The sequence below is a fragment of the Stegodyphus dumicola genome, chromosome X1, assembly GCF_044657685.1.
Source record: "Stegodyphus dumicola isolate Sdum_Otavi_A_Nest chromosome X1, ASM4465768v1".
Taxonomy (NCBI): domain Eukaryota; kingdom Metazoa; phylum Arthropoda; class Arachnida; order Araneae; family Eresidae; genus Stegodyphus; species Stegodyphus dumicola.
Window position 1 is genome coordinate 136,691,706 of NC_140780.1, and position 497,355 is coordinate 137,189,060.

General features: G+C 34.3%; 5 protein-coding genes across 8 annotated transcripts; 3 read left to right on the top strand and 2 right to left on the bottom strand.

Annotated features, from left to right (window-relative positions):
• The first annotated feature begins 140,026 nt into the window (after positions 1-140,026).
• On the top strand, positions 140,027-140,602 carry LOC146993274 (deoxynucleoside kinase-like). Its single transcript, XM_085808189.1, has one exon. The coding sequence runs from the start codon at positions 140,027-140,029 to the stop codon at positions 140,600-140,602; it is 576 nt and encodes a 191-aa protein (XP_085664315.1).
• Positions 140,603-151,970: 11,368 nt separating this feature from the next.
• On the top strand, positions 151,971-201,321 carry egl (Egl_like_exo domain-containing protein). Its single transcript, XM_035376952.2, has 5 exons — positions 151,971-153,487; positions 167,467-167,547; positions 179,607-179,851; positions 183,990-184,187; positions 189,894-201,321. Exons 1-5 carry the CDS (start codon positions 152,165-152,167, stop codon positions 190,429-190,431), a joined length of 2,385 nt encoding a protein of 794 aa, XP_035232843.2. The 5' UTR covers positions 151,971-152,164; the 3' UTR covers positions 190,432-201,321.
• A 43,262-nt stretch (positions 201,322-244,583) lies between these two features.
• On the bottom strand, positions 244,584-311,957 carry Hsepi (D-glucuronyl C5-epimerase). 4 transcript variants are annotated; one of them, XM_035374995.2, is made up of 5 exons: positions 311,799-311,957; positions 293,595-293,722; positions 289,607-290,163; positions 271,653-271,886; positions 244,584-255,814 (listed from the first exon to the last, which is right to left on the bottom strand). In XM_035374995.2, exons 2-5 carry the CDS (start codon positions 293,663-293,665, stop codon positions 254,793-254,795), a joined length of 1,884 nt encoding a protein of 627 aa, XP_035230886.1. In that variant the 5' UTR covers positions 293,666-293,722; positions 311,799-311,957; the 3' UTR covers positions 244,584-254,792. The 4 variants fall into 4 exon arrangements, with proteins under 4 accessions (XP_035230886.1, XP_035230887.1, XP_035230888.1 ...); XM_035374996.2 differs by lacking the exon at positions 311,799-311,957 and adding an exon at positions 311,640-311,792; XM_035374997.2 differs by lacking the exon at positions 311,799-311,957 and adding an exon at positions 311,310-311,449.
• A 2,117-nt stretch (positions 311,958-314,074) lies between these two features.
• LOC118182524 (N-acyl-phosphatidylethanolamine-hydrolyzing phospholipase D-like) lies at positions 314,075-402,753 on the top strand. Its single transcript, XM_085807721.1, has 7 exons — positions 314,075-314,222; positions 342,184-342,735; positions 354,629-354,927; positions 367,532-367,718; positions 374,175-374,323; positions 383,859-383,973; positions 394,306-402,753. Exons 1-7 carry the CDS (start codon positions 314,178-314,180, stop codon positions 394,459-394,461), a joined length of 1,503 nt encoding a protein of 500 aa, XP_085663847.1. The 5' UTR covers positions 314,075-314,177; the 3' UTR covers positions 394,462-402,753.
• LOC118182523 (ras-related protein Rab-29-like) lies at positions 402,674-471,711 on the bottom strand. Its single transcript, XM_035351876.2, has 6 exons — positions 470,734-471,711; positions 442,876-443,004; positions 439,865-439,936; positions 439,599-439,780; positions 415,184-415,305; positions 402,674-402,871 (listed from the first exon to the last, which is right to left on the bottom strand). Exons 1-6 carry the CDS (start codon positions 470,978-470,980, stop codon positions 402,745-402,747), a joined length of 879 nt encoding a protein of 292 aa, XP_035207767.2. The 5' UTR covers positions 470,981-471,711; the 3' UTR covers positions 402,674-402,744.
• Positions 471,712-497,355: the final 25,644 nt, after the last annotated feature.

A 497,355-nucleotide genomic window follows, 5' to 3' on the forward strand; every position in this document is an offset into this window, starting at 1 on the left:
CTCACCTAGGCCTCCCCCTTTACTTACGCCCACCAGCGGCCGAGCGGTAAAGTCGCTGAACACTGGTAGTTCGGTCCGAGGTTCGAATCCCGCGAACGGGCTGGCTGCATGGGCGTTTTCGTGGTTTTCCCCATGTGTAACGTGTATACGAGCCAGTTTCCCTTAGAAAGTCCTCCACGAAAGGCATTCCTCACTTTAGGCAGATAGCCCTCGTGTGCTTTGCCATAATTAAATACACACACCCCCTTTACTTACCTGATTTGTCGTATTCAATCAATCAAACATTTAATTTTATTAAAGAAAAAGCAGAGTCCATTTATAAATAATGGAAAGTCTAAGTTTAATCTAATGTTTTAGTCACACGTATGTGAATACTTCTAAATCTCCTTTCCCTTTTATTATTTTCCTTTGTTTCCTATTCTAGCAGACTGTTAGTATCTGATGTAATGGGCATAATTATAAATAATTTCTAAGGCTTCTTGAATTATGCATTGAAGAATTTCGAAGCAAGACTATTTCTTTCGCTTTTTGTTGATTCGTGAGCATTTTCGTGCTGCCTCCGTGGGTAATGTCACTATGAACCATTTCCTTTAGTAGTTCGTACGTCATGAAAATATCCCTTCCCTTAGGCAAATAGTCCTTGTGAACTTCGCTGCAATCAGATTAAAAAAAATAAATAAATAAAACTTTTTAAAAAATCTGAAAGGTTTCAGGTTTTAAATTACGTCCAAAGGGGCGTTGTTTTAACGTTTTGTGTGTTACCTTTATTTATTAAATATCATGTTCTTTGCGCTTAAACCATAAAATTCAGTTCAACAGCAGTGTCGCAAAATAATTTTAAAATGAGCATATCTTTAAAATTTCCGATACACAGATCCGTGCCCTGGAGATAAAAAGGTCCCCTCCCCCGTAGAGTGTTACCATTGCTAGCTTTTAAATCGTTGAGTTTGTTAATCAAAATTTCGTTAAAGTTTTACAAAATATGAAATCGATAATAAAACGTATTCCAAATTTCAAATTTGGACTTTCAGATGCCCATATTCGCAGTAGGATTACGTCATTCAAAATTGGATGGCTCTAAGTACCGTTGTTTTATCACAATGCGAGAAACATACATACATTTATACAGATTCTTCATTATTTAATTTCTTCAAATATAATACAGGGCGATAGTATTTGGTGGGAACAATTTGAAAAGTGATACAGCCTTTTAAAGTTTCCAACGCAAAATCGCAAAACGAAAACAATAGTCCTGCAGGGACAAAGCCCCTTTGGACTAAAAAGGAACGAACACTTAATCATACTCTTTATCACATGGTTTGTACAAAGACATAGATTTGAAAATATGTGAATTCTTAGCAATGAAAAAAGTCTGATGTGGTACTTCCTTGTACAGCCTATTAAATTATACGCATTTTTTGCTGCACTTAATTTAAACTTACTTCCTCGAACTATTCTAACTTAATTAACCGATCTCTCAAGGCAAGCTGAAAATGACATCCAAAACTGCAAACTTTGAAATTAAGTATACCAGTTAATTTTTGGCGTACGGGAGTCAAACTTCTTTTAATTTTACATTTTCAAAATGAGTATAAAACGTTCCCAAAGTATAGGAACCGGGAAACCGCATTAAAAGCTAGATTTCGTTATTTGTCGAAAAAAAAAAAAAAAAAAAAATTTTTTTTTGGCATTGTCAAAACAGGAATATTTTCGTTATTTAAAACACTTCTGTTTGCGCCATTTCTAGATTAATCTATTTCATATGGCTTGAGTAATGCTGATGACGTAGCTAATTCGGAACTTGAACTCAAAATTTGGAGAAGTGAAATCTTTTTTAAACCAAAACAAAACCTTCTATTGTTGGATAACTGCGCACTTTCACGTCAGCTCTGTTGCGATCTAAACGCTATTTTGCTCCCTGTGCTTTGTCGTGCTGCAAACTTCATAGTTATCTCAATCTCTATTTAAAATTGTGAGGTGCGTATTGCGCCTATGATCATGTGTGATGGAAGATATCACTTCGATAATTACTTCGTGTCAGCAATAAAACTTATATTCAATTCAGCCACGTCTGTCTACAAGTCTCTCCTTCGAGTTGATCTTTCTAATTACTCAGTAAAGTCTGTCCAAGTTATAACATACAGAACTATCGTTAGTCCGTTGAAGCTTACTCCATCTTATTACATATATATGTATATATACGTTTGGTTGTGAAGATTGCAATAAAAAAAGGTGATGCACAACTAGATGTTATAGCAGTCCCATATACAAAATTTCAGCATTCTACGGATAATCGTTTTTAAGTCAATGCGAGATACATATGTACATACATAAATACATACGTGTGTACGTACTCACGTTACAAAAAAAAAAATCCCTTCTGAATCAACATTAAATCCATTTTACAATCCGTTTTGGAAAAAACATTCGTTTATTCTGCGCATACGTACAGACGTCACTCAAAAAATTCTCCAGATGGATTCAAGAATGGTCAAAATGGATATTTTTGTTGAAATAGGATACCCGAAATTTTTCGCGATTACAATACTTCCTTTACTTCGTACAAAGAATGTAAAAAGAGTTGTATAACTGAGGAGGTCGAAATCAAGCTACAGTGAATTTTTAAATTACTTTTGTATTATTATGGTAAATGACCATAATACATTAAACCAAACGTTACATTATGTAAGACATTACGGTAAAGTCAGTTACCCACACCTTGGGTTAAAATAAAGGGAGAGACTTCGATTAGCTATTTAGTTCATTGCCTGAAATGACTGAAAAATTTATCGATTAACCATTTAACCAAGTCTTAGATTCCTTATCTGGAAGACCTTGCGAAAACGAATGTAATGTCAGAAACATCTGTAAGGAATTTATTTTATCAAGGTCAAAATGTTGAATTACATTATTTGTTCTAACTCGAAGATAGGAAGCATGTTGTCATACATGTGTCATTAGGAAAACGTGGCGAAAGGATGGAGAGATAAAATAAATTGAACTGCTGCTAAGTTTATCATTGCCTACCTAATCTTCAAGATACAAAAGCCAGATACTTTTGGTGGAAAAAAAAAAAAAAAAAGGAATTGTACTAGATTTTGATTTATCTGATCATTTTCATTGACACTGCATAAACAAACTGAAAATTACAAAACCTATTAGAACTAAACCGAACTTACTAAAACAAACGAACTACTCAAACAATTCTACATATCTAGCCACATGTTGAGAATTTTCAATTTGATGCAGTGTCCAAAAAGCCTTTTTTAAAATTCATTTAACACCTTATAATTTAAAAAAGACATTTACAGCCCTAGAAACACTGTCTCATATTCAAGTTACACATGAAGAAATCTTTGAAAACTACCATGCAACTCATTCGGTATGATGAAATGTACTACACTTTTCAGGTGCTGTCCTGTATTAAAGATTCATATCATGGCTTTCGCTGACGATGGCTCTCTGAAAACTCGCCATTTCATATTTTGCTTCCTTCAGCAACACTTATTATTTGTTCTACAATTTCATTCTTTGACCTATTCCTATGAAGTTTGGATATTCTCGTGCATTTCAATCTATTCGTTTAACAAATTGTCTATAGAATCTTCTTGATCCTTCCCAGTGGTTGACAGCTCAAAACCGCTGCATACTGATAACTCGATTCGGGTTCAAATCCGAGCAGGCCCTCCAGCGAAGAAGGCTGAACCCTTGCATTCAGATCCCAGCAAGCCCACAAGCAAACAACGCTAGACCCTCGTATTTCAACTCGGGTTCAAATTCCGGCGAAAGAGCTGGTCGAGTAAGTGTTTTCATGGCTTTCCATGTATGCAATTATGAGCCAAATTCCTTTAGGAATTTATCCATGAACGCGTCCTTTCCCTTAAGTAGATGGCCCTCAGCCGCTTTAACCATAATTTCTTGCCTTAAACATTAGCCTAACATCTGCTGTTTGTAAGCTCTTATCAATTTCGCTTTTTTCAAATCCTGCTCTGCATTTCCCCCTAATCCTCTTCCCCATCCCCAAAAAAATCCTGCACGGTAATTAAAAATGTAGTCATTTGAAACTCGATGCCATGCGAGCGACTATATCGATATAGCAATCGAACGAATATATCGACAACCCGATTCCATAAGAACAACCTTTTTGCGGCTATATACGTATATATATATATTTATCCGCTGTTCAAAAATCTGAGCAATTGCTTAGATTTTGTCTTCAGTTTTTGATTCTTAAAGTAGCATATGGTCTGATTGCTTAATGCCTATAAATCATTACTGAAAAAAATATATTTCTTTCTCTTTTTTTAGCTTTATATACTTATAAACAATTGATTCTTTTAACCAGTGATTGTGTAATCATTGGTTACTTTACACATATATTTAACAGAATGTTCGAAAAATAAATAGCACCCTTAGTGCAAAGACTTCAATTAGCAAAACATTTATCAGGACTTGTGTTCCTCTTGACTTGCTTTGGAAACATGAACTGTCCTGACTCGGAACAGGGAGCTTACTCAAGCTATGTTCAATAAATTGGGAAGTAGACAATACACACAGGAAGGGTATACGAAACCCTTTATTTTTCTATCTTTACAGGTATTTCCGGAACTTCGGAATACAGAGACCAACCACTTGTGGTCTGAACGTAAGAATATAAAACTACTAACTAAAACTCTAACTAAAACTAACTTTGAATTGGTATACAAGTGCCTAGCAATAAGATTGGCCGTCATTTAACAAAGTCCGTATGTAGTACGGAGAGCTGCTAAAACTACGATACGTTTGAAATTATCAAGAGGACTAAACCTCTGGCCTTGAAGGCAACCAGCAACCGAGTAAAACTACTATGGCAAGCGGCTTGCTTCCAATAACTCCTTCCTCTCTCTTGCTTGGCAAAAAGCCACAACTTAAGTACTTGGCGTTAGCAAGACATATTTGCATAAATAAGTTAAAGCTTTTAATTCTGGCCGAAAGTAGAAAATAAGAAGTGATAGTAAAGATTTAAAATAAAATAAACGTTAGTAAAACTTAGGATCCTTACATACTTCCCGCCAGAGTTAATTAGTTTGAAACTGAGGTCTAAAACGACCTTGTTGAAAACTTTTAGCTCTAGAATCTAACGCGAGGCCAATCTTTTACAAACATTTCTCACTAGAAATTATCTAATCTAGAAATTAAAAATTCGTTTTTACATGATGAACTCCATGGACAATTACTTTTCATCTGTACTGCATCTATAAACAGGAGTTTCTTAGTTGAATCTGGTTCCTTCCAGAGATCTGGAAGGAAAACTAGTTTAATGAAATGTTACACAATCAAATGGCAAGTAACATGAATATTTATATTTCTCTTTTAAAATTCTTATTTCATTCATGACGTTATTTAATTATCTCCCCGTGCTCTCTGACATGTGTTGTAAAGAAAAACACCAAACACGTGCGTGTCTATGTACAAGTGTTCAACACTACCGCCTGCAATCAAAACACTAACCTGTTAAAATTCAACATAACAAGACCTCAGAACACACCTTATATTCATCTCTGAACCCTGAGGTACTATTCTGAAAAGTGGCTAACTCTGAAGTGTAGCGTCAGAGAGCCTAACTACATTCATTCAACCTTTAACACATATTCACAATAATTTGCTCTTTTTACAGTCATACGAATAAGTTAAAATTTTTGGGCATTACTCTAATATTTTCACTTTTAACATATCACAGTATTTCTTAACTTTTAAGATAACAGTTCACATTGTACATAAGGACATATTAACATGCCTTTAATTTTACGCATTTTAAAACATACATTAGTAGTACATTGTTTGTTAACTTCTATTCTTTTCCAAGCAAGTGCCAATTCTTCTACATTGAAATACTACATTTCAAAAGTCTTTCAGATTAAAACTTCTTTCTTGCCAAAATCTCTTAAATAAAAATTTTATACAATAATTTTTACAATTTTCTTAAGGTACCTTTCTCAAAGATTATCAATACTTTTACAATATTCAAGTATTTACACATTCCTATTATACATTAATTTTAGTTTTACTCGCGAGTAATTGAAAAACATAATACCAAAATAGGTAACAACTCATTTCTCGCCTTTTTTGGCGATAAAGGTAGGCCTCACATGAGGTAAAACTTCTTGAATTCTGTCACTTGCAGTAAGAATGAAAAATTAACTTAAGGTTTCAAAGTAACATAAAGTTTTACTTATCTTTGTGATATTCGGACATTCTTTTCTGAGCCCAGTCCTGGAAGGTAGCGAAGATTCTCGTTTGTGCGGGCTCACCCTTCAGTTTCTTCCTCTAGAAGCTTTCTTTTTCCTCCAGTTCGGTCACCCTTGAATACCTTCTTTTTCGCCTCTGCCTGTGGTCTTGGCCTTTTGATGGCAGCTGGTCTTGGCGGAACCGGGACACTTCTTTCGCGTTCCTGCTTGGACCTCGTTGCTGGCCGTTCAAATTTTCCTTGAATCTTTTCCTCGGTCGCTAGTGGCCCTTCCGCAGTTCGGCGACATTTGCTGCGGAGAGTCCTGTCCGATGAGTCGATCTTCCGTTCGGGAGCCGGGTTATAGTTGCCGTTATTTCTCCTGGCTTTTCAACCATAACAAGGAGATAGCGACTTTTATTTAACTGACTTTTTGGGAAAGGGCCCAATAAATCGATGCCAATTATTTCATTTGGAAAATCGTATTTAATACTATTTAGAAACCCGGCCAGGCGGAAATTAATATAATTAACTGCTTGACATGTTGGGCAGGACTGGACATACGCGCTTGTTAACTTTTGCAGTTCAGGAAAATAGATTGCCTTGCGTACGCGTTGGATAGTTTTTCGAATACCAGCATGAAAAGCTAAAGGGCTGTCATGCAACTCCTGCAGGATCTAAGACTAGCTGGGATATCAGGTCGAAATTCGTTGTTGGAATTTGTGGTTTTTGTATAAAATAATAGACCATCTATTAGTTCGTAATGGGCCGCCCTATTTCTTATCGCCACAATATCTTGGTGGCTAAACTTTTCAGGATCTTTTAAATAATCATAAATATTTTTAAATTCCGGATCCTTACCCAGTTCGGTTACTACAGTTTCTCGGGAATGTATCGTACATGCTGTGAGCATTGCCACCTTTACAGTATTACCTTCTTCATCTATTTTTATTCTGGATAGGGCATCTGCTACGATATTTTCCTTTCCAGGGGTGTGTTTAATTACCAAATTATACTTTTGTAACTTGAGTGCCCATCTTATTAACCTTGGGGATAAGTTTTTTCCTGAGTACAATCTAGTTACCGCCGCATGATCAGAATACACTGTTACTGGCGCCCTTCCAAAATATACTCGGAACTTTTGCACTGCTAACAGAACTGCAAGTGCCTCTCTCTCAGTCGCGGAATAATTTCTTTGTGTTTGATTTAAAGTTCTACTAAAAAATGCCACGGGCTACTGATTTTGCGAAAGTACCGCTCCTACCGCATAATCCGAAGAATCCGCTGAAATTTCTAAATTCTCATCGTTCTCAGGAAATTTCAAAACAGGGGATTGCGTTAATGCTTGCTTTAATTTTTCAAAAGCACTATTGGCTTCGGCCGTCCACGAGAATCTTGCCTTTTTCCTTTTTAATGTTAACAAGGGTTCAGCAATAGCTGCAAAATCTTTTATAAAGGACCTATAATATGAACAAAGTCCTAGAAAAGAAGACAGCTTCTTCGCCGTATTTGGCGGCTTATACTTTTGCACAGCGATTATTTTTGATTCGTCTGTCGCGATTCATTTCTGAGATATTTTGTAACCTAAGTATTTTAATTCAGGGGCTGCAAATTTGCACTTTTCGACATTAACTTTTAGACCTGCCTCATTTAATAATGAAAACACCTCTCTTAAATCCTGTACATGTTGGTCGAGATTATCACTAGTAATAATGATATCGTCTAAATAGATAAATGTGGTCTTTCCTAGAACAGGCCTTAGCACAATGTCCATACATCGCTGAAATGTTGCCGGTGCCCCTGAAAGGTCAAACGGCATACGCAAGAATGCATAAGTGCCAGACTTGGTTATAAAAGCAGTCTTAGGCACATCTTCTGGTTTAACACCTATTTGAAAATAACCAGTCGTTAAGTCTAACGTAGTCATGTATTTCGTAGAAGTTATGTTCCTTAAAATTTCTTCAATAATTGGTAACGGATATACCGGATATTTAATCATGGAGTTTAATTTACGATAGTCAGTTGCAAAACGCCACCTTTTCGGATGTGTTACTGCATAGTCATTATTTTTCTTACATAACACAACCGGGCTAGCATAACTACTTGAGATGGGCGTTATGATCTTTTTACGTAGCATATCACCAATGTGCCATTCTATAATTTTTTCTTTATTCTTATCATACCGGTATGCTTTGTGGCGAACTGGCATTGAATCTCCGGTGTCAATACTATGGTTAGTAACTTGAGTAAATCCGGGAATATCACTAAATAACGAAGCAAATTCACTTACCACTTGGCGAATGTTTTGTTGCTCTCCCGTAGATAGGTGGTTGAGATTTAACGTGGGTGGTTCTCTTTTTCTTCCAGAACTGGTTTCATGGTCAGCTTAAGGGACGCTTGGTTAAAATCCAGCTTTGCTTCTGCCTCTAAAAGAAAATCTATCCCTAGAATTACATGTGCTTGTAGATTTTTTACGATAAAAAACATGATCTTTACTTGCTCGTCCTTAATGCGAATATAAGTGGTAGTTTACCTATGCATTTGCATCTTTCTCCCTGCGCAGCTAACACTGTCGTATTAACCGAATTATATATTCTGTATCTACGGAAGTTCTTCCTAAAAAAAATCTTCTGCCACACAGGAACACTGCGCGCCTGTATCCAGGAGTGCGGTGGCTGGGATATTGTTTACCAAAACTTCAATCTTTGGAAGAATCAAATTTTTCACAATAACTGTATTTAACTTGAAAGAAGAGGGTTTTTTCTTGGCCTTCGGATTTCCGCACCCTCCCGTTAGCAGAAATCCGTTTTAATTGAAATTTTCTTTCTTCTTTTCCATGCCTTCCTTCTTTTTCCGCTGGCCTTCAGATTTTTTTTCTGGCTTACTATTGAACTGTCGACGTTCGCCGGTTGTTTTTGGATACTCAGGTTCCCTTGCCCACTGATTCGATTTGCTTCCGTAGCCGTGTTCTTGCCTTTGCTGTGGTCATGGCGCACCAAATTGGCTTCGTTGCTCATACTGGCGTCTTCTTTCAATGTCCGCCGTTCTTCTACTTTCAAACTGGATTGCTAGCTCAAATAACTTTTCCAGTGTAGTCGGATTCCTTAATTCAATAAAGTCTTGTACTTGGGGAAGTAACCTAGGCAAAATTACTTGGATTATCTCAGAATCCGGACGGCTTCCATACAAGAGTTTAAAGATGTGAATTTTTCTTAAAATAAAGCTTGAGAGATTTTCAATTCGTTGCTGGTATATGCTGAAGAGTTCCGCTTCTAATTTTGCACGATTTCTTACGACAGGGAAGGCGTTTACTAAGGCAATCTTGAAATTTTCGTAAGTATGGGTGGGACTTCCCGCTTGACCCAAGAGGTTTCTGCCCATACATTTGAACCAATTAAGCGCTTGGCCCCTAAAGCGCTGGTAGCTAAGGTGACTTTCTGGAACTCATGGACTGTATACAGCATGAAGTGGTCATCCAATTTTTCCAAAAAACTTGTTACCGGTGAGTTTCCATTAAATGTTGCTTCGGGTTTCATCGATGCGCGCATGGTCTAGACGATGTACCCAAATCCTTCCAGGGCAGCAGCTGGCATTTCTGGATTCTGAGCCGCTTCTGCAGGCCCCACAGGTTCTTCTTGAAACTCGGCCATTCTTCTTCGTCGGGCGCCACTATCAGGACTTGTGTTCCTCTTGACTTGCTTTGGAAACATGAACTGTCCTGACTCGGAAAAGGGAGCTTACTCAAGCTATGTTCAATAAATTGTGAAGTAGACAATACACACAGGAAGGGTATACGAAACCCTTTATTTTTCTCTCTTTACAATGATTTCCGGACTTCGGAATACAGAGACCAACCACTTGTGGTCTGAGCGTAAGAATATAAAACTACTAACTAAAACTCTAACTAAAACTAACTTTGAATTGGTATACAAGTGCCTAGCAATAAGATTGGCCGTCATTTAACAAAGTCCGTATGTAGTACGGAGAGCTGCTAAAACTACGATACGTTTGAAATTATCAAGAGGACTAAACCTCTGGCCTTGAAGGCAACCAGCAACCGAGTAAAACTACTATGGCAAGCGGCTTGCTTCCAATAACTCCTTCCCCTCTCTTGCTTGGCAAAAAGCCACAACTTAAGTACTTGGCGTTAGCAAGACATATTTGCATAAATAAGTTAAAGCTTTTAATTCTGGCCGAAAGTAGAAAATAAGAAGTGATAGTAAAGATTTAAAATAAAATAAACGTTAGTAAAACTTAGGATCCTTACATACTTCCCGCCAGAGTTAATTAGTTTGAAACTGAGGTCTAAAACGACCTTGTTGAAAACTTTTAGCTCTAGAATCTAACGCGAGGCCAATCTTTTACAAACATTTCTCACTAGAAATTATCTAATCTAGAAATTAAAAATTCGTTTTTACATGATGAACTCCATGGACAATTACTTTTCATCTGTACTGCATCTATAAACAGGAGTTTCTTAGTTGAATCTGGTTCCTTCCAGAGATCTGGAAGGAAAACTAGTTTAATGAAATGTTACACAATCAAATGGCAAGTAACATGAATATTTATATTTCTCTTTTAAAATTCTTATTTCATTCATGACGTTATTTAATTATCTCCCCGTGCTCTCTGACATGTGTTGTAAAGAAAAACACCAAACACGTGCGTGTCTATGTACAAGTGTTCAACACTACCGCCTGCAATCAAAACACTAACCTGTTAAAATTCAACATAACAAGACCTCAGAACACACCTTATATTCATCTCTGAACCCTGAGGTACTATTCTGAAAAGTGGCTAACTCTGAAGTGTAGCGTCAGAGAGCCTAACTACATTCATTCAACCTTTAACACATATTCACAATAATTTGCTCTTTTTACAGTCATACGAATAAGTTAAAATTTTTGGGCATTACTCTAATATTTTCACTTTTAACATATCACAGTATTTCTTAACTTTTAAGATAACAGTTCACATTGTACATAAGGACATATTAACATGCCTTTAATTTTACGCATTTTAAAACGTACATTAGTAGTACATTGTTTGTTAACTTCTATTCTTTTCCAAGCAAGTGCCAATTCTTCTACATTGAAATACTACATTTCAAAAGTCTTTCAGATTAAAACTTCTTTCTTGCCAAAATCTCTTAAATAAAAATTTTATACAATAATTTTTACAATTTTCTTAAGGTACCTTTCTCAAAGATTATCAATACTTTTACAATATTCAAGTATTTACACATTCCTATTATACATTAATTTTAGTTTTACTCGCGAGTAATTGAAAAACATAATACCAAAATAGGTAACAACTCATTTCTCGCCTTTTTTGGCGATAAAGGTAGGCCTCACATGAGGTAAAACTTCTTGAATTCTGTCACTTGCAGTAAGAATGAAAAATTAACTTAAGGTTTCAAAGTAACATAAAGTTTTACTTATCTTTGTGATATTCGGACATTCTTTTCTGAGCCCAGTCCTGGAAGGTAGCGAAGATTCTCGTTTGTGCGGGCTCGCCCTTCAGTTTCTTCCTCTAGAAGCTTTCTTTTTCCTCCAGTTCGGTCACCCTTGAATACCTTCTTTTTCGCCTCTGCCTGTGGTCTTGGCCTTTTGATGGCAGCTGGTCTTGGCGGAACCGGTACACTTCTTTCGCGTTCCTGCTTGGACCTCGTTGCTGGCCGTTCAAATTTTCCTTGTATCTTTTCCTCGGTCGCTAGTGGCCCTTCCGCAGTTCGGCGACATTTGCTGCGGAGAGTCCTGTCCGATGAGTCGATCTTCCGTTCGGGAGCCGGGTTATAGTTGCCGTTATTTCTCCTGGCTTTTCAACCATAACAAGGAGATAGCGACTTTTATTTAACTGACTTTTTGGGAAAGGGCCCAATAAATCGATGCCAATTATTTCATTTGGAAAATCGTATTTAATACTATTTAGAAACCCGGCCAGGCGGAAATTAATATAATTAACTGCTTGACATGTTGGGCAGGACTGGACATACGCGCTTGTTAACTTTTGCAGTTCAGGAAAATAGATTGCCTTGCGTACGCGTTGGATAGTTTTTCGAATACCAGCATGAAAAGCTAAAGGGCTGTCATGCAACTCCTGCAGGATCTAAGACTAGCTGGGATATCAGGTCGAAATTCGTTGTTGGAATTTGTGGTTTTTGTATAAAATAATAGACCATCTATTAGTTCGTAATGGGCCGCCCTATTTCTTATCGCCACAATATCTTGGTGGCTAAACTTTTCAGGATCTTTTAAATAATCATAAATATTTTTAAATTCCGGATCCTTACCCAGTTCGGTTACTACAGTTTCTCGGGAATGTATCGTACATGCTGTGAGCATTGCCACCTTTACAGTATTACCTTCTTCATCTATTTTTATTCTGGATAGGGCATCTGCTACGATATTTTCCTTTCCAGGGGTGTGTTTAATTACCAAATTATACTTTTGTAACTTGAGTGCCCATCTTATTAACCTTGGGGATAAGTTTTTTCCTGAGTACAATCTAGTTACCGCCGCATGATCAGAATACACTGTTACTGGCGCCCTTCCAAAATATACTCGGAACTTTTGCACTGCTAACAGAACTGCAAGTGCCTCTCTCTCAGTCGCGGAATAATTTCTTTGTGTTTGATTTAAAGTTCTACTAAAAAATGCCACGGGCTACTGATTTTGCGAAAGTACCGCTCCTACCGCATAATCCGAAGAATCCGCTGAAATTTCTAAATTCTCATCGTTCTCAGGAAATTTCAAAACAGGGGATTGCGTTAATGCTTGCTTTAATTTTTCAAAAGCACTATTGGCTTCGGCCGTCCACGAGAATCTTGCCTTTTTCCTTTTTAATGTTAACAAGGGTTCAGCAATAGCTGCAAAATCTTTTATAAAGGACCTATAATATGAACAAAGTCCTAGAAAAGAAAACAGCTTCTTCGCCGTATTTGGCGGCTTATACTTTTGCACAGCGATTATTTTTGATTCGTCTGTCGCGATTCATTTCTGAGATATTTTGTAACCTAAGTATTTTAATTCAGGGGCTGCAAATTTGCACTTTTCGACATTAACTTTTAGACCTGCCTCATTTAATAATGAAAACACCTCTCTTAAATCCTGTACATGTTGGTCGAGATTATCACTAGTAATAATGATATCGTCTAAATAGATAAATGTGGTCTTTCCTAGAACAGGCCTTAGCACAATGTCCATACATCGCTGAAATGTTGCCGGTGCCCCTGAAAGGTCAAACGGCATACGCAAGAATGCATAAGTGCCAGACTTGGTTATAAAAGCAGTCTTAGGCACATTTTCTGGTTTAACACCTATTTGAAAATAACCAGTCGTTAAGTCTAACGTAGTCATGTATTTCGTAGAAGTTATGTTCCTTAAAATTTCTTCAATAATAGGTAACGGATATACCGGATATTTAATCATGGAGTTTAATTTACGATAGTCAGTTGCAAAACGCCACCTTTTCGGATGTGTTACTGCATAGTCATTATTTTTCTTACATAACACAACCGGGCTAGCATAACTACTTGAGATGGGCGTTATGATCTTTTTACGTAGCATATCACCAATGTGCCATTCTATAATTTTTTCTTTATTCTTATCATACCGGTATGCTTTGTGGCGAACTGGCATTGAATCTCCGGTGTCAATACTATGGTTAGTAACTTGAGTAAATCCGGGAATATCACTAAATAACGAAGCAAATTCACTTACCACTTGGCGAATGTTTTGTTGCTCTCCCGTAGATAGGTGGTTGAGATTTAACGTGGGTGGTTCTCTTTTTCTTCCAGAACTGGTTTCATGGTCAGCTTAAGGGACGCTTGGTTAAAATCCAGCTTTGCTTCTGCCTCTAAAAGAAAATCTATCCCTAGAATTACATGTGCTTGTAGATTTTTTACGATAAAAAACATGATCTTTACTTGCTCGTCCTTAATGCGAATATAAGTGGTAGTTTACCTATGCATTTGCATCTTTCTCCCTGCGCAGCTAACACTGTCGTATTAACCGAATTATATATTCTGTATCTACGGAAGTTCTTCCTAAAAAAAATCTTCTGCCACACAGGAACACTGCGCGCCTGTATCCAGGAGTGCGGTGGCTGGGATATTGTTTACCAAAACTTCAATCTTTGGAAGAATCAAATTTTTCACAATAACTGTATTTAACTTGAAAGAAGAGGGTTTTTTCTTGGCCTTCGGATTTCCGCACCCTCCCGTTAGCAGAAATCCGTTTTAATTGAAATTTTCTTTCTTCTTTTCCATGCCTTCCTTCTTTTTCCGCTGGCCTTCAGATTTTTTTTCTGGCTTACTATTGAACTGTCGACGTTCGCCGGTTGTTTTTGGATACTCAGGTTCCCTTGCCCACTGATTCGATTTGCTTCCGTAGCCGTGTTCTTGCCTTTGCTGTGGTCATGGCGCACCAAATTGGCTTCGTTGCTCATACTGGCGTCTTCTTTCAATGTCCGCCGTTCTTCTACTTTCAAACTGGATTGCTAGCTCAAATAACTTTTCCAGTGTAGTCGGATTCCTTAATTCAATAAAGTCTTGTACTTGGGGAAGTAACCTAGGCAAAATTACTTGGATTATCTCAGAATCCGGACGGCTTCCATACAAGAGTTTAAAGATGTGAATTTTTCTTAAAATAAAGCTTGAGAGATTTTCAATTCGTTGCTGGTATATGCTGAAGAGTTCCGCTTCTAATTTTGCACGATTTCTTACGACAGGGAAGGCGTTTACTAAGGCAATCTTGAAATTTTCGTAAGTATGGGTGGGACTTCCCGCTTGACCCAAGAGGTTTCTGCCCATACATTTGAACCAATTAAGCGCTTGGCCCCTAAAGCGCTGGTAGCTAAGGTGACTTTCTGGAACTCATGGACTGTATACAGCATGAAGTGGTCATCCAATTTTTCCAAAAAACTTGTTACCGGTGAGTTTCCATTAAATGTTGCTTCGGGTTTCATCGATGCGCGCATGGTCTAGACGATGTACCCAAATCCTTCCAGGGCAGCAGCTGGCATTTCTGGATTCTGAGCCGCTTCTGCAGGCCCCACAGGTTCTTCTTGAAACTCGGCCATTCTTCTTCGTCGGGCGCCACTATCAGGACTTGTGTTCCTCTTGACTTGCTTTGGAAACATGAACTGTCCTGACTCGGAAAAGGGAGCTTACTCAAGCTATGTTCAATAAATTGTGAAGTAGACAATACACACAGGAAGGGTATACGAAACCCTTTATTTTTCTCTCTTTACAATGATTTCCGGACTTCGGAATACAGAGACCAACCACTTGTGGTCTGAGCGTAAGAATATAAAAATATTAACTAAACTCTAACTCAACTAACTTTGGATTAATCAAACAAGTACCTAACTCCAAGATTGGCCGTATATTAACAAAACGCCGTATGTAGTACAGAGAACTGCTAACACTACGATACGTTTAAAATTATCAAGAGGATTAAACCTCTGGCCTTGAAGGCAACCAGCATTCGAGTAAAACTACTATGGCAAGCGGCTTGCTTCCAATAACTCCTTCCTCTCTCTTGCTTGGCAAAAAGCCACAACTTAAGTACTTGGCGTTAGCAAGACAAATTTGCATAAATAAGTTAAAGCTTTTAATTCTGGCCGGAAGTAGAAAATAAGAAGTGATAGTAAAGATTTAAAATAAAATAAACGTTTGTAAAACTTAGGATCCTTACACATTCATTATGCTTTAATTAGTTAAAAACAGAACATTTCGTATTTTTACATGCAAAATTTGCACATATACAAAATAAATATACAGGAAAGACAAGCTATAAATTTAACGAACGCTGTTTCAGTCAAGAGAAACTACCTTTTTTCAAAGCGACCAATTTTTGTTTTGTATCTTCTTAAATTTATTCTCTAGTATTGAATTATGTCTCTAACGCAAAAGATTGAAAAACCTGCATTAATATGTAAGTTTTTTTTCTTAGGTAACCGTGAATTTTCTAATTCATTAAAGCATAAAGCATTTAAGGAGGAAAACCAGCTATAAAACGTTTGGGGAATCGGTTCAACGTTTAGTTGAAATGACATCAGCAATGTACGTAGATCCAAAAGAGAAAGAAATGGAGTACACGAAATCGCTATAGTAAAGGGTAAAAGTAAAGAGTTAAAATATTTGGTTTCAAACCTCAGGAAAGTTTTTAATTAGATTAAAAAAGGATGCGAGCTCGTGAAAATTTGAAAAAAAAATATTAGGAGAACGCTTTCTCAACTTCATTTTTAAGAAAATATTAAACCTGAAAATAAAAAGTCATTGAGACCTTCTCTCTTAGAATCAATCGAAATTCCAGTGCCACCAGAAATCTTTTAATACTTTTCCATCAACTGATACTCTGAAGATCTGAATTAATTTCATGAAAACTGAAAAAATCATATCAAAACTACTTTTTACCCGCAACGTGACTGCGCTGTAAAGCAAGCTTACAGTGCGAACTGTTAAGCTTTTACAATATGTGGCCCAGTGACTGGAAGAAGTGGGCATTTCAAGCTAAAAATTTCAAATGGATATCACCAACCTGAAGCTGGCCAGCGGTTAATCGATATATAAAAAATATAAACGAATTTATGAGTACTTTTTGTCAATATTTTTTCTGTTTAGTGCATTCCGAGCCTCAGTTTAAAATTCTGCTATTTATGATGCTGATGCGCAACAGAGAAACTTATGCGGATCACTTTATCAGAACTTCCGAGAAAGAACGTTTTAACTTGGAGTTTTTAACTCGTTATAAAGGAAGGAGAATCATTCCTAAACCACCACAGTTTCGAACACCAATCTGAAAGAAAGTTCTTGCAATTTCTGCTGTTGCATTTTGAAGAAAGAAAGCTCTTAATAAAGCCATAAAAGAAAAACTTGTGCTTTAAAACTTTTTGAATAGATAATGTTCTGAGATTTACTTCCTAAAAAAATATTTCGACTTTATAAAAAAAATATTTCGACTTTATTTCCGGATAATCTGCTTAAAACCGTTGCGTGCTAAGCAGAATCTCAAGAGAAGAAAAAATGTCAAGAATCAGAGTAAAGAAAGTGCCTGTCTTAAAATCCTCAAGAAATAAAAGCTCTCTTCTTTTTGGGCCTTTCTAGCACGAGTTCTTCTGCTGCCGAAGAACAAGTATTGGAATTGATACTGAAATTAATTTTTCACAAAAAGTAAATCTGTTGCATACTATCTCTTATACACATTTCATTTAAGAAGGCAATGAAAAAAAATGGAGGAAATTAGCACTTGTTAATATTCTTGTCTTCTTAATATTGTAATGTTCCTCCCTTTTATCTATTAGCTAAGTGTTGAGGAACCTAGTGAACTACTAAGCGAATAATCGCTGAAGTCTAAGAACAGAAAAGTAAATTCAAGAAAGCTTAATTACCCTTTATTGCTCAAAATAATGATTCACTGATGGCCCTTTTCTGAAGGCGTACAACAAAGCCTCCACTTGGGCTTAAACTCAAAAATATAAGAAATAAGATCTTAACTACTTAGCTAATGACTAACTAAAGAGATTTACCCCAAACTAACAAAAATTCTAAACTAGTTGACACGTAATGTTAAATTCGCTAGCGAATCTATCAAAAGGCACTTAATACGGCCGAGCATAGTAACTTTTAGAGAGACGTAGCCAAAAGGCAAACGTTCACTATTCAGGAATCCTAACTTTCTCTCCCGAAGTCAGTGGAACTTTGAACTTTGACTTAAATGCTACTCTGGTTCTCATTTGCATTTAACGAGATTCTAAGAACTCATTCTGGTAAGGAATTGTAAGCTGAAGCTAGAAGAGATAGGAAAGTACTATAAACTTAAAATAACTGTTATAAAATTAGTATATACCTTACAATATTACCAATAAAATGTCAAAATTTAGACCTTAAGGTTCTAAAAAACTTTTAATAAATAACTCTGTTTATAATGTATCATACCATTATGTCTAACCACTTGTGATTCTTGGTAAAGGGTAGAAGGAAGATATAATGAAAATCTGCAAGAAAAACTATGATGAAATTTTTTTTTAAATTCCGATAACTAAGATTTTTTAAAAGACTAATATATCCTAGTAAAAACGAAAACTTGGCCCAACTATGTTAAGAATATTATTTTAGAAAATCATACGCTAGTAACACCTAAAATTTTCGGGAAAATGATGGACGATAAAGATTTCTTATTGCGACTAACTACAGCAAAATGTATGGAACCCACACATTTTATTAAGTAAGGGCTAGAAAATACACTCAAACCCTCTAATTTTACCATCTAACACAGCTGTTTACTCAGGTAAGGATTTCGCAGGAAAAATTAAGGACATTATCAAGGAGGATATTTCCGTAAGTTTGACATTGTTCCTCTTTATCTCTGTATTGATACAGAAAGCGCTGTCTAAACCGATGGAAATATAGCGGCAAAAATAAGGTAGGGAAAAACTTCGCAGAGAAAACATCGTGGGAGAAGGAAAGAAGGAGAGAAAACATCGCCAGGTCTAGATCTAGAGCACTTTGAAAACAATGCGATAGAAAGCAAAGCGTCAGCAAAGCTCCACTGGGTTTTAATTTACGTTGTAATAGTTTTATACACCGTAAAATAAAACCTCGTGGTACATCTATCAAAACTAGCACAGAGACGTACGAGAACGTATGTTGGCCTGTTTGTTTAATTGCAGATTTGTATGTATAGTAATACCTCGTATAAGGAAAGTTCCACGTAACAAATGTGATCACGAAGCAAAAAAAATTTCAACATAATGAACTCGGTAACACATTACGAATTACGTGAGAATTTCATCACACATTAAACCGAGAGTTTACTTTGTTTTGCTTTCTATTTTTAGTAGTGTGTCAAAAATAAATAAATAAATAAAAAGACCTAGACGTTAACAAAGGTAACAAGAGGAGGATGGGCAAATAATAATAGCATGTCTCGATATTATATTTTCATTGAAGAATTTCAAGCTTTCTTGGAGGAGGAATATGAGGAAGCCCAAAGGGAAGCTTCTTCTGGTGAGGAACGGCAGATTGTAAACGATCCATGCCTAATGCAAAATTCATGGAGCTTTTGAGGAAATAACTAACTAAACTTTATACGTGCCCCGTCAACTTAATGACACTACACGACTGGTTTATACCCAACTAAAACCCCCGATATCAGGCACGGGGCCGGCTACTCAGCAATAAGCCACCTTGGAGATGGTCTAACACTTCAACTGAGGTCCCGGTGTCCACATCACCAGGACAACAACTTCAAATAAATCTCCACCAGCTAAGCTGGCCCACCGCTACACTGGTCAACTAAGACAACCGTCCCAGGAATCAGAGACCACGATGGGCTGGGCTGAATGCCTGGAGCTTTAACTGGTCATTGAAAGTGCTACCCGCCAGTACTACACGGGCTACCCCTCCCTCCAGGTCTTGCACGGAATACCAAGGACAGCGGGACTGGACGCTCAATGGCCCATTCGAAATTTGGCTACCGATGCCCTAGTTACGGGCATTTACGCCACCCGACCCGTGAAGAGTGGAGATGAGCCCCACCCCACGGATCATCGGGAACCGCCAGGCTCAAAAATATTATAACCCCCGTGGCCGAGACTGCCTAGGTACAGATCCTAGCCAGTAGTTTCGCAGAATTCTCTACGTCGACACCAGGGGGGGGGGAACTTTTGAGGAAAGAGAAATTACTTGATTCCCCACTTCTCAAAGTGAAATGTATTTAATTTGGAGTAAGAAGGATCAAGGTCACAGACCATTTGTGGCATTCCAGTAAATTTAGATGAAAGAAATGGAAGATCTGTTAAATGAATATACAGTGCAGGGCCCGATCTAAACGCCTTTAACGCTGATTTTCGGAGGGCGCCAGCTATGTTATTTCCTCAAGCGACAATTAAATAAAGATATATTTTGATTTGAAGTATCCGCAAGTTTGATTTACTAGAAATCCAACGACTCAATCGCCAAAGGCGCCGAAAATGTCGAAGCCAAGTCTATCATGCGCCAATTCAAAATCTTGGTTTTCAATGTGGTTTATTTGATTACGGCAAAGCACACGAGGGCTATCTGCTAAGGGAAGGGACGCCTTCGTGGAGGACTTTCTAAGGGGATCTGGCTTGTATACACGTTACACATGGGGAAAACCGCGAAAACGGCCTTTCAGCCAGGACCGAACTACCAATGTTCAGCGACTTTATCGCTCGGCCGCTAGTAGGCCCACTTCGAGATCATCCTGAGGAAAAGGAAGACCACTTTAAAAATCTTTAATCCTTGAAAGCTGGATTGTAGATGTGCAAGAACACGAAAGAAGCTGAATCTTCTACATCTAGTAGAGGACTGGAAAGACTTAGACTAAACTTGTCAAGAAAGCTGTGAAACTCTGTACATATGAACTGCATATAAATACGTTTATGCAAAGTTATAAATTTCCAGTTTTTTTTTTTTTTTTTTTCATTTTCGAGATTTTTCGAATTGATTTTGGAGAGTTAGGGAATGGATTAAAAGGAAATTCGGAAATGAATTATTCCTGTACTAATCCATAGGCAACTCTGTCCCGCATAACAAAGTCATTCTGGAGGGGAATTACTTTCGTTATAGAAAACATTACTGTACGTGTGTGCAACAGACACAGTGTCAGGTATATACTAATTTTATAGGAGTTATTTTCAAGTTAAGGCTCCCTTTTTATCCTTCTAGCTTCAGCTTACAATTCCTTATCAGAATGAGTTTTTAGAATCGCGTTAAATGGAAATGAGTAGTAGAGAGTATTTAAGTCAAAGTTCACTGGCTTCGAAGGAGAGAACTAGGCTTCCTGAGCAGCTCGCGTTTGCCTTTTGGTTACGTCTTTCTAAGTTGTTACTACGCTCGGCCGTATTACGTGCCCTTGATAGCTTCGCTAGCTAATTTAATATTACGGACCAACTAGTTCAGAAATTGTGTTAGCTTGGGCTAAATCTCTTTAGTTAGTCATTAGTTAAGTTCTTATTTCTTACATTTTTCAGTACGGCCCAAGTGTCTGGTAAGGCCCAAGTGGAGACTTTGTTGTAAGTCCTGAGAAAGAGACCATCTGTACAGCTTTATTTTGAGACATGAAGGATCATTAACTCTTTTTGAGTTTACATTTCTCGACTTAAGAGATTATTCGCTTAGTAGTTCTCTAAATTCTTCAACACGTAGTTACTAGAGATAAAAGGGAGAATTAATACATTTGCCCTCGAAGCATTTTTGACGAACCATGGCTTTGGAAAATGAAAAATTTACGCTGACGCCTCCGACCTTTCAAATCCCTTAGCCAGCAGCAAATCCCATGGAGGGATTCAGTTTCATCGTAGAAACCATGCAAGCAGATATGAAACCAGCCACAACATTTGATGACAAAGGTTCCATGATGACTTTCCTAGAGCAGCTCGACCTGCATTTTACTTTACATCCTGTAAACCAGTTGCAGAAAGTTACAACTGCTACAATTAACTTAAAAGGCCAGGCCTTGATTTGGTTCAAGGGTATCGGAAAGTTCATGCTGGGGGATCCAGGATCGGAAACCTACACAAAGGAGAACTTTAAAGTCGGGGCTATTGAAAGCGTTTCCCGGAATTAAAGACTTAGTAAACTGGAGGCTCTTTATTAAATATTAGACGAACGTCCAAGATTTGACGGACCTCATTCTTAGAAAAATCCAAGCACTTAATTAATTGTATGGAAAGAGGACACATAAGGACTTAATCGAAGTAATTTTGCCACGTCTAATTCTGTCGATTCCGGATTTCCTGTTGGTAAGAAATTCCCAGACCTTGGAAAACCTATTTCAGCTGGCCGTGAAGTTCCAAAGCAGACCAGCTGCTGAAAACGCGCGTTCAGAAAATTTCCTTCAGTGTTCGAGGTTTTCGCCTCAACAGAAATCTCAAAGTAAGCAGAATTCTTATCGGTAAGTGGGGAAAGCTGAAAAAGGAGATAACAAAAAGACGGGTCAGTCAAAAGCATTTGAAGATCGCAGTAAGAAGCAGCAGAAGCAAGAGGCGAGAGCAAACTAATCACTACGCTGAGCAGAGGGCCCTGTCACCCTCTGGAAAGAAAAATCCCTGGGAAATTAAATTATACGGTAGTTATACAAAATTTGGTCTTGCCGGATATTCATGTTTTATTGAACAATGTCCCTACTGCCGCCTTACTGGGTACTGGAGCGCAATGCAGCTTTTTGGCGCAAGACTTCTTTAAGAAGAATTTCCACCGTTACAGATTATTTAACGGTACGAGACAGAGGTAATTGCCGCCCAAGGAAAACAGTGTGTCTGCATTGGAAAAGTAGGGCTGCACGTGCAAACAAAGAACGAGATACAAAAAGTAAATTTTCTGGTAGTGAAGGACCTATTAACTTCGATTATTTTTGGGGTAGACTTTTTAGGCGCAGCAAGCCCGAAATTAAATTTTAAGAACTCTACTTTACAGGTACAGATGGGTACTGTTGAAGAAGAAGAGGAGGCCATGCCAGATATTGACCTCAATCATCTCCAGGAAGAAAAGAATTTGGTAAGACAATTTTGAAATTATTAGATGAGAAACCTAGCTTCTGTCAGGTCATGCAGCAAGAGATAGATGTGGGAAATGCTCTCTCCACACACACACACAATCTGGTCTAAGCCTTATCGCGACGACCAGGTGAAGGAATAAATCCTGGAACAGCATATTAAACAGATGCTGGCAAATAAAATAATTGTTCCGAGCAGCAGCCCCTACGCAAGCCTGGTAGTTTTATGTAGAAAAAAAAAAGGCCTCCCACCCTCAGATCCGAATTCATGAAGATTCACCATTGATTACCGTAAATTAAATAGTAGAACGAAATATCCCACGTATCCTTTGCCGACAATTGACGAGATAGTTAAAAAAATCCAGTTTACTAAATAGATGACTATGCTAGACCTGACGTCAAGATATCATGACGTCATCATTACTTATCGACAACCACCCCAAGGGAGGTCGGAAGGGATCCAGGATGAAGAATCATCAGGGGTAAAAGCGGTATCGAAGCGGTATCCATGCCGTTCCGGCAATCAAGGAGGTCCAAAAGGAGGTTTAAAAACCCGTTGGAAAGAAGTGCCCCAAGGAAACCAAAGGGCCGAGTTCCAGAACCCTCGTGCTACAAAGAAGTCAGCCCGATTCCTCGCCAAAGGGAAGAAAAGAAAAGAAGCTCCGGCGGAAAATACAAGCCGCCCCATGGAGGAAGGTCAGGGTGGAGACCTTGGAATGCTCTAGCTGAGGTATTCTGCTAAAAGAGAATGGAGGAGTACAAAAAGCAAAAAGTTAAGTGAAAATTTTCTTTGATTTCTTATTTATAATTGAAGTTCAGTTTGTATCATTTTGTGCAAAGTTGCTTTTCTCGGGTGTTAAAAGCTGCTATAAGCAAGAATGTTGAATTCGCAAGTTGCGAGATTAGTCGAAAAGACTTAAAATGACGATGAAAATTGTTGTAAATTTGAACTTAAAATTAAATTATAGGAAAAGATTGCAAACTTTATATAGAAGCTTTATAACTTGTGATGTAAAATGAATTTAAAATTTTATATGTTAAATGTGGGAAAAAAATGCTTGTGCTGAAAGTAAAATTTTAAATGTCGATTGTAAAAGTGCTTTAAAGATTGAACGATTGGAGAGAAAGTATAGAATGAATATATGTTAAAAGTTAGGTTCTCCAACCAACACTTAAAAGTTTAAATTAAGCTCTCTTTAGCACAGTAGCTGCTATCTTGTGAACAGGAATTCCTTGAGGTCTCGTATGTCAAATTCTAACAACTCGCAAATGATGGTTAGTTGGTAGCGTTGATTAGCGGTAACACAACACTGACAAGCTCAGTTCATATCATAAGAAATTTCTGGAGAGCGTAGGGGGAAATGAGTTAAAATGTGTGCGAATGAAATTTGTTTGAGAGCCAAATAAATGTAATAAAATGTCATTGGAAGGGAAAATGGAAATTTTTCTTAAAAAACAAGTACTCATGGTCTTTCCTTCCAGATATTTTGGAAGGACCAAAGTATGTATCAGTTTGATGTCAAGATGAAGAAGATGTATTGCTCAACAAGAAATGTTGAAAGAAATAATTTTATTTTATCTTAGTTTTAATTTAGCTTTACATCATTTTTAAAGTTTGCCCTAACAGGAGGATTTCAATAATGAGATTGAATTAAGAAAGCAGAGTATTAGAAATTAAACTCTTAAGTGTTAGGAAGTTTTCTAGAACTTGAAATCTTAACAAGGCCGTGGTGAGACCTTTTTCTTCAGTACTTAAATTCTGGTTGGGAAAGATGTAAGGTATATCCTAAGTTTATAGCAGTTATTTAAAGTTTGTCCCACTTTCCTATCTCTTCTAATTTCAGCTTACAATTCCTTATCAGAATGAATTTTTAGAATCACGTTAAATGCAAATGGGAAGTAGAGAGTATTTAAGACAAAGTTCACTGACTTCGACGGCGAGAATTAGGCTTCCTGAATAGCACGCATTTGCCTTTTGGCTGTTACTGCGCTCCAACGTATTACGTGCCCTTGATAGCTTCGCTAACTAATTTAATATTACGGGCCAACTAGTTTAGAAATTGTGTTAGCTTTCGGCTAAATCTCTTTAGTTAGTCATTACTTAAGTACTTATTTCTTACATTTTTGAGTTTTTGCCGAAGTGGAGGCTTTGTTGTAAGTCCTGAGAATGGGACCATTTGTGCATCTTTATTTTGAGTAATAACGGATAATTAACCCTTCTTAAATCTACATTTATGTTTTTGGACTTAAGCGATTATTCGCTTAGCAGCTCTCTAGGTTCCTCAACACTTAGTTAATAGAGATAAAAGGGGGGATCCCTACAACAGATGCAGCAAAAGTCACCTAAGTGCTTTAAGCTGTTACTTTGATAAATGTATGTAAAAAAGGGATTTACAGAATAAATTTTAAAATATACAGATAGAATTTCATCGGTGTATTAATGTTTCATCGGTGTAAAAATAATGTTAACGTATCCAAAACTTAAAACTAAAGGAATTTTTTTGCGTGAGTTGAGAATCTTCATATAAATCGGAAACAAGTATAGCAAATTATTCGAAGAGCGATGATTAAAGGAATCGAAGAGCAATGATGCTGTACTCAATTTAATGCCGTACTCAGTTTTAAGTCTAGTTTGAGCTTGTAAGCGCTGAGCACAGATTTTATAGCTTTGTGAAAGTTTTGTCTCAATCGGAAAAAGGTTCATGCCAACCAACTTCCATCTTTTACCAGCAACAGGAAATTACAACGACAGTCCCACAGTGCACACTTTAAATGACATCCTGGATGCGGTCTTCCCGCAAGATAATGAGGATGAGGACACAACAGAACATCACTCTTTGCGGAACACAGCTCTGGATACCCACCACCCAAACGATCAGCAATTTACCTCTCATGAGATTCAGCAAGTGCTGCGTCAGCTACGTCGCCAAAAAGCACCGGGTCCGGACGGTGTCAACAATAAGATCATTAAGGTGGTGATTCCCACCAATATTGAATTCTTCAGGACCCTCTTCAATAGCCTGCACGACACAGGCACATTTCTAAGATGCTTTAAAGTAGGCCAAGCGGTTTTCTTTTTAAAGAAGAATAGAGATCCCACCAACCCGGACTCGTACAGGCCAATTTGCCTGTTGTCCGCGTTGCGAAAGGTGTATGAAAAGCTCTTAATGAACAGGCTGCGGCATCACTTCCATTATACGGACTACCTAAGCCCCAACCAGTTTGGGTTCAGAACAGGAAAATCAGCAGTCCATGCGCTAGCAGAGGTGAAGAATGTAATACTTGCAAACAAGGTAAGCGGCCACCAGACGGCATTCATCAGTCTAGACCTGAAAAGTGCCTTCGACACGTTGTGGTGGCCCGCCGTCCTAAACGCATTAGCGGATGCCAGATGCCCCTCCAACCTCTACCGCACTATCCGACACTACTTATCAGACAGAAGCACGATCATAGTGGATCGTGGATGCCCACAGGGCTCGTGCGCGGGCGCTCACTTGTGGAACATTACTTTTAATCGCATAATAGCAGAGCAGTGGCCATCACATACTAAAGTAATAGCCTACGCAGATGACGCGGCCTTTATTGTAAAAGGACGTACCAGAAGGGAGCTCGAAGCTAACTGCATCGAAACCTGCTCCATCTTCAACACCAGATGCAGCACTTATAAATTACTCAAATCGCAGATAGTTCTGTACCCCAAAAAAGGTGGTTCACTCTCGCGTCAACCGCGCATCACGCTAAATAACCAGCGGATAAAGATTGTGCCTCAGCTTAAATATATGGCACTCATCTTCGATAACAAACTCAGCTGGATCCCTCATGTAATGGATTTAAAGAAACGCACACAGGCTATCGCTAAGTACTTGCGCCATATGCAAGGTTACAGATGGGGCCTTAACCCCCATATACATAAGATCCTGTATCAGACTGTAACAGAAAAAATCGTAACAAATGGTGCGGCCGTGTGGGCGCAGCCGATGCAGGGCCGAAAGGTCTGGCACCTGCTCAGCATTCAACGACAGTTCGCTCTTAATATAACGAGGGCATTTCGCACAACGGCCACAAATGCGCTGAACGTTCTAGCAGGACTGGTTCCCTTACACATCAGCACGGAACGGGAAGTGCCTTCGACGAGCAGTTCTACAGCAAATCAAACAGCTGAATGTGCCAGCATCTTTTGAGGATACGGCGTACTGGCCGAGTGACTATGAAGTACCTGCGGTGATCCTAGACAAGCACCCGGCCGAACAATGCATAGGGATAAACGTCAGCATCAAAGAACAGTCTCTCGAGACCCATAGGCACAATACCTATGCTTACACCGACCGCTCAAAGATGGACGGACAGCCAGAAGATATACAAATGTTCAACACCCTCATCTTCACTGATGGTTCCAAAATGGACCACAATGTGGGATGCGCGTTTGTTACGTTTCAAGGCCAGAAGCAAGTCACGCAATGGAAGGGCCATCTTCACGGGAACAACAGCGTCTTTCAAGAGGAGGCAGTTGCTATCCAGAAAGCAGTACAATATATTGCCAGCAACAACATCAAAAAAGCTGTTATAGTATCCGATAGTATGTCAGCTCTGCGAGCCTTGCAAAATACGGCACACTCCTCCTCAATAGTCCAGGAAATTCAAAGCCTCTTACGACAGTTTAAACATCTGGAAGCCCACCTTACATGGACGAAAGCCCATACAGGCAATATGGGAAATGAGGCAGCAGACCTCCTTGCGAAAGACGCTGCCCTAAATAAGGAAGCCGAGGAGCTAGCATTACCGTGGCCACACTCTACCTTAAAAAGAATGCTCCATCTGCAAGCACTCTCAAAGTGGCAGGCTGAGTGGGACATTGCTGAGACCGGCAGACGTACTCATTATCATCTTTTGTATGTTAATCCTGACAGTCTCTACTCTGGTCCGTTATGTTACAGGCCATGGGTCCTTCCCGGAGTACTTTGCCAGGCACGGCACGACTGACACAGACCAGTGCAGCTGCGGTCACCTGGGTACTCCGGAGCATTACGTCACTACCTGCTCTCTGACCAACGGGATGCACATACGTATTCCCACTACAAACACACAAGCATTCTGTAAGCTCATGGTCAAACAGAAGCACCTCTGCCGGCAGCTCATCAAAATTATGGAGAAGCTAGCCAGTCTCGGCACGGACCTCTGCGCAGCAGAATAAATGACCCTGGAGTGACCATTAAAGCAGGAAGTATCCTCTTTTAATGGAAACAACTGGAATACTAATCGTTAGCACTTTACAGACTATCACTACATCTTTGTCTTTATCGTAACTTGTTGTTTACACAAATGCAACTTGTTATTTACACAAATGCAACAATGTTACTGCCAAGGTATACCACAATTGTTTGTAATCAATAATTCGTTTTCAATAATGTACTCAAGTATTTGAATTAGTGTTGTCTTAAGGGTTCTCGAGATCATGGTGGACGTGGTGCTATACTAATTAACCGTATAGTAGAGGCAAATAGTGCCCACGTCCCCCGTTCCTTATCCTTATCCTTTTACCAGTACTTTACTTTTATTTTTGTCGGTTTCCACCAAGATGCAAATTAGTTAATAAAGTAGTGCCTCCCGATAAAGCACACCCACCGGACCAGACGTTTTGTCCCTTAAATAGAGATGACCCTTGGAACAAGGGACCAACAGAATTGTCCTTTAAGTAGAGGTGTCCCTTATCCTTTATTCGGATTAGATACTCTGAATTCTGTGCTATTAGAATTATATGTAATAACACAGAATTCAGAGTACCTAATTATTAGTATATATAATAGTCCCCCTTACAGGAAGTACTATTATATATAACTAATATTAGATACTCTGTATTTTGTGCTATTAGATACCACTGTATCTATACTATTAGTTACTCTGTACTAATATTAGTCCGGAGTTATTGAGTTTGAGAGAAAGATGTTGGAAGCTATCGCTAACCCGTATCGCTACTATGTATTTCTATCGGAATCCAAATTACTAGAACTGGCTTAAGCTTTACTGGCCGTAATTGCTCGCCGAAGTTGAAGGCTTGATCCAGTGTTTTGTCTTGTAAATACACTGCTGGCGATTAAAATTGCAACACAATGAGGGAAAGCAAATACAAAAAAGATATTTATTGTGCGTAAACAGTATGGCATGAAGACAAAATGATCAAATTCGTAAGCAATCTGGGGGTTTACAGGGGGGGCGAAATTAGTAGAAACAGCCCTCGCAGCTAAAACGGCCCTTACCCAGTTAGGCATTGTCGAATTGGGCTTAATGACAGAAGCGGGCAACTCATTCCATGCTGCTTCAAGTCTATACCACACTTCATTAACCGTATTAGCTAGAGAAGGGTGGTGGGCCAGTCTCTTAGAAACCCATGACCAGATGTTTCCAGTGGGTGACAGATCTGGAGACCGTGCAAACCAGAGCAGCAATCGGATATCCTGTGTATCGAGGAAGGTTGGAACACGACGTGCAACATGTGTTCTTGCATTATCTTGTTGAAAGATGGCGTTTGGCAGGCCTCGAAGATACGGCACGACCACTGGACGTAAAATGACAGAAATGGACCCATCTGCATTCAAATTATTGTCGATCTGAACTCGAGATGTGTGTGTCGTGTATCCAATGGCTGCCCAAACAATCACACCAGGTTCAGGTCCCATATGCCGATATTGAAGGCAAGTAGTGGAGAGGCGATCTCCTCGGAGCCTCCAGACACGTATACGGCCACCAGGATACTGCACGCAGAACCGGGACTGGTCTGAAAGGATGACATTGTGCCACTCTTCTATCCAGCTCTGTCGTTAAGCGCACCAGAGTCGCCGTCTCTCTCTGTGCTGCATTGCCAAGGGAAGCCAAACTAATGGATGCCGTGATGATAGTCAACGCTGCACGAGCGGATACTGGGCGTGCTGCAAACATGCTCATTTCCTGACTAATGGTCCGTGATGTAGTCGTACGGTTTTGCAGGGCTGACCTCACAATATGTCTGTCCTCTCAGGCGTTAGTCATGGGAGGACGCTGAGATCCTACATGCCGTTCAGTATGACCCTCAGCAACCCATTGATTCCATATTCGCATGACAGTGGTTGGATGTCGGCTAATGCGACCGGCGATATCGCGTAACGATAATCTATACTCTCGATAGGCAACCATCCAGCCTCTATCAAATTCCGACACTTGCTGGTAATCATTTCTTCTTATTATTTGAGGCATAGCACGATATTCTGAGCAAAGCCGCCCGACCTCACAAAGTGCTTTCCGAATGAGAAATCCTTAGACTCTTTTAGAGACATTAGGATTTTTGGAAGCAGGCAAGATGAAAAATTAGCAATCGCCTTCGCCAGGAATCGAACACGGACCTCTGAAATACCGGCTCAGTGTGCTGATGACTGCACCACGAAGGCACGCTAGAAGAGCGGGAGAAATACCTTATATACTCCCCTTTTTAAAGGGCAACTGGGTTTTTTTTTAGAGGACCCAGTCACCAAATCCTGGGTGTGGAGAGTCATCATCCACAACCCTTTTAGTTCGGGCGCCCCTGTAGAGATATTAGGATTTTTGGAAGCAGGCAAAATGAAAAATTAGCAATCGCCATCGCCGGGAATCGAACCACGGACATCTGAAATACCGGCTCAGTGTGCTGACCACTACACCAGGATGGCACGCTAGAAAAGCGGGAGAAATACCTTATACTCTTAAACTCTATAATTGACCGAACTATTGCGAACAGCAACGTTGCCGGTTCCAGAATTAAAGCCCAAGGGCACATGACATAATATAATCCGGACGTGGAAAAAAATCTCAAATGAGAAAACGGAGAAAAAGAGAAGTATCAAAAAGGAGCATGACAATCCAGTCAGATAAGTTCGCAAAACGTGACGAGCGATCAGAGCTTTCAAGAAGGATCCAAGACAATGCAGTTTCAATGACAACAATATAAGAAAGATACTCAACATCAATGGCTTCAATGACAAATTCAAAATCAACAAAACCACCTCAATCAATACAACTAAATACACAATTCAATACAGCGATACAGCACAGTTCGCTACAGCAATTCTACAACAACCTAGGCTACAATGTTACAACATAATAATTTCATCACAACAATGCGAAAAATCTCACAGCAATATTAACAACAATTACCATGAACAAAATTCAAACCACAAAAGAACTTCCATCAATACCAGATGCGTTGGAAGTATAAACAGCTACCAATTAAGGAGCTTTAAGTGATAAAGTTGTCATCTCCTCCCATGAAGGTGTGTGCTGCCAGTGGTCTGAGACTTCTATCTTCGAAGAGAATTTCATAATTAAAGATCTGAAAGTAATTAATGAAGTCACATTGCACAGCTTTGTTGAAGAATTTTTTATTGGATCTTCTGATATATTCTGGAATAGTCTCAAGTTTTAAATCTCTGTGTAAAAGTTCATTACGGATAAGAAAGTGTGAGTCAGTAATAATGCGCAGAAATTTGTTTTGCACTACTTGCAATTCATGAAGCTGAGTTTGAGAGACCGTGTTCCAAGCAGGAGCAGCATAACAAAGTATTGGTTGAATGCAGGTGGTATAGATATGTCTTTTGGTACACAAGCTAAGATTTGAATATTTTCCAATGACAGGGAGAAATCTGCACATGATGCCCATGGCTTTGCTCTTGACACTTTTAATGTGGTTGAACCACGTGAGTCTTTGATTCAAAATAATTCCTAAATACTCAGCCTTTGTGACCAAAAAAACAGCTTCTTGAAAAAGGTAGAGATCTTAAAAATCAATGTTTTTCTTAGTTTTGCTGAGGATTAAAATTTGTGACTTGCTAGCATTGATTTTTACACGCCAATTTGTGCACCAATCTTCTACAGCATAGAGATAATTTTGCATTTTGGAATGAAATCCACTGCACAACTTTTCTTTTATGCAGTGCTTCAGATGTCGTTTCTCCCTCCTGCGTCGTCTAAATGCGCTTAAAATACTAATCATTTCCATATCCCAACCTGCTCTTCCTTTCATGTGATTTTGACGTTCGCCGGATTATTCCTTCCTGGTGTTGCAATTTTAATGGCCAGCAGTGTATTTCAATACTTTAACTTCTTTTCTGTTATTTCCAGCAAGACTGTTTCTGTTATTATACAGGTTGTCTTAGGCTGACGAACTTGTAAAATTGTTTATATTAAACCCTTTACTAAGTTGGAGTTACTCTTAACATGTAAAACAGATTCCGTACAACTACCTAGGAATTGCTGAAATTTAATGCCAAAAGCACTTTTATTTGCCACTTTATTCATGGAATATCAATATGGAAAAATGTGATGGTGATAATTAAATATTCGTTTTTCTTCAGTTATTTTAAATGCAGCTTGTAAAGGTCTTAAGTTTATATTTCCAGCTCGTAAAGTAAGCTTCGTAAATTTTATAAAAATAAATAAATAAAGATCAAATTAAAACTTTCACAACATGCAACTTTTAAAAAAATAGAAAAGAAGAATCAATAATTGACGTTTGACGTCATAAATTTTAAATTAATTTCTACTTTTTTTTTTTTTTTTTTTAGATGTGTATGCGTGTTTAATCTTTTGAAATTATGTCCCATTGTCGAAATAAAAATAATGTTTTTTACCCCCTTTTTTTTCTTTTTCTTTTCATTCTTTCTTTTTCTTTTCTTTTTTTTTTTTTTCCTTTTTTTATTGGTAACTTAACTGTTTCATTATTTCTGTCATGTATTAACGTATTAATTTTTGTGTTACTGCTTTGACATCTATTAACTCTCGCTGAATAGGGTTGTTCTTAATATTCTGTAATGAACAACGTATATAAACTGCTAGAAATCCTCTATTTTAATTAACAAGTTATTATTATATTATATTAATGATCTTCTGTTACTTTTATTTCTTGCGTCAGTCTCACCAGAATGTAAATAGAAAGCAAAGAAGTAAATTTAGAGAGAGAATTAGGCAACTTACCAAAGAAAGCTTTTTCTTTCTTAAACTGCCCACTTGCTATCCAAGCTGGTTTCATAAATGTTTCCCGGCATTTGCTAGTTTAACAATTAAGAGCCGGATTGCATAGTTAGCAAATCTATTTATTGTGTTACATTTATTCTTTTCTATTCGAAAACTCAGCAAGAGGCGGTGCAAAACTTCTGTCAAGTTTTGTATAGCTACAAGTGTGAATAAATTTTAATGTATTCGCACTCTGACCTATCATTCACACATTTATTATTTATCTTTATTCACACTTTTGGTTACATATTTTGTTCAGACTGAGTTCTAGAGTTTTAGATTAGTGCAGGAAAATAAGTCATCTGCAGCACAGAGAGGTTAAACTAGGACTAGTTAAGAGTCAATTAGGTTATTTTATTCAAACTGTTACTTTTTCACCTTACACTCTCACATCTTGATTTTCAATAGAAGATTTGATTTAATTTAAAACTATTTAAACACCACTTTAGTGTTAAAATTGTCTTTTAACATGCGCATCAGGCTTCCCCCCCCCTCAGTCGAAAATACTGACCCTTTCATTCTACTGCTAGGAAACAAATCCGAGGCAGATTGCCAAAGCTTCGCGGCTTTAATCATTGGATAACCTCAATGATCAATGGAAGAGGGATTAAAAAAGTGCAATACATTTTGCTTAAAAATATAAATGTTAAGGATTAGTTATATGCAGCATGGTAGTAACTGAAGCATTTGCAAGCATACATCCGAAGTAAGAATTTTTAAGGTTTTAAATAGCACGTATTATTGAAATGAAGAATTTAAACAAACAAAACAAAAATTAACTTATTCTAACAAAAAATGGCATTAATACCAAAATGGACTTATTAAATTTTCATTTCTTCTAATCTCACTTTCTTGGTGCCATATGCTCTAGTATTTGGTTATATTAGTGCCAGATACTTTCGCATGGGTTTACATATTCTGAAAACCAAATCCCGCATCACAATTCCTTCAATGCGAGGTTAGCAGCTGCAACAAGAAGAAAAATTATACAGCAAACTGGGGGACAGTATGGATTTATTGTTCCATTGAAGACAGGCATTTACAAGATTTACAGTCTAGTGTATATTTTAAATCTATGCCTATTTTAGAATTTAAAATACTAATACAAAATTAATTAAAAATAATAATTAAGGTAAGAAATAGTGTGATCATATCCTTTTCATTATTCCGTTTAATTCAAAATTAGTACAAAAACTGCAAAAATGCATGGCTTCATTATTTCATCCAGGGTACAGTTTAGAATTGAGAATACTAACACAAAATTAATTTTTTGAAATAAATAATGTAAGTAACAAGGCATGATCATATGGTTAATAGTACTCCCTTTGATACAAGATTAATTTTGAATATTAAATAGAATAAGTTGTAAGGATCTTAAGTTTTACTAACGTTTATTTTATTTTAAATCTTTACTATCACTTCTTATTTTCTACTTCCGGCCAGAATTAAAAGCGTTAACTTATTTATGCAAAATTTGTCTGGCGAACGCCAAGTACTTAAGTTGTGGCTTTTTGCCAAGCGAGAGAGAGGAAGGAGTTAGTCGAAGCAGGCCGCTTCACTTAGAAGTTTTACTCGGTTGCTGTTTGCCTTCCAGGCCAGAGGTTTAATCCTCGTGATAATTTTAAACGTATTGTAGTATTAACAGTTCTCTGTACTACATACGGCTTCCTGTTAATATACGGCCAATCTTCCTTGTTTATTATTCCAAAGTTAAGTTAGAGTTTAGTTAAATATTTTTATATTCTTACGTTCAGACCACAAGTAGTTTGTCTCTGTATTCCGAAGAACGGAAATTATTGTAAAGAGTAAAAAATAAAGAGTTTTGTATACCCTTCCTGTGTATCCCGTCTACTTCCCATATTTATTGAACATAGCTTTAGTAAGCTCCCTGTTCCGAGTCAGGGTCTTTGCATGTTCCCAAAGTAAGGCGGAACATTGAACCTGATAGTGGCGCCCAACGAAGAAGAATAACCATGGCCGAGTTTCAAGAAGAACCTGTGCTGCCTGCACAAGCGGCTCAGAATCCAGAAATGCCAGCTGCCGCCCTGGAAGGATTTGGTTACATCGTCCAGACCATGCGCGCTTCGATGAAACCAGAAGCAACATTTAATGGAAACTCACCGGTAACCAGTTTTTTGGAAAAATTGGATGACCACTTCATGCTCTACCCCATGCACGAGTTTCAAAAAGTTACCTTAGCTACCAGCGCTTTGAGGGGACAAGCGCTTAACTGGTTCAAATGTATAGGCAGAAGTCTCTTGGGTCAAGCAGGAAGTCCCACCTATACTTAAGAAAATTTCAAGACTGCCCTAGTAAAAGCCTTCCCTGTCGTAAGGGATCGTGCGAAATTAGAAACGGAACTTTTCAGCATATATCAGCAAAGAATCGAAAATCTCTCAAGCTTTATTTTAAGAAAAATTCACGTCTTCAAACTCTTGTATGGAAACCGTCCGGATCCTGAGATAATTCAAGCGATTTTGCCGAGATTACTTCCCCAAGTGCAAGACTTTATTGAATTAAGGAATCCGACTACACTGGAAATGTTATTTGAGCTAGCAATCCAGTTTGAAAGTAGAAGAACGGCGGACATTGAAAGAAGACGCCAATATCAAGATTGAAACCAATTTGGTGCGCCAAGACCACAGCCAAGTGAAGCACACGGCTACGGAAGCAAAGCGAATCAGTGGGCAAGGAAACCTGAGCATTCAAAAACAGCCGGCGAACGTCGACAGTTCAATAGCAATCCAGGAAAAAAGTCTCAAGGCCAGTGGAAAAAGAAGGAAAGCATGGAAATGAAAAATGATTTAAACTAAAACGGATTTCTGCTGACGGGAGGGTGCGGAAATCCGAATGCCAAGAAAACTTCTCTTCCTTCAAGTTAAATACAGTAATGGTGAAAAATTTGACTCTTCCGAAGATTGAAGTGTTGGTGAACAACATCCCAGCCACCGCAGTCCTGGATACAGGCGCGCAGTGTTCCTGTGTGGCAGAAGATTTTTTTAGAAAGTATTTTCGGAAATACCACATATATAATTCGGATAATACGACAGTGTTAGCTGCGCAAAGAGAAAGATGCAAGTGCATAGGTAAATTACCGCTATACATCCGTATCAAGGACGAACAAGTAAAGGTTATGTTTTTCATAGTAAAGAATCTGCAAGCACATATTATCTTAGGAATAGATTTTCTTTCAGAGGCAGAAGCAACGCTGGATTTTAATGAAGCGCCCCTTAAGCTGACGATGAAACCAGTTCGAGAAGAAAAGGCTGAACCGCCGATGTTAAACCTTGACCACCTGCCTAATGAAGAGCAACGAAGAATCCGGCAAGTGGTAAGTGAAGTTGCTTCGTTATTTAGTGATATTCCAGGATTTACTCAGGTTACTAACCGTAGTATTGACACCGGAGATTCAATGCCAGTTCGCCACAAAGCTTACCGGTATGATAAGAATAAGGAAAAATTATAGAATGGCATATCACCGATATGGTACGTAAAAAGATCATAACGCCCATCTCAAGTAGTTATGCTAGCCCGGTGGTTTTATGTAAGAAAAATAATGACTATCCATTGACACATCCAAAAAGGTGGAGATTCGCGATTGACTACCGTAAATTAAACTCCATAACTAAATATCCGATATATACGTTACCTATTATTGAAGAAATTCTAAGGAACATAACATCGACCAAATATATGACGACTTTAGACTTAACGACTGGTTATTTTCAAATAGGGGTTAGGCCTGAGGACGTGCCTAAGACTGCTTTTATAACCAAGACTGGCACTTATGGATTTCTGCGTATGCCGTTTGGCCTTTCAGGGGCACCGGCAACATTTCAGCGATGTATGGACATTGTGTTAAGGCCTGTTCTTGGAAAGTCCACATTTATCTATTTAGACGATATCATTATTACTAGTGATAATCTCGACCAACATGTACAGGATTTAAGACAGGTGTTTTCATTATTAAATGAGGCCGGTCTCAAAGTTAATGTCGAAAAGTGCAAATTTGCAGCCCCTGAATTAAAATATTTAGGTTACAAAATATCTCAGAAAGGAATCGAGACAGACGAATCAAAAATAATTGCTGTACAAAAGTATCCGACTCCAAACACGGCGAAGAAGCTCTCTTCTTTTCTAGGCCTTTGTTCATATTATAGGTCCTTTATAAAAGATTTTGCTGCTATTGCTGAAACATTGTTAAAATTAAAAAGGAAAAAGGCAAGATTCTCGTGGACGGCCGAAGCCAATAGTGCGTTCGAAAAATTAAAGGAAGCATTAACGCAAGCCCCTATGTTGAAATTTCCTGAAAAGGATGAGAATTTAGAAATTTCAGCGGATGCTTCGGATTATGCGGTAGGAGCGGTACTTTCACAAAATCAGCAGCCCGTGGCATTTTTTAGCCAAACTTTAAATCAAACACAAAGAAACTATTCCGAGACCGAGAGAGAGGCACTTGCAGTTCTGTTAGCAGTGCAAAAGTTCCGAGTCTATTTTGGAAAGGCGCCAATAACAGTGTACTCTGATCATGCGGCGGTAACTAGATTGTACTCAGGGAAAAACTTATCCCCAAGGTTAATAAGATGGGCACTCAAGCTACAAGAATATAATCTGGTAATCAAGCATACCCCCGGAAAGGAAAATATCGTAGCAGATGCCCTATCCAGAATTAAAATATATGAAGAAGGTAATACTGTAAAGGTGGCAATGCTCACAGCATGTACAATAAATTCCCGAGAAACTGTAATAACCGAACTGGGTAAGGATCCTGAGTTTGGAAGTATTTATGAGTATTTGAAGGATCCTGAAAATTTTAGCCACCAAGATATTGTGGCGATAAGAAATAGGGCGGCCCATTACGAACTAATAGATGGTCTATTATTCTACACAAAAACTACGAATTCCAACAAAGAATTTCGACCTGTTATCCCAGCTAGTCTTAGATTAAATATCCTGCAAGAGCTCCATGACAGCCCTTTAGCTTCTCATGCTGGTATTCGAAAAACTATCCAACGCGTACGCGAGGCAGTCTACTTTCCTGAACTGCAAAAGTTAACAAGGGCGTATGTCCAGTCCTGCCCAACATGTCAAGCCGTTAATTATATTAATTTCCGCCCGGCCGGGTTTCTAAATAGTATTAAATCCGAATTTCCAAATGAAATAATCGGCATCGATTTATTGGGCCCTTTCCCAAAAAGTCAGTTAAACAAAAGTCGCTATCTCCTTGTTATGGTTGATCATTTTAGTAAATGGACCGAAATTGTTCCCTTAAAACGAGCCTCCGCGAAATTAGTTACTGATTCTATTTTAAATAAATATATTTTAAAATACGGGGCGCCCCTAAAAGTTATATCGGATAATGGTCCTCAATTTGTAAGTAATATATTTGAAGACATGTGCCAAAAACTGGGCATACGTCATTTAAAAATGGTCCCGTATCGGCCGCAATCAAATATAGCGGAACGGGTCAATAGAAATATAGTGAAAATTATCCTTAGTTATGTTAAAAATTTTCATAAAAGCTGGGACAACTATGTCAATGAATTTGCTTTCGCCCTTAGGACCGCAAAACATGATACAACGGGCAAAACTCCTGCTGAGTTATTTTTAGGCAGAAAGATTATAACGCCGTTAGACAAATTATTTTATGTGCAACAAAGAGCCCCAGAATTTAAAATGAGTGATATAGAAAAATTAATTAAAGAAGCAAAAAAGAACACTGAAGTAGCACAGAGAAAACAGAAGATTTATTATGATTTGAAACAACGGGGAGTAACTTATAAAGTAGGGGATGAAATGTTTAAAATTAAGCATTCACTTTCTTCAGCACCAGAAGATAAAACTGCCAAATTTTTTCCACGATTTGAAGGACCATATGTCAAAGAAAAATAACTCACGCTGTAGTGGTGTTAAAAGCCAGAAATGGTGAAACATGCTCCGCAAACATTGATCAAATAAAACCCTACTATGATCGTAATAAAATGCAAATTTTCAAAGATCTTTTGCAGGATCCGGCACGGCAGACACGGCAGGCACAAGCTCCAGAGGTGGAACAACGTCAAGCACAAGGACAAGCCATTAGGAGGCAGGAGCAATTGAAAAGAAAGTTTCCCCGTTGGAAAATTGAAGGTAACAAGAAAAAGAAGCCGTTCCACCGTCCAGAAAAGAGAGCTCACGAACACCCCCAGAATGAAGAAGGGAGAAGTACGACGAATGCAAAGAAAGCCAGGAGAAATAACGGCAACTATAACCCGGCTCCCAAACGGAAGATCGACTCATCGGACAGGACTCTCCTCAGCAAATGTCGCCGAACTGCGGAAGGGCCACTAGCGACCGAGGAAAAGATACAAGGAAAATTTGAACGGCCAGCAACGAGGTCCAAGCAGGAACGCGAAAGAAGTGTCCCGGTTCCGCCAAGACCAGCTGCCATCAAACGGCCAAAACCACAGGCAGAGGTGAAAAAGAAGGTATTCAAGGGTGACCGAACTGGAGGAAAAAGAAAGCTTCTAGAGGAAGAAACTGAAGGGCGAGCCCGCACAAGAAGGAGGATAAATCAAACGAGAATCTTCGCTACCTTTCAGGACTGGGCTCAGAAAAGAATGTCCGAATATCACAAAGATAAGTAAAATTTTATGTTACTTTGCAAACTTAAGTTAATCTTTCATTCTTACTGCAAGTGGCAGATTTCAAGAAGTTTTACCTCATGTGAGGTCTACCTTTATCGCCAAAAAGGCGAGAAATGAGTTGTTACCGATTTTGGTATTATGTTTTTCAATTACTCGCGCGTAAAACTAAAGTTGATGTATAATAGGAATGTGTAAATACTTAAATATTGTAAAAGTTATTGTATAAATTTTATTTAAAACATTCTGGCAAGAAAGAAGTTTTAGTCTGAAAGACTTTTTGAAATGTAGTATTTCAATGTAGAAGAATTGGCACTTGCTTAGAAAAGAATAGAAGTTAATAATGTACTACTAATGTATGTTTTAAAATGCGTAAAATTAACGGCATGTTAATATGTTCTTATATACAATGTGAACTGTTATTTTAAATGTTAAGAAATACTGTGATATGGTAAAAGTGAAAGTAATGCCAAAAATTTTAAACTTATTTGTGTGACTGTAAAAAGGCCAAATTATTGTGAATATGTGTTAAAGGTTGAATGAATGTAGTTAGGCTCTCTGACGCTACACTTCAGAGTTAGCCACTTTCAGAATAGTACCTCAGGGTTTAGAGTTGATGATAAGGTGTGTTACGAGGTCTTGTTATGTTGAATTTTAACACTTTAGTGTTTTGATTGTAGAAGGCAGTGTTGAACACTTGTACATAAAAACATTCGTGTTTGGTGTTTTCTTTTACAACACATGTCAGAGTGCACGGGGAGAGATAATTAAAATAAAGTCATGAATGAAATAAGAATGTTAAGAGAAATATAAATATTCATGTTACTTGCCATTGAATTGTGTAACATTTCATTAAACTAGTTTTCCTTCCAGATCTCTGGAAGGAACCATATTTCAACTAAAAGCTCCTGTTTAGATGCATTACAGATGAAAAGTAATTGTCCATGGAGCTGATAATGTAAAAACAAATTTTTTTAAAATTTCTAGTTTCTAGTGAGAAATGTTTGTAAAATATTGGCCTCGCGTTAGATTCTAGAGCTCAAAGTTTTCAACAAGGTCGTTTTAGACCTCAGTTTCAAACTAATTAACTCTGGCGGGAAGTATGTAAGGATCTTAAGTTTTACTAACGTTTATTTTATTTTAAATCTTTACTATCACTTCTTATTTTCTACTTCCGGCCAGAATTAAAAGCGTTAACTTATTTATGCAAAATTTGTCTTGCTAACGCCAAGTACTTAAGTTGTGGCTTTTTGCCAAGCGAGAGAGAGGAAGGAGTTAGTCGAAGCAGGACGCTTGCCTTAGAAGTTTTACTCGGTTGCTGTTTGCCTTCCAGGCCAGAGGTTTAATCCTCGTGATAATTTTAAACGTATTGTAGTATTAACAGTTCTCTGTACTACATACGGCTTCCTGTTAATATACGGCCAATCTTCCTTGTTTATTATTCCAAAGTTAAGTTATAGTTAAATATTTTTATATTCTTACGTTCAGACCACAAGTAGTTGGTCTCTGTATTCCGAAGTACGGAAATTATTGTAAAGAATAAAAAATAAAGGGTTTTGTATACCCTTCCTGTGTATCCTGTCTACTTCCCACATTTATTGAACATAGCTTTAGTAAGCTCCCTGTTCCGAGTCAGGGTCTTTGCATGTTCCCAAAGAAAGTAAGGCGGAACATTGAACCTGATAAAGTAACATAATATGATTATATTATATAATAATGCAAAAAATTAAACATACAATAAATAAATGAAAATGATAAACCATTTAGTAATTATGCTTGTAAAATATTTCAAGAAACCAAATTATTCAATTTTCGTTTACAATTTACGGTCATATTTGCTGTGAATTCGGATACTGTAAAGCATATTCTTTCTTAAAACAGAAAACCGTATTATACTCTAAAAATGAGCAAAATGAACTTCATTTGGATGAAAATGTTTTACTCTATCTCATTTTTGACTATCTTTTCAGATACCCTTTTTGAAAGAACATTTTTCGACTTTCCAAAAAATAAAGAATCACTACATACAAATCGATATTTTATTTTTAATTTGTAACGAAGACGTAAGATGTTAGATATAGCAGATATTTAAGTAAATATCTAATCTTATATATAAAAGGGAAAAACTGGGTAAACTGGGTAATATATTTAAGTTACATTTAGGGCTTAATTTCTAAAATTAGAAGAGCAGGAGCCCTAACGTAGACACTCAGAAAAGAGGAACAAGAAGAAATAAATAAAATCATTAATTATTAAAATAATTAATGATTAAAGTGATTAATAATTAAAGAAATATATTAAAATTTATTTCTTTAGTGATTTTAAATATAATTTAATCTAATAAATATATTATATATTATATTATTAGTCCAAAAGGGCTTTGTCCCTGAGAGACTATTGTTTTCGTTTTGCGATTTTGCGTCGAATTACTATGAATGTCCATTTCACTTTTCAAACGGTTGCTACCAAATATTATCGCTCTGTATTATATTTGAAGAAATTAAATAATGAAGAATCTGTATAAATGTATGTATGTTTTTCGCATTGCGATAAAACAACGGTACCTATAGCCATCCAATTTTGAATGACGTAATCCTACTGCGAAAATGGGCATCTGAAAGCCAAAATTTGGAATTTGTTTCATTATCGATTTCATATTTTCTAAAACTTTAACGAATTTTTGATTAACAAACTCTACGATTTCAAAGCGAGCAATGGCAACGTTGTACAGACAAAAACATTTTTATATCCAGCTCGCGAGATTGTGTATCCGAAATACTAAAGATATGCTTAATTTAAGATTATTTTGCGATATTGATCTTGAACTGAATTTTATGGTTTAAGTGAAAAGAACAGGATATTTAATAAGTAAAGGTAACACACAAAATGTTTAAAAAAAAAAAAAAAAAGTCCCTTTGGACGTAATTTAAAATCTGAAACTTTTCAGATTTTCTTTTTTGTCTTTTTTTTAAAATTTATCTCTAATTTTAATAAATCTAATAAGTAATTTTTCATATAATTTTATTGCTAAAAATAAAATTTTCGAGATTAGATTTCTACTGAAATTGTTGTTCAATTCCATAAAAGAAGTACCGGAGCCTTCTTATTCAGGGCTTCGGTGCGCTCCGGCTAGAATTATAATTTATCCTAAAAACTAAGAAATACCGGAGCCCGTCTCCGAAGGGCTCCGACGCAATTTAAGCTCTGGTTACATTTCAATTTATAGTTAAAATGAGGCGAAAGCAGCCTTAGATTATCTTATATAAAGTGTATGCCAATCTAAAGGCTACTTTCTCCTTGCTTATAATTTTATATAAACGTTCTGTCGATTTTGTGGTTGCTTGAGCTGCTGAATTCGTCTTGATGGTGGAAAAAGAGGTATTGGAAATGCTTTTTCAAAGAGTTCTATGTAAAAATTGCTTCCTATGGTTTGCTTTTCTATTTGATTTTATATAAAATCCAATATTTTATATCGATATCGAGCATTCAAATAACAACCTAAATAAACGACAAATATACTTTCAGATGAAAATCGCAGGTCGAAATTTTATTCCTCACTGTGTCAAACGCATTCGATACAAATCAGTACATTTGTCAAATGTAATTTTAAAACAGATATTGAAAAAAAAAAATAATGCAAGTACTGTTTAACTTTCACACTATTAATCACAAATGCTAAAGAAGTGTAATAAATAATTTTAAATTTACCTAGTTACTATTTTTAACGTTCTTCTGCATTACATACAAGCTGAAAATTCCTGAATCGAATTGCAGCTTGTTATAATTTCCATTATAAAATTTTCCTGTTTCCTAAAGCTCTTAATAGAGCATTTTTAAAGTGTTAGAAATGAAATAATGAAATTGTATTTTTTTAAAACTACAAATGCGTAAATAAATTAGTTTCAAACTTAAAGTTTCATTAAAATGCGCCCATTTTTTATATATGAAAGAAACTGATTGGAAATTAATCGACAAGAGAAATCGTTAAAAGAAGCTTTTCTAAACATATAGAAAATGCTTGAGAGTTACATGTTTCTTTGTTAATTTATATATTTTGCTTAGCTCTTTTCGCATTAGTTTTAAGAATTTAAAATGCGAGGAAGATCAGAGTAGATATAAATTCTTTTATACACGTTTCTTTGAAATGTCCGCAGTTTTTTCACAAAACAACTTTAGTTTAAGGTTTAATTCTTGATCATTCTCTCCTCCTCAGCATTTCTATATGACGATGTTAGAGGCTTCCGAAGCCATAAATAAGAAGTTCGCATTGTCGTGAGGAACGCGAAAAAGGGTGTTTCTAAGCCTATAATAATACGACCTGTGTGCTAAACAGTAAGTTCTTTCTGCACAAGATGGCAGCACACATAGTAACCTCCGTGTGACCAACTCACGGAGGTAAAGGCTTCTAGGGCTGGCTAACGCCCATATCACACAGCATTTGTTTCACACGAACAACTGTTTCAGACAATTTTTCTGCCTGCTTTACTATTGAAAGAAAGACGTGCGACTTTTTCCTTCCTTCTCAAAAAATTGTAAATTGTTCGTTTTCAACCAATCAGCTATCAGTTCCGAATGCTAACAGCTTGTTTGTAATTGGGAACCAGTTTTCCCTGTGTTAACCCCAAAGCTATCTATGGTGATTGGCTGTTGTGACAAAGCAGAAAAATTGTTATAAACAGTTGTTCGTCCGAAACAAACCGACGTGTGATAGCAGCCTAAGATATACTATATAAGTGTCGTGTATAAGTTACGACCAGACAAAAGCCCACTAAACGAATGCGACAAAAATCCCCTCCCCCCGAAAAAAACAGTAGGATAATTGCTCACGCGACAAATACCCCCACCGACGAAAGCGCACATTGATAAAAGCCCGCATGGACAAAAACCCACATCGAAGTATATTTAACTGTTGAAATTAATATTTTCTCCTTTTTTTTTTTTTTTTTTTTTTTTTTAAGTTTTATAAAACAGATTCATAAATAAAATAATTAATTAATTAGATTAAATTAATAATAAATAATTGAATAATAAACTAAAGTAACGGAACATATTTTATTTTGGGCACAAGCTGAATCTATATGTATATAGAAAAGAGAGTCAATCAAAATAAAATTAATATAATTAAAAATATTATCTGTAACTTTGTTATTATATTTACTGGAGAAAGGGAAGTGTCCATCGTATAAGTCCGACAAAGGGAGGTGAAAGGGAATGCTGGCCACACTTCTTTTAATTCTACAAAATTATAAGGAGTATAAAATGCATGCAAATATTACTCATGTACAGAGAAGCTAAAAGTACTCTATTCTACTATTATGATTACGTAAGCATTTGTGTGCGCAGAAATACTGTTTTAATAGCGAATTAAAAGCAAGGTTTCAAATAATTTGGTTAAATTTGACTTCTTCCAATTTACATAAATTAACTTCATTCCAACTGGAAATTTCTTATTTAATCATAATAATTATTATTTGTAAAATTTTTCAGGACGTCATAAATAATTTGGATTTCTTGAAAATATGCGATCTTTTTAAGTGGGCATTAATCTTGTGGGCTTTTGTCATGCAGTTTTCTAAATGGCCGCTTGCTATTCAGGAGGGGGGGGGGACCATTTGCGTTACTTTTCCCTTGCCCCCAGTCCAGTCCATATATTTATTGCCGATGTGTCGCGAGTATATAAGGTATTTCTCCTGCTTTCCCAGCGAGCCTTTGTGGTGTGCCGATATTCCAGAGGTCCGTGGTTCGATTGCCGGCGAAGGCGTTGTTAATTTTCATCTTTCCGGCTTTTCCAAAAATACCTAATGTCTCCACAGTGGCGCCCGAACTAAAAGGGGGTAGGATGAGGATTCTTCACACCCAGGGTTTGGCGATTGGGTCCCCTAAAAACCCCAGTCGCCCTTTAAAAAGGAGAGTATATAAGGTATTTCTCCCGCTTTTCTAGCGAGCCGTCGTGGTGTAGTGATTTGCACGCTGAACAGGTATTATAGAGTTCCGTGGTTCGATTCCCGGCGAAGGCATTGTTAATTTTTCATCTCTCTTGCTTTTCCAAAAATACCTAATGTCTCTACAAGTAAATGCGACTTTATCGGCTCCTGATAGTTTCTTTTGCACCAGCTGACTGAAAAAGCAGTTAAAGAAAGGACATAATTGCTTTATCCCCTTTTTGAACCTAGGGTGCAGAGGGAAAGGGGGACAGGAGAGCATTAGAAGTTGGCGTGAAATAAATTAAAGAGGATTTTAGACATTTCTATTTACTAGAAAATAACAATATCTGAAATTTCGCTTGTAACCAAAGTTAAAGAGAAGGGCTAGTTCATTTCTTTGTGTAACTCCTCGCCGAGGAGATCCTGGTAGGGTAAGTTAACAGGAAGTAGTCTTACATCATTATGTTGTATCTGCTCTAACTTTGCCTGTGCTAGCAATGTGGACATCCCAAATTAATTGTAATCACATATATTGCTTTCTAGTAAAAAGCTGTGTCAAAGTCAAACTGGCTACCTATGCGCCGCATGTGGCCCTCGAATTAATTTTATGCTGCCTGCGAATACATTTCCAGTAAATTGATTAGTATTATTATGAGAAGAATTTGAAGAAAATTCGTATATTTCTTTTTAGTTTAAATTAAAAGTAAGTTACTTAGTAGTTCAATATATTACAATTAGTTGAATAAAGGCCAATCTGAAAAGCTTAATATTTAGCTGCCTGTTTGAATTCGAAATTGTGACCAACAGAAATTTCTTGCAGATACCAACTTTTAGATTTCAGGCATATTATAAGTATAAATTTTATATTTTTCTTTGCTTATATTTATTCGTATGTTTTTACAAATATCGGGTAAAACGTGTTTATTTAACAAATTTTAACAAGTTAACAACAGTATTATATTATGTATTCTATTTCATTTTATTATTTATCAGTTAGTCTAACCGTAATATAAAAAGTATTTTTCGAGAGACTAAAGATTTATTATCAGCTAATTTATCAAACAAAGCATTTATTTTAATGGCAAACTGTTTATTTTCTTACTTTAACCATCTATCTTTAGTTAGTTTGTAGAATAACTACTTATTTTATAGAATAATCAGTAAAGTGTGAAGTGGTTAATCTATTGTTGTTGCTGTGTTGTGACTTATTTCACTTACTTAACAGTAACATCAGAACAAGCCCACGAAATTCATTGTGGCAAGGAATGCAGTATTGCTCCTGTCGTTGGCAATAAGCCTTGAGCACCATACAGGTAACAGTACGACTTTGCTCCGTTTTACTCGCAAATTTGAAGGAGAGCTCCCCAGGGGGACGGGTCCGGGGGTCACCCATCCCTCTTCCCCTACTGCCAACCTCTCGAGAGGGTGGCGTTGCAAATGCGGTCAAGAAGGGAAGAATGACATTAATTACAAACGCGAAAATAAACGGGGGTGTTAGGGGTTATAAGGGGAGATATACTAGAAAAGAAAGATTTTTTAGGTCTTGTTCAGTTTCAATATATAAGGAATAAAAACTTGAATGGAGCTGGAAGTTGGTGATTTAAAATTAGAGATTCTTATGTTTATTGCCAGATGAAGTTTTCCCAAATATCAGCAAATAATTAATTTTACTCCTTTCGTTCTTTCAGATTATAACAGTTTATTGTTTAACTGTGCAAAAGACTGAAGTAATTAAGAAGTAAGCTTTTTAATAATATAGTACATAAACATAAAAGTAAAGTATTTATAACTATTTTTACTAATAGTTTCTACAAATATCAACATGACTAACGTAATTAATGAAAATTATTTGAAACCAAAATAAGATTTGCATTAGTGAATTATAGTTAAGAATAATGCCCACCCCCATTTTTCTGAATATTATTAGAATAATTTAAAGACTAAATCCGATAGTATTTTAAAATGGTTTGCAGTCAAAAAAAAAAAAAAAAAAAAAAAAAAAAAAAAAAAAAAAAACGAAAATATAACTCATTTTGATTCAACTTCCTTTTCTCTGAAAATGCCGAATATCTGTTTGCCATACACCTGATCAAATATTCAGTAAGTGTTTAATCCAGATGATAATATTAAACCCTGATTAACATTTCCCATAACTAAATTTTAATTAAGGCTTCCCAAGAGAAACCCCCTTAATTCTGACGCGTGGCTTTTATTTTTAGGCCAGGATATGAGCACAGTATCTACCTTTAAACAATGGGATTTTTTTTAAACACTGTGGCATGATTATTCTTAGTAATAATAATTTTAGCGTCACTAAGAATAATTTTCTGGGTTCCCATATTAATTTTTCCCAAGAGATATTAAAAGTTGCAGGTGACGAGTACGAGCAATGTATATATATATATATATATATACGAGTATATATATATAAGGAAAATGAACACCGACAAAAGGTGATCAACTGCTATTGAACCGTCAAGAGGGGTTTATCAGAGGGAAAATGAAAATTAAAATCAATTAAAATTCCATTTAATTGATTTTAATTATTTATGTACTACATTGATTTCTTACAAATTATAATGGATTGGAATATCTGAATATGAATTAGCTAAACATTTAAGAAAAATATTATGATTGCGAGAATAGAAAAATGATTTTTGGAATGTTTGTTTTCTTATAGAATGAAGATGCATTCATTTTTACTCAATGAAAATTAAAATTTATTCGCTAGTTAATCTGCCCCCTATGGAGCACGTTAGTTCAGTGATCCGTATTAATGTGTCTTTTTTTTTTTTAATTTAAATGCTTTATGACTAATTAGAGAAGGACTTAATTATCCTCTTATACTTAAATTCTTCATTAAAAAAAACTGCATTTTCAGCTATAATCATGTGAAATAATTCTCTAAATGTAATTCAGAGCAGAAAAAATAAGCTACATAGATGGCATTGGAAATACTAGTATTGAGATTCTCTTTAAGAAACATGATAAAGCTTACAAAAATTCTACTAAGCGAAGTAATTCCGTAGAATATTTTATAACTCTTTATGATTAAATTGTACTGAATTACACTTTATGACCGACATGTAAATATAAAATTTAATAATTTAATATAGATTTGTGTATGAGTGTACTTCACTAGCAGCTGAGCGGTAAAGTCGTTGAACACTGGTAGGTCGTTCCGGGGTACGAATCCCGGTGAACGAAATGGTTGTATTAGCGTTTTCGTGGTTTTCCACATGTGTAATGTGCATATGAGTCAGTTTTTCTTAGAAAGTCCTCCACCGAGGCATCCTTACCCTTAGGCAAATAGCCGTCGAGTGCTTTGCTATAATCAAACAAACCAGACCAAACAATATATACAGTGGTCTCCAAAATTGTGGACACTTTTGGAAATTTTTATGTTTTTGAACTTTGTATGCTTATAGAAAACGTTACGTTTCACAAAATGCAAACTTGTATATATCATTTTAAAGAGAATTTATTACTGAATTCAATACAAAACACAAAATTCAATTATTTGCAATACAAAAAAAAGTTAAACTATAATAGTTATCGATATGCATTAGATAATGATGATTGCAGTGAGTTATCAGTACTTAGTAGGGTACCCTTTATTTTTGATTACAGCTTCACATAGACGTTTCATTGAGCTGACAAGAGTTTTAAGCTCTTCTTTCGTTATTACATGATGCCAGGAAACAATTATAGCCTCAATTAATTTCCTTTTCTTTGATGGGCGCCTCATTCGGACAAGAGTTTTTAAACGGTGCCACAAATTTTCGATAGGATTGAGGTCAGGACTGTTTCCTGGCCATGACAACAATTTAATGCTCTTTGTACGAAACCACTCTTTCGGTATTTTGGCCGTGTGGCAAGGAGCAGAATCCTGCTGAAAAATAAACGAAGCATTGTTGAGAAGAGATCTCTGATGGAAGGTAGAAGTTTTGGTTTTAGAATAGTGTCAATGTATTTTCTGGCATTCAGTGTCCCATCGATGACATGAAGGCGACCAATACCATCTGCTGACATGCATGACCAAATCATAACACTAACTGGGTTCTTCACAGTTGGTTGAATGCAGTCAGGATGTAGCTCTTCTCGTATTCTACGTCTTATATATTTTCGCCCATCACTACCGAATAACGATATCTTAGTTTCATCACTCCATATATTTTGTGACCACCGATCATCTGTCCAATTAATGTATTCCTTTGCCCACTGTAGTCTTTTTTTTCCGTTGCTGAAAATTAAGATAAGGCTTTTTTCGTGGAATTCTACCTCTCAGTCCAACATCTGTTAATCTTCTCCTGATTGTTCTTGAACTGAAAGAAACACCAGAATCATTCAGATCACTTCTGATGGCCGCTGATGACATTTTTCTATCTTGGAGACATAGTCTTTCTATTCTTCTGTCATCAATGGATGTGGTGCACCTTTTTCGGCCTTTTCCTCCTTTGTTTTTTATTGAATTTGTCTCCTGATATCGTAAACAAAACTTTCGGACTCCAGATGTAGTCACTGAACCACCCACCTGTCTTGCAGTTTCAGCATAGGAAAGACCACTTTCCCGTAACACAATAATATTACATCTCCTTCTAGGTGTCCAATCAACTCTTTTATTTTATGTTATTGCTTTTTGACTAAATATTAAAAATTTTTACAAAAATTCCTACTTGTAATTGCAGTGTATAAGAAAAAGGTCCTCCTTCTACAGAACAAAGCAAAATAATGAATTGTTTCAAGTGTAAACATGATGTCAGCTTCTACTGGCAGTTACTAACATTTGATTAGTTCTCAGAACAAGAACAGTGATTGGCCAGGAGAGCTAGACGCTACAAACCACTTCATAACTGTGTTTTTTATTTATATTAAAGTACATATAACGTTTTTTGTATTGCAGATAATTGAATTTTGTGTTTTGTATTGAATTCAGTAATAAATTCTCTTTAAAATGATATATACAAGTTTGCATTTTGCGAAACGTAACATTTTCCATAAGCAAAAACATAAAAATTTCCAAAAGTGTCCACAATTTTGGCCACCGCTGTATATATATATATATATATAACTATGTAGCTTAAAAAATGCTATATTTTATGTATACTTATAAAATGGTATGTATTAAATATATGTACATGTAAGATAAAAACATGCAAGCAAACTTCTAAATTTAATTTACGATAACCTCTTTTATTTTTATTTAATTTGGGAACTTCATCTCTCTGTCTAAAAATAGCCCTATAACCCTAAAGTGCGTCATTCAAATTAATCATGCGATTTTACGTAAACCTTAATGCAGATGCCTCTTGACCAATCACTAAATTGTAAACCAAAACTTCAAACTGAAACTGTTGACTCCCTCCGCTCTTCCTCTGCATTACTACTGCGACATTCTTTTCTTCTGGCTTATGGTTTCATCCTGTTAAGACACTTTGCTGCAATCATCTATATTCGCTTCTGTCGCTATAGTATCAAAATTGTATATGTTCTTTAATAGGCACGAGTAGAGTGCCAAGTGATTGTGGCCACAAGAGAATTTAAATAAGTAAATAATGGAATTTAATCCAGCTCGACTGCTTATTCTTCATCAAAATGGATGGACTTTCTAAGCATATCTACGCTATCAGCATTTCTACGTTTCTACGTCGTAGTGTTCTTCTTACATTCAATGTTACCAAAATTGTGTTAATATTACATTTATTAGTCATACAGGATTGGACTATGCTACTAACCTCAATGGAACATTTGTTCCTCAATTGGATTTCTGTTAAATAGTACCTGCAAATTCATCATATATACATATATAAATAAAAAATAATAAAAATATATCATTGTATCATGTTTTTTTATTTTAAACTTTTAAATATATATATATATATATATATATATATATGTGTGTGTGTGTGTGTGTGTGTGTGTGTAATAAAACTGCTCCATTATTGTAATAAGAATGCGTTATTATTGAAATAAGATGACTTGGTGAGAGTTGCAACGGATTGGCGGCGGTTCTCTGCATCATAACCTGAAGACTTTGCTGCGTAGTTAGAACGATGGATGCATAAACCAAAGAACTTGCAGATATAAACTAAATTCCACAAATAATTTTATTTCTTCAATAACGCAGATTATCACTGTGGGTGCGCTATGCACCTCCTAATTTCGTACAGCTTAAACAATGGACGAATTTAGAAAAGAAAACTTTGCGTGGCTAGCGACACAGTCGAAAGCAACAGAAGAGACGAGCGAAGAGAAAGGACTTGAGACGTAATTTTTACCCTTTTATATCGAATTCCATTTCAGATCACATAACAGTTTAATGTGTTGGTTTTTCGCTTCAGATTTCATCGGTAAGTGCGCATCAGAATTGCAGGAAGGCAAATTTATTGCTGTTATTTTCAGAATGAAACGGAAGTTAAAGGGCTGTTAGTAATTTATGATTTGAAAGATTTTGATAGATAGATATTAAAGCAGGAGAAATTTAGTAATTTTTTTTAAATGTTAATAGGCAAACCGTAGTATTGATGATAAATATGCGTAAATTTTCCTCTTGATTTTTGTTTTAATTGTGTAAGTAAAGAAGTATTTTATATAATATATACTATTTACCTTTTTTATCATACAAATTTTGTGTGGGGGAGGGTAGTTTTACGTTAAGCTGGAAGAAAGGTTTATGTATTCTTCAATAAAGATTTACAATAATTCATATAATAATTTATGGGTACAAAAATTGTGTTTCATTTTATGGAAAATTTTTGCTGCGAAGGTGAACTTAGAAATTTTCTACATTGATACAATTTTCTCCCTTCTGCAGAGATTGGTATATAAGCGAGACACATTTTGTTGAATGTCGAATAACAGCATTGGCGTAGAACAATGTATGTTTATTTAAATGGCATTTCCATCATGAACTTTAACTTTTGCTAACATATTTTGTGACCTTAATGTGTTCACAAATTAAAAAAATTATTGTTCTATTACGTAAATTCTATCCTTTTATGTTACATGAAGGTGATTAAATTGAAGCCAAACTCAACAAAAATATTTACATGTCTTTTCAGTCATATTTCTAATAATTCTATTTTGATGAGGACGGTACGAGACTTCAATGATATAAGAAGGCTGAAGGCCAGAGTGACTGGGCTCCTTTGCCTGATAGTCGTGGGACTGTCTTACACAGATTAAAGCCCAGACCTCCGAATATTTATTTGTACTAAATTTTAAAAAAAAAAAAAAAAAAAAAAAAAAAAAAAAAAAAAAAAAGTTTTACATTGGCAAACAGAGCCGTTTTTCTTTACAGAGTTATGAGTTACATTGTTCTGTTTTGGTCATAATGATACTTCTTGCCATGACATGCATAACACTTCAGACTTTTGCATGCTAATATTTCAGAAACACTTGTTAAATTTTAGAACATTGGAGACTTTTTACAGCACATAACACATTTGATACATTTTATAATACTTTTTACAACACATGATGCTTGATTATATATAATTGAATCAAACAGGATATGATTCACAATGCTAATGAGTAAAAGGTGTTACCTGCCTAAAATATTTAACACCTATTACAACATCTGACACCTTTAGCACAGTGCAACACGACCAAGAGATCAATATACTACTCTGAACTGTACACTTAGCCGACAGGCCATTTAACCGACACGGACAGTTACCCGACAGGACATTTCGCTGACACAAAGAGTTACCGTCAGGACATTTAGCTACGGGACACTTAACTGTCAAGACATTTAGTCAACAGGACACTAAGCCGAAAGTGACGTTTAGCTGACACGTACCCAATAATTATTTAAACTTACTACCAATTACAAAATTTCTCTACTTATCCATAAGTTCAATATTTAAGTTATTTTTTTCACTTATCAGTAAAATTCATTTTTCGATTCTTAAAGGTCTCATATGTGCTTTAAATTGTGTAATTTAGCTGTTTGGATATGTATCGTGCTGTTTGGTGTATATTGGCCAAATTGAAAAAGCGCTGAAATTTCTCATCAGGGAATAATAATATGAATTACATTTCGAAAGGAAAACAGAAATTTTTTTAGCTAAGTACGGGCGCCACTTAATTACATTTTAATATGATCTTCAAAAATTATCCGTAAAGCTTCTTCATTTAATCAACTGGGTTCTTTTGAACAGCTTCACGTCATTAATAATTGTTCTTGTTTACTTAATAACATTAATTTTCAAATCTCGCTCTTCTAAATGCTTTCAAATTTCTAATACCTTTACGATTCAGGCCCACCAGCGGCCGAGCGGTAACATCGCTGAACACTGGTAGTTCAGTCCAAGGTTCGAATCCCGCGAACGGGCTGGCTGCATGGGTGTTTTCTTGGTTTTCCCCATGTGTAACGTGTATATGAGTCAGTTTCCCTTAAAAAGGTCCTCCACGAAGGCATCCCTCCCTTAAGGCGAGACAGCCCTCGAGTGCTTTTCCGTAATCTAAAATAAACCAAACCAACCTTTACGTTTCATTACTATTTAACTCATCACATCATGCAACATTCTTTCCCTTACAAAAGCTTTTGGCTTCTCCCACTAATGAAATTTCCTTTCCCTGTTATGAAAAATCTGAATAATGCAATAAAAATTATTGTTATTCTTGAATTATACTTTTTTATATAAACATATGGTGGTAAGGGTTAGTTTAGCAAATATATTTTATTTTGTTATTTAAAAGCAATTTTAAAAAGTGAATTTTTAAGACAAGCAAGGGTATAAATTTTTTGTGACCTCTATAATTTGCTGTTCATGCCACCATTTTTGAGATAGAAATTCTGTAACATTTCATTGACCATGCCTCTCGCTTAAAATACTTACTTAGGTTATTGTTTACAGCAGTAAATTGTAGTAGGCCTGATTTGCTGGATATTTATACTCAAATTGTGTGGCTTAATGCACTTTATCAGTTGTTCTTTTACACTTGCCGGTGAGCGACTTCAGTCTTTACCTTTGATGAGCAGCATGCTATCCTGTCTGGGTTGTGGGTTTTTTCACTTGTGGCTTATTTTTCTTCTTCCTAGTAACCTCTATAAATCCTTCCTCGTCGTACACCTCGTCTTTCGACTGAGTGTTAGAATTAACTGAATAGAAACCTTTTAGTTGGGAGTCAAGACTGGCTACTTTTTCCTTTAGCTACGTAAGCTGCTCCTTTAGAACTTCTATTTGCTCTTCCTTATTGGCCAAAAGAGTTTCCTGCTCAGTGGCTATGAGAATGATTTCCTTAAACAGGTAGGTAAAAAGATCTGTGTCAGCCTTATTAAGTTTCGCCCTGCTTTTACTGTCAGTTAAGTAACCTCTGATCTGCCAAGTTATGTTCGTTAGTTTTTCTAGTCTCGATGAGGATATCGTCGGTTTAATAGGGCTTGTCCCTCTGGAACTTGCTGTTGCCACCGAGTGACTAGTGAGGCGTCACGTGACCCCATCAGTTAAATACAGAGCTTCACACTAGTGATGAAGAGGAAAGTGAAGCGCTAAAACTTAGAAATGGCACAATCACAAAATAAAAGTGATGTTGGTGAACGCTCACTTTGCAAATGTACAAAGCCGTACAAGAGGTTACAAGTAAGAGACTTATATTAACAATTTACTCTGAGTGAATGAGGGTGTGACACTTCTTATATAACTGATTACGTTTCAAACTCATAAGTGTGCACAGTACAAGTAACTCAAGAAAACAAAATTTGATGCTAGACGTCTCTAAGCCCGTATGTGTATGCAAATAATGGATTTATTAAGAGGGGTAAAGAAAAAGGGAATGTAGGAGATATAAGAATACTGAAGGTCATTTATGTTCTAAGTACTTAAGCAGAATACATAATGCAGCCCATTAGGTAAAATCGTTTAGCACTGATAGTTCGACCGAGTTTCAAATGCCAACAAACGAGCTGGTTCCAAGAGAATTTTCATTCTCTTAAAAAGTCCTCCGTGAAGGCATTCCTTCTCTTAGACAGATAGCTTTGCCATGATCCAAGTAACCTAAGAAGAAATGAGGGGGAAATGCACTACATATTAACTACTCAAGGAATAGAACAATTATTGATAGATGTAGCAGAACATTTTTAAAATTATTTCTTGAGTAACGGTCCATTTACATATTTTCGAGGATTAGGTAATCAAGTGAACTTTATTCACATTTTTTTAAAAGTCAGATTTGATCCTTACATTTTAAACATGAAATCATTTAATTTCTTTTCAAAATTTCTTTTATTTTGAAAGGAGATTTTCTTTTTAGCTTCCTATTTTATCATAGAAATTTTGTTTTCTAATCCAGTCTTCCATACGAAAGCATATCTCACTCCTGCAGATCCTCTGTGACTGGTCTTTTTTAGTATCATGTTACCCTGTACAAAACAGACATTGTTTTTTTTAACGTTCAAGAAATTTTTGAGCTCAATGATTTGCCTGGCTGGCCAGGTGGGCAAGCCATGTTAACAAAGAGAGTAATTTTTTCGCTTCACGCTACTACGCTGATGGGTATTTTGCTTTCGTTACATTTTGCTACAAAGTCATAGCTGACAATGCGTTATATGCCCTTCCCACATGTCAATAGAAAGTAGCTTTCGGAGCCAATTAAGAATTAAAATTTGTATTGCTTGCATTCAATTTTCGTCTTTTAAATTTCATTTTTTCTAAATAAAATTTTAAATAACTGCTTTTTAATCACATCAACTAAATTTATTCACTTCGAAAACTTTAAATTATTATTACCGTTGTTTGATACATATTAAAAGTGGGGTTCAAACAGAAGGGAACTCCCCCTCCCCCAAAGAGGTAAAATAGGGAAAAAGGTCCTAATGATTAATATTCTGCAGCTGATTATCTTGTTGTAATCATTGTAAGAATCTTAAGCAATAAAATATCTTCATAATAATAATAATCTTGTGGATCTAAATTTCGTTTGTCCATATATTCATTTAGCATAGATTAAAATGTAGGCCATGTTTCCCTACAACTACTGTAGAGAGAAAAAACTAGCATATAAAAATTACCACTCTGCAGCTAAACACTTAATCTAGAAGTTAGAAAAGTTCTTTTAAGAGCTACACTAGTGATGCATGTGCTTGTGACGTATTGACTTGGATATATTATAAATTATACCTAATTGATATACTGTTAAAACATAAAATAAGAATGGAATATATTAAGAAGTAAGCCTATTTGTATGTTTTAAATTGCTCAGCTGTTCGCAATATTAGCAGCTAACTTCTATAGTTTTAAAGATAATTAATACTAGAATTACCTATCTATCAAATTGACGAATTTTATCCTTTGATTGAAACAACGACCTTTGGTCTTTAGTCGTCGGAAGTTCTAAAATGTTAAATAACTTTACACTATATTGAGTCTTAAAATTGAGTTGATTGGGGTTAATTTATGGCTTTCGTCTATGGATGCCATTTTTAGTGGCGTGTGTTGTTGCTGTAGATATAATGATGGTAGCTTTTTATTTAATACTAGAAAAAGGTATATATTTTAACACACGTTCACTGATACACAATCACATTGATTAGAGTTCGCACGCTAAGCATTTTCACAGTTAGCAAGTCCACGCAGTTAAAAGATCATGAAAGTGAAGCGGAAGAGAGGTGAGCGCGTGCTTCACCGACTGCAGCCAGGAACAGAGTAGTCAGTCCGAATTTTCCCCTAGTGGAGCAGAGCCAACACCTCCTTATAGAAGGAAGCCGGGACACTGAAGCGAGGGAAAGCTCTGACGTCACAGGTAGTCGTCTCTGACTCACCTCGCTCCTTCAAACAAAATCAAAGCCCCGTAGTTGAGCCAAGAGCGACGAACGTGGAGCGGTTATTTGCGTTAGCGACAGAGTTTTTATATTGTCTCGTGCTTTTTTTATATATTGTCTCGTGCTTTTATAATTTCATACGATGCCTCATAAATGTGCTGTAGCCACATGTCGTGGTAATTATAAAAACGGACCAAAAGTGGCTGTATTCAAGTTTCCAAATGAGACTGAACTCCGGATGAAATGGATAAGGAGTCTACGAAGAAAAGATGGCTTTCAACCTACTAAACATACCAGAGTAAGTTCAATTTTACTGCATTTTTTATGTTTTGTATCTTTACATTTTTTTATTACTTTTATTGATAGGTATGTGATGTTTATGCTTACGATATTAGATTTTGATCTGTGGGTAAGAAGTTTTATGTTTGAAAGATTTTAATCTTGCCTGTTTTAATCATTTCAAAAAAATATTTTCCTTCAAAGTTTTATGAATGAAATAAAGTTCCATATAACAGGAATAATTCTAAATTTAGTAGTTACATAAATGCCAATAATTTGTAAATGCTTTCTAGTATACTGTGCAGGCAGATTCTGTAGTTATTCCAAATTTATCATAATTTATATGACAAGGAACTACTAAGTAATCATAATAGGTTTCATTTTAAAATTTTTGTAATGATATATGAAAGTTTGGTATGATGTATTCAAGGTAATTATTTGTATTTGGTAACCAGTGTTTGTTGTAAACAATTATCTCAAATATATAATTTTCTTTAAATGTAAATAAAGCTGTAATCATTATGATGAGCATTCCAGATTTTACAAATTACATAAATTATACACGTAATTGAAATGATATTACTGGTTTTTTAATTCGTATTTATGTATCAAATTATTTATTTAAATCATAGGGCTTATTGACTTCTGTTACTAAATATTAACATGCATCTAACTTTTGTACTCACAACAAGTTGATTTTTGAATATTTTCTTTTATAGGTATGTGAATTACATTTTCGATCAGATGAAATAATACGAGAAATCGAAATGTATGATGAGAAATCAGCGAAGTTAATTAAAGCCCCAATTTCTAGGCCACGTTTGAAAAAAGGATGCATACCTTCTCAGTTCCCTGATGGCCCATCCTACATGTCATCAAATTCTGTATCGAGAATGTCACCAGAAAAGAAGAAAGCTCGTTTAGAAGAGAAATACCTGGAGAAAGCGATAGAAGAAAGTTTGAAAATGAAAGAACAGTATGATAATGAACGATCATTTGAAAGTTTAATTGAATTCAATAATTGCCTAGAACATCAGATTTTAGAAACATTTTGGACAACTGTACATACTGAAAATTCAACTATGTTACTTGATATTTTAAGTGACCCAGCTCCAGAAATTCAGAAATCGGTAGTAATAAATGAGGATTTAACAGTATGTGTTTATATTAAAAACATCGCTATAAAATCTATTGGTAAATTTGTTTTCCCTCTAAAAATTAGTAATGTAAATATGTTTCTAGAAGTACTAAAGGAAGTTGAAAGTCTGTCTCATAACTTACAAAATGAAGAATATATTAAGAATTCTATACAAATTGTGGATGATATGCTTTCAGAATTGAAAAGAGTGTTACCTGAAAAAGAAACTGAACTGAACTTCCTTTCAGAGCAAGTAAATAAACTAAATGTAAAGAAAGAGAAGTATCGATATACTCCAGATTTACTTATTTTTTGCAGTTTGTTAAACTCGATCTCACCGCATGCATACAAGTTTTTACGACATTCAGGTTACATTTCTATTCCCCATCCACGTACTATTCGTAGAATTTGTTCAACGTTTTCTCTTAATCCTATTACTGAGCAATTTAATGATGACTTTTTAGGATATGTTAAACAAAGATGCAAGGATTTAGAAGAAAATGATAAAACTGTAATTATTATGATGGATGAAGTGCATTTAAATTCATGTTTCGATTTTAAAGGAGGAAATTTGTGTGGCATGGCCTACAACTGTGAAAAAGCTGCTACAAGTGCTTATGTTTTTATGATACGTAGCTTATTATCACCTTTCAAGGATGTGGCACATATATTACCAGTTAAATCATTAAATGCTGAGGATCTGTATCAATATCTTAAGAAAATTATAATTGGTTTAGAAAATATAGGTTATAGAATTGTGACAGTTGTCTCTGACAATAATTCAATAAATAAAAAAGCCATGTTATTATTTTGTATGCCTCCAAAAATTAGTATTGTGTATAAAAACCCTGCAGACTTATCTCGGCCACTATTTTTTGTTATTGACTCAGTGCACATCTTGAAGTGTGTCAGGAACAACTGGATAAATCAAAAAACTTCTGGGCAATGTTTATTTTATCCAAATTTTGAAAATTTTTCCAAGGTCGAAACAGCGGCATTTGCATGCATAAAAAGTCTCCATTCATTAGAGGCAGGCAGAATTGTAAAATATAGTTATGGTTTGACTCTGAAAGCTCTGTATCCAACCAATTTGGAAAGACAAAATGTCAAGCTAGCATTACAAATATTTGACAGTCGTCTTGCAGAGGCAATAATGGTTATTGGTAAAGAAAATAGTATTTTAAATTACGAAACAACAGCTGAATTTATTAAAATTATATCTACATGGTGGTCAATAGTCAATGTCAAAAGTATCTTTAAAGGACACCATAAGATGAATGAGTATCAAAAGCCGTTAACTGTGCAAAATGATGATGTTAGATATATTTATTTAAATAAGTTACTTGAGTGGTTAGATCAGTGGAAACTTTTAGGCTGTTCTAGTGGTGGACTAAGTAAGGAAACACATTTTGCATTAACACATACTAGCTATTCGTTGCTCGAAATGGCAAGGTATTGCATTGAAGAGCTAAAATTTACTTACTTTTTACCAGGAAAAGTTCAGAGAGATCTCCTAGAGAATAGATTCGGAAAATATAGACAGCTGGCTGGTTCACAACATAATATTTCTATAAGGCAAGTATATGAAACTGAAGCACAATTAAGATTACAAAGTCTTCTGCCAACTGTTATTAAATCATCAAAGTATGGTGGAATTCCTATTTATCTAAATTGTAAAAACCTGTGTATTGAATCTCTGGAGCAAGAAAATATTGGATGCACTTTCTCAGGAAGAATAACTATTACAAATGAAGATATACAAAATGTTCAAATGACATACCAATTTTAATGTATATAGCTGGTTACTGTAGTTATAAAGTTGTGAAACTATTAAGCTGTGATATTTGTAAAGGCAATCTAACTATTGATAAAGAACTAATTGTAGAAAATGAAGGACAGTCTTGGATAAAAAGATTTGATAGAGGACTTCTATATCCTCATCCTGATGTACTAAATTCAGTAATATATAATTATGTTGTTATTCAAAAACTTGTATCTGAAGAATTTGAGAATGAATTTTTATTTTCTGCAAATCAGAGGGATATAGCATGTAACTTAACTCTAGACATACTGATAGAAAATGACATTTTTTTAAATCTAGATGATTGCCCTAAAGCTCATGAGTCACAGAAAGTGTTAAAGCAGATTCTTTGGTCATCAACGAACACATTTTTAAATAATTATTGCAAATTAAAGAATGATACACTAAACCAGAAAAGCATTGCAAAAGAGCGCAAATTGAAAACTTTAAAGCATAAATAAAAATATAATGGGTGTTTAGCAATTAAACATTTAAAAAATGTAGGTTTTAATTCAAATGATGCTGTATTTCATAGACTAGTAAGTTTAGTAACTTTAATGCATGTAACAAGACACAAAAAATTAATTGCAAAGCCTAGTGATGTTAGTTCAGATTTATTTCTGTTGAAAAAATATTTTCGCATCTAACAGTTACTGTTACACATTATTGTGAATTCCTTATTATTTTTTTTCTACTCATGTATGCTGTCTGTTTAACCTTGAGATCACTTGAAAAGTAATAGTAACGAAAAATTCATTTCTATGCATCTATGTAAATAAGTGTCTGGGTTGTATTTTAAGTGGTCCTTATTATTAATGTGGATATCAAATTAGTGTTAACATATGGTAAGATTCTTTATCATTATAATTGACTTGAAATATTGAAAAATTCATTTCCTTGCCCTTAATTTGTTGTGTAAAAAAGTGTCTGAGCTATGTTTTTATGTGGCCACTACTTTTATCATTTGGGTATAATTTTGGTGTTAACATGATAAAATACTTTATCAAAGTAACAGTTATATGTTTCAAAATGCTTACAAAATGTTATGTATATAATAACTGCCACTGTTATACTGGTAATGGGTCATTATACTTTTGTTGATATGGACAGATATTGACTGTTTTACATTCAGATGACTTGAAATATTGAAGAAGGCATGTCCTTTTTTTAATTTCTCATCGCGTAAAAAAGTGTCTCGGTTTGTGTTTTAGTGCGGCCACTACTTTTATCATTTGGATATAAGTTTGGTGTTGACATATGGTAAAATGCTTTCTCCTGATAAAAGTGATGTTTCAGCATGCTTACCGAATGATATGTATATAATAACTGCCACTGTTATACTGGTAATGGGTCATTATAATTTTGTTGATATGAACATATACTGACTGTTTTATATTTAGATGACTTGAAATATTGAAGAAGGCATGTCCTTTTTACTTCCTTGTACGAAGTAAAAAGGAAGTATTGTAATCGCGAAAAGTTTCAGGCAGCATATTTCACCGAAAATATCCATTTTGACCGCTATCGAATGCAATTTAACGATGTTTTTGCACCATATCTGTACGTAAGGACAGAATAAAATACTCTTTTCCTTCAAAAAAATTATAAAACTGCTTAAAAAAACTTAAACTAAAATTAATTCTGAAGAGAATTTTTCGTGGCTTCTGTACGAACGTATGTACGTACGTTCGTGCGTACGTACATATCTCACATAACTCAAAAACGAGTAGCCTCAGAACGTTGAAATTTTGTATATAGGACTGCTATAACATGTATATGTGCACCTCGTATTTTGGTTGCAATCGGCCACACCAAACGTATATAAATATATTTATATATATATCCACTCTATGACTTGAAATATTGAAGAAGGAATTTCCTTGCCTTTAATTTGTCATCGCATAAAAATGTGTCTGGGTTATGTTTTAAGTGGCCACTACTCTTATCATTTTGATATAATTTTTGTGTTAACATATGGTAAAATGTTTTATCGAGGTAACAGTTATATGTTTCCAGCATGATTAGAAAATTGTATGTTTATAATAGCTGCTGCTATTATACTGGGAATGGGTCATTATAATTTTATTCATATGGACATGCACTGACTGTTTTATATTCAGAGCACTTGAAAGATGATAATATTGAAAAATTCATTTTCGTGCTGTTGAGTGTTTGCTGCATAAAATGGTATCTGGGTTGTATTTAAATGGCTACCACTTAATGTTTAGTAAGTGGTTATCATTTGGTGTTAACATACTGTAAAATGCTTTCTCATGATAAAAGTTGTGTTTCAGCATGCTTATAAGATGACAAGTTTATGGTAACTGCTGCTTTTATACTGAGAATGGGTCATTATAATTTATATTTTTTATATGGGCATGTACTGACTGTTTTACACTTAAAAATATTGAAAAATTCATTTCCTTGTCTTTAATTTGTTGTTGTGTAAAAAAGGGTCTATGTTGTGTCTTTAAGTGGCCATTACTTATATCATTTGAGTATAATTTTCATGTTACCATATGATAAATTACTTTATCAAGATAACAGTTATGTGTTTCAGCATGGCGACAAAATAACAGGTTTGTAATAACTCCTACTATTATTCTGGGAATTGGCTGAATAAAGGGTGTCTCTGATTAGGAGCACTCATTTCACAAACCTGTGATTTTCATGTGCATTTTGAAATTACCGGTGTCCCATAATTAAGACTGGTGGCTTTCTGGACAAATCATTTTGATATATTCTTTGCTTAAATTAAACAAGCCTGATAGCGAGTAACTTAGAAGATCACGATTTTAGCTTGGAAAAATTACAACAAAATTGTGTTGCATGTAGTGACCAGATACTTTCAAATTGGATACTGGTGCATAGGTAAAACATTTTTATTATTTTCTGTATTTGAAACATTAACTGATAATCACTTCCTTTACACAACATTAATAAATGTTTTTACATATACTGGTGATGCTGACATCCATTTGCTGTTGAATGTATCTTTATATGCTTCATAAATAATAATAGCCATCGTATAAAATTTAATATCATTTGTGCACCTGAAGTGTTTTAAATGGTAATGGACGGTCTTCTCAAGTGTTTGCCCGATATTTATCCCAATTATGGCAGTATCGTAATACATTTTGAAACTATTAATTGGCTGTTGTAAAAAGTTAATAACGGTGTTTGTAATTGCCAGACAAAATGGGTTGAAATTTAATGAATAGAAACTTGAACTTGCAGTATCAAAATTTAAATATTAAGGTCACATAGTCTCATCTTATTGTTTCTGATGAGACCCAATTAATATAGCAGCAGTTTTGAAATTTTCACACCTGTTAATAAATAAGAATTGATGAGATTTCTTAGTATGGCAATATGCTTAATGAGATTTCTACTTCAATTTTTACAAGAAAGTTTGAATAATTTATTGATAAAAAGAGATCAGCTGGTTTTAACTTATTTGTATGTTATAACTTAGGTGTTGTGTTGTTATGCTGACTGCTTGCATAAAATTGTAAATAAAATTTTTTTATTTTTCACTTGTGAATCTTTATTTTCAAGTTCAGCTATATAACTAACACAATACAGTTAAGTACATATACAACTAATATTATTGGTTCTACAGATTTAAGCAATAATTTTAAATTGCACATTGAATTATTTGCTAAGCAAACCTCTGATATACTAATTTATTTGAAACTTGCAAGACACATAGCATATTATAGACAAAATTTAGTGCATTTTTATACCATTTTCTTTTAAAGACAAATTACTGATTGGAAGAAAAATGAAATGATAAGTAATAGTTTGTATGCAGATAATTTGGGTTTTTTTCATAAATATTAGAAAAATATAAAGCAATATTAAATTATGAGGGAAAAGTCAGAAATTCCTTTTTTGAGTTCGTATGGCTGATTTTTAACTTTTTAAATGCTGCTGTGAAACCTACAAGGAAGTATAATTCATTAAAGTCAAGAAATAAGAAACAAAAAATTCTTAAATTTATGTCAAATTTTATTGTGTTAAATTTTGAAGTAATTAAATTATTCATTATATATAATTGAATCTCTGAATAAAATCCCACCCAAGTATCTATATCAAATAGTGAAATCAACGTTAAGTACGGCACTAGCGCGCAGCCTGTTTTGTTTCGTTGCTCTCTCGGGGTTTCGACATAGACGACTACGCGTGACGTCACAATCCAGTGTCCCGGCTTCCTTCTATAAGGAGGTGTTGGCAGAGCATGGACAAAGAATGTCAATACATATTCTTTGGCATGGAGGTAAGAAAGGTTACTTCCTACCTCCATGGAGCAGAGGGAGAAAGCTGGTAGCGCCCTCTCTTGGGCCAGTAGACAAATAATAATAATAATAATAAAGAGTTCTCCACAAATTTATTGGGCCTTCAAATTTGGATGGAATTTGGATCAGATGATAGAAAAGATGAATTTTCTACAGTAGTGTTTGCAACAATTCTGAGAATTCAAAATTTGAGAATCCACGTACGACATGCACGAGTAATTGCATCAAACGCTTCTAATACCTAACGTTAAAAACTCCACAAATTAGGGAGGCTGTAAATAATTTATAGATATTTTGAAATATAAGGAGATCTGCCAGCTGAGGAAAATTGAAAGATATTTCTCCCGCCTTTCTAGCATGCCTTCGTGGTGTGGTGGTCTGCAAGCTGGGCGCGTATTTCAGAGGCCCGTGGTTCGATATCCGACGAAGGTATTTCTCATTTTCCCCTTCTTCCGGTTTCAAAAATAATATCTCTACAGTGGCGCCCGAACTAAAAGGGTGGTGGCTGATGATTCTCCACATCCAGGATTTGGCGATTGGGTCCCCTAAAACCCCAGTCGCGCTTTTAAAAAAGAAGTCTATAAGTTATTTCCCCCCGCCTTCCTAGCATGCCTTTGTGGTGTGGTAGTCTGCACGCTGGGCGCGTGTTCCAGAGGTCCGTGGTTCGATTCCCTGCAGAGGCGTTGCTCATTTTTAACTTCTTCCTGTTTCCAAAATAACCTAATATCTCTGCAGGTATACTAATTATCTTAAAAGAAGAACAGAAAATAATTATGTCGTAAAAGACAAAATTTTCTACCTTATTTTGGCTTATTTTCATAAATTTTGAAAAATGATATAAATTTTAAAAATTTGTTACTTAGGGAAACTGCTGTAAATTTAGCATACAACAAATCAGTGCGCGAATGGTTTTACATACAAAACTAAGATTGCAATACACTGGTGTGCAAAAATTAAGGACGAAGTCGAAAAATTAGCATATCAGCTGAACGAAGAGGCAGAGCGGACAGAAAGACCAATCAGGAGATTAAGTAAGGTGACCCTGCCCATCGGAGAAGGCGTTCTCTGTGGTGCCGGGAACACCGGAATTGGAGAGACAATGAATGGGGACGAGTACTCTTTACAGATGAGAGCAGATTCAGTCTGAGTAGCGATTCTCATCGCATACTCATCTGGAGAGAGCGGGGAAGCCGCAATCATCCCTCAAACATCATTGAAAGGAACAGGTATGGAGGTGGCGGTGTTCTCGTTTGGGGAGGCATCATGCTTGGTAGTCGTACAGACCTTCACATCTTCGACGCAGGTTCTGTCAACGGGACCCGTTATTGTAACGAGATTCTTCTTCCATATGTGCGTCTTTTTAGAGGCGCTATGGGTCCGCAGTTCCTTTTCATGGACGACAATGCACCATGTCATCGCACAGTAGCTCCCGAACAGCTCTTAGAGAGTGAGGATATTGAACGTATGGATTGGCCGGCACGATCTCCGGATCTCAATCCCATCGAGCATGTATGGGATTTTCTAGGCAGACGCTTGGCAGCACGTACCTTACCACCAGTAACGATTCCGGAGCTTCGATTGGCGCTGCAAGACGAATGGGCAGCAATGCCTCAACAACTCATTGACACCCTCATTCTCAGCATGGGCAGACGCTGTCAAACCTGCCTAACAGTCAGGGGAGATCATATCCCCTATTAAAGACCGGATGTTTCTTGCTGGACACCTATCACAGGGATGTTTCGGCCTTCAGTCGCATTGCGCTCCATGCTACTTTTTCAATAAAGCTTCTTTTTATCCCTCTGATTTCTCTTTTAGTAAGTGTTGATTACATTACTCATGTCCTTACGTATTGGGGATCTTACGGTATTAAATGTGTTGATTTGGAAAGCTTTTGTACAAAGTTATATTGAAAAAACCGTCTCGTCCTTAATTTTTGCACACCAGTGTATGTTTCAACCGGTTTTAATTAGCTTCATTCGTTAAAAAGTTCCAGAATTACATTCTTCTCATTGGAAATGCACAAAGTTTATATCTGTCATTAAATAACTTGTGCATTTACAACCCGAAAATTTAAAATTATCGTAATTAATAATTTTGTATTTTTGCTATAACATACGTACAAATAATTGATTCAAAGCTTTCGTACGAACGGAAAATAAAAGCTCGCATGCTTAATAAATTTAAATTATTAAATGCTACAAAAAATGCAAATATAATGACGCTTCTCTAATTCGACCACCAGTGGTTTCAGGCGATTTGAGCCTCTTATAGAATTGGTTGCCTTAGAGAGCTAATGTACAAAAGCCTGTTTTTTTTTTTTTTTTTTTTTTTTATGTTATAGGAAACACTTTCAAAGCTCGTCATCACGAGATTCTCTTTCCTTGATATGTAAAATAGTTATAAATACAACGTCTTACTAAAGCGCTCAAACATATTTGGCTTCTAAAATGATGTCAAAAATTTTAAAAAGAGAATCTAGCAGAGAAGTTGCTGAAATGGTTAATTTAAAGCAGTTAACACAGTTTCTGATAAACTAAAACATTAATCAAAGCATCACAGTATTCAGACTTGTATGGTCATTAAATTTATTTACACTCATGTCCATAAATTAAGGATAATTCGGAGTCAAGCGGAAATCGAACTCTAAAATAAATATATCACCTGTAAAATCACTACACACATCTTCAAGAATCATATGCAAATTTCAGGAAGTAACCAGATGACACCGATGGTACGTCACAATGACGAGAGTGTAAGAGAATGATATATAAGGAATACAGGCAAAGAAGTAAAATTGTTCACAGGCGCTTTATAATCATTTCAGTGCAATAACCGAATAGTTAGGACACAAAAAACGCATTTGGATGATTTTTTACGTGGTAGAATTATTGGCCGTCTGAAATGTGGGCGTACCCAACTGGATGTATCGGGCGAACTTGTAATTGCCCAGAGTGTCATCTCCAGGCTTTGGCAACGATTCCAAGATGATGGTAATGTGAGTAGACGTTACAGCACAAGTCGTCCCAGAGTTACAACGCCGAATGAGGATCGGTATTTGGCAGTTACTGCCAAAAGAAACAGGCGGAGCACATCCTCAGACCTGTCTCGTCAGCTCTCTTCAGCCACTGGTACGACAATTTCAAGGCATACCGTGTACAGACGCTTAGGGCAGATTGGTCTATATGCTCGTAGACCTGTCAGATGCGTTCCACTTACTGCAACTCACTGTCGCCTGCGGTTAGCCTGGAGTAGAGAGTATGCATTGTGGACACCGCAACAATGGGCTTGTGTGATGTTTTCCGACGAGTCCTGGTTTAGCTTGCAGTCTGATTCTCGCCTGACTTTCATATGAAGAGCTCCAGGTACCCGTTACTACCAAGAAAACATCATTGAACGACAACGTTACGGTGGTGCAGGAGTGCTCGTTTGGGGTGGAATTATTCTGGGTTCCAGAACTGACCTGCATGTTGAAATTGGAACCATGACAAGCCAAATCTATCGGGACGTCATTCTGGGACAACATGTACGTTTGTTTTTTTTTTTTTTGTTTCAGAGCGCCATGGGCGCACAATTTGTGTTTATGGATGACAACGCCCGTCCTCACTGTGCAAACATCGTAAGGGAATGCCTTCAATCGGAGGATATCACCCGTATGGACTGGCCAGCATTCTCACCGACTTAAATACAGTAGAGCACGTGTGGGACATGCTTGGCCGACGAATTGCAGCCCGTCAACCTCCTCCTAGATGTCTACCGGCACTTTGAAGAGCATTGCTTTTTGAGTGGTGTAATATTCCCTAGGACCAGATCGATAATTTGATACTCAGCATGCCTAGGCGTTGCGCGGACTGTATTGCATCGTCTGGGAGACATACAATGTATTAACAATCATACCAACCATGTAATATTGTTTTTTTTTGTAAATAGGGTTTTTTTTTTTTTTTTTTTTTTTGTAATTTGCTCCAGGGAGAAAAAATCGCTAATTTTTTTTAATAATATCAAACATATAGCATCTTTTTTTTGCTCTTTACCTTTTGTTTAATAAATAAGCTTACAAACAAGTCAAATTTGTTTTGCTTCTAACTCTTCCTTTGCCTGATTTTGCATTATCCTTAATTTATGGACATGAGTGTAGGTTATGGCGAAGTACCCTAAGACTATCTGCCTAAGGGGATATGGATGCCTTCTTAGAGGACTGTTTAAAATTTTGTTAAAATAATTAATACTTAAAATATTTTTTATAAATATTATAGCAAAATATTTAAAAATGAAACTAATCTATAAAGTAAGTTATTAAGTTATGCATTTTATATACTTTAAAAATCATGTTTCCGAAATCAATTGAAATCACATGTTAGCAATTACTTCACTACTGAAATATGACTTTATTTATTTTTTGAAGTAAGAACGAATTTATTTGAATTAATATGGTGACAGAACGGAAAAATTAATGAAAAAAAGAGAAAGAAATATTAACACTTTTCATGGAAAACAACAAAATTAATGAATTTGATAAATTACTAATAAATGTTGGCATAAAAATTAGAGAAACTGTACATTGTTCTTCAACCGGTGACATTCCATGCACATTATTTACTTTACTGGATATATAAACTTATATAAACGAACGTTTCGGGTTTTGCTCGCTTTGGCTAGCTGCCAAATTCGAAGTTCAAGTTCGAAGAATTTAACTGCGCAATTACTTCAAAGCTAGACTTTCTAGCTGAGTGGCGAACAGCGGTAAACACAACGGAAAGATTCCAGCAGTTCTTTCAAGTAATTTGTTAAAGGTGCAATCTGTAAGGCATTTGCAAAGACTGACTTCATGTGTGAAATTGAATCAAGCAATGACTGATATAAATAATATTGCTTATATTAAAAGTAAATATCAGTATCACTGTCAATCAAAGAATGCACTGTGAATCATCTCATTGTTCTGTCCCTATCTACTTACTTCAACTGCCTTCAGCAAGTGAATTTTGCATTGCTGCGAGCTCCTGTTTAGAAGCCTCTGAACTGAGGAAAAATCATCGTGAGAATGTGGAATTTTTGCTTATTTTGTTCGTGAATATGTGCTCTACAAGAAGACACCAAAATGTTGGATACATCATTTAAAAATATTGAATGCAACGAGCTACACTTCTAATCGGGAATATAGTGTTTGTGAAATTGCGTTCTGTTCTGGTGTTTTATGTGTTGTGGGTGATTAAAACGTTATATGGTGTTTTGTGCCTCGGTTATAACGTCCTAAGTGCTATATCATATATCATGCGTATTAATGGATTATTGTGTTCATACTGAAAGGTTTGTTCTCAGAATTAATTCATATAAAACCAAAAACAACATACGACGGTAAGGGACTTTCTGGTTTTGATGCAAATGCAATCAGTGCAGAAGCAACAACAATTCATGCTGTTATGGTATGTTCATTATTTTCAAAATACAAAGAAATTATTGGACTGGTAACCAGTACTTAATATGACTGCTGAAGATGAATTAGATATATGTAACAGCAAGACGCAATACATTAAAATTAATAATAATGCACATTCTATACTATGTTATCTTTTGTGTAATATGCAGAAAACGTTAATGATTTTAAACAGTGTATGAAATGTATGATAAAAAAATAGTGTTAAAGAAACATTAGCATTTCTATAAAATATTGTAATCTATAATTATGTAATATTTAATTGTGTAATATTAAAAAACACTAAATATTTTTTATTGATTGCAAATGGCAGTTTTATTACCTTTCGTTTGGTATCTATTCTTCCAAACACTGTGTAATTCGCGTTTTTTTAAATATTGCCGTTATTGTATGTTTATTAGATTATCTCAGTAAATGAATGTTGGAAATAAGGTTTTATTTTTTATTAAATTTAAGTATATTCTATTTTCTTCGCTTACTTTTTATATGCTTGTGATAACAAAGAAGTTCATAATAAATAGAAACAAAAAGTTTCATCGTGTGCTATTTAACGTACTTAGCTTACTATCGTATACTATATTATTTAAATTATTTCTGTACAGTAACGAAAGGAAAGCTATTGATTATAAAAAGTGTATGAAATAATCATTGTAATCTACCACTATTCTAAAATGTAGAAACTAAAAATAAGTAAATACATTAACATATGATCGAAAGAAATGGTGTTAAGAAACATCAGTATTACTAGTAAATACTGCAATCCATAATTATTGCACTTTTAATTGCTTACTATTTAAAAAACACAAATAATTTTTTATTAATTGGAAATTTTAGACGTTAAGACGTCGTGATACGATGCTTTCAGAACTAAAATATCACCTGCGAAAGACGCAATAATGACGTCTATGCGACAAAAACCTCATCTGCAAAGACATCTTCTTTACGTCTTTGCAATGGTTGCAAAACAGTCTACCACTATTCTAAAATGTAGAAACTAAAAATAAGTAAATACATTAACATATGATCGAAAGAAATGGTGTTAAGAAACATCAGTATTACTAGTAAATACTGCAATCCATAATTATTGCACTTTTAATTGCTTACTATTTAAAAAACACAAATAATTTTTTATTAATTGGAAATTTTAGACGTTAAGACGTCGTGATACGATGCTTTCAGAACTAAAATATCACCTGCGAAAGACGCAATAATGACGTCTATGCGACAAAAACCTCATCTGCAAAGACATCTTCTTTACGTCTTTGCAATGGTTGCAAAACAGTGGAGTTTCGCGGACATCTGGGCGTCTTAAAGACGACACATTGCAACGTTTTTGTAACGACATCCGCGACGAGTTTGCAACGTCGTAACGACGTTGCTGTGCTACTTGGGCATCTATGGCGTGGGAAACGAGGACGATAACACAAAGACATGCTTTTATCTCTTGAATCCTATATTTGACCGTGTCCATCCTCTATGTGCATCTGACTTTGTGAAGCGGAAACCAGCATGAAATTGATGGATTGTGCATAAGGCAATTCTGCTCCAACTTGCTCAAACCTTCGTACATCCCCGATGATGAACGAACTCATAACTTTAAATTAATTTTGTTTCTATGCTAGGTTAAGATTTTTTTAAAATTTCTCTTTTCTTTCTATTACAAACATAATTTACGCAATTTGCTTTTTTTCTCGACGTTAAATTAAATGTACTAATTCTCACTCGATACTTTTTTTTATTATACAAACATAAGATTTTCTTTTCTTTCCACATTTTTAAGTTTTACATCATTCCTCCCCCCCATGTTTAACTTGCAAACGTAATATATTTTATAAAAGTAATACATTTTCACAATCTTAATTTTTTTCTCTTTTATTTTACAAAAGTTTTTTTTTCCTTCATTTTATTCTTTTCCTTTCCTTTTCCTTTTTTTTTTTTTTTTTTTTTTTTTTTCAAAAGTTACATTTATTTTGATAAGATCAATTTTTTTCTTTCTTTTTTCTGATTTTTTACAAACTCTGCCTTTTTCCTTTCTATAGTTTACTTCAGAAAGTATTTTTTTTTAAATTTTTCTTTTATATAAAAGTTTTTTTTTAATTCTTTGAAGAATTTTTCATTTCATATTTATTTATTTAAATTTTCTCTTAACGTTTTCCTTGTTTTAAATTCTTAGATGTTAGACCTCCATTTCTGTAAGCGCAAAGCTGTATAATTATCTGTCTATGAAATTGAAGCTGAAATTTACAAGCATATAATTTCCCTCTAGAGGATAATATTTCATGGATAATATTTTCTGTAAATTTAAACCAATAAGTATGATGTTCATTCTATATAGTTTTAATTGGTATATTACATTTCTTATCTTTTTTTTTCTAAGGCCCTATTTAGCACATGGGCTGCCTTTTTCGTTTTCAGATTAAGCAAATATTCAAGATAATACCTATATATCCACAGATATTATTTACACTAGTTGGTAATGTAATTATTAGAACAGTTACAGACGTATAGGAGGGGGTATGAAATATCCATGAAAAAACTTCCTCCCAAGCCAAAGAGTAATAGTGAAATATAAAATGTAAGAAGGAAAAAAAAATCTCAGATTTCCAACAAAATTAGTATCTGAGTATGGAAAACATGAACAAGAAATGAATATTTTTTTCTGAAAATGTCCCGAATGGGATAAGTCAGGAGTTAAGAACCTTAACCACTTTCAGGAATGGGGCATGAAAAATAATGAAGTATTTTTTATCTTATTTTTGTCTATAATACTTATACTAAATTATTCTGCTTGAAGGAATTTGATAAATCAGAGTCATTTCGTTTTCTGAAGATTCAGGTTCAGAAATATTACAACTCAAAAGCAAAAAGGTTAGAACGATAACGAAGTATACCGTAACCAATAAAAAATGTTTTTCTTCCTAAAAAAAAATAGAAACTTATTCGTCGTAAAAAAATCTAAATGAATTTTTTTCGACTTTTTAAAATCAAAGTGTAATTTTTCACACTTACATTTTGAATTTAACATGGGTTTTCCGATAGACAAAATAAGTGGAGATTTTTCTCCCTAAAAAAATTAAAGTGAAAATTTTTCGACCTAAAAAAAATCTAAATGTATTATTTGTTTTTTGACTTTGTAAACGCAAAGTGTAATTTTTCTAATTACATTTTAAAATTAACATGTGTTTTCTCAGAGACGAAATAAAAGTGGAGATTTTTCCTCTTAAAAAATTAAAGTGAAAATTGTTCCACCTCAAAAAAGCAAACAGTTTCATTTGAGTCCTAACGGAAATTGTAGTGAATACGAGTATTTTTCACCTTAAAAAACAAACATATTCAAAAGTTATCATCAAGATATTCCCCTCTGATATAGTTCTCTACTTTTCATGCCAGTACATTTAGAATGAAATTTGAGTCACTGCCAGATAGTTAAATGTTTGTTATTTTTCTCGCACACGAATGCATTTCGTGTCTCACATACGCTCATTACATATGATTTAACAAAATTACGAACAAGTTAGAAGTTTAACGAATATTTCCTGAAATACTGTACATTTCATTTTGGAAAGTTTATATGAGTATCTTCATTTTGAATCCTTTAATGTTTCTTTTTCTACATCCAAAGTAAATTTTGAGTATAAAATTTTCAGTTTTGACGGAAGTTATTTGCGGATGGCTGTGATGTGTTCGTGTTTTCATAAACCGTTTTTGTGAACCTAACCTTATCGATAACTTTTTGAACACTTTGAATATAACCATTTTTTACATTACTGTCACTGCAAATCATTGAATTTTCAAATATTTTCCTATTTATTGTTTACAGTGCCTCGTAAAGTCTTGGGAACAAATTTTACTAAATAGTTATATTATTTGATTTAATAATTTTGTTACACGTTTGGACGATTTAACTTCAACAACCCTATCACGCTGAACCAGAAATTAAGAAAAGAAATGGAATTTTTATCTTAGTATTCTATAGGGATAGATTAATTTTCTCTGACGTATGCGTATGTAGATAATAGAGACTTTTAACCCAGCTCATACAGGCTTGGAATACTTTCTCTTAACTTACCACGATCATTGACTTGCATTTTCATAGATTTTCTTGTGAAGTCTATTTCTTTCTTAGAAGAAGTTTATATAGTAATTTCATTAGAAACATGCCCAAAAAAATACCTCATCTTCATAAGAAACAACAGCCCACCAGCTGTCGAACGGTAAAGTCGCTGAACACTGTCAGTTCGGTCCGAGGTTCGAATCCCGTGAACGGGCTGGCTGCATGGGCGTTTTCGTGGTTTTCCACATGTGTAACATGTATACGAGCCAGTTTCCCTTAGAAAATCCTCCACGAAGGCATCCCTCCCCTTAGGCAGATAGCTCTCGAGGCTTTGCCATAATCACACACACACAGAAGAAACAACAGCGCCTTGATTTAAATTAGTAATAAAATAAGAAACATTATTTTGTAAATATGTTTCTCTTTGACTCAAAAGTTTCTTCTTATCATATTCGAAATGAATAATTAACCGTACACGACTAATATATTGTATTGGTGAACCAGAATTATCTTTTCACTTGCTGCATTACATTTCAAGTGAACGTGTATATTGCATCTTTTAATAAAATCTTAAAGGCTGAAATGAGTGTTTCATTAACAAATTTGTACTTTCTGACTTCATTCTACTAAAACGAAAAGTTGCATTACTTATTGCGAAGAAAAATTTGTACATGTTATACTTTTTGATTAATTTTCATACCACTGTATTATCTCTGAGAATTTGTTTCCTTGTTCAGTGCGAATATATTACTAATTTTCACTCTTTCAATACATTTCGTATGTGACAAAAAACTAAGTTTAGAAATCTTTTTACTTAACGCCTTGTACTGGATTGCAGAACCAGGGTCATGCTTTCATTTTTATTACATTGTAGGGTTTATATTTATTTTAACTAACATTTATTTTAAGTTTAAACTATCTTTCCTGTCAAGCCTTACTTTCCCCTGGAACTGCCAATGCCAGAATATGTAAATTTGAGTAGAACGCGCAAGGATTCAAATTATCAGCGGAAGTATTCTGATTAAAATAGAAGGAAACAAGTTCGGTGTGAGAGATTCTCTTACTTAGCGAGCGCGGAGGTAGTTAGCGAGAATTGAAGAGCCCCGCGTTGCGGCCTATGTGCTTGGCGGGAAGTAGTGGTCATCGTTCCAGTGAGCTTCAAGTCTGCTGAATTAGCAGCGGGGTTGTAAAACGCGGTGAGTTAGTTATTTTAGAGAGCCTCGTAGTTAGAATCTTGTCTTTATTTTCTTTTCAGGTTATTATTTTTATTTGACTGCCAAGTTGGCACCGTCTGTAAGCGTCAAGAGAACGCAATTGTAATTTATTACGTTGAATAAAAAGGGACTTAAACCCTTCACAAGCTTCTATCTTTTATACAAGTTTTCACAGTCACCTCTTGGTTGCGTGCAAGTTGGAGGCGCGCAACGTTATAACATACCATGCGAATATTTTAAAAAAGGCATATTTTTTCCTTCTGTTAGCACAATTTTAACCAACATTTTACTATTACAGAGACTTCTTTAGTAAAATCTGAAGTGTTAAATTGAACGTTTCATTACTAATTTTGAAGATTCTGGATATATCCTACTTAAAAGTTCATAACCGATTAGCAAAATAATTTATATATGTACTTCGTTGTGCTCTTGGTTAACTTTTAAATCCTTTTTCATTTATAACACTTGATTTCTAGTGAAGTATCGAAATGATTATTTACTTTCCGCTTTTTCCAAAGAATTTCGTAGACACATATGTTCAGTACAGAAAAATTTCCTAACTTACCAGTATTATTACCAAAATAGAAAATATGCAAAATTTTCCTAACTTACCAGTATTATTACCAAAATAGAAAATATGCAAAATTTTCCTAAAAATTTATATATATATATATATATATATTATTTTATTTTATTTTTTGTTTTGTTTTGTTTTTTACAAACATTTACACGTTTACCCACATTTAAATATTTAATGTGTATTTTCCTATACCAGAACTGAAATTTCGAACGAAAATTTTTAAATGATGTCATATTCCGTAAAATTTTTGTATTTGTGATGTCATTGTCTTTTCACAAACGTTTTGAGAGTATGCTCTAGGTAGTCTTTTAGACATTTCGAAACTGTTTTCTCTTTGCTACTGGAAACTACGAGTATTTTATCTTTGCTGTTGGTATATGCCAATGAATTCTCGATACGTTTTTGGTTTATCTTCAGCTTAAAAAAATATTTAATACTTAAAAATATATTTGTACATCGTTTATGTTGACATTTGTGATAGATATCTTAATATTTTGTTTATTTATTTATTTATTTATTTGAAAATGTATTTATTTTATTCATGTGAATGAAACTGATGTTTTCTTAAAATTATATTATTCAGAATATTAGTCAATTATGACAGAATGCCGGATTTGTGCTCTTTATTCAACATTCATATGAACTTCAGTATTCCAAATCTCTCACGTAACTGTAATTGTTCTATCAGTAATAAGAAGACGAATGGAATAAATGCAGGTTACGCAGACACGAGGTAAAAATCTGGAAGGAAAAGAAATTCTTCAGATCTAGGAAATTCAGTAGAATGGGAAAATATTCATCCTATTCGCAACTTATTTTTGGAATTACATAGCGGGTGTACTCCAACTGCGCTAATGAAAATCCCCCCCCCCCATCGTCGAGCTATAGTCCAACTGCGCCAATCAAAATTTCTTTCCACTGCTGCCTACAGGGTTACAATTTAACTTTTCGAAGCCAATTGTACCTAAGAGGAAAATAAAACTAAATGAATAGAATTACATATCACAAGAACAGATAAAAAATATCTAACAAGCAGGCTAATTACTTGAATAACAGTAATAAATGCGAGAACTAACAAAGAAAATAAAAGGTATTGGTAAACATACATATTAGCATTACAAACATCTTTCATTTATTATAATAATATCATAAATTAAATAATAAAGCATATAAATTATATTTTTAATGAATTACATCAATGATAGTCAAGATGTCTGAGCTAGACTGAAAATTTAATAGGGTTCACTAGCGTGCAAAAAATTATTCCATATCAAAGTGTGTTAAAGTGTGCTAAAAATATTTTTTGTTAATTAAAGTAATCATGTAAATGTTTGCAGAAATCAAATTTAATTTTAAATTAAAAAAAGGTTTAGCATGAAATCTATTATAACAACATTACTATGCATTTGGAACACTGACGTATAAAATTGCAAATAAATTTAAATTATTATGCTAAGAAGGTTCTTTTCTAAAATTTATCTAGAAGAAAGGAATTAGATAAACAATACTGCAAATTAATATAATCAATCAGGCCTCTCAATAAACAAAAGTTTATTTTTTTAACCAAAAATTTAAAATTGGGATGCAAAACATTGAGTAATATATACTTGGAAATATCTGAACATATAATTAATTACAAATGTACAATTAAATTAATAACAAGCTAATTAACAGTAACATTTAGCTTAATTTCATTCAATCTAAAACAAGCAATCGATCAGGAGCTCCGCATAACTGAAGTTTTAATGCTATTTTACGTAGATTTGCGTATAAAATAAAAGTTGCACTTGTGAAACAAGTGAATAATGTACTGATAGTCAACAGGAATTAAAATACAGTGGTAAAAATATAACTACTTGTCAGAAGGTATGCAAAGTTGCCATGGCTAGAGAAATTGAATGATTATGGAAAACTTATAAAGTTAAGCGCTACAGTGTGAAAAGAAAATCCTGGAATAAACATGTTGAGAAAATTAGATGGAGAAATAATCCTTAATTTATTGCTATCCATATAAACTCTATGCTTTTGAAAAATGTTACATATAATTTGCACCGAGGTATCAATCATCGAAACCGAGTTAATTTCTTTCCTTATTTTTTCTTATTAGGGGGATTTGTAAAAAGATATGCTAAGGTAAAGGTGAAAATTTTTGCAATATTTTTATAGAATAAATTAAAAAAGTATTTTTATTTCATGAACTGAACTTTTTACGCTACATTTTTACACAGTAAATAAGTACAAAAAAAAAAAAGAAAAAAGAAAGAGCTAGGAATCACTGAGACTAGAAACTCGGGTCAAACTACCGATGTTTAGTAACTTTTCCGCTTGATCATAAGACTTTTGAAATTAGGCTGAACAATATATTAAAGAAAATAGAAGATACAGCACACGTAAGAACAAAAGTGGGCTGAATTAGAGATTTACATGTTTGGTGAATGAGTTAAACTTACCTGTATGCCATTATGAAATATTAGGAATATAGCATAAAAGCATGAGTGAAGAAAGCAATGGCAGTCTAAATCATTGTAATCTAAATGTATAACATTATCAGTATCTGCTATTAATTTCAATACTGCTGAAAAAATTATAGATGAATTATATTATAAATCACATGAACTCGTTGCATTATAAATTACAACAGTTAGAAATATTATTAGAGTGATTTAGCGACCATCTTTGTTAACAAATAATTTCAAGTAATTAATTTTACAAATACTTCAGCCTGAAACTAGGTTAGAAAATAAGCTACATGCTGAAGATTAAGCTTTGCCAAGGTGTTAGAAACATATTTTGTTAACTAGAGTTGTGATGCAAGAATTTGTAAAAATTATCATTTAAATATAAATTGGCATAAATACAATACTAAGTATATAAATTCTACATGCATGAAAACTTGAGTACAGTGCAACAATATGTGAAAAAGAATGGATTAAAAGGGAACTGAAAATCCCAGGATATGAATATAAGGGAGTTTGATTTTTTGGGGGTTAATTATGAAAATTCTGCTGACGCTCATAATTATTAATTTATTAATTAAATGTGTATTAGAAATTAAATGTATGTCACAGTAATGTGTATTAGAAATTAAATGTATGTCACAGTACATCAGGTGAAAAACAGAATAAATATTTAAACGTTTCTAGTATTAAGATATGGAATTTGTAACAAAGTTAAATAACCTTAAAATAACTTCAATGACTAAAAATGGAAAGCTTAATACGGGAATATATTGCAATAATATTAGTGTGAATTTAGAACGACTTAAGAAGTCCAATTTTTAGATTTAATAAAGAGAATTATTTTAATTAAATTAGAACTTTTTACCTAAAATGGTAAATTTGAAAGTTAAAACAATTCTGCTATCTAAGAAAATTTGTTAATATTTATCTAGACAAGAAACTTATTTAAGGTGAGCTACAAATCCGATATTTGATAGGTTGATTATGTCTCAGTTTTGTGTATGTGATTAATCTATCAATTTTACTATTCAAAACTGAATATATCAGCGACTAAAATCTACAACTTGGAAAGTTTTTAATTCTTACAGAGAATAAAAAAGATCTAGCTCATCATTCCTTTAAGCATCATAAAACTTTAAAATGAGTGTAAAAAGAAATTAATTTTTACTTTAGCACGCGCCAGACTTTAAATTAATATTTGTTTTGCATGCACAATTTTTACAATATTGATAAACGAAAATAAAGGCTTGCAGTCTCAATAGAATGTCCTATTAATGGCGATAAATGACTTTTTATAGCACCCAATCTTCTTGGAAAAGAAATAGAGGACAGGAAACGTCGCGCTGTTCGTGGATTAGATAAGAGGGGGACGGGGATCTTCGATCAAATTTGGCGCAATTCGTACCTTACCTACATAGCATATAAAATTTAAATTTACTAAAAGAGATATAATGAAGATCACGTTCTCTGCAAATTCTGGACGGTAATTACACAAAACTAGTCATATGGCAGTTTTCCATAAAATTATTCCAGCGAAGGAAACCTTCCAGCAATCTCTTAAAACTCTAAGTGAGCCTTTGATCTTCGCTCTTACGTAGAATTTACAATTCTACTTAACTTTTGTAACAGCAAAGATTAGGTGCTCACTTAAAGTTTGAGGAGACTGATATCGTGTTTCCTTCGCTGGAACCACTTTATGAAAATCTTCCACATTTCTGGTTCAGCGTGGTAGTGTTGGTGAAGTTAAATCGTCCAAACGTGTAACAAAATTATTTAATTAAATAATATAACTATTTAGTAACAATTTGTTCCCAAGACTTTACGAGGCATTGTAAATGATAAATAGGAAAATATTTGAAAATTCAATAATTTGCAGTGGCACTAATGTAAAAAATGGAAATATTCAAAGTGTTCAAAAAGTTATCGATAAGGTTAGACTCATAAAAACGTTTTATGAAAACACGAACACATCACAGCCATCCGCAAACAACTTCCGTCAAAACTGAAAATTTTATACTCAAAATTTACTTTGGATGTAGGAAAAGAAACATTAAAGAATTCAAAATGAAGATACTCATGTAAACTTTCCGAAATGAAATGTACAGTATTTCAGGAAATGTTCGTTTTCTAACTTGTTCGTAATTTTGTTAAATCATATGCAGTGCGCGCATGTGAGACACGAAATGCATTCGTGTGCGAGAAAAATAACAAACGTTTAACTATCTGGCAATAACTGAAATTTCATTGGAAAGATAATGGCATGAAAAGTAGAAAACTATATCTGAGGGGAATATCTTGAGGATACTCAAGGTGAAAAATGTTCACTACAGTTTCCGTTAGGTCTCAAATTAAACAGTTTTCTTTTTTGAATTCTAAAAATTTTCACTTTAATTTTTTTAAGAGGAAAAATCTCCACTTTTATTTCGTCTCTGGGAAAACACATGTTAATTATAAAATATTATTAGAAAAATTACACTTTGAGTTTACAAAGTCAAAAAAAAAAAAAAAAAAAAAAAAAAATCATTTATGTTTATTTTAGGTCGAAAAAGTTTCCCTTTAATTTTTTTAGGGAGAAAAATTCTCCACTGTCTATGGGAAAACCTGTGTTAAATTCAAAATGTTAGGGGGAAAAGTTACACTTTGATTTTAAAAAGTCGAAAAAATTCATTTAGAATTTTTTAGGTCGGAAAATTTTCACTTTATTTATTTCTTTTTTAAGGATGAAAAACATTTTTTTATTGGTTACGGTATACTTCGTTATCGTTCTAACCTTTTTGCTTTTGAGTTGTAATATTTCTGAACTTGAATCTTCAGAAAACGAAATGACTCTGATTTATCAAATTCCTTCAAGCAGAATAATTTAGTATAAGTATTATAGACAAAAATAAGATTAAAAATACTTTATTTTATTTTTCATTTTTTAAATTACTTAAAAATTAATTTTAAATTATTTAATTTTTTTTAAATTATTTTATTTTATTTTTTTATTTTTATTTTTTTATTTTTTCTTTTGAGTTGTAATATTTCTGAACCTGAATCTTCAGAAAACGAAAAGACTCTGATTTATCAAATTCCTTCAAGCAGTATAATTTAGTATAAGTATTATAGACAAAAACAAGATTAAAAATACTTCATTATTTTTCATGCCCTATTCCTGAAAGTGGTTAAGGTTCTTACTCCTGACTTATCCCATTCGGGACATTTTCAGAAAAAATGTAAGATGTTAGATGTATTCATGTAGAGAACAATAGAGAATGGCTGTATCATCAGCATAACATGTTGTGATACAGTTGCTATTATTACCAAATAACGGAAAATCCATTTGGTAGATAAGATATAAGAGGGTATCTAAATTTAAACCCTGAGCATCGCCGGCTTGAATTTGTTTGTTTGAAGAGTAGTAATTACCGCACCTGATACTAAATGACCTATTGGTGATGAATGAATAAATAAGGATAAGCATATCTCTGGTGGTGTTGAGAGGGATCATTTTATATATGAGTCCGTTATGCCAGACGCGGTCAAAAGCCTTGGCCACGTCGCCGTCGTTTGGTGTTTATGAATTGCTGCACTTATGAACTCCACTATCCTGACCAGCTGCATTGGATGTGGAGAGCCCCTTTCGAAAACCATACTGCTGCTCCGGCAATGAGCTCAGTACTGAATCCAGGCGTTTGTAATTGATTTTTTCGAAGATTTTGCCTAGCGTTGATAGTAGACTTATCGGACGGTGGTTTTCTACCCGTGTAGAATCTTTTCTTGGTTTTGGAGTGAGAATTTTATAGTAGCGCGTTTCCATGCTTTTGGGAAATGGCTCATAAAGAGGCATGCATTGAAAATACCACTTAGTTTGTTGACGTATCTTCTGGGTAGATTTTTGACCATTTTATTTGAGATATTGTTGCGTGCGTACGGGTTCGTTACGAAATGAATGCACAAGTCCGATGAAAAATGAACAAAATTTATTATTATCACAACAAAAATGCTTAAATTTTCTCAGATAATCGTGCAGTATTACAATATCTCACAGTAGTTATCTTTTAACTACTCAAACGTTCAAGAGAACTTAATTCAAAACAGCTAAAGAAAGCTAATCCGCGAATTCGCTACAATCAACAAGAGCAGTTTTCTAAACAAACTCTTAAAACAACAACTAACTGACTAAAATAACTGACTAACTGAATTGAGAGGTTTTCCTCCTTTTTATAAGATTTTTAAATCGCGCGCGAGAACTTTCTGGAACTTTCTCGAAATCAAAAAGAGATATTTATTAAATGTTAAATGCATGCGCTCTTGTATTTTCAATTTTCCGGTTTAGCTTTCTTTTAATATTTGTCACGTGTTGCACTGCGCAGGAAATAAAACCATTTAATTTTTAATTCAACTAACGTTAATTATTTAAATTCCAAATTCGTAACAATATTATCTTTACGCGGGACTTTACGGTTATGTAATTTTGAGATAATATTGCTAACTTCAGTTTCAGTGGTAAAACTTGGTAAATTCTTGCCGGTGGGTTCAAGAAGCCATCTTTCAATCTTGTTATTTACATGTTCAATGAAGTTCGGGTCAGAAGGATATGCGTTGGGTATGAATTGCTCCGTAAAATGTTTAGCAAAAGCGTTTGCCTGCTCCTCATCCGTGTATAAGTTTTCTGTGTTATTCCTCAGGGGCACGTTCTTAGTTTTGTTTGCTTTCTGATTTCTGATAAATTTCCAAAATGCTCCATCTTCTACATTAAGGTTATCAGTCTTGTTATTCCCCATGGTGGTGTGGTGTTCATCAATTAGTTTTTTGATCTGCCTGTTCATTCTATTGGTTAATGACTTCATTGTTGGGTCACGTGAATACATGTAAAGCTTACGGAGTCTGTTGCGTTCGCGTATCATATTTTTGCTGTCGTTGAGAAGTTTTAAATGATTTTCGTTTGTGATTATTTCCACAGTAGCATTTTCGTAGGCACTATTTATGTGATCAGTAATATTTTGAATAACTGTATCAATATCCTCTGTGGTTTTGAGGGGGAGCAGTACATGAGATTTGCTTGTTTGCGAGGTTTTGGAATTTTGGCCAATCCGTAATTTTAATGCTATGTTCCTTCTCAACTTTAAAGACTCCCAAGTGCGCCAAGACTGATACATCATCTGATGATATATCATCTATCACTTCCGTGGCAATGGGAAAGTTTGTAGCGGAGAGGAAAAGGTCTAGGATGTCTGCATATTGTCTAATATTATTGGGGTGAAATGTGAAGTCATTAGGTGGGTGCAGGTAAAATGGATTGCTGAGTACAAAATTTCGCCGTTTCCGTTTGTCTTACGACATCCTCAGCATGTGTGCTTGGCGTTTAGGCCGCCACCTAATAATGTGGGAAAGCGACTGCTTAGTAGATTAATAATTTGTTGGTCTTGGAGATTAAGTGAGGGGGATTATAAAGTGCGTACGCAATCACGCCGCCCCAGTTTGGAATATATACAATGGCCCTAACCTTGTAGGGTTTATATTTATTTTAACTAACATTTATTTTAAGTTTAAACTATCTTTCCTGTCAAGCCATACTTTCCCCTGGAATTGCCAATGCCAGAGTATGTAAATTTTAGTAGAACGCGCAAGGATTCAAATTGTCAGCGGAAGTATCACTATCAGTATCAGTATCAATCTTGCTTTTTAAACAAGAAGAAAGAAGATGAGGACTTTGGCGAACGCCGTTTCCTCCAGTCCGTGAGGGTTAATATTGAAATTAACAACAAACGTTTTTACAAATTTTTATTAAACATATACAAACATCCATGCCTTCTCCGGGATTCGAACCCGGACCCTTCGGCACGGTAGTCAGCAACGCTAACCACTATACCGGTTGGGCGGCGTCAGCGGAAGTAATCTGAGTTAAATAGAAGGGAAACGAGTTCGAAGTTGTGCTTTCTTGCTTCACGAGCGTGGAGGTGGCCAGTTAGAAATTGAAGAACTGCGCGTTTCGGCCTGTGTGCTTGCCTCGGCAGATTGTTAAATCTTTCAACGTAATATTCAGAAGTTTGCTGAATTGTCAGCGGTATCTTAGAACGCGGTGAGGTTAGTTACGTTTAGAGAGCCTCGTAGCTAGTCACTTGTTACTATTCTTTTCTTAGTTTCTTATTTCTATTTTACCGCCGGGTCGGCGTAGTTTGTGAGCGTCAAGAGCACGCATCTGTAATTTCTAAAGTTGAATAAAAAGGGATTTAAACCCTTCTCAAGACTTTGTATACTTTCCAGTTCATAGCAGTTACCACTATTGTTGCGTGCAGGTTGGGAGCGCGCAACATTACGACCTCTTCAAATCCTTTGCTATTGTCAGCGTCATGGAAGCTTGAGTTGAAACTGCTTTTTACATAAATGAGTGCTCCTTCTCTTCTATGTCTAATTTGCATCTATCGCATCTGTAGCTGCGATAATTTAGTATATGAAGTGAGTGTGCGGGCTTAGCGTGTGTTTCTTTAATGAGGGCAATGTCGATGTTATGTGTGTGCGTAAAGTCTTGTAATTCTCCCATTCTGTTAGTGATGTTTTGAGCATTCCATGTCAAAACAGTCACCGGATTAATTTGTAAGGTCCCTCACTTGAAATTCTAAGTTAATGTTGGAAGTGAGGAACCTAGGAACTGATAAGCGAATAATCGCTAGAGTTCGAAGACAGGAAACAACAAGAGAGAAGGGTAAATAACCCTTTATTATTTCTATAAGATTTAACAAAACTCCGCCTGGGAGTGAACAAATAAAGTCCGCACTTTGGACTTGAACTTAAAAGACTAAGAATTAAACTAAAACTAAGATTAACTAAATAAGTATAGCTAAAGCTATCAAGGTTCAATGAGAGTTGGCCCCTTAACTTATTTTACTACGAAGCTTAGCAAGGGCCTGAGTACAGCCGAGCGTAAAACAGCGTTGAGAGAGAGAGAGCGGCCAAAAAGGCAAACGCGCGTAGTTCAGAAACTCTGATTCTCTGTCTGTCTCAGTAAGTAACTTCGTGGTTTAAATACCGCTCCTTCTCATTAAATATTCAGCAAATTCCAAAACTACGTTCTGGCCGGAAGTAGTAAGTTGAAGTTAAGAATTTGACAGGAAAGGAACTTTAACTTAAAATTTAACTGTTAATAAAATTAACATAATCCTTACATAGCTTCCGACTAGACTTTAAATACTCGAAAAATAAGGTCTCAAAACGATCTTGTTTAAGACTTTAAAGTCTGAAAACTTACATTAACTACACTCTTCCAACTTTTACATTAACTAAATGACTTTTAAAGTTTCGTTTTTAGGGCCAACTTTACAACAATTCTAAAAGCTAGACTAAAGCTAGGAAAAATAAAAATTTACAATGTGTCCTTTCTGGACATTATATCTTGACATACATCTTCTTCCTATATAGATTCTTTATTCAGCTAGACTTATTTCAGGTCTTGATCCTTCCATATCTGGAAGGAAATGTCATTAGTAATGCATTTTTACAAAACTTTACTTTAAATCCTAGCTTTACGCTTTTAATTCATCATTTGGCCCTTATGCACTTTCATTCATACTACAGATTTATTTCACCCATGCTCTCCAGCAAATGTACTGAAATGTACTTAGGGTCTTCTATGTTGTGTTACCGCGAGCAAACTACCGCTACACAACACCTAACTTTGTTAAATTTGACACACTAGACCTGCCGAGACTCCCTACACGAAAACTGTTTCCTACTGTAGTAAGCAAAAGCTTATATTTTACCTTTAAACGTGTTAACTGGAGAGCCTAACATTAAACACATATATATCAATATTCCATTCTTCCGTAACTCCCATACACAGAAATAAAAATTTATTTTCTATGTCCTTTTTATCTTTACGATATTTCAACACAAAGATAAAACATTTCTACATTAACATGAACATTTAAATATTTACACATCACTTTTGAATTCATTTTACATCAACAGTCATAGTTGCTTAATTACACTTTACCAAAATTTACACGAAATCTTAACTTTACGTTAACAGATTGTAGTATTCCAATAGTCTTCCGACTAAACTTATTTACTTCTCGCAACTTGTGAGTTCTTAACAAAAAGTATTTAACGCTAGTAGCTTCTCGCCAAATTACTAACATAAAAATCTATGCTTACGAACATTTACAAAATATCGCTATCTGCGATTTAAGTTTTCTAAACAGATTTAGCTACTTATAACAATATGATATAATTTGAACCTCAAAGAAAAATTAGCAAAGAAATTTTCACTTATCTTTTTCTGTACTCCTGCATCCTGTCTTTTCAGAACTGATCAAATGTAGAAAACCTGATAACCTCCACTCTTCTTCTCGATGTTCGATGTTCCGTTCCATTCAGTTCCAGTTCTTTCCTTTTCTTTCCTTTATGTAGGAATCTGGGACTCTTCCGGGCAGGTTGTGGATTCTGGAATGCCAATTTCCTTTTTGACTCCGGTGGGGCTCTCCGTCCTTCAGGGTCTTTGAATCTTCTCTTGGCCCTTTTAACATGTTGCTTCGGCACGGTTGTGTCTACAGGTCTTTTCTGGCTTTTCGGTCTCCACGCTGGTGCTCCTTGGGTCTGCCTTGTAGTTGTTGATGCTGGAAACTGTGCTGTACTTTTAGTTTTAATTCGTCGTTGAATTTTCTCTTTTCCTGGAACCTTGTCAGCAAGCCTCCCTCGTGTGGTCGATGGCACTTAAGTTTTTGCAGCATCCTGGGTTCTGACTCGTTGATCTGTCGGCGCTAACTTTCTCCTTTTCTGTGCGCTTGTACTGGTATGTTACTGGTATGGGATTCTCTGGTCGAAGTTTGTGGCTCTGCTTTCTTTTTTGCGTTGGGGGACTCGAGCTGTACTCCTGAGATGGCGGGCTTCTCTCCTTACTTCCAGGATATTGTAATAAATCCTGCAATATTTTAAAGTCATTGCGGCTGTAATAAGGTTTTAACTGATGGATATTTGCTACCAGTTGTTGGCCATTTTCGGCCTTTAAATAAAACGTGGCTTCTCTTATTCTTTCCACCATGTACGGCCCTTCAAACCTGGGCTCAAACTTCGCCACTCTGTTTTCTGGTGCCGACAATAACGAATATTTCAACTTAAGCACTTTTTGTCCGACTTTATATTCCAATTCCCTTCTATTTCTATCGTAATAAATCTTTTGTTTTTGTCTTGCTATATCAGAATTTTTAATTGCTTCGTCAATAATTTTTTGAACGTCTTTTAACTTAAATTCTTCTTGTCGCTGTTATACAAAGAATAGCTTATCCAACGGCATTATGTAGTGTGTGGTGTACTTAATTATGGCAAAGCACACGAGGGCTATCTGCCTAAGGGGAGGGATGCCTTTCGTGGAGGACTTTCTAAGGGAAACTGGCTCGTATGTACGTTACACATGGGGAAAACCACGAAAACACCCATGCAGCCAGCCCGTTCGCGGGATTCGAACCTCGGACCGAACTACCAGTGTTCAGCGACTTTACCGCTCGGCCGCTGGTGGGCCCAACGCAAGGTCCGTACAGTGAAAAGGTTCGCGCATTCGGAAACTGAGGCATAGAGCGCATGCGTCAAGTCTCAACGTATGACGTCACAGGGCGACCAGACGAGGCCTACGTGATATACGAGTCTAAGGGAAACGCCGTCATTGCTTTCGAATGCTGAACTCCTGTGAAGTCCTCTGTCAGTGAGAATATTTTCTTCAAGGTTAGTAAAATTTCAGTACTTTTGTTTTATTCACTTCTGTTTTATACTATCAAATATTTTATCTTCAGTACTAATTGTAAAATAACAAGCTTAAGTTCAGAGCTTGTTTATAGACGAATTTTGTATATCTATTTGTGCCAAAACAGCTTAAATTACAGAATAAAATTAAAAAAATGTGTATATATGTGAAATTACAAATTTAAAAATATATATATATATATATATATTTTTAAATTTGTAATTATATATATATATATATATAAACATGTCTAGTATTTCCGCGCATTAGTTGTTAAAAAATTATCAGTAAAGACATAAAGTAAGAAATTTACTTTTCACAAAGACCAAAAGGTGAAATTCGTAATTAATAAATTTCAAATAATTCTTTAAATGCAAAAAGAATTTTAAAAAGTTTATAAAAATGTATTTTAAAAATGTTTAAAAAGTTACATATATATATATTAATGTAATATAACATAGTTTTCTATATCAAAAGGTTAAAATATTTACTGAAATTTTTATATTATATTATGGAATGCTTACAGTACAGAAAAACGATTCTGAAATTCTTTCTTTTGTTCAATTTTACTAGATGCCTGGAATGCGATGTGCCGTTGCTCTTTGCAACAACAGTTTAGAAAAAACTAAAAATTTATTTGAGCGCATAGTTTATCATAAATTTCCAAGTGATCCTACATTAAGAAGGAAGTGGATAAATCTTTGCCGTCGAGAAGATAAATGGAATGCAAACTCTTCTAGGATATGTTCTGCCCATTTTACTGCGTATAAACTGAAAGAAGATCCAAATTGTATTTCGTCGTGGCTACAACATCTGTCTCATGGAGGACTAATTCAGCCCTCTGAAGAGTGGAAAACGCAGGTCCATAAAATGGAAGAACAATTTTTAATTTTCAACGGTTCCGCTTTAAGAAAGGGAGAAAATATTATAAAGGACTTTGTCAAAACCCTTAAACAGCAGTTTTCCGACACAGATGAAAACTTACTTAAGTCCTTTGCTAGAATTCGAACTTTCATACGATTAAGGACTTTAAATCAAAAATTAGTTAATAAAAAATATTCGAAAGCACAAAAAAGAAGACTAAATTCAGTCGACGAAAACTGTGACATAACGCGGAAAAGAAAAAATAAATTGAAGAAAATAATTTCGTAATATCAAAAAATTATTTCTTTAACTGAATATAAATCGAGCTATCTTTTGTTTTGTTATCTTAGGTGCGCTATTTTTTTAGCCTAACCATTGTAAGGAATACTTAAAATTTTTCTTCAAGCAAAGCTTAGCTGCGGAAAAAATGGTGTATCCAGCATATCTGTTGAAAGAAATATTTTTTATTAAACAGAACTGATCCAAATTACGTAACTAGACTAAATTTTAGATGCAAATACCTGGTTACTTTTGGAAAGAAAAATATATTTTGTATTACGTATTATCTGATATATATATATTTTTAAACATTCATCTCATAATATTTGTATATATTATATATATATATATATAAATGCATATATCTTAGTGTAAAATATTATATGTATATATATAATACATCTTCATAATGTAAAATAAATAAATAAAAATATTTTGGATTCTGAAAAAGCGAATTGTGACATAAAAAAATCTGCAACTACAAAAATCTATTTTGTTTTTTTACAATAGCATTTGCGAATTCATGTGCCAGTTCCTTATTCAGTATGATATTTGAATTAGCTTAGATTATGTTTAGAATTTAATAAATATAGCCACTAAACTTATGCAATTTACAGCACATAATTTGGGTTCTGAACTTAATTTGCCCTCGGTTTAAATTATTCAAAGTTTATTTTTATAAGATATCTTTATATACTGTCTTAAAAATTATACGCTCAAGTATAAAATATGTCAAAGAAATAAGGGTATGTACAATGCAAATTTATTTTTCAGGTTAGTGTTCATTCATTGATTTGCGTATTTATTCGATACGTTTAGTTTTAAATATATATTTCAAAAGTCGTATGTATGTCGATAAAAAATGTTTATTAGATATTTATACATGTTAAATTATGATTTAGTTAATATCCTTCTTTAACATTTTAATGTAAACACCTAGCAAATAAGAACAGTCAAATAAGCGCAAATTCGTTTCAAGCGCCTACCGTAGTTTCTACCCTCGTAGTATCAGAGAAAGCAACAGAGGTCTCCCTGGGACGTCACGATGTGGTTGACCATTCAACGCGTTTTTCCTCTTATGCGCGAACCTTTTCACTGTACGGACCTTGGGCCCAACGGTATTATGATTTTTCTTCCTAAAAATAACTCCGCGGGGGTTTTCTGCGTAGTTATCGTGCTTTGCGGTTCTCAAGGCAAAACCTAACTCATTGACACAGCTGTCCCAGCGGTCATGAAAGTTTTTCACATATCCCCTGATAATTTTTACAATATTCTTATTTACGCGTTCCGCTATATTCGACTGCGGTCTATATGGTACCATTTTTAGATGGCGTATGCCAAGTCCTGTGCACAAATTTTTAAATATACTACTAACAAACTGTTTTCCCTTATCTGATATTACTTTTAGTGGGGCCCCGTATTTTAATATATATTTATTTAAGAAAGAATCTGCGACTATTTTAGCTGAAGCTCGTTTAAGAGGGACTATTTCTACCCATTTTGAAAAATGGTCAACGATTGTTAAAAGATATCTGTTTTTATTTATTTTTGTCCTAGGGTAGGGTCCTAACAAATCTATTCCAACTATTTCGTTTGGAAAAGTGGTCTTTATGTTTTTTAAATACCCGGCCGGGTTGTAATTAACATCGTTTATTAATTGGCACATATGGCACGACTTAACATACGCCGTAACAACTTTCTGTAACTGCGGAAAATAAACCGCTTCGCGTACCCTCTTTAGTGTTTTTCGTATTCCGAAATGTGCTGCAGAAGGTAGATCGTGCAACTCCTCTATGATACTTAAACGTAGACTCGCTGGGATTACTGGTCGGTATTTCTGATTTTCATTAGTCACTTTTGTGTAAAATAACAATTTGTCGATTATTTCATAATGCTGTGCTCTATTGCGAATAGCCGTTAAATCTATATGTTCAAATTTTTCAGGGTCTTCCAAGTATGCGTAAATATCTTTAAACTCTGGGTCCTTTTTTAATTCTTCGATTATTGTTTCACGGGACTCAATAACTCTTGAGGTGAGCATGGCACACTTGATAGTGTTTCCCTCTTCATCAATTTTTATTCGCAAAAGGGCATCGGCGACCAAGTTTTCCTTTCCCGGAGTGTGTTTTATAATTAAGTTGAACTCTTGTAATTTTAAAGTCCAACGTATCAAGCGAGGCGATAAATTTTTTCCTGAATACAAGCGACCCACTGCCGCATGATCTGAGTAGACCGTTATCGGTGAACTTCCGAAGTAGACCCGAAACTTCTGAACTGCTAATAACACAGCGAGCGTTTCTCGCTCAGTAGCGGAATAGTTCCTTTGCGTAGCATTCAAGGTTTTCGAAAAGAAAGCTATAGGTTGCCCATTTTGGGGGAGCATCGCTCCAACTGCATAATCGGATGCATCCGCTGAAATTTCTAGACCTTGCTCGCCTTCTGGGAATTTAAGGACTGGGGCATTGATTAGGGCATTCTTTAATTGTTCAAACGCGGTGTTCGCTTCGGCTGTCCAAGAAAATCTACTTTTCTTTCTTTTTAGCACTAGAAGAGGCTCAACTATTTTCGCAAAGTCTTTTATGAACATTCTATAATAGGAACATAAGCCCAAAAATGAAGACAATTTCTTAGCCGTATTTGAGGGAGGATAACTTTTAATTGACTTAATTTTTGAATCATCAAGTCTCTATTCCCTTATTCGAGATTTTGTACCCGAGGTATCGTAATTCCTTCGCCGCAAACATGCATTTTCTTGCATTTATTTTGAAACCGGCCTCGTTAAGTAAGGCAAAAACTTCTTCCAAATGTTTCAAATGTTCTTCTAATGTTTCGCTGGTAACTATGATATCGTCAAGATAAATTATTGTGCTTTTACCTAAAACTGGCTTTAAGACTATGTCCATAGCTTTTTGGAACGTAGCTGGCGCTCCGCTCAAACCAAAGGGCATTCTTAAAAAGGCATAGACGCCTGACTTTGTTATAAACGCGGTCTTCTGGACATCCTCCGGCTTAACAGCTATTTGAAAGTAACCCGACGTGAGGTCTAGGGTTGTCATGAATTTAGTCGAGCGAATGTTTCTGATGATTTCATCAATTATTGGTAGGAGATATGTGGGATATTTTGTTATACTGTTTAACTTACGATAATCAACTGCAAACCTATACGCGTCCGGGTGTTCAGGCGGTAGCCCGTTCTTTTTTCTACAAAGGACCACCGCATTTGCGTAAGGGCTCGTGCTTGGTACAATTATTTTATTCTTTAACATAACCAAAGGGTTTTTATATGGGTTTCCAAAATTTCTTCTTTTACTTTATCGTACCGGTAAGGTTTTGACCGGACTGGAGGGCATTCCCAGTGTCTATGGAATGACTAACTACCTGACAAAACCCAGGTTTTTCGTTAAACAAAGAATTAAATTTTCTTACCAATTCTTCAATCTTCTTTTTCTCTTCTAACTTCAAATGTTCTAGATTCAATTCCGGTATGGAAACTTCACCTTCTTGTACTGGGTCCATGTGCACCTGAAACGTAGAATTCTGAAAATTAAGATTTGCGCCGGATGCGCGTAAAAAATCGATCCCCAGTATCACTGATGTGAGTAAATTTTTCACGACTAAAAAATTAATTTTTAGGACCTCGTTTTTAATCTGAACATGCAGTGCGGTTTTCCCCAAACATACGCACTGTTTGCCTTGGGCGGCAATTACTTTCTGTCCCGTGGCTTTAAACAGTCTGTAACGACGAAAATGTTTTTTGAAAAAATTTTCCGATAGGAATGAACATTGTGCCCCTGTGTCCAGGAGTGCAGTGGTTGGTACATTATTTACCAAAATCTGTATCTCCGGCATAGCAAAATTTTGTACTACGTCTGTATTTAGACAAATTTCTGAGGGGTCTTCTTTCCCACTCGGTGACCGTTGCCCCTTCTCGATCACCGGTTTGCGTTTAAAGTCTGGTTACCTGTAGCCTCTTTTCGCTGATTTTTATATCCACCGCCCTTAGATTTATCTGCGCTCTTGCTATTAAACTTTTCACTTTTTCCCGTCTGCCGATATGCCCTGTACTGAACTTGTGGTTTCTTTTGGGGAGTAAATCTTGAGTACTGTCCAAACGGACTTGTACGCGCTTTCTCTGCGTTTCTTCTACTTTGAAATTTCATTGCAAGCTGGAACAGAATTTCCAACGTTTGCGGATTACGCACTTCGAGAAAATCTTGCGCTGACGGTAGAAGACGCGGTAGAATTAGTTCGATAATTTCTTTATCGGGCCTTTTTCCGTATAATAGGTTAAAAATATGAACTTTTCTTAAAATGAACTCTGTCAAATCCTCGAAACCCCCTTGGTATTTACTATACAATTCTGATTCAAGCTCCGCACGATCTTTAACAACTGGAAATGCTTTTATTAATGCAGATTTAAAATTTTCCCAGTTATATGATTCAGATCCTGGGTCCCCCAACAAGAACTTTCCTATACTCTTCTGCCAGCTAAGGGCTTGACCTTTTAAGGCTGTCGTAGCGATGATCACTTTTTGTAGCTGATTCACAGGGTGTAAGGTGAAATGTAGGTCTAGTTGCTGCAAAAATGTCAGGACTGAGCCCTTGCCATCGAAAGTGGCTGTGGGTTTCATGTCTGCATGCAGCGTTTCCACGAGGAATCCAAACCCTTCTACTGGATTCGTGGATGTTGTAGGGACCTGAAAGGTCGGAGGGGTCAACGTAAACTTCCCGGACTCTAAAGACATGGTCCGTTTAGAATTCTTTTCCGGCAACAATTGTAAGGTCCCTCACTTGAAATTCTAAGTTAATGTTGGAAGTGAGGAACCTAGGAACTGATAAGCGAATAATCGCTAGAGTTCGAAGACAGGAAACAACAAGAGAGAAGGGTAAATAACCCTTTATTATTTCTATAAGATTTAACAAAACTCCGCCTGGGAGTGAACAAATAAAGTCCGCACTTTGGACTTGAACTTAAAAGACTAAGAATTAAACTAAAACTAAGATTAACTAAATAAATATAGCTAAAGCTATCAAGGTTCAATGAGAGTTGGCCCCTTAACTTATTTTACTACGAAGCTTAGCAAGGGCCTGAGTACAGCCGAGCGTAAAACAGCGTTGAGAGAGAGAGAGCGGCCAAAAAGGCAAACGCGCGTAGTTCAGAAACTCTGATTCTCTGTCTGTCTCAGTAAGTAACTTCGTGGTTTAAATACCGCTCCTTCTCATTAAATATTCAGCAAATTCCAAAACTACGTTCTGGCCGGAAGTAGTAAGTTGAAGTTAAGAATTTGACAGGAAAGGAACTTTAACTTAAAATTTAACTGTTAATAAAATTAACATAATCCTTACAAATTGTCTGTTGCGGCCTAAAGCTCATAAGTTTCATTGTTTAGGGGCCTCACTAATTTTGGGTCTGTGACTATGTGTTGAGAATTATGTTGGAGTGAAATGTAGGTTTTTCATAACCCTCTGGGCCTCAGTAACGGCTTTGAAAATTTGATCGACAAAAACGTCCGATTTCACTGCTTGGGCGTATGATTTGTTGACGACAAGTCGGTCGTCTATTTTAGGGATAGGGCTTGCAGCAGGTTTTTACTTAGGATATGAGTCACTAACCCTCCAGTTGCTTGTATGTTTTCCTAAACAGTTACAATGTTTTAGCTCCGTTTCCTTAGGTTTGGGACGATCACGGCTTTCGTGGACCTTAGCCTATTTGCAGCAGCGGGGAGGATGATTGCATGCTGACTGTGCATGGTGGTATCGTTGATAACGATAACATTGAGTCGGCCCACGTCGACCTCTGTATCGTTCTATTTTAATGTCCAGTATCATGAGATATTTGAGTTTATGTTGTAAGAGCTATCTCTACTTTTCCACATCCACTGACTTAGAGCCTACAATGAACCTGGCGAATTCTCGCACAGGCGTGAAATAAATACCAGCACAGAAGAAGGGTGCAAAATAACCCTTTATTAACTCAATTAATTTATTAACAATTAATTAATTTTATTAACTCAAAATAACAGACAGCACGGGCTTCGTGCGTTACAAAAACACCGTTCACTTGCGGCGATAACCTAAACGTAGACGAGAATACAAAATCAAATCTGAAAAAAATAAATGAGTGCAAGAACGCACTTCAAAATTACTCCTTTGAGATGGACTCACAGAAATCTAACCGGCGTGATACTAAACTGATGAGGCCAAAGGGCTTACTCGAGTGACCGCGAAATAACAACGAAACGTACGCTGAGTTAGCGAAACACGCTCTGAATAAACTGAGATAATCACACGTTTAGATAGCACTTCACTTAACTTTAAATTTACATCCTGGCGAGAGAATGTGAGGGGAAGTTTGAGAAGTTGAGAACAGAAAAACGTAAAATAAATTAGTTATGCTAATTAAGAATAACTCTACAATTTCCCTCGCCAGAATTTAACTATCGCATAACAAAACTTTAAAAGCCTGGATATGATAGCTAAATTCTAAATGTACATGTGAGTTCATCTTTACAAACTTAATCTATATCTTAACTAAATTTAAAGGTTTTTTTACAGATGGAGAAATGTGGCACATAATTACAAAATCTTCTCTCTTTAGTAATTCTTGTTCTACGTACTTACATACATCTTACATTTGCCACACTTTTAATATATATATACACACTGATGTGACAAAAGTCATGGGATACCTCCTAATATTTTGTCGGTCCTCCTTTTGCCCGGCGAAGTGCAGCAACTCGACGTGGCATGGATTCAACAAGTCATTGGAAGTTCCCTGCAGGAATATTGAGCCATGCTGCCTCTATAGACATCCATAATTGTGAAAGTGTTGACGGTGCAGGGTTTTGGGCACGAACTGACCTCTCGATGATGTATCATAAATGTTCGATGGGATTCATGTCGGGCGATCTAGGTGGCCAGATTATTCGCTGGAATTGTCCAGAATGTTCTTATAACCAATCGCGAACAATTGTGGCCCGGTGACATGGCGCATTGTCATCCATAAAAATCCCATCGTTGTTCGAGTACGTGAAGTCCATGAATGGCTGTAAGTGATCTCCAAGTAGCTGAAGGTATCCATTTCCAGTCAATGATCGGTTCAGTTGCAGAGGACTGAGTCCATGCCATGTAAAAACAGCCCAGACAATTATGGAACCACCACCAGCTTGAACAGTGCCTTTTTGACAACTTGGGTCCATGACTTAGTGGGATCTGCGCCACACTCGAACCCTACCATCAGCTCTTACCAACTGAAATCGTGACTCATCTGACCAAGCCACGGTTTTCCATTCGCTTAGGGACCAACCGGTATGCTCACGAGCCCACGAGAGTCGCTGCAGGCGATGTCGTGCTGTCAGTAAAGGCACTCGAGTCGGTCTTATGCTGGCATAGCCCAAGGAAGACAAATTTCGCCGCACTGTCGTATCGGACACGTCCCTCGTACGTCCCACATTGATTTCTGCGGTTATTTGACGCAGTGTTGCTTCTCTGTGAACATTGACAACTCTAAGCAGACGTCGCTGGTCTCGGTCGTTAAGTGCAGGTGGTCGGCCACTGCGCTGTCAACGGTGGGATGTTATGCCTGATATTAGATACTCTCGGCACACTCTTGACACTGTGGATCTCGGAATGTTGAATTCCCTAACGATATCCGAAATGGAATGACCCATGCGTCTAGCTCCAACTACCATTCCGCTTTCAAAATCTGTTAATTCTCGTCGTGCGGCCATAATCACGTCAAAGCCTCTTCACATGAATAACTTGAACTGAACACAAATGAAAGCCCTGCCAAAGCACTTCGCATTTATACATTTTCTACGCGATACTACTGCCATCTGTATATTTGCATATTGCTATCCCATGACTTTTGTCACTTCAGTGTATATTAACAGTTAAATCTTTTGTACATTTACTCAATTCAAACTTTATGAATAACATTGAAACTCCCCCTTGCTCTCCAACATTGTGTACCGTAAAATGCGAGCGTGCTTTATGTAAAATGAGTACAACACTTACCGACTACCCCACATTTACTTGTTAGAATTAAACCAACTAGACCTAGACAAACACCTTACAATCAAATCTCAGCCTGAGGTGCTAACGCTTGTGAAAATTAACTTAGTGTTGTCTGGAGAGCCTAACTTTTTAAATTTCATTCATTCTCAAATTATCTAACTTCTTTTTAGTACTTATCATCAGTAACATAGACTACTCTTTCATTCGAAACACAATTTCAAGCATACAAAATACTTTAAGTAATTCAGAATTCAAACATTTTTACATAATCAATTTTCTTACTTTACTCCGCTGAAAAATAAGCATAGATTAACTACATGCACGAATTTCTAACACTTTGAGTAACGAAGTTCGTTTTTCTGATACCATACATACACTTTCCTACCACAGTCTCTACGACCAAAGTTAACGTTTCATTCTCACATGGGCGCCCACCAGCGGCCGAGCGGTAAAGTCGCTGAACACTGGTAGTTCGGTCCGAGGTTCGAATCCCGCGAACGGGCTGGCTGCATGGGTGTTTTCGTGGTTTTCCCCATGTGTAACGTGTATACGAGCCAGTTTCCCTTAGAAAGTCCTCCACGAAGGCATCCCTCCCCTTAGGCAGATAGCCCTAGTGTGCTTTGCCATAATTAAATACACACACACATTCTCACATGGCGAAGATTATTTGCTAAGCTTTCTTACTTTCATAAACATTTAAAGCTACTTCCTTAATAGAACAAATTTTCATTTACTTGCATAATAGCAATAATGCAAAAACACAGAATTGTAAGCTTTTTGCTAAATACAAAATTGTAAGCTTCTTGCTGAATACAAAATTGTAAACTCTTACAAGATACAAAATTGTAAGCTTCTTGCTAAATACAAAATTGTAAGATTTTTGCTAAATTAAACAAATCTTGTCCTCTTCCCGAGGCAAAACTGACAAATATTTTCAACCAACTTCGTACTAGATTTTAAAATAAATTTAAATAGAATAATTTTGACTTATCTTTTGTTTGGCGTATTCTGTCATTCTCTTTTTGACGAAGTCCTCCCATGATAGAACTTGATTGAGGTGTCTCACTCGGATCCGCTGCCGGGGCTGGCCGTTTCCGTTGCCGGTTGTTTTCTAATATTCCCAAGCTGCTTTCTTTCGGCTACGTTCTACATGTGCGTGCGCTGGACACTTTCTGGTTGTGGCTGGGGACCCTTCTTGGACTGGCTGTGGAATTTTTCGCTGGACATCGGTAGGATCTCCTCCGTTTCTTAAGTATTTCCTTCTGTTTAACGGCTCGTCATCTAATGGACGTTTCCTCTGTAGAACTTGAGGTACTAACTTATTGTTGACTTCCTTCCTCAGAGGCTGGCGTCGTAAGTTCTGATGTTTCAAATGCTGTCTTCTCTCCATTTGCCTGCTTGTCGATCTTGTGCGGGGTCTAGTCTCCCCTTCCTTTCTCAGGACATTATTTCTCTTATGAGGCTTTCTATTTTGCGTTTGTTCACACATCTAGGTTCTTGAAGTCGCCGCTTCTTTCCATCCGGCTCCAAGACTTTGTCTTCATTCCTTTTGGTTCCTGGGAGAACGATTTGCGCTGTTGAGAGCCCTTCTCCTAAATTTGAATTCTCATGCAAAAGATCTTTAAAAATAGGTATGTCATTACGATCATGGTATTTTTCACTTGATCAACATTGGCAGTGATTTTGCTCTCTTTACTTCCTTTTAAATATAAAACTGATCCGCAAATACGTTCAATCACGTAGGTCCCTTCAAATCTTGGAAAACATTTTGACGCTTTTTCGAGTGGGGCGCAAGACAATGCATGTTTTCTTTTCAGTACTTTATCCCCAGGTTTAAAACTAAACTCCTTTCTTTTCTTATTATAATACAAAGATTGTTTTTCTCTCGCTGCATCTGAATTTTCGATTGCATCATTGATTAAATTCTGGATATCTTTTTGTTTAAATTCTTCCTCTCTTTTCTGGACAAAAAAAAATTATCTAAAGGGGTAATTATCTTCCTACCCAGAAAAAGTTCACAAGGGGCCTTTCCCGTGGTATCATGCTTGGCCGTTCTGAGGGCATACGCCAACACAGTCATCCCAGCGTCGTTTTTACATAGCTCCGAATGATTTTAACTATGTTTCTGTTTATGCGCTCGGCAATATTTGACTGCGTTCTGTATGGTACCATCTTAAGGTGGCGGATGCCAAGCCCTGCCCAGAGCTCCTCGAAAATTTGACTAAATTGGGGGCCGTTGTCTAATATTATCCTAAGTGGTGCACCATATTTTGAAATGTATTTATTTAGAAAAGAATCGGCTACAATTTTCGCTAAGGCTCTTTTAAGGGGGACTATTTATAACCATTTTTAGAAATGGTCTACTATCACTAGTAAATATCTATTTCTATTACTTTCACTTTTTGGAAATGGGCCCAGTAGATCTATTCCAATTAACTCATTAGGAAAAGTAGCTCTTATACTATTTAGATACCCGTGCGGGCTATAATTTACATCGTTAACTAACTGTCATGCATAGCAGGACCTGACATACTCGGTTACCACTCTTTGAAGTTGCGGAAAAAAAAAAACCGCCTCGCGCACTCTTTGTACAGTTTTACGAATACCTTGGTGTCCAGCTGTTACCGTGTCATGCAATTCCTTTAAAATACTGAGTCGCAACCCGGCTGGAATGACTGGCCTTATTTTACAATTTTCATTTGTTGTTTTAGTGTAAAATAATAGTTTATCGACTATTTCATGGTCTGCTGCTCTATTCCTTATAGCCACGATATCCGGATGTTCGAAATTATCCGGGTCTTGCAAGTATGCATAAATATGCCTATATTCTGGATCCTTTCTTAACTCAGAAATAATTGTTTCTCTGGAATCTAATACTTTTGATGTTAATATGAAGCATTTTATTTGTTTTCCTTCTTCGTCTAATTTTATTCGAGATAATGCATCTGCCACGATATTTTCCTTTCCCCGTGTGTGTTTAACTATTAAGTTGAATTCTTGCAACTTCAATGCCCATCTTATGAGTCTTGGACTTAAGTTTTTGCCGGAATATAGTCGTCCCACGGCGGCGTGATCAGAATACATGACTATCGGTGCCTTACCAAAATAAACTCTGAATTTCTGTACGGTTAAAAGTACGGCCAAAGTTTCTCTTTCCGTTCCAGTATAATTTCTTTGAGTTTGCGTCAGTGTTTTTGAAAAATACGCCACGGGCTGCTTATTTTGTGTCAAAACCGTACCTACAGCGAAATCCGAAGCATCAGCCGAAATTTCGAGATTTTCATCCCCCTCCGGGAATTTTAAGACAGGCGCTTGAATTAGCGCAGCTTTTAGTCTTTCAAACGTAGTGTTTGCCTCAGATGACCACGAAAATCTGGCTTTTTTCTTTTCAATTGTAAGAGCGGTTCCGCTATTTGTGCGAAGTCTTTTATAAATGTTCTATAATAGCTACACATGCCTAAGAAAGAAGGGAACTTTTTGGCAGTGTTGGGCGGTGGATAATTCTTTATCGCAGTTACTTTCGAGTCTTGAGTTTCAATTCCGCATTTTGAAATCTTGCATCCTAAATATTTTAGTTCTTCTGCCATAAACTTACAATTACTCGCGTTTATTTTTAGGCCTGCGTCTCTTAATAATGTAAAAACTTCGTTCAAATCTTTTACGTGTTCATCAATATTTTCACTTGTAACAATTATATTGTCGAGATAAATAAACGTTTATTTCCCGAGGACAGGTCTTAATATAATGTCCATGGTGCGATGAAAAGTCGCCGGGGCTCCACATAAGCCAAAAGGCATTCTCAGGAAAGCGTCAGTTCCTGATTTCATTATAAAAGCTGTTTTAGGAACATCTTCTGGTTTCATAGCTATTTGAAAGTACCCTGAGGTAAGGTCTATGGTGGTCATGTATTTGGTGGACCTAATGTTCCTGATCACTTCCTCAATTATAGGTAGAAAATAAACGGGGTATTTAGTTAAGCTATTTAGCTTCCTGTAGTCGATAGCTAGCCTCCAGTCTTTAAAATTTGAATTTGGCAGATCATTTTTTTCCTACACAGCACGACGGGACTCGCATAAGCGCTGCTTATTGGCTTGATTATTTTATTTTAGATCATATGCTGAATATCCTCCTCAATGATCTTTTCCTTTGTACGATCATATCTGTATGGCCTGGCCTTTACGGGCTCCTCACTTTTTAACTTAATTTCATGCTGAACTATCTGAGTGAGGTCAGGTGTTTCAGAAAATAAATCAGAAAACTGGCTTACTAATTCTTGTAGTTTTCTTATGTCTTCTTCTTTCCCATGTTTCAGGTTGAGTTCCGGAGGCTCCACAACTTGTACTTGCTTCGGCTCCATGTTAAGTTGCATCGTTTTATTCTGAAAATTAAATTCGGCTCCCGCTGTTTTTAAAAAATCTGTCCCCAAAATTATCGAAACTTGTAGATTTCATTCTACAAAAAATATAGACTTCTGAACTTCGTTTTTGATCTCTACATTAAACGTTGCTTTTCATATACATGAACAATGTTTGCCCTGCGCTGCAATGACATTGGTGTTTTGCACTTGAAATAATCTATAGTTCTTAAAATTATTTCGAAAGAATTGTTCTGACAAAAAATTTGCTTCTGCTCTCGTATCCACCAAGGCTTCTGTTGGCACCTTATTTATTCGAATGTGAATTACCAGTAAGGACAAATTTTTTATAATCACCGTATTCAATTGAACTTTTGAGGGATTTTTATTCGAATTATACTGTACCCTCTTTTCAGCAGCCACTCGTCCTAGTTTAAATCCTTCTTAACTGCCCCCCTTTTTTAATCTTGCGGCCTATTTTGGCGATCGCCTTTCTTTTTATCTTGAAATTTATTCCCGCTATAAGATGTTCTCGCTTTTTCCGCATATGGCCTGGAAAACTGTCTGTTTGATCTTTGGCCAAAACTTCTCGTGCGCGTACTTTCTGCTACCCTCCTACTCTCAAATTTCACCGCCATCTCGAACAATTGTTCTAGAGTGCTGGGGTTTCTTACTTCAATATAATCCTGAACTTGCGGCAATAGTCGAGGCAAAATGATTTGGATTGGTTCTTCGTCGGGCTTTTTACCCTATAACAAATTTGAGACTTGGACCTTGCGTAAGATGAAATTAGACAATTCTTCCATTTTAAATTGGTACTTGCCGTACAATTCGGCTTCAAGCCTAGCTCTATCCTTCACCACGGGAAAAGCTTTTACTAGCGCGGCTTTAAAATTGTCGAACGTATAAGTGGGGCTTCCTATTTCTCCCAATCGAAATTTTCCTATCCCTTTAAACCAACTTAATGCTTGTCCTCGCAAGGCGGTAGTGGCTATCGTGATCTTTTGTACATCGGGGACAGGATTAAGTAAAAAATGATTATCTAAAGTTTCTAGGAAGCTAGTTACCGACGTTCTTCCTTCAAATATTACTGAGAGGTTCATGGAGGCCCTCATAGTGTCCACCATATATCCAAAGCCTTCCATCATACTTCCAGGAGCTAGAGGAGTCTGCGATGTTGATGGAGCTAACTCAACTGCACCTTCGTTGTTAGCCATAAAATCAGAAAATTTCGGGCGCCACTTGTAAGATCTATCTCTACGTTTCCACATCCACTGACTTAGAGCCTACAATGAACCTGGCGAATTCTCGCACAGGCGTGAAATAAATACCAGTACAGGAGAAAGGTGCAAAATAACCCTTTATTAACTCAAACTAAAATAACAGACAGCACGGGCTTCATGCGTTACAAAAACACCGTTCACTTGCGGCGATAACTTAAACGTAGATGAGAATACAAAATCAAATCTGAAAAAATAAATGAGTGCAAGAACGCACTTCAAAATTATTCCTACGGGATGGACTCACAGAAATCTAACCGGCGTGATACTAAACTGATGAGGCCAAAGGGCTTACTCTAGTGACCGCGAAATAACAACGAAACGTGCAATGTATGTCCTTGTTTTGTGTAGTCTTTGGTAAAGTAACCAAGTACAACTGCAATTTTTCACGTTCTGTGCCCCGGCGTCGTTGTCGCATGAGCAGCTCAACCTTATGCACCTTAAAATCCTTTCCCCGAAGTTTCTCGTGTATGTAGGAAGGATCAACATCTATGAGTAAGTTCTTATAACCACTTTAAGGTTCTTCTCATCAGGGAGGAGGTATAATTGGTAGGAAAGATCATGAGTTTTAAAAAGGGGTGTCATTTGTCGATGTGTATCCAAATTTTTTGTGTATATTTCGTATTGCCCTTCACCTTTTTTCTTAGCAGTGAAGTCCGTGAGGCCTTCCTTTTCCAACATTTCGTTTAAGGTCTTTCCAGTTGAATTTACAATAATTTGAATTTCGATACAAATGGACGGCATTTTAGCCGGGTATTTGGGATAATGAAATGTACCATCAAATTGAACTGCGCCAGTTTCAGAGTTATGAGCATCACTTGGCCCGACCGAGCACGTGACCTCATCAGTGTTTCTGATTGACCGCGCTGTGTTTCCCGTCGTAGACGTACTCACATCAACAGGCTTTTAAGCGGTTCCACAAGATAGTGCCACTTTAGCACGGCGACTGGCTGAAAGTTCTGAGTTCATTCTATCTGTTTCCTGGGTGAGGGGGGGGGAGTTTTACAACTTTCCGAAGTTTTTCGCTTTGAGTTTCCTTTTGGCTTTGAGGTCTCCTGCATATTTGGTACTATGTGAAATTGTTCATAATCAGGGCTAGGGTCCTCAGTTGTTAGTTCCGCTAAGACTTCGAAGTTATTTTGATGGTCAGTAGGTAGTGCCACAAGATAGTGCCACTTTAGCACGGCGACTGGCTGAAAGTTCTGAGTTCATTCTATCTGTTTCCTGGGTGAGGGGGGGGGGAGTTTTACAACTTTCCGAAGTTTTTCGCTTTGAGTTTCCTTTTGGCTTTGAGGTCTCCTGCATATTTGGTACTATGTGAAATTGTTCATAATCAGGGCTAGGGTCCTCAGTTGTTAGTTCCGCTAAGACTTCGAAGTTATTTTGATGGTCAGTAGGGTCAGAAGCCGTGTCACTGAGTGTACGTTTCGAACCTCTCTTGATAGTAACCCAGTCCATGTCGATATGGGTGTCATCAGGATGAAAGGCAATAGGCTGAGCTGGTACTGACTGGTCAGGGCTGGTTTCCGCTAGGCTTAATTTACTGCCATATGCTCGGTTGAAGTCAGGGTGGAATTTATCATAAACACCAGGTATGAGGATCTTGAGAAGATAGTAATCCGTTTGCTCATCATCAATTAGAGGGGCGGTCTTGATTTTCGTAGTTAGTTCATCAAAGCGAATAAACAGAAGCTTAATCAGTGCCATAATTCGTTAGACAAAATCCGGTTCAGTCATCAACAGCAAAAGAGAATTTGATCAGTAAATATGTTCTAAGGCCTTTTTTACAACACTGTGGTCACTTAAGACCGGTGTGCAACCTTTTCTGTGCAAGTAGCCTCTGATCTTGCCCAGAAAAATCAAAGACTTGCGAGAAAAATCAAGTTCAGCAGCACTGAGCGTCGTTAGAATGCAACCTTCACGCAGGGCAACTCAGGAGCGAATGCGACGATGAGTCTCTCAATCGATACGGCGCGGCTGCATTCGGCGCACTTAATGCACTTAAATCTGTAAAAAATTCGGATGCACTTAAATCTGTACCGCGCTGCTCCAGCGTAGTCTCTGGCTTTTATTGGTGGCGTTTGGCCCTATTTCGAACGGATATGCAAATTTTTAGCTAATATTTTTCTTTCTTAATCAGCTTAAAATTTCATTTCATTCTAATTAATAAAAGCATATGGAAACATCTTATTTAATTTAAAGTTGTTCTAGCACATGGAAAACAGTTGCATTTACTACAGCGTAAAAGGTAATACGGTCTAAAAATTAATTACTCACTTTGTTAATGTTTTTGAATGACGCAAAAAGATAAGATTATGAATTGTGTGCTTATGTTTATCATGAAATTTAGCTTGGGAGATTGCTAAAACAACTGCGTTTGATAGAAAATGAGATTTCTTGAAACAATGAGGAGACCTGGTCATTTTTTTCATGCTATGCAGGGAAGAAATCAGGCAGAAGTTAAGGGCTCCCCTCTTTTACTAACTTCCATTGAAACGTTAATATGTTATGCCTTTTGCTACATTGTTATGTTATGACTAGTATGAAGTAGTATCCCAGTGAATGCATGATTTGTTAATTCGAGGAGTAAAATACTTCTAAAGGAAGATCTAGAGAGCGAAAAGAAAAAATGCAATGAGCATCAAATTAAGGCTGTAGCGAAATCACAAGGCAAGAGCGTAAATACTCGCAACGCAGGAAACACAATTGTTGGCATAAAACAAAAATTTCAGTTTTTTAGCATCAAATTCAGATGCTACATGATCTAATAAATGTAAAATTAAGATTTCTAATAAAGATGAGCTCGACGTTACACCAAATACCACTCTGCGTTGTCTGTAAATAATCTATTCACTCTGAGATGGATAAAAAATCCTATGATAATTTCCTATGATGAGGGACTATACTTAGCATCAAAAATGCTTTCAGAACATCTGAGGATAACCCTATTGGATGAATTCGAAACCTATCAATTATATCTGGAATTATTTCTCAGATGGTACATGTTCGAGCTACAATACAAATGGCTGTTCAAAGAGCATTTGCCACTTTTTTAGGATGACGCGTCAAAGCCTTGTCTGATTTCTGTAGTGCTACTGTCCTTCTTAATTTCTTGTCGATGAGTCAAAAATGTCCTGTGTCAACATTATCAGTTACCCTTTCAAATAATACTCAGTTTTTCTCATTCCTGGAAAATCGTAGTATATTCTTCTAAAAGTACTCTGTGTTGTGCTTTCTGATATATACTTTTATACTGCTTCCAAGCTAAATCTTTATCTGTCATATCAGATTTAAAAAGTAGACGAAGTTCATATCCACCGTCCGCAAGAATTTTCATATTATTTTTAAACTCTCCCAAATTTTAGAATATTTTAAAATCTTTTTATTATTTTATGTTGGATCTGAAATCCCGATGGGCTCTTAAGATCAAAAATCTTTTATCGAAGAGTTACTCGACTACAATGAAATTACATTCAAAATGATATCATCATTGCTATTTACAAATGATTCATGTTTCTCAACTAACTTATATCCCAAACGAGTCTCTAATAAAACAATCCCCTCTCCAACCGAACAGACTTAGTAGTAAATAAAGCGACGGTAATATTTGCTCCTAAGAGAAGATCTATATCTATGTCTGAGGAATCGAAGTTAGATGAAACAACTCCTCTTTCTCAGTTCATTGAGAATTCAACTATTTCAACTATCGTTCAATTTTGACACTATACCACAAATTTTGCTTTCCAAAAGTCTTTCGATCTGAAAGGAAAAAGATTCATCTAATGAAGAAATAACAAAGTATAAGCATCCCGAGTTTGTCTTTACGTTTCTCTCCCTCCGAATAAAGAACGCTTCAATTTAATTTGCCTTAACCCTCCAAGCATTACGGTTTTAGCACTGAAATATCAAAGGTCCTCAAAATGTCATGAATAAGTTGTATTTTCTTGAATTTAATTTAAAGACTACTCTCTTACTTTGTACCTTGATTCATTTTCTTTCAATATACATCCAAACCGAAATCAAATACATTAAAAGCCAGCAGAAATTTTCATGTGTAACGAATAAAGAAGCCAGCATTCTATACGGAATTTTCCGGCCGCAAAAGGGGTGATTTTAAAGGCAAATTTTCTACTAATCTTATGCTGAGAAGCTGTATCCAGTATTGTGGGTACTTTATGCTCAGTATTTTTAAACTTAATTTAAACGATCAGAATCGTTAAGTAAACGTTTTCCATTCTATAGTTATAAGTTAATATCCTGATTTCAGTTGCATTCCTTGTAGACTTTTCGTTTGTGCTTTATTTCTTAGCGATTTTGACAAATTAAATAATAGTAATTTATAATACAGTGTACTTCCTCACAAAAATATTCAAACACCGTTGACACATTCAGAAAACACAAAAATTGATTAATGCGAGTAATACACTGCTCCATGTCTGTTTTATGAAAGATGTCAAATGTGACAGAGAGGGAGGGAACAGTGGTTCATAAAAAATACACCTAAGCCATGTTTGCATATTTCTTTATAGAAATGTATATGAAATGTAGTTAGCTCAATATATTTTCAGGACGGTGGAGAATGAGAGACCTAATATAACTCGATTATTAATAAAAATATACAAGGGGTGATCAAATGAAAAGGTACGAAACGACACGGTGGGTACAAATATAGACTTTATTCAAAATATACACCATAGGCCTGAGCACAACGATCCCACTAATGAACAAGCCGCAGGATTCCTTGTTCCCAGAATTCCTGTGGCTGTGGCGAGACCCAGTCCTTCACAGCGTCCTTGAGTATGTCGTCCAAGTTGAAGCGCTTCCCTTTCAGGTGTTTCTTCAGTGGACCAAACACATGGAAATCGCAGGGCGACATGTCCGGACTGTAGGGAGGAGGGTCGTCCAAAGTCTCCCACTTGAACTTGGCCAGTTCCACGTGTGTGACTCTGGAGACGTGTGGACGCGCGTTATCATGGAGCAGAACCACACCCTCCGTGAGCAGCCCCGGTCTTTTGTTCTTGATGGACCTGCGTAGGCGTCGAAGTGTCTCACAGTACACATCGGAGTTAATGGTTTTTCTGTGCTCCAGGAATTTCACAAGTAGCGGGCCTTGAACGTTGAAAAAGACGGTGAGCAACACCTTACCTGCTGACGGCACGGCTTTGAACTTTTTAGGGGGAGGTGACGACGCATGCTTCCACTGCATGCTGTCCCGTTTTGTCTCTAGCTCGTAGTGATGGCACCAGGTCTCATCACCTATGAAGATCCGCTCCATGAAAGCGGGGTCTTCCTGATTACCGAAACAAATGTTGCAGTGCTAGGCCCCATACGCAGTTCCTTTTGCTGGTCGGTGAGCTGCTTCGGAACCCAAGCGGCACACACCTTCCGACATCGCAACCTGTCGTGAACAATTGTCCACATGGTTCCATAGCTGACATCCACCTTCACCATTCGCAATGCGACACGCTGATCACTTCTCACTAGGTCGTCCACCTTGTCGAGATCGCTCGTGATGACAGTGTTTGCCTGGCCTGGTCTCGGTCATCACTCACACGTCTCACGGACTGTACGGAAACGGGCACTCCATTTTCTGACAGAATTGTCAGAGACACATTCTTCCCCGTAAACTCTCATCATCCGGCGATGAATAGCTGTCGGTTTCTCACCTTCCGCTGTCAGAAATCGGATAATACCTCGCTGCTCCTCAGTCGTCGAATTTTGCAACGCGAACGTCATCCTGTCCTCATACGGACTGCCGCATCATTTTAACGCCGCTTTTGATAAGAGCTCTGCTTTCCCCTGCGCATGCGGGCACCCGCGCATGCTCCGATCCCAGTCAGAGATTCCAATCTCATCCCAAGATGTCTTGCTACGTTCTCCCATGGCAGAATACGCAAATATTTAACTGTTACGTTTTTACGTCGTTTCGTACCTTTTCATTTGATCACCCCTTGTATATTCTGGTTGGATTAAATAAACTCTGAATGCAACAGATTTACGTGGAACGAAAGCGATCTGAATAACACACAGACTTAAGTGAATGAAGGTGACTGCCTTTCATTAAGTTCATATTCGGATTTCTTATATTTTCTTTTCCCCTAAACAGGAGACGTTAGCCCAGACGAAGTTCTTGAAACTGATCTGGGATCTCCTCCCAGTCCCTCAGAGAGAATGAAAAAGATTAGGTAACAGATTAGATCAAAACTTAGATTTTAAAAAAAAAATGTTGGGTTGGCCGAGACACCTTTCAATTCTCAAAGGAAAAAGATTAGATGAAAGATCATTATGATGATAACAACATTTGATCAAAGAATAACATAACAGACGTTGATACTCAGCCCTGTAACGCGGTCTCCTGTCATCCGGTAACTTCGCTTCTGATTGGTTAACGCTTTACTCGCGAACGCGTAACCGTATTGGTGTGAACGACAAGCGTCTAGCCCCTCAGATACTAGTTTTCTCCTGATTGCTCCCTGATCATTTGAGCGGATTAACGCGCAGCGTGTTTATGTTAGGGAGCCCTGCATGCAGAAGGAACCAGCTGACACCGGCGCAACGCTATTATGTTACGAACTTGGTGCGCATTACTCAGTGTACATCAATTTCTTTTATTAGTTTTTCTACAATATTTTTCTTTTTAATTAAGATACATATTTACATGTTAGATATTCATTTTGATTTTTGATTATTTCTCATTTCCTGTCAAATAATATATAATTTTAATTTATGTTTTCCCTTTTGCACCTTCTTGTTCAGATAATTTATCATAAATCTATATATAAAGGAGGAATTCCTGATTTATTCATTTGTTCATCTATAGACCATAGTAGAAAATATTGCTTGCAGTTCAAATTTGGGAATGATTCAGTGCTACCAAAATATATTTATCTGCTTTAAAACTATTGGTAATAATCTATTGACTGAACAGTATAAAAGTCAAAGAATGATTAATTGTATGGACAATATATGATATTGTTAGCTTTGGGAGAAAAGGAACACAGAAGAGGAACAATTCTCAAAAATCACAGAATAATTCAACATATCACGAGCACCAGAGCTGAAGGTTCAAGACTCAATTCTGACCTTCTGCATCATGTATTGTTCCTCATCATTAAAGCGATCAGAGTTGTAATTATCTTATTATTAAAGAGAAGTTCTGAAGAATGAGAGAGAAACAGATATAAATATGAAAAAGTATCACTTGACACATAAAAATTAAAAAACGCTTACAGGTAATTGAAAGAAGATGTTTTAGATGATAAAAATGGACAAAAAGAATTGTGAATAGGTACTAATAACTATTGTTAAAATATATATTTTTCACTAGATGTATTAAGATTCTTCAGTGGGACTGTAGGTAAAATTTTTGTGATCCAAAATAATTTTTAAAATTGTATTATTGTCTTCAGTCTGTGAAGTTACTGTAGAAGTTTTGGTCAGTTTCCTTTTCTTTTCTGTATTTGAGAATCTTTAGGGTATTATATTTTTATTGGTGACAGGTTTGGGGTATTATATTTTTATTATCTTTATTAGCAGTTGGGAGATGTATTTCTTGCGCATTTAACATATCAACTGCTTCTAGTTGTGGTGGTGCTGATTTTAGAATCCTCTTTAACTCATCACATTGTTTGTCAGATTTAAAGGAATCTACTAATTCTAAGCATGTTTGTTTTAGCTCCTTTTTTCTGTGTTCCAGTGACAGGGTCTGTGATTTTTTTGGCTACTTCATTCAAAATTAATTCATTTTCATCATCTATGATAAGTGGAGATTCAATATGTATTATTGTTGTAGTATCTGTATAAGTAGTAGCATTTCTAGTGTGCTGATGTAAATAATGTATATGTTTGCACATATTCCACCTAAGCGATGAATCAATACAGCTGTATATATATATCGGTAAATGCATATATTACACTCAGTGCACTGTATGTGACATGCACAAGTTTTTATATTTTCATGTATAGTTCTTGACTATGTGTTGATGAAACAGGCCACCCATTCTCATTCTCTATTCTTGTAAAGACAGTGTTTCACTTGATTTATGTCTTCTTAAATCCCATATCTTACTTGTCAATTTATCTTTATTTGCTGTAATTAAGCTATCAGTCATTTTATCTCTTACAAATCTCACAATATCAATCTTATTTAATCTCTAACATTTTTTCCATGAATATAAATATATTTTAATGTTTGGTGCACGTTTGTGTCAAACCATTGTGAAGTCTGTGACAGTATGCCCAGCCAGATGTATTTTGCAAATAATATGTTTCAAGGTAATTTGCAAATTCAATATCAGAATCTTCTTTAAGTAATTTTATTGCTGCTTCTGTCAGTGTATGAAAAGTATAAATGTCTTGTTCTTCTAAGAGAGATCTAATAATTTTATTTGTTTTTGCCTGTTTTTTTTAGCACTTCCTTTTTTTTTTTTTTTTTTTTTTTTAGTTTTTTCCTCCAGGCTGTATCAATATGCCATGCACAAAAAAGAAGTTTCTGTGGTAAACCCATTTCAGACTTCCAACATTCACAATCATGTGTATCATCAATACATATACAGTCAGAACTAAATATTTTCAGTGGTAAAATAACTAAATATTTTCAGTTTCTGTGGTAAACCCATTTCAGACTTCCAACATTCACAATCATGTGTATCATCAATACATATACAGTCAGAACTAAATATTTTCAGTATCTCCTCTTGTGTTTCTGTCATAATTATCAAAACAAAATGCTTTTCTTTTAGAAATGAATATTGTGTACATGTTGATCCCTGGGTTTCATAAAATAAAATAAAATGCATGGGTTTTCAGAACTTTGCATTCCACGATCCCACATATTTACACTGAACCAATCATTTTCATGTTTCGCATAATTAGATGACAAATTGAAAGATTTTTCAATGTTATGTAAATCTTTTTTTGTAAGCAAATGAACCTTCTCAAGCCCAGTATCTGATATAGAATTTCTAATTTCATCTAAAATATTGTCCAGAGGAATTTTTGCTGCTATCTTTGAGGCAGTATTTTTCTTTCATATGTTGTTAAAAATAAGTGACCTAAATCATTCTGATGCCCAATATGTATTTTATGATATAACACTAAACATTTGCCATTTGCATGTTCTGTTGCATTTAATGCAGCTGGCCAATATGCATTTATTTTATTGCTACCAAGGATTTTTAAGTGACACATGCCTTTACTTTCTGATATAAAATTTCCTGAACGGTGACATCTGAAATTATAATATTTTAGACCATTATTATTTTCAATTTCTGCCTTCCATGCCAATAAATCATTAAATGAATAAAATTCTAGCTCAGTATGATTCATATCAACATCATTAACATTCTTGAAATGAAATATTATTTCTCGCTTTTCAAAGTTAGCATAACACATAATTACCTGTTTGGTTTAACTTAGAAGTATAAATTTTGTTTTGATGATATTTCAAAATTTTTAGGTCAAAAGAAACCAATTAAGTATGATTAGAATGTAATTTATTTGTATGGCATTTCAAATTGTAGTTATTTTTTAAAGTGTTTAAGTAATCAAGGTATACAGAATTACTCAGCCACACTAAAATCATTTGCACAATCAGCCATACTATTAGAACTTCCCCCCATGATACACAACTTTGATTTTTCAAAGATTCAATTAATGTAGTATTATTGTAATGAAATTTATATAAATGGCATTTCAACTTGTATTTATATCTGAAATTTTTTAAACAATCAGGGCAAACAAAATCACTCTCAGCCACACTAAAATCTTTTGCACAGTCAACCATTTCAGTCACAACACAATCAGAATTATCATCACGCGTACCAGAATTGGATTTATTGTACACGAATACTCTTTCCTGATTTTGATTCGATTCAGAATCAAAAATTCCTTCTGAGGAAACAGAAGTATTTTTCGCTGAAAAGGACCGTTTTTCTTGACCTTGTGCTGAAGTCATAATAATCAATAAAAAGAAAACTGTATCAGCAATCACTCGCTCCGACAGCAGTGCAAAGAGTAAATAACAGAGTAAGCGCGCCTTTAGGAAAATGACGACATGCGCAGTTATCTGCGCAGGTGTTCAGGGAGGAACCGGGAGGAAACTAGCATATGAGGGGCAGACGCTTGTGTGTGAACGCAGCTTAAACGTTGTGGACACGGAGTATAATGAAGGAGGTGAAACTGCCTAGTAGAAAAACGGTCCTAAAATGTCGCGTTCACTAGATAGCGCTGTTGTTCCATCTTAGTAGTTCCAAATGTAAACATTTATTGAGCAGCCAGGCGGCGAAGCTTACTACCGAATGAGAAATGTTTATGTTTTTAATGTCATGGATTGAGTTATTATCAACGTTATAATATTCTGCTCACTAATGATTGTATTTTATTCCTCAAATTATAAAATTAATTTACAGCTTTCATGTTGTAAGGCTTGTAGTACTTTTTATGAATGATTAATTTAATGATTATTTTTCAGTCCCTCCCCCTCAGAAAAATAATCATATTACTAGTAATAATACTTGCTGTATATATGTTAAATTTAATTAGAATAGTTTCTTCGCGTCTCTCATTTTGTAAAATGCTTAGATACACAGCTTGATATAAACTGTGGCGAAATTTTAATGAAGCTTATAGAATTTTTTGCTTCAGTCAGTAAATTTTCTGTACTATCATAATAAGTTATTCTTTTTTATGAATCAGTTAATTTTTTATGACAGTTTTGATTTTGATATTTTTATCGTTTTCTGTTAAAAATTTCCATATCTTTGTTATTTGAGAAGTATGTTTCAAATTGATTTTAAAATAGTATTCTGAACGCTTCGTTATGCTGAACTATATTATTCTTAATTAAATATAAAGAGTAAAAAATATTGACTAATTCAATCTTTCTTTAATTTTGTCCTGCTTGAACTAACTTCTAACCAATAAATGCAGTATTTTAACTAAAAATATAATGCAGATCTTTTTCATTTTAAAAGTACATGTCCACTTTTCTTTCCAAAGGAGGAAAATCCCATCCCATTCAATAGCCTAAAAGATGAATTTCTTATGCTCAGAAAAATTTTATCACAGTTATAATGATATGATATTTTCTCGCTGTTAAGTTTCAAATTGGTACATGTAGCTTTTTTGAAAAAAATGTTTTCCATGTGTTATGTTTTACTGGAAAAGATCCCCTATTTTTTATTTTCATTTGTTGAACTGATCATTTACTAATAGAGTCTAATTACATTTGTTGCAAAACTACCAGTTTAATATCAGAATACCTAATGTATGCTTGCTGCGGTATTTAAAGAACGTCATTAACTATATAAAACTAAAGTTCGTTTTCTCTTACAGTAATTATTTACTTTTTTATTCTCAATTTAATATCTCTTTTTCAACGATTAAAGACTCGCAATGAAAGAAACAAGTTCAATTAAATAACAAAAATTTAATAAAAATGTAACAGTAATTATATAAATAATTCCAAAAATATCTTAGCAGTATTGTTTTATATTGTTACACACAAGGGTGAGCTACAGGAAGTGTGTGTAGTGTTAAGAGAATACTTCAGTAGTACAGTGGCTTACACAAGGTAGGATCATGGTATTTGCCATGTCATGGTGAGCTGTCCAATAAAAGGAAAAGAATAGTTCTGGATACATTTTCAAAGATCGTTTATTTATCGATTCTCGTCAGACTTTGCTCCATATTGATTGCATGAAGTCCGCCACAGTAGAATCCCTCCTGGCACGTAAAAAATTTGTATTTCTCTGCACTGAGTGTAGTTTCACAGCCTTCGTTAACAACATTCAACATTTCTCATACGGTAAGTGGAGACAAAAAGTCAAACATACTCCAGAAAGAAAAGTATAAGGGCTGTCTCTCAAATTCAGAAAATAACGGCAGCTGTTATCACTTTTTTTTGGTACATAAAACATCTCCAGTACTAATACCATAATGTAGTAGGGCTTATTCCGCTAACTGCAAAAGAGGGCGAAGAAATGCCAACCACGAAAAAGCCAACTACGACATATTTGAAACAAGAAGAGTACACGCAGCAGAAATCCAGAGGGAAGCGAAAAAACAATGAATAGACTAAGAGATTCACTAATTCCCACTATTTATAAGCTAGCACAGTTACACATTTCAACCAATGAAAATATCAAGGATCAAGAAATTTTAATTTATGGAGCACTTAGCACGAAGCCTTTATCTCCACATCATCAAAGATTAAAAATTTATCATCATCAAAAGAGGGGTTCAGCTAATAGGATAAAAACTTGGAAAGCCAAAACAAAAAGCTTTAAACGAATAAAGTCTTCACATGAGAAAAAAGGTAAAAACACTTAAGGAGTTTTAATTAAATTTTGCATCAATACATTAAGGACCAGAATGAATTTAGAAAGGGCACTCATATCATAATTTAGAATAGCGAAATAAAAAAAAAGGAATTCTTGATAAAATTAAAAGTACAGACAATGCAGAAGATAAGAAACAAAATGAAAATATTACACCGCGAGAACAACCAATCGTAATATTTAGTTCACTGTGCAGACAAACTGAACTGAAATTAGTTGTCTGATGACATAGCTTGGTCATGTTGTAAGGATCTTAAGTTTTACTAACGTTTATTTTTATTTTAAATCTTTACTATCACTTCTTATTTTCTACTTCCGGCCAGAATTAAAAGCTTTAACTTATTTGTGCAAATTTGTCTGGCGAACGCCAAGTACTTAAGTTGTGGCTTTTTGCCAAGCAAGAGAGAGGAAGGAGTTAGTCGAAGCAGGCCGTTTGCCTTAGCAGTTTTACTCGGTTGCTGGTTGCCTTCCAGGCCAGAGGTTTAATCCTCTTGATAATTTTAAACGTATTGTAGTGTTAACAGTTCTCTGTACTACATACGGCTTCCTGTTAATATACGGCCAATCTTCCACGTAGGCCCTTGTTTATTATTCCAAAGTTAAGTTAGAGTTTAGTTAATATTTTTATATTCTTACGTTCAGACCACAAGTGGTTGGTCTCTGTATTGCGAAGTACGGAAATTATTGTAAAGAGTGAAAAATAAAGGGTTTCGTATACCCTTCCTGTGTATCTTGTCTACTTCCCACATTTATTGAACATAGCTTTAGTAAGCTCCCTGTTCCGAGTCAGGTTCTTGAATGTTCCCAAAGCAAGTAAGGCGGAACACTGAACCTGATAGTGGCGCTCGACGAAGAAGAGGCCGAGTTTCAAGAAGAACCTGTGCTGCCTGCAGAAGCGGCTCAGAATCCAGAAATGCCAGCTGCCGCCCTTAAAGGATTTGGCTACATCGTCCAGACTACGCGCGCAGCGATGAAACCAGAAGCAACATTTAATGGAAACTCACCGGTTACCAGTTTTTTGGAAAAACTAGATGACCACTTCATGCTCTATCCCGTGCACGAGTTCCAGAAAGTTACCTTAGCTACCAGCGCTTTGAGGGGCCAAGCGCTTAATTGGTTCAAATGCATAGGCAGAAGTCTCTTGGGTCAAGCAAGAAGTCCCACCTATACTTACGAAAATTTCAAGTTTGCCCTAGTGAAAGCCTTCCCTGTCGTAAGGGATCGTGCGAAATTAGAAACGAAACTTTTCAGCATATATCAGCAAAGAATCGAAAATCTTTCCACCTTTATTTTAAGAAAAATTCACGTCTTCAAACTCCTGTATGGAAACCGTCCGGATCCTGAGATAATTCAAGTGATTTTGCCGAGGTTACTTCCCCAAGTACAGGACTTTATTGAATAAAGGAATCCAACTACACTGGAAAAGTTATTTGAGCTAGCAATCCAGTTTGAAAGTAGAAGAACGGCGGACATTGAAAGAAGACGCCAATATCAACAACGAAACCAATTTGGTGAGCCAAGACCACAGCAAAGTCAATCACACGGCTACGGAAGCAAAGCGAATCAGTGGGCAAGGAAACCCGAGCATCCAAAAACAGCCGGCGAACGTCGACAGTTCAATAGCAATCCAGGAAAAAAGTCTCAAGGCCAGTGGAAAAAGAAGGAAACAATGGAAAGAAAAAAGGATTTAAACTAAAACGGATTTCTGCTGACGGGAGGGTGCGGAAATCCGAAGGCCAAGAAAATCTCTCTTCCTTCAAGTTAAATACAGTAATGGTGAAAAATTTGACTCTTCCGAAGATTGAAGTGTTGGTGAACAACATCCCAGCCACCGCAGTCCTGGATACAGGCGCGCAGTGTTCCTGTGTGGCAGAAGATTTTTTTAGAAAGTATTTTCGGAAATACCACATATATAATTCGGATAATACGACAGTGTTAGCTGCGCAAAGAGAAAGATGCAAGTGCATAGGTAAATTACCGCTATACGTCCGTATCAAGGACGAACAAGTAAAGGTTATGTTTTTTATAGTAAAGAATCTGCAAGCACATATTATCTTAGGGATAGATTTTCTTTCAGAGGCAGAAGCAACGTTGGATTTTAATGAAGCGTCCCTTAAGCTGACGATGAAACCAGTTCGAGAAGAAAAATCGGAACCGCCAATGTTAAACCTTGATCACCTGCCTAAGGAAGAGCAACATAGAATCCGACAAGTGGTAAGTGAATTTGCTTCGTTATTTAGTGATATTCCAGGATTTACTCAAGTTACTAACCATAGTATTGACACCGGAGATTCAATGCCAGTTCGCCACAAAGCATACCGGTATGATAAGAATAAAGAAAAAATTATAGAATGGCACATTGGTGATATGCTACGTAAAAAGATCATAACGCCCATCTCAAGAAGTTATGCTAGCCCGGTGGTTTTATGTAAGAAAAACAATGACTATCCATTAACACATCCAAAAAGGTGGCGTTTCGCGATTGACTATCGTAAATTAAACTCCATAACTAAATGTCCGGTATATCCGTTACCTATTATTGAAGAAGTTCTAAGGAACATAACGTCTACGAAATACATGACTACGTTAGACTTAACGACTGGTTCTTTTCAAATAGGGGTTAGACAGGAGGACGTGCCTAAGACTGCTTTTATAACCAAGTCTGGCACTTATGCATTCCTGCGTATGCCGTTTGGCCTTTCAGGGGCATCGGAAACATTTCAGCGATGTATGGACATTGTGTTAAGGCCTGTTCTTGGAAAGTCCACATTTATCTATTTAGACGATATCATTATTACTAGTGATAATCTGGACCAACATGTACAGGATTTAAGACAGGTGTTTTCATTATTAAATGAGGCCGTTCTCAAAGTTAATGTCGAAAAGTGCAAATTTGCAGCCCCTGAATTAAAATATTTAGGTTACAAAATATCTCAGAAAGGAATCGAGACAGACGAATCAAAAATAATTGCTGTACAAAAGTATCCGACTCCAAACACGGCGAAGAAGCTCTCTTCTTTTCTAGGCCTTTGTTCATATTATAGGTCCTTTATAAAAGATTTTGCAGCTATTGCTGAACCATTGTTAAAATTAAAAAGGAAAAAGGCAAGATTCTCGTGGACGGCCGAAGCCGATAGTCCTTTCGAAAAATTAAAACAAGCATTAACGCAAGCCCCTGTGTTGAAATTTCCTGAAAAGGATGAGAATTTAGAAATTTCAGCGGATGCTTCGGATTATGCGGTAGGAGTGGTACTTTCGCAAAATCAGCAGCCCGTGGCATTTTTTAATCGAACTTTAATTCAAACACAAAGAAATTATTCCGCGACCGAGAGAGAGGCACTTGCAGTTCTGTTAGCAGTGCAAAAGTTCCGAGTCTATTTTGGAAGAGCGCCAATAACAGTGTATTCTGATCATGCGGCGGTAACTAGATTGTACTCAGGGAAAAACGTATCCCCAAGGTTAATAAGATGGGCACTCAAGCTACAAGAATATAATCTGGTAATCAAGCATACCCCCGGAAAGGAAAATATCGTAGCAGATGCCCTATCCAGAATAAAAATAGATGAAGAAGGTAATACTGTAAAGGTGGCAATGCTCACAGTATGTACAATAAATTCCCGAGAAACTGTAATAACCGAACTGGGTAAGGATCCTGAGTTTGGAAACATTTATGAGTATTTAAAGGATCCTAAAAATTTTAGCCACCAAGATATTGTGGCGATAAGAAATAGGGCGGCCCATTACGAACTAATAGATGGTCTATTATTTTATACAAAAATTACAAATTCCAACAACGAATTTCGACCTGTTATCCCAGCTAGTCTTAGATTAAATATCCTGCAGGAGTTACATGACAGCCCTTTAGCTTAGCGCGAGGCAGTCTATTTTCCTGAACTGCAAAAGTTAACAAGGGCGTATGTCCAGTGCTGGCCAACATGTCAAGCAGTTAATTATATTAATTTCCGCCCGGCCGGGTTTCTAAATAGTATTATATCCGATTTTCCAAATGAAATAATTGGCATCGATTTATTGGGCCCTTTCCCAAAAAGTCAGTTAAATAAAAGTCGCTATCTCCTTGTTATGGTTGATCATTTTAGTAAGTGAACCGAAATTGTTCCCTTAAAACGAGCCTCCGCGAAATTAGTTACTGATTCTATTTTAAATAAATATATTTTAAAATAGGGGGGCCCCTAAAAGTTATATCGGATAATGGTCCTCAATTTGTAAGTAATATATTTGAAGACATGTGCCAAAAACTGGGCGCACGTCATTTAAAAATGGTCCCGTATCGGCCGCAATCAAATATAGCGGAACGGGTCAATAGAAATATAGTGAAAATTATCCGTAGTTATGTTAAAAATTTTCATAAAAGCTCGGATAACTATGTCAATGAATTTACTTTCGCCCTTAGGACCGCAAATCATGATACAACGGGCAAAACTCCTGCGTTATTTTTAGGCAGAAAGATTATAACGCCGTTAGATAAATTATTTTATGTTAAAAAAAGAGCCCCAGAATTTAAAATGGGTGATATAGAAAAAATAATTAAAGAAGCAAAAAAAGAACACTGAAGTAGCACAAAGAAAACAGAAGCTCTATTATGATTTGAAACGACGGGGAGTAACTTATAAAGTAGGAGATGAAGTATTAAAAATTAAACATTCACTTTCTTCAGCACCAGAAGATAAAACCGCCAAATTTTTTCCACGATTTGAAGGACCATATGTCATAGAAAAAATAACTCACGCTGTAGTGGTGTTAAAAGCCAGGAATGGTGAAACATGCTCCGCAAACATTGACCAAATAAAACCATACTATGACCGTAATAAAATGCAAATATTTAAAGATATTTTGCAGGATCAGGCACGGCAGGCACAAGCTCCAGAGGTGGAAGAACGTCAAGCAGAAGGACAAGCCATTAGGAGGTAGGAGCAATTGAAGTTTCCCCATTGGAAAATTGAAGGTAACAAGAAAAAGAAGCCGTTCCACCGAGCACAAAAGAGAGCGCACGACCACCCCCAGAATGAAGAAGGGAGAAGTACGACGAATGCAAAGAGAGCCAGGAGAAATAACGGCAACTATAACCCGGCCCCCAAACGGAAGATCTACTCATCGGACAGGACTCTACGCAGCAAATGTCGCCGAATTGCGGAAGGACCACCACCGGCGGAGGAAAAGATACAAGGAAAATTTGAACGGCCAGCAACGAGGTCCAAGCAGGAACGAGAGAGAAGTGTCCCGGTTCCGCAAAGACCAGCGGCCATCAAACGGCCAAAACCACAGGCAGAGGCGAAAAAAGGTATTCAAGGGTGACCGAACTGGTGGGAAAAGAAAGCTCCTAGAGGAAAGAACTGAAAGGCGAGTTCGCACAAGAAGGAGGATAAATCAAACACGAATCTTAGCTACCTTCCAGGACTGGGCAGAGAAAAGAATGTCCGAATATCACAAAGATAAGTAAAATTTTATGTTACTTTGCAAACTTAAGTTAATCTTTCATTCTTACTGCAAGTGGCAGATTTCAAGACGTTTTACCTCATGTGAGGTCTACCTTATCGCCAAAAAGGCGAGAAATGAGTTGTTACCTATTTTGGTATTATGTTTTGCAATTACTCGCGAGTAAAACTAAAGTTGATGTATAATAGGAATGTGTAAATACTTGAATATTGTAAAAGTTATTGTATAAATTTTATTTAAAACATTCTGGCAAGAAAGAAGTTTTAGTCGGAAAGACTTTTGAAATGTAGTATTTCAATGTAGAAGAATTGGCACTTGCTTGGAAAAGAATAGAAGTTAACAATGTACTACTAATATATGTTTTAAATTGCTTAAAATTAACGTCATGTTAATATGTTCTTATATACAATGTGAACTGTTATTTTAAATGTTAAGAAATACTGTGATATGGTAAAAGTGAAAGTAATGCCAAAAATTTTAAACTTATTTGTGTGACTGTAAAAAGGCCAAATTATTGTGAATATGTGTTAAAGGTTGAATGAATGTAGTTAGGCTCTCTGACGCTATACTTCAGAGTTAGCCACTTTCAGAATAGTACCTCAGGGTTTAGAGTTGAAGATAAGGTGTGTTACGGGGTCTTGTTATGTTGAATTTTAACACGTTAGTGTTTTGATTGTAGGAGGCAGTGTTGAACACTTGTACATAAAAACATTCGTGTTTGGTGTTTTCTTTTACAACACATGTCAGAGTGCATGGGGAGAGATAATTAAAATAAAGTCATGAATGAAATAAGAATGTTAAGAGAAATATAAATATTCATGTTACTTGCCATTGAATCGTGTAACATTTCATTAAACTAGTTTTCCTTCCAGAGATCTGGAAGGAACCAGATTTCAACTAAAAGCTCCTGTTTAGATGCATTACAGATGAAAAGTAATTGTCCATGGAGCTGATAATGTAAAAACAAATTTTTTTAAAATTTCTAGTTTCTAGTGAGAAATGTTTGTAAAATATTGGCCTCGCTTTAGATTCTAGAGCTAAAAGTTTTCAACAATGTCGTTTTAGACGTCAGTTTCAAACTAATTAACTCTGGCGGGAACTATGTAAGGATCTTAAGTTTTACTAACGTTTATTTTATTTTAAATCTTTACTATCACTTCTTATTTTCTACTTCCGGCCAGAATTAAAAGCTTTAACTTATTTATGCAAATTTGTTGGCGAACGCCAAGTACTTAAGTTGTGGCTTTTTGCCAAGCAAGAAAGAGGAAGGAGTTAGTCGAAGCAGGCCGCTGGCCTTAGCAGTTTTACTCGGTTGCTGGGTGCCTTCCAGGCCAGAGGTTTAATCCTCTTAATAATTTTAAAACGTATTGTAGTGTTAACAGTTCTCTGTACTACATACGGCTTCCTGTTAATATACCGCCAATCTTCCACGTAGGCCCTTGTTTATTATTCCAAAGTTAAGTTAGAGTTTAGTTAATATTTTTATATTCTTACGTTCAGACCACAAGTGGTTGGTCTCTGTATTGCGAAGCACGGAAATTATTGTAAAGAGTGAAAAATAAAGGGTTTCGTATACCCTTCCTGTGTATCTTGTCTACTTCCCACATTTATTGAACATAGCTTTAGTAAGCTCCCTGTTCCGAGTCAGGACTTTGCATGTTCCCAAAGCAAGTAAGGCAGAACTCTGAACCTGATAACATATGCTCTCTTTTTTCTTCTCCGCGCATCAGAGTGCCATTTCCAAGGAGGTTAGAATAGAAGGAGGGAAGATTCAACTCAAATGGTGAAGCTTCGCGGCCATATTACTATTATCGCTGTGACTTGTGCAAGGAAGTCTGTAATTGCAATATTTTTTCCTTTTCTTTTTGAAGCATATCAGCTTGTGTTGCATATGGATGCACAAATAGATTTTCGATAAAGATTCCTGGGATTACTTTTCACGCGTAATTATTGATTTTCTTTCTTTCTTTTTTTCCTTTTTCTTTTCTTTTCTTTTTTTTTTTTTTTTTTTTTTGTGTGTGTGTGTGTGTGTGTGTGTGTAATTTTATAACTACGTTAAAAATAAAACAATGTCATGTTGCTTTCTTTCCAAATGTGAAAAAAATGACTTAATAATAATCCAAATATGTTAAATACATTTTAATGTTACTGTTTACAGCTGGCATCTTCTTTCCTTAACATATAATGATATATGCTAAGATTTAAACTGTATAATTTGGACGTTTTAGGTAATTCGTTTTATAATTTTCAGGAAAAGTAAGAAATCAATTGTTACCCTTTTTATGAATTGTAAAGTAAAGGTGTTAAATAAATCAATGCTTTTTTATGTATTAATTATTATTCATTTTAAAGTTTTGTGAACCTTTACGAATATAATTTGTGCATTTGGTCAAGATAAACTGTTCTGTTGTTGAATTTTTTTTTTTTTTTTTTTTTTTTTTTTTTTTTTTTTTTTTTTCATAAACTTACAAATTTCTGGGAAGTATAGCGATAAAAGTAAAATATATACACAATCGAACATGTGGAAAGAAGTTTCCAAAAATTTTTATAGGTACATTTCTGGAATTCAGCTTAATTCAAGGCAATTTCTTTGAGATTCATAAATATGAAATATGATGATGTTTTATTCACTGTTGCATATTTTATTCAATATCAGACAAAGACATTTTCCCATTATGCGTAGAAATTTTCTGATCATGAAAGCATTAGAAATAAGTTAGAATTTAATAAGCTTTTAATTTTTTAACTTGGAGATGCACTGAGCTGAGCAACCATATAAATCCACCATCCCTTAATGAGCTGTCGCTTTTGACATGCATAATGCAAATCTATTTGCTATTTATTTTTATCTCTATTTGCTTAGCATTTTAGATTTTTGATTCTATGAAGTTATTTCACTTACTGTAGTTTAATCGAAAGTAACACTTTTCTCAGGTTTTCACTGTAACAATCTTCACCTCCTCTAAAATACTTCTAAAAATTGATAGATGGCTAAAAATTACAATGTGTTTTTTAATTGAAATTAAGAATTATTTAAATTTTTATGTACGTAAAATATGCCACTAAATGCTTTAAATATGCTATTTGCATCAAGTACAGTCGGTCACAAAAGTATTCGAACACCGGTACCCTATCAGAAAATGACAAGATGGCGTTTTTTTTTCTCTCTCTCTCTCTGTGTGTCGTGTTATTCCGTCCTAGGTTTTCTTCTCCCCCCCCATCTTGGAAAAAACTGGAAAAAATTGGTCACGATCTCTTTTTGAAGGGGGGGATGCCATTTTGAGAAAAAGCAGACGACCCCATCTTGGAGAATGAACATGACCGCTCTACACACCCTTTCTCTCTCTCTCGCTCTCTCTCTTTGAATTGGGAAGCCATTTTGGGGAAAAAAGCAGACGACCCTATCTTGGAGAACGGAAATGAACGCCTCTCCCTCTCTCTTTGAAATGGGAAGCCATTTTGGGACCCTCTTCTTCTGATCTTGGAGAACTGGAAATGAACGCTCTACACGATCTCTCTTTGAATTCAGAAAGTATTTTAGGACCTTCTAATGTTGGAAAACTGAAATGAACGCTCTACGCCTTCTCTCTCTCTCTCTTTGAGATGAGTAGCCATTTTGGAGGATTCTCCACCCCCCTCCCATCCTAACCTTGGAAAACTGAAATGAGCGCTCTACACCTTCTCTTTGTCTCTCTCTGAAATGAATAGCCATTTAAAAACTCCCTAACTTTGGAAAAAACAGAAATGAATGCTCTACACCATCTCTCTTTGAAAATGGGTGGGTGCCATTTTGAGATCTCTCTCCCCTAAACTTGGAAAAAAACTTAAATGAACACTCTACACTCTCTCTCTTTGAACATGGGTAGCCCTTTGGGGACCCTCTCCTTTTGGTAGAAAAAACGAACTGAAGTGAAGGCTCTACACAATCTCTCTTGGAATGGGATCCATATTTCGGGAAACGTGGAGCACCTCATGCTGGAAAACTGAAGTGAACCACCAAGATTGGACTCTATATAATATTTTTTTTATTGATATCATGACCCTCCTCCCATTTGTTGAAAAAAAATGTTTTTTGTTTTGGTTTTTATCCCATTTCCGATGTGATTTCAGAAATGCGATTCCATAACAGTTCAATTTCCTTCGAGGTTAACTGATCTAAACAGTCTTTGACCCACCCATCCGTATGATTATTTTCTTCTTCCTGTTCCATCAAAGTTTGTAAGTTCATATAACCATTCCATACGGGAAGGGCTGGATCCTCGCAAGGCTCTCTTGAAACACTTGGAGTCTCTTTGGGATGACTGGAGGGATCTAGGATGTCTGGACCCGGCTGCGATTCTGCCTCCATGATTTCTGGACCCGTTGGAACTTGTGGACCGGGCTGTGATTCTACCTCCATGATTTCTGGACCCGTTGGAACTTGTGGACCGGGCTGTGATTCTGCCTCCATGATTTCTGGACCCGTTGGAACTTGTGGACCCGGCTGTGATTCTACCTCCATGATTTCTGGACCCGTTGGAACTTGTGGACCCGTCTGACATTCTACCTCTACGATGTCGGGACAGGTTGGAGGAGAAGAAGAAGAGGATACTGGAAGAGGTTCTGTCTGTGAGGAGTCCGAAAGAGGTTGCCTGTCTGAACAAGTCGGGGAAGAAGAAGAAGCAAAAGAAGCTTCTGGGTTCTGAAGCGGATCTTGCACGCCAGGTAGGTTCCGGTAAGTCGACCGTTTGTTAAGAGGTAATTTTTTTTCTTCCTTCTCATCTTCAATCGTGATGACTTCAATTTCATTCCGTTGCCGGGTCGATTTTGTTTCGGGCCATGACGGTTTGGTCCAGCTCCTCTTATCATCTAAGGAAGGGATGGGTAAAGGTGGCGGGGTTTCTCCTCTTCTTCTCGAAACACCATCGGCGATTGGAAAGAAATCTCCTTTTTCAATTGTTTCCAAAGCGTCCACGAGCACCGATCGACGAGAAAGAGACTCTTCTGGGTCGTGACGATGAGATATTGCGTTTTCGGGGGAACGACATAGTTTTGAAAAGGATATATTTCTTATATTTCATCCTGTCGGTGACTTTAAAACTTCTTTCCTTCAGATTGGGGGACGATGATTCGTAATAGGCGAGAGGAGCGGCTGTGGTCTGAACAATATGAACTTCGTCCTCAGCCGTCGTTCTCACTCCAAACGTAAAGTATCGTTTCGTGAGAAAAATATTCTTCCACCGAAAACTCGTGCGCGGATCCGTATATCGCCGGTCTGTTTGAATGGGCCGTCTCAATGCTCGATCCATCCTGTTCCAAGAGAAAGGAGATTCCTTTTTCGTTTGTTGCGATTCGAATAAATTTCTGTATATATTCTGAACGAGCAGGTTGGAGGATTCGACATCTTGGTTGAAAGAAACGATCGCTTGATGAGGTGGTAAATGCGGAATAAATGTCGCACAATGACACGCCAAAAAGGTTTTCAGGTTGGCGATTTGCTTTAGCGTCTTCAAATCCTCCCCGTTCGAAATCCGTTGAGTTGGAAAAACATCTAACAGCGACATGGCTCCCAACGGAAAAGAAATGATTTCGCCCAGTACTCTCACCTTTTTATATATAAACACACACAAACACATAGAGGCTCTATGACGTCCGTTTTATTTATTTATTTTTTTTTGTTTCTCTCTCTTCTTTCGAAGAAATCTTATCTCCATGACCTCTTTTTCTTTTCTTAAAAGATGAATGTGTGTGGGAATGAGGAAGTGACAGTAATAATTTAATAAACAAAAAAAAACTAACCAACCATGACCTTTTTCTTCTTCTTTTTAGAATCACCCTTTCCATCCCAAGGACGTCCAGAGATAGAGGAAGAAGGGAGAGGAGGAGGGGGGAAAGGTCCCACTCTCTTTCTCTATAAATAAAAGGGAGAGCCCCAAAGTCGTATTTTTGTCCAAGTGGATCATGAGGAGGCATCCCCAGCTCACCACGTGTATTCCTTTCAAATATAAATATGTTGATCTTTCCTTTTATATCATCCAAGGAGTCGTTTACCTGAAAGCCTCCGATTTTTCAAAATGTGCGGGTTATCATACCGTGGGGAGTTGTCAAAAGATGCGGGACGAATTTTTGTCCGACGAAAACGTGTTGATGGCTCGTGACATTCCACCTTTGGATGCACAAATTTTGTTAATGAAACGAGCCAAATATTTTTACACGTCCCACTTTCTAACCGTCTTGCAAATGAATAGGATTATGGATCGTCTTGAGAAGACAAAAGGGATTCTCATTCATTTTAGTGAATGGTTGCACAAATGTCTACACGAACCTCTCTCGATCGAGAAGACTGGGAAGAATGCCTATTATATTCTTCTCGAGGACTCTCCTCCTTCGTCTCATCTTAAGAAGGCCACGACTTTTGAAAAAATCCTCGAGCAAGAAAAAATAGAATGGTGGAACAACTACCCCATCCCTCTCCCCGAGCATCAGGAGGAGCCTGTTCAGAAGAAAAAGAAGAAACCTTTCCAAAAGCCTATCCTCATCCTCCTCGATGATGGGGATGAGGAGAATCCTGTTCAGATTCCTCTCTGTTTGTCAAAACCCGTGGAGGATGAAAAACCTCTCCCTTTCTCAAGACCCCTCGAGGAAGAGAGACCCCTCGAGAAGAAGAGATCTCTTCCATTGCCAAACCTCCTCGAAGATGAAAAACCTCTCCCTTTCTGAAGACCCCTCGAGAAGGAGGGATCTCTTCCTTTATCAAACCTCCTCGAAGATGAAAAACCTCTCCATTTATCAAGACCCCTCGAAAATGAGGGACCTGTCGATTTGTCAAGACACCTCGAGGATAAGGGAACCGAAACTCCTCTCTCTTTCTCAAGACTCCTCGAAGAGCAGAGATCTCTCCCTTTCGAAGAGAAGGGACCTCTCGATTTGTCAAGATCCCTCGAGGATAAGGGAACCGAAACTCCTCTCCCTTTCTCAAGACTTCTCGAGGAGGAGGAGGAGAGACCGCTCCATGTCTCAAGACAGGAGCCCCCTCTATCTTTTGAGGATCCGAGGGAAATCATTCCCATTGAAAAACAATCTATCGACGATCCTCAGAAAAGATCTTCGGAGGAGACTAGACTTCCATGTTGAAAACGAATCTGCCACAATCATCATCATCATAATAATATACCCACCCCCTCTCAACAACAGAATCCTACAGCATTTGCAGATAAATGCATTCAAACCAATCCCTTTATAGTAACCCTTTTGATTGGAGAACCCGTGCATTAGCCTCGAAAAATGAGATTCTAGACTGTTTCTATGACCAGAATGTTAAGCCAATAGATAGGTCAAGCTCAGAATTTTTCTTTTTAAAAGAAAATAAATAAATAATCCAAAGACCATTCGTAAATATAAATGGTAAAGTCTCGAGTCGGCTGAAAAAAATTTTCAGAGCTGAGAAAAAATTCTTCAAGTCAGAGAAAAAAAAAAGAAAAAAACTTTTTGTTAATTTTTATCATGTCTTAGACATGATAAAAATTAACGACCCCCTTACCTTTTCGTCTGGGAATGTTGTCTCACTCTTTTGAAAAACAAATCGTGATTCATTCTTGGAATGATTGCCATTAGAGAAAGGATGAGTCATGGTCTGTTTTTAGAAAGGGTGAAACATCCTTCCCAGACAAAAAGGGAGGGTCATTAATAAAGGGAGGGTAATAATAATAATAATAATAATAATAATAATAAATGTTTAAGTTGGGACGCTTTAGAGAACCAAGAATATTGGTATCAACCCTTATCTCACCCAGACCTGAAAGAGAATCCTCAAGTGTACTCTTTGTGGTCCTCTTCTAAAATTTGGTCTTGGAGAGATCCCTTGAATGTTCATGAATGGAATGGTATGTGAATCCCTAGAGAAAAAAATAAAAAAAAAGTTCCTTTTTTTGTAATGTGTTGATTTCTTTCCCATCCCATTTCTTTTCCATAACTCCACCCCAATCTACGAGAAGAAGAAGAATCTTCCAAGTTACACAAGACGTAGAAAGATTTCACAATGATTTATGAATCACACTCTCCCACATGATATATATATAGAGAGAGACCCTCTGTTCTCTAGCCAATACGTCAAGACTTCCCTAAACTAAGAGAGACCATGAGTACCGAGGAAACCTTAGCAGAGCAAGTGGAAAGACTTTCAAAGAGATTAGAAGAGTTAAAACGGGATAGATCTACAGTTCCGCCGACTAAAGAGGAAACTATCATCGATTTCAACAAACCGCTGTACTTTCATCCCCTACCCCAAAGAACGAGACAAGTGGACTCGCCGTTGAACAGTTCCAATGAGAAACAGAACGTCACTTATTTGAATAGCCAATTTCAACATGAATAACACATAAATATTTCCTAAGTATTTTTTTGTTTTTTTTCCCTAAAGCGTAGGGAAAGCGGATCAGTAGTTTTTCTCTTTCCATCGTCGGACAAGATTGGGAAGAAAAATCTTTCTGAGCTCTCTCAGAAAAATTTTTTAACCTTTAAAAAAAAAATTTTTTAATTTTATCATGTCTTTAGACATGATAAAAATTAACTCTACCCCCCCTTTTGTCTGGGAATGTTGTCTCACACTTTCTAAGAATAGACCATCACTCCTCCTTTCCTAAAGAATAGAATTCCAAGAATGGGATCTGGTCTATAATGAACTCTCCCTGATCTCTTTAAGTATTCCAATTTTCGCTTCCGTTCAGTCTGGGCTAAAAATACAAACTACTACGGTATCGTGGTGTATGGAAACAGATTCTTGTCCATCGATTCCCCCCCAATTTTGTTAAGAGTGGATTTTCACATTTTCCCTATAAATCCTTCTCCCTGTTTCATCAAACCTTCTCTATTGCTCTGCATGAAAGATATGTATCCATTAGCTTCCCATGACCCCCTTTCCCTAGCCAAGATTGGATTCAAGAGGTTAACGAAAAAAACTGGGTTGAATAAAGGAAAAAGTACATTGGATAAGACCCGTTTGTTTCTTCCTTTGCAATGTATTATTTCCTTCACTCAACGCGGTTTTTTTCGCCTCCTCCCTGACAGACGGGAAAAAAACAAAGAGGAGAAGGTCCCGTATATCATGATTTCTTTTTTTTAGGAGGACACGATGATGAAACTTTAATAATACAGATGAGAGTCCAAGATGGGCTTAAAAAGCCATTGCATTAAGCATGCATAAATCTGCTCGAAAGAATTTCAAATAAGAAGAAGAATATAAAAAAAGGGGGAATATTGGAAACGAGTCATTTTCTCTCTGTATAATATTTCTCTCGTTTTGGAAGGGTTCCAAGCCGACCCGTTCTCTTTTTTTTTGAAAAAAAGAAACTCCAACCAGGTGAGTCTTTTTTTTTCGCCCCAAGGTGACCTTTACAGGATAACTCTTTCAGGGTCCATCCATCTTATTATGTGAAACGGTGACCCTGACGAGATCGAGATAAACAAGTCTGTGAGTTGTTTTGTGATCTTGACGCGATCCAAGAAAGACTTTTTTTGGAATAGGCGGGGGGGGAGAGAAAACGTTCTCACGACCCTCAGATATCTTTTCATAAATATATTTTTTATCAAAGTGTTTCTTTCATCCCGATCCTTTTAAGAAAGAGGTTAGAATGACCCTGACATATAGATGGGGTCGCGATCCCGACAGATGTCGCGCGAGTATAAAAGTGTGTGTCCTCCGCGAGATTTCTTCAGAGAACAGAAGAAGATGTGAACTGAGGTGGTAAGTCCCTTTGGTCCTATGAATATGGTTATATATAAAATCGATTTGATTCTTTGTTTTTTTAATAATCATAATAATAATAATAACTTCATTTAAAAAGAACTCTCTTCTTAACCCTTTGAAAAGAAAATGTCTCTTTCAAGACGATGACTCTAAAACGTTTTATTGTTTTTTTTCTTTCTATATCTTCCCTGTTATATATATACTTTTCCGATTCTTTTTTTCCTGTTTGTGGGAGACATCGCCGTATTCATCGCCATGGCGTGTTCAGAAAACTTTATCGTGCTCGATCTAGAGGGTTTCCAGTCCTACAACCACAGGAAGGGTGAATTTACCTACGTTTTAAAAGAATTGGGCTATGCGACAAAAGATTTTTTGACAGTGGGATCGTTGACGTTTGCTCCTCCTCAACCCTTCCACCAACTGAGTGACAAAAACCAAAAGACGAATGCCTGGCTGACGAGAAACCGGCACGGGCTTCGTTGGAACGAGGGCCATATTCCCTACAACCATTTAGGACGCATTCTCCAATCGCTCACTCACAGCTTCTCCACAATTTATGTGGTGGGATGCCAGAAAGCTAAATTCTTTGCTAAAGCCTTGGATTATCAAAAACCCGTGACGGAAATTTATGTGCCAGATGGAATCATTTGGAAAAAGTGCGCAACTATCGGTGGCACATTATGGAAGGAGATTTTCATATCAATCACGTCTATCCAGACGGAACGGAGAAAGAGGAGAGGATCCAGGAGGAAGCAGACAATCCTCTGCAAGCTTTTGATAAGGCCTACGATCAGTTAGAGAAGGATCCGTCCCCGGAAGCGTACGATGACCTCCTCCAGAAATGGGATAATCTATCCTGTTTCCAAGTGATGGAACATCCGAATGAGCATACACCTTTCCACTTGATGGGCTCTTCTTCTTCTTTGTCGTCGACATCCTCCAATAGCTCGAGGAAGACGGAGGGTTGGGGAGACGTACCTGAAAATATTCCCCATTACGATCCAGCAGCTTGTTGGGATGAAGCTCCCAAAGAATCTCCTGAGACCCCCAAAATATCTTCAGAGGATCCAAAGACAAAATCCACTGAGACTATGTCCACTGAGTGTTGGGACGATGAACGGACGACCCATGCTCCAAAATCCACTGAGACTATGTCAGAGTGTTGGGACAATGAACGGACGACCCATGCTCCAAAATCCACTGAGACTATGTCAGAGTGTTGGGACAATGAACGAACGACCCATGCTCCAAAATCCACTGAGACTATGTCAGAGTGTTGGGACGATGAACGGACGACCCATGCTCCAAAATCTACTGAAACTAAGTTAGAGTGTTGGGACGATGAACGGACGACCCATGCTCCAAAATCTACTGAGACTAAGTTAGAGTGTTGGGACGAAACCGAAAAGACGACAGAGAATTGGGATGACCGTTCTCAAAAGTATTTGAATTGATATATATATAAACTCAGGAGAAAAAAGAAAAGATTTTTAGAAATAAGTAGGGAAAGGTTCTCCGCTTTCCCTATATTTATGGAAATGGACTAAGAAGAGAGAGAGACGAATCAGGAGACCAAAAAATGGGTCTTGGAAGGAATGAGTGCAAATGCATTCGATTCCTTCCGACACCCATTTTTTTTGGGTCCTTCTCTCATCCAATCTTGGAAAAGAACTTTGTCCTATTTTTCTAGGTCCATTCAAAAAGAAATGAATCTATCCATAAATTTTCTTAAAAAACAAAAAAGATCATTTACCTCTTGACGGTCCAAAGTCGGGAAGCTTGGAAAAAGTCATCCACTCTCCATCCAGTCAAGCTTCTCTGTAGAAAATCTAGTAGGTGCATCTGCATTCTTGAACACCTGGCAGTTATTATTGGACGCGAAACGTCGAATGCTGAAATAGTTAACAGTGAGACCATTCTTAAAAAAACGGATGTTTTATTCATCCAGTGGAGTGGGAAAAAATTTCTGGGAGCCGGAAAAAAATTTCTCTGGCTGATAGTTAGATATGAAAAAAAAAACTTTTTGTTAATTTTTATCATGTCTTATAGACATGATAAAAATTAATGACCTCCCCTTTTTGTCTGGGAATGATGTCCCACCCTTTCGAAAAACAAACCGTGAGTCATTCTTGAAATAATAGCAAGTAGAAAGAAAGAAATCGATCAAGGAAACTCCATTCTTAAAAACTGAGTCTTCTCTTGTGGATTGACTGTAGGAAAAAAAAATACCCCCCTTTTAGTCTGAAAATTGATGTCTCAAATTTTTTGAAAAATTGAAGACATCAATTTCGGACGAAAAAGAAGGTGGTTTTTTTTTTTTTTTTTTTTTTTTTTTTTATAGTGTGTCAACATTTTTCATCTTGAAATATCGTCAATATTCTAGATGTGACTTGTAAGCGACCCGTTTAATTACAGGATGGAACTAGAGAGTGACTGTAAAATTTTCCGAATATCCTTTACCATTTCATTTATACTTCTGTGTGCATCAAAAAGGTAAACATTTTTTTCTTTAAGTAAAGTTTTTTTTATATTGATTTTCTAATTTGGTGAGATATTTTAATGTAATATTAGGTTCCTCGGATTTATTTCTCACCTTTATTCGTTTGTATGCCTCCAAGCTATCGATTTGTAAATAAATATAATTATCCACATCGTACGTCAGGGATTTATATAACTCATCGTAAATGTCCATGGTCGATTTATCTAATATCAATTCGTTAAAGACGTGTCTCGATGTCCAGGGACATCGTTCAACAATAATAAGACCAGGTATATCTTTAAACTTTTCTTTCTGATCAAACTGAGATAATAAACTTGAAATTGAAAAGCCTTCTGGTATTTTTGAGGCTCATCGTAGAAATGAGATAAAAGCGTAAATTTTTCAATGGGTTCTTCAAAACAGGGATAGTTGCTTTTTAAACGTTTCATGATACTGGATTTACCAGCTCCAATTAAACTATCTATACACACAATCATCTGCTTCATATTTTTATTTTTTGGGGGGTACGGGTAAATCGCCTAAAAAGCGAGAGTATCCTTCTTGCTACTAAATATAAAAGTTTGGCTCACCTATTCCAATTGTAGAGGGTTTAAATAAGCAGACGAGAGTAAATTCTAGAAAGAATTAAATCCTATCTTGTCCATCGAGTTGGCTGGGAAAAAACTTTAAGGGCCGGAAGAAAATTTTCCTGCAAAAAAAAAAAAAAAAAAAAATACCCACCTTTTCTTCCGAAATTGATGTCTTCAATTTTTGAAAAATTGAAGACATCAATTTCGGAAGAAAAGGGGGGGTAATTTATTTTTCTATTTGCATCCAATGTAAGATAGAGTCACGGTTTGTGTTTTCAAAAAATTTGAGACATCAATTTTCAGACTAAAGGGGGGTATTTTTTTTTTCATATCTAATTTGAGCCACAGAATTTTTTTTTCCGGCTCTCAGAAATTTTTCCCAGCCGACTCGATGTGAATAAAACTTTACTGTTTTTTAAGAATGTTATTTCCTGGATCGAATTCAATTTATCGAATTCCGGCTGCTTGAGTTCCGGCCGTGCTGTGGGCCCCTCTGGATACAAGTTTTCCCCTTTTGGAATAGAATTTCCGTTAAGGTAGGCTTCTTTTCCTCTTTTTGCATTTTTCATGTCATTTCATTTGTATTGCAATATACTGAAAACGGGCGTTTGAACCGATTTCTAGGCTATTTCTACACAAATGGAGCTCGATCCAAGAAAAAAATGATGTCTTTTTTTTATTTTGTGGACTGCCGATTTGTATTGGAATATACTGAAAACGGGTGTTTGAGTCGGTTTTCAGTATATTCCAATACAAATGGAGCTCGATCCAAGAAAGAAATGATGTCTTTTTTTATTTTGTGGACTGCCCTATTTGTATTGGAATATACTGAAAATGGGCGTTCGAGTCGGTTTTCAGTATATTTCAATACAAATGGAGCTCGATCCAAAAAAAAAAAAAAAAAAAATGATGTCTTTTTTTTTATTTTGTGGACTGCCCTATTTGTATTGGAATATACTGAAAACGGGCGTTCACGTCGGTTTTCAGTATATTCCAATACAAATGGAGCTCGATCCAAGAAAAAAATGATGTCTTTTCTTTTATTTTGTGGACAACCAATTTTGTATTGGAATATACTGAAAACGGGCGTTCGAGTCGGTTTTCAGTATATTCTAATACAAATGGAGCTCGATCCAAGAAAAAATTGATGTCTTTTTTTTATTTTGTGGACAGCCAATTTGTATTGGAATATACAGAAAACGGGCGTTCGAGTCGTTTTTCAGACTATTTCTATACACATTCCACTATATCAAAATGACGTCATCGTTGAGTCCAAACAGAGTCGTCCCCGGACAAAGTCGTCCCCGGACAATTTTATACCAAATTTGTATAGAAATATACTGAAAATGGGCTTGAGGGCCGCTTTCTAGTATATTCCTATATACATTCGGTTGCATTCAGAAACAAAAAGAATGTCGATTCGATTTTTGAATGGACAGGATGACTATGGAAACCGGATCTCTCTCTCCCAAGATTGGATGAGAGAGTGATTGAAGACATCAATTTCAGACGAAAAGAGTTTTTTTTAATTAGTAACACTGAAACATCAATTTTTAAACAACTTTTTTACTATTCTGTATCTTTTTCGTTTGTCTTCCCATCCTTACCTTTATCTACTATTACAAACTCGGGAATTTCTGGTTTATATTCTTGTAAACGATGAAAATAAACCAAAGCTTCCTGAAAAGCACAATATTTTGTTCGGCCTAAATGTTTAGAACAAAATGATGTGTATGTATCTGTACAAGATACACTCGTTAAATCGCATAAATTTTCCTTTGAATCAGATAAATTATCCCTCTCTGATCGAAAATTCACTATAACTGGATGAGCGAGAGTCTCAGATAAAAGATTAATCTTCCAATAATCAGGACAATAAATGGTTTTATATCCTTTAGTTAATGAAATAAGGAATGCTTGTACTTCATTATATGGTAAATGTCCTTCGTTCCACGAAAAGCCATGCGTGCTGTCAGCTAAAGGTAGGTAAAGGGAAGTGAAACATTTTTGAGTAGAATAAGATAATTGTGTCCATGGTATAGGTGGTTCTACATAAATGATTCCTTTCGACTGGTCACTTGTTATATAAGCCAGTTCTTTTATTATGTATTTGGGAAACTCATTGCTGCAAGACATATGCAACTCTTTGAGAGTTTTTTCATTTTCAATTTCAAAACCTTCGTAATTAAGAATAATATACGATTCCATATTTTTGCTATATATATCTTGATTATTAAAAAAACTTAAATTTGAATACATCATTTTTAGACAAAACGTTTTTATGTATTCTTTGGGTAAGATGTAATTTTCATGGATCTCTTAATCATAGTATAAGAAAGATTTAAATTTCGATTAGGAAAAATATAATTCAATTTTCGTTTTAATTGGGACAGATATATCATGCGTGTTTTGGGGAAAATGGGACCACCTGGAATTGACGCTAAATATTCGTACAGGTACCGATTTTTTTAATCTGATCTGGAGATCTTTCTTCCGGCCCTCAGAATTTTTTCCCAGCCAACTCGATGGACAAGATAGGATTCAATTCTTTCTAGAATGGACTCTCGCTTGCCCATTTAAACCCTTCAAGTTTCGCTTCAAATCCCTCTGTGTTGTGGAAACAGTTGGTAAATGATTCATTTCTCAAGTCATTGCCCCTCAGTTCGCTTTTCATGGGGAAGATCTATCCAAAAGATTTTGTGTAGGAAATTTAGATTCTTGAAGATTTAGCTATCTATATATAACAATATGTTTTCTTTTCAAAAAAATCCAGTCTTGATCGAAATGGACTTTACGCACAATTTATTGTGTCCCCCCCTTTCCTAGATTGGCTTGAAGAAGTGCTAAAAAAATGGGTCTGGAAGGAAAAGAGTGCATTTCGAGAAAAAAAAAGAGGACCCTCTTTTTCTCGCAATGCACCCGTTTCCTTCCAGACCCATTTCTTTTGCCTCCTCAAAACTCTCTTCCTTTTCTCCTACCCCCTCTCTCTCTTAAGAGGGATTGAAAGAAAGAGGCTAGATGGAAAAGTTTCTTTTTTTTTCTTTCGAGAAGATGAAAAAAAAATTTGGAGGAGGAGCAAATTTTTTTTGGTGGTGGTGGTGGTTGTTATTTTAGAAGGTGATGAATTTGGTGACATTTAAAGAGACCACCAGAGGATCCGTTTGAGTCTCGGCGACCTTTTCTTGACGGGGGTCTGTCTGGCAATAAGCGCTGGCATATTGTTTAGGGTAAGTAGAAGAGTCCGTCATGCCTGGATGCGGCGGTATGTAGCGCACTCCCAGATTAAAGAGGGTGATGAAGGGAAATCTCTCCCCCGGATAGAGCAGTCGGTAAACGGGTTGACTGGGTACAACTCGAACCAACGGCTGAGTTAAAATGCTATACACCCAGGCCAGAAGCTGATTATTTTTAGGATTCGTTTCGGCCAGATGTAACATTTCTTCGCTGGAGAGGACATATCCCTCTTGAGAACTGCCGAGACTCTCGAGATCTTTTATTTTCCTCTGAAGACGTGGTGTTCGTCGAAAAACACGGAGAGAATATCCCAGGTTCTTTTGCTGGAAGTATGAATCAGAGGCAAAATGTCCGTAGCGTTCCAAAACAATCTTCCGTCATCCACATAACAGCGAATGCTCACAAACTCATTATATAAGACGCGGATCATCATTTTTAGTAGAAATACGGCTACGCACAGCAGTCTCTCTCTCTCTGGGAAATGGAGTCTGTCTTCCACTCGCTTCTCTATATATACGAGAAGACCACGTCATGGGAGACGTGACGGTTGACTTCTAGAAAAAAAAATCAACTTTGTCTACCTCTCTCTCTATGACCTTCTATTTTTTTTCCCTAAAGGACACCCCGTCACCTTTTCAAAGGTCATGGGATTGAGAGGAACAAAAAAACAGCCATCCTTTGTATACTACCTATGACCTTCTCCTAGAGACCCCCTGTCATCTTCTTCTCGAAAGCTACGTGATGACAGCTTTTTTTTTATCCTAGAGTTTATCAACTTTAGACACATGACCCCGTCACCTTCTCAAAGGCCATGTCGTATGGAATGGGACCCTTTTGGTTTTTCTTTTGAGGAAATAAAAAATAAAACAACTTTATAGTCACCTCTCTATGACCTTCACAAACACTCATGTTTTATCATTTTTTTTTATTTTATAATTCATCAACCTTGTTCCTCCTTCCCTCTCCCTCTCTCCCTCTCTCTCTGAGGAGTCTATATAACCGGATCGCCAGCGAGCTCTTGTTCATATCAGACGAGTGTTTCGCCTTGAGAACGGAAAAGCCATGCTGCTCAATCTGGAATATAACGATGACTATTACGTGCACGCGTATGTGGATCTAGGATTCCTGTACTGGAATGCCAAAGATATCTTGACTCTCTTGCCTACGAACGTCTCGCATACGACGAGTGTTCTCCAAGTCTTTTTCCCCAATCGACACCATTTTCTTCGACTAGGCGATTTGGACAACTACTCCAAAGAATGGGGTCATCCGAACCATATTGTCCTCACTTCGAATCAAGCGGCCTTCGTCGCTTCGAAATCCCTGCATAACAAGTCGCTCTTCCCTTGGATGTGTAAAATATTCATGAGACCTCTGACGAAAATCGAGGAGAACGGGGAAACGTATATCACCCTCCGAGAGACTGTGCAAGACGAACAAGAAAGGAAAAAGAGTCCTCGGGATCCATCATCTCCCCAAAATCATCCAGAGGCAACAAGCCTTAGTTGAAAAGTATGAGAAAGAGGATGATGATGATGATGCGCTATGGTCTCCAGTCGCTTAAGGAAGGGGAAACGTTCTCCGCTTTCCCTATTCCATAGGCTGGAGAGTTGAATCAGGAGACCAAAAAAAATGGGTCTTGTGAAGGAATGAGTGCATTTCAAGATGCATTCGATTCCTTCCGAGACCCATTTTTTTGGGCCACTCTCTCCTCCAATCTTGGGGGAGAGAGAGAAAAGAAATTTATCATCTCCTGTCCACCCAAAAAGAAATTATGTATTTTTGTTTTTCTGGATGTGGCCGAATTTGTAGAGGAATCGTCCAGAAACCGGCCCTCAAGCCCATTTTCAGACTATTTCTATACATATTCGGTCATCAAGATGGTCCGGGGACGACTTTGGACTCAATGATGACATCATTTCCATATAGATGGTGGAATTTGTATAGGAAGAGTCTAGAAACCGACTCGAACGCCTGTTTTCAGTATATTGCAATACAAATAGGGCTGTCCACACAATAAAAAAGACATCTTTTTTTTCGTAAATAGAGCTCCATTTGTATACAAATAGTCTAGAAACTGACTCGAAAGCCCGTTTTCAGTATATTGCAATACAAATAGGGGCCGCTCTCTCATCCAATCTTGGAAGAAAGAGATCCGGTTTCCACAGTCATCCTGTCCATTCAAAAAGACATTCTTTTTGTTTCTGAATGCAACCGAATGTATATAGGAATATACTAAAAAGCGGCCCTCAAGCCCATTTTCAGTATATTTCTATACAAATTCGGTATAAAATTGTCCGGGGACGACTTTGTCCGAGAACGACTCTGTCCGGGGACAACTCTGTTTGGACTCAACGATGACGTCATTTTGATATAGTGGAATGTGTATAGAAATAGTCTGAAAAACGACTCGAACGCCCGTTTTCAGTATATTCCAATACAAATTGGCTGTCCACAAAATAAAAAAAAGACATCATTTTTTTCTTGGATCGAGCTCCATTTGTATTGGAATATACTGAAAACCGACTCAAACACCCGTTTTCAGTATATTCCAATGCAAATTGGCAGTCCATAAAATAAAAAAAAAGACATCATTTTTTTCTTGGATCGAGCTCCATTTGTGTAGAAATAGCCTAGAAATCGGTTCAAACGCCCGTTTTCAGTATATTGCAATACAAATGAAATGACATGAAAAATGCAAAAAGAGGAAAAGAAGCCTACCTTGACGGAAATTCTATTCCAAAAGGGGAAAACGTGTAACCGGGTGTGCCCACAGCACGGCCGGAACTCAAGCAGCCGGAATTCGATAAATTGAATTCGATCCACGAAATAACACTCTTAAAAAACAGTAAAGTTTTATTCACATCGAGTCGGCTGGGAAAAATTTCTGAGAGCCGGAAAAAAAATTCTGTGGCTCAAATTAGATATGAAAAAAAAAATATCCCCCTTTAGTCTGAAAATTGATGTCTCAAATTTTTTGAAAACACAAACCGTGACTCTATCTTACATTGGATGCAATTAGAAAAATAAATTACCCCCTCTTTTCTTCCGAAATTGATGTCTTCAATTTTTCACCCCCCCCTTTTCTTCCGAAATTGATGTGTCTTCAATTTTTCAAAAATTGAAGACATCAATTTCGGAAGAAAAGGTTTTTTTTTTTTTTTTTTTTTTTTTTTTTTTTTGTCAGGAAAATTTTCTTCAGGCCCTTAAAGTTTTTTCCCAGCCAACTCGATGGACAAGATAGGATTTAGTTCTTTCTAGAATGGACTCTCGTCTGCCTATTTAAACCCTCTACTATTGGAATAGGTGAGCCAAACGTTTACATTTAATAGCAAGAAGGATACTCTCGCTTTTTAGGCGATTTACCCGTAACCCCAAAAAATAAAAATATGAAGCAAATGATTGTGTGTATAGATAGTTTAATTGGAGCTGGTAAATCCAGTATCATGAAACGTTTAAAAAGCAACTATCCCTGTTTTGAAGAACCCACTGAAAAATTTACGCTTTTATCTCATTTCTATGATCAACCTCAAAAATACCAGAAGGCTTTTCAATTTCAAGTTTTATTATCTCAGTTTGATCAGAAAGAAAAGTTTAAAGATATACCTGGTCTTATCATTGTTGAACGTTGTCCCTGGACATCGAGACACGTCTTTAGCGAATTGTTATTAGATAAATCGACCATGGACATTTACGATGAATTATATAAATCCCTGACGTACGATGTGGATTATTATATTTATTTACAAATCGATAGCTTGGAGGCATACAAACGAATACAGGTGAGAAATAAATCCGAGGAACCTAATATTACATTAGAATATCTCACCAAATTAGAAAATCAATATAAAAAAACTTTACTTAAAGAAAAAAATGTTTACCTTGTTGATGCACACAGAAGTATAAATGAAATGGTAAAGGGTATTCGGAAAATTTTACAGTCACTCTCTAGTTCCATCCTGTAATTAAACGGGTTGCTTACAAGTCACATATAGAATATTGACGATATTCCAAGATGAAAAATGTTGACACACTATAAAAAAAAAAAAAAAAAAAAAAAAAACACCTTCTTTTTCGTCCGAAATTGATGTCTTCAATTTTTCAAAAAATCTGAGACATCAATTTTCAGACTAAAAGGGGGGTATTTTTTTTTTCCTACAGTCAATCCACAAGAGAAGACTCAGTTTTTAAGAATGGAGTTTCCTTGATCGATTTCTTTCTTTCTACTTGCTATTATTTCAAGAATGACTCACGGTTTGTTTTTCGAAAGGGTGAGACATCATTCCCAGACAAAAAGGGGAGGTCATTAATTTTTATCATGTCTATAAGACATGATAAAAATTGACAAAAAGTTTTTTTTTTCATATCTAACTTTCAGCCAGAGAATTTTTTTTCCGGCTCTCAGAAATATTTTCCCACTGGACTGGATGAATAAAACATCCCCGTTTTTTAAAGAATGGTCTCACTGTTAACTATTTCAGCATTCGACGTTTCGCGTCCAATAATAACTGCTGGGTGTTCTAGAATGCAGATGCACCTACTAGATTTTCTACAGAGAAGCTTGACTGGATGGAGAGTGGATGACTTTCTCCAAGATTCCTGACTTTGGACCGTCAAGAGGTAAATGATCTTTTTTGTTTTTTAAGAAAATTTATGGATAGATTCATTTCTTTTTGAATGGACCTAGAAAAATAGGACAAAGTTCTTTTCCAAGATTGGATGAGAGAGGGACCCAAAAAAATGGGTGTCGGAAGGAATCGAATGCATTTGCACTCATTCCTTCCAAGACCCATTTTTTTGGTTTCCTGATTCGTCTCTCTATCTTCTTAGTCCATTTCCATAAATATAGGGAAAGCGGAGAACCTTTCCCTACTTATTTCTAAAAATCTTTTCTTTTTTCTCCTGAGTTTATATATATATCAATTCAAATACTTTTGAGAACGGTCATCCCAATTCTCTGTCGTCTTTTCGGTTTCGTCCCAACACTCTAACTTAGTCTCAGTAGATTTTGGAGCATGGGTCGTCCGTTCATCGTCCCAACACTCTAACTTAGTTTCAGTAGATTTTGGAGCATGGGTCGTCCGTTCATCGTCCCAACACTCTGACATAGTCTCAGTAGATTTTGGAACATGGGTCGTCCGTTCATTGTCCCAACACTCTGACATAGTCTCAGTGGATTTTGGAGCATGGGTCGTCCGTTCATTGTCCCAACACTCTGACATAGTCTCAGTGGATTTTGGAGCATGGCTTGTCCGTTCATCGTCCCAACACTCAGTGGATTTTGTCTTTGGATCCTCTGAAGTATTTTGGGGGGTCTCAGGAGATTCTTTGCGAGGTTCGTCCCAACAGGCTGCTGGATCGTAAAGGGGAATATTTTCAGGTACGTCTCCCCAACCCTCCGTCTTCCTCGAGCTATTGGAGGAAGTCGACGACAGAGAAGAAGAAGAGCCCATTAAGTGGAAAAGCGTATGTTCATCCGGATGTTCCATCACTTGGAAACAGGACAGATTATCCCATTTCTGGAGGAGGTCATCGTACGCTTTCGGGGACGGATCCTTCTCTAACTGATCGTAGGCCTTATCAAAAGCTTGCAGAGGATTGTCTGCTTCCTCCTGGATCCTCTCCTCTTTCTCCGTTCCGTCTGGATAGACGTGATTGATATGAAAATCTCCTTCCGTAATGTGCCACCGATAGTTGCGCACTTTTTCCAAATGATTCCATCTGGCACATAAATTTCCGTCACGGGTTTTTGATAATCCAAGGCTCTAGCAAAGAATTTAGCTTTCTGGCATCCCATCACATAAATTGTGGAGAAACTGTGAGTGAGCGATTGGAGAATGCGTCCTAAATGGTTGTTGGGAATATGGCCCTCGTTCCAACGAAGCCCAAGCCGGTTTCTCGTCAGCCAGGCATTCGTCTTTTGGTTTTTGTCACTCAGTTGGTGGAAAGGTTCAGGAGGAGCAAACGTCAACGATCCCACGGTCAAAAAATCTTTTATCGCATAGCCCAATTCTTTTAAAACGTAGGTAAATTCACCCTTCTTGTGGTTGTAGGACTGGAAACCCTCTAGATCGAGCACGATAAAGTTTTCTGAACACGCCATGGCGATGAATACGGCGATGTCTCCCCCAAACAGGAAAAAAAGAATCGGAAAAGTGTATATATAACAGGGAAGATCTAGAAAAAAAATAAATAAAACGTTTTAGAGCATTCGTCTTGAAAGAGACATTTTCTTTTCAAAGGGTTAAGAAGAGAGTTCTTTTTAAATGAAGTTATTATTATTATTATGATTATTAAAAAAAACAAAGAATCAAATCGATTTTATATATAACCATATTCATAGGACCAAAGGGACTTACCAGCTCAGTTCACGTCTTCTTCTGTTCTCTGAAGAAATCTCGCGGAGGACAGACACTTTTATACTCGCGCGACATCTGTCGGGATCGCGACTCCATCTAAATGTCAGGGTCATTCCAACCTCTTTCTTAAAAGGATCGGGGTGAAAGAAACACTTTGATAAAAATATATATTTATGAAAGGATATCTGAGGGTCGCAAGAACGTTTTCTCTTCCCCCCGCCTATTCCAAAAAAAAAGTCTTTCTTGGATCGCGTCAAGATCACAAAACAACTCACAGACTTGTTTATCTCGATCTCGTCAGGGTCACCGTTTCACATAAGAAGATGGATGGACTCTGAAAGAGTTATCCTGTAAAGGTCACCTTGGGGCGAAAAAAAGACTCACCTGGTTGGAGTTTCTTTTTTTCAAAAAAAAAAAGAACGGGTCGGCTTGGAACCCTTCCAAAACGAGAGAAATATTATACAGAGAGGAAAGGACTCTTTTCCAATCTTCCCCCTTTTTTTATATTCTTCTTCTTATTTGAGATTCTTTCGAACAGATTTATACATGCTTAATGCAATGGCTTTTTAAGACCATCTTGGACTCTCATCTGTATTATTAAAGTTTCATCATCGAGTCCTCCTAAAAAAAGATATCACGATGAGATGAGGTGGCATCAGGCGGTCTATATAAAAGGGACGGTATTTTTTTGGACGATCTTTATATACGGGACCTCCTCCTCTTTTTTTTCCCGCCTGTCAGGGAGGAGGCGAAAAAAACCGCGTTGAGTGAAGGAAATAGTACATTGGAAAGGAAGAAACAAACGGGTCTTATCCAATGTACTTTTTCCTTTACTCAACCAAGTTTTTTTCGATAACCTCTTGAATCCAATCTTGGCTAGGGAAAGGGGTTCATGGGAAGCTAACGGATACATATCTTTCATGCAGAGCGATAGATAGGGTTTGATGAAACAGGGAGAAGGATCTATAGGGAAAAGCTGAAAATCCACTCTTAACAAAATAGGGGGGGAATCGATGGACACTAGTCTGTTTCCATAACCACGATACCGTAGTAGTTTGTATTTTTAGCCCAGACTGAACGGAAGCGAAAATTGGAATACTTAAAGAGATCAGGGAGAGTTCATTATAGACCAGATCCCATTCTTGGAATTCTATTCTTCAGAAAAGGAGGAGTGATGGTCTATTTTTAGAAAGTGTGAGACAACATTCCCAGACAGAAGGGGGGGTAGAGTTAATTTTTATCACGTGTAAAGACATGATAAAATTTAACAATTTTTTTTTTTTAAAGGTTAAAAAATTTTTCTGAGAGAGCTCAGAAAGATTTTTCTTCCCAATCTTTTCCAACGATGGAAAGGGAAAAACTACTGATCCGCTTTCCCTACGCTTTAGGAAAAAAAAATAAAAAAATACTTATGAAATATTCATGTGTTATTCATGTTGAAATTGGCTATTCAAATAAGTGACGTTCTGCTTCTCATTGGAACTGTTCAACGGCGAGTCCACTCGTCTCGTTCTTTGAGGTAGGGGATGAAAGTACAGCGGTTTGTTGAAATCCATTATAGTTTCCTCTTTAGTCGGCGGAACTGTAAATCTATCCCGTCTTAACTCTTCTAATCTCTTTGAAGTCTTTCCACTTGCTCTGCTAAGGTTTCCTCGGTACTCATGGTCTCTCTTAGTTTAGGGAAGTCTTGACGTATTGGCTAGAGAACATAGAGTCTCTCTGTATATATATATCATGTGGGAGAGTGTGATTCATAAATCGCTGTGAAATCTTTCTACGTCTTGTGTAACTTGGAAGATTCTTCTTCTTCTCGTAGATTGGGGTGGAGTTATGGAAAAGAAATGGGATGGGAAAGAAATCAACACATTACAAAGAAAGGAACTTTTTTTTATTTTTTTCTCTAGGGATTCACATACCATTCCATTCATGAACATTCAAGGGATCTCTCCAAGACCAAATTTTAGAAGAGGACCACAAAGAGTACACTTGAGGATTCTCTTTCAGGTCTAGGTGAGATAAGGGTTGATACCAATATTCTTGGTTCTCTAAAGCGTCCCAACTTAAACATTTATTATTATTATTATTATTATTATTATTATTAGAAAGTTCATCCTCCTCCTCCTCATCGTCGCACGGGTTCTCCTGGGGAGATTCTTCCGCCTCCTCTTCGTCTTCGACGTCTTTGCTCTCGGAGGGGTAACAATGTAGTTTCCGGAAAACGTAACTACCCTCCATCAAATGGTATCGAAAATTCCTCACCTTGTTCTCGACACAATGAATCATCTTTTGGAAAATTTGGTGTCGCGTGCATTTCGACTTGTTCCGCCACTCGGTTTTCCCTGGGATGTAAAACTCGTAAACGGATCGCTGGCAGAGCTTGCTGAAAAATTCGGCTTTATCCTATCCATTGACGTAGATCGCCTCCACATTTCCGGTCAGCATTTTCAGGATCGTAGGAAGATGCTCGTAGGAAAGACGACCCTCGGTCCATTGCAGGCCGTGTCGGTTACTTGTAGTCTGGTTGACCACAGCTTGATTGCGGGACGATAAATCATCGTAATGGACAGGAGGGAGAAAAATCATGGATCCGCATAAGGTTAAATCGCAAGTGATGTAGCCCAGTTCTTTCAAGATGAAACATATATCTCCCGTCTTTGTAACATGACAGTGAAAGTATTCCATGTCCAGAACAATGTAGGAATCTTTGAGAGGTTTGGCGCTCAAAATGTCCATCTTCTTCAATTGAAAAAAAAATTCTCTCTCTCTTTCGCTGTGTGTGTCCTGAAGGAAAAAATGGATAGCGTTCTCTCGCCATCTCCTCTTTTATATATAGAGAGAAGGTTGCACGTGACAGGTAGTATGAATTCTGGGAAAGGTCACCTTCGTATATATTTTTTTTGAATAATATCGTGCGCATCTCAATACACATCCATCATCATAATAATAAAGGTCACCTTGGAAAGAAAATGAAATAAAAAACATGGAACTCGTACTCGACTTTGAAGGTTTCTACGATTCTCAAGGAGCCTTTATTGTGAAAGAATTGGCTTACTTCACATTGGACGGTACTTCTTGAGAGGTATTTGTTTTTAAACCCCCGTTTCCATGGAAAATGCTCACCGAAAAAGAAAAACGAACCGCTGTGTGGGCGAGTGATTATTATCACGGCTTGTCGTGGTACGAAGGAGAAATTCCGTACAGTTATTTTCCATGGGTGTTAACGATGTTGACGGAACCCTTTTCCGTGATTTGCGTGCGAGGAGAAACGAAACGGCGGTTTTTAGAGAAATGGTTGCAAAGATCCATTTATTGCATTTCGGGATCGAAGCAAGAGATTCTCAAATACAATGGGATCGAACGCATGGATTGTCCTAACCATACAAAAGGTTTTTTCCATTGCGCGCTACAAAAAGCGGTACGGTATCATTATTATTTAAAGACACAGAGAAGAAATTCGCAAGGTCGATCCTGCACAATTCAATCTTGACAGAACTCATTAAAAAAACACATATATCACGTTACTTCTTCAACAGCACAGATGATTCTGAAGCGAGACTTGGAATTCTGAAATAATAGATCAGGAAGAAATGATTCTTAAAAAAAATGGTAAAGTCTCGAATCGGCTGGGATAAAAAAAAATTCTCAGAGCTGAGATAAAATTCTCTAACTCAGGAAAAAAAATAACTTTTGGTTAAATTTATCATGTCTTTAGACATGATAAAAATTAATGACCCTCCCTTTTTGTCTGGGAAGGATGTTTCACCCTTTCTAAAAACAGACCATGACTCATCCTTTCTCTAATGGCAATCATTCCAAGAATGAATCACGATTTGTTTTTCAAAAGAGTGAGACAACATTCCCAGACGAAAAGGTAAGGGGGTCGTTAATTTTTATCATGTCTAAGACATGATAAAAATTAACAAAAAGTTTTTTTCTTTTTTTTTTCTCTGACTTGAAGAATTTTTTCTCAGCTCTGAAAATTTTTTTCAGCCGACTCGAGACTTTACCATTTATATTTACGAATGGTCTTTGGATTATTTATTTATTTTCTTTTAAAAAGAAAAATTCTGAGCTTGACCTATCTATTGGCTTAACATTCTGGTCATAGAAACAGTCTAGAATCTCATTTTTCGAGGCTAATGCACGGGTTCTCCAATCAAAAGGGTTACTATAAAGGGATTGGTTTGAATGCATTTATCTGCAAATGCTGTAGGATTCTGTTGTTGAGAGGGGGTGGGTATATTATTATGATGATGATGATTGTGGCAGATTCGTTTTCAACATGGAAGTCTAGTCTCCTCCGAAGATCTTTTCTGAGGATCGTCGATAGATTGTTTTTCAATGGGAATGATTTCCCTTAGATCCTCAAAAGATAGAGGGGGCTCCTGTCTTGAGACATGGAGCGGTCTCTCCTCCTCCTCCTCGAGAAGTCTTGAGAAAGGGAGAGGAGTTTCGGTTCCCTTATCCTCGAGGGATCTTGACAAATCGAGAGGTCCCTCCTCTTCGAAAGGGAGAGATCTCTGCTCTTCGAGGAGTCTTGAGAAAGAGAGAGGAGTTTCGGTTCCCTTATCCTCGAGGTGTCTTGACAAATCGACAGGTCCCTCATTTTCGAGGGGTCTTGATAAATGGAGAGGTTTTTCATCTTCGAGGAGGTTTGATAAAGGAAGAGATCCCTCCTTCTCGAGGGGTCTTCAGAAAGGGAGAGGTTTTTCATCTTCGAGGAGGTTTGGCAATGGGAGAGATCTCTTCTTCTCGAGGGGTCTCTCTTCCTCGAGGGGTCTTGAGAAACGGAGAGGTTTTTCATCCTCCACGGGTTTTGAAAAACGGAGAGGAATCTGAACAGGCTTCTCCTCATCCCCATCATCTAGGACGATGAGGATAGGCTTTTGGAAAGGTTTCTTCATTTTCTTCTGAACAGGCTCCTCCTGATGCTCGGGGAGAGGGATGGGGTAGTTGTTCCACCATTCTATTTTTTCTTGCTCGAGGATTTTTTCAATAGTCGTGGCCTTCTTAAGATGAGACGAAGGAGGAGAGTCCTCGAGAAGAATATAATAGGCATTCTTCCCAGTCTTCTCGATCGAGAGAGGTTCGTGCAGACATTTGTGCAACCATTCACTAAAATGAATGAGAATCCCTTTTGTCTTCTTAAGACGATCCATAATCCTATTCATTTGCAAGACGGTTAGAAAGTGGGACGTGTAAAAATATTTGGCTCGTTTCATTAACAAAATTTGTGCATCCAAAGGTGGAATGTCACGAGCCATCAACACGTTTTCGTCGGACAAAAATTCGTCCCGCATCTTTTGACAACTCCCCACGGTATGATGATTTTGAAAAATCGGAGGCTTTCAGGTAAACGACTCCTTGGATGATATAAAAGGAAAGATCAACATATTTATATTTGAAAGGAATACACGTGGTGAGCTGGGGATGCCTCCTCATGATCCACTTGGACAAAAATACGTTTTTGGGGCTCTCCCTTTTATTTATAGAGAAAGAGAGTGGGGCCTTTCCCCCCTCCTCCTCTCCCTTCTTCCTCTATCGCTGGACGTCCTTGGGATGGAAAGGGTGATTCTAAAAAGAAGAAGAAAAAGGTCATGGTTGGTTAGTTTTTTTTTGTTTATTAAATTATTACTGTCACTTCCTCATTCCCACACACATTCATCTTTTAAGAAAAGAAAAAGAGGTCATGGAGATAAGATTTCTTGGAAAGAAGAGAGAGAAACAAAAAAACAAATAAAACGGACGTCATAGAGCCTCTATGTGTCTGTGTGTGTTTATATATAAAAAGGTGAGAGTACTGGGCGAAATCATTTCTTTTCCGTTGGGAGCCATGTCGCTGTTAGATGCTTTTCCAACTCAACGCATTTCGAACGGGGAGGATTTGAAGACCCTAAAGCAAATCGCCAACCTGAAAATCTTTTTGGCGTGTCATTGTGCGACATTTATTCCGCATTTACCACCTCATCAAGCGATCGTTTCTTTCAACCAAGATGTCGAATCCTCCAACCTGCTCGTTCAGAATATATACAGAAATTTATTCGAATCGCAACAAACGAAAAAGGAATCTCCTTTCTCTTGGAACAGGATGGATCGAGCATTGAGACGGCCCATTCAAACAGACCGGCGATATACGGATCCGCGCACGAGTTTTCGGTGGAAGAATATTTTTCTCACGAAACGATACTTTACGTTTGGAGTGAGAACGACGGCTGAGGACGAAGTTCATATTGTTCAGACCACAGTCGCTCCTCTCGCCTATTACGAATCATTGTCCCCCAATCTGAAGGAAAGAAGTTTTAAAGTCACCGACAGGATGAAATATAAGAAATATATCCTTTTCAAAACTATGTCGTTCCCCCGAAAACGCAATATCTCATCGTCACGACCCAGAAGAGTCTCTTTCTCGTCGATCGGTGCTCGTGGACGCTTTGGAAACAATTGAAAAAGGAGATTTCTTTCCAATCGCCGATGGTGTTTCGAGAAGAAGAGGAGAAACCCCGCCACCTTTACCCATCCCTTCCTTAGATGATAAGAGGAGCTGGACCAAACCGTCATGGCCCGAAACAAAATCGACCCGGCAACGGAATGAAATTGAAGTCATCACGATTGAAGATGAGGAGGAAGAAAAAAAATTACCTCTTAACAAACGGTCGACTTACCGGAACCTACCTGGCGTGCAAGATCCGCTTCAGAAACCAGAAGCTTCTTCTGCTTCTTCTTCTTCCCCGACTTGTTCAGACAGGCAGCCTCTTTCGGACTCCTCACAGACAGAACCTCTTCCAGTATCCTCTTCTTCTTCTCCTCCAACCTGTCCCGACATCGTAGAGGTAGAATGTCAGACGGGTCCACAAGTTCCAACGGGTCCAGAAATCATGGAGGTAGAATCACAGCCGGGTCCACAAGTTCCAACGGGTCCAGAAATCTTAGAGGTAGAATTTCAGCCGGGTCCACAAGTTCCAACGTGTCCAGAAATCATGAAGGCAGAATCACAGCCCGGTCCACAAGTTCCAACGGGTCCAGAAATCATGGAGGTAGAATCACAGCCCGGTCCACAAGTTTCAACGGGTCCAGAAATCATGGAGGCAGAATCGCAGCCGGGTCCAGACATCCTAGATCCCTCCACTCATCCCAAAGAGACTTTAAGTGTTTCAAGACAGCCTTGCGAGGATCCAGCCCTTCCCGTATGGAATGATTATATGGACTTACAAAATTTGATGGAACAGGAAGAAGAAAATAATCATACGGATGGGTGGGTCAAAGACTGTTTAGATCAGTTAACCTCGAATGAAATTGAACTGTTATGGAATTGCATTTCTGAAATCACATCGGAAATGGGATAAAAACCAAAAAAAAAAACATTTTCTTTTCAACAAATGGGAGGAGGGTCATGATATCAATAAAAAAAATATTATATAGAGTCCAATCTTGGTGGTTCACTTCAGTTTTCCAGCATGAGGTGCTCCACGTTTCCCGAAATATGGATCCCATTGCAAGAGAGATTGTGTAGAGCCTTCACTTCAGTTCTTTTTTTCTACCAAGACGAGAGGGTCCCCAAAGGGCTACCCATGTCCAAAGAGAGAGAGTGTAGAGCGTTCATTTCAGTTTTTTTTCTAAGTTTAGGGGAGAAAGATCTTAAAATGGCACCCCCCCCATTTTCAAAGAGAGATGGTGTAGAGCATTCATTTCTGTTTTTTCCAAAGTTAGGGAGTTTTTAAATGGCTACCCATTTCAGAGAGAGAGAAGGTGTAGAGCGTTCATTTCAGTTTTCCAAGGTTAGGATGGGAGGGGGGTGGTGGAGAATCCTCCAAAATGGCTACTCATCTCAAAGAGAGAGAGAGAGAGAAGGCGTAGAGCGTTCATTTCAGTTTTCCAACATTAGAAGGTCCTAAAATACCTTCTGAATTCAAAGAGAGATCGTGTAGAGCGTTCATTTCCAGTTCTCCAAGATCAGAAGAAGAGGGTCCCAAAATGGCTTCCCATATCAAAGAGAGAGGGAGAGGCGTTCATTTCCGTTCTCCAAGATAGGGTCGTCTGCTTTTTTCCCAAAATGGCTTCCCATATCAAAGAGAGAGGGAGAGGCGTTCATTTCCGTTCTCCAAGATAGGGTCGTCTGCTTTTTCTCAAAATGGCATCCCTTCCTTCAAAAAGAGATCGTGACCAATTTTTTCCAAGATGGGGGGGGGGGAGAAGATAACCTAGGACGGAATAACACGACACACACAGAGAGAGAGAGATTAAAAAAACGCCATCTTGTCATTTTCTGATAGGGTACCGGTGTTCGAATACTTTTGTGACCGACTGTACAGGTCTCCTGAAATTAGCTATTACAATAACTGCTATAGCCAATAAAAAATAATATTTGAATTTCTGTTTCAGTGTATTACAACTTAAAGCTGAAGTATTTAAGCATACTAAAATAACTTTCTTTCCTATCTCTTAAATTTTGTATATGAAATGATTCTTTAATAAATTGTGGTAATATTGTAAATAAATCAGAAATTTCACTTCTTAAAAGACAAATTGGAAAGTACACCCAACAGGTTGCTAATAAACCCTAAACAAATTCTTGATATATGCAGAAACATCATTTTTAAAAGCTTTAAAATGCATTTAGATTTCGAACTATTTCTTAATGATTTTCCACACGTAGTAAATTACAGATATCATCTTTATAACTTTAAAACAAGAAATTAACAGCAGCGAAGCAGTTCATTATAAATTTAACATATTTTTGCTGGAAAATACATGCACGGAATCGCTTAGAAACACGGAATCGCTTAGAACAGCCGTAATGCAATGTTTTGAAGTTACAAACATGGAAGCCGCTTGTTCGGTGGAGTTTCATTCCCCGATAGTGGAGGAAGCTGCGAAGCCTTCCTCCCTCTATTCTAATCTCTTTGGCCATTTCCAATTTTTATATGAAACATTCCTTAGACAGACAGACAGACACAGACATGAAAATAAACAGTGAGATCTCTCGGTTGTGATTAAATGCAGGGACCCTAGATTCTTTGGTATAGCTGTTATTGTCACGTGACCTTCGGTAGCTTGTCGTAATTCAAGATGGTTCCTAAGTGATAATCAGCGGTTTCATAGCTGCGTTTGCAGTATGTTTACTTCCTACTGTGCCAAAATTACTGATCAGATTTAAGATTTTAAGTAGCCATGGACAGCAAGGATTACGATCACATTAGAAATATGACCCTAATGTTTTTTTTAGATCGGTTAATTGACAAGGGTCAGCCTCGTACTCTTCATGATTTGTCATGCCAATTTGGTACGAAAGGTTTCACCAAAGAAATGCGACAGATTGCTGGTGGTAGTCAGTCTGGACTTCGTAAATTTTTATCTCAGTATCCATCTTTATTTACAATTAACGATGATCAAGTAAGTGTGACCTGTTACTCATCAGAAAACGATGATCCAAATAGCAAAAGTAAGCGCGATTATGCATATGAAGCTGTTGAATACTTTAGATCTAAGTTAGAGCAATATGGAAATGCCGAAGTGCCTATCAAAAGTCTTCTTGGTCATAGATCGCAGGCTACTCCTGAAATTAGACACATATCTGGTCAACACGGAAAAGAATTCAAAGAGTTTTTATTAAAATATTCTGACGTTTTTGTTGTGAAAGATGATTATGTAGTGTTAAAAAGTGTTCTAGAAAATTTAAGCAATGATACAACACTAATGATTACTAAAGTACCGGAAGAAGAGCAGTTAGATCCTCACCTTACCAACCAACTTATAAATTTCTTTGAAAGTGTTTTGAAACACAGAGGTCCTTTACCAGTTGGTCAATTGTTTGCTCATCTAACAGCATGGTTTCCAAAGGATATGTGGTCTAAAATGGTCAATAATCCTCAGGACCTTTTAGCATTTCTAAAGATGAGTTCACAAATCTTTCATGTCCAGTCAAATATTGTTTCTGTGGTTGAACGAAAACCAACAGTATCTCCTTTGGGTCAGTCATCTATGTATGTATCCAATTCACAAGTGACATTACCTCAGTGTCAGTCTAACGTTTCATCTAATACTGTAGTAAGTTCTTCTCATTCTTCCCCTACTAGTGGCAGCAGTCGTTATCAAGACAGATCTCAGTCTTTCCAACAGAGGTTGAAAACTCAAATTATGAAAGCAGTAGCAGATAATTCTGCCATAGACTATAAAGATCGTATGATGTATAATACCTCATCAACTTCAAATAAAGAAGTTGTTGACAGTTCGATTATGAAAATGATGAAAAAGGTCAAAATTGTGACTAAAACAAAAGAGTGCTCTTCAGTTGTAAAGTATATACTTTCTCTGAAAGATCCTGTGATCTCTTTTGATGGAGAAGGAGTGAATCTTGGTCCATCAGGTCCTATGACTCTGTTGCAGTTTGCTACTCTTGATGAGCATATCTTTTTATTTGATCTCCTTTCTTGTCCTCAGTTAATGGAGGATGGGGGTTTGAAAGATGTTTTGGAGTCTCAAGACGTCCTTAAGGTAACTATAATTCTTTTTGATGTAGAGGATTATTACTAAATTTTACTTTATGAGCGCATTACATATATTTCATATTAAATCACAGTTGATCCTTAATTAGCAGGAAAGCTATTTTTGATTTTCTGTTCTTTAAACTGATATAATGGAAGCCTTTAAACTGTAAATTGACATATACTTTGTAATTGATATGTATTATATAATATGTTCTTACAGAAAGTTAGAGAAAAGAAAGTCCTAGAAAGTGCAGAATCGCCTACTGCTTGGCACGTTTTTAAGAATCGCACATACTCGGTATCCATGTACACATCAACCTATTTTCACTTAAAAAAACATCCCAGAATTGCACAAAAATGGCATTGTGTACTCCCTTGACTTTATCCATGTACACATTGACTTATTTTCACTTAAAAAGTCAAAGAAAATTGACAAAAATCCAATTCTTCTTGCTCTTGTAAAAAGCGCCAAACAAAAAAGAGGTCGATTCTGCACTTTAGCCAGAAAATCAAAGAAGATGAATTACATTTATAGATCTCATGTGCTTCTGTATTTTAAAGGTGAATGGTTTGTATGTTCTTAAATCAGTTTTGTTATGGTATAGGCATAATAAAGGAAGAATTTCTTCAATATATTCACATATGTTTCATGGTTGGTTGGTTAATTCGTTTGATCTTTGGATTATGGTAACTTGGCGATTTTTTGGCGAAAATTTGGCGACCAACTTTGCTACAGCAACCCTCTATTTTTTTTTTTCTCCGCCATTTTGTCTTCACGAAGTAAAGACATGTTTCTTTTCTTTTTATTTACTGAACACTTTTTTCGAACAATCTACTAACTGAATTACACTTATGCTAGAAATTTTATGTAACAAAACTGCTTAATCATGACAAATATTAACTGCAAAATTAGGAAAAAGTGCACAATCGCAAACTCCTTGCGCGTTTTTCAGAATAGCACATACACATAAACCATTTACACGTCGACTTATTTTTACTTAAAAAAACATCCCAGAATTACACAAAAATGGCATTGCACACACTCTTAACTTTATTCATCTACACTGCTATTTTCTCAAAAATTACAAAAATTTGCACAAAAATGCAAAAAAATTCTGTGAATCTTTAAACTCGGTAAAAAGCACATATATGAAAATACCTGATCGCGAAAAAGTATATACCCTTTCCAAGGATGAACGTTTCCACGTATAAAATGAATAAAATATCCAAAAACTTTTACCTCTAAATTATCTATTATATTATAAACGTCACCAACAAATTCATACCGCAAACATTACAAATGGTTACAAATACATAGTGTCAAATATTTAAATTATTTCCATACACGTTTACTTCAACTGAAATGTATACCAAATTCCTACAAACATAAAATTCACAAAATAACTATCATTTAATTAAAATATCACTAAATCATGTACATGTCGACTTATTTTTACTTAAAAAAACATCCCAGAATTGCACAAAAATGGCATTGCTCACACTCTTCACTATATCCATGTACACTGCTTTTTTCTCATAGATTAGAAAAATTTCACGAAAATGCATGAAAATTTTGTGAATCTTTAAATCCGGTAAAAAGAACATATATGAAATTACCTGATCGCAAAAAGTATATACACTTTCCAAAGATGAACACTTCCACGTATAAAATAAATAAAATATCCAAAAACTTTTACCTCTAAATTATCTATTATATTATAAACGTCACCCACGAATTCATACTGCAAACATTACAAATGGTTACAAATACTTAGTGTCAAGTATTTAAATTACTTCCATGCACGTTTACTTCAACTGAAACGTATACCAAATTCCTACAAACATAAAATTCACAAAATAACTATCATTTAATTAAAATATCACTAAACCATGTACACGTCGACTTATTTTTACTTAAAACAACATCCCAGAATTGCACAAAAATGGCATTGCGCACACTCTTCACTATATCCATGTACACTGCTTTTTTCTCATAAATTAGAAAAATTTCACGAAAATGTATGAAAATACTCGACGTATTCTACTCAAACATATTCCAAAATACTACAAACATATAACTCACGAAATCATGATCATTAAATTAAAATATAATTAAATTAAAAACACTACTTAAAATATAAATAAGCACATACATTAAATTAATAAAAATTAGATTAAAAGCCTAATTCTTTAAACTAAATCATTGCTAATAACAATTTTCCAATAATATTATATTAATTTATTTACTCCTTACATTTAGAACAATGCATAAAAATAATATCCTCAAATGTTTAAAAATACTAACTTACCTAATCTTCAGAATCTTCATTACGTGGCACACACACTTCCACTATTTCACACAACACACAATGAAGCTTAATACAAAATAATATTGTACTACAGTTTTCCAAATCCCCCCCCTTTTCTGATTAAAGAACTGTAATTCGTCCATTAATGTCACATGACACATCTCATGATCTCTCATTTCCCTCACACAAAATAATGCATAATCGGAACTGAGAATTTCTCACATTATTACCAAAGTCCTAGGATGTAACCTTTGTCGCCTCCAAAATATCGCCAAACTACCAGTTACCATATTCCAAAGATCAGCCGTTAATTCATTAAGGCAAAGTATCCTAGGGAAGGGGATAGTTTTTGAAGGATTTTTCTAAGGAAACTGGCATTTATTTTCGTTACTTGTGGGTGTAACTTATGCAGCCACCTCATCTGCTGGAATTCGAAACCATGTTGAAATACCAGTATTCAGAGTTGGGCCATTATACTTTATTATAGTAAGTAATTGGTATATTTTAAGTACTTATGTGTTAGCGTAACCACCTTGACTCAGTTTGGTGTCTTTTTACTGAAGAAAAAAGGAAATTGGTGAATTTTCAGACTGTAACTATCAAGGGATATGGTTCATGGATAAAGAACTGTCAAGCACGGGGTTGCCATAGTTTGGCGACTTCTGAAAATTTTCAAATTCCTACTAAGGTGGTTGTGATAGTACGTAAGTACCATATTTTATAGTAATGGTATTTTTTTTATTTTTTTTTTTGGTCATGATTTTTCATGTGCAGAAGTGTCCCAAGATGGGATTCTTTTACGTGTGAAAAGACAAAATTAGAAAATTCTGTATGTTTGCAAGATTTTGATCAGTTATGCGATTTAATTGTAAATTTATGTTCATTTTATTTCTTACAGGAAGATCACGAGTTTATAAAGAATTGCTATTTTGATACAATGTAGAAGTCTTATTTGGTAAAAGTATATTTTAGGGTAACCCTTGGCGAAACTTGGCGGTACATGGATACCGAGTTTGTGATATTCTCTGTCTTGCTATTTTGCCTTGCGTAATGGTGATTTTTGGCGCAAAAATACACAAAGGAAAGGGCGCTACACAAAGTCAAAATTACAAGACAAAGAATTACACAAACTCAGTATCCATGTACACATCTACCTATTTTCACTTAAAAAAAAAATCCCAGAATTGCAAAAAAAAAAAAAATGGCATTGCGCACTCTCTTGACTTTATCTGTGTACACATCGACCTATTTTCACTTGAAAAAACATCATAGAATAGCACAAACTATACTTCGTGCACTCCCTTCAGTTTGTCCATGTACACACCAAACTATATTCACTTCAAAAGTCAAAGGAGCAGCCAACAAAAGATATATAATCTCAATAAACTACATTTTAAATCAAACAATGAAATAGCGTAAAAAAGGAAATTCATCTTAGCACTACACGAAGAAAATATCCACTTACCGTATTTACGAATTTACTAGTCTTCAGTCAAACAAAATTCCTTAACAGCATCCAAATACTTCCAAAAATTATCTGAACTAGAATCTGTATTCTGGTGTCGCCACATAATATCACAAAACTAAGAGTAAAAAATATCCTCCGTTCGAAAATATCCGATGTTCGACCATACGCATTTCCTTCCTTCAAACAGGATACTTAATAATAGCTACTAAATAAACCGTCATTTACACACCAGTCAATTAATGCTTTTTTCCCTTTTGTTCCAAATCCTACAGAAACTTCAAATTAATCTTGCCACATTCAGCCAATTTACTGTGTAAACCACAAAATAACAACATACTAATCTATTACAGACAACCCCTTACCCAAAATCCAACATACACTTTCTAAATTTTTTCTCATGATTCAAATTCACCACAACCAATTACGTCATAATAGGGTTTCCATAGCATTCAACTACTCAGGTTGTCATAAATGAGACAACAACTTCGCGATAAATGAAACAACAATTTCATGATAATACAAGGGGTCCTAAAGTCAACTCTAACCTATTATTTTTAACTCTGGTAATCACAAAAATTGAAAAATTACGGAACTTGTATGTGTATGGACAACAGTTGTCACTAAACACTAATGATAGCCTAAATATTAATTTGAAATGTAACCTGAAATTGTAGTGACAGTCCTAACAATATGTTCAAGATATATTGCTGCTGAAGAATATAATCATATATATAAGGAAGCTGTTACAGAGCTTTCTGCATTGAATAATTCTTAATTAATCATAATAAAAAAAAAAAGGTGAAAGTATATTTTAGGGTACCCCTTTCCAATTTTTGGCGGTACATGGATACCGAGTTTGTGCAATTTTTTGACTAATTATTTTGACTTGCATAATCACTTATTATTTATTTTAATAAATCATAATCACTTATTATTTGACTTATTATTTTGACTTGCATAATAATTGATTTGACTGCATCATTTTGACTTGCGATTTTTGCTCAAAAATCGCAGCTACACAAAGCCAAAATAACAAGACAAAGAATTGCACAAACTCGGTATCCATGTACACATCGACCTATTTTCACTTTAAAAAACAAAAATTCCCCGAATTGCATAAAAATGGCATTGCGCACTCCCTTGACTTTATCCATGTACACGTCGACCTATTTTCACTTAAAAAAAATCCAAGAATTGCACAAACTTACATTGTGCATTCCCTTCACTTTGTCCATGTACACATCAATATATTTTCACTTAAAAAGTCAAAGGAGCACCCAATTCTACAATGCAGGCAAACAAAAAATGCATAATCTCAATAAACTACATTTTAAAGGAAACAATAAAATAACATAAAAAAGAAAAAACATGTTATACATCTAAGCACTACAAAAAGCAAATATCCACTTACCCTATTTAGAAGTTCCTTCATCTTTAGTCTGTGGCACACAAATTTCCTTAACAACATCCCAAAACTTCCTAAAATTATCTGAACTCGAATCCGTATATTGGCATCGCCAAATCTGAACCTTTCTTCCTACAAACCCATTCAAATCCATCTAAGCAATTTTTATGTTCAACTAGACGCGTATCCTTCCTATGTACAGGACACTTATAATGGCTACTAAGTAAACCTTCATTTACACACCAATCAATTAACGCTCTTTTTCCCTTTTGTTCCAAATCATACAGAAACTTAAAATTAATCTTACTACATTCAGCCATTCTACCGTCTAAACAACAAAACCAACGCACACCACAAAAGCACTTACAAAACATCCCATGATTCAAAATTTGCCAGAATCATGAACCCGATTATGTCACAATAGGGTTTCCATAACATTCAATACTCAGGCTGCCATAAATGAAACAACTTCGCCATTGTACAAGAGGTACCTTAAAATCTACTCTAATTAAAAAAAACCTAACTTTGTTAAAAATATATTTACAGGTGCCCCTTGGCGATTTTTGGTGTTACATAAACACCGTGTTTGTGCAGTTCTTTGGCTTGTTATTTTGCCTCAAAAATCGCCACTCCACAAAGCCGAAATAACAAGTTGAAGAATTGCACAAGCTCGGTATCCATGTACACATCAACCTATTTTCACTTAAAAAACATCAAAGAACTTCACTAACTCTCCATTGAACACTCCCTTGACTTTGTCCATGTACACATTGATCTGTATTCACTGAAAAAGTCAAAGGAGCACCAAATTCTACACTAGAGCCAAACAAAAAATATATAATCTCAATAAACTACGTTTTAAATTAAACAATAAAATAACATAAAAAAGGAAATTCATCTTATAACATATATGCACTACACAAAAGAAATATCCACTTACCTTACTTAGAAATTTCTGTGTCTTCATTCTGTGGCACACAAAATTCCTTAACAGCATCCAAAAACTTTCCGCAAACTATATTCCTTTTCTAGTGGGATGCTTTATATGCTGAGCATTTAAACCTTTCTTGTGATAAAGCCATCTGAACGATCTTTACATTGGACCATGCACATTTCCTTCGTACAAACAGGACACTTATAATTCCATTGAATTACATTCAGCAAAGTTTCTTTTCTTCTGTCCTCAACCACTTATAAAAAATAAAAAAAAAAAACACTTTCTGCTCTCTCGTTCTATACCACAAAACACCCAGTTAACCACCGGTAGCCATTTTTCGATGCAAAGCACACCGTATGCAACGTACTTCCTAACTGACATCCAACACAGCAAACGAGCCCGTAACATATCCTTTCCCATTGAATTCACCACAGTCACGCAATCAGTCACAGCATAATAGGATTTCTGTAACATTCAACTACTGAGGTGACCATAAATGAAACAATAACTTGGCGATAATCCAAGGGACACCCTTAAATATAGGCTAACCCTAATTTTTCTTCCCTTGGCATGATTGTTGGTTGCAATACTACTTTTGCCTCAGCACAGAATCATATATTTTATGCTTATTTGAACAAAGACATTTACTATGAGTAATTCCTTTTTCCTGAAAATATTTATTAGCTGACTCTTCATCATTTTTCCGTAAAGAAATCGTAAAAAATCTATCTTAGTTCCTCCATCAAAATTTTGCATTGCAATTTTCTGGATTTAAACATAAGTAGTGTGAGCAGTGATTTTGGCCTCTGAAAACCAAAAGGCTTTATCTTAACAGGCCTTTTATCTTTTTAGCTTAACAGAGGGATGCTGTTTGAGACTTTCCCCCTCCCTTTCTTTCCTTTTGGGGGGGGGCTTGTTTGCCATGCCAGATGTGTTCCTTTTTCCTTAATTTTAAAGATCTGCGTGGTCATTCTGTACAGGGTGTCTAAAAAGTGTAGCAAAAAATGTTTTAGGGGAGGTAGGGTATTTCATAAGGATTGAGAACTCATGACTGGAAATGTCAGGAGTAAGTGCCAGCAGAGGTAGAAAATAGGAAAGGACATACGAGAGTGATTAATTTGAAATATTTATTGGACATCATGAGTACAGATGGCATATGAGATGAATACAGCTCTTATGTCGCAACAGATGCTCGAAGTTTGCAGCTTGCACCATCAGATGCCAAGCATGCCAGACACAGTCAAACGCACCAGAAGTTTCTTTGATTGTAAAAGCAGCACAGACAATTCTTGCCACATGATCCATTTCAGACCCCAGAGAATCATGATACATGATAGCTGTGAGGACTCCCCACAAAAAGAAATCAAGTCTGAATAAATCACTTTAGCGTTGGGGCAGTACGCTCAATCCGTCAATACAGATGCTCTGTTCAAATGCCTAGGAACAGCCAGTCCAAAATGAACAGGTGCCCCATCATTTTGAAGCTATGTTTTGCACCTCACATTTGTTGGAACATTGTCAAGTTAGCTGGGAAGATCTGCTCCAGGAAGATTTGATAATTTGAAGTGGGATGGTAAAAGGTACGGCCTAACTAAGCAGTTGGCTACCAAACCTGCCCACTGCGAAACAGTGTTGTTCTGTGTTATGCCGTACACCATGGGGGTTTTCTTGAGTTCCCAAATGCACATTATGCTTATTGAATGTACCAACTCTATTGAATATGGCCTCATCAACGAACAACACATAAGCTGAATTCACATCTCAGACACTTTGTTGCAGATACCACTGTGCAAAACATGCATTCAGGATGATCATCGGGGAGCAGTGATTTAACCCTTTGGAGATGAAAGGCGTGTAAGGATTCGCCATTCAAAACACTATATACTGCAACAAGACACTCTTAAGGCAGAGGCAGTGGCACATATAATGGGATTAGTCTCCATACCATCCAAACACATTTTTTTGCATAATAACCGAACTCGTCTATTGTGGCTTGCCACTTTTTAATGACCTGTACTCGCACAAATTTTGATGCACATGTGCAAACACTCTGTGGTACAATTAATAGTGCATATCTGCAAGCTCACTGTTCCTATACCATTGCGATACCTTCATATGCTGGCTATCACTCTAATGAGGAAATCCTCACTTTCCCCTCTAGCTCTCTTGTGTAGTGGTATACAGTGACGTTTCTGGTAATGAGTTGTTATGCATTTCTCAATCCTTATGATGTTCCTTACTTCTAAATGTTTGTTGCTACATTTTTTAGACATCTTGTACAAACAAAGCTGAATTTACAAAGAATTTTATAAATGCTTTATTTATAAAAATATGGCATAATCCTTTTTATAACTGAGAATATGATTTCATTGGTCTTTATCCTGGCAGAGTGTATAGTCGATTGATGAAATTCAGATTAAGTTTTCCATGTCTCGAAAGGGCGACTTAAGATGTATATTAGATTTATATATAGCTTTGTTCTAACATAGGTATTTTTAGACAGAATTGGGCGTTTTCTGAAATAACGTATTAATTTTTTTCCATATTTCGATTCTACGACTCAAATTATGCCTAGCTATTAAATTTTGTAATTGTTGGTGAGAAATTTTAAAATTTATCTTGGTGATTTTTTTCCAGTTTGTGCCAAGAATAAACTTGGTGAACTTCTTAATTTCAACCTATTTTCGTTTTCTTTTTCTTCATTGTAGACGAGCGGAAAAAAGTCATCGTTCATACTTTCAAATAATTTTAACAAAGTATGTATAATCATTTGGCATTATTATCGCTCAAAAAACAGATGCCAAATTTCAAGACACTCCAATATGTAAATTCATGTATCTCTTAAAAAATTTTGAATTAAAAAAACTAAATTTTTGCAGGTGTGCCTAGAAATACATCTACTTTAAGATGATGTTAAAAATTTATAGGTTATAAATACAAAATGTTTTTTTGAAAAATTTATAAAAAATATTTAAAAATACAAATTTAAAAAAGAAATCATAAAAAAATGTGCAAATTATATTTGGATTAAGCCTAAATTTCGAATTCTGGAAGAAGGAATCAAGTAAGTTTAATAAAAAAAAAAAATCCTATTTCCTATTTTCCTTTACCTTTTTTTCATTCTCCACAAGTGGAAAAAAGTCATTGTTCATACTTTCAAATAATTTTAACAAAGTGTGTAAACCACATTTTCGTTATTATCACTTGTAATAAATACGCCAAATTTTAAAATGCACCAAAATGTAAATTCATGTATATTTTAGGACATTTTGAATAAAAACTCTTAATTTTTTTTGCAGGTATGCTTAGAAGTACATCTACTTTAAGATGATGGCAAAACTTTTATAAGATATAATTTAAATTTTTTTAAAAAAAATTTATAAAAATTACTTAAAAATACAAATGTTAAAAATAAATCATAAATAATAGGTGAATTTTATTTAAAATAAACCTAAATTTCGAAATATGAAAGGAAGAATCAAAAAGGTTTGATAAAAAAGAGATTTTAATAAATATATATCAAATTCAATTAACATTGAGGAGCTAAAATGGTACTTACGTATTATCGCAACCAGGTTGGCGCTATTTGTAAGTTTGAGTAAAAAAGTATGAATAGAAAGAAAATGTACATTTATTAATTACAGATAATATTTAATACAGTTTTTTATATTATTTTCTTTTAAAATATAAAATAGCAATTAAACCCTTCCAGTTTCGAATTTGAATAAGTTGCAGAATTATTTTTTCGGCAGAAATCTTTTGGCTATTGCTTTTAGCACTGATTGAAAACCGTATTCGCCATAACCATGTACACGTCGACTTATTTTTACTTAAAAAAACATTTCAGAATTGCACAAAAATGGCATTGTGCACACTCTTCACTTTATCCATGTACACTGCTATTTTCTCATAAATTACAAAAATTTGCACGAAAATGCAGGAAAATTTTGTGAATCTCCACATGCTCTTTTTACAAAACTACATATAACACGTAGGGTTGCCGTAAGTAGGGTCGCCAAATTTGTCAATTTATGCGAATTTTGGCCTGGTTGCGTTAATACGTAAGTACCGCTAAAATTTTGAGAACTAAATTTTTTAAAAACTACTTGTGCAATTTTTACAAAACTTGGCAGTTTGGCATAATTTGAATCGTAGAATTGAAATATGGGGGGGAAAATGTCATGTCATTTCAGATAAAGCCAGATTTTGTGTTAAAATGCTGATATTAGAACAATGCTATATATAAATCTAATACATATCCTAAGACTTGCTTTCGAGACATGAAAAATGCAAATTGAATTTCGTCAATTGGCCCAGCAGAACGGGAGTATAGAACTGTGCCATTTCCCCCTCTTTTTTTTTTTTTTTTTTTTTTTGTGTGTGTGTGTGTGTGTGTGTGCAGTGTTCATTTGTATATATATATACAGTACAAGTGTGTGTGTGCAGTGTTCATTTGTATATATATATACAGTACAAAGTCTGTAATCTGGACGGGCATTATCCAGAATGATCTATAATCCGGACCTCAAAGCCACAAACTTTTTTCTGGTATGCTTTACACATGCACGTAATGCGTTTATGCATGTGTGTAATGCGTTTACGCATGCGCATGTAATGTTATGCATGAACGTTTAATGTTTATGCTTGTGCATTTAGCACAAAAAATGAAGCAACTTAAACAACTTACATTGAAAGAAATGTTTAATAAATATTAAGCTTTTTTTTTGTAAATTTTGATACCCTTTAGATCATAATTGCTCTTTATTTCATAAATTATGGTTTCATATTTTTAATTGTGTAATTTCTGCATGCCATCTTACCAGATTTAAATTGATGATCTATAATCTAGAGTTGCCGAAGTCCTGACAAGTCCGGATTTTGGACTTTGTACTGTATTTATGTATATTCTTAAATTTACATTAACAAAATATTATTTTTATTAGTAAATGTAATTCTTAACAAATTAGCATATTAATATATTTCATTATTGGTATTTGGGATTATGTAGGCTACTGTCATAAAAAAGCCACCAGAATTTAAATGTCCAATAATTTTTTCAATCCACTTCCAATAATTTTGCTACTGTACTCTTTCATTTAACTTATCATCAGTTTGGTGTCATACTGGCTAATGTTTTTGATACACAGGTAGGTTTTTATTATCTTAAATAGTTGATTTTTCTTAAAATTTTCACTAATATTAAACATTCTGTTTTCCCCAAAACTGCAATGATTTTAGTTTTGTACTATGTGTGTACTTTTTCCCATCTCTTTTCTAACCAGTTTTAAGTTAATTTTATATAAAATTACTTAAAATTTAAAATAGGCTGTTTTTATTGTACTTTTTTTATATATAATTTGTTTCTTAGTCTCCATTTTAGTTGTAAAATGGGGATTCTTGGTTAAAAATGGGCATTTTTAAAGAAAAAAGAGTAAGTACATTTTTAGATACATTTGCAGTTGGGGAAGAAAGTACTGTTCCTTTTAAAAAGCAGATGTCAGAAGAGTGTGCCAGAATGAAAATATGATGAGAGTGAAAAACATGCCGTTCCTTAACTTTTGGAGGGCAGTGTAAAATTCTAGTTTTCCTTTGACTCCACCTAAAATTCATTGGCAGTTTGATCCAAAACTCCCTGATTGCAAAGATAATTTTTTTAAAAGACATCTTAACTCCCTTGAACCATGTTTACTTCAAATGATAAAATTGCTAAAACTGAAAATTAAATGACAACGGAGAGGTTCTGTTGCATTATTACATTGCATATTTGGTAAAGCTCATATGATTAGAGAGACACTTATTAAAACTCGTGTGAAACATGTCATGCCATGCATATTCAATGAGGAGTCTACTAAAAAAATTGATTCATTATAATTATACAATAACACTGTTTCACAATGCATTGCTGGTCTCTACTGATATAGAGACATAACCAATTAATTCACTTACTTTGCAATGAATTTATATTACTGAGGGATGAGTCAACAGGCATTACAGGTATACCTGTTTTACTGGCTTTTGTGCCCTGTGTATGTATAACAGCATTAAAGAAGCTTTACTTAGGACTAGTTTTCTGCATTCAAAACTTATCTCAGTGCTTTCTTACATTACTGATTATGCTGTACATGCATATTAAATTTTGTATTTATAAGCTACATATATCAATACAAATCTTATAAAACTTGCAATAACGTTGTTTTACAACACATTGCTGGTCTTTCTCTTGATATAGAGACAAAAGTAGATAACCCACATAGCAGATAGATGATTTATTAATCTTTCTCGATCGCTATTTTGATATGCCAAGAAATTCAGTTAACAGCATTCAACATTTATTCCTTTTGTTAATTGATGGAGAACATGTTATAGTTATATTTTTGAAACAAATTAGGGTAATTTGGTCTTATCGCAACTACCTCGGTTATAAGTTGCCAAATAGTATAACCATGCATATAACAATTCTTTGGGTAATCATATAGATAACTGTATGTTTGAATGAGCAACATCACCATTTTCATATATGCTGTTTTGGTTGTATTAGAAGCTCTAAATGCAAATTGCAATATTTGTGGTCTTCAGCAGAATTTTGAAATATGCACTTGTGCACTTGTGGAATTTGCTTGCAAACAAAGAAAGTTCTGTGAAATTTTAGGAGGAAGGTAATATTTTGTCACAAAGATATGAATGTTCAGATTCTCGTTTGATGATGATGTATTTAGGAAACAACCTTTCTGGAAATGCAACGTGAAAAAGGTGTAACGAACACTTTGGCATTCAAAGCGGTAATTGGTTCAAGAATAGTCATCTGCCATTTACTACAGCAGTCAGATTTTAATGAGTGTTAAATTTTGCTTTGAAAAATTGGAAATTGCCAGTAAGACTGTAGTGGATTGGAATAATTGCATGCAGGAGATACCATTTGTAAGTAGTTTTATAAATTGTTTTTCCTGATAAATATCGAACTACAGTTAAAATATTGTTACAAAATGTACAGGCACGGAAAGATGGCTTCCCTGCAAAGAAAGTTTAGGGTTGCCACATTGTTACATTTGGCGAGAAATCGCCCACTTGGCGACAATTTGGCAATATACTATGGACGGATGGAGAACCTTCTGGAACGAATTCCAAAAGCTATATAAACCCTGCTGGTCCGCAGTCAGTATGTGTGCGTCGTCTCGCGAGCTGATAGTCAATCATTCAGCGAGTGTCTTAAAAGCGCCGAGTGGGTTGTCAAGTGCATCGAAGGGTCTTTAGTGTATTGCGGTTAGTGCATCGTCGAGAGAGCATGTTGAGCTCCGGGAACGACTGAACCGAAGAGTCGGGAGCCGTGCTCTGTGTGTCGTCGAGTGCATCACGAGTTGTAGCGTGGAGAGTCTCGAGAGTACGTGGAGTTCCGAGAATGACCGAAGCTGTCTCCACTGTTATAGCCTGATAACCTGAAGGCTGTGTCGCTAATTGTGTCAGCGTGTTTATAGTAGTTCTTCAACAACTGTAACGTGATTTTGGTGCTGTCCTGATTAGTATTGGCTAAATAAAGTGTATTTCAATATTTCATCAAGTGCTGTTGTTGTTATTCACTTCAAATCCGCATGAACCCCATAACGAACGTACGTACGTAAAGGAAAAGAAAATTACGTAACATCTGGTATCAGAAGAAAATAACGTAACAATATGTACCCGACAGTATGTATGATATGAAATAAATAACTTTCTCTGCTTTGAAATGACCATTCTTTTTCTTAAAAAAATCACCAAATTGCTCCAATGTGGTTGGAATAATGCCTGAGAACTTAAGTTAGGTTGCTGGCTATGATTTTTATGATAAGTTTTTTTGATAATATAGATAAATCTCTAATTTATTGTATTTCAGGTTGCACATGACTGCCGTAATGACAGTGGTGCTCTTTATCATCAGTTTGGTGTCATACTGGCTAATGTTTTTGATACACAGGTAGGTTTTTATTATCTTAAATAGTTGATTTTTCTTAAAATTTTCACTAATATTAAACATTCTGTTTTCCCCAAAACTGCAATGATTTTAGTTTTGTACTTATTGCTAATATTTTAATGCATTTTATTTAGCATCTGATTGAATTTATATTAAAAGTTAATTAACAAGGTGTTAAACATGTCATATATTCAGTATTGGATCATCCCAAAAGTTCTGTGGTTTTTCAAACTGAAGGTTTTTTTTTTTTTTTTTTTTTTTTTTTTTTTTTTTTTTTTTTTTTCTTCCCTCATTTTGTTACTGCTGATATGGAATGACTTTGATCAGAGAAGATGTTTAAATACTTCCCCCCCCCCCCGTTCATTTGTATAATTCTAGTATGTGTCGTGGCATAATTTTTGTTTCATTGCAGTGCTAAATGGAGAACCCAAAACTTAATTTTCATCATATTATGATTTTTTTATTTTAAAATCAGAAAAAAAAAAAATGCAAGTCAGACTGCTCATAAAATTTGTGCTCCATATAGAATAAGGTGCTGTTTATAACACAATTTGAAGGTGGTTTGAAAAGTTCAAGCATGAACATTTCAGCTTTGAAGGTGATGCATGCTCTTGACAATCATTCTCTGTAAACAAAGACCTATTAAGCAAAGCTGTCACTGAAAGTACTTGTAGCATAATTCAGGAACTATCAGTCAGACTAAATATTTAAAAAAGTACAATGCGTGATTCTTTGAAGAAGTTCGGATATGTAAGCCGCTGCGATTTATATGTATTCCATACTTTAACAGAACAGAATATTATGCATGCTCGAGTGCATGCTTTGGCATGTGATTCTTTGCTGAAAAGAAATTAAAAAAGTCTTTTTTTTTTTTTTTTAAACAGCTCATTATTGGAGATGAAAAGTGGAATACAATGCATAGATCATAGGGTGGTAAATCAAATGAACATCTTTAAAAAACATCGAGAGGGAGGTGCCTGCATCGCAAAACAGTAATGCTTTGCTTACAGTGGAACTACAAAGGAATTGCATACTGTGAATTGTTGCTATCAAACAACAATAAATTCGGGAGATAAATAGCAGTTTTAAAACCAGAAACAAAACACAATTTGAAGGTAGTTTGAAAGTTCAATCATGAAAATTTCAGCTTTGAAGGTGATGCTGGTGATGAAGGGTGTCCAGAACTGACCAATCTTCGAAATGGTGGGCTTCATCATGGCAATGTTTGGTCCACATTCCAATGTGTATCAGACGAAAACTAATTGAGTATGGTGGAGATGTTTTCTGTCGGTCCCCTCCAATATTCATATACCTTGCTGTCTTGAATTTTCATGGCTGGCTTTAGGTCATTTCAAAATTCTCTGAATAGCCTGAAGTTCACTTCTTTAGAGACTGTCAAAGAGCACGATTCTAACTTCTTTATAAATCTGAGTTTAATACACCGAACAATGATTATTGGAATTTCTAAGGCAACAAGACTCAGTGCAATATTCATAAATTTTTAGGACTAGTTTCAAAAATTTTAATTTAGAACCTTCTTCAAGTGCAGAGGGGCAAATGATGAAAGAGAAGCCTGTGCTCAGGCCATAAAATTGCATTTATTATGCATGGTATTTTTTTGCCATTGCTTTTTTCCCCCATGTAACTTTTAAATGAATGCAGTATACTTTCTTTTTATATATGACTCATTTTAAATTTTATTTTATTCTGTTTATATTTGAGTCATCTAATAAACAAATGAAAATACACTCTTAGACAAAAAAAAAGAAAAAAGAAAAGAAAAGAAAAGGACGCACCGAGAAGATATAAAGCAAATTGGAGACAAATTGATATGCATACAGGTTTCGACGGAAAATGCAGAATTTTACATTTTGGCTGCCAATGATTGAACGGATGTCACTAAAGCGCATCTGATGTGTGCAACTGACAGGATATTTAAGTGGAGAAATTACAATTCCAGGTCATAAATTCTTCATGAATTTCATTCTGTGTACTCTGGTAGACAATAACTATGCCTATGCCTATGCCTCGCATACAGGTGCGCGAACGATATGCGCAGAGTCAGAATTTGAGAGAGGTCGTGTAGTTGGGTTCAATGAAGTTGGTTGGTCTTATCGGCGAATAGCTTGACATTTGAGCAGGAGCGATATCACTATTAGACGCTATTGGCAGGAATAGGTGAACCATGGCTGCACACAGCATCAAGATGGAAGCGATAGGCCTAGAGAAATGACAGAACGTGAAGACCAAGCAATCGTTAGAGCGGCACTCACAGCCCCAGATGCATCATTATCATCGATTTTATGTGCAATAGTGCTTCAGTGACCGCAATGACCATTCATAGACGGCTCACAGAAAGAGGGGTGCCAACTACCATTGACCTCTGTACAATGTCAAGCCCGTTTTTAGTGGTGTCGGGTTCATTTGCACTGGAATGTCACTGACTAGAGTAGAATAGTCTTCAGCGATGAGTTTGAACTGAGCCCCGATGACCAGCGAAGGCGAATCTGAAGACGCCCCGGACAGTGGTGTGATACCAACCTGACTGTCTTCCGGCAGACAGGCCGAAAACCAGGAGTGATGGTCTGGGGTGCCATTTTATTTCATAGTAGAAGCCCTTTGGTTGTCATCTGTCACAACCTTACAGCACAGCGGTACGTCGATGAAGTTCTAAGGCCCATTGTGTTGACTTTCATGTCACGCCACCCTGGGCTTAAATTTCAGCAAGATAATGCCCGCACCTACGCTGCACATGTTTCTGCTGCTTGCCTTAGTGCTTGCCAAACATTACCTTGGCCAACAATGTCGCCGGATCGCTCTCCTATTGAGCACGTTTGGAGCATTATGGGCAGGGCCCTCCAACTAGCTCAAGATGTTGACAATCTAACGCACCAGTTGGACAGAGTTTGGCACGATATCCGTCAGGAGGACATCCACACAAGCGTCTAGCCCCTCAGATGCTACTTTCCTCTCGGGCCTCACGGTTCTTCCCTGAACATCCGCGCAGATTATTGCGCATGTCGTCATTTTCCTGAAGGCGCGCTTACTGTTATTTAGTCTGCTCTTTGCACTGCTGTGGTAGCGTGTGATTGCTGATACAGTTCTCTTTTATATTTGTTTTGATTATTATGTCTTCAGCACAAAGTCAAGAAAAACGGCCCTTTTCAGGGACAAATACTTCTATTTCCTCAGAAGGAATTTTTGATTCTGAGTCGAATCAAAATCAGGAAAGAGTAATCGTGTGCAATAATTTCAGTTCTGTTGTGTGTGAAATAGTTGACTGTACAAATGATTTTAGTTTGGCTGAGAGTGATTTTGTTTGCTCTGATTGTTTAAAAACATTCAGATATAATACAATTTGAAACCCCATGTATATAATTTTCATTATAATAATACTACATTAATTGAGTCTTTGAAAAATCAAAGTTGTGTGTCATGGAAGGAAGTTCTAATAGTATGAATGATTGTTCAAATGATTTTAGTGTGGCTGAGTAATTTTGTATATCTTGATTGCTTAAACACTCTAAAAAAATAAATACAATTTAAAATGCAGTGCAAGTAAATTACATTCTAATAATACTTAATTGATTTCTTTTGACCTAAAAAATTTGAAGTGTCATCACAATAAAATTCATACTTCTAAGGTAAACCACACAGCTAATTATGTGTGTCCTGTATGTTATGCTAATTTTGAAAAGCGAGAAATAATATTTCATTTCATGAATGTTCATGGTGTTGATATGAATCATACTGAGCTAGAATTTAATTCATTTAATGATTTGTTGGCATGGAAGGCAGAAAATGCAAGTAATAATGGTGTAAAATATTTATAATTTCAGATGTCACTGTTCAGGAAATTTTATATCAGAAAGTAAAGGTTTGTGTCACTTAAAAATCCTTGGTAAATATGTGGGTATGTGAAGTGCAAAGTTCTGAAAATCTATGCATTTTATTTCATTTTATGAAACCCAGGGATCAACATGTACACAATATTCATTTCTAAAAGAAAAACGATTTTGTTTTGATAATTATGACAGAAACACAAGGGAAGATACTGAAAATGTATTAATGGTACACATGGTTGTGAATGGATATGGATTTGATGTCATAACTTTACTTACAATAGATGATTTGTGCCAAGGATTCCTATGTGCTTTTTTAATTTCTAATTGATGTTATCAACCAGTGCTATTTTTTTTTTTTTTTTTCCCGTGCATTAAACAAAAAGTTGGGCAAATACAACCACAAATATTTATGTCTGATATGGCTTAATCTTTTTTACTGCTTGGAAGTCTGAAATGGGTTTATCATAGAAACATCTTTTTTATTTTTGGCATATTGATAGAGCCTGGGGAAAAAAAAAAAATCTAAGGTGCTAAAAAAAACAGGCAAAAACATATAAAAGTATTAGATCTCTCTTAGAAGAACAAGACATTTATACTTTTCATACACTGACAGAAGCAGCAATAAAATTACTTAATCCTGACACTATTGAATTTGCAAATTGATACTATTGAACTTTGAAACATATTATTTACAAATTACATCCAGCTGGGCATACTGTCACAGACTTCACAGTGGTATTAACACAAACATGCACCTCGAATGAATGCACTGAACATTAAAATATGTTTATGTTCATGGACAAAATGTTGAAGAGCTTAGATAAGGTGATATCTCATATGGTATTGTGAGATTCGTAAGAGATAAAATGACTGATCCCTTAATTACAGCAAATAAAGATAAATTGACAAGTAAGATGTGGGATTTAAGAATCAGACATAAAACAAGTGAAACACTGTCTTTATAAGAATAGAGAATGAGAATGGGTGGTCTGTTTCATCAACACATAGTCCAGAACTATACATGAAAATATAAAAACTTGTGCATGTCACATACAGTGTTCTGAGTGTAATATATGCATTTACCGATATATATACAACTGTATTGATTCATCGCTTAGGTGGAATATATGCAAACGTATACAAAAAAGAAAAGGAAACTGACCAAAACTTCTACAGTAGCTTCACAGAATGAAGCTAATAATACAATTCTAAAAATTATTTTGTATCGCAAAAATTTTCCCTACAGTTCCACTGAAGAATCTTAACACATCTAGTGAAAAATATGTATTTTAACAATAGTTATTATTACATATTCAGAATTCTTTTTGTCCATTTTTATCATCTAAAACATCTTCCTTCAACTGCCTGTAAGTGTTTTATATTTTTTTATGTACCAAGCGATACTTTTATCTTATTTATTCTGTCTCTCTCTCATTCCTCAGAACTTCTCTTTAATAATAAGATAATTACAACTCTGATCCCTTAAATGATGAGGAACAATACATGATGCAGTAGGTCAGAACTGGGTCGTGAACCTTTATCTCTGGTGCTCGTGATAGGTTGAATTATTCTGTGATTATTGAGAATTGTTCCTCTTCTTTGCCTTACTGCCTTCCCTTTTCACAAGGCTAACAATATCATATATTGTCCATACAATCAATCATTCTTTGACTTTTATGCTGTTCAGTCAATAGATTATTACCTGATGCACATAAATATATTTTGGTGGCTTCGAATCATTCCCAAATTTGAACTGCAAGCAACATGTTCTACTATTTAATACTTGTTATTTAATATTTGTCATGTTTTTATTTTCTAATTATTCAACCACATATACATTAACATGTTGTGCACTGGCCATTTTATTATGTGTAGAATTGTTTAAAATTAAGTGAACATCGTAACAATCTCAAAATCACATCACAGTTTTGTGAATTGCCACATACTGCCACATTTTTATTTTGTGTTTGTAATTATTAATAACATTAATAATAGAAACCTTAAGTTTTTTATATACTAACTAGCTTTACATAATAACTAGCTTTAATAAGGCTTACTTGCACATTATGTAAACTTTGAGTTTATGCCAATCAGTCTTCCACCTCACTGATATTGATGTCAGCATTTATTCGTGTTCCTTACATTTTAAAGGAGAAATCTTATGGATATCTGAGGTATGAAGGATTATGTAAAAAACGTGTTTCCCTCTCCTTCCCTTGGGGGCCCAATTTTGAAAACAACTCAAACTGGCTTTTAGGTATTCATGTTCCATATATTTCAAAACAAGAATCTTATGTACATCTGTTTCTTCCTCATATGAAAAAGTGTAAAAACACATTTTGCCTCCCTCCCTTGGGTGTTGAATTTTCAAAAATCGCTTTTAAAATGACACCCTTCGGTATAAAAGGAATAAGTTCCTAAGTTTTGATATCTGTATCTATAATAGCTTTGGACGATGATCTGTAGATGAGCAAATGAATAAATCAGGAATTCTTCCTTAATTGTATATCGATTTATAATAAATCATCTGAACAAGAAGAAGCAAAAGGGAAAACATAAATCAAAATAATATATTATTTGACTGGAAATGAGAAATAACCCAAAATCAATATCTAACATGAAAATGTATATCTTAATTAAAAGGGAAAATATTATAGAAAACCTAATAAAAGAAATTGATGTACACTGAGTAATGCACACCAGGTCCGTAACATAATAGCTTGGCACCGGTGTCACCTGATTCTTTCTGCATGCTGCGCTCCCTGACATAAACACGCTGCGCATGAATCTGCGCAAATGATCAGGGAAAAAACTAGTATCTGAGGAGCTAGACGCTTGTGACTTCCACAACCTCTATCAATCGATGCCAAGCCGAATAACTGCTTGCATAAGGGCCAGAGCTGGACAAACTCGTTACTGACTTTTTCACTTTGCGAAGCCTTATCACTTCAATAAATCATCCAATTTTTCTGAAACTGTAATCTTTTTTTTTTTTTTTTTTCTGTACATGTGCATCACTTCTACCGATTTTCGTCCCATTCGGATAACTCCTTCTTGGTGCGTCCTTTTCTTTTTGCCTAAGAGTGTACTTAGGTATATGTATATTCAATCAGTGACAGGTGATTGTGCTTTGGATGTAGTCAGAATTCTAGATTTCTTACTTCCTCAAATCTGGAATTTCCTGATTTATAAAATATAGACTTATTGTTTTTCTCATTTAGCTTTTAAACAAATATATTGTTGCATTTTTCTCTTCCTGACACCAGTTGTTACGTTATTTTCTTCCTTCACGTTTGTACGAGGTTTGTAGATTTGGAGTGAATAACGACGACACTTGATGAAGTATCGAAAGACACTTTATTTACCAGTATTGTCAGGACAGCTCCAAAACATGTTTTACAGTCTTAGATGAACTACTATAAACACGCTGACACAATTAGCAACACAGCCTTCAGGTTATCAGTCTGTCACGGTGGAGACATTTTCACGGCAAAACACTAGAGTACAGCTCTCAACTCTGCTTGGTCGTTCTCAGAACTCCTACTCTCGAGACTCTCCACGCTACAACTCGCGATGCACTCAACGATACACAAGAGTATAGCTCTCAACTCAGCACAGTCTAAGACAAAACTCGGCGATGCAGTAAAAGACTCTCTCGATGCACTCGGGGCTAGACTTCGAGACACTCGCTCAGTGACTATCAGCTCACTAGACGAGGCGCACACACACACAGCGACTGACTGCGGACCAGCAGGGTTTATATAGTTTTCGGCTTGTGTTTGAGAACATTCTGGGCAAGAATTTGTTCCAGAAGGTTCTCCAACCGTCCATGGTATATCGTCAATTTTGTCGCCAGATGGGCGATTTCTCACCAAATGTGGCAACACTGCCTTCCCTTGCCATTTTATGGCAAACCTAAAACTGCTTCGTGGGGAAGCCATCTCACCACGCCTGTACATTTCGTAGCACTATCATTCAGAGATTATAAAAAAACTCAGAACTTTTAGACTGTGTAAATTTCAGTGAGAGATCGAACTTCTTGCATGAGCAAACTAACTTTGCTTAGGTAAGAAATATATCTTACAGTTAATTTGTTTATGTTGAAACTGAAACTCATATTGTGAAATTTTGGCTTGAAGTATTTAGTCTAAAGGTAGATGGAAAATTAGTATTAACCCTTTCCGCCACGCTACCTTTCAAATTTAGAATTTCAACAAAAATGAGGTAGGCAGTCTAATCAGTTCTAGAGGAGTATACAGGTAAAATTTTGTGAAGATAGCACTTATCATTTTAATTCTGTGGGTGTGCCGAATGAATAGAGCTTCGAAAAGAGTGCTGAAATGAGCATTGCTGGGAAGTGCGTAAAAGAGTAAAAGATTTTGCTTACGATTAAAAAACATTAGATTCTGAATACCGTAGCAGATTTAGCATTACCCAGGGTGTGCCATGGGGAGGCCTGATACTCTACACCCCCCTAAAAAAGCTTTTCGTTATATAATGATTACATGCATATGAATAGAAAAAGTAACTTGGGTATATGATATTTACATTTCATATTTACACTTTTGTCTATTTTTCCGTGGTGGTACTTTTAAGAAAGTGACACCACCTTTAAAAAAGCACAACCCAATAATTGCATGTTTTGCACATGTACTGGGATCCATATCAGATTCACTATCTGAAAGCATTTCGTGTAGCACTTTCAGTGATTTAGAAATGGTCAGCCCTCTAAAAATAAACTAATATTATATCTACAATTAGAAATTATGAACTATAAAATAAAATTAAATAAATGTCTACAGCTCAAAATTATCAAACGTAGACTAACAAAACGTCTTTAAACGAAAGCAAAAGAGAAAAAAAGCCTAACAGCTAACTGATAAAATTAGAAAATCACCCCCAACAATTTCTTAGTTAATGACCAAACCTCCCCTCTGGGGAAAAAAACAACAACCAGGAAATGAAACACAGATGGGGACCCACCTTTCTATTGTCAATGAACTGACCAGAGATCTGTAGAAAAACAAGGACACTGTCTGGTCCTAGTCGCTCAGTGAGCCGACTCTGGGCACACCTAATGTTCGCCGTTTGATTTTTAGGCAATATTTCAAGCTAAAAATTTAAAACTAATATAGAATAAGGAGATTAGCATACAGCCAAAAAAATAACATAGAAATTTCTTTTCAAGCAATTCTTTTTATATCCTAAAAAAATCTGGAAGATTTCTTTGGAAAATGAGGGTCTTTAAAAACTAAGCATGGCTAAAATATATGGACTGGTTTGAGTTACGCTGCCATCTAGTATAAATAAAGATGGTTCAGAGTAACCTGTAAATCCTTTTTCATTTAATTTTTCTGTGCATAAAGAAGGAAATTTTTAAGTGTGCGCAGACCGGATACACCGTGCCGCAAAGGGTTAACAAAACTGATTAAATCTTTTTTATCTTGCTTTCATGGACCCATTGTTGAAAGTTCATTTACTTACATGAATGGTATAATTATGGAACATAGAGCACCCTTGAATTTTGATAGCCCAGCTGCTGCTTAGGCTTTGAAATATTTATTCTCATTGTTCAAAAATACCTGTGTAGCCTTTGGGTAAGAAATTCCTCTGGGTTTGTTAAGATATTAGGAATGATTAGTTGAATAACTGGACAGCTTGTCAACATTCTTTAAAATTCATGAACCATTCATTCTCTTGCGTCCAGCAGTTTCTCATTGCAGCACCTGTTAATATGCATACTTCAGGTTCTAATCTAAATGCATAAAACGTTAAGTGAAAAGCCACTATATACTTCAAAATTTGTTGCTGATTGAATAAATTTTCAGTTGTTACAATATATATACACATTGAAGTGTAGTGTGTATATATATACATATGCTGAAGAACATACATAAGTGTAGTGTATACATATATACACACTGAAGAGCCAAAGCATTATGACCATTTACATATTACCCAACCTTTGGCCTGCAATAAACAGCTATAATGTGCCTTGGCATGGATGCCAAAAGTTCTTGGAAAGATGACTGGATACAGGTTGGACCAAATGTCTAAGCAGCGATCATACAAAGTCGAGATATTCTGACATGGTGGTGTTTGAGCTCTGAGCTGCCGCTATTGGCTTAAGATCTGGTGAGTTAGGTGGCCAGGATATTAATCGGAATTCAACCTTATGTTCATCGAACACCTCTAACACAATTCGAGCCTTGTGACATGGGTTGTTGTCTTCTTGGAAAATTCCATCCGGTTGGGAAGACAGATGCCATGTAAGGCTGCAACTGATTGGCAGTTATGTTCAGATGGTCTGTGGCTTTCATTGTCTGTTCTACCACAACTAAGCGTCCCAGAGCCATATGTGAGAATATTCACCAAAGCTTAATACCACGACCACCAGCCTGTGTATGACCTGCTGTACAAGGTGCGAGCAACTGCTCACCTGGAAGACCGCGAACCCTGATACAACCATTGACATGATAAATGAGAAATCATGATTAATCCAACCAGAATCAGCAGAATCAAGTCGCTGAATTTGCCAGGCCTTTGAGGATGATGCCGTTAATGAACGAACCGCTAGGCAATGGTTCCAGAACTTCTGGTCAGGGAATATGTCTCTTAGTGATGCACCACGCAGCGGTCGGCCACAAGCACAGCACAATAAAGCCCTGAGAGCAGCCATAGAGAGTGACAGTAGTGAAACATGTGGTGAGCTTGCTGCACACTTCCAGATATCTGATGAAATGATCAGACTATATTTGCACCGCATAGGAAAGGCATACAAGCTGAGCAAGTAGGCACCCCTTTCACTGTCTGATGCAAACAAGCAACAGCGTGTCGCTGCCTGTTTATCATTGCTTACTCAGCACCGCAGTGCATTTGTATTTAATTGAGTACTCGCCACCAATGAAAAGTGGGTCCAGTATGACACACCCAGGCATTCCAGACATTGGTTGCCACCACGACTGGGCTGGGATATACTACCCCATCCATCATACTTCCCAGACTTCACACCAACAGACTACCACCTTTTCCATTCCCTGGGCAACAGTCTTCATGGGAAATCCTTCAAAACCGGCCAGACCTCGAAAAGGCCTTTACGAACTTCTTGTGTCCACAACGTCTGCAGACATTAATGCATTGGCATCGCACATCTAGCCACTCGTTGGCAAAAAGCACTGGATGCGAATGGTGATTACTTTGAGGATTAGTGGTGATTATTTGTTTTATGACCTTTTTCTTTCTGACTATCCAAAACAGCAAAAACTCTTTTGGTTACCTTGTATATGTGGGAATTTCTTTACTCGAGACTCAGATATGCCATGTGGGAAGTAGGTGTAAGTATAATTAATAACTAATTTATGCTTAACTTCATTGCTGTGCAATAGAAGCAAGTCAAAATTTAGTGGAACAACATTACATTAACCAATCTCATGATACATTGCCAGTAATGTATAGTGGATGCTAGATAAGCATTATGATGATAGCTGTGATTTGAAGGTTTTCAAAGATCGCAAACAAAAAGCAAAAGTTTTCAACTAATGGAATATAGGGAGAAGTGGTAATAAATGAATATGATATAGCAGACAACTTTAATTTCAGTGACAGTGCTCCAATCATCAGCCACAGACAGCAAAATCTGTGGTATAGTTTAAATCTAGAAAATAGAGGTTGTTGAGACCAATTTCTATTTTCTAAAAAAATTTGATAGATAATTTATTTGGGAATTTTTGACATGGCAATTAATTACAGGACATGAACAGTGGAAGCTTGTAATTGAACAAGAAATTTTATCTTGTTTATAGAATTAAAGAGAAAGTACAAAAAAACAAACAAGTTACATTGAAAGAATCATTTACTAAAGCAAACAAATAAATATTGAGCTTTTTTTAGTAAATTTTGACTGTAAATTTCTGTAAATGCTTCATTGTTTCATAAATCACTATTTCGTGTTTTTAATTTTATAGCTTTTATGTGTCTTCTTATTAAATTTAAACTGATGATTTGATATCTAGAAAAATCTCAAATCCGGAATTACTGAAGTCCTAAAGAGTCCAAATATTGGACTTTCTATTGTATTGTGTTAATTTCTTTTTTAAAAAATTGCATTAAAAATATCTATTGATATTCAGCAGTTTTTTTTGGGGGGGGTTATTGAAAAGTTTCAAAATTCATAAAATACTGTTATTATAATTTAAATATTTTATTTAATATTTTCAGGCTGCACATGCTGTTCTGCAGCAACAGGATGCTGGTAAGCCTGTGTATAAAGTTAAAAATGTTTCCCTCAATACTTTGTGTAGTACATATGGAGGACCTGTAAATCCTCGCAAAGACCAGATGAAAAGCTTATATCGTAGGGATCAGAAATTTTGGAGCCGACGCCCATTAACTGACGATATGATATTTCATGCAGCTTTTGATGTGTTCTGTCTCCTGCCTTCAGTGTATTACAATATCAAAAGGTATTTACTTTTTTATCACTTTTGATTAAATTTGAAATTGACTGTATATGCTCCTGTAATGTACAGGATGGTCTTAAAAAAAACTTACCTGATATATGAATCCCTAGTGGCGTATCCATTCAACTAATCAAAATGAAATTTCAGATATTAATATTTGAAGGTACGCACTCGAGATTGTGGTAATTTAACACTTGAATTACAGCAGCAGTCATTATGACCGTATCTCCATTTTAATTCGACATAAGGTTTTTAATTCTTTATTTATAAATTTGATATTTTTTTACTTTTCTAAAAACTTATTTTTGTCCATTTTAAATAATTATTTTTGCCAATATTATTATCTATACCTAGAATTACGGCTATCGGTAATTGTGACTGTATCCAGCAAACTATATATTCCTTGTTATTTTTATGACTTTTTTAACTATTTCCAGTATGCTGATAGGTAACCAAGTGTATTTTTGGTAAGGAAGATTGCATATTTCATAGAAGTGCGTGGGGAGGGGAGGAGGGGGAATAAAAAACAGCTGCTTGGAATTTTTGCGTGCCACATGTCTGCACATTTCCCTTGTGTTAGAAAGGTTATGTTTCAGTAGACACAAATGTACTTTACTTCATTTGGATGGTTTTATTGCTCTGGTCTGCTTATCATGTTTGCATAGAAGCATTGATAGAAAATATCTAACGAAGGAGGAGATGCTGAAAGTTTTTGAAAATAAGCTGAGAGTTTGGATGATAATTCTGCTTCAGAAACTGAACCTGATGAAGAATGTCATATCGAAACTACATCCAGTTTATCCAATGAGGACTGGATTGTTCCTACTGAAACAAGTGAATCTGATTATTCTGATGCAGCATCTGCTCTTTAAACAGAAAAGGAAAGTAAAAATTTGGATCAAGAAAATATTCCATTGCCTTCTACTAGTATAGTTTCCAGAAGTGAAATTAGTGGCAGTAATCGAGCTCAAGAAAGTAGTCAAAGGCAATGAAACAGAACTCTATAACGAGGCAGATGTATCCAAAGTAAGGAAATTCAAAATGATGAAGAAAGAGCGAATGATGGTTCAGTTTGGAACATAGGAAATTTTTCAACAAGTGTTACAGGGAGACATCCCCAACAAAATGTCTTTTGAAAAGTAGCTGGGCCAACTTTGTATGCAAAGAGAAAAATAATTGATAGTAACTCAAGTAGTGCATGGAGATTCTTTATCAACGAAAAAATATTGCATCCCAAAATCCAAACTAAAGTTTGCCATTCAAAGAATTAGATGCTTTCATTTCACTGTAGTGTATTCATGGAGCTTTGGCTGCAAAAGGTCTTTCTATTTTGAGTTTTTGTTCAAAATCTTGGGGCCTGACATTTTTTACTGAGACAATGGCTAGGGACAGATTTCTAGAAATTCTGACATATTTGCACTTCGCCAAGAAATCAGCTAGACCTGAAAGACTGCAAACTGATCCATTTGCCCTTGTTTTGGATATTTGGAATGCTTTCATAGAAAACTGTTTGAAATGTAAATCGGGTGAAAATATAACAGTGAGTAAACAATTATTTCCCATGAAGACCCAATGTTGATTTATACAGTATAAGTTTAAAAGCTGGACAAATTTGACATTAAATTTTGGCTTGCTATTGATGTGCAGTCAAGATATTTACTGAACGGATTTCACTATTTGGGAAAAGACAAAACAAGACCAGCTGGAGAAGCGGTAGGTGAATATGCAGCTTTTCGGTTGATGGAACCCTACTACAGTACTGGAAGAAACCTGACAATGGACGATTTCTTTACTTCATTTAAATTAGTAAAAGAAATTAGGAGTTCAAGGATAAGCTGCGTTGTCACAATAAATTGTTCAAAAAGAGAAGTACCTTATTCTTTCAAAAATACAAGGGATGAGCTCTGTTTTAGTAAGATTGCTAAGCATGAAAATATAACTGTTACATCTTATCATGGGAAAAACAAGAATGTCCTGCTCCTGAGTAACATGCCCCCAATATTGGAAATCGCATCTGAGGAAAAAAAGACACTGGAATTTGTGAATTTAAATTTTGAAAATTGGGGAAATAATTTGGGAAATAAATGTTTTTTACCCTTTCCTCTCTTGTGTTTTCATTGGTTCTTTACAGTGCTTTTCTGTGCAAATGACTTGTGCTGGCAGTTTCTTTCCTACGTGTATCATTCTTATGCCAATTGTAGTTTATTAATGCTGTGATCAGTTTGTGCAGGAAAAAAGTAGGTGTTACCATTCCAAATTTTTTTTTCTGCAACTGTAACCGTAAGAGCTCTATTTTTTTAAATGATCTCAACTGTGAGCGCATGCCTTCAAATAGCAATATCTGAAATTTCATTTCCTTTGGTTGAGCAGGTAGGCTAGTAGGGCTTCATTTATCAGGGAAGTTTTTTATGATCACCCTTACCACCTTTGCAAATTGATTTTTCGCCTTATTTTTGCTTTCCAACAAAGTTCTTTCACTGAAGACAGTTTTTTAATCATTAGTAGTTTTGTTCTTATTTGCATTTTGGTGAGACATATTGCAATGACATTATAAATCTTATAAATTACGTGCATATTATTTACTAATGTTTCCAGCTAACAGGTATGTGACCAAATGAAATCATGTGTTTATATTAGCAATGTGAATAATTTATATTTAATAGTGTAGACATAGTGTCAATGTAATATGAATCAAAATTTATCTTGCAATTTACTGTTTCTGGTAACAATTAAAATGTATTCTGTGGTTGTAGAAATGAAAACCAGCTCTGTGCATTGTGAGCAGAAATATACTATGTATAGATTTAATTGATATCTAAATAAAATGCAGATTTATTTGGCTTTAGTCTAGTGGACACCAGTGGTGCTGTGTTAAAATGATGTTGCAAGATATTTCTTTCTAAAAAAGTGTGTTTGAAGGAGTGACATTATATGAAAAATATAATTAGGATTTTAAGTGGTTTATGAAGAAATAAATAATATGCTTTATGAAATCATAGAATATAAAGAAAATAACATTTTTAAATGCATCTTTCAATTTTGAAATTCATATAAAATGTCTTATATTAATCTTTCTGATTTTGAAATTTTTATTATTATTTATTATTTTTGTAAAATAATTAATAGATTAAAAATTGTGTTACTGACAAGGATTAGAATTTCGTCTATAGTGTAAGAAATGACCATATATAGTCAAAAGTCTTTAATCTGGACTCGTCGGGACTTCGGCGATTCCGGATTATCGATTGTTCCGGATTATAGATCATCAGTTTAAATCTGGTAAGATGGCATGCAGAAATTGTAAAATTAAAAAGATGAAACCGTTATTTATGAAATAAAGAGCAATTATGATCTACAGGGTATCAAAATTTACAAAAAAAAAAGCTTAATATTTATTTGTTTACTTTGTCAAAATTTGAAAATTGCAAACATAAAACTATTTGATTTGTATTCGTGATATTTATAATGACGAGGAATTTGATTTAAATCATATCAAAGACGGAGTACATCGAGATGAAATACTACATTATAAGCTGAATAAAATAAAAACATCTGCCCTGCTGACAGATCAACTTCCAGTTCATTGCGTGCCACGACGTCCCCCCCCCACGCTGAGCAGCATGAAATTGATAAACATATTTTGGAATGGTTAGAGAAACAAAGGAGCCTATATCCATTTTTTGCAGCAATTCCACTTTTTGTTTGATGGACATCGAAACATGCTTTGTAGATCCAGCATCAGAAATTCTATTTGACGTAATCGAAAGTTTCAACTTACTTTTATAAAATTGCTCTAACAGTCTGCAAAAAATAATAAGCCGGATCCATTTCGTAGATTAAGGAACAACACAATCTGCAACATTAACTGAAATAAATATTTAGATAATTTTAGCTTAGCTTATACTGTCCGTTATACATTAAACATGCTTGTGTAAACGTATTATGCGCATGCGTAAATGTATTACGCGCATGCATTAACGCATGCGCAGAAAGTTTGTAGCTTTGAAGTCTGAATTATAGATCATTCCGGATTATGGGTGTCCAGATTAACAACTTTTGACTGTATATTTATTTTGATTTTAATTTTAAGCCTATTATTATGTTTCTTTATATATATGTGTGTGTATGTGTATTTTGTCAGCTTACTGAGAGCAGAGTCATATTTGATGCTTAATGAGCTGTGTTACGAACAAATAATGACATACATTCATCCAGAAGATGTAAAATTATCAAAGAAGCAACGAAAAATTGACATGGAAGTATTAGATCTGAAGCAGAAACTTAATTCAGCAAATACAAAACAAGTTGTTCTGAGTAACCGTGAAATAAGGCTACTGAGGTAAGTCAGATGTACAATAAGGTAATTATTACTCTGTTTTTATGGAATGATTAAAACAGGCTAGTTTAAATAAGGAAAAAATTATGATGATCTCATTCATTTGCATCATAAAAGCCGAGTTTCAGTTTACAAAAATGCATAGCCTTTTATATGTTGTGATATTTTTCTGTACATGCTAAGAATTTTTAAGCTGCATAGATGATAAATACATTGATCCTGTTCAAAACCAGATTTTTGTAATCTCTGATTTTAAAAATCTTTTTTTTTTTTTTTTTTTTTTTATATATATATATATATATATAATTTGGAATCCTGATATTTATTTTTGATGTATTCATTTTATCTTTTTGTTGCAAAATTTATTTATTTATTTTATTTTTGTAAAAGTTATCTAGTTTTTATTTTTGTGAGTATTGGGCATCTCTATCACATTCACATTTGAGGCAGCTTTGAGCCATCATTAGTGAAGTGTACTTTTGTCGAAGTGTTTGAAGGCAACTTCTGAAAGGCAACATTTTATTTTATTATCCTAAGTGTTCCATTTTAATGTATCTAGTTATATATAACTGAAGCTATAAGGGCAACTGTGCTGCATTTATGTTCCTTTGTAGACTGAGCTGAAAATACCGTTGTTAGGGAATTTGAAAACAATATATTTGGAGAAAGTTTATCATAAACCTGAGTTTTAAAAGTAGACCATATGTACTTGTCAACACTCAGAAAATTGACAACTGACAATCCTCGGAGGGGGGGGGGTCTCTTAGAATTGAGAATTGTGACATTTACTCAGCTAACAGGGTATCTTGTGGCAGACATGCAAGGGGTGGCACCTGTATCTATGCGATATGTACGATTAAACATCACCAGATACTGTCCCCTGATTTAAATGTTTTGGAAGCAACCACAGTTAAAAGTCGTTAATTCGGACACCCGTAATCCGGAATGATCTATAATCCGGACCTCAAAGCTAAAAACTTTCTACACATGTGCTGCGTTGACACATGCGCATAGGCGTTTACACATGCGCGTAAGACCTTTACACGCATATGCGTGTGCGCAAGTGCAGAATACGTTTTCGCGTGCGCGTTTAACATATAACGGACGGTATAAACTAAAATTATACAATTATCTATTTCAGTTAATGTTGATGATTGCGTTATTCCTTAATCTTCGAATTGGATGCAGCTTATTATTTTTTGCAGACTGTAAGAGCAATTTTATAAAAGTAAACTTGAACTTTCGATTATGTCAATTTCCGATTCTGGAGCTCCCAAAGGATCTACAAAACGAAAGTATGTCTCGATGTCCGTCAAACAAAAAGTGGAATTGCTGCATCTACAAAAAGTGGAATTGGATAAAGACATGAAGGTGACAGAGAGGTCAGTGAAAACGAAAAAATTTCGATTGACAAGTTAGTCTGTATTCTCGGCACAGCAATTACGGGACTTGAACAGCGGAGCTTTTTAACTGAACAAGAAATTATGTCTGTTTATAGAATTAAAGAGAAAGTATTATCACATAAAACGAAACAACTTACGTTAAAAGAAATGTTTAATAAAGTAAACAATTAAATATTAAGCTTTTTTTTTTTTTGTAAATTTTGATACCCTTTAGATCATAATTGTTCTTTATTTCCTAGAATACGGTTTCATATTTTTAATTTTAGAATTTGTGCATGCCATCTTACGAGATTTAAACTGATGATCTATAATCCGGAATCGCCAAAGTCCCGACGAGTCCAGATTAACGACTTTTGACTGTATTATCAAAATTTTCTGCGAAATTTCCCCCCCTCACACACACACAATTATTTTTGACTATGTGCCTCTACAAGCTGCAGAACATGTGAAAGCACTTTTCCTGTCAGTTATTTTAATATACATTTCAAATCACCCCCTTATCACTCATTGTTCATGATCTAAATTCATGCTATGCTGCATGGTTTGCCTGAATTAGTCTTAATTCATGGGCTGAAAGCTCCCATGTACAGATCATAGGCCATACAGATCATACCTCCCCGACTTACCACCTTGTAAGAGGGTTCCCTGCAGTTCTTGATCTGGCTGCTTTTTATAATATAAACTTTCAGCATGAAATTAAAATGGTTCAGGCATTGTACTCTTACCATTTCCCTGTTTTGACCCTAGATGTTCAGGATCGTTACTCAAAATTATAGGAGCAAGTCTCAACAAATTGGGGTGATTTTTTGGTTTATTTGGGAACATACAGCAACCCCCTATCAAAAGCTCCAGTGATGCAGACTTTGATGGGTGTGTCAAAAATTTGGAGTCTATACTTAAAGAAGCGAGAGCTGCAGCTTCAAAACCAATTACTAATCTGGTCGCTTGACTCCCGCCTGAGACTAAATTCAAAATTAAGCAGCATAACTACTTGCAAAACCTTTAACAGAAGATGTGTGATCCCAATAACTGAAGATGGATCAATTTGGCACACTGCCGCCTGATTACGAACAATATTGACCCATTCTGCTGCTTAAAATGGCCAATATGACTCGACAGGCTTTTACAGATACTGGAAAGTCTGAAGCTATTGCAGGCAGCCTTGCAACTCGTTTTACTACAAATAATGACACCAACTTTGAGTATTACTGAGGCGCATACATTCATATGTTGGAACATTTCATAACACGACCTAATACGCCTCTAAGGCCTACAGATGTCACAGAGATCCTAGAATTTATCGAGAAACTGGAACCAAAAATGCCTTCGTCATAGATTCTATTTTAGATTTCATGATCAAAAACTTTCCCATAATATGTGTAGTTTGAATTACAGTCCTTATTAATTTGATGTTCAAAAAGAGCTTTTGGAAAATTGTAGCAGTCATTCCTGTTTGAAAACAAAATTTACCCTTCAACTATAGGCTTACTAGACTGCTGTCTTCACTCTCAAAAATCTATGAGTTTTTGTTACTTAAACATTTGAGTGAATTCAGCTGTGATCCAAATTTACTGGTGCACCAGTTGCTGCGTGTAGTTGAATTCATTCGAGAAATTCGATTTCGTAAAAGAGGAAACTGTAATTGTCTATTTAGACATTGCTAAGGCCTTAGCTGGCGGTTGATGCACAAATTCATGCAGTTTAGACTTCTTTTGGCCCAATTCATCAAATTAACTTTCTGGAGGATCTTTCTGTGTGCGAGTTAACCATGTATGCTCTACTCCCTACCCAATCTATGCTGCTATGCCCCCTTATGTTGACCTAGCTTTATATGTAGATGACACAGCCAACACCACCACAGTAATTTCTACACTGCAAAGTTAGCTTACAAACTTTGAGCTTTGGCTCAGATTGTGAAAGATCAAAATTGATGTCACAAAATGTGCTCCTTTTTTTTATTCCTCCTAAGAAATATCCCGTATTTAGATAATTTATTACTCTTCTGTGAACCAATTCTCTCGGTTCCAAATTACAAGTATCTAAAAGCTATACTTGATTCAAATTTAACTTGGCAACCTCACATCCAGAAAATTATTTCAAATGCGAAGGTTGTCAAATCGTGACTACAGCCATTCTTCACTAGAAATAGTGGCCTGGCCACTGATAAGGAGATTTTGCTCTACAAATCAATGATCATGCCTATTCTTACTTGTGCAAATCTCATCTGGGGCTCATCTGCCCTGGCTAACAGAAAGCGTATCCAAATTTTCCAAAATAAAATGCTTCGGCAAAATCTAAAAGCTGCTTGGTTAGTTGCAAACAAGGATATTTATAATGCAACTCAAATTCTTCCTGTATGTCACTCTCTACAGTGTCTGTCGATTAACTTAATCCAAGATTCCTTCAGTTGGAAACTCCGTTCTCCATCTAGTGCCTCTTTATCATCCAAGAATAGCATCATTAAAGAAAAGACCCAGAGCAATTCTGTACAGTGAATATAACACACTACCTTTTTATTCCCAAAACCTTTTTTTGGGGGGGGGTGCCTTAAAGTTATCGCTTTTCTCATTTGACCTCTTTCCCTTCTTGAGCAGATTCACTGGTTTTGCAGTATTGCTCAAGGTTCTGTGTCCTGTAACCAGGCTTGTTCTCATATTGTTCTGTTGTGAATAATTGAAGTAATTAAGCATTTCTTTGTTCCCTGTTAAGAGGTTCTTTATGCATTTTACTAATATAATTTTAATTCTTTTATAAGAGATTTTACTGAAATTAGCTTAATACTGCTAATGCTGTTGTAAGTTTTTGTAACAAAGGTTTTTCCTCAGAGGCAGTCTGGCCACTTTCTGTTAATCTAAATGCCTATAACAAGTTCCCCTATCTCCTCTTGCCTCAGACCCCAATTGCTTGTAATGGCAAATCATTGACCTTTGTAGTTCTTTCTCATGTTAGCATCACAAAGAAAGGAAGGAATTCTTCAAGGAAACTCAATTATATTCAAAGTTAATTGAAATAAAGTCCCCCAAAATTTATTCTGGCCCTTTTTCGATCTCAAAATGTAATTTGAAAGTCCTTCAATGTTTCTACTTTCATTTTGACATTAAATTTTACCTCTCTGTGGAACCTCTCTTGTGATAATAATTTAATACCTGACGATTGTGGGGATAAAGGCTAGCCTAAGTGCCCCATAAATAAATCATTCCTTGGTCCATATGGTATGGGTATAATTTGGCAAATCATAGACACTGCTATAGATGTCTTCCTGTTTGCAGTGGAGCCTGAAGTGACTGAGTTATTAGAACTAAGTCTCACCATTTGTCGACATACAGTCCTAGTGCATATGGTTGATGAAGCATCTGCATTAAAATGTCTGAAAATCTGTTGTAAAGTTGCACTTCTTGCTATCGGTGTGATAAAGCTGAGTCTCCAAGCACCTCTGTAACACTTGCTGTCTAATAGCCACGTTCTGAATGATTCATGCTAGTTTTTCAGCTTTTAAGGTGCTGATGATGCACCTGTTTCAGAGTAATGCCATGCATCTAGCATTTTTGCAGTTGCTGGAACTTATTTATTTATTATCATTCCGCCTGCTTCACCCCTCAATGGGCACTACAAGTCAGTCATGTTATTCTGATCGTTGCTACAGCAACCAAAATAGGTTGTTTATCTTTTCAACCGTATTATAGATAAACATATTTAACAATAGTTATTACTTTTGTTGGGTGCTTCGACTTACAATTTTTTGGGAATGTTAATATAAAATTAGCAAAAAGGGTTTAGTTAGCTTAGAGATATTTACATATATACATGAGTAGAGGCTTGCTGCCTTTACATTTCGTGATATTGAACATCCAGCCTTGTGAGCACTGACAATTTGTTCGTTATCAAACTTGCTTAGAATTCTGCCATTGCGCATGATAACAATTTTTGGCAAGCCTGTTGAAGATCTGATATTTATGCTCTGTGGCACTGATAAACATCAGTGGCTCACTGGTCATTGGTTCCCATTGGACTCATTTGCATGTCGCATTGCAGGTGTGTATAATAATTTGTCTTTCTAGGGTGTACAACATTGGTTGTAAAGTCTATTTTAAAAATTTTCTTGGTGTGTGGGTAGTATATTGTATTTTAGCTATATAATTGTCGTGTAATATTAAAATGCAGTGAAGGTTTATGTTTAAATATGAACTTTTCTCTAAAGCCTTAACTCCACTTTAGAATGCATTTTCATAATTAGTTATTTTATTGTTATATTCCATGCATTAATTTTTTGAGCACTAATTTTTTAATTTAAATTAATTTTTTTAAGGTATCTTGAACTTACTCCTCAAGATCGTGCCAAAATTGAAGGTACACCTAAAGTAGCAAAAAAATTGGAACGACTGCGCAGTAGAGGAACAAGTAATGACTCAGGATCAGTGCATTCTGGTTCTGCCAATGCCGAAGATGATAATTTTTCAGAAGATAGCAGTGTAGATGGTAATGGTGATTATGATGAACATTTAAGTAGTAAAGGTGACTATGATATCAGTGAATCAAATTATAGTTCATTTTCTGATCCATTTACGTCTTACACATCACCTACTCATTCATTGTCAAATTATCGAGTTACCACACCCGAATTAATTATAAATGGCAACTCTGATCACTTTAATAGTTGGTCACCTGGAAGTAGCAGTTGTGGTGTAGTAAATAGCTGTACATGTGATTGTCATAAAAAGCATTCTGTGTCTCCTAAAATTATGAAATTGCAAAGTGCTCAAACATGTAATTCAGCTGCGCAGACTTTGTCTACCGGTGATATTGTTATAACAAAAGTGTTTTTTGAAGACGGTGAAAAAAAATAGTGTAAATATTAAATAGTGTAACAACTGGTTTATATGTAATCAGTTTGGAATCATCAAAATAATGCAAAGTTTATTAATTTTTGCTGAAGTTTTTTCATTTTCATTGTGAAAGCTAGTGGTGCTAGTTTTTGTTTTATTTACATTGCTATGGGATCAAATCTTGCATCTAATATCATTTTCATTGAATATGTCCTCCCCCTCAGATTTCTGTTATTATTTTCAACTCAGGCTTTCTAACAAGTAAAATGGATTTTGTACATAATTACTTCAGGCTTGATTCAATTCAGGTTTGGCTTTGGGATTTGTAAAAGTTGCAGTATGTTTGATGCAGTTTTTAAAAGCCATAGACAGTGACCAAAATCATTATAGAGGGAAATCTGAAATCAGGTTTACTGTTATAGTAGTTTTATAATATTCTGCTGGTGGCCACTAACAAAACAATTATTATCTACAGATAAATTAGTACCGTAATATTCAGGAAAGATAGTCAGTTAAAAGACTGCAAGCAAGGCAGGAAAAGTTTCATAAAAATTTAAATTGTGAACATTATGTTGAGAATGCAGTTAAGAGATTTTTTTCTAGTTTTAATGTAGGTGAAAATAAATATATCAATGCTGTTTAAGACAGATTGCCAAAGGAATAGATCATAGTCATCATGCTATGTATATTACTTCTTCCATATGTTCTTTTGGCTGACTGACTTTTCTGATTGTATACATTTGCTGTACTTCATGTGCATTTCTGTAAATCTGAAATTTGTTTGTAATCATATTTCAGTTGTCTTGAAGATTTAATCAGTTTGTTACATCACTTAACTCAAAAGAAATTCTTTTACTATGAATTTTAAAGATATTATTATAGAGGCTATTATAGGAATATGAATCTTATTATTGTGTAAGTAGCAGAGCTGCTGACTTTTCCAATAAACCTGGCAGATTTCCAATTTTTCATCACATCTCCTAGTCTTCTAGTAAATAATTTATCTAAATTTTGATCATCAAATATAGTTTTGATGAGACTGTTGATTTTAAAATGTCAGAAAGGAATGCTAATAAGAAAATTTTCATGACAAAATTTTTTTTTAAAAGGCCCAGACAGTGATGCCATCTTTTAGTAAAACTTTTGAATGGTGCAGATTCCACTTTTGCCCAAGTGATTTTTCATATCATTTTTGTGAAAAATTTATATTCCCTCTATTTTAATCCATAACAGAGATTGTTGAGGTTTTGCCACTTGAATTCTAATCATTATAAAATTTCAATTAATTTTTTTATCAATTGAAATTGTGCAAAGCATAATTTAGCATATAATTTATTAGGCTTAATTCTGATATATTTTTCTTCAAATGAAATTATTAGTATAATAGTTACAATTATGCATTTTAAAGTGATTTGTGAAAAATGTTAAATTGATTTGTACAAATATTGCAAAAAAATATAAAAGCATTTTCTTTTCTGTCAAGTTCATAATTGTTAATTTGGAATCATTCAAGATTTGCATCACCTGTTGTGCAAAATCCTTGTTGTTTTTCATTTTTAAAAGTTGGCAGCTATGAAGCAGGGAATAAAACTAAGCTATGTTCTCTTAATCTCTGTTCCCTTGCTTCTGTCATTTTTTCAATCTGATGAGAATCCTTTTTATAACAAATATCAGAAAAGCAAAATTTATTATAAAAAACACATGTTTTTGTTACTTTTGGCATTATTTTTGCTAGGTATCTCAGCAAAAACTAAAGTAAAATGTACCTTTTATATTTTTGGAGCCATACATAGATATACTACTTCTTTTTTATCTAATGGTGGGCACTTGTGTGTTCAGCATTGGCCACTCCTAATGTCAGAAGTGGTGGCCATTTTATTCTGGAGTCAACTAATAGGCAGCCACAATTGCTTCCTGTGAAGGTAAGGACTGTTACAACCATGCTTTTTCCGGGATTTGAACCCAGGCTCTTCAATACTGCAGTAGGTTACCGTAACCGCTATATCGTCTGGGCTCGTACCTTTAGTAGAAGATGTCTGTCATGGGTAGACAAAACATTGTGAAACTTACCTTAAATATAAATAAAGTGCATGATTAAAAACATAGTATCTAGTGAGTAAGAATGTCAGATTGGGTGAAAATATATAATATTTACATTAGCTATAAATGTTATAATATTTACAGAGAGAGAGACTGAGTCATCATGTAGCTTGTTATTTCTTTGTATTGGGATAGGTTTCACTCTGTGGAGGCAAGCCATATAAATTAATGTTATGATTTAATGTCAGAATTCATTGCTAGCAAAGATTGAAATGTTTTATTAAACCAGTTGTGTTTATTTAAAAATAAGCAAGCTATCAAAAATGTTTATGAAGTGCAAGCTTTATCCATGCAATAAAAGGTCTTTCAACCTTGAATCTTCAGTATTTTGTGGGATATGAATCTTCTCATAAAAGAACTTGTCGGGAAAGATCTTTTTAAGATACAATATGTATGCAGATATTAGCTTGTGATGTTTTATAATTTTCCAAAATTTCAAGATACTGTTTTTCAAGCTTCCAAATGATCAGATCTCTATATAAAATTGTAAATGAATGCACATATGCAATCTTAATTTCCATGTATCTGTTCATTCCTGTGTGAATATCATGCATAAAGCAATTTGGATGTTGTAAGTAGAGGTTGATGCATAAAGACATAGTTGCAATCATGGCCATTTTTTCTTTATTGTCATTGACAAACATTTTTAAGCAAACACAGAGAAAGTGATACTGTTGAGGAGACCTGTTCTTGAAGAACTTTTCTGGTGCTTTTTACAATTTAGAAATATATTTGGAGCAGGAGCAGCAGTAGGCATTAGTAAGTTTGCAGTAGACGAGAATGTGATGTGTCTGAGATGAAGGTTGAGTTCAGAATAATTTAGTTTTATTTCACAGCTTCCCCCATTAGCTGGTAAAAAGGTTTTGGCTCCAAAATTGAAATCATTGTTGGCTGAAGCCTTGATGTAAGTGCCTGCATTATTAACATTATGCAAGAATCATGTGACATAAATTAATTTTGAAATGATGCAATTTAGAGTGATTTATTCTAAGAAATTATTATATTTTTTAGGGCAGATAAGGTAAGCACCCGTATTAAATTAGAGAATTAAAGGATATTCCAAATTAAAGTTAAAATTTTGCTTTTCATGTTTTTATCTGAGGTATATATATATATATACACATAAATTACACACTCACACATCCTAAGGATTATATGCCTGAATTAAACATTGGTAATAAATATAATAGTAATTAATCAACTGACATCATCCAAACCCAATTTGACAATGATTTTAATGAAGCATTCTGTAATTGAATTGCTTGCCACAAAAATGACAATTATTTCAAATAATATTTATTTGCTTCACATGGTAATTTCAAAATTAACCCAGAAGTTCTTAAAATAAAATATTTAGACATATTTAAATTTTAATGATATGAGTGGTAGTGCATTTTATTAATGCAGATGTACTTAATATTAGGTTTTACGGATGAAAGTTGATTGATTTCTCATATTAGGTTGTAATCAAGTCTGTTTTGATATGTATTTTTTATTGACACAAAAGCTGCGAACCCCATTTCGCACATACATGTAGTTGCAAATGGTAAAAGCGCCAACACGGCATTTAGGGACGGTTGAGGATATTCATCTTTTAAACTGTGGCAGAAATCTGCTAATGGCATTAACAAGCGAGCAAACTTAAACATATGCTGTGGATCATCTGATAGGATAATATTTCTGTTAGAAAGTCATGCAATAGAATGTAGCTACAATTTTGATTTGTTTTATATCTGTGTATGTAATCATCGAAGAAAATATATGTTTGTCTGTTTTTCCTGTTTGGATTTCCTTATAATTTACATCATGGCCCCTGAGATGTTCCGGTTTTTACTTTTAATCTTACGGAAACATGTGATGTGATGCTATGAGAACTAATGAAGTCTATTAATAAGCAAAAAAAATTAAATCACTTTATGAGATTTTCATTGACTAGTGACTATTGTAAGCCCAGTTATTCACATATATGGGATTCCTCTGTATTTCTAGACCTGTGGGATTCCCCTATATAGCATTAATAATGAAATGAGCATGGGAATCACTGCTACAGGGCTTCTGGATGATTCTCAGCACACCTGCTGTAAAATACCAAAAATTATCTCTGTGGCAGCATCACAACTTGCGAGTTACATTTCCATTGACTTTCTTGATTAGTAAGATGCGAGGGTTAGTTCTTACTGTTTTTTTAAATTCTTAGAGGTGTTAATTTTTATTGTTTTTAAGTTACCTTTTTGAGCATTATGAAGAAAAAGTAAGTTTCACAGAACCCTTAAGTAAGTTACATGGACATGGTTTACAAAACCCTGATATAGAGTATGGAGAGTTTGAGATTAATTTTGTTTGTTAATACAAAGCAAAAATGCCCTTTTTTATTTTTATATTATGACCTGTCATTTAAAAATAGCTACTTCAAGCATCAAGTACAAATTTTATGACAATAAAAAACGTCCATATACAGATTGTAAGCTATATATTATATTTAGTGTATTTTGTAGCTGTATTATTCTGGCAGCAAGTTTAAATTGTTGGGCCATTATTTAATCATAGTAATGTTAATTTGGTGTTAATTAATCAATCCCCCAGATCAACTTAATTTATTTTGTATTCCTTTATTAAAAGATGTCATCCAGCCACATATATTTTTTTATAGATTGCAAGATGGTTGAGAGATGCAGTATTAGTCCACTTCATTGTGAGAGAATTAATTTCTCATTCTATTGTATATCTGACGCCTATAAAATTCTTCATGTACGTCTACATTATATAAACTGCATATAGTTTGACTATCACAATTTTGCATTTTTTTGTTTCTTGTTATCAAGATTTTAATGCATTCAATAAGTATGATCATTTTTAGATGCATTTCCTTTTATATATAAGTTCTTGGGAGTAGGAAGTGGTCTTTGTGTATGAGGTAAAGGCCATTTGAAGCAGCTTTTTCAGATGTTTTTAGCAGTGATCTAGTTGTTTTTTTTTAATCAAGTAAAAATATTTCAGAATCTGTAAATTCTATAAAGCCTGGAACCATTAAAATTTGTTTCTTTTTTAATGTTTAGAAAAATTGGCCTCTAGCTCTTATTAGTTTTCATTTGAACTCTATATTTTGCTGTGACATTTTAAATTCCACCCCATCCATATGTCATTTATAAAAATGACAAAAAAATTATTGCATGGATTACCATGGTTTTTTTCTTGTTTTAGAGGATTTTTTAAGATTTTCATGAATATTAAACAAATCTAAAATTTTCCCATGAATGTTGAATAAATTCACAAAAATCCAAACCTAAACTTTGAATCTTGGATTTCCTCTCATTTTTCCCCCTAGACTTCTGAAATATAAAAAAAGGTACATTTTATGTAATTTCACATAAAGTCGTACTGCCTATCAGCATTCACAGATAACAATTGACAATTATCCTTTTTCTAAATTTAGAAACTTGCTATTTAATGAAGAAAATTTGTGTGGGAAATATGATGTATCGAAATACCATTAATTATTTGCAGCTGTGTGTATGTGAAGCATAAATGCTTTTGATACGCATAAAAATATTTATTATTTCTCATAATATTGATAAAATATAAACTATACTGCATACAGAAGTGGCTGCAAGAATGTACGTAATCAAGCTGTTGAAGATTAAGTTTATCCATCTTAATTTTAGTGAAGTGAAAAATTCTGTAAGGAAAGACTATCCACACTTGACTTGTTTTTTTATGCGTCATACATGTGTAAATGCAGTTTAAAATATAACATGTTTAAAAATTGATATAAACAGTTTATTTTTTCATAAAGTTTCCATTACGTGTGTTCATGAATCTGTAGTATCACTTTGTGTATTTTGAATATTTGCTTGAAGAAAGGATTTTAGGTATAGATCAGTAAATTAAAAAAAAAAATTAATGTGACCAGATTTTCCTGTTCTCCTTTCCTCCTTGGTGCTAATATTTAGTTTTGTCTGTGAGAAATTGTCTTTTCTTGTGTGCTTTTATAATGACATTGCAAAGTAGATATACTTCCAACATACTGACTAGTGTTCAGAAATTAAGTGTTATGACACTGATACAATTTTAGTTACTTTATCCTAATTAAATTACAAATTATAATTTTATTTTTCCTCACAGATGCAGCGTCTTTCTTTAGAAGTAAATAAATGTGCTTTTATCTAGTAGGAATGTGATATCTTCTATCCACAATGTGAGAAAAATCACTCAGACTAGTTATGAAATTGTATCTGGAAATTACTCCAAAACTTTTATTTCTTCATTGTGATTCAGTTACTTTGTATGAATTTCATACTACTTTGTCTTCTATGAAAGAAGTCATTGCAGTATTGCTGTACGTTTTTTATATAATTTTTGTAGCTCTGTCATGTACCATATTAAAACTTTCTAAGTATGAATTTCCTTGCTTGGAAAAGTTTATATATAGGAATATGATATAATTCTTGGAGAGATTTCTTTTGTAGAATAATGCATTGCTCTCTTAAATTTACTAATGAAAAAGCTTTTTCAGTCAAAAATTAGTTTGCGTGTTTTAAACATAGCAAGGGAAACTTCAGATATTAAAAATGGATTAGTTTTACACTAATAGAGAAATATATTTTTTTTATTTCATTGTTTTGCTTCAGAAATTTAATATATTATTCTCCTGCATTTTTAATATTATCAAGCCATTTAATTTTATTAAGTAATTATTGATCTGCTTTGTATACTGTGTGACAGAGCTCAACACGAGAGCCGTGCAAAACTGTGTTTTAGTGTGTTTTTAGTGGTAGACTCTTGATAGTCATTTAAAATGTTATTTTTGAAAATATTTTATCACAGAATATTTTATTAATCAATTTCTTAAATAGCAAACAGTATGTTGTAAATAGTCTTTATGTATTTGTTCCACTGGTATGTAATTGTGCTATAAAAAAGTGTAATTAAAAGAAATTATAATTCATGGGAAAAGGATGACAAGAGTGTACCTTTGGGTGGTAGGTTTTTGTATATATAAATTAATGCTATGCCTGTACATTTTTTAATTTTGAAACTCTGTGTGAGTATATTTTTTAACATCTTTAATGAATTACTTTTTTCATTCAAGGTGGCATATCTCATTTTTTAAAGGTCACAAATTCATAAGATAGATTAACAGTCACTTGGAATGTATACTTTCCAATATTATATATATATATATATTAGTGCTATATGTTTTCAAGCATTTTAGAGATAACTTTGTTAAAAAGTTGCATTTATGTGTATTAGAGAAAGTTTTACATATATGTAATAGAGAGAGAGACTGTTAAACTTCTGGCTGGGAAAAAACTTGATGTATTTAAAGAACAGCATGATCTCCGAACCGAATTGAATCTTTGTCACTGGGTCATCACAGTTCTGTCAGGCATGCTTTCAACAATAGAATAGGGACGGAATCTTTCTGTTGTATTCATACTTATTTCAGGCTTTTGTACAGTTGTGCACATGGCTTCTTATTAAGTTTTTATTATCTTACAATGTAATTATTAGTTGGATTTCTGCCGTTGCATTTCTCATTCTAGAAAAAATTTATACTAAGTTTGTTCTATTCTTATAAATCTCTTGTTTGTTGATAATATGGGTAATTTGATGTACTATTGATAATAAAACAATACCATCTAAGTTTATATGCTTACACATATTTATGATTTCCAAAGTGTTGCTCAACTTTTACATAACAGTTTTTTTTTTATTAATTTTAACTCATTTTATTTTTTTCATATTTATTAAATGTTTAAATACTTAACAGAAGTCATTTTCATAAAATGTGCTTAATTGAATACATACTCATATGTGAATATTCATGTATGATATGTGTGTAACATGTATGAAACTCATACTTACATAGGTAGGTATATGTACATGAGTACGCATACATACATGAATGGGTAGCTATGTATTGAACTCGTGCATGAATATATATTCATATACACACATGCATAAATTTGTATACAATGATGATAAAAAATAAAATAGTTTTATTTGAAAACATGCAGTACTCATTCAATTCACAAAGCATCATATGGATTGAGAAGTATAAATAGAAGTTGTTTGTTAACTTCTGTGTCCATTTAATTATATACCATGATTTATCATTTTGTTCATTGTGCATTAATTTTATATTTTTAACCCTTATTCAAGAAGTTGTATTATGTTAAATAGTAGTTGATTACTTCAAAATAAATAAATTTAGCCTTGACCTGCTGTTTCAGTGATAATTTCTGCCTCTGGGTATACTCAGGACTTGAAATAGAAATCTCATTAAATTTTTGTGCAATGTTGATAACATTTTTACCAAGTGTAACTTAGGTGTAATTAGATACACGAATATGTAGTTATTAGTGAGTTAAGACTTCATCTCAAATTTATGGCAAAATATGTCATTGTTAAAAAATTCGGTTTTTGAAGGTTAATATGAAAGTCTATTAATTCAATAGATTACCTTTTGTCTCAAAGAATGCTTTTATTTAGACCCATAAACATGTTGAATATTAATTTTTATATAATTTTCAGACCCAAAGACCTGCTTAAAGTGCTCCTGTTGCCTTAACTATTGATAAAGTAAATTATTTTAGATCTTAATAATTAGTTTAGGGGGAGATTTCTTCACATGTTTATTTTTAATCTTCATTTCTGTAGCTTAAGTAACAATAAGGCACTGGATCTTAATATATAAATTTAATTATTATAGACATCATAATTTTACACATGTTGAAGTTTTTAGCATCTTTTATATGTAATTTATAACTAAAAATTCATCTCTGCTAAGTAAAATGGTTAATTTAATAAGTAATTAATTCACCATAATTTGTTTTATTTGATGTCAAGGCAAATGTATTTAAAAAAATAACTGGAAATAATTAATTAACTTTTCTAGTGACTTTCAAACAGTATATTTTTGTTCTCATTATAGTATTTTGGAGCATTTTTTGTTTATATATAAATATATATATATATAAAGATTTATGTCAAATCTGCAGATGTTTGATCAAAATTTTGAAGTGGTCTATCTATCTTAATGACACGTTGTAATCTTATTGTTAAAATCACAATAGCCATTATTTTTATATATGCATTAAGTTCTAATAATACTGGAAATTTTGATGTATAACTGTAATACTTTATATCCCAATATTAATTATATTTAGCAATTTGATTTAAATGCTACTCCTTCTAAAAAAGTGAACAGATATATCCAAAAAAACATAAATTTAATATTTTGACTATTATGGGTACCACTTTTATTATATATATGTGTGTGTATGTGTGGGTTTTTTTTTTTTTTTTTTTTTTAAGCTTTTGATATAAATTTGAATGCCAGCAAATATTTAATTCGTTTTATTTTTGTAGCATTGAAAAGGCAGCTTGTATAGTAATTTATGTAACAGACTATATCTGTGATTTTTTTTAAAGGTGTTGGTTGCAGAAATTTGGCTTGAATTCTGTGAGTTTGGATTTTAAATATATATATTATTTATTCTTTGTAATTAAGAGTTTATTGATCGTCAGTACCATTGTTTTGTGCTTTTAATGATCTAAAATTAACTGCTTATTAATGGAGGCAGTGTGATATATGAATGAATTTAATAATTTAATTGTTGTTATATTTATACTATATATTAAAGGAAACCTGAAAGTTTTCTAGAATGTAAGTCTACTATATAAGCAGCAATTATCTGTGTTTTGCTATTATAATACAACCAGCCTGTTAGTTTTTAGTCTGCTAAATAGTATGTGACTTTGAGCTGTAAAAATCATGCCATTTTTCAGTCCCCTGTCTGGTATTGATATGGCTGATGTTTGGGGAGGAAGGAAAGTTTAAAATTTTGTTTAATTTTGAAAAAAAAAATGTACCTTACAAACTTGTGTCTTATTTATAGTATTTTCCTGTTTCAAAGGTAAATACTATGAATAAACAAATTTATAGATAGCTAAGAGAAAAATATCAGTCGAGGCTAGATCATATTTTGATCATTCTTTCAGAATCAAAATTAACAAAATGATTGCCAAAAATTAGTTGGGTTTTCCCTAAAAATTACCGTATACTGAATTTGGTTGGACTGTTTTGGGATTGGTTTAGTACTGACAGTACTGTTTTCAATATTGCTGTGAACATGCAGTACTGCTTGGCTGGAAACAGTGATGCATTTTGTCCCGATTTCACCTTGTGTCTGCTTCCCCCCCCTTCATTCCCACATATGAAGTTGGAATTGAAATGAAGTATTTCCCTGACTTTGAGAAGATTCAGCAAAAATAAAAAGACCTGTATAATAGCATGCAAGGTAAATACTTTCAAAAATGGATCTAACATCTGGATATTTGCATTAGACAAATGGGAGTATTTATAAGATGGCTGAAGGAATCATTATATTTGCATTAGACAAATGAGAGTATTTATAAGATGGCTGAAGGAATCATTATGCAGATATATTCACAAAGAGTTCCCAAAACTTTCAGATTTCCTTTTCACAGTGTAATATTAAACTGCTGTATTTTCCTCCCCTGCACGACTAGTTCAAATGTAATTATGTGTTCAGCTTATGTAAAATTTAAGTTATTAATAAGAAACATGAGTTTATTACACAAATGTATGTATAAAATTTAATTTTAATGAAATGTAGAGTATAGCAAAATATTCTCCTTAAAATGGCAGTGTGCTTACATTGATTATGAAATAATTTACTGTACTTTCTTGTATATTCAGAAGTTTAAATGTTATTGAAGAATGTATGCCTTCAGTGTATGTTGAATGAACAATGAGAGTATTAACAATAAATTTTTTATATGCTGCATGTTTTTCATTATTACAGAATAAACATGTACGATTTAGATTTTATAATTAACATAATGCAGAAAGAATTTTAATTTATGTATATTCCCATGCAGTTTCAGGTCAGCACAGATAGAATGATTAATTGATAATAATTATAATGAATATACACAAGTGTTCAAAATTAAGAAGTCAGTTACTTCGTATCTAGAATTGAAAGACTGTTTTCAATGAAATTGAGTTTGGACAAAAGTTCAGAAAAATATGCATCATACAACAGTCATGGTACATCATATGTAAGGCAGCACAGGAATGTCGATACCAGATCGCTAGATCGAACAAAAAAAAAAGGAGGCTAATGGGCTTTCACAGTCATACAGCTCTTGTAGTGTGACTACATACTGGAAATTAGGTACTTTGTGAGTTGCCATGGCAGTTGATTCATTACCGCAGGAATGCTGTTTTCATATTTGGCAGGAGGAAGATGGGGTGTAGTTGCGCTTTGAGTAGCATTCTAGACATGTTTAGGTCTGAAGATATGTCTTGCAAATGCACCCAATTAATATCCTCATTTTCTCAACCCGATTTACTTGCAAGACCGGTAAAATATTTCAGTGTTTTATTGAGATCGGTAGGTTATTAATTTCGACTATTGGTGTGATATTTACATATACAAATATGTGGAACTTAAAACAATTTTTTACTGGTTTGTTTTTAATCATTTGTATACTTTCTGCAATGAACAATATTGTTATATTAATATCTTCCTTCACGTTCGCACGGGGTTCATGTGGATTTGGAGTGAATAGCGACGACAGTGCTTGATGGAATACCGAAACATACTTTATTTACCAATATCGATCAGTATAGCTCCAAAGTCATGTTTTACAGTCATCGAGGATCTATTATAAACTCGCTAGAACAATCAGCGACACAGCCTTCAGGCTATAATGGTGAAGACAACTTCACAGCAAAGCACTAGAGTACAGCTCCCGACTGTGCTCGTTCGTTCTCGGAACTCCACATACTCTCGAGACTCTCCACGCTACAACTCACGATGCAATCGACGACACACAGAGAACAGCTCCGGACTCTTCGGTTAAGCCGTTCCCAGAGCTTAACACACACTCTCGGTGATACACTAACCGCAATACACGAAGAGATTCTTTCGATGTGCCAGACGACCTACTCGGCACTTGCTGCCCGGTTGTCAACTTGATTGACTCCGCGCGGACTGAGTCGAGACTAACTATCATGCACTTGATGAAGCACTCGCTCAATGACTGACTATCAGCTCGCTAGACGAGGCACACTGACTCGCTCTCTCGACGAGGCACTGACTGCAGACGCGCAGGGTTTATATAGCTTTCGGCTTGTGTTCGAGAACATTCTGGGCTAAACCGGTAAGAATTTGTTCCAGAAGGTTCTCCATCTGTCCATGGTATGTTGCCAAATGGGCGATTTCTCGCCAAATGTTTCAACCCTCACTCTTGCTATTTTATGGCAACCCTAAACCTTCTTTGCGGGGAAGCTATCTCACTGTAGCTGTACATTTCGTAACAATATATTAAAGCTATTCAAATTAAATCTAATATAAATATTAATTTTGCTGCTCAAATAACAAAATAGCAAAAGCCAAACTATGTACCCATGTGTAGATACCAAAAAATATTAGCAAACAACCAAATAAGTGGAAAGGAAATAACAAACATTCAAATCTAAATAACTGAATTTAATGTGACTGCTGTTTTTTGTTACTTACTAATATCTCAGTTCTAAGGGTCAAACTAGGTACAGCAACATGTAAAGCAGATGTGAGGATAAATCGATTTCAATGTTTTGTTTAAATAACTTTCATAGCCGAAAATTTACTCTCACATAAGTTGCAGAAAAAGGCAATAAAATTTTAATTGCTTTTGTGTAAAGATGGAGATATTCCTTTCTAGTTTTCATGCAGAACTGATATATGTTCCGGGAATTGAATTGTGATTTTAATACTAGATTTGAAGATAGTTCAGTAAAGTTCTGTGATAGTAAGATCGTTATTTTGGTTATCAATAAATGGATTTATTATCCACGAATTCCCCCTCATATATCCTCTTCCGGAGCGTAATATTGATTAAAGGCCAAAGCAAGTTCATTTTAAGTGCTCCAGAATTATGCTTGTAATGCTTTTCATATCAATAGCTTCAGCATTTATAAAATTGCAGAAAGAAGAAAATATTTCAAAGTTGTTCCCTTATGTACATTTGTACCAAAGCTTTAATTTTTTCCTTGAAGGCATCCATCTTATTGTATAAGTTGAAAACAGTATTGTTTTTGTCTTGAAGGCTTAGATAGAATTCATTTATAAATGAAAATACAGGATGAATCTGAACAAGGGAGCAAAATTTTACGGGGTGATAGAACACAGTTATATGAGCAATATTTGTCATAGAATATATGGTCGGAATGCAAACGGTGAGAAGTTAAAAGGTAGCATTTAAAGAATTAACCCAAGAATGAGAAGATATACAGTGGATCCTCAAGATACGAGTTTAATTTGTTCCAGTATTGACCTTGTATAGTGAATTTCTCATATCTAGAAACAAACTTCCCCATTGAAAATAACAGAAAAACAGTTAATCCGTTCGGCATCCCCAAAAATATCAACATAAAAATCAATTTTTCTAATTAATAACACTGGTAAATAATATAACCACACACATAGTTTACTTTTATGATAGCTTCCAAACCAAATCGCCTTTTAACTGCTGCCTGTTAATCCACACCAACAAGAGCTTCTCAACATGTGGGAGTTTTAGGCGGTGCTTGGCAGTAACGGTAACTATCGTCGATGTCGAACAGCCATAAGTCTTCGCCAATTCCATCACTCTTACACCACGTTTATGTTTATCTATGATTTCTTTCTTAATTTCAATGAACATGGCTTCTTTTTTGCAGCATTATCTGATGCATTGTGAAATAATTATTTTCATGTTAAATGTAAAAAAAAAAAAAAAAACCCGCAAGTGCACAAACACGTAGATCAAAGAACACTGAGTAATCTGACGAGGGGATTTCCCAAGTCGAGAGGGATTGTAAAATGGCACCACGCATACCAACAGCCTGGTTCCTTGCTCATTACTCGAATGAATGCTCATATTTAGAGACAAAATTTTCACTCGTACTTTCCTCGTCTATGGATGTACTCATATCTCAAGGTACCACTGTACTTCAGAAAACATTTTTTATGAACAGGAATGTAATTGATGTACATGTTCAAAGAAATTGATCAAAAGACCTTCCAACTGTAATGCAGGCTTCACATCTGTGCGATATGGACTGATGCACATTTGTGAAGACATCAGGCATTTCCCAGTTGCCGCCGACAGCAACACTGAACCTGATGATTAGATCCATGTCCGTTTTAACTGGGCATTCGTAGATTAGGTTTTTCATATGGCCCTACAAGAAGAAGTCCAAACACCAGAGATCTGGTGATCTTTGTGGCCAAGCTCTGGGACCACCTTGACCTATCCATTGCTGTAGAAATTTCATGGTTTGTATAACCAGCCATCGTCTAGGTAAACTATGGTAGAAAATGCTGTTGGGTGTGAGGACTGATCCTTTTTATGCCATTTACAATGCCAACTAGCAGCTTGCCATTTGCATTCTGCGCAGACTTTATGTCACTCTTGCTTGTATAGCTGCTTTCTATCATCTCATAAAGTTTTGCCCCCCCCTTGTTCAGATTCACCCTGTATGTTTGATAGGTAAGAAAGCTCTACCCATTCCTTATTACAAAAAAGTCTACCTAATGAAGATCCTATCTAATTTAAAAACAGTTCTATCTCCCAGCTTAATTCATACAACCTAGTAAGAACTTTTCCTGTGGACAACCAGCGTACTTCAGTGTGTAATAGCAAATGTTCATGATGACCCCAATTCGTAACCTAAAATTGAGAAGAATTTTGAATTATGGGTGATGAATTGAATTGAATCCACAACTTTAAATCGTTCTGTAAGAAGATCATTCAGCTATGTGAACAATTTCTTTGCTGCTAAATGCTCACTATGAATAATACAATTCTTATTTTAACACCTGTATTCCTTTCTGTCATAAAAACAGTGCTGTCAGTATGCAAACCAATGAATATTTTCCAGTCAATACAGTTACTTTCAATGTAATAATTAATTGCCTTAAATATTTCAGGACTGATTGTTTGAAATGACAGTTCGATGTAACACAAAATTTCTTCTCTGATAGCATTAGTTGCATAGTCAGTATAATGAATGTAACATAATGTCATTTGACTCATCCATTTGAATAGAGAAATCCTCCAATTTACGAATATCTTGTAGCATCTGACTTTCAATGTCGGATGATAATTCACACAAATTCTGTGCCCAATAGTGTCATTGGAAAACCATAAAACATTTTTGAATTTTCATCTTTAAACTTTTAGTTTTTGAAATGTCGACGGACTTGTTCTGTCGTTGTGGGTGCTTGGAGGGTTTCATACTTTCATTAGAAATAACGTCTCCACAAACAACACACTGAGGTCTTGAACTATTTTCTGCTGATTTTGACTAAAGGACAAAACCGTATTTCAAATAGTCTGCAATATAATGCAGAATAAATCCTTTTTTTCTTTTTGGTGGGCTGTGGTATAACATCAGCTTCAACTATGTTCGACGACGTACCTGCATTTTGCGAATTGCTCCTTTGCACAACATTTAATAATGTGCCTGTAGTAGCTTTCTTACTCATTTTTTTTTTTTTTTTTTTTTTTTTTTTTTTCTTGATTTTAGGGCATTAATCAAAAATATAGAAATTATTGTAGGGAATAATTAATTTCATTCGTAATTCAAAACTTACGATTTTAAGTCATTTTCGTCCTTGAACAATGCAGAAAACAGTAAGAATGTGGTAACTATGTACCTGGCAGGTAGCACTTCAGTATGGTAGATTTTATCATACTGAATCTCCACCTATCAACCTCTTCATCTCGCTTTTCTTTTGCTGAAGTGGCAACAGCTGAAATAATCAGAATTCATAATAACAATTGAATTTGGTTAAAAACGTTTGCTGTCATTTGCTTAAATTCCGTTTTCTTGTTGGTAAAATTATTTAAACAAGTTTGTTTTATTTATTACAGTAATAATACAGTTGCCATTATTCAAAAAGTAATAAGCGTTTATCCGCGTAAAACTAATATGTATGGTTTAATATGAGTACTCATTACCGCAAATACATGTTCTTGGCACCACGATAGGTCCCTTAATACTAATAAACGTAAATTAAACAGACACGCTGAGAAAGCTTGAGCTAATGCGATGCGCAGTATACATGATAACATACACAGTTGCCAGATTGTAATATTTTTCTTTTATAAACTACTGTAGGTATATTGTTATACTACTTTTCAATTTGAAATGGTCGGCGGTTGAGAAACACTGATCTATAGACTGCAAAACATATCTTTCCATTATTAGGTTTACCAGGGCCTTTGAAACAAAACGATTCCGTTCACTGGCACAAATGGTTCGGTAATCATCCACCCAGTTCAATTTTAGAGACCAAAGTTTCTGAAGGAATAATTTTACTCTACAGATGACTAGCCGGATAAAAACACTAGGATCATACACCGGAGCAATAACTGAAAGAAGAACACTTCTTTTCCTAAGGATGATTTGTCTTGCAAGGCAAGCAAGTTTAAAAGAAAGGTGTCTGATTCTGGCTGCCGAAAGTTTTTGTCTATTCTTTGGAATCAAAGTGAAACTTTCCTTTAGATACTGAGAGGTCTAATACAGTCTTTGAAGCTTCATTTGTATGAAGTCATTCTACAGCTTCCGAACATCTTTATTAGTTGATTATTTCAATGGCAAACTCAATATTAGGGGCTCCTGTCATTCTGCCGTCCATATAGACATCAGAAAGAGTTACTTCAGAAGCTGATGGTTATTTTTGCTATTCATCCAAAGCTAATTGCTTCAGTCTTCTGATAGCAAGAAATGGAGCACATTGAATGCCATAAATGGCAGTATTCAACCTGAAAAACACTAGCTTGGTGGTCTTTGCTTTTTATATAAGATAAGTAGCAGATCTCTGAGATGAATCAATTAAAATCTGTATAAACATTTGTTTGGTGTCTGGAATAAGTGTTGCTTTACGATTCCGAAATCGAACAATTAAATAAAAATTATCTCCTTTAACCTGCCCTGATAATAAAATATCGTTCGAAGTAGTTCGAAGAGTCCGAAGTAGTAAAGGTCGACGCGTCGCCTTGGCACAATGGACATTTTCATCAACGAATTTTTAGTGTAAATTTCATGGTGAGGAAGATAGCAACGTGCGCAAGATTTTATTCTTCAACCCTTTCCATGTGATTTTAGCTTTCGTATTAATTGATAAAATCTGTATAAGGGTTTTTTTTTTTTTTTTAAATTTTTGAGTCTCTACCTAACCTTCTAATAATTTGATTAGGATATTTGTCAACTATGTTTCTTGAATCACCTAGCTGGTGAAGTACTTCCTCTCAGATAGGCATGTGTTCTATAAAGCGTCCACTCTCATCCTCCGAAGTGTTTTTTAATAGAACTCTTCTGGGGTTGTTGGCTATTTTTTCGATTTGCTAAAATTTATGAATGCAGGCATCTAAGCATTAGGACTGAGATTATCACGCAAGATTGTTTTGAGCTTTTTGTTTCAAGGAAACCAGTATCCGAAAACTGAATCTTGGAAGAAGATGATCCACTTTGTGCTAGACCATCATTGCTTTCGCTCTCTCACTGATTCGAAAAACAGCTCAACACCCAGTATCATGTCGATTTTTCTTGGCTTTTAAAAATCTTGGTCCGCTAAATATATACTCTTAAGCATTCTAAGATGTTCTACATTTAATGTGGTAGCTGGAACAAAGTCTGTGATTTTAGGTGCAACCTAAAATTCTGAGTATATTGAAAAGGAAGAATTTTCAATAAGTGCCCTAGTTTTAAATTTAATATTTGTCACATTTCCCACCCAACCCACTAACAACCATCTTTATTGTTTCCCTTCTCTAATCCAAATTGTTTGCAAAACAGTTCGCTTGACTGCACAAATCAATAACGGTTTATACTATAACAGCCATCTGAGAAGGGGCTCCGCTCCCAATCTATGACAGTTGCCAAAATAACAGTTTAATTTAACTCATTTTGAGTCAAAAATTGTGCGATATTGTAGCTTCCTTTAAATCTGCCGGAATTTCCTTCCCCAAATGTACTGCTAGTTCTTCATGATGACTAGTAGGTGAACATTCCGAAACCTAAGAATGCGGTTTCTGATGAAAATTGTTCTAATTGTGATGCAAAAGTGAATTATGCCTGCCATTTCAAAAATGACAGAGATATTTAGAAGTACAAGATTCAGTTTATGCAAAAACTTTAAGCAATTTAAACACAGTTTATGTTTTTTACAACATCGAATTATTCGATAGATTTCATTTCTAAAAATAACAAGTATTTATACTGTTACGAATTTCGTATTTAGTTAGATATTTTTAGTAGAATTGTAATTGAATTTGTTTTATATCCCCGTGCAATTCAGCGCGAGACGAGTTTTAAGAGAAAGCTTCGCCGAAAAAGTAAAAATACAGGAGCACGCGCATTTAACGTTTAATAAATAGATATCCCGTAATTCTACCCTTTTGCTTTCCAGAAATCTCGAGATGAAAAGAGAAATTACCAGAAGCTTCTCGTGTTTAAAAAGCCGAACAGAAACATCTCAGTTCAGTTGTTTATTAGCTGTTGCTAACTTAGCTGCGGTAAATTTTGTTGAACGGATTAGCTTTCTCTGCGCTTTGAATTGTGTTCTTTTTAACGTTTTAGTAGTTTAAAATATAACTAGTGTGTGATATTGAATGAATATCTGTGAGGAAAAAAATCCTGCGTTTTGTTTTATTTCTTGTGATAAGAATAAATTTCATTAACTTTTCATCAGACTTGCGCATTCAATTTATTACAAACCCTGACGCACGCAACAATAAAATGGATGAAAGTTTTACGAAGCTAACACTTAAATGAGTTTGATTTCATAACAAAATTCTGATTCTTAATGAGGTTTGTCATAACTTCATTTTTGTTAACAAGTAACCGACATTCCTGCATATTCTTCACGTTATGACATCGTTTTTCTACTGCAGTCATGCAGTTCTGTAAACGTCAAGGACATTTCAGATTGGCGTCTTGCCACTTTATCTAAATGTTCTAACATTAAATTGATTAATAGTATTTCTGTTAATTAATTAGGTTGAAATTTCATCAATTTTAGTACCCGTAGATGCTTTAGCCCTGGCAATTTAAATTCTTTTAGGGATTTTTGATGTATTTTATGTACTGATAATAACTCGGGAACGTGAATATTGATTACCAAAACTATTCCAAATCTGGTTATAACTGCTTCCCGCAGAGTTTGGGTATTATACGGGGTTTTAATCTCCTTTGCCTTGATCATAAGAGCCGACACCAAATAATGTAACTTTTGTAACTCGGTTAAATGCAACAATAATTCTATTTGTCATCAATTACTGACTTAAACTGAGCTTTGAAAAGAAACCATTCTTAGAGGTTTCTGTTGAATTTCGGCTAGGGAGACTTTAGAAGTTTAACTATTTTATTTGATGATAGTACTTTACTGTTAGAAATACTATTGTTGCTACTAGGCTTATTGTTCTTTAAAAAAAACATTTAAGACTTATCTTAACGTTTTCGTGGTAATCCTTCATTTCTGAGCTGATGATTTCATGTTGCTAATAATCTTCATCTTTTAGAACACCATAAAATGCACCTTTAAGTTCTTCAAATTTATTAGAAATGATTTTAACATTGTCCATCTGGCATTCCAGTTCAGTAGTATCGACTTTTGATTGATCATTAGTCATAAACCGTTTAATCGCGTTATTTGTGCTTTCAGATTATCCCTTCTTCGAATAAGAATATCTAATGACTCCATTATCCTAATGTTAGCAGGTTGCTTTAAAAAAGAAAAGAAAAGAAAGAAAGAAAGAAATCTAGTTCAAAAAATGACTGCATACTCCGGCGAAAGAGGACCAATGCTTTTGGACTGTAACCACGAAATACCGAAATTAGCTAATTAAGGAATGAAAACAATTTTTGTTATTTATTTCATAATCTAACTGATCAATTAGTAGCAATTCAAAAGAACTGAGAGAAATATACAAAACTACGAAGAACTAGAAAAAACTAGGCTTACGCACGCGCATTACAGAATTCGTTGCTAGACAACGTTTGGCGAAAGGCAAGGAGTGCGTTAATACAACAAGCTGACGCCAACAATAATTCTATTTGTGAAGCTTAAACAGTAAGCAGAAAATAACTGAAATTGAAAATAAATGGAACGCAATAACTAAATGCAGATTTTTTATTAAAATACTGAGAACACAGGAATCTTTTACATTATTTCTACTTTATAGCTGGAAATGTTAGCCTTTATTTTCGTGACTTTTAACCCTAATACTTCCATTCATCATGTCATCGACTCCACTATGCTACGAGTTGTTTACAGATGTAGGTATAAACCTGTAAACTTTGGTAAATATTTCGATTTGTTTGCAATTTAAGTTTTATGTAGTTTTGAAGTGTTGCGTGTTATTCACATTTAAAGGATTTTATTACTTTCTTTGGTCTGCATGTCCCTGATTTACTGATTATGTTATTCGCTCGATTGCAGCAACCACCAGAGAGGTTTCTGCTTAAGAGAAGGGATGGCTTTATAGAGTACGTTCCAAGGGACACTGGCTTGTCTTCACGTTACACATACGGAAGATCACGAAAACGTCCATACAGCCAAGCTGCTTACCGATTTAGGAACCACTTCGAAATACCAGTGTTCAGCTGTCTTATCCACTCGGCCAATTTACCATTGGAATTATGCTATTTAGATGAAGAACTATGTTCATTTTTTTGCCAAACAGTGTGATTACCATCATATTCAATTGACTGGACACATGCAACTTTATGAATATGTCGGAAATGACCCAAAAACTATTTGCATTCTTATCACGGAGAGTGTTTCCCAGGGTGCACCACAAAGGATCACAGAGAAAACTCATTCCAAACTCTGAGGCCGAGCGGTAAAGCTGTTGAGCTAATAGTTTGACCTGGGTTCGATTCCAGGCGAACTGGCTGACTGCGTAGACGTTTTCATGTTTTCCTCACGTGTAACGTGGATTCCTCTTGAAAAGACCTTCACAAAGGCATTTCTCCCGTTAGGCAGATAGCTCTCGAGTGCTTTGCCATAATCAAATAAAACCATTCCAAATTTTATAGAACACTCTGGGAAATTGGATTCGAGAATTTCCTGCCGCTCTTCTTCCTACCTTCAATCTCTTGAAAGGACTTTCGGCTCGACATTTCTTACACCAGATGTTTTGGTTATTATGAAGAATAAAGCTCCTGTTTTTACGATATGAGCGATTTGTATCTAAATAAGTCCACCTACCATTGCAGAATTTTCTGCAATATATATAGGCGTACTTGCTTTGGGATCTAACCTGATTTCTTTCATTATTTCCTATTTTGCCAATAAAACTCTTATTTCTTTCTTTCATACCCCAAACTCGTTGTTTAATCAATTCATCCTTTTTTGTTCTGTCAAATTGTTTTCTGAATTTAGGAACGGCATGTTCCTATAATTTTAGCAAACTAGAGAAAAATTATGCCTTCTTTTGATAATCTACGATCTTTCATCCTTTTTAGTCTGTTTTTCGAAAAAATATTTCTTTAATTTTTGTTTTAAGTAATCAAGAACTATAACTCTGACGGTATACAGTCGGTGTCGCTTAATAAAATCACTGCTTTATAAAATCAACCGCTTATTAAAATCAAAACCCAAAGGATGAATTTAAATGAATACAATATCATTAACAAATAACCGCTTAATAAAATCAACGTTATCGCTTATGAAAATCATGTCGCTTTTAAAATTGTAAAGTCAAAACCACAAGTTTGTGCTTCAAGTGTAGTGATTTTATTCAAAGTCGATTCACTTTCGGACTTAAGCGCCGTATTCTGAACATTTCCCTACAAAAAATGGTAAAAGGAATGGGACAACAGCGACAAAGGGCGTCGTAAGGTACGATTTTCTCCCAAAAGTCTGCATAAATAGACTCTGCTCTGCCGCGCTGCTTATTAGATATATTAGTGGACATGGCCCATTCCCTGAGTATTTCTTCACCCGAGCCATCACGAACTCGGGCCTTTGTATTTGCGGAGCACAAGGAAGCCCTGATCACTATGTCACGGAATGTCCAGTAACCGAAAGGTCTGAATGGGTTGATATTGCTGGAATACCTTCCAGCAATATCAACCCATTCAGACAGTTTATATTGAGAACTCCAGCCCTACGACAGAGAATCTACAACATCATTAACCTGCTAATGTCATCAGAACTGGATATTGTGGCCACGAACTAATCTCAACACCGATCGCATTGCCCAGGATACACCGCAAACAATAACCGAATTACACCAGCAAGAAAAAAGAAACTCCGCACTTATTTTGAAAGAAGATACCTCGGATGACGAATTCTGAGTGTCTCCTGTCCCCTGCAAAACCTTACAACCTGCATTGTATCTGCAATTCCTGTGAAATCGAATAGTTTTGCATAGAGTTACTTAGCTTGGCATCAACACAGAACATAGCATGCAAGATATTGTACTCTATAATTGTGCTGTATATAGTTGTATAGTGTTATATTTTGTTTTATTCTGTTCATATAACTGTGCGCAAACTATATCCTAACATCTAACACTCTACAAACATTGTGTATCTGACTTCGCACTATGTATTTGCTCTGTGGGCAATGTGTATATAAAACGTATTGTGTACCTACTTTAATTAAATAAGCACTGTGCATCTAATATAATATCTAATAAATGCCGCGCATTCTATAACATAGTGTCTCCACTACAGTTATTGCCTGCTTATCATATCTGTATTATACAAACTATCTCTATTATATCTGCACTGTATCTGGCATATATCCTGTATGTACCATCCTGTATATATCTTCAGTATTAAATATTATTACTTAAGTACTGAGTGTTGCGCATTATATTTTAAACACTGTGTCATCCTGTATCCTGTATGTATCATCATGTGTGTATCTTAAGTATCAAGTGCTAAGTATCATGACTAAATAAGTGTTGCGCATTATATTTTAAGTACTGTGTCATCCTGTACATACTTCACAACGTACCGTGCACTATGTTCTGCATAATAATGTCTCAAGTATTGCGTACTGTATCAAGTATAGTATTACGTATTGTGTCATCATATTGTACTAAATTTATAATTGTAAATATATTATATCTTAAGTAATGCGTTTTGTAGTAAATACTGTGTAATGTAATGTGTCATCATAATGTACTAAATATATAGTTGTACTAATATATATCTTACGTAATGAGCATTGTAGTAAGTAATGTGTATTGTAGTAAGTAATGCACTAAACATCTGTGTACTATGCATTAAGTCCCGCATTATGTACCTAAACAACATTAAGTATTTATCCCTGCGATATGTACCACGTCCTAGAGTAATTCTTAGGCGTTCAATCCTCCTTTTATATTATATGTCTTTATGTGCTTATGTTCTTGTTTTATGTGTTATGTGTGTGTGTATAGTTAGTTTGTGCATTAGCACTGAAGGCGAAATGAGTAAGTTTCCTCAGGCTCAGTTTTCATTAAAGAATCATAAGTCAAAAAATTAACTACGAAATCTTTATTTAATAAAATAGGATAATTTTGCTTAACTTAAGCAAAACAAAAAAGTAATAATCTTCACAGACATTAAAACACTGAAGTATCGAAAAGAATAACTTACATAGAATCATCATCAGTCCTAAATATCATCAGGCTTACCTATTTAGGCAATAAAGAAAAAAACATACGTTGACACAGTACCTGAAAAGAGAAAGTACTAACTGTATTAGACCTTTGGCCGTGGTAGCTAGGGGGAAAATCGAATATACTGCATTGCACGCGAACTTTACGTTCTCTCGCCAATATATATCTTGGCGCACGTTCGTTTCGTATGCCTTTCGAGTTTCATTATGCAAAATACCTAAATTTATGCTAACAGTATATGTGCTGTGTTCAGTGTGTGTTCTGTGTTTACTTGGTTGCGTTCGTGTATGTATTTGTTTTCTATTTCGTATTTTTATGTGTTATTCACTATGTAATGTACTTTGTATGTCACCTCAACCACATATGTAATCCACCAATTTAAATGTCAAACAATTTACCCTGTATGGCCTTGTAAACCTTTCTTAAATCTTATATAAACTCCCGGTGCAGCCTCGTGTGGCTCCAGGGAGTTGTTGCCTTTGGATAGTGGAGGACATGGGACATATGCCTGTTTACACCTCTGTTAAACACCAGGCGTCCCCGTCCTCCGTCACCTGTCTGACGCAGAGATGAAAGAACTGCCTCTTCTTTCAATAGACAAGAGTCAGCTATCTAACTTGCGAAAAAATGCGGATTTAAGATCATTGGTCATTCCCCAAAGCAGTTCAAGAAATATAGATACGTGCGGACTCTTGCCCACCACACTTAGGGGAAAGAAAAATATAGTAACTGCAGCTTATTTATTCTTTTTAGAAAGTGTTAAAGGAGCTGCATAAAATGACAAAATAGAATATTTATAAAATAAATAGTCTTTAAAATAAATATCTGGAGACGGCCCCAACAGAAGATTCCTCTTCTGTTACTGAGGTGGATGCATTACTGAATCCTTCCACCAGAATGGAAATTTCTAAAGAAATTCGGCATGATCAAGAAACTGCAGATATGCCAGGTTGGGCCTCGTACCAACCGGACATATTCTCGGTAAATTTGACAGAGCCTGAAAATTTCATAAGTGGTTTGTCCAAAACACCATGCATTGTAAATTTACCAGGGAAAACAGAAAGATCCATTACTTGCCACTTCTTTATGTTAAAGCCTTATACTGAGATGCCTAAGGGGAATGGTTATAATTATTTCATAAATGATGTAAAAAAAACTTATAATGAAGTGGGTCCTCTTGATCTTAATGCCAGATCAAATATGTGTAATTATTTTGAGGTCAAATGCAGTAGTTCTGGATCAAATTTCTGGTCTCCGCAGAGAGATTATCACTCATAATGAAATATCTGGAAGGCTTTCCTTTTCAGCCTGGATAGATGTATAAAATATTAGATTTAAAAACGTATATTGTATATACATGTTTGCAGAGAAACTGTAAAATTCTATTTTGTACGTGTGTGATTAAGATTAGTTCTTAGTAGTTGTTTATGAGTTTTTTATTACTAGCCTCAGTATAAGTTCATATTATTTTTATCCTTGGTACTTAACTCAGCGAAGTGTAAAAATTTTGTGTTTATATTCATTATTCAGTGTTGACTTTATGTGTGACTAGCAGTGACAGTTAAGTAAGAGAGATTGGAATTTCGCATACCCCTCCCGCCCTGGGGAGGAAAGTGGTTGTAACGATCCTCATTTTTTGATGGAATGTCCGTTTTAAATAAAAGTACTTCCTGGTTTCAAGTGAACTAATCTCCAAGTAATTAACAAAGGAAGTGCGTTAAGGATGATTCTAGGAAAAAATCCACAGGAAAAATGCTGACAGAATAAAGCTCACAGGTATAAATGCTCATAGGAAAAGAGCCCACACAGAAAAAAGCTCACATGGAAAAATGCTCACTTAGAAATATGCTCACACGGAAAAAAGCTCACATGGATATATGCTCACATGGAAATAAATGCCCACTGATAAATAATATACATAGAAACATCCTTACATTAATCAATCTTGAAACAATAACCATATACTTGAATTGTTTAAACTTTGAATTGTACATATACTTGAATTGTTTAAAGAAAAATTATTTGATCATTTGAAAAAATTATTGAACAAATGCTCAGATAAAAATTTTCAGAGGCGGTATATAAAAGAATGAAAACTATAGTTAAATTTTGCATGCACTATAATATTTTATACTACTGCCCCTGTACGACATTTTTATTCCTTTAACAGTCCACAGTTAATTTTTGTTTTTTTTAACTCTATTTTTGCATACTCTATTTTTACTCTATTTGATATGTATCTATAGAAATTGGTGTTTGAATGTAGTTATTTAAGTTTGGAGCTAAAAAAGTTCTAGAAGACCACAGTTTCCAATCGAAGTGTGGAATCATTATTGTGGGGAAAGGCAACGACCGTAGTTGATAACACACATTTATTACTATTTACAAATATAGATTACATTAGGATTACAATTAATGAAAATGGTATACGAGCGATCGAGCGACGTCTGCTTCGCTCACCAGCTAATCCTCGTCTTCTCCCGAAGGCGGGAAACACAATGTGATTATTGTGTGACGCAATGCATACGTCACACAGTAGGGGATTAGGGAATATCATGACATAACATTTCCCACATTCGGCCATCATGACCGGAGAGGCGACCTCGCCTGAAGCAACATAGTATATCATCAAATTTAAAAAAAATTATTATAATATAGTAACATAGGTATGAAAAAAATAATCTGTAGATACAAAGCTGAGGATACTTACACAAATGGAGCAAAAAATAGATAAAACACACCACAGCAGTTAACTAAAAATAAAAAGAACATTAGTATGACAAAATGAATTAAAAAGTTGATATGAGGGGAAAATATTATTAGAAAGTTCTCAGGTGTCATCTGTCCAAACTCAGGAGGACCTATAATGCTGACAGTTGTATAAAAATCAAGTGATACGTTCAATATTGTTGGACCAGGGCTTCATGTACTCAGCACAAGTGGATGTTTTGGATGGTCCGTCGAAAAATGCACACTTTTCCACATCATATGTGTCATTTTGTTTGAGCCTGGTGACTTTATAAGGTCCGAGAAATTTCTATTTGAGTTTTAGACCAGGGCCAAACTGAGTTCGTTTGATAGCCAAGAGGTCATGAAGTTGAAATTTTTGTGCCTGTTTTCGTCACAAATTATAAGTATGGCGATTTTCGTCTTGCACTTTAGAGATTTGCTGTTTTGCGTCCTTACGGAGATCGTCACGTTGCTGAATGAATGCAGATTTGGTCTCCTCGTCGATTAGAGCAGCGATGTTTATGTCGTTTTGCGATTTCATTTTAGTCCCAAAGAGAAGTTCAAAGGGAGTGGAATTGATGCTACGTTGAAAAGTTGAATTAATAATTTGTTGCACGGCGGGAACATGGCGGTACCATTGCTCAGGGTTGGTTATGGAGGGTTTAGAAAGGACAGCAATAATAATGGAGTTCAAACGCTCAACTTGACCGTTCGATCGTGGGAGGCCAGCTGTAATTAGAACGTGCTTTATTCTCTGTGTGTCACAATAGTTTGCAAATGCAGTGGATTTGAATGCAGGGCCTCGATCAGAGATAATCCGTGAAGGATTTCCGAAGACTGATCTTTGAGATTCCAGCCGACTGATAACTTCATCTGCGTCTGTAGACTTTGTCGGATAAAGCCACACGAATTTAGTACACGAGTCTATAACTGCCAAAATATGTTTGTATTTCTTTGATGTGGTGGCAAGGGGACCTAAGTGGTCGATATGGTACGTGTGCAAGGGTGCGTCGTCTTTGTCAATGGGATGCAGAAGTCCGTCTTGTTTGCCACGCTTTCGATTATTGAGGATGCATGGGATGCAGTTATGGATACACTGCTCAATTTTTTGTTTCAGATTTGGGATAAAATATTCGTTGTTTAAAAGTTCTTGAGTGCGGATTACGGCGAAGTGGCCTCGTTCGTGAGCTGTTTTAATGACATTTGCCTGCATATCCTCAGGCATCACAAGTAAGTCAATGCCGTTAACGTTTTTGTACAGAAGATTGTTCTTAACGAGAAAGTTATCATACGAAGGCGTCGTTTGAAGGAGTGCTTTAATAGCCGTAATATGCTCGTCGGTTGCTTGTGCTTTGCGAAACTGGAGAAGGACACTGTCTTGGATAGTCATGCAACATGGACTGCGACTGAGGGCATCCACGTGAACCATTTTTGAGCCGGTATGGTGCTCAATTTCGTAGTCAAAGTCTTGGAGATATAAAATCCATTGGGCTATTCTTGAATTGAGTTCCTTTTTATTTAAAGTTTGCACAAAAGCGTTGCAGTCAGTGATAATTTTAAAATGTGAACCAAGGACGTAAATACGGAACTTTTTTAAAGCTTCAACAATTGCAAGGACTTCGAGTTCATAACTGGTGTATTTACGCTCGTTGTCCGATGTTTTCTTTGACATGTAGTAGACAGGGTGAAAGCTGTTATCGTTCATAGATTTTTGTAGTAGGACTGCCCCCAAGCCATCAATGGATGCGTCGGTATGAATTTCGATAGGACTCTTTTGATTAAAAATACATAAAACTGGTTGTTGAGAAAGTAAATATTTTAATCTGTGAAATGCGGCTTTCTGATCAGCATGAAATTGAAAGGGGGTGTCCTTACGAAGGAGATCACTAAGGGGTTTTGCAATGCTAGAATATGAGGGGATGAATTTCCTAAAATATCCCGTGAGACCGAGAAAGCGTTGGACGTCTTTCGTACTCTTAGGTTCGGGGTAGTTAATCACAGATTTTGTTTTCGAAGGGGAAGGAAAAAGTTTACCGTCTTCAACGATATGTCCAAGAAATTCGATTTTTTTGTGAAGAAATTAACATTTACGAAAATTAACTTCTAGACCATATTCACTAGCAACTTTGAGTACTTGGTTGAGACGATGAATGGCCTCATTTTCATTTTTGGCGGGAATAACTACATCGTCCATGTAGGGTAAAACATAACCTTTGACAATTAAATCACGAAAAACATAATTTATAAAGCGCTGGAATACTGAAGGGCAATTTGAAAGACCAAATGGCATTCGAAGAAACTGGAATTGTCCGTTGTAAGTTACAAAAGCTGTATATGGTACGTCCGCTACTGGCACATGAAAAAAGCCGTTACGTAGATCAAGAGTACTAAAAATTTGCGCGTCTTGAAGTTTATCCAAAATGTCATCAATAAGAGGAAGAGGAAAATGATCCTTAATTAAAAGTCGATTAAGTTTCCTATAATCGATGCAAACACGGGGTGTACCATCATTTTTACGCACCACGAGAACTTGACTGGCATATGGAGATGAACAAGGTTCAATAATTTTAAGTTTCAACCATTCATTTATTTGTTTGTCAACAATTTCCCGTTCAACAATAGGAAGGCGTCTAGGAGGGTGAAAAATCGGTTTATCATCTGATAGAGTGATATTAAGTTTAATATCTGTCATCTTTGTTTTATTTGGGACATAAGAATTCAGCAAACGTTCTGCCGCAGCACGAGTTTCTTTGGAAACGTTTGAACCAATATCAAAAGCTGGAACATCGTCATTTATTGCAAAAATGAAAGATTCAGGAGCAGTTTCAAAGCATTGCTCGGGAGGTTTTGAAAAATATATATCGTCTGGTGTAATAGTTAATTTAGCATTTTTAATTACGTCACATCCTACAATAAGAGAAAATTGCATAGAATGATTTGGAACAACTCTAATATTAGCCGGAAAGTCCTGATTATCAATGTTGATAATGGTTTGAAAATAGCCAATAATAGGAATTTTCAAGAATCCAAAACCAGTTAACACTCCAGAATTATTTGAAAGTGGTGGGGAACCAAGTTGAATCCATGTGTTTTCGTTCAGTAATGTGACCTCACTTCCAGTGTCAATTAATCCATAAACTGTGCTATTGAGTATAACGACAGTTTTACACATATTACCGTGAGAGGTTTGTACTGTATTTACTTCGGCAGGTGGAGTGGTAGTCTCATTTGATGTAGTGGGGCGGCAATCCATAGATTTATGTCCAAAACGACCATGAGTTAGACACTTTGGGCCAAGAGAACGATTAGGACAAGACCGCGAGAGGTGTCCGACCTCATTGCAGTTAAAAAAGTTTGTGGTTTAGTTTTAGATTTACCAGTATTACTAAATTTCGTGTCGTGTTGTTGGTCTGAATTTTTTCGTCCAGTACCACGTCTGGGGCCATTATTCGTATTTTTAAAATTTGATGGATGAGAGATATTTGTATGTCTAGTCGTAACTACAGATTCATAAGTGCGTAGCTTTTCCTTCAATTCAGAATGAGATTTTCACCGTAGAGAATAACTTTATCGGATGGGGTACCTTGTATTCCTTGAATGGTATACTGAATGACAGAAGCCTCGTCGATAACACCGTCACCACGATTCGCAATTTCGCGCATTGCGATAAAATATTGCAAAGAGCTTTCATTCGAGCGCATATTTCTTCTTTCGAGTTGTTTATGAATTTCAATAGACGTAATTTTATCGGAGAACTCATTATGTAATACTGTTTTAAACATGTCGTATGAATTGAGATTCCGTTGTGAAAACAAAAAAGTTTGAACAGTACCCATAACAAGTCGTTTCGCAAAAACTAATTTTTGCTGGTCGGTAAGATTTGGGAATAATTGGAAATTATCCTCTATATCGTTGAAAAAAGCACGGACTGAATAGGAATCGTTGCCTGAAAAGTTTCTGCAAGTGTTTGAAAGATCTCTCAAAATAAACCATAAGTCATGACTCATCTCGCGAATCTCGGTGTTCGCCGTCATATAAACACCGGAGCGACTCGAATTCAAATTTATTACTTCCGCGTCAGAAGAAACAACGCGATTTGGGCTTGGCGCCGTGGAGGGACGGGAAGGGGGAACAGAAGAACTTAAACCTACAGGCGTCGGTGCACTGTCGGTGTTTGAAATTGAATGATCGTCATCGGATATAAAACTAACATCTAGGGAATTGTGAAAATCCGTCAGATTAGTGAGCGCATGAAAATTTTTTTCACATAAAACATCTTTATTAGTGGAAGCTTCCAAATGTAATAAATTCGTCACTTATATAAAATCTGATAAAGAGAAATCTTTTAATAGAAGTTCTTTATGTTTTGCGAAATCGAAACTGTCCCGGAACGCGGCAAAATTTCGCATTCGCTTTCGTGAAGAATGTTAAAAATCGTAATATCCGAGCACGGTATTAAATAATTTAATAACTCGTGTTGTGCCATATTTAAGAGATTTCGCTATCAATGGGATATCACCTAATTTTAGGGCCATAGTTCTTTAAACAGTAAAATAGGACAATATGAAATAGGGTATGTATGAATGAGAATTACACAGTATAAACACAGCTTAAAATCGTAATACTAATAAATTATGAACGAATCAGGGGAAAATGGGCCTACCTAACGTCGGGGCAGTCCTTATAATCCAATATATATCTTGGCCAATCCAATGTAATCCAAAATCGAATTTCGATTTAACGTCCAAAATCAGAAGAACGGACAAGTAGCATGTAACATCATTCACATATGTAGTCCAGCTTGAAGAATATTAAATCGTCATAAAGGCACGTCTTCATTCACATACGTCGTCTGGCTTGAAGAAGAATATTAAATCGTCATAAAGGCACGTCTTGCCTTTGTTAGCTTTCTGAACGTCTTTAGTGATTGCTGGTGTCTAGGGTTTGATTAACGCATGCACAAAAGGCACGGTCGAGCCCCCAAAATGTGGGGAAAGGCAACGACCGTAGTTGATAAGACACATTTATTACTATTTACAAATATAGATTACATTAGGATTACAAATTAATGAAAATGGTATACGAGCGATCGAGCGACGTCTGCTCCGCTCACCAGCTAATCCTCGTCTTCTCCCGAAGGCGGGAAACACATGCTGACGCAATGCATACGTCACACAGTAGGGGATTAGGGAATATCATGACATAACATTTCCCACATTATGATGGAGCTTTCGAAAAATCTCCTAAAACCAAAAATTGTTACGAAAGCTTTCATAAGGTACTAAATTCATTATTTAATTGTATCCATCCCAGTATGTGGTTTTTATTTGACGGACTCATAAAAGATTTAGCCTGTCAACGTTTATTATTAGCTATTGTAAATACATGGCATACTAAAGTAAAAAAAAAAAAAAACTTACATTTGCTAATCGCGAATCATGTAAATAACTATGATGAAATCGATGATAAAATTAAATATTTACATATATTAGCTAATATTGAGCACGTTTATGTATTCATAACTTTTTGAAATATATATTTGGGATTTATATATAATAAGGTACTTTACGTAATTTAAATAAAGTAATTATCTATGTTTGCTAATTCTTCTTTATATTATAAAATCTGTAAATTATATTTACTACATTTTATTTTTTTAACAATTAAAATTGTAATAATTTTTCACTGTATATTCTGTTTCATTTTTCTTCCTTCTTTCTCTCCTTTTTTTAATTCAAAACGGCCCATTTGTTAATCTTATATCCGCGATTCAGTTCGCCTATAGGTGGCGCTTTCACACATTAGTGTGGCGGATAAAAACCGGTATTTTGATTTGTGATCTGACTTCGTACATTCAAAAATGGAATTGCTTAGCTTTTCCGAAATGTTTGATTTTGTTCAAGAAGGCGTAAATTCTTGCTGTATTACTGAAGCACAGAGAATTTTAAAAAACTGATCATTTGGTAATGCACGGAATTTTACTTGAAATCCAATGTACAAATTTTGGCTTTTTATTTAAGGATAAGTTCTATAGCGTCCTGATCGCATGAAATCGAAGGACATTTCATTGTTGAAAAAGGAAAAATTAAATTTTAAAAACAAATTTCTTGTTCATGTAAAGGAGGAACTGCTAGCTGTTGTAGGAAATTGTGTCGCTGTTTTATTGTATTGCGACAGGTAGCTGATTTTAACGTCCACTGATTGTAAACAAATGATTTCATATGTGCTTAAGTTGGGATTTCCAGAAAATCTGTGCAGTCAAAAGTGTCTTTTTTTTCCCCTAAAAATAATATTGAATCATTATATGCTAAAAATATATTGATCTATTATATGCGTCTATTGTATTTATTATGTACATAATAGCACTAATTATCAGATGCAATTTTGAGAATCTTAACAAGCAAAGCACTTAAAAATGAAAAAAAGACACTTGTTATAGAACTATTAGTATTCTATATGTATTATAGAAAATACATGTGCAGCAACCATGCAACGAACTTTTAAATTAAATGTTAACTGTTTGTGTTTTCATGTATAGCAGTGCTGCATCTATGCATTTTTTTCTCAAATGAAGTGAACTGATTCTTGTGAGTTAGTCTTCCTTGTGCCTATGCTGTTATCGCTAGCGTGCAGAAACGCGGCGTGATATGTTTTTGTAGAATGTTCTTTTCTTTCGCTACGTAAATTGTAAATAAATGTGATTGAATAAGTTTAGCTTATTTGTGAATATGCAGAACCAACCTGCCGTAATTGGTGACCTATGGACGAAAAATAAGTGAAGTTAATTGGTCACACGCTTTGCTAAGCCTTGCTGTGTTAAGCCTATCCCATTGTGGCGATTTCGCTTTTTGGATAATTACGATTATTTTGCTTCTGCTCTCCGGAACTATTTCCACACACTAGCGATGCATCCACTCGATCAGCAGAGCCAAGTAGCGAAAGTTGTACTTCGCATTCCACCTTTCTGGAAGGCTACCGTGTGGTTGCGAATCGCACAATGTGACAATGCCTTCATTTACAGCGGAATTACAAGTGATGATACGAAATTTTCTGCTCTTATAACGAATATAGACGCGGAAACTCTGTCGCACGTCTCGGATATAGTACTAAACCCTTCGGACTCTGACAAATATAAAAAGCTGTCTGAGAGGCTCATCAGTGAATTTGAAGATTCTGAATACCAGAAAATTAAAAACTCCTCACTGAACTTCAGTTGGGGGATGAACGGCCTAGTCATCTCCTACGGAAAATGAAAGAGCTATCTGGAAAACAGCTAAATGATGACTTTTTGCAAAATTTATGATGCAATGGATGCCAGCCCATATTCGAACAGTTTTGTCTGCTTCTTCTGAAACACTTGATCAGCTAGCAATTATAGCTGATAAAGTCGCTGAGGTTGTTCAACCTAGCGCAATCTGTGCTACTTCTGGAGCGTCCTTGGATTCCAATGCCATCACAACTGAAACCCTAGCCAGGCAGATCGAAGAACTTACACGCCAAGTTTCTGAATTGCCCCATGCTCGGACGACAGCTAGGTTTCGGAGTCGCTCAACCTCTCGCTCCAGGAAAGGTAATACTTCCAGTAATGTGTGTTTCTATCATAACCCTTTTGATGATAAGGCACGAAAATGTGCTAAGCCTTGCGCGTATCAACAGCAAAAAACCTGTAACTCCTGTCATGGATGACGGAAGTATCTAAAAAGCCCAGTCGGTTATTTCTTCACGACAGGACGACTGGCCAAAAATTTTTGATTGATTCTGGTAGTGAGATCTCAGTGTTACCTCCTTCTCCTAAAGCTAAGAGAAACTGTTGTGAAACATTTGCCCTTTTTGCTGCTAACAAATCTAAAATTCCTGCATATGGATTAGTGCACAGACAGTTGGACTTGGGTCTCCGGAAACCCTTCTCATGGACATTTGTGATTGCTGATGTAACTTCTCCTATCATCGGTGCTGATTTTTTGAAACATTTTAATCTTCTTGTTGATTTGAAACGGCAGTGTCTTATAAATCCTGAAACTTAATTGTTTATTCATGGCAATGTTGCTTACAAAAGCCAACCTTCTATTGTCACTGTTTCTGTTAATTCAGATTATGATTCCTTGCTTTCTGAGTTTCCAGATATAACAAATCCTACTCTAATTAAGCAGACTGTTTCTCATAATACAGTGCATCATATCTTGACCCGTATACCACCTGTGACTTCAAAACTGAGACGACTCCATCCCAAGCTGCACGAAGCAGCGAAATCTGAGTGCGAATTCCTCCTGGATCAAGGGATAATCCGTCCTTCCAAGAGTTCACGGAGTTCACCATTGCATGTCGTCCCTAAGCAGGATTCTGCAGTTCGTCCGGTTGGAGATTACAGAAAGCTGATTTCTGTGACTGAATTTGATAGTTATCCAATTCCGTACCTTCAAGACTTTGCTCATTCACTCTACGGTAAATCCATTTTCTCAAAAGTAGACATTTTTATAGCATTTCACCAAATTCCTATTGCAGACGCTGGCATTCCTAAAACAGCATTGACAACCCCATTGGGGTCTCTACGAGTATACTCATCTGTGTTTTGGCTTAGTGAATGCACGTTATACTATGTTTTTCAAATGATGCAGAGGAGCATAAGAAGCACCTACATGCTATGTTTCAAAGACTGAATACTTATGGTCTCAAGGTAAATGTTTCAAAATGTGTGTTTGGTGTCACTGAGCTGGAGTTTCTTGGTCACCATATAAGCCCGGAAGGGATGAAACCCCTTTCAAAATAAAGTCCAAGCAGTCCTAGATTTTAAGTTGCCTGAAACTATTGGTAATTTGCGTAAGTTTCTAGGCCTAATTAATTTCTATCGTAGGTTTTTGCCTCACGCAGAAGACAACCAGGCATTGTTAAGCGACGTTTTAAAGGGATCTTCTGGCAAGAAAAATTCAAAGAAACCAATTATTTGGACTCCGGTTGCAACTGAGGCTTTTAACAAATGCAAACAAGCACTAGCTAATGCCACGTTACTTGCCCATCCTTCTTCAACTGCCTCACTTGCTTTGCATGTAGATGCATCTGATCATGCCAGTGGTGATGCATTGCATCAGGTTGCGGACTCCAAATTGCAGCCCTTAGGTTTCTTCTCGAGGAAGCTCAGCACAGTAGAAACTCGGTACAGTGCTTATGACCGGGAGCTCCTTGCTGCTTATGCATCCATTCGCCATTTCAAACATATGTTGAAGGCTAGGGAGTTTGTCCTTTTACTGATCATAAGCCTCTGGTATATGCTTTCCGTCAAAAGAATGGCAAGTTCTCTCCACGCCACGTGAGACATTTAGATTTCATCTTGCAATTCACAACTAACATAAAGCACATTCCAGGGCCTGAGAATATTCCTGCAGATGTCATGTCCCGTATGCATATTTCACAAGTGCACATCTGTGTAGCCACCAAGGGAGTGGTTTCTAGGATGGACCAATGAGCATCCAATAATATTTCTGTCATGTCACATGACCTTTCGCGTGCTTTATTAAGCAAGATGGTTGAAAATATTCTGCCACGCGATTTTCTGTAAAAAATATTTAAAGGATCATCGATTGCTTCTGAAACTTTTTTTTTCATTGCGAAGTTAGGTCAAATATAGGCAATTATGAAGATTTCACTACCTGGTTGAAATAAATACGAGTACAAACACATGTTGGATACTTCGCAATAATATCGATATTAAATATTACTTATTAAGTGGTAAATAAGATGAAGAAAGAAATATATGATAAACATCTGAGCCCAAATGCAATCTTTACATAAAACTATGAGAAAAATATTTTCACCAGTTATATATGTAAACAGAAGTGAGCACTTTTTATTGCAGTCTATATGAAAAATGTTATATAATAATAACCAATGTAGAATTTTAGTCAAAGTGAACTTTACTAATTTGCATTCATATACATTTAGTGTTAAATTTCACATTTAATAACTGCTCACTCTTAAGTAAACAGTCTACACAAGAAATACTCATCAAGCAGAGTGAATTTATCTTCGAGAATATCTGAATATATCAACGAGTATATTCAATTTATTCACATATAACTTTTAATTTTAACAGTAGATCATATGTGTTCTGAATCTTGCACTTTAAAAATCAAAAGAATGCACTGAAATAAGAAAAGACTAGATTCATTGTAACACTTTCAGTCATTCTCATCTCAATTTAAAAAAAATACACTTGAATTTTCTTAATCCACATAATATGCTGTGAAGATCAATCCAAATATTAATGCGTGATAAAAATCTCGAAAGTGAAATGTCAGCGATTAATTAAACTCAGAAAACGAAAGCACTACAAGATTTCTACTATTACGCCATATATTTATAACTGCGAAACAAATTCAAATTAAAACGTAAACAATATACGCTCATATGCAGGAAGATTTAGCGTCACAAGAGCAATAGCAGCTCATTGGTCCATTTTCGAAACCCCTCCCTCAGTGGCTGCGCTGATGTGCACTTGTGAAATATGGGTCCCGCATACACGCCTTAACTCTTCTTGCATCAGTTGATTATTCTAAAATAGCTACAGCACAAACATTGGATGGTGAGTTGAAGTCCTTACTATCATCAGACACATCCCTGCAGTTAAAAATAATTACTCTCCCGGAATCGAACATTGATCTATTCTGTGATGTATCGACTGGCAGAGTTCGTCCCTATGTCCCAACACAGCTTCGCCAGGATGTTTTTGCCTCATTACAACACATGGCTCATTCTGGTTTACGCAGAACACAACACATTGTGCGGTCACGATTTGTCTGGCCTAAAATGTTATGGGATATAGCTGAATGGACCAAATGTTGCACCCCGTGTCAAAAGGCTAAAATTCATCGCCATACAAAAGCACCTTTGGCAAGTTTTAAGGAGCCTTTCCAAGGATTTGACCATGTTCATTTGGACCTTATAGGCTCTCTCCCACCCTCAAATGGTTATTCTTACTGCTTGACTGTCCAATAATTGACCGTTTCTCTCGATGACCAGAAGCTCAACCACTCAAGGATATCTCTGCTGAAACTGTTGCAGAAGCATTTTTCACATGCTGGGTCTCCGGGTATGGAGTGCCCTCTACTGTGACAACTGACCAAGGTCGCCAGTTTGAAGCTTCACTTTTTCGCTCTCTCACTCATCACTTGGGAATTCAAAGATCTAGGACGACTAGTTACCACCCCCAGTCGAATGGGTTAATAGAAGAATTGCATCGACCTCTTAAGACTGCTATCAAGTGCCATGCTACTTGAGCGGTGGACTGAAGTCCTTCCTGTGATCCTTCTTGGTTTTCGAGCTGCTTTGAAAGATTTAGGTTGCACACCAGCAGATTTGGTTTTTGGCACCACCACTTCAACCTCCTTATGATGGATCGTTTTTAGTTGTAAGTAGAACAGAGGTCTTTTACCTAGACATAAACAGCAAAACTGTCCCTGTATTCATTGATCGCGTAAAGCCAGCTTATGTTCTGAACGGGCATAAACCAATCGCTCCACCACCAACTTCACCTCACCGTTTGCAGGGCACTGTGGTACATAATTTGCCACTTAACGCAGATACACCATCAAATGATTGTCCATATGATATCACAACTTCAGCACAGCCTGCAACAAAAGTGCAACCTAAGACTACACGTTCTGGGAGTCATGTTCATTTCCCTGTACGATATCGTTGACACTGGGAGGGGAGTATGCAGCAACCATGCAACGAACTTTTAAATTAAATGTTAACTGTTTGTGTTTTCATGTATAGCAGTGCTGCAACTCTGTACTTTTTTTCTCAAATGAAGTGAACTGATTCTTGTGAGTTAGAGCTTGTGTGTTAATGAGCTGTTCCTCGTGCCTGTGCTGTTATCGCTAGCGTGCAGAAACGCGGCGTGATATGTTTTTGTAAAATGTTTTTTTCTTTCGCTACGTAAATTGTAAATAAATGTGATTGGTTGAATAAGTTTAGCTTATTTGTGAATATGCAGAACCAACCTGCTTTACATACAATGAATAATACCATGACCAAACATTTAAAAAAAAAGCAGATTAAGTAATACCTATTTCAGGTACTTGAGAAAGCAATCCTGGCATATAACATGTACGAGGGCTATCCAGAAAGTAGATTACGTTTTGGAATAAAAAAATAAACAAAGTATAGGAAACAAATTTTATTATATACAGATGAAAGCCACACTCAAATACTACTTTTCTACATAGTCACCATACAAATTAAGGCATTTATCGTAGCGATGTACGAGCTTGGAAATTCCTTCGTCGAAAAATTCGGCCTCCTGCGCCTTCAACCACTTCGTTACCTCTTCTTGCAGCTGTGCGTCGTCATCAAAACGCTGCATAGCCAGCCACTTCTTCATTGCTGGGAATAGGTGGAAGTCGCTCGGTGCCAGGTCGGGACTGTACGGCGGATGAGGAAACAACTCCCACTTAAAAGATTCAAGAACTTTACGAGTGACATTTGCCGTGTGGGGCCGGGCGTTGTCGTGAATCAACAAGATCTTAGAGCTCAACATTCCTCTGCGCTTGTTTTGAATTGCTCTTCTGAGTTTTTGGAGAGTTTGGCAATACCTTTGAGAGTTTATTGTAGTGCCTCTTTCCAGGAAGTCCACCAAAATTACACCTTTTCTGTCCCAAAAAACAGTCGCCATCATCTTCCTTGCCGACATTGTTTGCATGCATTTCTTGGGTTTTTGGGGAGAACTTGTGTGCCCCCACTGCATTGATTGCAATTTCGTTTCACAGTTCACATGTTTCACCCATGTTTCGTCACCAGTAACGATGCGATCGAGTAAAGAGTCACCATCCTTATGGTAAGCGTCCAAAAAGTTCAACGCTGCAGCCATTCGCTGATTTTTGTGGTCCTCTGTCAAGATTTTTGGAATCCATCTTGCACAAAACTTGTGGTAACCAAGCTTTTCGCTGATGATTTCGTGCAACAAACTTCGCGAAATTTGTGGAAAACTCAAAGAAAGTTCCGTTATTGTGAAATTTCGATTTTCACGGACTTTAGCATCGACTTTTTCGAGAAGTTCGGCGGTCACTATGCTGGGTCTCCCACTTCGATCTTCGTCGTGAACATTGGTTCGGCCATTTTGAAATCTTATGACCCACTGACGCACTCCACCTTCAGTGATAATGTTGTCCCCATACACTTCACGAAGCTGCCGATAGATTTCTATCGGTTTACAGTTTTTTGCAGTCAGAAACCTTATTACTGAGCGCACCTCGCAGGATTTTCAATTAACGCAGACATTTCAAACCGTCACAGTATCTGAACGGAGCACAGCACGAACCTCTCACTAGCACGGCTAGATGCAGACTGAGCTGCGCAACGCTCTGACCCCAAGATGGCCGCGCTAGCTCCGCCCCTAGCGGACACAGACGGAAACGTAATCTACTTCCTGGAAGGCCCTCGTAGTTAACTTTTGATTACAGGATATTACAAGCATTTTCTTTAGATTTGACCTACGAGTGGTTTAAATGACTCAATACTGGTAGTTCAATCTCAGCTCAAATCCTGGTGAACAAGCTGGCTGTGCATTTTTTTTCCCCCATGTTTCATGTTTTTTGCGAATACGAATCAGTTTCCCCTATAAAGTTCTTCAGGCTGATAACCAATGTGCTTAGCCAATACCCTAATCTAACTTTACCTTTCCTTTAGATTCTATATTCACATGTTATATCTTTATCTGTTAAGATTTGTTCATAACAGGATCACCAGGCTTCTACCAATCTGGCAGGAGCATACCCAAAACATGTCAAAACCATGTGATTTATAACAAAATCGATCACATTGTCCTTGCAAACCTTTATAAATGTTCCAAATTTTCTTAAGGCTTCTTAATAATCTTATTATTTAGAAATGTGTTTATTGTTGTTTTTATATGAACAAAAGCATTTAAACCTATCAATTTAAAAAATAATTGAAGTTTTCTATTAATCAGTTTTGCTTTTCTAATGCTGTTTTTAATTAATAATTTTATATCTGAGCCAAAAATTCAAGAATAAGTCTATTAAAGAGGTATGTGTGATAAGTCTATTAATTAATTTCATTGTATGAACTTCAACATCTTTGAATATGAAACACTGAACTAACACTTTGAATATGAAACATCCTATATGAAAACACTGAGTCCATTCCAGTCTAATAGAAGAATAAATTATACTTATCAAAATTCTCAGTACGAGCTTCTCCGTATTATATTACACAAAGATTAGAAACCAAGTCTCCACATAGGAAATCTTACACTCACATGATGGTCTTATATTGAAACAGAATTGTAGCAATATAGATGATATGAATTACATTATGCTAAAGAATTTTTTTAATTTCCTAAATAAATTATACCATTTAGACTAACCAAAGACACACAAAACAAAATTTCAGATTTGTTGTAAAATTGGTGCCATGTCTTTCCCTATGCTATAATAACTCCCCACATTATCTACATATTTTTTCTATCAGTCAAGAAGATTGATGGAAATATTGTCCTTACAAAAATTATTCTAACAGATATTTGGAGAAACACATATTTCTTTTTGAGTTACATGATCAACAGAAACTATACAGATATAGCATATAAAAAACCTTGAAAAATTAGTTGTGCAAATTTGGGAGGAACAGATGCTATTTATTTGTTTAGATAATCAACAGATAAAAGTGGTTTATTAAGGATTTCTCAGTGTTATATGAAACCACCGAGAATTTATGAGTATGTTTTGATATCATGCTTATCCATTATTGGGGCTAACGTACATTGTTATCAGTTTTTGTTAGCCAAAAATGGTCGAAAGTAGAGTAAAAATATTAGGAGTTTGAAGATAAATCATCAATATACCGTCATGTCTTTGCATAGAAATATTGTTACGGATTTGGTATTTAAACAGCTTATGTTAGTTGAATTGTAAATTAAATTGTTTTATTCCCCGTGCAGTGCAGCGCGTGACGAATATTCAAGGAAAGCTACGCCGGAAACTTAAAAATACAAGAGCACGTGCATTTTAAAATTTAATAAATAAATATCTCTTTTTGCTTTCAAGAAAATTCCAGAAATTTCTCGCGTGCGATTTAAAATATTATAAAAGGAGGAAAATCGCTCAATTCGTAGTTAGTTATTTAGTTTGTTGTTGCTTTAAGAGTTTGTTTAGAAAACTGCTCTTGTTGATTGTAGCGAATTCGCGGATTAGCTTTCTTTAGCTGTTTTGAATTAAGTTCTCTTGAACGTTTGAGTAGTTAGAAGATACTACTGTGATATATTGTGATACTGCGCGATTATTTGAGGACATTTAATCATATTTGTTGTGATAGTAATAAATTTTCTTCATTTTTCATCGGACTTGTGCATTCATTTCGTAACGAACCCGTACGCACGCAACAATTTTTTGGTATCAGAAGTGGGATTTTGAATGCCAAATACAAGAGCGATGGAAGAACAATTCAGGCAAATGATGACTGCATTTGCTGCTTTCCAAGAAAAGATGGAAGGGGCCGTCAACTCCATTAAGGAAGAAATGAAATTGGGCCAGGAATCCGTTAAGGAAGAAATGAAATTGGATCAAGACGCAGTCAAAGAAAAGATTGAAGCAGGTCAAGAGAAGATTGAAGCAGGACAGGAAGAGATGAAAAGGGAAATTACCTGCATAATAGAAAATAAATTTGAGGCTATGGAAGGCAGAATGGACGCGGTTGAAAACAAAATTCGGCAAATTGAAGAAAACGTTTCTGCTGTCAAACAACAAATAGAACAGAGAGTTTCGGCCGTAGAACAACAAATCGATTATAGAGTTTCTTCTGTGAAAGAGCAAATAGAAGACAGAGTTTCGGCCGTCGAACAACAAATAGGTTACAGAGTTGATTCGGTCAAAGAAGAAATAGAAGGAAGGGTTTGTTCCGTTAAACAACAAATTGATGAGAGAGTTTCTGCAGATGCCAAAGAAATGGATACTTTAAAGAAGATCGTAGCGACAGCAGGAAGCAATTCTGATACATTTAAATTTTTAACGATGCCTGCTCGTCCCGTTCTGAAACTATCTACATATGACGGGAAGACCTCCTGGCAGGTGTATAAGACACAATTTTCTATCGTTGCGGATGCGAATGGATGGGATTCCCAAACTAAGGACTGTCATCTCGCCGCTTCTCTGAGAGCAGACGCAGCGGATATCCTGCAGACGCTTTCCGAAAACCAAAGACTTGACTTCGAAGCTCTATCCGGCGCATTGGAGCTGCGCTTTGGCGAGAAATGTTTGAAAGACTGCAGTAGGCTTCAATTAAAATCCCGCCAACAGAAGCCCACGGAAACACTCCAGGAACTCGCCACAGATGTTGAAAGGCTATTTCATCTCGCCTTTTCGGAGTGCCCGACAGAAACAAGGGAAATCCTGTCCCTGTTTCTGTCGAAATACTTCATCGACGGCATCCGGGATTCTGAAATACAGAAAGCTCTGCGAATGGCGGACGTTAAAGATTTGAAAAACGCTCTAGTGTACGCCATGAAATTCGAGGCAGCTCAACAAGCAACTAATCGTAGAGATCGCTACCTAGTCAGAGCTGTGCGAGTTCACGAGCCAGTGGATCAATTGATGGCTCTTTTAGATGATTTATCCAGACAAGTCAATGCTTTGATACGGAGTAGGAGTGAGAACAAAGTATCTCTAAGGTGTTGGAAATGTGGTGCTGAAGGGCATTTACGACGGCATTGCAGAACACCCCAGGCCACGGATAATAAAACAGATGATTTAAAACGACCAGTAAATGTCTTGAGACGGAATATTGGTGAAAAGAACCCGACCCTAAAGTGCTGGAACTGTGGTGTTGAAGACCACATACGAAGGAACTGCAGAACACCCCAGAGCACGGAAAATAAGAGAGGCGGGTTAAACAGACAATTAAATGCCATGGGACGGAAAAGGATTGACAAGAAACTAAAGTGCTGGAACTGTGGAGCTGAAGGCCACGTAGTAAAGAATTGCAGAACACCCCAGGCTACGGAAATTGAGACCATGTCTCAGCAACGACGTAGGAAACAAATCAATGAGCATATCAAGGAACGGAGGTTGCCAGATAATGAAAAACCTTGTTTTAAAGAGCTCAAGATTTCTACATTGAGTGGCAACAGTAACGGACTGTCCATCAATGGGCCTATCGATGGAGTTTCTTGCAATATGATCATTGACACAGGAGCTAATGTTACCATCCTTAGGAAAGATTTAGCTGAACAGCTTAAAGATAAACTTATTTAGACGCCATCCTGTGTTACCCTTCAGACTGCGTCTGGTGATAAGATGGACATAGCTGAGAAGTTAAACGTGAATATCACGTTTGGAAGTGACGCCTACCATCACACGGCATATGTGGCGGATACTACAGATCCATGCATACTCGGACTGAACTTTTTAAGGAAATACAATTTTTCCTTAGTCTTCAAAAACAACAATCTGCTTTCAACATCTGAGGACATGATTATCCATCGTCAGAAGAGATCCTCACCTGGAAAACGCCAACGCCTTATCTAAAAGACCCATCTCAGGAAGCTGCCAAAATCATACTAGGGTCGCAGAGAAACGCAAGACTACCAGCTATTCCCTATCACAGATGCTCTTCGGTCGTGACCTTCGTCTGCCTTGTGATCTCTTGTTTGGTCGCCCTCCGAATGCTCCTTCATCGCCTGAGGAATATAGTCAAGATCTCCAGGCCCGGTTTGAAGTGATGCACAACTTTGCACGAGAGCGAGTCAACTTGGCGACAGAGAAAATGAAGACCCGCTACGACACAAGAGCTTCTGAACATCAATTCCACGAAGGAGACAAGGTGTGGTTGTGGAATCCTACTCGACGGAAAGGGCTTTGTCCGAAATTACAGTCACCTTGGGATGGTCCGTACACGGTCCTAAACAGACTGAATGACGTCGTGGTTCGGATCCGTAAGTCTTCGAACTCTAAGCCTAAAGTCGTTCATTACGACAGGTTAGCTCATTACTATGGACACTGTACGTAATGTCAATAATTGTAAATAGTGTAAGACCATGGTCCTTTTTGTTTCTAAATGTGTATTTAGTATTTGATTTGTATTTTGTATTTGATAGCATTTGATTTGTTTTATTTATTGCATTTATTGTTCATGTTGTTTATTATTGTAATGTGATACTTATTATTGCATTTATGCCACAGTTCTAAGTTTGGCTTCCTGTCCAGGGATTGTACTGCCTGGGATGTGCAGTCGTTGGGAAGGGGGCAGTGTTACGGATTTGGTATTTAAATATCTTATGTTAGTTGAATTGTAAATTAAATTGTTTTATTCCCCGTGCAGTGCAGCGCGTGACGAATATTCAAGGAAAGCTACGCCGGAAAGTTAAAAATACAAGAGCACGTGCATTTTAACATTTAATAAATAAATATCTCTTTTTGCTTTCGAGAAAATTCCAGAAATTTCTCGCGCGCGATTTAAAATCTTATAAAAGGAGGAAAACCTCTCAATTCGTAGTTAGTTACTTAGTTTGTTGTTGTTTTAAGAGTTTGTTTAGAAAACTGCTCTTGTTGATTGTAGCGAATTCGCGGATTAGCTTTCTTTAGCTGTTTTGAATTAAGTTCTCTTGAACGTTTGAGTAGTTCGAAGATACTACTGTGATACTGCACGATTATTTGAGGACATTTAATCATATTTGTTGTGATAATAATAAATTTTCTTCATTTTTCATCGAACTTGTGCATTCATTTCGAAACGAACCCGTACGCACGCAACAATATAATACCCAACAACCAAAAATAAATCAAACGTATCAAATGAATTTTAGTATGCCATAATGGTTTCATGGGAAAATATAACATACCTCTTAGATAGACAACTATAATCATTATATACAACAGCCATTTCATTAAAAAAAGACATAAATTATATTAATCAGATAAAATTTGTTGTAAAAGCTTCACTATCTGGTTATAATTCTTAAGCAAACAAGAAGCCATTTCAAGTACCATAATATAATTTTCATAAGAGCAACTGAATCTACGCATAAGTAACGCATAACCTCTAGTCTGATTATTCATCCATCTCGGATGTGCTTACGCTACAGTATATTATAGTCACTGTATGGGAAGCAGGCTCCCAAAACACAGTTACAAATTGCTTATAAAGTATTTCTCCCGTCTTCTTAGCATGTCTTCGTTATGTGGTGGTCTGCACGCTGGGCACGTATATATATATATACCATATCAAATGTTGTATGATCTTAAATCCATTTAGTGCGAAAACAAGTTATTACTACTTGCGCAATTGCTGCAAAGTTAGTTAATAATAATTTATTTCCTAAACAGTATTGATTAATTGATTATATTAGATGTTTTGGTAATTTAAATATTTTTTCTTTGAACAATTCACGTAGATGTACGATATTCAAATCAATTAATTATTGATTGATTAATCTAAGGATATTTCTACGTAATTTATTTATCAGTGGGCTTATTTCCGTGTGAGCATATATCTATGTGAGCATATTTCTGAATGAGCATTTTTCCATGTGACCTTTCTCTATGTGGGCATATTTCTGAGTGGGCTTTTTTCCTGTGAGCATTATTCTGTGAGTATTTATCCTGTGGGCATTTTTCCGGTCACCGTTAAGGACACCCCCCTTTCCTGGCGAACTATCACCAAGTGTCCGCTAAAGATAATCAACAAAAGTAAGTCGTGAGGACCCCCTGTGCGGTTTCCTTGCGCAATAACGTAAAGGGAAAAGTTTTTTGTGTGAGATTATGCTTAGACAGATGCTGTAGGTAAGTTTCACAAAAGCGACTGTCTGAACCGCGATGCAGAAGATTTGTATGTTATGGCTGTACTGTAATGATGTTTTACTTTTATTTAATCCAGAGGTTTTTTTAAGTTTTAAAATAAATATTTAAAAAACCTCTGGTCTGATTATTCATCCATCTCGGATGTGCTTACGCTACAGTATATTATAGTCACTGTATAGAAAGCAGGCTCCCAAAACACAGTTACAAATTGCTTATAAAGTATTTCTCCCGTCTTCTTAGCATGTCTTCGTAATGTGGTGGTCTGCACGCTGGGCGCGTATTCCAGAGGTCCGTGGTTCGATTCTCGGCGAGGGCGTTGCTCATCTTGGCGGCTTCCAAAACTACCTAATGTCTCTACAGTAGCTCCCGAATTAAAAGGGTGGTGGATGATGATTCTCCACACCCAGTATTTGACAATTGGGTCCTCTAAAAACCCCAGTCGCCCTTTAAAAGGTGGAGTATATAAGATATTCCTCCCGCCTTCTTTGCATGCTTTCGTAGTGTGGTGGTCTGCATGCTGGGCACGTATTCCAGAGGTCCATGGTTCGATTTCCGGCTCATTTTTCAAGTCTCCTGCTTCCAAAATACCTTATGTCTCTACATGCTATTTAGAAGACGTGGTTTTTATTTAGAAAACACAAAAAAAAGTAAGATAGAATACGTAGATTTTAAATAGAAAACGAGCTTTTTATTTTTGAAGCCACACAGGAATTGAAAGCTATTTCTAATATTTCGGACATCAGTGAAGGAAATTATGAATATTCGTTTTTAGAATAATTCGCCACTGATGATATTAAGACAGCATGTGAAAAGAATGATTATGTCATTATAGAAAGTGTTAAAAAGAGCTACAGGAAATGACAGTGAAAGTGATACAAAAGAAAGTTACTACATGCCAATCTCAACTGAATCGAGAAAAAGCACTGTGTAACAGAGAAAGAACTCTTAAATTGAAAGTTGGAGATCAGAAAAGCCACCACCAATTTTAGGAACTTGGAAGTACACTTGGTAAGACTAATGCGAAACAAACAAGGCTAGAGTAGTTCTTTGTAAAAATTTAACATATCATCAGCTATGTAATAATAAATTTTTTAAAATAAAAAATTCGAAATTTCGCAAATAGTTTAATTTTACCATTGCATTTTAATTAATAGTATAAGTATTAATTATTAGATTAATTGTTAATTTCTATCTTACTAAATAAAGTTGATACCGTAATTTGCAACACTGAAATCACAGTCTATTACACTCAGTCGCTTTACAAACTCAAATATGTTTGAAATGGAAATGGTTTTAATAACCGTTGGTACTGTGCATACGTTTTTGCTCTTTCCCTGTTATTCATTTTCATTGTACTTTACATTTTTAATTAATAGTATAAGTATTAATTATTAGATTAATTGTTAATTTCTATCTTACTAAATAAAGTTGATACCGTAATTTGCAACACTGAAATCACCGTCTATTACACTCAGTCGCTTTACAAACTCAAATATGTTTGAAATGGAAATGGTTTTAATAACCGTTGGTACTGTGCATACGTTTTTGCTCTTTCCCTGTTATTCATTTTCATTGTACTTTCTTTCCGAAAAACGATAATTAAGGAATTCGCGAAAAGTATTTTGAGATTTTACTACGTTGCAAAATACCATTGCAGCACCAAGGCATTAGATAACAAACACATACTCATCCTTATTCGCCCCCAAAAGAACTAAGCGTTTCAGATTGAAAAGCTTTCACATCAATAACTTGAAACCAGACACTGAGAAACTAACATGATTTTACTCGTATTAAGCTCACTAAATGTGTTCAGAAGTAAAATGCACAGTTTTATTAAAATTGATTTAAAACAAATATTATTCGCTTTTGCAGCTGCAAATGGAATAAAAACTTCCATTATTTTATTGATGCTGTTAGCAAATTTACTTCTCTCATTAACTGAATGAAATCACTCTTGGAAATTTTGTTATTTCCTTATTTGATTCTTTCAGGATGATTAAGGTTCTGTAAAAATGTTATTGGATCAAAGAGAAAAACTTTGAAAACCAGAGTTTTAGAGAAAAGTGAAAAAGAAAGCATTCTACACCTAATAGAATGATAGCAAGAAGTAAGGACGTCATCTTGAAGCATCGGTGAGTGCCCGTAAATTTAAAATTCTGACAAAGCTGTTATTTTTTTAATTAAATGGTGCAACAAAATACTTATTAATGATTTTCAATATAACAGCTTTGTAATGAATTTACGGGTTTTATTTAGAGTAAGAAAGTTTAAATAAAACGAGTTGCGTGTTGTCGCCATTCTTTCATGGCTTCAGTTACAGCATCGGTTAATGAAATATTTTCAAAAGGAATTTCTTCCTCTTCCCTACAATGTACCTGAGTGGAGGAAGTTGGTATAGTTGCATGCGGTTTAGGCAGCTATCACATTGCTTTGTCACAACAGCAAATCACCACAGATCACTTGGGGGTTACCATGTAAAAGGAAAACTGGTTCTCCATTTCAAACAAGCTGATAGCTGATTGGTTGAAAACAAACAACTTGCAATTTGTTTCAAAAGAGGGAAAAATCACACGTCTTTCTTTCAATAGTAAACCAGGCAGAAAAATTGTCCGAAACAGTTGTGAAACAAATACGTGTGTGATATGGGCCTTTTGTTGTTTACCACTGAATTTAGTTCGGTTTATTCCTAGGTAAGAAAAATGAGAGTTTCTACTTCGAGATTACACTGTATGGCTTATTAATTCAGACGGCGGAATAAGGGGCATAGAGGCGTAGTCATAAGGGCATTCCGTTCACACTTGCCAGAACGGGGTGTAAACCGTGGCCAATGGGAGAAGCTAAATTTGCGCATGCGTGGATGTGTCTACAACTTTCCCGTGCCGTTCTCCTGCTCGATTGACTTCCCACGTTTGCTCTGCTTGTTTAGTGACAGCGAAATCTTCTGTAGAACACCTCTTCGTTTTAGCTTTGCTCTGATTAGTCGACCCTTATCCCAAACTCGGCGTAAAGTTGAAAACATTGAACCCTATACCACGAGCCCTAAACCAGATTTTGTGGCGTAGCACAGACTGGTTGCCTTGGCAACGGAGCTCGGCTTTAACCACTTATGCCTTTTGCGCCCCCGTCTGAACGAAGCTTTAGTCTCGAAACACGATTTGGCGTCAATTCATTTTAAATGGTGTCCACTGTAAATGCGCTGTTTTAACTTTCATTCCACTTTGTTGCGTTCGGCAAAAACGAAAGATTCCTAATTTCTCCGAAATTTTGTTAAATAAATTTTAAACTAGTACTGCGAATCATTTATTTTCAATGCTCTGTATTTTCCCTTCACATAGAAAAATATAAATTTTTATGTGAATTTATACTTATATAAACACAGCAGTAAGAGTAACATTACAACTGGAACTTTTATAGATTCACTAGTTTTGCCAGTATCAGCATTAACTATACGAGTCGACTTTTATCGGCATTAAAACGAATCGGTTGATTAACTGATTGTACATGTTATAATGCTAAAACCACCAAAACTGAGCTAGGAACTCTCAGACGTAAATTGTTTGTAAACCTTAATTAAAAAGAATTTTAGTTCAGACCAAAACCTGGTAAAGTTTAAATCTGTATTATAAGTGCACTTCATTATTTTATATGCTATACAGTATCTATTCGATTTATTAGTATACTTTTAAAAATTTGATGTGATGAATGAAATTTATCAAAATTCAGAATACGTACTGGCAAGAAAACTCATAGAAACCATTTACATCAATGTCGTAAGTTCGCTTAAAAAACATAGAATGATTGTCGCTATTTTGTTGTGTGCTTTGAAATATTATTAATAATAAAGATCACATGGAATTTCAATGCACATTCAGAATTCGCAAATTAAGAGATGATAAAATGGGGTACACTCATCTGAAGATTTTGTTTTGTATCGCAAATATAAAGGCATCATTCTACTCGTATATTACACAATTTCTTGCGCATCTCACGTCTTATGAGAATGAAGCTGAGATTGATGGAAGCTCTCCAACTGATGAAGATTCCGAGTCTTGTTTTTTTCTTTACTAAAGAAAGGAGGTGGGGAAGAGAGTGCGCTCTCTATTCCTTTTGCTTTTCTTCTTAAACAAGCAACGAATTTTCTGAATAAAAGGCATCTAAGTCAAATGATGAAATATCATCAATTGTGACGTTAAAATGTTTCAGACCTTCAGAACTTTCATGCTTTTGGATGCATAATTCAAACAAAAAATTTACAAAAAAAATTTAAAAACTAGACACAAATACGAAAGATACACTGGTTATCATAAATTAAGGAAAAATCACAAAAAATCACGATTACTGAAAAAGCTACATGTAGAATTTAATAAAACTTACCCACAATATACAACACATAGTGAGGTATCAAATAACATAAAGAGAAATTACCAGACAAATATGGTAGTATAGAAATTAGCATATGTATAAAATGAACAAATCGAAGGTGTCAGTTTGCTATAGGGAAAGTACCTTCAATATGGAGTATGATCGCCTCTAGAAGCAATACAGCACATACAGCGATGTGTGATGCTTTCAATTATGCGGTCTATCAGTTCCATAGGAAGCGAGAGCCATTGCTCTTGCAAAGCAGTTGCAAGTGCGACAAGGGTTTGAGGGGGCTAGACGTCTCCCTAGAGCATCCCAAACGTGCTCGATAGGATTCAAGTCCGGGAATCGAGCTGGACGCTCCATGCACATAATTGTTTCCTGTTGAAGATAATTATCTACGATGCGAGCCCTTTGTGGTCTTGTGTTGTCATCCTGTAACAGGAAAGCATCACCTATTGCCCCCGCATATGGGCGCACATAAACATCAAGGATGTCATCTCTATAAATCTGAGCATTCACGGTTTCCCTTGGAAAGACATGGAGGTCTGTGCGTCCACCCAAAGAGATACCACCCCAAACACAGACACTGCCCCTTCCGTATGCATCTCTTTCACGGATGTTTGACGGATGATAACGGGTTCTAGGTTCTCCATATAAAATAACGCCTACTATCGCTTTCTAGACTAAACCTGGACTCATCCGTAAAGAGAACCGCTCTCCATTATCAGGCGTCCAGTGGGCATGATGTGCCCACTGAAAACGGTCCCTCCTATGGCGTGACGTAAGCGGCACACAAATGGCTGGTCGCCTGGCATACAGACCACCTTCGTGAAGCCTTCTACGCACAGTCGACGTTGACACGAACCTTCCGGTGGCTGTAGCAAGGGAGGATCTATGAAGAGTCGGTGTACCGGTTCTATTCCTGCGTGCACATAATGTCAAATATCGGCCATCGGCGCTTGTTGTAGTAGTTGGCCGTCCTTGGCTGAACCTCCTAGATGCCGAATCTGTGGTTTGAAATTGCCTCCAAAGTCTATGAACCACAGAAGGACTCACATTTTGCCATCTGGCCACTTCTGTTTCACTTTGTCCTGCCTCTAGTCTCCCAATGGCTCTCCATCGCAGTTCTGCAGGCAAATGATGTCTGGAGGTCATCGTTACGAATTGGCTATCTCAGATTTCTGTCACTGTCACAGTGAAATATGTGGGCTTGCTTTCAAACATGGACTTTTATGCTCCTCGCAGATGACGTATTCCGAAAGTAGCGCCACTAATTTGCATATCGCAGTTTTACTCAGCTACTCTTACTTGACAACATATTCAAATTTCACACGGTTTGGCTTGAACGAGTTATCGCTATTTTTGTGATTTTTCCTTAATTTATGATAACCAGTGTATATAGCAGACATGGCTATACTGCAGCTCTCCGACACCTTAACTGCAACTCGCGAGATACTTTTGCGATCCTTTGCCATCTGAAATGCGACTTGTTTTAAATAGAATCTAATTTTTTAATATAAATGGAATTTGAAATATAAATCATGCAGTGCACATTTCTTTATTAATCACTAACTTAATGTCTTATGTATGTAAAAATGTAATAGATTTCAAACTATCCTCAGGGACTTATCGTCAGAGCAACAAGTACGTAAAATTACAAATATTTCCATTTCTGGTAATTACTATTCCGGTTATAGTCACTGGAATACACTAATACGAAGTTAATATAAAACGCAATGCTAATATTTTTAGTTAATTATTCTCCCTAATATTTTTTCTGTCAAGTCAATTCTACACTGCTGGCCACCCAAATTGCAACACCAAGAAAGACAAGAGATATTACAAAAATATTTATTTAGTAGATAACATGTTGACCAAGTATCAAATGATTAAATTTATAGACTTCTGTGAAGTGTGGTTCCTTCCAGAATCAGTAGCCGCCATTGTTGGAGATCACCACTGCCACACGCCTCGGCATTGATTCAAAGAGACTTTTGGATGTGTTCTTGGGATACAGCATATCAAGCAGCTTCCACACGTTGCCAAAGTTGATCTGGTGTGGCAGCTTGGGATGCAAGACCCGATGCAAGACCAGTGTGGCGGTGCATAACGCAGCTGTTAAGCATCTTCTCTCCACGGTGTCTCCAGACTCGAATCCGACCATTGTGGTGTTGCAGACAGTTGTTTTGATTTACCATGTATTTAGGGACATCATCATAGAAAGCTAAGCCACGTTCATAATCAAAACCTGACGTATGTAATTGGCAGCAAGCCAAATGTATATATTGTAAATAGCTCAAAAACTTAAACTAACACCCTTTTTCTTATTTTAGTTAGTACTAACAGCTTTTGTCATAAATATATTAATCATAAAATGTAATATGTTCTTTAATTTGTAATAGTGTTTAAATAAAAAGATAGCTGAAAAGAAAAGCAGCTTAAGATGAAAACGCAACGACCGGAGTGATTTGACTCGACCTGTAGTGCCCAATGAGAGGCGGAGCAGGCTGTAATAAATATTATTATTACCATGCATTTGAAAAACAGATCAAACTCAAACAGCTAGGTTGAAGAGTTCGGCTGATAGACAGGTGGAATATGTGCTCGACGAAGCATTTATATACCCGGCATGAACTACTAGATTTATTAGCAATAAGTTATGTATGTCCAGAATTATCGTAACTATTCAAGAGGTGGTTTCGAGAATTTTCAATGATGCTCAGTGTACTGAATACTAAAAAATCCTGGCAAATTCCGTTGGATGCCACGCTGAAATACTGTATCAGTCAGGGCCGTCATGAGATATACTGATTATTCAGATACCACTGAAATTGCAATCATATTCTTCTTTTTGGTGAATTCTATACTGGGCGCTAATAAAAGTAGTTATTCCAAGGTTTAGGGGAAAAGTGTTTAACGATTTCTGAGATTAGAATGATCTTATTATGTTGGTCCTTATGTTAATTGTGTGGAGAAATAAAATTACTTTTTAAAGAAAAGCCTAAACAAGTTAATAGCTTATTTTTAAATAAATATTCTTTCTCGAATAACAGTTTCTTTGTAGTGCACGTTGACGTGTATCATTTAATTTATCCTTTCTAAAAAATTGCTCATGATTAAAAAAAAAAAAAAAAAAAAAAAAAAAAAAAATATTTTCTTGTAACTTAACTTTTCTGAACACAAAACAGTAGATATAAGATGTATTTATTCATATTTACATGTAATCATGTTAATCACATATTCATTAACTTACGTCCTCGAACGTTCATAAAATTTATCATGCGGCTCCTATCGTCTTGAAGTTTAGCCATACCTGATAAATAGGTTGGGTCTGCAACCATTTCAAATTCTGACAAGAGGGGGCGGGGATATAACCACATTTGAAAAGTTAAACATTCTCTTTTACCTATGCTGAATAAAAGAAATTTAATGTAGGTTTATGTTTCAGATTTTGATTTTATCTTGAATTAGCACTAAAACAAAAGCTTTCCGTCTTACATAAAAACAAAAATTAAATTTATTCATTAATGTTTTACAGAAATATATATACATGTATATCATACCTTCGTATTCAAACATGATTGTTATTTGTCCTTTTACAGTGAATGGTTGTAATATGATGCATTATTTTTAGCGAATGCCATATTATCTACAAGAGAGACGGAGCACTTAGATGCTGCAACGTCTGGAAATAAAAGTTCTTTCTACTGCAGTTGCCCGGATGAAGGAAACGCACTATATGTTCTGTGGAATACACTTACAAAATGTTAATTTCACGAAACTTGTAAACAAATTTTTATTTTAACTATTGTGCGCAAGCGGATTCATTCGTCTTATGCAAGACGTACGAAAACACGTAACGCCTCTGATGTAAATACTGTGGCTTTCGCTAGATAACTAATATTATACAAAAATTGAAACACATAGATAAACAAACTTGGTTCTTAAATGTATACACATCGTCTTAAATTTTGTAAGAAATTTGGAGAAATAGAACAAAGATCACATCAAGACATAAACAACTAAACTTAAATAGGAGAGGGAGCTTATAAAACTCAATCACTAAGAAAATTACAGAACAGTTGGAAGCATGCTTCCGCAATACTGAAATTTACAGATACATAAATAATGTCTCAGATTTACATCTGTAGACATATAATATAATAAGGCAGACGACAAACTCGACAAAACTCAAAATTCTGTACACTACAAAAATTAGTACAATACTGTATCAGAATGCTATATTCAAATTTTGTTTCTCCTTATCAAAAATGCATCTGCAGAACATGAACTGACACTTTAGTCAACAACACGCATGCAAAGTATACTAAAATAGCAAGAAGCATTATTTAAACTTATACTTTCTGACACAACTGGAATCGACTGATACATATACTTTAGACATTTGTTCAAAGTTTTTTAAGGCCAATAATAGCATGAAATGTTCTAAGAAGATAATTTAAAATTATTAATATGAAGATTTCGAAACATATGCATATATTTCTGCTTGGAGAAACACCATGTTCAAATGAAAAAAAAAAAAAAAAAAATAACTGCAGTCCTAGCCTGCAAATATATGGTAAAAAGGTTTCCTTCATGCAAATGGCGCACAGATACCATATGACATAAACCATTTTCACAAACTGCGTTAGTAATTAATTTGATATTGCTTACATGACGCAAAACTTAAGAATTGATTCATTCTGGAAATATTACTTCACTTCCTATAAGAAACATAAAGGTGCATAAAAAGCATTTTAAAGACTTCAAAACACGCAGAAAAATTCTAAAAGCATTAGGGAAGACAGTTTCGGTATTAAGCACGTATCGTAAACGAAATATACAACTACTAATCGCCCCATTTGAATACATAATTTATATATTTTCATTTATATCATCAAGACGAAATGATCGTGTAAATAGACTTTTTTTTTACGAATTTATTTCTAAAAAACGTTAATAAATTTTGGTAAGGAACATCGCAATATTGACAATAAGTACCATAAGTTTTTTGTTTTTTTTCCCGCGGTGCAGATCGGTAGCTACATATCGCTTTAATTATCTCAAAAAAAAAAAAAAAAAAAAAAAAAAAACCCTAAAATTTTTTGTTAATATATGACATTGTGGACCTTAAATCTAAATTCAAGGAAAAAATGATTTATTTTTTTAAACCTATGTCTTATAAACAATACTTATTAATTTTATAACGGTATTTTAGATTCAGGATATCACCAAAAATATTATCTGTGTGAAATTTGAAGTCAAATCATGGGTCCATTCATTTTTGAGCTAGGTTGCACAGCGTGCGAAAAAAATGTGTCTAGCAAAAAAACGCGTTTACAGTTTTCAACACGAAAAACTAGTACTATTCAAATAATGATTAACACGTTCACTTGCCCTTATAAGAAGTTAAGTAATCACCGAGATGCCAAACTTAAAAAGACAAATTTTAATTAGTTGTAGAGGCTTTATTAGTTGTCAATAATTAGAGATATAAAAAAATACAAATAATTCTGGAGAAAGAATTAAAATCTTACAATTTCTTTCAATAAAAACAAACCTTTTTAGCGTAAAAATGTAAAGTTATTGCCCACTTCAAACGTTTGCAAGAGCAAAAAATGATGCAAAATGTCCATGTTTGAATATTTTTGAAGAACATTTATCCCAGAATGGTACATACAAATATAAAGTCATTTCCGAATTGCCCAAGACTTTTATTTCACATTAAGTGAAAAGATAGAGCTTAAATTGGGCCGGAGCTCCGCTCCGGTATTTCTCAGTTTTCAAGATAAATTATAATTTCAGCTAGAGCACATCGGAGCCCTATATAAAAAGGGCTCCGGCACTTCTTTCCTGCAAGTTAACCACAATTTTAACACACAAATTTTGTTTTAATAGTAAATATGTCTTAAAAATCAATTCTAACTTCTGAATGCAGGCCTGGCTTTCCCTCGCACTCAAGCCTTGCACAGAGGTTGAGACTTTTAAGGAAAGAAAAGCCCTCAATCATATGTCAAAGGCTTATTCTCCAGGATATGCAATGAATTTATAAGAGCGGGTAAATTTGTATTCGTTTTTTTTTCAAAGAACTAAAAGAGATACCCAGTCGCTAGTGGCTTCCTACTGCAAAGCTCCTGCAGACATATTGAATGATGTAACCAAACGGGCGGACCACTGCTGCCGCTTGTACAGAGAAGTCTTATGTTTATTCTCTTGTATTCAGGGAAAATTTCTGTTTGACGGCTAGAATTACATCAACAGGGCATCGCGATTAGAAAGTGCTAAAGTCTTCTCTCTTCATTTTCAAAACTATACTTGAAGACATTAGGTTATTTCGAAGCAAGAGATATGAAAAATGAGCAATGCTCTCGCCGGTACTCGAGTCACGAACCTCTCGAATTCGCGTCGAACATGCTGACCACTACACCACGAAGGCATGCTAAGAAGGCGGGAGAAATACCTTATATGCTCCTCCTTTTAAAGGGCGACTGGGGTTTTAGGGGACCCGATTGCCAAACCCTGGCGGTGAAGAATCATCAGTCACCACCTTTTAGTTCGGGCACCACTGTAGAGACATTAGGTTATTTCGAAGCAAGAGAGATGAAAAATGAGCAATGCCCTCGTCGGGACTCGAATCACAAACCTCTCGAATTCGCGTCGAATGTGCTGCCCACTACACCACGAAGGCATGCTAAGACGGGAGAAATACCTTATACACTTTTCTGTTAAATTTCTTTCCATATCCTCATAGTATTTCTAGAAATCTCACTATTCTTCTTTGTGGAGCTTCAATCGTTTTATCTTTTTTTACTTAGTGTGCTGCAAAAAATGTGTGGTACCTGTCATCCTTTGAAATAGAACATTATACGTATAATCGGGGCTTAGACGGAGATCGGCTGAGATGCTTCTTAGCATCAAATTGGAATTATGAATACTGCCAATGCCCCAGACAAGACAAGGTCCGGTACTTTTTTTTCTGTTTAACTATTTAAAATTAATTTAATAATTTATTAAATTTCTCTTTACATTTTTAAAATGTAAATTTATTATTTAATTAAATTTGTTTGTTTACTTACTTAATTAATATTAATTTAAATTTATTATTTTAATTTTTAGTTACTGTATTTATTTATGTCCTTCCTCACAGTCTCCATAGGGCTCCGGCACTTCTAATTTTAGAAATTAAGCCCTGCCCGTGACCCGAGTGTGATGTTCGCGGCACAGAATGAAAAACTTTTGCGACCCACCAGTTATGCTCAAGGCAGTAAACGTTTAAGTAAACGTGTTAATACCCTCGTATAAGCTTAATCTACACCGTCAAGGCCATATAATCAGGACCGTTCCTAGCGGGGGGTGGAATGCGTAAAAGTACGCGGGCGGGCGGCCGGACTCTTGCGATACCATGGCTAAATACTTTAAAGTCATTGTAAGAACTTAGTGAGTATGAAATAAAAATTTCATTAATCATTGAGCTTTTTTTTTTTTTAAATTTTATTTGGGGGCGCCAATTTTACGAAAGCACACGGGCAGCTAATGGTCTAGGAACGGCTTTGCATATAAGATGCCTTCCTGCTTTGAGATATCGTCCATTTGAAGCATAAATACCCGCTTCCGAGCTATCGCTAGGCGCGTGGTTTTTTGATGACTCTGGGGGAACTTTTAGAGCTCTAGTTTGGGTTTACAACATTAAAAATACATTCCCTCGAATAAAAATGAATTTTATAAGCAATAAAAAAATTCTATTCTATACGACCCCCCCCTCACTTTTAATTACAAACAGCAGCCCCAGATAGAAAGATTACATAATTATAGGATGTCACGTTCTTACTTTTTTTTGTCAGTGTGCTCAGTCATAAGTTGTTTATTTTGCTAGCGGATTTACGTTCAAGAACATTTATACCAAATATTAAACTGTTAATGTTTTAGTCGTGGTTTTTCATTTTAATTTTTGCCTTTGCTATTTGAAAGTAAGTGATGTATACTTTGAGTACCAATCCCTCATAAGCTGACAACAGAAACCTGAACATATATATCCTATGATAAAGCGAAATTTTTCAAACACAGTACAGCTAAGAGTTATATGAATTCCCTTAACGAGTCTACCAGGGCCTTCATCTCATTGCTGGAAAATCCTCAACCTGATTTGAACACTTTGCAGTTACAGAAGGATCGCTCGGACAGTAAAGCAAATCTTAATAGTTAAGATATTAAACTTTATGCACATAGGCAGTGTTTTATAAGCTGAATATAATAATGAACTCAAGGCTCGTGAAATATATGCTGAGAAACTAATCAGCTGCTAAATAAACACAAAGAAATTTCAGCTTGAAAATACGCCAACTACGGAAGCTGACACTACTAGAATCCCTCTGCAAGATTCTCTATTTGAAATAATTTTATAAAAATTTCAAGCAGGTTCTTGTTTATGCCTGTATTTTTGGTATAAATGTACGAAGATTCATGATTTGATGACTACTATTTGATGGCCATTTAAAATTTGTATATTTGATATAAAAGCAACAAAGCCCAAATGCAAAACGCGGGTAACAGTGGATAGTTTTCCGATACTGTGAAGATCTATAATAGATCTATAATTTCCGATGTTCATTTTAAGTCATATGATTATTTATATCTAAATAAGAAAACAATGCAAAAAAGTTCAGATATTCTATAAATGAATTTATAATTTCATAATTAAAAATTCAACATTATATTTTGAAACAATACATAACGTACCTTTAGTCACCAATTCTACATTTTAAAAAAGTTCTGAAACAGAAATTTTCGAATTATTAAAAAAAAAAAAAAAAAAATATGGGATGTGAAGCACTACTGCATAACTGACAACTACAATACAGCTAACTAAACAAAATGGCTGAAGAAGAATGGTTTTTGTCAGAGAAATGTGGTAACGATCGAGCCCTTGTTTCCCAAGTAGTTCAAGGCCAAACTTCTGAGATTCCAGATTGACAGCAGAAATCAATAATATAGAATTGATTGACAGCAGAAATCAATAATATAGAATTAATTGACAGAAAGGTCTTGCATGTCAGTTTTGAAAACAAATTATTAGAAGTGACAATGTTCAACCACCACTGAAAAATGGACCTAAACCACTTGGGAACTAGTGCTTCCATAACAAACATTGAAGTCATTTATACTGGTACATAAGATTAGAACAACAATTATAAAAAGTTCTCCAATAATTAACTACAATCAATTTTGTGTTAACAAAAGATCTCAAGTACAGTAGGGAAAAAAAAAAAAAAAAGCTAAGAATAATTGAAAAAGGATATAGAAGCAGAGCAAAAAATTTGCATTTGCATAAGATGACATGAGCAGATTTTGCATATAAGCTATGACAATAAAGTTCAGTGAATGTCATACAAGATGCGTACACAGCAGTGGACGAATGATGAAGTATGGAAAAGATATGCCATAACATGTTTGAACATGCCTGAGCATGGTGTAGGATTTCTGTCAATAACACTACAGTGTGCAAAAGTGTAGCAGTTGCTGTAAAATAGAGTAAGTAGCAAATGAACTCTTCAAGTTTGGTAAATCTATAAAAGAAATACATGACACACTGAAACAAGTTTATGGATATGAAGCTATATCTTTAAAACGTGTTTATGAATGGCTTAAATGCTTTTGGTATGGACGGGATTCCATTGAAGATGCTGCTTGAAGTGGTAGCCCTATGACTTCTTATAGTGATAAAGATTATGTTATCCAGCAAGAGAAAAAATGAATGCAAACACATACGAAGATGTTCTAGCAAATTTATTGCAGTGAAACAATTTATGACCTGTATAGGAGTATAGCCCTTAATCATCCACCATACTTACCTGATCTTTCTCAAGTACACTTTTTTTCTATTCCTGCACTTGAAACAAGACCTAAATAGGAAAACAATTGTTGGACATTCCAGGATGCATGACAAGAATTCTCTATACAACATACAAAGAAGACTTCACTTGCACTTTTCAGGAACTGCACAATTGTTTTCAAAAGTATGCTGCAAATGACAGACATTACTTTGAAGGAATATCAACTTTCTTTTTTATTTAGGTAAGAATCTCTTGTTTATGAACATATTCACCAAACTTCAAACTTTTATCATACCATACACATGTAATTTCAGCTAAATCTGGTGGACCAAAGTTATTAAAAGTTAAATATGAAAATCAGATTATAATCAGAAGAATGTTCAGAAAGCCAACTATTTATATTGTAGTTCAAATATAAAAATTCTGAAAGGAATGAGGATTAACAGTGATACAGATCTTCACATACTTTAATCCTTCAGCATATTGTGTAATGAATTAGCAGTAGTTAATTATCAAAAGAGAGTATCACATGTTTTGTTGATTGAAACCGCTCACATAATAGCCAACAGATGTTAACCAAAGTCTGACATTTGGTTAAAATTCAAAATTTCAGAAAATATCATAATTGCTATTCACTGCATATTTATATTACTGGAATATAAATTAAAATTTTACATTAAACATTCCAAATGATTTTAAAGGGTAAAACATACTGTCTGTTGTAATTAAATAATGTTGTAGTTTTCTCTCACTTTATACATACTTACATTCACTTTTAAACTTCTTTGTTGCACAACATTATTCTTCTCCTAAAGTGATTCCATATCGTTGGTTTGCTTTTGATGATATTAATACTTGCAGTTAGAAAACTCATAAAATGATAAAAGAAAGTAAAATGTAAAAATAATTTTACAGTAAACATTATACAAATAGTATAAAGGCTGTTGACTTCCACGAATGGATTTTCCAAGGCAATAATGAAAAGCAAAAATAATATCCAGTTACAATTAGCAGGCAGAGATAAGACTACTACATAGCTTAGTGGGAACTTATCGATGGAGTATTTTACTACTTAATGAATCTGATTAGCATATGTGACTATTGATGCAAAATCAGAAAGCAGCAGCTGAATTCTGACATGAATTAGCTGAAAATTAAAATTACACTTAGAATAATAAAAAGAAAGTTTATTTAAGTGTGTCTGTTGCATACTGAAAAGACTCAAAAAAGGCCTAGATTTATGAAATTTAGCATAAAGATTTTCTTGGTAATCATGGTACTTCAAAGTTATTTTTTCAAACACAATCTGAATCTTTTTCCAATGAATACATAATGAAATTCTAAAACACTATTTTTAATTTATGAGATTTTTCAAGATATGTCTATATTTTTATAGTTCAGCATTGGAAAAGTTATAACTCAGGACATCTTGAAATTTTTCTCAGATGATAAAATCAATTTTTGTCCTCAATTCAGTCAAGAATGATAAGAAATAATAATTAGATGATTTTCTAGAAATTTTCAATTCATCATATGATTTCATAGAGCACTGAAGAAATTTTCTTCACATGACTTTGTGATCACTTCACTCCTTTTTTGAGTGGGTTTCTTTTTTATTAATGACTTCTTTTGGTAGCTTACTTCTATCAACTTTACCAATATTTACTGTTACTTCAGAAAACAAATTTATTTCTCCCTATGCAAAGAACAAGTACATTGTTAGCAGTGAAGTAGAGAAAAATGGAAGTAAGACGAATTATGGCTAACTTACCAATGAAAACGATCCCAAATTATGACTAATAGCTAATAAGAACTTCAGAAGTCCCTCCCTCAAAGAAAAAACACTACATAAAACAGATATTGGCCTAAATATCTGAAATCTAATCAAGTATTTAAAGTACCATTTAGTAAAGAATGTACTTGAACAAAATGTTTAAAATAATTAGCTACTTTACATTCAAAGAAAATCAACAACTGTTTCCTGAAGTAACATTTACCATAATAGACAATCTGTACAGAAGGTTTACTTTAAATCTACTCAGGATAAATATAGAATGTCAAATTTTCACTATGTGGATAAAAGGCATTATTTTTTACATTTTAATTAAATGAATAAAGCTTCTGTTTTGAAGTTCTATTATAATTTCCCCAGTACTATGGGTATCTTATAAACAGATACATCTCTCAAGTAGAAAAATAAAATTTTATGCCTTATTGAATTAACAAATAATAAGAATGTGCTCTAATAGGTGCAAATATAAAAATAAAACATTGGATCTTCATGCTCACATTTCCAGAAATATCAAGGTCTGTAGTTAATGTATGAAAAAATGCAAAATTCATATGCTTGAGTTAGATACTATGCACTTGAAATGTACAGACAAACTGCATACACACAGTGATTAGAATAACAATCAAACCTTAATGCGATTAAGCACTTTTTGGGACATTACAGAAAGACAGTTTGCTGATCATTTTCCCTTCCTGCAGATTTACAAAGTCATGCTCATTTACCTCTTTCAAGCACGACTTACTTCTTTACCTCTTAAGAATGTAATGATTAAGGGAATGTTCCTGTCCTGTTCTTTTCATTCTCTTCCTTTCCTGTTTTTTCCCTTACTATCTGATTTCTTTAATTTACTTCATCTCAACTGGCTGACTGATTGTAACACTGCTTTTTTTTTTTAATGCCTTTAATGTATGTTAGTATAGCACTGAATGGCACTAAATAAGTCGAATATACATATTTTCAGCTGATTGGAAAGCTATGAACTTGAAATTTTACCAATGCAAATAAGGCATTTTACATATTTAGGAAATGTTTTACATGCTTTTTTGTTATTATAACCCAAATGTTATCCGTATTTAATTTTTCTGGCGGTGTTTTGCTTAAAAACCCAAATTCAAAAATAGCACAGAAGATGCACGGAATATAACATTCAGTATTTACCTCTTTAAAAAACAACATTAAACATTTTATCCCTCTCCCTTCCCCCCCCAAAAAAATCTCAAATAGTCAGAGATAAAACAAAACTTTGGGTTCATATTTGTATACTGAATGATTATGCCATAGCTAATAATACAGTATCATAGATCTCTTTTAGCACTTCATTTGTTACATTATCAAATAAGTATTTCAAATAATTTGATTTCAAATGTCAGTTAAGTTCAGTCTGGAATACACACTATTAAAATGCCCTACTTACACAAGTTTCACAAGTCCTAAAACTTTATGCCCCAAAAAGAAATATTATTATTTTTCTACTTTCTTTACAGTTACTGTTACATAAAAAGTAAGATTTAATTAAAAAAAAAAAAAACCCTTCAATTTGTCTATCAGTTTCACCAATATAAACATAAACATATAAATTAAAAATCGGTGAAAATACATCTGTTAAACAAGTGACATTACTAGTAAACTTTGTCACGGACGGATCTAGTTTGGTTTTCAATACTAGATATAAACCAGCTCTAAAAGTAATTTCATGGAAATATTCACCAACATGTTCTAGATATTTTTCAAATGCACCAACAAGAATTTCATAAGGGAATATTTTTAAACTGATATGGAGCATTTAAAGTACAAACTAAGCTGAATTAATAACTTTGGAATAATTTCAAACAATAACTTCGAATTAACATATTGTAAAAATAACTACCTTCTACTTTACTCTATAACCTCTTAGGTCCAAGCATACGTTTTCCTCTGTGAAACACTAAATCGAATATGACAATATGAACAAAACTCTAAGTTCTTTCAGTACAGAATATACTTACAGAACTGTGCAATATGAATAATCTTTAAAATTTTTACTAACCCAACAACATCTATATTATATTCATAGAAAAAGAGTTTAAAGAAATTTACAGTTCAGTTATGTGGTGATTTCTTCCCTTTCATATAACCTGTCCACCTTTCAGACACAGATTTTAATATTGGATCATCATGAATAGTGCTAAGGAACAAAAGTTGATTAATATGAGTACTGTGGTAATCCCAACGAGCTAAGTTAGGTGCTACTCCAAGAGAAAAATGACGCAGATCATAAACTGATCCAGAACCTGTATCAAAAAGAGGCAACATCTGTTTTAGTGATATTAAACCATTGTCGAACAACTTTCCTGCTTCTCTACAAAGCTTGTGAGAACCACTTTGCTGCACATCATATAATCCAAACAGAGAATAAATGAAGCCATTGAGCACATATGAACTTGGAATAGTGGGATATTCTTCATACCACACATATTTCCCTAAAAAAGTAGTTAATATTCCTTTCTGTTCAGAGCGAATGTTAAATAGTTTGATAGCACGTAAAGCTGCCTCCAAATAATGGAGATCACCGGTAACTCTGAATGCACGAGTCAATACAGACATAGCTTGTCCTTGGGCCATGGCTGAGTACCATCCTGGAGCTAATTCTAACATACCATTTGAGAGTTTCCGAGTCACCATATTAGGCCAACCACCATTTTCATCTTGACGATTCACTAACCAGTTAGCTGCTGCAAAAAAGTGGGCCATATGTGATGTGGAACTCAAACTGATATTATCAACTCTTCCAAAACCACTCAGAATAATGGAACGGACTTGCACATTTCTGGATTTTGATATTTTACGTCTGTTTTGCATAGAAGGTAATCCTTTACTTAAATCAATCAATAAATCTCTAGTTAAAGTTTTCCACATAACACTATTTCCAATTCCATAGTAAATATCGGAGTCTATCACTGATAGAAGGACATCTGACATGATATAATGAATTCTGTATAAAGTATTATCACTTGCACTACCTAGAACTACAGTTAAACTGGCATTAGATATTAGCCTTAAATCACAGTTCAATGTAGTTTCTTCCAAACTTTCTTCAATAGACAGTATTTCCTTACTGTTTCCTAGAAGAAGAAGGAAAAAAAAAAAAAAAAAAAAGGGATTAAAACACTATAACTTGTTACATATATTAAATTCAACCTTTACTTTTTTACATTAAATAAATAGCTAAAGAAGTACCCTTTAGGAAATTAAATGTTGTCTTCCCATGTATTCAAGAAAATAGGCCCTCACTTTGTGCCTTCATCTGTTAATTAAGCTTATGTATTTACTTTTTTTTTATTTCCCCCTTATACTCTTCGCTAAACAAACCTTGGACCCATGGTTAAATTACAGTACATTAATTTCAATAACTTTTGAAAACCAGTTTTAGGTATAACTGGTACAGAACTTTCAATACACGAGCCCCAAATTTATGATTCAGATATCACTCATACTTTGTTTGTCATTCTGAACAGCCATCACATGTACTCGATGGTTTGTCCACTTACATAAATACTTTCTTTCTCATCTGCCAAAGGTTAAAATATATTTTCACACCATAAAAAATAATATGCATTTAAAAAGAAAGACCCTCTCACAATACTTGACAGCAACTTAAATATTTAAAAGAAAAAAAAAGGAGACACATACTTAATCATACTTAATACATAATAAATCTTTCCTTAATTCAACACATTTTTATGGATTACATACAGAATGACAAAAAACACCAAATCATCAAAACAGCAGATTATCGATGTGGTGAAATCAACTGTATCTTCTTCACTGCCTCAACAGCCCAGAGTGGGATTTGCCCTTCTCCAGGCATCTCTGCTTCTGGCAACTGTTTCGCAGTTTTTGACCTGGAGAATGTTTAGGTCATTTTCGACACAATCGATCCATCTCACTGGGTTCTACTCCGAGGTCTCGTTCCCATGGGCTTAAAATCAAATATATATTAAACTGATATTTTACATACATATATCAGCAGATATACTTTATTGGTTTTTATCAGGGGCATCAGCTTAGGGCAATCAATGCACGCAGTGCATACCTATACATTTGAAATGACAAAAAAAGAATTATTATTTTTTAACTCAATGGAATAATAAAATATGAATTACTTACCGATTTTGTTTAGACTCAGAAATTTAAAATAAAATGAGCAGCACACTGTCATAGCTGCTCTAATTTTGCACCTGCATACTGCTTGAATACCAGCATCATTAACCAAAGTAGTGCATTTTACAAGGACTTTCCCTTTTTTCTTTTCACAACACGAAAGCATAACTGAATTTTCCCTAAATGCACACAATACTTATAATGGCATTCAAATGGAGGAAATGAGTCTTCGTTATTTAATACTGAATTTGATGCAATTATTATGGTTTAGGCTTTATTATCACATAAAGGTGAGTATTCTTCTTTGAAATTTTACATTGTACTGTGCATTTTTAAAGTTGGCTTTTTGTAATTCCATGGCTTTTTTCAAAGTTTATGATAATGCAGAGATCTCAAACTAGCTGCATACAGCTGCTGAAGCATGCGACTCATGAATATACCACCTCTTAACCCTTTGATGCGCGCGATATTATTTTTATAACTAAGCTTTAGAAATTTAATATTATGATCCTAGAGAGAAATAATATATCATACCTGCCAACCTCTAAAGATAAAAATTCAGAAGATTTCTCCAAAATTCAGAAGAACACAAAGAATTAATATCATGCTTTGATATTAAAAAAATAACAATTTATACAAATAGAAAAAAGAAAATTGTACTTACATTAGTAAATCTCAATTAAGTAGTAACTAAAAAATTTATTAGGAAACATAAAACAAGAACTTAATGTTACACAAAAATAATTATTGCAATGAATTTAGAGTGCATTTTTTGGCTTTAGCCAAAAATTCTTTCGAAAATTTTCTGTCATAACATTTAGCAATTAAAATGTTTTCTAGAGTTTTTGGTGAAATTGAAGAACGAAACATAGTTTTGTTTTTCTTCACAACACTGAAGACTCTCGCACTCAGCATTACTGTGTGGAATTACGAGAATAGCACATAAAACTCTTGCTAGTCTATCATATTTTGGTGTTCCATCAGCTCTTTTTATTCTTTTTAAGGTACCAATGAGGACATCAAGTCTATCTTCTCCAGAACTGGCAAAGTCTTCAAACTGTGCAGCAGAAAATTGGTTCTGTAGTTCATCTAAAGCATCATTATGGCATTCATTTTCTTTAATTGTTAACAAAAATGGAAATTTATCAATAAAAAAATGAATCTTTTCAAAAGATGAATTTTCAATTTGTTTCAAATTTGCCACTTCAGCATTTAAAAGAACTTCATTTTGCAAAGGAAACTTCCTTACAATGTAATCACAGACTGAGGAAAAGTACTTTCTAACACAATGAAAAAATTCTTTTTTCCCATGATCTTTCAAAGAATTTACAAGTTCCCTGGTTTGATTTCCAATTATAAGATCATTGTCATCCTTTTGATTTGCCAAACTATTATGGGCAACACGAATCAACACACTGTTTTTCACAATGAACGGTTTTACAAATTTAGTATAAAGTTCTTTCAAAAGATCATTAAGAATTTGGATAAGCAGAGGAGATTTTGGCGAAGCTGATTGTAGAAGGGTATTTACACTTTCAAAAATCTTAATGGTACTTAACACAAAACTACAATATGCTTTGTTCAAATCCAAAGAAAGAAGATAGAAAATACTTTCCTCCAGGCTAATAGAAGACTGTTTCTTCTTCCCTTCAACTTCTTTAACAAAGTTGACCTTTGAGGAGTCTTCTAAGCATTTTCTTTTTAAAGGGTTTGATTCTGTGTGTTGGCTTTTCCCTTTTAAAGCATTTTGAGTAGAAGCAAAGTTGGTTTTCGAAATCTTATATGCCGACAAATTTGATGGGATCTGTGGTTTCGTTTTGGTCTCTTCGTGGAAATATTTTAGCAGTGCATCCCACTGTTCAATAAACCTTCATAGTGCTCTGCCTAAGGATAACCATCTCGTGCATACATGTTTCAGAATTTCAGAGAAAAAATCATCTACTTTCTTTGACATTGTCGAAGCCGAAGCATTAAGTTCATGCTTTTTAGACTTAACATGCTTCACAATGTCGCTTCTTCCACCGTGACTTATTATGAAGTCACACACGCACATGTTGCAAAATGCATAGTTATTTCCTTTGAAGGATTCTTTAATTGTTGGAAATTTGGCTTTGTAGGCAGGCCGAAAATATTGAGAATACGGTTTTTTTGAACACATTTCATAACAACGACGTATTAAGAAAATTCGTAGCACGTGCAAACAAACAAAAAAAAAAAACAGAATGCGACAATCCACGCTCACTGAGTCCGAGCTGAGTAATTCCCTTGCTGCTGAAGTGAACGCGAAAAAAATAATCTGCCGCCCACAAAGAAAAGAGTGGGAGAAACAAGTTCAGCGCATTGGATTGGCTGGTTAAGTGGTGAGTTGGGAGAAACCGCAGGTTACTGGATTTGAAGTAGTTGGTAGTTGGCGGTAAAACACGATGCAATTGGCGAAAATCGCTGAATTGGCGAAAAATTCTAAAATTTTGACAAAAATCACTAAAAACACTTAAAAAAGGAAAAAAATTGTAAAAAATGGATTACAATCATAAAATCATAAAGACAAACGCATTTTCGTAAAAATTACAAAAACATCTACTCTTGCCCATTGTTCTGTGGGTGGTGGTCACACTGTGAATCCACCACTCGTCTAGGACTTTGAAACTTACTGAGGTAGTAGGGGAAAAACTTTCTCCGGGCGCATTTCCAATAAATGATGAAATTTACGAATTTTAAAAAAAATGTATGTAAGAATTGCATTATACAATTTTTTTACATTATTTTACAAAGTAAATTGTCCGAAAAAAATTAAAAAATAAACATTTATGTAATTTTTCTTTAGCAGTGAAAATATAAGTACCTACATAATAAGGACATTTAGCTAAATGAATTAAAAAATTCAGTAAAATAAGGATAAAAAAAAACTCAGTGTTTTTTTGTTTTTTGAATTTGAAAAAAAAAAATTTTTTTTGTGACATTGTTCAAAGCATGTTTTGTCTTTTTGGTACATGCATAGACTCGCATTGCGCATTTCGCACATGTATCTTCTATGAAGTTTCTTTCTTGTGCTACAAAATGTACACTGCTTGGATCTAAATTTCACTGGTATATGTCCAGCATTATTTAGTTTCTTTTCATCTGGCACATGAAATTTGTAACTTTGTATGTTAAAGGGGGGGGGTCTTTTTGGCTTTGGTACGGATCATTCCTTTCCCATTCATACTTATTTGTATTTCGTCCCAAAATACTCATAAAATATTTTTAATTTAAACAAAGCTTTATGTGACTTTATTTTTAATTATAGCAGTATATTTACATTAAATTTAAACCACAGGAAATAATGTATAAAATCACAATACTAGCTTGGGGAGTAAGTGTGTTGAGGTCAGAGAAAAGTCTCTGGAAAAGAAAGACCTTTTTACTGGGCAAGTGCATGTATTGTTTAGTAATAAAATAACTCTGTGGTTTCAAAAACCCTTATCTATATCCGGTTAAAAATAAACATTCCTATTTGAGTAGTAAGCAAATGCCATTGTGAAGAGCAGTGGTTTCAAGGCGCGACCAGCTCTAGTGGCACAGTGGTCATGCCCTGAAACCACAAAGCAAATTTCATATATTTTTTATATATGCAGTTTAATTATTGCTATTTTTTATTGTTTATGATAGAAATCATGATGTGTGATGAATAACTTTTGAAATTTAAAGTTTTTTATATTAATAAAAGGAAGTTTTTTTTTGTCTCATTGAAAACGAAGTTTAAAAGGCATCCGATTTGAAGTACTATGACCTAAACCATGTATGATTCTACAGTCATTTTGTGTTATTCAGAGGTAAAAGATCAGTAATCAATTGATTTTCACTCAAAAATTTCGGAAAGAAGACGAGAAAAAAATTCAAAAATTGGTGGTTTCAGGGCACGACCACCGCATGTCAAAGGGTTAATTAGCATTATTATGACAAGAATTTGGGGAAAAAGATTTTATTGGTTTGGAGTTCAATATGACATTATTTTCGTTACCAAAAACAAATGTAACTCTCAGAAAAATCTAGAAATTAAATTAATTAATCGAAACTGTGATATAAATCTTATACAAGATTTGAAGATCCGAATTAGTTTTATTATTACTCACCGAAAGATAAATATTCTCAGTTATGAATTTTTGCAATGAAAATAATCGCTTTGTTTAGGAGTACATTTACATTTTGAAGAGTTTTTTCGTAGCTAAATATTAATAAATCTATGAAAAGAATCTGATGGCTGATGAGCATATACAATTTGTGATTATAAACTTTATGAAAATGGAAATGCCATGAGGGGTTGTAGCTCATAGGTATAGTACGAAAAAAGTTGTTTATAATCATTTCATACAAATACTATTTTTTCTGCATGCACCATAGAAAAATTTAATAAATAAAAATAAGAGATTAGATTTCAATGTTTATTCTCAAGTTTTGTCTCTCTTGGAGAAACTTATTTAGAGGTAACTTAAATATATTTCAATTATTTGAATAAATGTCAATCTGAAAATCTTAATATTTTGCTATCAATGAGTTTCAATTACAAACTGTGACTAAATCTTAATATTTTGCTGCCAATGAGTTTCAATTACAAACTGTGATTAAGACAAATTTCTTGCAGATATCAACATTTAGATTTTAAGCAGAAAATAAGTATAAATTTGATTTTTTTTTGCATTCTTTTTATAGGTACATTTTGAAAAACATGTAGTAAAATTTTTTCGTATTTAGTTAAAAATTTTGTTTCGTTAACTAAAAAAAATTTCTTTGTTCTTTAAAAAAAATTATGGCCCACCTGCTACTTTCATATCACGCATATGGCAAGCATGCAATTTGAGTCTGAGACCACTGTGATAATGCATTAAAATCTGAATTATTAAATGAAGCCTCTCCCTGTTTTTTTAAATTTGAAGCATGATTGAAAATGAAACAGACAGGCCTTTAAAAGGCTTAATTCTACCGGTAGTTAGATTTTTCATTGTCCTCTAAAAAACAGAAACTATTTAAAGATGATAAAACGTAAAGAGAATGTGCATATAAAGATTAAGACATGAGGCATACTCTAACTGCATGTAATAAATTAAATACGTTATGTAAACATAAAAAACACATAATACATATAAACTGTATGCAATAAATAAAACTGCATGTAAGTTTATACCATGCATAAATACTAACAGCATCTGTAATATGATCAGTGAAATTTGTAAGACTGAATAGTTGATTTTGCTAATAACGGCATTACTTGTACCACTGTTCAAATGTTAAGAATGGTTAATATAAACTCTTATCAATAATTAATACGATTCATTTGCAGATTACACTTGGAAATTTATTATAGTGTGATCTACATAAATGAAGCAAAATTGAATTAAGATGCAAACTTATCTGAAAATTTTCTATTTCAAACTTTAAGTCTGAGGAATTTAAAAACTTGTATTACATGCATTTAATTATATTTACATTATACAATGTTGAACACCCTTTTAATATGCAAATACTATATTTAACTTTCAAAAACATGTAATTTTAATTTATTAATATAATTTTCTAAATAGTTGGTGTTTAGAAGCATGCTCTTTATGGAAATTTAGGATATGCCCCTGGTTTTCATGGACGCTTTTTTTTTTGCTTACTTTCGGCTGGGAATTTCAAAAAGAATTTTCACAGGAAAGCGACTTGAATTCAGAAAAATCACTAAAAAAATTATGCCAAGAGCTTATTCTATTAGAAAAACAGAACTGAGACAAAAATGTGACAGAAATTATTACAATATCTCCACAGGTATGCCTAAGGATTTTGTACTAATTCAACAACCTTAAATGCTAATACAGAATTCAAGATAAATTGATAAAAACAAAATTATCATTTTTTATAATACAATTTTCTACAGATCTAAAATTTACAAAGGGGATAAAATGTTAAATGCTATTAATAATAAATACCTCATAAAGTCTGCTCTACAAATCATTACGAAACTTTTCTCGTGAATTATAATTTCTCAAGATATAAGAGTTTTGGTGAAACCAACTCATAACAAGCCATGTGTGAATATTCTTGTAAGGTGTGAATGTTTTTTCTTCAAAACTGGAGATATTTATAGTTAAAAAACAATTTTTATGCATACAATTGGATTTGAAGATCAATAAACATCAAAATTTAATTAATTAATTTTGAGAACTGGGTTCATTTTGAGAACTTCTTCCCCCTAGATGTTATTACTAAAATGATGTTACTGACCCATAAGTACTACATGTGGTACAAATTTTAAATTTTCCTGAACCTCAATAAGAATCTTAGATAGGATCTCTTCTATTAAAGAACAACATGACAGTAAAGTTACACAAAATTTTACAAAAGCACAGCACACAGAATACTTTTAGGACAATTTAATAACAGTATAAAAGGCAGTAACTTTTAATAGAGACTTTCATTTAAGAAAATCAGCAGTTGAACTCACCATGAGGTGATACTGATCTAGGTATTACTGAATTTATAACAATCAGATCTGTTTTTCTACAAAGTTTTCCACTGGATGTCTATAAAATATAGTCACCAACCCCTTAGACGATTACATGACAAAACCACATAGGAAAAATGCCCATTTGAAAAATAAAATAAAGGTCTTTTAGAAATAATTATTTAAATAATTACATGTGTGGTGGTGGAATTTTAAATTATAATCATGCTAAATTATGCACAAACATAACAGTTAAAAGTTGACTAAAGTTTTTGAAATCTTGGGTTTAATACATTATTAATAACATTTTGCATCTTAAACTGAATACACTAATTTTTAAGCCAGATTTTCTAGTGTTATACCTTTATAGGACTGCAAAAACACATCCACTGCTGTTTTCCTCAAAAAGATAACTGCATTATACGTATTTCTTCAAAAAACTCACTGATGCTTTAGATTTTTTTAGCAGTGTATATCCATGAGGGATTTTCATACTAAAAGCAATCATGACTGTGGGGTTTCTTCAGCGGTCTTTTGTATATCTTACGGATCTACTTATATGATATCTTAAAGATGGTGAATGGTACAATCTTACAATAGCTCTTCAACAGACCATATGCCAAAAATTTAAAAAAAAAAAAAAAAAAAAAAAAAAAAACACATATGCACATTGGAAAGCTGCATAAAAGGATTAGATCAAGTAAAAATGCTAAAAGCAAAAATGAAAAGGATAAAAGAAATTTACACCTTTCACTGCAATTGACACAAAATTAAAAATAATCTCAGAAAATTAATCAAGATAATTTGTGTCTTTATCACTCCAATCCTTACAGGTCAAAGTTAGGGGTGCAAAAACATTGTAAAATTATAGCATCAAAATCATTAACAAGCTTAAAAAAGCTTAAAAAAATTTTTTTTAGCATCAAAATCATTAACAAGCTTAAAATATTTGTTAAAAAATATGAATGAATCAGTGTTCTTTGGTCTTGTCTACTTAGCCATTAGCAAGCCCTAACTTGAAATACGTCATTCACATAAATACAAACAATATGAAAAACATTTTATTATGAAAAGAGATGGAATATAGTGCAAGATACCTATCATAATAAATGTTAACAATTATATCAAAATTAATTCTGAGGCTTAAACAGTCTATCTGTAATATCACATATACCTTCAGTTCTTTCATAATCATATTCCCCACCATTTTCTTTTAAAAAAAATATCATCTAAAAATCAAGGGTTATGCCGAGTAATTCAGTTTCTGAAGAATGTGATTATGGTAACAACAAAAAAAAGGAAAAGTAGTTATGGCTAAATTACTGGTAACTAACTCGATATTATTTCTTTAAAAGAAACCTGCATTCTAATAACAATGCATATTAATATTAACATCCCAAAATTTTGATGCTTTTATGCTTGTGTATTCATACATGGTTTTTACTATGATGGCAGTACCTTCCTGCAACCTAAAGTATTTTCACTTAGGGCCTAGTGATAGTTGTTCATGAAATATATCTCGAGACAGGTGTCCAGGTAGGGAAAAACTAATCGAATCTCCTCTGTTATTCAGAAAACATGACATGGGCTGTAGAAGAGGTGTAAAATCTGGCCAGGACAAGGAATTACAGAAGTGATGAAGGAAAGCCCCAGGGAGACCTCACATGAATGATTCTTGACTGTAGTTCCCAAGAGGGATATCAGTTGAATGAACAAGACACATGTCTTTTGAAAGATTGAACACATCAGCAGTAGATAAGGTTACAATGAGTTGGAACATAAATAACAGAAGTAAGCTGACATCACATGCTTGAAAAGTTTCTTAAGTGTGAGAACACCTGCCATGTTTGGATACCTTAACAAAGAATGTTCAGAAAATATGTGTCAAATATTAAATGCAAGGGAAAATAAAATCGATGAAATGCTAGTATAAAAATGCAAATACAATTACACCAAATAAAAACAATCAAATTAACACAATTTAACAATTAACTAGCCCTCAGAGGGGAAAATTATATACAACAGGAGAAAATTAATATGAATATTTTTAAAATTTTCAGAGCCGATCACTAAAGCTAGGGGAAAAATACTCGAGAAAATACAGTATCATGATGTTATGATGACTGTATTAATGACATTAATATGGTAAAATTTAAATAGTTAAAATGCAGAACATATGATATTCTGCATCAAAATATTATGTTTTTTTCTAGAGATTAATCACAAGATTTTATAAAATGCAGGGGGGGAGAATCATATACATGTGGCAATCTAATGTCGACTGCGTGCGCAGCCAATCCACGTCATGTGGTTTATGTAAAAACTGCTAGCGCGGCAGTGAACTCACTCACTGTGCCCTTAGTTGGAGCATAGGATGTTTGAATTTTAGTTTATTGGTTTTCTTATTCGTTCTGTTATTTCAGTTGTGTTTAAAGTTATGGTGTGTGTGAATAAAGGTTATGTTTAAGGAAAAGAAGTCATGTCAATTCAAGGATTCTTTTGTGTTTTTTTCCCTTCAGCCGCTGACATGGAGGAAACACAGCTGTCAAGATTCCAATTTACAATCCGATTGACCCGGCATTGTGGTTTGCTATGTGTGAAGCAACTTCTGCTTTAGCCACACCCAAGCCTATTACAGATTCAAAGACAAAATTTAACTACTGTGTCGCTCATTTGCCGCCGGAAATTGCTGCGTTGGTTAGAGATATTCTCCGGGAACGTACAGATGCTTCTTACGAAGACCTCAAAGCTGCTATTACAGAACGCTGTGGAGAAAGCAGTACAAGTGAAATATGAAAATTACTCACCGGCGAGCAACTTGGAGATAGGAAGCCATCAGAACTTTTTGTGTAATGACTAGGCGGGCTGAAAAATACAATGTGCCTGACTCTTTGTTATTGGAATTATTCATGCACCAGATGCTGCCAAATGTCCAGTCTATTCTAGCGTAGGCTGAGCCGCTCAATTCATCGAAAGCTGCCAGTATTGCAGATAGAATGTTGGAAGTTACACCCGCTCAGGTAAGTGAAGTTTCTTCTCGTGTATCTCTCAATGTCTCTGAGAATTCTATATTCGATTCCCAGCTGGAGGAAGTGTGCAAATTGCGTAGCGAGGTTTTGTCTCTACGACAATCACGCAGTGTTTCCAAAAATCGCTATAACAGGAAGCGAAACCCTTCAGTTAAAGCTGCTTCGAACTGTTTCTCTTGTTGATATCATCATAAATTTAGTGATAAAGCTAAAAAGTGTGTTCCATCATGTATATTCCAGGGAAACGTACCAGGGAAAGTGTAGTGGCGACATGCGCTTTACCCTCTGAGTCTCGTCGTCTTTTCATTAGAGACAGGAAATCGAATCGAATATTTTTTTGCAACACTGGCTCAGATATCAGCCTTCTTTCAGCAACCAGACAGGAAGCGCGTCAAACACCTATTATGACGTTTTCTGCAGCAAATGGTACCCCTATTCCAGTTTATGGACAAAAAGCGTTAAGTATTGACCTTGGACTTTTAAGTAAGACCTTGGACTTCATAATTTTAAGTTTACTTTTTATGTGTGTAAAGTGTCAACAAATATTATTGGATCTGATTTCTTGCATTATTTTGATTTATTACCTGATTTAAGGAACAAAAACCTTAATGATTTAAAAACACATTTAAAAATTAACTGCAGTGTAATTAACACACATTTATATTCTGTTAAACAATTACTACAAATTGTATTCATGATAAATTACTGTCTAACTATCCTTCACTGTCAAAGCTTCCTGATCTTAGTGAGACTATTAAACATAATAGTATACATTTCATTGAAACCATTGGTCCTCCTGTTTCATGTAAGCCAAGGAGATTAGTTCCAGATAGATTAAAAATTGCTAGGCATGAAATTCAGAAAATGATCAATTTAGGTCACATGCGACCCTCCAAAAGTGATTACTCCTCTTCTCTTCACATGGTGTCAAAAAAGGGCACAAACGAATTGAGACCAGTGGGAGATTTTCGGAGGTTAAATGCTCAGACAGTGAAGGATAAGTATCCTATTCCCAATATTTGCGATTTTGCAGCAGAGTTACATGGAACAAAGGTATTTTCTCAATTAGATTTGGTTAAAGCATATCACCAAATTCCAATTAATCCCTCTGATATCCATAAAACGGCTATTGCCACTCCTTTTGGACTTTTTGAGAGCACAAGAATGCAATTTGGGTTATGCAATGCAGCTGCAACCTTTCAATGCTTTATTGATGAAGTAACTCGCGAGCTGCCAGGAGTATTTGCTTTTGTCGACGATATATCGATAGCGTCAAAAGACGAAAATGAGCATTTGATACACTTAAAAAAGCCCTTTTTGAAAGATTAAGTAATTATGGGTTAAGACTTATTGTATCTAAATGCAGTTTTGGTTTAACTTCTTTGGAATTTTTGGGTTTTCACGTATCTGAACAGGGTTTAAAACCTTTACCCGAGAGGGTAGAAGCTATTCAAAAATTTCCTAAACCAAACACATTAACTCAGTTAAGGAAATTTCTTGGCATATTTAATTTTTACAGACATTTTGTCCCAATAGCTTCACATGTTTAAGCTCCCTTGAATAGGTTACTGGAAGGCCGCAATAATAAAAGGAAACCTTCACAACCAAGCAAAGCAAAAGAATATCCTCTCGAATGGGACGACGAAGCCGAGAAAGCATTCGAAAATGCAAAAACGGCAATTGCTGAGGCAACCCTTCTCAAACACCCAATTCCTGGTGCGACTTTGATACTTTGTACTGATGTATCGGATGTTGTGGTTGGTAGCTCATTAATGCAACTGCATAATTAAGTTTGGGAACCCATTGCGTTTCTATCCATTAAACTCAGCAAAAGTCAAAGGAAATGGTCAACTTATGATCGAGAACTATTGGCAATTTATTTGTCTATTAGGAAATTTCGGCACATGCTTGAAGGCAGGGTCTTTACAATCTACACTAACCAAAAGCCCTTAATATACGCTTTTAAGCAGAAGCCCCAAAAGTGTTTTCCACGACAACTTCGTTATCTTGATTTTATTGGTCAATTTTCCACTGACATACGATACATTAAAGGTCGTGACAATATTGTTGCTGATGCCTTATCTAGGGTATAAATAGATGCAGTATCTGATAATGAATACATTGATTATAAAAAGTTATCCGAAGCACAAATTCAGGACTCTGAAATTCAAAATTCCTTATCTCAACCTTCACAAGTTTTTAAACTTGAGAAACATTATTTTCCTTTAGTAGATGTTACTCTTTACTGTAATATGGACTCAGGTATACCTCGACCGTTCATACCTGAATCTTTTCGCTCTAAAATATTTCAGAAGATTCACTGTCTTTCTCATGCTGGTATTTCAATTTCAACAAAATTAATTACTAAGTGCTATTTTTGGCCTAATATGAAGAAATTTATTAAAACTGCAGTTCAATCATGTCTATAGTGCCAACGTTCTAAAATTCATAGGCATACGAAATCACCGTTGGGTACCTTTTCCTTGCCTGATGCAAGATTTGCACATATCCATATTGATTTCATAGGTCCTCTTCCACCGTCTGAAGGTAACCACCGTTATTGCATGACATTTATTGACAGGTTTACCAGATGGCCAGAAGTCATACCTACTGTCGACAAGACAGCTCAGACGACTTGCAAAGTGTTAGTGCATAACTGGTTAGCAAGATTTGGCTGCCTGGTATCAATAACAACTGTTCAAGGCCAAAATTTTGAATCTCACTTATTTAAGGATTTAATGAAAATTTTGGGTACACATCGCATTAGAACTACTGCTTATTATCCTCAGTCCAATGGACTGACTGAGAGATTTCATAGGCAACTTAAAAGTTCAATAATGGCTCACAACAACCGAAAATGGACTGAAATTCTGCTTATTGTTCTGTTGGGTATTAGATCTGCCATTAAGAAAGATATAAATGCTACCTGTGCTGAACTTGTCTATGGTACTACACTTAGATTACCATCAGATATGCTGAATGCTGCAAATATTGTATCACCTACTGAATCTTATGTGTCACAACTTCGATCAGTCATGCATTTAGTTAGACCTATTCCAACCTCTAGGCATATTCAATCACCAATTTATGTACATCCAGCACTTCAAACCTGTTCTCATGTATTTCTGCATATCGATTCTGTTAAACCACCTCTAACTCCACCTTACATTGGTCCTCATACCGTGGTTAAAGGAATGGATAAAAATTTCATTATTGAGGTAAATAACAAAAAGATTACAGTTACAATCGATCGTTTGAAACCAGCATATATGTTGTTAGAATGTATAAATTCACCTGTAATTCCCCAGTTTCCACAGGAAGTCTGCAAAGACTCAAAAATTGTTCTAAAACAAGTAGTTACCCACAGCGGATGTCGTGTTCATTTCCCTAAAAACTAATTACTGTAATATGATTAAAGTTTTCTCTTGTGGTTTGCTGCAAATGTTACAGTGTATAGATATTTGATTAATTATTTTTTTTTTGCATACGTATTGAGAGTTATATAAAATGCTTATTAACTTATGATTTCTGTTTAACTAAGTTATGCATTGTATGGGTATATATTCCAATCAGGATTGTAAATGTATTATTACTATTCATATATTTGTATTTCTTTTTGCATGTACAATTTTAAAGTATAACTGTTAATTGAATGTGCATATCTTAAATTGGAAATTTACAGCCAACCCCTTTTGTGTCGTGACTGTGTCACTGGAGGGATACTCTGTGGCAATCTAATGTCGACTGCGTGTGCAGCCAATCCCCGTCATGTGGTTTATGTAAAAACTGCTAGTGCGGCAGTGCACTCACTCACTTTGCCCTTAGCTGGAGCATAGGATTTTGAATTTTAGTTTAGTGGTTTTGTTATTCGTTTGGTTATTTCAGTTGTGTTTAAAGTTATGGTGTGTGTGAATAAAGGTTATGTTTAAGGAAAAGGAGTCACGTCAATTCAAGGATATACACCAAACACATAACCACCATGCCACTATACACATTATATTTCTTTGCATGGCCAATATTATACAGTTAAGATACTTAAACTGAAAATTAATTCATCTATAATTTTACCATAAATAGTGATAAATTTCATAATTATGTTAACGAGATAAAAGATGAGATTAGGCTCATTAGAAACTTAAATACTCTGCTAAACTTTATTTGAAGTTATTTGCCTCATATTTCATACTGTCTTATTTTAATCAATTAACTGCTCTATTTCTGGTGTTTAGTGATTAAGCTTATCTCTGGACCGTTAAAATTAAATAAAAGGTTTCCTTCATCTAAGCTGACATTAGTCAAATCAGCAAAGGTTAATGACCATGAACCATATGCTAAAGTAACTAATAATAAGCAAAAAATCAACATAATGTCAGTAAATTTTTGAACATTTAACAGAACTTTCTTTCTCAGCACGAGTGGAAACTTGACCACACTTTGTATCAATTTAAATCAAGTTTATTATATAGCAGACACAAATATTAAAAGTATATTATGAATTCTGCATAAAAAATAACCACGAAAATATCACTTCTATACTGGGGACAACTGAAAATGACACTGAGCACTGTTTAAAAAACAGGTTTATTGCATTTGAATATATACTGTTGTTTTACTCACTTTACCATTAACATTTTCAATTCAATGTATGCAATCCAGCAGTCATAGGACTAACAATTCTCAGTTTTAAGAATTTCCTTTACTTTTGAAGGGATCAAAGACATAAAATTGCAGAGAAGAATGGTGATGGAGAAACTTATGAGTAAAAGTTCCAAAGGCTATAATTTGAATTCATATAGAAAAATTAGGAACTAATTTTTTTTTAGGACGGCTGCAACAAAGTAGCTACCAATTTCATCAAATAAAGTAAAATAAGTTTACTAATTGGCTCTATACATCAAAATAAGAATACAAAAAATTGTATTCAAAGGAACAAATAAAAACTTCATGATGTATTTATTCCTTGTGTTCATCCAGTAACAGATTTTAAAATTATTTTAAGTGACCCAAACATTTCTGTTAAAATATATTATTTTGCATATATGTGTAGTTCTTGTACTTTTCCAGTACCCAAGTACAGTTTTCGCTTGCAAGAAATGTCTGAAGATAAAGGCCACTAATTTTTGCACATTTTTTATGCAATGTAAAATAAAAGACAATTTCATTTTAGCATATTAAAATTATAAAAGTTAGTTGACAATTTAAAATGGGCAAGAGAGCAAGATATTCTTGATGTATAATCTCTTATCCTCTCTACTTGCTCAATGACTCAAATACGGGGCTGAGGGGAGCCTGAATATTTACAATACATACCACTTGTCTTGAATTCCAAAACATTGCTTCCAGCAACAGAATCGAATATCATTTTATGGGAACTCTGCTCAGAATGCAACCATTTGCCGAGGAAAGTAGTTTCTCCATCATGTATGAGGACAACGGTAGGAGATCCTTCAGTCAAGTTTTTACTGAAATGGCTTAATCCAAATTGAGCTATTTGTATTGGATAAAAATGACCTCTTGTATCCCACTGAGTTGAGACAGGAACTCCTGCAAAATTTCAAAATATAGTTAATCTAATGTGAAGAGTAAATTTAGTAAGAAATTATTTTTATATGTTAGATCATTTCCAAATATATGGTAAAGACACTGCTAAACCACAAAGGGGTTCAACAATGCCTCCTAGTTGCCCTCCCTAAAGCTTTCTCCAGGGAAAAAAATGTTTGATATCGAGTTTCACAGCTAAGAAAAAAGAATTCTAAGAATACTAACCCATCCTATTCTAAGGGTTTTATTCCTATTCTAAGACCATTTTATTCTATACTATACCTATTCTAAGAATACGAATAGATTCTAGAATTACATCACAAGTAATATAGGGTTGAAGGGTTCATCCCCATTATATTAAAGGACTTTTAAAGACACCAATGAAAAAAAAATAAGGATTTATCAGCAAATAGAATTCAATAAATTAAAACCACAATCTGAGAAACTGCCTTCATTCTTTCAATACTATTCTGAGCATGAAACATATGTATAGTGTATGCATTATTATCAAGCACAATCTAATATTTAACACGAAACAATTTAATATGTATGATTATTAAACAGTCTAATATTTAACATAGCAAAAGCAAATTTGAGAATAAATCCTAGTCCCTAAAAAGCTTTTAAACCGTTAACATTAAATTATGAACTTCTTGAAACAGTTATAAAGTTATATTTTAGATTTACAATAATCATACATACTTTAAAGAAGATTTCCACTGATACAGAAGTCAGACAACAAAAATAAGCATTATATTTTCAAATTTTCACAGGACTAGTTTTGATGGTTTTACCAAACCATCATCCTCAGCTGCAAAAGCGCAAATGAACGAGATATGATATAATGAATAGATAAGATAAGAAAGCCTGGACAGCAACTAAGCTAGTGGCACCATCTGTTAGGCCAAAGGCAAAGATAGATTGGAATTAGGATCGTTAACTAGAACAGAAAGATTTTTTTTAAATGTGAAATGCCTCTAGAAAATCCAGTTATCCAATAGATGTTTTTCGAATAATTTTGGCAGCAGAAAAATTGAAAGTGTGTTTTCAGACTAACAATGCTGGGCAACAGAAGACTTTTGTGTTTCCATTTTTCTAACATATGGCTCATGTTCCTTGACTCGAAATTTTAAGGCTCTCTTAGTTTGGCCAATGTAAATTAAACCACACTGGCAAGGAATCCTATAAATACCTCAGGAATTCATATCCGGAATGGGGGTCCTTGAGTAAGGAACTTGGAATGTTATTGATGGGAGAATAAACGACCCGAAAGTTAAATTTCTGCAAAATATTTGCAACTTTATAGCTAATTGATGAAAAGAAGGGAATGACAACAGAATTTTTATAATCTCCTAAAACAAGAAACTCTCTGTAACCGCTTTTTCGCCTCTTTCTCCTTCTTCGATCAGTGACCCCGATTGTCCTCGCTCTGACCATCCCAAGGCTCTTAGCTAAACGCTTGGATTCAATACCTTACCTTTCCCGAGGACTGGTTCAGTCAACTGCGCCTCACTCCATCAGCTGTTTTGTCTCCATGGCAACCATCCACGCACTTAGCGTTCCGGTTGCCTCTCTTTTGCTACTGAGTGTAAGAAGTTAACTCACTCCGCGGGGCTAAACGCTTTCAATTGTGATAAACTCTTACACTCTCCTCCTGTGTCCTAACAAGAGGACTCTTAGCGATTCTTGACCTTAGCTTATCTGCTCTTTCATCAACTTTAGCGACTGCTTCTCTCTTATTTAACTCATTTATCTGAACAATGATGTGGAGGTAATTGCAATTAATTGCAAAGGTACTTCGTAATCCAAACGCCTTGGTCCTTGGTCCTAAAACAAGAGTATGTCTTTTAGTGTGTTGAGATGAGAATTTTTTAACTGCTTGATTAATAATGTTAGGTGAAAAGCCCCTGTCAATAGCTATTACTTTTAAATAATTTAGTTCTTCATCAAGGGACAGTTTGGAAGAGCAAACTTGAAGAGCACGGAAAACATAGGAATAAAATGAAGCTAACTTTTGTTTAGTCGGACGACATGATTTAAAGTGTGGTGGAAGGCAAACCGATGAAGGTTTACGGTAAACCGTAGTACTAAAGTTGGATGTGTTATGTGTGACCAGAATGTCAAGAAACGGAAGAGAATTGCAAGTTTCAAGTTCAAAAGCGAACTGAATAGCAGGATCAACAGAATTCATCGTTGAAAGAACTTTATTTATATCATCTTTATTACCTTCAAAGAGGGTAAAAGTATCGTCTACGTAGCGGAACCATACCGGGAAGTTTAAAGTTTCAAACAATTTTGATTCATAATAATGCATGTAGACATCAGCCAGGATGGGACTGAAAGGGGCTTCCCATGGCTAATCACTCAGTTTGTAATATTTATTTTGGAAAACAAAATGTGTTTGTTTCAAACAGAGTTGAGTGAGAGAAATTAGCTCATCAATTTCCATGCAAGAGAAATGAAATTCGTGAAGTCTGATTCGTGAAGACATCTTAATGCACCCTCCGCTGGAACATTAGCGAATAACGATTTTACATCAAAAGAAACTATCGGTCAATTTCTAGGAAAAATGTTTTTAAACTTTTTTACAAACTCTATTGAATTTTTTTGCCTAATAGAGTGGAAAACCTAGAAACTAAATATTTAGCCAACGGATATGAGGCAGCACCTAAATTTGATACAATAGGGCGGAAAGGAATACCATTTTTATGAATTTTGAGAAAAGCATATAATCTGGCACAATTCGCAACAGATGGGATAAGCAAACGTTTTAAGTTGCGTGAAAGGATTTGTGAAGATTTGATTGGAGTTTTTATTTTTGACAGGTCCGAATGTGAAGGATCTTTAGGAATCGGATTATATGGTCCTTCGTTTAAGAGCTTAGTGACACCATCGATGGAAGTGTTCTTATCCATGACGACTATCTGGCCACATTTGTCGGCCTTTGAAATGATAATATCCAGGTTAAAATTAATTTCACGCATTGTAGCTCTTTCTCCCATGGTTAGATTTGGTTTCAAAGGTTTATTATTGAATTTCACATTATGAGCGATAAGATGACTAATAATTTCTTTCTGTGAATCTGAAACTTTGCTGAACTTGAAAGCTTTTCCGATAGGAGCCAAAATCTTTGGAATCGAGGGTGTACAGGTTTGTAAGAAGTTAAAATTATATTTTAGAATTCTCTCTTGTTCTTCTGATAAACTAACATTAGAAATATTAACTATTGGCTTAATGTTTACAATGGAAAGATTTTTTGAACTACTTGAACTGGAAGACTGTAAAAGAAGTTTTTTGAATTTAACTACAAGGGTGTTTTATGACGGTTAACTGCATTCTCTGTTCTAGACTAAGACTTTTGTTCAAGGGCAGTGAATTTTGGATATGAATTAGCAAGTTCCAGATGAAGCTCATGTTCAATTTTCAAATCAATACAGAGCTCATGTTCAATTTTGGATACTTGTTGACGTGTATCCCTTATAATGGATCGAAGCAAGGCCATCTTGCAGTTTAACAGAATTCTTGAAACGCAACTGGAACATTTTTGAGTAGATTTGATTTGAATGAAATTGGTGATCAGTTTTTTACATTTACACTTAAGTAAAAAGTCAAGCTGCTTCAGGAATTTTTGTCATTTCAGGCATAATTTAGTGAAACAATTAATGGATGAAAGCATGATAAACAATGCAGAAAATCAAACTAAATTAACTAACCAATAATAAAGCATGCACAAAACAGCAGAAAAATTTCACACTGAAATGAATAGAAAACAAAATATCTGCAACTAAAATGCATGAAATCAGATAAGCAAAGCACAATATTCAAATATGTGAAACACAAGTAGAACTTAAAAATTGCAAAAAAGTACTTACAGAAACTCATGCAACCACACGATGGCGGTTACACCACATGCAAAAAAGGAAGCGAAAAATAAGCCGTTTGCGACTTCGAAACACATACAATCGCAAGATGACAAAAACCACGTGGAAAAAAAGAAAGCACATACTAAGCCTGTTTGGGGCTTCTAAAATTAAGATACAATATCACCTTGAACAAATATAAATCAGCGTTATATTTTTAAATTTTCACAGGACTAGTTTCAATGGTTTGTGCAAAAAAAAAAGGAAGTGAAAAATAAGCCTTTTGCGGCTCCGAAACACATACAATCGCAAGATGACGAAAGCAATGTGGAAAAAAGAAAGCACAAAATAAGCCTGTTTGGGGCTTCTAAAATTAAGATACAATAACACGCCGAACAAATATTAATTTAGAAGTCAAACAACAAAAATCAGCGTTATATTTTAAAATGTTCAGAGGACTAGTTTCGATGGTTTTACCGAACCATCATCCTCAGCTGCAAAAGCGCTAATGAACAAAATAAGATAAGAAGGCATGGACAGGAGATTAAGCTACTGGCGCCATCTGTTGATGAAACCAGAACTAAAACAATTTTTCTGCTGCAAAAACATCTTCCATTGGTGAACTGGATTTTCTAGAGGCATTTCACATTAAAAAAAATCTTTCTGTTCTAGTTAATGACCCTAATTCCAATCCATCTTTGCCTTCTTTAAAGATATCATGTTTTAGTTCTGGTTTCATCAACAGATGGTACGAATAGCTTATATCCTGGCCAGTCTTTCTTATCTTATAGAATCATTACATCTTATTTCGTTCACTTGCGCTTTTGCAGCTGAGGATGATGGTTCGGTAAAACCATCGAAATTAGTCCCGTAAAAATTTGGAAATATAACGCTGATTTTTTGTTGTTTGACTTCTAAATTAACTATATAATTGTATCCTGACCCAGGGAAAAAATTTCTCGAGTTCCCTAGTTTCTCATCTGAAATTAACAAAGACGATATACTAAACCATAAAAGCATGATTTCAAATCAGCAGGATCTCCAGTCCTCAAACAGACGGACCTAAAGTGCATTTCTAATTCCCATGTTTATAAGTGAGCTTTCCTTTTGTGTGATTCTATCACAACCTCTTCGTGGAGATCGCATGACTCCAACTTGACAAATTAGCTATGAATAACCTCTTATCATTTTCCCTGCATTCTAGGATTTTGGAAAATATGAAGCAACAGGTGTCTTTCAGGGCTTACATACCATATTTAACCCCTACAAATTGTGTAACGTTTTGACACTAGACGGCAATTTTAGAATCGATGAGTCTTTATCTGGGGAAAGAGTGAAGTGGTGAAATTAAAATTTTAGTTAAACAGAAACGAATGAGAAACTCAACTGGAGTAAGCAAATAATAAAAAGAAACTAAAATGCTTTTATTCATTTCTAGCACAAACTCCCCATCTCCCATAAACATAATATTGAATCTTAAACAACTTGTAAATTAATCATACACAAATTATTACATCATAAACAATTATAATATAAAGAAATTCCATCATCTCACAGAATAGAGAAAGAGAAGCCTGGTTCATCCCATCTATTCCTGTTGTACCCTCAGTATGGGCGTCAGTATATTTTATATACCGTTCATTAAAGTTGTATAAATAATCTTTCAATTATCAGTTCTGACAGAAATGCAGTAAATAAGATTTAGCATGTATACCTCATATATTTGCAGATTTTGAATTTTTTTCTTCTCCTTCAATAGAATTTATGAATCTTTAAACATGGCAGTTCTTTAACAATAATCTGTAACATATCATTTTGCAAACTTATTACTTTCCAACTGAAGGTCTCTCTCTGATGGAAGCTCTTAATTATACAGCCACATGGATTTTGAAATATGGAAAAGTCTTTTGAACTTGCTTCAAGATTTAAAAAAAAAAAAAAAAAAAAAAAAAAAAAAAAAAATGCTGTTGTAACTGTAATTTAAGTTTAGAAAATACATCTGCTGCAATTTTCTTCAGGGAGGGGACTTCAAATATTTTCAGTTTTTTTTTTTTTTTTTTTCCCCAGCATGTAAAATAATCAAACTTGTTTAATGTGATTTGTGTTTCTATGAGAGAAATTTTCAGCAATATAACTTTATGATATGTACATTTCACATATGTGCACTCTCTACCCTGTAATTTTAAATTAAATTTTTTAAGATATCCCATGAATTCTGTAACAAATGCTAATTTCTATAACACTCATTGATCAATAATAGCAATTGTGATCAGTTTTCTCATTTAGAAAAATTTCTACTACTTCTCCAAGTTAAAAAAAATTACAATAAATCTTTTCCATTACTGAGTCATCTAACTGCTGATCTACTGAGGTATTTCCAGCAAAAAGCCTGCTGGCGAATAACACAATCAATTACCAGATGTTTTGAGCATTTAGCTTCTTCGTAAGCATTAAAAATTCCTCCAACTAATCCTCTCCCCGTTCCCCACATATTTTTACCATTACCAGTTGTGACATGTTTTAAATGATTCCATTATAAACTGTGCTGTATTAGTGCTTTCTCAACTTTGTGGAAAATTCATAACTTTTCAACTCAACTATCGGCAGTTGCATTAGAGCAAATAATTTTATTTATTAAAAATTTTCTCACATTGAAAAATATGAAGACATGGGCCAGACATGACCTGAGTGCTGTAGTTTGTTGACCCCTGCTTTACGCTACAAGCAAGAAATTCATCAGTTCGTATTAAAAAGCTGCATCCAAAGGCACACTGTTACAAAAGGTGAATCTTCAGCTGCATATCCTACAAATGGTAAATTTTGCTGCACTGAACTCATAAATACCATTCTGGTATTTCTTACATTGAATAAGGATGTTACTTCATGTAATATTATTAGTTATTTATGTAAGGATGAACAGTTCTGATCAGATGTTGCTGGTCACAGCTATCAAGTAATCTTAGCTGGCCACTGCACTGTCCAACACACACACTGTTGCCAACAATTTTTTTGGAAAGAACAGTCCTTTAATCAGCTTTCCTGCCCTTGTCCTTTGAGCTCAGTAAAAATGGCAAAGTCCTTTATTTCAAAATTAAAAATCTCTCATGGCTCTCTTGCATTTAGCATCATAATTTGAATAGCTAGCACAAGAAGGAGACCAGCCAGTGAGAGGATTGCTTGTGATCTCTGCTCAGTGATGCAACTCTCCCAACATAGCAACCCAATGAAAGGATCTCGATATAAAGAATTTTTTGGATCTCATCTATATACGAAAAAATTAGAAAATGCAGAATCTCAAAATATTATTAACAACTTTCTATTGCTCCTTTCTTCAGAAATTATTTAGAACAAAACTTTGATGAAAATTTTACACTTGGGAAGTTGTCAATTCCGAGTCTGTTACACAAATACTTTCCAACCTAATAGAAATTTGTTGAAGTTGACTTTTTTTGATGAATTAACATGAATTCAAAAATACTTTGACTCTATTCAAAGTTCCGAACATTTTATCAGATCCAAAATATCAAGCAGCAACTGGTACATGATTTTATATAATGCTGAATACAAATGTACAGATATTTTAAAAATGGGTTTGTATGCGTTTTCAATTCCTGCAGCATCAATATACTGTGAAAGAATTTTTAGTGTCATGCCAACTAAATGGAAAAATGAATAAAATAGGTGTTCGGCTGAACTTGAATTGCTTATATATTTTAATTTGCAAGAAAATTGTTCAGAATTTGCAGGGGGAAAAATAAAAGTGATGCATATTTTCTCATAAAAGTAATGCACATTTCAAGTTTACCAAACCAGAACAAATAAAATTTTAAAAATTAAGTTTACTTTCAAAAGCCTCAAATATTTGTTTAATTAACAATGTTTTTAATTAACGACTTAAATTCTGAATTCTGTCATATGCACTTAGTAAAATTTTTCTTTTCTGTTGCATTTGCTTCCTTGACATAGTCTGATAAATAGCCAAGTCATGTATATTATCAATTGGGACAGCGGTCAATACTCACAGAATATTTTTCATATTATTTTCATTATCAGATTCACTGAAGAGATTACTGCATGTTTTAGCACTCTTTTGAACTGACAATTTGTTAATTGAATATTACTACAGTCAAAAGTCGTTAATTCGGACACCCATAATCCGGAATGATCTATAATCCGGACCTCAAAGCTAAAAACTTTCTGCGCATGCGCCGCGTTGACACATGCGCATAGGTATTTACGCGTGCGTGTAAGACCTTTACGACTGCGCATATGCATGTGCGAAAGCGCAGAATACGTTTTCGCGTGCGCGTTTAATGTACAACTGACGGTATAAGCTAAAATTATCTATTTCATTTAATGTTGATGATTGCGTTGTTCCTTAATCTTTGAATTGGATGCAACTTATTATTTTTTGCAGACTGTAAGAGCACTGTTATAAAAGTAAACTTTAACTTTTGATTATGTCAAATAGAATTTCCGATGCTGGAGCTCCCAAAGGATCTACAAAACGAAAGTATGTTTCGATGTCCATCAAACAAAAAGTGAAATTGCTGCAAAAAAATGGATAAAGATATGAAGAAGGTGACAGAGAGGTTAGTGAAAACGAAAAAATTTCAACTGACAAGTTAGTCGGTATTCTCGACACAGCAATTACGGGACTTGAACAGCGGAATTTTGTAACTGAACAAGAAATTGTCTGTTTATAGAATTAAAAAGAAAGTATTATCACATAAAACGAAGCAACTTAAACAACTTACATTGAAAGAAATGTTTAATAAAGTAAACAAATAAATATTAAGCTTTTTTTTTTTGTAAATTTTGATACCCTTTAGATCAAGGATGTCAAACTCGCGGCCCACAACAAATATTTTTGCGGCCCCGGTTAATATATCAGCAAATAATAATATACTATAATAATAAAATAACATATCGACGAAGAAAAAAATGAAATGTTTACTGCTAAGTAATTAATGATAATTTATTCAGTGTTGTTAGATTACTCACAGCGAGCTGACACACACACTACTTAAATTACAAATGCGTGTGAGTAGCTTGCGTTCAGCTACCTTCGGCTTTTGGGGGACACGTGCACTCAGAACTTGTACGCATCCCCCGATAGCCGAATGTGGCCGAACTCATGGTCTCAGTTTTCCAATCATAGTTTTGTACGATATATTGGTGCATGCATTTGCATGCACTTTGCTTTATTATTAATTATTACTTAATTCATATTGTTACGGTTTTCATAGTTATTTATTTAGAATTGTAATTAGATTTGCTTCATGTTGCCTTAGCAACGCACACGATTTTTGAAAAGACAGCTGTGTTGGAAGGTTAAAAATAGAACAGCGCGTGCATTTAATACCTAATAAATAAATATCTCGTAATTGCTGTTGCCATCCACAAAAATCCAGATATTTATAGATGTTTCCAGTATATTCGAGAAATTAATTATAAAGCTTATAAAAGCCGAGAACAAACAACTCATCTCAGTAGTAGCTGTAGTTCTAGCGAACTGTTTGTTTACTTAATGCTGTGATTGATTTGTAGCAATTTCGCTGAGATACAATTAGTTTCTCTGTTTTGAATTGATTTTTGCTAAACGTTTGACATTTTGTGATATTGTTAGAATATTTTTGAAGAAATATTTCAGCATTTTGATTTATCTCTTGTGGAAAGAATAAATTTTTGTTAACTTTTTAACGTTAACCGTGTTTATTCCAGCCCTTTGTATTCAGTATGTCTATATCAAAACCAAGTTTTAGTAAAATTAAACGAAAAATTGCTGACGAACATAGAATATTCAAAGTAAAATGGGAATTAGAATATTTTTGCTGTGAAATAAAAGATAAAATAATCTGCTTGATATGTAATAATACTATTAATGTACCAAAGTTATATAATATTAAACGTCATTACGAACAACACAAATTGAAATATAACAATTACGAAGGATTAATGAGAGAAGAAAAGTTGAAAGAGCTCAAGTTAGGAGTGAAAAAGCAACAGTCCATGTTTAGTAAAGTATTGTAAGAAAGTGAAGCGGCGGTACATGCAAGCGACGTCTTGTCTGAGTTGATAGCTAAACATTCGAAGCCTTTTACTGACGGTGATTTCATCAAGGAATGCCTAATGAAAGCTGGAGAAATTGTTTGTCCCAGAAATGTGAAGGCTTTTCAATCAATTTCATTGTCTCCAAATACAGCTGCGGAAAGAGTTACTGATTTAGCCGCGAATTTAAGCGATCAAAGCAAAATCATCTAGTTTCGAAAGTTTCTCCATTGCCTGTGACGAGAGCACGGACATTAGTGGCAGAGCTCAATTAGCAGTGTTTCTTCGTTATTGTGACAAGAATTTTAACATTTTTGAGGAATTACTGGAATTAATACCGATGCCTGGTACTAACACAGGAGAAGATATATTTACTTGTGTTTTTGGACTTCTGCAGAAATACAATCTACCTTTGGCAAAATTAAATTCTGTAGCTACAGATGGCACTCCATCAGTGACCGGGAAAAAGAAGGGCTTTGTACCATTACTAAGAAAAAAACTTAGTGAAATTCATGGTTCAAACATTCATCATATGCATTGTATTCTACATCAAGAAGTTCTATGCACGAAAGTAATAAATATGGAGAATGTTTTGTCATATATTAAAAAAGTTATAAATTTTATAAGATCTTGAGGTTTAAATCAGCGTCAATTCACTGCTTTCTTAAGTGAGTTAGATAGTGAATATTCGCGTTTGTCCTACTATGCCGAGGTACGTTGGTTATCTTGCTCCAAGATTCTCAAACAGTTCTGGGATTTGAAAGAAGAAATATGTCAGCTTTTAAAAACGAAAAATCAAGACATAAGTTTGTTTTACGATCCAATATGGATACAAGATTTATCTTTCTTAGTTGATATAACCACACACTTAACCGATTTAAATTTATCGTTACAAGGAAAAGATAATATCATTACGAACATGTTTGACATAATTAAAGCATTCAAATGTCAACTAGTTCTTTGGGAAAAACAACTTAAAAGTGAAGTTTTGGCACATTTCCCAATGTGCAGCATGAACAAATCAAGTTTAGATGATACTTATTCGTATCAAAAATACGCAGAAAAAATTGCAAATTTAACAACTGAATTTGAAACGAGGTTTAATGATTTTAGTTCCCTCGAAGACAAATGTTTTTTGTTTTCTTCGATTTTCTCAATAAGTATTGACTCAGTACCCAGCCATATGCAAATGGTGGTGATCGAGATTCAATGCAACTCAAATTTGAAAGCAAAATTCATTGAAGTGGGCGTGCCTGAATTTTACAAATATTTACCAGCCAGGTTTGAAAATACTCGAAAATTCGCATATGAAATTATTTCCATGTTTGGTAGCACTTATCGGTGCGAGCAGTTATTTTCAGTCATGAAAGGTAATAAAGTCTCCTATTAGAAACCGTATTAATGATGCTCACCTTGGGTCAGCGTTGAAATTTATCACTGCAAACAAAGCAGAGAAGAGATGTCAAGTATCAGGACGTAAACATTAAATTTTTCTTGTTCTTCTATATAAATATATATATATATATATATGTTTATTATTGTATTATTCGAAATAAATCTACGTTTCTATAAATATTGATTTTTTTTTTGCGGCCCGCCTAAAGTTAAACCTTGTTTGTTTGGCCTAAGTGTACCTATGAGTTTGACATCCCTGCTTTAGATAATAATTGTTCTTTATTTCATAAATTACAGTTTCATATTTTTAATTTTAGAATTTCTGCATGCCATCTTACGAGATTCAAACTGATGATCTATAATCCAGAAAAATCGATAATCCGGAATCGCTGAAGTCCCGATGAGTCCGGATTAATGACTTTTGACTGTATATGGAAAGCAGCTTCTTTTATACTTTGATATATATTACTGCATATAAGCAAGGAAGACATTATTTTTTAAATATTTTCCAATTATATGCACTTTCTGAATATAAACAAATTTAAAAGTACCTTCTGCTATAATTTTAAAGTAAAAGAGACCTCTTACTCTGAATCTAAGAACCAACAATCTAAGCTTTCATACTGGTCTCTGGGAGAGATGACAAACCCAGCGACATCATATAACATCTAGCAAGCTCCTAAGATGCCAATTGTTAGCATCTTTTCCTGAATAGGGATGAGCCAGCCTTGATTTTTTTAAAGAATCAAGAAATTTCACAAGCTCCAAACTCTCCTCACTAAAACAATTTTTAGTTTACAAATGGGAAATTGAATGTTTGTAAGAAATCAATCATACTCTACATCAGGGTTTCTTAAAGTTTTTTCAGTCACGACCACCTTTTATCACGAGATTTTTTTCATGACCCCCAGAACCCCATAATATTTACATAAATTTTGTGGGACCCCCATAAGCATTGCGCAAATCCGACACACACGTGGGTGAAACTGTCAATTTTTTTTTACTTGTACTGTAATATACTATTGCAGTTTAAGGTCATTAACTTTAATCTCTAATTTTAAGACATAGAACAAAGTGAAAATTTTAAATAAGCAAGAGACGAAATGACAGTGTCACGTGCAAAGCAAGTAAAATGAACGTTTCCATTCTAAAAAGAATGCGTCAAAATGTTTTCCTTTGTCTGTATTGTATTGTCTTATTTTTATCTATTTTCAGATACATTGTGTAAAAATTTTTCGTAATTGTAAAATTATTATAACAAGTTAAAGAAATATCAAAACTGCTAAATGTTTTGGCAACCCCTGATGGGTCTCACAGTTTAAAAAACACTGCTCTACATAATTAGTAAGGGAAAGTAACTTTAACACTGATTCTGAATCTGTGAATTTCTAAGAGGATTTTACTTTGACATTTCCTCTGATAAAGCCAATGCAATGATAAATATTAATGAAAGGTTTATGGACAATTTCATTCTATTTCAATGAAAGGCATGCAATGAAATTAAAATTAATAGTAATGAAGTTTATTACCCTGAGAATAAAATTCTTAGCTATAAAAATTATGCTTTTTGAAAAAAGGAGACTGTTTAATACGAATAAAGTAATCGATTGGAATTCCAATACCTCTGATAAAGTAATTAACTACTAACACAATAATAAAAAAAATTTGCACATAAGACCATCATCAAGAAATTCACCCAGTCTAAATTACACTTAATTCATAATAAATTCCTCTTCATTTTTGTTTTAATTTGTAACTCTGAAAATAGCACATTTGGTCATTGTAATTATTCTTGTTACTTAGGATAGTAAATACTTAAGCCTCTAAAGGAGGTATTTACTTGATTTGTAAATATAAACACGTAAATAATCGCTGTTAACAGTAGGCCATTTCAATTCCAACCATATCATATGCCAAATAAGTGAAGCCTTCTTACTATAAACGTACTATTTTTCTCCCTCCCATAACTTTCCTCCTGCTCCTCCAGCCAGTTAATTTTGCATTTTTTATTCTATTATGTTAATTTATACAATAGTATGAAATTATTTTCCATTTTTACTAGACAGCACTCGCACTACTTAACTTGTATAGTTCTGACCTTACAATCATTCAAAATTTTTTACATCATACAGGTTCTTTTAGGGAATAAATTAAATTCTCCATTTTACTTTAATTAAACATTAGTACCAATTTATACAGCACATTACTTTTCATAATTTAAAATGCCTTAATTTAAACAGTAATATTTTTCCAGTATTACTACTCAACTTTGCACTACTTAACTTGAGTCTTTTCAAATTTCTCAATTTTTTGGATGTTAAGTATCGTCACATTACACGCAGCATTCGGTATACTTTTTTTTTTTGGAAATATTATGTAAAATTAATTCTTATTTTTGGTTTTCCTTTACTGCTGCTTTATATATTATTTTACTTTTTTAGCCTAAACGGGCATTAGCCCAGAAGGGCTATTAGTCACAAAATAGCATTTTATGTTGAATTACTAGGAAAGTCTGAATCTCTTTTCAAATTGTTGCCACCAAATATTATTGCCCTATATTATATTTAAGGAAATAATGAAGAATCTGGATGAATGTATGCATGTTTCTCGCACTGTGAAAAAACGACGGTACCAAGAGCCATCAAATTTTAAATAACATAATCCTCCACCTGAACATGAAGCACCTGAAAGCCTAAATTTTGAATTTCAAATTTGTTTTATTATTTTTTTTATATTTTGTACAACTTTAACGAATTTTTGGTTAACAGATTCAATGATTTCAAAGCGAGCAATGGTAACACAATACAGAAAAAAACATTTTTATTTCTAGGACGCAAATTCTAAACATATGCTGTTTTTAAATATTTTGTGATACTACTGATTTGAATTTCATTTTATGTGGTGTAGGTGCAAAGAACATCATATTTAATAAATAAAGATAACACAGAAAAGGGTTAAAAAAGCCTCTTTGAATGTAATGTAAAATCTGACAACTTCCAGTTTTTCTTTTTTTCTTTTTAATTACGCTTTTGTATGTAGTAACTTTATGACAATTTGCTTTGGATTTCAATAATGCTCATTATTTTTTCACTTGTTTTGACTTTGCCTTCTAGGTGCTTCATCTAAATTAAATTTTATTTTGCAATTTACAATTCCACATAAATTAGGTTGATGGTGTATAAATTATGCATTTTGATTTTACAAGTTAGCTGTTTCTTTTAAAATGTTATTAAATTGTTTGTTCTCTTACATTTTGTTTAACTTTTGGTTTTCAACAATTTCCATAATTTTTTTTTTAATTCTTGGTTTTCAACAATTTTCATTTTGCAGAAGCTTGGGGAGATGTTGAAATCCTTTTCATGTTTATTATTATTATTATTATTATTATTTCCTCTTTGATGTAAAAAAAAAATTACTCTGAAATTTAGTTTTAACAACTCCACATTTACAAAATTTGACCAATTCTGCCTTAATAATAAAGAATCTGGATGTATGTATGTTTCAATTTAGCTAAAATTAACTTACAATTTTAGGTTTTTTGGGGGGAAGAGGGGCAACTTGTGCAATATACTATTTTGCTTTTCCAAGTTACTAATTTAAAAAAAAAATCATATCCTGAATAAGTAAATTTTCCTCTTAGTAAAAATATTTGACTCTTAATATTTTTTTTATATTGTGTAATAAATTTTGAGTCACACCGGAGCAATTATTTCTTAATGAATGTATTTAAACAACATCACATTTTATCATTTAAAAAAATATTTCAGTTTTCAAAAAAATTTTTTTGTATTGATTTAGTCTCATTTAATTGAATTTTTCTAAAATTATTTCTCTTAATTTTCTTTTTCATCCAGGATAATTCAGAAACATGGCTCTCTTGAAAATTCTTTCAGCTGCTTCTTGACACAACCCACAGAATTTTCAACCATTGTTTAATACTGTGTGAATTTTACTTTATATTGTATTAATTTACTTTTACTTCCTTTTTGGATTAAAATCTTTTAGGATGCATTTTGTACTTTCTTAGTAAATTTACCACTACAGAAGGATACTAATTTTGTATAATTTAACCCATTCCTGATAATTTCATTAATTTTGCACTGCAGTAGGGATTGTTTTAATTTTCTAATAGATATTTTTAATTTTGAAACCCTTTCATTTAAATTCTTGTTTCTCACCTACAACTACTTATCAGAGTGAGATTTCAGTATCGCGTTTTATGTATGTAAATGACGTAGAACCAATATTTAAACTTGCTTGTGTTGAATGGAAAGAGAGTGACAGCGCAGGGCAGAGCGCTTTTATTCCGCATCAGATAAAAGAATGTCTGGAACAACAAAAGGAAACTATGAAGAATCAAGATGGTAGAATGGGATATTTCACTCACTTTCATCAGTCGGCGAAGAAAGATGAAATGAATGAAAATAGACCAGCAATGTGAAAAAAGTTGGATCAGTAAGGTAGTAGGTACTTCAAATAACTAACAAAATGTTAGGTTAGAATATCCGAAGGATATCTGTGTTTCCTCTAGGAAAAGGTGAGCATCGCAAAGAGCTGATACAGCTGTTTGGCTGTAATAATACAGAAAGGAAAAAAAATTGTTGCATGTTTTTTTTATATAATTTTGTATAGTAGCAATTTGAAGATCTCTGTGAATATATGAATTTGGGATGAACCAGGGTGCATTAATAATTTCACGAAGGGTTTTAATTTGAATAACTTGGATCTTTTTTATGTGGGTTTTAGCAGCGCGCCCCCATACCGGACTGGCGTAAAGTAAAGTAGGTCTAAGGATGGACTTGTATAAAATAAGCTTATTGTTGATAGCCAGATTGCTATGTCTGCAAAGGAGAGGATGCATAGTAGCTATTGAGATATTGAATTTCCTGACAGTTTCGTATAAATGTTGCCGAAAAGTGAGTTTTTTGTCAAGTGTGACTCCGAGATACTTCAGTTGATCCGTCCACTGAATTTCGTCGTCAAAGAAGATGGGATTAGGCGGAAGGAAGTTTGTTTGTCCTTTTCTGAAAATAATGGCTTTGGTTTTGTCAGTGTTAACGGCAATTGTCCACAGCATCATCCGGTTTTCAAGAAGCTCCATATAGTTTTGTAGAGAAATTTATATAGTATTGATGGTTGAAGCTTGAGATAGGATAGTGGTATTGTCGGCAGGAAAGTTCAGTCACTTCCGTAGAAGAGCTCAGAAGTTCTCAGTAGAGAGTGTTCTGCCTTTGGGCCATATCTTTGCTTTAAGCCTATCTTATGTGCCTGTTAGTATTTGCTTGTGAGGTTTAATTATGGGGTAACTTAGTTATCTTTGCACAGCTTTAGCTAAAGTTTAGCTAGTTAGAATTAGTTTAGTTTCTTATTGTCTACCTTAAGTTAAAGCCCACATGGAGACTTTCCTGTAAGCCCAAGAAGGGGCCATGCGTGTGTTTTGAGTCAATAAAAGGGTACTTTATTTAACCCTTCTTTGGAATTACATTTTATAGTTGTGAGAAGACCAGCGAACAGTCGCTAGACAGTTCCTTAAGGTTCTAGTAGCCAAGGACACGTACATTAACTAGAACATTATTTATTACTTTTAGAATTTTAATTTCTGACCTAGTATATATATACAATCTTGTAATTCAGATTCCCCCCTTTCTCTGCTTCTAAAGAGCCAAATGAGTGTCTTAAGAGAAGAGAAAACATACAGCAGCTAAGAAGAAAGTTTACAAGTTTAGGAGCTGTATCAATGCATGCACAAAATGGAAACAGGTAATCTTAAAATGCTAATCGAGTAATGTACAATATAAGGGCATAAAAAGCATGCCTGAATTATAAACGTGAATTGTTACAAACTATTAAACACATCAAAATGATTCAAGCATTAAAATGTGGTTAGACAGCTTAATTTTTATGGCTGTAGGATACAGAAAAATGTCAGAAATTCCTCAATACGAAGCTTGAGACGCTGAACAATCACTTCAGTTTTGCTGAAAAGCTATCTTAGCAAATCATAACAGTTTCAAAGTGTTTATCTTATGATGGATTTATTTTTCAAGTCTAGCACATTATGCATGATGAATGAGTGAAAATCCTCAGCACTCACTGCAACAGTAAATCTATAATTCAACAGATTTTTAATGAGATCAAAAGAAAGATTAAACTTTTCTAAGAATAAAACTTTTATAACTGAAAGGATACATAGTACCAAAAAATACTCAGTTTTGTGTGCTAAAGATATTTAGCTATATTCAGTTTTGCACCTTCAGTCTGATAAAGAGAAAAAAAAAATTATTAATAACTAGTGAAATACTGTTCACTTGGGAACAGCCTCAGAAAAGTACATTAATACTTTAAATTTAAAATCAACAATGCAACATTTAAATAGAGATGAGAACAAATTTTTACTTAAAAAAAATAACAACATACCTTCAATGCCACTGATACATTTCACTCGATCTCGTACTTCAACATTATAGTTTTCAAACCAAAGGAAAACTTTGCTAGGATCATACTTTTGTTTTGGAAAATACACTTTTGAGTAACTATGTTGCCAATCAAAGCGGTTAACTCCATTATGTTTAACAATTTTACCATACACTTCAAAGTACTTTTGAATAAATGAAAATGGAATAAACACTTCACCATTATCTTGTCTACATGAAATAGTATATTCATCGTTTATCGAGCATTCTATCTCTTCTAATGTCCTCAATTCATTTCGTAAATCAACATGTTGTCCAACATCAAGTAGGTTATCATCAGAATTGTTCTCATCAAGACGAAACAGATCTGCATTTAAAAGTTCCGGTTTTTTCATCTGTGAAGAGAAATGTTGGCAAGGCTCTATAATTCGCCATTGTTTTTCGCTGATGCTAAGAGTAGTACCACAGTTAGTCCAATAGGAGAGAGAGGTAACAATGACAACTATGGTAAATACCACCAACAGTAATTTGAGGCTGATCCGTACCCTCATCGGTGAATCACTGTAAGAAAAGAAACATTTAACACTAAGACATCAACAATAAAATCTGCAAAAAACATATTAACATGTATTCAATTTTTAGCAGGAAATTATTAAATTAAGAAAAACCAAAATTAAATGATGTCACAAAATAAACATGACCTCAGATTTTAGAGAATTGTTTTGCCTACCCTTTTCCTGATCAACAACTCTTAATTTTTTTTTTAACGTATCACTAAGCAATTAAAATTAGTAAATATATTTCAATCATTAGTTGTTTTTTCTAAAGCAAATAAAGTTCCAAATTCTTCATTAAATTTTAAACTTGCTCATTCTACCTGGAAAACCTTGCTAATAATATAATTCTCAAGAGGCTTTAAGAAATGAAAATTTTGTATAATACTTTAAATTCAAACTACATATCAAGCACATTCATTTTACATGTGTGATACCCATGAACAGTAAAATCAAATGAAACACTATAACTCTACAAGAAATTACTAAAATTAACTAAATGTATGTGTTTAATTTGTTCTGATAAACATGGATTTAACAAATTTAAAACAGAAGTACTTATTAAAAATATACAAAAATGATACGAATGCCACATGTTCATCAAAATAAATAAATAAAATGAAAAGAATACCAAGCTTAAAAGTGATATTAAATTGTTAATTAAAAAAATTAGAGCTATGATATTTTTGGTACTCGATGATTATTATCTGCCCAACCCATCTGGAAAGTCACTAATCATTGACTTTACTATTTTTCAACTAATTTTTCGCCAACCTGAGACACGAAAAATAGTAGCCATTTAAAATGGCAGTGCGCTGAAATTACATAAAAGAGCAAAAAAGTACTAAAATTAAAAATGCAAGAAGCATCCACAACATTGGAAATTACATAAAACAGCAATAAATTAACTAAATTAAAAGTGCAATATCCATAGTAAAACAGCTTCTCCCGGCTACAAAAAAAAAAAAAAAAAAAAAAAAAAAAAGAGCAAATTTGGAAAAAGCTATCACTAAAAACATCACAAAATTGCAAAAATTTGAAAAAAGCTAATAAACATCAATTTCCACCTCCAGCATAGGTTGACACCACATTGATTTAATCTTGTGTTTCACCCAGGTGCAGGGATCCTGCCAGCATGGATTTTCCTGGGATCTGCTGTTAAAAAAATTGACAAATAAGTATTTTTCTTCAGTGAATATTAACAGAACCATGCTGTTTTTTTTTTTTTTTTTTCCTTTTTGCTGTGGTGATATTTAAATAGCAGTTCATCTACCATTTCAAGCTAAGTACCAGTTTCACTTCTCCCACATCACCTCTACTAAGCCATTAATTCATAGTAAGGATATCCTGCATTCAGTCCTAAGCCGCTAAGAAGAAGCCTGTGTATTAAGCGATTAATTCATAGTAATGTTATTCAGCACCTAAGCCTGTAATTGTTAAAGACAGATGTAAAGTATCATATGTTAGGACCTGTTGAGCACAAAACAAAAAGAGGGAGAAACATGTTGGTGTTAGCAAGGTTTAAGTATCTGATAGAAAATTATTATTATTTTTCATTTAATGGTATTGCAAATTTTTAAATGCTATTATAACTATCACCTAAGGACAGTTAATAAACTACTTTCAAGCTGCAAGATTTCTATTATAATGTAACATCAAAGATAAATAAAAGTTAGCCAAATGTACCATTTTACATATACTTTATGACTTCCAAATAATAATGAAAATAAATCCCAACAACATTTACATTTTTACAGCCAGTGGATACTATTCAGTTGTTTTTAAATTTAGATCATTTGTCACTTTATGTAATTTTCAGTGTTTCATTAATGCTGTTTCTTTTATGGATGCAACATTTTGATTAGCAAGCAAAATCCATAGTGGCATTATAATTTGTTACAAGAAAAAAAAAAAACTGCACACATTAATTACAAGCAACAGCCAGAAAGATAACTGTCACATTTCACAAGCCAAACTCGCTGCAAGATTGCTTTAAACATTAGTTTAATGAGCTATTGTATGCAGCTGAAATTGGTTTGGTTTATGTGATTATGGCAAAGCCTCCAGGGCTACTTGACTCAGGGAAGGAATGCTTTTGTGGAGGACTTTGTAAGGGAAACTAACTCTTATGCACAATACACATGGGAAAAACCATGTAAACAGCCATGCAGCTAGCTTATTAGCAGGATTTGAACCTCGGACCAAACTACCACTGTTCAGCAACTTTACCACTTGGCTTCAGCTAGAAATGGAGTATGCAGACCATATCTTGGTACAGTATCCTATAATATGTAACATGAGTTCTAGCATTATCATGAGGAAGAACAATATGTTATCAGCATTTCTATCCAGGACGATTTTTCATACATACATTTTTAATTACAAAACATCATAGTTATAGGAAAAGTATGCATTTTTAAAGAAAACACTGAATATTCCAAAATTATTAATTTCCTAAATCCCACTACTAGACTTACTTGCATAAAATCTACATACACTGTGAATATATCCCCCAAAGATATATTACTCTTGATATTGCTAAGACAGCAAAATTTGGCAAGATTCATCTCAAAATCACTGTAAATCCATAGCCACAATCTACATCGGAAAATTAAAGCACTATAGCACTTCAAAGAATTTTTAAATAATTTTGCTACAACAAACTTAAGTTTAAATGCTTCACATAAATGTAAGATATACTCTAAAAATATATGACAGTCACTTTTATTCTTTCCTTTGGTTGGTTATATCAACTTCTATATAAGGATATGATACAAATGCAACATAAAGGGCAGTGTGATACAACTGCTTTTCACGTTGCCTTTTCCAGCAAAAAATTCTATTTGACCCAAATGAAATTTGAACTATTACATATTACTATATTTTCAAAACAGGTTTATATCAAAATGCCTATTTTCAATGCCTTATTCAATGCAAGACCCAATTTAACCGAAAATAATGATATATTCCTTGCAAAATGTTATATAGCAAGAAAGAGGCTAACAGGTTAAAAAAATGTACAACTATCTGTTACGTAGATAAAGCCTGTATAAATCTATTCTATTTTAGGAATCTTTTGAAGAATGGCCTTCCTTGATAAAGGATATATTTGAAGCAAAAATAATAGTATGATAATATTCTGATATCCCTCCACATTCATTTTCCATGGACTCTGGAGTTTTCCTATGTTAAATACCTGCAGCACTGATTGTAGGAGAAAAAAATATACATGGAAATAAAAATGCACTTCAGAAAACAGTTACAAATTAATTTTTGCAATATCATAATTATGCTAAATTTTTAAACAAGCAGTTTCATTTATTCTCATATGTTTTCCTATAAATACTCTAAAAAAAAAAAAAAAAACACAAAAGTTACTGTGTTTCAAATAGTAAAAATATGAAAGACATTAAATGTGACTGAATATAGATATTTTACCTTTTGCTATTGATGCTGTTAGGTAGCAAACTAACACCAGCATTGAAGATAAAGGATGAAAAAGAATTCATCCAGCTTTACAGGACATCTGCAATCACTGCCCGCTTCTGAGATCAAGCCATCATTCACTACATTCAAGAAAATCAGGTAAAACTGCTAATCCATTTTGAGAAAAAATTATTACATATACCAGTTAAATATGCAAATTGCATTTATAGATACATTTGAAAACATATACCAAAAGCTATAAAAATTATGGAAAAACAAGAAAAATTAATTTTTTTGTGAAATAAAGCTTCAGCAAATCTTTATAGACGCACTTTTATAATAGTTATTTATTTATCACAAAAACACACAAGTTATCGTGTTATCTAAAAAAAGTGGGATTGTAACACATGTACCTTCACAATTTGATATAATTTTCTCCCTGCAGTTTTTGAAACAAATCATTCTGAATTACAAGGATTCATTTATCTTTCACAAAGTAATAAGGCTTACAACCATAAGAAAACAGTTAAAAAAAAGGTTATAGTGCATAACTATATTTTTTATTCATACTGCATATATTGCTTTCCCTTTTGAAGCACCAAATTTATTTACAGCACAGAAATTGATATTAAGAATATTAAATCCCAATCCTCCTCAAAACTAAATTTTAATCCCCATAATAAAAGACAGTAATACAACTGTAATTCCAATAATATAACAAATATAAATGGCAATTCTATCAAAATAATAAAAAACAGAGGAAAAAAAAAAAGCAGAAAATGGCAGTAGAAAGCAATCAGTCAGATATCAGACTCCATGTTCTACTATTATGCATGAGTGAGATTGGTCAGTTAATTTGTTAAAAGTGCTAACTACTCTGGGAATGCATCATCTTCTGTGTTTACACAAACTGGTAAGTCTCAGAAGCATTTCTTTCACACCGACAATGAAATTAACTTTTTTGCAATGCTTCTAATAGCAGATCGCCAGCAGGTACACAGTATATTTTGAATAGTTAAGCATCACATATTTTCTTGCCTTTTAAATGTCTAATACTTTTGTTTCAAATATAAATATCATAAATATGGCCGTGATTTATTACAGTAATATTTTTTACATTTTTTAAAATCTGAGTAAAGCTTGAAAATTATTATGTAGCTTATTAAAATTCTTTATGCCTTTTGTATACCTTTTACAATACTGTAGAAGAAAAAACTACTCTGATATAATTTAATCAGTTGTGTAGTTTATTAACCCACTTTATCTGTTCATGACGTTTTTCTCCATTTGGTATATACTGATTATAAATTAAAATATTTTGCTTTTTTACTTTTTTTTAATAATGTAAATATCATCTTAATGAATGGAAGTTTATGAAAACAGAGACTGAAATAAGTAGCCATATAAATTTAATAGAAGTTGTTTAAATACAAGTCTTCACTGGGCAGATCTAAAAAATTCTGCCACTTAGAGGGTTCAAAGCTACTGACAGCAATACTTTCGATATGTATGTACAATGCAGCAAAATGGAGAAATTTACTAGAATTTAATAATGACTTGACAATAGCAAATGTGAATATGTATCAAATAATACAGCAAATTCATGCAGGTATGCAAATTATGCCCTGCACAGAAGTACCTCATTAAGAGAAGCATAATTTCAGAATTATAAATCAGTATAGAAGACATCTGTACATCCTGAGAGAAGTCATCATAGGAAATAGGAACTCTAATACTATTAAATTGAATTCTTAGTTTATGGTGAATTGCAAAAAATAACCTAAATTTTTTATTGATAAAGCATTACTATTTTATGGGTAATTCAGTGAATACCATACATTAACATTATATATATATTTTTCCTCCAGCACAAGTACATTCCTAAAACTTAAAAAGCAATTCAAGTATTAGAATGTACTAATGCATATAAAATCAAGCAAAGAAGTAATGAACAGGCTATTACAATATAAACTTGATAATTTGTTTGGCCTATCATTAGATGAGTAGACACCCATTGAAAACCATCAATAAATGAGCATCAATGTCCTTGGAAGAGATAATTTCTGGTATTTTACGCTATGTCATATTCAAAGATCTTTTTTAGCTAGTTTAAAATGAGTAATTTTCCTTTAAAATTAAACTGGCACAATCTGATATTTCTTTATCAAATACTGCAACACTACTACAGATGAAGCTTCACAGATGAAGAAAGCAAGGAATCGGATTAATGCAAACCAATTACTATTATCTTACACATGGAATAAATGTGACTGTTATCAAAGTTCTTCAAAATACGAATAATTCACATAAAACTGGGGATGAAGATCAGAAAACTGGTGAACAGCTCAGTATAGGGGATTCTGAAATCTCTGAGACATAATTATGCATTTTTACTTAAATTCTTTACAGAATGTTCAGCAAAATTCTTTTTTGAAATAAAAATGCAAAAAGTAAACTTCCCAAAATCATTATCATTAACAACAACCACAATAAAAAGACAACTAACTACAAAACCATATAAAAGAAGTAATTAGTTAAATAAAATTATTATTGATATTAGACTCTTAAAACTTGCTAGAATAGTTTGCTCATTACGCTAGAATTTTTCAAATGATTAAATATTGTGTTTGGAAGTATTGCACAGATTTAAAATTAAAAAAAAATTCTACATATAATGAACTTGCATTGTCTAACACGATATCAGCATTACAACTGATATAAAATTTGTTGCTGAAATACTTGGTTTAAAGATGTTAATTTATATATCACAGACATTACAACACAATTTAATGCAATACTTTAAAAAAATTCTTCATCTTACAAAAGGGGGAGAGAAAACTAATTATTCTGATGCTTTGCTTTTTTCCAAATCTGATCCCAAACAGTGAAATGACCAAATCGACAAAATTTTAAACAAAACTTTTAAAACTACAGTTATGAAGAAATAACCGAAAGCAACTATAAGAACAAAACATATTACTGGATTGCCAGAAACAGCGGCAATAGTGGAGGCACTTGACATGTATATCTTCACTTGACATGTCGGCCCTATGCATATCAACATCACAGGTAGCAGATAAACTGGCAAAACAAGCTTGAAATCTCAACAATAATAACATAAATATCACCTTCTTGGACACAAATGCCATACAGATTAAAGGGAGCAATTCCAATAAAGCACCAGCTCCATAATATCAATGGGAGACTGACTGATAACTAAAACCATTGTCAGACTTGGAACTGGCCATCACAGAGAGTATTGAAAATTGACAGAGAGGATAGCAAAACTTGCACGAGCTGTGATAACTGCCTGGACACAGAACTGACAATTACATGCATTTTTGATAATCCGACCATTCTTGCTCAATTCCTAAAAATTGGGGATCTTGTTTCAGAGATTGAACCTCTATGATGATAACATTTTGCATATTGCCAGAGCTGCCATTTCAGCCCATGCTACTATTTGAATAGACTTTATCAAAGACAGGATAACAACAACCAGAAATAACATCATTCTGGTTCTGAAAATTCTTTAAGTACAATTCCTTTAATATCATCTGCTATATAACCAATGAAGAATGAAGTTCAGTTTCTAATAAAGAACAAAATTAAAATTTGAAAAGCCAGCTTTGATTGAAACTAAAATTTTATATCAAGTTGTCAAGAAAGAACTGAAGTATCTTCAGCAGGAAAAAAAAATAAAAAGCAATTCAAATAGCATATGATTTTTTAAACGGCTTCTAGACCAAAAAGTGTAAAATCTGAGAAAGCTTCTTTAGAAGTAGTTGGTGCTGGGCAAAAATTCAAATCTTAATTAAGACACTATAGTTTGAAGATATTATTTTTTCTAGTGCCTTTTGCATATCTAATTTTAAAAAAGAGCTGGCATTTAAAAAAAAAATAATTACACATGTAAGTAAAAATTCACAGTAGAGAGCTATGTATAATAATTTATTAATATACCAAAAATTATTTGGATTACTTTTTTACGTTGCACCAACTTATTAGTATAAACTTACACAACATAAACTTGAAAACATTTCCATATTTTTAAATAACTTTCTAATATATAAAATTTATTTTTGTACGTTTGGGGGGTAATATATGTTAAGTTCTAAAAAAAAGAGCTATTTTTGGTATTATTTACTTTTAATATTTTTAATACATTTTGGGGCAGAAAAAATACTGATAAATTAACAGTCAACTGATTTAACTGGCAATTTTACTTAATGACTAGTAATAAAAAAAGTTGGTAAATTTATAATCTCTATTTAGTAATCAGTACTCTAATTAAGAACTTATTTAAATGATTTTCTTTTTAACATTTGGTGCCCTATTAAATCTAGAGTCCCAGGTGCCACCTGTATAACTCATATTTTAATTCAACCCTGCAGAGCCATGAAGTGAACAACAGTTAAATTTCCTTGATGTTCTTCATGAAATAAAACTTTAGTACACACACCGCTCAAACTAATATCAAATATGAAACCTCACTAGTAATTCTGCTTTTGCATACTGCTTTAATTATGTAATTCTGTATTTGTCAAATACACAGTTTTTAGAAATTTTGTAAAGGTTGCATGCTACTATACCTCCACATTATTATTTGGTAGTGATAATGGTTAACCTTTTTTTTTAAATCAGAAGAATCTGTCACTAAGTTTAACTGAATAATATGAAAATATCTGTAATGCAACCACACAAAAAAAAATGAATGTTACTTTTTATTAAAATCCACAAAAGGAAGTCTTTCATACTATTTTAGAAGATATATTTACAGAAGGGGGATTGAGAAGAAATTAGAAATGTTTAAAGTGCTGAAATAATATTAATTTTTTTAAATTAAAATTCTTTGTCTGACATAATCTGAGTTCGCTGCAGTTTCAACTTAATCGTGAATGCATTAATTAATTGAAAGATAATTAGTTGATTTTAGCTTTAAAAAAGAATGTTTAGTTCCTTTCAGTCATGGTTCTCTTAAAGTGGTAGATAGACAGTCCTCAGACTTGACTCAGACTCGATAGAAATAGTAGATTGAAAATCACTACCATAATAATTAACAAAACTGTAATGATTTAATTTTTAATTCAAGTTGTACACACACATATATCTGACACATAAAAAAAGAAGAACAAATTCATTATGTGTATTTTATATTTCTTGCACAAATGTAAATAACTGACACAAAACCAACCACAGAAATTTGGGTACTATTCGGTTTCGAGGGCCGTAAAAAATCGCCAAACTATTGTTGATGCCAGTGCTGCCAAAAGTAATTGTGGCAACCCTAACACAAGAAAGGAAGTAAAATAGTAAATAACTATCTAAATATTGATGTTTTAATTTAGATGAAAGGTTAATTTCATATAATATTTCACTACCGAGTTATCACTAAAGCATAATGTCATCTCGTTGGTTGTTCAAACATAATTTTCTATAATGAATGATGCCTTTTCTTTGAAAACATTTTCGGTAAAGTGCAGAATCGCCCACTTATTTCTTTGCCGCTTTTTACAAGGGTAAAAACAATTGAAATTTTGTCAATTTTCTTTTACTTCAAACAGTGACGATATGTCGATGTGTACATAGATAAAGTCAAGGGTGTGCGCAGTGCCATTTTTGTACAATTCTGTGATTTTTTTTTAAGTGAAAATAAGTTGATGTGTACATGGATGCCAAGTATGTGTAATTCTTAAAAACGCGCCAAGCAGTGGGTGATTCTGCACTTTACCCAAAATTCTATCGCAGACTTTTCATCATAGGCAATTCCCAAATTTTTAAATCCATAGGATATCAAAAAAGGAATTAAATTAAACTAGTATTTCAATGGCATCTTAAGAAATATAGAACTATATAAACTTACGCAATCTGAAATCAGCGCGTACGCGAGATTTGCCCCGCTGTTAAATAGGCATGTTTGCTAGATTTGGCGCTTTTGCGCATACATTTTCACTGCAAATTTTTTACGGCCCTCGAAACCGAATAGTACCGAAATTTGTAATAAAAACCTCTCACTTTGAAATAACTTATTCAAAACATATTTTATAATGGCATTTTCATTCATTAGTTTTTTTACCCTCTTTCCTTTAGCAGTTTAATATATTCTTCCTGTACTTAAGTGTTTGGCTTCTTATCATGATAAGAAGGAATGCTAGTTATTTCTGATGGTTCTTACTCATCATTACATTCTGATTTCTAATAGCATTCTTCATGCAACCGGAAGCCAGTAGAAGAGCACAGAGGAGAAGATAAAATACTTAGAAACTGAACAGTATGTGCAGTTAAACTAAAATAAAATAAAATTCTAAATCGACATGTCAGAACCACGTTAAACCTTCTAGTATGTGCATCATGCACAAAGTTTACGACAGATTAAGTTTTTAAGGCACTTTTTTCGCATATTGCAGCTGGGACATCTGAAGTCCATTTCTATTCCTCCTTTCAACCCTTCCTCATATCATGGAACGTGCCAACATAGAGTCACAAAACATTCTTTTAACCAAGCTTTTGTGCTGCATGGTAGCTTGGTCATAAAAGTTACGACACGTGCATGGTCGCGAGTCAAAATTTGGAAAAAATTTTTTCCTTGACTGTTTTGCAACTCTGTATTATCAAATGATGTGTATTATTTTGATTTATATAAAGTCAAATTTATAATATCCTTCAAGAATTGTCTGATGAAGAAAAAGAAGATAAGGAACCATTTGGATTTGAGAACAATGGCGATTGAATGAAGAAGATAGTGAAATAAATAATATCAGAAGTATATCTGATCAATATATTTTGGATGATGATAACGATACAGAGGAAATGATGACGACATGTTCAATGTTGGTACAGATAAATCTTCTAAGTGGCGAAAAGAGTATAAACGCAAACGTCTCAATTGCAAAAAAGATTAATATTAAAAAAGTGTTATCTGGCCTAAAACACCATACCAAGGACACAGAAGATGAAATAGGATCATTTTTGAAAATAATTGATATGCCTGATGAAACTTTGAAGTATACAATTAAATACATAAGTTTGTTAAAAGGCAAATATTCAAGAGATAGAGACTGCACAGAGTAGAAATGGTGGCATGCTTTAGATTGTTATATATGATCAGAATAAAAAAAGGATACCATGTAAATGTAAAAGAATTGCTCTCAAGTGGAACTGAATTCTTAAAAATGAATGTTCTTGAAATAACAAGAGTTGTGATGGGCTACAACAGATTTTTATTTCTCACTAGTTGTCTTCGATTCGATGAAAAATTAACAAGAGAAGACAGATATAAAATGGACAAATTAGCAGCTATCCCGAATAGTTTTGAATCATTTCTAAAAAATTGTAACAATTGCTACATTTTAGGTGAAGTTGCCACTATTAATCAGATGCTGCATCCCTTTTGAGGGATTTCAATGGATAACCATCAAAGTAAGGAATAAAGATATATGCTTTGTGTGACTTAAAAAAATTTTTTATACATCTAGCCTTAATATTTATTGTGAAGGTATCTCTTTAGAATTTTATTTTTCTATTATTCCTCTACTCTACGTCTATTATTACTGTTCTATTATTTTCTTTTATTTCTCTTTTCTTAGATATAATTAAAAATATAAAAATTAAAGTTAGTTTAAAATTAGTTTTGTAACTAGTCGTTTATTTTCTTCATTGTTTCATAGAATTAAATTTCCTTGCAGAAATAAATAATGCTAAATTTATATTTTTTCCCACCAAGGTGAGTGTATTTTCCTTCTTTACTTGTCTATACTCAAATTTGATGAATATTAAAACTAGCTTAGATTTTAAAATATAATTATTAAACCAAAATTTTTAAAATTCCTATAATGAAATACGTCATTGCCTTTCTACCTGACTAATATAAGCATTTAAAAATAACTTACTTTCATTTCAATGTGACATCATTTGTATTGTGCAACAATAAGGAGTTAGAGTAGATTGAAGGGTGCCCCTTGTATTATCGTGAAGTTGTTGTTTCATTTATGGTAACTTGAGTAGTTGAATGTTATAGAAACCCTATTATGATGTAATCGGCTGCGTGGTTGCGGTAAATTTTGAATGCCGGGAAAGATTTGTAAGGGCTTGTCGTGTGTGTTGGTTAGGAAATTCATTGCTTGTTTTGTGGTTTAGACGGTACAATGGCTGAATGGGGTGAGATTAATTTGAAGTTTCTGTACGATTTGGAATGAAAAGGGAAAAGAGCATTAATTGACTGGTGTATAAATGAAGGTTTACTTAGTATCCTGTTTGTACAAAGGAAATGCGTATGAATGAACATCGGAGGATACCAGCACTATGAAGGATATTTTTTACTCTTACAGGGTTCATAGCCACATTTTAGTTAAAAAAATAAGCACTTCATAAGCAGATTTTCAGAAAAAAAAACAAGCACCCATCTAACTACATTATACACAACTGCATAACCTTAAAAGAAAAATTAGATTTTTAATTTAAGATATGAGAAATTCAGTATTTATTAAGAGACAATGAGCATTACTCAACCATGGAAAACAATAACTTTTTAAATTTTAAATAACAGTTCAATTTACAGAACTAGTTTACAATGAGAGCGGAAAAAACTATGCAGAACTAAAATATATTTTAAGATTTAATGATGAAATTTCAGTTCAAAATAGAGAAAATATATAATAATAAGCCATATTTATTATATTCACTTGGCACCTAAAAATAAATACAATTTATTTTTCCACTCATATTAATATTTAAATAATTTAACTTAAATAAAAATTCTGAACATTTTCTAAATTTTCATTGTATAACAGTTTTACCCTAACAGATATTGCAAACAAAGTAATTTAAGTAAAAGAAGGAACTTTTCTGAAATCAGAAGATTGGAAATTGCTTCATGCAGTCATCCTTTGACAGTAAAAGCTTAATTAACCGGCATACTCGGAAATTACCAAATATCTGAAAATTCCAGATAGTCAAGCGTAACTGGTAAAAGAGGAAAGGGGGTAGATCGATCCTTAGATTTTTCAGCTAAATAACGCTTTTGACATTTCGATATGTGCATCATATAAAAAAATAGCCCAATGGAGCTGAGAAATAATCTTCTTAGCAAGCATAGTAAAACTCTTATCTCTGTGAAATACTGCAAATGTTATTGCACAATACGTGCGCCTTAATCCTTCTGCACGTAATATTATGCAATCGGAATCAACAGCTGCTGGTTTTCGGAGAATAAATAACTAAATAAAGGAAAACGCCCCTTTGCTTCATCCGGTTTTCATCATCATGCGCCCATGTGGCATATTTATCAATGAGCAGGACACGTCGCACTCATCGTGATATCCCTGCCATACATAAAGAGATTTACCAATTTGGAGTGTTTTTCATTCTAACTTTGAACAGACCGCATTAAATTTCCGGAACAGAATCATTCTTCGCTTGGGTTGGTAGACCGCAGAATTTTTAGTCCTATTCAATCCAGGTTGAAAATTGACCCCCCCAAAAAAGTCTGTTGCTTGCTTTGCTGCAAACTGTACCGGTTTCAATATTCGAGATTTTACGTAGAAAGGGAGAACCCCCAACTTCGTACTGTGCTATGCATTGGCAAAAAAAAAAAAAAAAAAAAAAATTATTTTGACTATTCGGTTACTTTATGACATTCCGAAAATTATTCCTTAGAAAACTAATCTTTGTTAAAACACACCATTTTTGGAGTTTATCTATACTTCAGCAGTTACTGCAAATATATTATTATAAATAGTCATACATATGCTCATAATATAAGCATACCGATCATAATAAACGCAAATATGAACTGACCACACGGAACGAGAATGTAAATTATTAAAATCTTGATAGAAATTCAAACATGTATAATATTGGGTGGGAGCAGAAGAATACGTAATGTAAATTTTCTACCGCTTTTGCATTTTTTTTACCAATAGACTGACATGCACCAAAGGTTATGTTAATGCAGAAAAAGGGGCAAAAAGCTATTTCACCATCTGACATTCCATATAAGGAAGAAAAGTTATTTATTTAGTTTCGGCTTTGGTACGGGGAAAAAGCGTGCGTTTGTTAAAAAAAAGGACTAAAAGCAGAAAATAAGCACTAAAACAAAAAAAAAAAAAAAAATTAAGTGCTTTAGAGAAAAAGTAATCACCTATAAGGGCTTTTATATTTTATTTTCAAATATAAGGACTTATAAGCACTTGTAAGGACCACCAAGAACCCAGTCTTATTTTTGTGAATTTATGTGGCGACGCCAATATACAGATTCCAGTTCAGATAATTTTAGGAAGTTTTTGTATGCTGTTATGGAATTTTGTGTGCCACAGACTGAAGATGTAAAAATTTCTAAATAAGGTAAGTGGATATTTGTTTTGTGTAGTGCTTAGATGCACAAGATGAATTTCCTTTTTTATGTTATTTTATTGTTTGATTTAAAATGTAGTTTATTGAGCTTATGTATTTTTTGTTTGGCTCTACTATAGAACTGGATGCTCCTTTGACTTTTCAAGGGAGAATAGATTGATGTATACATGGTCAAACTCAAGGGAGTGCGCAATGCCAAGTTTGTGCAATTCTCTGATATTTTTTTTAAATGCAAATCGGTCAATGTGTACATGGATATCGAGTTTGTGCAATTCTTTGACTTGTTATTTTGTCTTCGTGTAGCGGTGATTTTTGGTGCAAAAATCATCACTACACAAAGCTAAAATAATAAGTCAAAGCATTGCACGGCTGATCTTTGGAATATGGTAACTGGTAGTTTGGCAACATTTTGAAGGCGATAAAGGTAAGGACTTTGGTAATAATGTGAGAAGTACTCAGTTCCGATTACACATTATTTTGTGTGAGGGAAATGAGAGATCATGAGATATGTCATGTGACATTAATGGACGAATTACAGTTCTTTAATCAGAAAAGGGGGGGGAATTTGGAAAACTGTAGTACTATATTATTTTGTATTAAGCTTCATTGTGTGTTGTGTGAAATAGTGGAAATGTGTGTGCCACGTAATGAAGATTAGGTAAGTTAGTATTTTTAATCATTTGAGGATATTATTTTTATGCATTGTTCTAAATGTAAGGAGTAAATAAATTAATATGGTATTATTGGAAAATTGTTATTAGCAATGATTTAGTTTAAAGTAATTAGGATTGTAATCTAATTTTTATTAATTTAATGTATGTGCTTATTTATATTTTAAGTAGTGTTTTTTAATTTAATTATATTTTAATTTAATGATCGTGATTTTGTGAGTTATACGTTTGTAGTATTTTGGAATATGTTTGAGTAGAATACGTTGAGTATTTTCATGCAATTTTGTGAAATTTTTCTAATTTATGAGAAAAAAGCAGTGTACATGGATATAGTGAAGAGTGTGCGCAATGCCATTTTTGTGCAATTCTGGGATGTTCCTTTTAAGTAAAAATAAGTCGACGTGTACATGGTTTAGTGATATTTTAATTAAATGATAGTTATTTTGTAAATTTTATGTTTGTAGGAATTTGGTATATGTTTCAGTTGAAGTAAACGTGCATGGAAGTAATTTAAATATTTGACACTAAGTATTTGTAACCATTTGTAATGTTTGCAGTATGAATTCGTTGGTGACGTTTATAATAAAATAGATAATTTAGAGGTAAAAATTTTTGGATATTTTATTTATTTTATATGTGGAAATGTTCATTCTTGGAAAGGGTATATACTTTTTCGCAATAAGGTAATTTCATATACAGTCAAAAGTCGTTAATTCGGACACCCATAATCCGGAATGATCTATAATCTGGACCTCAAAGCTACAAACTTTCTGCGCATGCGCGTAAGACCTTTACGACTGCGAATTTGCGCATGCGCAAAATACGTTTACGAATGCGCGTTTAGTGTATAACGGACAGTATAAGCTAAGCTCTAATTATCTATTTCAGTTAATGTTGCAGATTGCGTTGTTCCTTAATCTTCGAATTGGATCCGGCTTATTATTTTTTGCAGACTGTTAGAGCAATTTTATAAAAGTAAGCTTGAACTTTCGATTATGTCAAATAGAATTTCCGATTTATATTTACTAATATGTAACGGATCTACAAAGCGAAAGAATGTTTCGGAGTCCATTAAACAAAAAGTGGAATTGCTGCAAAAAACGAATAAAGGCATATCCTTTGTTTATCTAAACTTTAACGTTTGTTTATCTAAACTTTGTTTATCTTTAACGCTACGGAGCCGCGCGCAATTAATTGGAAGTTGATCTATCAGCACTATCCTTATCTTCAGGGCAGATGTTTTTATTTTATTTGACTTATAATTGCTTACTAAATGTAGTATTTCATTTCAATGTACTCCGTCTTTGATATGATTTAAATCAAATGCCTCGTCATTATAAGTCGCTTCCGATAGCGAAGAAAGTAACAGAGGTTATTGAAAACGAAAAAATTTCGATTGACAAATTAGTCGGTATTCTCGACACAGCAATTATAGGACTTGAACAGCGGAACTTTGTAACTGAACAAGAAATTATGTCTGTTTACAGAATTAAAGAGAATGTATTATCACATAAAAAACGAAGCAACTTAAACAACTTACATTAAAAGAAATGTTTAGTAAAGTAAACAAATAAATATTAAGCTTTTTTTTTTTTTTGTAAATTTTGATACACTTTAGATCATAATTGTTCTTTATTTCATAAATTACGGTTTCGTATTTTCAATTTTATAATTTCTGCATGCCATTTTACCAGATTTAAGCTGATGATCTATAATCCGGAAAAATCGATAATCCGGAATCACCGAAGTCCCGACAAGTCCGGATTAACGACTTTTGACTGTATGTGCTTTTTACCAAGTTTAAAGATTCACAGAATTTTTTTGCATTTTCATGCAAATTTTTGTAATTTATCAGAAAATAGCAGTGTAGATGGATAAAGTTAAGAGTGTGTGCAATGCCATTTTTGTGCAATTCTGGGATTTTTTTTAAGTAAAAATAAGTCGACGTGTAAATGGTTTATGTGTATGTGCTATTCTGAAAAACGCGCAAGGAGTTTGCGATTGTGCACTTTTTCCCAATTTTGCAGTTAATATTTGTCATGATTAAGCAGTTTTGTTACATAAAATTTCCAGCATAAGTGTAATTCGGCTAGTAGATTGTTGGAAAAAGTATTCAGTAAATAAAAAGAAAAGAAACATGTCTTTACTTCGTGAAGACAAAATGGCGGCGAAAAAAAAATAGAGTGTTTCGTTAGCAGAATTGGTCGCCAAATTTTCGCCAAGTTACCATAATTCAAAGATTAACCCATTGCACAAACTCAGTATCCATGTACCATCAACTTTCACCAAGGAGCACCCGTAAACATATTTTTACCCAATACGGTTAATTTTTTATTTCTTAACAAATTCATTACTAATGTTCATTAACTTCTGTCATTTTTCGCACCAAAAACGGTAAAATAATATCTGTCATAAAACATATGACGCATGCATGCTCAAGTAACATTGCTGAGTGCACATGCTGGAAGGTTAAACAAAGAGTATAAAATTATTGGAGCTTTCTTTCTTTGTTATTAAATTTGGTACTATTCCGTTTCGAGGGCCGTAAAAAATCGCCAAACTATTGTTAATGCCAATGCTGCCAATAATAATTGGGGCAACCCTAATAATTGCGGCAAGAAAGGAAGTATAATAGTAAATAACTATTTCAGACTGATGTTTTAATTTAGATGAATGGTTAATTTCATATAAAACTTTTTATGGTTGATCTTTACAATATGGTAACTGGTAGTTTGGCGACATTTTGGAGGCGAAAAAAAAATAGAGGGTTTCTGTTAGTTACTACCTGGCACTTTGGTAATAATGTGAGCAGTACTCAGTTCCGATTACGCATTATTTTGTGTGAGGGAAATGAGAGATCATGGGATATGTCATGTGATATTAATGGACGAATTACGGTTCTTTAAACGGAAAAAGGGGGGGGAAATCGGGAAAAAATCTGGAAATTTTGTATTTGGCTTTATTCTGTGTTGTGTGAAACAGTGTTCGTGAATTTTTGGATCCCATGGCCGTTACTAAAGTGAATTCGAAATGGGTATTTATGTATGTATTAATTTAATGTATGTGCTCATTTATATTTTAAGTAGTGTTTTTGAATTTAATTATATTTTAATTAAATGATAGTTATTTTGTGAATTTTATGTTTGTAGGAATTTGGTATATGTTTTAGTTGAAGTAAACGTGCATGGAAATAATTTAAATATCTGACACTAAGTATTTGTAATGGTTGCGGTATGAATTCCTTGGTGACGTGTATAATGTAATAGATGATTTAGAGGTAAAAGTTTTTGGATATTTTATTTATTTTATATGTGGAAATGTTCATTACTTTTTCGCGATCAGGTAATTTCATATATGTTCTTTTTACCGGGTTTAAAGATTGAGAAAATTGTCATGTATTTTCGTGAAATTTTTCTAATTTATGAGAAAAAAGCAGTGTACATGGATATAGTGAAGAGTGTGCGCAATGCCATTTTTGTGCAATTCTGGGATGTTTTTTTAAGTAAAAATAAGTCAGCGTGTACATGGTTTAGTGATATTTTAATTAAATGATAGTTATTTTGTGAATTTTATGTTTGTAGGAATTTGGTACATGTTTAAGTTGAAGTAAACGTGCATGGAAATAATTTAAATATTTGATACTAAGTATTTGTAATGCTTGCGGTATGAATTCGTTGGTGACGTGTATAATGTAATAGATGATTTAGAGGTAAAAGTTTTTGGATATTTTATTTATTTTATATGTGGAAATGTTCATATTTGGAAAGGGTAAATACTTTTTCGCGATCAGGTAATTTCATATGTTTTTTTTTTACCGGGTTTAAAGATTGAGAAAATTGTCATGTATTTTCGTGAAATTTTTCTAATTTATGAGAAAAAAGCAGTGTACATGGATATAGTGAAGAGTGTGCGCGATGCCATTTTTGTGCAATTCTGGGATGTTTTTTTAAGTAAAAATAAGTCGGCGTTTACATGGTTTATGTGTATGTGTTATTTTGAAAAACGCGTAAGGAGTATGGTATTGTGCACTTTTTCCCAATTTTGCAGTGAATATTTGTCATGATTAAGCAGTTTTGATAGATAAAATTTCTAGCATAAGTGTAATTCGGCTAGTAGATTGTTGGAAGAAGTGTTCAGGAGATAACAAGAAAAAAAATATGTCTTTACTTCATGAAGACAAAATGGCGGCGGGAAAAAAAAATAGAGGGTTGCTGTAGGAGAGTTGGTCGCCAAATTTTCGCCAAAAAAACGCCAAGTTACCATAATGTAAAGATCAACCCTTTTTATTATTATAATTTATATGAAAAAGGCTAAACATGACTGAATGGAATCATAAGAGTAAATAACTATTTCAGATCATTATTATAATTTATATAAAAATTGCTAAACATAACTGAATGGATGCCTGCATCGCTATTTTGCTACCGACTTATCGCTAAAGTATAATTTCATCTCGTTGGTTGTTCAAACGTAATTTTCTATAATGAATGATGCCTTTTCTTTGAAAATATTCTTGGTAAAGTGCAGAATCGCTCACTTATTTGTTTGCCGCTTTTTACAGGGGTAAATACAATTGGATTTTTGTCAATTTTCTTTTACTTTTTAATGAAAATAGGTTGATGTGCACATAGATAATGTCAAGGGTGTGCGCAGTGCCATTTTTGTGCAATTCTAGGATTTTTTTTAAATGAAAATAGGTCGAAGTGCACATGGATACCGAATATGTGCAATTCTTAAAAACGTGCCAAGCAGTGGGTGATTCTGCACTTTACCCAAAATTCTATCGCAGACTTCTCATCATAGGCAATTCCCAAATTTTTAAATCCATAGGATATCAAAAAAGGAATTAAAAATTAAACTAGTATTTAAAAATTAAACTAGTATTTTAGTGGCGTCTTAAGAAAGAAATATAGAACTATATAAACTCACGCAATCCGAAAAATCAGCGCGTATACTAGACTTGGCGCTGTTAAGTGGGCGCGTTTGCTAGATTTGGCGCTTTTGCGCATACATTTTCGCTACAATTTTTTTACGGCCCTCAAAAGGGAATAGTACCTTAAATTTAAATAAACTAACTATAAAAATTATCAATTTGTTTAAACATGGTTCTGACATGCTGACCTAGAGATTTATTGCATTTTTAGCTATGACAATAAGATAATAAAACATGAACACATAAACTGTTAAGAATATGAGGGCAAATACACATTTGATACTGTCAGAACAAATGTTAAGCTGGCTTTCAGCAAGTAAAAGGAATACATAAAATTCTTGCCAAATAGAAAACTGAAAATTATGTTAATCTTGTTATTATTTTTATTAAACCCAATTTTAAACAGCATGCTACACACAAATCACTCAAAACTTCTGAAAACTTAATTTTTTACACTAGCTCAAAATTAGGTGTATAAGTCCATCCATGAATTAGTACTGATAATCAGGAATTCAGTGTATCAAATTGAGTTAATAAAACCATCCACATGTCACACTGCATCAATATATATAAACTACATATAAGCTAATATTAAAGAAAATTCACAAATAGTCCAGCATATAATTATACTAATAATAAACTAAAACTTCAATTCATTATCGAAAAAGATACATTTTTAACATTTATTAAATAACTTGAAAATGAATCTGAATTCTTTATTTTCAGTTAATATTGTACTACATTTAAATAAAGGAGATGTTAGGAATAATATGAAAATTTTAAACTATACATTAAAGGTTAGATTTTTGAAATCTTTGCTAGTTTTTATATTTTCACACAAATAAGTAAATTTAATTTTAACAAATAATGTAGTCAAATACATTTCCATCTCTTATACATACTAAACATCAATACAATAGGAAACAGATCTAATAACAAAGAATTAACTGCTATGTATACAATTAAATCAACCTCACTAAACACAAATTTATGCAGCAATTTGTGGAAAAAGTTATAACTAACAATTCTTTATCTTGCATTAAAATTTATACTCTTACTTATATAATACTTGCATAGTATTTTTACAGACTACATCTTCTTTTTATTACACAACATAATGTTGATTTTAAAATGTTTTCTGTATTTGTTTTAAATCTCTAATTAATAAAAATGTTGGCAATTATTAATTTTTTATGAGATAGGCTTTTTTAAACCTATAAATATGCAAAGCTACACTGATTTAGCAAAGCACTATCAGTTACTGATGCAAAATTATAACTTTACATTCTTTATTCATATAAAGTAACAAATTTATTAAAATATAAAAAAATCACTAATCATATCATAAAGTTTAACTTTATCTGCATTTATTGCATATACTTTAAAGAGTTCAAATATGAGAAATCAGCAACTTTTATAATATTACAAAATTTATTAAAATTTTGCTACTTTTCTAATCTTTGCCATAGTAAACAGCTGAGATGGTTCATATTCAAATCCTTATTCATATTTTACAAATTATTAAATTTTAAGAGCAATAATATTACTCATAAAACTTAATAACTGTCATGTGTGTATAAGTGTACATACATAAATATGCGACAAACTCTTCCTACTTCATGTTATATCACAGGTTAGCTGTGAAATTCAGTTCTACAGTATTTTTCTATACACATTTGTAAAATTATGCACATTAAAATTAAAATAAATAATATAAACCTCTCGAAAAATAACATAAATTACTCATACTCTAGTTAAATATCTTTAAATTACTTCCAATATACGCTCGCACTCCAAGAAGGCGGCAAGTAAACAGAACTACGATACTTCAGTATTTCCTCTCAGAAAAATAATAATGAAGATTAAACGTAGACAAAATGAAGTATTAGCCTACTTCACTTCAAATATGCTTGGAATTTTTCAGACTTTTGTACCAGATACGTGCATTTGTTCGTTAAAAAGACAGAAGTTAAAACAATTTCATACACAAAATTCAAAAGCGAAACAGTACAAAAAAATCAAAGAAAACAGACATTACTCAGTACAGAGAATAAAGCAATTATGATGGGTTTACAAACATGAAAATAAGGATTACTTTCTTACATTATAGGGAAATGTTCACTCTTGGACGCTATATGACCAATAAATCTCAAAAAGCATTCTGGTCATAGATTTCGAATACTGAGAAAGGCACTAAGTGGTTCTAAGCAAAAACAATTAAAATCACACACAAATTAAATATTATTGAAATAGCATTCTTACATAGTGATTCTTGGCCAAAGATCGCCCATAAAAAAAAAAAAAAATTAAAAGACCTCCTATCCAAAACACACAGAAAATAATCTACTACCGCTTAGGTGTTTAGTATGAAAAACAGATACAAACACACGCACACGCTCCACAAACAAACAACAGGGGGGGATTAAAACCCCCTTTCATTGACATCGACACAGAATGCAAACTTAAAAAAAAAAAAAAAAAAAGAAGGCCTGTAATAATCCACAATGATAATTAATGAGCATCTAGAATATAATTAAATGGGAAAATATTAATTAACAAATTACCCACACAATTTCGAGAAAAAGTGCGAAAAGATTTCTTGCTTCTGGGCCAAATATGGAAAAAAAAGAGAATGAAAAGAGATGATTCTAGTAAATATAACTAAGTAGTAAAATTAAGACACAATAACACGCCGAATAAATACTAATTCAGAAGTCAAACAACAAAAATCAGCGTTATATTTACAAAATTTTCACAGGACTAGTTTCGATGGTTTTACCGAACCACCATCCTCAGCTGCAAAACCGCAAATGAATTATTTCCTATCTTGTTCATTTACGGTTTTGCAGCTGAGGATGGTGGTTCGGTAAAACCATCGAAACTAGTCCTGTGAAAATTTTGTAAATATAACGCTGATTTTTGTTGTTTGACTTCTGAGTTAGTAACTAGTAAAATGTTATTCTGTAGGAAGGGGGGCTTTTTGACCATAGATATGTTATTATAGTATTACAATATCTATGATTTTGGCATGCTGGTATAAAAAAACAGTAAGTCAATTTATTGCACTCATAAAAACGGAATTCCTTAATACTACACAAATGTCTGCTGAAACTCTACCCAAATTCACATTAATATTATTGCGCTAGATCGGATTATGGTAAAGCATAAGTATGCTGTTTACCTAAGAAAAAGAGGGTTTGTTGAAAATGGATTAATAATCACATGCATAAGGCATCAAGGAAAGGGAGCACCATAAAAAGGTACTCAGAAACTCAAGAACAACTCAAGGGGAACAACAAAAATTTCTTAAGCCCAGTTTCCCCATGGAATACATGGTGCAGCTAAACCGAGACCGGCAGAAAGGGAATGTAAAAAAAAGCATGAACGTAAAGCTCCGTTTAGACGGCGGCATAAAGAGCATAGAGACATTGGTTGCTAGTTTTTCAACTGGCTTTTCAGTGTATTGTGCAGTCTTTTCCTTAAGAACGACCTTTTCCTTAAGAACGACCGATACAAGATCAAATTTTTAATCCACATCTTCCGTTCTTAGGGTTTTTGGAGCATTGCTTAAATTTTGATGCATTACCCAAATTACAATTACAAGATTTAAGATTTTTAAAAAATCCTTTTATTCCGACACTGTGAAGGATTATGGACGCCAGCACACTTCACACCACTCGGCAAGAACTTACTCTCTTTGAACTGAGTTGAAGAAATGCTGCCAGTTATGACATTGTGAGATATCACATTTAAGTGTGTAATTTTTTACAGAGACATAGAAACACATTAATTTTAGAACAGCATTGTTTCTCTCTGTTCCAGGTTCTTTGACCAACTGAACCTAGAACAGTGGATGGTAACACGGGTTCTGAATTTAATCATATTAGAAACCTTGATTACATTAAAAGCCTTCCTGAATTAATTCGGTTTTGATATTATCAAGAGGAGTGTCAGAGGTTAATTCTTTCAAAACTAACTAGTTTAGGTTTTCTGGCATGTAAAACATAATGCTGAAAACCATTTAATTCTATGTAACGAGTAATTTCTCTGTGACCATTAGAGCCAATGACAAGCACAGTTTCAAGTTGAGATTTTCAAACATTTAAGTCCGCTGGCCGCCGAACGGTATAATCCCCAAACAGTAGTTTGACTCCATTTTGATTCTCGGTGAATGGGTTGGCTGCAAGGGAGTTTTCATAATTTTCCTCGTGTGTTACAGTTGACCTGAGTTAATTTCCCTTAAAAAGTTCTCCGCCAAGACATCCTTCCGTTAAGCAGCCCTCACGTAATTTCTTATAACTCTACAATGAGGTCCAGTCCACTTGAAACGTTTTTTACAGCCTAATATGATGTTTTCAAATTCACTCTTACTTCTGATTTACGGTTATAGGTTATAGACTAACTTGACTAAACAGTAATCGAGTATATTTATTACTTTTAAGCGGGTCAAACTTTAAGCGTTCGGGACTGAAATAAGTCAAAAACGGTGCATTATCCTTCAGTTGAACACTAGCAGAAATGTGTGCTTAGCGCCACCTAGTGAAATTTTAAATATAATCCTAACCCAAAAAGGGCCGGTATTTTCTGCGATTATTTCAGTTTACATTGCCACAGCTGTAAAGCAACTATGCATCATGTGCTATGGTGAAGTGTTATGATTTAATTATCTTTGGACCAAAGAATGTGGTGGGTAACATGCTGATATATTGTCATTTAAGTATAATTGCGAGGCATTAATGAATAATGAAAAAAATGCTGAGCTTGTATTGGTTATAATACTCTATAGTGCTGGTTGTGCTACTATATATATATTTGCGTACATTTGTTATGCTACTGTATGCTATATAACAGTATTTTATATGCTGCATAATATATACATTTAGATGTGAAATCATTATTGAAAAGGATGATTATGCCCTTAAAAATTAATGTAAAGTTTATAAAACCCTTGATAACGAGTATAATTTCAAAAGTATAGTAACATAGTAATCAGTTTGTATTATTTAAAACATGTTCTGAGTAATTGATGTTTCTGCAGAAGCATTATAATTCATGACATTAGCATTTTTATGAATAATATAATGTGCCAAAATATTAACTTTACGGCGAATAATTAGCAGATGTTTAATCTGGCTAAATGAAATTTTTTAGCCAATGCACATATTCTTTATAATGTCCCTTAGTTTTGAGATGACTACTGTCAACATAATAATGCATTTCCGTTTTTTCATTATATTCGTAAGATTTAATATTGGTCTTGTAAACAAGCTTTTTGAATTCTGCATTTTGAAAATGGTTTTAAGTATCCAAATATTATGTGCAGTTAATTTTCATGTATACCGCAAATGTTTTAAATATTCAAGTAGAATGTGCAGTCATTTCATACTTCCTGTCATTTCATATGTGTGTTAGGATTGATGGTTGATCTTTACATTATGGTAACTTGGCGTTTTTTTGGCGAAAATTTGGCGACCAACTCTCCTATAGCAACCCTCTATTTTTTTTTCCCGCCGCCATTTTGTCTTCACGAAGTAAAGACATGTTTCTTTTCTTTTTATCTACTGAACACTTCTTCCAACAATCTGCTAGCCGAATTACACTTATGCTAGAAATTTTATCTAACAAAACTGCTTAATCATGACAAATATTCACTGCAAAATTGGGAAAAAGTGCACAATACCATACTCCTTACACGTTTTTCAAAATAACACATACACATAAACCATGTACACGCCGACTTATTTTTACTTAAAAAAACATCCCAGAATTGCACAAAAATGGCATTGCGCACACTCTTCACTATATCCCTTTGCTTATTTCCTCATAAATTCTATGCTATCCTATGCTTTTTTCTCATAAATCAGAAAAATTTCACGAAAATACATGACAATTTTCTCAATCTTTAAACCCGGTAAAAAAGAACATATATGAAATTACCTGATCGCGAAAAAGTATTTACCCTTTCCAAATATGAACATTTCCACATATAAAATAAATAACATATCCAAAAACTTTTACCTCTAAATCATCCATTACATTATACATGTCACCAACGAATTCATACCGCAAGCATTACAAATACTTAGTATCAAATATTTAAATTATTTCCATGCACGTTTACTTCAACTTAAACGTATACCAAATTCCTACAAACATAAAATTCACAAAATAACTATCATTTAATTAAAATATCACTAAACCATGTACACGCCGACTTATTTTTAGTTAAAAAAACATCCCAGAATTGCACAAAAATGGCATTGCGCACACTCTTCACTATATCCATGTACACTGCTTTTTTCTCATAAATTAGAAAAATTTCACGAAAATACATGACAATTTTCTCAATCTTTAAACCCGGTAAAAAGAACATATATGAAATTACCTAATAACGAAAAAGTATATACCCTTTCCAAATATGAACATTTCCACGTACAGTCAAAAGTCGTTAATTCGGACACCCATAATTCGGAATGATCTATAATCCGGACCTCAAAACTAAAAAATTTCTGCGCATGCGCCGCGTTGACACATGCGCATAGGCGTTTACGCGTGCGCGTAAGACCTTTTACGACTGCGCATATGAGTGTGCGCAAGTGCAGAATACGTTTTTGCCTGCGCGTTTTATGTATAATAGACGTATAAGCTATAATTATCTATTTCAGTTAATGTTGATGATTGCGTTGTTCCTTAATTTTCGAATTGGATCCGGCTTATTATTTTTTGCAGACTGTAAGAGCAATTTTGTAAAAGTAAGCTTAAACTTTCGATTATATCAAATAGAATTTCCGTTATATATTTGTTAATATGTAAAGGATCTAAAGCGAAAGTATGTTTTGAAATCCGAAATCTGCTTATCAATTTCATGCTGCTCGGCGGGGGAAACGCCACGCGGTGGGCGCATAATGAATTGGAAGTTGATCTGTCAGCACTATCCTTATCTTCAGCGCAGATGTTTTTTTTTTATTTGGCTTATAATTCCTTACCAAATGTAGTATTTCATCTCGATATGCTCCGTCTTTGATATGATATAAAACAAGTTCCTCGTCATTATAATTCGCTTCCGATAGCGAAGAAAAGTGACAGAGGTTATTGAAAACGAAAAAATTTCGATTGACAAATTAGTCGGTGTTCTTGAAACAGCAATTATAGGACTTGAACAGCAGAACTTTGTAACTGAACAAGAAATTGTCTGTTTAATAGAATTAAAGCGAAAGTATTATCACATGAAACGAAGCAAACCTTAAACAACTTACATTGAAAGAAATGTTTAATAAAGTAAACAAATAAATATTAAGCTTTTTCTTTTTGCAAATTTTGATACCCTTTAGATCATAATTGTTCTTTATTTCATAAATTACGGTTTCATATTTTTAATTTTAGAATTTCTGCATGCCATCTTACGAGATTTAAACTGATGATCTATAATCCGGAATCGCCGAAGTCCCGACGAGTCCGGATTAACGACTTTTGACTGTATAAAATAAATAAAATATCCAAAAACTTTTACCTCTAAATTATCTATTATATTATAAACGTCACCAATGAATTCATACCGCAAACATTACAAATACTTAGTGTCAAATATTTAAATTATTTCCATGCACGTTTACTTCAACTAAAACGTATACCAAATTTCTACAAACATAAAATTCACAAAATAACTATCATTTAATTAAAATATAATTAAATTCAAAAACACTACTTAAAATATAAATGAGCACATACATTAAATTAATACGTACATAAATACCCATTTCGAATTCACTTTAGTTGCAGCCATGGGATCCAAAAATTCACGAACACTGTTTCACACAACACAGAATAAAGCCAAATACAAAATTTCCAGATTTTTTCCCGATTTCCCTCCTTTTACGATTAAAGAACCGTAATTCGTCCATTAATATCACATGACATATCCCATGATGTCTCATTTCCCTCACACAAAATAACGCGTAATCGGAACTGAGTTCTGCTCACATTATTACCAAAGTCCCAGGTAGTAACCTTTATCTCCTCCAAAATGTCGCCAAACTACCAGTTACCATATTGTAAAGATCAACCGGATTGATTTTGAGTGATGGTGGAATAAAGGTTTATTTTTGCATGTTTTTATACAAACGTGAAATAATTGCTCTTAAATGCAGTATGTATTATCAAGTGCATAGTTCTTATTTATTATGGCATGACTGACTAATTTACCTAAATACATATATATATCTAAACATCAACTATCATTTCTTGTCTAACTCTAGTTTTTGTACTACTTTGAGCATGGGTTATTGGGGAAAGTGTAGAATCACGGCGCATTTTTAAGAAATGCACATACTCGGTATTCATGTACACATCAACGTATTTTCACTTAAAAAGACATCCCAGAATTGCACAAAAATGGAATTGCGCACACTCTTGTCTTTATCCATGTACACTTCAACCTATTTTCACTTAAAAATTCAAAGAAAATTGACAAAAATCCAATTCGGTTGATCTTTACAATATGGGTAACTGGTAGTTTGGCGAGATTTTGGAAGCGATAAAGGTTACTACCTGGGACTTTGGTAATAATGTGAGCAGTACTCAGTTCCGATTACGCATTATTTTGTGTGAGGGAAATGAGAGATCATGGGATATGTCATGTGATATTAATGGAAGAATTACGGTTCTTTAATCGGAAAAGGGGGGAAATCGGGAAAAAATCTGGAAATTTTGTATTTGGCTTTATTCTGTGTTGTGTGAAACAGTGTTCGTGAATTTTTGGATCCCATGGCCGTAACTAAAGTGAATTCGAAATGGGTATTTATGTATGTATTAATTTAATGTATGTGCTCATTTATATTTTAAGTAGTGTTTTTGAATTTAATTATATTTTAATTAAATGATAGTTATTTTGTGAATTTTATGTTTGTAGGAATTTGGTATACGTTTTAGTTGAAGTAAACGTGCATGGAAATAATTTAAATATCTGACACTAAGTATTTGTAATGGTTGCGGTATGAATTCGTTGGTGACGTGTACAGTCAAAAGTCGTTAATCCGGACTCGTCGGGACTTCGGCGATTCCGGATTATCGATTTTTCCGGATTATAGATCATCAGTTTAAATCTCGTAAGATGGCATGCAGAAATTCTAAAATTAAAAATATGAAACCGTAATTTATGAAATAAAGAACAATTATGATCTAAAGGGTATCAAAATTTGCAAAAAGAAAAAGCTTAATATTTATTTGTTTACTTTATTAAAGATTTCTTTCAATGTAAGTTGTTTAAGTTTTGCTTCGTTTCATGTGATAATACTTTCTCTTTAATTCTATTAAACAAACATAATTTCTTGTTCAGTTACAAAGTTCCGCCGTTCAAGTCCTATAATTGCTGTGTCAAGAACACCGACTAATTTGTCAATCGAAATTTTTTTGTTTTCAATAACCTCTGTCACTTTTCTTCGCTATCGGAAGCGAATTATAATGACGAGGAACTTATTTTAAATCATATCAAAGACGGAGCATATCGAGATGAAATACTACATTTGGTAAGGAATTATAAGCCAAATAAAATAAAAACATCTGCGTTGAAGATAAGGATAGTGCTGACAAATCAACTTCCAATTCATTACGCGCCCGCCGCCGAGCAGCGTGAAATTGATAAACAGATTTCGGATTTCAAAACATACTTTCGCTTTAGATCCTTTACGCATTAACATATATATATCGGAAATTCTATTTGATATAATCGAAAGTTTAAGCTTACTTTTATAAAATTGCTCTTACAGTCTGCAAAAAATAATAAGCCGGATTCAATTCGAAAATTAAGGAACAACGCAATCATCAACATTAACTGAAATAGATAATTAGATAATTTTAGCTTATACGTCCATTATACATAAAATGCGCACGCGAAAACGTATTCTGCACTTGCGCACACTCATATGCGCAGTCGTAAAAGGTCTTATGCGCACGCGTGAACGCCTCTGCGCATGTGTCAACGTGGCGCATGCGCAGAAAGTTTTTAGCTTTGATGTCCGGATTATAGATCATTCCGAATTATGGGTGTCCGAATTAACGACTTTTGACTGTATAATGTAATAGATGATTTAGAGGTAAAAGTTTGTGGATATTTTATTTATTTTATATGTGGAAATGTTCATATTTGGAAAGGGTAAATACTTTTTCGCGATCAGGTAATTTCATATATGTTCTTTTTACCGGGTTTAAAGATTGAGAAAATTGTCATGTATTTTCGTGAAATTTTTCTAATTTATGAGAAAAAAGCAGTGTACATGGATATAGTGAAGAGTGTGCGCAATGCCATTTTTGTGCAATTCTGGGATGTTTTTTTAAGCAAAAATAAGTCGACGTGTACATGGTTTAGTGATATTTTAATTAAATGATAGTTATTTTGTGAATTTTATGTTTGTAAGAATTTGGTACACGTTTAAGTTGAAGTAAACGTGCGTGGAAATAATTTAAATATTTGATACTAAGTATTTGTAATGCTTGCGGTATGAATTCGTTGGTGACGTGTATAATGTAATAGATGATTTAGAGGTAAAAGTTTTTGGATATTTTATTTATTTTATATGTGGAAATGTTCATATTTGGAAAGGGTAAATACTTTTTCGCGATCAGGTAATTTCATATATGTTCTTTTTACCGGGATTAAAGATTGAGAAAATTGTCATGTATTTTCGTGAAATTTGTCTAATTTATGAGAAAAAAGCAGTGTACATGGATATAGTGAAGAGTGTGCGCAATGCCATTTTTGTGCAATTCTGGGATGTTTTTTTAAGTAAAAATAAGTCGACGTGTACATGGTTTAGTGATATTTTAATTAAATGATAGTTATTTTGTGAATTTTTGGTTTGTAGGAATTTGGTACACGTTTAAGTTGAAGTAAATGTGCATGGAAATAATTTAAATATTTGATACTAAGTATTTGTAATGCTTGCGGTATGAATTCGTTGGTGACATGTATAATGTAATAGATGATTTAGAGGTAAAAGTTTTTGGACATTTTATTTATTTTATATGTGGAAATGTTCATATTTGGAAAGGGTAAATACTTTTTCGCGATCAGGTAATTTCATATATGTTCTTTTTACCGGGTTTAAAGATTGAGAAAATTGTCATGTATTTTTGTGAAATTTTTCTAATTTATGAGAAAAAAGCAGTGTACATGGATATAGTGAAGAGTGTGTGCAATGCCATTTTTGTGCAATTCTGGGATTTTTTTTAAGTAAAAATAAGTCGACGTGTACATGGTTTAGTGATATTTTAATTAAATGATAGTTATTTTGTGAATTTTATGTTTGTAGGAATTTGGTACACGTTTAAGTTGAAGTAAACGTGCATGGAAATAATTTAAATATTTGATACTAAGTATTTGTAATGCTTGCGGTATGAATTCGTTGGTGGCGTGTATAATGTAATAGATGATTTAGAGGTAAAAGTTTTTGGATATTTTATTTATTTTATATGTGGAAATGTTCATATTTGGAAAGGGTAAATACTTTTTCGCGATCAGGTAATTTCATATATGTTCTTTTTACCGGGTTTAAAGATTGAGAAAATTGTCATGTATTTTCGTGAAATTTTTCTAATTTATGAGGAAAAAGCAGTGTACATGGATATAGTGAAGAGTGTGCGCAATGCCATTTTTGTGCAATTCTGGGATGTTTTTTTAAGTAAAAATAAGTCGATGTGTACATGGTTTAGTGATATTTTAATTAAATGATAGTTATTTTGTGAATTTTATGTTTGTATGAATTTGGTACAGGTTTAAGTTGAAGTAAACGTGCATGGAAATAATTTAAACATTTGATACTAAGTATTTGTAATGCTTGCGGTATGAATTCTTTAGTGACGTGTATAATGTAATAGATGATTTAGAGGTAAAAGTTTTTGGATATTTTATTTATTTTATATGTGGAAATGTTCATATTTGGAAAGGGTAAATACTTTTTCGCGATCAGGTAATTTCATATATGTTCTTTTTACCGGGTTTAAAGATTGAGAAAATTGTCATGTATTTTCGTGAAATTTTTCTAATTTATGAGATAAAAGCAGTGTACATTGATATAGTGAAGAGTGTGCGCAATGCCATTTTTGTGCAATTCTGGGATGTTTTTTTAAGTAAAAATAAGTCGGCGTGTACATGGTTTATGTGTATGTGTTATTTTGAAAAACGCGTAAGGAGTATGGTATTGTGCACTTTTTCCCAATTTTGCAGTGAATATTTGTCATGATTAAGCAGTTTTGATAGATAAAATTTCTAGCATAAGTGTAATTTGGCTTGTAGATTGTTGGAAGAAGTGTTCAGTAGATAAAAAGAAAAGAAACATGTCTTTACTTTGTGAAGACAAAATGGCGGCGGGGAAAAAAAATAGAGGTTTGCTGTAGGAGAGTTGGTCGCCAAATTTTCGCCAAAAAAACGCCAATTTACCATAATGTAAAGATCAACCTCCAATTCTTCTTACTCTTGTAAAAAGTGTCAAACACATAAGTGGCTGATTTTGCACCTTACCCAGGTTATTTCTTATCAAGTGGATAGTTCTTATTTGTTATGGCATAACTATTACATATTTATTAAACATCAGCTATAATTTTGTTGTTTAACTCACGTTTTTTTACTAACTTGAGCACGGGTTAATAGCAGGAGAGTGTGCAGTCACATAAGTCTGAATTATAGTTGGAACAGCTCTCATTTGAGTTTGTTATGCCAAAAACATATTGTTACGAAATGTACAGGAGAAGTGAGATAGTTTATCTGCAAAGCAGTTTTAGGGTTGCCATAAAATAAGGGAAGGCAGGGTTGCCATATTTGGCAATATATATAAATCGTTCATTTGTCGACAAAATTGGCAATATGCCATAGATGGATGGAGAGCCTTCTGGAACGAATTCTTACCGGTTTAGCCCAGAATGTTCTCGAACATAAGCCGAAAGCTATATGAACCCTGTTGGTTCGCAGTCAGTTAGTAAGTGTCTCGTCTAGCGAGTCAGTCGAGTTGACAGCTGGGCAGCGGGTGTCGAGTGGGTTGTCAAGTGCATCAAAAAGAGTCTCGTAGTGTATCACGGTTAGTTCATCGTCGAGAGAGCGTGTTGAGCTCCGGGAATGACTGAACCGGAGAGTCGGGAGCTGTGCTCTGTGTGTCGTTGAGTGCGTCGCGAGTTGTAGCGTGGAGAGTCTCGAAAGTATGTTGAGTTCCGAGAATGACCAAGCAGAGTCTGGAGCTGTATTGTAGTGCTTTTCAGTGAAGCTGTCTCCACAAGCTTATCATTATTACCACACGCTGATAACCTGAAGGCTGTGTCGCTGATTATTCCAGCGAGTATATAGTAGATCTTCGATGGCTGTAAATGTGTTTTGGAGCTGTCCTGACAATACTGGCCAATAAAGTGTGTTTCGATACTTCATCAAGTGTTGTCGTTATTCACTCCAAATACACATGAACCCCGTATGAACGTGAAGGAAGAAAATAACATAACAACTGGTGTCAGAAAAGAAAAAGTAACAATATAAATCCCAAGATGTCCCTGTTATCAAGTACAATCTGAATGCTATGCAACATGCAGTGGAGTTTCTCTGAATACAGAAAAAAAAAAGTTACCAGACTGTGAAAAGTATAATACTCATGTCCTACAGTATGCTTTCTCATATTTGTGGAGTGTGTGTTTCTGCAGTTAGCATTCTCCTGAAAGGCATATGGCTAAAGTGAAGTATTGGATGCATGCCAGATATGTTTATTTTGTTGTTAGGGAATGATTTTAATCTGGTAACCTTACTTTCTTCATTGTTAGCTAATTGATCATAGCTGGCATGCTATGCGAAGTTTATGTGTGATCTTTTTTAAACAAAAACACATTGCTGTATACGGGGGGGGGGGGAGAAAAACAGTGATGTGTAAATAATACAGGGTCTACCAGTAAAGCAGGAAATTTTAGAAGTACCCAGTTTTTCATGAAACATCTATTATCAGAATTTTTTTTTAACAGATTTGAGTTGAGTAAATTATATTATTTTACTTTTAAACAATAATGCTGTTCAAGTGAGAGCTTTTCTGTGTAAATGTTCTAGTAATGATCAAAAATTTTCCATCACTCAACAAAGTAGGTCAGATTGAATCCATGGGGTAGAGTAGACTTTAAGGTGCCCCTTGTATTATGGCGAAGTTGTTGTTTGATTTATCGCAAAGTTGTTGTTTCATTTATGGTAGCCTGAGTTGTTCAATGTTATGGGAACCCTATTGTGATGTAATCGGGTGCGAAATTTTGAATCATGGGATGTGTTGTAAGCGTTTTTGTGGTTTGATTATTTAGACCAGTGCTCCGCAACCAGTGTGCCGCGAGTAGGATATAGGTGTGCCGCAATCAAATACATGTATTTGACATTTTGCATTTTTTATCATGTATTTAATACATAATGTCTATTTTAAATGTTTTTATATATTTCACTGTTGTGTGGTTGTGTGTGTGATTGTCTGTCAGTGTTACGAAGAACACAGAAAATATATAAATCAAATATATTTAAAACAGTTCCTTCAGTTGTGGGCCTGCCTCTACCCGAGGCTGGGTGCATTATGAATAAAGACAAAAAAATTCTTAATAAATCATTCTTTATTTCCATCAAAACAGTATCACTCTTCCGAGATCAGCTTTCGTTCGTCCACACGCAAAACATTCGAAAACACTCAGCACGCAGGCTGACATCACAAACAGCAGCGCCTCGCGCCGGTTATTACTTCAGTTCATTTCACAACATCCTCCCTCCCTTGAGACTCAGGTTGAGTCTCAAACTCATAACAAACATTATTTTAAAGATCAAGTCTTTTTGGAGCTTTTACAAGTCGTCCAGAAGAGGAATATTGTTGCATCACCATTTTATCAGGTGCAATTCCCTTTTTTAACGTACACCCAGCACTAGAATTAGATTCCTCTGCACCCAGTTTCTTATCAGGAATTATGTTTCTATCATTGGACTGTATCTGAAGAGGAAAGATGCGTTGTATTGGTCGTATAACTATTCCATGCCGGGTCTTAAGTTTAACCGTACGAATCTTTCCATCACGTCCAGGGATCAATTCTGTAATTCGGGCTAAAGGCCAAAATAAACGTTTTCTGTTATCATCCCCCGTCAGTACTATTTCTCCTACTACAAGTTCCCGAGATCGTTTTTCATTATGCTTTTGAACCAGTTGACTAAGGTATTCTTTTCTAAATCGTTGTCTCAGATCATTTAACAATTTAGTTCTATACTTTAATCTCTTATTAAGACTTGACGAATTTAATTCATCAAGATCTTCAACATTGGAATTTCTGTTCTCGATAAGAAACATGGCGGGTGTCAGAGGTACTAATTCTTGCGGATCTTCAGAAACATAAGTTAAGGGTCTAGAATTAATTATAGTTTCACAATCACAAATAATAGTATAAAGTTCTTCATATGATAACACTGATTTACCTAAAGTACGTTTTAGCAATTCTTTTACTGTACGAACCAACCTCTCCCACCAGCCACCCCACCAAGCTGCAGTAGGTGGAATAAATTTCCAGATTATCCTTTCAGTTCCTGTTTCCTTTAATACTTTAGCCCAATTTAGTTTTGATAAATCATTAGATGCACCCCGAAAATTTGTCCCGTTATCACTATAGATTATTCTAGGGCATCCGCGCCTAGCAACAAATCGTCGAAGCGCCAGGAGAAACGCATCAGTAGAAAGAGAATTTACGAGTTCAAGGTGAATGGCACGGTACACAGCGCAGGTGAACAGCGCGATCCACACCTTTCCTCCATTTTTTAAAAACAGCGGTCCGGCCAAATCAATCCCCATGATTTCAAATGGCGCACAATCCGTAACTCGGTCTGGCGGCAGAGGTGTCGGTTCGCTTGACATGGCCTTAGTTTTAAATCTTTTACAAACGATACAGTTAAAGAGGATATTTTTAATGGCTTTTCTAGCTCTGACTATCCAAAATCTTTCTCGTAATATACATTGCATCATCTGAAGACCAGCATGACAGTTCTTATTATGCACATTTCTGATTAATAACTTAGTGAAATCACATTTCTCTGGTAACAGTATTGGATACAGAAAGGATTCATGGTCATCTCTATTTAGTATTCTCGTTTTAACTCTTAGAATACCATCATCATCAATGAGCGTTTCAATAAAATTATAATATTTCTTATTAGTCAGATAATAATTTTGAACCAAACGAATTAAAATTTTCTCAGAATTTTCAATTTCATACTGTGAAAGTTCAATGTTTCCATTCTTTTCAGAACCACCTTTACAATTATTTACAAATCTAAATATCCATGCAAATACTCTAATCATTTTATCATAATTAGATACACTGATTCGATGCCAAGGGGGTGCGTCTTTTGATAGATCAATATTCACTCTTTTTATCTTTTTTCTCTCCAATTCTACTTCTTCATGCAAATAAATAATCTCACCGGTGGGCCAGTTTTCAGGGCCTTCTCGCAACCACAAGGGGTCTTCCCACCGTCTAGACCGAAGCATTTGCTTCGCAAAACATCCGCGCGACAACAAGTCGGCAATATTTAGTTTCCCTGGGATATGTCTCCATGAATGACCTCGTGTCAACTCTCGAATCTCTTTAACCCTATTTTCGACGAAAACGGACCAATTTCCTTGCTCTGTTATCCACCGAAGGGCAGTGGTGTTGAATCAGACCAGAAGGTAACTTTTAAATCGGGCAAACTGAGAGCCTTGATAATAGAATTTGCAAGTCTAGAACCTATACAACAGGCCATTAATTCTAAGCGAGGAATGCTTAAAGATTTCAAAGGCGATACTCTAGACTTCGCCCGTACGAGATTTATTTTTACTTCAGAATTAAATATTGATCGAACAAAGACGCACGCTGCATACGCCCCCTTGCAAGCATCCACAAATACATGTAGTTCAGACGTGTCATTGATAAACAAGTATCGAGGCAAAGTAACATCTTTCAAAACATTAAGTTCTTTAAACCAGTTCAAAAATATACATCATTCAGAGACAATTCATCATCCCATGCAATTTTCACTTTCCACAATTTTTGCAACAACAGTTTTGGAAGCAGTGTAGTTGGCGTTAATAAACCAATAGGATTAAAAATTGTCTGCACAATTGCCAAAATTGTCCTCTTTGTGATTTTCGTATCACAGGTCAATGTATCTGTGTCTGTGCAGCACCTCAGCGTATCATTATCCAAATTCCAAATTACCCCCAAAACGGAAGTATCCCCTGAATGTTTGTCAACATTTGTACCAGCCACATTGCTTTCAAAACCGCACAAGTTAAAACATCCATTTGACATGATTAATTTGGAATGTTCAATAAACGTAAACTGTTCATCAATACTAAAAACACTAGATAAACAATTATCCACATAAAATGACGATTTCAATTTTTGAGCAACTTCACTATATTGACGTGGACAGTTTTCTAATAGATGCATTATAGATGCGTTCAACAAGTAGGGGCTCAAAGAAACTCCAAACACAACTCTGCAATGCCTATAAATTAATTGCTCTTCATTGCATGGGAAAAAAAATCTGAGAAAATCTCTATCTTTAGATGCGACGGATAACATTAAAAAAGCCTTTTCAATATCGGCACTAATACCAATCGGATACATTCTAAAACGATCTATAATATCAGGTATTAATTCAATAAGATTTATTCCTTTGCACAAACATTCGTTCAAAGAGAGTTTCCCTTTCTCAGATGCAGAAGCGTCAAAAACAGGACGAATTTTCGTGGTTTCACTTCCTAATTTGATTACAGGCCTATGCGGCAAATAATGACATTCATTATTCAGTTCGGTTTCTGGTACGCGTTCAATAATATTCAACCTTTCCCATTCCTTGAACACATTTTGATAATCATCGAAAAATTTACTACATCTGAGTTTATAGATCATCTTTTGATACCTTTTCCAGGATAATTCTTTATTATCGGTTAAATGTGTCATATCACATTTCCACGGAAGTTCTACTTCATATCTTCCATCTGGAAGAATTTTCATTTTGTTCTCAAATTCAGATAAATTAAAACTTTCATTCATTTTAACAGTTTCGTTTGGAGCGCATATTCCTAATTTTTCAAGTTCCCATAACTCATTCAGAGGAATTCTCCTGACATGCATTGAAAATGTTTTCAAAATATTATCCTTTTCACCCGAATTTCGTTTTCCAAATACCGTCCACCCAAGTTTTGTTTCGACAGACGTTACCCCGGACTGTAATTCAATAGAATTTCCCGTCAATAATTTTCCTATAACATCTGCTCCGATTAAAAGGTTAATTTCAATTTCCTTTCGCAATGGATCAGAAAATTCAATTTCTTTTTCTTTTAATTCATTCAAAATCTCTTTATCTTTAGCCTTAGGAATAAAACCGCAAATCTTTTTTTCCGATAATGCCTCAAAACTACATGCGAATATTCCTTTTAAATTGCTGACCTCGACCGAAAACACTTCATGTTGTTTAGGTTTCGTTTCGTCCCCCCCAAACAGTGCATGTATAACTGTCTCCTCCCAAAGTGGAGATGCTTTAAGCTGACTCATCATATTTTCACTAACGTAGCTACTTTGGCTTCCGCTATCAATTGTGCAGCGAATAATTTTCTCGCGACCTTGACACCGAATTCGAACGCAAAGCGTTTGCAAAAATACAGTTTCGCTTCTGCCACAGTTAGAAAGAGAATTCTCTTTTGAAACATTTATCTGATCATTATTTTTTAGCTTTTGATTACACATTACATCAAAATGATTACAACTTTTGCAAATAAAACAGCTTAACTTACCTTTCAAAGGACAAAATTTACTAATGTGACTCGCTCTTCTCAGACAAGAAAAACAAGCACCTTTTTTCAACAATAATTGTTGTTTTTCAGCTAAAGTAATTTTTTTTGCAGAGTAACATTTTTCACTAAAATGTTTCTTTTCACAAAAATTACAGTTTGGAACACTCTTACCTGAATTCTCAAGACTTACTAGAGCTGATGCTGTTACAGGATCATTTTGCTTTACCTGTTCGTGGTTAAAATCTTTCTTCCGATGGTTCTGTTGGGAAGCGAAACCAGTTCTTGCGAGGAGAACCATCTCTTCCCCCTTAACTTCCTGTTTTAAGAAATTCATTAAATATTTCAAAGATCGATTCCCTTTAGTTTCAATGGAGTCGTGATTTCTGCTTCTTTCCCATGCCATCAGTACTTCTTCTGGTAAGCAACTTTCCACTAAGGGGGTAAAAAAATCCCCATATTTTTCTTGGGTTCTTCCCAAACTTTCCAACGCTCGCAGTTTTCCTTCTAGTTCATCATACAGGGAGGGTAGATCCGTTTTTGCTCTTCCGGTTACAGCGTTCTTCATCACTAGGCTTAACAAGTCTCTCACATAGATTTGCACAAGTAAATCTTCACGTCCAAAGCGCTCTCTTAGTTGTTCGATGGCTTTAGGATAATTAGCTGCCGTTGCCAGGAAGCTAAGGACTAGGCGTTCTGCTTTCGATTTGGGTTCCATGGCCTGCAATAGATACTGCATTTTATCTTCATCGGCGATACTTTTGTCATCGTGGATTTTCTGGAACTGACTCCAAAAAGTCAGGTAATCTTTAGCTTCACCACTGAATTTTTTAAGCTCAATTTTAGGCAATTTAAATTTCCTAGATTCAGAATTATTTGAAGGAGAGGAGGCTTGTATTTCCACATCTATTTGAGCACACTGTTCTAGAAACTTATCTCGATAATTCTCCGCTTCTTGAAAATCATCACTAAATAATTTTTCTCCATCTTCAGTCTGCAAAATTTGCTGCGATATAGCACTCTGGCATACGTCAAGTCTCTGGAATTTATCACAAAGTTGACACTTCGAAATCGAAAGTATTTTTAAATCTCTTACTTCTTTAGTTAATTCACTTTCGGTTTTCCTTGAGGTTTGCGAAAACGCAATTCTAAGTCCTTTTCTTTGAGCCTTTAAAGTGGTCAAATCCATCTTCAAAGTATATTCAAAATCAAAATTCAATATCAAAAGTTCAATCGGAAAATTCTAATTCAAAGCACCCGGTCCCACCGAGGGTACCACTATGTTACGAAGAACACAGAAAATATATAGATCGAATATATTTAAAACAGTTCGTTCAGTTGCGGGCCTGCCTCTACCCGAGGCTGGGTGCATTATGAATAAAGACAAAAAAATTCTTAATAAATCATTCTTTATTTCCATCAAAACAGTATCACTCTTCCGAGATCAGCTTTCGTTCGTCCACACGCAAAACATTCGAAAACACTCAGCACGCAGGCTGACGTCACAAACAGCAGCGCCTCGCGCCGGTTATTACTTCAGTTCATTTCACAACAGTCAGCATTTGAATTTTTTCGGCACTTCCTTGATAACTCGGAACTCTTTGGTGTGCCACGAAATTCCAGAAAGATTTTTTGTGCGTCGCAGGTGAGAAAAGGTTGCGGAGCACTGATTTAGACTGTAGAATGGCCGAGTGTAGTAAGATTAATTTGAAGTTTCTATAGGATTTGGAGTGAAAGGGGAAAAGAGCTTTAATTGACTTATGTGTAAATGAAGGTTTACTTAGTAGCCATTATAAGTGTCCTGTATGTAGGAAGGATATGCGTCTAGTCGAACGTAAAAACTGTTTAGATGGATTTGAATGGGTTTGTAGGAAGAAAGGTTCAGATGGTCACTATGTGAAGCGTTCGATCAGAATGAGTACCTGGTTTGAAAAAGGTCATTTGAGTATGATTGATATTTTGATTTTTACGTGGCTCTGGGTATACGAAGCGAACTCGAAAATCATGGTAAGTGAATATTTGCTTTTGGTTGTGCTTAAATGGATAACATGTTTTTCCTTTTTTATGTTATTTTATTGTTTGATTTAAAATGTATTTCGTTGAGATTATGTATTTTTTGTTTGCCTATATTGTAGAATTTGGTGCTCTTTTGACTTTTTAAGTGAAAATATATGTATGTGTATGGACAAAGTAAAGGGAGTGCGCAATGCCATTTTTGTGCAATTCGGGGATTTTTTTAAAGTGAAAATAGGTCGACGTGTACATGGATAAAGTCTAAGGAGTGCGCAATGCCATTTTTTTGCAAATCGGGGATTTTTTTTGAAGTGAAAATAAGTCGATGTGTACATGGATACCGAGTTTGTGCAATTGTTTGTCTTGTTATTTTGGCTTTGTGTAGCTGCCGCTTCGCAAGCCAAAATAACGAGTCAAAGAATTGCACAAAATCGGTATCCATGTACCGCCCAAAATCGCAAAGTTTTGCCAAGGGGTACCCTAAACTATACTTTTACTAATCCATGCAGTTTCGTGTCTGATATTCATTTTTAATTCTGGTATGTTTAAGGTTTGTTAATGTGTACCCTGCTGTTTAAGAATCGCAAAAGAAGAAAGTCGTATGCAGATGCAGGCCATAAGATGTTGCTATGTTTGGATATGAGTCAGTCTGGGAAGAATTCTCTTAAAGCTGCCATGGATGTATGAGCAGTATGACTTATGTTTCCATCATGCTGGAAAAAATTAATTTCTGGAAACCTAGGAAACTGTTGCATCAAAAACATTCTGATGTGTTCTGTAGTAGGCTGCAGTAACAGTTTTGTCATTTCCTCTATGATGTTGGGGAAAAATATGCCCCAATAATGCACATGATGACAGTGCACATCACACCATACCTTTCAGACTGTGTAATGCCTTTTCATGCAACTCATCTGGATTTTTCATCATTTCAGTATCAATTACAGTCGCCATTCTTGGAAAACAATTTTACGCAGAAAGCACACTTCTCTATGTTGTGTTAAATGTCCATGTTAACAAACAACATTGTTAAACATGCTCCATGTTTAACAATGTTAAATGTCAAATAATCCAAAACCTCCATGCCCCCTTGTGAGCAGAAAATAAATTGTTGGACTTTTAAAATTTCCCGCTTCACTGGCAGACCCCGTATATAAAGAACAAAGTCCGAGATCCAGAATCGTCTGGATTTCGGCGATTACATATTTTGGAAATTTAAAGCAGTTTAAATTGAGTAAGATGGCATATAAAAATTATAAAATTAAAAATATGAAATAGTTATTTATGAAAAGATGACGCCTTTATAACTAAGGGAATTCAAATTTGCAAAAAGAGCTCAATATTTATTTACTTATTTTATTAAACATTTCTTTCAGTACAGCTTTATTTGTTTAATTTTTTGTGCTAATATTTGCTCTTTAATTTTATCGGTAGTCATGAATTTCTTGTTCATTGACTAAGTTCTTTGGTTGAAGTTCTGCAATTGCTGTGTCAAAAACTCCCATTGCAAAGAAAATTTTTCCATTCTCAAATATCTTTGCCAGTTTTGTCAGCATAAGTAGCAATTTCTTCTGGATTTAATGTTATCCTGCACATTTTGTAGTCTGTTAGTTGATTGCTGATTGGGGCATTGTCATCCAATGAAAAATTCCTGTTATATCATCTTCATTTATTATCGCAGAGTTGTCAATTCTCCTGATTTTCAATCACGCTCCTACCAACCTAATTTACAACTTATTTCTCCCTACTTCCTCTTATTCTTAAAATTTCTCACGATTTTTATGTAGCTTCACTTAATACTTTGTTTTTTGCACGTAGAAGAAGGATTTTTGACATCTGAAAGTGTTTATTTTTTCCCTAAATGACATATAAAAAGGAAAGTTGTGTCATCATTGATACATTATGGTTTGTCTGTGCTTTATGTATAACGGTATATGTGTCGAAAAACATTGTGTTCCAGTTCTCCATTGAGCATCAAGTGCGGCTGTTGGTCATCTGTCATGTATTAGCCAGTGAGCACAAAGCAAGATCGAGGTTGTTATTTTGTTCATCTCCCCACTCAATGTTGGGAGTTTGACATGCTTTCAATAAATAATTGAAGAAATTGTGATTTTTTTAAATACATTTACAATGTATTAACAAAAGGAAGTGCTGGTGTTCTTAACCCTTTGACACGTGATATTATTTTTATAATTTTTTTAACTAAAAACTCTAGAAATTGAATATTATGATTCTAGAGACAAATAATATGTGAATTAAAAAAAATCTACTCTTGCCCATTGTTTTGTGGATGGTGGTCGCACTGTGAAACCACCGTACGTCTAGGACTATGAAACTTACCAACTTACCTAGGTTGTAGGGGGGAAAAACTTACCTTTTTCCATGCGTGTTTAAAATAAATGATGAAATTTACTAATTTTTTTTTTTAAAAATGCATGTAAGAATAGCATAATATATATATTTTACATTATTTTACAAACTAAATTGGTAGAAAAATTAATAAACATTTATGTAATTTTTCTATAGCAGTGAAAGTATAAGTACCTACATAATAAGGATGTTTGGTTACATGGATTAAAAACTCAGTAAAATAAGGATAAAAAAAGACTCAGTGTTTTTTTTTTTTTTAAATTTCAAAGAACAAATATTTTTTGTGACACTGTTCAAAGCATGTTTTGTCTTTTTGGTACATGCATAGACCCACATTGAATGTTTCGCACATGTATCTTCTATGATGTTTCTTCCTTGTGCTACAAAATGTACACAGATTGGATCTAAATTTCACCGGTATGTCCAGCGTTATTTAGTTTCTTTTCATCTGGCACATGACATTTGTGGTTTTTTTATGTTAATGGGGGAAGGGCTTGGTCTTTTAGGCTTTGGTACGGATCATTCGTTTCCCATTCGTACTTATTTTATTCGTATTTCGTCTCAAAATATTCATAAAATATTTTAAATTTAAATAAAACTTTACGCAATTTCTATTTTTAGTTACAGCAAAGTATATTTACATTAAATTTAAACTACAGGAAATAATTTATAAAATCACAATACTAGCTTGGGGAGCAAGTGTGTTGAGGTCAGAGAAAAGTCTCTGGAAAAGAAAGACCTTTTTACTGGGCAGGTGCATGTATTGTTTAGTAATAAAATAACTCTGTGATTTCAAAAACCCTTTATTTATATCCCGGTAAAAATAAACATTCCTATTTGAGAAGCAAGCAAACGCCATTGTGAAGAACAGTGGTTTCAAGGTGCGACCACCAAGCCTCTAGAGCACTATGTCACAATGCACTAGCATTGTCCCACTAGAGCGTTGTGTCACTATGCTCTAGTGGCACAGTGGTCGCGTCCTGAAACCACAAAGCAAATGCCATACATATAGAGGTTTTTTTTATATATATGCAGTTTAATTGTTGCTATTTTTTAGTGTTTATGACAGAAATCATGATGTGGGATGAATAACTTAAAATTTAAAGTTGTTTATATTAATAAAACGAAGTTATTTTGTCTCGCTGAAAACAAATTTTAAAAGGCATTCGATTTGAAGTACTAAGACCTAAAACATGTATGATTCTGTAGTCATTTTGTGTTATTTAGAGGTCAAAGATCAGTAATCAATTGATTTTCATTCAAAAATTTCGGAAGGAAGAGGAGAAAAAAATTCGAAAATTGGTGATTTCAGGGTGCGACCACCGCACGTCAAAGGGTTAAACATATGCATACACAGAAACAGAATGTTAGCTGTATGGGAGGAGGAGGAAGATTTTTCTGTGGGGAAAAACTACCAAAAAGTTATTAAAGAATGCCTATTCTCTGCCTTTTTACTGGGGCACAACCTACCACTGAATGCATCAGATCATGCTGCAGATTTAGTTAGAAAAATGTTTTTCACTATGAAATGTTTAAGAAATACTCAAATGGAAGAGCAAAAACTGCAGAAATTGTGAAAGAAAGAGATATGAGAAATAAATATACAGTTACTGATTGCATTTAAAACAGCCCCATTCTGCTTCTCCGTGGATGAAAGCAATAATGCCAGAGCAAAATCATATCCAGTAGTTGTTTCTTTTTTTTAATCCAGAGTCTTCAGAAATTAAGTGTAGTTTACTTTCTGTTTCCACTTTGGAAGGAGGAGGTTCAACAAACTTTAAAAGGAAAATGCAATTCCTTTGAATAATTGCTTAATCGGAATGCACCATTAATGGTAGGCTTGAAAACTGATATTGCAGGCGTCTTAAAAAAAGAAAATTCAGATTTTCAAATTATGAGGTGCACCTATTCTCTCTTACATTTAGCAGCTAAAAAGAGGCAGCTTTTTTACCAATAAGTGTGGATTAACACATTGTAGATATTTATTAATATCTTGAAAAGAGTTATCAAAAGAAGAAAAAATGAAACAATTCCAACAGCTGCATAATACTGAAATACAAAATTTTAAAACATGTATGTACATGCTTGCTATCTGTATAGAAATGTTTGTCTAGAATCCTCGGGTCAGTGGAACCCACTTCTTACGTTTTAAGGAAGAAGTAAATGCTTCTAGGCGGTATTGAAATTTGCAAAATACTTAAGGTAAATGAAAATGTAGTTACTACTTTAACGTTAAAAATAGATGTGAAAAAAAAATAGTTTCTGCACCTGTGAGCAATTAATTGGCAGTTCTCAACATAATACTACAAAGTGTAAAGCTGATACAAAATTTTCTCAATATAATAATAATAAAAAAAAGTACCTGATAAGGGAAACATTTTCCGATTATTTTAAGTTTATTTTGTGAAGAACAAATATTTATGTTTTTGTCTTCTGACCATAACAAAGCTTTTTTTATGTGCATCATTTTACCATTATTTTATGTTAACAAAATTTTACAGTGCAGAATTCCATTAATTTATATTTTGCAATAAATGATTAGTTATCTGTGTATTGAAGTTTATAAAGCCAACTTTTGTTTTGTCTTTCTCTGCTATATATCGTGATTTATGGCAATACAGAAAATTAGAAGAAAGATAAAGATTTTACTATAGGGGTTGCAACTGACAAAGTAGTGGAAGAACTTTCAGAGGAAGATAAAATTTTGTTTCTGCATTACTTATGTCTAGTGCATGATTACCTACTACATAAATTTCGAATCAGTGATGAAGTGATTTTGCATGCTAAAGTTGCAAATGTTTTTGCTCCAGCAAATGCATTTTTTTCTGATAAGATTTTTTTTTTTTTTAAATAGACTTCCAGTTTTACTTCATTTAGTTTTGAAAGACGATATTGATGTTGCAATTGATAAACTGCTGTCTCAGTTTTGCACATTACAGTTAGAAGACTCCGAAAGAGTTATAAAACCAGCAGTGAATTGCAGTGACATTGACATGCAGTGAAGTTTAATTGGAAAGGAATTTTACTATACTACAAGTACAGTACACTGCAGAGTACAATAATATACTACTCAGTACACTATCTAGAATAATTTTGGCCATCCTGACAATTCCCCATAGTAATGAGAGTGAGAGGATTTTCAGTGTTGTTACTAAAATAAGGATTAAATTTAAATCCAGTGTTAGTAATGACACATTAGAGAAAGTTTTATTAGTGAAAGCAGGCCTATGTTGCAATTGCTATGAACAAAATTAAGAAGTTTCTTTCTGAATGAAAGGAAAATCTAGCATTGTCTTAGCATTTGTACAAAAACTGATTAAAGTATTTATTATTTTTCTGTTAAAAGGTATGAAATAAAAAAAAAAAAAAAAATAACATGCAAGTGTGTTTGTACTGTTTGTATTTAAGAAATGGTAAGTGAATTTTCAGATATTATGTGCTATTTTTAATCTGAAAATTGCTTAAAACTCTTATAAGTTAAAATTCTTTTCCTAGGTACTATTTTAGTTTTAATTTAATTCATTATTAAAAATACATTTTTTCTACATATTTTGATCACTTAATTTTTTTTGTTGAAAAAATTCTCATGATTTCTTTTTAAAAAAAAAAAGTAACTCTACTGACACTTTAGTGTCGTTGGTTGGGAAATATGTTATCATTTCTTCACGAATTCCATTAACTGGAAAATTTTGCTTTCTACAGCATTAAAAATCTGTGTCAAAATAAGGTTGCTGTTTTGCCTTTTTTTTCTGAATCTGGTTCTCTCTTCCCATTATTATGTCTACAAAAGAAAACTATTAATAATATCACACTCCAAGTTTCAGTTAGTGTTTAGGCCAGATAGAAAGATATTAACCCCCCTATTTCCGCAACCACTGATGATTGTGGCTAATGTGTACTGTCATTGGCTATGGTGCAATTCCCTAACCACTAGATGTTTACAAGTGACATATAGGAATCTTGTTTAATCAGAAGAAAACTTGCTTTGTGACACATAGTGCTTTTCAGGAGTATATGTTCCATTGCTAAATTCTGTATGAAAAAAATTGCCAACAGTCAGAGTATTAGATCATTCCAAACATTGCATGTTTATATTTTGGACTTTGTACTGTATAATGTTACATGTGTCCTGTAATCTCCTTATTTAATATTTAAAATTTGTTTTTTAAATTGCTAAAGTGTGCTTTCTTTTGATATGTTAATAATCTTTGGTGACTTATAATAAATATGGATAGTTGTCGATCTTTTTAAGAAAAAAATCATCTACTTCTACAGACCTTCTGCTGGTTTGCCATTTTTTTAAAAAATTGTATTTATTATTTTTGAAGTGCATGCTATAAAATTTAATTGAAAATGTGTGTGATTCTTGGCTTTTAACTGTATGATGATGTGTATACTTATAATAATTATATGTAAATATCTTATAGAATATATTATGCACTGGTCATGAAAATTAAAGGATAATGACAGAAATAAAATGTAACTGATACAAATAAAAATTGTTCAATAGAAATTTGTCCAAAAACATTAGTTAACATAAATTACAATGTTTGGCAGTTGATTACTTGTGCAATATTGAAATTAAAACCAAATTTATGAAAATTAAAAAAATGATGAAAAAAATTAAGTCACTTCTTGTGGAATATTTTTTTTTAAATATGGTGTATGGTCACCTCGGACAGATATGCATACTTCACATTTTAGTTTCATATACTTTACCGAAGTGTTGATCAAGTCTTGTGGAATTGCATGCCACTCTTCTAAAAAGCGCCCTTTTAAGCCCCTGTAGGTTCTGGGGAGGAATTTGGCATGCTGAAATTTGTCACCCTAAGGCATCCCATACATGCTGAAACGGGTTCAGTTTGTGTGAGTAAGGTGGCCAATCTGTTTGAGTGATATCTTCTGTTTACAAGTATTCTGACATCACATATGCTTAATGAGGCTGAGTATTATCATCAGTTAGCAAAAACTCTGGGCAACAGTATCCCTAAACAGTCTAACTTGGGGTTCCAATATCTCATCCACATGTTTTTGAGCAATTGCAGAACCTTCTTGAAGATATGCAGCTTGGTGCTGCCATTTGTCACGATTACTTCCCAAATCATTAAAACACGGTTGTGGAAACGGGAAATGCTATGGACAAGGGAAGGCAAGTTGCATTTTCTTTCCTCTCTCCAGATCAAAACACATTTAGAATCACTGTTGAGAATAGATCTGGACTCGTCAGTAAACACTACTCAGGCTCAGTTGTCTTAACTTTGTTGAACATGATAATGGCACCAGTTTAAATGAGCCTTTCTGGAAACTGGAATGAGTGCAGCACAAACCATTGGTCATTCTCGCATACAGTGCAGTCTCTTTAAGCCTTCATGCTGCAAAAGAATGGCTAATTCGAGTTCCTGGGGCAACCTGAACTAAAACCAAGTCTCTTGTAGTTGCATCATGGTTTCTTTGAACTGACGATGACAGAAAACAAGTCATCCTGATGCAGTTATTGCTCTTGGTCTCCCTTGACCAGACTATCTATCAACTGATCCAGTATTTGAAAAGTAGCTTCATACTCCTGATATGATACTTTTAAGGATATTCAAATCTTGGGTGGCTTCCATTTGTATTTAACTTCCCTCAATTCTACCAATTTTTCACAACTTTTGACCTTCATTTAAGTTATGCTGTTGAGCCTATTTATGGCTCAAAAATAGTTCTATATATCGTATTATAAATGACAAAATAAAAATAAAACTAATTAATAAATATTACATTAAAAAGTCATGTAAGATTAACTGCAGGCATAAAATTAAAGCATAACAAAGAACGTTTTTTCTTTGGAATGCATTCAAGGCCATATGAATTCAATTAAATTAGGGTAGTAGGCAGTGTCTCTTTGGCATCTATCATGCCATTTTGCACTACTACACAAGCAGGGTCAATGAAATGATAAGAATTACGTACTGTAAATTATGTGTAAATAGCATAATATAGTAAAAGAATGAAAATGATTAGAGGATCATTATTTGATAATTAAAGTTTGTATTTTAAATTGTACTTTTTTTATGTGCACTTTTTTATGATTTGTTGCACTTTTTAACTTTTTTATGATTTGTTGCACTTTTTAACTTTTTTATGATTTGTTAATAATGTATGCTGACTTACAATAAAAATTGATAGTTTATGATATTAAAAACAATCGTGCATATCACTTACTGAATGTTAGGCTGGTTTGCCTTTTTTAAACCCAAAGTGCATTAGCCCAGAAGGCCTATTAATTTCGTTTCGGCATTTTGTGGCATTTCATTATAAATGGCATTTCACTTTTCAAATTGTTGCCACCAAATATTTTCGCCCTGTATTATATTTAAAGAAATTAAATAATGAAGAATCTGCATAAATGTATGTGTGTTTTTCGCATCGTGATAAAACAACGGTACCTAGAGCCATCAAAATTTGAATAAATTATATCTGCGCCTTTTTATCTCCAGCATGCAATACTGTGTATTGGAAGTTCTAAAGATATGCTCTTTTGAAATTATTTTGTGATATTGCTGTTGAATTGAATTTTATAGTTTAAGTGCGAAGAACATGATATTTAATAAATAAAGGTAACATAAAATGTTAAAGAAAGCCCCTTTTAGTATAATATAAAATCTGAAAACTTTCAGATCTTTTTTTTTTTTTTTTTTTTTTTTTTTAAGTTTCAACGCATTTTATAAAATTTAATTGAAAAGATGCATAAATTATGGGTTTTCACTGTATGATGAGATGTATGCTGATAGTAGTTATATGCAAAAATCTTATAGACCATATAGTATAATGTAACTGGCTTCATAATATAGTGTACTTCTCTGTTAAAGCCGTAGGATGCATTTTCGGTACAATATTGATGTATTTTGGCATATAACTTTTCCTGTTCCTTCCATTCAATACATATTGCTTCCACTACATTTTTTCCCCACTTTTTTCCTTTCCACTAAATATCTGTTGATAAGTTTTTTCTTAATTTTGTTTTCAGTCCTCTTCTTCTATATATACATATATAATAAAATAAATAAATAAATTAAAAAAATAAGGAAATTGAAAAAATAATTCTGTTTACTGTATTATGAATGACGAAATGAAATTGAAGCTGTTTAATAAATATTACACTAATAAATCACGTAAGATTAAACCACAAGCATAAAGCATAGCAGAGAACTTTCTTCCTCTGAAATGCATTCAAGGCCATATGAATTAATAAAGGTAGTGAGCTGTGCCTCTTTGGCATCTATTGTGCCACTTTACACTACCACGCAAGCAGGGTCAATGAAGGGATAAATATATAGTATAAAATGTTTGTAAATAGCAAAATACAGTATGGTAAAAGAATTAAAATGATTTAAGGACAGACATGGTTGTGCAAGTGATGAAATCAGTTTTGCCCGGGAAGAAAACCAAATTGTACTAGTGATGTGGTACCATTGAAATGCATCCCTCTGAAACAAAAAGAGCTAAGTGGTATAGCTTTAAAGGAAAGGAACTCATGATTCTGCTGTATGATTTCAATTTAGCAGTAAAATATTCTTTGTATGGATAATAATTTTGATTTACCATATTATTGTTGATGTTTGGAATGTTTACAGCTGAGCTAAATTTGACTAAGTACACAGAGAGAGAGTAGTGCCTGCGAAAGATTTAAGCAAAGCAATTTAGGTGTGGTAGCGAGTTGTACATACTCCAAAGTTTAACTACTGCTTTACTTCAGAAAAACCTGTATTACTGGGATTTGATTGATTTATTATAATATTTTATTACTAAAGTATGATTATTGCAACGATGATAAGAGGGGTATCTACCTGTTGGAGAGGAAAACCTTTTGTGCAGGACTTTCTGTAAAAAACTAGGCTTTATTTATGGTATAAATTTATGAGGGTCCCCATATAAACAGCATTTTTAATCCTAAAGAGCTAATATGGGATGACTTACCGGTGTTACTAGCTCCAGACACTTGCCTACTGGTGGGTTAAATATTATAATTAACAGGGAATAATATCCTGATTTTCAAATTAAAATTCTGTCATCATTTGATTTCAATTTTGGCATAAGGTGGCTAACGTTCTATTTTATAAGATTTCACTGTTCTGGATTAGCCTATTTATACAGTGTTCGGTACTTTAATTTCCATCTCATTGCTGTGTTCTTCATTTTAAGAACTTAACATTTCTTAGAATTTAAAGATTGAGAGTTTAAAAATCACGTTTCACTTAACTGATGGTTGATATCTGTAGTATAGTATGAAATCCAAAAAATATTGCCACTAATTGTGCGGCAAGTGCCAAAGAAGGCATCGCGAATGAAGACTTCAATTTAATGGGAATTCTCAGTAGTGCAGTTACAGAACCTGAAAACAGAACTTTGTTACTGAATGATAAATTATGTCTCACTATAAAACTAAATTGAAAGTAATAAGATAAAAATCAAAATTCCTAAACCAACTTACGTTGAAAGAATTGTTGATAAAGCAAAATAAATGTTAATTTTGAGCTTAACTTTGGGTCCTTTAAGTTCATGAAAATACTGAATCTTTTAATAAACAATCACTTTATAGGTTAAATTCTATGATTTCTACAAATCATCTTATTATCAAAATCGTAAAAACAACCTTGTATTTAGCGTAAGTATATTGAAACACTCGATCGATTTCGAGGGCAGCTAAAGGTCCCTCCTCATCAGGAGAAAGAAATACCTAGAAAGAAGAAAAATAAAGGGATGGAGTCTCAGAAACTCGTGGTCCTTATCAGCACTGCACGTGGTTATAAACGGATTTTTAATCAGAGTTACACTGGCCGCCTACTTTTACTGAGCCAGGCTATCTGATCAAACATCTAACACAAAGGACAAGGAAAAATTAGCGAAGTTAAAAATAGGGAGCGGGGGGCAACTGCACCTTCACGCTCAAAATCTGAACTTTGAATGCCCCCCCGCTCCCTATTTTTAACTTCGCTAATTTTTCCTTGTCTTTTGTGTTAGATGTTTGATCAGATAGCCTGGCTCAGTAAAAGTAGGCGGCCAGTGTAACTCTGATTAAAAATCCGTTTATAACCACGTGCAGTGCTGATAAGGACCACGAGTTTCTGAGACTCCTTCCCTTTATTTTTCTTCTTTCTAGGTATTTCTTTCTACTTATGAGGAGGGACATTTAGCTGCCCTCGAAATCGATTGTTTCAATATACTTACGCTAAATACAAGGTTGTTTTTACGATATTGATTGTTACATTAGCGTGTTTCTCTTCTAGTCATCTTACTATATTTGAATTCATCTAAAATTCTGAAATTTCTAAAATTAAAAGTCACCTAAATCATGATTATTTTGGATATTGAACTTTGTACTGTTTTCATATATTTTTGTTTTTTAATTTGAAATATTTTAATTATTTCATTAATTGATATATATACTAAGTGACCCCTGATAAATTATTTTGTTCCAGCTAATGAAAAATGTGAAAATGACTTCAAAAAAGGTCACCATTAATGAGAAACCTAAGGTGACCAAAATGGGATTGTTCAGACGCTCAGAATCTGTCATGCCATCTGGTTTCAAGAAGCCCACTGAGGCTAATAATACCGATGCTAGTGATACTGATAACAAGAACCTTATTCGTCGTAGTTCTATGATTTGTTCCGAAGGATTTGACAAGTATACTTATGATTGTCATAGACACGACATTCCTGCTCGCTCTGTTGGACTGGAGTTGGAAGCTTCTGCTTTTAATGAAGAAGCTAATGTTAGAAATGTGACTTTACCTAGCAAACCTACTTTACCAGGTAAAAAAACTTCTATATTAAAGAAAACTGTTAGCTCTAAGTGCCCTCTGATTAAAAGAGATTCTGTTGTGCATCCTGGACGAATTGATATGCAACGATCATTATGCATTGGCGGTAGATTTCAGAATCCTTGGCCTACATGGAGACCTCCAACATTTACAAATATTTTGAAGTTTGGTATTACAAGAGATAAAAGCAAAGTGCCACCAAAGCAGGTAAATTTGTGTAATGCTGAAATTACATGGAGCTTATGGCCATTTTATATTTTAAATGTAAAGTTTACTTTTCTGTAGCTGAATAAATAAATGATGTGTATGTTTGTAGATATGTATCTTTGAAATAATGACATATAATTTTATGAAAAATAATTGCTTTTTATGTTTACATATGATTTTTTGCATTTTAAGGCATTCCATGTATAAGATATATTTTATGTACTTGATTTGTAATCATATAAACACACTTTTTTTTTCTGAAATAAATTTTTGTTTAAGATGATTCTTAAGACATCGTAAAAGCAGTATTACTAAATTTGACTGTGTATGCTATATGCGCTATAAGTCAAGTTATCGCCATCTTAACTTCTTCCCCCCCAGAAGCTTTAAAATTTAGGTTATAAAGTCACATCTAAGTGGCTAGAATATTTTCCTTTCTAATAAATTTCTGTTTCATGTAAATTGAATTTTTTTGTCTGTTAAGGATTTTCTTCATTCAACAGCTGAATATTTAGTACCTTAATGCTAGTTATTCTCAGGATAAAAGACAACATGACAGTTCATTAAGTGTTTCAGAATCATTTTCTGTAAGTAGGGGCAGGGATCTTGTTTGGTTGCGACTTACTTGAAAGAGGATAGAGCTGGTTTTGTCTATCACTGGATTCAAAGGGTAGGGATATTTGCAATTTATGAAATGCATCTGTCATCTCTTAAATTTAGCAGTTGAAAATGGGTCAGCAGCTTTGCCAATAAGTGAGAATGAACACATTGTAGATATTTATTATTATCTTAGAAATATTGCGAAAAGGTAGGAAAAACTGAAACAAGTCTAAAAGCTGCATAATATTGAAATAAGGAAAAAAAAAAAAAAAAAAACCTGAAATATGTATGCACACGCTGGTTATCTGTAAGGAAATGTTTATCTAGATTCCTCAACCAATGGAACTCACTTCTTGCACTTTTTATGAAAGAAGTAAATGCTTCTAGAGTAAAGATAAAAGGCTCTGCTGAAAGTTATAAAGTACCTTGAGTAAACGGAGATGTAGTTATTATTTCCACTTTTAAAAAGAGATCTGCAGAAAACTTGAAACTACTCTTATATGCACCCTCAGGTCGCCAAATTCCTTGCCAAACATTTTTGGCTAGAAACTCCATGTTGCCATATTACTACCTAAATTTTTTGTCTACATTTCGAATTTTAAGCCTAAAATGTTCCCAAAAATGGGGTTTTCGCATATGCAAAAACCACGTTTTGAAGATACAATTTAAGCTAAAAATCCGAAACAAAAACAAAAAAATTTAGGTAGCAAAAATGTAAAGTTTCTAACCAGAAATATTTGACAAGAATCCATATACACAGCGATATGTTTTAACTTCAAAAAACATCTGCGAATTGCACATTGTAGGCAGCGAAGGAATCTACGAACTACTCGCTTCAATAAATTAACATAACAATAAATTTAAAAGAATACCGTGTACAAGCATTCTGTTTAAATTAAAAAAAAATCTATGAATTGCACAATCTAGGCATTGTGCGCATATCTATCAAATAAACTAAACTAAATTGCAAACAATTCAAAAACCAACAATAACAACAAAAATTATTAGTAAAAAAAATGAACATAATATTCTACAAAATAAAAACAGTGAAATAAAATGCGCTTACCATAATACATTCCTGAATAAAATTTCGCCAGTCACACGAAGTCTCTGAACAAAAGTGCCATGATTTTGCTATATCACATGTCTTTCTGAGATTCAAAATTTTGAAAGTAACGATAGAAACTTCCTCCAAAGTTAACTTACTACACCAAAACCACAATCCAAATCTTAAACTCCACTGACAGCCACATACTTTATCAGCAAGCATTTGACATCAAATCCACACAAGAACTATCAGAAATGCCCTTCTTCGTCTGAGTTCTCATAGCAGCTCCGCATTTCGGACTCTGTTTTAAAAGTCCTACAGACATTCCAAAAATACACTTTAATCCTCATCAACACACTCATGAACAAAAAACTCGTTAACAACTCCAACATCATACCTTTTAATACTAAATTTACTTTCCACACAATCTAAAATACGCGACTGAAATCTTGCCACCACATCTATCATTGTAACATAGGCCATTTCAAAACACGCACGACACGAACCAACAAGCAATTGAACCACTCCAGCAAAAGATTTTTCAACGTCAACAGGGTTGCCATACAACACTCAATCGTGCCAAAAACCAGCACAGAACACATATCGCCACGTTTGGTGAAATTAGGGCGCATATGAGTAGAGCCAAAAATTAAAGTAATTTCTGTACCAGTGAGCAATTTAATTGGAAATTCTCAAAATTTTACTGCATAATATAAGCGTAAAGCTTTCCCAAAAGTAAAAAAATCAGTTGACAAGGGACACATTTTCGATTATTGTTAAGTTTGTCTTGTGAAGAATGAATATTCATGTTTTTGTCGTCAGACCTTAACGAAGTTTTTTTCTTTTTTTTGTACGCTCAATTTCGCTGTCATTTGATGTTCTTAACACAATTCTACAGTACAGAATTACATTAATTCATGTTTTGCAGTCAATGATTAGTGATCTGGTTAAAGTATTATTTAATGATTAGGGAAACTGATTGCAGTAGTCTTCTCTTATTTGAAGGTACAAGCAATAAAACTTTTGGTAAAAATATACTTACGAATGTCACTTGGCGATAATTGGTGGCACATGGACAGCTGAGTTTGTGCAATTCTTTGACTTGTTATGTCTCTGCTACACAAATCCAAAATAACAAGTCAAAGAATTGCACAAACTCGGAATCCATGTACACATCGACCTATTTTCACTTAAAAAAAGTCAGAATTATGCAAACTAGGCATTGTGCACTCCCTTGATTTTGTCCATGTACACCTCGATATATAATTACTTAAAATGTCATAGGAGCAGCCAACAAAAAATATATAATCTCAATAAACTGCATTTTTTAGGCCCGGTGGCACAGTGGCTAGCACATTTCGCAGTAGCACCACAGGTCCAGGGTTCAGTCTCCAGACTGGGCAAGGTCGACTCAGCCTTTCTTCCCTTGATTTCCATCACTTGGGTTGATAAAATGAATACCAAGTTTGCTTGGGGACTAAACATTGGGGGTCCTGCAACAAGCTGACCACTTGTTCAGGGCATATGCTTACACATCCCTGGACCAACGGTCAAGAAAGCAGATTTCGGGTCACTGCTGGCCTTGGCCCACTAGGGCTGTTGTGCCACTGAGTTTAGTTTAAACTACATTTTAAATCAAACAACGAAATAACATAAAAAAAGAAATTCATCTTAGCAACTACACAAAAGAAAAATTCACTTACCCGATATGCAAATTTCTCTGTCTTCAGTCAAAATTCCTTAACAACATCCAAAAACTCCCTAAAATTATATGAACTAGGATCTGCATACAGATGTCGTCACATAATCACAAAAATAAAGAGTCAAAAATATCCTCTGTAGTGCATGTATCCTTTGATGTTCAACCATACACATTTCCTTACTACAAAGAGGACACTTATAATGGCTACTGTGTAAACCTTCATTTACACATCGGTGAATTAATACTTTTTTTCCTTTTTGTTCCAAATCATACAGAGACTTCAAATTAATCTTACCACATTTAGCCGTTTGGTAAAAATATATTTATGGGTACCCCTTGGCGAAAATTCTCAATTTTTGGCGGTATATGGATACCTAGTTTGTGCAATTCTTTGACTTGTTATTTTTGCTGCTATGCAAAGCCAAAATAACAAGACAAAGAATTGCACAAACTGGGTATCCATGTACACATCGACCTAGTTTCACATAAAAAAAAATCAGAATTTCACAAACTTGGCATTGTACATTTCCTTGACTTTATCCATGTACACATTGACCTATTTTGACTTTAAAAAAAAAAAAAAAAAAAAAAAAAAAAAAAAACAGAGAATTGCACAATCTAGGCATTGCACACTCTTGGCGATAAACGAAACAACAACTTTGTGATAGTACAAGGGGTACCCTTCTCTCTACTCTAACCAGCCATTTTACTGAGGTTGGCAAGTGTATAATTATTAAACCACAAAAATTGGAAGCAGCTAAAGTTGTACCTTAAAATTTGAAGGAGCATGTGATACATGCATTTTGCTATTTGACTGTCAGCTTAAAATTTTCAGGAAAGAACTTTTAAGTCATATGGCAATGTTGAATGTTACAGAATGATGCTTAAAAGTGGCATGTGATGTTATTATCCATATAAAATAAAAAAATTAATATATTATTGAAAGTTTTTCACAAACATAAATCAGTACCTTTCTATTTAACAGAGTGCCACATAAGGTGAAACATGAAAGTTGGCTCAGAATCTAACTAGGTGATAGTTACACTAATGATACATAAAGCTTCATGAAAAGAAAGACGATTTTATTTGTAAATGACATTGATAGGTACTGTAAAAAGTAGGAAATGTGGACGTCCATTATCTAGAATGATTTCAAATCCAGATCCCTGGACTACCAATCATCACCTTTTTTTTTTTTTTTTTTAAATTTTTTTTTGTATGCTTTACCCATGCAAATTTGATATTTTTTCATGATGAAACGTGGACAGCTCTTAATTTCAGTTCACCACTAAATAAGATAAATACTACCATATTAAAGAAACAATCATTTATTAGCATAAATGTTTATGATCAGTAATTTGGGTTTGTAGTCGTCTTTTTGCCCAGCATAGTTTGATTTTTAAACTTACTGAATAATTTGTATCTCTGATACCAACCTAGCAAATTATTATTTATTATTTTTTGTTTTCATTCTTGTGTGATTATCAACACACGGCAGCTTCAGTCATACACAGTGATGTCTAAACAGTTATTTTTTAAATATTAATAATGGAATACTAGAGAGTACGGTAAACGTTTATGTGGACATTACACTTGTTGATGATACCACACTTCAGCTAACTGTGCTGCGAAGTGTTGAATGTGTTTGTTGATTAGGGGAAATTTAACATTATGCAAAAGTAGATTTTCTAAATTAAACTTATAGGCCAAAATATTACATTTATTCATGTTTCATTTGAGAATAATTAATTTGTTATTCATATAAGCTCAGGACCAGTGTCAGAACTCAAAGGGAGACAAAATTTTTAGAATTTGAAGAACATCAAGAAACAAAATTAAGGAGTGCCTAAATATTTGAAATTTAGGGAAGGCACTGGTATGCAAAATTTAGAAGCAACAAAATTTTTAGAATTTAGGGAGGCAGTTGGCAGTAAATTTAGGACCTGCAGGGACTACTAGATTACAAAATATCTAGTGCGTAGGACCCTGTATAATTCTTTAGCATATGTGAGAACTTATTTATTTGGGAATTGGATAAGCTTGAAGTATGTGCATGAAATAGGCATGAGTGTAATAAATAATTAAACTGATACAACTCAGGCTTAATTTTGTCATCCTATGATAGAAGCAAGACAAAATTTAGCAGAACATGTCTTTAATCACCAATCTCATCATATGTTGCTAATAGTATATAGCAGATGATAGCCATGAATTTGAAGGTTTGCAGATATCTCAAACAAAAAACAAAATTTTTCAGTTAGTGGAATTTGTGGCGTAATGGTAATGAAGATTTCATAACAGATTTTCCATTATCATGACAATGCCCCAGTCACCAATTAACTAATGGCTGGCGAAATCTATAATATGGTTCTAAAGCCAGAAAATATTGCATCTGATAGTGAAAAAAGTAACGGAAAAGTTTTGGAAATTTTGATTGATAATTTAATTGGAATTCTTGACACAACAGTTACAGGAATTGAACTATAGAACTTTGTAATTGAAGAAAAAATTTATGCCTGTCTATAAAGAGGAAGTGTTAGCCAAAGAAATGAAGAAACTTACACTGAACATCTTACACTGAAGGAAATGTTCAATAAAGCAGACAAATAAAAATTGACATTTTTTTGTAAATCTTGATTCCGTAAGATCATAACTGCTTCTTAATTTCATAAACCACCATTTCTTATTTTTAATTTTATTATTTGTGTGTGTCATCATACTAGATTTAAACTGATGATCCAATATCCAGAAAAGTTCCAAATCTGGAGTTGCCGAAGTCCAGATGAGTATGGATCTCGGACTTTGTATTGTGTAATGTTTAATTTTTGCAATGTTGAATTTGTGCAATTCTCTGATTTTTTTTTAAAGCAAAAGCAAAAAAAAAAAAAAAAAAAAAATCACTGTATACATGGGGAGAAAGTAACTGTTATTCTCCTCATATACATAGCGATCTGTTTTCTCTTAGAAAAATCAGAGAACTGTAGAAATTCAGTATTGTGCGCAGCATTGACATTGCACTTTTATATGTGTTATTGAACAACTGTTCATGATATATAACTAGGTTATCACATTTGACATGTGGTGACTGATGTCTTGACGTTAACAGAAAAGTACCCATAAATCTGTATTGATTATTGCATAAGATTTGACTTATTATATAAATGTACAGTAGATTGTCTTAGAACATAGTAGAAGTTAGATTAAATTGTAGATTCCAGTATAATAATGTTCTTCATTTTGATCATGTTTACTTTGGGAAATGTTCATGCATACAAAGTTAGCTCATCACTTGAGTGCTTGATTTTATTGCTTTACCGCATCATGTTAACACATGGCTAATCAGTTTAAAAATTGTTGAAGCGTTGTCAGTCATTCTGGTATAGCTGTCTAATCATCTCTCTTATTTGAGGGACTTTCCATTTCTTTTGTTTAGCATCAGCACTTTTGGTGCATGGCCACTTTACCTACCTAATAGTGTCATTGCCTGACTGCTATTCTCTCATGTGGTTTTAAAAAGGTTTAGGTGGTATAAGATTTTGATTCTAGAAGAAATAAATTCAAAAGGTAGCATTTTTTAATGAAGTGGGTGTTTTCGATTTTGCTGACTATGATGAATATAATCCGAATGATAAACAAAAGTTGTTTGATAAGGGACACAATGAACACAGCTACATCTTGCTGATGCTATCCTGCATTCTGCACAGGATGTCCGAAATGAGGTTGATCTGTTTTTGGATTTGCGGCACCAAATTTCTGTGCCAGAGGCTTTGAAAAAAACTATAAAAATGGCAGAAAATCATAGATTTGGGTGGTGATTAACTACCCACCCTGAAAGTACTGCTTTTGTGTTTTCCCCCCTAACTTTAGAGAAAATTTTTTTTCGCAAAACTGTCATTGCAACCAGATATTTTTCTGTTAATAAAGCAATTTGCTGTTGTTGCCTATATACACTTGATGCATTTGGAAAGGTTATTGTAATGCAGTTTTGACAAAATGACAAATTGTTATTGTTCATATTACTGGTTTAACTAAGTTTATTTAAGCTTAAAATAAATGAAAATGACAAAACCACAGGCAGTGCATGCATCTGAAACACATTCATAGAATATAAACATGAGAATATAATAGTGGTGCTAAAAAGTACGAAGAAAATATGGCAGTTAGAATTATGGATTTAACACTCCCTCCAATTCTGTTGTCATTAGAGCTAACAAAAGTATGATGAATAACATAAGCAAGAAAAACTCAAATTATTAATTAAACTAAGTATTGAATGAAAAGCAAAACTTAAAATCAAAAATGTTAACTGATGCAAATCTATTAAATGTTCACATGAGTGTCTTATCTTTTATGTTGAGCAAGTCTCTTAACCTTTTAATTTTGCTTTTGGAAGAGTTTTTGTGAAGATATCTGCTCTCCAGATTTGACATGCTTTGTAATAACAGATTTATCTTTCAGTTTTTCATGAATAAAATTTTAGTGTACCTCCATATGTTTTGTGTATTTGTGAAATACATGATTCTTGATCAGCTTAATAGCACTCTGGTTATCAATGAAGATAACTGTACCCTCTTTACACATATCACTTTCACCCACATCTTGCAGAAGCTAGTGCAACCACAATTCTTCTGTCACTGCAGTATACTTGTCTCAGTGGTAAAGGTAGACACAGTTGATTGCTTTTTACTACACCAAGTTACTGAACAATTGCTAAGTTTGAAAATATAGCCGGAAGTTGATTTTTTGTGTCCATGTCATTAGTGAAGTTTGCATTTGAGTTTCCAACAAGATGACAAGTGTCATTATCTGCTGGAGAATAATCAATGCCGTAGTTTGCTGTAGCTTTCAGGTATTTGAAAATTCATTTTACAGCATTCCAATGCACTAGGCCAGAATCGGGTTGAAATCTACTAACCATATTTACAGCAAAAGCTATATCTGGATGTGCAGTGATAGGAAGGAACATTAGTGATCCTAGTTGCTTCTCTGTAAGGAACTGTTTTTCCTTCTAGTAATGGATTGGATTCTGTTGATGAGATTTTACCAGGATCTGCAGGTAAAGTATTAAGACTTGGATCTTCTAACTAAGATAACTAATAAGACTAAGATCGTTTCAGAATGTGCTTAATATAGCTTTCTGAATGAATGAAAATTGATCATTTGCATTGTAATCAATTTGCATTCTAACAAAACATCCCATTTCACAGATTGTTGCTTCCAACTTCTTCCTCAGATCATCCATAATTTCAAATAATATTTCCTGTTCTTCACAAAACAATAAAGCATCACTATAGAATTTAAAATACACCACATGTAGAATAAAAGCACCACAGACAGAATTAAAAATGCCTTCTTGTTTAAAGATGCATGAATCGGATGTAGAAAACTAGTTCAGAATGCAGAAAATGTCTTGTTCTAACATCTAGATGGTTGTTTCAGTCCATACAAGGATTTCTTTAGCTGACAAATTTTTCGCACAGTTTGAACCTGGAAGAGGTTCCATGAATATTTCTTCAATTTCACCATATAGAAATGTAGTTTTTATATCAGTTTGTATGGCTTTCAGTTTTCTCTGTAACTAAACTCTCTCAAACAGGACTCGTATATTGTCAAATTTTGTAATTGTTGAAAACGTTTCACTGAAGTCCACTTCCTCCACTTGACAGAACTTTTTGGTACTGTTGCTTTGTATTTGTCACTTTTTTTTGTTAGGAAGATGTTTTACTTTGAACACCTTCTTAGATCCAATTATGTGATCTATCTCTGGTGGAGGTACAAGATCCCATGTTTTATTTTATTGAGAGAATTTAACTTTTCATTTATGGCTTCTTCCCAGTTGTCTGCTTGAGGAGAGTTCATTGCCTCTTTATACGCCTCAGGTGTCACAATGTTTACTACATTCAGTTCATAACAAGTAGGGAGTTTTAGAGTGTTTTCTGACTTGTGAATGTTCCATCACAGACACCTATTGCAATTTCTTCATCCTTTTCCTGTTTTGGGATTGCTGCATCATCATCTTCTAGCTTTACCTTAATTCTGTTGGAGACAGAAAATACTTCTTTTTGCCTTGAGAGTACAAGTAATTTGAAATTTCCATTGTGAATAATTTTGTCTGTTCAATTGGTTTATAGATGATGCATCTATACTGGCCATGCTTACTTCTGTTTTCTGAATCTTAAACTGAGAAGATAAAGAATCAACTTATGTTCGTAAATTGTTACTTTGTGATAAATTGAGCTCATAACCTGATCATATTACTGGTTTAAATAAATTTATTTAAGCTTAAAGGAAAAAAAAAAATCAACGGTGACACATTCATATATACGAGAATATAATAATGTTGTCAAAAAGTACAAAGAACATGGGATAAGGGAATTAACAAATTTAACAGGTTTATTAAGAAAACAATTGTATTAGATTTTGTAGAAGATCAACCAGTCTAATGGTCATTATTGAGAATTGCACAGATGTAAATCAACTGAATATTAAAAAAAAAAAAAAAAAAAAAAAAAAAAAAAAAAATATTTGTTACTGCAATACCTCTGCAGACACTTAAAAATGCATTAATATGAAAATCTTCTTGAAAGGTGTTAATAGGAAGAAGGCCCTGTATGAGGCCTTTAGATTCTGTCATGTGGATTGCTCTTGATCAAAACTGGGATGAAGCTCATTGGTACTCAATTAGGTACTCATTGCATTCTCTGTCATAACCAAATAATTGACTCCAGACCATTATGCTTCTTACTGAAGATGGAACAGAAGAATTTTTTTTAAATTAGAAAAGTTCTGAGTTTGAGTAATTATCATATAATATGTGCATGATGAAGCAGGAGCATTTCTCGGATTGAATCTGACTACATTTTTGACAGAAGAATGACCATCAGATTTTGAGCAGGCCTTATAAAGCTTTTCATACTGACATTATAAGGCTTCATATAATGGAGGTGTGCAGTCTATATCAGTCTTGATTGATGTTTATGCTGACATCTGTTTTGTTATGCAATGATAACTTATGATCAGGATGTAGACCAGTAGTGCACATGTTAGATATGCCTGGTAACCCTTTTAAAAAGGTTAAATTTGTCTTTTGAGAGTTAAAGAGGAATGAAGGTTTCAAGGGCTATGAATAAAACTATACAAAAACAAATCTGCTGTCTCATATGTTGATCAGTGTTAAGGGCCAACATTTCTAAAACAGTGTTAATCTATTCTTGGTGGTAAAACATCTTAGTGGAATTTGGTAACTGGTTGATTTGTCCTGGGGATAGGCCCACCAGCGGCCGAGCGGTAAAGTTGCTGAACACTGGTAGTTCGGTCCGAGGTTCAAGTCCCGCGGACGGGCTGGCTGCATGGGCGTTTTCGTGGTTTTCCCCATGTGTAACGTGTATACGAGCCAGTTTCCCTGAGAAAGTCCTCCACAAAGGCATCCCTCCCTTTAGGCAGATAGCCCTCGTGTGCTTTGCCATAATTAAATACACCACACCACCATTGGCCTTGGGGATAGTCAGAAAGTACTTTTGATTGTACGAGGATGACATTTTGTTTTTATTTTACTAATATCACAATGAAAAGCTTTTTACTCATTGTCTTTTTGCTCTGAGGCCTCTTAAAAATATGCTTTCCATTATTTTTATTTGAAGTTGCCACTTTGTAGAGTCATTAGGTTAATTGGAAGCAGAAAAGATGAAAAATATGCAACCGCCTTCACCGGGAATCAAACCATGAACCTCTGGAATACTGGCCCAGCGTGCTACCGTTACACCACGAAGGCACGCTAGGGAAGGGGGAGAAATACCTTATATACTCCCCTTTTTAAAGGACGACTAGGGTTTTAGGGGACCTAGTCATGAAATTCTGGGTGCAGAGAATCATCATCCACAACCCTTTTAGTTCGGGCGCCACTTGTAGAGTCATTAGGTTAATTGGAAGCAGAAAAGATGAAAAATATGCAACCGCCTTCACCGGGAATCGAACCACGGACGTCTGGAATACCGGCCCGGCGTGCTACCGTTACACCACGAAAGCACGCTAGGGAAGTAGGAGAAATACCTTATAACTTGACCCCAAAGTATCATACTTTTTTGAAGGCTTACTTTATTTATTCATTACTCAAATTAAAGCCATAAATCTGCAACAACCAACTTTATTGCTATTTCGTTTCGTTGCATTACGTGCTGCTGGACAGAAGGGTCATGAATAAAATTTCAAATGGCAAGTAGTTTAAACATATCTAATTAGAAATTAAAATCAGAGTTTTCTTTTTGATCTAAAATCATGTAGATGACATAACTGGAATTCCTCATAATGTGATAGATAGCTGTAAAGTTTATGGTGTCTGTGGTGGTAAAATGTTTCTGAGTATAACAAATATTTATTATACTTATTATTTCTGTGAACAATGATATAATATAGAGGAGCACATTTTAAAAACCTTTTACTGACAATATTTATTTAATACTGTTTGTTCTTTAATAATCTTCTAAACTATTGTTCTATCATATTTTCATTCAAATTTTTACCTTTTGATGTTTCTTCCTTTTTAGGAACTGGAATTAGTGTTACCAATTGTAAAACAGAATTTTGCAAAACTTTCAATTCCAGAGGATGGAATACGTGTTACTTGGATTGGCCATTCTACAGTTCTTGTTCAGATGCATGGTCTAAATGTTTTAACTGATCCAATATTTAGCGAACGAGCCTCTCCTAGCCAGGTTGTTGGTCCTAAACGATACAGAGATCCTCCTTGTTCTATTCATGATCTTCCTCATATCAATGCAGTTGTAATAAGTCATTCTCATTATGATCATTTGGATTATAATACTGTATTACTTTTGAATGCTAGGTGAGTTTTTTTTAATCGCTTTCTGATACATTATTTAGCATGAAATTAAGGACTAAATTATGTCAGGGTGAGTAAAAAATTCAGGTAATTTTCAGTGCGAATGTTCTGGATATGAATATTATATGGTGATGCTATTCAGTGAAATACAGACCACTGACTTATGTGCCAACTGTAAACCAAAATTGGTACTCTTCTGTTATCAGGACGGGATTCAGAAATGTATGTATGTACACATGCCTGCATGTATGTATGGATGTATGTGTTTGTGTACCCATGTATATATGTAGGTATGTATGTATACACAGACAAATATATGCACATATATACACATGCACATTATTTCGAAATCTGTGTCCTAACAAGAAGAGTACCTCAAAATTATAATCTAAATCAGTATGAGGTCTTTGGCTGTGAAGCGGTTTGGTTTGGAGGCCAAAGCATTTTAGATTTTGTTTTCAGACCTTCTTATTATTGAAATACTTACCACTGAAAAAAATGGGCTGTGAATTAGAAGTAGTAATCTGAAGGTTCGAAGATTTCGACTGTGTATAGTTACATTGTTGTTCTGATTACATGAATTTTTGAGTGAATAGCATTATTAGCATGGTAAGAAGCTGAAGTCATTTTAAAGGAGAGCCATCTTTTAATTGATGAGCATTTCACATTTTTGCTTCAAAAACATCAGGCAATTGCTATAGCTAATTTATGTAGAGTTGGCTATCTACAGCCTAATTGTCAGGTACAGGATCTCTGTCTCTGAACCAGTTTGTGCTTTCTAACCTGATTGAACCCATTGGTCACTAGCATTAGAGTATCACAGATGGAACCATTTTCATCATCATTGACTTATGTTTGGCAAAACTGCAGATGATTTGGATGACCCAACATCTGTTTTCAGATGGTAACATGCTTCTGAGCTTTTGGTACTGATAGCATACTGATAGATCTTGGGACATAACATGCAGGCATCTGAACTTTAAACCCTGGTCATTAAAATAGTGAATAATTATGGAATGCAAATGTTTAACTTCCATTGACAACACCAGGTTATTTAATACAGGATTACATTGAGGCAACAACCTTTCAACTATATATTTGGCTCTGGTGTCCACAGATTGAAAATATTGAAACCATTTTTGTGTAGTGTGGAGATCCACTATTCTCATTATGAACTCATTTGGTTGCAGCAGTAGTGCTGAGCCCTAATAATATTTGAATAGCATTCTAACATCACATTTGCGTAACATTTTCATATTTACTGAGAAGTCTGTCAGTAATATGCACATATGATTTGTCTTTATGTAATCTACAAGGTCTCTGTCAAATGGTGACAAAATACTTGTATGGATTTTAATATTTAATCGGTATAAGGCTCAAACTAAATCTTGTAATAAAGATATGAATTTGTTACTTACCCTGGTATTGTTTTATGTTATGTCTTAGATATGCTTCTTCCTATACATATGTAAATTATTTCTGTTGATTAAGCATTAAATGAATGTGTATCAAATATATTTGCATGTAGATACTCTTTCCAGTCTTGAGTTCTTTTTTTTTTTTTTTTTTAAAGGTTCTGCAGCATTTAGAGTTAATTAAGTAGTGTGAAAATTAAACAGTCTGTGCATAAAAATTTCACATTTGTATTTTTCAATATTCTTTTGTAAATGCATTCGGAAAGTGCATCTAAAGCTGTTGCCTGTTTGGTCTGGGTTTAAATTCCAGACAAGGTACAGGTGTTTGTGACTGTAGCATTTTGCAGTATAGGGTTACTTAAAATCAAAAGTCCTCTTGATGTTCATGGTGAGGAGAAGATGGGATAAGAGACTTTTAGATTCTGTTCGTGAAAAGGGTCTTTCAGTCAAAACTGGGATAAAACCTAGACAAGCAGACTTTATGTATTTTGCCTAAATTAAATAATACAATCCACTTTAAAACTATTGCTGGTATGAAGCAAAATCGAAGTGGCATGAAACTAAAGGAATTCCATAAACCAGTTTAACAAGATGAACCTACTGCTGCCACTCTAATTTTGAATGCATCTGCAAGAAAAGTTGCTTGTGTATTCTGTGATCGTCCTCATCCAAGTCAGGATTGTTAACAATGAGTTACGATGATAGGAAATCCCCAGTTATGCTACAGAAATGCTGTCTTGTTTGCCTTGAACCTAATCGCATGGCAAAAAAGTTTCACAGTAGCATAAAATGTTTGATTTGTGGTTGGAGGCATTATGCCCAGATTTATACAAACGTATTGTTTCCTCATCAAAGGACAAAGGGGCAGATGGAAAACAAAAATCTGCAGAGACTGTTGACAAATCTTTCCTCAGAACATGAAATACATTTGAAAACAATCATGGTAAGATTATAGCACAGGGCTAAGAAAATCTGTGTGTGAACATTAATGGATGATGGATTTCATTGTTCTTATATTGAGAAGAGCTTAGTTGCTGAATTAAATCTTTCTATTTCTGGAAGAGAAGTGTTGTCTCAAAGACAGTTTGGAGTTATTTCTCTTGCTGCTGAGAACATTAGATATGTAATAACATTGACCAGCTCAACAAAGATGAACCTACAGCTGCTACTCTAATTTCAAACACATCTGCAAGAAAAGTTTGTTGTGCATTCTGTGACTGTCCTCATCCAAGTCAGGATTGTAAAAAATTGTTAATGAGTTACGATGATAGGAAGTCCCAAGTTATGCCACAGAAATGCTGCCTTGTTGTTTGCCTTCAGCCTAATCACAAGGCAAAAAGTTGTCACAGTAGCATAAAATGTTTGATTTGTGGATGGAGGCATTATGCATTACTTTGCCCAGATTTATACAAAGATATTGATTCCTCATCAAAGGACAAAGGGACAGATGAAGAAAAATTTACAGACTCTTTTGACAAATCTTCCCTTGGAACATGAAATATATTTGAACACAATCATGATCAGATTATGGCACAGGGTTAAGGAAATCTGTGCACGAACATTAGTGGATGATGGATCTCATTGTTTTTATATCAAGAACTCAGTTGCTGAGTTAAATGTTTCTCTTTCCAGAAAAGAAGTGTTGTCTCAAGGATAGTTTGACAGAGTTATATCTTTGGCTGCTGATCATGATAGATATGCAATAACTATTGAAAATTCAGATTAATGTATTTTATATCAATGTCTCTGCTCGATCAACTGAAGATTTTCTCAACGCTACTGAGAATATGTGATCAAACATTACTTTTTGATGTTGCTTTTTGAAGGACAAAACTGATAGATGTTGGAAGAGCTATGCCACATGTAAGAGTTCTAGGAGCTGACATACTTGGAAGCATTGGAACAACTAAGGTACATCTGGAGTTTCAGCCATAGTGACTTTACGAGGTTGGACAATTTTAAGACTAGGAAAAAAAAAAAAAAATGGTTGTTAATTTGGTACCATTAAACCTCCAAAATATTGAGTTGTCAAAGCTATGAGATTTAGAAGTTTTGGGCATTATAGATCCTGTAGGGGGGGAAAAATAAGATCCTTCTTGAAAAGAAATTTTGATCCATTTCAGAAAAACCTTAAAGACATGCGAAAATCAACATTATGAAGTAGCTTTGCTGTGGCTAGCTGGACATCCTACTCTTTATTGTAAGAACAACATAGCAGAACCATGACTTTGGACAATAACAAAATGTTTTTAAAACAAAAACGTTAAAGCCTATGATTCTGTATTCCAGCAGTGGAAATTAGAAGGCATTATGGAAACTGTTCCAATGAAACAGCTTTCGAAAGCTTGCTCATTATCTTCCTCACAAGCCTGTTATTAAGCCATCCAGCAGTGCTACGAAGGTTCGTCTAATGTTCGACACTTCTTTCAAGTCACCTGGATCTGTGTCCTTAACACTGTGTTTAAGTGTTGACCAAGTCTGATGCATCAGATATCCCTACTACTGAGAAGATTCCATTTAAGTACCTAGGGAGTAGTTGCTGACGTACGACAGGCTTTTCTGCAAATAGGTTTTAGGATCGAAGACAGAGATATACCAAGGTTCTTGTTGAGAAAAAATGCTGAATGTGCCAAACTTAAGGTTTATAGACATTCCTGAGTGACTTTTGGGATCTCTTCCAGTCCTTTTCTTCTGAATGCTACAGTAAAATAACATTTAGGTTTGCTGAAATTCCAGACAGAAAACCTTCAAAATACAATTAATAAATCAAGAGAAGGTTTTTAATTGATAACCTAGTCACGAGTTTTAATGATGTAGAACTGGAGCAGTTGAAATCTCAAGCTATACAAGTAATGAATGAAGCATCATTTGAACTAAAATGTTGCGATCATACCATAGTTTAGTGCCAGGAAAGTCAAAGCATAATTAGTCTTAAATGAGATACAGAGACCAGTGAACTTTATTGCATTGGTTCTCAAGCTGACATGGAATTTAGTGAAGTTGTTATGAAGAAAATATTACTTTCTATTGTTAACAGCATATGTGATGCCATAGGCTATGTCACCTGTGACACTATTGCCAAAGTTACTACTCAAAGAACCTGGCTAAATAAATTGGACTGGGATGAGGAGTTGCCATCTGATTTGCAATTACATTGTTGAAGATGGGCTAAACATATAGATCTCATTGAGAATTGTAGAATTCCTCGAAGGATAATGCATAGAACTTTTAAAATGGTTATCTTACACATATTTACTAATGCTTTATTTCAAGGGTATGCTTGCTGTGCTTTTCGATGCTGTGAAGGAAGGTTAGAAGTGAAAGTCTCAATGATTTTGGCAAAGGCTAGAATAGCTCCTGTTAAGAGACCAACAATTCTGCAACTGGATTGTCAATCCCTGCAGAGCTGCTATGGGATCTAGAATTGGTTTGTCAATATTTAAAAAAAAAAAAAAAAGGTTTTGAATTTTCTTTCGAAGACGTACTTTTGGAGGGACTTGATGGTAGTTTTGGCATGGATCATGAACACAGAACCATGGAATACATTTGTTGGAAATCCAGTGAAATAAATCAGGGAAACTGACCAATATACATGTTTCAGAAAAAGTCAACCCAGCAAACTTGCTTTCCCAAACATGCGACTGTTCAGACCTTCTGCAAAATTAATGGTGTTGGTGGGGGCCCAACCTGGTTGTATGGAAGGGAAGAGTCTTGGCCAGTATTGGAATTATCTGTTCCAGATAAAGCACTTCTGGAGTACACAAGGCAGTTATCTTAAATGTAGTCACTGAAAAGGGAAAGAGATTTAGCTAAAGATTTCAAGCTACAAAAGAATTCTCTGCATGACTGCTTATTTTTTGAGATTTTGTAGCAACATCAAGGCAAACTAATAAGTCAAAAGATGAGATTTCATGGAAAGAGATTGAAAGGGCAGAAGACATTCTGATAAAAATCAAATAGTCTGAATGACCTTCTGAAATACATGAGTAGTATAATAATACAATAAAGTTTTACATTGAAGGGAGAATTCTGAACGTTGTGACATGACTCATTCTTAGTTGAGATCAGAGCATTTTACATGTCCTATAGTTTTACCAGATCATCCTATTCTAGAGAGACAGATATTGCATACCCGTAGCTCTTTGATGCATGCTGGAGCATTAAGGACACTAACACATTTAAGAGAAAGAGTCTGGATTCCTAAGGGACGGAGAGTTGTCAGAAGAGTTTTACGACAATGTATACAGTACAAGGTCCGTAATCCGGACTCGTCGGGACTTTGGATTAGGAAACCCCTAATCCGGTAGGGGTTTTTCTGAATTATAGATCATCAGTTTAAATCTGGTAAGATGGCATGCAGAAATTATACAATTAAAAATGTGAAACCGTAATTTATGAAATAAAGAGCAATTATGATCTAAAGGGTATCAAAATTAAAAAAAAAGCTTAATATTTATTTGTTTACTTTATTAATCATTTCTTTCAATGTAAGTTGTTTAAGTTGCTTCTTTTTTTTTTTTTGTGCTAATTCTTTCTCTTAATAAACAGACATAATTTCTTGTTCAGTTATAAAGTTCCACTGTTCAGGTCTTGTAATGGCTGTGTCGAGAATACCGACTAACTTGTCAATCGAAATTTTTCATTTTCAATTCATTTTTCTGTCACTTTCTTCACTATCGGAAGTGGTATTTTCTGGATTTAGAACCATACTACAGATTTCACCGTCTATTAATTGATTGAAAATTGGGGCATGGTTGTCGCAATGAAAAACTTCTGTTATATCATCTTCACTTATTATACCGCTTCTCCACATTTCTTTACAAAATCCAATAACAGGAAAATTTCACCTTTAGTTTGCGATGTCCGAAAACCTTCAAATTCGCGGCTATAATTTTCATTGTCCTCACCATGAAATACGGTAGCTGCTCATAAATTTTGCAAGCATTTTTTAACGTATCTGGAGACACATCCTCCCAATGCTTAAACGCATATTAACGTGCACGCATAAACGCATTACGCGTATACGTAAAGCATACCAAAAAAAGTTTGTGGCTTTGAGGTCCGGATTACAGGTCATTCCAGATAATGGACGTCTGGACTATGGACTTTGTACTGTACAATGCAAGAAACTAACTTCCAGAAATATTAAAGCTAACTCAGCTCCTTTAACTCCTGACAAAATACGAGTTGTGGCATTTCAAGTAATTGATGTATGTCTGGCTTGACTTTTCCCCTAAGTGGAGGAAGTAAAGCATGTGTAGTACTTTTCACCTGTGCTGTATATAAAGCAGTTCATTTGGAGCTAGTTTTCTTCGTGTTCAGTGAAGCATTTATCCAGGCATTTTGAAGATCTTGGGCAGGGAGAGGAAGTTGTTCTGCTCTTTATACTAATAATGGCATGAATTTTACAGGAGCATCAAATACCTTGAAATCTTTGGACTGGGATTTTATTCAAAGGGAATGTGCTTTGATGAAAATCAAGTATCAATCAAGTGAAAATCAAGTATCAAGTGGCAGTCAAATGAAAATCAAGTATCAAAAGGCAGTCAAATGAAAATCAATTCAGCCAACCATCTGCCCCATGGTATGGTGGGTTTTGGGAAAGATTGGTTTGTTGTATCAAGGAACTTCTTCAAAAATTTTGGGAAATACTGTGTCACATGGGAGGAAATGTTTATTTTTGCTCACTAAGTGTGAGCTACTGTAAATGGACAACCACTGATATATTTATTTATATGACCCTAATGAATTGAGATCTCTTACACTTGCTCACTTTATTCAATATTTAGGTAAATGAGAAACCATTGATTTAGATTTAATTGACTCCCAGCAGTTACTGCAATGTGTGCATTACCTTCATACTTTATGGCTAAATCTATGGAAACCTTTTTGTAAAGAATATCTTGGAGAACTGAGAAGTCCCAAGTCATCTTAACCGAGAAAGATGACTTCTGCAGGAGAAGCTGTCCCAAAGAATTGAAACAGGATAATTTGGCTTTTAGCACAGATAGCTGACCTGTTTCCTATCAAAGACAATATTGAACATGTAGCAAAACTATGAGTAGTCAATGGTGAAATCATATGACCCCTTTCAGTGAATTTATCATTTAGAGCTTACTTGTGCAGGTAACTTTATTGAAGTACTTCAGAAAATTGAGGCTACCTCAAAGCAGAACCTGGTGATAATGATATTCCGAAAGATGTAAAGGTAACTCGAAGTGGTTGCTGAGTAGTGGCTGGGAAACACAAGGACTCATAAACTGCTATTGATTTTTTCCTAGTATTTGATAATAATAATGTCATTTTTTGTGTTTATTGTTCTTTGATGTTATTTTCACACATTACAGTTCTTATTTCAATTTCATTTCATGTGTTACAGTTTATGTCTGTTGTAAACTGATGGAGGGGAAGGGAGAGTCCCAACACCAAGAAAGAGTTGTGCTAGGTAAACAAAGTTTTTTAGCTGTGTTTACAGATCTGAAAGATGACATCTATTCAAATTTTGTATTAGGCATGTAAGTGTGGCACTGTTAGCACCACTATGAACATGCAGATCAGGTTTGCTTTAAATACCCTCTGTAAAGTTCGTGAGCATAATGAGATTTGATGTAGTGAGTTGATGGCGGTCAAGAATGCCTTTAAGAAGACAAAGAAGCCATTATCAGCTCTGTGAGTTTGAATGATGTCATGCAATAGGGCTACAAGAAGGCACATTTTCTTTCTGCAATATTGTGGAAAGACTTGGCAAGAATGCATTCACTGTACATAATTGTTGACAGCAGTGGTCAAGGGAAGGTACTGGCTCAAGCCCGGGTTCTGGGCAGCCTCTTGGTATTACTGAGAGGGAAGACGGCCATATTCAGTGTATGGCTGTGGTGGATCATACTGCATCTGCTGCAGAAATTTAAGCTGCAGTTGGTGCCATGGTGATACAATCAACTGTTACAAATTGATTACTTAAAGGACAGCTGCGAGCCAGATGCTCTGAGCATGTATTCCACTGACTCCAAAAACACTGCCATTTGTGATATCAGTTGTGTCAAAGCTAGAGCTTATTGGAGGACGAAGTGGAGACCTTTTGTGTTTTCTGATGAAAGTTGGTTCTGCCTTGGTGCCAGCAATAGCCGTGTATTGGTTAGAAGGAGGCCAAGTGAGTGCCTGCAACCAAGTGTTCTAGACACACTGGACCTACACCTAAAATTATGGTCTGTAGAGCAATTTATATGTGACAGTAGGAGCACTCTCATGGTTATCTCACGCACCCTGACTGCAAATATAAATGTCAGTCTGGTGATTCAACCTATTCTGCTGCCATTCATGAACAGCATTCAAGGGGATTGTTTTCCCAACAGGATAATGCTTGCCTTCATACTGCGGTTGTAACCCTACATGCTCTACAGAATGTCAATATATTAATAATAATATAATGTAAATAATGCTTGGCCTGCTAGATCACCAGAGCTTTCTCCAGTCGAGAACATGTGGGATATCTCATTGGATGACAACTCCAATATCATCCACAACCAGCATTCACCATCCTGTATTGACCGACCAAGTGCAACAGGGATGGAACTTCATTGCATGAACTGATATCCGGCGCCTGTTGACATGTCTGCATGCTTGCATTCGAAATTCTGGCAGTTACGCCGGTTATTAATGTACCAACATTTCACATGTGAAATGGCTTTTCTCGTGCTTGCATTAACCTGTGAACTTAAAAATTTAATCAATTAAATATGTTACTTGGAGAAATGTATTGCCGAAATTTCATTACATTAATTTTTTTCTTGGTGGGATTTTTTTCTATTAGTGTGTACTTTTTCCGTGTTTTATTTTGTATTGCTTTAAGGCAAATTTGCCTTTACTACAAAAGGTGGGAGGATCTTGCCACTCCTATTAAGTTTAGAATTTCTTGTTTGGTATTATTTAATCATTTGTTTCGTAATTTGTTTGATCTATGAATCTGGCAACGCAGTTTTGTTTGGAATGTTATGATTGGAAGCTATGAAGCATTTAATTTATGCTACGGAAATATTGAATGTTATTCATCATTAAGATATCTTAATCATTTGATCGTTATGTTAAAACATACATATAAATAACATCTATTTCTCTATATCAGGCTTTTTCACAATTCTTTGTAAAATATTCAAAGCAAGAAGGACTTGAATTTCATTTTTCAACATTAGTTCCCATTTTATTCCCCTGCTATTATAACTTCTAAGATTACTGGTTTGAATAATTTTATCTGCATATTTATTAGTTTCGGAAACTATCATTTGAAAATTATCATCAGAAGCAAAATATGGAGAAACTGTAGAATTCCATCACTTACGTCAATATTCAAATGAATAACAGGATTTGTTGTGAAATGTGGTGATGGAGGAGGATTACTAGTATCCATTTCTCAAAAGTTCCGAACCTGAGTTGGATCATCAGAACTTCCCATTTCATCATCACTAGAGAATGCCAATAAACTTTCTCAACTACCAGAATCCTTTAGAGAAATTTCTGATTCGTTATTTGATCCAATATCAGAATTATATTCTGTTATGAGCCACTCACTTCTGTCCATCTTTCTCTTATTTTGACAAAATTGGGAAAAAATGCTATTTGCAAAGAGCAATACACTGAACACGTGCAAACAAACTCACTTTATTTCTTCACCTAAACAAAAAATAGTAAAATCTTTCTAGTTTAAGGTTTTACAATCTCTCCTGGACTACTAGAGACATCTATTAGAAACACTGCAAAATACAAAAAGTGAAAAAGGCCAGGCAAATCAGTGGTTTCCTGTAGGAAAATACTGTGCTGAAGCAGTGTATGGGCAAATTAGAGAAGTCCTCTTTTGTGCCACCTGAACAGTGTTCAGGGAAAGCTGTTAGGTGGTTAAAACTATCAGTATAGCGTCTGTGCTATATAGGTACAATTAAAAAAAAATCTGCTTCCTTCTTAAAAACTATCCAAGAAGTACTTATATCAAAGTTGATGGGATCTTTAGCTGGCAGAATGTGAAGAAGAATCAATTTGTACTGAAGGGGGAGAAAGTAGAAATACAGTGGAGTTTATTGCAATGCAGGTGGAGTCGTACCTGAATTTGGGAAGATCCACAGTAGATTTACTATGGAAAGGTGAGGGTAGATGGGCCCTCGAATATTCAATCAAGAAACAGAGAACAGAGACTATTCAAGCTGATGTGAATGCTAATTTGAACGAGGGAAGAATGTAATTGTTCTGAGATCTCTTTTAGGCTCAGAGGTCCATTCAAGGGAAAGAATATGAATTCAAGGTTCGCAAAAAGCAACTGAGTGGTCTTCTGTGTGAGGGCAGCACCAAGATGATCCAAGCTTTTTACAGCTATTCTTATGAAATTTTTTTTCAATGCATGTAATGCATGTAAATGCCACATTGATAGAAATGCTGCACCCACTGAAAGTTTTAAACTCATAAGTGCTGTGGTGTTTCTTTCACAAGCAGATCTTTGGGGTGCATAAGTAAGCTTTTCATTTTCTTTTCTTCTTTTTTTTTTTTTTTTTTTTTTTTTTTGTTTCAGAAGATGCTGTTTCACAGATGTATAAATTTGAAATTGAAGGTCAAATTTTAGATTTTTTTATGCATTGGTAGGACTTAATGCATAAATTTAAAATGATGTTCATATTAATGGGACTGAAAATGTGAAAAGTGTGTCCCTGAAAATGTTTTTTTCATGGCAGAATTATTTGATTTATTGTGTGGCAGAAACCATAAACAAAAACAGATGAAGAAAGACTTATAATCTTTGTAAGAAAAATACTGCAGAAAATATATGGCACAGTTAGAGAAAATAATAGATGGAGAATTTTGTTTAACCGTGAAATATACAGAAGATACGTAGAACCTAATATTGTCCGAGTCTTATCGTATCAGGTATAATATCAAATCTTATTGTATCAAGTGGTTTAAACATATTTTTAGAAGTGATAACTTGAATCCCGTTAAAAAGGTAACATTTGCAAGTATAGTAGGAAAAGAGTACAAGAGCCTTGCATAATATGGATAGACTGTGTGGAGGCAGATCTCAGGACTCTAAAATTCAGTCGTGTTGGCGGACTGTAGTGACTAATCAGATTTATTGGAGGAAGCTTGTTGAGACGGCCTTGGCCTGTGATAGGCTGTGGTGCAGTTGAAGAAGTGTGGCAGAAAAACTGAATTAATTACTCAACATACTATTTCAAGTGTAACCATTTAGAATCATTTCATTTATTGGAAAGCTGAATAACTGAGCATCATGCTAGTTTCACAATTTGATACAGGCTCTTTTCAGTGCTTTGTGGTCTCGTTTTTTCTTTGAGGGACATAGATTGGTTGACCCTGTATTTCAAATATACCTTTAAAACACACCAGTAATAATTATGCTGAAGAATAAATTAACATGTTGAATGCCATGCACATTTTATGTGGTTCGCCCATGGTGCCAACGTGAATTTTTTATTATCCGATGCATACTATGTTGAAATACTATCTGCAGAAGATAAGGAGAGTTATGTAATCGTGTTTAATGAATTTTTCCTGGTGGGGGGAGTCATTGCTCACCCCCGAGGGGCTGCAAACCATTTTTGTGATTTAATATTTAAATTTTTGCGATCTGTTACTCTTCAAAACATAATAGTAACAATGGTTATTATTTAAAAATTTATCTGTATTTATATCTACTCTAATTATATAATTTTACTGTTCTTCGCATCGTTGATCACCGGTGACCCCCCACGGCGCTGTATCCAAGTCGAGTGCGCCCATCATTGAACCCCACGGCAGTCAACATGTTAAAATGGGTTATTTCAATTTTGGGCAAAATATTAGGCAGCAGTGTGTGCCTAACTAGTATTTTGCAGATATGCGTGTTTATAAACTATCACAAAATGGTTCTTTATTCATTGCATCCACTATATATTTTGTCATCACTTTGTTATGGATAACAAGACATGTACAATGTTTTCAAGTGTTTAAACATAGAGACTTCCTTATTATATTTATTGGGCATTATTTCTTTGCATGTTTTATAGCAGATTAAACATTTAATGTTCTTCATATCTTGTTATTCTAATTTGGATATATAATTTTGCAATTATGTTCAGCCAAAACATTTTTGTTGCTAAATTAATATACCCCTGCCCTTTATTGACTCTTTAAGCTCTTCTTTCTTTTCATTTTAGGTTTGGTACTGATATTCGTTGGTTTGTGCCTTTAGGGCTGCAGACATGGATGCAACAGGTGGGTTGCGAGAATGTAGTTGAACTTGATTGGTGGGAAGAAAACTGTGTGCCAGAACATAGTGATACATTTTTTGTTTTTACCCCAGCTCAGCATTGGAGTAAGAGGACGATTGCTGATGACAATAAAGTAATATATGTTTTTTATTCTGCCTGTTTTTGTTTTGCAAAATTAAATCTATGTTTAAATGCTGTGTTTCTTTAGTGTTTGTATATTTAAATTCATGAATATTCAGGTAAGTTAAGAAACCCTACAGGTGTGTATTACGTGGGTGATTAATAGCATATGGGAGGAAACATCTTCAGTACGAGATGTATATCTTTTGAGATGCAATATGGGCAAGATATATTTTCTCTTTATTTTAAACATTCATTTATACTTTTCCTACTTTGGAACTTCTTAATTTTTCTGTTGTAGAACTTAGTTTCCATTTTGGTATAAGCCAGTATAACTAAAGGGTTAAGAGGCATGTTAATTTATGGTGACCTTGACAATGAGGGTTGGACAGATGGGGATTTTTATGATTTCCTAAGAGAAAGGGATTTGTATTTATATTACTTATGTTAGCAATCTTTCTTTTACGTAAGCATCCAGCTTGCATAAGCTGTTGGTTGGCATTATCCATTCAGCTCTTGAGGGCTCATAACGAACGTAACGTGAGAAATGAAATCTGAATGATTTTCTGTCCAATCACACACAAATTAAAAATAGCTATGAATGTCTACAAATAATTACACATCATATTGAAATCATTTGTGGTCTGGTCTAATATTCAAGTTCACTACAGTAGCCATTTACACTACCGGACATTGAAAATGCAACACCAATGGCCAAAAAGCGATGAAACTGGGCAGAGAGAGGCAGCAACAAATAGTGATCTTTATTTTGAAATGATATGCATAATAATACAGAGCAAGAACAATGTTGGCTTAGTAGGTTGTAGAACCACCTTGGACGGTAATACGCAAAGCAATACATCTAGGTACAGTCAGTGAGACTACGGTTGGTGTCCTCAGGAATGTTTCTCCATTCCCTTTCAACCATTTGCCATAGTTCCTCTTCTGAAAGCGGCAATGGTGTCCAGTCACATCCCAAATATGTTCAATTGATGAGAGATCAGGATGGTGGCCAGGGAAGCATCTTTACACATTGCAGAGCTCATTAGCTGATGCGAGCAGTTGTGGTCAGGTGTTATCCTGCTGATAAAGGGCATTGGGCACTCCTTGAGGGTAGAGGAGTGTCACCGGCTGCAGTACATCATCCAACTATTGTTGGGCTATTGTGGTGACCTGGAATTGTATGCAATTTCGCCCCAAATCATGATGCTGCATTGTCGTGCAGTGGGGCATTCCACAGCTGCTGCCAGGTTGGACCTGTTTTCATATTGACTCATATGCAGTAACTATCGGTAGAGAAACAGAAGCATCTATCAGTGGAAGAACACTACCCTGTGCCATTCCATTGTCCACATCGTTCGAGCCTGGCACCATTGCAGACATTAGCCCATGATCTGGGGTCAATGGTAGTCTTCTTAACAAACACCACAAGTGCTGGCCACTAGCCACCAATCGACAGCAAGTAATTCTGGTCGATATGTGAAAATCCAGGATGTTTTGAACATATTGCAGAATGGAGGTGGAAATGGCTTGCGGGTGCGCGAGCGCTTGTCGGCAGGTGGGTCGCGTATGCAGACATCACTCTGGTTGCACCAGCACCCATCAAAGTTGCCCCATTTCTTTGTTCCAACCATCGTCGCCACAGCCAGTGCACTTGTAGATGCATCCAGGTGTGTGTCAGCTGAAATTTGTCGTATGGACCAACCTGCCCTTTTCAGTCCGATCACCATGCCCCTCATAAAATTGTCTGCTGAACTGTTGACAATGGTCTAGCATTCTCTGCTGTTACTTGCGTCCTCTGAGACAAGAACAAATTTTCTACGATGATATTCCTAGCAGAAATAACGCATGAAAATTGAACATTCTGCAGGCTCCTTCCCTACCATCTTAAACGTGTGCTAGAGAGCTGCACATTTAACATCATTTCGCAGAACTTGGTGACATATGTCTACTCTGAAGTTTGCATAATTATCAGGCCACTTCTTCTTGGGGTTGCTGCATTTTCAATGTCAAGTAGTGTAGTTGTACCTCACCTCATTTGTGATTCAGAATTGATAGTATATCTTGTAGTATTGCTAATAGGAATCAAAATGCTTCATGGTGATATAATAAGGCATACATTAGCAGTTTTTATTGTAGAAAAGCTATTAGTGGAATGATTTTGCTTAATTGTGAGTAAAAAAGTATAAAAAGTAGCAGAAGACCAAAGAAGTTCAAAGTACTGAGGTATAATTGTAAGAAAATGAACTGATGTTTGTTTGGAAAATGACATTACTGTGCTAGCAAGGAAAATTATTTATTTTCTGTCACCTTACATTATTTTGTAATTTTTATTTAAGGTCAAAGCTTTAATGCCTTTTTAGTATGAAGTTTATTTTAACATACTTTGTAAATTTTTTCTATATTGTCGTTTCATATATTTCAGATGTAGCCATTTTATCAATTTTTTTTACTCGAAGTCCAGAGGAGATAGTTACTCAGTTGCATTTGTTGCCATAAGGCAAAGAATACTTTAGCCAAAGCATTTCATCACAAAATTATTCACATGGTATATTTCTGTTAAGAAATTATATAATTAAAGGAAATTGTGAACAAACAAATGCACATTTAAAACATTGTGTTCTTAACATTGATGTCCACGAGGTGTCTTTTCATACTAAATCAACAATGCTCTTCAACTTTGTAATTCGCTTTTTCTTCCTATCTAGTATCATTTTCAAGATAGGGATGCTAATTTTGCCGTTTTCCACCAGGCAGTGATGTAAGCTATGTCATCTTGTAGAACATACCCACTTTACTATACCTAGACACCACTTTTATGATTATAGCTGCAGCCATTCGGCAGTTATACAGGTGGTACCAGACCTTAGTGGGCACATTTTGTGTATAATGTATATGTTACTGTGAAAGACCGAAATTGGAGAATGTCGACTTTCACCGGAGAATATCAACATTCGCCAAATACGTCGGTGAAAGACCGAATATTTCACTACATTCTTGTATATTCGGACCCTCACCGGTGTATGTCGACAATCACAGATATGCTCTGATGAAAGTCAAAAAGAGAGGTCATAAAGTGCCATAATAGTTTAAGCTGTTGCAATAAATAAGATTTGAATCGCATAATTTAGTAAGTTTTTTATTACTGTTATTGTATTTTCTCATTTAGAACGTATTGTATAATTAAATAAGTTTTTAACTTCTATTATTTTCCTTTCTCATTTTGAATGTATTGTGTGTTTTAGGTTCTCATGTTCTTAAGTTCTTATTTCAAGTTTTAAGTGCGTTTATTCGCGACTGAATTACGGAGAAGAAAATATAATATTGTTATATGTTCAACATTCACCATTAGTACATGGTGAATGTTGACATTGACCGGTGTAAATCAGAAATAAGAGTATTTGGAAAATATTTCGGACATACACCAAGAGACTATGTGAATGTTGACATTCACCAGTGAAAGTCTCCAGATTCTCCAGATTTTGGTGTTTCACAGTAACATGTATACAGGGTGTCCCATAAAGCTGTAGATATTTTAAAAATTCATAAAAATCAAAGGACTTGGTAAAAAGTTATTCTCGTGAAGGGGGATTTTTTTTTTTTTGGTAAAGGAAAAATTGTTAAAATTTTCATCAATAGAGGGCATCACATAGACGCAGTAATGAGGAGCATTTAAATCCGAGTCCTATAAATTGCAGGTTTAAGGATTGTAAGCTCATTTCTGTTTTTTCCTTCTGCTTGCTTATGCATAAAGTTTTAATTGTGATGCTGACATTAATGAATGAAGTGTTATCAGTGAAGTTGTTTTAACACAGCCAAGAATCGCCGACTGAAGCTTTACGAAGGTTTCGGATACAGAAAGGGTGGAAGAAAGGCTTGTTTTTCATTGCATGGAATAGTTAACACCCAGAACTGTAGAATAGGGGCAAAGACCCACATGTCTATTCTGAGGAGCCCTACATTCACCATGTTTAACTGTTTTGTGTGGTTTCACTATCACCATTACTGTAGGCCCTTTTTACTTTGAATAGCAGTGACCAAATCCTTGCTGGAAGACCTTCTCAGTTACTGGAAAACGCTATTTGCAACTGTTGCAGGAGAAAGTGATACCACACTTACTGGAACATAATATCCTTGACACAGTGACATTGGTGCCAGACGAGGAAATTTCTTGTATCACAACCAAAGTGAAGACGTTCCTAAGAACTTTCACTGAAGAGCGATTAATTAGCTGTCACTGTAGAAATGAGTGACTTCCCCTTCGCTGAACTTAACACCACTTCATTTTTGGCTTTAGGGTTATGTCATGTCTAGTGCACTGTAATAAGCCATCTTTTTTGGTGCAGTTAAAAGATACCATTTGTCACGAAATCTCTTTTATGCATTCCGATATGCTACATGCTGTAGTTAACAGTGTTGTAACTCGCTTCCAAACTGCAGCTTGTGGTGATGGCGGACACATAGCATAAGCGTGATATGTTTGTAAACATTTGTGTACACGCAAAAAAATATACTTTTCCCTGAAATGTTTGATTTGCTCTCATACTGCACCCTCTGTCGAAGAAAATCTTAACTATTTTTTTTTTCTTCACCAAAAAAAAAAAAAAAAAAAAAAAAATCCCCCTTCATGAGAATAACTTTTTCGCATACCACATTCAAATCTACCAATTCCATCAATTTTTATGAATTTTTAAAGTATTTACAGAATTATGGGGCACCTTACATATATATGTGTGTATATGTGCATTATTTTTTAAATTCTCTTTATACCTAAATGTATTTTCCTCATTATCTTATTATTAATTATTATGCATTATTACGTCATATTATTTTTTCTTATCATATTGAAGACAGTTAAAGGAAAAGTACCATCAAAAGTTTGCTCCTGTACTGCTCAAAAATGAGTGTGGATTGCATCATTCATGTATTATTAGAATTCAAAGACTTATCCTCTGTTTGATAGGGGCAATACAATATTAGGGAATGTTTTTCAAATGTTTGCCACTTTTTCTCTTATATGTATGTATTAGTATATTTAATTATGGCAAAGCACATGAGGGCTATCTGCCTGAGGGGAGGGATGCCTTCGTGGAGGGCTTTCCAAGGGAAACTGGCTCATATACACGTTACACATAGGGAAAACCACGAAAACGCCCATGCAGCCAGCCCGTTTGCAGGATTCGAACCTCGGACCGAACTACCAGTGTTCAGTGACTTTACCGCTCGGCTACTGGTGGGCTTTTCTCTTATATGATTCCTTGATCAAAAGAATAGCTATCAATTATAGTCATTTGCTTTTAAACCAGAATCATGACTGGAAGATTTTGATGAATTGTTGATTAGTTAAACTTGAGTATCTTTAGAACTTCAGTATGGCCATTAAGTGCTTAAAAATTATTTTTAAAAATAACATCCTTATTATTTGAATGGTAATGAGAGTTATATTATTTGAATTAGAACTCAAGACTTTGATTTCAGAAAAGAGAGGGTAGAGAAACATGCTAGCAAAGTCAGTACTGCAGCAGCTCAGGAGAATGGTATCAAGATTGGATTCTTCAAAATAAAAACATATGGTTAAAATTGCTAAACACGAGTCAACAAGTCATAAGCTGTTAAATATAACATATGTTAAATTAAAAAGTACCTTAAAAGCATGAATGTTAGTATCTTGGAGAGAAATCCTTGACAGCAAGACGGTAGCTTTCATGGCCTTTATGGATCTTGGAAAAACCAGATGATGTTAATTCATTACAGCAAATGAAATTTGGTTGTTTTTAAGATTCAAGCTGAATTAAGAGTTCAGTACATCGGTCATAGGCAAAACTTAATTGCATTAACTTTGATGTTCATATTAAAGATATTATGGTTCTAAAGATTTAAGAACAGGACAATCAAAACTCGTTTTGTTCAGCCTGAGGCTAAAATCAAATTACCCCACTGTATACTGAAAATTTTACAACGATTTCTCCTATATGTTCTCAGCAGAAAGCATGCAGAAAGGTGGTGGAGTGATACATATACACCTTTCCATGCAGTTAAAATTCCTCATGGATAAAAAAATTGAGTTCAGTGACTCACAAGTAGATGCTGTATTGATGCAGGAGCCCACACTCATTTCCAGTGCTGGCGAATGAAAAGAATTAAGAGAAAAATTTCTACTTTCAGAGGGCTTTAAATGGTATTGGGGAAGAGGTGAAGAAAGTTCTTGAAGAATATTAAATATTTCATGCATCAAGATCATGGGCAGACACAGATAGACTAACCTTTTATGCCAAATGTAGTCTAATCGTTAGGTTTTAAAAAGATGTGATTTTTAAAGTTTTGTACCATGTAAATTTATTAAATTAAAGGGCAGAGTTTGAAATCAGTAATGAATGTATATTATAATAATCATATATCGTAAAATGTTTTCTTTTTTTAATTGTTTATTATGTTGAATTTGTGTGTGAATTTTAATCTTAATATCTAGGTGTTATGGGGAAGTTGGTGTATATTAGGCCCTAAATATAGATTTTTCTTTGCTGGTGACACTGGGTATTGTGATGTTTTCAAACAAATTGGAAGAGTGCATGGCCCATTTGATTTGTCAGCAATTCCCATTGGAGCTTATGAGCCAAGGTAATTCATTCATATTATATCCTGAACTCTTGGTTTCAAATATTTCTGAAATACAGTCAAAAGTCGTTAATTCGGACACCCGTAACCCGGAATGATCTATAATCCGGACCTCAAAGCTAAAATCTTTCTGCGCATGCGCCGCATTGACGCATGCGCATAGGCGTTTTACTCGTGCGCGCAAGACATTTACGACTGCGCTTATGCGTCTGCGCAAGTGCAGAATACGTTTTCGCGTGCGCGTTTAATGTATAACGGACGGTATAAGCTAAAATTATCTAATTATCTATTTCAGTTAATGTTGATAATTGCGTTGTTCCTTAATCTTCGAATTGGATCCGGCTTATTATTTTTTGCAGACTGTAAGAGCAATTTTCTAAAAGTAAGCTTGAACTTTCGATTATGTCAAATAGAATTTCCGATGCAGGAGCTCCCAAAGGATCTGGAAAACGAAAGTATGTTTCGATGTCCATCAAACAAAAAATTAATTGCTACAAAAAATGGATAAAAGCATATCCTTTGTTTATCTAACTGTTCCGAAATTTGTTTATCAATTTCACGCTGCTCTGCGCGGGGGGGGGGGACGTTGCGGCGCGCAATGAACTGGAAGTTGATATGTCAACACTATCGTTATCTTCAGGGCAGATGTTTTTATTTTATTGTGCTTATAATTCCTTACTAAATGTAGTATTTAATTTCGATGTACTCCGTCTTTGATATGATTTAAATCAAATTCCTCGTCATTATAAATATCACAAATACAAATCAAATAGTTTTCTGGTTGCAATTTTCTAATTTCGGCTATGCGTAAGGTATGCTTTACGCATCCGCGCGTTGAAAGAAATGTTTAATAAAGTAAACAAATAAATATTAGGCTTCTTTTTTGGTAAATTTTGATACCCTTTAGATCATAATTGCTCATTATTTTATAAATTACGGTTTCATATTTTTAATTTTATAATTTCTGCATGCCATCTTACCAGATTTAAACTGATGATCTATAATCCGGAATCACCGAAGTCCCGACGAGTCCGGATTAAAGACTTTTGACTGTATTTGTTTTTATTATTCATAAAGTATATTAAGGAGAAATAAGTACATCTGGAAGTTGTTGTGTCATCTTTAGTATGAAACTAAGGTACAAGGATTTTTGTTTTATCAAATTGTATAATTTTCATCATTTAAAAAGCTGAAATTGTACTGCACTAGCATTAAAAACTGTAATGATTTCATAGTATGGAAAATTATTTCATTAATTGTCCTGATCAGTATGGTAGTGAGCAGAGCTGGCTCCTGATGTTTAGGCCTGGGTTTGAATCCTGGAATAGGCACAAAGATTTGTAAATTTTTTTACAGCATGGGAATATGTAAATCTATTAAGAAAAAATCCTCTTTGAGATGATAATGACAAGGAAAAAGGGGTCTAGACCTTCAGATTCCCTCAATGGAAGTGTTCTCTGTCAAAATTGGAGAGATGGAGTTTGGCAAAAATCATACTGTCACATACAAGGTGTGCAAGCTTTTGGACAGCAGCATACACTGGCCATAAAGAAATCATGGACTTGATTCAGTGATCTGAAGGGTAAGCAACATTTGTCAACAATTTCATTACTCTGAAATCATTAATAATATTGCATTAGGAATGTAAGGATTTTAAGATCTGATTCTTAGAAACATTTAATCTGAAAAAAGAAGTTGGAAATGTATTAATAAATAATGCGCATTTAATATTTTTTCATTACTTTCATGGATGAGATAGTGGTTACTGGAGGCTGAAACCAAGGTTGTGGGTTTGACTATTGTAGAAGGTTTGGCTATATACTTGTTGCATTTTCTCTACCTTTTTAATGTAATATTGGCTTCCTTCATGTAGTGTGCGCTGGGCAATGCTTCTCGGTGATGGAACTGCTTAGTGATGGGTTCGACCATGTTTCCCAGTGCATGGTTATCCAACAGGTCTCAGTTATTTGACTTGAAGAAAGTTCCTGATATCTTGCTTATGAAAGTGTAAAGATATCTAAAAGTTTTGTGCATTATACAATCATTTACTTTTCACTGATTTATCAGAAGATATACAGTACAAAGTCCGTAATCCGGACTTGTCGGGACTTCGACGATTCTGGATTATAGATAATCAATTTAAATCTGGTAAGATGGCATGCAGAAATTATACAATTAAAAATATGAAACCATAATTTATGAAATAAAGAGCAATTATGATCTAAAGGGTATCAAAATTTACAAAAAAGCTTAATACTATTTATTTGTTTACTTTATTAAACATTTCTTTCAATGTAAGTTGTTTAAGTTGCTTCGTTTTTTGTGCTAATACTTTCTCTTTTATTCTTTCTTCTCTAAGCAGGCAGGCATAATTTCTTGTTCAGTTACAAAGTTCCACTGTTCAAATCCTGTAATTGCTGTGTTGAGAATACCGACTAACTTGTCAATCAAAATTTTTTTCGTTTTCAATAACATTTCATTTTTGTTCTCTGTCACTTTCTTCACTATCAGAAGCTCGCATGCGTAGCGGACGCACGCATCAAACGTGCATGCGTAAGTTTATGGCTTTCAGGTCCGATTTACGGACTTTGTACTGTTTAATGGTACAGGCTGTGCAAATGTGAAAAATTATGACAGACATTTGAACTGTTTTATATGTTATGTCTATAACGTGCATATGTTGATTAATAAAAAGTAATATGTTCCTTCAAACTTCTGCCAGAATGACTGGCATAAGTTTTCCAACATCACCACCGCAGACAATTCGACAGACTTTCATAATTGAGTATGATGTTTTGCTTCAGCAATTAGGTTTGAACTGCTCTTTTTTCTTTTGAAATTTCACGTAATTTAAATGTAGGCATTTGATATTCAAGATGATAACAAATAAAATAACTTTTTACAGTTTTAAGCCAGAAATTTTTTCTTTCATTTATTTGGCTTTTTTGCCATTAACTGCATTTTTTAAGATGCTCAGTTATCCAGTATTGTCATGTATCCAGAATTCACTGCATGCTGACATTTCTGGATAGTCAAGCTTTTACTGTACTTGCAGCACTTTTACAAATATTTCCCGAAATTATTCACTGACAGTAGAAAATCATAAAAGGAAGTAAAAATTCCCCAGATGATGGCATCTTGTACTCATTGATACATTTTCCTCATTTTTTGTTAATAACATATGAATTAATTTGGGTACTCAATCTTAGATTTAATATCTAAGGTTGAGTGCTCAAATTGATTCACCTTAGATTTCCCCAAAAGCAACCTTAAATTTTATGTGGTTTTTTTAAAAAAGTTTTAGGTATTTCTTGGGAATCTGAAATGATTTCCTCTTCTTCAAACAGGAAAAATATTTTTATCAATTCTCAGACTGTATGCCCCTAACACCAAAATAAAAATTACATAACTTTATTTCAGACCCCTTTAAACATCAGTGTAGTTAGAATTCTGCCTACTTTGAAAGTTTAAATAAATACACTTTCCTTCCATATATTGTTAGCTTTCAGCTTTCTTGCTTTATTGTTTATAACAGAAAAGCAGTTAACATCATAATGTATTGATTCCAAGAGATTCATTTACACATTGCCAGAAGTCCAGTTTTTGGACTTCCTTGTTTCATTGGATTGGGGTAATTTAAGAAAAGTGTTACTGAGTAATCCATCAGTAGAAGTAATCTGAGTCTCTAGTGTACAGGATCTTTTATATTTGCTTTTCTATGTCCCTGTTTTCTTGCTTGCTTAATTATTTATCTTTATAATGAAACTTATTCTCACATGTAACATAAATTTTGTATGTGACTAATAAAAAAGAGGGCAACTTGGTTATAGTTCACTTCATAGTTTAATTTTATTTATATTTTGTATTCTTCTGGTTTTTATAGTCAATTTATTTTATGAATTCATAATTATACCTAGTAGATATTTTTTTAATGTAACCAAACAATCATAGAGTATCCATGTGGCATACCATTTTATGAATATAAACTTTTAAAATTATTTATAATTATGAAATGGTATTACGATTTTCTGTGTGCAACAAAACTATGAAAGAATTATGCAAATTGAACCAAACTTACAGGAAATGTGAGGCTGCAATTGTGCATGCTTGGAATGAGAACTGTCCACTTGTTCCTTTTATATAAAGGGACTGTAAACAGGGTTCGTATGGTCCTTAAAAGTCCTTAAGTTTTTTGGAATCGATTTTTGATCCTTAAAAGCCCTTAATTTCAGCCAAAATCATCAGAAGGTCCTTAATTTTAGTCTGAAATTTTTGTCTGTTTTTACGACAGCCATTTTGAGTGTGAATTAACATTTTGCAGTAATATTTTTGGCGATTTGCTGACAAATATGGTTATCTTTTGAATGGGTTCATCGGTTATAATTTGTTCCTATTTCTAATATAAATGGTGGGATACTCGAGTTTCTGAGGAAGTGAAACATAAGCATTTCGAAATTATTTCATTTTTCTAATGAAGATAGATCTCTTAAACAACTTTTCACTTTTTGGGATGTGACTTCTTTTATTAAACTGTTCTAAATTTAACAGCTTATCAAAATTTTGGCGATTTTAAGATCTGTTTCTATAGAAAATTTTTAATTCTGAGATCTAGGAATTTTTCGATAGTTTTTTTAAGAACATTGTAACATTGATAAATTTCATTTAAATAATCGTAATATTTTTGAATGATATTTATAAGATTAAAATAAAGCATTTTTATTTTTTGCTGTGATATTATAAAGTTTCATTTCGGCCATTTATTATATGTTTACAATAAGCAAGGTATAATGCTATAAAGCACCATTTACAAAACAGTTCTTAGCAAAAGCAAACTAGTTATGTAATTAATTAAAAATGTATTTTTAATGTTTTCATGGTAAGAGTTTTCCCCATGTAATTGTCTCAGAATATTCAGAATTCTCAAAATATACATCAGTTTTCCCCAGAGCTTAAATTGCTCCGCAGCAGGGCTCTGTAAGAACAATGAAAACATTATAGTTGAATGTTTTACTTTTGATACTAGATTATTTTTCTTAACATTTTAATCTTCCCTTTATTTTCTCTACTTTTCACTAGACACAAACATGGAAAATATCAAAAATGCTTCTAATCTTATCATATGGACAGGCATTATAGAAACAACAACAAACTCTTATAACCACTCCTGCTACTGAAAGCAACTGCGGCGTTTTGTAACGATTCTAATTGTTACAAAACGATTGCTGCCAGTAAGTGGGCTTGAATCCACGCTTCTAACCTCTCCGTTATCTCACTCCGGATTAGGCAGGAGGAGACAGGTGCTAACTACTAAAGTGGGCAGAAGCCAGTAGTCTAAAACAAGGCAAAGCACGTCAACTAAGCAAAAGAGCTTTACAAAAAAAAAAAAAAAAAAAAGGCTTAAAGAATAGGGGGTGCCTTTCGGCTAAAAAGGAAAGAAACGAAAAGCTAAAAACTAGTCTAAGAAGGGGAGAGCCATTACGGCTAAAGAGAAGGGAAACAGGCGAAATGAAACAAAGACTATCGACTAAAAGGGGCTGAGAGGGAAGGCTAAACTGCGAAAGGGAAAGAGAAAGCTTTGTAAATATAAAACAAAAAAGTGGGGGAAGTCATGACGGCTAAAACAGAAAGTGAAGGGACAGCCAGTGAAGTTACAATGCTAGCGTAATTTGGGGGGGGGAACCCACTTTTTACATAAATGAACAATTAATTAAAGCAGAGTAAAATTAAAATAAACATATATACAAGCAAAATAATAGTCATAACAAATAAAATAATAATCATAATTATAACAAATAAATAATAACAAAATAATAATAATAACAAAAATAAATAAGTAATAATAAATAACAATAATAACAAAACAATAGAAAAATTCAAATAATAAACAGATATACAATTTGCTTCAGGTGTAAGTAGGCATTATAGAAAGGAATTCTTTTATTAATAAAGATATTGAAAACTGACAATTTAAAAGATTCATCATATTTCTTCTGAATGTTCATATTACTGAAGAAATAAAATTTAGCAGGTTTTTTATACATTCTAAATGCATTTAGTTTATTTAGAATATCAGAAATCTTTAATTAAATCCAAAAATTCTAAAAGGAAAAGGAAACATAGAAGAAAGAAACTGAATACATAACGAAAAACAAATTTATTCTTAATGATATGTACAGTTATTATTATGTAAATTACCCACTTGTTTACAATTTCAGCCCTTATTATAATTTCCCATTTCTATTTTCTCACCGGAATGCAAATCACTTAGACAGTTTTTAAACTGAGATTTTGGAGTGTAAGACAAGAGTGTATTTCTGACCTCCAGTTGCTCCCTGCATTAGTTCCTGCCAGCTCTGATAATTTGTAATTATTCGTCTTGGATTACCATTGCCGACATTTGAGTTTGTTATGATGATATAGTTATTAAGTTTGAATTTGTTATGATGATAGAGTTATTTAGATACAATAAAATAAAATTGTATAGTCTTTGACCACTAATCCATATTTTTTGTTTGAATTTGACTCTTTTTGTTTCATTACATCACTACGGGCTGTGATTCATTTTGTTAGCATAAGAACATACCTTTATTTTTTAAGTTCTTTTTGAATAAGAATCTTATTTAAACCTTTGTTGGACATTGTAGTTACTTTCAGACATAGCGATAATTTGTTTCATATCTGTTGATGTGTTTTGGACTATTTAACTTTTACCAGATCAAATAAACCTTCATGGGTACATTCTGGACAGATTCACAGGTTAGGAGATAAAACACGCAGAAATTAGTGAGAACATTCTTTTGTTTTGAGACAAATTTCTAATTGTTAGAAAAGGTGCTTAAAGAGAAGGAAATTGATATAAATTAGCCAAAATGTCTGGGAAGGCCTTCAAGTTAAAAAGACTCATAAATATTTTGTTGAGTATTGTTGCTACAAAACATTCTGACAAAGGTTTAAATAAGATTCTTATTTAAAAGGAACTTAAAAAATAAAGGCATGTTCTTATGCTAACAAAAGGAATCACAGCCCGTAGTGATGTAATGAAACAAAAAGAGTCAAATTCAACTAAAAATATGGATTAGTGGTCAAAGACTATACAATTTTATTTTATTGTATCTCAATAACTATCATCAATAACTCTATCAACAAACTCAAATGTCGGCAATGGTAATCCAAGACGAATAATTACAAATTATCAGAGCTGGCTAATGTGTAATTATCCGAATATTGTTTAAGAATCAATGTCATAAACTACATGTATTTTAAACTGTAAAATTTTATTAGATCGGGAATTTAATAGGGCCTTTTTTAACAAATATTGTTACAAAATTTAATAATGGCCATGTAAATCCATAATGACTAAGGTTGTCTTATACCTAATTTAATTATTTATAACTAACTGCTTGCCCTTAAAAATTATCTCTGCACATTAAAGTGAGTTATTGCCTTTCATTAACCCTTACTGTCACAAGATAAAACATAAAAATGTAAAAATTCATGTAAAACTTATTCTTCACATCTAGTGAGTCTTAAAATAATGCAAAACAACTTATCATCTCTGGTGCTTTAGTGGCTTATTAGAACCTTAAAGTATATTAACTGAGTCACAACCCCTGGAACTCTACACAAAGCTATGACACTAATGGCGTCAGACAGAGCCCAGCTAACTTTCAGAACTTGCCAACCATGCCTACATCAGGCCTTTCAGGTTTGTTCTGATCAGCAGGTCTGTCTCTAGGTAAGTAGCAGCAGTGATAACAGCCAGTCTTTTATTGTGAATCATGCTGATTATGATTTTACTTCTCATTTTAACCTATGCCGCTTGACATAAAATCTGCTTACTATTTACTAAAGCTGTAGACTGAGCAAGTATGTGACAAAATGAGATACAAAATAAAATCAACATAAAACTGTTAGTAAAACGTAAATAAAATGTCACTTATCTCCTTTCAAATATGTTCAGTTTTTATAAGTGTAAAATATATAATGCTCCTTGATAAATTTTATATATTTTATTTTCAGACCTAATAATAATTAAGTCATGTTTAATAATATTGCATCCTACTTACGGATCTATTTTATTTTTAGGAGGGTATTACAAAAGTGAAGTTCAGGCATAGATAATATTTTTAATTGAATCTATTCAGTTTCCATTCGCTCATAGGTCCTTAATTTTTTTCATTAATGGTTCTTAAAAGTACTTAATTTCCGTGCGCAGAAATGTGTACGAACCCTGCGTAAAGTTACATTGAAGTTTGTTTATCTTCCTCTGTCTGCGGTGAACATTTAATTAGTGGTCAATATGCCTCATCAACAACAGAGAGTGCCATACCAAGAAGTAATGGAGTTTGAAGAAGGCCGCATTGTCGGTAAGCGAGAGTGTGGTATGGAATGCCATGTCAAGCAGTTGTAGCCCGCACACAGCTTAATGCCACAATAGTGATGGGTGTTTGGAGGAAGTGGAATGAGAAGAATCAAACAAGGTGGTCCTGCAATAGTGCAGTGGCACGGTACAACAGACACTTCATCCACATGGCTGTGACAGATTGTACAGCGTCCTCTCGCGTGTTAGCACAATGCTGGAGCATGGCTACAGGTGTTGCATTGTCTAGCTTCACGGCTCATCGCTGTCTTCTGCAGCGTGAACTGCGTGCAAGGGTTCCTCTCTGCAGGATTCCTTTGTTGTTCAACTGTAGACGCCTCTGACTTCATTGGGCGATGCAACACAGTGTGCGGCGTACCCTTTGGAAACAAGTAGTTTTCTCCAATGAATCTTATTACATTCTAGAGTACAGTGATGGAAGAGTACATGTCAGATGTTACAGAGGGGAATATCTGCTTCCACAGTGTGTAATGCAGCATCATACCGCAGAAGTGCCTGACATCATGGTGTAGAGAACTATTAGGTATAATTGGCGATCCCATCTTGTGCAGACGGAGGACAACCTTAACGGTGATCATGAAGGAAATTGTGGAGCCAGAGGTCCTCAACATTCTTCGATGCATTCCGGGTGCTGTATTTCAGCAGGATAATGCCCGTGCACATTTCTCAGACTGCACAAGCCTGTTTTAGGGCACAGCAAGTTTTACTTCCTCCATGACCTGCTTATTCCTTGGATATGTTCCTTATTGAGTATGTCTGGGATTTCATTGGTTGGCGACTTGCTCGTACGGCTGGTAGGCCACACATTAAGACTAAATTTTGGCATCAAGTCAAAGCCATATGTAATGCCATTCCCCAGGATTACATTCAGAACCTGTATGATTCAGTGCAATGGCATGTACAGGCTCTCTCATCACTCAGCATGATGGACACACAAAGTACTGATTTCTGACATTCTTTTCTTTATCTTGTAAATTCGATCATTTATTTGTACCACTATCACTAATTTGTTTAATAAATTTCATTCATTTCTAGCAATTCCTTCATCGTGTCACATTTTTCACAAACATTAGTATAAAATAATTTTGCAATGATTAGAAATTTTCACCCTTGTATTTATCTAATTTAATATGCATATGTTCTGTTTTCTGTTTGTAGATGGTTTATGAAATATCAGCATATCAATCCTGAAGAAGCGGTACAAATACATATGGATGTTCGTAGCAAGCGCTCCCTAGCTATTCATTGGGGTACATTCTCTCTTGCAAATGAGGTAAATTGATGCTTTCTACTAATCCTCTGTTTGAAGTATATTGATGATTTAATGCAAAATTAAGGGCAACTAATGCAAAAATATTGTGCAATAAGGTGTTACCTTTTATAAGTTTACATAATAGTAAGTAATTGCTCAAAAGTGCAAATTGGTTAGTTCAATGTAAATTGTTCATGGCATATTGTAGATTTATTATGTCTGTATATCTTGCAAACAGCAAGTAAATGGCAAATCCCTTCTCCCATCTGAAAAGTGAGAAAAGACTCAAAAGTGTAATTTTTTAAAGAATGTTTTCTGTAAGCTCTTGTTTTTGTTGAGTTTAGCTGTAAGACAGTAAAGTGAAGTAATGCAGTATTGATGTGATAGTCATGGCTATCACATGTTAATTTATAAAAGAAATTTCAGTGTCATTTTCCCCACCCAATTTGTAACCAAGAAAATTGCTTCATGAAAAATGTGTGAATGAAGGCTGATAGTGATGATGACATGCGTTATGATCTTAACATGTTGACTGCCACAGCACCTTTTGGATTACGGTCCAAGAAGCCAAATTGATTTAATCATATTATTAAAAATACTAGTTATTATTCATAACAATCATTAAAAAGTTACAGGATGATTTTCTTTTGTAGAAAAAACGGTCCTACGAATTATCTTGTAGTCGGCTTTTGTTCACTAAGAGTTAATTCATACAGACATGTTTCGACTTGTTGTCTCAGTACAGCTGCTAAAACAAGTGCTAAGCGAGTCTAATACGAGTTATCTCGTGTTGGGCAGTTATCGTGTTAAATGAGATTGGGTGAAAAGGCTTAAGTGCTTGTTTAAAAGTAATGTACTCTAATAGATTCTACTTTAGAACTTACTGCGTATATGCAATGTCGTATATTGAAGAACATCATTGCAATCTAGTTTAAATCCTTGAATCTTCCATCCTTATAAAGAAACAAATAGTGTATCGTGGCAGTATGCTCTGAAATCCTGTTACAAACATCACTGTTTACAGGAAGAAATTTTTTCTCAAGAAATTTTAAACAATTTAAATAAACATATTGTTAAGGATATTAAAAACAGTTGTGAGAAATTGAAAGTTAGTTTTTATATTGGATGTACCCTGTTGTATCCTTTTCTGTGTTAGCTGTCTTCTGTGCTTTCTGTTTCATGTTTCTGAATTTATTTTAGGGCCTTTTTAAGTGTATAAAGAATGCAGAGAAATGGCATTACAAAATAGTGATGTAAAAGGTGAAGATGCCATTGGGGCAGATGACATCAGTTGAAGACTGATATATTGTTTCATTCTGTTATAGGCTCATAGTATGCATAAAAATTACCATACAATTAACTGTAATGATAGTTTCTGATATATATGTTGTGGAATTATGAATGTGAAATGTATCAGATGCAAAATTCCTTTAATTAGAATAGCCTACAAATACTACTTTAATGCCAAATTGGTTACCTCTGTATCTATTGTGAATGCTTGGTTTGGCTTCATGTGAATAAAAGAAGAGAGAATATTGATGCTTTTTTTAATATCAGTGATGTGGAGGGAATCTACAAGTCATGTAGCAATAGCAGATTTTTGCTTTTGATGACGGCAGTGGTAAAAGGAATCAGTTTTTGAAAGTGTACATTTCTGATGAGTTGCTTTTTATTTCAGAATATGGTGATAGGTGAATGTTCATATGAGCAGAGCAAACAAGATGAAAGTCTTCTATTTGTGAAGAAAGCTATTACCAGTAGAGGAGAATTGATGGTTTTGTGAGACATTTCCTTGAGATGATAGATTTTTATATTCTTAGGAATAATATATTTTGAATGGTTGATGATATAGCATTATAATGATTTAGAGATACCTCCTAAATATTTAATTTTTGCTCTTCTTTATCCCATATACTATATCAGGAACAAATCAGAGCATCAAAATTACAACCATTAGAAAATTATGCAAATAAACAATAAGAAACACTCACGCCCAAAAATTTAAAATATGCAAATTCAGAGTAAGTATGAGTAAATAACTCACAGTAAAGCAATCCCAAATAGATATCAGCATGCCAAAGGCAAATAATAACATAGACTGCAGCAGTAGGTGTAAAATCTTGAAATGAGTAGTTACACTTTATATTGCATTTACTGGGAAAGCATTTGAAGACCAATAAATAATTCTTGATATCATCAAACTGTTTCTGAGCAATAATATAGGGAACTTTTTAAGGAAGGTGTCCAGCACATGGCTGTTAAACCACTAAGCATGTGTGGGATTTACTAGGCAGGTAGATTTTGTTATGTCTGTGCTCACTGTTATAAATTGCACAAAAGCTGGAACTTTTGTAATGAGGTATTAGCAAAACATTCCACTTGAATTTATATAACTGTATTGCATCTCAGCGATGCTGGTGCACTGTACTGCTAGCAGTTAAAGAGACCAAGTCCGAGATCCTGACTCATTGGGACTTCGACAATTGCAGATTTGGGATTATTCCGGATATTAGATCATCACTTTAAATCTAATAAAGTGCCATGTAGAAATTATAAAATTAAAAATATGAAATTGTGATTTATGAAATGGTGATTTATGATTGAAAGGGCATCAAAATTTACAAAAAAAGCATACTAATTATTTGTTTATTTTATTAAACATTACTTCCTAGGTAAATTGTTTAAGCTGCTTCGTATTTTTGTTCTAATACCTTCTCTTTATTTCTATAGACAGACATAATTTCATGTTTAATTAAAATGTTCTACTGTTCAAGTCCTGTAGTTCCTGTGTCGAGAACTCCGACTAAGTTGACAGTCAAAATTTTTTTGTTTTCTATAACCTCTCTGTCACTTTCTTCACTATCAGCAGCAGTACTTTCAGGATCTAGAACCGTACTACAGATTTCATCATCCGTTAATTGACTGATGATTGGAGCATTGCTATCATAATTAAAAACTTCTGTTTCATCATAATTGAAATTTTAATTTATTATCACTTCTTCACATTTCTTTACCAAATCCATTAATTGGCAAATTTCACCTTTGGTTGGCGATGTCCGAAAACCTTTATATTCGTACTTATCATCTTCATCAACCTCCCCATGAAATATGGTAGCTGGCCATAAATTATGCCAAGCACTTTTTTAAAGTATCTGGAGACACTTCCTCCCACAATCTTGCTATGCTCCACACAGCAGATTTTATGCCTAAATACAGGGCTAGCATAAATGATTCATTCATTTTGAAAAAGCTATATTTTCAAAAGGATTATGCGTATACACATGAAAAATATACGAAAAGAATTATAAACTCACCAATTTTTTTTTTCACCATTTCATCAAATTTCCCGGATAAGTGGAATGTTGCACCATGGCTGAATATCAACTTGGTGGTGAAATCTTTGTCCTCCAATGCTTCGTGCATGTTTGCACAAAAATCTATTTGACGAGCGTAGTCCTCTAGCTTTAATTGTTGCAGAAGCTACACACAGTACGGTTTGAAATGCAACCATTAATGCAAAATCTTCCACACAATTTTTTGTGGTATTCAGCATATCTGGTCAATTGACAGATGAACATCTGGACAACAAGATGCTAAGCGATATGGACAACAAGATGCTAAGCGATATGGACAACAAGATGCTGCAAAATGTATGGAATGAGCTCTATTATCATCTGGATGTGTGTCGTATCACCAAAGGGGCACATGCTGAATATTTGTAGAGGCTATATAAACTTGGTGAATGTGTGGTTGTTTTCATACATCTTTCATGTGTGTACATGAAATACTTTTGTAAAAATAGCCTTTTCAAAGTGAATGAATCATTTATGTATTTAAAAAATTCTGAATATTCTTGTCCATTATTCAAGAAATTTAACATGGATTTTAAAAATGCTACTTTATATTTGCATTTCAGCATACACTATTCTGATATCCATAGACTAAATGATGGATGTACAGTTCGGTGGAAAGAATAATATGGAGATATTAGCTTTCACATTAGTCAAATACGAGTCGAAAAGTTATCTACAATCAGGACAAACGTCAACAGGTAAACCGACCGAATTCAAATTTTTCCAAGCCTCGGGTATGAAATGATTTACAAACCAATCATACATTAATGCTTGTGTCATCCATGCTCTTTTATTTGCATGGTATAAACAGGAAAAATATTTACTCCTTTTTAAATGCTTTAGGTTGTGTATTTTTTCCGATTACGAAAACTTATCCATGTGTGTTATTATTGCTAAAATTGTTAGTCTCGCTTTGAAATCTTTGACACCAGTTGCAGCCTTTTCTGTAGAGGTTGCCAAGGTATTTCACCAGAAAAGACCAGTTTCATCAGCACTGTAAATTTGTCCTGGAGATAACTTTTTGCTATCAATGAGTTCTGCAAATAGTTCAGAAACTTCATTATCAGCTGAAGCTTTTTCTTCTTAAATTTTTATTGTCTTGTACCACGATGATTTGAAAATTTATAAACCAACCTGTCGAATGTGTGCACTGAGGTTTTTAAGTTAATTTCTTGAAAAATTTTGGCTTGAGCCATTAGCATTGGACCCGTCAATGGCATGTCCTTGTTGTGACACTGTCTGACCCATTTAACCTTTTCGCGATGGTGCACCTTTGTTTAAAACGCTCGTGCAGGACGGAAGGGAATCGAAGGCAGTCACCGTACAGGACGGAGGTTTTGCATTGCTAAGCCTAATTTTATAAAAAAAGATCAGAAAAAAAAAGTTTCCCTTCTAGCATCGTAATTTTTTGTATTCCTTTAGATTTTTACTTGAAATCTTATATATGTTAAAATTAGCACTTAATAAAGTTTTTTTCTTTATTTTACATGAAAATATACTTAAAAATTTGCTTGTCTTGTAAAATAATTTTCGGAAGCACTATTCAAATTATTCCAAAGTTTTAATTGATAAAATCCATCAATAAAGTTTTAAATTAATAAAACAACACAATAAAGACTATTTAGAGTAAGAAGTAGCAAAATTTAAAATGAAGACTGGTAAATCTTGAAGAACGGAGAAGTATCACTTTCTGATTCTTAGAAAAATCACTTTCTAACTCTTTAGAAAATGAATCATCACTCTCATCTGCATTAATAAATGGTTCATTGACCATACGAGGGTAATCTTCCTCTCATAAATAGCGCCTTTCCGCTATAAAAAACTGGAGGTGAGGCTTTCCGAAATAAAAAGAGCAGAAACGGAAATATATCTGAAGGGCAATGCAAAACGTAACAGTATTCCACATACTAACCCTAAAAGACCGTATATAGTAAAGGAAACAATAGAATAAAAAAAGGAATTGGATATAAATCAGACATGCGAATGTTTTCATTAGCACACAGTGATTTAAAGAGCTCACCTATGTTTACGTTTTCCCTCCCCCCACCCTTGGAAGAGTTTTTAGTAAAATACCAAAGCAGAATATATCAAACTCAAGGTCAGGAACTTACAACTGTGTTCATTTCAAAAGTAATAGACATAGGATGCCATCTAGTGGCCTTCAGAAAAATGTTCCAGCTTAAAATGCGCATACACATCACCCGTCCTCTGAATGCAATCTCTAGCGATGTGTGGATGGGACGCCCGACTGTAAGAGACATTCTTAGGAAATGTGTATATGGGACGCCCGTCCTAAAAGGGTTAATCATTACTTTGTCATGATCGTCACTTTTAGCATAGCAAATAAATTTTCTGTTAATCATTGTGATTGGGGTATCTGAATCTACAAAATACTCATAAATTTCCCTTTTCTGTTATTTCATATACAGTTGACTTTCCAATGCAAATACTCCATACTCCTCGCATTTCCGTAATCCTCACATAATTTTGAGATGGATATTTTTTCCAGCAATTCCACTTTTTGTGTAATGGACATCGAAACATGCTATCGCTTTGTAGATCCTGTTGCAGCTCCAGAATCAGAAACTCTTTTCGACGTAATCAAAAGTTCAAACTTTAATTTTCATAAAATTGTTGTAATAATAACAGCCTGCAAAAAGTAATAAGCTGGATCAAATCAGAAAGTTAAGGAACAGCACAATCTGCTAAAGTAAATAAAATTTCTTGGAATCAGCAAAGTATAGTTTTAATCTAGCTTAACAGTGTCCAGTATACACTATTGGTTTTGTAGTATGAGATTGTCGACGAAAGACAAGTTGTTTCATTAAATTTTGTCTTGCTCCTATCATGCACCGAGACCTTTAACCCTCTCGCTGCACATCCCGCGATTTCCACGTGCAACGTAGAAGTGTAGCAAAATTTGCGCAACCTGCGATTTCCGCGGGGATGAATTTTTGTCGTCTATTTAACTGTGCAACCTGCTCTTTCCCCGTTCAAGGTTTCCTTTCGGCATTTCTGTGATGTTTAATTGTTTATTTAGATGTGGGCTAACAGATGGCATTAGTTGTCCACATTTCTGCCAAATATACAAGGATACGTAATGTAGCATTTTATGCGCGCTTTTCAGAGCTCAAAGATGTCTGGCAGGAAGCATTTCGCGAGTGATGTAACCTATATTCCTGATGATATTTCCGACACTGATAGTAGTTCTGACTCTGATTTCAAGTATATTGAAGATAGTTGTAGCGAAACTGATGAGAATTTCTCGGATTCCTCTGCAGATAGTGATGAATCAGTTTCTATTGAAAACGTTCAATAGTGGTGCAAAATTGATATGCAAAATATTACATTATGCAAATATTTTCATTAGTATATATGTTTTACCTTTGTATTTTATAAAATAAGTCATAATTTTACCAATATTAATTTACAAAATTTTTCTTTTATATCATTATTCTTCAATTCTGACAACCTTTTTCTATGATCTAATTCTATATTGGGGGGGGGGAAACTCTTTTACAAAAATTTTTTTAAATATTTTAGCTCTAAAATATATGTAGATTTGAAATAGATAATAAAAAAATACGCCATTTTTGAACCTATTTTGATTAAAAAAGTACACATTGAGAGGGTTAAGCCTGAATTGTATTAATTTAGTTTTTTATTGTAATTGCATCTATTTCTTGCACATGCTTAAGGCTTATCTGAGTTGTGAATAAATAAATTCCCACATATACTTAAGCTTACTGAGGGCTGACACTAGATATTTTACCGCTTGATGCACTCTCTGCAGTTCTTACTTAAATTCTGCTACCACCTCCCTATAGTTCTAAATTTTTGCCACCCCTCAATTTTGGCCCCAATGCATTTCCTAAATTCTAAAAAAATGTGTCATCGCTTAATTTTGTTAGTCGGTGCTTCTCTAAATTCCAAAAATCTTCTCTAAATTTTGTGCTGCCTGATACATCCGTACGAGCTCTGGTGTCGTCTCTGGGTTTATATGAAAATCAAATCAGTTATTCTTAATTCAAATAGCACTAAATGAAATTTTGGCCTATGAATATCATTAACAAAATCTATTTTTAATGTGGAAAGAAATTTTTGTTAAATTTTTCCTCCTAAAAATTTAGCACATCTTAAATCTGTAATCAACATAAAAGCGTAATGTCAACATAAAAAGTTACCATGCTCTTTGTTATTTAATTACTACAATAAAAAAATTATTTAGGCATCACTGCATGAGTCATTACTCAAGTTGTCATGTGTTGATAAACATGCGGTGATCAAAGCACAAGACAATAATTAATGATTCGCCAGGTTGGGCATCATTGATTATAAGTTGGTCTTGGTAAAATCAACGATGTTTCTATGTAGAATGTTTCGGTTTGAGATTTATGCCAAGCAGATATGCAGCTATGGAGCCAAATTATTGATCACATAATTTTGTGCTAAAATGATTGTTTTTTCAATAACGAGGCATTTTATTTAGTGCCGAAGTGGAATTAAGAATCTGGCCCCTCCACATGTTTTATTACAAGAAAAAATCAGATGCGCATGCAAAAAGCATAAAAAATTCCTAAAAAATTTTTTTGATAGCTCTAAGGTCTGGAATTTAGATCATCCTGATATTGAATGCCCGGATCTCAGAATTTGTTCCGTGTAAGCTTTATCTGGTTTTCTTTAAAATTTAAGATGTGTGAGAAAACTTGCATTTATTTTGTGTTTATACCCAAAGCTGGGGCAAGGGTGAGGCAAGTGAGGCATTTGCCTCAGGTGAACAACTAGACGAGGTGCCAAATTAGCTACAAAAATTTAGAAATTCATTCTGTAAAGAAATTCTGATTCGACTTTGGAAGCACCTCAATAAGTAGCAAAAGAATTTGAATTCTTATAAATCCTCCAGCTGAATTAAGCGAAGAATTTATAATACTAATTTTTCTCAAAAGTTTTGAGGTGTGTATTAATGTGTATACTGTTGAATTTTATTTAAGCTTGTTGCAATTAGTTGCATAGAGTAAATTTGCCAAGAACGCTCTGACGTTAATATTTTCTACTATTATTCTTTAGTTTGGACTACAGGTTTTTCTTCGCCATAACAAACTATTCAAAGGTCACTAATTGAGTTAATGCAGTATCACAAGAGCCTAATCCTTGTTGCACATGATCTAAGGCATAAAGCCCGAATGGAATAGCATTGGAAGATCAAATAAAGATGTTTGCAGATGAAAATATGCCATATTATCAGGCATTTTCTTTTGTGTAAAATTTGTTGTTAAACGAGACCTATGGTGCGAGGTTGTGTCCAAACTGAATCTGTGATGGAACTGTGCTGTTGGTTGTACTGACGATTATTTCTGAAACAGATTCCTAGACTGATTAAATGTTTCGTGTAATAGCCTATCTCATTGCTTGTTATGCCTGGAATGCAAAATATCTAGGTAGGACATGACTTCTTTCTTTTTCTTTTTTGACTTATTTTATATGATGAAATATTAAAATTAATTCATCATCATAAAATAGAAAAGGAGGTTGGAAGATTTAAGACAAACTGTTGTATCTAATTTTAATATAACTGATATTGACATCAAGAAACATGTCTTAAAAGTTTAGTTCATCTATGTTGATTATAAGGTAATCAGTATAAAAAATATTTTTTTAAAAAGCCTGTTCTTGTAAAAGGAATCGTAAGAAATACAGTTTTGGAAAGATTGAAATATGAAGGAAGGAAAATAAATGAATGCGATAAAGCTGTTGATTTAAAGATTTGAAAAACGAAAATTAAATCAAAACGTAAAAATCAGTTAGACTAGACTGGCAAACTTGCTGATTACTGAGAATAAAATTAATGTCACTTAACATTTGCTAAAGTTCACACATTTAAACCCCTTAGCTAACTGATGAGCTGGATAAAAATAAAGAACTAAATCTTTTTAATTTTAAATCTATGCTTATTGTAAGAGCATGATGAGAACAACAATCTATGACAACATATCCTGACAGCCCATCTATTAGCCATAATTAACTAAGAGTTAGCTAGCAAATAAAGTTTTCTTCAAGCTCAAATAAGCCTTTTGTGCTGTGATAATAGATTTGAATAATAAACTGTATGCAAATATTAAAGAACTGGCTCATTGATTAATCGACTATAGTAAAGTTTGGATTTTAAGGCAGTAATAAATGTATTGTGGGAGGAAATTATTGCGGAATTTATGTAACAAAATTACAGTTCATGTTAAAATATGAGATACTGTTAGTTATAGGACAACATGTGGCAAACAATTTTCTAAAGAAACATTATATGTACCAATGTTGCCTATTAGCCACCATTAAATTAAATATGTTATTCTCATCCCTTATAATAGTGCTCTTCTTTTCAAAGCTAGTATTGCCAGTGAAACCTTTTTAAAAGCATATTATTCTGTTTTCTTCCATTGTTCATTGAAATAAATGACTTTAGAGATATATTTTTTATATATTAAAAAAAATTACCACTGTTGAAATGACACAGACATATTAGATTTTTAATTCTTTCTAAAATCAAGGAGCTGAGTAGCTTCTGTTAACTTCTTTTAATACAATGCAAATTTTAATACATCAATGAACATAAATGCTTGAAAGTAATTTCCCGTAGAAGTATTTATTTAACTTTTGCTTAAGATTTTTGTAAGGTCAGTAGTTCTGAGTGCTTAAAGATTTTTTTTTCTTTTAAAGCATGTAATAGTGAAAGGAAGCTAGTTAACGAAATTGGAGTGACTACTAAGTAGGTTGACTGACTAAATGCATGTGCATTTTTTTTGGTTAAACTGCATTTCAATTAATTGGAGATTTATTGTAGCATTAAAACTGTTTTTTTTTAAATTTTTTATTTTGCATATGAGACAAAAGCCGTCATATCATTTTTGTTTTGTGACCTACAACCATATAAAATTTATGCCCAGAATTTTCTAGCATTTGTGTATGAAGATCTAACATCAACTTATGTTCTGTTCTCTTTATTTAGTATTATCTGGATCCACCACTGAGACTAAGAGAAAGCTTAGACAAGTATGAAATTCCTCATGAGCTTTTTTTTACAATGAAACATGGAGAAAGTAGATTGATTGCTCAAAATAACTTAGTCAAAAGAAATCTTTTAACAGTGCAAAATAACAGATAGTCCAAGAATTTTTTTAAGAATATTGACATACAATTAAAGCATATATTATTTTTTAGAGATCAAATTTTTGTTCTCTTGTATTCTGAGTGATTAAAGAAAAAGACCAGTGCATGCTGTGTAAATAATTGAAACAGCTAAAAATGAAAATTTGCAGTTTAATGTTGTAAATGTTAATATAAAAATAAAAACTTGTCTAATTTGTTTCATAGTTTGATTGTGGTTTGCCAATATTTTAATGTGATTGCATTTTCAGTTTGCAGGACATTGAACTGTTTGCTATATGTGTAGTGCTGTGCAAAGATTTAGTTTCCATTCCCTTCCGGTTTGAGATTTCTTGATATCTCTGCTATACCAGTTCTTGTGTATTTGTTACTGTTTAGGAAGACTAGGTTTTGAAATAACCATGTAAAAAAGATTACTTGCATTTTTATTCCCAAATTGCACCCATGGTTAAAATTGCAGTATGTATCAATTTCTGCGTTTTCCTATAGATAGTAGTTTTCTTCTTCCACTTTAGTCATTTATCATTTGGTCTTTGGTTTTTTACAAAATATTATACATTTAGCTGTTGATTTAATACCTACCTACAGGTTTAATGTTGGAGTAGATAATAGTTTTCTTCTACCACTTTATTCAATTGTCTTTCGGTCTTTGGTTTGTACAAAATAATTATATATTTAGTTATTGATTTAATACCTACCCACAGGTTAATGTGGGAGTTTGTTGTGGTTATCATGTTAATAACATATGCAGTTGTATTGAAACATTGGCAAAACAAGATTTGAACTTATGGTCCAGATATTTGATTGTTAATTCTGTCCATCAACTTTATACATATGTTGTTGATTTAAAATGCATAACAATTATGAGAATTTAGTTTTATATCAAAGAAAATAAATGTGGTGGTAAATTGAATATTTTTGCGTTACAATTGCTTTCTTGCTCTTTTTTAATGCTGTAGTGCCTGCTGAACAATGGTGTGTTTTTCAAAAATATATATTTGATATATTTCATATAATAATTGTGCAGTATATATGAATAAAAATGAACTGTCATTCAATACAGATGAGCCTTATATTTTTATAAGGATTTAATATTGTTATCTGCAAAAATTTATTTTTAAAAGCAGATATGTTAGATTTTTTTATTTTTTGTGCTGTACTGGTTTATAGATTGCTGAAATGTAGTTCTGCTCCATATTACAATTATTGAAGTACTGAAGTATTAGTAAATATTTATACTTTTAATGCTTATAAGAATGGTGGTCAGTGTGATACTATAGAAGCATTTCTCACCATTTCATGCGTGTTTTTAATTTGTCTTGTTTAGAAACAAAAATTAACAAATTGCTCATGGTGTGTTATTTTAATCAAAATCTTAAAAATTGGACATTATTGGCTAGTAAATTAAAAAAAGGTGACTTGTTTAAGTGAATGCATCAAAAGTTCTGCGAAAGCAGCACTTAATATGTGCACCTGTTTTAAAATTTTAGTTTACTTTGGAAAACGGACATTTTGTGTTGACTATGACACATAGTGTACATGAGATGTTTTAATTGCAAAATTAAAATAGCTTACTATAATTAAGCAATTCATCCAAAATTATTCCCAAGTTACATTTTTTTTGTCACTTCAAATTTATGCAAAATTTATCTTCTGAGCTTTGCAAAATAAAAACAGGTGAGAAACACAGCAAGTGAAGTGTAAAATTAGTAATGCAACAAACTTGAGTTTGGCGTAGATATATTCAAGATCTTATCGATTTTGAGGGCAAAAAAGCATTTCTTTGTGAGGAGCAAAGAATCAGTCTTGCAGATTTCTTTGCTCCTGATGAAGAGGTATGTATATTTTTTGCCCTTGAAATCAATACAGATCTTGACTAAATCTGTGCCAAACTCAAGGTTTGTTGCGGTACTAATTTTATTATTGAAAAATAGTTATAAATTTAACTGTTGATTTAATCTCTGAGTTATGCATGGAGGTTGTCCTGGTTATATTAATGTAATGTGCAATTGTATAGAAACATTGACAAAATGGACAAGGTTTTAATTTGTTGCCTGAAGGCTTGTTTGTTTTAAATTATTCTGTCCCTAAACTTTATAGCATTTGTTGTTGATTTAAAACTTATAGCACTTATGATAGAGTTGTTTTATGTCAAAGAAAAATTTGGTGGTGACACTAATGTGTAACTTTTAATGTTTTGTGATCCCTTTCATTTTATTTCTTGGTCCTATTTTATGCTGTACTGACAGATGGACAACGGTCTGTTTTTTTTTAAACTATATATTTGTTATATTTTATATGATAGTTATCGAAAGTGCAATATTTATGAATAAAAATTTAACTGCTATTCTGTATAGATCGGCCTTATATTTTTTAATAAGGGTTTTATGTTGTTATCTGCATAAATTTATTTATGAAGTCACATATTTTTGATTCTTTTGTGCCATACTGATCTACAGATTTCTAAAATGTAGTTCAACTGCATATTTCAAGCATAGAGTTACTGTAAAAGTAAATATTTATACTTTAGTGTCTACAAGAATTGTCTGTGTGATGCTACAAAAAATTTCACTGGATTTCAATTTGTGTTTTTATGTGTGTATTGTTTAGAAATGAAAATAAGCAAATTCTTTGTTATTTTAATTAAAATCTGTAAAAGAAGCATTATTGAATTGAACAAGGTATTACTTCTTTAAATGAATTCATCAAAAGTTCTGAAAAAGCAGCATAATAGGTGTTTAAAACTGTTTAAAATTTTAATTTGCTTTGGAAAATAAATGTATTGTATAGAATGGATAATTTATGAGATTTTTTAATTGCAAGATTAACATACTTAATTAGCGTAGCATGCAAGGAAGTAATGCATAAATCATTTGTAAGTTGTATTTTTCTATTACTTTTTTGTTCTGAGAAGTTTATTTTTTATGGAAGCTTGTGAAATTTAACGTTATAGGATTATCTTTTGTTATATACATAAGTGGAAGAAAAAGTCTTGTCTTGTGAGCAGTTTGAAAAGGGATATATATTGCATATTCAAATATTTTTAAATAACGAAAGCAAAAAATTTAAGATGTTGCTGACTTGTTCTGTTAGAAAAAAATATTAAGCATTGAGTGAATACTTTTATTTTTCAATTTTTATATTTGATTTGAAGCTTAGCGATACATTTGTTTATGTATTTTTTTGGAAATATGTATAAGTATACATAACATTGAAAAATCTTACATTACAGTGATATTGAAAATTGCTTATAGTTTATGCACAGTCATTTATAATTTAATATTTTTAAAATGCATTTATATATGGCACACACTGAATGAACTTTTGTGCAAAATCACTAGGTAAGATTTTTTGTTGTAAATAAAATTGTATATTATGATGTATGGAATTGATGTAAATGTATGGAATTAATGTATCACTCAGCTCTGTATCTATTAGCTAATCATTCATGTATTGAAAACAAACTGCTTTTTAATTTTTAAATCGCATGATTTTTCATTTTTCAAGTTGAGTGACTATTGCCACATAATTTTCATTATGTTCATTACTTCAGTCGTATTGACATGAAATATCAAATGGGATTGAATTGGGCATGAGAAAGAGAAGTACCATTGATTATAGTTATTTTATCATAGTTTGTTTTCTTTTGATTAAAAAAATCATTATGCAATTCTAGTGTATAATTAATGTTTAAACTTCAGTTAAAAAACTGAAGTTAAGAATTATGTGGGCAAAATTCTGTTGAAATGCAGCTTAAATTTTCTGGTTGTCATTAAACTAATGTTAATAGTAAATCATTTAGCAAATGTTTTGTTTTCAGTAGTCAATTTCTGTTTCTTAACTTTTTTTATATGGTGATTTGATTTTGCAGTATTTTGATCTGCATTTGAAAAATTTAATTTTGAAAGGCATTAATTAAAAAAAATTAAAAATGTCTTTCTGACATTCGGTAATTAGAGACATCTTTTTATCCATGTGCAGGCAAAAGTTGGAAATCCTCTATGCTCATATATGCACATGTTCATAACATAACGAGTGACATTTTTTGTGTGTATAGAAAAAACTAAATGAATGTAGGCAAATGTGACAGTTTTTAACTTTCCAATGCTTTAACATGAGGTAATAACCAACCAATGAATCAAAGTAATGGTAGCAAGTCTTTTTCAGAAAAATTACATGTAGGAGTGAGAAAGGACGAATGAAAAATACATACCAGGTTGTTAGGCAGTTTGACTTTTCTGATATGGAATACATCATCCTTAAACTGTGACACTGCAAGAACAGAGCCATAGCATGTTTATTGCCGAATGATATAGGAATTTTTAGGGTATATTGTTCTGTTCTCCTTTGGAGCGTGGGTGAGACCTTGCATATAATCTGTCAGAAGACTGCAAAATGCAGCTCATCTCCTGATGATGTCCCTTACATTCTGTGGAGCTTAAGTCTGGAGAACAAGCATGCTAGTCTGTTTGACAGATATTCTCACCCTGCAAGAGATTCTGCTGGAGGGGACATGGCCTTTTCATCCATTAATTAATTTTATGAAGATGTGCTTCTTGACATTGGCATGTGAGAGAAAAATATATCTTTCTAACATTAGTGTGTCTAGTAGCAATAATTTTTGCTATTTGTAGCTTAGGCATTGCTTTTATTTTTTAAACTTTATTGTGTATTTTTCATTACTTTGTGGTCAAAAACTGATATTGCCAATACAGGTGAAGCTGTATTGAGTAGTTGTTTTAAAAAATAATTGGCCTTAACTCTTTGGCATCGAAATCGCCCGTAGCGCCCGTTCATTCAGGCAACGGCAAACCGCCCCAACGCCTCGTTTATTTTCTACCTAGTTCTTTCCCCCCCACGTTAGTGTATGGCTCATTGGTTTCCTGAGTTGTTAAAAGACATGTCAATCATTCTTTTGAAGCAAATAAAGGAGAAATGCGGAAAGCTATTGACGTTCGCAGGTGCAATCCGGCCCTAAGGTGAAACTGCGCACAATGGATGAATGGATGAAACCGCAAAAGGGGGAAAGGAAAACTATTCCAAGACAAATTCGTAAACACGGGCGTTTTCGATGTTTGTTGAAAACAGATTTGGTCGTCTCTCGATGCGAAAGAGTTAATCAAGTTGGGTATATAATTAGTGATGAAACAAAAAGGTTTTATCTACATGTAATATCCATTGTTCATAAATAATGAAAGGTTTATAATTTATTACTTTATTATATTAAGTAACTTTATCTGAAAATTGGACAAAGTAAAAGCAGTAAGAGAGAAATTCTGTATACATCAAAATAAAAGTTTCTGGGTGAGTTCTGTGAAGATTAGATCCAATAGTTTAAAATAATAACACCGTTTATTGTATTCCTTATGAAATTTTGTAACCTTTTTATCTAAATAAGGGTCAGCCTAAACATTTATCTAAATGCATAAAATTTTCTGATGGTTATGTGTGACATATGGTGTCTTGGCCATTGAACCATCATTCTTTTCAATTCCTCATCCTTCTGAAATCCATAGCGGTTTTCTGTGGAAGATGAGAAGAGATAGTAATTAGTGTCAGATTTGAATTATATGGAGCATGATCTGAAATCTGTCTTTTGAAAATGTTGCAAGATTTCATAATTTGGAGCAGCCATGTGTGGGTGAATATTGTCATTATTTCTTGGGAGTTTACCTTCAAACTATATGAAATCTATACAGTCTGTAAAGCAGTTTTTTGACTTAATATTTTGCATTGGTAAGTGTATCTTTCATATTTACTATAAGTCCAAATTATGAAAGCATTTAGATTTCAGGTCATTCATAATCACTTTTCTATTCTATAATATATTTTTCTGAGAAACCTCTTGATAACCACAGATTTTGTTGGGAGGAGGATATCATAATGCTAATAATATGGTAGCTCAATGTATAGAACATTACAGTTGAGAAGATAAGCATTAAAATAGTCCAATGCTTAGCTGAATGCCTTTGTCATGGCAGTCAAATGGGAGTCCGTCCTGTGATGAGCTATGTAGTTTGTGCTTTCTAATGCTGAAATGCATCTTACTTTGTTGCTGGATGTTTATTGAGTTTTATGTTATATCAATCTTCCATTTAGTTGATGGGTATGGTACTAAAGTGTTTTCTTTTGTAAAAAATTCAAGAAAATATTGTGTAACAAAAAATAACTTAAATTCCAGAAGGTGTTTTTAAGCAAATTTGTAATCTTTTTAGCTTTGGTGTTCTTTTAGTGTTTAGAATAAAATTTGTCAGGAATGTATGTGAAAAGTCATATCAGATTTGACTATTCATTGTTTTTTATGTTATTTAATGTTGATTATTGGCTTTTAAATTTAATATATCCTTGGACTTTGTCTTCTGAACTTTTGTCTTTGTTGATAGTTGTATCTTTACTTCCTTGTACGAAGTAAAGGAAGTATTGTAATTGCAAAAAATTCCAGGTATCATATTTCAGTGGAAATATTCATTTTGATTTCCTGAATCCATTTGGAAATTTTTTTGCATGACATTTGTACGTGCAGACAGAATAAAGGATTGTTTTCTAAAACTGATTTTAAAATGGATTCAAAAGTGATTTTTTTTTTCATGACATCTGTGTATGTACATACATATGTATGCATTTCGTGTAACTCGAGAGCAATTACTCTGAGAATGCTGAAATTTTGAATATGGGACTGCTATAACATCTAGTTGTGCACTTCCCTTTTTATTGCAATTGGCAAAAACAAATGTGTATGTATATAAATTTCTTCTGTAAAGAGAACACTGGCCACCCTGTTTGATATAGTGGTTAATAACTGTCGGTCGTATCATTGGGCCTGGGTTTAAATCTGGGAGAAGGTTTGAATGTTTGCGAGTGTATAGTTTTTGTGTTGCATAAGGCCACTAAAAATACTGGCAAGCCAAAAAAGTCCTTTTGAAAGGCTTGATGGTAGGGAAGAGGAGAGAGAGACCCCGGATCCATACCTCAGGGGTGTGGTTTGTTAAAATTGGGATGGAGCTATTGATGTAGTGTGGTGGGTCTGTATCTGTAAAATAATTGGTAAACTTTGGTGTCCTCACACTTTTGTGTCTTGTAGAGGGTAAATTAATGCTCTCTAGCAGTCAGTTGTGAAATGTCCTAAGTTTCACGTATGTGATATGATATATTTGAATTGAAATGTGCCTTACTGTGATTAATATTAAACCAGTTTTATTTCTGTCAAAAATTTTAATGTATATGGTAGAAACGTATTATATCTTCTTTTTAGTCCTGAGGCCAACATAATAATTCTGAATGATGAAATTGAAATTATTTCTGTTGGAGTCTGTAATATTAATTCTTAATTATTAATTTTGTGTAATTTTGTAAAGTCTAGGTGGGTTAACTTCTATCTATATACTGGAGTAGGAGGAACCTACACAGGAGAAGGGTTCACATACTCTTTATTAACTCTTTAAAATTTACAATATGTCAACTCGCTGCTAACAAACTTCGCCTCTACTTGGGCGGTAACTGAAAGTCGGATAATTGAAACTAAAAGTTGAAATATTAACAAGTGATAAAACTAGCCTACAGGGCTCGGCGAGATCCCGAACTTCAACCACCTTCTAAGCTAGTGGTAGCAAAGCAATGCAGTTAAACCACTTGAACCAGCAATGAGCAAACGTACCTACGGCAGATAGAGCCTAACTCTCCCTTTCTCCTACCAAAACTCTGCTTTTAACTACTTCCTTCAAAATAGAAAATTTGCATTTGTTCATGCGCGCTACAACATTTAACTATTCTGGCACTGACAATTAGGGGAATGAAGGATTATAGGAAAGTTTCAAATAAAACTTTAAATTATTAGTTAAAATAAATATAAATCCCTACAATTAATTGCTTTTTAAATTTCCAATTGATATTTTGACATTGCTACCATATAGTTGGATATTTAATTAGATGCATATACTGGATGTGTCTATCCTTCTGTCTCAAAATATATGCATAATCAGTATATTATATCTCTCTCTACACACACATATATATGCAAAATGTCATTAATGTGAAGTTAGAAGACAACAATGTATTCTCTGTACAAGTTGTTCTTTATTGCCCCTTGTAAACTTTCTGTTAGTTTCTTACTTTTATGCCTTTGTCAGTTTTTCACAGTATAAGAAACATTGATGTATTGTGGTTGCAAGTTGCATGCTTAGTTAGTTTAATAATTATTAATTACTCGTATAAAATACTTAAATATTTATTTATTGTTATTTATTGTACATATATATATTCTAAAATATACAATAAAAGTAAGTTATTTGCAGCAGCTTTTCTTTTTCTTTTGGATTTTGCGTACATCAATCTTCTCATTTCCCTCGTCTACTTCATCTACTACTGACACTGTTCCAATATCCTTGCTAAGCATAGCATCAACGAGGAACCTAAATGTCATTAATAAAATAATTAAGTCTTATGCAGATTTATTTTACAACCAAACATGATAATATAAATTCTGAATTGGTTTCCTCCTAACTGAAAAGTAGCTTATATGAAGGGCATTACCAGAATTCTCAAGTACAATTTTGGGGCAAGTAATGATAAAAAAACACCAAATTTTCCGCCTAAAAATTCCAAAAATAAGCTTTTTATATCAGAAAAATATGAAAAGCATCATGATTTCCATTTCTCATTTATAGAAACTGAAAATTTTTATCCTTTGTAATTCAGTTTCTCTGCAGTCTTCTATGAAATAATACAATGAATTCAGCGTTTTTGCCATATTATTTCATGTATTTTATTGGATGAAAGTAGTTTAGCTCTCTTATTTTTTGCAATCTTTTTTGAGGTAAATTTTGTATATTATATAATACATTTTCATGCTATCTTTAGTAGGATCAGGCTCGAGTTATTAATTTTGGAGCATTCTTCGTACAAGCATGTGTAAAAATTTAAACTTTAATAGTTTAGTAAAATATGTTCGCGGTATAAAATTTTTCGTAATCTAAAACTCCGTTTGGTTGATCTTTGGATTATGGTAACTTGGCGATTTTTTGGCGAAAATTTGGCGACCAACTCTGCTACAGCAACCCTCTATTTCTTTTTCTCCGCCATTTTGTCTTCACGAAGTAAAGACATGTTTCTTTTCTTTTTATTTACTGAACACTTTTTCCAACAATCTACTAGCCGAATTACACTTATGCTAGAAATTTTATGTAACAAAACTGCTTAATCATGACAAATATTAACTGCAAAATTGGGAAAAAGTGTACAATCGCAAACTCCTTGCGCGTTTTTCAAAATAGCACATACACATAAACCATTTACACGTCAACTTATTTTTACTTAAAAAAAAAATCCCAGAATTGCACAAAAATGGCATTGCGCACACTCTTCACTATATCAATGTACACTGCTTTTATCTCATAAATTAGAAAAATTTCACGAAAATACATGACAATTTTCTCAATCTTTAAACCCGGTAAAAAGAACATATATGAAATTACCTGATCGCGAAAAAGTATATACCCTTTCCAAGGATGAACATTTCCACGTATAAAATAAATAAATATCCAAAAACTTTTACCTCTAAATTATCTATTATATTATAAACGTCACCAACGAATTCATACCGCAAACATTACAAATGGTTACAAATACTTAGTGTCAAATATTTAAATTATTTCCATTCACGTTTACTTTCACTGAAACGTATACCAAATTCCTACAAACATATAATTCACAAAATAACTATCATTTAATTAAAATATAATTAAATTCAAAAACACTACTTAAAATATAAATAAGCACATACATTAAATTAATAAAAATTAGCTTACAATCCTAATTACTTTAAACTAAATCATTGCTAATAACAATTTTCCAATAATACCATATTACTTTATTTACTCCTTACATTTAGAACAATGCATAAAAATAATATCCTCAGATAATTAAAAATACTAACTTACCTAATCTTCTTCAGAATCTTGATTACGTGGCGGATACACTTTTCTAATTGATTCAATAAAATTATTGAAAGATTTTTTCTGCGAATTTTTCCTCCATACTTCCTCAGCTAAATAAAAAACAAAATTCTCTTAACACAATGCGTCGGAATGGCGCTTTTTATAGCACTCCATGTGCCCTCTATTGTATTCGTATGTGCACCTGTTTCAGGATCTTTAAAAATGATATGGTTCACAGCAAGATTTTGAAAACCTTCATTCTTCAAACATGCATACGATTTCCAGCAATCAGATATGATTATTGTATCCGGTAGAATATACTGCTTAATAAAATTTAATAAGCAATCTTTACTTCTATCTTGCACAACCTTAAAAAAACACTTATTACTACCCCTTTCAATCTCACCAAACACCCATTTTCCTTCCACTCTCCTACCTCTCTGATACTTGCGCTTCCCAAACTTACTTTCATCAATTTCAACAATAACATTCATACCACCAAGCATACCCATATCATTTTCGCAAAATTCCACGCACACTTCCCTACAGAAAGAATTCCAATCAGCTGCAGTACTACTGCTAATTTCTAAATCCGAAATCCAGTAGTCAACTGGCAGTCTATTCACCCAATAATAAGAAATTAATAAAATTTCACCCATACTCAAACGACTTTCAGCAAACCACGTACCCTCCTTACACTCCGTTTCACAAAATGTCCATTCACCAGATTTCTTGCACCGTCATTCAAACTTATCTGTAATATCCTTCCTTTCACACAATCTCATTTCATTCCCACATTTTGGACATTCATACTTATCCGCAATTAAACCTACACTCATACACCATTCAACCAATTCTTTTGAATTATCAGATAAACGCATTAAAAATTTAGAATTCACTTTAGACAGCGCCATGCAATCCGAAAATTAATCAACACTACTTCACACAACACACAATGAAGCTTAATACAAAATAATATACTACTTCAGATATTTTTCCAAATTTTTTTATTTATTTTTTTCCTCCCCTTTTCCGATTAAAGAACTGTAATTCGTCCATTAATGTCACATGACATATCTCATGATCTCTCATTTCCCTCACACAAAATAATGCGTAATCGGAACTGAGTACTTCTGACATTATTACCAAAGTCCTAGGTAGTAACCTTTATCGCCTCCAAAATGTCGCCAAACTACCAGTTACCATATTCCAAAGATCAGCCCTCCGTTTTATTTCATACATTGAAACCAAGCATTTATGAACTATGATACTAGCTTTGAAAACTTTTATGGAGTTTCCTGTATAGTCGCTCTTTGTGTGCGATAGCTACTGTACATTAACGAGCCAAAACATTATGACCGTTCCCACATTTTTCAGTGAGCTCGTCTGGATGATGTGGAGGGCAACGTGATTAATTCGGGATGGTATTTAACTGCAGCTGTAGAAGGTAAGGAATTATTCATGCACTTAACTTTTGCGAGTGATGGAAAAGGCTGCTGATCTAAGCGAATTTGATAGAGGGTAGATTGTAATGACCCGCCGACTTGGAACGAGCATCTCCGAAATTGTATGACTGGTAGGTTGTTTACCATGTGCTGTGGTAGTACTTATGCAGAGTGGATAAATGGCGGTGAAACTAGCAGTAGACGCCAGACGTGTTGGACGTCCATGTGTCATCAAAGTAAAAGAATGTCGGAGATTGTGCCGCCTTTGCACTGCAAAGTCGGCGCCGGAGAGTGGCTCAGCTGAGGTTCAATACAGTGCAGGTCTAAGTGGAAGTATTTTGGAATATACAGTTCAGTGGACACTGATGTTGGATATGGGACAGCGCAGCAGACGTCCCACTGGTGTGCTTGTGTTGACGAAGCGTTATTGTCAACTATGCCTACATTCGGCCCTCAGCATCGAGATTGGACCATGGATAAGTAGAAGACAGTTGCCTGGTCGCATGAATCACGATTTGTCATTCATCACGTCGATGGTAATGTAAGGTTACGCAATCTTCCAGGCGAATAATTGCTCTCCCCCATACAAGCAGGTCATACACAGGCTGATGGTGGCGGTGTTATACTTTGGGAAATGTTCTTATGGGCAGCTCTGGGAGCCTTAGTTGTAGTAGAACAGACCATGAAAGCGATGGACTGTTGGAACATAATTGTGGATCAGTTGCACCTTACATGTCATTTGTCTTCCCAACTGGAAATGGAATCTTCCAGCAGGACAATTCCCCATGTCACAAGGCTCGAAGTCGTTTGAAGAGTATAAAGATGAACTCTAATTAATGTCCTGGCCGCCTAACTTGCCATGTCTTAACCCGATAGAGCACATTTGGGATGTCATAGAGCAGCAGCTCAAACCTTAACCCTCTCCGCCACGCTACCATTTAAAGTCGGAGTTTTGATGAAAAAAAGGTAGGCAGTCTAATTAGGCCTAGAGGAGTAAACAAGTAAAATTTTGTGAAGATAGCATTTATCGTTTTAATTCTGTGAGTGTGCCCAAAGTGGCACACTGATTGAATAGAGCTTCGAAAAGAGTGCTGAAACGAGCATTGTTGTCAATGAACTGACCGATGAGATGCGGAGAAACAAAGAATACAGATTCTCAGTTGTCCTAGATTATCGGTGAGCCCAAACTGGGCACACCTAGGGTTCGCCGTTTGATAAGCAAGATTTCAAGGTAAAAATTTAAAACTAATATAGAATAAGGAGATTAGCATACAGCAAAAAAATAACATAGAAATTTCTTTTCAAACAATTCCTTTTATACCCTAAAAATATCTGGAAACTTTCTTTGAAAAATGAGGGTCTTAAAAAACTAAACATAGCCAAAATATAGGGACTGGTTTGTGTTGATCTGCCATCTACTGTAAATAAAGAAGGTTCAGAGTAACCTATGGAAATCTATAAATCCTTTTTCATTCAATTTTTCTGTGCGTACAGAAGGAAATTTTTAGGTGTGTCCAGACCGGACACACTGTGCCGCAAAGGGTTAAACACCATCATGTCGGAATATCTCGATTTTGTGTGACTGCTGCCTAGACATTTGGTACAATCTATCTCCAGTCATTTACCAAGAACTTGTGGCATCTATGGCAAGAGGAGTTGCAGCTGTTTTGCAGGCCAAAGGTCGCTCAATGTGTTATTGAGTAAGTCATCATAATGTTTTGGCTCTTCAGTGTATAATAAATACCATGCAATTATAAATTAATGATGACTCAGATTTCAAATATGTTGAGAAGCTGGATTACTGTTTGGCAACAAATTAGATAAATGCGATTCTAATAATTAAAAATATGTAAGAAGTTGCATTTAATTTAGAGCTTTCGTACGAAATGTGTAGATGTCTTTGGTTTTTAAGTGTGAAAAATTAGCAGAATTAAAATTGTAGGTCAGACCTCCAAAGCAGCTGAATTACAGCGATAATGATTGTAATCTTTTAACTTTACTCGTAATAACATTTTTCTCTTAATTTGAAATAACTCATATTCATCTTAATCATCATGGGCGTAGCCAGCTCATATTACGGGAGGGTGCCCATTACGACTCCTATAGTTTTACTGTTCTACCTATTACAGCATCTTCAAATATATAGCTAATTATTACGTGATGGCCATATTATGTTAATGGAAGTTATCTTAATATAAATTTTATTATTAATAAAATTATGTAACATAATTATGGATATATTGTATTTGATTATAGTATTTAATTATTACCTTACAAACATATTAAATGTGAAACTCTGTTTTTGTTTTCACCTTAGACACTTTAACCTTTATTGAAGCAATTTTAAAAAACATAAAAAGGAAATAATAAATAACAAAAATAGAATAATGCTAGTAAAAGTACTTATAGTATTTTACTTTCATTTCTGATGTACACACTCGCATACATACAAAGAAATATTAAAAGAATTTTGAAATTCATCTTACTTTGATTTCATAATACAACTATAAAGATAAATAAATATATAAAATCCATATTTCGGTTGTATATAATTATATAATAATAAAGATATTGAATTAAACACATAAAAGTTGTAAATACATCATTTACTTTGGACATGAAATTAAATGGCAAATACAAATTTAAAAAAAAAGGCAAACATTTTTCTGGCCTTTCATTTTGGTTCGGCAATTAAAATGCTCCCAAATTCTATTTTCCGTCCTTGTAAACTGGCAAATATTTATATCGATAACTTTATCAATTGATATTTCTTTGTTATAATGAATGTGCATTAGTGCCAAGGAATTTCTGCGCTGTTCTGTCATAGTAGCTTTATTGTAATTTTTTAACCTTTTCAAAGCACTTGCGGAACGTTCACATTTGCAAGAGTTATCAGCAGTGTAGCTATTATGTGCAATACCACATCAATATTTAGGGAAAATATTTATTCGAAGCTTTTAAAGCCAAAACTTGTGTGTCTGGGAGCTTTAGGAATAGACATAAAATGACGTCGCCAACGTTTTATCTCTTCGTTTAAAAATTCCGGAGAGGATAAATCATCTTTATAATGTCACCTTCAACTCATTTACAGCAATCTCATTTACACGATCAGCGCAAACTGATGGTAGTACACAAAAGAGGGATGATGCAGTCATTTCTAACTTTAAAAATTGAGATTTTAAATGGAAAATGAGATGGTTAAGTAAAGGGATTGCTAAAATAGTTTTGTAAAAATAAAATACAGAATCACAATAAGCATTATTTCGATAGACCTGCTTTCGAATGATACGAGGCATTTTAAGCTCTACATCTAATTTTTTATACATTTGTCCAGCATAATCAAATATACTCTCAAAACTCTTTTTTACATTTTTATACTTAGAAATATAAAACAGAGTTATTTCCTGGACCATGTTATAGGCTTCCACAATATCAACAGCTCGTCCCTGAAGTTTAAAAAGAATTCCTTCTAAATGAAATAGATAATGATATGCTGTTATGAATGTTACAGTGAAAGCAGATGAAATGATTGAATTTGGCAGAACCATCGTGTCTCGCTTACATTGCGCAATCCATTGATTATGCACATGAGCATCTGGTTTGGTTGAGCACACAATGTGCTCTAAAGCTTAAGTTATGTCGAAAGAGCTTTGATAAAAATGATGATACGCCTTATGCCGCATGGCCCATATTCTCCGGCAAAGTCTAATATTATTTTCGTCGACCTAAACCATATGGGAAGACTCGATCATATGTATATAATGTAACCAAAAATGCAAATTTATTAGCCCCAAAACGTAAGACACTATAAAGTACAAATAGAGTTATATTTAAACTTAGCCACTTAATAATATTACACAGAAGAGCAAATATACTCATAACAGCAAAAGAAGAAGACTGAAAACACTGTTTGAAACTTATCGTATGGATGATTCATTTCACAATTTTTACCTCAATATAAGTAATGATATTTTTTATTTATAACAATAATTTGAATTCAGATAAAAATGGATTTCAGCAATACTTTATCTGCAAGATAAGAGTTAACGACTGCTAAGTTGCAGAATGCGATTTTGCGCTTTTTATGTTCTAGTCAATATAACGATTTATTGGAATTTATTATTCGTACATAAACTTTAATTATTTAATCTGTATTATTCAACTATTTTTGTGATAGGTAAAATAGTGAAAAATAAAATGTTTTGAAAGATTTGCGAAAGATAAAATAGTTGAATAGAGCACCCCAGAGACCCTCGGATCCGTTCCCCTGGAGTATTCTCCATCAAAATTGGGGGGGGGGGTAACTGAGGTAAATCTCACTGTCACCTGAATGGTGCTCAAGGCTGTTGCCAATGGCAGGCGTATTCTAGCACTCTTGCCATGAGGAACTTCGTAGGCTTGGGCTGACTACGTCAGACAAGTGAGCATAAGCAACAACAGCAACATGATAATATCTCTGAATAGTATAGTTAAATAAAATTAAGATAACTGCAAATGAAACTAATGTTTCGAGTACAATTCATAACCGAAGGTAATTAATCATTGAACAAGTTTGCCAATTACCAAAATGTTCAGTTTAAATAAACACACAATATCATGAATTTTGTATGGCATAAAAAGTTATTTTATTTATTATAATTATATCTATTATTATAAAGGCTATACTTGTATAATGGTCAGAATTTTCAAATGAAAGGGAAAGATTACTTACCTTTTTCCACAACCGAAATGCTTTCAGAGTTCATTTCGTTAGAAAATGAATACGTTTTTGGAGAAAAGAAACTCTCGATTTATTTAACACTTTTTTTTCTAATTTATGTGTTCTTTTTTCAGGGCGCCCCATATTAAGTAATTTATTTTAACTCAGCACAAGTTAAACATTACTGCTAGTAACACAACACACAGCAAAATTTGTGGGAAAAACATAGCAAGTTTCGATGACGTTAGATCTGATCCGTTACTTTTCACTTTCTCATGATCGAACTGGTCGTATTCCTCAAAGTTTATCCCTAAGGGCTAATCGGACCTCCTATGGCGATTACCGCAATTTAGTAAAATGTCTCGGTTCCATTCGTCGAGAAGCCTTTGTTCTTAAACAGAGGAAGAGAGGAAAGAGTATGTGCTTACGTTTTATGTTATTTTTAAATGTTTACTTTTTTGTTTAAAAGGAATAGATGCTATAAAACTGCAAAAATAGTAGTTTTAAGAATTTTGCAAAAATCGATGTTCTACACTATAGAATTTTTAATTGAATAAATATCATTTTAAAATTTTAGGCCATTATATGGCCATTATATTTTAGGCCTATTATGTGATGTAAATGAATCAGGAAAAAATGAACAATATTTTCTCATTCCCTTTCGAGGACAACGGTGATACCCTTTAATATTAATATTGAATTTTTTCTGTTATTTTTCTGTTTTGCAGTATTTTACTTTTTGTAAAATGCATTTGTTTTTGATAACCGTATTAGAACTATAGTGTAGAACATCGATTTTTGCAAACTAAAGCGCATGCCAATAAAATTATTTCCCTCGGAAAGGTATGTTGTTGATTAGTGGTTTCGGCTTGATGTCAGCGATATATATGATCTTACAATTACATCAAATTTTTATCATTAAAATTAGTATTTCATATATGCTTGCTACTGTTTGTTTAAATCAGTACAAAAAAAGCACACAAAGGTTATCTGTCCCCATAGACATTCTAGTGAAGGGATGCCATCCCATCTATGGAAGGCTTTCTCAGGGAAACTGGTTTGTAGTTTTCCAAACCATAAAAGGAAACCTAAGAAAAACCATAAAAGCTCGTTCTCTAATATTCTAACCTTTGCCAAACTAGAAATGTTCAGCAATATTATACATTTTGCCCGCTAATCGGCTATGTACGTTTTTCATTCTATTAAATTCTCTTGCTTTATGCTTCCTTTTAATCAGTAATTACCTGATTATTTTTCCAAACATAGACGCTCACAAAAAATCTGAAAGCTTTCAGATTTTATATTACGCCCAAAGAGGCGTTTTTTTTTTTAACGTTTTGTGTGTTACCTTTATTTATTAAATAACATGTTCTCCGCACTTAAACCATAAAATTCAATTCAACAGCAAAATCACAAGATAAATTAAAAAGGGCATATCTTTAGAATTTCCGATTCACAATCTTGCGTACTGGAGATAAAAACGCTTTTTTTTTTTTTTTTTTTTCGTACAGTGTTGCTGTTGCTCGCTTTGAAATTGCTAAGTTTGTTAATTAAAAATTAAGTTTTACAAAATTCGAAGTAGATAATAAAACAAATTGAACATTGAAAATGAGTTTCCAGATGTCCATATTCGAGTGGAGGACTACGTTGCTCAAAATTTGATGTCTATAGGTCCCGTTGTTTTTCACAGTTCGAGAAACATACATACATTCATGCAGATTTTTCATTATTTAATTTAAATATAATGCTGGGCTCTAATATTTGGTCGAAATGCCAATGCAAAATGCCAATGCCAAAGCAAAATGCCAGCCAACGCAAAATGCCAATACAAAATTAATAGCCCTTCTAGGCGATTTGCCCCTTTGGCTAATAATAAAATAAAATAAATTTGAATGAATTATCTGCGTATTTATTAACTACCCTATTAAATCATTCTAAGTAACAAGAATTTAATTTGCTAGATGATTAAGAAAATAAAACTCAAGGCTATGAAGTTGACATACTCTCTATATTATTTAAAAAAAAAGTTTAATATTTTTGCTATATTTATTGACTTAACTGAAATCCAAAATTAACGCAAAAAACAATCTCTCAAAATTATATTACCGTATTTCTCTTTTGTGCAATATTTAGATAATAAGTAGTAAATCTTAAAATTAAATGTCCCAAATTAACTTTTTTTCTTCTCTTTTCTTTTTTTCTTCTTTTTTTAACACTTGTTTTCTTTTAAGCATTATGCTTTTAGATTGCTTGGTCCGAAATGAAAGGGCTTTTTCTCCTTTAGTGAAATTAAGCTTGAAAGCTAGAGGAAAAATGGGACTGAACACTGAAGACTATTATTCAAAGCTGTAAGAGAACAAAGGCTTTATAACTTGAAAGTGTCGCATAACCTTCGAAGTATTTGTTGTAAAACTTTCATTCTACATTACCAATGAACTTATATTGAACATTTGGTTTCTTTGAATAAACTGAGGGACTTCTTTGAAACAAAAGGCACAGAAATGACCAGGCCTCATAGCAACAGATAGCAATAATGTATACTGTACAAGGCGCAACGAATAGCAAACGTTTTTTAAGTGGTTCTGCTTTCCGATACATAGGAAAGAATAGGATAACAGTATGCAATAGGTAACAGTGCGTAGTATAATTTTTCATACAAGACAGGCTGTGAGGTCGTCAAAGTTTACGCTGCATGTTAAAGAATGATGAGAACTCAAGACTTCAATACAGTTCCTTACGCTGTTGTGTTTGAATTCTTCCCTTATTTTTTCATGATTTCTTGTGTTTGTTTTAACAATTGCCATTTCAATGACAAAAAGGATTGTTTTTTTAATCTTTGTATACCAATATAACTGAACTTAGTTTTTATGATGTTTACATATATTGTAAGGATTATGTTAATTTTATTAACAGTTAAATTTTAAGTTAAAGTTCCTTTCCTGTCAAATTCTTAACTTCAACTTACTACTTCCGGCCAGAACGTACTTTTGGAATCTTGCTGAATATTTAATGAGGAGGAGCGGTATTTAAACCACGAAGTTACTTACGGAGGCAGAGAGAATCAGAGTTTCTGATTTACGCGCGTCTGCCTTTTTGGCCACTCTCTTTCTCAAAGCTGTTATTACGCACGGCCGTACTCAGGCCCTTAAGCTTCGTAGTCAATTAAGGGGTCAGCTCAATCTGAACCTTGATAGCTTCGGCTATACTTCTTTAGTTAATCTTAGTTTTAGTTTAATTCTTAGTCTTTTAAGTTCAAGCCCAAGTGCGGGCTTTGCTTGTACACTTCCAGGCGGAGTTTTGTTAAATCTTATTGGAATAATAAAGGGGTAGTTACCCTTCTATGTTGTTGTTTCTTGTCACCGAACTTTAGCGATTATTCGCTCATCAGTTCTTAGATTCCTCATTTCCAACATTAACTTAGAATTCCAAAGTGAGGAACTCTACAATGTGAATTCAGAATCAGGGAATAATAGTCATTTTTGAAGGCATTGTGCACGAGTTCTCCTATTCTCTTGAACTGAGACGCATTGTTATATAAGTAAATTTAAGATTTATGAGTTATGTATTTATTTTAGTGATAGATGTATTTTGTTCTCAGATTCCAGGAAATTGCGGAAGAGAACAGGAGATAATTTTCACACTGATAAAACCCAGGCTGATACACTAGAAGAGGTGGAAATAGGGAAGAGAAGAAAAACAAAAAAAAAAAAAAAAAAAAAAAAAAAAAAACAAATAAAAAACAAAAAGAGCTTTTTAAATATCAGAATCGAATATGAAAGATAATTATTAGATTTCCATTCATTATGCAATTTGCCCATCAGCGATGAAGCGAATAAGGCCGCTAAAGACTTGTTGTCTTGTCCATATTACATGGAACAATGGTTGCCAGAGCCTACCCCGAAGAGAGGTTGGACTTCTATTTTCCACCCCCAATTTTGAGGGAGAGCATCCCGGGGGCTCCTTCAAAATTGGGGTAAAAAGTGCATAAGGATTTTCCATCCTTGTGCACTTTTTTACTCATACAGAAAAGAATTGTGCGAAAATGATTATTTTCTATTTCTTCTGATTTTTGATCTTAGGTAGCAATGCTAAAACCATTTTGATATTGTAAGTCTTAATATTAATTGCATTCATAACAAAATTAGATTAAGAGTATTGTTTATTTCTTGACAAAAGGAAAATACCGTAATTACTTCCATTTTCCCCTTACTCTGCCCAGCATGTCTAGGGCTTTAGTTTGATCATAATCGTGCTCTGTCAAATCCAACTCAGTCACCAACTAATACGGTAGAACTGCATTGATAAATTAATCTTGAATTCGCATGAGACAAGCTCGACTAAAACGCAAAGCGCTAAAAACATCAGACATCAGTCTCGCATTTCTATGTCTCTCTTGTTTTTACAAATGAATAGTTTAAAAAATATATATTTTCTTTTCATAGATGACCAGATACAAGCTGAATGTAGGTGTGGCCAAATGATTCATTATTAAATTTCAGTGTGATGCAAATGTTTTTCAAAGTCGTTTAATTTCTCAACCCTGCATTAAGCTTAAAAAATCACAATTAATAAACTTTTTAAAATTAAAATAATAGTACTAAAACCCTTAAAAATAGTTTAAAATTTTATATTTCTAAATCTTACTTCATGCAGTCATCCACCATCAGACCTTCTTTAGCCGATACTTCAGTCCATCCAATGTAGTTACCGTGCTTATAAGCATATTCAATTTCATCCTGGTTAACATCTCGTACGGGCAGATCACACTAAATTGGAAGGGGAAAAATTGGAAATTATTGAATTAATTCTAATGAAATATTATTAAACATGTTTATGATATTCTGTCAATAGCTGTCGTTATCAGATTTTAATTTCAGAAACTGGAAGTGTCGGAGTCTTATTAAAGGTGATCAGTAATAGACTAGAAGAGAAATCAGAGAGAATAGACTAGAAGAGAAAGAGTGATCAGTAATGTCAAAGAGAAACATATAAAATAATAACGAATAAAATTTTAAAATATGTGTAATTAAAATTAAGTGAAATCCAAAAAAAGTAAATTAAAATATTTATAAATTAGTTATAATTAGAGGAATTATGCATTAAATTGAATTAATGCATTCTGAAAATAAAATGAAATAAAAAACAAATGAAAGGCGACTGAATTAATGATAAGGCATGGTACATCAACGATAAAATAAAGGTTTAAGAAAGAAAAGGCTATTTCTACGAAATTGTTTCCATAGTTTCCCTTCCAACCAGTTTAACGCCTTCATAACCGAATGATTTGAATTTATAAATACTTAACTTCCTGAGGAGATAACATTTCAAAATGGATTTGTTCCTCTAGTACTCAAGCTTTTCCGTAGGTTAATTATGGACACCAACGTACTATATATAAGGTAAGTGATTGGAAAAGTACCTAAATAAAATATGCATGTAAAAGAAAAAAAATCATGTACGTGAAGTAATGCATTAAAAAAAAAAAAACTTTCTGAATCTCTATTTTAGAAACTCATATTTTACTTTATGGATAAAAAGCAGAAAATACAAATAAAATTGCCAAATGAAGGAGAAGCTGATGTTATTTAAAGTAGCGTCTCCATCATTGAGAGCAAACAGATGCTTTCAAATGAGATCGAAATGATCAGATAGACAACAGATGAGGGGAGAGTAAACAAATCTGGGCAGGCAATTATCAGAAACTTAGCTACTGTTCGGGGTATATGCTATGTGATTTCCCCTGAAATAATCCCGATCAGTTTTGTTGTATCACTTTCCTTTTTATTCTGGTGGTTTCGCTGGTGTTTTTATTTTGACTCATTTGTTGTGCTCGCCACTAATTTTAAGAGTGCTAATTTTTATTATTTGGTTAGCTTCTTTACATGTTCCCGCTCACTTGGAAGGTCCTGAAAATTAGGTAAATATCTAAACTATTTAAAAAAAATTACAACTTTTCCTCGAAAAGATCAGGGAAACAAAAATTGTTCTCCATAAAAAAGAAATCAAAGAAGAGACATTTAATATCTTTTCTTTCTTTCGATAAGTATTTCTCCTTCTCATATTACGTACGTAACAGTCTTCTCAAATCATAGGTCTGTAGTCCACATATTGGTGAGGTATTATTCAACCTTCTCTATCGAAGGCGATTAAAATTGTAACAGCTGGGCGATTAAAATTGTAACAGCTGGGCGATTAAAATTGTAACAGCTGGGCGATTAAAATTGTAACAGCATGAAGGAAAGCAAATTTAAAAAAGATATTTATTGCACGTTAATAGTACGGCATTAAGACAAAATTATTAAATTTGTAAACTTTCTGGAGATTTACAAGGATGGTGGCAGCTGTTTCTACTAATTTCGCATCGCAGCTGAAACGGCCCTTATCCCATGGCATGGAGTCAAACTTGACTTGGATGACAGACATGGGCAACTCATTCGATGCTGCTTCAAGTCTATACCACACTTCATCAACCGTATTAGCTGGAGAGGGTTGGCGGGCCAATCGCTCAGCAACCCATGACTAGATGTTTTCAGTAGGTGACAAATCTTGAGATCGTGCAAGCCAAGGCAGCAATCGAATACCAGCAACACTCTCCCCTCTCCTAATGAAAATCACAGAGCATACAGTCTCCATCAGACTAGATACTAGTAATTGCAGCATTGATATTATTGCTGTGTATCTACCCCCGAGCGAAGATATTACCTCTCTATTAGAAGAACTTAATTCTAACCTTCTAACTGGGGCATCACACTGTATCATAGCAGGAGACCTTAACGCCACCAGTCAACTATGGGGTGCTGACTCGGAGAACCGAAGAAGTGCGATACTAGAATTCTTGGACAGTAAGCATTTCATTGTCATCAACGCTCAGGACTCACCGCCTACCTTTGAAACATCTAGAGCTCGAGGGTGGCCAGATCTGACAATATCAACTCCCAATACAACACCGTACATACAAGATTGGACAGTGAGTGACCAGCCATCACTCAGTGATCACAAAATTATTACTTACAGGCTGGATACTCCTATAGACTGCATAATAAAGAAAAGATTCAAAACGGCATTTGGAGGACATTCCGTTTTACGGGAACACATTCGAGCGCATGTAGAGAAATTTATCAAAGATTTCAACAACTGCCAGGACAGAAACTCCTTAGATAATCTCTACGACTTACTAGTTACAAAAATAGTGCAAGCCGCCCACAAAGCATATCGTTTGAAATCTGTAAAGGCAAAACACTCGATATCCTGGTGGTCACCAGAGCTTAACACAGAGAGGAGCACAGTTCGGGCACTTCGCAGAAAAGCACAATCCACGATAGATCCATATCTACGGCAACTCAAAATAATAACATACAATAAAGCCAGAGCTTTATATAAAAGAAAAATTAAAGAGGCCAAGTTAATCTCATGGAGAACGTACTGTAGTAATGTCAGTAAAGCCTTTGGACCTACTCAAAAGATAACATATAACAAGGTGTTTCGTCCTACGACCCTTTCGCCTATGGTGAATACCACTGCCTCATCCAACATCGAAGTAATCAGTGAGATCATAAATGCAGTTTTTCCTGATGATGATGAAGAGGATTTCTTAGAGGAGCAAGAGGAAGCGAGAAAAACCTACAGCATGAAATTTCGCCAAGTTACCAGAAGAGACAAAATCCCTCCTACGCAAATGGAAGTGGACAACATCATACGTACTCTGGCACCCAAAAAAGCTCCAGGTCCGGATGGAATTGATAATATCATCATTAGAGAGATACACCGGGAATTCCCAAAACTATTCCTTGCGGTCATTTCAGCTTGCTGGAAACATCAGTACTTTCCTAAAAATATGAAGTTAGCAGAAGTGGCGTTATTCCTAAAATCAGGCAAAACTCCGGCAGAACCTTCATCTTACAGGCCAGTCTGTCTACTGCCAGCGCTCGGTAAGGTATTGGAAAGAGTAATTCTTTACAGACTGGACTTCTTCCTGCAAAGGAACAACGCCCTGCATCCCAACCAATATGGATTCCGAATGGGCAGCTCAACTGAACATGCCATAAAAGACTTAATGGCCACTATCAAACAGAACAAGGATAACAATTTGCACTCACTGGTAATAGCCATTGACATCAAGGGAGCCTTTGACTCCCTTTGGTGGCCAGACGTAATAAATTTGCTGCACAACATGGCCTGCCCAACAGCCATTATTACCTTGCTTCGCTCGTACCTTCAAGATCGAAGTGTACAAGTAACATCAGACAGCGGCATTTATGTCAAGAATGTCTTTAGAGGGTGCCCACAGGGGTCATGCCTTGGACCAACACTGTGGAATATAGTGGCAAACTCGGCATTTCGTCAGTTTGAGAGCGTAGAATACGCTCGAATCATAGCCTATGCGGACGATTTTATGCTATTTGTGTCAGGAAGGAGTAACCTCGAAATGAGATCTCAATACTGTCTTGATCTGTTCTCCCAATGGGCCAGAGCACATAAGCTTCAGATTTCGGCAGAGAAAACTAAAGCTTTACTCATAGGACGCAGCAGGCAGCTAAGACGCAACCCAAGCATTAAACTCCACGGGGTAAAATGTTTCCCCCAATTGAAATATCTTGGGCTATTACTCGACAACAGACTTTCTTGGATGCCACATGTCAGGAATTTTAAGACTCGAATTAGCATCCTAAGCAACAACATGAGACGCATGACTTCACATAAATGGGGTATCTCATCTAAGCTACTAAAAATTTGACATAGAACCATTACAGAAAGAGTAATAACTTACGGAGCAGCAATCTGGGGTGGCGAACTTACCTCTCATATGAAAAGATCGCTGCTCTCTATTCAGAGACAGCAGCTACTTCAAGTATGCAGCGCATACAGTACCACGTCAACACTAGCCCTACAACAACTAGCAGGAATTCCTCCCCTAGATTTGATAGTAGAAAGGGAGGCAGCTATCGTAAGGGTTACCAGGCTGGGTGAAACTTCAACACTCTGGGGTCATAGTTATCACCACTTGGACTACGAAGATCAAAACAACTGAAAAAACTTTCATCCAGCAGCTTTTAATCTCTCCGACAGTATCAGTATAAACGACCAACCAATTCAGAGGTACAGTAATAACCTTTTCACAGATGGCTACAAAACTGAGAACGGCACAGGCAGCGCCTTCTGTAGACTAGAAAATGGAGTTGTAACATTCGAGTGGAAAAGGAAATTAGGCTTGAACAACTCTGTATACCAAGCAGAGCTTCTAGCTATCAGTGCTGCAATTAGATATGCGAACACATGTCAACAGGAGAAATTCTCCATACTCAGTGATTCGGCATCAAGTCTGGCGGCTATCGCAAGTCAAAACAGCCGGAGTCCTTTGGTATACAGAATTCAGAAACGGCTTCTGACAATGCCTATTTCGCAAAGACCCACTTTAAAACGAGTTCTCGCTCACACAGGGATTCAAGGCAATGAAGCCGCTGACCTACTGGCCAAGCAGGCAGCCAACTGCACGGATATATTAGAAAGACCAACTAAACTTCCTTGGTCTCATATTAAGAGAACAACTTTGACAAGTCTGCTACAAAATTGGCAAAGTAGATGGACAGAGGCAGAGGCAGGACGAAGGACATTTCGCTTACTGCCAAAAGTTAACATGGAAATAAAGACCCACTGTGCTAGCCTAACACAGTTCTTGACAGGTCATGGACCATTCCCAGTATACCTGAACAGATTCAGACTTAGGGATACTCCTTTCTGCGAATGCGGAGAGGAAGGCGATACGGACCATTATTACTTTCATTGTGTACATACAAGAAACTGGCACTTGAAGAAACCAGCGGGCTGTGCCTGGACAATGTGGACGAATAACACACTCAAAAACAGAATAGCCCTTGATAAAATAGAGAAAATCTCAAGGCACTGCCTAAGCAGAAACAACCGTGGATAATATTATAATGTTCAGAACTTAAAGCAGATAACCAGAATAACGCTTAGTGCCTTGCAGTTATCAATATGTAAAAACTGTTAATAGTATATAATATTCAACCTTGTTACTCTTGAGTCTTCCCCACCGTGATGGTATATAATTCCGTTTGGTTCATGTCCGTGGTCGGAAGCCATCATAGCGGTGCACTCACTCACTCACTCACCAGCAACAGTCCTTGCAGGGCTCATTCCACTCCACATACGGGCAGAACAAGAGGCAGTCTACACCACCCTCATATACCTCCGCAAAGATGCAACATTTGGCAACCTCTGCAATTTCAAAGCCCAGGTAACACTCTTCACACTTAGCACAGGAATAAGAATTAACATCTCACGGATACAGCCACTGTCAATGACGCGAGTTTCAAGGGATATGCAAGTATACACCGACGGCTCTAATCAGGAAGACGGAGTAGGCAGCGCCTTTGCACACTATGACAAAGGAAAAATCATCCATGTATGGAAAGGACGCCTTGACTTAAACAACAGTGTGTTCCAGGCGGAGGTGCAAGCAATTATAACCGCGGTAGATTACATTTTCAATAATAATGTAGAACGGGCGAAAATTTTCACTGACAGTATGTTAACACTACTAGCACTAGATAATCACAACCACACCTCGCCCTTGATCATCAAATTACAACAACTTTTACAGCGCAACCTGCAGAAACATCTCTCCTTAACATGGATCAAGGCACATGCAGAAAATGAGGGGAATGAAGCAGCTGATCGCCTGGCCAAGCAAGCAGCCACTGATCCAGAAGCTGAAAAAATCACAATACCAGCCCCTCCTTCCTACCTCAAAGGGCTATTACGGGGTCAAGGCCTAAATCTTTGGCAGGAAGACTGGACGCACTGCACAACTGGAAGACGTACATACAGCTACCTCCCGAAAGTCAGCACTGAACGCAACATTGCAATAGCTCCTCTTACGGCTTATATTACGGGACACGGCCAGTTCCCGACCTACTTCAATAGACATGGCATAACAACCACGGACATATGCGCCTGCGGAGCGGAAGGCTCCCCAGACCACTATGTTTTTGAATGCCATCTGACAGCAGGAAATCACCTCCCTCTTCCCATCAACAATAGTGAAGCTTATCACCGCTTCCTTATAAAGCACAAACCGGCAGTAAATACAATTTGCAAAGTTGTTAACAAGCTCAAGAGAATGGGCCAAGATTTGTGCTCTCCTCATTAACCAAAACTCTCAAGGCATGATACACTAACTAAGTCAGCATGCAGTTCCACATTCTCAGACACATAAGTCTACTCCTAAAACTTACATAAGTCCCTATTACAGACACTTATCAAATAATGTACAATCAAATGTATTTAACATTTCCTCTTCTGTATATGCATAATATTTAATTTTTATTTTTATTTATTTATTTATTTATTTTTTAACCTATGAGCCTGTATTTTAATCCTATTATTTTGTAACTGTATTTTTGTATCTGTATATTTAATTTGTATTTTTATTTGAATTTTATTGTGAATATGCAAAATTACCATAGCAAATTACAACAACAAATGTCAAAACGGTAAAACGAATGCAATCTGCCCTTGTATGGCCATGTAAATGCTCTTGTTAACATCCTAAATAGCTCCCGAGGCGGCCTCTTGAGGCCTCAGGGAGTTGTTCCTGGTTAGTGGAGGGCGCGGGACACATGCCTGTTTACCTCTGTGAGACATCAGGCGTCCCCGTCCTCCGTTACCAACCAACCAACCCTGTGTATCGAGGAAGGTCAGAAGACGACCTGCAACATGTGGTTTTGCATTATATTGTTGGAAAATGGCATTTGGGGGCCTCGAATATAGAGCACAACCATTGGACTTTAAGATGTCAGAAATGTATCCATCTGCGTTCAAATTATCATCGGTCCGAATTAGAGATGTGCGTGTCGTGTACCCAATGGCTGCCCAAACAATCACACCAGGTGCAGGGCTCTTATGCCGATATCGAAGCAGGCAACGAGCGGTCTCCCCGGACGCTTCAGACACGTATATGGCCATCAGGATACTGCACGTAGAACCGGGACTCGTTTAAAAAGGCGACATTGTGCCACTCCTGAGCCCAGCTTTATCCTTTGGCGCACCAGAGTCTCTCTATCTCTATGCTGCATTGTCAAGGGAAGCCTAAGGAATGGCCACCCTGCTGACAGTCCACGCTGCTGCAAACGTAGACGCACCTTACGAGCTGATACTGGGCGTGCTGCAAACACGCCCATTTCCTGACTAATGATCCGTGATGTGGTCGTACGGTTTTGCAAGACTGACCTCACATTATGTCTCTCATCTATGGCGGGGAGGGCTTTGAGATACTGCATGCCGTTCAGTATGACCATCTGCAATCCAGTAATTCCCTATTCTCATCACAGTGGTTGGATGCCAACCAGTGCAACTGGCGATATCACGGAACGATAATCTACACTTTCGACAGGCAAGGATCCTGGCTCTATCGAATTTCGAATCTTGCTGATAAACATTTCCTCTTTTTATTCGAGTCATAACACGATATTCTGAGCAAACTCCAACCTTACAAAGCGCTTACCGAATGATCCACTACAGAACATTTCTTTTATACAGTGCTTCAGATGTCGTTTCTTCTTCCTGCATCGTCTAAATGCGTTGAAATACTAATCATTTGTATATGCCAACTTCTTCTTCTTTTCATGTGATTTTGGCGTTCATTTGATCTTTCTGGTGTTGCAATTCCAATAGTGTATAATTGTGCTACCTTCTTGTTCTTTAGAAGTCATGACATTTGTGAGAATGTTATGTTATAAGGTATTTTCTGCCTCCTTCCAGCATTCTTTCCTGGTGAAACAGTAACACACTCGGCGCGTATTCGAGAGGTGCAGGTTCTTGTTCAGGCGAGGATATTGCTCATTTTTCATGTCTCCTGCTTCAAAATAACCTAATGACTGTACAACGTTGTAATAAATAGCTACATTAAATATACAGTATCATAGAGATTATTTGTTATGACTGCCTAGTGTTACATATATCTTTTGCAGAACGACCAGTGTTTGCTAGATGTGATATTTCTTTTTAAACTCTAATTTTTTGAATGGTTTAGATGTTTATTTCCTTCATTTATGTCGCAACAATAAGGAAAGTAAGCTAGAATTTTGTAATATTTTCTCCATTTTTCATTACATATTTTAAAAAAATGCATAAAATATTTAATTTTATCATATTTTATTTACCACCATATTTGGTTAGAGAAATTGTTCAGGGCGTGTATGGAAATTACGGGAAAGTCAGGGAAATTAGAAGTTGAATTTCAGAAGGAATCCTGCTATAAATTTCTTTAGGGGTTTAAAGTAAACAGAAAAAATGAGATAATTTCCTTATGTTAGGTCTGTTTGCGTTTTATTTTAATTATTATTATTATTTATTTATTTATTTTTTTTTTACTTTTGTGTTTGCCATCCATCTCATTATTTCGATCTCATCTGACAACTTTTGTTTACTCTGAATGAGGGATTCATCACGTTAAATATTATCAATTTCTTCATTTTCAGCAATTTGCGTATGCGTGTATATACACTATTTACCAATAAGTATTTGGACACCCATGCCAATGCCGATATCTGCGGTCCTGATATACGTCACGCCCTCCACCAATATATATCGTGTAGGAAACAACATTGGCATCAGTAGCATGCAAGATGCCATGAAGTGCAGAGTTATCTGCCTTCCAGAAAGGTGTAATCGTAGGGTATCACAAAAACGACCGATCCTTAAGGGTTATATCTAGTGAGCTGAATTACCTAAATTCGACAGCGGCCTATATGATTCAGAAGTGGAAGGCAAGCAGTGATTATCGGAATGTACTTCGAGTTGGCAGACCCGCTCAGAAATTTTGATATAGGAACCGACGGGTTCTGTCCAAAAAAATTCGGAATAACCACACCCAACCGATGGTCCACATACTCCAGGAGTTTCAACAGGCAATCGAGAGTGTCGTTTCGATGAATACATCCGTAAGAAAGCACATCTGCTTGGGTTTCAGGGTCGTGCTGCTGCCCATAAGCCTTTGATCAAAAAGTCCAGCCGTGATGCTCGGTTAATGTGGTGCAAAGCATGACGACAGTGAGCTATTGATCAGTGGAAACGAGCTTTCTGGAGCAACGAATCAAAGTTCACCCTTTCCGTTCGGGTGGCAGGTGCTGGGTCTGGCATCTGCCAAGAGAACGCCTCGTGCCAGGATGCATTTTGTCCACAGTGAAGTTTGGTTGAGATGGAATTAAAATCTGGGGCTGTTCCTCCTCGTATAGACTTAACCTTTAGTCCAAATTCATGGTAAACTGAAAACAGACGCCAATTGCACAATTTTGGATGACAGTTTGCTTCCTACCTTGTGGCAGTGTTACCGGTTGGACCCATGTTTCTTTCAGGACGACACCGCCAGCTATCATGTTACGAGGTCCACTATGGTTTGGTATGATGACAATGGGGGTTAACCAAATGGACTGACCTGCCCAAAGCCCAGACCTGAACGCTATCAAGAACCTCTAGAACGAGTTGGATCGCCGAATTAAGGGGCACAATAACCGTCCAATATCAATGAATGAACTGACATACTTTCTTCAAGCCAAGTGGAAGAAATTCCAATAGCCATTATACAAGGACTTGTGGAAAGCATGTCCCGGATGCATATAAGCATTCTGTACCGCACCACGCGCATAGGAAAAAATACATTCTCAGGACTGGGTATAGCTTCCGATGAGATACAGGGGTTGGACAAAAATATGGAAACACCTTTAAAAAAACATGTTTCTTTGCTTAATATGGTGTAGGAAACCCGTTGGCATCCAAAACAGCTTGCAGTCTTCTCGGAATGAATAAATACAGTTCCTGTATGTTTGCCAAGGGAATATTATACCATTCTGCAAAACGGTGGCAAGTTCAGATAACGATGTTGGCGGTGGATAACGAGAACGCACTTCACGTTCCAATGTAGACCACAAAGGTTCGATAATATTCAGGTCTGGTGACTGTGGTGGCCAGGGCAGATGGGACAACTCATCCTCGTGCTCAGAAAACCAGTCCTGGAGAATGTGAGCTGTGTGAACAGGGTTTTGTCGTCTTGGAAGACACCATCACCATCGGGGAACAAAATTTGTACCTTGGGATGAACTTGATCGGCCAAAATGTTCACATAAGTCTTGGCAGTCATGTGCCCTGACACAGTTATCATGGGGCTAGCAGAGAACCACGATATGGCTGCGCAAACCATAACAGAACCCCCGCCATGTTTCACTCTTGGCAACAAGCAGTCTGTATTATAGGCTTGAGATGGCGTTCTCCAGACGTAAACTCGGCCAGAAGTGGGAAACAATGTGAAAGAAGACTCGTCAGACCATATTACTCGCTTCCACTGCTCTATAGTCCAGGCTTTACGACTTAAACAACACCTTTTCTTGTTACGGGCATTAGCATCACTGATGAGTGGCTTCTCAATTGCAGCACGGCCAGCAATTCCCTGTTTATGAAGCTCCCTTCTAATTGTTTTGGTACTCACAGGGTTCGGTAACACAACATTCATTTCAGCAGTAACTTTTGCAGCTGTGGTCTTCTTATTTTTCGTCACAATTGTCTTTAATGATCGTCTGTCACGATCACTCAGGACACACTTTCGTCCGCGCTGTGATTTAGCAGATGATGTTTTTCCGCTTTTCAAATATGCGGAATAAATCTTCGATACAGTACCTCTTGAAACACTAAACACCTCGGCTACCTTGCTTACGGAAGCACCTACCACACGTGCTCCAACAATTTGCCCACGTTCGAAGTCTGCTAACTCTGACATAATGCAATGACAACCTCACATAACAGTACTCCGACAACAACTGAACTGTTTAGCACATTTACAAAGTTGTATAGGTGGCGTCAGTAGTCAAAAATGCCAGCGCCACCTACATATTTCATTAAAATCAATCTTTCTTTTCAAACATGCATTTCACAAGGTGTTTCCATATTTTTGTCCATCCACTGTAGATCATTTCTCTACGCTTAGGAAGCCTTTGCTTAAACTCGAGAGTACATCTCTATACCATTTGCTTACATTTTGATAGCAGTATCGAAAAGATTATTACTGTTAATGACGCGCGCTGTATTTTTGGTACCATGAGATTTCACATCTTACGGCACAAAGTATGGTGAATTAAATTAAAAAATTGTAGTGAATTTTTCTCTTAGAAAGAAAAAGTATTATTTCTTCTAGTGTGCTTAATCCGCGAATGTGTATTAGTATTCGGTGCAGAAATTTTTAATAAATATATTCTTAATTTAAAACTGTTCATAAGAAAGGTGTGGTGATTATTAATTCATTATTTCATGTTCATTATATATCCATTCTCTGCAGATGTAATCTCCGAAAATATAAGTCAGTTTTCGCCGATTGCAAAAATGTTGTGAGTTAACATAATACATAGTTCACTATATTTGTAATTAGTCAGGATAAGTAAAATTTACTTTTGAAGTTAGACTACTATAGATTTGTATTATAGAAATAAAGATACGTACGTTTAAATTGAATAATATTACTTTATGAATATTGCACATTTTTAATGTGTAATATCTTTCGTACCTTTCTGTAAAAATTGTGTTAATCAAAAAAGGAAGTTCCTTTCCTTATACACGTGTATTAAATTCTGCGACTATACTGAATGCATTTTTTTCTTTCATTTAAGGCAACAGAATACTAGAAATGGGAAAGACATGGATACTAACATGGAAATAAGATATGCATTTGCAAAGGAAATATTTTCTGCAATGTGAAAGGAAACAAACGCAACAAAATTACAATAATAATATACTTACCAGCACACACTGCTCGTAAGTACATTACTGCTTTACAGTTGGATAATTCAGTTTGTTTTAGTTTTTGTGCTAAATTCTAGAACTTACTATTTATATAATTTAAGCGCTTAAATTTCCGTCTGGTATTAAGAGCATCTTTAAAAAGATTTTATAATTTTATTATTCTTTAAAACAGGAAGCCATCTGCAGAACGCTACAAATAAATCTTTTCGTCTGGCATTATTGTTAAAAGAAAACAAACGATATTTTTTACATTTCCGTGTAACTCATGTGCGTCATTCAACGAAAATAAAACCGTAAGAATCCCTCCTAAACGTCGATACGCCAAGAGAAAATGATGTCATAGGAAAGTATGTCCAGTCACAAGCACGGATTTTTCCCTATGCGAGTGGCGCGGTACAGAATGCTTATATGCGTTCCGGATGGTTGAGGCTATAATTGCCGCTCGTAAAGGCTCTACCAACTAATTAATTTGAATAAATTTTGTTTTAATTTTCTATCACAGGTGTCCAAATGCTTATTGGCAGATAGTGTACATACACACATATATATATATCTATATAGATTAAAAAATTAATAAATTTTGAACTTATTCCACAAAGACATGATAGAAATGAAATTTAAAAATCAGTAGAAACTCGAAATCTCTTTGTTTGTAAAAACATTCTGTAGTAGTGTATATATATATATTATTTTGCATTATATGTATATATATATATATCTATCAGTTTTTTCCAGTTATTCCAGACAAATTTCTTATTATTTATGTAACACTGTGTTACAATATTTCGTGGAGCTACAGCTCCTGGTAACTTTTTAGCAAAATGTTCCTACCTACTACTATTCTTTCAAATCTTTTTGCAGCATTATGCGCAAAAGTTTTTGAGACCAGATAGGTCTTACGTCTAATTACCAGTTAGCTTTACATTTTCTTTTTCAGTTATATATATATATAATGCAATGCAAAATGAAATTAAGAATAAATACGTTTAAAGTCTATCCCTTAATCATTTCGGTACAAACCACATGCAAAGAGCAACAAACAGAAGCACAGTGGAAAACCTGGAGAAATCCGGGGCAAATGTGCCAAAAACCAAAAATGAAAATTTATATTTGCATTTTCACTGCACCTTTATCAGGGGTTGGTGCAACAAAAGAAGTAGATAAATAAAATAACCTGTTTTGTTTCTGTTTTGTTCACAAGGACACAAATTAAAATTAAAATTTTTTAACTGTACTTTTGTTTTTTGTTGTTGTTTTTGCATGTGGTTGAACTGTATTTTTGGTTTTTGCATGTGATTTAACTGTACTTCTGTGTTTTGGTTTTTGCATGCGTTTTATTCATACTGTACTGCTGTATCTTGGATTTTGCATGTGGTTTATTTATGTATTCTTTATTTTATTTTGAATTATTACCACCACTTGTTACTGCTAACGCCGCACCATTGGATTAGGTTATTAACTATTTTTTACTTTGTATTTATTCCTTAAAATATCCATATACAGGGGGATTCGCTACCCCGCGTACAATCTTCTGAGAGGGGTAGTTTACTCAAAGAACAAATTGGGATCAGATCTTATTTGACGTACACTGTGCACTATTGGCGGCGTATTAAGGGATTATGGATTAAAGACACGTTGTTCTGCTGTCCTGCTTCCACCGCAGGCTGCGGAAGTTTATTATTTGTATAATTACTTGGTATGACATGACGGATGATAACGTATATGTTTGAAATATTCAGAGTCTTAGTCATTCCGCTTAAATTCACAGGTGCATATTAAGTGCTATCCTTCGAAACTGGAGCAATTAGCTGCTGTTCGCAACTTTACATGCGAAATTGCGAGAAAGGCTTTTCAGAAGAAAACCTGCTTTGTACACATGAACGCATGGAACATGGTCAAATTTACAGGTGTAGTATGAAGAAGTTCCTGTCATATGATTTTGATCCTACAAAGTCAGAATATTGAAACATTTTTGGAAACTTTCATGACATGTTTATTATAATTGAAGATTTACAATTCTCTTTTTCTCAAGAATTTCTTGTTCGGAAGCTTGAAACTTTTATGGGATGAAATATCAAATAAAAATTATTTGAGAAATAAATGTGAAATAAGATTAAATTGATTGATTATGGAAAAGCACTCAAGAATCGTCTGTGTAAGACAGCGCCGGATCTTTGATTTTTCTGATGTGGGGCAAAAGCTAAAACTGCCGCCCTCACCCATCATCCTTTAAGTTTCTCTAAAACGTTTTAATTTCTTTAATAAATACAGAAATAGGTAGGGTTTTAGGTAAAAACCTAAGCTCCATTTTATACTAAATTCTTAACGTGCCCCCCCCTTTTTTTTGCTATAAAGGAAAAAAACGTAACGAAGTTACATAATTAGAAATTCGTCCCCTCCCTAGGAGAATCGCCTTTCTAGTGAGATTACTTTCCGATTTAAGCCTAATCCTAACTCTAATCCTGAATGCTTCTAACCCTCCAGTCCTCGCCACCATTCATTTTCCGTTCTAGGGACAACAGGCAACCCCTAAGCTTCTCTCTATTCCGTATCTGGTTAAATTAGGTTAAATCTCTATCCATTACTGGTTAAATTAGGTTGGGTTAGATTATATGAATATGGCAAAGACAGGAGGGCTACCTGCTTAGAGGAGAGATGCTTTCGTGGAGGAACATTTTAAAGGAAACTGGCTCGTATTCACATTACACATGAGGAAATCCACGAAGAGAAACCATGCAGCCAGCCCGTTCTTTTGGGTTTGAACCCAGGCAAGGTCGAACTACCAGTATTCAGCGGTTTTAATCACTCGGCCATTGCTCAGGACATTTGTTTGATTATTTACTATGTGTTTCGCCATTAGGCAGTGCATGGAAAGGGAGGAATGCCTTGTGGAAAAAAAATTTAAGGAGACTGACTCGTATCTACTTAGAGGAGAGGTGCTTTCGTAGAGGAACTTTTTAAAGGAAACTGGTTCGTATTCACGTTACACGTGAGAAAATCCACCAAAACAAATCAGATAGCCAGCCCGTTCGCCTGGGGTTAAACCCAGGCAAAATCGAACTACCAGTATACAGCGATCTTAATTACTCGGCCACTGCAGAGGACATTTGTCTGATTATTTACTATGTGTTTCGCCATTAGGCTGTGCATGGAAAAGGAGGAAAATCCCGTGGAAAAAACTTTGTAAGGAAAACTGGCTTGTATGTATGTTACACACGGGGAAAATCACGGAAATACTAATACAGCCATCCCATTCACCTATACTTGACCCTCGGACCGAACTACTAGTGCTCAGCGGCTTTTATTGCTCAGCCACTAATGAAACCATTGCATACAAAATATGGGCCCTATTGCCGAAAGGAAGTATTCTGAAACGATTATACTGTATATGGGCTATTACTGAGAGTATTCGTGCTTTCTGTCTTGTGTTTCATACTTCCTATGTCATAAGTAATTGTAAGTTCTTACTTGCCTTAACGCTATTAAAATATCACGGTATTAGGAACGAAAATTAAAATTTTACACTGTAAGCCTTTTGTTCTGCAAACAAGTGCATGGAATCGTCATAATTTGATTTGCGGTTTGATTTTCGGTTGCCAGAATCGCGAGATTTGATAAACGCTTTTGCTCACCGATGATCGTAGATATTTTTTAAGATGTTTTAATTTGCTGAAATTTCGATCTGAACAGGTTGAAGTGTTCGTGATTCGTCCTCAAACAGTTCATCAGATTGCTTTTTGTGCTTTTGAATTCTTTATTTGTCAGAATAGACTCAAGTGCGCATTTTTCGGCTACTGTTTTAGACTCGTATCCGATATTCCTCAGGATTTTTCTCTCATTTTTTATAATTCCTCAGTTTTGGTCCGTTCTTTCGTTAACTACACAAAAGCGGAAGAGGAATTCTTTTTGAATTTCTATATTTACTCAAGTGAATTCTGGAAAAATATTTGCTCAAATATTCAGGTTGAGTAAATTCAAATTTTTCACAGCATGTAACAGATGTCCTACCTCATGCTTTGATTCCGCATCAAGAGAAATATCTTTAATTTCTTTTAAATATTTGAATATTTCCGGTAAATTCATTAGAAGGACTTCACAGCCACATATTTTTCTGACCATCTCGTCTGCCTGCTTCCTTTTAAGTTGTATTTTGTACATTTTTTAATAATATACTGTCGAGTAGTGCATCCGACAAAAAAGCGAATTATTTTCTGAGTGATTCCAAACAGATTAACCGTTTCCGGGAACGAAGAAGCAGAATGCATACTGACAAAATCGAGGAAAGAGCCAAACATGGCACAAATTCATGCAGCTTATTTATTTTTGTAATTCTAGCTTGTACTGTTTTAGAAATGCCAGCCATATTAGACCCGTTGTCGTAAGACTGACACCGACATTGTCCAATATCTAAACCATAAAGTGTCAATTAAGACACTAATTTTCTACAATGCGTTCAGAACTACATTCTCCTATCTTTCCGCCAGCTTCTATGAAATCAATTAAATTTTCCTTTATCTAACACAATCACCACACGGTTTTACGTATTGAGTCACCTGGTTCATTTTTTTCTGTATGAGACACATATGGGTTAAATATGATTCCTTTCCCTTTGTTAGGTGCTTTGACTTGTTAGATGCTTGTACTTAAAAGTTGAATTATGTTTGGCAAGCGGAGAGATTAAATTCAGAAAATTTCCTTCGCTACGTCGAGGACACTTTGTGAACAGGCTACTTGGGATTTCATCAGACCCAAGAAAAGAACGACAGAATGTTGAAAGATATAGTACCGCATCCATGACTATATAGAATTTTTCTCCAGTTTTCTTTCTCTGTATGAATGAGTCACTCAGTGTCGTGATTGATGCCTTGGCACGATTTCATTTGTTGTACTCGAATTTTCCACTTAATCATGCACCTCTGTGGATTCCAGACGCTTCGCGCTCAGTTAATCTTGCTAAAACTTTTCCCAATTAATGAATCCTGTTGTATGGTGTAACGGCAGCACCATGTTTCTGATAAATCTTGCAGGGTGTACAAAAAATTGCATTCTTGTTTTTAGAATATGTAAACCAAGATCTAAGCTTTTTATTATTTACTAATGTTCTGTATAACATGTGAAATGTCTGCTATGACGTTCAATGGGATTGAGGTTTACGTTCTCCCGGATGTTTACCGGCTAATAATACTGATTGACTGCTTAAGAAAGATTGTTGGTGATCGTTCATTTTTTTTTATGATCAGCCAATTGCATGCGTCCAACAAATAAAAAATTTTTAGTTTTTCGTCTTTCTGCTGCCCGCTCCCATCTAAATGAAGAGATCTTTATATCATGGTTTCATGTCCTCCAGCTATTCGTTTGATGTCGATGAAGAAGTTTATTCTTTCAAATGCTGACTTGTAGATTGTTTGGGGATGATATGTGCAGTCATGTTTGGTCGTGCAAATTGCAAGAAATATTAATTCCCTCTAGAATCTCAGCACAATTGGAATTGCGGCGGGATCTGACGGTTTACTTCTTCCGTGAAGTTATTTTTTCATCTTAGCTGAAATTTTTTTTCTCTGTTTAGCCTTATCTTTGGCTCGTTTTCTGTATTCCGCTTTTCTCCCTCTCGAAGCGCAGATGGTTCCTTTCAAAATCTAAATGAAATATAAATCTAAATCTAATGAAATATAAATGAAATTCACTATGAATTGCCTTAATAAGAATAACTAAGAATTGACATAATTACACTGAACAGTCCTAAATAAATGGTCGTGTGTCGCTAAATATAACGCGGGCTATTAAAAAAAAAAAAAGTGCAGAAGATACCTGAAAAAAAATACAAATAATAAATCTAGCTTTAAAATCCAACCTGCGCTCTACCGTTCCGAGTCAAACCAAAGGTGAGCCTAAGTTGCCAACTGGCTGCGAAAAAATCTCAATGCCTTGCTTCAGCTTGAAGACATAATGTCTGTATCTTGTATATACTCGATGAATATTAATTTGAATTATTTCATTTGTCCAGGATGGCCCCAAGTTAAATTTTTGGGTTAGCTCTTAAAATATAGTTACAATGCTTCTCCATTTCCCAGCAGACGTTGCTATGGGAACCAGGTGACTTCTTCTATCTATCGTTCTATATACTATTATTTGAATACAGCAAATGATACAGGGACTCCAGATGTTACTGATAGGGTAAGTCTGATTCTATCAGTGACGCCTGGAGTTTGGCCTATTGGCCTCTTTCTGATCTTGTATTTATAGTTGTAATCGGCTGTACTTTTTCATGTTTCTTTAAAAGGGTTCTTAGTATTTAATTACAAATCTTCTTAAAAGAGGTTTTTAAACTTGGCCTTAAAACTATTAACATTATACTAAAATTAGAGAGCTGTTTTAGCGAACAACATACCAAAACGATCCAGCGTTATATTTGAATTTGTCGCCCGGGGCAAGAACCCCGGCTTGCCCCCCGCTAGATCCGGGACTGGCGTAAGATGAAAAGTGCTTTCATGGAACGTATGAATTAAGATAAATTTGAAAGAACTTTTATGATAACAGTAAATATGGGATGAAACATGAAACAAAAATTAATTACGCAATAAATGGGAAATAAGGATAAGTTAATTGATTATTCCACCTCACAGGAGCCTACAGCATAAATTCAAAAACATAAACACGAGAGAATGACGTCTGTTTCCGCATATACTTATGGTTTAAGTCCGAGTAAATAAATTCACACATATCTTATCTGAATAACGTCATTAATTATTAATTCAAACATTACTAAATGCTATGTCTGGGTCTATCAAACACATATAAAAATTTACTTTATTTTATTTTATTTATCTATTTGCACATGGAAAGAAATTTATGTTAAATTTATCGCCGTCAACATTCTCAACACATCGCTGCGCAATTGTCTTTGCGTGGCTGAAGTCTGTATTCAACACCAAGCAACGAAGGTAATCATACTTCAATATGAAAAAATGTTTATTGCGCATGCTTGAGGAATAACCATTTGCTAAAGCTAGACACGGCTGGAAAACCATTATTCGACAACCACGTGCAGATATACAGGTAAAAGTATGCGGGATACTAGCGATGTACCGTCGGTCAACTAGTAATGCCTTCCCACATTAATTAACCCTTAAAAAATTGCAAGCTTTATAAGAGTTTACAAAGAAAGCCCGAAGAGCTGAGCGACTGAAGCTTTCTAAAAGACTCTAGAGTTTAACTATAATGGTACATCGTGCAATCCCACCGCACACTCCACATCCAGTATTTAATAAAATAATGATTTAAGACATAAAGAGATTACAATATAATTTCAACACAATTTGAAACTTACAAATTAAATTGAGAGCATGTGTTCTGACGTGACAAAAATAAGAGATAAACATAATGAAATACATATATTAAGTACTAGTGTTGTAATGAACTGTACAAATAATACTAAAGAGGTGTTCACGGGGTCAAATCGTTTGAAAACAACATCAAAAGACACTCTCAGTGAGAATCTGAGATCTCAAGGATTTGAGAATGCAAAAATTGGGAATACAGAAAACAATTTTGACAAAAAAAAAAAAAAAAAAAAAAAAAAAAAAAAAAAAAAAAAACAATTTTTTTTTTAAAGATGCTTAAAATGGTATGCTGGAGTAGGTTATTACAGTTTATTAAGTTCACAAGTAGAATATTTCTGAACATATTAACAGGATTTATTAAATTTATGCACTAAGTTCATTAAATTTATGCAGCATGAGGAACTTATACTTAGTAAAGATCTAGGCCGTAGGAAGAGAATCATTGTAGTAGGATGGGAGGTTTCACAGTGTATAGTTAATAGGTACGCATCTAGCGTATGGAAGCTGCTGATTATAATGGGCGAGCCACTGCGCCCCTGTACCTGTAGTTAGTATTACACTAAGAGGCGTATTCTGCACCATCAGACGTTTGGTTGCATCAAAGATTGTGTGAATTGAGTTGCTTTAAGAAGCATGCTATGAATCAGAGACGAACAGAACAGACTCTTGAAATCGAATAGATGGTGCTTCGCCAAGCAGAAAACATTCCACTTGACAGTACAAAACCAATAGCTACTCGCATCGGCCTTCTCCAAATTACGAGTTTGGAAGATCCTGAATTCGAACTAATTACATCTTCTCTTCATCTTTAATGTATAATGGTCTTACGTAATCCGCTCCGGTCGTTTGGAAAGGATATGCTTCTCGAGATAGGCCATTATTTTTGCTACATCTCCATACTCTATTTCTTCATGACAATCCTTAAGGATAAGGCAGATAATTGACAAGAGCTTGGCAACAAACTGGATGTGTTTATTGGTGGGAAATGTTAGCATGCTAAAGACACTCTCCTATTAAAATTATTCTTCTCCCATCTAGAATAGGATTAAAAAATGACCTAATGATAAAGTTTGTTGACAGTGGTTTTCCTTTGGTTAAAGCCAAATATTCTTCAGGAAAGTATTCTATCTGTGTCCTTTACTGTTCAGCCAGCTGAAGTTCTTCTGCAGCTAATCAGCCATTCTTAAATTATGCAGATTCTTCATACTGTAAATAATTCTTTGAATCCAAGCTGTGAGAAGACATTTATTTCATTTGCACATGAATTAAAAAAAGTGTGGCATTAACTTATAATCCTATTTATAAATCCTAACTATTTTTTTTAATGGAGGGGCGCTTTATTTAATAATGCCATTACAAGGGTCGGAAGCGGTGGCCATTTCATTATGGAAGCTCCTATTAGATGGCCACCGTTGTCTCCCATGAAGGAATGGACACTTATAACCATGCCTTCTCCGGGATTTGAAACCGAGCCAATCGCTATGGCAGTCAGGGTTACTAACCACTATACCGGCTGGCCGGCACTTATCAAAAGATAAGTATACTGAGTTATGAATTTTTGGAAGAAGAATAATGGCTTTGTTTAGGAGTATATTTATCTGCGAACAGTTTTTTTCCTCCCGTAGTTAAAAAGTAATAAGTCTGATAAAAAACCAGACTGACTGATGAGTATCTACAGTTCGTGATTGAAGATAGTTTCTAGCAATTTTTCTTCAAGGTTACAACTTTATCAATATCGAAACGTCATCAGGAGTCAAGCTGCAGTCCAAAATAAAGAATTTCAATAAATAAAAGATAGAGAATATGTTGTCATTATTTATTCTCTAGTTTTGTCCCACCTGGAATATTTCCATAATTTTTTAAAAATTTAAGTAAGTTATTTAGAGCTTTATTTTATACAGTTTAAATGAGTTATTTAGTAGTTTATTTAGCACATTAAAATTATTTGAAATAAATGTCAGCCTGGAATTTAATATTATCCGTCAAACCATTTGAATTATAAAGTGTACCCATTAGAAATTTTTTTGCGAATACCAACCTTTGGACTTCAGGCAGAAAATGAATATAAAATGGAATTTTTTTCTTTTGCGGTATTATTGTTAATATTTACGTATGTTTTAATACGCATTTATTTAGTAAATAAAATTTAAAAATTTAGTTTTGTTTAAAATTTCGTTTTGCTTAAAAAAAACTTTTAATTTTTGAAAATGGAAACTTTTAACTCAAAAAATCGGCTCGTCATTTGCTTTTAGATCGGGCATCCCACTCGTATGCAATTTTGAGATCAAAGGTCTACAGCAGCCAACCCGCGGCCCTCAGGCAGAATGCCGCCCACCCTGTAAAATTTTGCGCCCTCGAGGGATCAGCCTACGTCTGCGAATCTCTCTTTTTTTTTTTTTTTTTAAATGAAATTGACAAAACATGAATACCAGGCATTCTTAACTAGCGAAAATCAGTTACGATGTACAAATACAAGTACGAAGATCGACCTGGAAAACAAAATTAGTACTAAAAGAGAGAAGCAAATATCGCATTGATTATAGTAAATATTATTCGATTCCCTTTATTTATTATTATTTTTATAATTATTTACATATAGCAGAAATTTTTAACTGTTCTATTGTTAATTTACGAATAACAGCAGAAACTATAGTAATAATGTAATGAAAATTGTTCCTTTCTCCCGAGCACATCGTGCCTCAATAGGTAAGATTTCGGACTGGGAAACCGAACGTTCCGAGTTTGAAACTCGTAAAGAGCAAGTCACCTAAAATTAACTTTTGTTAAAATTTCCTTTCTGTTACTTTATTTCATTGATTGACGAATGAGTTGCATTTTCTAGAACATTCCAAATTTAGTATGTTCCAGCTCGTTCATGAAGTATATATAAGTGTTTACTTATTAGCTTCGAAAAATAAAGTTTTGGTTGAGAGTTGAGTACTTTCATTTTTCTTAATGTTATGTTATGTAGAAGTGAGGGGGGTACCTAATATATACCCTAAGTAAGGTATTAGCCCCACACACTAACTAGAAAACTAACAACATTCTGGCATCATTTCCTCGAGTTGTGATGGAAAATGTGACTTCAGTGAGCACTGTAAGTATTGCCACCGGCGGCGGCATCAACGATACTCCTAGCCTTTCAGCGTTAAATTAGCTCAAGTAAAAGGGATTGAGTTACATGATATACATTGCGAAATACATAGTTGTGCAGGTGCATATTTTGAAGGTGTTATCTATTGTAGTGGGTACAGGCAACATGTTTCAAGACATTATATAGTGCATTAGAAACAGGCGGGATGTTCCCACGTTACAGATCATTTTTGTTAACATGATCTGTTTACTATCAGAATTAATTAAGAACTATAAAATTGTTTACAAAGCTTACATTTAAGTACTGTTGTAAAGTTGTGCTGAAACTTTAACAGCTCAATTTTGACGATTCATTATGTGCCATTTTTCTTAATACGATCACTTCATCTACGTGACAATAACGTATTTTGTTTTTAAATGTTTTATCTAAAAAATATATGTGTATATTTATACAATTCGGCCTGCCAGAAATAAAATCCATTTCCAAAGCGGCTCGCAAAGTCTTTTGGGCTGGACAGACCTGGTCTATATAAAATTCTCAAGAGTACACATCAGATAATTTTTCTCTCTCGCCTTTCAAGGGATAAAGTTAGCAAAATTAGGGGAAATACTCAAATAAGTATGGTATATATATAATACACGCTACTGGCCATAAAAATTGGAATACCACGAAGGAAAGAAAATACAAAAAAATATTTATTGCTCGCAAACAGTATGGCATGAAAACAAAATTGTTAAATTTGTAAGCATTTTCGAAGTTCACAGGAGTGCGAAATTAGTAGAAACAGCTGTCAGGGGCGGAAGCTGTTGGCAGCTGTTTCTACTAATTTCGCATCGCAGCTGAAACGGCCCTTACACCATTAGGCATGGAGTCAAACTGGGCTTGGATGACAGATATGGTAAACTCATTCCATACTGCTTCACGTCTATGCCACACTTCATCAACCGTATTAGCTGGAGTGGGGTGGCGGGCCAGTCTCTCAGAAACCCATGACCAGATGTTTTCAATGGGTGACAGATCTGGAGACCGTGCAGGCCAGGGCAACAATCGACCTGTGCATTGAGGACGTCAGAACACGACGTGCAACATGTGGTCTTGCATTATCTTGCTGGAACATGGCAGTTGGGGAAACTCGAAGATAGGGCACAAGCATGGACTCAAGATGTCAGAAATGTACCCATATGTGTTCAACTTACCGTCGATCCGAACTACAGGTGTGAGTGTCGTGTACCCAGTGGCTTCCCAAAACCATCACACCAGATGCAAGGCCCCTATGCCGATATCGAATGCAAGCAGGCGGTCTCCTCGGACACACTAGACACATATAAGGCTATCAGAATACTGCACGTAGAACCGGGACTCGTCTGAAAAGGCGACATTGTGCCACTCCTACACCCAGGTTTGTTGTTTGGCGCACCAGAGTCGTGGTCTCTCTCTATGCTGCATTGTCAAGGGAAGCTGACGCAATGATCAGAGTGCTGATAGCCTACGCTGCTGCAAACGTGGATGCACGTTACAAGCTGATACTGGGCGTACTGCGAACATGCCCATTTAATGACTAATGCTCCGTATTGTGTTCGTACGGTTTCGTAGGACTGACCTCACAATATGTCTGTTATTTCTGGCTTTAGTCATGTGAAGGCGTTGAGATCTTGCATGCCGTTCCGTATGACCTTCACCTGTTCACTAATTCCATATTCGCATGACAGTGGTTGGATGTCGTCGTCACTTTGACGTTCGTAAAATCATTCCTTCCTGATGTTTCAATTTTAATGGCCAGTAGTGTATATGAATATGTACAAGGCGAATTTTGACTTACTTTATTTCCTAGTAAAATTGCAGGTAATAATGAACCGTCAGGTAATTGGCATTTGGCATCAACATCTTTTTTCCATTTCATCGCGCTGTTAAATGTACTTCTTTTATTTAAATCAAAAATAACTACACAACCCTGAGCATCTCGGTAATACACTCTAGTCATCCAAGTAAATCTTTCTTGACCTGTAATATAAATTTAGAAATTATAATTAAACTTTTGAAATATACAATGACTTTATTAGGGAACTGTGAAATATTAAATATTACCTGCAATATCCCACAGCTGAAGTTTGATAACCTCATGGTCAGATTTCCATAATACTTTCATTGCAAAATCAACTAAAAGAGAAAGTAATGAAATAATATGTAATAAAGCAAGACAAAGTAAACCAAATATTGATTTGCCAGTTTTTTAAAGGTTGAAGTATCTCCTTTGAATAGTTTCCAATGCCAGCAAACTTTAAAATGCAGCATTAATTGAAAATATGATTATTCATAACTTTGCTTTTATTGAGTCACAAACTGGCTAATTAAATCTTTATCTTTATCATTATTACTCAACCTAGTGAATTACGTATATACAAATGAACAAAGAGAAAAATGCTTAAAAGTAAATGTTAGGTAAATTTAAATATTCCCTTAGGTTAAAAATTATCACAGAATGTAAGAAGATAAAATAAAAAACTCCGAAAACGCTAATTTCCGAGTGGCATCAGTCTTGCACGATGGAGATAAAAATACATTATTTTGAAAAGTGTTGCTGCTGCTCGCTTTCAAATCGTAAAGTTTGTTAATCCAAAATTTTTAAGTTTTACAAAATATGAAATAAAAAAATCTGAAAGCTTTCAGATTTTACATTACGCCCAAAGGGTCGTTTTTTTAACGTTTTGTGTGTTACCATTAACTATTTATTTATCATGTTCTTTGCACTTAAACCATAAAATTGAATGCAACAGTAATATCGCAAAATAATTTTTAAATAAGCTTATCTTTAGAATTTCCGATACACAGTCTGGCGCGCTGGAGATAAAAATGTCTCTTTTTTCCCCCCGTACAGTGTTGCCATTGCTCGCTTTGAAATCGTTGAGTTTGTTAATCAAAAATTCGCTTAGGTGTTGCAAAATATGAAATTGATAATAAATCAAATTCCATATTCCAAATTAGGGCTTCCAGATGCATATATTCAGTGAAGGATTAAGTTATTCAAAATTTGATGTCTTTAGGTACCGTTGTTTTATCCCAAGCGAAAAAACATACACACATTTATGCATATTCTTCATTATTTAATTCCCTTAAATATAACACAGGGCGATAATATTTGGTGGCAACAATTTCAAAAGTGAAAAGGACATTTAAAGTTTTCAACGCAAAATGACAAAACGAAATTAATAGCCCTTCTGGGCTAACAACAAATAAAAATAATAGCAAATCAATAATGGGGGGGGGGCAAAATATATTGCACTCGACTAATGTACTGACGGCAAATATAGTCATTAATAATAGCTTTTTGTCCCAATAATTGTATGCTTTAGCGCTAGTGGGAGAAATGAAGACATAAAGGGAGTGAGGGAAAAATTATTTCTGAGCAGACCAGGGATCAGTGACATACAAGAGCAAACCTTGTAATATAGTAACCTTGGTGAAAAGTATCAAAATATACTTTACACAGTTTTAATTTGTTCACTAATTTTTTTGCTAGATTTTATCTAATCTATATTGCTGGCCATTAAAATTATTACTCCATCAAGGTAGCACATAAAAAATCTGAAATTTGCGTGCAAGGTAACACATATTAGGCTATGAAAATGTTAGCATTTCACGACACGCGCATATTACAGGAAAGTAATAACTTATAGAAACAGGGCAGACTGAAATGCCAATTTTTGATTCAGAAATTACATTTACTTGTTACTTTAAAATTAAGTTGTTAATGACAGAACTACAGAAATTAATAATGTTTATATTTAGATTTTACAGAATAAATAAATGTAGCCGTTTAAAAAGGACGTTTAAATAAAATTAGCATTTTATTCCTGTACCTTGTTTAATGCAAATAGGCAAACATTCTTAAATTTTGATTAATGATGAACAACCATGAACAATGATTTGCAAATAAATGCAGAATTTAAGTTTTTTTTTACTATGACGGTAGTAATCAATTTAAAATAATGATAGCGAATTAATTATATTATTTGTAAAATTATAGACGAGGCTCAGTTACAATCCGTTATTTTTTCGAAAATCATTGATGCCCACATTCCTAATTTGTGTGGCAGAAAGTCCAAAAATATTACAATGATGCGTGCTGAGTTTGAGACCTTCTGACACTAAAGCTCTAGATTAAGCCTTGTGAGTCTAAGACCTGACATCAGATAACCTGTACATAGGCTCATTTCTTTTATTTTCTAGTTGCATATATAGTTTTATAATTTTTTTTTACTTGTAATCATTGTAATGCTTGAAAAGGCAAGTTAAGATAAACAATACGAAGTTATGAAAGTGTCCACCATTCAATCTCATAACACAACCATCTATGTATCGCCTGGTTTGTACAGCAAGAGGTATTATGAAATAAAGTCGGTCCAATTAATATCTTAGATTAAAACTTTAAAATATTTATACTGAATAGCAGCTTGGAATCTGTAGGTTTTGGGTTAATTCTATTATATGCTTGTTAGAAAGAACACGAAACATCCCCGGATTCGTTTACCATCTTTGAAGTTGGTAATGATTTCTTATTTTTTTCTCCCATGGCGGGCACTAACAATTTTAAGCTTTGGCCACTACTAAGGCTAGAAGCGGTGGTCATTTTATTATGGAGGCACCTAATAGGCGATCACCATTGCCTACTAAGAAGGGAAAGATAATTTGCATCCACACCTTCTCCGGGATTCGAACTCGAGCCCTTCGGTAGGAGTTAGGCAATGTAATCCGTGCATAAGAAAAATTAGAGAATGTTCCCGTTTTAATTCGGTTATGTAAAACATATTTGCTTCATTACTTTTATAATTTAGAGATTCTTGTGTAAGGATGTAATTTTATTTAAAGAATTTCTATCAATCTGAAGACTTTATTTTAATTAAACGCTTTAGAAGGAAAAATTACACACATGCATCATTTGCATTGCAAGTTTTAGAACTAATGATTGTTATTTTTTTGCATCAATATTATTAAAATGCTTATAGAAATCTACATAACTTTATGTAAGTAGTGCGTAACTTAAGCTCGAAAAATCTAATTTTGTATTCTTATTAGATATTAAATGTACACATAATTACCACCAACTGTTCCTTTGTAATCATTCCGGAAGACATCGTTGACATACCTTTGGACGAAAGATGTTTTACCAACCATTGCATCTCCTACTATGATGACTTTGAATAATCTTTCAACTGTTGAACTGGTAACTGAAAATAAATATTTACAAAAAGGTTAAGAATATAGTCTATTTGATTCAATCTGTCATTCTTTGTATATATTTTACACTGGATATGAAGAAATAAATATTTATTGATATTTTCAGCTCCTTCTCTTACCTTTTTAATTTCGAAAATACCGTCAGATAAGCACTTTTTTTACTGCTAGCTTTCGAAATTTCATTGTAATATTTCATCGATGAACGGGTATAGAAGTCATCTGCAAATTTAGTTGGGCAGGGAGGCAAAAGTGGCATAGACAAAATTAACATATACATAAGAGAGAATACTTACCTGAACTATATTTCGCCACAAAAGACAAAAGAAACAAGCCATCTAAACACTTTGTTCTATTGGTGGTCATATTCCAGAAAACTGGTTTTTATGTATAAGGTATATTAAAACTGATTCTACGAAAGATATGCCTCGAAGGACATAGATTCTAATATTGAAAAATGGCTAAGATGGCTAAGCTATGTTGATTAGCTGTATATGTGTTTTCTTTTACCTATATACTAAACTTTTGGAACTTTATGGATATTTCTTTCTTTTTTACCCTTCCTTGTAGAAAACTGGGATAGCTGTCATAATTGAGAAAAGGCTCATGAGAAATATATAGTTGCTCTTATCATCACAGAACACAATAATGAAAGGTACAAAATTGATGAAAAGAGATTTTCATTTCCCGCTCTGCATTATTTTAGAAAATACCTTAGTTCTCGGTGGATTGTTTTACACCTTTTAAGAAAACAAATTTGAGAGTTAAAATTCCCTTTCTTCCCTCTATTCATTACTGTATTCATCATTTCATGCAGTTGAGCGTTCTTCTAACAAAAGTCATAATTCTGAATGTTGCAATTATTACATTTTTAAACACTCTTTCTTGTCTGTTGCTGAAGTCATATTTATGCAGATACTAAAATGGATTTGGAAATGATGGGTTAACTGTCTTTAATGGCCGTGGATATCCTGATAGTTTTGACCACCTGTAAGATATATGCTACATTTTTAGTAATGCGCTAAGCTTAAATAAAGTTAATTTAATTTTTTTAAAACGTAATTAATTTCCGTACGTGAAACTGTTCATAAATATACCAAAATTAATTTATGTATATGCATGAGCGTAAACGATTCCACATATTTGTGGGCAATGATTTATTCCATGCACCAATGAATGGATCGGTTTGATGAACACTGCTCATTTTGAGGTGGGTAATCTACATCATAGTTACATCATTATAACAGAACTTTAAATTTCCTTTTCAGAGGCTGCTATTCTGCAAAACAACAACAACGAAAAAAAAAGAAAAAAAAAAAAACAATTAAACAGCAATAGCATTTCCGTCTCATTCGAAATTAGGAAGTTTCAGCATTAGATTGTCGTTGGTCAGTGGAAGACTGAAATATGTCTAATTTTGAATTTCATATTGGCGAGATTTTGCTCTTATTATATTTCTGTCCCTTTTTAGGTAATATTCACTTGGTATAAAATACCTATAACTGTAATTTAAAACTATGTTAGGGAATGGAATAAAAAAGGAATGGCATGTATCTTCAGACAGAGTACGGAGTTTCATCTAAGCATGAACTATTGCTGTAGAGAATTCTTGGAAGAAAGGAATTTATTAAGTTAATTTTTTTAATCGTTCAAGATCAATACGACGTATCCGAAGTTCTAGATTAGTATGTCAAGATGAAGAAGAATTAAAGAAAATTAATCATAGACCGATATTTAGCAATCGAGTTTTCATTTGGATAAGTACATTTTAAATTACTCTGGAATCATATAGAGTTTATTTTACAATGAGATTTTCTCATATGCAGAGGATTATCTGTACGTAAAAACAAATTTAAGCTACGATAAGACACCAAGCTTTCTCTCGCTTTGCAGTTTTCAGTGTAGAAGTTTATGTGATGACTTTTCAATTATTTATCTTTATTTCTGGGTTTCTGAACATTTAATGCTGCAGAATGAAAAACAAAATTATTAATGATTTAACCTCACTGATGAAGGGGAAGTCAAACTGTACATTAATCATGTTAATGTTTTGCGCATAGAAAAAAATGTTGAATAAATATCATATAATTTTTTAAAAATTAAGCAGTATTAATATATAAATTATTCAGTATGTTTAATATACTGAATAATTTATTAATGAAACTAATATGTAAGTTTCATTAATAATTTAATAGTTATTACAGAAACTCGAACAATTAAAAGCTCACACATTTAAATTTATTATTAATAACTTAAAATTAAAGGAAAATGTTATTCATATAACGTCCATCATCAAGTATTCAGCTGGTTCATTTCCGTAACATCAATTGTTTTCATTTCGTACAATAATAAATTTATACATTCAGTTAATTCAACTTTTCTGTTCTAAATATTCTTTTAAAAATGAAATAATAACTAAAGAATATTTGTTTCTTGCTTTGCCAGCATTTGAGAACAGCGAATGATGATAACGTGATGATACGCACAGAATAATTTTTGAGAAACCAGACAATCTATTAGGTTATTAGGAGGTCAATGAATTCCAGAAGGGTCGGATCTTTCGGTTCTTCTTCAGCCGCCTCGCCTCCCTAATGTGTTATTGAAGATCAGAAAAGCAATCTTCTCGAACTGTGAGTGTCTTATACGTATTAGACCTAGAAATATACCCTTAGATTATTCTCATAATTTAGATAACATACAGGTAAATTTTACATGAAGTTATCCTACCTACTATTACTATCTTTTTCTTCTTCTTTTTTGTTTTCTTAATTGTCCTTGAGCTAACTGAAGAAAAAGGAAAACTAAATTGAGGAATAATGAGAGTTCGGGTGAAAATGATCGCAAGATGTTGAAATATTTTTCCCTTTCCTTCGGAATTAAAAAAAAAAAAATAGTACGAGGCTGTGGCCTTATGTATGAGGCCATAGCCTCGTACTGATTAATAAAATGGCTCGTACTGATTAATAAATTTACCATTGAACTTAAAATCAAATAATATTTTCATCTTTTTTTAAGAGTTTATAAGCGCTTTCATTCATTACTGGTTGTAAATCTCCATTTCCACCTTGTTCTGGCAGTATGCAATAAGTTATACAAATCTGTAACAACAATTAGTTGCAAATCCATCAGAATAACTTGCAACAGAACAGCGTTTATATGAATTGCAAATATTTTCCAAGAATTTTTAACTTTAAAAGTGAATGAGCTTTATTAATAAATACGGCTTAACAGTTATAGGTAAACAGGTTATTAACGAATGGATCAAAAGTCAATCAACTAGTCTTGCCAGTAAGTGTAAATGAATAGTGTAGGTCATTGAATTGTTTACGAAAATATGGAATGCAAGAATGAAAAAATGCAAAAAAAGGAATGCGAAAATGCAAGAAAATACTTAAAAGTTCTAATGGACAACCGAAGATTTTTACTAAGACTCTCACAAAAACATAATATGCAAGCGTGTGCAATTTTAGCTATAAGAAAATTATTTGAGTGTAGCTTAAATGGATGAATATTGAGTAAGCGGAGAAATTAATGGGTGTTTAAATTATAGCATAAAATATTACAGGGAATATATGACTAAGCGGGTCGAGGCAAGCGCAAACCAGGATTGAAAAAGTTCAACTACTACTGATGGAAACAAAATTGGCTGTTACCTCCAGAATCATGAAAATTTTACAGTTTACAGCAGAATTTACAAGAAAACCTTCCCTCTAAATTAATATGCTTGAAAACATTTTGCTCATTCATTTTTCTCATTTTGTAATTAAATATATAATACAGACCCACAAAATGAGAACCACAAAAATGTGTTCTTTCCCTTTGATATTTTTCATTCTTTACAGACACTAGGACAGAAATATGTAATGCGGTTCTTACGGATTCTAAAGCTCTTAAATGTTTTCGAAATCGGATGAAAATTTTCGTAGCTGGTATTCAGTTTTTAATTAACAGTTTCAGGAAATATTTTTATTAAAAAACATGTGAGTGAGAACCTAGCACAAAATAAGAAATACATTATTGATATTATTTATATATTAAAACTTGTTCATTAAATGAAGGATCAATACTTTTAAGAACTCATATTCATGTTAACAGTATATGAGACTGTAAACAATATGACAATGGGATAGTTTATATGAAACTGTAAACTGTAGAACAAAATTATTTTTCTAGTCGGATAATTTCTGGCCCGAAAACAATAACCAAATCATCCCTAAACGCTTTTTGAAATACTTTGATTGTTAACGCACATTGGGTTTTTTAAAGGGCTATTCTTGAAACAGTTTTCCCTTTTTGCCTGTTTCTGGAGAATAGTGGCAATATTATTCTTGACAAATAAATTTATATTATCCTTGGTCGAGTTCTTAAAATCTGGCAACCCATCTTTATGTAGAAAACTTTTGCAGGCATTTAAGTTTAGGTTACATTTATTTAAAATGGTAGACTTTAGGCACGAACTGTGTATTCTAGTGGCATTTTGCCTATGAGATTTAAAGCCTAGTGTACTATTTTTAAGATTCTCTGGAGTACTATTTATAATATTGTAGTTCTGGGTTTTAGCCATAATTTGTGTGAAAGAATTTTAACTGTGACCTTCATCTTACAGAATATGTGATGTTGAACTACTACATTCCCCTCTGAGACGAATTTTTAACTATGCAAATTTTTCTTCTGTAAGCTTCCTTATGTTCACTGGATTTGATCTCCTTTTTTTTGCATTTATTGTTGTAAAAAATCTCCTTTGAGATATATCCATGCTTATCCCAACATGCACCTCCTGCTAGTGAGGGCAGATTAGTCTTAATTCTTGCAATCACAAAAATAAAATAAAAATCAACTAATTTTAAAATTTAAACCTAAATAAAAAATTGAATTATAAGGTATTTCCTACTCTTTCTTAGCATGCAATTCGGGATGTAGTGGTCAGCACGCTCGACGCGTATTCGAGAGGTCCGTGGTTCGAGTCCCGGAGAGGGCATTGCTCATTTTTTACACCTCCTGCTTCGAAAAAAAACCCAATGTCTCTACAGAATAAGCAGATGAAGCTATTTTGCACTGTGAAGCGTATAAGGCCTGCTTGCCTTCGTGCGGAATTTTCTAAGGGACTTTGGCTCGTATTAATATTACACTGGAGAAAAGCATGAAAATCCATGCACTTAGTCGTTCTGTTTCTGGAAACCGAACCTAAGAAGAACTGAAAATGTTTCGCGTTCCCAGTCCCTTGACCGATGGTGAACTTACGGAGGGTAATTCAAGATAACTTTTGCACCATTGACTTTGGCACATGAAATGAAATCAATAAATGATAGCCTGGAAACATTCATGAAGATCATTATTGGTGGATATGCTGTAGTAGCTGTCACCTAGACAGCCCTTTTTTTTCTTTGAAACAATTATGCTACTAATGCAATTTGCTTTTACTGTTATTAAAATTAACGAGCACAAATGGAATTCGGAAAAAGGTTTAGTGAGGTGAATACTGGTAGTATGAAAAAATATATAGCACAATGAATATTTAAATCGAAACATTATATTCATATTTTACTCAAGTTATAAGGTATTTCGTCCGTCTTCTTAGCATGCCTTCGTAGTGCAGTGGTCAGCACGCTGGGGGCGTATTCCAGAGGTCCGTGGCTCGATTCCCGGGGAAGGCGTTGCTCATTTCTCATCTTTCCTGCTTTCAACAAATTTAGGCTTGGTAGATGCGATAATATGTTTTAATAATAATGGTGTACGAAGCCGGATTAAAGTAATGGGGGACTATTAGTAGTATAACTAAAATTTGATATGGTAAAGTCTTTGCGAAAAATATATTGTAATAGTATTCGAGAGGCCCATCTCGCTTACCAAAAGCTTTTCAAAATGACCAGAAAGAAACGTAAATTAAAATAACAAAAACAATTTGATGCAGAAATGTCAGTTCAGGATTATTATGGTGCAAGAAAATATTAAAATGATTTTTTTTATAAATTATTAGTGTTTAATTTTTTTTTTCAGTTTTTCTCAAAATGTGACTTTTTGTTTTTTTAACTTTTTGTACACTTTTCTTTCCAAGCTAAAGAGCTTGGAAGGTTTAAATTTTCCAAAGTTGTTTATTAACTATTTCGTTGCAATTATGCAGGACATAAAAGTTACGATCATTAGTTTTGGATATATTAAAAATTTAATACTATTTTTTTTCCATGATTTTCAAAACATTTTACTAATTTATTTTTAATATTTTTCTTTTCAAGTAAAATGTAAAATACAGCTTATTATTCTTAAATGATATGTTTTTAACCATCATGCAACATTTGAATATTGTTTTAGAAAAGTGTATCAAACTAGCACACTGTCACAAAAAATTCTTCAAAGGTAAAATAAATTCAACAACTGGTTTTTAAAAACATTAGGCTTCCAAACAATATTTTATGTGTTTAATATGATCTGCAATCTGTCTATTTTAAATGGAAAAATAATCTAGAGTATAAGTTTATTTTTTAAAAAGTAATACCCTAATAACTTTTGTCTCGAAATAGTTTTACTTCGCCAGTCGAGATGGTCGCATCTTCTCTTAAACTCGGTCGTGAGGATTTCTTAGCTTACTTTTCTTATTTTCTTATTTACTTATTATTTCTTATTTACCGTTTTTTTAAAATCGTTAGCATGTTTCGGTAATTTCTCATTTTCATGAAACTTTCAATATCTTTCTTACTTTTCTTTAGAATTAACGTATGGGCATCTACTCGTATAAAAACAGAAACTTTGTAAATTGCTAGTAATGGAGAAAAATGCAAGAATACTTGAGGTAACAAACAAAATAATTTGTTCATTCGTTTATTTGAATGTGATAGTATGCGGATGAGGACTATAACATGTATATGGTTGTAATACATACAAACTGTGATATATATTATATGAATTAGAATATTACAGAACGCGTATGAATTATTTATCTCGGTGGAACTTCTCATAATGGCATGGTTGAAAGAGCAAGTGGTTTTAGAGCCATATATAGGGAACGGAGAACAGAAAAGTTTTAATTCATTAATTGATTAAAATTAATTTCATTTTGAAAACATAACCCAAACTTCTCTTTTAAGCAAAAGACTCGAAATCCTGCAGGGAAAACAGATGGTAGTGGTAATACGCCATGATAATACCATCGCAAGAAAGAGTAACTAAAAAAAAAAAAAAAGTATTTTTTGAAATTTTACTCGATTTGTTTTACAGACTGTGGTTTGAGTACTATACTGATATTAACAATGATAAAAACAATAAACAAGGAAGGAAACTGTACACGAAGTGTTGACTTCTGAATTTGACAAGTCTCTAAGTGAGCTGTAAATGCAGCATGTCTCATGATTTGGGATTCACTTTGAAAATGTTCTAGTTGGCATCTATTCTTCTGCAATCAGAATTCCGAGTGTAGTAGAGGTATGCAACGTATTATTGAACATGCCTTTTGAAATTAGTTTTAACATTTTAGTCCTACATCACTGTAGTTAATGAATCAATGACTACAAGAAAATGGATCTGCATATTAAGAATAATGTGACAACAAATTTGCAAATATTACAACTCCAACAGCGAATGTCTGCCATTTCAGATGTTGAAATTCAGCAAATAACAGAAATAGTTTGTGTATGGTACCTCTCATAGCGACGTCCTCCCGCAGATAGCCACCTTTGTAAGTGACTACTATTTCCTAGAACATAAACAAATATTAGAGCTCAACATCCCGTCTCTAAGGCAACCATATTTATAGAAGGTCAAAACATTCTGGAACTTTCTGGTTGCTTTTCAGAAAGTTTCACTGTAATATGTTATCTTTAGTTTTTGTTTCTTCCTTATTATTGTCATTACTATGTGTTTCGTGAAAAGACGTTACGCATTTTTGCACCAAGCAAGTGTTATGACTCCAAAGTCTTTTTGCATCCATGCGTCGTTTTAGAGTAGACAGATCTCAGTTGGTGGAAGAACATTTCTCTCAAATGTTTTTCTGTGGAAATTTACTGTCTACGTAATAAGTGAGGGAAAAGCTAAGATTCTTACTCAACCGTTTCAAGACAATAGTAGTTTAAAAATTTGATAATACGTAAAAGAATAAAGCATTTCTTTTTTATTATATGATTCAACACTTTTAAGCTTTAATAAAATTGTAGAGACATTAGGATTTTTTGGAAGCCGGAGAGATGAAAAAAGAGCAACGCCCTTGCCGGGTATCGAACCACGGACCTCTGGAATATGGGCCCAGCTTGCAGAACCACTACACTACGACGGCATGCTAAGAAGGCGGGAGAAATACCTTATAAAACAAGGCAGAAAATTCTTCCAAAACGTCAATTTAGTTTCATATTTTAAACCATTCGCTCTGTTTTTATTTAGAAGCTATTTTTTACATTTGAAATTAGCCACAACAGATTTTAATGTAAAGAGTAAAACTCAGTTATATAGCAAAATGATGCATAACATTCAACGTAACACTAGGTAAAGAATGCTGTATAATATTTATGGCTGGACGTTGATATAATTACAGTAAAATACAAACAAATTTTAAAATGATTAAAAGAAATCTTGCAAAGTAAAAGAGTGGGAAAGATGTCAATGGAGTTGAATTATTTAATTTTGACAAAGCACGCCAGGGCTGTTTACCTAAGCTTTATCCAGTTTTGCAACTGAGGTTTCTCTGTATTCCTTATCGAGACCTCTTGAAAAGACTCTTGTTCGAGCGATTTTTGAGTATCCTTATGCGACAAAGACATTATAATCACAAAAATTCATTGCCTGATCCGACATTCTAACTGGAACATAACGGAACTAGCATAGCTTTCGGGGTGGATAAAGGCAACAAAATTGACATTAAAATTCCTTCATTATTAACCCAAATCTTCTATACATTTTACTGCTTTTCAACTTAGAACTTGCTTAAGCCTTTAAGGACAGGTGTAGATACTAAACTACAGCCTTATTAGAACTCTGAAGGTCAGGAACAGCTTATTGACTCATCATTTTGTAGGAGAGGGAGTGGGGGTAGTAAATAAGTCAGTGCTGCGCCTTCGGTTTATGATATTTCTTCAAATGAGCAAAAAGTAATTCAACTACCATAGCGCAAAATGGGATACTATTCACTTATCCCTATTCAACTATTGATTAGCTGAGTATTGAACTATTGATTTATGGATTTTACCTCTATTCAAATGCACGTATAATATCCAGATGTTTTGAGTCAGGAGTGATAGTATTGACTTCCTCTTTCTCATCTCTGCAGTGAAGGAAAGAAAATCATTTGCTTGCTGGACTGATAGGGACAATGATACAAGTGAGGAGGAACTAGATTTATTATTATTCAGCTGATTTATTTATCTGGGGTTGATTGTTAATGGTTTTATGGAAAGGGGGTTATTATGTTCCAGCTAGAGGAAGTAGAAAAACACATTGCTAGAAAGCGCGCAAAAGAGTATTTTGTACTGAGGTGCCTAAAATATGGCATTTGAAACGTCTTTTATTAATTATAACAATACTGCCAGTCTTTATCAAAGTTATCACTTAGATGTATTACAAATCACATAAATAAGATCTTTATACAAATTAATCGCTTAGGAGTACTCTAAATCACATAAATTATATATATTATAAATTACATTAGAAGTAATGTTAAAACATAATATATATATATATATATATATATATATATATATACATATGTATATATTATTTAAAATGATATACATTTCTTTTGAATATTAATTCAAAAGCAATATATGTATGTTATATTAATATCAGTTAGTTAAACAATCACACTTTAAATTTGAAAGTTAACTTAAATATCTTGTGGAATGTCGACTGACAACATCCCTGATAACTGGAATTTACCACAAGGTATAAATGATAAATGCCTAGTTAGCATAATTTAATGGTGATAAAAATGTAAAGCTAAAGACGTTTCTAAATTAAAAAAAGTACAGAAAAAGACTATTATTATTATTATTATTATTTTAATTGGCAAGGATGAAATAAAGAAGAAAGACAACTGAAAATTTCCAGCGTGAAAATAGGGTCTTTGCAAGGATAGCTCTTTTTCATGAGTTTCATACATGATAAATCATTCGAAAACTTTAAGTTATTTTAACTAAAATAAGAACTTAAAATTTTTATCCCAGAAGGGCTATTAGTCTCAAAACGTCATTTTGCGTCGAATTATTTTAAATGTCCTAATCACTTTCAAATTGTTGCCACCAAATATTATCGCCCTGCATTATATAAAGAAATTAAATAATAAAGAATCTACGTTAATGTATGTATGTTTCTCGCACTGTGAAAAAAACAATGGTAACTAGAGTCATCAAATTTTGAATAACATAGTTCTCCACCCGAACATGGGCACCTGGAAGTCCGAATTTGGAATTTGTTTTGGTCTATTTCGTATTTTTTAAATGTTAACGAATTTTTTATTAAAAAACTCAGTAATTTTAAAGCGAGCAGTGGCAACACTGTACGGAATAAAACATTTTTATCTCCAGCCCGCGAGACTGTGTATCGGAAATTCTAAAGCTATGCTGTTTTTAAACATTTTTACACAATGCAGCGTTAGCCCAAATGCTCTCGAAACATGTATGTGTCTGTAAATGAAAAACAAAAACCCGTTTGGGCATAATATAGAATTTGAAAGCTTTCAGTTTTTTTTTGTCCTTTTCTGCTAAAAATTGCGAAATGTGAAAAATGTACAAGAATGAGTGCAATTTTTTATCATTTGTCTTCTTAAGCAGTTAATTTTAAGAAAGTGCAAGCTAAAAAGGGTTTGCATTAAAAATGATTCGTTACAGAGTTATCAGAATATTTTGAACTCATATTTTTGCAAGTTAATGTTTTCATTTTATTTCTGTTCATGGATATAGAGTTCTGTTTAAAATATTTATCATTAAAAGCTAATTCTACTTCGTGAATATTACAAATATTGCTCGATAAAAATAGAGATTAATGCATAAAATTTGGATCAATACACTTCGATAAAAATAACAACACTTTTGTTACCTCCTTGCTTGTGGGACCTTAAAAAAACTTCGCTCTTATTGTATTGCATTAAGATATATATTTATAAGTTAATAAAATATAAATTTAGGTTAATTCTTAAGGGAAAAAATACATCTCAAAACGAAATTTTTGAGAGACATCTCTTTCCTTCACCCCCAAAGAAAAGAGAGAAAAAAGAAAAGAAAGTGTAGGAAAAAAATTAGAAATTGGTCCTATTTCAGTTAAATAATCGTCCAGTGCCAAGTGGTTAAGTGACTTAAACCACGACACATTAGTATTTCACATCGGGTTCTATTCCTTCCAGTTGAACGGGCTAGCTGCATGAGGCTTGCTTTTGCGGTCTTCTTCACACACAATGTAAATAAGGACTTCTTTATCTCAGAAAATTCTCCATGAAGGAATCCTTCTTCATTCTCAGAGAGTCTTTGATTGATTTGCGAGAATCCTGTAATCCCAATTTCCCAAGTAAATGTGAGAAAATGTACATTAAATGTGAAGTAAGCCACGTCTTGCTGTGACATGCTTTTTTTCGGAGTGACGAAGGCATCAGTGGCCGAACGGATGAGACCGTTAAACACTGGTGGCTCGGCACAGGTGTAGATTTCTGGCTTTCTTTACATGTGAAGTAAATACATGCTAATTTCCCACAGACAGCCTTCCACGAACGCATCTCTGCCGCCACGTGTACTTAGTTGCGTTTGATTAAATAAAAAGTGTACCCCCTTTTTATACTTACTTTACACTAACTTTAGTTTTTAGAAGTTACATAAACGTTTCCAAAGAAACCTTCTGTTCTTCTAAATTTACTACTGACGTTCTTAAATTACAGATACGTCTGAAAGCTGTATGATTTCTTTATTCACTCATTGTGAAACAAAATCTTTCTTTTCTACTCATTAGTAATACAGCCTCTCTTAAATCTGAGGCTTAAAAAAATAGTATATAACGAACTACAGAATTATTAACATGGGCAAAATAGATTAATAGTTCCCACATTTTGATGCGGTTTTAGTTGAAATTATATTTCAATTACTAGCACCAAAAGTTCTTTCGAAATTACAGATGCTGTCATACCTAGTTGAAAACTTGCCTCCTAAATATGCACCAGAATTAAAACTTATATTTCGCTACGAAGAGAATAATAGCTGCTATTAAGCTCATCATGTGAGACTGCTTCTGCAAGATTGTACCTGGTAATGACACACAGTGGTCTGAAAAATGAATCTGCACGTAGATTACATCATTGGTGAGACAATTTTGTGTTTCAGGTTTACTAACAAGTACAAATGAATAGTTTACTCTATTTTTATGAAAATTTCGACTTTAAATTTATCAATTTTTCTCAGAAATTGTGTGTTTTTATACTAGATACATATGATCAATTTAATACATTCCAGTTTTCCTTTTCCGTTTTTTTCTGAGATATATGTGATTCATACTTTTGGCGTTTTGATGCTAGATCATGCATTATTATTCCATTGTAAGAATGCTAGGAATCTATTATGAGCAATTGAGAGTAATGAATTTTTAAAAAAATTAAAACAAAGGTTTGGTTTGGTTTATTTGAAGATGGAAAAGCACTCGATGATGTCTTCGTGAAGGACTTTCTAAGAGAAATTGCCTCGTATCCATGTTATACATGGGAAAAAACACGAAAATGCCCAAGCAACGAGTCCATTCCTCTGGCATCTAGCCCACGTCGAACTAACAGTGTTCAACGACTATCCCCGTTTGGACTCTGGTGGGTTAAATTAGGCAAAGTAATGTAATTTATATTTTGTTTACATATTTTTAAATCCATCTATACTGCGAATGACATGATGGTTAGCCAAGGCTGTCTGCTCACGCCTTTGGACCTAGCTTCGAATCCTGGACAAGATAAGATTAAGGACTATAATGTCTTTGCAGAATGGAAGCAAGCAGAACCTGTCGATCTGAGAGTCATCTCAGAAGACTAACGATAGAGGTGAGTAAAAAAAAAAACTCGCCTCCCCATGCAGTTCATTGCGCCTAAACTGTGAAGGATTTACTTCATTTTTACATATATGTTCTAAGAATTTATAAGGTATTTTTCCCGCCTTCTTTGCATGCTTTCGTGGTGTAGTGGTCTGCACGCTGGGTGTGTACTCCAGAGGTCCGTGGTTCGATTCTCGGAGAAGGCTTTGCTCATTTTTCATCTTTTCTGCTTTAAAAAAATACCTAATATCTCTACAGTGGCGCCCGAACTAAAAGAGCGCTCCACACCCAGGATTTGGCGATTGGGTCTCCTAAAGATCATAGTCGCCCTTTAGAAGGGGGATTATATAAGCTAGTGCTCCCGCCTTCTTAGCATGTCTTCGTGGTGTAGTGGTCTGCAAGCTGGGCGCGTATCCCAGAGGTCCGTGGTTCGATTTCCGGAGAGGGCGTTGCACATTTTTCATCACTCCTGCTTTAAAAATGATCTAATGACTCTACAAATTAAAAGATTTCTTTTTCACTTCTTCCATTAGAATAATGATGGCCGATTCATGACCCACGAATTGCATGCGAACCGTAATATCTTTCTCTACTGCCTGCTGCTGAGTTAACAAAATTTAACATTATTGACCGAATTTCCAAATTTGGCATATTTTCATACTTCTGATCATCTTACAAAGATTTAAATTATTACCTAAGAAGTCTTGGAATAAGCGGCATTTTTTATTCTAGGACGTATTTCTAAATGTTTGCTAAACATCACATATTGCACAGCCCGCGGTCTGAAGACACAAATTAGTCACAGAGTATGCGGATTTCGCTGCATCTGCATTAAAACATCCAATTTCCACTCTCTCCAAAAAGATTTTTTTTTTCCGTTTTGCTAATGTAAATTTTAGTCGGTTCTTTGGTATGTGTTTTTTGTTTTGAATTTTTCAATATTTTGACCATACCTTTTTCTTTAAGCTAACAGCTTGATATTAAAGAACACAAAAATATTAAAGTGGTTCCTGATTTACACCAAACTAAAACAGCAAAAATACGATTGCGAAAGTGCTAACACTGCTAATTAGAAACACATGTTGTAGAGACATGCGGTATTTTTGGAAGCAGGCAAGATGAAAAATATGCAATTCCTTCGCCGGGAATCGAACCGCAGACCTCTCAATTAAGGCTGAGCGTGCAGACCACTACACCACGCAGGAGAAATACCTTATATACTCCCCCTTTTAAAGGGCGACTGGGGCTTTTTAGTGGACCCAATCGCCAAAGCCTAGGTTAGGAGAATCTTCATCCAACATCCTTTTAGTTCGGGCGCCACTGTAGAGACATTAGGTATTTTTGGAAGCAGGCAAGATGAAAAATTAGCAAAGCTTTCCCCGGGAATCGAACCGCAGACCTCTCAATTGCGCGCTGAGCTTGCAGACCACTGCACCACGAAGGCTTTCTAAGAAGGCGGGAGAAATACCTTATAATGTTACTTGCTACACTATTTTGATTTATAATGCGACTGTTTTCGATGATTATTTCAGTTTTTCTTGTAACATTTACATCCGTTTTTACTTACATGATCAGTTTTTTGTTAGCACCGACCATTGATTCTCAAATTGGTCTATATAGAACCCCAAGGGGCCTACTCCGCCCCGGAAGGGTTCATGTCAAAGAAAGAAGAAATTGGGGGTGTACACGTAATGCCATAATGCTCCTATCCCACATTTTACCTATGTACTTGTATGTTTTTTAATCACTTTCGTATACTTACTTACATATTAGGTATATAATTTAACTAATTATATTTTAATTAAGTAGATTTCATAAACTTGTGTAAATAGGTATCTTTTCGCTTTGTAGTCACAGCACTTGTAAAATCTTGCACATCTGATACAAGTGGCGACGCCTTGTGCACATACGCACAATAGTAACGCTTATCCAGACCAGAGGTTTGCAAGGACTGCGCAGACTCTTATCATTTGTGTATGCACGTATTTCTTCAATTCGTCAGTTATAAATACTAGTGTCAGAGATAAACATTACATGCTCTCTGAATTTCGAGGAGAAAAAAGATAGCAAATATTTAAAAAAATATAAATAGGTAGTTAGGTACATACAAGTTTAAAGAGAATCATTTTGAACTTTCAGAAAAGTGAGAAAATTCATTTTTAATTGAATGCGAAATTTTTATGCTTTGTGGGGAATGAAGCATCTCTCTTTAAAAACCAATACGATATTTTGCATTATAACGAGTAAAACGCTATTTCAGATCTAGTAAGTAATTACGTTTTGCTTTTGAACAGATTAAGATATTCTGTGGCGGACATAAGGTAGGATGTTTAATTTTTTTAATCACTTTCGTATAAGGTAAACTTCGCAGAGTAAATTTATTTAGGTAGTACTACAACGCGAGTAAAATAATGCACAACTTAAAAAATACCCTATATACCTAATTCAAGATTAGAATAAGGTTTTACCCTAAGAACCAATTTCGAATTTCTATGTCGTATCATACTTAGTAGCTTAATTTCTTTACCATAGATAACTGCTATTAAACGTGGACGAATCTGAAAAAAAATATAGGCAGTATAGCATTGATTATTTAAAGTTCAGCTTCATTCCATCATTGTCGGACAAACATCTACCCGTGTGCCTTTTATGTAACAAAGTTTTAAGCAGTGACTTTATGAAAGCATCCAAACTGAAGGATCATCTCAATGAAACAGGTAAAGATTTGAAATACTTTCAAACACTGAAAGAAAAACTTCAGAAGAGACAAATGATAGTATGTTAGACAGTACGTTAAAAAGATACAATGACGGTTTGCAGGCGTCTTATAATGTCTCCACACCCAGGATATATATCAGGAGAAACCACTTTACTTATATCAGGAAAAACCACTTTACTTTATCAGGAAAAATCACTTTACTTATAACAATAAACCGCATACTATAGGAGAACAGCTAATTTTGCCAGCCACTGAAGATGTTTTACTGTTCTACACAAACCTTACGTATAATATACTCAAAAGAATTGGTATATGCTCGTTATGGTACAGACAAGGAAAACCACGAAGAGTTGCCCTTCGCGAGAACTTTGACATTAGACACTAAAGGCAAATCAATTTTCAATGTTTTGAGAGATTACTTCATGGAAAAGGCGATCCCTAAATTAAATATCATGTCAGCAGCAGCAGATGGAGCACCTGCTATTTTTCGGCACTATCGCGGTTTTATAAGCCATTTAAAAATATGTATCCGGGATATTTGCAAATCAATGCCTCATCTATCGACAATATTTAGTTGCTAAAAATATGAGCAGCAGACCAGTCTCTTGAAATTGTTTTAAACTCAGCAGATAAAATTCGGAGCAGTACGTTGAATTCTGTTATTTGCGCAGTTGTGTGAAGAAAATGCCGAGAACTTTAATCGACTGCTCTTTTACCCTGAAGTACGCTAACTGTGAAAAGGTTTATGTTTGAAAAAACTGTTTTTACTTTTTGAGAGCGTTTTATAGTTTTTGGATGCTAAAGATCCCATTTTAAAAGAAAGTTTAGTAAAATGGGACCCAGACATTGCTTATTTAACATATTTGTTTACTAAATTTAATGATGTTAACTTGCAGTTACGAGGTGATAATCTATATTTAATAAGAGCCAAGTCCATCACTGCCGCTTTTCTTTCTAGAATTAACACGATGAAGCAAAACATCGGACGGCTGGAATTTTCTCATTTTCCCAGTTTGTCAAAGACAAATGCTAGGATGATGACGTTTTGGCCTAAGTTCAATATTTAAATGCACCTCACACTGACTTTAAAACCAGTCTGAAGATGTTTTGATTATGGAAATACCATAGTGGATTGTTAATCTATACGGTGATATTAGAGAATGGGATGTCATATCACAAGAACTGATTGGAATGGGCAGTAACGAAGAACTTAAGGCGCAGTGAAAAGGGATATCAGCATAAAAGTTTCAGAAAGACATGCCTTTTATCCTGCATTATGGACTAACCCAAGAAAATTTTTGGTAGCTTTTCCGTCTTCATACCTCGTGAAAAGGAATTTCAGCGTAGTTCCCAATCTTCTTACAAAAAGAGAAAATAGACTGGAAATCACTGGCCGAGAAATTTAAGGCTAAAACTGACTAATTTGAAACCAAATTTTAGAAATTTGCTAATAAAGCATCAGGTCATTTCTTTTTTATGTACTTATTTTATGTAAGAATGTTACTAGATTTGCATTTTATGTCGTTTTGTTTAATAAAGGTGTATGACTAAAAACTTTACATGTTTTATTATTTAAAAATTTTTCCACTCTACAGTTAACCCTATGAAAGAGAGTAGCTGTATATCAACTGTCAAAACACGTTTGAAGTTGACATTTTTTTTTTTTTTTAAATTCAGTATTAGGGGAACGTTTCCAAACTACTCAGCCAGTGTAAAATTTTGCTTTTCGCACTTCACATTTGACATATCCATTCATTTTGCTTTCATCTAAGAGTTTTGGAACGCTTTGAGTGAAACATTACCCTCGGTTTCAATCCGTTTTGGAACGCTTGACTATTAATATCACACTGCTTCACTAGTTTCGGATCGACATCTAGGAAGATGTCTACGAAAAAGAGAAAAATCTGACATGTGATCTATCGGACATAACAGTTTAGGAACCTTTGTCTTAGATTATCATTACAAATCACCTGAAGGTTGCTATGGCAAGGTGCGTTAGAAGGGGTGGTTCATAGAGGACTATCTAAGGAATTACGCATCGTGTTTTCCAAATTTTAATCATAGTGATTTAAAAAACGATCTATGTAATCATGAAGGAAAATTTTAAGTCATTATTTAAAACTTCGAATTTTCCAGTATTAATAATTTATACAAGAAAGTTTGCACATATCCTTATACAAATTGATATCAGGAAATACATTGAACCCGCTTTTATATTACCCGCTTATTTCTTACAGGTTATCAAAATCCAAGCTCTTTAGTGGATCAAATGAAAAAGTTTCCGCTATCTAACTGTTGACTATACCTGATTTATACAAATTCGTTGTATCTCAATGAATTTACCGCTGCCCGCACAGAAGCAAAAGAGCCGCTTGTTTGTCGTATTGTTTATTCTTTTTTGGTTATCTTAGGAGTAAGAATTGATCTGTAGATTTAAAGTAGCAACCGCCTGTGATCTTATCGTAATAAACTAACGATGTCAAGTGATACTTGTCCAGATTGCTAATTTCATTCTACGCATTAATTTCTTTTGTTTCTTATAATTTCAGAAACTGTTTATGTAGAGTTCGGTATTATTCTTTCAAATTAAGTGACTAAGATTGCTTACTATTGCATAGCACATTCAAGATGTAACTGAATGCAATTTAGAGCTAAATGAGAAATTGGAATTTATGTTGTTTTAAATTCAATTCACATTCCCAGCGAATGAGCTGGTTACATGCGTGATTTCGGGGGTTTTCCATGGGTAGCTGGAATACGGATAAATTTCCCTTGAAAAGTCCTCCACAAAAGCAACCCTCCCCTTAAGAAATAGCTTTAGAATTCTTTTCAGTAGTCCAAATAAAAAAAAATCAAACCAATCGTAAATTTTCTTTTTGATTAAGTGGCAAACTTCATTTAATTTACCAACGGTTTTGTATTTATTTAACTGGCTATTACAAAATACATTATAACAATTAGAAGTATAACTATCAGATATTTTAAGCATAGATTGTGCAAACTAAAAGCAAAGTCTTTACATTCTTATTCATTGTCAGAGGTGGAAATAATCTTTCAGTTGCTCTTGACAAATGAGGGAGAAACAATATAGCTTTAACTAATATCGTTAAATTGCGAAAACATTTTTTCTTTTACATACTTTTTAATTTAAAATATCTTATTCCAAAAATTGATGAATTCTTGATTTTTTTATGCATTAACAGTCTTCAATAGATGCCCTTCTTTATCAAATCTTTACAGTCATTTTCAGTACAATTTGCGATTTACAAAACGTGGCATTTGAACGAGTTGCACGTCTCAGAATTTAGCATTGCTAAACGCAAGCCTGGCCTCACCATTTTTGTTCCCCGTAAGGGTATCACTATAGTTGGCGCCTGAATAAAGAAAATATATTGCTAATTAAAAGCTAAATTTTGATTGTGAAAACAATTTAGCTGTCACCTTAATTGGCATCCTAAGGCAGCTGCTTATGTCTCGTACGTTTGATACCGGCTCTGGCTAATATTTTTAAAACAGGATCTTTGAAATTTATTTGTCTGAAAACTTGGCTAAGAGCTTAACATAAATGGGCGAATATTTCAGCTTAATGTGTCTTTCTGGACACTTCGCACTTACCTAAATTCATTCCAGAAGAATTTCCAATCTCGCAAATAGATATGCATTTGCAACTCCGTACTGATTAAACTGAAGACGAAAGTTGCATTCGGCAAAAGTGATAATCGAAATTTAGAATTGCTGCTTTTGGCAAGATTATTATTAAGAGGATAAAATGTGCCGCATTTGAGATGCTTTGAAGTGCAGTTAAAAATGATTTAGTCTATTAAGTACCAGCTTCAACTGAAAGCAAGGGTGAAATATAAATAGATATGTCTCTCATGTTATATTTATTGAAATTACTTCAAAAGAAGAAGAGACTAGATCTGCAGGTGAAAGTACTAGAATGCACCAGACTTTAAAAAGGTAATAGATCTGGTAATGATAAAAGTGGTGACCCAGCCAAGGTGACCACTCAGCAAAAATATTTTGCACTACTATATGCAAGGAAAAGCACTAGATTTGAAAGAAAAAAAGTACTAAATTTATATCCGTATTCGTTTCACTTTCTTTAAGGCATTTACCAATATTACTGTCTTATCATCAGAGATGAACTCAACATGAAAGTGCCAAATAAAGGTATGTCCAACCATATGAAATAAAAAATAACAAAACTAAAATTTCTGTGGTTATCTATGATGCTTACGCTTTTAGTTACCTAATTTTACCTTTTACATAGAGACATTTTAGATATTTAATATGCAGTTACATATAGATATTTCATTGCTTAATTATTTAACTCGTGAGAAATAGCAAAATCTGCCGTTGATGAATGTATTTTCTTGCTCCTTCCAGTGTTCCTTCGTGGTGTAATGGTAGCACGGCTCGTATTCGAGAGGTTCAGGTTCGAATCCCGGCGAAGGCCTTGCTGATTTTTCATGTGCTTCTGCTCCAACATAACCTAATGACTCTACAAATGTTTAAATTTTTTTTATCAGAATGAGTCAGTCATTTTTAAACAGAATTTATAATTGATTTCTTTTCTTACTCACTGTCGAAACTTGAAATATTGTTTCAGTTACTGGTGATGAATGAGGGACGCATAGCGTAGCTTTGACTAATATTCTTACGTAAGGAAACAATTATTTTGCTACAACACCTTTTACTTCAAAAATTGCATTCTTAGCGCTTTTTCAGTGCTTCTATAGTCCTTAGTAGATGATATTCTTTATAAAGATCTTCATCACTATTTTCTTCATTAAGAATTAAAAAATTGAAAGAAGATGACATTACAATATAAAAACAGTCCGCTTTTCATATTTCAGAGTTCGACATAGTTAAACTTTTTAATACAGGATCTTTGAAATTTATTCGTCGAAAACTTTGTTAAGGAGCTTTGACATTTATTCATTTGAAAACGTGCTTAAAAGCTCAACATAAATGGATAAGTATTTCATCTTAAGGTGTCTCGATGTCTATATCTGGAACTCCAGTTTCGTCTAAACTTATTTAAGAAACGATAGTAATTTCTATTTCTTAGATATACTTTTTCTATATCTAAAAGGTATCTAAAGGTTTTTCTATATCTAAATACTGTCGACTGGATTTATCTTTTCTGTCGGCGTTATTCCTATTACGTCAAAATTTCGTTAAATGTTTCATGATGACTTTCCTCTTGATTTCATAACGATGAATTTAAAAGAAGAAAGTGATATTTAACCTACATTAGTAATATAAATATATAAATTTCGATTTGGCAAGATGAATGCTAAGAAAAGAAAATGCGCCTTAATTAAGAGATTTCGTATTGCAATTAAAACTGATTTAGCTTGTTATATTCTATCTTCTATTGCAATCGAGGTGAAGTTTAAATTCATGTGTCTAATTCCTTCTCCTTTTTTTTCTTGTTGTTGATATTACTCCGAAGAGACAAGTACTATCACTCAAGTATATAACGTATTAGATCAAGCACTAGATCTACTAGTAGTGGTCACCTTCTATCCTGCTATTGCCTACAATGTGCTGCATGTAACGTCTTTGCCTAATCTTCACCGTTCAGCAACAACAAAGAGTCCTTTGAACAACATGCGATATAACCCTCGGTTATTTCTGTAAGAAGTTAACTGTCGCCTGAATGTTTCTTTAAACATCAATCAGATTGTAATGATCTGTCAATATATTGCTTCTAATTAACAATTTGCATTGTACTGTTCTAGCGTCTATAGTATTAAATAATATTTATTCTACCTTTTACGATTGTTCATTACATATCTTTTCATCTAAATAGAGCACCCATTTCACTGCCTTTATAGTTTGCCATATCGTCAAACACTTCCAACACATGTATATTTCTGAAATTGTTCATTTTACAAACTATATCACATCAGAGTACAAAATCTTCTCCATAGAAAAAAAATGAGGGAAAAATTGATTGTAGAGAAATTTGCTAGTAATATACTATTTGTAATATAGAAGGTTTTTTTAAAAAGTAATATCTTCTTAGAAGCTTTTTTCAACATTTGTATTTAGTTATAATTCTGAAAACAGAGTAATCTTGAATAAACATATTCGTTATTACGTGTTCTGAAAGTCAGTTTGTTGATGGTTCATTGCTTGCTGAAGTTACTGGAGAGATGTTAGATGTCAGTCATTTCGGAAACATAGAAAAGAAATAGCGCACGCAGCGCTATTGTTATCATATGTGATGATGGCCATTAAAATATTTTACAAAAAATAAGCATTAATATATTGCCTCAATTTAATAAATTAATCTGGAGCGCATACATATATATCTTGTATCTTATGAAAAAGGTACCTTCTTTTGGCTCAAAATTATTCCGAAATCATTTGTATATGAATACTATTGTGTTTGAAATACACTTGAACACTTCAAATGGTTTCAACGTTATTTGAAAAGAATTTGAAATAAACAAAAAAATGAAAATCCATAAATCGCTAATCGATCTGACTTAGGCTATGCATTACTGCTATGTAAGTTTTTATGAAAGCATAAATAATTAATTGATTGCATACACAAATTAAATTACTTTGCGATTCTAACGCAAAAAAGAGAAAACTTCAAATGCAAATTTATTGGGTAAAAATGTATTTATTTACACCCTTGCATTTTTTATTGCACCCGAGTACTGTGCACTCGATTGTGGCGGCTACAACATTAAATTTGGCATATTCAGATCATCTGGGCTGTGATAAACTGGCGTCTGATATATTAAAAAATGATTGACGGTTTTTGAATAAAAAATTTCCTGAAAAGGGGATCAGAAGAGAACGAAGAGCGGTTTGACGTCAATGGACTTTTATATAGAATCGTATTGAAAATTTAATTTGTCAGACGCCAGCCGCCATTATACTAGTTTTGTTTGTAAAATTTCTTGTGGCAGTTGTTACATTTGATAGCGACAATATTCGAGGAGTGCTGCATGATATCGAGAGGTGAGCATTCTTTTGCCGAACACATAATGGCGGACATTTTAACCAATGCCTTCAAAATCAATTCAATTAAAATTTTTTGGGCATTATTAGAGCAGTTTTCTGACGAAGGTCAGGTGCATCATATTTTTTTCCTTCCCCCGTAAAGTAAAATTACACTGAATTCCCAGTTATCCATTCGATTTAACGTACGAGTATATATGGATAATTTGAGAATGGCTCTGAAAAATTTATAATAATGTATGCTACCATAAAAGTTAATTACAAAAGTTTTAAATGTTCGGCCTTGTCCTGTTTATAATAGGGTTTAACTAAAACATTAATGTAATTATTGTAGAAATTTTAGTCTTTTCTTTCTGTTATATTCTTTTTTAGAGCTATGTTGACATATTTCAGATGATATGAAAACTATGACATCATTGAATTTGAACTCAGTTTATTCACCTGTATAATATAAGAATTTGTCTATACATTCCAGTATTCAGCCATGGACATCCATTTTTATTTCATTTCTATGTACATTATTCTTTTTGTTCCCTTTTGATGGCTTCTTTCTCTACATCAAGAATACTTTGGTGCATTGTTTTGTATATTTCAAAACTCTTGAGTATCAGAAATTCTGTAAGGTCTGATTATGTTAAGTCTTCGTCGACAGAGCCTTTCTGAATAACGATATAAGGGAGTCAGTATCTTCTAGTCACAAATTAAAGTTAAACTGATAAGTTCAAACTTAGTTTTAGCATTGTATACAGAATCTTGAATTTCATTCAAAAGGTCACAGTTTCTTTTTCAAATGGTAACCTGGATTTGTTTGTAAGACACGATTAATCTATAATCGGGAGTTCAGTGCAACTCAAAACTCAAATTAATTGTATTTTTGGTGTGGAAACTCATAATTTTTCTTAAGCATTCATCAAAATCTACATAGACACTTTTGCATACTATTCTAATTAAGGAACCTATGCTTTTTTGTCTTTTCCTTATTTCAAATTCATGTCCTCTCCTGAAAAAGACGAAAAAGTGCGACTAATGTTCTTTTTTGCTATTCAGAAAAATTTTGGAAGAACATGATTACCTGAGAATGGCAAAAGACAGTTATGAAATTGTACTAATATCTGTTTTTATTCTCACTTATAATGTCCCATTTCACAGTTTTGAACTCTTTTCATTAACAATGAAAAACGTACAAAATTCTGTGTCCTTGATGTTTAAACTCACAAATAAACATCTTTGTAAAACTGAGACTTAATTCTAGAAAAAGAATTTGAAAATATATAGTTTGGACAGTGTTTAATTATAATACATGTATGTCCGAAATGCTGGGTTGGGAAAAAAATTCCCGGATTTCAAAGTATTGAAGTCAGTATTCTTATTGACCGAAGAATTTTTTCTTTAAAACGTCCACAGTGCTTTACCATAAATAAAAAGAAAATAAAGTTCATATATCTTGAAATACAAAAAACTAGAGAAATATTCAATATAGAGGTTAAAATGACAAGGAAATTCTTTAAATTATCGTAAATCTCTATTTCTCTATTTCTATTATCTATCGCATTTCCGGTTAGCTATAAAAGACACAGTATTATTACTTACTTAAAATACTGTACTACAAGAAATAGAGTATTTTTTAATTATAAAATTAAAACAGAAGGTACGATATAATTTACATAAAAGTTGATAATGTACTGTAAGAAATTAGTCATTATAATTAAAATAAAAAAGAAAACCCATTTAACTATACATACAAAATTTTTGTAAAATATAAGTTTCAAGATTTGTTCTTCTTTTGAATTTTAATATTTCTTTCATAATTCTGTGCTATTGTCCTTTCTAAATGTCAAAGGTATTTAATTGTCTGTCTTTATGCATACTAAAAAGAGACGAAATTGTTCCTAGAAGTTCAATATAACCATAAAATATTCGGAATGATAAATAACTTTCCAATTGATTATTATTGAAATATTATGGTGATTAGTAAAGTATTTGACATATATGGATATTAGAGATATTTATATTATTCAATATCGCCCTTATAATAATTTAATTTCATAATTTTTATTTCATGAATTACGTATTTCACACGACTTCATACGAAGAGTTAAGGCTTTTAATAAAAATATGAATAAATAAATTTTTGATTAAGGTGTTATTTATTTAAAGTAGGAATTATGTCGCTTCACGTGCCAGTTGTGCCAAATTTTAATAACAAGGTCTTTTTTTTTCCCATCAGGCCTCAATAAACAGCGCTTGTTTTATTCCTAGCATGTCCTTCGTAGTGAAAAATGACTTGCTTTTGTATAATGTAAACCAGTTCCTGACGCAACGGATGTTATATAACTACTGGCACCATTTCCCTTTTCTGCTTTACCAAGATTCATCACTGAATACTTTCAATTCCAAAGCACAAAATTCTTAAACTTTAATGATACGACGTTCATTTTAGGAGTTGAGATTTTACGAGCTTAATGAAAGGTTTTATCGTTAGAAAATTATTTGCATGTCCGGTTACTTAAAAGCATGCGTCGTTTCTGATTTCAGATACATAGTAATTTTTACAACGGTAGGAAATAGTAGTTAGCATTTCATTTCTGACTTCAATAATTTTTAGCTAAAACTCCTGTTCATCTTAATTCACAAATCAATGCTTTTGCCCTTTACTCAGGAAATGTATTTTGGAGTAAATGAGAAAATTTTTCAATGAGGAGCAATTTCTTTTCATTTCTATTTGCTCGAAATTAAATGAGAATGTTTTTATTTATATTTACTCGAAATTAAACGAGAATCAGAACTAATTTTATAATCATCACACTTCTAAAAACTAAATATATTTATTAAAAGGATATCGTTGAAGAAGTAATCATAACTGGATAATCCAAACACGTATATCCGAAAATCACTCGTTTAAGAAGATTTTTTTTTTCCGCGAAGAAAGTGAAATGATTAAAATGATCCCTAAATGGGATAAAAGTGTTCATACAGTACTGACAAATTTAATGTCAGTTCGGTTTTCAATCAGCTTTGTATCAATTGAATTGACTTCAGTTGCCCTTGTAAGTCTGCTACTTTAAAATAGATCTTTTAGTGCTATTGCCAGCCTTCTTTCCCCATTTGCGATTGTAACTCTAGTTGCCGTCATCACACAGCATTTATTTTGTCCACTTCATTTGAGACTGCACTTCCAGTCAGCCTTCATTCGCGTGCTTTTCACATAGTGAATCACGTTAAACGGATATGAAGTGGGGAAAAATTAAGCGAGTCGCCTTTTTCTCCGCAGTTGCTGTTTCTATGGTCATGATTCAAATCGGGCGGCGGAAAATAACCTTGAAATGCCTGTCTTAATATAATAGACTATAATGATTCATGGAACTATCATACTGTTACTTGAAGTAAATATTAAGGGGTGTTAAATGACTGAATATTAGAAACGAAGGGGCATTTTATATTTAGGATATTTTCATGTACCCAATTTTCCTACCTTCTGTTCCTGCAAAAATTATAGAACAATCATTAAAATTTTCAAATCAGAAAATTAAAAACAAAATAATGTCTATTTTAACGTTTAAATAATTTAATAATATTTTATGGGATATTTATGCTCATTGCATTTCTTCCTATGTGAGGTAATCAAGAGCGACTGATTGGAAAAAAAGAAAACTTGGATAAATATAGCCATCATTGTTCCAAATAAAAATTAAAACTAGATAGAACTGATTTCGAATTATATTCAAATTTAGCAATACAATGTGGAAAACTAATGCTCGTGTATTTACTCGAGCAAAAATATAAAAATGATTGTGTTTTAAAAAAATGCTTTGCTAAAAAAATATTTTCAGGTTTTGTTAAACTTTTTTAAACATCAGTTTATCACAAGAACTATCAACTATCAGAAGCCAATGCCAGACTAATTTTAGCACTTTTTACCTCCCCTTTTTTACGAGTTTATTCTCCTATTATTGTTTTTAATAAGAAAGTTCAGCATTTTAAGTTGTATTTAATCAACACAATTAATTTCTAGTACTATGTTGTCTAAGCATTTTGAACTATATTCTTATTTATATAGTTTGAAGGTTCATATTAAATAAGCAGTAATTCTTAAACAAAATTGATCTTGTATACTATATTATGAACCACAAAACCTATATTTCCTTTTGACAACTGCCTGGAATTCCTTAATCAAATTTACATTGATACTTACATTACTAATGAAAAAAAGCAACTTTTCGGTATGATGTTAAATTGAAGAAAGTACTATGTTAGTATTTTTCCCCATTTTTTAACTTGTACTGATGAAATAAAATCATAAGGTATCTTTTTTATTTTTAAAATTTCATAATTTTACGAACATTAAAGTGTATTCATAAAATATGCATACTAATTTTTTAAAGCTTTAAGAAATATTTATATATCCTTTTTTAAGAAATTGGTAAAAAAATGAAATGACAGTTAAAATTTCTTTTCTTAATAAATTTAAAATGAAATAAAAATAAAAATAAACATCCTAAAACATCACAGAAATAATTTTGTTTTTAAATATTATTTAAAAATTCCTTCATAATTTTTATTTTATTTAACAGCCCTTTACTATTTGATATATCCTTTAAGTATTTTAATTATAATAGTGACTTAAATTTGTTCTTTTAGATTTTAGAAGCAATGCAGATGAGCTCCCAACATAGTTGCTTTTATTCTGGACTTACTTTAAGTACTGACCGTTCATCTGTGTTGCTTTTAGTATTATTGTTCCTACTGGTGCAAGAAAAGGATTGCAATAACACATAACTGCAATAGTTGCAATAGATGCTGCGAGTACAAAATTTACAAGAAGAGTTGTCTTCGTTGCACATTTCCCTTTCAGTATAAAAAGGAATTCGATTTTTAACTTTTTCATTAAAAATGTGTCTTAAGTTAGGTTTGTTTCCTTCCAAGCTAACGGATTAAATAAAAAAATGTGCTACATTTACAGGTTTTAATTCACTATTACTAAATTTAAAATTACAGAATTTTAAGTTTTATAATAAGCAAATGAAGCATGTGTTTAATTTTGACTTACCTTGAGCTGATTCATTGAGAAACTGATAGCCAGGATGTTCCCACTTGTGTATGGGCCCTGTGTATCCAGGAACATATACTCCAGAAGTTTCCAAATCTGAGCAAGTGTTGCTGTTTTCTCTTGTTTGTGAGCTGTGGAGTCCTAGAAGGGAATTGTTTGAGAATCCATTTTCATCAGGCGAACTAGAATTGCAAGGTTTTCTTGAATAGGCTTTTGCTTCAAGAGTAGAATTATTTCTTGATAACATTTTATATCGAGTAGATAGATATTTTGAGAGATTATTTCTTAGCAATTAAAAAAACCAATAATTGTAGCTAATTTCGATTCCGAATTTTGAAACTAAAATATTACTTAATCTGTAATCACGGAGCTGCTGTCAAATGAAAAATCTTGTTTATTCTACGTGATGTGCAAACAGTCTCATTACCCTGAGAACAGCTTTAGAGCGTTATCTTTTCTCAGATTAGCTGAAGAAATAAAGTATAATCTTGCTTTCCTTTCGGTTCGTTTTTAAGTTTTCTTAGATGAAGATACGTAAGACAGTTGATAAAATTGTCTTTTTAAATTAACACCTACATATAAACATTCTATTTTTAATTTTCAAGCTTTTAAAAATGGTCAGCTATTTTCACTGTTCTTTTCCAAGCTTAAATTCTCTAAAGGAAACGTTTTATTAAGAATTTTTTTTTTCTATTGAGAAGTTAACATGGAAATATAAAAACTTTTTTTAAATCTGAAATACTTCACCGCTAATGGAAACATCATCTTATAAAGTCCAAGAAACATTGCATGCACACTGCTTGCTATATGCAATATAATGTAATTTAAAGCTTCATTACTATAAGTTGTAATTTCTTGTAAATTTTAACAAATTGAACATGCTTTTTATATCTCACCCCTTAGAAATCGCAAACAAACGTTGAGGAATTGCAAATTTACAGATCACATCAAGCTGTCAGAAGTGTTATCCCTCGAATGGCTGTTTTCACTCTTGTCTTATATCACAGATGCGGGTCACAAGATGCAACGAATCACGTGGGTTCAGCAGAAGATTTGAGAGGCTGATCATATAACCAGTTGACCTTCCTTCATCTTGTTCAAAGAGTAGCAGAAAGCAGAAATGCAACCAAGGCTATTCAAAACGTGTTCTACATTTGTAACATTATAGGAAATTCTTCATCGTCTTTATTTATTCATTTATTCAGGTGACGAATTGTCAATGGATAACAAGATTCTTTTAAAGCAAATGATTAGAAAGCCGTACAATATTTCTTTCGGAGGGAAAAAAGACTCTGATGTTTCAAAAACTATAATTCTCACCTTGATACCTGTCTTAAAAAATAAAAAATAGTACTTTAATAAAAAAAAAGAACTTTAAAGTAAATGTCTACGTATTGTTAAAGTTTAGGTATACAATTTCTGCTTGAAATAAGCAGGTTTGAATTACGTGGTTTTGTTTATATAAGGGTTTTTGAAAAGGATAGAAGACTTCCTGCAATTTGAAAAATAAATTTCAGACCAGATATGAAGCATAAAATAATTATAGTAAAACCTCAGTTATTCAAGGTAGCTGGAACCGTAATCATCTCGGATAATTGAAGACTCGGTTAATACAGACTAAATTTTGAATCTCGCCCATTTTTCTTACAAGGTTTATTGAAACAGTTTATTTAAAATTTCAAAAAAGGGCTCAAGGGTAACTGTTAATACTTTGACAAACCGTATTTTAAACAAATATGTAAATTTTTTTAAGTAATAAATTATCCGCACAAGATTTTATTTCACGAAAAAATATTTCATGGTGGAAAAACGAATAAATTCCATCAAAATTAACGCAATTGTGAAATTTTGCAAAATTTCCTTGATACAATTTTATAAAAATTTTTTTTATTGAAAAAGTAAGTTAATCTTTTTTTTACTAGTCCTATAACTCTATCAGCTACCGTACGATTATGCCAAGTTTTTAGCAACAAGAGATTCGGAGAAGATGCACCAGGACGTCACTTTAGATCAAGGATTCCCAGCCTTTTTCTTACATTAACATCCTTTAAAACAATAGTTTTCTTGATGGACCTCCTATAGTTTCTGTAATATACAACATACAACATATTCATAATACAAATAATTTCCCATAAATAACTTAAAGATAATAATTAGAATAAAAATATGAACAAAAGTGTTGAAAAAATGGTTTATTAAATTTATGTTTTATTATTTTTCGTATTACCATTATTTTTAATTTTACAAATGTAAACAAACTTTCAGAATCAAAATTACAGATTCTACTTTATCCAAAAGTTCGATGTAATGACTTACTGCGCTTGATGTATTGTTGCACTTGTTTTTCATATTTGCATAAAATCTCTTAAATTATTTCTAAAATTGACCTAGGTAAAAAATGTTCAACCTGTTTCTCGAATTTTTATGTAGTAAATTATTGGTTTGATTAAAATCCGTTTCCACTAAGTGACAAGATTGAAAAGTTTATGAGGTTAATTCGATAACAACTTTTATTCCTCTCGGATGACTTTTAAATTCCGGAACTTAGCGTACCCATATGTTTTGAATAAGAAATCTTTTTGAACATCTTTCATCAATGTAATCAACTCCTCTTGCATCATAATTTTAGTATATTTTCCCCTTATATTATGAGATTTTATATGATTTTTTTAACTATGCGATATAGATTTATATCAATAAGCAATTACCTATCAATTACCTAATAATTTTTTTTAATCATTGGGATCATGATAATGCCTATCCTTTGCCAGTGCATATTTAGCTATTGACCCCCATCGACTCCTTGATCAGTGTCCCCTTTAAAATTTCATCAACTTCCAGGGAATCAATACCGACCAGGTTTCAGCACCTTTTAGTGGTCGAGTGGTAAAACCGCTGAACACTGGTAGTTCGACCGGTGTTCGAACGGGCTAATTGCATGGGAATTTGGTGGTATTTAACATGTGTAAAGTATATGTGAGCCAATTTTCCTTAAAATGTACTTCACGAAGGCAGCTCTTCCTTTAAGCAGAGACCCCTCGCATGCTTTGACATAATTAAAGTAAACCTAAACCAAGCCTTCATCACGGCTAATTTTCACATTTTTCATTTCTTCGTTATCCTTAGCCATCACTACAATTTTTATCGTTCTCCAATCTATGCTACGATGAATTTTTCATCATGCAAAGCTTTAAACTTTGTTCACTATTTCCTCATTTATCCATTCCGAAGAGTCATCTCTACCTTTAGAAAAATGTACTTGAATTTTAGCTTTGCTTTAATTTTTATCACATGTAAACATTTTTTTACCATGATGCAAAATAAGAAGCCGTTAAATGACTCATTGATGATGAGAAGGCCAAAAACTCAATCGCTGATTAATGAGAACGTTACTGATTTTCTCTTTACTCTTTCTAATGTTGCTATATTTTTCCAATTATTTCTTTAAATTGATTGTCGGCGAAGTTAAGTGAGACCTCTGATGATGCAGGCTTGACTAATATGAATTTTGCTGTAATACTACTACTAATAATAAAAACTCGAAAAGGTTAGGCACATTCTCAGGCAGGCATAATTCCGAAAATATTAGTAACATTTTTGGGTAAATAAAAGTATAACCCGTTTTTAACCCTCATAATATGCATATATTTTTGCGGAAATGTTGCTTTGATTAAGAGTGCTTAAAATTTATACAATCAAGGGGTGTTGGAACCCAAAAATCTTCAAAAAATTGTATTTTTTATTTTTGCATTTTCAAATTCTCTACACTTTTATCTCTCTAAAAATAGCATTCTTTAATCTCTATGAAAATTAGAACTGTAAAAAATCTAGCTTTAATTTGTCATCGACTGCTTTGATCAATGAGAATACTTAAATAAAAATGCGTTTTTCTCCAAATGTGATTTTTTTCATACTCGATGTACCTTTTCTCAGGAACTACTGCTCACAGGTATCTAAAATTTTTATGGCCTATTTATTGGGTTTCCTAATATTTACTGAAATGAGCTTTTTGTGATAAACTAAGAAAAAAAAATTAAAAATTTTGTGTGTGAGAAAAGTGCTAAATTTTACTATGCCTAACAAAATATTCTGTAAATTACTCTAAAATTTATAATGTTTCAAAAGCTCATTTCAGTATAATCAGATAGGTATACTACTTTAATTACACAAAAAAATCCAAGCGTGTTACTACAGCAAATTTTGAGAAAAGGTACATCGAAAATGGTCAATTTAACATTGTCGGTATAGGGGTTGCTGATACCCCTTAAACACAAATCCATTTTGCAAGTTCAAAATTTGTAAATATGTAAGTATAGTTGCAAACTTCACTTCGCTTCACTGTCAATGGAAATAAACTTAACGACAATTCATATTTGCAGGAAATAAATAGCATTATGTATACTGCGCTAGTGTAATAATTACTAATTTTTATTATAGCGAACTCGGGTGTCATTAGTATTTGCTCAGAACGACGTACTCGCCCGAATGATTCGCATTGCAGTACCTTTAGCACTGTTAAATAGCTTGAACTTCCACTTTCTGTTATTTATCTTCGTGTCTATAGCACTGCAAGCCTTAAACAATGAAAGTTCCTTTCGAAGTGACATTAGTTACACTGACATTACCACCAAGAAGCGAAGTAACTATGCCATGAAGAAAAAATTAAATTTCTAGAATAGTTCTGGAAAGCTTTTAACGCTTTCCAGAATGTTACTATGATTATGAATGCAATAAATACTGCTTGTCATAAAATATTACGAGGATTTCAATAAATCATCATTTTACAATCTAGGTTACTGCAAAGTAATTTTATCATTATATTTATTTCGTTATTTATGACTAATCAATGCAATAATCAATCAATGTAAATATAAACTTAGCTTCCCTTTTTTGTATAAATACAGCAGATAGTACATACAATTTATAAAATAAGCATTAATTTACTGCTTATGCTATGGCTAAATCTTCTAAGGAACAGTAAGCAGTTAATTTAAGTTTTTGTACAGGATCGAGGATTGGTTTGATCATCCATTTCAGATTAACGAGTTTACCGTAAAATGGTTTTCAAATCACGCCTCGTTTGAGTACTGTGATCTGTTACTTCTTTTTTAAGGTACTTAAGTTATATTAAGTCAGGCATATATTGCTACATTTAAGGTTAATATACAGAGGTTTGATCCCAAATATTCATAAAATAGCTGAATAACCTAGAAGAAATACTAAAAATGGCATTTTTGAATATGTTTATATCTTCTGTCTTCATTTAGTTGTTATTTAAGGATCCGAATTTTTTTTCCAAATTTGAGTCTCTATTGTAGTGAATGCGGAACTGTCCGGTTGTGCTCTTAAGATCCAAATAAATAACCATTTTAATTTGCTTATCTCTTAAAATTCCTCCCCATAAAAATAAATGAAATAAATTAGCATTTTACTTTTGAATGAATAAATTTTTACTTTTTATTGAAATGAATAAACTTGTGTTTTTTTAATTTTTAGACATTATCCAGGATTTAGAAAAAGTATTTTCTGTCGAAAAAATGCTAGTTAACTTAAAAAAAAAGGAGTTTTGTCTATACATTTTCATGCTGTTTTTTGTCAAATAGCCAAAAGTACATAATGTTGTCTCATTTTCTCCTTTTCCATTAAATTCATTTGCCTGTTATTTTTGAAAAAGAATTCACAGCGTGCTGCCTATTTTCTTGAAAAACTTATTTTCGGCGGCTGTTTAGTGTTTTTTACCTGCAGCGAGTGTTCGAACTTTTCTCAAGGACAGATCCAGAAACCATAGTGGGGATAAGGGCCTTTTTGCACTGGAGGGTCGCATCTTATTTAATTATGCCAGCAAAAGGCAGCATTCGAGAATTCTGTTAAAAATCCTCAAAACTCAAAGGTTTAATTACATTATGTGAGGAATGTAAGCTAATAAAGGCATGTTAACTTAGACATGAGTAATGATTTGCCCTTGCTCATACGAGAAGCGATTTACGCTGCAGTAGGAGCTTGGGGATATTATCTTCGGAGAGGTTGGAAAAAATAAAGAGAATTATCAGCAGTGCTAGAGATATTGTCAGGTGTTGCTGAAAAGGCATATTCAGAGTGAAATCATATTTCTCGAAATAAGCAATTATTTTGTTGCTCTTAATCTAGAACAAGTAAGGCTTTTTTCAAGTTACATTTCTTTAGCATTTTCTCTCTCTCTCTCTCTCTCTATATATATATATATGTGTGTGTGTGAGTACTTGCAAAGTTTTCACAGAACACCACGCAAATAATTCAATTTCATATTCATCATCATAAATAACGGACAACTAAAAATTAAAATTTATATTATTTTCTCATCGAACAACGGAGCATTAAAAGGAAGAGGTGAAAAAAAAAGATCCACCATTTAGTGAGGTTTTATTAGCCATCCTCACCCCATACGAAGCGCTAGAATACAAAGCTCTATGTATAATTTTACTCATTATCATTATCTTTATAATCGTACTTTTGTTTATGAGGTGAATAATTTGTATTGTATTTTTAATTCACAGTTTTTCATCATTTAATGTATGTTCACGAATATTATTGCTTTCGTTACAAATTTAAAGAAAAAATTATTAAATTCTACATAGTTTAACATCCAGCATGTAACTAACTAAAGAATAATTACATCATGTGAAGTCATTGCTATTATTTTAAAAAGGTTTGATATTGTATAAATTTAAATTTGTAAATCATATGAATAAAATTAAACATATACAAGAAAAAGAGCTTATTTCTTTGGATCTGGCATTTAAAATAAATCAATTATGTAAGAAAAAGACTCGCAAAATTTAAAAGTTCAGCGAAAGAGAAAATAAATTAAAAGAAAACAGATGTTTTCAATTGCATCAGAGTTTTACTTCGAATGGCTGCCGAGTAAAAATACTAACTATAATCCGACTTGTTTGTAAAAACTTGGGAGTGACATACTTTTTAAGTTTCTGTGAGATTTATAATCATATCTGAGCTTAACTGAAAGAATGGTAACAAAACTGTAAAATTTTGACATATATTTAGATGATTCTCTACGTTAAAGATACGATAACGTCTGTAAATACGCAGAAAAGGTGGATTTTTTTACTGCATTTATTTTTTTTACATATATATTTTACCTTCAATGCTCATCTCATGCTTTGAATTTTATAACAAGTGCCACAGACAAATGTATCATAAAATTAATTGCAGCTTTTTGGCGTAGTACATACAGCAAAAGCACATTTTTTTGTATAAATTAACAGTTAGACGGAATATGTTGAAAATATTATGAAAAATTCATTACTGAAAAGGAGTTCAGATAAGCGCTGAGAATCGCATGTTGAAGCAATAAAAGGCTGATTAGGTATCATTTAAAAGAAACGCGTGTAGCCTGAGTTAAAAATAAATAAAAATTTCAAAAAAAGGACACGGCCTTATAAGCAAAAGCTGAATCTTATTTGTTAGTTAAATATATTTATAACCCATAAATTTATTTTTATGTTATTTTCGATACAATCTGCTAAGTGCTATTAGTTGCATATAGTTAAAATCGATAAATGCTGACATTAGTGAAAATTACACGTTGACCAGAAATCCGAGTAACGAGAAAATTGCGCCTCAAAATAGATACTATTTTATGTCAATACGCAAATAAGTATATTTAAAAAGGCAACATGCGAAATTATTGTGTGTATTAATGACCAAAATTATTTTGATAAATAAAAAGTATTGAAATATAACTAGATAATTAAAATAAAAACCGATTATTATATTTTTTGGCTATAATATTACAGCAAGTAAAAACAGTAGAGACAGTTCTGGAGAAAGCAGCACGAAATCGTAATGTTTCTAATGGAAAAATTAAACGGCTGATTTCAGTTTGAAAGTAATAAGTTAATAATGTTTATTTTATTTTATTTTATTTTGAATTTAGGTAATATCTCCTTTTTAGCAGCAGAAGTACTACGTAAAAACATGGACATAAAAAATGTGATGAAAAGCAACATTTTAAAATCGCTATATTCTTAAAGAAGGCATATTATATGAATTAAAGCACAGCTGAAAAATGTAAAATAACAATCATCTCAGTTTTCCTTAACATGAAATAAAAAATGTACTTTGTGTTTGTAAAATAAAATTTGGTATTTTAAAACCACTTTTATGAAGGCTCACTGAAGTAATAATTAAGTAAACTGTAGGATTGAAAAACGCGACAGAAAATCATCTCATTCAATAAGTATATCAATAAAGTATGGGACATGACCTCTAAGGTGTGGAATGAATAGCTTTTTAACTGAATACTAAGTGCACTTAATTAGATTAAGAGGAAAAACGCGAAGCCAAGTAATGTCTTCGTGGAGGTCTTTCTACAGCAAACTGATTCGGATTTATATTACTCAAGGAAAACCATGAAAACATATGTAGCTAGCCCGTTCACTGCGATCTTAAATTCCGAACTGTCGGCTTTTCAAGAAAGGAAAGTATATAATATAATTTCATAAAAATTGGAAAAATGTTCGAGATATTAAATTTTTCTACCTAAAGAAAGTCGATTTTTTAAGAGAAGTTATTTTTAATACAGTTTGTCTGTGGAAAGAATTCAGTCTGATTTGATAAAAGTATCAGGTTGTAGAAATGCGAGTTATTGACGTTCTAGTTTAGTTTATCCTAAAGGAAAGAGGAGAGAGGGGAGAATGGTGTCCGGTTCTTTAATATATTGGTAGAGAATACTTCTACACTGTAAAAAATTTGGTTCGAAGTTTCACCAAATTATGGTACCAAAAAAGTTGCAACCAAAAGTTGTAAACCAAAAGTAAAATGTTGCTCCATAATTTGGTGCTTTGAGTGAAACATTGTTTGGTCATATGTTGGACCATGAATTGGCATCCATGATTAGAGAATGTTGAACCGTGAAGTAGGAATACGTTGAACTATAAATTGGAGACATATTGAACCATGATTTAGAAATACCGTAAACCGTTAATTATAATTATATTTACCGTTAATTGTAACTATTTTTAACTATTAATTATAAGGTACAGGAAATTATTTCAGAACACAGGCATAAAATTTCACATTAGCCATTTTCTGCTGATTCTTCTGGTATTTTGTTATTCCATTATTGCTATGGAAATGCTTGTTAATAATTATTGTTATAAGTTATCAATTATTATATATTCTATTATACAATTAATAACCTATAGCAATCGACTGTTACTTTTTTCTATATGACAAACAGCATGCGAATTAGACTATCAACAAAAGTTTAGAATTTTTTTATTAGATTCATGTTTTATTGTGTTTAATTTTGCAAATATAAACAAGTTTTCAGAAGCAAAATCGCAGATTGCAATTGAATAACGGTTCCATTTTATTTAACGCCTCAACACAATTTTTTAATATTTGGCACAAAATTGTTTAATTGTTAAATCACATAAAAAATGTTCAACTTGTTTTCCATGGTAAATTGATTTGACTAAAGCCTGCTTCAAGTAGGTACGAAGAGAGGAAAGTCAATAATGTTTGCTAAATGTAACAATATTTATTTTGGGACGTTTCTGTCGAATGACTTGCAGATTCCAAAACTTTGCAGATTATGCTTAAGATCTTTCTTCAATGGAATTAACTCTTACTGCAGCATAATCTAAGATATATCGCAAATCAGTGGTGATATCATTGTATATCCTCTGTGAATATATACAGTTCTTTTCAATAATAGAAAATAGCATTTGTGTATCGTCCTATTTTGTATAAATCCTTTCTTACTATCTGATATAGCTTTATATCAATAAAAATTATCAATTTTATTATTACATTTTTTGTAGTAAGATTTGAATATGCCGATCTACTGCTGGTGCATGTTCAACTATTGATATCGATTCCGTTAGGAACTCCTGATTTCCCAATATTTAAATCCAAAAGAGAGAGAGGCATTTTCCCAACATAAAAATGAAATTACGCATTGTTTTTAGTGTATAATTAATAGATATTTAGTTGATTAAAATTAAGATACAAAAAATAAATTATTCTATGCATAATTCGTACTTTTATTCGGTTCGAATCCCGCGAACGGGCTGGCTGCATGGGCGTTTTCGTGGTTTTCCCCATGTGTTACGTGTATACGAGCCAGTTTCCCTTAGAAAGTCCTCCACGAAAGGCATCCCTCCCTTTAGGCAGATAGCCCTCGAGGCTTTGCCATAATCACACACACACACACGTACTTTTATTCACATTCCATGGCATTTATAAGCTGATTAAACAGCTGGAGATTCTTACAAATATTACTTGGAAAATTCTTTTAGTAAAGACCTTAAGAACTTCATTTATAGTATAGATTAAAATGTAGGTATGTTGAAATGTATTTTCATACCTATGACACAAAGTAAATTTTATAAGAACTCAAATGATATTTTTTATTTAAAAGCAGGTTTTATTTTCTTAGAGATTAAACGTATCTCTCGATAATATAAATGTTAAAATATAAGAAAATGAAAAAACAATACTAAAAAAATCATTGCAAAGCATTAAGGAAGAACATATTGAAATAAATAGAGACTGATATAATGCACAGCTGTTACACAAGAATATTAATAACTCAAGAAATATTTTATATTGATTGCTGCATATATATACATATAAACAAACATAATTATATATTATATTGCATAACTTAATTTACCTAAAGCAATTCTGGATATCAACTGCTGATACATATTTTAATAAATAATTTTTCGAATTAACTATCACAACTGTAGCATTTAATATATTTCAATTTTTGTAAATCAAAATAAATATATTACTCTTATTGCACATATATTAAATGAAGATGAAAAATGCATTATGAAATGAAAACTTGATAAAATTAGGCTTGAAATTAAAAGTTTTGAATTTTGCACAGAAATTCTGTAAAAACATGAAAACAAAATATTCTACTTTAATGCTATCCTTATGATGAAGATTCATAACTTTACAAGGTATTTTACCACTGATTTAAAAAAATAATACTGTAAAAATTAGTACAAGATATTTCGGCTAAAATGCAGAATCGCCCACTTATTTGTTTGGCGTTTATTTGACGCTTTTTACAAGAGAAGAAGAATTGGATTTTTGTCAATTTTCTTTGACTTTTTAAGTGAAAATAAGTCGATGTGTACATGGATAAAGTCAAGGAAGTGCGCAATGCCATTTTTTGTGCAATTCTGGGATATTTTTTCAAGTGAAAATAGGTCGAAGTGTACATGGATACTAAGTATGTGCAATTCTTAAAAACGTGCCAAGCAGTGGGCGATTCTGCACTTTCCCCGATATTTCTTTTGGAGAGCTTATATTCATAGTGTAGCAATAACATAGCAGTACGCAACAGCCGAAGTAAAATCATTTCAGACACAAAGTTTCATTTTCTGCAACTACACAGAAGTAAGAGGAAAAAGCAGTATGTCCAACTGAAAAAACTTTAGGTGAAAGTGACTGTAACGTTTTTTCAGCATCAGCAGGAACCTAAAAAAACATAATTGGGGGAGAACAAGTTCAGTAACATGTATAATAATGGAATTTTTAATAACAAAAAAATTTATTGCCAGAATAAGTCATATAACATTTGCACAAGATGAAGTGCCTCTACACACCACAAATCCTGTCCTGCATCTTCTGTAATCGACACATGAAAATGTCCACGCCCTGAATTGCTATAATATGCACGAATAACTAACAAGATCTCTACATGTTATACCTTGTGACTTTTGATTATGGCTATTTTACCGCAGGTACAAAGAGGTCATCTGATATTACTGGCCATGCTGAAACAATTTTTTCCCATCATGCGACATGGAATTATAGCTGAACTTCCTTACATGAATACCCTCTACTGGTATGACAACCACCGTACTTAGCATATGTAATCTTAGTGGCAGTGTGAACTGTACTGCATCACTATACGAATTAATATAACTGACATATCAGTCGTGTCAGTGACATATGTAATTATTCTGGCAGTAAAACAGCAACCAAGCTTTATATGAGTAGTATGCTAATGTGTTAGAAACCAAAAAATACTCCTGTTGAATAGCTCCAGTTTTAGTCTTTCTGAGCGTTTCATATGTTAAGAAAAATATTTCATCCATCCTCAGCTTACTATTAGAAAACCATGACGCATATCGAATTGACTTTGAAATCCACATTCCTGCCGTAACTTTCCTACATACCCGCATAAAACCATTTGACTTTTTAATTTTAAATTTCATTTTAGAATTACATTTTACGAATGCAAATTCCTTCTTTATTAAACCTGATTCCTTTAAGAAATATAAGAATAATTACTGATTTTGGCATAAATGTAAAAGGAACAGCTTATTCACTACACTAGGCTTTCCTAACGTCATCCTTCCATTTGAAAACAAACTTTAAATTCCCCATTAACACTCCCTGAAACTTCTCAATAATGCTTAAAACAGACGGCATAATAATCAGAAAATACACTGACTACCAATAAGTATTTGGACACCTATGCAAATGACGATATCTGCGGTCCTAAGGTACGTCCCCGACTCCACCATTATATATCGTGTAGGGAACAGCATCGGCTTTAGTCGCATGCAAGATGCCTCGTAGTTCGGAGCTCTCCGATTTCTAGAAAGGTATAATTATCGGGTATCACAAATATGGCCGATCCTTAAAGGACATATCTAGCGATATGAAGTACCCAAAATCGACAGTGGCCTATGTGATTAAGAGGTGGAAGGTGAGAGGTGATTGTAGGAATGTGCCCCGAGTCGGCAGACCAACGAAACTGGGAGATAGAGACCGACGAGTGCTGTCCAGAGAAATTCGGAAGAACCACACCCAACCGATGGCCCTCATCCGCGAGGAGTTTCAATAGGCATCCGGGAGTATTGTTTCAAAGAATACCATCCGTAAGGAAGCACATCTGCTTGGTTTTCATGGTCGTGCTGCTGCCCAGAAGCCTTTGATCACATAGTCAAACCGCGCTGCTCGGTTAATGTGGTGCAAAGCACATCGAAATTGGACCGTAGATCAGTGGAAACGGGTTCTTTGGAGTGACGAATCAAGGTTCACCCTTTACCGTTCGGATGGCAGGGTCTGGGTCTAGCGTCTACCTGGAGAACGTCTCCTGCCAGAATGCATTGTGCCAACAGTAAAGTTCGGCGGAGGTGGAATTATGGTCTGGGGGTGTTTCTCCTGGTATGGGCTGGGACCCTTGGTAAGCTCAACTCCGATGCCTACTGCACTATTTTGTATGACAATGTGCTTCCTACGTTGTGGCAGTTTTACGGGTTGGACCCCTGTTACATTCAGGACGACAATGCCAGTTGTCATTTTTCGACGTTAACCAAGGCTTGGTATGGTGCCAATGGAGTTCATCGAATGGACTGGCCTGTCGAGAGTCCAGACCTGAACTCTATCGAGAACCTCTGGGACGAGTTGCATCGCCGAATTCAGAGGTGCACTACCCAGTGCAAAATCGGCGAAGGAACTTCTATGTCTTCTCCAAGCCGAGTGGAAGAAAATACCACTAGCTGTCATACAAAGACTTGTGGAAAGTATGCCCCGGAGGGTCCACGCTGTAATTACCTCTCGTGGAGGCTCTACCAACTATTGATTTTGAATAAAGTTAGTTTTTCTTTTTTATTACAGGTGTCCAAATATTTATTGGTAGTCAGTGTATAATGAAATCGGGGCTAATCTTCCATGAGCGGAGTAAGCTGGCGCCAAACTATTTTCGTTTTCGATGTAAGACTTCATTTTGTAATTGCCAATTGCAAAAAAGAAACGGTGATGTAAAATTTAACATCGCCAAACAAAAATGACGCAAAATGCAACACAAGCATATCCTTATTAACAACTATCTTCGCAGAATATTTTGGACACTCCACAGTTTCAATTGAAGGAAATAAACCAACTTCTGAAATAAATTGTATAACATTTTCCTCGGACTCCAAAATTGTCAAACAAAATATATATAAATTCACTAACAATGAATGCATCAACTCGCTAAAATATACAAGTTAATATCGTCCGTGGAATTCAACACATTGAACTACCGCTCAACAATCGCGCCAAATAACACCTGCCAAGTTTCGCGCTCCCCCCGCTTATAGAAGATTAACCGAAATCAGAATAAAATAAAAACTTTGAAGAGAACAAGAAAACATATGTGTATGCATAAGTCATGCATACACATAAATTAGTACTGTATTTATAAGAATAAAGTAAATAAATTGTCAACAACAACAACAAAAAAAGATATATATATATACATATATATATAAATTCACTAACAATAATGCATCAACTCACTAAAATATGCAAGTTTAATATCGTCCGTGGAATTCAACACATTGGTTTACTTTCGCTCAACAATCGCGCCAAATAACACCTGCCCAGTTTCGCGCTACCCCGCTTATGGAAGATCAACCGAAATCGGAATAAAATAAAATAAAAACTTTAAAGAGAACAAGAAAACATATGTGTATGCATAACTCATGCATACACATAAATTAGTACTGTATTTATAACAATAAAGTTAATAAATTGTACTAATACTGTTTGCACCGTATAAGTGATGTTCGAAATCGTTAGTCTAGCTACTAATACATCAACTCATTATTTCAAAAATAATTTTCTTAACCAGCAGAAAACAATTATTAAAAAAATATGGTTGAGTTATAAGGAATGTAGAGTCTGCAGGTCTTTACTGAACTTTTGTTTTAAGTCTGAATAAGAAACGAATACAGATATTATATGCAAAATATCCTGAAACGGGGATCCAAATATAGCCTCCGATGGCATGCATTAGGAAAAAAATCCCAAAGTAGTTCTTATAGAAATACATATATTTACAGTTGCAAAACTATACATTATGTTATGAACAATTTACTTGTCATAAGTATATATGAGAATCTCGTTTCAGTGCCTTACTCGGAGCCATTTCTTACATACCAGCTAACGAAAAATAAACTACTATAAACATACGTAGCTATGAATAAACTAAAAATATGTGTACATAAATCAATGCATAGATGCGAATAAATTAAAAAAATACATACATAAATAAAAAAATAGTAACGAATACTCTAAAAATATACATACCTTGTAATTTTCAATTCCACGTAAGTAAATTTTACAAACCACAAGCGTTTTTAAAGATGGTGGTAAAAAGAGGCTGACGCGCTTGCGCTGAAATGGTTTGTATTGATTGGCTGTAACGCGTTGCCAGAAAATGGTGAAAACTTGATCCCTTCTTGCACTTTCATCATTTATCGGTGCTGTTAAAAAAACTATTGAACCATGTTTTGTTCGTCTTCGAATGTTTAACCATTAAATGGTGCAACATTGTACTAACATTTTTTACAGTGTACAACGGTTTCGAAAAAAAGATTTGATATCAAATTTCTAACGATTTAGCGTTATAATTTTCACAGCTTTGAAAATTAGACTTGAAATATTAAAAGCATACGCGAGCAATTTTAACTTCTCGCAGATATTGATTTACTGATTTACACCTACACATAATAAAGGATTACTGTAATATTCGGAATACGCCATTATAATATAATTTATAAATATAATACCCATATCACTGAGTCATATACGAAATAACTTGTAGTGCAAACGTAATCGTCCGGGGAAGTTGTCCTCAAGAATCAATTTTTGATCGCAAGAAGTGTTAAAAATGATTGTTATTAAAAATATTGGTATAAATTAAAAATTTGTCTACAAATTTTGCAAATATTGTTGAACAATCTCTATAAATGTTGCTAGTGCAGAAGATTATATTTCGAAGTTAAAGTTAATTAAATATTAATTAAGAGAGAAAGGATGAGTCAAAAAAGAATGAGTTAGATTTGAGAGAGTAAGCGGCCAAATTGGTGCGAAACGAGCAAGAAAATTTCTTTAATGTACAGATAGTGTGTATGCATATTATTACGTGTGTGTGTAGTTATTTTGTTTCTTGATAATGTAGCAGGTATAGAGTACGTATTACTCAGTTTTTTAATTATACATTTTATTATATTTAATATAAAAAACTTTAATTTCAAATTCTTCAAAACTCATATTTCTACTTTTTTTTTACTAACTTTCCTCATATTTTATAACTGTGCATAAAGCTTGGTTGTTTCCAAATTAAATGTTTGTTCCAAAGAGTGTGAAGATATACTGAAAGCTGCGTGCGCCTTGAGCTCGAATTAAAGAAATATAACTAATGATTTTAAACAATATAAAACGGGGTTTGAATTCTAGGGATTGCTTTTTGCAAACAATCTGGACTGGATTAATTGATAGGTTAAGCGATAGATCTTGTCTAGCAAAGTGATGGATCGTTAATTATTTTGAATAAAATAAAGCACCCTTTAAAACTACACCATTTGGTCCAATATCGGCAGAATGAATAAGAAAGTTTAACTCTGGTGTTTGGATTCGGATTCGAGTCTCAATAAGCTACCTGGTTGTATGGGTTTTTATAGCTTTTCGTATGTGAAACGTGAATACCTGTCGGGTTTCCTTAGAAAGCCCTCCACAAAGTCATCCCTGCCCTTACACATATAGGCTTCTCATGCTTTGTTTTAAACAATTAATTAACCCTCACTCGTAATATCGTAATGAAAACGAATATTTTCGATAAAAAACAGTATGCTGAATGTTCATTGTTAAAAAATTTCCATCTTTACAGTCTAGTGACCATTTTTCATATGATTGCACTTCATGCCATCAGTCTGAAAAGTTTGCCTATTTTTCGATTAATTTTGGCACTGGATCAGACTTTCATACCTGAATTATGAGCTATGCTGATAAATAAGTAATATAAGTGAATGATGAAATTTTTTATTAAAAAGTAAAAGAGGCAGATTCGTCATTTCGGCAGAAGAAGAAAGAGAACGTCCCGCAAGCGAATATTCACAGTCTGAATTTTATTTTTTTTTTAAAAATAAATTTCAATCACATAAAACTCATTCTGAAGCTATCTCTGATGATGCATGAAGCATAGCTCAAATCCCAGATTTCTATTCATTGCTGGAAACTTACTTGGAGACAAAACTGATGTTTTTCAGATTTTGCAAAATTCTTGACACTTTTCATGACTACAAAAGAATCTGCGGCAAACACATCTAGAACCCAAAGCGTTCTCCTAAAATTAAGCAACCTTATCCAGGAATGGGGCCTAGTTGCACTGATGATTAAAATTACATATCAAGATTTCAAATTATTAGTTGCACTGACGATTAAAATTACAAAGTGGCCAAAATTAAATCGTTATTTTTACTCAAAGTCGTATATTCAAGAAAGAAATATAAATTTGAATTTACTTTTGTTTTAGGAAAAGGGAAGTGGGAAATTCTCATTTTAAATGTTCGATTTTTTACTGCTTACCGATGCAAGCAAATTAAAGCATTATATCATCCCTTTGAGAGGTAGGTAATGTCACATTGGGGCAAGACATCCTAAAATTCTGACTTAATTTCGAGATGCCTTAAATTCTATTTTAACGCAATTAAAATTATTTTAAATGATTTAAAATACATTACTTACAAATTTAAAAGTAAGCAAACACATTTTTTAATGTCACTTTCACTAAATTCTCTGATTTTCGTTTCGATAGCTTCCTCTCACTACTTACAACAACGTCAGAACTTAATAAAAATAAATTAAATGTACCTTCATTGCATTACTCTCCTCTATTTTTTATTAATTATTGCCTTCATTATTTTAATTAGGCCGCTTTGTTGGCATAGCAGCCGAGCAGGAGACTGCTACAACTTTGAGCCCGAGTTCGAATCCTAGAGAAGGCAAGGGCATTTGTAAGTGCATTAGTATCTTTGCGACATGGGGGGCACTTTAAATATTGTCGAAACGAATGTCTTATTGAGTAGTTTGGTGGTAAGGGAAGATGGGTGGGAGACCCTCAGATCCGTTTTCTGGGGGATTCTTTCCCCATAACTGGGAAGGAGCTGAGCAAAATTTTACCATGCCTAAACGACAGGCTGCAATTCTTGCCTCTTAGTCTCAATAAAATTCTTTGACTTGATCTGATGCTATTGACAAACAGGTGAGAGAAGTCACGACATAACGTATTTTAATTCAGTTAAACATGTATCTTCTAGATTTCCGAAAGGAGTTCAGGATTTGAAAAAATATGTCTTGCAAATTTTCTATTATTTAAATTTCTGGAAACCCATCACATCTGTGCTCACGCTTAATAAGGAAGTTTTCTAAATAGCTTGTGAATGTACTTTTTTTCGCTCGTTCAATTTCTTCGTTACAGTGTTCTTTGGATTCTCACGTTTTTGTTTGAAATTTGTAGGTTAAACACAGCAGGCTTTCATAAAAAATTATTCATTCGTATCAAAATAATATTCTAAATTGCAAGTTTTCGGTTTCAACCGCTCTCCCAATTATTCTGTAAACAAAATTAAACATATTACGTTTTGTGCGGTAACTATAGCAGTCGTATATAGTTGAAGTATCAATAAGAGAGCTTCAAACATTTAACCACGAATAAATTAAATTTTTACTGGCTGAAATTGATCTCTGTTGTATATAAGCCGAAGTAAACAAATATCTGTTTGTAAGAACTATGTTTAGAAAAGTAATCGAATCTCAGCTTTGGATAAATACAGTTCTTTAGTTGTTCTTGCCGACCTCCTTCAAAAGGCCGATTTTGGCTAAAGATCTCAGTTTTTATTTTAATTTAACTTTTTTAAGGCCACATTCTTAGCTATCAAAACCAACTTTCGTTTCTTGATATGTTGATTAGAAGTGGAGATATACCAGTTTTTCTGACAGACGACATATAAGGTATTTTTCCCGCCTTCTTAGCATGCCTTCGTGGTGTAGTGGTCAGCACGCTCGTGAGAGGTCCGTGGTTCGAGTCCCGGCGAGTTATTGCTCCTTTTTCATCTCTCCTGCTTCCAAATAACCTAATGTCTCTACAGACAGACCGGAAGTTTTTGTTTTCCACACTGGAAGTCAAAGTTTAAAGGGCAAATTGAACGTGTAATTTTAACCCTTTTTTATGCTGTTTTTTAATTAAATAATTTTAAGCACTAAAATAATATTATTCGATAATCTGGAAAAGTATTTTTATTATGTATTTTCTCATTTTTGTTTGACAATGTGACTTCAGACATGTATTTATGCCGCTTCCAGACGAGATTGGAGAACTTAAATATGACTATCTGTAGAAAATATGTTCTCCACCATCGTTTCAAAGACTCATTAACATGGAAAAAACTGGAAGGAGAGCTGTCTCAAGTTACTGAAACAACACTAAAGAAATATGATTGAATGATTGAATATTTGCATGAAAGTTGTGCAAGCAAGCGAGTTTTTTTGCATGCCGAAATGATTGAATATTTGCATGCAAGTTGTTGTTGTTGACTGTTCTCAGGAACAGTTCCAGGCAAATAAAGCAGCGACCAAAATGTCAGATAGCTGATAAAAAACACAAATCGATGAGAAGACGGTAATTTGGGTGCACGGCACAGACGAGAGTCTTCAATTAAAGAATAATATTTACTTACAGCCACAACACCAAGCTAAATAGTAAAGCACATGTGTCTTTACGTCAAAAGGTCAATGGTCTGCGTCTTCAAATCGTGTACTCTTAGAAGTGCCGGTCAGAATAGATGTAGTCAGCCTCAGGCGTGGCCCCAAGGATCAGTGAGTTTACAGTTTCCTCTAGAGATGAATCAAAACGAAGCTCCAACTCTGATTATTTCACATTAGAAGAAAGTCAGAGATTCGAAATCTACAGTCTAATATCAGACAAGTTGACTATTGTAAAGGTAGGGGAATGATAGTTTATTTGGAATCATGATTAGTCAGACGTAAATTTCCCCACTTAGCCCTCAAAATTTAGATGCGAATTTTAAGGAGGTTCCCTGACTGCTTTAGTGTGGAGGGATAAGTTCCCTTTAAAGCCTTATCAAAGATATTTTCAGAGAAGTTTTGTCTCCCACCCATTTAACTTTTGTACGCGATAACGTTATCCATGTAGGTGCTTTGTCGATTGACAAATGCTTCGAAATTGAGAGTATTATGCAGTAGACAGCCAGAATGCTGGCTCTTTAATAATAAGTTGATTAATTTTGAAATACATAAGCTGATTCAAAAGACTAAGACGGATTATTATATCCAGAACCAAATGACTCTATCCTATTGGTTTTTTATTCTTTTTCAGAGTAGTCTTTCACAGGAATCTGGGAAAGGCGTCGACTCACCCTTCGGGACAAAAGCATAAGAAGAGTCTTTCACGCTGAATAACATCTTAAAACATTTTATTAACATTTCAAAGGATGAAACATAGTGTTTTCTGATATCCTCTTTAGAACTGCGGTCGTGGTATTTTTCAATTCCTCTCTCCTCTTTTTTTAATGTTGAGAATACTCAGAAATCATATGCCTGACTCTAAGCTCCATAGGGAAGATATTTTAATAATGTGCCATCGATTTCAGACAGTGTTGCCAATGCCACTAGAAAATAGGCTGCTGTTTCGCTGTGAACTATATCAGCTTTTATTACTTTGCCCAGACAAACTAAGTACAGTCTCAATAAACTGCTTATTAGATTTTGTAGCTTTGCAACACAATGCAGTTACATTAGAGTTTTAAAACAGCGAAACATCTCGTGGTGCCACTTCTAACGGTAACCAATATTTTTGAGAATATAAAAGCCTCGCTAATGATAACTATTACTTTCTCTGACAAAACGATTCTCTAACTCGACCGAGATCATCAAATATAATCATTAGCGACCACCAAAACGTTTCAATTTCTGTATCAGTCTAAAATATTTCAAGTACTAAATAAATAAAGAAATGCTTCTCCAACAGAAAAACTATTTTTATTTAACATGGTTCTTTATACGTTTCCGAAACATACATTTTATTATTTCCTTAGCGTACTGGAATTTATGTTAAAGTCTTGTATGTGACACGAGACTATAATACGAGTACATTTGAATAATTCATTACCTTACTAAACAGTTCATACTAGTACTTTTTTTCCATTTTCTGTTTAATCAGTTAGCAGTATGTTACAAACCAGTATTCAAATGGCTCCGAAAGCAGTTTTTTTTCTGTTTTTGAGATACTTCAAGTCAATCGTGTTTATTTTAAAACTGATAACTAAAACACGTATACTTGCGGTAGATGCTACTAACGATCTATCACAAAAGAAGTTGGAGAAAAGTAGGATAAATGGTTGGTATCAGTAAGATGGTTGATTTATTTTATCGAGTTGAGACTTAGTAAAGGAATTGATTGATAAATGACAAAAATCAAATAAGTATTTTAATCATCGAAGTTTACTATAGACATGGACTCTGTCTTTTGCATCTTAAACTATTATTCGTTGTCTTTCGTATAAAGTATTCCTGAAAAGAACAAATACAAATAACATAAAACAACATACAGTTATACAAAGTTTTATGTTAAATACAAATAACATAAAACTTTTCCTATGATGTTTTTCTGCATTATTTGCTACTTATCTTTATGATTAATTTATTAAATTGCTAATACAATGGTAATAACAAACTATGAAATGAAATAAAAAACAAATCAAACCATAAGTAACGAATTATATCCTATTGGCTGAAAGCTGCAGTCATAATCTAGCGATTAAAAATAGATTAAGAATGTTGAATTAAGTTGTTTAGATTCCTAAAGGGATACAAGAATAAAAATAAGATCTCTGAATGGTACAGCAATTCGTGATAATAATTTGAGTGTATCCCCAATGACCAAGAAATTTGAATTAGTAAATTAAAAGTCTGAAATACTCTTAAGTAGAGAAATACTAGTAAATGATAAAGTAAAGACTAAATATAATAATAAATCTCAAGCAGAAGCAAAATTCAATGTAAATTACAGAACGTATATTTAGGATACAGAAGATCATAAATAAATTGATACATCTCACTTTTACTTCATTACCTTTTATTAACAGCTCCAAGTGTATCGATTAGAGTAAATCCATTAAGAAAATATCGCCAACAATGACAGTCAGTTTCTCTAAGACAATCACTTTCAAAGAAGAACAAAATCTTCTTGAATCATGGGCAGTCGTTTCAGGGAGGATCCCTGTATTTTTTAAAATGTAATAAAATCATTATTCGTTATATTCTGTTTATCTTTTTATACATGTTTTTCAACTAGAGTCATGCATTTACTAAAATAATTCAAATGTTTTGGCTATATGTATCTAATTAAAATTCCAGCCGCTGCTCCTGAATAACTTGTGTCTCCTATTAATATGACATTTGACCACCTTTCCGATGCAACATGAGAGCAAATATGCAAACTATAAATCTAATGTAAGCAGTTACTTACTGCATTTAGGTCTACTGTTATTTATAGAGTATGTGAGAAACTGTTTAGCCATTGCAACTCCAAATAAGCCCTTTCATATACAGCATAGTACTTTTTTATATGTGGTTTTTGATTATTCAGGATAAAGTATAACTTTTCCCTAGACTGTAAAATTTAATATTCATATCTGCGAATGCAACAATATTCAGCATGTAAAATAAATACTTTACCAAGCACCTAGAAGCTGCATTCCAAATTAAAGGCAAGAGAAACATTAAAATGGCAAAGTAATATTCAGCAACGAAGTAGTAATTGATAAATGCATTTATAATGCGAAAGAAGAGATAAATGATTTATTAAGCCACCAACCTCAACTACCAAGAAAGAAGGTAAGCTTTAACTAAAATTTTACGTAAAATGTGTGAGTAGCTCTACAGAAATAAAAACAATACAGAAGATCCATACGATTAATTTGATACTAAGTGAGAACAGAAATTATCTGGAAAAATCCTGTTCATAATTTTGGTTTCTGCACTGGTAACTCTGATAGCATTCTGGAACGCGAAATAAAAGTGTAGAAAAGACCGGAAATGTATTATGCGAAACATTTAAATTGTATAATTACAGCAGACCCCAAATAACTGAGCTAATTCCGAAAGGATGCGCATCAGTAATCCGACAACAGTTAAAAAAGCCACACACACACAAAAAGAGGAGTAAACCATATTATAATCAACAGATAAGTATTATTAACGATTTACCTGCATATTTTAGCTATTTAATTTGGAGAATAAGGTGATTTGGTCAAGTAAATTCTATCAAATTCATTTCATTCAAAGGAAAAAAAAACATTTTAAAACAGAAAGAGCGATGTTTTTGTTCATATTATTCTTGCATTTCGATAGAAATCAATGGGAAACTGAAGAATAATAGCTGATTTCATTTTTATGATTTAGCAGTTTATTTTTAAAGGATGATGTAATAATATGTATCGTTTCCGGATTGTGTACAGTTAAAATATGTACCGTTGTGTATAAAAACATGTAGAGACATTAGGTATTTTAGAAGCAGGAGAAAAGAAAAATTAGCAACGCCTTTGCCGGGAATCGAACCACGGACCTCTGGAATACGCGCCCAGCGTGCAGATCACCACTCCACGAAGATATGCCAAGAAGAGAGAAATACATATAACGATTTCTTAAATACTGTGGCATCTTCATTTATCATTGTTGTTTCCCCACGCAGTTTTTTCTTCTTTTTGTATTTCTCGGAGAAATTTTGCTTTATTTTGATGGCTCGTGATAGTAGTTTTCCTATGGTTCAGCAATAACTTAGCTTAAATTAGCTTAGAATCTTACCCTTATTTTTTAGACAAACCCGCATTTCGGATAAACCGCATCTGGTTAATTGAAAGTTGACTGTATACAATCAGCGATCAAAGTCTGTTTCCTCTATAATAAGCACATAATTAAAGATTAAAGTCTGTTACCTGTGTAATCGTATTATAAGTTTTGGTTTGATGCATTTGAATATGGGTTGTCAAGGAAGATGTCTGTCTAAGTTGAGAGATTGGATTGTTTAGATTATAGCAAAGGATGCAAAGGTTCTCTGCCTTAGAATAGAGATGCCTTTTTTTATTCGAGGATTTTACTTGAGAAAACGATAACATTAAAAAAAGAAAACATTTCATTAATATTATAAACTATTAATTAACTAGTTTCCTTGCATTATGCAGTTTGAGTATGTCTCGTATTTTTTACTTTTACATTTACTGCACATGCCCATTAAGTTTCATCATTTAAGAATAATTTGTATTTTTAAGAGCATGATCAGAATCGAAATATAGGCCGTATTAAGTCCTTTAAATGCTCCTCTGCTTCATCTTCAGCTATGATTCAAATTTCTATAATAAAAAGGAGATTCACTTTTATAAAAAGTGGCTTTCACAAATTGTAGAAAATTTATTGTAGAAAGGAAGAAATAAAATAAAAAGGAGCTTCACTTTTTATTACAGAAAAATACAGATTTTTATTATAGAAATACAGAAATTTATTACAGATTTAATGAATTATCACTTGGAATTCCCTAAAAAGCCCAGGAAAAAAATTACAATAAGCCAGCTTTTAAAAATAAACAAGGTTAAATTTAGGTGTAAATTTCGAAAGAAAAAAACTCGCCTTTGCATAATAATAATCTCTAAAACGTGATATAAATTATGCTAAATTCAGTGCTAACAACAAACACTGATTTCTTCCTACTTGAATGCTATGCTGAGGCGCATCAACTAGAGAAAAACTGGTCATCCATTTAACGTTGCGGAAGAAAAGGATGGATAAAGTTTTCCCTTTGTTTTCGCGAAATATGTTATTTCATTAATGATGCTGGCATATAGGTAGCATGCAGGGGCAGAATTAGAGAAGAGGCATAGCAACGCACAATTCGTACTTTTTTGAATTTCTGATTCAAATAAATTCAATGACGCAATCTATGTATATTTAAAGTAATTTATAAAAATTTTACTATACGAATGAGTTAAAAAAATAATAAATGCTTCTTACATAGTTTCAAATTTATAGGCATGCTCTGAGAGATGCCGCTGGTTTCAGAATCAGTATTTGAATTTTAATTAAAATTAAAAAAAATAAAGAAATTGCAAAATTGTATGCTGCACGTAACGATTTTGTGAGTTCTAAGGTACTAAATGTAAGAAAATCGCTGACAATGAGCGGCTGAAGATTTCTAACACTAAGAGTTAGATGAAAGAGGAGAAAAAAGGTCTGCAAACTATTGCATCAGAATTCATACAGTGAGAAGAATTTTAAAACTGTTTCACGACGGGATAAGACCAATAAAAGCTGGCAGTTCAATCTGGGTTGAAGTTCCGGTAAACGGGGTTGGCTGCATCCATGTTTGTGTAGTTTTCTCTATATGCAACATAAATATGAGACATATTTCTTTAACAATTCCACCATTAAGGCATCCCTCTACGAAGTCCTCTACGAAGGCATCCTTGCCCCTAACCAGATAGTGCTTAACTTCTTTGTCATTTTCGAATTACTCCTAATATTCTCTTAAAGCTAGTGCAAGTAAATTTTTTGTGAAACAAGAAGTGTGTTTGAAAATGGCATACACTACTCAGAAAAGCGCGGTTTTTGATTAATAAATACTTTTCTTCTGCATTACTAACTTATTTGCTTTTGCTACATTCTTCGTCCACCAACAACTAAGTGGTAAGGTCACTGAACCCTGCTGGTTCGACCAAGTTTCAAACCCCAGTGAACAGGCTAGCTTCGTAGGAATTTTCATAATTTTTTCTATGTGTAACATGAAATTGAGTTAATTTCCCGTAGAAAGGTCCGGTTCTCCACCAAGGCATCTCTTTTGTTAGGCAGATAGATCTCGTATACTTTACCTTAAATTATACTTTATCTTAATAGTCTAATATTACGTTTTTTCTATTGGCATAGTCTGAAAACTTAATACTTTTTTGGTAAAAATATCATATGTAGAAGCTCTTAACAGTTATGATAGGAACAAAGGAAACTGTTACCTTTCACCAATGAGATACTACATCATTTGAAGTCTAATTTATCTTTTTCATGACGTAATTTTCAAAACTCGCGTTTTTTTAAATCTGTGTCAATTTTTAAGTAGTGATAGTTTTTTAGTAGTAATAATCCTAAGCAAATACCTAAATCCCATATTAAACCGTCACAAAAAGAAAAAAATAATACCGGGTTTGTTTGGAAAACTTCTTCTTCTTTGGAATCAAAATATAGTAACCACTGTGCAGAAATGTAAAGATTATCGTACAAAATTAAAACAGTAAAAGCCTGGAAATGCTCCTAAGAAAGTAGAAATAAAATTACATAAAAATCTTAGCAAGATAATACCTGAAAGACCGAAAAGAATAAATTAATTTAATTCCAAACTAGTTCAATATTCTATCTTATTCCGAGAATATTATTATAAGATGTTGCAAAAAAGTGATGAATATAAAAGGATATTAATTTATTTTATTTCTATTTTTATGAAAATATGATTTTTAATTTTCCCTTATCTGATGCTTCATGACTTATGACAAGAATTTATTTTTTACAGTTTTAACCTATAATTCATCTCTAAATTTGACTGCATCTTTTAGCATCACTAATACATATTTATATTTTTGATTGCTTGGAGGAATGTATATATATATGTATGTAATTATACTTATCATTAGCGTTATTCAAATATTATTTAAACATAGCTGCATGTTAAAACCATATATATTTTAAGCGAAATATATTGAGACCTAA

Coding starts and splice junctions, on each gene's coding strand:
- LOC146993274 (XM_085808189.1), top strand. CDS start 140,027: ATGAAGCAAATGATTGTGTGTATAGATAGTTTAATTGGAGCTGGTAAA.
- egl (XM_035376952.2), top strand. CDS start 152,165: ATGGACAGCAAGGATTACGATCACATTAGAAATATGACCCTAATGTTT. Junction 153,488..167,466: donor AGTCTCAAGACGTCCTTAAG/GTAACTATAATT, acceptor ATTGTATTTCAG/GTTGCACATGACTGCCGTAA. Junction 167,548..179,606: donor CTAATGTTTTTGATACACAG/GTAGGTTTTTAT, acceptor TAATATTTTCAG/GCTGCACATGCTGTTCTGCA.
- Hsepi (XM_035374995.2), bottom strand. CDS start 293,665: ATGAATTCTTTTTCATCCTTTATCTTCAATGCTGGTGTTAGTTTGCTA. Junction 271,887..289,606: donor ATGTATCAGTGGCATTGAAG/GTATGTTGTTAT, acceptor GAAATTTTGCAG/GAGTTCCTGTCTCAACTCAG. Junction 255,815..271,652: donor TTTGGAATTCAAGACAAGTG/GTATGTATTGTA, acceptor TTCTTCTTCTAG/GAAACAGTAAGGAAATACTG.
- LOC118182524 (XM_085807721.1), top strand. CDS start 314,178: ATGGTGAAGTGTTATGATTTAATTATCTTTGGACCAAAGAATGTG. Junction 354,928..367,531: donor GTATTACTTTTGAATGCTAG/GTGAGTTTTTTT, acceptor TTTTCATTTTAG/GTTTGGTACTGATATTCGTT. Junction 367,719..374,174: donor CGATTGCTGATGACAATAAA/GTAATATATGTT, acceptor CTTAATATCTAG/GTGTTATGGGGAAGTTGGTG.
- LOC118182523 (XM_035351876.2), bottom strand. CDS start 470,980: ATGTTATCAAGAAATAATTCTACTCTTGAAGCAAAAGCCTATTCAAGA. Junction 443,005..470,733: donor TCTCAATGAATCAGCTCAAG/GTAAGTCAAAAT, acceptor ATTTATTTTCAG/TTACCAGTTCAACAGTTGAA. Junction 439,781..439,864: donor TCAGCTGTGGGATATTGCAG/GTAATATTTAAT, acceptor TTTATATTACAG/GTCAAGAAAGATTTACTTGG.